Consider the following 576,716-nt stretch of genomic DNA (forward strand, 5'->3'; position numbering starts at 1 on the left):
CCCTTCCCCCCTTTATGATGCCACCCTCACACACAGTTCTCTCTCCATATATACTACCCTTTATAATGCCAACCCTGCTTCCTGCCTGTCCCAGTGTAAGGGAGGACTGTAATTAATTTCAGTTTAAGTGTTCCATTAAGTGATTTCAAGCAGAGCTGCCTGGACCAGAAACCTAAAGTACAGTGGCCTCCCTTGACTGGGGGAGCAATGACCTGGCCAGGCGAGACCATCGGAACTCCCCCCACCCAGGTGGAATGGGGTAGAGGAGGGATGCAAAGCAATGAATGCTGGGAAAGTGAGTTTGTTGCCAGATACTTACACTTGGTAAGGCAGGAGTTGGGAGTGAGATCGTGTATGTGTGTGTGTGTGTGTGTGTGGGGGGGGGGTGCGGTAGATGTCTTCCGCCTGAACTTTAGTTTAAAACAGTTTAGGCACTGATTGAAGACGAGCCCTAGGAAACCATGTTGGTCGAGGAATCTCCAGTACCCGAGGCTGAAGAACACTGTTGCAGGTGTAGGTGTACCCCCGTGTTTTTTCATGATCATTTCATCAATTATCTAATCAAGCAGCTGGTTGTACCAAAAACCTTGTTGTTTTCTCGCAGCTAGGGAGTAACAGACATAGGACCAAATAAATTACCACCACACAGAAACACTTAACTAAGAGGATGTCTTTATTTTAAATTGAAACTACAATATTATGGGGAGATTTTTTGGAGATTATATTAATAACAATAATAATAATAATAATAATAATAATAGTATAACAATAATAATATAGCACATTTATTTCACATCAAATAAAACCAAGTAAAACAAAATAAAATAATAAAAATAGAAAAACAGCAGGCGGATGAGTTTTCACGGGACCGGTGATTCAATCGACTTCACAGACAATCTTAACAAGCGGCTGAACACGGAATGTGATGTTTTACAAGAAAGGGTCCCTCTTAAAATACCACAGTTACAGAGTTAAACACACACATTTCAAACTAGCCTACAGTAACGCCAAGTGTGTGTGTAGGGGGGCGGAGGGGAGGGGAATGCAGACTAGTTTTCATGTTCCTCACCATTGTCTCATTAAGACTCAATGTTCTGGTCTGTTTCACTTGGCAGGCTGGTGGGGAAAACACTCACCAATTAGCAATGGATTCTTCCTAAGATCATCTCAGTATTCACGCAATGCATTCCCAATCACGGCATTGAAGTGCTTCACTGTGCTGCCCCACCCTGAAGAAAGCAACCTAACTCTTGTCAATAGTGCATTTTATTTGTATCCTTCCTCTGATCATGCATCTGATGGAAGACCCACACAGCCGATCAGCATTTACATTCATTTGTTATTTAACTAGCATAACCCTCCCTCCCCTGCCCTCAGTGATATCAAACTATTGCCTAGGTTAGAGAGTGGCAGAATTTATTGCACTAGGAGTCACCCACAACTGCATGCTTTGATTTAAAGAGCTGGAGACCGTAAAGGGGGAAACAAGCATTCCTTACCCTAGTAGTTGGCTCTAGTAGTAGTAGAATATAAATTATTGGTGGATGAAAGAACAAATAGGCAACATTTTTACAGGTAGGCATGAGATGATCCCATTGATCTCCATTGAAGTGACACTGTGATACAGACGATTATGGTTTTGAGGTTTCTTCCTCTATCGCACCACAGAATGTTGGATGGTAACACTAAAAAGATCTTCACAGTGACGAGCACCTCGTATACTTCGAGATTTCAAAAAGCTTGGTTCTCTTAACATACACCCGCAGGTTTAGGGTGTATAGGTTTAATTGCATTGTTGTTTGAGGGATGATGCCTTGTGTGTTTGTTTTCTTAAATTATGAATGAGCTCAAGCTGATCGTGGATCACTTGCAGTTTGTGGAGATTATATTATATATGTGATATATAATCTGTGGTCCCCACCCCTCCCCCAGGGGGCACTCCTGAGCTGCTGTGGTTACATGGTCATGTGCTCTGGAAGCACATAGGAGATGTCATCCCAAGGGTGGCGGTATAGGCCCTGCTTCAGCCTCTTCTGGTCTAGGTAGTGTCCTGAGTAGGAGAGAGAGGAAAGGAGGATATAGTCAAGTCCTATGATCTTGCTTTTACAAACAGATAGTACAGGTAGCACTCTAGGCTAGACCAAATCAAAACTGTGACTGACCCGTGAATCGCAAGGTAAAAATCCCCTTAAAAAGGCAACTGAACAGTATTTCTTGCTTTTAATGAACAGAGATTAAACCGGTTGAAGACTTGTCCAGCTTGCTGCCTGAACTCTGACTGTTACATTACACACAAATGTAAAAAAAAAACAAAAAAAAAAACTACAGTACAGTACAGAAGTGCAAAAATTTTACATCACATGCTTATATACTGAGCAGAGGGAGAGATCCCCAGTTTCTTAGCACTAAACTGGTTGGATTTAGATGTCACCCTTAAAACAGTATTTTGTATAGGTTGAAACTCAATGATCAATATGGGAAAGTCCCTTTTTTAATTAAGGGAACACTGTTCTTAAGGTGTATAAAGTTTTAGGCATTTCTTTCAAATAATCTTTACATAGCACTACCTGCTAGTTGAATTAGAAGCAAATCATGTATTCATTGATTTGATTTCAGGGTGACCTAGATAACCTGCTGTATTGGGGCTTTCCAGGACCAGGGTTAGAGGTTCCTGTCTCTCCCCTAGTCTTTTGGGGCATGGTCTCAAGTGTATATTGAACCTTTCTTTGAACTATTCACACAATTAACCATTTAAATCTCTGTATTTGGTACTTGGTTTCAGATCAACTCTGATGCTCCCTTCAGGAACCCACCACAGGCCCAGGTAGGGATGACACTATCAGACACTCCCATACTAAGCATTCATATTGCTGCCTACATCCTATGGCTTCAATTCCAGACACTTGCGTTACTGAATTGAAAACTAATTTAACCAATGGGGGAGTTTCACAAATACCACACCATCACGATAAATATACAAATAAGAAAAAACACATACAATTAACAGGTTGCTAGGATTGTTTTGCCTTGTATAATTAGTATCTTAAGACAGGGATGCACAGATACTACAAATTCTGCACATTTTCAATCTGAATCCCTGAAGCAAGTAGTACACTTTTCTTGCGAGTTTTAATAAGTAAATTGACCAGCTACCAGACTAAATTGGTAAAAAGTCCCGTTTGTTGGCATTGTCAATTTAGAGAGTTCTGTACACTCCCATGCCTCCCCCATCAGCACCAATCAGGATTGCTCAGTGCGGTGCAGAGACAGGTGTCCGGGGTGGGGGGGGCTGGGAGGTCAGTGACTCACCAATGAAGCCCATGCTCCGTCCCAGCACGAAGATCCCGTTCAGAGCGCCGATCTCCACGTACTCGTCAGCCTCCTCCCTGAAACGCACAGCACAGAGTCAGACATCACTCGCACAGTCTGTGCACTAAAACAGCGCAATTGCTTCAACTTAGGGATTTCAAACTCATATCCTGGAGGGCCATAAAGGTCTTGTGGGTAACCAAATTTGATTTACGATAAGTCCATGTGTATTATGATAGTTATTAATACAGTTCATGGCTTAAGCTATGCTGCATGTACGGTCAAATACAGGGGGCCTGCAAATATGTCTAGGAGTCAGTTTCCTCTTACCGTGTGAAGCCACCGCAAGTCCTTAGCAGATCCACAAATGCCACCCCAATGAAGCCGTCTACATTCAGGATCAGGTTAGGCTTCTGGAAGAGAAAGATGCCATGGTGAGCAATCCAGCCTGGTGAAATACAGCTTTTACACAGAGTGGTGGATGAAAGAAAAGCAGGCAAGATGGAGCTTTTCAAAATGGCCAAAGAAATTGTCAGTTTGGAAGACCATGAAAAACATTGAACTCTCCAGAAGGACACAGATGAGTTGCAAGACTATTCAAATGCTTTGTGTCCAAGCTTGCCAGGCTGATTCTCCAGGTTAAAAGCTTTGCTGCTCCACATCAAGCACACATAGCACTCCATAGTTTCTTTAGCTGAAGAACACAAAGCCCTCAGAAATACAAGTTGTCAAAGCTATCTGCTATTTATCGCACTATAAGGCCAGAATGCCCCCACATTCCCTGGCCTTCACACTAGCCATAGGATTTGATGAAGCTGGAACTGCTAACAATCTGATCCTGCAGGCAGTTTCAGTTGACAGGCATGTTTGATGCAAGGAGTACCCATCTTGCCCTGGTGGTACAATGGAGCATGGCCCCCTGGGGACTCCTGGCTAAAGCACGGCTGGGGTCGGAGACCAGCTGTATCCAGGCTATAGGAGGCATCCTATACATAGTATGGTGGCCTTTACCCAATGTGCTACTCAGGAGCTCTAAGTAATACTTGCCTTGGAAGTGGTGATCTTCTCCACATCCAGAGCATAGTCCAGCAGTTGGGTAGCAGGAAAGTGCTGCTTCACAAAGTCCTTCAGGATCTGCACCCTCATGTCAGGGTTGTTGATCTGAAATATAAAAAAAATAGAAAGATTACTTACCCAAGAGAACACACTATTTTACGATGAGTCACTATATACAACGCACACACACACAGGTGTGTTGTCTGGTTAAAAAGGTTGAAAGCCAGTGATCTGGAGTATGCAGAGAGGGGCCTCTTTACCGATTTGACCCTGTGTCCGATGCCCATGATGAGTTTGCCTTCCTTCTTCATCTTGTTGACGAACTCCATGGGCATTAGTCCACTGTCGAAGGCTTTACTAAACTGCCGGGCCGCTGCGTCCAGTGCGCCTCCGAACCGGTCGCCCTGCAGCATTAACATAGACACCATCAGGCACACAACCATGTGCACACTCCAACACACAGGCCCAGAGATGCATATCCAGCTGGATGAAATAACTGGAGTTAGCATGCAACAGAATTAACTAGTTGGGCCAAGTGGTTCCCATTTTCTCACATCATTTGTAAACGTTTTATATCCAAAATGCATTTGATGCCACTCATTCGCTGAGGTTGTTGTGGAGTTTGGAGGGGGAAGAACAGTGTCACGTGGTGCATGTGACAGCAACACCAACCCTCTGAATCATCCCCCACCCATTGGGGTAGCAAGTTTGTTGCTCTGCTGGTGAGGTTGTGTGTATCAGGTGCTCAGCAGCATGTCTGAGATTGTGATTTGAAATCACTCTACACTACACTGAACGTGCCGAGTGTCCGACCGTCTCAGAGGACACTTACAATGGTGAGCAGGCCGGAGGTGAGGCTAGAGATGAGGTCCTTGCCAGCGCGGGCACAGACGATGGTGTTGTGGGCGCCGGACACCGCAGGGCCGTGGTCAGCCGTCACCATCAGGCACATCTCGATGAACTGGCAGGCGTACCGTGGCAACCTATAGGGGGTGGGGGAGGTCTCAAAATCAGCACAGGAGGCCCAGACACAAAGCACCTCCCTCATAGCTACTCACACTCACTGGGCCACAGCACTACCCTGGCCAACCCCGGTCCTGGAGAGTCATGCCTTCAGTGTTTTCTTACATCACAGACCCAGTGTCCTGCTAGATTTTGTTCCATCACAGATTTCAATTCCTTAATTGAAATAATTAACCACTGATTAACCACTAATTTAGACCGACAGAAAACAAAACTAGAAGATTGAGGCTGTCCTGGAACAAGGCTAGCCATCACTGGCCAGACTGCTGAAAAATTTACTTTGAAATGTCTAGATTACTCAGTCCTAGGTATGCAAGTTTCACACCTTTAAATTCTTTCTAGGGTGAATAAATATTTGATACATGATATATACCCACTTTATGTTACCTTATTTAAATTATCAACCTATAAATCTCAAGCAAAATTGAATAAATACACGATCCTCTCAGTCCCCGATTACATGGAGAAGTGGTTCACAGATACAGTTTCACCATGATAAAATCAGTGACAGGTGGACAAATCAGTAGACGGATAAGAATACTATAGTTGATGCAGAGTTTAAAATCCATGACTTCAGTTCTCCAATGGTGGCCCCAGGCCGCACTGACCTCCTCTGGAACCACAGCAGTCCCAGCACTCCGCCCAGGCCCATCTCCTCTTTGAACACCTCTGTGATGGGCATGCCTGCGTAGATCAGCTCCTGGCCTCTCTCATCACAGATGCTGGTCATGAAGGAGGCCGGCTTGCGGATCAGGCCCAGCTCCTGTGGGACGGGGTCACAGAGATCAGAGGAAGGGAGCTGCCTGCTTGCTTTGACGGGCTGGTTTAATTTTACCATTTTCTTTTACTAATAAAATCTGAAAAAGGCATTTCCTCCTTTTAAAACGATTCAGATAGAGAACCAGGTCAGTTCTGTGTGGACTCTATATTCATAGAGAACATAAAGCAGTGGTCACCAACCCGTTGATCACGATCTACTAGTCGATCGCGTGACCTTTCAGAGGGGCTCGACCAAACTATTTCGAAAATACAAGGAAAACAGCAGCTGCCCCCGAACCCGGAAGAATGTTCCGGCCACTCACCCCCCCACCCCCGGGACAAAGGACGAAATACCCCCCGGAGATCGCGGGCAGAGATCCTTACACAAAGTCACTCATGCTAAAAAAGGTTTGGGACCACTGACATAAAGCATGTTTAAATAAGCCTACATACAGAGGTCCAGCTGCGATAAAAACCACCAGGCACAAAATGGAGCAGGCACACATCCACATTTCTATATCTGGTCTTACAGTTTTGTGGGACATGGATGCAAGAGGCTGATGATAACAACATGGATGCTGTAGCACTCTGAACACCCACAGAATTCAGAGATCTGTAACAAATATGTTGTTCGAATCAACAAATAATTTCCAAGTAGAAGGGTCTGGAAAAATCTGGGTGGATTTGCATTTATTCTAACCCATATCGGTTACATTTATGATGTATATAGTAATAGGGTAATTGTAACTGCACTTCTCTATGTGAAGTAGATGCCAACAGCTGACATACATACCCTTGCCCACGAGTAATCCATTGGCACGGTTGGTGGGGGTACCTCCTGGGCGGGAACGATGACACCACTGGCAACCAGGTCATCATACACTGTCCTGCAATGGACGCAGAACCGACATACCAGTTAGTGTTTTTTTTTTTTAATTACATTACCGGCCTAAAGATCCACGGCTGGAGCACAAGGACCTTGACGATGGCTGGTAAGGTGCTGGTCGTAAAGGCCATCCTCTTCCCGATACTCCTCTACGTAGGAATGATCTTCCCCCCAGACAAGGTTATCGCAAAACTAGTGACCCGAATTATATTTCGGTTTGTCTGGGGGAGCAAAATGGAGAGGCTGAAAAGAGTGCAGATGGTGAAGGGTACCCTGGATGGAGGCAGGGGGGTCCCGGACGTTGTGCGGCTGATAAAGGCGCAGGGGCTGGCCTATGTGGTTAAGAACATCCAGGCTGCTGGCAAGAAAGTGAGTTTCATGAACCGCTTTTATTTTGCCAGCAGCCTGAGACCATTCGGCCTCTGCGCCATGGACAACACCAGGCCGCACTCGTGGGATCCCCCGCCGTTCTACAGGGCGCTCCGAGCCTTTGCGCTCGAAGTAGGCCTCCATAAAGTCGTGCTGGCCTCCTGGGATTACAAGACCATCTGTAGTCAGATGAGATCTGCCCAGGAGACCAGCCGGATAGAAGATTTCCCTCCCGAAACCTGCCGGTTTATCTGGGCTAACGCTACGCACGTTTGCCTCACGAACACGCAGAAAGATGTCTCCTGGATGGCTGTGAGTCGGTGTCTCCCCACCCGAGTGTTCATGCACAGAAGGGGCATAGCTCCTTATGACACCTGCCCCTATAAGGGTTGCTTGGGGAAGGAGACGGAGGCTCACATCTTTAGTGAGTGCCCCTCCGCCCACAGGGTCTGGCTCCTGTTTTCTCCGTTCCTCCACAGGTTCGCCGTTCCTGCGCGGGCGACCGCCCAGCAGATCCTATACGGTCCAGCCAAGGGAATCTCTACATCTACCTTGAGGTGCTGGTGGCGTGTCGTCTGCGCAGTGAAGCAGGCACTGTGGGAGGGACGGAACATCTGTTTGTTTAATAAGCAGGAGCTGGACCCGATCGTCATCGCGCGGAGGGGCATGGTGTTTGTGAAAGACTACGTCAATCTGGAGGTCCATCAGAGGGGCAAGGAGGAAGCCTTTAAGAACTGGCGCATACAAGATCTGGGGGAGCTCAGGATCCCATGATGGGACCCACCTCCGGGGACGGTTAGTTCCCCCTGCTGGAGCCCGAGTCCAAGATCTTTTAAAGATTTTATGAATGATTGTTTTTAAAAGAAGATTTTAAATAACGAATCTTAATTGTTTTTAAAGATTTAGTTGTTTTTAAATCACATTGTTTAGGGTTTTGGTAGAGTTTTGTTATATTTTGTTGTCAAATACATTGACCGTTTTTGGGTTTAATTTAAAATGCATTAGACTTTTTTTGTTTGTTTTTTATTTTTTCCTTTTAATTGTTTCTTTATTTTGTCTAATGCATTTTCTGTTATTTTCAATGTATTTGACTTTTTTGTTGGTGTGCAGTTTTTGCTTTTATCACGTTTTGTTTATTTGATTTGAGCACGTTTATTTTAAAGTTAATTGTTTTAGTTTTGTTAAAAATCACAAGATTTTAAAAATTTTAAGTGATTTTAAGAATTGATATTTTAAATGATTTTAATCACAAGTATTAAAATTGGAATTGTTTTATTTTAAGAAATGTAAAATACTTTAACCAAATAAACAGTATTTTACATTACCGGCCTAACCACAACTGTTCAGTGCAATGACCTCTCATCATGTTCCACAATTGTCAGACTGCTTTGCATTTGCTTGTGCGATATATATAGCATTAATCCGTTTTGAATATGATTTAGTATTTTAACTATTTTAGAAATTGATTTCATTTTTTTTTTTAAATCATATTAACATTTTGAAAATGTAAAATACTCAAACAATAAAAAACAGGTATTGTATGTGCACGAGTTGATTAATGCTATATACTAAGTAATGGATTGCTCTTATTCTCTATGGGTGTCTCTAAACCTCTGACCCCTGCAGGGAGGTTGAGTAACAAATAGTTTGGAAATTGGAAAGAAGGGTATTACAGCCAATTATATCACCCAGACCTAGACGATCTCATTTGTGAACCGATGAGAAAGTAACGGTATTTGGAAAGGATATATGTATGTGTGCAACCGAGTGTTCATTAACAGTTTGTGCAGATCAGCAAGTCCACAGTGAGGGGGTGGGGTTTCAGGGAGGGGGGACCGGGACAGCCATGTGACTAACTTTATGGCATCCCCCAGCTCGTCGAAGCTCCGTGGGACGATGGCTCCAGCCTCCCTCAGGGCCTGGTTCTTGGCCACAGCTGTCTCGCTGGCCTGGTTAGCACAGGCGCCTGCGTGGCCAAACTGGACCTGTGGCCAAAACACAGCGCTGTTAAGAGTGGTCACACTGAAAGCCTGCACCACAGACTGCACTGTACTCCCTCATCAGGCAGCCCACAAAAATACACGCATGAAGACAGACACACACATAATACAGACACTGTACAAGCTATATAGTAGATGCTAGATGTAAATTCAAGAGGAAATTTGTTTCCACAAAGGGGAGTTTTCAGTTCAATCCATCCCGCCTAGAAATGACAAAATAATGTACATCATTGTGTATCTTCTAACTTTACATCTTCATTAATCTTAAAATGACTCTTCCTAAACTTTAAATTAACAGTATGTATTGATTTAAACACTTCAAGGAGCAGCAGCATTCATGCCCTTTTTACATTGATTTTCTAAAATGGATTTGCAAACCGATATTAAAAGCATTTCGATTTTTCTACATTGCCCATTACAGAACTTCGATCTTCTGATGAATGTTCACCTCTACAACCTGACAGTCAATCAAGAATACTGCATTTGAATCCTGCACTTCTGTAGATGCCGTATCTCATACTTTATTTGCTTCAGTTAGTTAGAGTAATGTCCTTTTTGTGTTAAACCAAACTCCACAAAAGACAACGTATGCACTAGGTAACTTTCTGCACTTAGGTCCCTAATGCTATCGTGGCCTTGAGAGCAATTTGGTTTTGAAAAAAGGCAAAAAAAAAAAAAAAAAAAAAAACAGTTAACCAAAACAAACAAGCAAAGCAAAGAGCGGGAGTCAGTAAGCATGGTGTACAGCTCCTTACTCACCTCTGAGGAGAACATAGTGGCACAGGTCCCAATGCACCAACACACCACCGGCTTGGTGATCCTGCCCTCTTTGATGCCCTGGCAGATCTTATACTCCTCTGCACCGCCGATCTCCACCACAAAAGGACAACACACAGAAAATATTTTAGTTATCATGCTTCCAGTGAATGGAACTCCCTCCTTAATTATATTGAGTTGTGTGTTGCTTTTTAAGGCACTGATCACCACAACAAAACTTTTTTTAAATAAAAACATTCAAATAAATTGACTTCATATCCTCCCCTCACTTTATTTTTTTTGCTATGGAGTTAATACACTTTACCTGCTATACATTTGTGCATTTTGCTACAGGGAAGGCAAAGTAAAATTGGATGTTTGTTGCGTCAACCACAAGCACCTTCTGCAACACAAGCAACCACAGCAGTCTGAGGCAAAGGGTGATACCACAACCGACTCCCCACCTTCCCCTTCCTTCCAGTAACTGCTTTACTGCCCTCCACCACCTTAAACCATCTCTCCATCCACCTTGGGCAAGTGTTTCTTTCTTTATGCTTTATACAGTCTAGTAGATGAAGTCCAGCAAAGCAAAATTAATAACAAATTGTATAACTCAGGAACACATTTAACCTGCACTCCTGTGAGAAATATAGATAGATTTATTTTTATTTTCCTTATAAGTTTCACTTTTCAGGAATGCAACCAGGACGTGTAGCGGGGACTAACTACTGAAAAGGAGTTTAGTCACAAATTCACGAGTACATTTAGCACTTACACCTCTCCAGCTACACAAAGGACAGGCGCAACACAGCAATTTTGTGCACCAGGGGGGCCTCACCTCTCCCAACATCACGATCATCTTGACTCCTGGCGTGTCCTGGTATCTCAGCACATGGTCCATGAAGGTGGAGCCTGGGTACCTGCAGCAGACACAGGGTTAAACCAGACTCACCACAGTTTATGTCTAAGCAGATACCTCTGAACAGGTGTTATTCAACAAGCCTTTAGCTAAAGTATTAGCAGGGCTATATTTAATATACATGAATACCAGGGTACATTTTGAGTTACATACAATACTTTTTAATACTGTACTTGCCTTCCAATAATCTAAATGAAATATTACATTTTAATGCATCTTCTGAGGAGTACAATTACAAATTGTTAAATGCAATTCAGTTTAACAGGCAGTTACAGGCTTAGACTGGGAGTTCCAGAGATTGCAGCAGATCAATATGATAGTATCAGAAAGTTAAAATCTGTAGACTGTGGACTAGGGGAGACCACAATTTTATTTCTCCTTCTCGCCACTCCTTAGATTACCAAGATATTCAGCATCTGCACAGATAATTGAGTAAAAGGGACTAAATGGACTAAAAACTGGGGTACCATTCCACATTCAAGATGGACTCTTCGGCAGGGTCTATAGCGCATTTGTAAGGAGTTGATTATCTGTTCAGGCACAGGAACAGAAGCAACCCAGGAATCAGAGCGAAGGAGAACCATCTATTCTGTGCTCCCCCATGTAAGTCACTGTGGGCTTTTAAACGGCTTGTGGTTGCATGCTTGAGGCCAACCCCGTACCTGTCTCCCCCGATGGCCACGCCCTCGAAGACCCCATCCGTGGTGCGCGAGATGATGTTGTTGAGCTCGTTGGACATACCCCCTGAGCGTGACACATAGGCCACACTGCCCGGCCGGTACAGCTTAGATGCCAGGATGTTGTCCAACATGCCACCTGTGTTCCCGATCTTAAAGCAGCCAGGCTTGATCCCACCAACCTGCCACAGACAAAGAACCCCCCACCAATTAGGAGAGCTGACCCCCTCCTCCTCTCTGCACCACTACTACTCTCTATGCTAGCTCTGCTAACTACCCAGTCACTTTCCTGACAGCAGAAGCAAGAGGGGAATAAAACCACATGAAGCCTGGCCATAAAACACTGTACATGATGTAGAAGCTGTAGTGGGTAGGGTAGCCTGGCCAAACAGGAACAATCACCCAAGAGAACCACTTTCTGTATGGTGCAAAGAGAAAATGGAGACTGCAATACCACCTCTAAACAGTACGTATCCCCCTTACTCTACTCTCAGTCTCAGAGCTGCATATTTAGGACTAACAGCAGTGAGGGAATGTGTTGGCAAAACTCCTCACCGTGGCTGGCCCGATGATGGTGACGCCCTTCTCATCTGCGGTTTTGATGATCTTCCTGGTCTGGGCCTCAGGGATGCCCTCAGCAATAATGGCAATGGTGTGGATCTGAGGGGCGATAATGGCCAATAATCAATACTCATGTAATGGGACACCTAAAGTCCTATATATATATTTTATATATAATATAATATATAGTTTAAAGAATTTCTGTCACGTGTGGCTTGAACACTAGTCCAAGTGAAATATGGATTGGGTCAGCAGCACACGACTCTGCATGGCACACCTGACCTCTGACCCCCTGGCTTCCCACCTGTGGGTACTGCATGGTCTCCATGGTGCTGTCAAAGGCGGAGCGCAGGGAGGCGAAGCTGATGAGCACGTCCACCTCGGGGTGCTTCTTCATGGCATCACTCATGTTCTTATACACGGGGATCAAGATCTCCTTGTGGCCCCAGTAGAACTTCTGTTTGTGGTCACCCCTGAAACACACACAGCACCCACAGCGGTTAGACAGCCAGCTCCCTCCCTGCTGCACACCACACTCTTACATCATTTGTGCTTCTACTGAAATACTCCTTAGAAACTTGTATTTCTGAGTTATAAATAGCACTATTTTAAACTCAATCTTCATTCATTTGCTTTATTTTAGCTTAATTTAACTCAATTAGGCCTTCTATTGTATTTACCCTGCCCCTCCACCTACTCAAATTGTATGCTGCAAAATGTGTATATTATGTGACACCTGTACACTGCCCTGTCTAAGGACATTTGCTAATAAAATTGTAACAGAAGTCTTAGAGGAAGCGACAATGCAGAACCATATGGATCACATGCATGTATAGTGAGTGTACAGGGCAACAAGCAGCCTTGCTGTATCACACCTTCACCCAGTTCAGGTTTTATTAGCTGCAGTTTGGCAGCTTTGCACAGATTAAGCTCCACATTAAAAGCATTTCATATGATTTCAGCTCCGGATGCATCTCCCTGCAAATCAAGATGAAATGGCCAACAACTGGGAGATGGATTATTGAGAAGGGCCTAAAGCTTGTAAATCCTTAAAAAGTATAAAAACTACTAAGCAACACAGGGTTCCTGAGTGACTCAAGGTTATGGCAAGTGTGAATCCTATTGATTGGACATCACTGGTATGAATCAATCTTTGATAGTAGTAGAATATACTACATGTTTTTGATGCTTGCGTTAACTATGAGAATACAATCCAATGCAGTGCAGAAAACAGGGACTAACGTGAAGGGGTAGACCAAGGCAGCGACTGAGGGCTCCTCCCGGGAGCAGATGTAGTCGAAATCCAGCATGCCCTGCACTGCACGTGTCTGCATCCCCCACACCAGGGACTTGGTGTGCTTACTGAACAGGCTGGTGGCCTTGGCTGGAGGACAGAGAGCAGAAGGATAATGTCAAAAACAGACAAATACACACTCGTACACCCAGGTCTCACTGCCAGGACAGGAAATCTCCATTCCCATTGCCATGTCCCAGAACCAAACAAACCAAAACCAACAAAGCAATTCTCAGAGCAAAATCCACTCCCTGTTTTCTGAAATCGGCTATCGAACTAATACACGTTTACATTCAGACACAGCATAGGCATATTTGTATGTTGGTTGCTTTTCTTGGGTTTGTTTTGGCTTTGTTCAAAATCAGTCAAAATGTTTTTCAGAAGCTAGCTGGTGTATTGGGAGTTGGAAAAAGGGAGCAAATTTTGCACTGGAGCACACAAACAGCCACCATGAAAACCTTATCTAAATGCAGAGGAAGCCGTGACATTTATTTGTTTTAACAAATACACACAAATCACCTAGCTTTCGATGTAAAACAAAATTATACTGCACAAATGTGTAGTTAGCCTAAGGGCAGAGGGCTGAATACAGACAGACCTGTAGATGTACAAAAAACAGTACAATAAATAAATAAATCAATAATCCACTTATTTGGCATAATAGATTTTCTATACATTATTTTTGTTAGAAGATAAGTTTTTTTTTTTCATTATATAGGAATAATCATGTTAATTACTACATTCAAAAAGACCCCATTGAGATCTGAATATAAAACTATTCCTTGGGGAATCTTAGTTCCTGGAGAGCTGCAGTATCTCCTGGCTTTCATTCCTCCCAGGACATATTCTTTTGAGTCAAGGTCAGTTATTTATGATGATTCACAGTTAGATTAGATTCACAGTTAGATTAATCCAGTTAAATCACTAATTAAGTGAATCTAGATATTGCAGAGACAAAAGGAAAAAGACTTCAACCCTATAAGCAGTAACTGAGTTTAAGTCCTGTGATCAAGGGGAATTTATATGGTGGCAATCTGATAGGGTGCGGTGAGAATAGAAGGGGGGGGGGGGGGGGGGTTGTGTGAGAGTGGGGTATAAGTGGGACACCCTGCTTTTTAAAAATAAATACAAAAATAAAGAAAATTGGCACAAGTTACTGAAACAGTGAACCAAAGAATCATGGGCGAAATGCAAACTCACACAACACAACACAGCAGGTGCAGCTGGGAGCCAGAGAAAGAGAGATGCACAGAGGGAGACAGAGAGAGGAAGAGGGGGAGATTGTCCCTGCTACCAGAGACTGTGCTATAGCCAGGGCCTAGAGTTCAGAAGGACCCAGTATGATACCATAGCTTTAAAATAAATAAATCCAGTATCTTGCGTTTGTTCTTTACAAGACTCCCCTTTTAACATAATTTGACCTACCTATGAAAAAGGGGCTGAAAGGACACTAACAGAGGAACACAGTTAGAAATGGGGCAGGGAAAATCAAAATAATGCAGCAACAATAAATGTGCTCTGGAGATAACTGCAGATCCACTGAAAGAGCACAAAAGCACACCACTCCCCCTACACACACACACTTAAACTATGGAAACTTTGAAAAGGATCAGAGGGAATCTGGGGAATACACAAGACCAGTTCTGTACATGTGGAAAGATGTCAGTGTGCAGCAAGTACACCATTTGTGCCAGGGAAGAAGGGACACACGTTCACAACAAGAGAAGCATCTCGGAACATTCATTTCAACCAATCAGGTGGGCTCTTATAGTCACAGAGTTCTTCCAGCTTTCATTGCATTTCCCACCAACCACTGTTACTGGAGATTCTGTAGTTTAGTGGTATTTTGTTTTGAGATACAGTACATTAGGAAGTACAGCCTGCTGGATAAGATTTAAATAAAAAAAATAGAAATAAAGAGACTAAAACCAAAATAAAAAAACAAAACAAATAATATTCCAGTCTATACAGTCTGAGCAAGATATTCCTTCTCAGTCCATAGGCTGAACTGTGATCTCTTCAGATGCCAAAGTCAAGACCTTATTCAAATTTAAGATGGAGGGGGAAACGCATACTGTATATTTAAACCCTTGACAGAAAGTCTGTATAAAACCTGTATGGTACGGTCAAGATTAATGTTGCCTCAAAGCAAATTTAACTGCTATCAAGGCACTGAGCTCTCATGGCAGGAAATGAGCAGAAAAAGATCACCACATAAGGGCATTTGTAAGGATTATTGTTATTATTTTCAACTTTTCCCCTTCCAGTCAAGGACAGATTGAACAGAGATTCCAGAGTGAGAAAACAAGGTTCCAAACAACACATTCCAAAAAACAAGCTTTAGTTTTTGGAATCTGATTGTTTTAGCAAGAAGAAATAGGAAGAACAAAACCAACTGAAACAAAAAACAACAAAACCACGCAACACCACAGCAGCAGTGCGACAGCTCAGATGCAGGAGTGAGAGGCTGGCGAGGAGCACACAGCCAGGCCTACGTTAGGCTTGAGGACCTTGCCCAGACCAGGGACTTTCCTACCTCCCGCTCCACCTGCCGAACCCTGCTGCTCTGTTACGTCAACCAGGCCACAAAAAACAAACGAAAACAAGAGAACAGAAAAGTCATAAAATAAGAATAAACATTATAATAATTAATATAATCAAGTGTCTTACAAAGTTCTGCCACATTAAAATGAGCAACTGTGACAACAATGAAAAAAACACCAAGCACAGAAAGGAGCAGAAACAAACACATCCCGCATCTGAGTAGGATGGTATTGTGCATCTTTCTGGATCTCTGGTTGATCCTCTGCAGAAATGTCATACATATTTCAAAATGAAATTCCACTATTTATGGGATGCTCATTTTAATATGACATACCTCTGTATGTCAGAACTCACGTAATGTTATGGGGGATGCTGAAATGGAAACCAAAAAACATGAGACGGTGAAGCTGACAACGTGGTCAATTAATTTAAAGATACTAGATAATAGGTTTCACACTTATATCTGCCACCAACACTGGAGTTTATTTAATTCTAAAGATAAAACAACCAATAATTAAGTTTAGATCTGACATTTATATTTGTATAGTAACCTTAAAGAGCCAGATTCTTGCATATACTTACAGCTCTTTACATTTAACCTGAGCTTTTCATAGAAAGCCAAGCAGAAGTCCAACTAAACAATTATTTACAAAAAAACAAAAAAAAATTGCAAAACCTCCTTGATCTCTGGAACCAATGGCCTGTATCCCCTCCACCTCCCACAATCACACAACAGGATAATACTTGCGAGAGGTCTGCATGCTTTGAGTTGAAATTAAACAAACTTCACTTTGTTGGGGGAGGGAGGCAGGGGGGATATCCATTCAAATCAATGCATTTGTACTATTCCATAGCAAGGATTCACAAAGTAACAACACACTCAGAGTCGCATATCTCATATATAACACACACAGATATCCATGTCCACATACAAAAGCTTGGGGAGGGGCCACCAGGGACACATGGATACCATTTAGAGAATTTTGGATGTCACTTCTTTAAGAAGTACAAATCCCACATCTCCAGGCACCGAACAGATTCGGCATTAACCTGAATCAATCTCTCTCAGCTGGGGAAAGAAAAACAATTCTGCACTAAGTTTTCACATCAGTAAACCCACAACTGACGGACAGGAACACAGGAAAAGACTCCAGGAGCAGCCCATTCCACACTGTGAACCAGGAAACGCATCAGACTCCCTTTGCAAAGCAATTTCTTTCATGATTTCAGACTGCAGAAACAATGAACAGCTTATATTTGCATACATTGCACCAATGAAGCAGAAAAGCAAAATATTTAATACATCCGTAGGATTCTGTATACTTTTACCAAACAAATTAAGGGAACAAACATGAAATAGGCAGCATCCCTTGTTAACTTATTTGAGAAGCTGCAAATATTGTGAACTGCTATGTAAAAAGAGTCTTATTGGTTTACCTGTAAAGAATAGAGAAACAATGGGAAAAGGCCAATTCTACAGACTTACCATAGCCAGAGCAAACGCAGACACACAAACACTCACTGTCACAGTGCTTAAGAGTTTACTACAGTACAGATAGGACAGCACTCGCCCTTGAACAGCAAATACGCTATGTTGGTAAAGGGGCCAAAATGGTTCTTATGGGCAGTGTATCTCTAATCTCTGTTAACCCTGTATTGCAGTGGCCTAGCAACTGTGCAACAGGATCCCACTCTTGCCAGGGTGCTCAAAGGTGGGGAAAAAGTGAAGCGAGTGGATTTCTTCGTGGACAATGGATCTTACCTTGGAAAGCTCGCTGGGAACAATTCTTCAGTGACCAAGTTGGACAATGAGTGGTGTCTTATAAATTTTGAGAATGAGAGAAGAAAAATAAAAATAAATAAAAATAAAAATACAATCCATTAAAAAAAAAAAGTGACAAGACTGCAGTTGTATCCCGTTATTCTTACACAGGTGAAGGAATCTGGGGTGGGGTCAAAGGTTTAATCAGGGGTGTATAGGATAGGTAGGAGTCTACACTTACACTAGCAGTCAAAAGTTTTAGAACACCTCAATTTTTCCAGTTTCTTTTGAAATGTATGCAGTTTAATGTCTCCATGTATTCTTTCTACAATGGAAATCAAATATTGTTTGGAAAGTTCTTCCCAACACTGTTGCAGAAGTTCCCACAAATGTGTTGCACTTGTTGGTTGTTTTTTCTTTCACCCTTCTGTCCATTTCATCCCATGTTTTGGGTCATTATCTTGCTGTAGGATGAACCCGACCAACTACGCGTATAGCAGAGGGTATTGCATGGCGCTGCAAAATGCTGACATTCTTCCAGTCTTCAGTAGTCCACTGGCAGTGCTTCATGGCCCAGGCAATCGTCTTTTTCTTATTTGCCATCTTAGCAATGGCTTGCTTACTGACACTCGACCTGTCAAACCTGCAGCTTGAAGTCTTTTCTTCACAGTTGAAACTGAAACTTGCTTACTTCGACCAGTGTTAAGCTGTGCTTGAAGCTGTTGTCCTGTGACCCACCTATCATGCAAGCTGTTCACTCTCAAACTTGTCTTCCAATTCTGTTGTGGCTTTGGGTCTGCTAGACCTCTTCCTGCCAGAGTTTCCTCCAGTTTCCAAGTGCCTTCTGATGGTGTAGGAAACTGTACTTAAAAAATGTGCTTACATTTCAATAAAAACTGGGTGTTCACAAACTTTTGACCAGTAGTGTACCTACAATATGGGTTGGGGAAAATTGGGGGGTTGTCTTAGGTGAGAAACAGTCAATGACGGAGGAAAAACAGACATTTACATAATGCTGCCCCCCACACCCACACCCCAGATAAGTCTGGTTTTGTTCACATGATTTGAAGGAACCATTGAGCTCCACAGGAACTCCTGGTCTTCATGCCAACTGAGCTTGCCAATACTAACTTAAACCAAAAATGTGCTTAGCTTGATCTTCAGCCACTGGCAGTTGACTCCTATACATTGTAAAGAACTGGGGCTCTACAGGAACAGAGATGGGGATGTTAGTTGATTTATTTATAATGTTGATTTATTTATTAACTTTTCAAGTATGTTCTGGTTGGGGTTTATACACATCCTTATGAAAGCTTTATTTTGCTCAAGGTGAAATCTGCAATCCATAATTGCATAGGTATAACAATGCAAATCTAGAATAGAATATAGAATTGCAACCTCTCCTTTATTCCAGTGCTGCATGTATCTGGAGATATTTAAGACACTGCTCATTCAAAATTTCACCTTAGCTGTATCTGAAGCACTAACTGAGGGCTCTCAGACTCAGCTCCCAGAGGGATACCCGTGTTATGGGTTTTAGGCTCCCACTTAAATAACGTAGCTTTTGTATCAATTAAATATACTTAACGTTGTTTAAAAGGTCTGTCACACTTTAAAAGATCTGAAATAGGATTAAAAGATCCTTTTGATTCAAAGTGCCACTGCCTATACAAATCATTAGCAGTCTGGTGAGAAGTATGCAATTGCAACCAGATAAATACCTAATCAAACCAATTAAATTAGTGGAAACTTAGTTTGCACTAAAGCCAGAGGACACTGCAAATAGAACAAAGTTTACAAATGAGAGGAGGCCATTCAAACCCATTGTTCTCATTTGGTGTGGTGTCCATTAATAACTAAGTGATCCAAGGATCCTATGTAGTCTATTTTTAAATGTTCCCAAATTGTCAGCTTCAGCCACATCTCTGGGGAGTTTGTTTCAGATTGTGAGGACTCTTTGGGTGAAGAAGTGTCTCCTGTTTTCCGTCTTGAATGCCCTGAAGCCCAATTTCCATTTGTGTCCCCGGGTGCGTGTGTCCCTATTGATCTGGAAAAGCTCCTCTGGTCTGATGTGGTCGATACCTTTCATGATTTTGAAAACTTGAATCAAGTCCCCACATAGTCTCCTTTGTTCCAGGGTGAAAAGGTTCAGTTCCCTCAGTCTCTCAGTAGGACATTCCCTTCAGACCTGGAATAAGTCTGGTTGCTCTCCTCTGAACTGCCTCTAGAGCAGCGATATCCTTCTTGAAGTGTGGAGCCCAGAACTGTACACAGTATCCAGATGAGCTCTAAGTAGCGCATTGTACAGTCTGAACATTACTGCCCTTGTTTTAAATTCTACACTTTTGACAATATACCTTAACACTCCGTTTGCCTTTTTTATTGCTTCCCCACACTGTTTGGCTGGAGAAAGTGAGGAGTCCACATAGACTCCTAGGTCTCTCATGCGTTACTTCATCTAGTTCAATTCCTCCCAGTGTCATTATAGTGGACTTTTTTGTTACCTGCATGTAATACCTTGCACTTGTCCATCTGAATTTCATCTGCCAGGTGTCGGCCCACAGCTGAATATTATCTAAGTCCCTTTGAATAACCTGTTCTGCCGAGATTGTATCTGCTGAGCCACCTATTTTAGGTGTCATCGGTAAATTTGTCAAGCTTGCTAACTATCCTAGTGTCCAGGTCATTAATATAAATTAGAAAAAGCAAAGGCCCTAATACTGATCCCTGTGGAACTCCACTAACAACCTCACTCCAGTTAGAAGCGACTCCTCTAATCGACACCATCTGTTTCCTATACATCAACCAGTTCATAATCCATCTACTTACATTACCCTGAATGCCAACAGCTTCCAATTTGAGGATCAGTCTTTGGTGTGGCATCTTATGAAAAGCTTTTTGAAAATCTAAGTATATCATATCATATCATATGCTTTCACATGATCTACAACTGCAGTTCATAGGCGCCGAGTTTTGAATTTCCCAGGGGGGGCTTGAGTTACTAAGCCAAAACCCCAAGACCACTGTCAGATGAAATAATTAGCAAGAGCTGGGGGGCCGACGGCGTTTTCTCCGGTAAAAGGGGGGGGGGGTAACGATTAAGTAACTCATCTTTTTTTTTTTTAATGTTTGGGGGGCTGAAGCCCTTGAGCCCCCACATAGTCAGTGCCTATGGCTACAGTTGCATGTTCAAAAAATTCTAATAAATTAGTAAGACATGATCTGCCTCGTCTAAACCCATCTTGGCTATTTCCAAGAATATGATTTTTATTAAGATGCTGCTCTATTTTCTGTCTAATAATTTTTATTTTAAGTGTCCAGTATCTTCCAGTAGATCTTGCCTTTAGAAATGCTCCATTATAATAAAATATAAAAAAAGTGATCAGCAGGGGGCAGTAGGTACAAAGTGGATCTCAGTGCAGTGGTACCCCAGGAAAACGGCACAAAAACAAGCTACAGTGCTATGATGGGGAGTTATTAAACCCTGACTGACAGACAGCTGAAAAATCTTGCTTGAGGGCAAGTTGCTACATTGTAATTAGATTTTTAAGTCTGACACAGAATCTTATTATTTCCTCTCTAATGGGTCCAGTTTGGTTGTGCGCCTGAAGATTTGGTACCCCTATTTGTTAAAATCGGTTTGGCTTGCCATCACAGCCCTGCTACGAACGCTGCCGAATCCTTACAATATCCAGACAGATTGCTGCCTAGACCTACTGCCACTTGAACCCTGGGATATATATTCAAATATACTGCCCAATGCACTGCAGCCCTCTGACTCTGTCATTCAAGCATAAATAGTGAAGTGCATTTACTTGCCTGAACCCAAGATGCACCTTGAACTGAAACTCTGCTAAACTTGTCCCAACACTGAGGATTTTAAAAGCCTTTTTATACAAGAACAGACATATGAATTCAGGGGAGCATTAATATAACTCACTACAGCTATAAGTTTTTGTTTTTTTTCCTCCTTTCTGCTTATTTACAATACATTCGACATGACTGATTTTTCTTTTCTTTATCTGCATTGTTTTTTACTCTAATCAAATAACATCGCCCAGAAGGGGGTAAAGTATTAATTTGTGATCCGTTCCGTCCATATTATTGCACAACAGGTCTGAGACCAAAACAGGGACCCTGAAAAGAGTCTCGGGAAGTCTCTATTCTCAGTGCCTTCGAGCCAGTGGAAAATCTCCCTTGTTGCAAGCTTATTGTAGCCTGTGCATCTCCTCTGCAGAACATTTGCATTACATTACTCCCCGACGTCGGCCCTGAGGGAATTGTCCAAGGCAGATTAATAACAACGGCTCGCTTTCCTACAACCTGAATTAAAAATGAAAATAAATAGACCTCGACATAGAAGATTTCATGAATAAATAAACATTTATGAAAGCACAGTCAAGTTTCACTCATTTGAAGGCTTTAGATTCCTGATTCACCAGACAATCTGCACATTTTCCAGACAGAACCTGCAGCTCTGTATTTCTCCCTGCTCTCAGTCACTAATGATTAGAGGGATGGGCAGAGAAAAGGGCTGATGTGAGTTTGACTTTGAGATCATAGCTTTCAGGCATGTGTGTTTTTTTATTATCTCCAAAAGAAAGATCGACAGAAAGGCTGGGTTTGAACACGCTTTTTAACAGCGATACTCACTCCTGCTCCTGAAGGTTTTGGAAAGTAAAGTGGCAGGATGGGGAAAGGGGTCAACAGTGAATTTCATAAACCAGTGCAGGTACAATGCAAACCAGAAGACCCCTGCTGGTCCTTCAGGCTCAGGAGTGAGTTATGACTGCCCTGTAGAGCTCTGTGGCCTCATCAGGACAATGTACTGGATGCATGAACCCCCACCCCCCCCCGAGCAAGCCTAGCCCAGCGGGTTATGTGACAAGCCCTAGCACAGTGTTGGTTACCTGGTGGGACTCCCGGTTTGGCCTTCTTTGCCGGGGTGGCGTCATTGGCAACTCTGGGCTCAGAGAAGGATGCTGTCCTGCTAGTGGCAGGGGTCTGAAAATACAACACGGTAACCATGAGAGCAACAGGAAAAGACAGGGGGAAATCATTTAACTCAAATTTAACAGACAAAGACGCACTTCATTTTTGGCAACTTATCCACCCCCCCCCAATTTGGATACGTCAATTAGTTGACCGTGCACTGCTAAGACTCGGTAGGGATGAGACGAGACAGAACGCACTATTATTCTCTGCATGCCCACACCCAACTATTACAGCAAACAGAGGATTTGATGCAGCTGGAACTGTGAACAATCTGAACCTGCATTTGCTCCCAAGTAGCCACAGGCAGTCAATGGTGTGTGGTTCAGCAGAAGTAGAGATGCATGTTTTAATTAATTTTATTTAGTTTCTTACAGGAAGATATTTCATGAGGGAGAGGAAGACAAATAATGAAACAGAGGACAAAGGGGGGACAGAAGCAGAGAGAAGGGAGGAATAAATTCATAAAGAGAAAAGAGGAAACCTGGAGGGAAAAACTTCAGGTCTTCAGTCTCTGTGGAAAACTAAGACTTTACATATTTGCCTTTAAAAGATTAATCTTTTCCTTTATAAATAACAGACAAGAAATACAACCGACACACACACACAGATATTCTAGTCTAAACCCACTTAGTGCTCTGCAGAGTGGTAGGGTGCATATTTATAGAGTCAACTTGGAGGGTTTTAAAGTGAAGGACAATTTGAAGGAGGCTTTTTTCGATCTTCGACACTCCGAGCAGCCACTACCCTACAATTGAGAGGGCGGGATCTTGGGGAGCATTGGAGCAGTGCAGTCACCGTACTGTTTTTTCCAGCTGACAGGTTAAGGCACCTAAGGCAGAGCTTTATTGCAGGGGCCGCTCTCTCCACACGACTTAATTTTTAAAAAGCCTTCAAACGTTCGTAAGACTACAATGGGGGCATATTGCCTGGGGCAGTGGGGACCAATAATAGGTTTTCCATTTTGGGCCTGTTATGGCAAAAGGCATGCTGGGGCGACATAATTAAGTGTAGCCCTGGTCAAATCTCTGCAAGCCTGCACAATACTAAGCGGCGAAACTCCTGGAGATCTACACAGGACTGCACAGGGATCCTCACATCTTCGTAAGATAAGGAGCAATTCACACAACTGAATTATCTTATTCCCCAGATCTACAGCAGGTATTGATGTAAAGAAGCCTGGTAAACATGCTGGACTTTAGGCCTAAATGTAAAGACCCCAAAGAGCAGGGATACTATGACTCCCTTCCTAGCAGTAAAGTGCACTGGAAGTAAAGCAGTAAATTGTAACATCTACAACTAGATTATTAAGATGATGCCTGTAACTGCTCAATTCTAGTCTAAAACCATGATTTGACTACTGAGATAGATTGCTTTCACTTTTTAATAGTTTTTTGGGGATTGTTTTGTTTTCATCTCTCCCTGTACGTTTGCATTTCAACTCTGCTATAGCGAGCTGAATCAGTTTATCTGGTTTCTCCCCAAACAGAGGCAGACCAATCAATGCAGACTTTTGCAACTGTTCTTCAGTTTGAATTGTAAGTCACTTCAGCCAGAGTCACACTATTCCCCTCCCAGAAACACCATCCAGACTGTCCAATAACTGAAGGCATTACATTATAGATGCACTGAGGTTGGGGCTACCTACCGAGGCACTGCCGCTAGAGTTGAGCAGGAAGTTGGCAGTATGGGCAGCCACAGGAGGCTGGTTTGGGATCGGTCGGTGTCCCAGTGCCATGCCAACGATGGCAGTCATGTGGGTCTCTGTGCCGAATACGTGAATCGGAATACCAGTGGTCTTCCCTGAAGGGAGAGAGAAGACCCCATGTCAGATGTAAAATGATATCTACACACTTTAAAAATGGAATCATTACCAAAGCACAATACATTCTCAGAGCATATTCTATCCAGATGTAGGATCTCAAAGAGCCATTAATTATTGAGACTGTGTATACTTAAACAGAGGTACTATTAATTAAATGTAATTTGCCATCCAGTAATAGTCCACCTCCAATGGCTTGGCTACAATGATGTGGCGAGGTCAGGGCCTGTTTTGTTTTCCCAAAAGGGAGCATCACCAGACATCCAAAAACAGTAAGGCACTGACCTATATGGACTTTTCCACCTCTCAACTGGCATTCACTTGAAAAACATTCATGCACCACAGTTTATAACAAAGCCCCCCACACTCCCCAACAATAGGGTGCTAGTGGCATTACATTTCAGAATCAGGGGAGTTTATTGCTTTAAAAAGAAAATGTTGTGTGAAGTGGTGAGTGGCGATGGTCTAGGTTACTGCAGTGTTCAGAGGATAGTGACATGCATGTGTGCGCATTTGGTCTCTGTCTGGGACTCACCTACTTCCCCCATGACCCGCAGGCCTTCCTGGTAATTGGGGCCACCCCGACGGACGAAGATGGTCACCTCGTGCTCCTTCAGGGGGACCTGGTAGTCCTTGATGGCCCTGACAATGCCCTGCATAAACACACACACAGTCACTACCTGCTTCCTTGGGTTCATTCTTACAGGGGTAGGCCAAATCTGGCCCTTTCCATTCCTTATAAACAGTACATTCCATAGCCTCCCTGTAAAAGTCTCCACTCAGAGTGCAGGTTGGGCCCTATAATCCAGAGTGCTGTTTCCAGCCATGAGTCACGCCATTACCAGCTGTGATTCAAGCAGGATTCAAGATGGGATGGGTCACATTAAGAGAAAGGCATGCATCGTACTACATAAGCACTCCCAGCACTTTGTGAAAGGATCGAACCGGAAGATTACAGGTTGGCCCTGTAATGTAGGAATCACCAGTTTTAACCTGGGCCGACCATTCATAAGATCTTCCCAAGTACCAGGACACAATCGGCCTTGCACTTCCAGGGCTGGGTGGGCTAGACCTCAACCCATGGGTGTATTAGTCCCCTCTACAATGCTATAGCTTTTGCTGTGGTCTGGCAGGGTGTCTATAGCTCTCCAGTGTCAATACAGTCAATATAGTGGCAAGTACTAGTGTAGATTAATACTTATCGTGTCTAGCATTAACTGAATATAAATAAATGCTAATTATGAATTTAAACAGTTTCATTCAAAAGTGGCTTTTCTCTCGGGCTAATCAGCACCTTCAAGTACATGCATCCCAAAACTCCAGCCTCCAGCCCTTACCTTGAAAGTCGCTGCTACGTTGGTGAAGTTGGCGATGCTTCCTCCGATGATGAGGACTTTCCCTGCATCAGAATAGCAACAACACATAAGACCAGGGGAGGTACAGTACAGTCATTATGCCTTCTACAAACAGGTCAGTGCAGGGTTTCACACTGGAGCGCCCTCTTCTGGCTACTGACTTTCTTGAAGTACATTCATGTAAAAGGACTTAATCCAAGTCATTCACAATGTAATGGAGTTTCATTGCAACTTTCTCACTCTTAAAATTGAACTTCGTATTAATTCTACTACTGCACTTTTGTAATGCTCATGTTGAATTTTTTACCAGAATCTGGATGTATTACACGTCACATGCAACTGTCAATGGGTAGATTTCAAACGGTCTCCAAATGGTACAGCTGGTATGAGATGTAGAGTTTAGGTCAGTGCAAGTCAAAATCTAGGCTCTCTCAATCAACTGTGACAGGGATTTCCCAAGGGGCAGCACAAAACTGGCTCAACTTAGCATGGGGTTGGGTGGGCTTGCTTGGCTTATCACACAACAGCAACCCCTGCAGCTTACTGGACTAGTGAGATCTGCAGTGCGATCAGTGAGAGCTGCATCAGTTCTCCCCACAATGCTGCTTCTCTGCTGAAAGTGTACATTACAGTGGACATGTGTGTGTGATTTGATTTGGCAAAGGAGTTCCTAATAACTAAGGTCAGTGATTATGTTTAAGTTAGTGTAATATACTTATAGCTTACATTGTCACTGAGTAAAATTGTAACTCTCCATGAGTAAATCATTTACCAGCTTTGGAAAAATCAGGCCTAAATTCATGCCAGGAATTTTGCTCTGAGGCATAAAAGTGTTTACATTCAGTCACTGCCTGTTGCCCTCTCCCCCCAAGCCTACCGTCATTGTGTTTCTCCCGGGTCATAAGAGACAGGATGGTCTTGGCGTAGTCATAGGTCTGCTGCTCGCTGGGGGCCCCGGAATACTCTCCATAATTAGCCAGCTCGTTAACGCCACCCAGGTCACAGATAGTGTCACTGTGAGATTCAGTTCATTCAAGATTCAGTTTTCAAATTAACAAAAAGAAAATCCTCACTTTACAAGCTACTCAGGTCCTGGCAGGCAAATATGATCTTTGAAAGACATTAACAGCAGCATAACTCAGCCTGCTCTTACCCTGTAGTACAAAACTACAATGTCAAATTGATTAGAAAAAAGGAAGGAGAGCGAAGATGATGCCAGCAAAAAATACATATCCACCAAAATGCAAGCAATTGTGCTCAATAATTTCCATAGAGATAGGGAATTTTGACCTTCAGTCAGCACACCATTGACCACTGCTGAAAGCAGACACTGTTAGAACACTTTAAATCTGGATTTCATTATAGAAGACCATTCAAACAATCCAATATATGAATTTCTGCAGAATTTAGTACAAGTAAAAAGGGCCATAGAATTCGGAAGAATTTTGAGCAGATTCGGTCTGGCCCTAGTTAAAAGCCTTAAACTAGAGATATTTAAATGAATGAATGAATACATACATGTATTTCTTATTAAAACCACTGCATGACTTATTTAAATCAAATGGCAATTCCTTGTAACAGTTCAGACTTTTCTTTAAAAGACTAATAATTGAATAAATTCTAGCATGAAATGGTGCATTGTTTCCAAGTGCTTTAAATGCTACCAGACTCCCACTAGCTGCTGTATAATTTTTTCATCAGGTAAATGAGCCACGGCTGGTGTTTTGGAAAATCGCTGTGATCGGAGGCTTCAGTTGGCTCAAGCTGTTCTGAAACTGCAGTGCAGCCTTCCGAGTACCATTAAATCAGTGGCTGCATTTTCTCAGGGCAAAACAGGAAAACTGAGAGAAAACTCTTAGAGTCACTGCAGCTTTCAAGTTTACATGCATAACTGAGTGGAAGTCACATGTCAGTGTGACACATACATCACACACAGAGGCCTGGTAAGCTGGGATAATAGGTTTTTGGCAAAACTGTAAAATATTGTATAAATACATTGCAATGGGTTTCTTAAGGGATAATTATTATTACTATACTCTGCTATAAAGCACCTTTGATGACAAGATTGCCTCAGATTGTTATAGGATGCTTCATGGAAAGTAAGGGTAATGAAAATGAAATTTCTGTACATTGGGGAAATTCATCAAAATAAAAAAAGACTTGTGGGAAGATTTTGGGGGAAACTGAACAATGCTTAGAGAGGCTGCTTTTAATATACCAGGACCCCACACAACAAGGCAGGTAATGTCAGAATGCATGTGTTACTGTCACCCGATACTGAACAGAAGGATGGAGTGAGACAGTCTGGGTGCCACTGTCTGAGAATCTGCTTACCTGTACACAACAGAGGCCCCCCCACCAGCCACCATGGTCCAGATCCGCCCACGAGGGTTCAGCAAGGTCAGCTTCAAGCTGGCACCGCTCTTGGCATCTAGATCAGCAATGTATGCCTCCTGGAAGAGCCAGTAACAACTGGGCATTAGGGAACTAGGGAATTAGTGACCAGTTAGTGTGCAGTAGAATAGTGCTGGGAAATAAGGAAGTTTGTCTTCTACAGAAGTGAAATTAAGTGTAACCAGTGTCAATGAGCTTTAATGAGGTAGAGCCCCTATCGCAACCAACTGCTACAGAGTGCAGTCAAGATAATTGATCAGTAAGTTAGGAGGACACTTGAAAGCAGCTGCTCATGAATCAATATCTACTAAATCAGTTAATATCAAAAATATTAATCATACTGCAAGCAAGGCTCTCAAGACCTTCCACGGACTAATCCAATTAAAGCAGATGTCGACTGGCAAGCGGCCGCTAAACAAGCTGCCAGGGAAATGGCAAATGACTGTCTGAAAACATACATACAGAAGGATAAGGATAACCGTTCTCCTGCGATGTGATTGTACAGTGCCGTTTGCCACGGTTCACTCTCCTTTAATTAAGTTGGTTGTCAATCTGACACAGCAGCTGGGGACCACATGGCACTTGTAGTGGAGGCAAGGCTCCAGTGTGACGCAGTGTGGTACCCCACCTGCACAATAAACAGTGTAATGGGGTATCACTTAGGATATGCTTTCCAGCAGCCTTTCACAAAATTGCCATGCAAACAAGGAGCAATCTCTCAGAACAGAGACAAGGATAGATGAGTCAGAACTGGATTTACTGCCCAGTGAAATTCATCCTCGGTAATGGATGCTGTCAGGGTAATTGCGCAGGGAGGTCAAAAATTAAATTAAAAGCCTAACAGGAATGGGAGGTAGTAACCCTTAGCGGCGCAGCTCTGCAGTAACAGAGGGAGAGAGATCTCAATGAGAGAACCAGCAGAAGAGTTGCAACCTCAAATCGCAACCACAGTGCAGAACAGAAGAGCACAACAACGCTGTACACTTCAAATGGGTGCAGCACACTGTATGGTGGGGGCGAGGGGGTGATCACCAATACAGGAATAGCTGTTAAAGGGTAATGGGTGTCAGGATGTCTCAAAGGTATGTGAGCGCAATATTTATGTTTTTTTGTTTTGTTTTGTTTTTTTAATGAAGGCCATTGCAAACTGGACACATTCTGAATTTCCAATCATGCCCTTTGTAAAACAGGGGCTATAGTGGTTACAAATCCACTGCAGGTCACAGTATGAGCTTCGGGAAAACAGCTCAAGTATACAAGACCAGCCTGCCTATATACAACAGAGTAGTGGTATTCTCTGTTGGATATAGTGCTTTTCAGAGTCAGGTCTCTCAAAGAACTTCCAAGTTATCAGATCATCAAATCATCAACAGCAGAGGTCTCCACACTCAATTCCAGGAGGGCCAGAGTGTCTTTAGGGTTTTCTTTCAGCTGAAGCTCTCAGAATTTGATCATCAAAATCTGTTATTTAATCAATTAGACATTCTTGTGGTTCAAAGTGTACTACCTTTAACAATGTTCAGCCTGGAGAGAAGCATTTAATTAATCTGGTTAAATCAGACCAAGTAAATAAACGGGAGCGTGGCTGAAGCAAAACACTGTTGCCCTCATTTTAGACCCCTGCACAATAGACAATGAGATCTGCAATGATGTCTTACAATTAAATAAAAAATGCAAAAGTTTACGGAGATATATTTGGGCGGGGGAAAATGGGGAGCGGTGAAGATACTATCTAAAAATCAGTCAAACATTAATTTAATTTAAACCAACACCGATTGCAGACTGTGCTCACCTCAGGGTAGGCCTCCCTCCCGAAGGGTGGGGGGAACTCCACGTCACCCCATTTGGCCTTGCAGATGTAGTCAGCCGTGGCATCTATCTTGGCGGCCATGTCCAAGACAAAGACGCCTTCTCCGGTCACGACTGGAGAGCAGAGGACAAGAGCGTGGCGTGAGGCACAGAAACAGCCCTGCATGTCCCTCTACAGGCTACAGCTTCACTTCCAACAACTTATAACAGGCTCAAATGTTTATTGTTTTCCCATTTAACAAGAAAGTAACGGAAGAAATAATGTTTTAGGAAATAATTTTCCAAGGTGTAAGGCATTCTTCAGCCTGTAAAAAACTGTAAAATTACAGATTCAAGGAGAGAAGGCAGGGAGAGAGAAACTAAAACAAGAAACCCAGGCAATGAGGTACAGCACTACAGTACACTGGAACAGAAAAAAAAATGTAGAAAATGAAAACTGAAAATGGAGGGGTGTGATCTGATCTTCTGTGGTGGGCAGTGTGAAGTAGTGCAGCGCTGACAATAAGAGCTTACAGGTTGACAAGCATACAGGTATGGCCCCCAATCCGAAATACAAGTTAGATACGTGCCGTTCCCAAATCTGCATTTCTTACAGTTACAGACTTGACGGAGAGGACTTCCCGATCACACAAGGGTTAAACTGCACCAATTGTGAACCCCCAACTCCTAAATTAATTTAATCAGGTTTGCGTGAGGTTCTGTCTACAACAATTTGCTAGTGAAATGAGAAGGTACAGAGGGGCTTGGATCCGCTAACAGGATGAGACTTGTGGATGGAGCTGCAGATTGAAGACTTGCAGTAGGGTGTAGCACAGAGACACAGCCGTGCTTATAGCCACCGCCATCAGTGTGGGGAGGTCTGGCGAATAACAATCAGGCGAGCGCTCATTTCTCAGCTGCAGTCAAGCTACACACGTCAGCTCGTTTCTCAGTCAATCCTGTGATTCTAGGAAGTCAAATGGAAATAAATAACCTTTCGGAAAAAGGGGTTGCATTCATAAACCATGTAGCACTATGCTTCGCTCATCAGGTTCCCTGCCTCCCCCTTTCACAAAAGCAGCTTAATTTATGAAAAGTGACAAATCGGGATGAACGATTAAGATCCCCTATGGAAAGCTGGAATATCTCAGTGTAATTGTGACCTTGAGTTGGTTTCTCGTTTTTAAAACAAGCCTGGCCCTATGCAACCAGACTTACTCCATTTTGAGGTTCAACACATTTTGAAGGGCAGAAATCATTGTGTTAAATCTGAAACAGGACACCTTTCAAGTGTATAGTTAATCAATCACTTTCTAATTAAAAATGCCAGTTTCTTCTAAATTGACCTTTGAGAACCCACTGTGATGTAGATGTCACAAACATTTAACTGGCTTGACAAATACATCACAATTTCCCAGGCCTCTGTATGTGGACTTATAAGTCACTCCGAGGATATAAATTATAAAACTATTCATTATTTTATGTTGTGGAATTGAGAGTGTGTGTCTTATGCACTCTTGAATAAGTACAAATGGGAAAATATGGATTGCATAAACAGTACTCCATTTTGTCCAACTTTAGTTTATGGGTAGAGACTATCACTTGGATTTACAAATTTAAGATCCATAATATCAATTTGTGCTGAATTCTGGATTTATAAATATGGGAAGAGCATAAAGCATCTTAATCTGGTGGGCTGCTCAGTACTATTATGCACTTAATTTAACTATGCTTCCTTTTGTTCTGTACTTCTGTATTGTTAGCAGTTCTATTGTGTTACGAAGACTTCTATCCACCCCCCACCTTCATCATATATCTAGAACTTAACTGTATTATGTCTGCACGTGTTACCTTATTGAACTAGAATGTTGGCTTATTGTATTTTGAACTGATTGGATTACTGCACTTTTGCAATGCTTCACATTTTTTTTTTAAATTATATAGCATTTCTTAATAACAGATGGTACCTGGTTAATAACCCTATTAATGCTTAAAAATCATGTTCCAAGTTATAACACATTAGTAATTTAAATTTGCCATCCATGTTAAAGTGCTACCAAACAAATGTAGAAAAGTATATAAGCTTCTATTCAAGACTTAAATTCAATGAGAACTGAAAAATGTTTAATTCCGGTGTGGGGACTTAAGGGAAGGCAAATTAAACATTAAAAATCACAGCTGGGTCTTTTCTTTCTTTTTAAAATTGATTATAAAACGGGAAGTAACATCAAAGATCATACATTTGTTGCTATCTTTAAAGCAAAGCGTCTGTGAACAGATGTTCCTGGGCTGCAACTGTGGACATGAATTAATGCATCAGATTTTCAAACCCAAATTAGGGATTATTTACGGATTGATTTCAATGGATTAACTTTAACTTTTGCTTAATCCCTTTAAAATTCAGCACCACTGTCACGGCCCACATTCACTAGGGTTCCAGAGTGGGTGGAACCACAGAAAACACATCTTGCACAGTACAAATGAAATGGTCATCTGCAGGACACAGCACAATTGCTTTCTAATTTTTGATTTTTGAGGTTAAAGAAAATGCACAAATAAACAACTGTAAAATGCAGAGATCTGATTTAAACACAGGCTGAAGCAGCCCCAGTTCAAGCTTCTGAATCTCAGCCACTAGTCTGTTTAATTAGTCTTTTCAAGGTGGTGTTAGTCAGGGAGAGGTAGCAGGGACATACCAAGGGGGTTGATCTCAAGGTAGGTGAAGTAGAGATCTTCGTACAGGTTGAACAGGCCCAGTATGAAGCTGGCCAGCACACTGCAAGAGAAACAATAGTTCATGAGTGGATTCAACAGCTGCAACACATTCCTTCAAAACACAAAGAACGGTTTTGTTTTTGTGAGAACAACCGTTATGGTTGTTGTTTACAAGATGATTTGAAATCCATTGCATCAGAGTATATACATTTTCATTTTAACCCTCCCCCGCGACCCAAACACACACACAGACAAAACAGGTTCTCAGGTTGATGTACTGTATACGAGATTACAGCTATCACTAAATCGGATTACTATATGGGTTAAAAAAATTATAATTGTATACCAAAAAAATTAAATGTAATATTATCAACAGCCAGTTGATACCCAATTAGTTAGGCCCCATAAACTAGGTTTAGATTGGCAGTACACAACTACAGTATATATTAACTGAGAGGGGTTTCTCCTGTGCAGACAAACTGAATTTCTAAGGCCTGGATCCGATTCCTTTTCACAGACCGTAGCAGGTGTTAACCGTGGTCAGGGAGGTCATCGTGTTAGCTGATCCTGCGTCCCATGGCAGAGATTGCATGGCAATAAAGACATCACCTTCTGTGGGCAGATACAGCTCCATAAAACAAACCCATGTTGCACTTTGCCCAATTCGTAATGTAATACTAACAGACTAACAGCATTAATTATGTTTATAGGGAGTTTTGGTTCCCGATTTGCCATCTCTGATAAAGATGTTGAAATAACCTTTGCGGTCTGTATTAAGTAACCAGCTTTGAATGATTTGTAAACACCACCTATTCCACAAGGCAAGCCCTAAATAACACCTTAAGCAATGAATTAAAGCTGGCCAGTTTGTGAATTTCTGCAGCTCTGAAGGGGACAGGTTTGAAGCTGGGCAAAAAGATCACAAAGATCACAAATAGGACAGTCAATGGAGGAAAATTAGTACAGCTGCTATTAGGTCTCACCATGGGGAATAGGAGAGAATACAAACTTGTAAACATTAGCCAAGCATTTGCAATTACTGTAGATTCAGACCATTGTTGTTGGTAACCAAATGATTGGAGAGAGAGAGGGACAGAGCAAATAAGTAAATGAATAAAATCAATCAAATCAATCAATAAAATATGTTGGTTTGTTCAGTTTTCAGCACATGAGCACTTCTGTACAAACAAATAAATACATATAAAATTAGCCTGTCAGCTCCTCAGAGGCACAGTGCCGGGAGGAATTGCGCACGCTGTCAATCTGTCATGTTTGTTATTTTGTGCGGCTCCTCAGAGTCCATTAGGCCCCGCGCCACGGCTGTCTGTGGGGAGCATGACTCAGCTCCTCTCATCAGCCCTGATACCTTTAGCTGGGGTGTTCAGCACTCGTTTCTGACAGGGCTGTGGAGAGAGAGGGAGAGAGCAGCATCTCTCTTGATGGCAGCCAAGCAGAAAGGAGGAGCAGCAGCAGTGGCATGTCAAACTGGGCCTGTCGGGCTACTGCCTTTAAAGGGATCAAAATAAATGACAAGGCAGCGACGTGATCTGCATTGGAACCGCAGAGCTGAGGAGGGACAAGCAAACAGACAGATCGAAGGGCAGGAGCCCCAGGATTTAATTTATCTGATGGAACATCTCTGGGGAAGGACTCTGTATCGCTTCACTTTTGGCCATTATAACAAATTGCCTCGTCATTCGCTTTATTTTTAGCCGCACGTTTCGGAGACTTTTGTGCAATCAGGTTCGAGTGGCAGCTGATTGAGCTGCAAGAGAGGTATGAATCTCCAGAGCTCGGTCCAAATCGTGCTGCGCTGGCTGATGGGGCAGGACTTCCAGGTCAGTTGCCTGGGATGCTCAGGTGTGGAGCAAAGGGGATGAGGGAAGATCAAGAGGTGCTAAAATCTGAACAAAACTGCAGAGCTCCTACATCTGAAATGGCTTGGTCTTTTGCTCCCTGTACAGGTTGGGTCCATACATTTCTGGTTTTGAATTTGGATGTCTAAACTGAGAGCTGCCAGGATTAGACCCACCTCAGCTTCCCCTGCAGCAGCTTACTGAGCACCAGCAAGCTCCCCAGTCCACCCTACAACACTTAGAGCTGTGCCATTTGCGCTTTGGAGTTGAAAAGTGAATAGAAAAGGCTGGCCTCCCAGTGCCTGAGCAAAGTTGATTAACTGGCAATTCCATGTTGGAAGAGTATAAAATAAGCATTTGCTGATGACCAGCAGTCATACACAAGCCAATTGTGATGAAGCCAAAATATATATACATTTTTAAATGGAACAGACACAAATTTTCCTAGTACCACAAGCAGTCATTTAGCAGGCCGATATTTGCACAGCAGGTGACAGAAGCACTGAGCACACAAATTTGACAATCCCCACCCAGTGTAAATGCTGTAGGGGCTCTGTATTAGCCTTACAGCAAACGCTATCCCTCACAGAGCAGACTGCTCCAAAGCTTTACCTGGTCAATTAATGAATTGGAGGGTTATAAATAAGCATAAAAAAAACATCATGGATGCTTCCCCAGTTGGCCTCCATCTCCTCTCCCACTCACTCTTTCTTGTCAGCGGACACATGCGGCAGCAGGTGTTTCTTGACATCGTCCTCTGTCAGCTTCTCATCTACGGCCACCAGGAACTTCTGTGCTTTGGCGTCCACATCACCCACATCCACACCGCCCTCATGGTGGAACAGCACGTGGTCACCCTCTCGCGTGGCGTAGATGCATATGTAAAACTCCTCCTCCTGCATACACAGAGGCCTCGTCAGTCAGGGACAGTCAGAGACCAAAGCACAGACCGGACAGACACAGGCGAAGACAGAAGCCCAGACAGAAATCAAGATGCAGACAAAGACACGCTAGAACACTGAGACGGTGCCCTAAATATGCCACTGTAGCTCACACTTCTCACTGTAAACTCAAACAGAAATACTGAATAACTGCTTCATCCAGTACAGTGTTGCAGTGAGCCGGAGCCTAACCCGGTAGACATAGGGCACACGAGAGGGTACACCCTGGACAGGGAGCCAAGCAATCATAGGGCAGCACTAACACACACCACATTCACATGACTAGTTAGAGTATCCAAAATCAACCTAAGCAGAACATCTTTTGGATGTGGGAGGAAACTGAAGCACCATGGGAAAACACTCACCTGCTTGTGGGCAACAAAGGGCTCAATGAGGAAATTCTTGAGGACGCCTTTTGCTTTTGCAACCTAGAAGATAAAAAAAAAGATGCAAAAATCAAAGCAAAGTAAAACATAAGTGACAAGTTTTAACCATGATAATCTGTGTTTGACAGATCTAGATACAAACACTAGCTTTATTATTAGTAACAGGATGCTGCAGAGTTTAGAGAGGCACAGTGTAAAAGGGTGGACTGTGTGTGCGAGCCTGTTGTATGGTCACTACTAGTACAAATCCCCTGCATCCTGGGACCACTCTGTTAGCATAGCAGGTCTGGGGCTGTGTGGTTGGTGGACTCAGAGGGATGCCTGTGACGAATTACCAAACCCATAGTCTGACCATGTGCACTACGCCGATATTGCTCCATTTCAAAGAGCTTTACAGTTGTGATGCCCTGGGCTGAAGCAACAATTGCACAATTTTGGCGCCCTCTGGGGCAAGTTTTGCACTTGTGCCAGAACCACAGGAAAAGGGCCAAATGGTCAGTGCAGGACAGCAGATGGAAGAATGGGAGTGAGCAGGGAGCTTTCTAATAACCTGGCTTAGATGAGAGTTAAAACATTTTTATAAGTGCCATGGGATAGAACAGGCCTGCCCTGATCCAAAGCTGTGAACAATTTCCTAGGGATCCTCTAGCATCAGTTAAAGCAAGAACCTGAGGCCTCCCATCCCAGTACTCAGATTTTAAAATGTGGCAGGAACAGGCTACAGGGAGGTACAGTTGGTGGCAGCAGCCTATGCCATGGAACTAGATTAATTGTGGTCATGCACTAATTTTTTTTTTGCTTTAGTTATTGGAATGATGCATCAAATGATTCAGCATGGTAAGAAAAAGTAATATCTCCACTACAAGAAAGTTCAGATATTTTTAGATTAGTTTAACACTTTCCCTTTTTATATTATATATATATATATATATACACACATACATACATACATACATACATAAATACACGTATCAAAAACTGGGCAAAGGAAGGATTTGTTGAGATTCATTAACATTTGCCGGGCATTACTAATATAAAAATAAAAAACAAAAGTGTCGAAGGGCAGCTCCAACACCGTCCCAGCTCTGATATTAACCTCCATCAAACAGGTCCCTGCTCCTTTTCAATCTCAATATCCGCTAGTTTAATTAAAACCTTGTAGCTTTTATTAGGCAGTACACTGCACCAATTCCTCCCCCGTCACCCACTAATGACTGCAGATTCCATTAGAAGGATACTGCATATGTCCCAGCCTTGGAGCCCTCTGTCCTTGACTCCCACTATACAAGTGCGATTAATCCAATCAATAGGAGTACAGGTTAACTGAAACACAGGTGCCTGCCTGGCTGAAAGCTGCCTCATCCCTGCAAAATCCATCCTCGCCTCGATAGCAATCTGAATTAAACTGAATTAAACAGTTATCAAGTGTTTTTTGACCTGGATGTAGTTGATCAACCAGTTGGGACAGTCATGTAGAACAACATTCAACTTTTTTGAACGCAGAAAAAAAAAAAAAAATGTATACAAAAAAATGCCTCCTTAGCGCAAAGCATGCTCTCTCTTTACTGATGAACAACTTAATAGATCTAGCTCGGCTTGTGCAAGTTAACTGCGGTGGACTTGAATGATAACTTAATAGCATCTTTGGGACTTTGGGACTATAGGACTGGCTTGACTCAAACCTTCAGACTGAGAAAGTGAAAATATGGAAAAACTGAAGAACTGTGCAAAGTTAAAATGATACACATTAAGGGATAAGCCTCAACCTGTTCTTCATGTACTTGCCATTTAAGGAAATAAATAAAACTCCTGAAATGCATGTTTAGCTGGAAGCATTATGTATTTTAGACACACTTGTTTACTGTGATGTCTCCATCTCTGTAGGCAGATCTAGCTGCTTCACAATTAAATGTGCACACACAAAATACTCCAGAGACGGTGAAGCAAATTTCCCAGAGCATTCGACGTGACATTTTGGAATGAAAAAACTAATAAATTAGAATGAGGGAGAGAAAGAAAAAGCAGTTACTTGTGCTAATAAAATTGACCATCTGGTTCCCTTTATACTACAGGGAACTCCACCAATTAAAGCAACTCTTTCAGGTAGCCATTCTGTTTATAATAGAAAGAGCATGGAGATAGTTATAATTGGATTGCATGTAATGTGCATTGTCCATTGAACTTTTCCATTGGACTGTGCCTTACTGTGAATGCTCTGACCTAACCTAACATGCATAACCATGCTGAGTGTTTTAGAATTGTAAAGAGAAGAGAGAGAGACAGAGACAAGGAGGGAGAGAGAGAAATATCGGTTTCAGATCACAGTGCGTGTTTTGAAAAGTGATCAGTATTCGAACGGATCCGATTGCACCCTGCCTGTCACTCACAGTGGCAGGCTCTTCTCAGCTGAAAGCTCTGCTGTAGTCTAGAGAGGTGGGGCTTACTTTGCTAGCCGCCTGCCACGAATGACTGACTGCCTCACACAGAACCCCTGACCCACAGAGACCCAGAGAATAGCAGAGCCGACTCAACACAGACAGTTTACACCATCCTTGCTTTGATGCCTTCCTCAAGCTCATGAGAGAAACCCTGCTTTTCTTCAATGTCATAATATTCTTCAATGCCACGCTATACCAACCTTGAAGTGACCTTGTCAGCAGCTATGCACTGAATATCTTGAGAGCAAGTCTGGTTCTGACTGGTATCTTAATGAGGGACCTCTAATGAAAATCACAAGCAGAAGTGGGTTTAATACACATTCATTCCTTACTTTTCCACCTAAACATCAAGTGCAGACTTAAACAAGTTACTGGTGCACAATGGCCAGGAACTGATGAACATACAGTGATGCACAACAGGGATATTCATTCTGCATTAAAGTACAGGGGGGGAAACTGGGCAAGAGTAAGATTTCTGGGATATGGTGGTAATATGGGAGAGATCAGTGCTTCAAGGGGTGGCATCGAGCAATGAGGCTGGAGTGGAAGGAATTCAGTGTGGCAGGGTGAGGCACAACACCCTAGACACAACTCAGATTGGTCAAAGTATTTGAAAGTGATTTGACTGAATAGCATATTTGGTGGTTGTTTATTTCTCTTTTCTATTGTGATGGGAGTGCTTTTCCTCAGCAGTAGGAAGTATTGTGCTGCATGTGATTAAACAAGCCCGACAGCATTGTTAGGTTTTAATAAACATCAGCAGTGTAGTGACATCACACTGGCAAATGGATAGACTTCTTGCAACAATCATCTATTCCTTAGAGGGTGTATGCAAGATCACAGTAGCTCCCTTCAAAGGTTTAGGTCTATATTTCCAATTCTTCGGTTTAAATTGATGTCCTGAGTGGTGCAAGAGGCACAGATATAATAAGGATTAAAAGAAGATGGGAAAGTATTTTCTAAATCATTCCTTGGCTTTTTTTTATTTTATTTACTCTTAAGTAGAGAAGGCTGACAAGCAGAGAAAGAGCACATACTTGAAGTAATGTGGACAGGATTGCTTTGATCACCAAAATACCTTTTGTTGAAATTATTAAATTGTGGGGGAGAATGTTAGAGAGCGTATATTAAAAATAGACCCGAGAACAGTTCTAGAGTACATCCAGCATGATCAGCCATCTTCAAATGGCATTGACTTGATACACCACTTTTCTTGTTTGAGAAAATAAAAGTGCGTTTCATGCTGGGAAATCTGGCACACAGAGAGTGCACTCAGGGAAGGAGGAGAAGACTGGTAAGAAGATAAGACCACAATCGAAGCAGCCTGCCTTCAGATGGCACAAAGATGGATCTTGTTGCAGTTAGAGTTTCTGCTATTCCTGCAATAATAGGGTATCATAATGATAGTAATTTTAAATCCTTACACAGTGCAGTGTGATAAAGGATATAATGTCACAGACAAGAAGGTGGGTGACCTTTGACCTCTCCTTTAAAGGTACGTTAAAATGGCTAATAATTATCATTTAAAAAGTTACTGTTAAGCTTGGGTTTAAAAATGTTCAAATATTGTGATGACCTGTTGAATGTTTTCAACAGTATCCTTGAACCAAAGCATTGCAGTTACAGCTCTGCGCTGAGATTTCAGGTTTATAGACATAACATTAAATTACAACAGTGCTGCTACTACACTGTTCAAAAGAGCATAGTATAAAGCAGAGGCATCGTGCCCTTGATGCAAAAAATAGATACAAATAAATAACTTTACCACATAAACCTGAGGTAAAGAATTTACAGCAGATGTCCTATTGCTTTACTTAATAAGGCACATCTACAAAGACTATATTAAAAGAAAAAACACACCATTTGAAATAGTGAGGGATAATTCAGTCCATGCTTGATTTGATGAAAACACACAGTCAGCACAGCAATCAAAGACAGCTGGATTCTGTCTCTCCCTAGTCTGCACCAGTCACAGAGATCCAGTGCCTGTCACAGCCAAGGACGTGGCTCTGCTTTATGGGCCGATTGAAACGGTACCCATTAACGCTGAAGGGCATTATTTCACAACGCCAGCTGCCTGCATCATTTAAAATGAATGAATAACGTGCAAATTTAAACTCCTGCCTGTGGCACTCTCAACTATCAATTTTCCCTGGAAAAAGAAATTGTGACAAGTTACTTTTTCTTAAATCAGTGCGTGCAAGCTGGATTACAGGGAAGGTGCTAAGCCACCCGAGACCGCTGCATCAATCAGGCCTGACCCCCCCCCACCACATCACCCATCACCCCCGGCAGTAATGAGTTCTTGGCAAGGAGGCAGGCTTTCAGAGAAATGAGTGGAAAATTAAGAGAGGGGAAAAAATTTAAGTTTGGATAAGCACCACACAGCAGTGACAGGATTAATATCCACATAAACAACCTCACTAATATTACAATTCACTCTGGGTTCATTGAAATCTGTGTGAGCTGCACTTAAAACAATGAGGCAGTTTTAATGTTCACGATTGATCACTCTGTACCCATCGGATTTATCTACATTTTTTAAATCACATCTTTGCGATATTGCCTTGGCTTTATTTTGTACATTCTAGATGCACATTATTCTACTCTTATTATTAATGTCAATGTTCTGATGAAATCAAACTGTATTAATAGTGAAATCGTACAGGGAACACTACGGAATTCCATGAGTTAAAACAGACCAACTTGGGTGATGGCCAAATAATTTAAAATCAACAGGGCCGCACTCCTCCCAGTCCAGTCAGCACTGAGTGACGACATAAAAACAAGGCTCTACACTCCCAAGAAGCACAGCTCATAAACCTCACAACCATCCTGATTAACAGGAGAGCTTGTCCAGAGGAGGAGAATTGATTACTGACCCTTTATTACGGACGGGTGGGGCAATCACACATAAAATGCATCATAGCAACTCCACCCCAGGGCCGCCACAGCACATATGTCATTAGCTGCTCTTCGCCCACTTCAGCATGTGTTACTACACCAAGGACAATGCCTTCGAAATGCAGAGATTCATTTTATTTTCCCAGTCCAGAGCCAGTTTTATCTGCAAGCTTCAAGATTTATTAATCACAAAGGTGTTGTCCACTGGCGATTGGATTAAAACAATAACCCATTCTCAGCAACACAAAAGTTAATCACAGGTAAACAAAAACAGTCTACATGATCTGTTTCTTTAAAACTGGGTTTAAAAAAACAAAACAAAAAAATGATTCATAGTTCAAATATTCAACCTGGCTTACTGAGAAACAATCTTTACCTTTGTTTGTGTATTATTGTCAATCTGTAAAAGACCCTACACTTAATGTTTTGCATTTCTGTCCAGTTTGATTGTCTAAAGCGTCAGTGAAAATTACCAACATTAGAAAAGTGCAACCTGAAACGGAGATTGGATGTGATCAGTCTTATAAAGTTATAAACCTTCAAAACAACACTTTATACAGATTGGTGGGAGGTTTTCCAAAGCATTTGCCAAGCTATCTGCCTAGTTTCTCCATAGTTTCTTTAGATTATTGTTTGGACAAATGGGGGAAAAAAAAAAAAACAAAAAAACTTTGAATTCCAGAAAGAGGGCTTATCAACATGGAACGCATGGAACAACGTGCTGGGAGAGACTATTAAGCTGCAACACAATTTACTCTTGCAAACTAATTTTACACAGAGCATAACAGAAAGAATCACATCAAGTGATGCAAGGACCTAGTGGGATTGACAGTATTAAAGGATATCAGCACACCAACGGAAAATGGAAGAGTGCAGGGGAACTGAGCCAAGGTTGTAAACAACATCAACAGGAAAAATGGCTGCACACTTATTTGCACTCCGAAAACAAAGATATTAAAACAAAACAAAAATAAGTAAATTAAGGTGTAATTTTCACGGTTCAGTTCAAAAGCACCTCGATCGAAGTCTTAAGATTTGATATTTTGGGTTGAGAGTGAAGGGGGACAAAAAAGGCTTCTTTCGTTTCGTTTTAGGAATTTAATTCAGAACATACGAGTAGCTATCTACATCACAGTTATTCCATTTAATGAATAAACTACCATTTCCCTGCCAGATTCACAACTCTGTTAACAAGTGTAGCTGTAACTACACTGTTCACTGTGGTTGATTAACAAAAAAAAGCAATTGAAGAGGTTAAGAGTGAACATCAGAAATCTACTGTATCTAAAAACAAATTAAAAATTATCTATATAAAGAAGGCTGTGTGTGGTAGAGGACAGATTTACAAAAGATATATTCCCACACAAGGATGAAGTGTTGGGTGTCGTATGCCGTGCTGTACTCACCGTGGTCTCCCTATTGAGCCTGGGCTTGAGCCACTCCTTCACACCCTGCAGGTCCAGGTTAACACCCACCAGCCCTAGCTTCCCCCTACGCTTAATCAGCTGGTCCGGCTTCACAACCAGGTGCTGCCAATCCAAAGACACAGGGAAAATGTTTTTTATAAAATAAAATAAAAAATCAACGCAGATACATACACCACTGTACATCACTGTAAGTTGCTTTGGTTTTTCTTCGTTATATCCCCATTTCGAATACAGTGATTGTTAATCAATTTACTGCTATAGGACCTTTTACTGACAAGGGGCAGATGTAGGTATTACACAAAAGGATTTAATCTGCACCATCCTCTACAGCAATTAAGGGTTAAGAGTGAATAAAGTAGTGGTTGGATCATAGCCCTGTTTTGGAAGAAGGTGGCAAGTGCCAAGTTTTTTTTTTAAAGCACATTTACAAAGTCTAATACACCCTCGACTTTTACTGAAGGATAAAGCGGTCACATAGATAAAATAGGCTGTGATCCTTTTCTCTGGTGACGCAAACGCTGCCTCGGAGAGGGACAGAGACGCACATTACCTTGTCTTTTATAGAGTGTGGAGCTCTGAATGAATCAAGGGGAATAACATTTAATACTGGCCGGGTGCCAGATTGGATGACCGGGCCAAAGTTAATCCAATTCCCTTAGTAAATCCTGTCACTGCCGATGCATTTTTCAGCCATTCTGGATCTTACAGGATAGAAAGGATGACAAATCTACAATGCCAAGAGGGATACTTTACTTAATCCTCTGACCTTCTGATTAGTCACCGTCTTTCCCCTATTCATATTCTGCTCATATCTTATCGATTACACTGTATGCTTTGTGATGGTGCATCAGCATCTGTTCCATAACTTGGAAGTTAAGGGAGGCGAACATGACGGATTCCCGTGCCTTATGCGGCTTTGTCCAGAGAGCAATGGAGTTCACAGAATTTGATTTTTTTAATTATTCCTTCTCGGATCTCCTTTGCTCCATGTGTAGGGGTTTAGATTGGTGAAAACTAAACGAGCGGAAAATACTGCAAAAACTGATAATTTCTGCAGTGCCACTGTCCTGATTCCAAGAGTTTACTTCTACATTGCTAATTTGGAAATCAAATCAAAACTGGTGGGACCTGAGGCATTTTGATTAGTGCAAATACATGCAAAATAAAATGAATTTTATAAACCCTCTGGGGCTACACCCTAGGGCACATTTCATATGAAGCACTGTTATTATATAATAAATTATGTTTATTAAATAATACTTACTCATCAATGGGAACAAACTTAAAACTTAAAGCCAAAATTACCATACAAATTTAAACTCATGCAGGCAGGAGGCTTTGGATCTTAGGAAGCACAGCTGCGGCATCCCTGGGGGGAGAGGGCAGAGTGGACACAGAGAGCAAGGTGGCACTGACCTCAGTGAGCAGCCAGGGGTGGTCCTGCGCCAACCTGTCCCAGTCGGTCTCAGCTGTCACATTGGCGTATTTGAAGCGGTTCTGCACAGCGGCTGAGGTACAGATGTACTTGTACAGGAACTCCTTCCCCGTCTGCTCAGAGATGGCTTTGGCCGACATGGCTGCTCACTGCAGTACCTTATAGGAGCAGACAAGAACAGGACACTCGATAAAGGCTTTGAAGATGAAACGTCAAGTATTTTTGGGCATGCAAGATTCTAGGCTAATTTCGGGCAGATTTATCTAAATATCTCAAGCAAATAAAATTAGATTTAATAAAGTGTGATCCTTTTTCGCATACAGACTTGTCATTAGCCTAAATGTTTTAGTAGTCAATGCAAAACCAAAATGAAAACATTTTTCACTGCCATTTTTCAAATGCCAACTACTGAGCTCAGAGTACAACTAGAAATCTGCACATCTGCAGGAAGAATGAGACGGAGCAGATGTCCCCAAAAATGCACTGCTGTCAATTCTAGCCCAGCTGTTGCATCCGTTGGAGAATTTGATATAGTGAAACTGCTAACGGTCTAAACCATTCAAGTGACCAAGAAGCCACAGGAAGCTGCGTGTGTGATAACTAGAAGAGCCCACTTCTCCCCAGCAACGTGCTTGGAAAATCCTGGATAAATCCAATGGTAGCATAACCATGTCTGGACACCAGCTCCAACTAGGCTATAGTACATATCCTGCACTTCAGGCAGAGGTTTTTACCACATACTCTAATCAGGAGCTCCTAAGCACAGTAGTACACAAGCAGTTTGCTACATCACATTTGCATTTGAGGCATTCTGGATGATTTTATTTTCTGAGGTTATACCCGAATATCAAATTTGATGTAGATGTGATGAAGTAAAACCTTGCAACAGACAACACTGTGGTCTAGGAATGATAATGGAACGGCAGCCCTTTTAATCTCAACCACTCTGGAGAGCTTCTACCACCACCTCTGACATGACAATTCACCAACCAGCTCCAAAGGTCAGAGGTTAGGGGTGAGGAGTCAGCAACCTTGGCAATTCCCCATTGAAGAGCTTTGATCCAGCCAGTACCTTATTTATTTAACGAGCACTAATTACTTACTAATTACATGCTGCTCAGTTAAAGCTTCTTAGTAGTGACTTAAAATTACTCCACAGCACAATCACAAGATACGTTTGATAACTAGGCTACACTACCAAAAACCACTCAACTGGTTGCCTTATCTTACTTGTGTGGTTGCAGTTCTGACGCTCCCCATCTCCACTATCACAAAGGTCTAGCCGGTTTCTAAGAGTCTGCATTTGGTGACCATTGACTTACAGCTATTGTGCTAAACTAACGAATGAAGAATTATTTCTTCAAACAGGACGCAGAGAATTAAAAAAACGGTTTCCATGGATTTGAATGACTGTGGGTGAGTAAGACATCAGGTACAAATGCCAAAATACCAAAAGTATCCCTTTAAGTGTTTAGGGGTGAGGAGAGCCACTGTTTGGCAGACTTTAGAGGTTGCTTTAAAAAAACAACAAGGAGGCGAGACTAAGATAATATCTTCTATATGTATATATATACACATGATAAGTTAATACAAATAACTGGTCCATGTCAGAGCAGAACTGGATTAAGAAAGGGAAGACAGCAGGGATCTTTAGGTTCAGGGGGGCAAAGTTCTCATTTAGTGTCCCCATTGATATGGATTTTAAGTATTATGGCTGCTGTGATTGGCTGGTTTCTACTATGTTATTTAGAAAACAAAGACTAGCATTTAAAGAGCCTGCTTTGCATAGCTCACAGGTCCAAACCTTGTCTCTTATTGAGAAGTCTACTGTCAAAATGCACCAGGAGGAAATGTATCTAGAGATCACTTCATCGATAAGGCACTTGAATTATTGGTCACTTGCATCAGAAGCCACTAAAAATAGGCATCACAATGAAATAAAACCAGCCCTCCTACCCCACTGTAAAACAGCATCAGACAAACCATGCACATTGCTACAATACACAGTAGTGTGTGTGTGTGGTGGGACAAGGGAGCTTAAAGGCACTACCTTTTCCAGTGTAAAGCTTCACTACGACCTGCACTGTTCATTATATGTACAGTCAGGAAAAAGTGTAACCTTTAAGATTGCATTGCCAGTGTCCATTTCAACATCAGCCTGGAAGGCTTTCTTTCCCTTCTTTTTTAAGGGGGAGTGGGAAATCTTGCGATTACAGGCAGACAGAAGGGAAGAGCAGAGCTATAGCTCCTGGCCCCTCCCTCTGCCAACACTGCTCTCTTTGTATCAGAGCTACGTCTCTCCCTGCCCATTCGCTCACCCCCCACACCTCCTACAGCCTTGCATTTAAAAGGCCTTCAAATGCATTTTCCATTTGTTGCCTATGGTTTTTCATAGCATGCTCGTTCTATTAGTCTCAGTTGTGATTTCCAGTGACCAGTTAGTTTCAAGTACATTTACCACAATACACGTATTGCCACACAGCCTGCCACAATTGCAGACTGTTTCAGTACATACTAAGGTGCAGATATACTTTGCATACTGAAAACAATTCACAAAAACAGGTAATGTAAACATTTACACACAGTCACAAAGAAAGAATTGTAATCAAGGTAGCCAGGATTAAACAACCCTACAGAGAGGGAGGGAAAACAAAACAAAAATGCTCTGAATGAAAACTGAATGGCATTTTAATAAATAAATATGATTAACAGAATTTGGTCTCGGCTGTAAATACTGTACATAAGATGCAAGGAAAAATAGATTAAAAATTACAAAAATAATAATAATTCTGCACACTTCTCCTCAGATAGGGCAGTTGTCCAATTCTATTTATGCTCACAGCCCCTCTCCTTTAAAGGTCCTTAACTACCGGTGTTTTTTAATAATGCCATGTGCTCAGAGAAGCAGAGACTCTAAAATGCTGGAAAGCTTGAAGGATCAACAGGGCCTAGGCCTAAAAAAAAAAATCTATTACTAGCTTCACAGGCACAGAGAAATACATATTACACAACATGTGCAAAGTAGGAAAAAGCTATCTGCAAATTTGCAAGCTGCTGCAAGTGTAATACAAGGCTGTGTAGACATTGAAGCAGTGTACTTGTTTGACCAGTCGAACTCTTAAGAGGTGGCCTGTGCGATAACGTGAAATATATACCACATATCCCACATACTTTTCATTGCAAACTAACTATTCACTAAACCGCAGTTTCCCTGTAGAAGGAAGTAGCCATGTTGACCAATGGGATGTTGCCTACAAAGGTTTTCACTCTGAGTGGGGGGTGGAGGACAGATTTACCATCACATTTTCAAATCACTTTCCTTTATGACAACAAAGATCCAAAACAAAAACTCCAACATAGACAACAAAACCTTTACAAGAAATACAAATTCAATGCATGGTTTGGCTGAAAGAAATGCATAAAGGATAGTGTGCTGGTTTCAGTTTTAATGCATTCATTCAGGAATATGGACTCTTTTTACAGTTTTCTCCTGGATGAAAGAAACATCCTTTCAACCCGGGGATGCGGGTTTTTGTTTTTGCTTTCTATATAGATTTATTTTTAGGACTTTGTTGCATGGGCTCATGGACAGGATATTAAAGCTGTTCTGTAGCAATCTTGGTACAATCACTGCAAACAAAACTGTGAATGCAAAGATAAAATGGACTTTCTGGTTAAGTGCATATTATTTTATTCGCAAATTAAGGTTATGTAACATAAAACCATTTCATTTTTGTTTGATATAAGTTACATACAAAATGTTCCAACCTGTTCTATTCAGAGCCAGTGCAGAGCTTGTTTATCTAAAATAAGATCCATGAAACAACTGCTTACATTATGTATTATATACATCTCTTCTTTGTGAAAAGTTTAAAAAAACAATTTATAAATGGAGTGGTCTGTTACTTTCTTATTGGCTGGACTTTAACACCACCCAGTGAGAACAAATCCAGCTGCAAACTTTCATTCCAACAAAGTATTCAGCTTGCAGACAAAGCTGAAATGCAAACCTGGCAAGTTTATAATAAATGTTTGACACATACATATATTTTTTTAAATGTGTTATGAAAAAGTTGGGTTTTTGTTTTGTGCTATTGCCATAGGCAGTTAGCCATAAATGAATAAGGTATTGTATGCATGTACGGACCTATATGTTATTCAGCATCTCACTCTTCAATAAACAGGGCCAGACCTTGCAAGCCTGTGATGCTTGCTGGGCACTGGGGTTGTAGAGCAGCGTTTCTGCACCACGGAGCCCCAGTCAGACAAACGGGAATTACTGGTGCTTCCGTCACTGCCTTGCCTCACCACATAGGCAGGGATTCGTGTTGCGCAAGAAATGCAAAACAACCCAGATTCATAAGAGAGGTGGAGAGTTTGAGGGGGTAGAGAGGGGATGAGTTATTAGGTGTAGCAAGGAACACCAAGGCCACAGAAACAGGAAGCTGTCACAAGAGCAGGTTCTCTCAGTTGACAGGAGGACAAGACAGACATGGGCAGATTCTTTCTTTGTTGGTGAACAAGGGTTTAAACGCATCCTATTCAAAACCAAAACTGGGCCACTCCTGTTACAAGAATTTTGAAGCGTTTTTTGTTTATCATTACATTGCTATGATCATTACTTGGCAATAGCCTTTATCCAAGATGACCTACATTTAAAAATAATTGTATCAGCTTAGCTTAGCTATCACCATTCAGGATGTAGGAAGTCTCTTACTGTACTTGTGTAAATTGTAAATTGGAATCTGTAAAATGTATGTTTTAGCTAAGTTGAACTTGTAACGATTGATGCCTTGTACTTCTCTGTATTTTTGCACTTATGTTGTAAGTCGCCCTGGATAAGGGCGTCTGCCAAGAAATAATAATAATAATAATAATAATAATAATAATAATAATAATAATAATAAAAATATCAGAAGTGTGCTATACAAGTAGTGAAATGACAGTACACTAGAAAAACAATGTAATAAGCTATAGTGTCTCCAATAAAACAGTATTTACAGCAAATGAGGTGCAGCATTACAATATTAAGATATTTCCTGTTGCTCTTGGAATACATTAATACTGAACATCTAGTGATAAAATGGCTGGCAAATCTGCTACTATAACTACAATTAGCATTGTTGTTACTGCTAATTGGAATTTTTGGGGATCTCAACTTTCACCTTATTGATCTCTCTGCTAGACATTTCCATCTCTTTAATTATGTATTTATAAATTCATTCCCCTATTAACTGTACCCAGAACGTAAAGGGGCACATGTCATTTAAAAAAAACAAAAAACAAATGTAGCTAGTCCAGTTCTAGAAAGCAGAGTAAAAATGAACGCCCAATCTCCACACCTGTTACGAAGGCCTGACAGGCGCAACTTACTTTATCAAAACGGCTTGTGAAAGTTTCAGAATCTGCAGTAAACATACTAGAATTACTCAGATCCAATTTTAATGGAAATAGAATAAACTATTTCCATTGTGACTTTTGCAGAGTGAGGAAAAAAAAAAAAAAAAAGTACTGATTTGTTCAAGGTTAAATTCACTGGTTGCTATACAGTCATGGGATGGTAGCAAGCCGTGAGTAGACCTGTTCTCTAAATAAAAGCAACATTTTTGGTTTAATGATTTTCATTAACCCGATTTAATTTCTTACTGGCTGGACTAAGCTGGTCCCACTAAGTTGCTGCATTGTTAAACACAGCTTAGTGGTGTGCTGAAATGTTTGCATCGACCGTGTGGTCCGCAGGTCAAAAAAGTTGGGGAAACATTACAAAGCCTTCACAGTCAGGGCTGGACCAACCTAGGTTTAATTAAATTCATAATGAATGTTCAGAATCTGACAATCCCAATTCTACACACTTAATTCTGCCCAAAAAATTATAAATACCTGGTAGCTAATACACCGCTCTAACAGGTTGTTCCTGCTACCAGGCTGTCATTCAGCCAAGCAAACAAAGCTGAAACTTGCACATAACTTATTATTCACACCATGTCTTCAATGGGATTGTTAAACTTCAAAACTAAAAGGTTAATATGTAGGATTCCTTGAGCTCAAGAACTTAAAATGGTGATGAAGTGGCTTGTCTAGATGGACAATATCAAAAGTGAAGGGGACTTGCTTTGAGAAAGATGTGACCAAGTTATTTCCCCTGTCCGAGCACAGGACAGATTCTGGATGTTTAAAAATCTGCCTTTTTTGGCTGGTGTTGAACATAGTCTTCTGTTCGCACAAAAAGAAGACTGACAATCTAAATGACTGTCCAGACATCGTAATCAAAGTCAACTAAAATCCATGATTTTTACAGCATTTTTAGTGCCAGCTCCAGACTAAAACCTCCAATCTCTCATGATGACTGGATTAAGAGAATTACTATTAGACCAACAGAGCTTGTACTTGAACAAGACTATGACTGAAATTAAAGAAATACAGACTTGATTAGCTTAGTGTCTTTCCTTGTCAGATAAACTAAAGTTAATCAACATCACTAAGCCAATTCATAAATAAGCAGTAAGAGGTCAGGGGAGGCCATTTAATATATTGCTGATTTGAGTTCTGGACAGTGTGAGGATTTTGGCAGGGGAACAAATAGGAAAACAAGACCCATTGACTACATGCAGAGATTATCAAGGCTGGGCTCCACTCCCCAGGCCTGGATACAGAAATGTAATTAGGCATCACCTGTCAGATGTAATAGACTTAGAGGAGCCTCCTTGTATCTTCCTTTCAAGGTCAGAAAGTACAAATTTCATTTTGTCCATTGCACATTTTTTCTTTTTAGATGTTGATCTGGATTATCATGGAATTATTTTCTGCCACTCATACACTTTTTACAGTGGCTGCACTAAGTGTTTGCACAGTTGCTAAGAGCATGTTTCGAGCAGGATTTAGTGCTAAGGAGAAGTTATACAGACACAGAAAGAGCAAAGGACATCAGCCACCACCTTACTTCTGGTGGAGATATGAAATGCTATTATTTTCTCATATTTTCTTACTTTTCTAAATTTTGGAAGAGGGTTTGAATCCTAATCCCACCCACAGCACAGATTACATACATAAATATATGTATGTGTGCGTGTGTAATTTTTACATTTTATATATATATATATATATATATACACTCACCTAAAGGATTATTAGGAACACCATACTAATACTGTGTTTGACCCCCTTTCGCCTTCAGAACTGCCTTAATTCTACGTGGCATTGATTCAACAAGGTGCTGAAAGCATTCTTTAGAAATGTTGGCCCATATTGATAGGATAGCATCTTGCAGTTGATGGAGATTTGTGGGATGCACATCCAGGGCACGAAGCTCCCGTTCCACCACATCCCAAAGATGCTCTATTGGGTTGAGATCTGGTGACTGTGGGGGCCAGTTTAGTACAGTGAACTCATTGTCATGTTCAAGAAACCAATTTGAAATGATTCGACCTTTGTGACATGGTGCATTATCCTGCTGGAAGTAGCCATCAGAGGATGGGTACATGGTGGTCATAAAGGGATGGACATGGTCAGAAACAATGCTCAGGTAGGCCGTGGCATTTAAACGATGCCCAATTGGCACTAAGGAGCCTAAAGTGTGCCAAGAAAACATATTTGTAGGCATTCCAGCCTCATTCAGTAAATCAATATGCATGGTGCTGGACTAACTAGTCAAGCTTGTTGCCCAGAATGCTGTTCCCTTAGGCTAGCTAAACTGCAACACAAGATTTGCTAATTAAGCTAGAAAAACCTTTACACTTGATACAGTCTTACGAGAGGGTTCTGCATGGACAATCAATTCCTTAATGTTAGAAGGGCTCCATTCGTACAGCATAAAGGCCACACTGAAGGGATCCTTAGCTTTTTATGAGCAGCCAGGGATATACAATAGGGTAAAAGTAGTGCAGAAACTGAAAGCAAAGAGCTTTATTATAGAGCAAACAAGGAAACAAGCTCAAGAAAAAGACTGAGGCCAAAAATAAACACATACTCTTATCTGAGTGACCCTATGTTGAAAGGTTTCCAGTAGCAATTACTATACGTGACCTACCAATATCAAGTAATAAATGCCCTGATAAAGTACAGCAAGGTTTGAGGAGGACAAAAACAATCAAATCTCGTCCAGGGCTGGCTAGCTGACTCTCAATAGGCCGCAATGAGAGTAATGAGGCATCACACAGGAGGAAGTTATAAACCGTGATCATGGGCAAGTCAGCTTTGACCAAATACTAAAGATAAAATAGTACAGCACCAGATACACATCGCACTCACTGCACATTCTTCCCATTCGCAGTTGAACATTGTCTATGCATATCCTGCTATGATTTTTCAGTAATGCAAGGCTGTAGGGTCTGTCAGAGTTTCATTGTGACCTGAACTTCTCCGTTATTAACTTGATCTAATTATTTGCTCCATTGGACAAGTTCCAGGCAGGTTACGTGTTAATATCAGCGAAAGGCTTTAAATGAATCTCTGATTTCACAGTTTTTAAACACTGGGAGTCTGGAAACGAGGGTTATACAGTTAGTCAAATGATCAAATTATTAGATCTGCTAATTAACTGAAGACTTGGGAAGGGATCCAATGCTAGGAGACACCAGAGCCCACTAGTTTAAGAATCATTCCTTATATGCTTTGTTTTGCTCTGGCTATTTCCTGCAAACAGGAGAAAACGTATTGAAAAGAAGAAAACATGTTGTGTCTAGATAGTAGAATAAACTATGATATTCTAGGCTGAGACAGGCTCCATGAATTACACTACAGATTATGACAAGGAAAGGCAAAACAATAAAAAATATTTTTTGCATACAAAACTGCACAATCAATCATTAGTCCTGGCAGATGTCCAGTACTCACTTTTCAATGGATGCTCTGAAACCTGTATGACGAGTCTATTGTGAAGATGCAGTATGAGGGATATATTCAGATGCAATCAGTGTTGATTATTTTCACAGAAACCAAGGTCTGTTATTTAGTGCCCTTATCTTGCAGTGCGGTAGTGTAGTGGTCCACAATATAGGGGTGTGTTCTGTATTTAGTCACGGTTTAACAAACTAATATATATAGATATATATATAGATATATATATGTATATAGATATATATAGATAGATAGATAAATGGATATGTAGATGAACAAGGACACAGATGTAGTCAAAAGTATTATTTTGAAACAATGTTATGCTGCAATTAATGTATTAAAAAAAATATATATGGACAGTAAAATATTTATCCAAATTCCAGAAAAATTGCTTCTTAGGAGGGCCCCTCATAAGGCAAAGATTTGGGGTCACTTCTAAAAAGTCATACATAACTCAAGAACAAAAAATGTGATTGGCTCCAAATAAAAAATAAAATGACAGTAACAACTTTGTGCACTTGCTCTGAAACAGATCATCCTTCTAATATTTCCTGTCTTTTTGGTATTTCAAAATAAAAGAGCAAGTGGTCTTATATCCTTATATTTTCTGTTAATCGGAAAGTGAAGCAAACTCACACGTATAAAGTATTGTCGTTACCAAATTACACTGCCACCCCTCCTGCAGGCCGCCTCGCTCAGACTCATTCATTCTCGGTCAGCAATTTGACTGTGAAAGACTTTGGTTTTACTTCAAACAAGACTTATAACGAGATAACCCGCTATTGATTAGAAACCCCTTATTTTATATGGCTACATTTTGTATTAATATTTAACTTTCAAAATTGAGAGAATACATTAAGTGAAACGCAACGCCCAAACTCATTATCTAATACAATGACAGTTACTGCTTCAATTAATATTATCGATATTAATATGAACAAAGCTATAATAATGACAGCAAAAACATAATTATGTTTTATGTATTATATAAAAATAAAATAGAGTTTTCGAGTGCTCTTATAATCCGTATTGCTGAGACAGGGCTGAAGCCACTTTATTAATACAGTGTGAACACTACTTTGCATTACAGCCGGGTCTAAATGTCATATAAAGTGGCGATACTAAGTTAGCAGCATCCAGGCTCTGCACATCTCCCGGCTCAGGAGGCTCTACCGCGGTGTCAGCACAGAGCCTGCCCGAAACAAGCGGCTTCCTTACCGTTCAGGATTACGTCCACGTCCACAGTAGTTAACAGCACATACAATATTGCTTTACTGTCTATTGTTTGCGTTGTGTATCCCCGTCGGTCGGCAAATTCAGCTCTTCACGCTGCTCTCTTCACATCCGCCTCTAAAGCACGTCTTCCTTCTCTTCCTCTGTCGCTTTTCTCTCTCTCCTCACCATCTGCTGATATGGTTACATGAACTCCCGGCTCTCTGATTGGCTGCGCTCGTCCCATGTGATCCTGCGCCGCCACGCTGTCCCCGCCCCACACTCCCCTTGTTCATTCATTTGACTCTACATCAACACCAGGGGTTTGTGAAACTGGGCTCGTCGGTGGGCGCCATGTTGGCTCCGGCAATTGAATAAGGCCGGCCGAAGAATCGGAGCCAAAATGGTATCCATCCTTGAAACGTCACCACCCGGAGGTTGCTGAGGTGTGATTGGATACATCCTTCTCCAAATGGGCGTGATTGAAGACTGGGAGCTGCTTTTGATTGGAGCGGAGTGATTGGGGCCTGTTGGGACAGGGTGTCTGTCACAGCTCAGAAAGTGTAATGCAGAGCCGGGATTATATATGAACAGTTGCGGCATTACAGTGACAGTGCACAACTCTGCACACACGCCTCAACTATTAAAGTTGCGTCAGACACCCAAACCAACAGATGAATGAATGTATAATTTAGTAACACCAGATTGTATGACGTCAGTCTTCAAATGTTCAAATCAATCAGAGCTCTACAGAGTGGTATTATCGCACTTATAGAGTATGTTATGTGAAATAATTAATATAGAAAAATGTCAGAAACTGGGAAAGCTGGGAAATCAGGTCAGCAAACACTGGCGCTCCTGCTGTCTGTATTGCTTCATATGGTAAACATAGATGTGGAGGCATCCCTCTACACTACATACAGTTCAATACAAAGACTAGGAACAAAGACAAATAACATTTTGTTTCATTCAAACTGCTGTGAATTCAAGTCAGGGATCTGTATTTAAAAAATCCATAGGAAGGAGTAACAAAAGCTGCCTCCCTCCATGCTGAAGAAATATACAGCTGCAAAACAGTAGTTCCTTTCAATGTTAGGGTTTCACTGTCCTTCCCTCTAATGTGCACTGCTGTCACACAAATCCATTTCACAACAATACATTAATTCTGGGGAGGACCACAGAGTCTCTGGAGGGTTTTTCAGAAACATTTATATCTGTCTGAGTATACAAATCTCAACAGGACTTCGCAGGGACACAATAATATAATGCAAGTTGCAACAATGGGGATAAAAGCCAACCTTGGCAATGTGGCACAAAAAGGGTTTGTAGCATGATTATCAGGTGAGGTGAGGGCTTACTCACCAGTGTATAAAATAATATCACACAGGAGTGGAGAAACAGCCGGGACCCACCCACCAATACTGCAACAGAGCAGCCAACTGACTTGGACTGACAAACATTGTGAAACACGATGACAACAGCCAGTCATCCAGCTGTCCTCTCCCTTATCTCCAGAACAGCCCTGAGAAGCTGGGATGGCAGCCATGCAGACAGGCGGGCAGGGACAGCAGTCAGGTCGAAAATGATGATACTTGTTATCTGGCATGACTGCCTGATAGTTAGTGCAACGAACTTCCTCTAGACAGTCTGTGACTCCATACATGAGGGGCAGGCAAATTCAGTCCTCGAGGGCTGGGTTCCTACCGATGGTAGGATCTGAAAAAGACCTGGAATCAGGAGATTTTACACCTTGTCCCAATAATTACTTAAATTAAGAGCAAGACCACATCAAAACTTTGACCCACTCACAAATCGCAAATTACAAAGTTGTACTCTATTGGGTTTTGATTTACAAATAGAATAAGTAGCTTCTAACAATTAATTAAACCACAATAGGGTACAGAGGGTACTTTGGGATTTGCGGTTGATCAAAGTTTTGATTTGTTGCCAGCTATTCATCCCAAGGAGGTCTTCATTTGGCAGTGAACCTATACAGTGAGGGAAAAAAGTATTTGATCCCCTGCTGATTTTGTACGTTTGCCCACTGACAAAGAAATGATCAGTCTATAATTTTAATGGTAGGTGTATTTTAACAGTGAGAGACAGAATAACAAAAAAACAATCCAGAAAAACGCATTTCAAAAAAGTTATAAATTGATTTGCATGTTAATGAAGGAAATAAGTATTTGACCCCTTCGACTTAGTACTTGGTGGCAAAACCCTTGTTGTAAATCACAGAGGTCAGACGTTTCTTGTAGTTGGCCACCAGGTTTGCACACATCTCAGGAGGGATTTTGTCCCACTCCTCTTTGCAGATCCTCTCCAAGTCATTAAGGTTTCGAGGCTGACGTTTGGCAACTCGAACCCTCAGCTCCCTCCACAGATTTTCTATGGGATTAAGGTCTGGAGACTGGCTAGGCCACTCCAGGACCTTGATGTGCTTCTTCTTGAGCCACTGCTTTGTTGCCTTGGCTGTGTGTTTTGGGTCATTGTCATGCTGGAATACCCATCCACGACCCATTTTCAATGCCCTGGCTGAGGGAAGGAGGTTCTCACCCAAGATTTGACGGTACATGGCCCCGTCCATCGTCCCTTTGATGCGGTGCAGTTGTCCTGTCCCCTTAGCAGAAAAACACCCCCAAAGCATAATGTTTCCACCTCCATGTTTGATGGTGGGGATGGTGTTCTTGGGGTCATTCCTCCTCCTCCAAACACGGCGAGTTGAGTTGATGCCAAAGAGCTCGATTTTGGTCTCATCTGACCACAACACTTTCACCCAGTTCTCCTCTGAATCATTCAGATGTTCATTGGCAAACTTCAGACGGGCCTGTACATGTGCTTTCTTGAGCAGGGGGACCTTGCAGGCGCTGCAGGATTTCAGTCCTTCACGGCGTAGTGTGTTACCAATTGTTTTCTTGGGGACTATGGTCCCAGCTGCCTTGAGATCATTAACAAGATCCTCCCGTGTAGTTCTGGGCTGATTCCTCACTGTTCTCATGATCATTGAAACTCCACGAGGTGAGATCTTGCATGGAGCCCCAGACCGAGGGAGACTGACAGTTATTTTGTGTTTCTTCCATTTGCGAATAATCGCACCAACTGTTGTCACCTTCTCACCAAGCTGCTTGGCGATGGTCTTGTAGCCCATTCCAGCCTTGTGTAGGTCTACAATCTTGTCCCTGACATCCTTGGACAGCTCTTTGGTCTTAGCCATGGTGGAGAGTTTGGAATCTGATTGATTGATTGCTTCTGTGGACAGGTGTCTTTTATACAGGTAACGAGCTGAGATTAGGAGCACTCCCTTTAAGAGAGTGCTCCTAATCTCAGCTCGTTACCTGTATAAAAGACACCTGGGAGTCAGAAATCTTGCTGATTGATAGGGGATCAAATACTTATTTCCTTCATTAACATGCAAATCAATGTATAACTTTTTTGAAATGCGTTTTTCTGGATTTTTTTGTTGTTATTCTGTCTCTCACTGTTAAAATACACCTACCATTAAAATGATAGACTGATCATTTCTTTGTCAGTGGGCAAACGTACAAAATCAGCAGGGGATCAAATACTTTTTTCCCTCACTATAGAGGCTGAGGCACAGGATTATGTTTCTCTGACTAGATCTTCAACGTGTGAGTTGTGTTCCATATTGTTTCTTATACCACACCTAAGATATAAGCTAAACACTATGTAGCTGTAAATAATGTTTTACAGCTCCATGTTGTGTCATGTGTATCACTTTGGACTGAGGTGTCATCAACATAAGATACAAATATTATGTGAAAATGTGTGACATGGTACAGCAGCTATACTGTTGTCTGTCTCAGGGCCATAAATGTGAGTAATTGAGTAATTATTTGCAGCAATAAAAATACATATCTCTAACAATACCTCATGCTGTATCAATAGCAACAGTAGCATTCATGTGTTGAAAATGAATCATATTAGTATGATACTTGAATAACAATCCAGCACTGGCCAGTCATTTTATAAATTGTGAAATTTGCTGTTAGGAAGACTGTAAACCTTACGTAGTCAAATACAATCTTTCCTGTCATGAACTAGTTAAAGTGCAGTATCTAGAAAAAGAAAGGTAAGTTCAGGAGTGACAGACAGATAACCTTGGCCAGTTTAGAATATTCGATTCTATAAATACACACTGCGATATTATTAAGAGCCCAGATGTCTGTGGCTTCTAACAAGGTGAAATTGACGATTATGGGCAGAACAAAATGAGTGCAGTACAGTGGATATAAACCATTAAGACTATAAAATAAATATCTGACTGGCAGGCAAAGCACACAAGCTGAATAAAGCCTTTTAGGCAATGCATTTTTGAAGGAAGTGCCAGAGCCTGCTGTACCTGGGAGGTACGAGAAGTTTGACTCCAAATCAGATCCATTGGAGACGGAGACGTCAAATGAATCGGCACCAGCACCAAGTGTCCACTCTCGATCAGATGCATCTGCCTTTGTTTCTTTAAAATATACCTCTGCTATGGTCACTGGAGTGTATACAGAGCAGGGCCATAAGTACTGGCATCCTCCGTCTTACCATGCCATACCTCACACCGGACAGTTTGTAGTGCAGGTATTGTGGTAGGTACTGGTGTAGTACAATGTTTCACCCCAATCCCAAAGTCTGTAGACAGATAATTGCAGATACTTTATAATCAGGTCAGAAAACTAACAGAGGCAGAGGCAGAAAAGCATACTAACACAAAGCCATTGCCTAAACAAGCTGTTGAAACATCTTAAGCTCAATTGTTTTAGCTACATTACAAATGTTAGTTATTTCTATTACATTTGCGTTATGTAATAAACTTATTACATTAAGTTTACAGCAACTGTTGTTCTTATTCTTTGGTGATAGATAACAAGAAAAAGTGCTTTAAAGATATAAGGTGCTGCTCAAAGTTTTAATCCAAATGTGCCATCTATCCAACACATATCCGTTATTCCAATGTACCCGTCCAGTTCCAGGGTAAAGTTCAAATCAACCAATAGCTAACAGACATCGCCATCTAGTGGACACATGTCTTTCTGCGCCCCAGCAGGACATTATACCTTCTCCAATCCAGACAGCCACCATCCCACACCTGAAATAAGACACCATTTTCATTTCAAAACCTTTACAGTGAAATGAAAGGCCACGTCGTCATTTTTCACCACAGACACCAGATATAATCCTAATTAGGCAAAAGGTTAGAGGGGAACTCCAGCTCAGATATAAATACATGTGCTGTTTTATAATTACTAAATTAAATAAGAATTGAACTATAAACAGGGCTTTACATTTTGAACAATAAAGCATACAAGCTGACCGTCTCTCATAAAAAATCTGCAAAATGAGCGAGACACAGCCAGCAAAAGGTCCTGGATGTTACAATGTATAAAACCAACACAAAATATGATTCTGATATGGGAAAACGTTCACAAACTGCTCTAATTTGAAATTGGTATACATTTACAACACTAATAATGAAAGGTATACATGGAAGTATACATGCTCAGAATTCTTGTAAAACAAAACTAAAAACTATGTACATAACTGACTGCTCATAATTTAAGACTTGAACTAAAATTACATGACAGTGGAAGACGACCTATTGTAAAGGCTGTATGTGCATTTTATCATCTACAAGAAAGGATTTACACGGGGTTTGCTTTAGAGTTCCCCTTTTCTGAACTTGAAACAGGTTGAAATAATCGACAGACACCCATCTGAATTTACTTCAAACCAGATGCCTGCTGTACACCTAGTTACCCGTATGGTTTGTGGGAAGGAAAGTGTTCATTTGGTTTCTGCTTCATAAAAAGGAACCTATCCTATAACTATCAGGCCTCAAACAGTACTTTGTAGCAAAAATACAAGGAAAGGATGGTAGTTTGAATATTAAAGTCTGACCCCCACTCATTTTTACTGCATGCATTTCATCAGACTTTAGGTGGGCAGCACCATTTCATGTCAGCAGGTGGAAAAACATGATGCAGTGTGAAGCAGTCAGTTGTGTTGGCTGGTTAACAAGGTTACTAAAACCGCTTCAGAGAAAAAGTTGACTAATTTCCATTGATCTTTTTGAACTTTAACCTAAATCAATTCAATATTCATAAGACTATTGCAGTTTATGATCCTCTGTTGGCTTGTAATTGCACACAGCAGAGTGGTGGGCATGCAATATTACAGTTAAGAGATGTCAAATCTAATCAGCAGTTCATATCCGGAGCTGGTAGACAGTTATCATGCCACGTCTATTTCAGGCCCCAGGAAACACCTGTAATGCAGGATCCTGCTTTGGTACAATAAGATCAACATTCACACTGGTAGAGCAAAGCACATTTTATTAAGTGTAAAAAATTAAAATAAAAGACATTAGTGCAAAAATAATACCTCATTACAGGTAGAGCTCAACAAGCAGAATTACAAAACTGCTACATATGAAAATCAATTTGGTCTTTATTAAAGACGACAAAAACAAAAGTGCAAATGCAGCTAACAAATCGTTAAATGCAACTGTGAGAGTATAGAAAGAGGTGCTTTTGGATCGCCAGCAATCAAGGTTTAACAAGTGTCATTTATGCTACTGCTGCCCAAAACACCATATATTCAGCTTTCTAACACAGCCTTACTGGAGAGAGAGAGAGAGAGAGAGAGAGAGAGAAAAATACATGTGCAAAGCTTTTTTTAAATTGTATTTTTTTTTATTAATAGGAAGGACATCTATAGAACGCTTACACTCGCCTACAATAAATCACACAGCACATCCTCAAGTCAACTCTTTGGGCTGTACATCTGTACCATCAGCCCTCTCACACACAGACCAGCATAGGGGAGCCTTAAGAAAATGGTTTAATGCAGAACTTCAGGACGCAATAAGGATAACCTTCATAGTGTTGGATTACACAGCACCCCCCCACTCTCCTCTTTAAGATGTACATCTGCAATACTCACAAATTACACCCACACTGGGGCTGTCAAGAGTAATTATGAAATGCCATACCAGAGCACACAATAAGAACAGTATCCTGAAACAGCACAAGTGGGGAGAAAGAATGCCACATCAGAACTCACTCATTTACCAAGTACCTCAAACATTAAGGCAGTATTAGAATTCACATTACAAAACCACATTGACAAATGTGCAACTTTAAAATATTTTAGCAAAAAAAAAAATGGCCAGTGCACACAAGGTTTGTGGAATTGAATCAATATAAAAACTGTGCATTCCACCCTCCTAGTCCTGCACCGCAAGGAAAACATTATATTGGCTGTTTGAACCCTCAGGCCTACGTTTCATTGAGCACTAAGCACAGAACAGACAAAGAGAGGAAAAATAGTAATACTACATTATGTTAACCGGAGTGGGGAAGTGAAAGATCTGCCATTCATTTCTACAGCTAAATCACAGCCGTGACTAAGCAGGAGCGCACAGGCTGGTCCTGAAGGCCTCTTTGGCTGAACTATTGAGCTAAAGGCAGTTCCCAAGGCTGCAATCTATTTAATACTTGCCTCACCCTCCCAAGAATATATTAAGAGGAGAACACCTAAAAACCACACACACCAACACCAACACACACTCTGCAACCACACAGCACCCCCTGCTGTGAGCAGTGAGACCCCCCCCAGACACCATCTCTTCACAGTAGTGTGCACTTTGATTTCTTCTTCCCCTCTGGCTGGCTCTCTTTTTTCTCTTCCTTCTCCGCCCCTCCTTCCTTCTCCTCCTCCGGCTTCTTCTCCGCTGCCCCCTCCTCGGCCTTGTCAGCCTCTTTCTTCTTGCCGTAGAAGCCCGAGAATACTCCCAGCAGCTCATCTTCCTGGCTCAGGCGCAGCATCCACATGCCCTTCCCGAAGTAGCGCAGCTCCCCCTGCTCCAGATCCTGCACCTTTTCCCCCTCGTTGCCTTCCTTCTCCAGCTTGACGAACTCCAGCAGGTCTTTCCCCGTCTGGACCGGCTCAACTCCCTTGGCACAGCCCAGGGTCACATGTGCGCGGCTCCCTAGGGGCAGATCCTGCTCGGGCATCACCTCCTTCTCCGCATCCGCCGGCCACAACTTCAACTGCTCGTCGGTAAGCGCCACGCGGGCCCCCAGCGTCCGGGGGGTGACGAACAAGGCAGACAGCTTCAGTTTAGAAGCATGGCACAGTGCGTCTCTCACAACCTGCAGAGATGATCGGGGCAAGTGTTTTTAAAATAGGCCTTGTAGACAATGGTGACTGCCATTTACCAGCACACAAGTAATCCCTTTAAGAGCTTAACTTCAAGGGCGTTGCACACAGCACCTTAACACAATGAAGTCAATACACCAGTTAAGGAAAGAGGTGTTCTCTAAACAACATTAATTGATGAATGGCTGGTTTCACAGACCTCGATTAGCAGTAATCTTGAACTACCCTACCTAAAATAACATTGGGTAGACCAGTGTTAATCAGAGTCTATGAAACTGGCCCATTGAGCGTGAAGAACTATGTCCATTAGGGTCTGGAGAGATTATAGATGGACCGACCATACCAATATGCCTTCATAAATTAGCACATCCATTTAAATGTATTCAAGTCAGAAGGGGTTGATTTAGATGCAAGTCTTCCTGACCAGCAACGCCAATTCAGGGGACATGAATGCAATGCCAAAAGTGGTCTTAAGGACCTGAAGAACAGACCTAATCACTGGTAGGATTGGGTGAGCAGATAGTCAAGGAGGAATGCCCTTATGTTTCAGGTTTTCTTCCAGTACCGCTCAGACCGCTCAGGACTGGAGTGAGAACTAACCTCTTTCTCAGCGTACTCCTTTGCCCCGTCGGCCTTCCCGTAGTCACAGAACTTTGTGGTGCAGTGCAGAACCCCCATGTCGTGGAAATACTGCTCCAGATTGACTTCCTCCTCACTGCACTCCTCGGTAGTAACTGCAAACACCAACAGAAAGCCACTTCAGGCTTCTAGTACACAACTCAGACACTGAAACAGTCAGCGATGATGAATCCAGGGAGACCAATATTTCAACTTACTGTGAGTGCATTTCTCCGCCACTGATCTAATACATGTGCAAATAATCAGCTGCACATTCAGATACATTACAAGTCTAGTTATTGCACAACTGAAGCAGTAAAATAAACAAGCTTATTTGGATTAATCTCTGCCCCCATGTGAGGACACTCCAAACTTTAGAATTTGTGCCATTAATAAAGTGGTTATGGTTCAATTTGAGGATTACCAGGCATTACAACAAGGCAACATGAATATGAAATTTGACAAATACAAATTAAGTTTGAAGGGATTCTTTTGCCCTCCCCTCAGAGGACCGTTTAAACAGAAGCTTAGATCCAAGAGACAGCATTGCTCTGTATACCCCCCCCCCCCCCAATTCCCACTACAAGACTAATGTTTCAGCGGTCAAGACATCCTATAGCTCATCTTCACCCAGTTCAGACTTTCAGGGTGTCATCCAATGTGGGAGCACCTCACAGAAGCAAGGTCAGATCTGGGATTCATCAATTCTGGGTGGATCACATTAACTACTGGGCAAAACAGAGAATGGAGCTTGCATCTCAAAATCCACACTTTTAGTCTGACCGCTGATCTTAGGAAATGTGATATAGGGATGGGTTGGAGAACTCATACCAACATTTATTACTGGAGTAATTAAAGTACAGTGCATTAATTTAAATTAATTACAAATAGAAGGGGCTCAGTTCCTATACATTAACCTGTTTCCTCATCCAGTATATGGTCCTCATCTTCCTGTTGTAGACGTGCTTGGGTCCTCCGTAAGCTTGGCAAGGTGAAGACAGCCTAATAAATGCTACCTGGTACTTACCACAATTGCATTTTCTTGCTCTTACTGTATTACGATTCTAGAAATGTGTATATTTTGCCACAACCAAATCATGGTGGTCAAGAAATAAGCTGGCATACTTACACTGACTGACACACTCCTTGAAGCCATCCAGGCTGCTGAGGTTCTTGAGGAAGGCTTCCTTCTTTTTCCTCAAATGATCCTCACACTTCTTGGTGAGGAACCAGCCATAGAAGAGTGGCAGGGGGGTCTCCTCCAGGGGGCCCTTCAGAGAGGTCAGCACCGCCTCAGAGAGGGACCAGTGGGTCTTCAATTTCAGCTCCTCCAGCTGAGTCTTCCAGGGCGTCTTGGGCTCCACAATGAGGATGCTGTAGCCGTGCTGCTCAGCCAGGTTGTACAGCCGGGCCAGACGCTCGGTGTCATGGTTGGTGTCGTCAAGTACTATAACTGGGGTTCCAGCTTTGCAGCAGCTGTCCGTCTCCTCATCCATTCCCTTATACTCCTCGGGCAACACTGAGTGCACAGCTGGCTCAATTTTGCGGTCATCAGCCGAGATGATCTTGGACAAGCCCTGGTACTTCTGCCCAATGGCTTGGGCCAGCAGACTTTTCCCGCTGCCCGGCAGGCCCCTCAGGATGAATAGTGTGTGGGCCTCGCGGAGGGCGGCCATTGTGTCTTCATGCTCCAGGAAGGGGAAGGAGAGGGAGCCCTCGGTCATTACAGGGGTGGCCTGCTGGACCTCAGGGACTTGCTGGGGCTGCTGCTGATCGTCCATGTTGCTCTTAAGGAGATGTACAAGACAGTAAGGGCGTGTGCTATGGAAAAATCTGCGGATCTGGAAAATACAAAAACCATTATTGAAGATTAACCCTGGATGAAGCAGTTGTTGACAAACTAAATGAAAACATTAACCCAAAGGCAGGCAATTCCAGTACTTAAGGGACAGGCTTCTGTAGGTTTCATTGGCAGGTTTCAACTAGCAACCACTCAAGTAATTTGACTCGATAATTACTTCAATTAGCTAATTAAGACCTGTGGAAGATTGAAAAACAATTACCCCTTCAGTCCTGGGAGTGCCTACCTATTTTGACCCTTAATCTTCCTGCTCAAGCAAAGCCCTGGATCCAATTCTACCATTACATGGAAAGAGACTAGAGCAAACAGAAGTCTGGAGGAAGCACATTTTAAGACCAGAAAATAAGATGCAGTTCTTCACAAAAAGGTGGTGTCCAGATCAAATCATAGCAGCACTGCTGGAAGTTGATTCTTTAGGATCCTGCAAGACACTGCCGATTGAAGAAGCCACATGAATACCCATACAAGCAAGATGGGCTGCAATTTATTTCTGCCGAAACCTTTATGCTGTGTATGATTTGTAGGGTGTATAGGAAGTCTCCAGCGCCAGCAAATATAACCTGATCACATCTGTGGCTTCAATCAGCAACAGTTAAAAGGGGTTTATGGTTCAATGCTCTAATGAATTCAATCATAAACAATCTGACCCTGATAGAAAATGCTCCAAACAGGAACTCCTGCATGATCACCCCTCTGGTAACACGATGCAATCCAGTCTGACCCTCCAGCGGGCGGCCGCGATATTAGCTTTGGCACAAGTCTGAATTCCACTCTGCAGTCGCAGCAACAACGAGAGCTAATGCCATTATAAGCCACGCTCTCTTATTTAATAAATGAAGCAAATTACCATCACACAGAAGCGACAGGGCCTGTGTTACCCGTTTTCCATACATCTAGATCAAATATTTTAAGTTTCACTATATACATGAACTGTTGTATGTATGAATTGCTACCGTGTGATCAATTGGAAGTGAAGGATTCGAACTGCGAGCCACACCCATCACATCTACAAGTTGATGAATATCTTTAAAGTGGAGGATCAGGATTTATTCTGCGTTTAGAAAATTACGAGTTTGCGTTTTTTTTTTTTACCGTATTTGGCATAAACTTCATCTATCCTTAAAAAGAATACCCGTTCGTCAGATACGCGATTGTGTGGGCGGTTGCTTTTATTTTGACATTTAAAAGCAGGGGGAGGAAAAAAAAGGCGTTTGCGGACTGTGGCAGTGAAACGCGCACCTGCTGCCTGGCGCACTGATAACACCCCGTCTCGACCGATACAAAGAGCACGGCAGTGAAATGGCAGTTTTACGGTCTGCAGGAGAACCGGAGCGCTCCCCCGTCCCACCGCCCCCGCCACGGCCCGGCCGGAGGGAGGGCAGGGGGAAATCCCGGCGTTATTTCAGCGAAACGGAGCTGCTGCTAAAACAAAGGAAACCACAGTAACTGGGTGCAAGACCCCTCCCTAAACAAAATGGTCTAAATATACAAGACTACAGTAACACTGAGGTCCTATTAAAATCATCACCGAGGCTGCCTCTTTCTGGAATAAGAGAAACTGGATGACTTTCAGTCTTTCCGGTGTGGATGGAAGGATGAGCTCGGCTCTCACACTGGGCTGACCGGCCGGGCTCGGCGCCTCACGCCCCGCTCAGGCTTCTCCGCGCAGCAGCGCCAAGGCAGCTATTGTACCAGACGGTCACAGGGCTGCGTCTTCACCCCCCAACCTGCGCGACCGACCGATACTCAGCTGTTCGCCATTTACACGCTGCAGGGTGAGACCGGAGCATTGCGAGCTTTCAAGACGCCTTTTCACTTTCGAGTCCAACACGTCCCCCTGGCAGCGGCGGTTCGGCAGCACTCACCGGGCTGGAGCGGCTGTCTGTGTCACCGGGCTGGAGCGGCTGGGCTGCACGGCGGCGCGGCTGTCTGTGTCTGCGCCCTCCTGCGCGCGCCGCACTTAACGCCCCGGCGCCGCGCGCCGCACGTGACCAAGGGCGGAGGGAGCGCGCGCTCCCGTGCGTCTGCGTCAGTTTTGGGTTTCTTCTTAATATTTTACTGGAAGTATGCAAATAACGACTTTTAAAAATAGATTCGATAAAATGCTTGAATTTGTATTCTTACACATGCAATTAAGCTGTTTGAGCTGCAAAGCAACCAACACACGAAACCCTGCAATTGATATATATTATGATATTTCTCAGCAAACGCCCTTATCCAAAGCAATTTATACACCGATATATAAGCCATAACATAATGACCACTGACAGGTGAAGTGAATAACACTGATAATCTCGCTATATTAGGCAGCAAGTGAACATTTTGTCCTCAAAGTTGATGTGTTAGAAGCAGGAAAAATGGGCAAGTGTAAGGATCTGAGCGACTTTGACAAGGGCCAAATTGTGATGGCTAGACGACTGGGTCAGAGCATCTCCAAAACTGCAGCTCTTGTGGGGTGTTCCCGGTCTGCAGTGGTCAGTACCTATCAAAAGTGTTCCAAGGAAGGAAAAGTGGTGAACCGGCGACAGGGTCATGGGCGGCCAAGGCTCATTGATGCACGTGGGGAGCGAAGGCTGGCCCGTGTGGTCCGATCCAACAGACGAGCTACTGTAGCTCAAATTGCTGAAAAAGTTAATGCTGGTTCTGATAGAAAGGTGTCAGAACACACAGTGCATCGCAGTTTGTTGCGTATGGGACTGCGTAGCCGCAGACCAGTCAGGGTGCCCATGCTGACCCCTGTCCACTGCCGGAATGCCTACAATGAGCACATGAGCATCAGAACTGGACCACGGAGCAATGGAAGAAGGTGGCCTGGTCTGATGAATCACGAGTTCAAGGTGTTGACTTGGCCTCCAAATTCCCCAGATCTCAATCCAATCGAGCATCTGTGGGATGTGCTGGACAAACAAGTCCGATCCATGGAGGCCCCACCTCGCAACTTACAGGACTTAAAGGATCTGCTGCTAACGTCTTGATGCCAGATACCACAGCACACCTTCAGAGGTCTAGTGGAGTCCATGCCTCGACAGGTCAGGGCTGTTTTGGCGGCAAAAGGGGGACCTACACAATATTAGGCAGGTGGTCATAATGTTATGGCTGATCAGTGTATATATAGTTACCCATTTACACCGTTTTTTTTTTGTTTTTACTGGAGCAAGCCAGGTGAATTTACTTGCTCAAGGGTACAACAGCTTTGCTTTATTTAATAACTGCTTCTGGCTTTATTTTATTGCATCGCATATTTAAATAGTAGATTAACATAACTAGCATGTTTTAATAATTTAATAATAATATAAATACATTTCATATAACTTGATGATTATTAATGGTGTATTAATAATTCTCCTGTTTTAAATATTTTTTCAAATTGTTGCACTATTTTTTATTTAAAAAAAGAAAATAATTATACAGAAAAATGTTCAGTTATACAGTGTGCTTAAGTACACTTCTAAACTGTGTTCTTGATCAGTCATACAGAACAGTTTAGGTAATTAAACAATTAAGTTCTGACATTACATTTAGCTTTTTATTGTGTACAGGTTTACCCTGACCCAGACCTTATTATTTTGCATTACCTGCACACCAATGTTTTGGCAGTTCAGATTTGCTGATTTTTAGTTAATTTCCAAGGTAAGAAATCCATGTTATGTTAAAAGACTCTACAGACTTTCTAGTGTCACAGTGCAGTTGTTTTCCCCATATAATAAAGCTACTTGAATAAAACCAGAAACATTTCAGTTAATTGTAGCTGATTAGCAATTTCTGTTACTATGACAATACATTACCAGGAAAAATAGACACAAATAATTAGTGGTGAATATGTCTTATTTTATAGTTCTATTATTTCTTCACCCATTTATTCTAGACAGCCTTAATATAAATCACATTATACATACTTCCTTTTTCATCAACAATATTCATAAATGCTTTACACATATTTCTGTCAGCACATATGTTTATTTATATATAGGTTAGCTTAACTAGATCAAGTCTCTTACTACTGGATTTAGTAATCTTTCTTGTAAACCACAGCAAAATCAATGCTTTTTCATGTGTAGGGAACTCTCTTTTTTTATTTTTATTAAAGCTTACAAAGGGTGATCTATTAAAAATGTAAAAGCACCAGAAACAGGCGAATCAACATGCAAATGCTTTGAGACATCACGTTTAAAATACATTATTCATTTATTATTTTTGTTTTGTTTTCTTGGGAACAGAGGATAGTGCTTCTTCAGTCTTCACTGGCTTCTGTCTCTTCTGTTACATTCTCTTCATCTAAAAAAGAAAATAAAAAAATATATTAATGATCGAAGATATGCTATCCCACCACTATTCACTAGGGATTATATGACAGGCTGTTTAAAATCCACATCAAATCAGGAACAATGAAAATGTGCTTATTCAGTTATAATTCTGCTCATATGAGCAGCAGCAGTGGTAAATAAAATAGGGCTAGATCTACAATATATACAGTGCATCCGGAAAGTATTCACAGCGCTTCACTTTTTCCACATTTTGTTATGTTACAGCCTTATTCCAAAATGGATTAAATTAATTATTTTCCTCAAAATTCTACAAACAATACCCCATAATGACAACGTGAAAGAAGTTTGTTTGAAATCTTTGCAAATTTATTAAAAATAAAAAACAAAAAAAGCACATGTACATAAGTATTCACAGCCTTTGCCATGACACTCAAAATTGAGCTCAGGTGCATCCTGCTTCCACTGATCATCCTTGAGATGTTTCTACAACTTGATTGGAGTCCACCTGTGGTAAATTCAGTTGATTGGACATGATTTGGAAAGGCACACACCTGTCTATATAAGGTCCCACAGTTAACAGTGCATGTCAGAGCACAAACCAAGCCATGAAGTCCAAGGAATTGTCTGTAGACCTCTGAGACAGGATTGTATTGAGGCACAGATCTGGGGAAGGGTACAGAAAAATGTCTGCAGCATTGAAGGTCCCAATGAGCACAGTGGGCTCCATCATCTATAAATGGAAGAAGTCTGGAACCACCAGGACTCTTCCTAGAGCTGGCCACCTGGCCAAACTGAGCGATTGGGGGAGAAGGGCCTTAGTCGGGGAGGTGACCAAGAACCCGATGGTCACTCTGACAGAGCTCCAGCGTGTCTCTGTGGAGAGAGGAGAACCTTCCAGAAGAACAACCATCTCTGCAGCACTCCACCAATCAGGCTTGTATGGTATAGTGGCCAGACGGAAGCCACTCCTCAGTAAAAGGCACATGACAGCCTGTCTGGAGTTTGCCAAAAGGCACCTGAAGGACTCTCAGACCATGAGAAACAAAATTCTCTGGTCTGATGAAACAAAGATTGAACTCGTGTCTGGAGGAAACCAGGCACCGCTCATCACCTGGCCAATACCATCCCTACAGTGAAGCATGGTGGTGGCAGCATCATGCTGTGGGGATGGTTTTTCAGCGGCAGGAACTGGGAGACTAGTCAGGATTGAGGGAAAGATAAATGCAGCAATGTACAGAGACTTCCTTGATGAAAACCTGCTCCAGAGCGCTCTGGACCTCAGACTGGGGCGAAGGTTCATCTTCCAACAGGACAACGACCCTAAGCACACAGCCAAGATAACAAAGGAGTGGCTACAGGACAACTCTGTGAATGTCCTTGAGTGGCCCAGCCAGAGCCCAGACTGGAACCTGATTGAACATCTCTGGAGAGGTCTGAAAATGGCTGTGCACCGACGCTCCCCATCCAACCTGATGGAGCTTGAGAGGTCCTGCAAAGAAGAATAGGAGAAACTGCCCAAAAATTAGGTGTCAAGCTTGTAGCATCAAACTCAAAAAGACTTGAGGCTGCAATTGGTGCCAAAGGTGCTTCAACAAAGTATTGAGCAAAGGCTGTGAATACTTATGTTCATGTGCTATTTTATTTTTTATTTTTAATAAATTTGCAAAGATTTCAAACAAACTTCTTTCACGTTATCATTATGGGGTATTGTTTGTAGAATTTTGAGGAAAATAATTTAATCCATTTTGGAATAAGGCTGTAACATAACAAAATGTGGAAAAAGTTAAGCGCTGTGAATACTTTCCGGATGCACTTTATGCATTTTAATGCTAACCTCTTTAAATGGTCCTCTCTCTATTTACATTATTCCTTGTGTTATCTGAAACCAGGATCTTAAGAAAGGCACTTATATAGATTTTTTTTTTTTTTTATTAAACTATTGTTTTGTTTCAAATGGGGGTATGCAGAGATGCTCAATGCCAGTCGGGGAGGGCCACAGTGTTTTCAAATTTTCACTCCCCCTACACTCTTTGCTACTGAATTCTGCTCATTATGTCAATCCAAGTATATAGATTAGTAAATACCATTGACTTCATTCTCCTCCTCCCTTTCCTCTGATTTAGGCTCCTCTGTCAGGTGGATAGAAGCATCTTCAAGAGCCTAAAGACAAAACACACAAGGGTTTGGCATGGTTTACCCATTATGCAATGTGTCTTGCAAAAGATACACACCGCTGTCTTAATTTCATTTCATCCGTAAGTTTTTTCGTTCCAGGATTTGGAACCTCTAACTGTTTGTTCTCCTTTACTAACCCCATTTGGATCGACTTACAGTGAGGGAAAAAAGTATTTGATCCCCTGCTGATTTTGTTCGTTTGCCCACTGACAAAGAAATGATCAGTCTATAATTTTAATGGTAGGTGTATTTTAACAGTGAGAGACAGAATAACAACAAAAAAAATCCAGAAAAATGCATTAGAAAAAAGTTATCAATTGATTTGCATGTTAATGAGGGAAATAAGTATTTGATCCCCTATCAATCTGCAAGATTTCTGGCTCCCAAGTGTCTTTTATACAGGTAACGAACTGAGATTAGGAGCACTCTCTTAAAGGGAGTGCTCCTAATCTCAGCTCGTTACCTGTATAAAAGACACCTGTCCACAGAAGCAATCAATCAATCAGATTCCAAACTCTCCACCATGGCCAAGACCAAAGAGCTGTCCAAGGATGTCAGGGACAAGATTGTAGACCTACACAAGACTGGAATGGGCTACAAGACCATCGCCAAGCAGCTTGGTGAGAAGGTGACAACAGTCACGATTATTCGCAAATGGAAGAAACACAAAATAACTGTCAGTCTCCCTCGGTCTGGGGCTCCATGGAAGATCTCACCTCGTGGAGTTTCAATGATCATGAGAACGGTGAGGAATCAGCCCAGAACTACACGGGGGGATCTTGTTAATGATCTCAAGGCAGCTGGGACCATAGTCACCAAGAAAACAATTGGTAACACACTACGCCGTGAAGGACTGAAATCCTGTAGCGCCCGCAAGGTCCCCCTGCTCAAGAATGCACATGTTCATTGGCAAACTTCAGATGGGCCTGTACATCTGAATGATTCAGAGAACTGGGTGAAAGTGTTGTGGTAAGATGAGACCAAAATCGAGCTCTTTGACATCAACTCAACTCGCCGGGTTTTGAGGAGGAGGAATGACCCCAAGAACACCATCCCCACCGTCAAACATGGAGGTGGAAACATTATGCTTTGGGGGTGTTTTTCTGCTAAGGGGACAGGACAACTGCACCGCATCAAAGGGACGATGGACGGGGCCATGTACCGTCAAATCTTGGGTGAGAACCTCCTTCCCTCAGCCAGGGCATTGAAAATGGGTCGTGGATGGTATTCCAGCATGACAATGACCCAAAACACACAGCCAAGGCAACAAAGGAGTGGCTCAAGAAGAAGCACATTAAGGTCCTGGAGTGGCCTAGCCAGTCTCCAGACCTTAATCCCATAGAAAATCTGTGGAGGGAGCTGAAGGTTCGAGTTGCCAAACGTCAGCCTCGAAACCTTAATGACTTGGAGAGGATCTGCAAAGAGGAGTGAGACAAAATCCCTCCTGAGATGTGTGTAAACCAAGTACTAAGTCGAAGTGTCAAATACTTATTTCCCTCTTTAACATGCAAATCAATTTATAACTTTTTTGAAATGTGTTTTTCTGTATTTTTTTGTTGTTATTCTGTCTCTCACTGTTAAAATACACCTACCATTAAAATTATAGACTGATCATTTATTTGTCAGTGGGCAAACGTACAAAATCAGCAGGGGATCAAATACTTTTTCCCCTCACTGTATACCTCTTGCCCAACTGTACACTGAGGCTTGTACCAGATGTCATAACGTGCATAAGCTCAGGAACTTTTTCACATAAAATAAGTATGTTTCCACCACCCCATATATACTTATAATTTACTCAAAAGACTGCAGCATCAGAATCAATCCATTCTAATTCACAGCTGGGTCTGTTGTAAGATTCAGGTGAATGTCCTCCTTCACTGATTATATCATGTGTTCCTCATCACCTTCTTAACGGCCTCCTTTGCTGGGTCATCCTTCAGGACCTCTGCCTTCTCCAGGGCCTTTTGGAAGTGCGTCACAGCATTCTGGTAGTTTCCCAGTTTCACTGTTTCAGGAAACAGAAGAGGCACATCAGATTGGCATCAGGAACCTGATATTTCATCAGCAGTAAAGTTGTGCAATTATTCACTAAGGTCACAAGATGAAGAATATTGGTGAATCATGATATCATGTGCTTCAGTATACACATATCATGATATCCCTCTGTAGCTGTGTGGAGTGAAAAGCTAAACTAGGAGTAATATCTGGCTAGTTAGTTACTACTAGGATTGTAAAAGTGTTATGTCTTAAATTATATTAAGAGAGACAGATAGGCCAATTAGATTTTCATTTTGGTGCTGCTGACGTATGTCTACATGCATTTAATCACAAATTGAGTTAATCAGCAAAAACAATGATATACTAGCAAGCAAAGCACAGGGAACTATGTTGAACACTGAACAGGAACTGCAGCAAGTAAGGAGAAGAACAGCTGAGGGGAAACAGCAGCTGAAGAATATAGGTGAATCATGATATAATTTGCTTCAGTATGCATATATTATGATATGAGGGACAGAGGGGAAACAGCAGATGAAACAGTAAAAACTACGCTGGTAAACAGCCCACCATTCAGGTGGCTTTGACCATGCATTCCCAGGCATTAGAAAGGTGCCTCTCACCCTCAGACTGTGCCACCAACACACAGGCATTCAGCTGCCACTCATCGTCACCCGTCTCCCCGGCTGCCACCAGCGAGTGCTCGCCGTACTCCCGACCCTCTGCGTAGCGGCCCAGCTCCAGGTGGCAGCGCCCGATCTCGTGGAAGAGCCACGTCTTCTCCAGGCTCGTCTTGGTCAGAGGAATCTTCTCCTCCCAGCTAAAAAGAGCAAAGCCAGGTCAGGGGCCACAGTGATCTATACCAGCCCATCAACAACGATCCTCATGTAATTAATATTGCCACTCACGTGGTAAACATATATTCACAGATGCTCTCATTGCTATTAATAACAATGAGAATATCCACACCCTAGTTCAAGACATTTCAAATATGATACATAAAGTATACAAACACTGGCAAATTATAAAGCATTTCAGATCAGCCTATGTTTGAATCTGTATTTTGGTTTCTTATGAACTTCGTATATTAGACGGCATGCCCATCACTGTTCACTCACGCTTCTATAGCTTGTGGGAATTTCCCAATCCTGGCATACACGCGTCCGATATTGTCCAGCGCCCTTGATTTTGCTTCGGAAAGATTGCTGTTGTAAAACAATAACAAAGTCAGAACATAAATAATTACATCTATTATAAACAGAACAGTACCCAGCCATGTTCATTTGTAACTTTAAAGCACACAAACAGGATGTTCTGTAGTATCATGAAAGCAGACCACTTAAAAGGAAATAAATCGACAAAAAGCCTTTACAGTATATAGTAAGTTGAGACGTTTCCAGAGACTCCTCTAAACAGAGCTGTGTTCAGTGTTTGATAATGGGTGTTGGAAAGTCCCCTAGATCAGTCAAGTGAGCTGTTATCTGTGTACAAGGCTCATGGTTTCACTTACTCTAGACCAGACCTTCTCAATAAGTGGGCGTACACAACTACTACACTGCAAGTCTATTTATTCTCAATCTATCCCCATTCCTTTTTCATTCCACTTGAATCGACTCATTGGAAATAACTGAAGTTACATTAAACTGAAACAAATGTGAGAAAAATACTGGCCAAATCGCTCAAGAACTAAAGCCTCCTTCACTCTTTTTGAATACTGCTTAGAAAAGGTATCTCTGCAAGTCCTCTTAATCAGTAATTTAAAATGGAGCCTTTTTATGTATTTTGTTTCATAGTTGTGTATAGTTTGATTTGCGTTACATAGCATCGAACTAAAGGGCATGCCATGGGCAGTGCTGGAACAGGATGTGAGATGGTGTTTGGGCTGAGCTCCTGTTGTATTTCACCTCTGCCTGGCCAGGTCCAAGTCCTTCTTGTGGCTGTCCAGCGCACCCTCCATGTCCCCCATGTCGATTAGGGCGTTCCCGATGAAGCTGTGCAGGTTGCCCAACACCTCTATCTTGTTGGGCACGTCCTCGTCAGACCAGGCCTGCACCACCTTCAGGACCTGGCGGGCCTTCTTACAGCTCCCCTCTGCGTTGCCTAAAGTCAGGGCTGAAAACACAACAGAAAGGTACAGTTACTAGGACCTGAACTGCTCCTACAGAACTGAGCTATGTATCAATTTCCCCCTGCCTTCTCACCCTTGTCGATCTCCTCCAGGCTCTGCAGGATGTATCTGTTGGGGTCCGAGGGCTTGCCCTCCCTGGTCTTTTTCCATTTCTGCTGCATCAGCTTGCGGTCCCTCTCCCGGGCATAGATGGGCTTCTGTTGCCTCCAGAACTCCGTGCGTGTGTCCAGGTAGCTGATGCCGCTCAGGATCAGGTCCTGCACCTTGAGCCCACTGCGCAGGTTCCCACTGATCAGATCTGTACAAGACCACAACAATAGCTGTATTTACATGCGAGGATGAATCATGCCCAGTGTGGGGTTTTGAGTGACTAATTTAAATGGGTGAGGTGGAATTACAACAGCGGTGTTATAAAGGCAAGTCCTTAGCATTTTTTGTACAGGTAAGCTTGCAGTACCTCAGACTTCACATTTGCTCTCAACAGTGCCTGCATCTACCCACAATTATACTTGAAAATGTGGCATAAAAACATATGCATGTTCGTATAGTATGAGAATCTTTCTTTCATTGCCTTTTGTGTCCATGTGCATGTATTCAGTGCTGCTGTGTTTTATGTGGTTCTGTCATGACATCTGAATCACTAGTCGGTTTAAAACGTGTTCCCAGGCAACTCGTATTGGCAACGGCATAGCTTGCATAGCAACACAGTCCCTAAAAAATACAGCAAGCCCATCTGGACAAAACTGGTAAACAGAAACAACAGTATCAGGCAACAGTGTTTTCAAGATGTACTTATTTTGTGATGTGTAAAATATGCACTGCATTTGATGTGGGCACCTTCATCTTTGAGCAGTTTCTCCAGGTACTCCTTGTCGCTGTACAGCTCCCCCAGTAGTTGCCGCACTGTCTTCCCGCTCTTCGGACTTTCCTTCTTACTCTGCAGTTTCTTCTCTTTCTTCAGTGGTCTGACTGGTGATTTGGATTTGCCTTTTTTGCCCTGCAAAAGCCCACCAAGCACTGTATTACACAACTTCTAACTCCTCAATTCAAAAAGCTTTCCTGGTCTGCATGCTGGTATATGAGTATACAGAATATAGACACAGGAAAAAAAGAGAAGACAACATAAATATCAGGGATGGAAATAAGACTCACACTGTATAACAGACTGAGTCATTCCAGGTTTTACATTTAGGCTATTTTATATAAACCCCCATCAATTGCTGGATATTTGAGAGTTTACTCTGATCTTGGCACAGTGAGCACAGACAGACTTGGGGAATTCAAATAACACTAAAGATCTTTGCTGTTATGCTTATCCTGCAGTTTCTACTACCTGAAATGGATCGGTATCAGTGTCCATCACTTTAATATCATGTTCAAGAAACGTTGATCATTGTTGAATTACAGGAAACATTAGCAAGTGTACCTCATCCTTTCTCTGGAAGAACGAGAGGTCTCCTTTATTTTCCAGCTTCACAGATGAAGGGCCTAGGAAGCACAAAAATGAAGGTTAGCACCCCCTACTGGAAAGTTTGCAGATCCCACACCATTCTGTAGGAACTACAGGGAATTTCAGTTTTCAACTCCTTGTAAATGAAACTGGGATACCAAACAAGACTAACTTGAACTTCCCAATAATACCACTTTTTCTGTTTCTAAGCCACTAAGGTTATCCAGAATATTTTACTTTCCTTAGGAAAACAATAAGTAAGCAGACTGCCCTGTAGATGAGGATTTACTGCCAACCTTTGAGAACAATGGGATTGTATGAGGCTATAGATCTCAAGACCCTGCAAAATACACATCCAAAATCTCAAGCTGTTAATCAAGTCAGACAACTGAAACACATCAAAGTAACTAAAAAATTATCACTGCACCCACTAATAATACAAAACATTATTCAATAATTGTGATCAATCTGTAACTGGCACATTAACTATGATTGCTCTCATACACACATATGTAAATAAACATTCTGAGGTGGGAAAAAAATACTTCAGTAGCCTAACTCAGTGGTTCTCAATCCTGGACCTGCAGGACCCCCTACCCTGCTGTATTTCGTTTCAACTGAGCTCTCAATTACTTTATTTAACCCTTAATAACCCTCCCTTAATTAAAAGGATCTGATTGAGGAAATTATTAGTTCAATGAAGGGATCAATTAAGTAATTGAGGGCTCGGTTGGAACAAAACACAGCAGGGTAGGGTTGGGATCCACTGGCCTAAATTATGAAAATATGTTTTTGTAATTCCAAGAAACCAATGAAAAATGTTGATTCATTTCAGTCAGGTATAAGTACAGACAAATACCTCTCACTTAAATTTAAATATTACATTTTCTGTATGTAGGTGAAAAAGCACCAGTTGGAGGAAATACCTGAATTGCCCTTCATTATTAGAGGATAGTTTATAATTAGCCTGTAGTTGATATACTGATTTCTTCCTCACTATTTTTAATTCCACTTAATTAAAAAGGCTTGGTTCTCTGATTGAAATTTCTGACTGTGAACATGGTGGTCAGGTTGTTTGAATTCAACCATGAATGTCAAATAGGAGAACTAGTCAGGCCCAGAATGCCCTCTCGTTCTTAATCTTCTCTACTGTTTTAACTGATCTAGATTTGAAACAATTGTACTTACTGCCCACAGAATTGTCAATGGCCTCTTGTGCTTTCTGGATGCCCAGTCTGAATTCCTGGAGCTCTGGGCGCAGTTTGTGTCCCCGATGGTAAAACACCAAAGCAAATTCAAAGTCTCCCATTGCATACAAGGCTTCTGCTTTCTGGTACATACCCTGGGGAAGGGGGGGATACCAGTAGCAATTCAGCATTGAATAATACAGTATAGATTAGAGATGAAACCATAGAGAGTGTGGCATTGTATATCATCAGGTTGTTTGAGTTATGTGGCTGACACCTTTTTGCACAAGGTGAATCACATTTAAACATGTTTTTAGCATACCTTAGTGGAAAGATAAAATAATAAAGTAGAGAAAAGCAAAAATACAAGACCTGGACAAATTAAAGCAAAACAGCGTCATTTCGCTAAATACATGTGTATGTTTGTTTGTTTGGGGGAAGGGGACTAGAAAGCATACTGGGACCCCTATTAAAAGGTGTAGACATTGAAATTGAAGACACTGGGTGACAACCCTGTGAAGACCCTCAGCAGCACACCTTGAAGAAGCCCCTGTCCTCTTTCAGCGAGGCCTCGGCGTCCCGCAGCGCACTGCCGGGATCCCCCATCCGCAGGTAACATCGGGACCGGGCCACCAGGCAGTGTTTATCGTCCGGCTGCAGCGACAGCGCCTGCGCAACATGTACAGCGTCAGAGGCACTTAAAAACACACTGCGCTCATCCATGCTGATAGTGTGTAATTACTCTCTCGTTACACATCCACACCTGATATTGACACATAACTGGTTGTAGTTGCTTTACAGGTCATTTAACGGCTATGTTTACACTGGTCGTTTCTGTATATTTCGTAAACTGGTGGGACCTTTTCGCACCAATATACGCATGTTTTTAATTGAAATCTAAACGTAATGTGAGATTAAATGAAGATCCCCGTCCCTCTAGAAGATTTAAACGGGCGCATCCAAAATAAAAACCGGTGACCTAGCGGACACCGACTGTTTTGGCACACAAGTTTACCGTGGTGTAACTCTCGATGGATTTGATATATTCCCCTTTGAGGTAAAGTTGGTCGCCTTCCGCTATGTAGGTAGAAAACGAGCACTTGGGTCCCTGCTCCCCGTCGTCCTGGTTGGCCGACATTATGGACTTATGCTCGTTTTATCGCTGATATTTATTTTAACTTTCCAAAAGCACAGCCGCCGCGCGCTCTGCCCGATCCAAATGCGTCGCACGGTATCCTAGCAACCGGGTCTCACAGCCCGAACGCCACACTTCCGTGTCTGCGCAGAAGACCTTCATTTTAACAGCCTTCTGCACATTAAATATGCACACTCTCTGCGCCTTTCCGATAAAAAGCAGTCACCCCATTTTTTTCTTTCTTTAAGTTTTTGGTTCTTGACAATAACTGACTACAGATCAGATCACTACCATGCGTTTTGTTTTTAATATAAGAGAAACAAAAACCTCAAATAAGACAACGAACACAAAATGTAAAACAAGTTGTTTTTCAGATTCATAAAGAAAATGTTTTTAAAATTCCATATTATATTGGTCTATGTAGAAGTCAGTGGTGCATTGCAATCTTAAGAGCGTAACTTTGCAATCAGCTAGTTGTTCTAAAACAGGGGTTCCCAATGTTTTGTGATGGAGGGTCAATTTCGCGAGGTTGCATGAGATGGGGGGCCGCAGTACAAAACGAACCACCGATTTTATTTCCTATACATTTCTGTTAGGGAACATTTATTAACTTTAATTGTTGTTTTATTATTTTCCCCGCAAGTTACATGTGCAATTTGTAACAGAAAATGTTCATGAAATGTAAAAATATAGTAAATCTTCAGAAAAAGGGTGGTTGAAGGTTGGCTTTGGGGGCGCACTTTGGGAACCCCTGTGCTAGAAGGAAGTGTGATATCTTCAGCATAGACGACCACCAGACCATGCAGACAATATGGAAATATCACTGGAGAGTTACGTTTAGGATTTAAAGAAACGCTGGTCGTTTCTCCAATAACAGGAAAGTCACAGTGAGTATACGTTTCAGCTTTACATTAGAGCACCGCTTTAAGGAGTGGAAGATGCACACTGTGACCAAACTCTCAGGCTGGAATATAATATAAAAGTGAATACAATAATTAACTAATGAGAAACACTCTTCACAGAGAAGTAAAATAAACACATAATACATAAATAAACCTGCATCTAATTCAGTCTAGTGGTTAAACCTGGGTATCTTCTCAACATCTAAGTTGGATCTAAAGCACCAATTGGATTGGTACCCAATATCTTGTCACTGGTACTACAGGAACATTATTTTTATATGGTGATGAACAGGCCAGTATTGGATGATACTGCTCCATTCATGGTTTCAACCAGGTCTAAACCAGAGCAATTATTTCTTCAGTGCCATCCTCTATTATCCATAATACACCTAAATGTAATTCATAAAAACAATGTGGTCTCCAATTAAAGGAACTAAGCTATACCTGTACATAAGAGAACGACTGTAGATAATCTCAAACCAACATTTTTTTGAGCCCTCACACATCACAGATATAACTGTGAGGAACAGCCCTCAAGCAGTACAATGCCCTGTCCGTTTGTCCCCACTAATGAAGCCACAAGTAACCACACTTGTCAATGACTTTAATGTATTAACCAGTGACATAGGTCCACATTTGAGCTTCTTGAATAATAAGTCTAATTGATTAATGAGTCGTGTGAAAATGGCAATGATTGTCGCAGGGCACAAAGTGATCCATTGACCAGATACCTTGAATTTTCAATGTGATGCACAGTTAAAGCACCTCGTATGAACATGACTCGCTGTATAACCTTACAGCGCAGTCATTAAAATTACCTCAGCGTTCTATGGAAAAAATGTATCCCTCAGCAATTATATATATATATAAACAATATACACTCACCTAAAGGATTATTAGGAACACCTGTTCAATTTCTCATTAATGCAATTATCTAACCAACCAATCACATGGCAGTTGCTTCAATGCATTTAGGGGTGTGGTCCTGGTCAAGACAATCTCCTGAACTCCAAACTGAATGTCTGAATGGGAAAGAAAGGTGATTTAAGCAATTTTGAGCGTGGCATGGTTGTTGGTGCCAGACGGGCCGGTCTGAGTATTTCACAATCTGCTCAGTTACTGGGATTTTCACGCACAACCATTTCTAGGGTTTACAAAGAATGGTGTGAAAAGGGAAAAACATCCAGTATGCGGCAGTCCTGTGGGCAAAAATGCCTTGTTGATGCTAGAGGTCAGAGGAGAATGGGCCGACTGATTCAAGCTGATAGAAGAGCAACTTTGACTGAAATAACCACTCGTTACAATCGAGGTATGCAGCAAAGCATTTGTGAAGCCACAACACGTACAACCTTGAGGCGGATGGGCTACAACAGCAGAAGACCCCACCGGGTACCACTCATCTCCACTACAAATAGGAAAAAGAGGCTACAATTTGCACAAGCTCACCAAAATTGGACAGTTGAAGACTGGAAAAATGTTGCCTGGTCTGATGAGTCTCGATTTCTGTTGAGACATTCAGATGGTAGAGTCAGAATTTGGCGTAAACAGAATGAGAACATGGATCCATCATGCCTTGTTACCACTGTGCAGGCTGGTGGTGGTGGTGTAATGGTGTGGGGGATGTTTTCTTGGCACACTTTAGGCCCCTTAGTGCCAATTGGGCATCGTTTAAATGCCACGGCCTACCTGAGCATTGTTTCTGACCATGTCCATCCCTTTATGACCACCATGTACCCATCCTCTGATGGCTACTTCCAGCAGGATAATGCACCATGTCACAAAGGTCGAATCATTTCAAATTGGTTTCTTGAACATGACAATGAGTTCACTGTACTAAACTGGCCCCCACAGTCACCAGATCTCTACCCAATAGAGCATCTTTGGGATGTGGTGGAACAGGAGCTTCGTGCCCTGGATGTGCATCCCACAAATCTCCATCAACTGCAAGATGCTATCCTATCAATATGGGCCAACATTTCTAAAGAATGCTTTCAGCACCTTGTTGAATCAATGCCACGTAGAATTAAGGCAGTTCTGAAGGCGAAAGGGGGTCAAACACAGTATTAGTATGGTGTTCCTAATAATCCTTTAGGTGAGTGTACTCTGGTTATAGACTGTAGTGGAAGTGGTTGATGGTTAGAATCTTCTAAACCTGTGGCCTTCTTTATAGAATTGCACAGGTGGAACAGCAGTAAGAAGGCAAGATCAAAAATAAAACATTAGCAGCTTAGTAATTAATATGGTTTTTAATGTGTTCTAGGTAAAAGTTAAACTTTCATCTTTACGAAGAAATTGATGAGACAAATGTCATTTTCATTGACAATACATTCTAAGTGAATTTATTTAACACCTTACTCTTGCACCTTCATGATGCTAACATAGGCCATTAAAAGTACTGAGTACTTGAATATGAGAATTAAAGGAAAACAAAAACCTTTCAAAATGGGAGATTCTACCAAGATTTTCAGAAGATATGGACTTTTGACAGGATTTAACATTTAAAGGCTTTATTATCCAATACAAAATAACTATAGCATAAATGTCAAATGTAAATGGGAGAAATTAATGTATTTACATAAACTGTACACCCTAGGACGTGTATATAAATGTACCTATCGCCCATCCTACTTTTGAAAACCTACCTTTTTTTTTTTTGCTGTCCAAAAATGTAGTTGATCACAAGTAATTCATGTTTGGGGAAAATGGTTTATTCATCTAATGTCAGATGAGCTATTTTACATATTTCCGTAAAAAAAAACCACAGGGCTTCTTTGCAGAAATTCAAGACAAATTATGCATATTCTGAGTGTTGAAAGAAAGAGGGGAAGGAAGCTTGAGAGTAAAAGATGCATCTTTAATTTCTATAAACAAAAATAATAGTAACGGTTACTATGGAGAGCCCAGTATATTACTCCAGTGGTATGTTCATTAGAAAAATCGGTCATCCATACATCATTTTAATACAGTAATTTGCGTAACAATTTGTTGAAATATATATTCAAAGCTACTGTAGTTAGTAGAGGGATCAGTCCTCTATATGTATTTTGCTTAGGCCCTGCTGCAGTCGATGACACCTAAACATGTTCACCTTGGTGTCAAATGAACACTGAGGTATGGAGACAACACTGAGTGGGGTCTCTGTCACTGTCAGGAATAGGAGAGGAAACGCTGGGACCAAGGCTGCTATCGGAGTTCTAGAAAATGCAAAACTAAATTGAAGGAATCCCTGCAGATAAACAAACTGGTCCAGATTAGACTTTGAGGTACTGCATTAACTGCAAGGAAACATTTTGCTGGAGCATTTCATTACATACATCTGCACAGACATATATAGACACTTCACAGCATGCTTTCACAGAAAGGCCAGGATTAAATTTGCAGATGAGTCAATGTACAAATGGTATGTGCTGCATAAATCTTCATCTTAATAGTAGTAGTCCAATAAAAGAATCACCTATTCTAGTGTGAAAACAGCAGCTGGGAATTTCTTAACGATCTTAAGCCATCAATATTGTCAGCACCTCTACTAAGACACCACTTCACTATACATACATGTTGACCTGTGTCAATATCCTTAACATGCACACTGCAAGAATGTTCCTAAGACGAAAGAAGTGAAACTTTCCAAAGGCCTATTCATAAAAATCAGCTAATTCAGGTTGATTGGCAATCATAGTAGAAAAACATTCTTGGACTTACCAAAAAAAAAAAAGTGTTTGGGCAGAGGCTAAGTTTATTTACATTTATGTTGAAAATGACTCAATATGGTGTGCTGTTGGTATTAGTTTCCCCCCACCTCTGAATGAGCAACATGGAATCAGTCATGTTTTCATCAGCAGGATCTCTGCATGTTTCACTAAAACTATACGCAACACTTTCCCTTTTGGGTCAATAACACAGTTTTGTGAATGTACAATAAATATTACTTAAAAAAACAAAAACAAACTTCAACTATCAACACAGACAGACACTTTACATTCCAGTAAAATGCAGTGATGAGCAGATGGCAACATCAGACAGCACACAGCAAACTGAAGCCAATGGTGACTAGAACAGGATGACCACTGAACAGTTCACTGGGCCCCAGTCTCACCTGCATAATGCACAACTCTGATGATTATTCAATTATCCCAGCATATTAAAAATGTACATTATTTGTTCCTAAAACATGACACAAACAGTTGCATTCACAAAGCATTTTCCACTGGCTTTTTCAAAATGTTTCAAAAGTTTGATACTATTTTGCCCTCCCACATTTTCATACACAAAATACACTCAGGGGCATTTTAAAAAACAAACAAACGTCATAACAAATGGTTCAGAAGTGATCCTAAAGCGATTCAAATTTGGATTACTGATGCTTTGTGAATACAGCCTCAACAGTTTGCTCAAAGAAGGATTCAAGTTTTTGCTTTTGTTTCACATGCTTTATGCCAGTTCTCTCTTAAACATTGTGGTCTGCTGAATAGTTTCTCATTGAGGTATGGATCTCACTCACTGGATGATGGACAATATAAACTTTGATTTACAGTCTAGAAAACAGTCAGTCTTACAATTCAGAATAGTAGCTCCATTTCCAGCAGGAGACTCCAGTTAAATCAAGAATAATTAAAAAAAAAAAAAAAAAAAAAAAAAAAAAAAGTTTAGGTGCCTCAATTCTTCTTGGGTATGGAAAAACTAAACTTATGGATAAACCAAGTATATAATGGATCTCGGACAGCTTCAATAAAATAAAACAAATGAGTACAATCTGCCCATTCTGAGGACGCTGTATGCAATCCAAATCAATACAAACGTACTAATTATGGCGAGCAAATTCTTGAAAGAACCATTTTTCCTTTGTTAATATCTAATAGTTTATTTTGTGTGATGTTTTTAAAAAGTGTTATTTGTTTGTTTAATCCCCTCCATATCTCAAGATGACTTTTTTCTTCACATACAAGCATAAATACAGAGGTATCCAACTGAGAAACAGAAATATCTGGAACATTAAAACTAGGGAGGGAAAGCGAGTCCGCTTTAATGTCCATGAGAGAACTTTGCAAACAAATCGGAGACGTCCCATTTAACCAAACTGGAAAAAGAAATTCCCAGGTCCGGATGCTAGAGAGAGACAGAAAGAGGGGGGAATACATCAATTACTTTTATCCATGAATTTTACTTTACAAGTTGTTAATTTTTTAAATGTGAAATTTTCAAAAGGTAAAAAATTGCCATTTTCACAGCAGGTGGTATACATACATGAATTACCTTCAAAACTAAACCCTCCGGGACCTCCGAAAAACGCCTTGAAGATGTTGTTGGCGTCAAAATCTGAAAGACAGATTTGGCACAGTTAGACTATATCCAGGGCTGGGAACTGGAACAACTTATCCACTGGAGGACTCCACTGACCAGAAACCACAGAAGTGTCCTCTGCTGCGTCAATACAGGACTCAGGGATGGACTACAGTAAATTTTGGAGATGGACAACTATTCTACAGTGAAGCTTGGGCTGCCCATCTTTCAGTAGATGCCCACAGTAGTTAGACGCCCACTGACCTCCCATGTTCATGCCATCATCGTCCAGATCTTGACCGCTGTCATATCTGGCTTTCTTCTTGGGGTCCGAGAGGACAGTGAAGGCCTCCCCCACCTCCTTGAACTTCTTCTCCTCCTCCTTCTGCACCTCTGAGCTGGCTCCGCTATGGCGATCTGAGGAGGTAAACCGTGAGAAAAGCCCTCGCTTTGCCTGCCTCATCTGTAGCTCATGCCTGAGGTTTATGTAAACGGCAGCCGCACAGTATGCATCCTACACACAAATTAAACAGTTTCAGAGTGTAGTCTTATAGCACTCTGTACAGAGAAGAAACACTGGTGTTCCTAGTGAATCAAACCATCAGGAAGCAGTACTATATACCACAATGTAAATGCCAACTAATCAAAATATAAAAGTACATCTAAAATGTTATGTACTTCTAAATGGTTCTCACTAAATCTGAATTAAAAACAAAAAGCAGCAAGGCTTACTATTCCACATGAAGCACTGAGGTTTGTGGGATTTAATTGAGGTTCTCAACAGTGGGTCTGACACCACACTGGAAATAAGGGAGAGGCACAGTATAAGTTCTGTGCTCAGGGCGCTGGTACCTGGGTGATGCATGAGTGCTCGTTTCCGGTACGCTTTCTTGATCTCATCATCCGTGGCGTTCTTGTCCACCCCCAGGACCTTATAGTAATCTTTTCGTTTGCTCTTCTTCAGTTCCAGTTGTGCAGTCTTCAGGAGGTGTTTGTGTTCTGGGGAATAGAAGAAAGAATACATTGCACTCAGACAATATTTAATTTCTTGATTCAGTCTTTGTATTATGCATCATATATCTACACCTCTTATAATGTACACCTGTCCTGGAGATCCAAGTTTCTTTTACACACACACACCTTATATTAAATGATGTGGATAAACACAATTGTATACACGGACAGACTATTTATTACTGTAAATATTATGTACAACATTTGGCTTAAGAGTGCTCTATAACTATACTTTTAAGTACTTTTAATAAAAAATAATTGATCAAGTAATTGATTTAATTTAGAAATTGCACCTATGAGGAAAAGGTAATCGGAAACTCCTTTTGGCACTTGAGGTTCATTACTGTAATGCGATAGGATTTAGGCTGTGGATCTCTGCCATAGGTAGCTACTTAAATGATTCTCTCATCAATTTCGAATCATTAACAGCACATCCTTGTAAAGTCAAGCAGACTCCAGACTTCTCTCCATTTGACAAAAGAACTTTAAAGCCTGCTGAACTGTGGATTTCACTGGCCATAATTGACCTTTCATTCAAAAACAGACTCCCGTTTAGACTTCCCAATGAGTTCGGAATTCAATTTATTACATTTAAGTCTTGATTAATCTGTCTTTACAGCGCAGTCCAAGAGAGCTCTGAAAAGACAGGCTACAATTAGAGGAGCAAACCATGAGGTGGCAGACAAACACAGGAAATAAATGACAGGCAGCTCATTGTATTTGAGGTATATGGGATAAGGCCTATGGTTATAGATGGGGACTTACCTTTTGTTTTCTCAGTCTGATACACTTTCTCATAATCTCTCACAGCTTCCTCATACTGCTCTGTGTCCATGTAACTATAACAAAAGGAACAAAAGTGTGATTATTCCACCATTTTGTCTACAGCATTTCTCACATCAAGCTCACTGTTCAGCTTCATCACCTGGCTAAAGAACAGAACCTCCCCTAGTCTTCTGCTCACATATTTTGCCTGAATGCAGCAGTATTAAGAGCACAGTGCAGTATCAAATGAAGCACAGTGATTTTAGTGAAAGTGGGCTACTTCATCTGGGGTTAATCAGAAGGTGGGTGGGGGGGCAGAGGTGCATAACAGGTTGCACATCAGTGGGGTGAAGTGCCCATTAGTGCCTCCCCATGGCTTCATAAGTGCCTGCAGGTTGAGATTGTTCCAGCTGCATCAAATCCTCAGCTTGTTGTAATAGCTGGGCCATAGGCACACTAAACAGACCGTACTGATGTACGGAAGTTGAATTACTTACATCACAAGTAACCAGTGCAGGATCAGTAGAGGTGTAAGGCAACTAAACTGAAGGAGCACCACACAGCCAAGCATGCAATACTGCACACGCTGAAACAGTGTCTGTGTCGGGTGTAGCATTTTTTGTATAAGCAAAAAAGCACCCTTAGCCAGCACACTTCAAAAAGAATTTACACTAAATGGTTTCTCCAATTTAAGATCTTTACTTACCACTGTGCTCTCCGTAAATATGCCTTGATGTACGTTTCATCCAATTTCACTGCATTGGTGCAGTCTTCGATAGCTTGTTCTAATTTCTTCAGCTAGGGAAAGAAAGGAAACGCTTAGTACATCAGTATGCTGCTGACACAGAGAGGTGATGCCCCAATTTTGAAGCACTCCAAATACCTCCACCCACCTCCAGCTGCACCTGAATTTGCTACAAAAAAAAAAAAAAAAAAAAATGCTGCATTTCTAAAAATATAGGACTGGAGCTAGCGGTTTCTCTTTCAACCTCTAATAAGATTTTTCAAGAGCAAAACAGCCTGAGCCAAGAGACTGAGCATTGCAAGGAAGCGGTGCGCTCAGCAGAAATGTAACCAGACACAAAAGGGGCGTCAAGAGACAGGGGAGAGCAATAAGAGTCATAAAAATGGATTCATATTTCAAATGTAGCATTATCTTTAAAAGTGGGATCAAAGCACACACCCATTCATTGCATTTGATCTCAGATCAAAGTATGCCATTTTAATTTCCACTTGTGAAACGTGGAGGCACGAGCTGTATCCACTGGCTTTAATGACGACCACATGAAGACGCATACACGAGCCAATTTCAGGAAAGGAAACCAAACCAATATATACTTTGTAAATTCCTATCAAAAATATTTTTATAAAGCCGACTGCTGATGTCTTCATGTTTTCTCTAAGAGCTTCATAGATTTGCATATCAAGATGCAGATGACAGGAACAACATACAATACTATATACATTGAAGTCAGGGGACAAAACTGTTTCTTATGAAAATAGTGCTTAATATCTAGATGGAAACATAGTAAGAGACAAGAGACCAGCATCTTCTGCTGCACTAGAAACTGCCCAAGTGAGTGCAATGGAACAGGATTGCCACAGACTTATTTCAATTTCTTAGCAGACACCCGTATCCAGGGTGACTTACAATTGTTACATCACATTATTTTTACATTTTGCCCATTTATACATTTGGGCATTTACTGGAGCAATCTAGGTACAGTACCTTGCTCAAGGGTACAACAGAAATGTCCCCCACCTGGGACTGAACCCACAACCCTGCAGAGTCTGGTGTCCCACTACTTTTGGTAATAAAGTGTCTATTTTATGCTAGAGAAAAGCAAAATGACAGCTGTATTCACTCACTTTTCCCTCAACAAGCCCATAGGATTTAATTTTGGGGTCTTCTGTACAGGTGTAGTCAACATAAGGATGGTCCTAATCCGAATGATTTAAGACAAGGGTAAAGCAGTTCACAAGACCAATGAGAGGGGTGTATGGGAAGCTTGTTAAATGTTAAGGCACACAGCTAGACTGTCATCCCCGGGCATCAGCCACCCAGCTGAGGTAGGTGTGAGGAGCTGGAAGACTTGTCTATGACAAAGGTCACAATCTCTCATGTTAAGATCTCTCTCTAATGTGGTGTGAGGGACTCGGTATCAGTAAACTATACGTCTCCTTGGATAAGGGCATCTGGCAATAAGTAAAAGCCAAGCAATACCATGGAAATGCATCAAGATATGCTAGCTTTCCATACTGATGTGTTCCCAAACATTCAGTGGACCTCCTGTTAGAAGCATTCTGGACTTCTGTGAATTTTGCTTTCAATTCCAGTCTTTGGGCGACAGCTTACCTTTGACCCCACTGTGCCCCTGTTACAGTAGAGTTTGGCGTTGGTTTTGATATTGTTGGGGTCTATTGTCAGAGCTTCAGAGTACAGCTCGTACGCTGCCTCAAAGTTCCCATCTTTAAAGGCTTTGTTGCCTTCCTCCTTCTTGGCTTTCAGTGCTTTGGCATTCTGAGAGGACACAGACAGACGCACAGTAAGAGCTTGATCACCGGAGACTTTGTTCATTTTAAAACAGACGCATCTCAGTAGGTGAGAATTGGCAAAGCATCTTGTGAAGAGGGCTCAAATTCAGTTTTATGATCAGTGTAAAAACTAACAAGAAAACAATCGTAACTCAGTCCAGAGGCTGGTCCAGTTTAGTGGCATGAAATCAGTTGCTCAGAGAAAAAGCTGAACAGCAGTGATTAAAAGGTTTTAATTAGATAAATGCATAGGAAATTGTTCTTAAGGTTCTACTTGACGCTGCTACTACATCAACTTCCTTTGCATGCCGTAAGTCACAGTGTAAAGAGTGACCAATTTTAATAGTTTTGCATCTGTTCTCCTGTGAAAGTACAGATTGCAGATCAGTTGTTTGCAATTTTTTCCAATTTAGTTTTAACGATACTCCACCATCCCCTCCCAAAAAAACAAAGTAGTGTAACAAATGAATTATTGGTAAATGGTATACAATTCCCCTACCCCCTGAATGCTAACCCAATTTACACTTACACTATCGTTCAAAAGATTGGGGTCACTTAGAAATGTCCTTGTTTTTCATGAAAACAAACGTGAAATTAGTTTGAATAGGAAATATAACAAAATGAATAGGAAATAGTCATTGATAAGGTTAGAAATAATGATTTTTAATGAAATAATAATTGTGTCCTTCAAACTTTGCATTCAAAGAATCCTCCATTTGCAGCAATTACAGCCTTGCAGACCTTTCGCATTATAGTTGTCAATTTGTTGAGGTAATCTGAAGAGATTTCACCCCATGCTTCCTGAAGCACCACCCACAAGTTGGATTGGCTTGATGGGCACTTCTTACGTACCATATGATCAAGCTGCTCTCACAACAGCTCTATAGGGTTGAGATCTGGCGATTGTGTTGGTCACTCCTTATAGACAGAATACCAGCTGACTGCTTCTTCCCTAAATAGTTCTTGAATAGTTTGGAGCTGTGCTTGGGTCACTGTCCTGTGGTAGGAGGAAATTGGCTCCAATCAAGCGCTGTCCACAGGGTATGGCATGGCGTTGCAAAATTGAGTGATAGCCTTCCTTCTTCAAGATCCCTTTTACCCTGTACAAATCCCCCACTTTACCACCCCCAGACCATCACATTGCCTCCACCATGCTTGACAGATGGCGTCAAGCACTCCTCCAGCATCTTTTCATTTGGTCTGCGTCTCACGAATGTTCATCTTTGTGATCCGAACACCTCAAACTTAGATTCGTCTGTCCATAACACTTTTTTCCAATCTTCCTCTGTCCAGAGTGTGTTCTTTTGCCCATCTTAATCTTTTCTTTTTATTGGCCAGTCTGAGATATGGCTTTTTCTTTGCAACTCTGCCTAGAAGGCCAGCATCCCGGCGTCACCTCTTCACTGTTGACATTCAGACTGATGTTTTGCGGGTACTATTGCTGATGCTGTAGATACTCAACTAGTGTACAGAAGGCCAGTTTTATTGCTTCCTTAATGGGTTTTCTAATGATGAATTAGCCTTTTAAAGTGAAAACTTGGATCAGCAAACACAACGTGCCATTGGAACACAGGTGTACAGAGGTCCATTATCAGCAACCATCAGTCCTATGTAGATATTCCATTACAAATCAGCTGTTTCCAGCTACAATAGTGATTTACGATATTAACAATGTCTACACTGTATTTCTGATCAATCTGATGTTATTTTAAGGCACAAAAAAATTGCCTTTCTTTCGAAAACAAGGACATTTCTAAGTGACCCCAAACTTTTGAACGGTAGAGTAAGTAAGTAATAAATACTAACCAGTGCAGACAACCAAATAATTAAATCAAAACATAAACATTAGAAAGAACAAAAAAAAATCAAACACCATCAATTTAAACTAACGAAAGTTAAAAAAAAAAAAAAAAAAAAACGTGCAGGTATTGGCATGAGGCTCTAATGAGGCAACCACAAGTTGTCTGATTGGCGGATTGCTCAACCAATCAGAGCACCGTATTCTTAGACGGTTTATTCCGTTAAGTCAGCTCTCTCATGGGTGATAGCACTTACTACACTGAAACATATGGAGACGGCACATGAGGGCACAACGGGAGGTTTAACACTTACTCGGCAAGCCAGACGTGCCTTCTCGTGGTCGGGGGCCATGCGCAGGGCCTGCACAAAGAACTGGACAGCCTTGTCAATACAGTCCTCGTAGTACAGGCACAGGCCACGCACGTACAGAGCGTCCCCGTTTGTGGAGTCCATCCGCAGAATGTCACTGAGAGACAGAGAGAGAGAGCTCAAACAAACATCAAGAATGCATGAGTTTCACCAGACCATGCATGGGTCTAGGACTTATTGCATTACACTGCATAAGATAAGACATCAGCCAGCAAACATATGAAGTGAAGAGCTTGCCCAATTGTAGCACACTGCTGGGAGAGGGGTTATAAAAGATCTGAATCAGCAATGTTTAGACTATAGCAAACAGCCTGTACACCGAGACCTACAGAAGATCCGCTGCCTGTGCCATAGTGAAAAATTAGCCGTTAAAGTACAATTTGCCAGACCAAAAATTCTGCTTATTTAATTTGTGAGGTGTGAAATACACTACGAGTTTGGAAGTGGTTAATGGTGGACATGTTGACGGGGGATTATTGGTTCATATCTTAAAATTGTTTAAAACAATCTATACAGGCCTAGCTAGAAGAACCATTTCAATTACCCTACCCTTTCAGACTGTTAATGGTTAAATTATTTATTTAAAAAAAGTGACATTGCAATTACCATGACTTGTGGTACCCTGTGACGCCTGACTTATGAAATTCAATAATCTTCACTGAAGAACACAAATTCAGCGAAAGCCAAACAAAATACTTTAACGGTTGCTGCAGAGTACAGAATTCATTGATTCATTGGATTGTTAAAAGTTGACTAAGTTTGATGAAGACATGGGTGTCAAAATGCGTTGCAGCATGTGGATATAAATAGATGCATTTTAATGGTTTTCCTGGTGTTTTCACCTTTGTTGAACTGTTCATAATCTAAAGGATCTAAAGTAAGAGTGAGCTGCCACACAATGTTGCTTGGTAAAGTTGATTTTTCCACCACAGTCTGAGAATTTCTCTAAGTGTTTTGTTTGTGGTAAGCAAATCATTGCGATGAATTCATTTATAAACAGTCCATGAGACCAAAGTCATTTTTTGGGGGGGACAGGGAAGGGATGGGACAAAAACAGGCAGCAGCCATGTGGAAGTCCTCTGGTACCAACTAAAGGACCCCTGGGGGCAACAGAACTGAGGAGCTTGTAGACCAATATCATTTATTTTTTGGCATAAAATGCTAGACGATTATGGTAATCAGACCAAAAGCTTTCAGTACCAGCATTGGGAGTCAAGATTACACATGCAAGTACTTTTACAATCTCTGCAGTACCTTGGCCATTTCATAAAATACAAAATGAAAGCAATTTATACATTTAAAAGGTAAAGCAATGAAGCCCTGAGCCCTGTTTATAATGTTTTTTAACCTGGTTTGCTTGTTTCTTTATCCTGGTGTAGCTACATGGGTGTAGATTAGTTTACATTAGTTTAAAAGCAGACTCCCCTGCCCCCTAGAGAGTAAAGTAGGCAACTATGTATACCTGGCTACAGACTGAGCTTCAGGGTAGCGTCCCAACAAGGCCAGGCATTCTGCTTTCAGGACTTTGAAGCGGTGGCAGGCAGGGGCGAACTCCAAGGCACGATCCATACAGAACACAACCTGGGGAATCAGCAGAGCATTTTAACTATGGTCAGAGCTTTAATTTAACTTTTGTTTAAGGCCACACACATTCAACATGGAGCTCTAACAAGTTAGACAGCACAAGGAGGTTACTTATTGAGGAGTGGTATAAAAAAAAGTGCAGCAAATGACTTGCAGGAATATAGAAATCAAGAAGTCAGCACATAAAATAAACGATTACACTGTTGTGATGTTGTGTTGATGGGTTGTGAACGGATACACAGGGACTAAACTGTGACATCCTGGAGAAACTCCTGCCTTATACTTCCAAGTCTGGGACAGGAACTGAAATGGGTAGCACTGGGTTGTCATTAACAGGGCGGGGGGGTAGAGTTATAATGTGGGGTGGTATAAAGAGGAAAAGCTATATAATAAAATTGGTTTGTAACTTCCCTCTCAGTAATTCAGTACCATATAAAACATGATACAGGGATAGACAAATTTAGCAGGAAATAATCCACACATTTGTTTACTTACACAACATCCCAATGGTTGCACTGACCCTCAGACCAGGTCAAATGCTTTCCCTTGTTTGACTCTCAAGACGGGGCTGCCGATGAACATACCTTTCTGAAATCCCTTTTTTCAAAGCCAAACTCAGCCATTTTCTCATACTCCAAAACTGCATCAGCATTTTTCACCTAGAGTCGATAAGGCCAGAGAATTACAACAAACCCACACTAGAAACAAAACCACTCACATTGGCAAAGGGCTATAAACATAACATACAATTGCAGATGTCCGATTTTAAAACACTTCAATAAATAAATAAATAAATAAATATTCCATTAGCAGGTCTACAGTCCTTCACTCTTCTTTGATCCCTCACCCACACCCAGGATTCTTAAATGAAGTCTTTCTGTAGTACAGGCGTTCCCTGGGTTATGGATTATGTGACTTAAGGAAATTCGACTATGTAAAATGTCCCAATACCAAAATAATACAAAAATGAATACAAATTTTTACTATTATCCTGTACAAAATAAAGTACAGTTTTGGCATAGGATATGAAACTGTACCTGAATGCTAACCTGTACTGTATACAAGAAGTGTGTAAGAGTGCTTTGCGACTCATGGAAATTTCTACTTCTGGACGGGGGTCAAGACAGGAACCCTTATGTAAGTCAGTGAATGTACTATGCACATTGTACAACTTTAACATTCCTTAAATCCCAATCAGTCATTTTCTCATTCATTCCTCTTTCCTAGACTGCATATCTAAAGCACTGGTCTTGGATAACTATCTATAGAGACTGACTGAAGACAACCTATACAGAGAAGAGAAAAATAATAAAATAAAAAATAAAAACTGATTGGGCCTCTCTAGGAACATAGATGGAGATCAAAAGCAATGATCTTTGTCTAGACAAAGGCAATGACTAATCAACATGACACCTTTTTATGTGTATTGGCATTTTAACATCTGTTATGCAATACATTGCCTCAGATACCAATTGTAAGTGAACATCGGTTATCAAAAGCAGTCTGCAGTTTAAAGGGGCCCTGGATCTGAGCTCTGTAGCCAAATAAGCAGCTCTCACCTCTTGTTGGGCCTGGGTGTTGTCAGGCTCCAGTTCGAGAACCTTCTGGAAGCAGCGGCTAGCTGCCATGGCATTGCCCAGAGACAGGTGGCACTTCCCTTCTCGCAGGTGGCCCTGGAATCCAGCACCGGACATTGGATAGAAAAATTATGAAGGGGAGAACCTTGGTTAAAAACAAGCCCAGTTTAAGATTAGGTCAAATCACAACACAATGTGCAATACACACCCACATGAAGACATTGTAAAATGGACACCTAAACAATAAAGAATGAAAAAAAAAAAAAGTGTAAGCCCCCACACCTGTATGTCCCCAAACAGGTGAAAGCAATGCATGAGATTGTGACTAGACATAAGCCCAGCGTGACAATTCATAAGCATTTCTATAAACTGAATTTAAGAATTCCTTAAAATATTACTGATTGTACTATGTACTTAACTTTGTTATAAAATACAGAGACTGACTGAGGTGGAGGAAATGAGTGTCGAGATAAATCAGAGATGTAAAAAGATCCATACAATGTTTTGATGTGAGTTACTTCAGTTCTTGAACTTTTTTCCAGAAATTTCTCTTACTTGCCCTTGCATGCTTACCTAGATGTTTGTCAGTAGGACACCACTAACCAGCCCCAATGGAGAGAAAAAGTAGCTAAAAAAAAAAACTAATGATCACTGGTTCTCAGCTAAGGACATTTGACACAATGAGTTAGATCTGTACATTCCTCAAAGGTAGTCCATATGCAAGTCTTTTGGTCTCTATGGTGTGCTGCCACACACCCCTTTACCTTCACGAAGGTGTCATCCAGCCGCACTGCCTGCTGGGCATCTTCCAGGGCATCTCGAATCCGGCCCAGCATCATCAGAGTGGCAGCCCTGTTCCCATAGTAACTGGCAGTTTTTGGGCATGCGTCTGTCAAGAAAAAACATAAAAATGGGTTACCATTTACTCTCTAAAGACACTGCCGGGAGACCAACTACTCAGAATAAGTGCTTCCTTCAGAGAAACCAATTAGCTAATAAAAAGTAAAGTCACTAAATTGACTTGTTTATACCTTTTGTTGCAGTCTCAGAATGCAATTTTATCACTTTTTATTCAAACGTGTCCATATCTCTATGTACTTTGTTCTTCAGTGCAACTTCTCACCAAAACTGCCCCCCATTTTTTTTATGAAGGGGGAGAGAAGGTTTAATTGATAACACATCAAGTTAAAAAACAACATGTTTTATGCAGCGGTTGCCTTTTCAAGGATTGTTTCTATACCACGTTTTTGCAGCGCAACTACTATTGCTTGCCTAGTTATATACCAAATTCAAGAAGCCAATAATGTAAGCTTGTTTCTAAGTGTGCCTCTTACGAGCAGGGGTGACCACAAGTTCTGATGTGTAGCACAGTTGTGCTGCAGAGCATTACCCCCCCAGACTAACACTGCCCTCCCTGCCCTATGGACATTAAGATGTAGGCACAAACTGTCAATTCCAATGTGACCACCTGACTGGGGCTCCACTCACAAAGGTCCTGCCTGGTGTCATGGCTCACCTCTCATGCCCTTCTTTGGAGAGCTTCAGAACTCCGGAATATAAAAAAAACACACGCTGTGCCCAAGTAACAGAAATCAAGGCTGACTCCCAAAGCTTCTTGCTCCAGTGCACAAATCGTGCTCCATTTTCTAAAGCCAACCAAAAGTACAGCTGTTTTCTACAAGAGCACCCTACAGTGCCAATTCCGTCATTTTGTAACTACCACTACCTGTAAAAACTTTGCACCACCTGAATAACTGAAATTGTAGTTCAAGCAAATCCATACGATTAAGTACTGATCAATTATGCCTTTGTTGGCTTGATTTACATAGTATCTTAGTATTTAATAAACTGATAAAGACAAGTAATTCACAGAATACCAAGATCAATGCTCAATGACAATTGGAGGTACCTTTCTAGCTTCATATTATAAGCAGTGTCAGCTAATCAAACATGAAGCGATTTAGCCCACAAAGGAAGAAACCAGTGTTAACTGGAACCAAAAGTATGTTATCTGTTAATTGCACTTTGTAAAGGACACCTTTCGTGTATATTGACTTGAATGAAGTTTCGTCTTAAAATAACGTCTGCTAAGAAAAATAATATCCCAGGGTCTCCAAATTTGGTTTTACAGAAAAAAACTAAATGTGAACCACGAGTCACATTGCTTTTTGAAATAACTAGTTTGAAATAAAGAAATTCAAATGCAATATCAATTGTAGATCAGTGTATTATAAAACTTAATCTGCAAGTAAAGCTGATGCAGCACAGAATAATGAAAATGTAGTTTAATCCTATAACTGGTTGTTCAATCTTTAACATGTCATGTTTTTCACCACTTTGTGAATGTCCAATCAGGATACACAAGATGTTCATGTAGATTATAAATACATTGTAAAGAAATTGTGTAATGGTGTGTAGAATATAGAGGAATATATATATATATATATATATATACACACACATATATATATACACACACATACACATACATATACACACACACACACACGTTGACCATGTCTCATTCGCTTAAATTTTGCAGATGCACTAGACTTCTGTCAACACCAATAGCTTTTTCACAGCTGACCCACCTAGTCACCATTATATATATATATATATATATATATATATATATATATATATATATATATTTTTTTAATGGATTAAAGTTCTACAGTTCATTGCCTTATTTGTACCTGTGATCATAAGTCACTTATTAAGCATGCACAATTGTAGTTAGTGGTGTATAACTGCAATTAAACATAATTCACAAACAGCATACATTCATAACCTGTCTACTTACCATAATGTTTTTCCTGTAATGACTGCTCTTGTTTGACAGATAATCCACACTTTATCCATTGCATTGTTTTTCACTTTTGTTTAGTGTATTCCAGAATTACTCAGTATCCTTACACTAGCACTTTTATTGTATTGTATAATGTTGCATGTACACTGATCAGCCATAACATTATGACCACCTGTTTGTCCAGCACATCTCACAGATGCTCAATTGGATTGAGATCTGGGGAATTTGGAGGCCAAGTCAATACCTTGAACTCGTGATTCATCAGACCAGGCCACCTTCTTCCATTGCTCCGTGGTCCAGTTCTGATGCTCACGTGCCCATTGTAGGCACTTCCGGCAGTGGACAGGGGTCAGCGTGGGCACCCTGACTGGGCTGCGGCTACGCAGCCCCATACGCAACAAACTGCGATGCACTGTGTGTTCTGACACCTTTCTATCAGAACCAGCATTCACTTTTTCAGCAATTTGAGCTAAAGTAGCTCGTCTGTTGGATCGGACCACACGGGCCAGCCTTCGCTCCCCGCATACATCAATGAGCCTTGGCCGCCCATGACCCTGTCGCTGGTTCACCACTTTTCCTTCCATGGACCACTTTTGATAGGTACTGACCACTGCAGACCGGGAACACCCCACAAGAGCTGCAGTTTTGGAGATGCTCTGACCCAGTCGTCTAGCCCTCACAATTTGGCCCTTGTCAAAGTCGCTCAGATCTTTGCGCTTGCCATTTTTCCTGCTTCTAACACATCAACTTTGAGGACAAAATGTTCACTTGCTGCCTAATATAACGAGATTATCAGTGTTATTCACTTCACCTGTCAGTGGTCATTATGGTATGGCTGACCAGTGTATATTACGCTGTATTGATTATGCTGTAGTCCTGTATACCTTGTAAGTTGCAAAAGGATAAAGGGAATCAACCCTATGAATAAATAATTGAAAACTACTGGGCAACATATCATTCTGGACTTTCAACTAATAGATTTGTTATGTTAGGTTACCAATTTTACTTATACTACACTCCAGGTCGGGGTTTCAGTTAAACTTCTCATTTAATTTGAACCATGTTACATTTGCACCTTTAAGCTTTAACTAATGATTTCAAGGAGCTTTTTAAAAACATAAATTTTCCTCTGCTGTGAAAATAACCCCATAAATCTTGAATCTCACTTCTCTGTGAAAGGCAGAACCTCTGCAGTCACAGACATTGGGGAGATATGCAGGCCTCCTGATCAAAGGAAGCTTAAATGGGATCCTTACCTATGGCCTTTGTGTAGTAGTTAAATGCTTCAGAATAATCTTTATTGATGTAAAAGGCATTTCCTTGTTCCTTGAAGCCTTCTGCCTCCCTATAAAAAACACAAGAGAAAGATTTACAGTTATTATTGCCTCTACCAAGGAACACACATTTGGCTAAGGATGAGGAGAGAAGACTAACACATTGTGTAAGCTATGAACAAGCATTTATCTTTCACAAAATAAATAGATGGGAATACGTGTACAAACAGAATGATAAAAGCTTGTGCTACTTGATTTACAGACAGAGTAATTAAACCGAACACTAGTTTCAGTGGAAAATGCAAATTCTGTTCACTTAGACATCCAAATCAGGAGGTAGGTCAGCCAGCACCAACTCCGCCAGCACTCACTCCGCCTAGAGGAGAGGCCATTCACAGAGTGAGAAACCTGCTCCTGATGAGAAGCTCACAATAAATTCCTATTCTTTTAAGTGAAATTATTTGTTTGTATGTGGTAGTCTATAGCACCAATGTGAAATAATCCTCTTTGCATGCTTAGTCATCATCGACAAGTCTTTAACTTGAATCCTTTCTACCCTTGGGACCTTCAAGGAATCTCTCGAGTACCAAAATGATGGAGATGGCAGCATGCAATCAAAGGCTGTGCGGCTCCCTGCCTGGTCTACAATGACAGTACTAATGTTTGGGTGAAAGCCCATTTCTACACAGAAGACCATATCATAAACACCTTTTGGATACTTAGTTCTATTTAAGCATTTTGCAGTAGTTTTCTTCCTCCGATTTAGTTCCTGGACTGCACTTCAACTAATTGCATATATATATATATATATATAACCTTGTTAAAACACAGTGTACACTAAAGCATTGCAGGGTTTTTGGTACACTGAACATAAAATTGGGTTTTATGAATGGGAGTTGCTTTGGATAAAGAGATGAGGTAAATTTAATTATATGAATCATGATGACATACTACAGTTAAAATAGCCCTAAAATAGACCATTCTGTAATTGGTGCTCAAGTGTATGAAACAAAAAAGACCGAAAAGATTTATCTTCAATAAACACAAAAATGTTAATAAATGAATAACTAGGCGAGGGGAAAAAAAGCTGGTTTTAATAAGAAATCTATTGCCTTTTTTCAGGTTAGTATTAGCACAGAAAAATACTGGGCTTGAAATACTAATGAAAATAGCAAACTCTGAAGAGTGACTTCATAAAATTGCCTTAATGAATGGGTACTAGTACCTCAACTTTTCTAGATATGGCAAGGTTAAAAACAAAAGTGTAGGGATTATTCTTCTAGGTCAAATCCAACTATTTTTCTTCGAGGAACTTGTTTTAACTTGTATCCTTTCTGTATCTGAGCGAGATGTTATTCCTTTAAAAAACAATTTTATGTATGGTCTGTGAGAACACTGCTTGACAGCCGAGATTGTTTTCAGTACAATTAATAATTAGTACTGTATTTCTAAAACTGTGATCCTTAATTAAGGTACCAAAAATGATCAGTGCCTCAATTACAACAAATCCACTTACTCCGAAATGAATCAGCAACCATTGCAGTCCCTTCCAACACTTTCACCAGGAAGGAACAAACAGCAAGAACGCCCGAGATTGAAAGATCATGATCTTTAGACCTTTAACTTCAGTGTGTGTGCAAAACAACATCCAATCATGTGGCATGTGCACAGTACAGAGAAGCTGGGGAGGGCTGCATGAGCTTCAATGGTCTATACATAGAAAAAGCAGAAGCAGCATGCTGAGCTGCTGGTGTAACCCAATCAGTCCGGACACCCTTCCAGGGGCTGGTGTAGCAGTCAAGCTGTTTACAAGTGAACCATGGGTGGGGCTGTCTGGATAGGAAGAGGTGGGGGGGGGGGCAACAATGGGGACATGCAGTTTATCCCTTTGGCGTTTTGAGATTTTCTGGAACATCGATCCCTGGGCACACATTCAGGTCGTATTTCTGTACTGTACTTGGAACTGGGATCTGTGTCACAGAACTTGCCTGAGGCACTGCTGGAAATTACTGCTGAAAATTAAATGCATGCCAGTCTGTGTCACAAAGGCAGGATATTGGATTAAAACAAATAAAGGAAAATATAAGATCAAAATGGTGTAAAGTAAAAATGGACTTCCATCTCACTTAAGCACTCTGATCAAATTGGAGGACAGGCTCCGTAAACCCCTACTTAGCACCATTACTTGAAAAAGATAAAACACCATTAAAGGATACGATTGTGAAGTTTGAATTGCCACAGATTGGCAAAAATCCCCAGAGTGTGACCTAACGCTTATGTTACAGATGTTATACTACATTAGGGGGCAGGGGGCATTTTGAAGAGCTCATCCAAAACCAAAGCCAAACTACTATAATTACACCCTATCAAGTGCTAGGCTGCAGGTCTGGTTAATTTTAAACCCCCATGAATTCCAAGAGGTTGGCATTAAAAGTCAGTAGGGGAAGACTGAATACTAGGGCAACAACAACCGGCTAATACCTTTCAATTCCCAATGTACAAGAAAACAATCATTTTTGTTCCCTCAGAGGTCTAACATCTATTATCTGATGCTTCCAATTCATGTTTAAGATTTCTGATTTTCAAAGAACAGTGCTGTTCCACTTAGGCCCATGTTTTTTTTTTTTAAAGCCTGGAATAGATACTTACATTTGTCCAGCTATCAAAAAATGACTGAAAAGCCACTATTGCAACTCAGGATTAGCCTCTCCAGCCCTAATCCTGGGAGCTATAAGGTCTTCCGATTTTCATTCCAAGCCAGCTCTCCACTACACAATTTTTGGCTGAATCAATCCAGACTGACGTGATCTTTTGCTCTGACTGAAGATTACAATAAAGCCTGATGGATTGGGGACCACCACAACCAGGGTTAGAGACCACTGAAGAAACACACTTCCATCTCCTTCAACAAGATGAGGTTGCTGCATTTACTCAGTACAGGGATAAGACTTTGGTGGCAATACCTGTTCCAGAGGGAATAATCAGACAATAATCACAAAACTGACTTTGATCGGTCGTGACCCTGAACAATTGCCCACAATCCCGTAAGCATTTCGATACCGATTCTATGAACAGTAGTTAAGATAACAGAAGGGACGACCATTCCTTACGCAGTACAACTAATGTTGACATGAATCCCATAGGTACCATGGACAGGGTAAGAACAGACGCCAAACAAATGCAGAAGAGTAAAACTGAAGCAGGACTTTATGGTTAATGTTTAAGTGTGAATTACACTACACCCAAAGCCATGAGATGAATCAAGTCAGTCTACCAACCTGCCTGAATAAAGCAGACTGGGGGAAAAGGGAAGGGTGCGTTTAACTTAAAAAAGGCATAGTCTTTTCAGCACTTAATCATAACCTGTAACAGTGCGAGTCAACATTACTCATCCAGGGGTGCCGTTACTCAATACTGTCTTGATTGTCTGAGTTACCGAAGGCTTTCCGTCGTCACTGCAAACCGTGCAAACGTGTTGATGTACATCTCAATCGTCGTTGTGAAACTCAGAATAATATCACCTACACATTTCTATTAGTTTCTCAATGAACCTGAGCGTGAAACAGGCTTTTCTGGAAGCTTTAGGTCATTTGAACACGACAAACTGGAGGGGTGTGTGTGATATATTGCTAATAAGAATAGAACACTAATTCACCCCGAGATAGAATAAAAAGGTATATAATTAAGCATCAGGAACCGGCTTCCGTACAATCGTACATAATATTGTATACTTACACGTTTCTTTTTTGGGGGTGGGGGTTCACATATGGGTATAGCAGGTGAGGACAGATTACATAAACTATGGAATGTCTTGGAATGTTCTGTTACTTACTAAGCAGTTCCAATGCAGGTATATTACTACAACTGCAGTATAGCACCAAAGAAACTGATTTGACAAAAACCTCATAACGCCGAATGACAACCATACAACCATAAAGTGCTTTTGCATCGAACCGTAATATATAGGATCGGATCTTTGGCTGCATTTTGCTTTCTGACTCGGCAGATCATCATTACGGAATACAATAAAGCAGGTAGACAGAAAAAAAAGCCGGACCTCAAAAATAAATTGCCCCCGTTCTATTGTATAAGAAAAAGCGCGTACTTTTTAATTTAAGAAAACTAGTTTTAAAACTATTCGTGGACGATAAAGAAAAACTGCTTTTCATCTGAAGGTGACAAAGGAATGTACATCTAGACCAGCTTCCAGTACCGCAAAACAGTATTTAAAAACAAAGTTATTATTTTACGACATTTCAAGAGACATCTTTTTAAGGCACATGTTAAATACATGCTGTATAACATGTACTTGTTTTAGGGGGATTTTAATGATCGTCTAGATGCATATTACAAATACGAGCGGAAGGTTTCCTCGGTTGACTCTGCACACCTCTCCGTAGAGATACCGGGACAGATCATGCCCAAATCCCCGGGTGTAGGCCTCAACAGCCTGATAAAGGTCGGGTGGGAAAATAACAACACGACCATAGCCGATAACGCCTCGATGAGTCCGGTATACACTCCTAAAGCGCAAAAAGACCACGCATCACCACGTTACCTTTCTAGCTCCTCTTCGCTCATTATTTCGGGTTCCTGATCCATGGGCACATCGCAGTCAACAGCCGCCATCTTACCGCCAGGGGGAGAGAAGACCGACACTTCCGGGGACCATAGATATCACAAGGATCCCTATGATATCACTGCGGCAGTTTCCTTTTCCCCTTTTTGTCTGTTTTAGTGGGATGGAGGAAACCGATCCGTTTAACTGGTCAGAAAACCTGAATACTAGACTGTGGCTGCTGTCAATCCGAAGTTAAAAAAAAGCACCTCAAGTGGTTATGCGAAGATACAGCATGACATTATACATAGTTATACCAAAAGTTAAAAAATAATCTGACATCTAAAAACACTCTGGAAAACAGCTCTTGAATAAATAATAAGGAAATTATGTCTACTTAATTCTAATAGCAGTTACGTGCCTCTCGTAAATGTAGCAAATCGCCAGGACCTCCGCACGGTAGGGGTCGCCCACATTTTCTCGCTGCTTTTTCCTCCTGCCATCCGGCTAACTACAAATGACGTGTAGCGCAGATGTCCGCAGTTCTACGCGGGTCTGCGCCGCTTCACCAATGGGATCGGTGGGATTCTGCAGATCTGCGCAGAACTGCGGAATTTGGCGCTACAAGAACGCGCCCACTGCTTACGCAAAATAGTAAACAGGAAGGGGGTGAGTGTCCGCAAGGATTGTGTACAAAATATTGAACATTTCTAAATGCAAAATGTACAAATTATTCGTGTTTTTTTTTAATTAAAAAAAACATTTAAATGTAGACGGACACGCTTGGTTCTGTTAAGCCTCTCGTCGTGTCTATTTTTAACATTTCGGTTATTCCTGAAAGAACAACTTCATGAGCAGAGTTTAGTGTAATTGATTTGTATATTCATATCTGTTTGTCTCCTCTCTTGATGTATCGATACAACTGATGTGCAACTCATAAAACAGGGATTGTAACTGTGTTTTCAATACTGTTTGGTATTTGTTAGATAATCATGCAAATGCTTTGTGCTGTGTTGTCGCTTCATAGTAACTCCTCGGTTAATTAGGTGTCTTTATTATGTTTATAGTACATTCATTGTGTTTTACATAGCTGTTAAAGTTGCTGATCGGGACTGTTGATAGACTGATTATTAAGGTGTATTCATTGATATTTCACTTGAGGGTTGTTTCCAGTGTAGCCGAGCGTCAGCATGGGGAAGAGCTGTAAGGTGGTTGTGTGCGGACTGTCCGCCGTCGGCAAAACGGCTGTGCTGGAGCACCTACTCTACGCAAACCACATAGTCGGTAAGTAACATGGGCACCAGATTTATACAGTGAAAAGTGGAAAAAAAAAACTGCATCATATATTGTATATGTACTCTCCTGTGATATTTTGTCTAAAGCACATTATTGATTGGTTAAAAGTGTATATTTGGCAACACAGCTCAAAACCACTATGTATATTGTAAATGGCTACGCATTTAATCTTTTATCAACGGGATGAAAATATGGCATAACACTTTGTCGTATGTTAATCCTTGTGAGAAAGGTAGTCTAGGGTTTTATAATGTATTTTCTAATAAAAAATAAAACAACCCCCTTGATCTCTACGATAACAATAACACTAATATGCTGTCTGACACCTTTTGCCAAGCCAACCTTCAATCAATCTTCTATGCCTTTCCATCATTATTGTTTTATTGATTTGGGTCCTGACCTATTATTAGTATTATTGTTAATGTATGTTACCTATGGTCCTATCGGAGCTGACATTTGTAAAAGGCTTTGTTCACAATGAAAGGCTCGAAGTTATTTAATTGATTAATTTAATTAACCTTCTCATTCTTGGAGGTTGCTGTGTCCATGTTACATTGCAGCACTCTTTTACACTTTTTGTTAAGGGTATTGTTAGCAAACTTTGGTGCTTCAGTCAGGTTTAGTAGGTTTAAAGAGACCACAGACTTTGCTTATACAGAATCGGTTTAATAAAGATGAAGTTATTGAACAGCGAAGTGAACAAGTGGCAATGCAACTCTGACAACCCCCAGCTTAAATGCATTTCTTATAAGCATTACAGCACACATTACATACATATCAACCTTGTGGTTCTTTGGCCATGTTGTTCAGTAATAGATAATTGTTAATCCTTTAGTTCAGTGGTTTTCAAACCTGTCCTGGAGTACCCCCTGCCCTGCTGGTTTTTGTTCTTAATTACTTAATTTAAATGTATATTGCTTTGTTAGTTAAGGATTCAATTAAGCAGGGTAGGGGTGGCCTCCAGGAGCAGGATTGAGAACCACTGCTGTAGGTAACAATTAAATTAACCAAAACATCCTACACTCACTGTACCCCCTCTGAGCTCCCCTTCCTCCAGGGTCCGTTCCTTTTCAACCCTTGCCCCTAAGTGATGGCATGAAGGTTCATTATATACTGTTGCAGGCTCGGAGCCCATGGAGACTCTGGAGGATATCTACATCGGCTCTATCGAGACGGACCGCGGGGTACGGGAGCAGGTGCGCTTCTATGACACTCGCGGGCTGAAGGAGGGCGTGGAGTTCCCCCGCCACTACTACTCCTTCGCTGATGGCTTTGTGCTGGTCTACAGCATCGACAACAAGGATTCCTTCAAACGCATGGAGGTCCTCAAGAAAGATATCGACCGATACAGAGACAAGAAGGAGGTAACTGCTGCACTGTTGCTCTGCCACACATTCACTTGATCTAAATGTAAGCAGTACATACCTCCTCTATAAATGAAACGCAATCATTGTTCATCCACTTAATCTACTTTTTACTAAATACATACAACTGTTCCTTTCTGTTCCAATGTGTGTGAAGACAGCTACTATGTAAACATGCTTTTGTGTTCTATAGAATATACTCAAAAATAAATAAGAATGTAGGGATTTAAACTTCTGCATTTGTTTTTCTTTTAGCTAAGTGTTCAGAAGATAATCATTCAGACATTTCTTGAATTAACCTATAGGGTTGCAATAGCTTTTTCCCAGAACTGCATGCTGTATTTTCCAAATGTCCTAAATGTTCTATGTTATTTTCCATGTCTGCTCTCTGGTGCTCAATTCTTTGTTATAATTAAAACCAGTCCAGTTGGGTGCAATGTTCAGTCTTGATCAATCTACTGTTGTGTTCCAATAGTCTTGTCCCCTAGTAGTTTAAAAATGCCTGTAAAACCACCAGGTATGTGACCCTCAATGACTAGGCTTGTGTTCCACACTGATGGGATGACATGGAAATATGCTTTTCACCCTGTGAATCCTCAGAGCAAACGGTAGAGGAAAAGCATTGTCAGGAGGACTAATGCAGCTCTCGCTGTTAGCACTGCAGGCTCCCAACAGATTGGTAAGCCACAGGAGTTTCTGTTGTGCCAAGCAACCCTGGCAAACTTCAAGTGCTCCCTCTCCTGGCAGAGCACAGACAATTGTGTGCCGTGCTGTTGGGGAATCCTGGTCAGTATTGGCTGAAGTATAGCCCAGATTCAAGACAGCACGGTCTTGAAAATAGGGCTGTGGTGTGTGCTATGAGGGGGAAAGCTCTAAAACGCAGTGTGCTCCTCATAGTGCAGTACTTCACCCAATTGTGTGTTTTGTGGCATCTGTTCTTCAGGTGACCATCGTGGTGCTTGGGAACAAGTGCGACCTGCAGGACCAGCGCAGGGTGGACGCCGATGCGGCACAGCACTGGGCCAAGACGGAGAAGGTGCGGCTGTGGGAGGTGTCAGTGGCGGACCGCCGGACACTCATTGAGCCCTTTGTCTTCCTGGCCAGCAAGATGACCCAGCCGCAGAGCAAGTCCTCCTTCCCACTCAGCCGCAACAAGAACAAGGGCAGCGGCTCCCTGGACGGCTGAGGGAGGAGATGAGTCTGTGCAGGAGCCCCAGAGAGCCACACTCAGGACATTCTGGGGGTCACCTGGATCTGAACAGTGCAGACCTCTAGAACTGCAACACACAAAACACAGGGGGCAGTGTGTGTGTGTGTGTATGTATACATGTATGTATACATACATATATATATATAATGATTATGTACATCCATACACACAGACTTCAAGTGAAAGAGATTAGACTCAAAATATAGCTCAGAATCGAGATCTAAACTGGAAGAATAACCCCAAAAACAACTTTTATTTATGTTTGATCAGAATTGGGTTTGGGTTTGGTTGTGGGGCTAAAGTCTTGTTACAGACAAACAAATACACAGTGACAACACTTGAAACTAGGCTGTCAAGAGCTAAAACATTTTCTAATTAGCCATATCAGGTCATAAATCTAGCAATTATCAGTTATTTCAACTGAAATGCAGATAACTACACTGACTGAATAAGGACTGAAATATTTAAAGCCGACAGGGTATGCATTTCTGAGGTGGCTTAGTTTTAGTTTATTTTTTACCTCAGTGTGTTTTTTCTTGCCAGATCTCTTATAGGTGAACCTCAGGGTTGGGCTCGGGCGCTCCTTACTGTACATTCCAGCTCCAGAGTTGTGCAGAACATGGCCTAAGGCACTGGGACTCCAGCTGACACACTGCTGATGAGTGCCTTCAGTTTATATCAGGGGTCTATAGCCAATTGTTGTTGAGCATTTCAAAATTACACAAATGCACTCAAAAATGTTGTAAATTACTTAAGTATGCATGCTTTTCAGACTATTTATGTATGGGGAACTGTTACACTGGTTTTACTAAGTACTTTGAAGATGTGAAATGTTTGTGATTCATTATTGCGTGAAGCAATTGCTTCTTATCCCAAATTGTCTGCTTAATATTAAAAGTCCTTTTAGCATTTCAGTGTGGGCATGTGCAGAACAGATTAATAGTGCAAGCACTCTTAAGCCATGAAGCAGCCTTTCTTTTAGGTTTGGTGTTGCTTTTTACTGTGGTTAATAACCATTCCTTTGTCCTCCCAATTTCCAATTTAAATTTGTCATTTTTTCTCCCCATTGCTATTTTTGTTACACAGTATTATCCTCAGAGATGAAGAGAGAAAACTTCCCTTAATAAAGCTTTAAAACTTAGTTTCCATTCAGGACAAATATGCTTAAACCATATTTATTACTACTACATTACTAGAAGTATAGATTTGTTGTCCTTTTTACAGTAATTGTACAGTATAAACATAGCTTTCTGTATAACTTGTTTGTGAAGATGCCTGAAATTGATGAAGAAAGCAGACTTTAAATGGCTAAAGCAAATGAAACTGCAAAACAAAATGTCTAGATATGCCCGTCAACATGAACCACTCAGTGTGATTTCTAGTGTACCTCCTTCCTCTGTACTTCTCTAATGTGGCCTAATTGGGATGGAGCTTCTATTGAGAGACTGTGTGCATAAAGGTGTATATGCATTGAAACTGTATAATTGACTTCTTGTGTTCTCAAACTGTAGTACACGTTCCCAGCATTAAGTATTGCATAGACAAAAATATCACACCCTTCATGTAAAAAACAATGTTGTTTAGTGATTCATGTAGTTTAATAACTCGTGTTCATCAAGCTAGACTTATGTAACAACAATGATGATATCGTTTTACGTTTTTTTTCATTCCAAAAATGTCTGTGTAGCAGTCCAAAGTTTACATCAGACTGACAATCACTGGATAAAATTGTTTGAGATTAAAAGAGTGAATACCTTGGGTAACAGCTGGATGTGTACACCCTCTTAATTCTCCAGTGCCTCTGGGCTTACAGTACATGCAAAGCCTAATGTTGTAAGTACATTGTATAGGTGCATGAGGGTGTAAAGGGGACAACATATTCTAATACATTTTTCCTAATTGAGAATTCCCAAATTCCCAACAGAAACATTTCAAGATCAAATTAGCTATATATCAATTTATTATGAACATTATTTGCTAGTGCCAAATTAAGTGACCAGTATGTTACGTATCCTGAATAAGAAGCAATGTGTGCCAACCCAGATATTCTGCTTTCTTACCTTTGGTGGAGTTATATTGTTCTTGCTGTATTGTATACTGATCCTGCTCTGTAATTATACTGATTTTCCTATTTTCAACAACACTGGATACATGTCCTCATCTGTGCCGTGTTTATATATTTTATTAGCGTGGGGGACCACTACAATATTGTAAACTATATTGTTTTTTGTGTATCTTGTGTCTTAAAATCACTGAAAGTTCTCATTGTTTTGCTCCTTTCAAAAAATAACTTTTCACAAACAATGACATGTGGGAAGATGTATAAACGTGTTTTACAGATTAAAATGGGTTTCTTCACTGAACATTATTTGCAAAAGCCTTTGTAGTCATTGCAGTCATTGAGCTGTTATTGTTGCAAACACCTGGTGGTGTCAAAGAGCTGTTTATGCGGTAGTCTTGTAATTGACACTAAAAAGAACCTAACCAAATAAGGATGGTGATGATTTGTAATAATCAAATATCAATACTACTAATAAGTGCCTAATGCCTTTATCTAAGACATTGCCCAATGACTCCAGAATCTCTACTTAATATTAAAAGTATTGTATATTTCATATCAAAAGACAAGTGCACTTCAGATCAGCACACACACTTTGAGAATCATCTTCCTGGGTCTGAGCTGCTTGGTACTTTAGGCATTAACCATCCTCTAATTCTCTATATTTAAAATGTAATTGTTTGTTTCTTCCTCAATGAAAACTAATTATTCCTTAATGCATAAATGCTTTTTTCTGTTTGTGAAAATTATATTTGTTTTAAAGTTTTTGTTGTTTGCCTTCCTCAAACCTGCCTCCGGCCTTAGCAAATACTGCTCTGTGCCTATACGGTTTTCTTAACCTCCTATATAATCACCTATACAGACACAATTCAATCCTTCTTATTAGATACATATGATTTATTGCCACACAGGATACAGATGGAGTGACACCATTGAAACGGCATCAGCTGTCCCTGGGGAAAAATAATAAGTAGTTATGTCTGAATCTTATTGCATAACAATAATAAAGAAAGTTAGCTCAGGTCTAACAAATCACATTATGAAGATTTGATCTGTACTGTTCTCTCTGTCAGACCAGAGCTGGAACAATGTTTTAACATGCAGGCTTGACCTTCAGTGACCAGCAGAGGGCAGTGTTAGACAGCACTATGGTCCTCTGGGAATGGGTTATCCTTTTAAAACCCTTTTAGGCCCATAATGACCCCCTGATTCCCCTTCCTGCCATAAGAGTAAGGCCTTAATCCACCGTTACCATTGAATCCCATTGGAATCCCCCTGTGATCTTCAAAACCTGCCTTAACTTTCCTACAAAAGAAAATCCCCCCATTGAATAAGTGCAGGCTTTCCCTGGACCAGCACCTCAGATCAGTTGTGCAGAAGCAGGAGCATGACTCCTGGTGTGGTTTTATACAAATACATTTCTCTCGTTGCTGCAGACAATTTTAATTACGTTTTGCAATGATTTCAGAGTAGAACACAACTTCAAATAAAATATTTAGTTCTTTCTCATTAGGCTTGAATTTAATTGGGCTTCTTTTTTCACCCTGTTGGCAGTGATATGGCAATGTTCTGCTTCAGCAGAGTTTCGCTCTGTGGGTGCTGCTGACTTTACTTATCCCTGCCACAAGAGAAAGCTCTTCCTGACATTACATGCGATTTCACAAAGGAAAAAAAAGCGAAATACAGACAGAGGGATTCAGCTGAAGGATAAGACTGAAAGTCCATGTCATAAGGATTGACAGGGGAAAGAAATCTGAATGCAACAGTTTAATATATCAAAAAAAGCACTAGCTTGGAAATCAGTCCTGTCTTTGTTACAGTGCAGTCAACGCTGCTGCTGCTGCTTCTGCTGCCACCGGATGTCTCCAAGAGCAGGTAAAACCAATTTCACAGCATGTCAGGAAGAAAAATGCATCTTGAAGGGCGTTGATGTAAATTGCAAAGTTATAATGCATATGTGAATTACAGGAAAGTTGTGTTTACTCGATCGCCTTATGTATCTCATAAGGGGCTCTCTGCTGTGCACACGTGTAACACACTCACCGGCTCCATTTCGCACACGGAATGACCCTTTCTTAACTTTATGGGGATTGAGGCTGCTAATGGCCAATGTGCAGTGATCACCGGTTTAGTATCTCTGCAGTCCCCTGATAGAAGCATCATTGGGCTGTGTACAGAGGCAGCAGCAATAAATCTCGCTGGTGGATAGCGAGCTGCTAATTTTACTAGGCAATAAAATGTGATTTAAAATCTACAGACCACACAGCAGCGACCTATGGGGGTCAGGTTTACATCTGACTGTGTGCCACGTTCTGTCAGTTAGCCAACACTCACCCAGCTCGGGCAGCCCCGGCCGTGGGCATGCCTTCTGTTTGAAGAGCATTGCATTGTAGGGGATGGAGCAAGCAGTGAGGAACACAGGAAAATGTGTATTCAACCAACAGCTGACTACCAGAAACACTTCAAATCCTTACGATGAACAAATATCATACAAATAAACAAAAACTGTATGATTTATGTGATGAAAAGGTCTGGAGACTGGAACCAAAACAGAGTAGGAGGCGACATTAACATACTGTCGGTGTAATAGAGTTCAGTGGCAACAAAAGAACAACCAGATGGATGCCAAGCTGCTGCAGAGTGAAAGGAAGAAAATAAATAAAATCAAACAACTTCCCAGCTGAAGCGAAAATAAAACAAATTTTTCATTGTCACTGCTTCATCGCCACACGCCCAGCCTGGAATGGGAAATTTTTATACACTGGAGATATTTTATTTCACCCTGGCAGTTACCGTGGTGACCTTATAATCCTCCCCACTCTCTCCCAGTAGTATATCTTTCAGAGGCTTTTCTGTGAGTCATGCGATTAAGGCTCAGAGTGATTTTATAGCGCCAGCTTGATTTACTGCAGCCGGCACAGGGAATATAGATGGAGGCTTCATGAACAGGTACAGCGGCTCAGGGCGACAAAATGCCGCTCTTGGGGTTTGTGAGGTTTTTCTTTATGTCTTTTGTAATAGCACATGGACAAGCATGGTCCCAGAGAAGACGAGAAGACATCAATACACACAAACACACACATATACAAACACCTGCCAAAAACACTGCTGAAATTAAATCTGTAAAATAATTGTTTAAAGTGTAATAGTACTTGCAAGCTGCTGATCGGAGCTACAGAGTCTATGACTTGCTGTTGTTGTAGTAACTCTTGTCAGTTCACCACAATGTCAGTTACATGTTCAAGCTGGTGGCTTTAACAGGCCGATACACTGGGTATTATTTAAATAAACCCCATTGAAAATATGTCTTCTCTGTTTCTTGACGTGCCTCATTCTATCCCCTTGTTACTTGTGTTTCTGTATCATTTGGTTTCGATTTAGTATTTGCTTACAGCAGCAAGAAGGCCTCGTTGCGTGCTGACGAATGTGTAATACGCCCCGACCACAGTCAATTCGAAAGAGGTGCCTTCTGAGGCCATGTTCAATGCAACAGGTAATTTATTATCTAAGAAGGGGTACAACAACCGGAACACCAGAGCTGCCAACTCAAGGAACCTTGATATGAAAGGAGAAAGGAAATAACGGATGTGATGAAAAACGATGGGGATCGTTTGAAAACAATGTTCTTATATGTATCCACATCTCACGCTCCAGGTAAAAAATACATTTCCAGACATAACTGACAATCGCATCAGCTTCAGAGCAGCAGAACTACACCACAGCACTTTCCTCCTGCGCGCTCTTCCCTGGAGAGGACACAGGAAAACAAACAAACAAACAAACAAAAAAACGATTTCCTTTACGTTATCTAAATCACTAAACCTTCACACATCAAGCAGAATCATTTTTTTTGGCATAATGCCCTTCACAACATTGCCACAGAGTGCTTTAACACAACAATTCAAGACTGTGATGAATACAAAGCGTAAAAGTAAACCATTTGGCACAGAGGAGAGAAAAACTGAAACTCCTACAGGATGGTAGACACTTATAGGAGAAAATAAATCTCTGGGGGTCTGTGGCTTAAGGCCCAGGCCTAATTCTCCCCTTCGGTCAATGTATCAAACAGGCAGCATGAAGATCAGATAGTTCTTATATAGTGCTGCTGTCTGTGTTTTCCCTCTGGTGGGTCTCCCATTGCACAGCAACGTGATCCATCTCAGGTTTTATGAGCTGCGGCTCCCCCATGAACTGTGGGTTGTAGGATTGTGCATTGGTGTGTGTTTCCATTAGTGAGATAGAAACTGGTGCACAAGAAGTTACATGGCGTTCCTGAGAAAGGTCACCTCCACCTTGTTTTCCGAGATAAAGTCATGGCCGAGGGGGATAAGGAATCTATTGGTTGTCAGCATTTTCTGAGCTTCTACCTAAGATAGTGTATGGCTGTTTTAATAAAAAATAAAAAATTCATCAGGAAACTTTCCATGAGAGGATGTTTCTGAAGGTGTCGAGTGTGTGATAAAATGTCTGATTGGTCATCTTCGGAAACCAATCTGAGGTCAAAGGGCGAACCAGACCGGAGATCTCTGCTATTTCAGAGGCAGCATGAAAACAAGTGATGTTAACTCCCCACATGTCCATGCATATGTACTTTAAGGTGGGATATATAAGGGAAATGGGGCAAATGGTGGAGCTTCAGGAATCTTTGTGATCCCTGTTCACAGTCTTCACAAGCATTGCCACTTCTGCATCAGTCATACGTTCCTCTAGGGAAGAGGGACCGCATGAACCCCAGATTCTGATTTATTACCTTTTAAGATACTTAGCTTCAGACAGGTGGTGTAAGGTGATGGACTGCTGTCGGAGCTCTGACCGCCACGGCTTTGCTTATTCTTGAAGGGGCTGCGTTTTTCTTTTAACAACCACCTCACATCCAGTCCTGTGAAAATCAATAGGCATCCACTGGATATAGAAGGTTTTAATGCAATAGCAAAGCCATCAATCTGAGCAAGATTTTCAGAGTGTGATTACTCTGTGTGGGTCTGTGCAGCTGTGCGTGTGCCTGTGCTTGTGTAACCTAACAAGATATGTTTCAGTCATTGGTTTGCCCTCTTAGCATGTAAACCTACAGCAATTACTTTAAAATACAGCCTAAATGATAATAAAAGTAGTAGTAGTAGTAATAATAATACTACTACTACTACTACTAACAATAATAATTTAGTTGTTAATCATGCCAAAGATGTGCTTTAAGGTTATGTTTTGTTTTATTCAAATAAGATGCTGTACTTTGATCAGTTTTAGAAGTTTAAAATGATCAAACGAGAGGCTAATCCACAATTCACAACAAGACATGGCTGGAGTCGTTGAGAACACTTACATTCCTCTCACACACCGAACAAAGCACCCAGGCACCACCCAACAGGAGCTCCCATTAAATCAAAATTGCAGCAGGTTGAAAAGGACCAATCCAGGACTTAATGGCAACTTTGCTTTGCCATTTCATGTTTTTCTTCGAAAATGGAAGTTGGTAATGTGTGATTGCTGGGCAGGTCAGTTTTGATGCAGTGTGGGCCAGGGTCCTATCACTGGCATTTGTCAGGAGAGTGTGACAGGCTTCTAATAATCTAATAACATCTGCTGGGGCATTTTGAATTAAGTCTTTTACATTTTTAAACAATTTAATCTAGCTACATATATTCTTATTGTTGAAACCCTAAATCTGATCCAACTTGTGGGGATCTGTAATAATAGTCTGCCTAAGTGTTTTTTCTCCACATGATACAGGAGGAAGTGTAAGCATACCATTTGAACCAAAGCGGGACTTTGAGTTTCTTATTAGCCTGTAGCCGCAGGTTCGTACATTTATATATTTTTTCTTTATACATCATTTACCAGAATTTACCAGGTTAAAGAAAACTGCAATCCTCATATGAGATGACTGCATAGTCAGAACATGTATTGGCCTCTTCTATAAGTTATTAGGTCCCTCATTGTATAAGAGGTGTCATCTCGAGCAGTTTGGGCAAGAGGACTGCAAACCATTTTTTAACAGCTATTACATTTCACACGGTGGGATTATTTGATAACCTCTGGATTATTATTGTTTGTTTGTTGTCCTTCTTCACCCTTGTTGCATTGCACTTTGTTTGGGATGATGGAACAGCTTTTATCACTTTTGACACAGACTGCTTTAAATTAACTGTGAAAGATTCTTTTTTTTTTTTGCGGACTGTGGAAAAGCGCGAATGAGACACGTTTGTGTGCATGTTATTTGCTGTGTGCAGGCATTTAAAAACCTGTGCTGTGGCAATACACTGTGTTATGTGTAAATTGTATTTATAATTGTGTGATTTATTTTTCAAACCCTGTTTCCTGGAAGTCTGTTTCCTACTTCATTATCTACTGTTCCATTAGTATTTTATCCCCATCTAGTTTTACAAGCACTGTTTGCATTGTCCTGATATCTGCACTCATAAAATCCGTCAAACTTCGTTATCCAGTAATTTATGTAATGTGCATAGCCTCATTTAAACACCTCTTAATTGGACCATATTGTGATGATGTAACTCTAATGTCTCCATTACCTGTAGAATGCGCACACTAGCTTCATTAGGATTTCAAGCCCAATGGAGGCACATTACATCTAAAAGGAAGCATTCATCGCTAGCTCATTGTGTACCGCAGTGTCTAGTGAGTTTTCTCAAAACCCACATGATACCAAACATGTTTCTCAATGTCTGGAAGACTGGTTCTTAAGGTTCTTATAGCAATACCAACATTTTAAGACCTGCAACCCCTACAGGGTTAAGGGTCAGGATAAAGTTTGAGTAAAACTTGTCACTTTTCCCGGGTCTGGAAACTTGTCAAAAGTGTGTTTTGAGCTCCTGTGTTTCTTTCCTGAAATCCAGGTACACTTGCACAAAGTCAGGGATTTTGTAGGCATATAGTCAGGTGTATGATTAAACAATTATACCAAACAGGTGCTAATGATCATCAATTCAATATGTAGGTTGAAACACAATCATTGAGTAGAATAAGATGCTATACACAACAGTAGCATCAAATTTGAGACCAGGATGATTTTTATAGTCAAGCTCACTTTTCCCCTTTTGGTTGGGTGCACCCCAAACCCCCTCCACAAAACTAGAGAATTTTAGGGGATGTACGGTATAGATAGATTTGTTGGGAAGTGTACAGTGGTCCCTGAGGCAGTTTCAGAGCTACTCAGGCCCTTTATTTACAATACTGTCATAATGACCATAAATGAAAAATGACCATAATAAAATTGAGAGAATTTCTTTATTTCCAGCTTTTCTCACAAAATAAAACCATCTGATAAAAAGCCACTGTACACTTCCCAACCACCCACACCCCTCAATGTAATCAGTACATCTTATTATTTTGCAGTATCGTACTAAATTTTAATGAACTTCAAGCTAATTGGAGTGTTTGCTCATTCTGTTCAACGCAGGGCTATTGCTCTTCGTAGGCTGCCAGTCACCTGGGTGTAGCTCCTTACTAAACTCAATTAACTTTAAACAACCTTATGATTTTCTCAATGGGTAAATTAAAGTCCTACAATTGATGGAAAGGTGCTCTCATTTAGGGCAGTTGGAGGCCTGAGGAGTGTCAATTAAGTAATAGGAGCTCAGGGTGCAAATTAAGCCAGGCCACACTTCTGAAAATCAAGAGGGTGACAGCACCGGACTGAAGACTCTCAGGTTACCAGGTGACAACAGGACTACAGCCGGGGGGGAGCAAAGTCAGTGAGAGAAAGCAAAAGTCATAATTATAAAATGTGCAAAAGTTTTAGGCAGGTGTGAAAAAATGCTGTAAAGTAAGAATGCTTTCAAATATAGACATGTTAATAGATTATACTTATCAATTAACTAAATGCAAAGTTAGTGAACAGAAGAAAAATCTAAATTAAATCCATATTTGGTGTGACCACCCTTTGCCTTCAAAACAGCATCAATTCTTCTAGGTACACTTGCACAAAGTCAGGGATTTTGTAGGCATACAGTCAGGTGTCTGATTAAACAATTATACCAAACAGGTGCTAATGATCATCAATTCAATATGTAGGTTGAGACACAATCATTAACTGAAACAGAAACAGCTGTATAGGAGGAATAAAACTGGGTGAGGAACAGCCAAAGGTGAGGTTGCTGAAGACAGTTTACTGTCAAAAGTCATACACTATGGCAAGACTGAGCACAGCAACAAGACACAAGGTAGTTATACTGCATCAGCAAGGTCTCTCCCAGGCAGACATTTCAAGGCAGACAGGGGTTTCCAGATGTGCTGTCCAAGCTCTTTTGGAGAAGCACAAAGAAACTGGCGACATTGAGGACCGTAGACAAAGTGGTTGGCCAAGGAAACTTACTGCAGCAGATGAAAAACGCATCATGCTTCCTTCCCTTTGCAATCAGAAGATGTCCAGCAGTGCCATCAGCTCAGAATTGACAGAAAACAGCAGGACCCTGGTATACCCATCTACTGTCCGCAGAAGTCTGGTCAGAAGTGGCCTTCATGGAAGACTTGCGGTCAAAAAGCCATACCTCCGACGTGGCAACAAGGCCAAGTGACTCAACTATGCACAAAAACACAGGAACTGGGGTGCAGAACATTGTCAGCAGGTGCTCTGGACTGATGAGTCAAAATTTGAAATATTTGGCTGTAGCAGAAGGCAGTTTGTTCACCAAAGGGCTGGAGAACGGTACATGAATGAGTGTCTGCAGGCAACAGTGAAGCATGGTGGAGGTTCCTTGCAAGTTTGGGGCTGCATTTCTGCAAATTAAGTTGGGGATTTGGTCAGAATTAATGATTAATGGTCTCCTTAATGCTGAGAAGTAAAGGCAGATACTTATCCATCATGCAGTACCATCAGGGAGGCATCTGATTGGCACCAAATTTATTCTGCAGCATGACAACGACCCCAAACATACAGCAAAAGTAATTAAGAACTATCTTCAGCGTAAAGAAGAACAAGGAGTCCTGGAAGTGATGGTTTGGCCCCCACAGAGCCCTGATCTGAACATCATGGAGTCTGTCTGGGATTACATGGAGAGAGAGAAGCAACTGAGGCTGCCTAAATCCACAGAAGAACTGTGGTTAGTTCTCCAAGATGTTTGGGACAACCTACCTACTGAGTTCCTTCAAAAACTGTGTGCAAGTGTACCTAGAAGAATTGCTGCTGTTTTGAAGGTATAATTTAAGGCTATAGGTAACTAGTGTGTTTCTAACAGTAGTAGTATTCATTAGACATTATAATGAACTACATTTACGGTTATTATTAACTTGAGTTTTTCTTACTTCATTGTAATTTGAACTATACTGCGGAAATTCATTATATTACTGAGACATCTTTCTCTCATTGAAGTAAAGTTATGTATTCAGGTTAAAATAACAACTAAATTAAGTTTTCAATACAATAATAATTATAATTAAAACAATAATAATATATAGTTTGTCCTCACATGTTAAAAAAACAACAACACTATAATTGCATTATTCTATTACTCTGGAATGTTGACACGTCAGAAAGCGGTGCCCTATGTTTATGCAGCTATTAAAAATTCAGTATATTATTTGACTGGAACTGAAGCTTCCCGTGCTTCAGTTAGGGCTTACAATGAAGTTCAGGTTAACCCACAAATAGCAGGCACTAGTTTTGACTGGAGTGGTGGTATGTGATACTCAGGCCCGGCTCTTTGCTGGTGCAGGGTGGCGCACTGCAGAGCGGCTCTCCACAGACGCTGCCCCCGGGAAGACGCGAGGTTGTCTGGCGGCAGCAGGCCGAGCGTCCGTCACTGTCACCGCTGCTGTGAGGAAGCGTGCCGGGGTACCATGTCGCCGGTTATGAAGTCTGACACACTGACAAGGGGATGCCACCTGTCATTAGCTCTCCCTTAAATCCCAACAAAGCAGGACGTGACACAAATGAAGTGGAAGCTCTAATTGATTTATTTCGCCCTCCACTCCTCTCTCTGTCATGTACTCTCTCTCGCTCGCTCTTTTCTATACAGCAATAACACAATAAATGCAATGAGCAAACTCTTTATCAAAATATTTTCTTCTCTTTCATCCTAACAGTTATTATAGTACATCAGAAAAAAAAAATCATAATAAATTGTACAGTGAACATTACAGAGGGAATACAATAAAATACTGGCCAAGTCCCTAACATTTTATTTTCTCATCAATAATTTCATTTTTGTTTGGATAAAACACAACTGTCACATGACTCCAAATATTTATATACAAGGGACACACAAAACAATGACCTATGAACTATGACCTTTAGTCAAGGATGATACTCACAGTGATTAGGACCAGAGGAGGCAGCTGAGAAAGGCCAGGATGGGTTTGTTTGGTGGATTTGTTTCAGGGAAGGGATTGAGAGGGAAAACAGCAAGGGAAGTTTTGAGCCGGAGTCAAGCCATTCTTGAAGACCAACTCCTTCTGCAATGATGTTTAGAACTGGTTTTTGTTTTGGACTGAAATTCCATTGAGAACCCCTTGCTGGAGTTTAGACAGTTCGCCCATGCTCCCAAGAATGGCAATATTATGTTGTTGCTTTGTTTGTGCTTAGTTTTACAATTCCACTTGGAGAGAGCTTAGTTACTTTGCCCAGGCATTTGATGGCACTATGCTATAGGGAGGGGAAAAATATCCAGTAACAGTTCTAAAAAAGCAAAATGAAATACCCAAAAATCCAAAGGTTGTTAATAAAAGTCACATTTCCCTGCATCATCCAGACTTTTCCCTTTCTCCATCCATACGGTGAACTGAAGTCTGAATAGAAAAGCAGATACCCATTGCCTTCTCAGTTAGGTGAGACATTTCAAAGCGTTTTCTCTTTCAACCTTCTTAAGCCTCGCAGGTCATGCAGTCATGTAATTGTGCTTCAACACTTCGAAACTTGAAGTGTAAACCCAGATTGTGAATGAGGAAAAATGGCAACAGCATAAAGAAATGCATTTGCCTATATGTATAAATTAAATTGTATTTATAACTATGTATACCTACATTAGGATTAGTAACTTTTACTGGCATGAAGAAGCTTCTTTATATTCGTTCCAGTAACATTTATTGCCATGCTTGAATTATTACTAAAACAATTTTTGGCACAAGGTACAGAAACTCTGGCTCTAGGAAGAACAACAAAGAAATAAAAATCTATAAAAATGGACAGCACGGACTGCAGTAAGAGAGCGCCTTGTTTTGGGAGACTTCTCAATCCAGTCAAAAACCTTGCCAGATTTTTAAATGAAAAAGTAAAGAAAAAGAGATTTGTCTTGATTTACAAATCAGTGAAGGAAATGTAGAGTACTTTTCCACACAGCCTTTGTGAATTGCTCTTGTATTGGCCTGGCAAACCAAAAATTGTGTGCCCATTTTACACTCATTAACTAAACCTGATGTGCTATATTCCAAAAAGAGAAAAAATTATACCCACTATGGTCCAGTCTTTATTTTTTCCCTGAAATTGACAGCACATGATCAAAACAAAAAACATAACCTAACTGAAAACACTTTCACATTTGAATACATAAACTGCTTTGATAAATTATTAATATCCCTTGATATATTAATAAAGTATTAATATATTGTCAATAATCCGATAGTAACTGACCTCTATTATCACTGGATTGACGCTAATATAAATTGTTCTCATTTATAAACCCTTTGCTAATGAACAATGATAATAGATTGGTAATTACATATTTATAATCTACAATGAATGCTCAATAAACAAAACCGTTACTGCTTTATCTTTACACAATGCCTTAAGTTAAGCCCATTCTACACCAGAGCTCCCTAACTGTGAGCTTGTATAGAGGGAGAGACAGTTTTGGAAGACTTTATTTTTAAACTAACCCTCTTTTCTGATTCACAAATCTGTCACCAACACATTACACTTGAAAAAGAAATAAAGAAGAAAAATGTATATGTCAGACATACACTACCTGAACACATCAGCGGAAAAATACGAATCCTGTGAAAACATTGTCACTTCTGTCATCAGGTCACAGTCATTTGTCAGATTTTGGTCACGGTACCTAGTCCCTTCTTGGAAATGTATGATAGCCTGCCAGATTTTTAAAATAGTGCATTTCCAACTGTTCCTTTTCATTTTAAATGGAATCTCTCTGTCACTCTTTCAGTGTATAGTGGGACTGGCCCTTTGCACAAAGAATGGTTTGTACTGTAGTGCAGTTTAGTGGTAGTGTGTAATATTGCCGCCCTTTTGGATTTCGATGCTACGATGGATTGATTTACTGGTTATTTGTCAGAATTCTGAGTACAAAGTCTGAAAACACAGTTAAAGTCGAAGTGTCTTTGCTCCCGCTGTCTCTGTACACACCCATACAAACATATATATATATATATACACACATACTTTTTTGTAAATGTTAACGTGCTGACATAATATTGATTGACGTTTTAGTTAATGTTTAGCAGTGATACACAACTGGATCTTGAGAGCACTACTTTTATTTGTGAACTTCTGGTGTATATATGAAAAATGAAAATCTGTCAGCACAAGTATGGCACATTGTCAGCCCATTTAGAAATTGGGATATTAACTCATAACCATGGTTATTTAATGCTTTTATTCTGTGTAATTTAATTAAAGCTGGGTGCTTTAGAATCAGGCTTATCCAATGACTGGTGGGGTCAGGTTCTGGACCCCAAGCCTATTTAAAGATGTCTGACAATTGCAGAAACATTTAGTCTGTTTCACAATCCTCTCTGAGGTGTTTACAACTCAGATTTCAGAAGCCATCGGTGCAATTTCACTTCATTGCCTTCTCTTGTGTGCATATCTCACAGCTGGGTTAGAAAACTGCAGAGACGGTTAAATACCAGTCAGTTATATATATTAAAAAATCCAAGCAATCAGACTGAGAGAACACATTGAAAAGGATTCCAGAGTCTTTCTTCCTAAAACTGTGGGCTGATTTGAGTGGCGACATTTACCCTCAAGCTGTTTCGGCACTGCTACATTGTTTTCTCCTTTTTTTATTTTCTTATCCTGTTGATTTTAACATGAAAAAGCCTGAGATAATTGCACGCTTCGATTTTGGCAGAACATGTCTTGAGTACTCTGTATCATCAATTAAAATGCTTAGACTCACTGATAAGGGGAATTACGAAACAAAAGAAGAAAAAAAAAACAATCTGCGTGCAATTTTACAGTTTATCACCACTGCTTCATGTGTTGGCTTTGGCATTTCTATCCAGCTCTCACTCTCTCTGTAATCCCTTCCTGCCCTTGACAGGACTTGAAACATACTGATCCCCAGTCATAATGTTATTGCTAAAATGTCAGGTATCTGCGAGGCTCTCTCAAGACACTTAAACACGTTCACTTTGGAGTGATGGATCCCATTCTGTGAGTAAATTGCAGGCCAGCTCCTAAAGTTCAATTAAATTTTTAAATAACAGTCTGTCTCACCACATTCAATTCTTTGCAAGAAAACATACAGAAAACACAGAATCCAACTGAAACGCAGTCAGCAGAAGAGTGATCTGGATTTCTAAAGAGCTGTACCTTTATTTCATGACAAAAAACTTTTTTGATGAGATTTATCCACTCTGGGTCCCATGTCTGGGTCGTTCGTCCAAAGGGCTAAAATGTCAACAAATTCCAAATCTTTTATTTATCCAAATTTATTATTATCCAATCATAAGACCGTCTGGTCAGACAGCTGGATTAAAAGTCACCTTCCATCAGCATTAAGATCATTCCGGCCTGATAACAAAGTGAGGCTGAAGTTGAGCATTCCCAAAAATGAGAAGGAAAAACATTAAACCGAGTATATTAGTTGGACAAAGGTGCAAAACTAAATGTTTGCTCTCTAGTTCACAAACCGGATATATTTATTGCAGTCCTCATTGATAAATGCCTTTCAAGCTGGCCTCACTCCTTACTTTTCTTCTGAAGTGTGCATCAGGCAGAAATTCTTGAATTATCCAGCCCCCCCTCCAAATGATTGTTTTTGCTGTTTTGAAGAAGCCTGGTCTTGATTGGATTTTGCCGAGCAAAACAGAACTTTCACTTCCTGTCAGATCTCAACAGTTTCACAGGAATGGTGGACTTGGAGAAAATCTTAAGATAAAGCAGAAAGCAGAAAGAAGAAAGAAATAAAATGGATTTGCAACAATTTCAGGAAAAAACCAAACAGAAGATGGAGATTAAACAAACAACAAGCCATGAAGTTCATCAAGATTCAGAACCCTGAGAAGGCCTGAAGACTCGTCCTCGGCTGCAGGCTTAAGCACGGCCTACAATGGGGCAAGTCTCCAGAGGCCAAGTTTATAATGGTGTTTTAGTTCCGTTATGTTTTTGTCTTCAATGCTCTCCCCGTTTTCTTTTGTTGTACTTTGTGGAACAAAATATCACCCAACACAATATTTTATAATCTGCTGCTGTTGTTGCTTTAAAATAATCTGTTAATGAGAAAACAAAAGCATAACCAAAAGGAAAACAACTAAACATTTTCCCATCTACCTTTAGGAAATTGGAGCTGGAAACACATCAATGGTATCTACAATGCCCTCGAAATTGATTCACAATTATAATAAATCATAAGAATCTTCTATATTTTCTCTATACTTTTCATATTTTACAATTATTTGATAATAAAATTCACCAGAAGACCGGGGATCTCCCTTTAAGAAACAAACAAACAAACAAACAGACAAATAAAAAAGGAGCTGGTTTTTCTATATCAAGGTTTTCAGTTACATGGATCTCTATGACATTAAAACTTGGCTTCATATTCCTAAACATGTGTCTGACAAAATTGAATAATAGTTGCTTCATGTAGGGGGCGCTGCTGTGCTTCTGTTTGAGAAAACCCAAGTCTGAGGAAACACATATCTACTCGGTATAGATTACCAGCTGAAGTGTGAAAGCCAGTAAGTTAAAACAAGCTTGTATTGATATGCCAAACAAAACAAACAAAGATAGATGCACATTTAACCCGGACACAGTTGCATATTATCTGGTTTAAAACCTTCTTTCATAGCACTTTTTAGGCATTTAACTTCTAAAGCCTCATCAGCAGGACCGTGTTAAATAAGGGAAACAGTAGTGATTAAAAACTGGACATCAAACAGTTCATAATCACCCTATTGTCTGTGCTCCTCAGCCTCACTCACTGGATTTCAGCGTACAGGAGAGCAGCCATGTCAGACGCTGCATTGGAAACATCAGCAAGATGTGCCTCAAGAATCACCCTGTGCTCGGAGAATACAGCACTGCCTGTCTGAAAATTGCTTTTTATAGCACATATATGTAACAGCCCTAATGAGACACAAACCCACTCCACCAAAAGACTGGTCCCCAGGCAAGGTGTGGTTTGTACACACTTTAGACAAGGCAGTGCCATCACTCTAACAGGCTATTGTACACAGAGATAAGCCCTGGTATATATAGAAATCTACAGTACTTTTGCTGATATTCAGAAATTTAAAATAAAAATACATTCTACAAAAAGGTCAGTATGGGCTACGTCTTATGCTTGCAAGCGGTTGAAATAGTATTATTGTTCAGTTTGAAGTGCACAGTCCACAACAGCATCTAGGCTGACTGCTTAGTGTAGAAGGCAAACAGCTTACAGAGCGGACGGGCGTTTGGGACTGTTATTTTTCTCATCTGGAGAAGAGCAGCACAGCCCCCAGTTGTACCTGTTCCAGAAGCTACCGTTCAAACTCTGGGCCATTCTGCAGGAAGAGAACTGCCCTGACCTCCCCAGCCCCCGACTCCCCAGCCATGCCTCCCAAGGTACAGCAGATACCTCAAGCCAAATGAACCATCACTCCAGTTTATTGCTTTAAAAACATGATCAAATACACTAAGTACTAATGGAGGAAAGCTATTTATGTTGAGCTATATGTGTTCAGTCCCAATGACTGCATTGTTTATGGCTATGGCTGGTCTCAGGTGTAAAACTTGACTGAATTGACAAAACCTTGGCTTAAGAGTTTGGATGTGAATGTGAAACACTGCGGGGCATTAGGTATTTAACACTCGATCAAAGCACATCTTTTAATATTTCAGCAAACACTTTTAAATATAAATACATGTCAATTTGTGTCTGAAATCTATTTAAATATACATATATACATGGATTCCATTTTCATTATTTTGGCCAAATGTTAATAAAATATACTTTTGGATACCTTTCATTATGTATCCTTACCTATATGGGTATTTTATTTTTAAAATAAAAGCAGAGATAGCTCACAGTGAGGTGCAGTAATGCAGTGTAGACTATCTGTGTAAACATAAACCAGGCATTGGAAATCCTAGCTATCTGCCTTCCTGACGAAGTGTGCAAAGACTAATTAGGCCTGTAAACGACAATAATCTATTTCTGTGTGTGTGTGTGTGTATGGGGGGGTACATTTCTGCCTGGGAAGTTATTGCCATCTGGTATTTAAAAATAAATAAATAAATAAATACATTAAAATAATTGTAGTGTGTCTGTTGAGGCTGATTTGGGCACCCAGTTTTACTTTCTCTCTCTCCCTTCCAGAAAATCCTGCAATTGAATCAAAAGCCAGTGTCAGTAAGTTCCAGTTGGACTTCCAGTTTTGTTTTTCTTTTTGGTAAGAACGGGTCTTGCTGTGAGCTCACTGAACACATTAATCACCCAAAGGGAGCAGCAGATCTGCACATTATGATCCTAATTCATTCCAATGTGATCAAGTTATTAATGTGACTTAAATAGGTGTGCATCTGTAATGTGACAAACAGGAGCCAAAACGCTGAGCCGGGAAGTTTTGTACTGACAGAGAGCACCTTTAGAATAATCAAATCACTTTTGCTACAGCCGTTTAACATTTAGAACTAATGGGGGAAGCTGAATGCGTATAGCCAATGTGCATGGTAATGAGAGGGAGTGCTGGGCAGCTACTGTAACGTACATCAGTCCGACAGTGTGGCCGTGTAAGACTGTCTCCACAATACCTCATCCCATCCTCTCTACTTGGATGGAAATATCTTTGAGGTGCACTGTAATGTATTCAACCATATACAGTACAGCACACCTCCTGATCTCTCAAACTGACTGACACGTGTCCCGCAGAGGGTTTTAAAGGGCTCAATGATGGTGATCCAGGACACTGGGGAAAACAAAAAGGCCCCTCTTTGTTGCAGAATAACCCAGCTGTGTGTTGCCTTTCTGGCTGGGACTAAAACTCCCATTAAGGTGACGTTCAGACCAGCCCAGGGCTATGGCTGTCTGCACTGCCTGGCACAGATCAGGGGCTTGTGTCTTCCTAGGCATCAGCATGCACAGGTTTTCACTGACATAGGCTTGTTTTTACTGTTCCTCTCATCACCATCCCTCTGACGCTGTCCACACTGACCCATGCATGACCTTGGCGTTATACTCGGGACTGCCTCTTGGGGTCGGCCTGATCCTGCTTAATGGGAGTCTTAGATTCACCCTCCAGTCCAGGGTCTCCCCACTCCTGGAGCTTCAAATCCATTCCATGCCTTTGGCCGACTGGGCTCTACAATAATGTCATCCAGTGCGAGTTCAGTTACACTATGCAGGACGGACACGCGGAGCTCAGCTGGAATGGAATGGACGTGCCCAGTGCTGGGGATCCCTGATCTACACAGTTAAAAATATTTAAGAGCAGTCAAGTATGCAGGTCTTGGTTGAAGGAGCCACACAATTTCTATTTTCTCAAATAAATAGCATGAACAAATAAAACTGCCATTTTGTTGTTTTCCAACTCCTTCATGAAACAGAGCACCCAAGTTGCACCAGCACATTGATTGACGGGTGAAAATAGAATGACATCAAAAAACAGACAAACAAAATATAAAACACATTTGCACGGCTCCAAAAGTAATCTTAAATATTTTTAACGTTGCAGGTAGACATATCTATATATAAATATAAATGTGTATTGATCAACATGAAATTTCTGAATGCGTTTTTTTTTCCTAGTTCATAACGCTCACTGACTGCATAGTTCGGTTTCCGCCCCCTCAGTGTCGACTGTGTCTGAGGTCACAGTGCTGGACTAGTAGGGGGAGAACATGATGGGGGTGTGGGTCGCTCTCAGGGGCCCTGGGGCGGGCCGGAAGAGTGCGGGCCCCAGCAGCGGGGTCTGGATGAGGGTGGTGGTCCCCCCGGGGTGGCGCAGGGCCAGGGGGTTGGTGGTGACGGTGCACAGGGCGGCCGGGTTGAGAGGGCTGGGCAGGAATCCTGTCGTCAGGGTTTTGGTGAGCTGCTTCTGCAGGGCCAGTTTGGTCTGGAAAAGAAGAGGGAACATTTTAATTGTTTGAATATACAGTGACTCAGTGGAAGTCTGAATGGATAAAGCTGTTTCATGGTACAAATGCGAAAATGGTTTTCAGATCAGATCAAGGGCTTGAAAGGTTAGAGAGGGGTCACTACGGGGGGATCAATACCCCTTCCAGCACTGATCAAACTTTCACTGGAAAACTGGTTTGTGCTTCAGACTTTGTCCATTCCAGACAATGTCCATTTATTGGACACTGCATGCTGAACTCAAGAGTGGTTATGTTATTTGAAAAATAAAAACACAAACTGCTTACTTTGGGTGTATGAAGTGTGACACCGTGTGGGGAACAGGGAACAGTGGGGAATATTTCAGGACATGGTGCCTCCTCCTCCTCTCCTTCTTTGGGGTATATAACATGGAAAACTCCCTATCAATCACCTGTCAGCCTAAGCCGGGTGAGCACACCTGCAGCTCATCCCGAGACCTGCATAAAACGGTCTATGGCGCTCAGGGCAAAGTACCTGAGGGTAAACACGTGGGGGGCGAATAGGAGTGTTTTTAAGCGTAGCAAATGAGAGAAACAAAGAGAATAAGTGTACTAACCAACCACCCAGCTTCGGACCCTGAACGGTTTGAGACCCCCCCCTGGAATACCAACACGGACCGATTACTGACACCGAGACTGCCTGGCAACTGCAAACGACACCGAGAAACTGCAATTCAGAGCCGTGACCCCAAAACAGGCTCATCTCATGCCCCACAATGTGCCACAGAAGATATTATTGGAAGAGAGGCACAACATACCTAAAACACTACAACGAAATAAACATCTTAAAAGACAGACACTTTTAATATAAAAAAACAAAGGTGATCTGCCATATGAGCAACATAACAATCCAATTATCACCTTTTAATGACATCTGAATACCATGCAGAGATAATATCATAGGAGTTATCATAATTTAATTTCTCTTTATTTAAATAACTGTGAGGTCTGCGCACAAACTGCTTTTATCAGAATCTGTAATCAGATTTTTCAGAAAGAACAGAGAATTGCATCATATTGAACCAAAGTCAGGAGGCACTCAGGAGGCAAGTGAGAAATAAACTGAGAGTGCGTGTGATGAGGCAGGGCTTCCACAGCCTCCTGGCAGGGGGGCCCCATTACTAAGCCATGACTCTCTACAGGAACCCCCTCAATTACAGTGATATTTTGTTCCATTACAGTAATGCAGTAGAATTACAATGACATGAAAGCTGATCATGTGTTTAACAAAATCATAAGCACAACTCTGGTGTGTACAGGGACTGTAACTGAACTGTGATTGTTCAATTACATCACTTACAAATGAACTGACACAACTGCCCCCCATGTCTGATGCTCATGTTAATAAGAACATGTTAAAGGTGCAACTAAGAGGTTCTCAATAATGCTGGTAAAAGCCTGTTTATCAATCAGGACTGTGAAACTGATTTTGGGGGGGTTATCCATCTTACTTTGACTGTGTCTGAGAGTGGCTACCAAAAAGGGGGGAAATCAGAAGCCATATAAAGCAGAAACTAAAGCCAGCCTCCCACAGCAGCTTTAAATATCCCAGACAAGTATTCTTACAGCTTGGGGACGGTATGTTTCACCAGCAGCTGCATAAATACGAATCTTGTGTGTGGCCGAGTGTTTTTTCACCCGTTTTTACAGGCAGTTATTTTTAATCTAACACAGGGGCCTTGTCTAAATTCCCAGACTGCAGATCACAGAGCCTGGCTTGCCCTTTGCCTTTGAATTTAGATTTCTGGGCAGCAGTCGGCATGAACAGAACCATGACAGACAGCTGTCCCTGTAAAGGTGGCTGCCTGTTGTGATTGATTGATTGATTTTGGATTAATTTATTATATTTTTAAACCCTCCCAATCACAATTTGTTAATCAGCCCCTGGCTCAATGCTATCAGGCCTTGTGGGGCTGGGGTGAGCTGTAGACTGTCAGGCCAACCTGCTTCTATCTCACAGTGGGTCCCCAGCTTGAACAGCAGAGCTATGGTTCTGCAGGGTGGACTCAGGCAACTGATTACCCTGACTGAAGTCCCTCAAAACCATATTGGTTGCTTATCGGACCATCGCATGTCTCCCTCCCTCCTGGTGTCACAATCCTCAAGTATACATGGGTGCAGAACTGTGCTGTCTTTTTCCAATGGATTCTCTATGACTGTGCAGCTAAATGAACGGCTCCCCTGCATTTCTCTCCTGTTTCTCCTGGGGGCGCCGTACTCACCTGAGAGGAGAGAGATGTCAGGTTGCAGCGGCTGAATACCTTCTTCATGGCTGATACGGCTCCCCCCGCATACCCACTCCACCTCACATTCTTCAGAGAGAGAGAGAGAGAGAGAGAGAGAGAGAGAGAGAGAGAGAGAGAGAGAGAGAGAGAGAAGATAGAGACAGAGACAGAGTACATGAGTCGGGGCTAAGAAATTCAGCATATTTAAATCTAGCCCTGAACAAAACACAGTGCCAGACTAGAGTGCACTGTTCTGCATATTGCAGCTTTTTCTTTAAAGCCCTATCACGGACCCCTGCATGTTCATTGTGTTATTTACTGAAATTGGTCATTCATGTTTGAGACATAAAAATGTGATTGGACAACAATATCGATCTGTATCGAACCCTGCATGATGCACAAAGCCAAGTCATACTGGTGTGTTGGGGCATGCTATGCTTTGTGTTTGGTATTGTGTCACTCTGAAATCATGTAATCATGTGTTTGTTTTGTAAGGGCACAGAGCACAGAAAAGCCCAATAATATCCAGTGAATCCATATGTTAAACAAATATTTTATCAAGGCAACTTAAAAGCTATCAATAACTTGGATTCTCGCTTCACTGAACCACACTAACCAGGAGTGAAGCTTAAGGATGATTCTAGACTGGAAATGGACTTCCAGGGGTTCACCCATGAATGCGTAGCCCTTTATTTACAGACTCTTGGGAGCCATGTGGATTTGAATCCTCGGGCTCTGTTCAGTCCATCCCAGAACCTCTCCCCCCGAGGGCTCTCACCGCTAAGATGGAGTTCTGCTGGCTCTTGTTGTAGGGGGTGAACTTGGGCTTGGGTGGCTTCCCTGCCAACCTGTCCTTGTGCCTCCTGCTGTTCATATGCTGCAAGAGAAAAACACCAGGGAAATATGAGCCAGCTGTGCCCTTCACTCTGCGCCTGCTCTCCACCTTCCGTTTCGGAGGCGGCCAGTCTGGTGGCAGAAGATTCGAGTGGCTTTCATATTCCACCCAGGTTTTGTTTAATGACTTCATTCTTCATGTGACCGCCATTTCCAGCAGATCTGCAGGGGGACTCAAAAGTGATCATCAAAATCCTGCAGGGATTGACGCAGCTCTATTCAGGACGTTGACTGGAGCGATCACTGCCTTCCATCAATTGCTAAGTAACTGAAACGCATGATAATTGTGATCAGATGACCCCTGTACTTGAGATGGCTAATTTATTGAGCAGGGAGACCCTGCTGCTTTGGGGCACCGTGACAACCCTGCTCCTTATGAGCAAACTGCATTCGCCTTATGAGCTCCCTTTGGTCTTCAGGCAGGAGTGCAGAGGCAGACAGGCCGTCTGTGTAGAATAAGCTTTCAAACCGCTGTGTCACCTGCGTGCCCGGGGTGCTCTGTTTGTGACAATCTATTTGCCAGCCAGACACCAAAGCAGCAGCTCAGAAGCGTTGCGTTAATTAAACTTTTGTAAATTAACGGTACTTTGAATTTAACCACTGCTACTTCATCAGCGTGGCAATAACCTCCCCACACTGCCCCCGCGCCCCCATCTTAATGAGCTTATCCAAGTTAATTTTCTCTCAGCTTTTGGAGATGAACCGAGGAAGAAAAATGCAGTTCCAACTGATACAGTGCATAAAATGTCATTAAAGTGAAGCAGGCTTGAGGCTGTTTTATTACAGTTTAAGGGCCTCTGCGGGGAAAGGCGCTGGTGTGAGAAGGAGAGATGGGCCTTAGATCACGTATGGCAGAGGTAATCTTATACAGAAGGTTCTGTGTCTTTGTGTGAGTGTGTCTTGTATGTCTCTCTGTCAGTCTCTCTCTGTGTGAGTGTGTGTCTTTGTGTAGGTCTGTGCGTGTGCACGTCAGTTTGTAGATCTGAGTATGTGTGTGAATGTGTCTACAAGTAGCTTTTTGTGTTTGTCTGTATATACTCATGTGTAGGTCTGTGTGTGTGTAAAGGTCTGTGTGTGTGTCTGTGTGTGTGAAGGTCTGTATGTGTGTGTCTTTCTTTCTCATCTAGGCAGTTTGTTGGGATTTTATTAGAGGTTTAATTTTAGAGAGCACACAGTCTTTTGGCCTTCACTGCAAATTACTTTAGATATAGTGCTTTATTTCTTCTTTTTAAACAGTTATTCTAATTCTAATTCTTGCTAGGTCCAGGCATTAAATGAAATAGAAAAACAATTTTGTTAACCGTGAAGAGCAGCTCCCCGTGGTTGTCAAACGATTTCTGTGAATGTGCTGTCATTTTCTAAAGTAAAAATTAAAAGTTCAAAGGGAAAACTGACTTATTTCATCCTTTAATTCATGTATTGGTGAACTGAACTGATTGCCAATTCCAAATTGGGAAGATGCAAAAGAAAAATAATAATACAAAATATGGTGTTTATTTTCTTTTATAATCATTCTCTGCAGTCAGAATGGGGTCCTAGACCAAATTACAACCTGCTATTCAATCACCATTTAATTTAATCTAAGAAACCACTTTCTACTATTTGTAAATTGAAATGCAGGAGTATAAGTCTGTAATTTGCTCTCCACAGGCAGGTCAAAGTTATAAATTAGGTTCGGCCAGGGTCTCAGATTTTATTTTTGTTAAAGGATTCTTACATGCCTAATAATGTGATATTTTGCTTAGTTGCTGTCTTCCCCAAATAATTGATTTTGCATTTTGGAGAGCAGGTTTAAACCTTTAATAAATGTAAATTTGCACCCGTCATTTTGCAAAACTTGTTTCTCCTGGAGCTGAATGCGAAACAGTAGCGAATACAGAACAAGCGTAGACCGGGTGCGATTAAGACCCTGTGAAATTAACAAAATGATTTCAGATGCTGTCAGGCACCTCAAGCAGTCAATCAAGCCACTCCAATGAAGTGATTGTAAAGAATAATTGTGAATTGATCAATAGACCAAATGCTATTATAAAATATCCTCTAATAATGAAGAACAATTAAGGTATTAACTACCTACAGATTGAATTTTCTTTTTTTTTATTTAAAAAATATTTTTTGGTGCCTGAAATAAAATAAACATTGTTTTCATTGATTACTTTGAACTCACAAAGACCTCTGCTGGATCAATCAGGTCATTGAACTAGAAGCTAAAATCCCCAATGCTATTCATTCTGTATGTATTTATTCATAAGAAAAGACTGGGGGATTTGAAATATCCGTTTCTAGTCGTTAAGTAAACATATCAACTGCAGAATGGCCACCGCTATGCTTTATTGTGGTACATTTCAAATTTGGCGAATACCTGATGTGATCATTCAATGTCTAGTTGAGCACAGTGCAAAATAGGATAGGGTCTTTAATCTGTTTTGTTGGACTGCTCTGATTAGCAGTCAGAGGTGTTGGCCTGACAGCCATGTGTAGAGGGACAGCAGGAGGTGTGTCGGGTGGCTCTGTGGCTGACCTGTTTAAGCTGAGTCTCGGAGTTGACGTAGATCTCGCAGACCTCGCAGTGGAAGGCCTTGCTCTGTACGCCCACACTACCCTTGTTCCCTAGCCGCTTGGTCTTGCAGGCTGCGCGTGACGACAGCACCTTGCTCCGGCGCCGGGGCTGGCTGCTCTGGCCCTCCAGCATCAGCTTGTGTTTGGCCCCTGCAGGACAGCGTCAATGTGTCAGTGTTTTAACTTGTGCACCAACCAGCAAGTCCGATTTGAACAAAGGACATTACAAGAGGTAAAGAAAAACCCAACTGTATGCTAAATGGTTTGGGCGCTTTGGCTTCAGCATATTGTGTTGCACATCTGAAACAATCAATACATTTATAATTAATAGTGTCATAATAATCACGTACTGTGTTGCAAATATATTACAATCAAAACTATAGTATTGGAAATTGCCATTGCAATCATTACATAACATTTGTGAAAAACAATAGGATCCTTTCATTTTTAATATACTGGATATACAGTGAGGGAAAAAAGTATTTGATCCCCTGCTGATTTTGTATGTTTGCCCACTGACAAATAAATGATCAGTCTATAATTTTAATGGTAGGTGTATTTTAACAGTGAGAGACAGAATAACAACAAAAAAATCCAGAAAAACGCATTTCAAAAAAGTTATACATGGATTTGCATGTTAATGAGGGAAATAAGTATTTGACCCCTTCGACTTAGTAATTGGTGGCAAAACCCTTGTTGGCAATCACAGAGGTCAGACGTTTCTTGTAGTTGGCCACCAGGTTTGCACACATCTCAGGAGGGATTTTGTCCCACTCCTCTTTGCAGATCCTCTCCAAGTCATTAAGGTTTTGAGGCTGACATTTGGCAACTCGAACCTTCAGCTCCCTCCACAGATTTTCTATGGGATTAAGGTCTGGAGACTGGCTAGGCCACTCCAGGACCTTAATGTGCTTCTTCTTGAGCCACTCCTTTGTTGCCTTGGCTGTGTGTTTTGGGTCATTGTCATGCTGGAATACCCATCCACGACCCATTTTCAATGCCCTGGCCGAGGGAAGGAGGTTCTCACCCAAGATTTGACGGTACATGGCCCCATCCATCGTCCCTTTGATGCGGTGCAGTTGTCCTGTCCCCTTAGCAGAAAAACACCCCCAAAGCATAATGTTTCCACCTCCATGTTTGACGGTGGGGATGGTGTTCTTGGGGTCATTCCTCCTTCTCCAAACACGGCGAGTTGAGTTGATGCCAAAGAGCTCGATTTTGGTCTCATCTGACCACAACACTTTCACCCAGTTCTCCTCTGAATCATTCAGATGTTGGCAAACTTCAGACGGGCCTGTACATGTGCTTTCTGGAGCAGGGGGACCTTGCGGGCGCTGCAGGATTTCAGTCCTTCATGGCGTAGTGCGTTACCAATTGTTTTCTTGGTGACTATGGTCTCAGCTGCCTTGAGATCATTAACAAGATCCTCCCGTGTAGTTCTGGGCTGATTCCTCACCATTCTCATGATCGTTGAAACTCCACGAGGTGAGATCTTGCATGGAGCCCCAGACCGAGGGAGACTGACAGTTATTTTGTGTTTCTTCCATTTGCGAATAATCACACCAGCTGTTGTCACCTTCTCACCAAGCTGCTTGGCGATGGTCTTGTAGCCCATTCCAGCCTTGTGTAGGTCTACAATCTTGTCCCTGACATCCTTGGACAGCTCTTTGGTCTTGGCCATGGTGGAGAGTTTGGAATCTGGTTGATTGATTGCTTCTGTGGACAGGTGTCTTTTATACAGGTAACGATCTGAGATTAGGAGCACTCCCTTTAAGAGAGTGCTCCTAATCTCAGCTCGTTACCTGTATAAAAGACACCTGGGAGCCAGAAATGTTGCTGATTGATAGGGGATCAAATACTTATTTCACTCATTAACATGCAAACAAATTTATAACTTTTTTGAAATGCGTTTTTCTGGATTTTTTTGTTACTCTGTCTCTCACTGTTAAAATACACCTACCATTAAAATTATAGACTGATCATTTCTTTGTCAGTGGGCAAACGTACAAAATCAGCAGGGGATCAAATACTTTTTTCCCTCACTGTACATGAAACATTACCTCTTAATTATGTAGTTATTTGATTCATAACCTTGTTCTTACTTTTAAAAAATAGATGTGTAACAGGCACAATAACCAGAATAATAACATGATATTCAATAAATATGAATATTGTGACAGACTGTGCATTTTTAATCACCTTCATTTTCTTGTGATATATTTAAGATATTCAGACCATGATCCTGATTATCACTGTTATCTCCAGCTGATTACTGATAACTGAAAATGTCCAAAAGTCACTCATCCCAAATATACACATACTAAAAAAATAAAAAAATAAATAAGCCAAGTCACTGAGGTCAGAAAGGAGCTGGTCTCAGTGGACTAACCTATTGAATCAACGTGACTCGCACACTGACAGATCCTTCACTTCCTAAAACGCAATGCAGCAGTACTAGAGTTTTAATAAAGACATTTATACAGGCCACACGGTGGTCGTTGAATGTATTCACACCCTTCATCAGCAACAGTGGGATTCTGTGATTCGTTTAGTTTAAAAAATATGGTTTGTAAATCTCTACTTGATTTAGAAAACTACTCTACATCATAGAAAATGAAAGAGTCCAGTTGTTGAGTGAACCAAGAAAAGTCAGGGTGTGTGTAACGTCATTTACACTGTCTGAAATGAGGGATCTACAACTATATGTAACAGTCAATATGCAGCACTGTTGCAATAGGACTGCGTCCCAAATTACGCAGTGTTGATATTGCTCTCCTACTTTCCTGTTATGGTATAGCTGGATGGCTAGATCCTCAGCCCCCTCCCCCCCAACAACATACCGCTGTTGTGGGCCTCCAGTTGGGATGTAGAGTTGACGGTCACCTTGCAGACGGGGCAATGCAGGTGCTGTTTGCTCTTCTTGGGGTCCTTGTCCCCCTCCGTCTCGCTCTTGGGGGGCTCTTGGCTGGTGCCCTGGGAGTGGGGTGCTGGCGGGTCTGTGGTGCTAGCCTCTGATATGCTCTCAGACTGCTGAGAGGACGGTGACACCTGGGGGGACGCCATAGCTGGCAGCTCCAGGGAGGACACCTCAGAGACGGGTGTCAACATCACCGAGCCTCCTGGGGCCTCTTCCATCTTCACCGTCTTCAGCTCTGTGGGCAGACCTGGGGGGTAGGGTACATGGTAGTGACTCACTGACCCTCAAAGCAAACACAAACTGATACGCATGTATCAAACTTTAGCAAGATGTTTTATCAGTATGATTATGATGATGTTTTTATATTATCATTTAATCTTCACTTTTTACATCGATTTGGAATGACCAATTACTCGGCTCACTACCATAACCCAATGAGAGAAAACTTGTCCTCCAATACAAACATTGTGAAAACCATCCATCTAGCACACCAATCTGTGGATTTAATATGGATGAAATGGCTAACAACCCTGAACCTTCAGGCACCACAGGAGTTCTCTCATGTGGAGAGAAGGGTTGGTCTCAAGGTTATAGAAATTATAAACGGTTTTTTTTCCTGAAAAAAACTAAACAAAAAAGCACGTACAAAGTTGGCATTGTGATCATAGGCCATGGAGTCTGTAGCAGAGTATCACTGACACTGAAGGCCTAATTACACAAGTTTATTTGCGGCAGTGTTTCTGATCAGAATGGCAGATTCGAATGTTAGATTCCACTTTACTAAAACCACAAGATAAAGCTCTTAAGCTCTTATTTGTAGTGCTTAAAAAAACACTTGGACATCTCTTATTTTAAAAATACCATCCCTAATCAAGAAGTCGCACTACAGTTTGCATAACACCACAGAGGACCACAATCCTGCAAGTTTTACAGGCCTCTCTAAATCACCAGTAACTGGAAATCCTGAAAACAGACATTTTGACTAACTAATACTCACAATTGCCTTACTAAAGCAGCTAATGATCTGGATTAAACAAAAATCTGTAGGCGCTGTGGCCTTCCAGGACCAGGGTTGGCCACCCCTATTTATCATAATTATAACTTTGCCTCCTTTAGATGCATCTGTTTAGATTATACCTGTTTATCATTGTGATATTTTCTTTAACCTTTAAATGTATGCAGTGTAATGTTTAGTGATTTTTTATAGTTATGTTGGTATTATTATAATGTTGTGTAGCCTACATTTAGAATATAGTATGTTAGCATCTTAAGTAAAACACTCTCAGCTTTGACATCAGAATCAAAACCTGGAATCATGACTGGTATAAAATAATACAACTTGAAGTTCAGGAAACATAGCTATATCTTTGGTACTTTATTTTTTCTTTCCCTCTACCATAGTCATACTGCCCACATGGTTGCCTGTCTCGGTAAATAACTAAATAACTGCAGAAACTAGGGCCCAATGGACCATGCGAGTTCAAAGTAGAATAATCACAGTTACGAGAGCTTTCGCAACCCCAGTGCATTGAGCATTGACCCTCCCCACTAGCCATTCTGCTACCTTGCATTTCCATTGGATTTGGTCCAAAAAAGGACGACACTTCACAATCGTAAAGGTTAATGCTCACGTTCTGACATTAGTAAACCCATAGAGGTCAATTGATTTTATTTCTTTCTGAGGTAGGGGCTTTCTTTACAAAGGTAAAGGCTTATTCTACATTATTCAGCTTTATACACTCACCTAAAGGATTATTAGGAACACCTGTTCAATTTCTCATTAATGTAATTATCTAATCAACCAATCACATGGCAGTTGCTTCAATGCATTTAGGGGTGTGGTCCTGGTCAAGACAATCTCCTGAACTCCAAACTGAATGTCTGAATGGGAAAGAAAGGTGATTTAAGCAATTTTGAGCGTGGCATGGTTGTTGGTGCCAGACGGGCCGGTCTGAGTATTTCACAATCTGCTCAGTTACTGGGATTTTCACGCACAACCATTTCTAGGGTTTACAAAGAATGGTGTGAAAAGGGAAAAACATCCAGTATGTGGCAGTCCTGTGGGCGAAAATGCCTTGTTGATGCTAGAGGTCAGAGGAGAATGGGCCGACTGATTCAAGCTGATAGAAGAGCAACTTTGACTGAAATAACCACTCGTTACAACCGAGGTATGCAGCAAAGCATTTGTGAAGCCACAACACGTACAACCTTGAGGCGGATGGGCTACAACAGCAGAAGACCCCACCGGGTACCACTCATCTCCACTACAAATAGGAAAAAGAGGCTACAATTTGCACAAGCTCACCAAAATTGGACAGTTGAAGACTGGAAAAATGTTGCCTGGTCTGATGAGTCTCGATTTCTGTTGAGACATTCAGATGGTAGAGTCAGAATTTGGCGTAAACAGAATGAGAACATGGATCCATCATGCCTTGTTACCACTGTGCAGGCTGGTGGTGGTGGTGTAATGGTGTGGGGGATGTTTTCTTGGCACACTTTAGGCCCCTTAGTGCCAATTGGGCATCGTTTAAATGCCACGGCCTACCTGAGCATTGTTTCTGACCATGTCCATCCCTTTATGACCACCATGTACCCATCCTCTGATGGCTACTTCCAGCAGGATAATGCACCATGTCACAAAGGTCGAATCATTTCAAATTGGTTTCTTGAACATGACAATGAGTTCACTGTACTAAACTGGCCCCCACAGTCACCAGATCTCAACCCAATAGAGCATCTTTGGGATGTGGTGGAACGGGAGCTTCGTGCCCTGGATGTGCATCCCACAAATCTCCATCAACTGCAAGATGCTATCCTATCAATATGGGCCAACATTTCTAAAGAATGCTTTCAGCACCTTGTTGAATCAATGCCACGTAGAATTAAGGCAGTTCTGAAGGCGAAAGGGGGTCAAACACAGTATTAGTATGGTGTTCCTAATAATCCTTTAGGTGAGTGTAGTATGTCCCCAGTTTAATTAATTAATTTATTTTCTCAGTTTTCTCATTTTCAGTTTGTATGGATGGCTTTTAGAGCGAGGGCGTTGCTTCTACAGAGACACTGACCCCCAGACAATGAGTTCTTTCCTATGAGCTGGAGGTTCTTGTAATGGTGTGTTAATTTAAGTGTAAATAACAGTGAGCTGTGCTGGAACCAGTCCCTGGGTGAAGTGAGTGGGGCACCGGAGCTGTGGGTCACTGCGGATGAACAAAAGAGGAGTTTTTCGTCACAGCAGTGGAGAAAACGTACAGGCACAGAGGCAAGAAGGGGGACCAAAGACACAGCCTGTAAGGTTTACCTCTGCAGTGCATTAGGGAAACATTAGCGAAACCTTAAATTGTTTAGGTATGCATTAGCACCCCAGTTTTGCTCTGTCCTCATGAGCACAGCTGTGTATTTGCATTGATCATTTACAGTTGGCATTTGGTTGGTTTCTTTTATTTTTTGTTAAAGTCACTATGAATTTTGTGTTAAAATGTTCATCTTTTGTATAGATAAACTCTAATGTGCAATTCAATTGATCAGCTGTTCACTTAGTCTGATGGGTGGCAGGAATTGTGAACAGCTGATCAGTGGTCAGCTGGGCAGTGCAATTAAGAACCAATAGTGATCTCTGCCAAGGTGCAATGGTTAATGCACACATTCCTGTCTTTCATTTCAAAAGCAGCTTGGTTCCTGTGACCGTGGAGTCCGATGGCCTCTCTCTTCAGTGAGTGATAGCTCACTGCTCAACAGTGACTGTGTGGCTCCCTGAGGCTCCTCCATTTCATACTTCACCTCAGATTTACATTTGTAAGACACGTCACCGTCCATTTCATTTGTTTGGCATAAGCCTTAAACAACAAGACAAATGGCATTACTGATTAACAGCAAACTACAGTTGTCAGGTAGGCCTGTTTGTATAGTGCTGGGGTAAAAGGGCTGGCGCTTTTTCAAGTGAGTTTCAATTGTACAGAATGTTCTGCTACAAGGGCCAAATTTAAATAGGTAATTTAAATTATCACGTGTTACACAGACACAAGCTTTAAACAGTGCCTACTTCCACAATAATTATATTAGAGGATGTAATTTAATTTTTTTTTGCCTTGGTTCAGTGATGGCATTTTGATTTCGCTGCTTAAAGTGCATTCTTAGAGCAATCCACATGGCAACCACTGAGCTTGGAGAGCAACACAGTCCCTAAAAAATGCGGCAAGCACACGTGGACAAAAATGGTAAGGACATGTCTATGGAAACCTTCTGTTGTTATTCATCCTGAAATTTCAATTTCTCACTTAAAGTGCGACATTTTGCACGACTGAAACTCACATGAAAACACAGCCCTTGTCCTCATGAGTGGGGATGCTAAATCTGGTGCCCTGGCTTAACTGCTATTCTCAAATTGGCCTCCCTAAATTACACCTTCGATTAATGTGCTCAGTATCTTCCTACTCAATCTGCTGTGTAGCTGAGATTAAGATAGAGGAGAAATTAAACACTTCTACATATGTTATGCAGCTGTAACAAGTTTCATGATTATTGGATGCAGTTTATAGACATCTCTAATAGTTTACAGTTGCATATCACCATAGCAAGTGGAGTGGTGGTCAGGGATCTGTACTCCTGAGCTGGGAGAGCAACACAGTCCCTGGGGTTGTGGGTTCAGTCCCAGGTAGGGGACACTCTGTTGTACCCTTGAGCAAGGTACCTAGTTTACTCCTGTAAAACCTCAGATATATTGCAACAATTGTAAGTCACCCTAGATAAGGGAGTCTGCTACAAAATATTATAATATCACACACAATCCTTATGTTGCAATCCAAGGAGACACATCAACTCTTCAATTTAATAAACCACAGTCTAAATTATTACTCACTTTGCTCCTCAGAGCTAAGAACTTATTGGAAGCACAGTGAACCCCCTATTATGGCATAACCTATGCTTTTCTAGACAAGGATTCAGAATTTACTGAAATACAGAATACAGCCACCAGCCTCCTATTTTTGGATACAGATTTGAACTAAATTATAGTTATACTATACTTATGTATCAAATATACCAATGAGCTATCCATTGTTATTGTAACTATTTTAAACACTTTTGCCTTGCACAAACTAGTTGAATATATAGTACCTGGAACATATGACAGATTTTTTTTATGTCAACGTACAGTTGTGAATCATCAAAATTACTTTAATATGCATTAATTTAATGTTTGCAGTTTAACTAAATATGTATTCTTATAAGATTTTTGTTTCTTTTAATAATAAAAAAGTTAGTGGAAAAACTCTCTCCAACCCCGCCTCCACTTTAAAAATGTATTCAGGACCCTTGGAAAGAAAAAGCAATATATTATTATTATTATTATTATTATTATTATTATTATTATTATTATTATTATTATTACTATACTGAATAATACTGTGAATTTCTTACCGTATTGCTGGCTTTAATTTCTGAAAGGTGACAGTCACAGGGTTTACATGAATAGCAGATAATACTTGGACCACCTCCTTTGGTTCTACATGACTTGATGCAGAATAATTCATGAGAAACCTTTAAAGCACAGCAAGCCAGGCACCTTAGCTTAATTAAAAGCGCACCAGATACATCGAACACATTGAGACTGAACATTCGCTCTCATTAATTTAACACTAATATTATCTCCGATTACAGAGTAAGGAAGCGTGCCGTTATTATGCACTCACCAAGCGTCCTCTGATCTGATCTATTTTCCAGCCCGCTGCTCCGAGCCTCAGATTTCAAATAGGGAAAAATCAATGGCTCGGGTTATTAAACTTCTGAATAATTCCCATGCCATCACAAAAAAAAGAAAAAGGAAAAAAGGGGCCAAAAAAAGAACAAGGACTAATGTAAATGCAAAGATAGAAAATGAGTGAAGCAAGAATGAGTGAAAGTTGCTGTGGCAATGTTTCACACTCTCCCTCCCACGACCCTTTCCCATGACCCTGGCTGAGTCTGAGTTAGGCCCCTGGAGACATAAGACTATCCTGCCCTGCCAGGCTGACTGGGCCTTGTCCTGCTCTGTACCAGCCTTCCTTCCAGCACAACCAGGTGCAGCTGTGAGCTCATGGTTTCTGAAGAACAGCTTCTAAAGTATATATCTTTTTCGTATTATTTCCCCCCACCTCTAAATTCAGAGGCTCCACTTATTCCTTCCTCTTGTTTACCCCCAAATGTTTCCCATGCTTCTTCAGGAGGCATGAGGTAAAGCATGCCTTTTTTTCCTCTGAAAAAAGCTAACTGACAAAGCTGTCGTGAGCAAAGATTCTTTGCTCACTATGACTGCGGTCTGCTGTGCTGTTTGTCAATCTGACCCACATCATACTCACTCACTATCCACCTAAATGGCACCTGTGCTACACTATACAGCAGGGCACCACATTGTTCGGCCCCACACTCCACTACACTGCAGCACTGTGCACTGGACTCAGCTGAAATTACCACCTGTATTTCTGTTCCGAGTCTCATTTATAGAAATTTCCTGGTGAAATAGCAGTCTTTAACAGCTCAGTTTAAATGGTTCTTTTTTAGTATCTTCAGCTGCAGATAAAATACAGCCTCATAGTTCTCATCCACAGCGAAACAACAATGGAAGCAAAGCCCAGTTTCCAGGCTTGAAGACGTAGAGTGGCCGGCTATTTATAGCAGTAAGCGTATATTGTGCGGCTGTATGCTCGCTGCTCATTGTTAATCCCAGGCCAGCTTGCATATTGTTAATATGGGGTACAAATGCAGCTAATTTCATACAGCGTTAATTCTGGGCATTATCACATTACAAAGCTACATTGTCAGATAGTGTGACTTGCCTGCTCTGATGCATTTCAATTTCACATTAGATGAATTGCACAAGTGAGTTTATTAAGGATCATTCCTTGTCATGAAATTGCCTTGGAACTGTAAAATTATTCGGAACATAAAATGAGCTGTGGCTTATCTGCCCCCCCCACCCCCCCATCCATCCTTCACTCTTTCTCTCAGTCCCCACAATCCTTTCAGATGGGTTTCACTAAAGAATATAAAATGAGATTTGCTGTGGAAGTCTCTTTTTGTGCCAGCTTTTGTCAACTTTCCATTCTGATTTTATAGGGGGAAGAAAGTCAGGCAGAGTTTAAATCGCACTGCAGTTGCTGCCATTACTTCTTAAATCCATAAGACCTCTCTACCACTTAATTCCTCAGCCTCATTTATATATTTACACACACACACACACACACACACACACACACACATATATACTGATTATCTGCCAGTGGATAAGTCATTGGAAAAGAAAACAGCAAACTTCTGTTGTCATAAAGTTCCTATCCATAAATGCTGTCAGTCAATTACATTACAATTACATTTCAACGATTCACTTTAAAAATCGTCTGCATTTTAATAAATGCATCATCTTTAGAGCACTACTATATATCAATCTATATCAATCTATGCATCTACGCATCTATCTGTTAGGTTGGCATGAGTTTATGTGGGTTATCCCACAGGTAGTCCTATTGATATTCCACGATTTACAAACATTATAATGAAGTAATAATGTACTTAAGAATCCAGCTGGGTATCAGCTCCTCAGGTAGCCGATTCTAGTCTGATGACAATATCCTCTGCGCTGTCAGATTCTTGAAATAACATCTCTTCCAGTTGTTTTTCGAATATGTTGCTAATGCAACTGCTCCAGATTTCTTTTGTGTCCTTTGATGAGATCATTTTACCTTTCCAAAACAATCCAAGTTATAAAATCTTCAGATTCTCTTCTTACAAGCTTGATTGATCAAACCAGACAAGTCCTGTTGATTTACAATTTTCCTACACTGAAATATTCAAACATATGTCTGTAGACAACTCCCCACTGATTAGCTGATGTGTGGTGAGCGTACTGGCACACTATGGCTGCTGTCACATCATCCAGGTGGGTGCTATACATTGGTGGTGGTGGAGATGGGACCCCCTAACATGTTAAGCACTTTGAGTGTCTTAGATAGAAAAGGGCTATATAAGTATAAGGATTATTATTATTATAAGCCACACACACTGGGGTACACATCATGCAGTGCCAGTGAAGTTAAAGGTCTAAGGAGGTGAGGGCCAGGGTCAGTCCCTCTCCTGCGCGACAGACACTGCTATCTGTCTCCTGTTTGCAACAATGAACACACAGCACTATCACTCGCTCTCTCTTTTATTCTCCCCAATTCATTCTCAGCTGAAATGATCCTCCCTGAGAGCAGGTGATCTGTTCTGGTGGCTCTTTGAGGGATTGGGGCTGTCGCTCTGCCAGTGCTCAATCCCCTCCCGGCCTAATCCTTCACAATGTGCCCGTGAGGAAAGAAAAATAAAAAGAACGAAAGAAAGGAAGACAGACTGGATACAGGCTGTCTTTATTCCTCTTTTTTCCTTTTAATAACAAAAAGCACCCCTGTGGCAGGGCAAAGACACCTCCAGGGATGAGGCTCTTGCTGTGGCGCTCACTGGCTGTCAGCGGAGAGGACAGAGGAGAAATGGTGAGGGATGACGGCAGTACATAAGCTGCAATAGCTGGTTGCAGTTCAACACACAGGGAGCGAACACAGTTGTGTGTGTGTACTCTGCTGGTTTATGTTTCTGAAGTGGTGCAGCCCAGCTCATTAATCAGGGAGGAGCGGCACACCAGGAACAATCTGGGAGTGACTGAGTAATGGCTAATCAGGCTAGTAATGACAAAGGCTGGGCTTGAAACTCCCTTGTCAAATGTGCGATCAGAGATCTAGATTGAGCTGAATGACGCAGTGTGGCAGCATGTTCAGTGGACAACTGTAAGATCTAGAAGACATGAGGCTACACTGAGACCCGTTTAAAGACGTCTGAGTGAACAGTCCGGCTCTGTGAAGCTCTAGCACAGTGAGTGGGCAACTGATCTGTGATTATTCTAGAATACAGATCAGCAAGACCTGACATTTTGATGCACTTAAATAGGATTTGTATTCCTTTGATTTACACAACCTACTAAACACTTTGAAGAGGCAAGATCATTTGTATTGTAAAACAACAGGTAAAAAAATTGGATTGTCTTGGGTAGGGAAGTATTCAGCCCCCTGAGTCAATACTTGGTAGAACCGACATTGGCAGCAATTACAGCTGTGAGTCTTTTGGGGTAAGTCTCTACCAGGTTTGCACATTTGGAGAGTGCAATATTTGTGCATTGTTCCTGGCAAAACTGTTCAAGCTCTGTCAAGTTGGATGGGTATTGTTGTCTTCAAGTCTTGCCACAGATTCTCAATCAGATTCAAATCTGGACTTTGACTGGGCCACTCTATGACATTCACTTTCTTGTTTATAAGCCACTTCAGTGTCGCTTTGGCTGGGGGGTCATTGTTCTGCTGAAAGGTGAAACTCTGTCCCAGTCTTAGGTTTTTTTTGCACTACATTCAACTTAATGTTTGAAAACTGAAGGCAATTGGTTGCACCTGAGCTTATTTAAGAGTGCCATAGCAAAGGAGATAGATTTTTCTCACCCCCTATTAATTCACACATTGAAAGTGTGGAGTAGGTTGTGTAAATCAAGGGGACAAAAATCAAAATAAGACAGAAATATGTAACACAACAACATGTGAAAAAGTGGGGTGAGCACTTCCTATCGCCACTGTAGAGAATATCCCTTTACTAGAATATCAGAGTTTAAAGATATTAGAAAAGGAAATGAAGGAGAAGGAAAAGATGAAGAAGAAGTAACACTAGTACATTGTTGATAAGTGTGATACCGGTTTCCATGGGTTGAGTTCTGGGATGGACGTCTCTAGTAATGGAAAGCAGCAGTACCTCCTTGTGTTTACTCCACCTGTGGTTGTGTCCCAACAGCTGAACTCAGTACTATCCTAACCTACCCCAGGAATGAAGCTGCTGCTTTACAGACAGTCTGCTGCACTGGGCTCTCTAGTACCATACTGAATTGCTCTTCCACCAAATCAGGATACTTACTCGGGCCTTCCAGAAGACTGCCCTCCATGAGCGACGGCAGAGGCTCGGCCAGCACAGCCTTCTCCCTCTCCCTCTCCCTCTCCCTCTCCCTCTCCCTCTCTCGCTCTTTTTCCCTCTCCCTCTCCCTCTCCCGTTCTCTCTCCCTCCCAGTGGCCACTGCAGCTCCTGTGTTCCTCTGTTTGTTCTTTTGGGTCTCCATGGCTTTCAGCTTGCGGGCATGTTTGTGTCCTTTGTAATGAGCCTCTGCTTGGTTCTGTGGTGGAGAAACAGGAAACGAACAAAACAAAAAGTTTGTAAGTATTAGCAACACTGTCTGCTGTAAGGAGCATTGTATCTGTCAGTGTCACACCTACTGTTCCAAGAAACGTTTCAAGCGGTTCCTTGAAGAACACTAGGGGGTCAGCATGTCTTCATAGTTTTTTAGAGTGCCGGGTTTGACAATTGGATAGTTTGTTACCTTAGCCAAGTCTACTTCTCATGCTGAAGCTTTTGAACCACAGTCCTAGTCAGGAGAAATTAACAGCATAATTTAGCCTTTCAAAAAAGATGGTATTAGCATTAACACCCTGGGCTCCTGGTCTTATTTCTAATTTCCCTTTGTGTGTCGGTAACATACTTCTGTTACAACATGTTAAACTGCAGCAGGACACAATGACATCAGGTCTGGGTTTATATGGAGTACTTTGGTATTTCCAATCATAAGGATGCTGGCCCACAAGGCTGTGTATCATGATGCTACTGGGCAGGGAAAAATGCAAAGTTCAATGTCGTCACTCATTGTAAGCACATGTATTCAGATGCTGAACAGTGATGGGAGAGTGCTGTAACAGTAAAAGACACTTTCACACACAAGTGAACAGGGAGCCAAGTGAACGAGAAACGATGGAAGCACATGTGACATTGATCTGGCATTTTTAAATAGAAGATATTGTCATCGGTGTACAGTTAGCTCCTGGGCAACACTGACATTCAATAGATCTTAATAAAAACCAAGGCAAAGCCAGTTCCATATTTTCCTTTTATGTACTCTTTGATCTATTTGGGTTGCCATTAGAACCCTAGTGTTGACAGGGGAGAGGTCTCTGTTATTATAATTATATACCTTATCCAATTTTTTTTTTTTTTTTTTTTTACTTTATACAGCAGTGTCCCCAACCTGGGACTGAACCAATGTGCCTGCGCTCAGGAGTCCAGAGCCCTAACCATTACTCCACACTGCTGCCCAAGTCATTGGGATCTGTTCTCAGTTTGAGTCCACAGCACAATCAAAAGCATCAGCCACAAGAGGGACTGATTCAGATCTTAGTGTTGACTCTGCCTGGTCACAAGGATCCAGGGAGGAACTGTTGTGCAGAAATTAGAGAAGAGCCTGGATGACTTGGAGCCCAGCCAGCCTCGGCCGTATTCGGTTGATTCTGCACCCTGCCCTTTAAAGAATCCTGGTAATGACACAACCCAGACTGGAGCCAGCGAGTGGCCCACCCTGTGCCCTGAGCACTCGGAAGCCACTGAAATATGATGTTGAGATTTTATACATATGGGGCATAAAAAAAATATATATATATAAACGGATTGATGGCCCATAATGGCTGTAACAGAGTCAGTGACCTGCAGCCACTAGCAATTTAAAGTAACACGATAAAAAATAAACAAACAAACAAATAAATAAATAAAGACTGCTGTTGCCCCTGCCGATAAGCCTTCTCCAGGATGCGAGACGCACAGCCTGCGATGGGGATGTGCTCTTCCAAGGGAATTTATAACCCTGCACAATGAAACGCAGATGTTAATTCTAGGGGGATATGTCGTCCATTATCACAGCGCCGGTTGGCTACATGTGATTTACATTCCAAAGCGGGGCTCTCGTCAGACAAGAAACAATGCCGGGCAGCCTGCCGGTGGGAGCCTGCTGCGGCCTGATAAGAACGCTGACACAGGAGAGAGAAACCTACAGTATAATTATATGATTGTGGCGGGCAGCAAGGGCCGCTCTTTATCTACATAACTACCTTTTAAAACTGTAGTGCTGGTCTGTGTAACAGCAACGCTTTCTGAGCCGTGCTTAAGATTCTCCCGTCGTCGGTACCAACCTCCCCCACCACCACACTCCATCCTTTTAATATAAGCCCCCTACTATAGCTCTAAACTTGAAGCGACAAAGACAACAACAACAACAAAATCCCCCAAAAATTAAATAAACAGAGATCTCTCATTATCCGCTAGAAAAACATTTTAAGAAGCTCCTTCATTAGCGTTCCGGGGGTAATTTCAGGCATTATGCCGGCTGGTAATTGCAGCTGAATACTAAAATGTTAACTACCCGAAACCCACTGCACTCGGTGGTGAGTGCTGAATTACAATATCTCCTGAGGTGCATGCTTCTGTCTGCAGGGAGGCCAGCGCGATCAGCAACAACACACAGGATTGGCTTGACATTATAGTGGATGTATATGTACAGACTCCAATTCACCATCTCCTCTGGATGGATGAAACACTAGACCAAAAGCAATGGGCTGATCCTAAGTGCTTAGAAAGTGAGTTGACGTGTTGAAACAACTGTGAAAACAGAGCACTGTGGAGTGATTCTATTATGTCCATATAAAAATGGGCCATGGAAATGTGTTGACGTGGATGGTGACAGTAGACACCAAAGGGGGGATTTGAGTGACCATCGTATGTGTCCATGATGGCTTGCATGTCTGAAAGGATGCATGTGCAAGCTGTGTAAGCTGTGCATGAGAGGACAATGCAATGACACATTGTTTCGCTTGGGACTGTTTGTAACCACATTTCTTTACACTTGCTCTGTCAGTTTCAATAGTGCAATGGACTTTTTAAGAATCCTGTACATATATACACTTTCCCACTGAGGGTCTGTGTGGCTGTGCGATGGCAGGGAGCTCTGTCTGTCTGTGCACAGCCTCCTATCCAGGCCAGATTGTTGCCTGCAGTTGCTCAGTGTCTGGGCTCACTCCAGCATGGGAGCTGCAGCGCTGAATGCCAGTGAGCAATAATCACTCAACGGATGAAGAGCTTGCCGAACTGTGCCTCGCATGCCTCCCCCCACCACAATGTTTATCTAACTCACTGCCAGATTGGCCCCACACCACCCAGGGCATCCCCTCACCCTCTATCTAGGTCCCACAGAAGGTCAGGGTTGCAAATCTGCTGCAAGCACATGACAATCAAGCAAGGGAAGGGCAGGAGAGACACAACAAAACCAATAAATAAATAAAAAAATTACTTTGTTTTGCATTGGAAAAATAAAAATAGAATAAGCAGGATATTTTAAAAAAGTATGCACTATATTCAGAATTCCATTGTGGCATTCTATGGGGTATGTTATTTCCTCCCAGTTGTTAATTAACTATGTTCCTAATTACAACCCTTATGCTACTACCATTGTAGAGATAAAGCCTTAGAAATATGGTCCTGTCAATCCATTCACCTCCATTTTTCAACTGTGAGTACACAGTGTAAACAGTAGAGCCACAGCAGTGTATGGAGAACTGACGCAGCTCACAGGTGCTTGGTAAGCCGCCATAGTTGTTGTAATTGTGTGGCAAACTGGGGCAAAACCATCAAAATTTACCAATGGGAATTTCAGTCAAGATCGGCTATGACAGGCCAGATTTGAACTAATGCTGTCTAAGTGATGGCTATTGTGACAATTCCCAGTTGGAGCCAATGGACACTACTCTCATGCATGTAGTATACAGTTCACAGAAACCAGTGCTTATTCCATTTCAAGTAAGGAAAAAGTTTGCATATTAACATGACATCTCTTTGAGCGTATATCCAAAAAGACACTGGACAACATCTGTGAATACAGAAATACAATGGGAATAAAATGAGAGAAAAAAATAAGGAAGGTTCCTATTTTTACATAGTTTTCAGAAAATGAGGGAGAGAAAGAGTCTTATATGCCTTTCCCATATTAAAACTGACAGTAAACATAATTAATGCTGCCATTTTTAAATTTACGAGAGGGTATATGATAAAATGTAGGCACAGATACCCACTGAAGCTAATTGAAAAACAAACAAGCAAGGAAGGAAACAACATAAAAGCAGCCATAATGATAATAATAGTAACAATGGTAATAAAATGCTGCGTGATTAAGAAAGGCAAGTGGTAGAAAACTCGATTAAGGAAGACAAGTGGGGCAATAAAATCAATGATGTTTCCAATTCAAGTGATTCCGGCAATTCGTTGCTGAGCATTTTTAAGGGGCTGAGGTTGTGCGGGGGGACGGGGACGACAACAGGAGTTCTTTTGTATTTAACTGATTAATTCAGCGTGAAAGATACTCCCTGGGGGGTGATCCCTGCCAATAGTATCTTTAAAGTGTTTGTATGTTGTGTGCTGAAGAACAAGGCTGGAGGTTTCAGACTAGGTTTCATACAGCTAAGAGTGAACAGGGCAGCTGCTATTGTAATCGTTTGAAGTTTCTTTGCCAATGGAAGTGTTGAGTTAAAGATTAAAGAGATATTTAATTTCAAATTGGAACAGACCCAGGTCATACCTCAGGTGGTCCTGGAATATGACATGTGCAATTTATAATTACTGTATTTTTCTGGTTTTCTTTCCTTTAGTTTTTCAATTCAAATCTGTTAATCTGTTTATTATATCGTATAGCTAACATCCTCGAGGCACTGTACAATAATGCATTTTACAACAGTTTAAACAATCTTGGCATATTACACTGAGCACCCCCCTGCATAGAGGTATCATGAGAATATTATAATAATTGTAATATAATAAATGGGTAAAATAATATGCCCTTATCCCAGGAGTCATATTAAAAAAAAGAAACAACAAAAAGTTCTCACTGGCACCAAGTCAGCTAGAGGAGGTGTAATAGTTTTTCAAACAGAGGAATCCCCAAATGGAATTTTGGTTATGGTCAAATGTGACAATCTAGACTAGAAACCATGCATGATAGGACTATAGGGCTAAACCTGCGCTGCAAGAAGCTGAGCCACACTGTCCATTTGAAGCTATTTTCCCCTGTACCTCTAAGCTGGGACAGTCCCATTCAGAACTTACTCTTGCAGGGATAATTAGTTAGCACATAATAACCAGCAATAACAATAACAAGTTTAAACAGCAATGGCAAATGATGTAGCTGATGCACTCACACACACATCATTCTGCTTTGTGAACCAATTGGGAATCCCAGAAACTCGAGTGTTGTGGTTAGACCAATGCTCGGGGTGGCATTATTGAAAACGGCATCAATCTTCCTTCTGTACACCATAGCTCAATCTTTGTCGCTGGGATCAATGTGGAAAGAACTGGATGACTCGACTGTGTTGTGGAGTGGTGGAGGAGGGTGCAGCAGTGAGCCAGAGTGAACAGCAATCGCACATTCCAAATTTGCAGATTGGCAAGAAAACAAATGGTGATTTTAAATAATAATCTTAAAAAAAAAAGAAGCAACAAATAGAACCTCTTAGCTTCCACACAGTAATTTGAACTGTAGAGTCATTAGACCGTGTCTGGTAATTACGAGCATGAAACATTGATAGGTGACCAACCACGCCATGGCACCTCCATCAAGCCTTTAATGACCCCAACTACAATTTATGAATCACTTGATTTTTTTCAAATTTATGGCATCAAACCTGGTGGCACATCAGTGATATATCAGGTCAGGTCTTTCCCTGGTCTCTCTGCTTACCCTGATAAAAATGACCTCCAGCTCTGTCTCAAAGGAAAGTCTCATTAGAATTCGTCGAATTTCACTCTCTGCCATATAAATGCAAATAAGCAATAAAAGAACTCAGGGTACAAATAAGGCTAAAATGAATTGAATTTGTGGGGGGGAGGGGTGGAAAAGTAATTCAAGTCTGGTTCACTGACAGCTGGTCTAATGGAAAATATGACGGGGATGCAGGAAGACAGGAGTAGGAATGTGAATCGTATTGATCGTTAATTAGTTGTAAGGTAAGGGCAGATGACTTTATTAGAATGAAATGGTTTAGTGTTTATTCTGTTGCTCTGTATTCTTAAACATCCATTACGGCTCATAAACTCAGCTGGGTGGAGTTGCCTTAGTCCTGTGCGGGGAAAGTGAAAAACTTTCAGAAGTCTCCCACACCCCACCCCCTTCAACAAAAGCTTCAAACAAAAGTTACAATACTTGTCTGGCAGGGGGTGCTGTTTGCTATGTGGAAAAATCCAATTTGAAAGTTTGAAAGAAAATGCTTCAGACCACACTAGAATCTCCCATCTCCATTTACCATGATTTGCACCTGCTTTGCATTGTTTCATGTTTCAGTATACATCTCCATGCTTTACCATGACTTTACTTCTCTATGATATATTACAGTAAGTTTTAGAAGGGATAAATATTAGTTGAGAGGAAGAAAGTGAAAGGAGAAGTTTGGGACAATACTAGACATTCAGACATTTATAATAAAGTAAATGTGTGCTTTTGGAATATATTACAGTAAAAGGTGTCATTTTTCAAACCTTAACAATAAGTATATCACATTAAAATGGTACACAAGATTAAGACAAGAGGTTGAAACTTCTTGCATTTATTGACATTATTGTTTTCAGAGGTCATGTCGGTTTTAAGATTAGTGAGCATTTTATAAATCGGCTTTTGAGTATTCTTGCAATATGCATATTTATCAGAATAGCTCCCTAATGCTTTTAGGAGACTTTACTCATAAGCATAGCTGGGGCTTGTGTGATATGTATATATGTACATGCGTAACCACTGACGTACTGGTGAAAAAAAACTAAAAAATCAACCTGCCATACAATACATGAATGAGGTGAAGCCAAAGGAGGCTTGCAAATTAGGCGAAAGATTGTCAGCTTTTTAAAAATGTCTTTTGTAGTAATTTCCTTTAACAGATGCTTCTAATTTAAAAAAAGAAGAGAAAAAAAAACATCTCCACGGGAGACTTGTAAAGCATCATTATGACAGCTATAGTGATAAATTCCATCATCTGTCTTAAAATATGCCTGTACCACTGAGCTGATAAATGCAATTCATTTTTCTGCATTAAGACCAGGATCTAAATCTCCAGATGCTCCAGCTTCTTGTTCACATTTTCTCTTTCATTCTTTGTCGTTTTTTAATTTTTCTTTTCTTTGAGAGATGCACTGTGTGTGCTTCACCTAAGAGGTCTGGTACCCAATCCAGCGAAGCCAGGGATGAGCCACAGAGCAGAAACAGTGTCAGGCCACGCGATTCTGTCTGCTTCTCTGTGATAAGTGGAATCTCTCACTCACTCTCCTGACACCCCCAACTTGAAAACAAGAGCACATGAAAAGTTTCCTGGCTTCGTTGGATGGAGACATTTGAATGAGACCCCTGTATTAGAATCCGAGGAGGTGGGTGTCTCTAGGAGAGTCTGAAAACAAGCTAGGCCTGGGAAATTCTGACCCTCCGGGATGATTTTGCATAATAACCATGACAGCCACCGGCGTAGTAAATGGTTCTTTTCATGCGGATCAATATAATTCTTCTCCTTGCATACCTTTGTGAATTCAATGAAGATATTTAAAATAATGTATTGCATTGAGCAAGTAATCATTATATATTGAACATTCGGAAAGCATTATTTATAGTACTAGCTTCATTTTATTAGCAGCATATTATCAAACGTGGTGGGACAAGCCTGTGATATATATAGGCTGGTCTTTAGGGGGAAGGGAACTGTCACCATCAGTGTGTTTTGTGATGTGTGGAAGGCCTGTGTATTTACTAAAACAGTAATACACTATGTCATAGGCTAGGAGTGCAGAAGATCAATTGCATTACAAATATTAGCTCTTGCTCACAGTGCTGACCTCAATCCCATAGAACACATGTGGGAAGAACTTGAATGATGAACCAGGAAGAGATAGAGACCAGCTTCTCTCACTGTTCTTGAAATTATGTCCTTATCCAGGGTGACTTACAACATAAGTGCAAAAATACAGAGAAGTACAAGGCATCAAATCATTACAAATTAAACTTAGCTAAAACATAGCAATTCAAAATAAATGTATTCAGTACATCAATGAGCAGTCTTTACACTTTACACTTTACACAGTCTTTACACTGTCTAATACAGTGTATATGTGTATGCATCCCTGGCATCCTCCCTGGGCTTTCGAACACAAACAGAGGGAGAGAAGCACTAACGCAAAAAGGGGGGATACATTCAATCAAATCAGCGGGCACGAATTACACTGCCAAAGCATACAATCTGAGTCCCTTTCTCCAATATTTGTGGCTCAGTAGACTGTGTCAGAGCCAGTGACACTGTAAGACGCTATAGTACCAAAGTTAGCCACTGTAGTATTTTGTTTCTCATGGGAGAGATGAAAGTGCCTTGACAGCACTGACAACGGTGCGTCTTGCACTGCTGTGGGGGGGTACATAAATAAGGGATCTATTTGGCCTGAGAAAGTGGCTCATCTCTTTATCACTAAAGCGCAGATGAGTTCAGTGAAGCGATGGCCATCTGTTGCTGTGTGGAGCAGTCCTGTGGCATGGCCAGCCAGCTGTCACATTGAGATGCCACTGCCTATTATTTGCTTTCTGCTTGCGTGCTCAGGACAAACAGTCATCCCTGCACAGGCCGCACAGACCGCCCTGCTGCTGATCAGGACTGAGCTGGAGAGGAAGGGTGGAGGTGCTAGTCCAGGGAGGGGGGGATTTGTGTTTTTTTTCAGGTGCACTTCCACCAAGTCTCCCACTGCAAACTCTCAGCATCCCTCTCTATACACTCTTTGTATACTCTATGTTAACTATGAGCACGCAGACTCTGCTGGCTTGGGGAATCCATTTGGAAATCATCCACTAACACTGAAAAAGAAACCAGATCTAAACAAGGATTGCAAGGATATAATGAATGGCAACAGGAAATGTATGGGGGAATAAAAAACAAACCACAAAACAGGAATCAGGATGTTTGCGTAAATGGCAAAAACTGACTGTAAAAGGGGGAGCGATGGCTTGATACGCTGTGGGGAACTGAGGGGAATCCATTGAGGCTTTTGTAGTGGACCTCTCATAGCTGGTCTCTGAGGACCCCAGACCGTCCAGCTTTTATAGAGACCCTGTCACACACACACACACATCTCTCCCCCACATATTCTGTAGCTCCATTTGAAAAGCACCGTTCACATTTTTTATTTTTTGTCACTGACCAAACAGACAGTCCAAATTTAAATATGACAGGGATTGTGGAGAGATGGAGATGGAGAGAAATGACAGAGAGAAGCTAAGAGGCAGAGCGACAGAGCGAGGGAAGGAGCACTGACCGTGGAGTTGAACCTCAGATGGCAGATGTTACAGGAGATGATCTGTTTCTTCTTCAGGGGCTGGGGAACGCCAAATGTATGGTTGATAACTGCCTTCTGTACTGGGTCCATCTGAGGGAGAGAGACACAGCTAGATAAGCGCTGCACCTGATCCACAAAGCAAACCTATGTAATATTACTGTCCTTATATAAAACTATTTATTTTATTGAAACAAACAAGGAATATGATCAGAATGATACATTTTGAGGTAAAAAAAAATTATCATACAAGAGTCATGAATTATAAAGTTTAAAATTTACATGGTGCAGTACAGGAGTTGACACAATGCAGGAAGCATTGGTAATCCAACACTGCGTGTCTGTCTGTGCAGATTCAGAAAAAGTTAAAAAGCATGAAAATACCTAGATCCTAGCCCTGGCTTATAAGGATGAGGCTGTAGCTGATAAAAGCTGCAATGGTTCCAAGTGCTCTATGCTCTGCTGAAAGTTAATGGGAGTTCCTATTTAAATGAGTAGAAATCCCTCTAGGGGAGACAGAGAAATACATCTGCATCCAATCCGGAGTCACAGCACAGAAGTGTTAATCATTGCTACAAACCTAGTACCAGCACGGGAGAGATGGGCACAGGCACATACAGTCCAGCAGATATGTGAAATACTGTGGGGTATTGTGCCTTTGAGCATGTCCTAAGGATGATTTTTAGCTAAAGGGCCTGTAATGGAGTGTATGTTACTATAAACTGCAATCTACAGGACTTTGGGGGAAGGGGTGATGACAGCCATTTTGGTAAGTGTCAGCAAAAACTAAAGAGAAAGAAATGGAATAGGCTGATTGCATAAGTATCCAAACAGTCTTTTTGGATGAATCTCTACCAATCTTGCACACTGGCTTTTGCTCAAATTTTTCCTTCAATCCCAACAAGCTTTCCAGTCCCTTCTGAGGAGGTCCCCTGTACAACCACCAGGCTCGACTGTAGGGATGGTGCTGTGCCGGGTCTGCGCCAAACGTAAAGCTTGGCATTTAGACCAAAAAGTTCCAATACAGGCTAGTTTTGTGAAGTGTTTCTGATATTGTTGACTGATGCACATTTTCTCCCATCTCTGCCATTGAACTCTAACTCTTTCAAAGCTGTTGTTGGTCTCACAATGGCATCCATCACCAGTTTCCTCCTTGCCCGGCTGCTCAGTTTGGAGGGATCTAGTCAGTGTCTGGGTGATACAATGCACCTTCCATTCCTTGATAATTGAGTAGACTGTGCTCAAAGCAATATTCAGAGACTTAGATATTTTTTGTACCCTTCTCCTGATGTGCTCTTCAATGATTTTATCCCTGACTTGCTGTAAAAAGTCTTTGGTCTTCATGGTTGAGCCTTTGCTTGAAATTCATTACCTGACCAAGGAACTTCACAGAGATGTGTTTTTAGTCTGAAATCATGAGAACCATTATTATTGCACATAGATGGAGGCCATTCAACTAATTGTGTGGCTCGTTAAAGTAATTTTTTGCGCTTTCCATTTTTATTTCATATTAATTATCTATTTACTTCTTTATTTTTGATTTTGCTTTGAATGTGTGTAGGTTGTGTATTTAACACATTAACTGCTACTTCAAAGCGTCATGACTAAGTTTGAAAGCAACAAAATGTAAAAACTAAGAGTGTATGCATACTTTAGCAGTGCACTTCAGCAATTAAAATGTTAGCTTTCATATAGTAAGGTTATCATTTCAAATAGCAACAAGACTGTCCCACTGCCATGGACTAGTACTGAAATGCTGCACGTACTGAAAATAAAACATTTTTAACAAATTTCTTTCAATAATTTAAGTGATTTTGAAACAAATACATATCAAAAGGGAAATGTATTCTGATAAACTTAAAGAGTCTGACCCGCCTCCACACCAATTCCAGCACTGGTTTCAGGAGTGTGATTTAATTGTGTATGAATGAACACCTGCTTCCCTCTGCATTCACACCACATGAACACCATGTACAGTGGAAGTCTGTTCCTGACACTTACACTACATTAAACCCCTAATTAAAATCTATTAATCCCCAACAGTCTGTTTAAGCTTTTTTAAATGGGGTCCCCCGCCACCAGCTCTAAAGAATGGCAGCTGTTTTTATTGTGCTCATATTTCAAGAAAAAGTCAAGCCACACAAATGTACTCTATTAAAAAGACAGAGGGGTGAGGGTTATGCACACTGGTTTCGGAGAAGGATGGCGGAAAACTAACAAATTCAAGAACACAGTTATTAGATGTGTCAGAGAATGCCCTGGTTTCTGCATATCCACCGTGATGTGTTCACATGATGTGACATGTGCAATTAATGTTAGTCTTTGCTTTGGAGCAGCCAACACAGCACAGCCAGACTGCTTTAGAATGGCAATGTTTCAAGAAAGAAAGGAATTCCACAGATGGGGGGGCATGCTTGGATCTAATCCAGTGCCATTCCTTATTCAAGTTAATCTGTTATTATTTAATTGATCTTCAGCAACAGGATCCATGAAGGGTTTCAAGTTCAATTAAGACCAAATTGGATCAAAATCAAGCAACGGAGAGGAATGGGATAGAAGGAGCTCCACCACCCTGGTCTTGATAGATCTTAGAAGCTCAGCAATGCCAGAACTGGGCAGTATTAGATGGAAGATCACTGCAGACAAGTGAGTCAGCCCCCATTCTATGTTTGAAATGCTTCATGGTTTCCTTTTGGCATTATTTAAATTATATATATATATATATATATATATATATAACAAATGTTGTCAAGTGCAAGGCTTCAAGGGTGGGAGCTGTTCACAATGTTGTGAATAGGGTTTCTACTCACCCTTGGTTTTAATGATGGTTGCAGCTCTTTTGATAAATCGCTGCAGTGCTGTGCAGAGGACTGTGCCGGTCCTCCCGCAGTGCAGCAGTTTCTTGGCTTTCTCATAGTCCTGACCTCAATCCCACACAACACCCCTTGGATGAACTGGAACAGCAAATGATGAGGAGACCGCAGAGAGTGGCTTTCCTTACCGCACTACAAACTGCATCGTGGGAGGCATGGCACAGCTTCCCTCTGGTCGTCTAGCGAAAGGATTGCAGCAGTCATCAAGAGCAAGGGTGGGCTCTTAAAGTTAAAGACACTGCAAACAGCTGTCTCTGGTAATGTTGGCAATGTGGTTTGTTATGCTCGTTGCTTTGCGAAGCCTCATTTTCAGGAGGGCCAAAATTACCTAACACAACATTCACCTTTGGAAGTGCCTCGTTTTGTTTGTCTGGGGGGGCTGCATACTAATCTGTGCTAATGTGATAACTTTCCATTAATTTGCAAATTATGTATCTTTCTAAATTAAACCAAGGCCTAAAAACATCGCTTTATGTATTTGAGTTGAGTAAAATAGAAAGAGGAACAAAGAGAACAGAGAGAATGTGTGTGAGAGAAAGAGCGACATCTATGGATTCTTCTGTCTTACTTTCTTGCATTGAAACCAAAAACAAAACTATTATTAAACCTAAGCATCATACTTCCTTGGAATACTTCATTTGCAGGAGCCTAATCCCATCAACGCAGTGCAATGAGCTGTAAGCAGGTGGAAACCTCATTGTAAATCGTTAAGTGGTTGAACATGGTCACATGACTCAAGAGAAATGGTTCAGCTTAAAAGGTGCGTGATTTATATTATGGTAATTTTTGCAAATACATAAAAAAATAAACATTGGTTTGTTTTGGTTTGTGATCTAGTTTATTCCACAATTTTCAGTTGGTTTAAAATGTATTTAAAAGACCTTACTAGTTTTGCTTTTAAGGGTGACTAGGGGAGTCATGATTTGTTTTAAATCTGGAATGATCTTAATAACAGTAATCACGATGCATGCTTTTCTTGCTTCACTTGCTTTGTCACATGAGGCATGGGATGTACATCTGCAACATACACTGTTTAGTAATGAAGCAATTAAAGATTAAGGTGACATTTTTATTCAGATTTTTTGAAAAGCCTAATTGAATATACCGGCCCTGCTTACATCTCTCCCTGGTATTAAATTAATCTCAATTACTAGATCACCGGTGTATTAACAAATATAATAATCGGACTGGATCTGTCAGTTCTGGCAGCTCTCCACACTGGCATTTATCTGTGTATGTATATATATACACACTATTTTTTAATATGTTTTTATTGTTGAATTGATCAGGACAATTCCCTCTTTTCGTTGTGCATCACTGTGACTCTCACTTCCCTGCAGGCGGTTTTAAGGGTGTGAAACTGCAAAAAGCAGATGGAAGAAACTCAGTGCCGTTTTTTTCCACGGCACACATTTGTCATTCTATCGCATGCCTGAGGTCTCTCTCTGTAATCGCTCCTCTAACAGCCTCAGAAAGAGTCAATCAGTTAAAGCTGCCAATAACACTAGTTAATCAAGTACTCACACTGTTTTTCAGCTCCCCTGTTCAATTAAATACCATGCCTCAGATTTATTCATCTGTACACAGCGAAAGACGGATTGCTTACTGTTAACAACACCAGTATGTGTGAACATGAACTACAGGCAATTCTAAGGCTCTGTTCTAGTAGAATAAGGTTTTACGAGCTCATATTTTATTTTGGTTGCATGTTTCTGGCCTGACTTTACAAAATCACTTGGAGCTGCTGTAGATCAATCACTACAGTCCAAGGATTCTCAATCTTAATAGGGTGCCTGCCAAGTGATTATACAGACACAGGTGGGAATTACAGTGATTCAAACATTTATGAAGCCTTTATAAGCATGGTTAGTTTTGCATGGGTTCAGTTGCATACTTTCCAGACACCTGTGCTACTGAAACAGTGAATCTACAAGAGCAGAGTCCTGACCTCCAACGCTGCTGCTGCTGCGGAGATCCTAAGTAGATCGTCATCCCATGAAAACAAAATGAAAAACATGACTACTATGTGATACTTCCATGTATGTGGTGGGTACTGCAAAACTCAAGTCTCTGCTGCCAACAAGCTACTATACATTTTACAGGTGAATGTTCAATGTTTAGATTTAAAACTATAGGCTACATGGTTTTACTAAAGCTAATTTTCCAGCAGTTTTTAAATACGGTTTTATTTATACTACAGCTACAGTGATACAAAGGATGTGCGGAAATAAATACACAAGTTACCAATTTTACTGTAGTTTGTTCAGTTCTCAATTCTTTACAACATTCACTATTGGACAAAAAACCTAAAAGTGAATATTTAACAGATGTTAAACTACAGTACATTTTGCAGAAACTTTCTAATAAAGGATTCGTCCCTCAACCTGTAATCATTCTTCTTTCCTACATATTTTGTTGATTGATTGACCTTAAATGCTGTCATTCTGTGATCTGATTACCAGGTTGTGTAACATCCCTGAGGTTTCTTTTGGTTCCTGAAACTCAGCACAAGTCAGCGGGAGTGTTGGGGGGGGGGAGTTGGGTCATTAATTGCCTCTTCTTGCCATATGTCAGAATTTGGTTTCCACCATGGCAACATAACTGTATTATAATATACCACTGTCTTTGGCAACTGTACTCAGTTATTTGGTTTACATGTGAAGAAGGCAGCCTTTGTGAGGCTGCAGCCATCCCATATATTGCTGTGAATGTGGCCATTGTCATGGGCTCCTGGACCCCCCCCTCACCCTCCTTGCCCAGCCTGCAGCCGGGTGGAATTATCTTATCACGGGCCGCTCCGTCAGCGCTCCCCGGACTTCGCGGCATGATTGTGTTTCTCGGGGGAAGCTATTTAGTTACGGAGACAGGTGCATTCATCTTACAGGCACACGCCAGAACAACACAGTCATTATCAGGCCTGCGGAAGCCAAACTAGAGGTGAGGGGAATGGAAATGGCAAGTGATTAATAGCGCATCTGTTTTCGCAGTGTGCTGTTTTATTTACCTACCTGGCATATTAATGAAAGGCAAAGTGGAAATGTGTCTCTAGGAGCAAGATGCCACTTGGCAATAAATAAATAAATAAAGGGATAAATAAATGAAGTAGGCTCCCCGCAGGAGGAATCAGAGCACCAGCAGGATTAGCCAATTACAGGCACCTGCCACAGCAGGACTGTGGGGCTCATTTACCCAGCATGCCATGCCTGGAACCCACTGCAGCGCATTTCACAGCCTGACCATGATGGCAGTTATTGTCTGCATTCTGATCTTCACTCTCTTTCTCTTTCTCTCACACACAACTTCAAAAAAGGCTGCATTGGCACAATCTAATTTGTTGTGTTGTCAGCGCACATATAATGATATCAACACAACACTTTGGTAAAAACTGCCTATTTACCGCTTCTGTGCCCATCTTTCTTCTACACCGTGGATCTCCAGCCCTGGTCCTGGGGAGCATCTTTTGACTTCCATTGCAACTCCGTAATGGAACCAATTCTGGTCAGGATGAATGTGACCTTTAGCAACTGATTAACGACACCTATAAAAGCACACTGATAGAGGCCCTCCAGGATCATGGGCTAAAGATCATCCTATACCTCTTATCCCCCCCCTCTGAACAGGTAGCTCCTCACAGTTCAATAACACTGAACAAGAAAGCTGATCAACACTGCAACAGTAGCTGAGCCCACAGAATACAAGCACCTTGGCTTGATTCTAAGCATTGCATGCCCTCTGTTTAAGCACACAGTAGTCCTGCACTACTATATTTAAAAATAATAATTACAGTGTACATTGGGAAGTATTTCAGAAGGCTGCTTGATGCATTAAAGACACATCAGTTAGCTCCTAAAATATATGGATTATAATTGGAAACCTGCTGACAATTTATATTCTTATGATGCCTAATCTGAAGAGAAATCTATTGACAAAATAATCCCTCAATTCTAAGTTCGAGCAGCTACGCTGTAAAGTTATAATGTGATTTCGAACTGACTGGCAATGTACTGCATCTATTTTGATCTTCTACAGCAATGATTTAGAAACAAAATACTAAATCTATGTTAATACATAAAATGTGATGCTCAAGATAAAGTAGTTCAGCACGCACACACACAGGCTTACGCAGCTCCAGTCACACACAGATATGGTCCTTGGTGCTAAAAGTAGAGATAGTGCATGGCAGCTCCCTCCTCCTACCAGGCCTGCATGTTGAAAAGGCTCAATTAAAGGATGAATCAGTTCCTCTTGAATTCCCATTTAGATAATGCGCCTGGCAGTCGAGCTGTCTATTTGGAGCAGCCGCTTCTGCTCACGATAACAGTCTTGTCTGTGCCCAGTTAAGAAGAAAGCAGGGGATATGTGTGTGAGAAAACACAGAGCAAACTGGCAGAACTACGGAGCGGTTTCAGGGCTGGGGGGTGGCGGGTAGGGGAAATGCTACAATCAAAAGTGGCATTCCTCCATAAAACCAACCACCACAAAGCAGAGGAGCCTGCAGGATGGTGCCGAGCCCCATTCAATGTCCATATTGAAATTAACTGAAGAGATAACATGCAAGCACAACAACGGGGCCCGGTGAGGAAGGGAGAGGATAGCCCAGGAGGGATGACAGACAAGGGGACAGAATCATTTAAAAAAATATCCTGGAGTTTCTAAACAGACTGTAAAACAAAAAATTAGCATTTCTAAGAGATTTGATCCATAATTTGTCAATTTACCTGTCACATCACTTATTTGGTTTAAATCAGTTTGTGCTTGGTTAATTATTAGTTGGTAGATCACTATCGATTATTTTTAAACCGCACTAAGTTGCTTCTTCACATGGGTCTGTTTTTAAAAATTGCTTGGATTTAAAAATTAATTAATTGAATTATTGTGTCTTTCGCAGATCCTCTGAGAGAGGACTTAAATGTTATCTATGTGTTGAGGGGAAAAAATAAAGTGAGATGTTATTCAAGAGTACTTCAAGTGATTACTGGTATCCTTGTAACCAGTATCTGGATCGGAACTAATACAGTAATAGAGGAGAGCTGCTGGAGCCATGATGTGTACCTGGGTCTCAATCTTAAAGTGCCAAGTGATTATACAGACACAGCGGGGATTACACTGAATCATACATTTATAAAGCCTTTATAAGCATGGATAGTTTTACATGAGCTCAACTGCAGACATTCCAGACACCTGTGCCATTGAAACAGTTAAACTACAAGAGCAGAGTTTTGACACCCAGCCCTGCTGCTGCTGGTCATCATCAAAGAAGGTTGTCATCCCATGAAAACAGAACTAAACAAAACAATTTGCTTCTGGTTGTATTTTTGTTTTTGTATTGTAGATTTTTAGATTTACCATTAAAGAATTTACTCCCAACACTGTTTATAAGTAACATGATACTAAAATTGAATGTACATCCTCAACTGTACACTGCCCCAAATGGCTGTAAATTCAAACAAAATATTGCTCCTCTGTCTCAGTCCCCTGTCCTCCTGCACAGACCTGTTTTGCTTTTGTGTCTTACGTTTCCTTACTTCATGACTCTTAATATTTTTTTAATACATTTGTTCATATTATATATCAGTGAGAATTTACATGATCTAGTCATATTCTCTGTAAGGCTGTTCCTTTGTTTTTAAACAGAATAAAATAACTAGTGGATGGAAACTATGAATTAGGGAGGTGTGTTTGATTGAGGAACTTGACCTTGGCCTCATTTAAAAAATAAAACAAAGTGTGGTAGTCATCTGGTTATAGGCTATTGTGGTAATGTTACCTGTCCAGTGTGTTACATTTGACTTGAAACCATGTCTAAGTGAACTTAATTCTGAAGAGAATACCAATCAAAGATTCACACCAGAAATGTCAGGTCTAGGGGGTCCTAACTGTCTCCTAAGCAGTTTTTTACTGGTTGAGAGCCTTGGGAGGCACTTGAGTTCGGCTTTGACTTGACTAGTATTGTCAGATTGCCAGCAGGAATGTAGAGAAAAAAAGCTGATCGCAGGAGGGAGTCAAGTCATTTAACCCATGTATTTAGGTACTAAAGTTAAAATACATCTGACATTTTACAGGTGTGGCACAACTGGAGAGTGTGAAACAGAGAAGATGAAAAGACAGCAGTATGTGGTAGCTGGGACCTGGGGGGTCCTGCAGGGTCTGATACCGAGGGCAGCGTAAAAGGATGATAATTGTTACAACAGGTGAGACATTTTTGCACAATTATTCCACTGTGTCTGGGATTGTTTTATATAGTCCTTTGGCAGGGCTCCATAAATGAAAAAAGCATGTTTTTTTTTAGCACTGGGATCTCTTTGGCACTGATAAGAAGACAAACATACTGAAGTGTTAACATCCCCTTGGTGTTAACAGTATCATTTTCAAATGTGGGGCGGGGGGTACGGGACAAGACCAAGGTTGCAAAGTGATTTCTCCCGATTTGGGTCAGTGAATATATGGCTTTCAAATTGGTTATGTAAAGTCTGACTCGCATTCCACTTATTGGAACTTTCAAAGCTACAATTCAAGTAATTTAGTTCCATAAACCAGGCCTTTCAAAATTCATTTTCGCGACCCAGATTGTATTTCACCCCTTAAAAAAAACCCTGCAGCTAATTTCTCTCATCACTCTGTGAAGGAGTGTGAGCTCAGTTTCACTCTCAGTGCCTATTCCTGTTAACATTTCTAGGAGCCCATCCCTGTCTCTATTCCAGCAATGAGCACCTCTGGAAAGATTCAGTAGCTTGAGTCTGAAGGAGAGAAAATAAATGGTCATCTGGATTTTTACAGAGAATTTAAAAACTTGAGCTTGTGTTCGTCAGTTCCACAAATCCTCTTCTTTTTCACAGAATATTGCGTTAAGGATGGCAGTTTTGAAAGATTAATATAAGTGCAAATGCATCAAGTCTCAAGAACTGCATTCTAGCACTTTGCTACTGAATGACGTCAGTAGAACATCCAGTTTTTCGCTTGGTTTGACTCGTCTCTGTGGGTGACACTCCAGAAGTTCCAACTGGGTAATTAATAGTGCCGAACAGAGCAAAAGTGATATATCAGTATTATTAATACACTTTATCAGAAGGGTAGGCAATTGATCTTTAAGTGGGTGAAAGGTGATGCTGATAGACTGGCTGCAGTACACAGTTAATTCACCAATGGGGTTCAGAGCAGGCAGCTACACTTTGATTGCAGATCCTTGCAGGCATATATGGGGGATCTATTCAGAAGCTCCATAGATGGAACAATCAGTGAACCGGAATAATTACAATCTCAGCAGAAACAGCAGCAAATTAGGATGGATAACAGACTGAAATAAAAAGAAAGCAAATAAAGTATTTCATTATTCTGATTCCAGCACCTGCCTTTGAAATTTTGAAATAGAAAAAAAGTTCTGTGCTTGAGAACTGAAACCGTAAAGGAAGAAACAAACAAAATAATTATGAAATAATTTTATATTTCGTTGTTTCGTAAAAATAAAGGTTTGCGTGACATTAGGCAAAACATTTATTCTAACAGCCAAACCTCATGCAGGGAAGAAAAAGACAGGACAGGGTGATCTCAAAGATGAACGGTTATGTCTTCTCTCTATTTGGTATATTTATCTTCATCAGGTTGCAAAAGAAACTTAACATTTGGAAGATGAGGCTTCCGCACTTAAAAAACAGTCACTCTTCTTGATGTTTAGAGTGTAGCAGACTACAGGCTCTTGTGTAGATGTCAACATCAAGGGCAGTGATCTTGTGACATCCAACCTACCACAGGAAGTACATTCCTGTATACATTTATACATTGTTTTAAAAAATCCCTACTGACTTTGGAAATTGATCAAAATGTATTCAATCATTTTGGAATCAGTGAAAAGTTAATATGAAACCTTTTCCTGTGTCACCAATATAGTTTCTGCAGCACCTTTTGTAACATCTTCAAAATATCAAACTGCTATGCAACGGTCTTCTTCCTATCCCTACTATACCCCAAAATTCTTGTGTTTCAGTTCAAGTGTGTTTGCCGTTACTCACCGTGTTGAAGTTTGGAAAGAGGCTGAGAGGAGAGGAGCCGTTGAGTCTGAAGGGCAAGAAGTGTTTGAGGTCTAGTTGGGGCTGCAGGGGCCGACCCTGGACAGGCAGGGAGGCCAGGAGTGGGCTGCTCGGAGTGGGCGTACCTGCATAGACAGACGTAGACACAGTGAACATCAGCAATATCCTTTTATATAGTTTCATACTCTCCCTGTTTGAAATACACCATCCTAAATCATCTCACCAATACACCCCTCAAACATGAACAAGTGATGTACAGAAGCATGCAGTCAGGCCATCTTTTCACACTGGAAGTCCACAATGCTAACAGCAAAGCTTAAGCATTGCGGGGAGGACCGATGCTGCTCTCACTGATCACAGGGTCGCTGCTGAAAGAAAGCTGTCAGCCAACTCTGAATCGACAGCCCAGTTACAAAGCAGAGGATTCTGGGACTGTAACACCCAACTCCTATCTTGTACCTTTTTTCTTTTTAACCAGTCTTACTGTTCAGCATCCCTGATACTCATTTTTACAAACTCATGACTAAAAGACACCAGCATCCTGACAAAGACATAGTGCTCAATTTGAAATGCTACACACTAGCATTAATCAACAGAAAGGCAATGGGATTTGTGCTTGCATACTTTTTAAAACCCAACCCTTTGTACATTAAAAACAGACAATTTTCTGTAAGTCATTCTGTCTTATAAAATAAAGGACAAGCCTTGCGGTGCTCAAGTTCATATATCGCCTGCGTTTTCCCAGTCATTTCCTGACTGTTGCAAAGTGCTATGGGATGTTAGTGGCATGACTTTTGATCTTTGTCCTTCTCTGCCCACTGGCTGTGCTGATTAACCATTCCTGGACTAATGAGTTCTTTCTGTGTAGTAGCAACTTCATTACGGTCCCACAATGCCTCTCTCACCCATTGGTACAACGTAATGGAAAAACCCTAACACCCTATTTTCCTTCTGTTACAGCACATCTGTTGATCATCAGCTGAAGTAAGAGGAGAAAACATAGAAGTAGATACTAGACTGAACTATCCTGCAGAAATAGCCTAGAGATAGCCATCCTCTCCCAGCTCCATAGAGAGGGTACGGCTGTGATGCTGAGACACTGGGCTGCTGGCAGGCAGAGGTGAGCTCCAGCTTCTCTACTGGAGAGTTGTAGAGTTATCAAGTTTCTCTCACCTTCCAAACTTGTCTCAACAGCACCAAGGACAGCATCACAGGCTGGTGCCCCAGGCTCTGCAGGAGCACATTATTCTCTCCTGTTATTTTCTACGCCAGTTTTCAGGGTGGTGTGGACAACCAACTTTACATTTAACATGCTCTGAGCTGGGCAACAACAAGGCCCTGCAGTGGCTTTGATGTTTTCCTGGAAGCAAAATAGTGTGTTTGACCAGCCTCTGTCTAATTTCTGGTATTAAATTATTATATATATATTTATTCCTATTGGGTATGGTGTGAGCTGGCTAAGCATATAAGGATGGTAGGTAATTGCATTGCATTGATGAGCACTGCCTACTCAATCTTTATAACATGAATAAAGATAAAGAAGGAGCTCTTTGACATTTTTTTGTTTTTGGGGGGATCACGTGATGTCCCTTTTAACTGTATTCTGAGATTCACTTTCTGAATTAGATTCAAAAGCTGTTAATGACCAAACAAAGGTGCTACCTCTTACCTGCATGTGTTGATTGTGTTACTGATTGCATTTTGCCTTCTGTGCCATCCAAATACAATGGAGTTAACCAGTGGCATTAATCACCCAGCTCACCCCCTCCTATTCTAACTGCTGTTTTCTGCTCGTACTGTGTCTAATTTAGCAGAATGAGTCAGTTTTCCTGTTGTGTGTACTTCTCAATCACAAATTAAACAACCTCAAATCTTGCTATCAGGATGCAGATACTTCTTAGGAACAACTGATTCATATGTGTGGGGTTTAAACATCTAAAGTGTCTGAATGCAAATTATCAGGATTGATCTCGAAAAGCCATTTGTACTTTTAGGGAAAGCCTTAAAGGCACAGTCAATGCTTACAGATTAAAACTTATAGACGTAAGAGTCATGTGCGTTTAAAACAGTAGATCACCAGTGCTAACCACAGATGAATATTCATGCTGGAACCATGTGTATCCATGTCTCCTGAATGGCACCAATATTATGATGTCATCAGGCCCAGCTCTGCTTTGCTCTTTAACACAGGGAGCACCTGATGAACAGCATGGAACATACAGGGGAGGGCTTTCTTTTCTTTCTTTCTTTCTTTCTTTCTTTCTTTCTTTCTTTCTTTCTTTCTTTTTTTGTTGAAAACGCAAGACCCTTCACCACTACAAAATAATCATTATTAATCTCCATGTTAGCATTCCTCAATTTACAGGGATCATTAAGCAAAGCCGGGGCTGTTCCACAGTATTTATTGGCTCTGCCTTGCGCTGCAGCAGTTCTCTGTCAAGGCTAAGCTCACGGAGCCACTTTGACAAAATCTATAAGTCTGATTTGAGGCTGTTTCCTTGATCCAAGCCCAGGGCACCGTATTGACGGATCCATCCACCTATTTCAGCGTCTGCCTGCACAGCCGATAGCACCAGCTGAGAGTTTAATACGATCGAAGTCTATGGCTCCCTTGATGGCTTTATTAAAGAGCCTGACGAGCAGGTTGCAAAGGAAAGACTGCCAATGATCCTGTTCATGATAAAGACATCACAGGCCCATATTGCACAGTGGTCCCTGTACAGCTGCACTTCAAACAGCCCAGGCAAACAATCGTGCCACTCATGTGTTGCTCCCAAGTATGTCAGGCAGTCTGTGACCTTCATACAATGGTGTTCCTTGTCGTGCACGGGCGTATCCCTGTGAAGAGACGCACAGGACCCAGCGCACAGCCCTGCCGCACCAAAACAAGCAGCACAAAAGTGAGGAGGCACAAACACAAGAGGCTCCAGCAACTGGGCCTGTGTGATTCATGCATGGTCTGACACAGACATGCATATGGAAGGGTGAATATTTATTGATTTATTTATGTATCCACGTAGGGGGAAAGTTTGGGAAAGATTGGGAATGTAGATTTACTTTACAGGGGGCTAAAAAGTCTTTGCTCTATAGTCCAGACATTGTGGCCTAGACATAGTAGACAACTGAATGCTGTCAAGGTAGCGTGGACCTGAAGTCGGCCAGGGATTCCTCAACTTGCTGTGCAAAACAGTCACTCATATAGCTTACTGGGCAACCATGAGCTCTGCAGTGTTTTCAGTGAGGGGGCATCAGTCCTCCCAACAATGCTATATCTCTACCGTTTGTGCTGTGGTACTCACAGCGTTAATAGCAGTAGATGGTTTGACAGTGCGTGGGTTGGAGGACTCATGGACATGCTTGATCTCTCGTATGAATGAAAAAAAAAGTAATAAATGACTTTGAGAAAGCAGGACGGACACGGAGAGTGTGGCACAAGTCTAGCTGTTGGGGAGCTGGAGGAGGCGGCGGTGTGGTTTCTCGACCTTGCCCGGAGCGAGGAGTTTAACTAGGGAGGTGCCTGTATTTGACTACGCTGTGCAGCCACTCGCCCCTCTCTGACGTGGGGCCTGGGCCATCTGTCAGGAGCCCGCACTTCCTGCAGGCGCCGAAAGGTGATGTTGTTCTGTTCCTGTGGTTTTAAACTTCATTACTCACTCCTAGCCTTTACTGCGCACCATCCAGATGGGAAGGGAGGGAGCGTGCTCTGGGCTCGCCCATATGACTGCGTATTGCTCGCATTCTATTAATAACCCAGCTCTCTGGCTCCAGAGAGGTGGGAGGAAATTTTGAAATAATCAGTGAATGGGGAGGGGGGGTAAGGTCCTCGTGATGAAGAGGTTAATGATGCAGACCCTTGCCAATTAAGCCCCGTTGATTGGCTCCTTGCACTCACATCCCTGGTCGCCTCACCACACTTTGAGCAACGTCTCCATTTTAATCATATTACAGGTCTATTATTGTAATGTGAAGTACAAACCCTATTACTACTACAGAGCCATAGTTTGTGTCCACTTTTCAGCTCCCATAGTAAATGCACCTGATGTCAAATTCTGGATTTGCATGAGGCTACCCTATTTTGCTGGGTCAGTCATTTTTTAAATATATACCCCAAAAAGTGATTTTAAAAGCCACAGCTGTATGATTGCTGCTTCACAGATTTTTTGGTGAATCATCTGTGCAAGTGTGGTGAACTTTGATGGGATTTTATTTATTTTTGATCCAGGGAGATCCTATAAATGAGTCATCATCGCATCACCTCTGAAGCTAACCTATGATTTGTACCCTGGTTTGAGTCAATCAAAGTTTTTCCATTCCAATTCCATTGGTAGTTCCTTTTTCAATGCAATTCCAATTCCAATACAGCCTATTAGGGCAAAGGCAAAACTAATTGGATCTACAATTTGAAATGGGTCTGAACAAGGGAATTGGAATTGAAGAATCGGAATCTTCTTTTTTACAGGAAGTCATGGCAAATCAACTGGGCACAATACAAAAGAAGCCATCAAACAACTGATAACAACAGGAAAAATGTCATGTGGATAGTTTGGGCATACTTGAGTGTAGCAGTCCAGTAATGATGGGCACTTTCAGTCCCTTCTTGGTCTTAGAGGTCAAATCTTGTTGGAAAATCTGCCAATCATGGAAACAATTCTCAGGGGACTAGCAAACTTCTGGGCTGGGGGCCCCTGTTACAGTGACAAATTGGTCATGGCTTGCTGAAAACATACATAAGCAAGACCAGAAAAGCCACCCAGTCATTGAAAAAGGCAGCAATTTATCATCTGCATTTACAAATGTATCACTCAGATTAAGCATCTACAAAGGAAAAGCAGAAACTGTGATCGTTTAAAATTGTCCGTTCAAAACCACAAGACGGCTTTCAAGGCCCTTATGTTTTTTAAAATAAATACCAAAATCTGCAGATTTATCTTTTTCTAAATAAACTAAATTTTACAAAACCAAACACAACCGAATTCCACGGTTCTTATCACTAGCTCCATTTGCGCAACTTTGGTGTTTCACAGACACCTCCGGAATAGAGTGGAGTGGAATTCAATCTGCAAATCTTAATACTTCTGTTATAAAATTTACATATATATATTTTTTTTACTTTCAGCAGAGACTATTCTAAAGCTGGTAATTTTCTGAGCAACACAATGAAGGAAGAAGCCTGTCCAGCCCCCCTCACCCCCCCAGCTAGCGTTAACCTCTTTCCATCACATTGCGTGATTTTTTGTTCATAAGGGATCCGTCCTTGAGACATGCTTGCCTGTGAGCTCTGATTATACTGTGCATCAACAGGCCAGGCATTCTGCACATTAGCCTGCCATGGGGGGGAAAAGGCTACATGCTGTACCAAAAAAATTATTATCCTAATAATAATCACTGTAAACATACTATCAACAAAGGAAAGTATGGGGCAAAAAAAAATAAAACAATTAAATGAGTAAAATGAATCTATACTTTAAAGTTGCAAAGGAAGAGGCGTATTTGCGTATGCTCTCAGTCAGTCCGTATCACTGAATCTGTATATGACAAGGTTAGCAAAAATTTGAAGGCACAGACTTACTGGAAAACCTTCTGGGAATTCACGACCCGGACTTTTATCTGAAGTAATGACACTACTGGGGGAATAATTGGCTAGGGAGAAATGCAAGGGAGGGGGGCAGTGGTTTGTGTGTATGTATTAATTTGCATTGCACAGTGCTCCAGACAAACATGACGTCAAGCATTAAAAAGGAGCTATTTCTGTCGTTCATGTGTTCCCGCTTCTGGCAATACATGGCATTTCACAGTTCATATTCAGTTTGGCACCTTTTTAGCATGTAAACCTGATACCCCCCTCCAAATGTCTCCAGTCCTGACAACTGGCTGAGCTTTAAACCACTCTAACTAAGATCACAGCACTACAGATACAGAGACAAATTGGGGGGCAAGATTTCAAATAACCAAAAGTGGTTATTATTATTATTATTATTATTACTACAATATTATTAATATTATTATTTGTAATTTAGGCCTTTGGGCAAGGTGCCTTACAGTTTAACAAGAGCACGATATAATAAAAAAAAAAGTGTATTAATAAAGTATGCAATCCCTAGTAAAAGCAAGTGTTATTTGGCACTTCCAGTCTGATATCTAGTCCGATTGCTTTATTCCTTCCAATGAGTGCTCAGCTGTAAAATAATCTTCAGTGTTTTCTTAAACCTGGGACTAAACTAAACACTGACAACAAACAGGCGGGCTGTTTCCAGGTACATAACCCATAACTTCAAAACAAGCAGAAACATCTGGGATTTGAAACAATATGAAAGAAAAAAACATGCAAGGAATTAGCTGGGTACAAGTGTTTCCATTTGTCTTGTGCAGCGTGAAGCAGACGGGACATGATCTCTGTGTTATCTTTTAATTTCTCTGCGCACAAAACACGAAGCACCATCTGCTGTTCCGTGCTCTGGATCAAACACAATACTGGATGTAGAAGGTGTAGAAGAGAGAAATTATGTGACCAAAAATAATTGTATATTATTTTTAAAAAATTAAGAAGGGAGGGCAATTCTCTTTTTTTTTTCACACAGTTGGCTGTAACCTGATTTCAGACTGCCAAAACGAAACCAGACCTAGATTTTCAAACACACATCCATACACATGCATGGATACACACGCACATGCACATGCACATCCCTACCACGGAACAGTCCCAAATCTGTCTAGTCAGTGTTTTGTTTCGGATGAATTTTGACTTTCGCCTGGGGGTTACATATGTTGGCAGCTTTTCTCTTCTCCTGAATGCTACAGCCAGACTCCCATAATCCCACTACACTTTTCACTAACCATTAATCATTCATTTGGGATGAACAGTGACCGAGGTTTGACAGTGAACACACTTTCAGTCCCCAAGCGGATCAACCAGATTTTAGTTGCAAGACACCCCAAATCACAGTACTGCCTGGTTCACTACAAATGGAATTGGATCTTAAAATACATGGCTGGCCTTCACTTCACTAATACAAATATGTAGCTGTCCACAGTACAGCTATCGAAACCACAGAGACATCGGAGGTGTCAAAGACTTTGAACTTGTAAGTATGATTTCTTTGTATCTTGTGACGGTGATAAAGGAGACACAGGCCCACAGATAGAAGCCATGCACCAATATGTGCCAAGCTTCAGATGCACAGGTCAGACAGCACAGCAGAAGCAATGGCACTAAGTTACAATTATTTTCTTACCATGGATCTCCCAATTTAATTTTCGGCATGGCTTGTTCACAAACAAGGCATTGTTGAAATTGCAGTGCTGTTTTCTGGTCCAACACACATCACAGCTCCTATTGAGGTGCTTTATATCTGGTATTAAACACCGCCATCCCCCTGATGTAGCTTAAATAGCTTAATATATAGGTCCTATTTTTGCTAAATTCTGCTATATATATATATAATTTATTTTTTTCGGGAGGGAATGCAGTTTAAACAAGATTTTACTGTAAAAATGGTGTGGAGATTCCCTTGTGTCACACTCACTTAACATAAACAATCAAATACAGATTGGAGGGCCTGGTCTAGTCATAGAATGGCTTTGTATGCTACTAATACTTTTTTCTCCTTTGCAACATCACTGAAAAGACTAATCTGAGCTATGGAACAAAAGCTATTGAGCTTGACTCTGATTAATAGCTTTCCATTATGTTTTAATTAAGCAGCAGCTAATTTTTTGGGGAAAAGGCAGGGAGATCAATGGAAAAAATAAAAGTTTAAATGAAAGGGCCCTGTTCAGATGAAGCGCCACCTGCCGAGAGGAGATTTCAAACAGGTCGATTGCAAATTCAGATGTTCTCATTCCTAAAAGCCATAAACTCTGAAAAGGGGAACTCAATCTGTAGGACGTATTAATCTATCTATTTATTTATTTATCTATCTGTTCGTATTTCTGTAACACAAGGGCAATGTTAGGACATATGCGGGGAGGGGGCGGGAGTAGGCAACCCACCTCTGGGGAAAACACAAGTTTGCAGTTTTAATACATGAAATCACTTTCAATGTATTTTTTTTTTATGTAGCCAATTTGACAGCTACAAGAATAGAATTTTAATTGGTCCTTTATGCATGCCTCGGATGGGAACAAATTAGCCTTTCAGTGCAAATCTTCCACATTTCCCTCACTCTATTATCTGGCCTGGCCTTCAGGAGCTTCAGAAATAGCCTTGTTCTCTTGGAAGGATCAGAGGGGAGAAAAAAAGAAACAAAACAGGGAAAATCCTGTGATGCTAGATTGTTAAAAAAAAAAATGACACCTTGTAGCAATTGCAATTAACTGGGAAAGATTAAAGCACTGCATGTAGCCTTCACATATAAACTCCAGTAATACACTCCCTATATATATTGTGACAGGGTGAGCTCCCCCCCCGCCACATGGGCTTACTTTTCAGGTGTGCCGGTCTGGGAGGCGTAATTGCAGTCTCATACGGCTGGCCAGTCAGTCAATCATCCCCCCGGACCAGCACCACACCCTTTTTAAGGAGGTGCTCCCAACTGAGTGACTGTGAGAGAGAGACACCCTGAGTTTTTTAAGAGTTTATCTAAATAAAAGTACTTTAGTAACTTTAATTCTTTCTGCCTCCTGGGTGCCAGTTCACAATATGATTTAACGTCCCTCCTCTCAGCATGGGTTCAAGAAAGCCACTCCCCAGTCTTTGCTGAAAATCAGCTATGTAGTAAAAACATGTCCTTCTGATAAAAATTTTACTACAAGGCATGAACTACAAATGTACTACTAAAAATAACAAAACATTCTGCTGCTTATGGGTTGCACTATAGGTCGGGTTGGACAATATATTTCTATATTTCATATAACAGTATTGTAGTTGGATTATATATTTTGGGGCTAGTATTCAAAATGATTGGTGTTTTCTTTGCAGATTCACTAAATAAATAAGTCAACAGTAAACTGTAGCCCACATTTATAATCATGATTTACAAAACAGGTAAAAAAAAAAGCATGTGCACCAATTTGCAAAACTGTTGTGCACAAATGAATAAACTGTGAACTCGTTCATCTCAGGTTTAATTCAGGTTTCACACCTGGGGCACCACAGGAAGGTGCTGAAAACCTGCTCAGAGTTCAGGCCTCAATGCCATAGAACACCTCTGGGATGACCTGGAAGGGTTAATCAGGAAGACACTGCACAGACCAGCTTCTCTCACTGCACTATGGGAGGCACAAATCCTCTATCAAAGAATAAAACAATCACTGGGCCAAGGGTAGGACCTGCAGTCTATTAAAGACACTGAGACCATTTTGAGGGGTTTTCTTGGTTGCTGAAATACTGCATATATGCATATTTGTTCAGTTGTTCATTGAAATGCAGAGGATACAAACACAATACAAGGACAAGTAAAGGCACAATTCCACATGCTGCTTTTCCAAAGTGAAACACGGGAGCACCAGCACACCTCTCTCAGTGCTTCTTAATAGCTGACTAGGTCTTTGTTGTTGCACATGGATATACACAATTGGCTGTCATTCGAGTTCTCCTCATGCTTATTAAGTCATCGAGACCAAATGTGAGTGCACAAAAAAGCCAAAAGGTATGATTCGACCTTGTCAATTGGAATTAAGGTTCACTGGCATTCTACTGTTGTTTTTCTACAGAAAAGTACAGCTTTACAAAAAACCAATAACAACCTATTTGTAGCAAAAGAACAAACATTTTTTAAAAAATAACACACACAGAAGAAGCTTGCATTTCTGAATTTCTCTCTGACCCCTTCACCTCTAATGTTGTAAAGATACGATCTGCAAAAATGAAATGCGTTTCAATTTAGCATGCATTACAGTGGACATTATGGGCGATCAAAGCACCTATAACACCAGACAAAACCAGCAAATCAATAACTGCAATATGGATCAATAAAGATCAGAGGAAGGTAAAAATACTTTTTGGCTTTAAGTAAAGGTTGGGAATCTGCTTATGTAAAATGAGCGACACATCTGCAGGTAGGAATATTCAGCCTGGATTCATTGCTTCTTATCTGGACTATTTCTTGTCTCACCGGGTAGTGTTATCAGTGAAAACTGCGTCAGTCCCTCACCCAACACTGCAGCTCTACATAGAATAATGGGCAATTACAAATATATATAATAACAAATTTCAACCAAGCACACCAATTTTCAAACTGCATCACTGTCCTTTGAATTTACTACCAGCACAAAAGTAATTCAGCTGGCTCAAAATAACTCACTCATTTATCTACTTCCCAATAGTCTTCCTATAAAACAAGGAATCCCAGTGCTTTTTAGTTTAATGCTAAAGTACACAATCAATGGCCACACATTGGACAGATAAAACTTTGTGGAAGGAAGAGACGGCAGGAGCTAATTTGAAATACCAAATTAAAATTTTAACGTATCCTTCACAAAGTTAAGACCACCTCGGGAGTGATTACCTTGTGGCCAGGGCCATTAATAGTAATCAGGTTTAATTAGAAAAAGACTGCAGGAACTCCTCCCCCCCCCCCTTGCTTCTCCTAGAACGATAAAAGTTCTGAAAAGATAAAGCAATTGTGCTTGATTAGTAGTTATGTTAACAGTTTATCCATTAAAAAAACAAGCATCACTTCAATTAGGCAGCTTCTAAATTAATAGTGTTAAAGAGGTGGTGGAGATGCCGGTATGCCAGGGGATACTTACAGATGCTTCGCTCTGCTGCAGAGTGACCTCGGATAAACTCGCAGCAACTGCAGCTGAATACCAGTGTGACCAACTTAACTGTCTCGGCACCACACTTAATATCAGACAGTTTCAGGGAATATCATGGAGCACGTTGCATGCCAACTTTGATCAGCTTCTCGGCTTCCCAGAGCTGTAGGCTTAGCAAAGGGTGCTGTCGAAGCGCAGAAAGCTGTCTGTAGAGCGCATGATTGGGACTCCACGTCTGCTTATGCAAATGCACTTCAACCAGGGTACAGAAAATGAACTATCATACAACTGGCACAGCTAGTATAACCTGAAATGCCTCAAAAGTCTTATCTGCATTCCCTGATGTGTGGAAGAGAGACACAGCAACACAGCGTCCTATCTGCATATTGAGAGCCGAGATGCACGGTGGCTTCACTGCTTCTCAGTCTGCATTGCTGCATACGTGCGCCATTGTTTCCCCTGTCAACATGCCATTACAAGCAGGCCCTACATGTAAATAAGGAGCGAAACCTCCAAAGCATTTTTCATTAACCTTTATGTGTGTGCTGCCATATTCTGCTGACAGAGCTGTTTCCCGCATGTATGTAATATGTTATTACGAATAGTTTGAGTTTTCCCCTTGAGACACAGACTGGAAAATGTACAGCAATCAAAGGTTCCTTGGTATTGCCAACCATTTACATAGAAAGCCTTGCATATTTAAAAAAGTGCAGCCTTGACAGAGACAATGTGTGTGAAACTAAACCAAGCACTACGTAGAGCAGGCCCAAACACAACAGCATCCCACAGCTTGGCTATATGCATTGAGCCAGGACAGGTTGTGGACAGTCCTATCAGTGATGATAGATTGCAGGAGGCAGAAACTTAATACCACGTGTAAGGCATTAATGTGATATAAGCAGGCAATTCCTTTGTGTAAAAAGCAGTTCCTTCCAATACAACAGGGCAATCCAATATCCCTTTGCTCTGTTTTGCATATGTGTGTATGTGTGCCTGTGTGTTATTTATTTTTACAAAATAGATTCCTGCTTCTGGGATAGCTTTTAATCAAGTGTGCTATTGCTACGAAAACGATTTCCTTTGTTAATGGCGTTTAGTTTAATATCATCATTCTCCTGCATGACTATCTTCTAATGAGACAGAAAGCAGTGCCATTGTTAGAGAGGGTGAGGAAAAAGAGGGGGGGGGGGTGGCGGTGGCGGTGGTTTTAGGATACTGAGCAATGATACATTATAAAGATTGTAAAGCCAGCAGTTTTCTGTTTCATTATAAGATGTCAGCGGTGAAATTACTTTCTTTGAAAATCTCCTTGGTTCCAGTAAGTGAAAGAGACTTTAAAAGAAAGCAGCTGTCTGCTTAAAGGGACAGTGTAGTGTTGCCAGATGCCCAGGAGACAGCAATAGTAAGTGCAATGCCAGCTAATACATTGTGTTCTGTGTGTTGTTTAGTTGTATTTTGGTTCTGGCAAGGACAATGTGAGAAACATATTTGAGAAACGTTGCCCTGACCAGCACACTGTGCTCTGTTGTGCAATAAGATTGTCTGCAGATATCATAGGTCCCTTTCTGGAATCATATATCAAACTCAATTGTATTATTTTCCAGGCATACATACAGTACAGTTGTATCTGTTTAATCTGCATATTTTAATTTGCTTAGCTGTAAATATTTTGTTTTTTCAATGTAGTCAATTTATAACATTGTTAAAGAATGTTTTCACACACCGCCTGGGGTCTACAGATTTCTGTCTTTGTTCCATGTTCCCTTTATTGCAATGTTGCCACAATGTTATTTGGTTAGCCGCATAAACACTTTTAAGAGTCAAACAAGCCATTTGCAGGACTTAAGTCAATGGACAGAGTGTCGGGCACATCTGATGCATTCCCACGGAAGGAAGCAGATGCAGAATCATAAAGTTCCATACCCAATTTTCTTAACAGCAATAATACAGCCTCAGGGCACCATCAACAGGCATTAATCACGGTTAAGGAACAAATAAAAAAATATCATAAAGAGGATAAAAACGATAAATAATTCAGTGTAATTATGAAGCATTAGGACATGGAAACGGGCTTCAGCCATGTAAATGAGAGCTTTGGGGTCTCCAACGCTCTTCGCTGACTTCTAAAACCTTTGCAGCATAAATCATTCACCATGCATCTGAACTTTTGAAGAAGATGATCGAGGACTTCAGCTGACAGGTTAGTGGAAGAAATACAACCAATATCAATGCTGTTTTTACCCCAATGTGTCGTGGTGCTAATCTGCTGTCAGTGGTAATGACTTTTGGGGCACCTGACTTGCTCTCTCAGGAATCCGAAATGGATCTCATTAATCTTCCAGGCACTTAAGAGCCTGTGAAAGATTTAATTCTTTAAAATCTCAATTTCGGCTCGATTCCCATTATCTTTTCTAATGAAAACTGTCCCCTTCATCAGTCCTTTACAGGCAATGTCCGAGTAGTTTGAATAAAAATAAGCTTCCGACGTGTCTTTTTGCTTTAAAGGGGAATGTGACACACCTGGGCCTATCCAACAGGATGAATAAAGAGTTGTTAGTTACTTTGGTGGCACAGAGTCAAACTTCAATAGACATTTCATTAATAGTCAGTGAAGAAGACAATGTAAGTGTAGTTTAAATCAATATGAACAATTATGATGTTCACATGCACAGGCACGGGAAGATTTATTAAGATCACAATCGTATCATCGTTTCTTTTGCTGGTATTATTTATTTATTTGTCCAACTCCTTTATCAAAGGTGATGCACAAGACAGACTATCAGGATGCACAAGTTTCACCCAACCCCAATATATATCTTGTGGTGGGAAAAAACTTTGGAGTCGGGAGTTCAAATCAGAATTTATTACGTGCATGGGAGGAACAGCGCAACACAGAACTCAAAGCATTTTAGGCCAGCATGACACTGTTCCCCAAAAGTTTTAAGATAGAACAAAGCTTTTATATGCCCTCTGGAACATACGCCCAAAGGGCCTTAACATAGTATAATCAGTGTCTGAATGGTCATTTCTAATAACTATAGCAGTGATTTCATTGGCATTCTAAACTAAGCCTTCCCATGTCATCAATATAATAATAATTTCTCATGAATAATAATCATTAACCTCTGAATTGCCAGTTGCATTGAAAGGTAATTTGCAGATAATATGTTGCAAGAAAGGAAGGTGAACTGCTGATAACCAAGTTAGGAGTAACAGCATACCAAGGACAAAGGCAGGATAGGATGTTAATATATTTCCCCCACAATCTCAATACAAAACGTTTAGGTTAAGTACCAGGAAGAATCTAAACTGTTACTAATAGTGTTACTCTGACTAACTTGGTCAAATAATCAGCAAACTGTCGATGTGCTAAGGCAAAATAAGACACAGTCAGTAGTCATTATTATTCTTATTTGATGGCGGAAAAAATATATGCATCTATGTCCCAAAACCGCATCATGTCATTAATGCTACAACTGACAGCAAAGGCAGGAACAGTGACACAATTCAAGTGCACCTGGTGCTGTAAGGGTTTGGAGAAATGCAAATGGGTAAAATATGACACATTTCACTCAAGGAGCCCCACAAAGGTCAGTAGCTGAATGGCAACTAGCTCCCTTTATTGCTATAGCTTGTAATCATCATACAAGCAAACCTGAGTGAAAATATTGAGGATCTCTGTTCTGAAATAACTTGGTAGTGAAATGGAGGTACCAATATCTTGCAATGTTTACTTTGAGGGTCATGGTTAACAGAACAAAGGGAATGGCACCTTGTCAACTCCAGGGGGGGTGTTGAAATATTCTAAATCAACGTTCTAAATTGACATAAATATGAATATTCACAACGAAACAATCAAATTATATAGAATAAACAGTCAAAATCAAAGACAAAGTCAAATCAAAAAAATGAAAATCGAACAAAAAATCCTGTATATATATATGCCTGTAAAATAATACAGTTGCGCTTCATACGTATGGTTCCAGAGAGGGACTTATGACACATGCAGACAACATTGTATTGTGAAACAAACAGAACATTAATGACTCCGTGTTGGTCAGCGGAACACATTTGTGCAACATCTTTCTCACATTGTCTTTGTCAGAACCAAAAACGACAACAACAACCTCACAAAGAGTTGACAGAATGAAATGTCTTGGCTCGGTCAGCTCTGATTCGCATTGTTCAGGCATTCAAATGAAAATAGCAACGTGGCTATACTTGGCTTGGGAGTCAAATATAACTTCACAAATTCTTTCTAGCTCACACACAAAGAGAAAAAAATGGCATCATACATTTTAGGTCAGTAATGTAACGTGAGCACTACGATCTAAGGCACAAGGCCCCATCTGTGAGAAAAATTCCCTGTGTGACACTTCTATTCTGTTTATGATCACACTTTACATACCCAACACACTGCATGAAGGAGCAGCCAGTCACTGCGGTGCACCTTCATCTGGTGAATTTTTGTTAATGTGTTTGTCAGATAGGAGAGTGGGAATGCAACCATCAGCAAAGGATAATCCATCTGTTGTACTGATATTATATAAGCCTGAAGCTATAGAAAAAACATGCTCTGTACCTTTGCCTAGGTTTATGGGGAGTGAGGGGATTTTTTTTTTTTTTTTAACAATGGAGTACTATGTCAAACGTATTGCAGCTGGATGAATTGTAATGGATTTGGTAACTACAGCAATTCTGTATTCACACAAACAATGTGCCAACAAAAATTGTAAGCAGCAACAGAACAACAATAAAAACAACAACAGAAAAAGGCAAAATCTGTTTTATATCAAAATCAAAATGTTTGGAAGTCACTTTATTTGTCTGGGCTGGAAAAAGCACCGTTTGACAAACAGAGCTGTTGACTTTCACCACGAGCAGTCTTTGAAAAACCTGGACTGATTCATCGGACTCCGGTGCAATGAACTCCAATACTGTTCTCAATTTATATACATATGTACATGTACGAATTTTCTATCCATTAGTAAGACAAAGATTACACCAAGCTTTTATTAAAATATTGTACTTCAGTTATTTAATCCATAATGCACTACGCATATCTAAAATACATTCAAATAAAACATACGCAGACAATATATATTTTTTAGATAGTTCAAGATTACTGCTAACCCCAATCTGTGAAACCTGAGTCTGTGCTACACTTCCACTTTAAAGAGTTGTGTTATGTCTGTATGCATATCTACATTTTATAAGGCACTATTTAAGTATAAAAACTAAGTTTAATAAATTTGATTTAAACCACAGTGCCCCCTTGCCTCATAGTAAATTGCATAATTAAAATCTCCACTTTTATACAATTATTTCTTAATCCCCAAACCATATTTCTTAAAAGTAGTGTACAACTCCTTCAATAAAGGTTGGGAAAACGATGTGCCAGATATCCCTTTGCTAATCTGTAGCTATCCTCTTCAAGAATTAAACGTTCACTTTGCAAAGTACTTGACTTGTCAGAAAGCCTTCTAAATCGCTCATTGAGAAGAGCGCCAGACAGAAAATCACTGAATATTTCAGGAACGCTCAGATGTTTGATGCTTGTTTTTACTTCTACTTCAGAAAGCTTTACAAGGCGTTTAAATAAAACATTCTCTGCTGCATGAAAGTAAGCCTAGTGTGCTAGCTTGAGTGGTGTTAATAGTCTAATTTTTCCCATGCTTTCTTTGCTTTGACAAATAACTCTAAGCGTTTTTCTTACATTTCCATTAATAAAATATTCAACACTTCTATTAACCAAAGAAGACCTGTTCTTATATTTGCATTAATATAGTATGTCATTTTCACTTGTTGGATAAATACTTTTTTTTGCACAGCTGCACTGATTATGGTTAAAAATACTATTCACAAGCTACAAACAAAAATGGCCATTTATGTGGCCATTCTGGGAGATTGCTGGCCACCAAGCATGTGCTCAGCAAGTAAATTAAAATAAATAAATAAACAAGAGAATATATGGTCTGAACCACACTATATTAGCCACAGTGACTGATTAATGCTGGATTAACGATGCCTAAAAAGTCAAGTTCTTTTAAATGTGAAATTTAAACATTTGGAGCACTACTGTGAAGGAACTGTGAAAACTAAGTATGATTAAATCGGAGCCTTATACGGTTTATCTCCTTACCAGTTCATGAGGAAAAATCCATTTTTAGACCAAATAAGATCTGCGTCTAACCGAACACAGCAGATCAGGGACATTATTACAGATGCAAGAGCTGCCTGTGAAATTTGATTATGAACGCCTTGTTTGAATCCTGAATACCCATAGGCTTATATTGTACATTTTACTCGTCCTCTACACGTCTCACATTCATTTGTTTTACAGCCCTTCAGCCTACTTTGCCTCTTCAAAAAGAACCAATATGTACATAGCAAACGCGTTATAAAATGTATCAGTAATACATATATTTGTGTTCCACAGATCTATGTAAAATAAAAATATATATATTTCAAACAGTGATCTGAATCAGCTGTCTGTTTCTCTGCGGATTATAGTATCTGGGTGACTCACAAGTGTCCTGAAAATGACAGACATTAATAGAGCACTTAGTGAAAAGGAGCCTATTTCAGGGTGCATCCAGGAAGGTAATTTCTAAGATCATGTTTCTTTTTGACTCCACACTTGGATGATAATTCACCCTGACTATACATTACTGTTCAGTAACTCCGCAGTTGGGATAGAAGAACCCAGGTTAAGGGATTTTATTTTTTTCAGGTCTAAAAACATTTAGTGCACAAACAAAGTGGGAAAAATACCCAGAGTGCAAAGCAAAGGATTTAGAAATATATCTATGGAATTCTGGCTTCTTTAGACTGTCTATTTTATTATTACTGTGCCTACAGTCATGTGTGTATACCATTTGACACAGACTGTCAAACCTTATATCTTATTTTACCGGACTCACTTTCCACATTTCACTGAAATGCATCCGCAGTATCTGAGCCTGCTTTTGCCTGTGGGTAAATAGCCCATCCAATTAATTTGCAGTAGAATGGGCAGTGTGCCTACCCTTTGCCCACTGGGAATAGAAGGACCTTTAAACGTTACATGCCACAGTCTAAAAACAAAACACAAAAATAACCCTCATTCCATGTAATCCACATAATGAGAGTATATCTGAAGGTTGTTCAGTGTCATAATCAGTGACTCCTATGGTATGTTATATACCCTCTCTACTGCTGAGTGGATGGCCTGTTTTCTTCATTAACCTTTGTCCTTATCCACAAATTCGAGAAAGAGAGAGAGAGAACACTTCTTCAGGCCAAAGAGCCATAAAAACAAATTTTCCTGAATATAAATGTAACATTGAATTAATCAGGATGACAGTCTCTTGCAATGTCAACTAATTGCTGATGAGCTTCAAAATCAGCAAGTGACACATCGGCAAGCTAAATGCCACACTCAAGTTCTGTCGTCTCTTCACCATTAGGGGCAGGTACAACAAGCATTAACCCTCCACCTCTCAGGTTTAATACATCACTGACTAAATGTCACATTCACCTGCATTACTTAATTCAATTGAGTTCAAATTGTTTTTCTATAGCGCCCTGAAAGGAGCATTTTACAGTCTGAAACAATTAATACAAGGTGTGGAAATAAATAAACCATTAGGCATGGAGGAGAGAAAAACTAAAATTAAGACAGACAGTTATACAGACAGTTATAGGAGAACAAGCCAATAATTATTTCAAAAACTAACTGAGAGTTTATCTGGAATTAGAAGGCTATGTAGGATTTCACATTGGATCAGACTTAATACTCCATAAACACCTGCCTGACATATTCCCCTTAATAAATGATTGAGGAAGTGAAAGAAGACAATAGTGACAGTATAGGTGCTTAGTATCAAGACATTCAGCAAACAGATTCTGATAACTGTGGGACACCCAATAAAATGAACAGCATTTTATTTGTTTGCTTAATTAATATTTGGTGTCATTTTGTAGTTTGAACAAAAACAACAAGGATAAATGAGCAAAACATTCATCAGAAGACAATCTGTTTGTCTTTCATTGTTTCAAAATGGTCAATGGCAGCTTCAAAATCAAACTCGTTGATCGTTGGACCATCCACCACAATCTTTATATTTCGCCAGCTCTCTTTCCTCAGTAGTCTTTTTGTCTGATCTCCGGCCCTACAAACCTTTGCACGCGTGGCAGAGTTCAGAGGCAAAACCAAGGCTATGGAAGCCAGGGTGGCAAAGTCAGGAAAGAGCTCGTGCATCTCAGAGTCGAGGAGCACCAGTTGGACACAGAGCTCCCTTAGTGGAAGGTGGCCAAGACTGACGACGATGCGCTTGAAGAGGGGGAAGTCCCTCCTCGCCCTCTCCTGACTCACCAGATGCCCATAGTGATCTAGGAGTAGGGTGAGCTCCATCAGCCCGTAGCTCATGATGTCTTCCAGCACCTGTAAGTAACACAGGGGGCTGAAGAGAACTGCAAAGGCATTGGTGACCTCCACCATCTCCTCGGGCAGCTTGTCTTGGAGACTCTCGCACAGCTGGTCCAGGTAGGCTTCCTTCAGCTGCCCAAAGGATTGTAAGTGCTCTTTGGAGCAGTGGGTCAATTCAACTCCCTTATAGTAGAGTCGGCAGTCGGTCTCGCTGTCTTCCAGAGGGTGCTCGTTCATCTCACTGAGGAACTGCTGGAAGTGCTGCCCATTGGTGTCTCTCAGATCCCTCAGGCAGGCCAATGTGGCTGAAATTAGGGGTTTGAAGGTGGAGAGGTCCACCTCCTCAGCTTGGAAGAATTGGCCCAGCTTCTGGAGGACCGGCAAGATGTCCAGCAGCACTTTGGTGAGAGCCACAAACTGGAACTTCTTGAGTTCCTCACAGAGCCCCAAGGCCAGGGGAGATTTCCCAGCCTCCCCCTCCAGGAGCAACACCAGGGTAGGCCACAGGGAGTTGATCGCTTCCACTGCTGACAAAACTGAGGTCCATCGCACAGGCCCGGAGTCCTTGAGGTGGATCTGGCAGGACTTCAGGACTGTCTCCAGTTCTCCTAAGCTGTTATTCTCATCCTCCAAACTGGAAAAAAGATTAAAGAGAGCGTCTACAGCTTCCTCATACTTCCTAACATAGACAATGTCCAGGATGTCACCAGCCAAAGCGAGCCAGTTGTTTTGAGAATACCAATGGAAATGTTTTAGAAGCGGACACAAGGGTTTAAGACTTGACTCAATGCTGCAGATCTTGTCTGAACTCACACTCATTCCATCTGAGGCGAGCCATGGGACTTTAGACAAAGGGATGCTAGAGCTGTTCATGATTTCTACAAGTCTGTCTACTACGGTCTGAGTTTCTCCATCCGGAAGGTCAAAATGGCCAAGAAATATAACTGACGCCTGCCCGTCGTAGGGGGACACTGTGGTTGCAAACAGCACTAGCTTTTTGTGTTCAGGAATGTCAACAGTTTCTTTCACAACCAGCCCGATAAATGGGGAATCAGTCATTCTGCGCCTACCTTCATCATGAAGAACCATTGCAATTGCCTCCTAAATTCATTCAGATGAAAAACAAAACAACAGAAAAGTGTTTAGTTTTTAGGAATACAACAATTATATTTATTTTACTAAACAAATGAGGCCTACTAGCTCTTAGTGAGGTTTCTAGTATATTTTTAAAACAGAAACTGAATTAAGGATGGATAAATTAATATTATTGTATTAATATAGTTGGCCAAAGAGCTAAGAAACAAGCATTTACTGAAACATCTTGAAAACAGATGGTCATGTTCCTTAAACTATTGTAACGATTTTTTTAATAACAAGATTCCAGCACGTATAACTTGCCATTTCTTATTTTATTTATAGTGCTTTCGTGTAGTTTTTATATGTAACGTCTTGATTTTGATGTGCAAAGGGAGCCAGAAGCAGTGGCACAGCCGCTGCACACCACCTGGATTGAATCTCCCCTGGAGCTTTTAAACAACATAAAGGGGACTTCATCATCCAGAAGCTTGGAAGAGAAAATTCAAAATTCCTGCTTAAGGTGTTGTTAGCTTAGTATAAAAAATGTCTTGTATCTTGGCATCTGGCTTTAAAAAAAGTAAATATGTGTTACCAAATCTAGATCCACCACCACAAAACCATATCAATTATAACGAAATATTTGATTGCTGCCCAGACTAGGAGTTACAGGCACAGTAGGTGCAAGCGGAACACCAATCAATGCATTTTGCTATCAATATCTTAATTTTAAGTGGATGTCATTAAAGGAACCACACACCTGCATTTCCTTTACATTGTGGGCTGTGTAATACTCGTGGTGTTCCCCGGTCAATAAAGACTGGCAAAGGTTGTACTTCTGCAACTCCAACAGTGAATGGAGTTTAGAATCTGGAATGTCTTCCTTGGCCATCCAATAGATAGTGGTGAGGATGGCGATTTTGGCCGGGCTGATCTCCCTCCTGACTGGTGACTTCAGGTCCTCCTCATTGGTGGGGGTCAGGGGGCCCCAGGCGGCTGTCTCCCGAGTGGCGTCCAGGGCATGGCGGTGAGCACCAGAGGTGACGTGGCGCAGCAGGGCATGGCGCTGGAAGTTGTCGGTGCCGACGGTGAAGGCGTTGTCCGCTTTGCCGTGCTTGTTTTTCACCAGCGCCTGCCGGCACACCACACAGAACATCAGCTTTCTGTCGTAGTCGAACTCCAGCCAGGGGAATTCGCCCTTCCACTGCTCGTTGAAGTAGCGCTTGCATTTCTTGTTGGAGTTCGACGCCTCCCCTGCTGGTTTCTTTCCCGGCCGTGGCATTACTCTCCTCAGGGGTTGAGCGGTGCGGGGCGGGAGGGCATGGGGAGTGGGGGAAGGGCAGTGGGTTCGGGAATAAAGGTTATTTACCAGCCCCACACTGAAAACATCCTCCCCAGAACCTTGAACACATTCATCTTAGCTGTTGACTGTTACCGCATCATGACTACACTGGGCAAAAGGGAAGAGAGAATGGTAGACGAATTAACGAGGGGACACACTAAGGTGGCTTCTAATAAGAGTGCTGCACCCATGAGCTGATGGTATGAAACATCTGTTTGTCTGCAACATAATGTATCTTCATACTTATGATACAGTGTGAGTATTTAAAAACAAAAATTCTCTCTGATTCACTATGAAACACCACTGAAAGAACAAATCTTGCATTTATAGCATGACAGCTTATAATTTTACTTTAACACAACAGAACAAATTTACACAAGAGAGCAGAGTCATTGCCAACTCACTGACAGCGTCGCAAGCAGCCTGCAGGCTATTTAATGTTTTTTTCTTGCTTCCAACCCTGTGAAAACGACAAAGACCCCGCAGGAAAGCGATGCCCTACCCTAGCAGCTTTGTCAGGTTCAATGTCTTCTGCAGCCAAACCAAAGAACACTAACGCTACAAACACTGTCCCCACAGAGCTCTCTCTGAACACCTCCCTTCACAATCGAAGCACCGGCAATGCATCTCAAAGCAGCATCAGGGTTTGAAATGTCCAAGGTTAAAATTCAGTATAGATTCCAACAGTATAACTCTACCAAAAGGCTACTTATTTGATGATTTAAAAATATATATTGTGCCATTTCTATTTCAGGGATCTGGGCTCAAAGATTCACAGTAAATTAAAGAATATTCAACTTTTACCATTAAAAGGGAACACCAGATCTAACAGTGTATACTATGATTACTACTGAAAAACATCCCTGATATGCTACAATAAAATTAACACCTCGTGACAGTTACATTCTTACAGTTTTTCAGAACATGGTCTTACCTCCCTAAGAAAATTATAGCTATTTCCCAATTGCTGTAAACTTATTTTAGAAGCATTTAAACAAAGGATGAATATGTTTATAAAACCTAGAATCTTCTAAAAAAGCGCTTGGGGAGTTATGTCTTAGTTACTATAAAGAATCAGTTACAGGTGGATTATACATCTATAGGTAAGAATATTGTGTAGATTTTATTTTATGAAACATTAGATTGAACTAGACTTGACATTAATATCATTATAAGTGAAATAAATAATAAAGTGACTGTAACTATGTTATAATATTGAAGAACTGCTTAACTGAAATGACAAAAGTAATATCAGACAATTAATTTTTTAATGTAAAATAAATAAACTGCATATCCAATGTCTTTAAGAATTAGAATTGTATTCAATTTTAATAATTTTCACAACAATATTTCTCAAAACCAATTTTCGTAGTTGTCTGTGCTGAATTTACATCTATTACATCAAACCAAGATGGCCCATTATTATCAATGGCATTCAATTACTCAATTTCAATTGATCCGGTGCATTGCTGAGTTGCCTTTTAAATTCACACTAGAAATCGCAGTTATCAAAGTCAGTAACAGTCCCGATGCACACACAGGATCTTCAGACGGGATTCGTGTCTGCTGCACAGCGCCGTCAGCCGCCTAGTTACTGTATGGAATACGTTCTGGATGGATATAGCTATGTTTATGTTCATAGATCCAAACTTATATTGAGAAAGATCTGGTGACTTGTTAAATTCACTCTTTGTTTAAGTACATTCATTTACAAATCCATAGTTAAAAATCTTAAGAACGCACTGAGTATGCAGGATTAGTTATCTGGAAAGCAAAAATTAAGAAATACGTGACGTTATATTGTACATTTACACAGGTAAACGTAAATACCGTAGCTACGCATGCATGACTTCAGCTTGGACATACAAACATCACCCTGCTTCCAAACGTAATGTTTGCCTTACTTCAGTTCGTTTTAATAGTTCCTAACAAATTTAAACAACAATACCTCTTTCCTATGTCTATCCTGATAACAATAAAAAGTTGAAATTTGAGAAAGTTTGCTAACAAAGCTCTGTAGTAGAGCACCATTACAGTGCAGCGCTGGAGGCGGCCATCTTTGCTTCTCATTTCCTGTGAGCCGCGCTGACGGCCACTCACGGGGCGCTGCTGCGTGTGTCTGCGGGGCTGCGTGTGTCTGCGTGTGTGTCTGCGGGGCTGCGTGTGTGTGCGGGGCTGCGTGTGTGTCTGCGGGGCTGCGTGTGTGTCTGCGGGGCTGCGTGTCTGTGTGTGTGTCTGCGGGGCTGCGTGTGAGGCTGCGTGTGAGGCTGCGGGGCTGCGTGTGTGTGCGGGGCTGCGTGTGTGTCTGCGGGGCTGCGTGTGAGGCTGCGTGTCTGTGTGTGTGTCTGCGGGGCTGCGTGTCTGTGTGTGTGTCTGCGGGGCTGCGTGTGAGGCTGCGTGTGAGGCTGCGGGGCTGCGTGTGTGTCTGCGGGGCTGCGTGTCTGTGTGTGTGTCTGCGGGGCTGCGTGTGAGGCTGCGTGGCTGCGTGTGTGTCTGCGGGGCTGCGTGTGAGGCTGCGTGTGTGTCTGCGGGGCTGCGTGTGTCTGCGTGTGTGTCTGCGGGGCTGCGTGTGTCTGCGTGTGTGTCTGCGGGGCTGCGTGTGTCTGCGTGTGTGTCTGCGGGGCGCGTTTTAAAAGGCCGATATTCTTAGTAATAACGAGTTGAGTTAAAAGCCACTGGATGGAATCTCAGCTCAGTCCGCGCCACGAAGCCTTTGTTTTAACCACCACTGTGACACTTGCAAGAACTACGCAATCCAGTTCACGTCCATCACTGAACAGGTACAGACAACTCTAAAGATTTGATAATCAATTCCATATCTGAGGATCGATTCTGATTTAGATTCTGACGATTAAAATAGACTCCAAACTCCAAGAAAAACTCCAAAGACAATTGTAGCCAAATGCACACGGATATATTTAAACTTTAAATATTGTGCAATGTTAATGAAAAAAAAAAAATCAACAAATAAACAGAACAAACACCTATACAGAAACAAAGCAAAATATTTTCTTAAAAAACATTTTACATTTTTAGGATGCTTGCCTTAAATAGGTTGGCTTTCCTGAAACATTTTACATGCTTTCTGTAAATGCTGTAATAAAAAACTTACACTAATAAAATGATCAATTTAAATTATTAATGTTCCGCAATGGGATGATTGTTAATGATTAGTCAATAAGTGGCTTTCAGAGAAGCCTATCTGCCTCTTGGTGATACTGGTTTACAAAGCCAAGTTGAGAAAAAAAAACTGAGATACTATAAGAACTTATACGTAAAGCCCTACCTATAATGATTACGCCACTATGTGACACTATTGCTGTAAACACAGAACTTGATACTGAACTGAAGGATATCACCATTTGTTCAAATGGAAAAGACTGCAATTCCCAAAGATCATTTTGGTTTCTGTTTCAATTGAGCAAACATCACCATTCCAGTCTGTACTTTCAAGAGGAGAAAATACATGAAACAATTCTCATTCGGCATGAAAGTGAAATTTGAAGTATCTGATTCTAGGAGTTGGAATTGATCCTGGTCATGGAGTTGCCTGTTTTTAATTCCATTTTTGGAATGGAATCTTACATTTTAGCTGAGAATTGAAACATTTCATGAGATCAAACTTAAGTTTATCTTTGAACTTAAATTATATGTGCTTAATGATGTTATTAGAGTCACTTATGTTACACAATACGGCAACAATAAATAATAATTTAAGCCCTTGGAAATTGAACTGGATATATATTATCACCAAATAAATGAGACAAGCAAAGAAGTACTGACCATATATACTGCTGCAGTTGCAAATATAATAAACCTGAAAGGTAAAATAAAGTCTCAAAAACACACACACACAAACATACAAACTATGACCATGTTTGGTCTAGTGAATTAATACCACAAGAATAGAATTACTGGAATAATGCTTTAATAAAATTAAATTAAAGATACAGTAGCCTGCATGTAAGAAAATAAAGCTGATACATTGGTCCTTGATTCATGAAAAAAATGGACAATCCGTATATCTGCCTAATTTCAAAAGAGACATAATGAATAAATTAAAAAAGACAAATACATTATTTAAAATGTTCTGCCGCACAAAAGCATGATAGCCTCTGTCTTTCTCATTAAACTGATGTCATCTCTATCTATCAGCAATGTGACAATGGAAATTAGGCCAGCTCTACACAGAAAACTGCACAACAGCAAAGAAAAACGCAAGGACACGCTGACAGCTCCTGTCTGGCTTGCTTAGTCCTGGCTTATTATCATGCTAATACCACTCAAGGCAACTGTTTACAGAACAACATACACCAATTGATAAAGTAGGTGCGGAGGGCAGCTTTCGTTGGATGCAGAGAAACAATATAAACCTTAATTGCTGCACTGAATTGCATCTGGCCCACGGAGCAAAAGCACCAAACAAATGGCAAAAACAATAGACAATCTCAGGGAAACAATGGAAATTGACATGCTATTGTAAACTTTTTCTTCTTTTATTTTCTCTAACCTTAAATATGGGCTATTCCGCCCCACATCTTGTCATGCATATCATTGTCCAAAGGCTGAAAGAAACAAATGAATGTATTCAATCTGATTTCAGTGTGTTGTATACTTCAGTACCACCAGAAAAGGTAGCACAGAGTTTCTTTGGACTCACTGGAATCTCTTTACATTGTGCTTTTACAATCTAGAAAAAAGTCCCAAGTGCAATTGCCTTGTCATTCTAATACCACTGAAGGAAACTGTTTACAGACCAACATACACCAATTTATAAAGTATATATTTTCTTCATTTATTTGTTTATTTAAAGCAAATAATAAAGGTTAAGGCTGTAAGGTTAATTTAAACACTATAAATCATATGCAATTTTACACACTGAATGTGACATTCTATATATTTGCATATATTTATATGCATAAGGTATGCAAAACATTAAATTATAAATATACATTCATTTTTTTCTTTGGGCATGGCTTTGAGTTATTTTAATAATGCCAAGCTTGGTTCAGTGAAACATTTTCATTCCTGAATATTAATCAAAATAAATAATGTGCAATCCCCACAGAATGTGCATCATAGGATACGAGTCCAGTAAAACCCACTATTCCCTAGGTCAACATTCAGAGAGCTATTCATAGTCAAAGTACTTTTTGAGTTGAAAAATTCAATATTTGCAATCAGTTTCTTAATGCACAGGTAAAACAACAACAATATATAGCATCTACTATTGGTTAGACTTTCCCCTGTAGCTGAAATCATTCCAGCACCCTATTCAGCACAACGATAAGGATTCTTATCTGTAACTTTGCAGGAGCTTTGAAGACCAGACTTGTCATAGAAACCACAACTAGAGATTCTCAGACTGTAGCCTCAATAAAAGCTTATTTAACACCCCTAATTGTGAATCTAACTAAAAATAGGCCAGAAACACCTGCAGCTGTTGAGATAAGAGGCAGCCAATCGCTTGCAGTGAATGGTGTAAGGTGGCACCTGACAGTTTTATGTCTTTTTCTCCACTACTGCTCCTTATTAGCAGGTTTGCAGCCACAGCTCTTAATCACAGCCGTTAAGTTCAGAACATCAAAACTGTAAGTAAAGAGGGAGGCACAGAAAGTGCATGCCAGCACATACAGGATTATGCCGGGATTTTCCAACATGCAAGAAGGGAGGGGGAAGCAAGAAAAAAGTTGACAAATAAAGGTCATATCCCAAATGTTACCAGCCCTGTACGGCATCATCTTGGATTTCAAGTTAATCCCTAAAATCGTCTGTATTGATTAAAAGAATTCAGCAGCTGCCTCTCAAGCCAGGCATGCAGGTTCGAACACAACATACAAGCAGTCTCGACTGCATGGCCTCGCTATTCAGTTACACTGAATTAATTAAACAAGGAGTAAGGCTTGGTTTTCCTTGTGTTTATTCTGCAGAAACATCAAACACTTACTGAATCCTAAAATCCACCGTTCATTTTGTATCAAGTGTGCAGAAATCCACCAGATGCCGAGACCGTTTGAAAATCTTGCAGACCAGACTCAATCTGAATCTGAATATTATCAATGCTGAATCTTGCAATGTGTCTCCACGCCATGCAGGACTGTGCATTGAGCTCTAACTTAATTTCATCTGATGGTCTGCAGAATAGCTAAACTATGTGCAATCACATAAACATACATGTTTACTAGTTCTACTCATAAGTCATTCATTAAACTGTAAAACATATCCTAAAGACAGGTTTGTAGCAGATTTACTGACAGAACGTCGTTGACTGAGACTAGGTTATTAGAGTCTTAGAGATTCAAAATCCAAGTAATTCCAGAGTTCACAGAGAGTCACAGAGAATTGGTCTGTACACAGAGGTGCAAGTCAGTCGGTACTGTCGGGTCCTCCGTACCGGTAAAACATGAGTTTGCTTGCCATTCATATCACTGCAATGTATAAGGTGACTCAGCACAACAGCATCCCACCATGCTCTGCATGTTAACATTATTCATGCAACTGCTTTTAATATTTCCCCTGCCCATGTGCAAAACATTAAACAGCACTTTGGGACACTGGAGGATAAACAAAACATGCTGACCAGAACTACAGTTTCTCCATTTCTGACAACTGTGCTTCCTGATGTGGTCCTATTGAAGACCAGACCCCATGCAGTTCTATAGCACTGTATAATGTGGACGCAAATTATATTTTGCTGTTTTAAAATCTTACAATGTACTGGTTTAAAAATAAGATTCCTGCTCAGATATTACACTCCAGTATGTTTACTGAAATGCCCTTTGTTTGTGAGTTTCTGGGTTTGGAGACAGAGTGCCAGCCAGCCACAGAAACAGCACTGGAATCTGCAGGAAGGTAACGTTCAGCACCCCCGTCTCAGACCCTGTCCTGGCGAGATGTCAGTGAGGCGCTGACAGGCATTCTGCCGGCAACCTTTCCTTGACTTTATTAGCTTGTGTGGAAAGAGCAAGAACCATGGCTCAGTAAGCCCATAGAAAAAAGGACATTTAAAGGCGTATCGTCCAGGGGCAGGGTAACAAGGGGTGCATTATTAACACATGGCATTACTCAGTGGCTGTGAATAAGTGTATGCGTTTGTTTTCTGAAAGTTACCAGTGCAAGAAAACTTCTGAAAATGCATTCACTAAAATGTATCGGGAAAATGGTTAACATCATTATGTGTTTTAAGGAAACAGATATACATTTTAACAACAAGAAATACCAAGGAAAATATGTTCTCATTAGCTTCTGCACTGGATTAGGCATGCTTTTCCACCTTCCTTTCATTGTTAATCGATAGTTATTAAGCTGTCGCCACATTCTAATTAAACAAAGTACTTATTGCCTTCCAGCTTTAAGCACCCCACCACACACACACACACACACACACACACACACACACATCATGGAGAATTGGAAATGATTGACTAGTAATTAGTATTTTACATTGAAATTAACATTTTGTCAGGACATCTTGTTAAACTAGCGGGGAAATTAACTGAAGAGTAATGACCAAATGTCCCAAGGGGGATGGGAGGGGTGGTTGAAATAGTCAACTAGATAAATGAAATGCGAGTTTGAGTAGGATTGGGGGATGAAGTAATTTGTTACCTGTTTAAATAAAAAAATGCAGAATCAGAAGCTGCTACAGAAGTTGCTCTGGTTTTGTAATGACCAGCTTTTCTCAAAGTTGAATTAAGAAACTGAATCAGGTTGAAATAACTATGAAGAGAATCGTTCCTGGCTCAAGTGGTAAAAGCAGGTTGGGCCCTATAGTCCAGACAGCGCTTGGGTTCCCAAGCTGTTGGCTGAGTGTTGCTGGGGTTGGGTGGGCTTGAATCAGCCAGGGTGTCTCTCCACAAAACAGCAACCTCTGTGGCTTACCTGTAATTCTGAACTCAGCAGTGTAATCAGTGAAAGCTGCATCAGACCTTACTACAATGCTATAGCACTGCTGTTTACACCATGGACTTACAGTGTGAGGAGAGCCAGGTGACAGCTTTGGACAAGTGATGCAGAGTATACTGTCTACATCTCTCCCGTGCTAATACTGTAGTGCTGAGGCCAGCCAATTAACAATGAGCGATTTCACATTGGAAGGGTATAAAAAGAAAAACCAAACATGATTCCAAATGAATAAGGAATACGTAAGTAATATGTTTAAAGGGATGTCACATTGTCCAAACTTTTACAGTTCAAACCCTGTTTCCACATAACAAAAACCCAATAGCTAAGTGAACGAAAAAATTTTACTTAGAAATAATCTTACAAAGTGTTGTTTCAGCCACAGTAAAAAGGTTCCGTTCACTTCACCTACAGGCAATCAAAGTCCACCCAAAGCTGCTTAAAAGTACAGTAACAAAAATGGCCAAGTGACACACAGACAGCTCCTTCAAGAACGCTCTGACCCATGTAACTGAGAGTCAGGAATGTTTGCAGTTTTGAACAAATGCTCTTTCAGAAAAGGCCAATGCAGATCTTCAAAGAAGATTGTTCCCGCAATTGAAACTCAGTGAAGTGTCATTAACCATCAAAGCGTGGCACTTACAGGAGAAACGAGAGAGGAGATTCAGTATAGAGATATAAAATGAGCTGGAGGTCATTGGAACGCGGTTTTAAAGCACATTGTGGATTAAGACCTCATTGTGTGTAATCTTTATTTAACCTGGGAGACTTTATTCCTTCACTGCACGGAGGAATTCTCAGGAAGCGGTTATGTTCTCTGTCGTTTCAAAAACACACTGAATTCACATATTCATAGAAAAGTTGACCAAAGTACAAACAGGTAAGATAAAGGAAGAAGTTTTGCCTAAAATTCCCAGTACCCTTGATTGGTACTGATTGGTAAATCAATATATTTGATCTATGTACTAAAATTATTTATCAGTTTGACTCCCAATAAAATGCTGCCAATAGAGTATTCTTTTTAGACTTTCAGATACATACTATCTATTCTAACCCTCTCCCTCTCAATTAGGAATGCACAGTTATGAGAGCTGATATCTGAGTGCAAACACCCCCCCTCCACACACTGCTGTCCCCCACCCAGACAAACACACATAAACACCCCCTCATCACATCCCATGGTTTCTCCTACCACTTCTATGCTGATGATGCCCAGATCTTCCTGTCTTTTCCCTCTTCTGACCCTCTCATCACCTCTCGCATCTCTTCCTGTTTGTCTGCTATCTCCGCCTGGATGCACTCGCACCACCTCAAGCTCAACCTCTCCAAATTGGATCTCCTCTTTTTCCCCCCCCTCTTCCTCACCTTCTGCTGACCTCTTAATCCCCTTGGAATCCACCATACTCTCTCCTTCTTCTTCCGCTAAGACCCTAGGAGTCACCCTCGATCCTGTGCTCTTCTACACCCAGCACATCACCACGCTGACACACACCTGCAGATTCTTCCTGAGCAACATACGCCGAATCCAACCCTTCCTCACCAACTGCTCGACTCAGCTGCTCGTCCAGTCACTGGTCCTCTCCCGCCTGGACTACTGCAACTCCCTCCTGGCCGGCCTGCCTGCATCTACTACCCGCCGCTCCAGCTCATCTAGAACTCTGCGGCTCGTCTGATATACTCTCTGCCCCGCTTCGCACACGCTACTCCACTGCTCCGTCCCTCCACTGGCTCCCGATACCAGCATGCATTCAGTTCAAGACATTGACCCTCACCTACCGCTGTCTCGACCACACTGCACCAAGCTACCTTCAGACCCTCGTCTCCCCATACATCCCCTCCAGACCACTGCGCTCTTCCAGTGCCAGAAACTAACTCTGCCTCCTCTGCACTCTCCTTCCTCCAGAGCTGCTCCTTCTCATCCCTGGCCCCTAAATGGTGGAACGACCTGCCCACCGAAGTCAAAACAGCAGAGTCCTCGACCTCCTTCCGGTGCTTACTCAAGACACATCTTTTAAGACAGTACTTGTAATGTAGTCATTTACTCTCCTGTAAGATAGCACTTTACGTTTTGTCATACTACTTGCCTTGCGTTACTAGTATTCGTATTGTTATTTTGATTTCCCCTATGCTCCCTTTCCCTTGGCCCTTGACTGTGACCTAACATCTTGTCTGCACTCATCAGCTTTTACAATCCAGGATGTAAGACCTCATATATTGCATACACTTGTGTAAATTGGAATTTGTAATGTTTTATGCCTTGAACTGCACTGTATTTTTGCACTTATATTTTATAAGTTGCCCTGGATAAGGGCGTCTGCTAATAAATAAATAAATAAATAAATAATAAATACACACACTCTCAAATGTAATAAAAATACCATTTGCTCTCCTTTGACAGTATTAGGACAGGATTCGACCCCATCATTATATAATTCTTGGTAGGGCTTTATGAAATCTGTCACAGCTGCAGGTCACTGTTCCTAGACAAAGAAGATTATCAATTTCAAGCTTTATATTTAATCTTGAGTGGAAACATAAAGAAGGACTGAGTGGTTTACTTAATATGATATGAAAGGTCCATTTAGTTGCAATATCGGTCATACAAGGGCTTGGATTAAACTCATCCATGCCTTCTATGGTTCTTAACAGTTTCTGAAAGGCAGGGCCACACAGGTCAACCAATGTTATAGCTGTTGCTATCGATACTGGAGAAAAGAAAAACCTCACTGCCACCAGTTTGAAATTTAATTCAGCTTGCGTGCGGATGAATATCCCTTTAAATCCCCCCCAACCTCCCCCCTTCGCATCAGCCTTTATTAAACCCTTGTGATTATTGCCTTTTGCAATCTGTTCGAAAATAGGTTTTCTCCTGCCTGCGCTGACACCTTCTCCGCACAGCTCCGTCTCCGACCCATCTGTGGCCAGGGAGGCTCCACTCTCAGGAAGCGGAATCAGCCACGGAATGCTGAAGCCCGAAAAGGTCACAAGACGCCTGGGGTGGTAAGAGCGAGATGAGTTTCTGAGCGGGCTGTCACTTTCATAGCAAATCCCTGTCAATTCAAGTTCAGCCAGTCAGCAAGGATGAAGACCACAATTTGGGGCATTTGAAAGAAAAACAAAACATGCTAGGCCAAGACAGGAGTTTATCCATTTAGATGAACTACTGCAGGATTGGCTCAGATAACAATCTCACTTTGTGACTACCTTGTCATAACACGCTGCTTATGTGGAGTTATGTTTCTACCATGTAAATTTATACTCTTTATAGACAACATGGTGAGAATGAAAATAAATTAACCCCAACGTTTCTATAGCCATTCATCAATGTAACTATAGTAGAAACAATGCTGTTAAATGACGTCAAGAGAATATATATCTCCAAAGAGTATTGAAAACAATCTGAAATGTTGTTTAAAAATGTGGAATACAGTACTGATTCATTAGAGTACAACTATTACTGATGAGTATGTATTATAGATGTGTTTCCATGATAAACAAAAATACCACAATAAAATCAACATTTGTTTAAATGTAAAATATGAATGTGTACAAAACTCTACTGGGAACGTATAGGCCTATGCAACTAAAGTTTCTTACATTAAAACACATATGCTAAATACTTAACAATGTTATGTCTGCCACAACCATATAGCAACGTTCTGAAATGTTGTGTTAGGTTGGAAGCTACAGAAGCACCATGGAATTATTTGTAAAGATCAAGTATCTAGGGGATGTTTGTACATTTGTTTTAGTAAAATACCTCTCATTGTTATTCTACAGTTAGAATCCTGTTGTACATTGGAAGGCTGACATTCATTTCACTTTGTTTTCGAGGTCTTTTCTCTCATGTATATGCGTGATGGGAGCTTCTTTGAACCCCTCCACAAGAACAATATAAAAAAATAAAACACATTCTACAATGTTAACAATAAAAGGATACAAAGACACAATTCTTGAACATTTTGATCTATTAAACAAAAGCAGCTACTTCAACAATATCATTGGATTGAGTGTTGTCTGAAACTACTAGAGCACAAGAAGGACTCCATCACACCCACAAAGAGGAGAGTACAATTCCACCATATCCTCATCTACTTGAATGGCAGGATGACTGAAATGGAGCACAATGTAGACAAAATGAACACCGGTCTATTGGCAAGCCAGACCTTTTTGAGAGAAATGTACCTGCAGATAATGCAGAGGACTGCGATCACTGCAGCTGAGGCAAAGGACCTGCCGTTGTTCAATTGCAAAGTACATAACCTTCAAGATGAGATGCTCGAAGCATTATTCAAGTCCCAAACACACAGAGCCCAGATTGCTATGGCCTGCATTAGCCGGGAGTTGCCATGGGCTGGTGCAAAATTGGTTGGGTATACATTGGCTGGGGAAGAAAACATCACTGCAGATCATTGTCTCCCTGTGGCTTTTTGGGCGCTTGCAGATAGTAGATCCACTTAAATCACTTAGTCTGGTTGGTGTAATAGTGGGGTTGTTCGTGTGGTAAAACAGTGGGTGGCATTGATGACGTGTGTTTCTTCTCTTCCCCGGTGAAGAAGTGTGGTGGTGGTGATCTGAGTACAGTAACAGCTGATGCTATTATCAGAGAGGCAAAAATAATTACAGATTACAAATGTAAAAGAAAGAAAGTTTAAAAAAAGATCTGAAGATAATGTTTCAGCAATTAATTCTGAAATCAATTCAGAAGAAAACTTTCTTGAATATTTGAGGTGGAATCCTAGCTCCAGTGCTTGTGCGGTTTCCCAACATGCAGACTGTATGCTACATGGCTGACCCTGCCCCCCTCCCTCCCCACTCTCCATCTGAACCCAGACCTTCCAACATCAAAATGTTGTTGTAATGCCGAGAGTGAGAAGAGACTCTTCATTAAACTGTGATTAAAACACTACTGCAGCTTTACAAAGGGTTCAAGCAAGGCAGGTCACTTGGAAATCAATTACCAGAGAGCTGATCTCATCAGGGAGAGACTGAGCTTTTAAAATATCAGAAGAGAGGGCAGCCTCCTTGGCACTGTGGGTGGTACACAATCTATGCCTGGGCAAAATCGTCCGTCTCTTAGTCTCTGGTACCAAAGCAAATACAGGCACGTTGCGACGTATGACAGTTACGTTCCTATGAACTGTTGTAGGCCGGTTTTGAATTTTGTTGTTATTACTGTTATTAAAATGTTAAAAGTTGTAACCATAAGTTATATTAAATGTATATACTGTACAGTAATAACAACAAAATTCGAAACCGGCCTACAACAGTTCATAGGAACGTAACTCTGTCATACGTCGCAACGTGCCTGTAAATTGCATAAACACAGGGTATGATTATCCATCCATCCATTTTCGAAACCGCTTATACATGTGGGTAGCGGGGGACGCCGGAGCCGATCCCGGCAAGCATAGGGCGCAAGGCAGGATACACCCAGGATGTGACGCCAGTCCATCGCTGGGCACATACACATACACATACACATACACACACACACACACACACAGGGCAATTTAGCATGGCCAATTAACCTAACCTGCATGTCTTTGGATGGTGGGAGGAAACCGGAGTACCCGGAGGAAACCCACGCGGACATGGGGAGAAAATTCAAACTCCACACAGACAGACACCCTGAGCCGAGCCTCGAGCCATGAGGCAGAAGCGCTAACCACCGCGCCACCGTGCCGCCCGGGTATGAATATTAAATCGATAAAATACAAACAAGGTAATACAGTAAACCAGGCACCTCTACTTATGCATACGTTGAGGAATGAGATGGTGCTGGAGATGATGCTGTACATTGCCTCACTCGTCGTAAGTAACAACAGAATCTGTACAAGTTGAAATTGAAAAATAATGTGGCTTATATGGGCTTTGTCGTAAGTATGGACTATCGTAAGTTGAGGTTGTCGTAGGTTGGGATGCGCCTGTACAACTTTTACAATCAGTTCAGCTCCAGAGCTTCAGGGCCCTTGACAAAATTGTGAGGGAGAATCACAGATTCTCAGGAGACTGGGGTCTTTCCCGACAGGTTACTGCTACTGGCCTGATTTTCTGCACTGATGGACATTTTGTGGGATATGCTGTATATTGAACTGCTGTCTAATCCTGCCATCGCACTACTGTCATAGACACATGAGCCACACACACAACAAGCCCTGGATACAGTTGCATGGCAAATGTGTGTTTGTGTGCGCACGTGGAGGGGGTCTTGGAGCAACATTTGATATCATGTGTGATGTTCGTTTTGATATGCAATCATGTTCTATTATGATACATTCAGTTTCATTCTCAGGTGCTGTAAAAATCTCTGGCCTCCTATGGTTAAACACCAATGTGATGCCTATATAGCTACTATACTTACACACCTTGAGTTCTCACATTATGCCTTTCTGGTAATCCATTAGAGATCTTCACTTGGAAGATATTTATAAAGCAGGCAGCTTTGTTAAAATTATTACAAAATGAAATGAGTGGATTTAGTTGGAATGCATTATGTACAGCACATTACAATATGCAGTGGGAAATGCTAGCAGATGTGTTACTGCAGCACTTTTGTTAATATCAACCGAACCTTCGCTCTCATTAGACATTCACACTGACATATTTGCTGGAAAGCTAATGCATTGTGATTGTGAATCAGCCCTGTAATGAACTGAAATTCCATTTGTTTCACAATAGCAGAAGGCTTGCATACATCTCAGGAGCAGAAGGTTTCAAATTCAGACTGGGGGAAAAAGCACTCCACTGGTAGTCACATTTCATAAAACAATAAATTCTGCTTATTGATGCTAAAATTGTGGTTAAAATGTTTTTTTTTTTTTTTAATCTCCATTCAACTTTGTGCAGTCAATACAACCAGAGACACATAGCCTCCTTCTTCAGCGTACCAACACATCCCTGCTAGATCTCTTAAAAATAAGGAAAAAGAAAGAAAAGAAAACCAACATGTTTTTCGTACGCAATCCCCCACAGGATCATGGGGCTGTGAGAAATTACAGAGAATCACAAATCTGCTTGAGAAGTCCATCTGTTTGGAGGGTGCTAAACCTTTGAAATACCGCCCTGTTTGTTACTGTGCACAGTTGTGAAGCCTTCATGAAGCAGACGGTAAACAAATAAGACATACAAGCTTTAAACCAGGTCGTTGAATGGAACAACAGCTAGTCCTCGTTGGGAGAATGTTGGAATCCCTCTAGACAACAAATCTCTTGGGTGCAGCTCTTGATTGCATATCCATGAAAACAGATATACTATGAGGTACTATTAAATCTTCCCCTGATACCACTACACTTGCCTTCAGAAGTAGGAGACCTCCTAGTGCTTTATATACATTGAATGCATATGCTAGTTGGATTGGTTTCAAACACACTAGAAAACAGTCCTATCTCCAGACCAATTAGTTCCATATACTTTACTAGATATTTCAGTTCTGGTTACGGGACACAGAGTCAATGAAAAACTTTAAACTTATGAGCCTTCGTCCAGAGTGCTGGTTGCGTCCTATAGCCTGAATTCCACTAATCTCAAATCCTCCCTATACTGTGGGTAGGAGCCTTCTTATGCAAGTTTACCATGGTAAATATACCATAAGCTGTATACTAAGGTAACACAGTGTTACAGTGGTTATCCCATGCTTGCACTGTGCTTTACTACAAAAGCATGAATAAAGTTTGCCACATACCATCCCGGAAAGATTTATTCTGGTATTCCCATGGTCCAGTGTAGTAAAGCACAATGAAAGCACGTATAAACCATAGGGAACCACTGATAAACTGTGGTAAAACCATGTTACAAGTGCAACAATCCTGTAGTAAGTTTATCAGGTGCAGACTGGCATAAGGGTCAGCTGGGCGATCCTCAGCTCGACACACAGTGGTCTCAGCATGTACAGGCTCAGGTTGTAAGCTGTTCCACTTTCTTGAAATCCTTGGAATGGCTTTAATAACTAGTTTGTGGGCATTCTAGGGGTGCAGCACAGCAGATTGCAAGCAGATGACCTTGAAAACACGAATCTGTGGGGATGCGAGGTTTGTCTGCTGAAGGAAGACATAAGAAGGAGTTATAGTAGTGGGCTGAGTTTGCTAATTGGTGATTAAAATTAATGTAATTGATTTACACATGAATAAGGGCAGTACATGTGTTTATAATAGTTACCGTGTAGCTTGTGCAGGTCGGAGTTCCCTGCTTAGGATTCGGACCTCCCACCACAGGGAGAACTCCATGACAGCTCCGCACAGTAGAGGGATCAATTCTGCTATGCCAAAAAAACGTGTCTCCCTCAGTGTACTGATTTCACAGGGGTTACGTCACCATAACGAGCTCATGTATAAAATGAGCCCCTTTACACCTACACTTACTAAGTTGCTCCAAATGGTCATAGAAAGCCCCCCACATCTTCATAGAAATAAACAGGTCTTACTAATGAACAAAACGTTGGAAATTCTGGGCCTTAAATTTGGATAAAAAGGGGGAAGTAATAGGAGTCTGCATTGTACAAAAAAAACAAGACAACACTAAACAAAAACCTAAAGAGAGGGGGCAGTGCATCTGTCAGACTTCATCATCTCCCTTGTCATCCCCTCGGCATCATGACAACAGAAGGCTGCAGTGAGGCCAGTTCTTGGTGGGATGACTAACCTGCCTCGACTTTACCCTGGAGGCCAAGCCTGACTGTGTCAATAGTGCCATTCCTCTGTGCTGTGGAGGAAGTACAGCATGGGACTCAGAGCTGCTCCTTATCAATTTTTGAAGGACAGAGATCCTCAGCTCTTCAAGGACTGTTCCATTGACCACTCCCCTGTATCCCTGGTGTCACCACAGCCTGCTCTCACTTCTGTTGAAAATCCTCCATATTGATATCGCATTCTCCAGTGTGCTAAAATCAACCTAATCTTAAAATTGTCGTCCATTGCCTTTGACGTGGTCTCCAGCCCTAGGTCTGGAGAGCCCCAGTTCAGTTATTATAATTCATTGGCAGATGCCTTTACCCAGGGCGAATTACAGTTTTCACAAGAAACATTTTCAAAGCATTACAATGTGCAATACAGTCAGTACAAAATACTATAAGCACACAGCCTAGTATGGGTGAGCAAATGCAAACATAATAGAGTTCTAGGCATAGAGAAGTTACAGTAAAATGATAGAAGTGCTACAAATACAAAAGTAATCAGGAACAGGAAGGAGCATAGTAAAATAGAAACTGCATATAAGCAACACTGCTGAGCTTTCCAGGAGATTAGGCTGTGTTTTTTCACTTAGTTGTATAGGTTGCCATAGATAGCCAATCTCTAAAGACTGGGGAAACACGCATTAGTTATTGATCAAAGCATCAGGTTTCTTGTTCAGTGAAGGGAGCTCTGGCACTGGAGGGCTGAAGGGCATGTAGGTGTTTTCGTTCCAAATGATCTGCAAATGAACATAGTTTCCAAAACATCCGTGTAATTGTTCTGAAATGAAAATCTTTAAATTCCAGTTTTAAAGGTGACCTACAAAACCCAGTGGAGTATAGCTCTCTAGGACCAGGGTTGGAGATTTCTGGCCAAGAGCTTAGTGTCCTGATGGATTTATTGGTGAAAATGTTACAAAATGTAAAAGAAAAAACAACAGCTATAAATGTAGAGAAGGCGTATGTGTTTTAAGATTACTGCCAATAGTTTTATAAATGTTAGGTAAATGAGATTAAACCAATAGCAACACAATGGATTTGTGCTCATTCCTTTGATCATTTAAACAGTATGTTTTACTTCCAAGAAATCACATCATTCCCCATCTTCAAAGGAATGCCAACTGACACATACATACAGGGGACTATATTTAATTATCAAAGAACAATGAACTACGAGACACAGTTAAAATAATTCAAAAAGCCATGAAATGTGACTGGATTTTCATTTAAATGTGCATTACTGGTATTCATGTAAGAATTGACCATAATTCTGATTTTTTCACAGTCTGTCTTTTTCATATGCGTGCAACTGAGGTTGATGTTTGTTTGGTTATGTAAGCTATTACTCACATTTTGCTCTACTTAGAATGCAGTAATTAGAATGTTTCCTTTTTTGCCGCTTCACAAAGCAATTACCGTTTAGAACACCGCACATTGTAAGGATTCATTAAGATGGGGCTGTGTTGTGATAAAAGTCACAGCCCGTCCAGACGGTGTTGAGGAAGTTGTGAAAATAGCAGCCACTGTCTCTGGCTAATGCAAGCAAGTTTATCTTCCAGCACAAGCAGGGAATGTCAATACAAACCCATCACATTCATCTTATTTCCTTATCCTGACATCCCAGGCACAGGCTTTACACAGTGACACACAACACAACGTTCTTTGCATTTAAAAACCATACTCGGTTTTGTTTGTTTTTCTTCAATAGGCTAGGGAGGGAAAAATGAAATGAGAGAAAGAGACAACCCTTGTACCACACAGACTTGTATTTAGAACTATTCAAACAGTTTTTAATGAAAATAGCCAATTTTAGGCTACTATTTAATTATTCCCTTCTTCACGCTATACAAAGCATCGGTACCTTAATAACAATGAGATCACTAATGTTCTAGTATTCTGATTTAATAATCTTTCAGGGTAAAATATACACATTCAGGGACACAAGCTTTTTCAGGACAAACAAGGACTTGCTATCAGACTTACTATTCACACATTCTGGGGCACAAATACACACACGCAGTGCTGTAATGCTCAGAATACGGTCATGCTTCTGACTGAGAAATACCCCCAATAATTAAATCCCATACTGGGAAAGAAACACACAAAGCATGAATGTCAATATATCACTATATTTGCAAGTACTGTTAAGATATATGGTATATTACAAAATTCAAATTATATTTTGTATAGATGAATTAGGATAAAGGTTGGTTTTTTTACCCTTAAATATATGGTTATGTATTTGTTCCTTGCACTTAAAGAACATTTGGCACTGGAGCAAATGGCTGTTTATGTTTTAATATAGTACTGAGTGTCTAATAGTTTGTGTTGTAAAAACAGAATAGTATTGTCTATAGTTAGTATAGTACTTATCCCGACATATCCAATGCAGTCCGTAATAATAATAATAATATATATATTTTTTTTTACACTTTCCCTATTAGTTGGTTCTGTCATGTAGATGTGACAGTCCTGTGTAAACAGAGCTGGATTTTAATTACAGATAAAACAATGTGTTCTGCTTATCTGAAGGCAGAGCCTGACTCCTTGCCTTAAAGTACGGGTAGTATAGATAACATGAGGTGCAGTAGGAGTGCTGTGTAAGAATCTGATGTGAGCTGATATGCGTTGTGCTGTAGTACCTTTTGATGCTAAGGGACATTAATGTGCCTGTAGGGATTGGCCCTAGGTTCCAAAAATACCATTGAAATTACACTAAGCATAAAATAAACAAATACAGTATGGTGATAATTATGCTAACAAACAAATACAAATAATCAACAAACTAATAATTCATTCATTCATTTACACTTTTGGATGTGGCAGTTTGTACTGTATTGTGGTGCATTGTGAACTGCATTAATATACCCTCACCAAATATATTTGAATAGCAAGTCATCTTTGTAAGGTAAAAAATAAAATGCTTTGCATCCAAATAGTAAAAGCTCCACAGACTCTATCATAGCCCCCTGTTACCTGGAATCAGGGAGAGCTGCATCAGTCCTCTTTACAGTACTGTAGCTCTGCTGTTTGTGCTGTGGATTTGCAGCTTGAATATATCATATATATATGGTGAATGAGTATATGTTTTGGAGGACACTGTGTAAATTGTCTATCTCTCATGTGTTAGTATAAAGGTTGTCATGGTGAGCTGAATCCAAATGTATATATAAAAATAAAGACATAAAAAAAGGTTTCACTATTTTGCTAATATTATATATATATATATTTATTTTTAACCAACCATGATAATAAATTGGGGATGAAAATGCAATTTCAGGTTAGCTTTCAACAAAAAGCATTGCAGTAGTAATCCAAATCAGTCATATCTTCCTAAACCATCGGAATCAATTTTAACATTGGTAAGACCAAAATGAACCCAATTTTCCGACTGTATAGCTTACAAATTCCTAAGCCTCTTCAGCTATGTGCAATGAATTCTTGGTAATCCTATAATCCGGTACCTCAAAACACTATGGAGTATAATTTGTAGACAGTATTCTAATAAACCAGTATAACACACAACCTCAATATTGAGCACTCTTCTTCAAACACCATCCTATTATGCTCCACTCTAGTATTCAATACAATACATAGTAAACAGAAACTGTGAATAACAGCACAGCCAAGAGGAAAAATGAAGAGAAAGTGAAATTATAGTATTTTCAACAGCAAATCTTTTTTTTTTAAGGAGCTGCAAGCATTCAGCAAAAAGATTGACTGTGTGTGTTTGGGGAGCTGGCACTGTCTCCCACATTTAAAGAACAATGGCATTTCTTAGCGAAAGTGCCTGAGAGCATATCGTATTGAAGCCTCACACAGTTGTTACGAGTGATCACCAGACGGGACGGATTACATTGTTTGCCTGTGATGCTTGGGTAGCTAAGGAGACAGACTCAGCTGTCACCTCATCTCCTCTTAAATAAAGCCTATAATTTATCACCCACGTAAGGGCAAAAATGCTCAAAATAGAGGTGGGGATAACCTTGTTAAACATTCATTAATTGCTAGATCATGTACGAGAGAGTTTTGAATTTTGTTAAATGCTTATTTTCCCTCCCCTCCGTTAATCCTTTTGAAATTTACCTCTGAGACTTTCAAAAGGCCAAAAGGATTGCGTTTTCTTTTAGAGTCAGGGTGCACCTCGATTTTTTGTCTTCTTGCTACAATGTCAACAATGAGGAACTGTTATCGCCTACGAGCGAACTTTCTCACTATCTTCAGAGGGGTTGGGCTGTGTTTAGTCACTCCATGTCAGACTGTGCTGCTTTCTCACAGCAGCACAGCTACACAGAAGATTCCTGTGTCGCTTGTCTTGGGGGGGAGGTGGGAAGTGTACTGGGTACTTCACACCGGAATACCTTGTGAAAATGAGTCGCTGAGCTAATAAAGGTCATTGCAATGTCATGAGAATTCAGGCTGAGGGGAAAAAAAAACTTCTGTTTCCAGAAACGAGAGGATAAGAGGATCACAAATATAAGCAATGTCAGAATAAACTGTTTTTGTCACGACTCTAAGTGGATTTGTTAATAAGAGGAAATGGTTTCAATTGGTCTTTTCAAGGTTTTAAAATTAGCAGATACCTCATATCTTACACAAGTTGTTTTCTATTGTGAAAAAATACCTCGTGGGCAGTCTTCTGAAAGAAGAAGATAAGGGCGGGATGGGGCTCGGGGTGGTGTTTTCAGTGCTCCACAGGCTAGAGCACATTTTCTCCACAGAGCTTCTGGGCATTGTGCAAATACTGTTACTCTTCCTCCTGCCACACTCTCTAGTCTTTGCAAGCCTATTATTATTATTATTATTATTATTATTATTATTATTATTATTATTATTATTATTTAGCCAGAGCAGTCAATGATAAGTCATCAAAGCAGAAACAAAAAGGAAATAAAGTATCAAGCAAAGGGACATGTATAATATGACATGTACAAATTCAAAATAAATCCTATACACATGTGCAGTACACATTAATTTATTTGTTTTTATGCAGTCCACAGCGCTACAGGTTTGATCTGCCTTGAGTCAGAGGAGGGGCAGTGGAGGGCTTGGCAGAGAGGATCTTCCTCGGATGGACAGCAGCGCTCCTTTACTGTCCCTCGATGTCAGTTTTTGTACCTGGGATTGGGAGAGAGTCCTGCTCTAGGACTAATATCTTGGTGCTCTATTTCAACACTCCCCAGCTGTGAGAGCAACTAAGGCCTGACTGATGAACACAAACACAAACGCACACGCACGCACACATACACTAGGGATACCAATTGCCTCACAATCTCCGGAAGGTTTAAGACAGAGCACACTTTGAAATATATTCTTTTGCTGGGGACGCACTGAAAACAATTACTTTTCAGAGCGTGTTGATTTGTTTTAAGAGTTGAGCTGCTTAAAGAAGCAAGTCTTCTCAACTGTACCCTGCTGATTGTTCAATATAAACGTATATATAGCCGATTTGTTTTTTTCAATACAAGAATATCAAAGTGTTTGTTTCTCTTTTTATTATGCCTACAGTAATTAAAAAATGCGAGCAATTAAAAGTTCAATTTAACTTTTAAACCAATTTAAGTTTCAAACCATGGATTTGGTCCCAGGACCCAGGACAGGAGACCAATCTCACTAGATAACAGACCCAAGCAAATTCCCCCTCTTCCATTCTCTGAGTGAGGGGATAACTGTGTGTTGATCTTCAGGTTACATCAAACTCTTATTTTAGACTGTAAATACACAATAATTTAAGAGTGAACACCAGTCAACCTTAAAGTCCCTGCTAAAAAAAAAAAAATGCTACATGGCCCATTTGCTTTCATAATGGACTATAAAAATGAAGTCGGTCCTATGCCAACTTGTCATTTCATAGCACCGTTCTTTAATTAATATCCTCCATGCCTCACAACAAACAACGCTTCATTTCAGCATGTACATAAATGACAAAAAGAAGGCCAATACATCATCTGCAGTGTTATCTTTAATAAGTGCAGATATTTGTGCCCTGCGGTACTGCTTTTCGCTTATGTTCTTATTTTATTGCTGTATTATTCATATTAGCATTTGAACTATTCTGTTGACTGCCGTTTTAATAATAATTGAGAATGATGGCTGGTAAGGGATTCCCCTTAAGTCAAAATGGTGGGTAGACAGTTATCCAGGCAGAGATGGGGGGATTGTTGGCCATCCAATGTAAACCCACACAGAAATCTGTCAGAGATCTCAGCATTAGATACAATGGCTATCAGGATGAGGTTGTGAACAATTTGTTGTGCTTAAAACACATGGTTAATAAAGAGCCTCCTAATGAAGACATGTCTGATAACAGTCTGTCAGCCGACTGCAGAAGTACAGAGGCGTACCATTGTGTCGGCTGCCAGTGGTCTCAGTTAATCACTTTCTATTAAAAGCGCTCGTGTGATATTTGTATAATAATGAGATCATGTAAAAACCATTACAGAAATGTCACATTAACAATAGGAATTACTGGGAACATCCAACTCAGATCTAGCTGAAGACCAATGTGGTTTGCTATAATATACAAAACTGTTTTGTTGCATATAAACACGCACACACGCACACACACACACACACACGCATACAGCTCTGGAAAAAAATAAGAGACCACTGCAAAATTATCAGTTTATCTGGTTTTACTATTTATAGGTATGTGTTTGGGTAAAATGAACATTTGTGTTTTATTCTTTAAACTATAACATTTCTCCCAAATTCCAAATACAAATATGAATGGAATGGAATGGCTGCCATACATGTAGAGATGCTGATTTAAGAACAAATTTTGAAAATTTTTTCCAGAACTGTATATATATTGTGTGTGTTTTATTTATTTAATTACCTCTACACTTTACAGATTGCCATTTGAATATGCAGAACCCAACAGAAAGGAACCCATTTCCACGGTGGAACATGACCTGAATATGACAGATTCAAAATGGAGAAAATGAGCCAATCTTCAGATTCATCCACGTTGTCCTGGAACTGCTAATAATAAGAGAAATAAAGAAACAAAATGCTTTACAACCTAAAGCCTTAATCTGATTGGGCGTGTGGAGAGGGAGTTAGCGCACACGCACTCCCTGCTCCGGCCTCGTCTCTTCTCCTCAATATTGTTTTAACGGCATTGTGTCCAAAGACGCATCAAAGACTCCCTGTGTTAGGCCCTCTCCAGTCAGCACGGTGTTTAGAAGGATTACTGACTTCAAAGATTTCCTTTGTCACAGATTAATGTTGAGAATCCTATCCTTTCTGGAGAGTGCAGTGGGGCTGGAAGCCATCACCGCAAGGAGTTTAACTCTTTCAGACACAGAGGAGAGAGAGAGAGGGAGGGAGGGAGACAAAGAGACAGAGATAGAGTGAGAGAAAGAAAAATGGGTGAATCTGAAGGAAAGGCAGAATTAGAAAGGAGGAATGAAAAAAGACAATGATGAGGATAAAACAAAGACGGGGGAGGGAGAGAGAGAGAGAGAGAAAGAAGGACTGCCAAAGAATGAGACCAAGGGAGAGACAGAAGGACAAAGACAAAAAAAGAGATGGATACAGGGAGACAGAGAAACACAAATCCCTAATCCAGTGAGAAAATAAAAGGTTACACCAAATAAAAACTACATTACACAACTACACTACAGTATCTTACTATTTGTTTTTCACAGAAATCAAATGTATTTAGTTTGCTGGTGAGGGTTTGATTCTTAAACATAGTTGGAATTATGTGTTTTTTGCATTTGTGAATCAGACATTAAGTACGCAAGGAAATTCTGTCACACGGTTATGCTAGGTTAATTTGTATGTTTGTTTTTTTAAAGGAAAGGAAGACAGTGAGTGATGAGTTTGTCTTGACACCGCAGCTCTGCATGACTTTAAATATCCCTAAACAAACATAAGCTTACTTTTATATAGCCCTGGCCATGGGGGAAAGATTTAGGTCAATTTACACAGCTCTGCATACACTACATATCACCGCAATCTTTCGCCATGCTGCACAAATATTAGAGTCACTTCAAATAGACAGCTCATTTCCGCCGTCCTGGCATATTCCAAGGCCTAAAGCTGAAGGCTAAAGAAATTAAAATAAATAAAGTTCAAAGGCAGAGATATTTAGTTTGTCTCTTGGCTGAACATGTCTCCTTTTATTAATTCTGATTTTTTTTTTCCATTTTTTTTTTTTTTTAAAGAATTGCTGCTGTTACCTTCATCTGCAGTCACAAACTGCAATGAGAAACACCACTGGGACCATGAAATGCATGTGGTTGTAATCAGGCAATATATATCAACCAATCCATTTTTATTTAGTATAGCGTGCTTTGCAGTGTAGACACAGAGTGCTTTACAGATTTAATATTAACAAATTAAACGATAAAGAACAAATCGTTAAAAACACTTTTGATTGTGCATTGGTTAATTTGGTTTACTAAACTGCAATAGTAGTGTCATATATGCATGTAGCAGTTCTTGGATTAACACACAATGAAAAAAATCTAATAAATTAAAAAAAAAAAAAAAAAAAAAAATTGCATCTTAGGCGTAATTTTATACACAGTGTTTTTGTAGTCCTGAACCCAGATACTTACCTTTCTCAGAACTCTGTTAGCTTAACACCAAAGCTCTCAAATAATCATGGTTCAACACCATTGCAAGTGAGGTTCAATTAACATTTCCCCCTGCTTTGTGAGCATAAAAAAATATCACGAGCTGTGGATCCAAGGGTCGACTTCTAATTATTCTGTGATAAAAGCAGTCTTGTAAGTTTGATTTAATGCCCCGATGGTCTTGGAATAATTAGTCACCTGATTGTTAAGATCAAATATTAATTGTATGTACCAACGCCATGCATTATTGTAGCTTTGGGCATTTTAAACTGTGTGCACATTGCGTTTTTACTGTCATCTGTTTTTGATGCTTTCGGGGGGGGGGGTCCCTGTGAGCAAGGAGCAAGGGTCTCTTCCTGCATAAATACCTTTGACTAAATCAATAAATTAATTAATTACATTAGCAGCATTGGCTCAAATCTACTGACCAACTGATCATGGGACTTATTCCCACCTCCTTTGAAACAGTTATTTATATCTCCCATCTTTCAGCCTAGTGTTGTTTGCAGGCAGGGCCACGGCTCTCCACACAGCTCAGCCCCACTGGTGGAAATAGTGAGGAAGCTTTCTCAAGGTGCTGAGGGAACCAGACTGTCCCAGATCCCATCTCATAGGACATTTACTATAAACCTGGGGTCTTCCACTCAGTGTTGGCAACAATCCCTTCACTCCATCAGAGGCGGCTTTACTTGGTTATCGGGATGAAGCTAAGCAGCGCTTTGCTATTTATAGACAGCTTTCTTTTCTTTCTCCCTTTCTCATCCTTTCTGTCTTGTTTTATTGTCAACCTTCCCTACTTGGTATCCATCACAGAGACAAGTGCACCCAGCTTAATGAGAGAGTCAGTTCGTAGCCAAGGCCAGCACTTTCTCATGAGAGGAGGCAGCTCGTGAGGGTGTTGGGATTCGGCAGCATGTGGCGGGAACACCTCTGTACATAGGGACATGGCCAGGCTGGACGATACTGTCCCCTTGACAAGCAAGGAAAAGACAAGAAGACTTACTTCAGACAATTATGTGTAGCCAGGCTGTGGGTTTGTCTCCAGACTGCTGTTCTCCTCCTTTTATGGATGAGGTACACAGAAAAATGATTCCATTTATAAAATCTCCCTGAATAACAGTCATATGTATATTACTGTTTTTTAGTGACTGTTTTGAAAGTCCCCAGAATGGACTTTCTGATTGGTTATCCACAACTGTAAGTGGTCCTGGGTCAGGGCATCTGCTAAGGAATAAATAACAATTATTACTGTAATCTGCTGTAGAGCTACGCAGGTCAGCCTCACGCACACAGGTTGCAGTAGGTAAATGAAAAAAAAAAAAATGAAAAACAAATTATATATACACTCACCTAAAGGATTATTAGGAACACCATACTAATACTGTGTTTGACCCCCTTTCGCCTTCAGAACTGCCTTAATTCTACGTGGCATTGATTCAACAAGGTGCTGAAAGCATTCTTTAGAAATGTTGGCCCATATTGATAGGATAACATCTTGCAGTTGATGGAGATTTGTGGGATGCACATCCAGGGCACGAAGCTCCCGTTCCACCACATCCCAAAGATGCTCTATTGGGTTGAGATCTGGTGACTGTGGGGGCCAGTTTAGTACAGTGAACTCATTGTCATGTTCAAGAAACCAATTTGAAATGATTCGACCTTTGTGACATGGTGCATTATCCTGCTGGAAGTAGCCATCAGAGGATGGGTACATGGTGGTCATAAAGGGATGGACATGGTCAGAAACAATGCTCAGGTAGGCCGTGGCATTTAAACGATGCCCAATTGGCACAAAAGGGGCCTAAAGTGTGCCAAGAAAACATCCCCCACACCATTACACCACCACCACCAGCCTGCACAGTGGTAACAAGGCATGATGGATCCATGTTCTCATTCTGTTTACGCCAAATTCTGACTCTACCATCTGAATGTCTCAACAGAAATCGAGACTCATCAGACCAGGCAACATTTTTCCAGTCTTCAACTGTCCAATTTTGGTGAGCTTGTGCAAATTGTAGCCTCTTTTTCCTATTTGTAGTGGAGATGAGTGGTACCCGGTGGGGTCTTCTGCTGTTGTAGCCCATCCGCCTCAACGTTGTACGTGTTGTGGCTTCACAAATGCTTTGCTGCATACCTCGGTTGTAACAAGTGGTTATTTCAGTCAAAGTTGCTCTTCTATCAGCTTGAATCAGTCGGCCCATTCTCCTCTGACCTCTAGCATCAACAAGGCATTTTCGCCCACAGGACTGCCACATACTGGATGTTTTTCCCTTTTCACACCATTCTTTGTAAACCCTAGAAATGGTTGTGCGTGAAAATCCCAGTAACTGAGCAGATTGTGAAATACTCAGACCGGCCCGTCTGGCACCAACAACCATGCCACGCTCAAAATTGCTTAAATCACCTTTCTTTCCCATTCAGACATTCAGTTTGGAGTTCAGGAGATTGTCTTGACCAGGACCACACCCCTAAATGCATTGAATTGCCATGTGATTGGTTGATTAGATAATTGCATTAATGAGAAATTGAACAGGTGTTCCTAATAATCCTTTAGGTGAGTGTATATATATATATATATATATATATATATATATATATATTGTTTCATTGAATTTTAAAGAATGAAAAACAGAGATTTGCCCAATTCCTCAGCACTACAGCTGGCATGCTCTCTTGTAGTTTCCACATTTTCCCTGTTTTCAGGCTTGACTGTCCTGTACTGAACACCCTCACCACTGAGTATCTGAAACAATTTTTATGCTTTTGTACACTTACGAGTGTACTTACAATGTATACAAGTATACTTAAAGAGCACTTACCATACTTATTTTTCATAAGGGTGAGCAGTAAAGTCTACAGTAAACAACTGGTACACAACTGAGAAAAAAACTCTTAAAGTGTGATTGGCTCTGAGAAAGTAAGTAAGCTCCGAAAGCAAGAGGAGGTGCAGATTAAGCACAGAGACAGAAGTCAGTAGACTCAATATCAGGCAAGTTGAGAATCTCATTAAACACTGACTAAACTGTCAGTTGAGAGCCGCGCTTACAGATTTCAATCAGGTGCTCTGTCCCCATGCAAAATTGCTTTCCTGGCCAAGCTGAAACCCTCATGCTGAGGGGTGCTGTGGAGATGGAAACTTTCAACTTGGAGACACTAGGCAGCTAACTGTCATCCGGGCATAAGACTGTCACTCACGGTGGCACATGGGAAAAATTATTAATCTGTGATTGGTCAACATGAGGGAGGAAATGACGTATTAATTCAATTTAACCAAATTAATCATAGTGGGGGTGGGAAGAAAGGTGCCTGAAAAAAAAAAAAAAAAAAAAAAATATATATATATATATATATATGTACATTTTCAAAAAAGAAGTTAAGCACCTTTTGGTCCTCCAACTAGGAATAGTAAGTGGATCAAAGGATTGACTGGGAGATACTAAGCATTTAACCCCGGAGTCATCAGATCACACTAGGACAAGGCTGTCTGGCAAATCCAAAGCCTTTTAACCTCTCCTTACCACTCAGTAACACTGTGCCAATCCACTCCTGACCCCAAAAGATGTTCCAATGAATTGCGACCTGGTACAAACGCATGAATTGGTGTGTGCTGTCGAACAGTATCAGGGGCAGCAGTCTCTGGGCTATGAATTACACAGGGTCACACCCCTAACACACTGAAGCACTATCTAGCTTCATCATGCAGGCTGATACTTCCACAGAGGGCTTGGAAGCTTTGAGACAATATGTTTGGGTATTCTTATTTTTATGTGGGCAGGGCTGTGCATTAGCCTGGCCTGAGAGATCCAGAGGTGTAGGGCTGGTCATTGGCAAGCAAGTGCTGTGGTTTTGATCAGTCAGGTGCACAGCTAACTGGTAAATTACCTTAGGGAAGTGAGTGGATAGCCACAGGTGGTACAGACACCCTGCACTGGGTCAAAAGGTGACCAGGTTCTTGGCTGTTGAAGAGCTGTGTTAAGCTGGTGTCTCAATCCACATACACTCTGGGCCTGAGAAGATTTGGAAGTTGGCAGGGTTTCTTACATGCATGTATCTATCGAACCAATATGAAGTCCAGAAAAGAGAATCAGTAAATTCCTACTTAACGAAAGCGACTGATGAACAAAATCCAGTCTGGTTTAAGAGATGCAGCCATACGATCCTGCCACGGTTGTCACTCACTAGCCAGACCTACCAATTCCCCAATTGTCTCAGAACTCTGACCCTTTGAAATGTGCCAGGTGGACAGCAGCAAAAGCATTAGTGACAGGTGAAGGGAATAAAAAACAGTACCATGCACTGGTACATAAAATACATTGGGCTCTCAGCTGGAAATGCTTTGTGTAGAGAGACAGGGATTCCAGGTGCTGGTCTTAAGAGGAGACGTTCAAAATGCTCACTGTTTCTGTAGAGTAGATGGAACACTTGGTGGTATATGGAAGAATTTTCATCCCTTCGATCCCAGCTCTCACAGGCTCTGTTCACCACGCACTCCCTCACTCACACACGCGCACTTCTCTTGGCCGGAGCCTAATCTCTTCCATACACTTGCAGCCGAATGCTATGCCCAAGAGGAAGCCAACAGAAACAAACACCATGTACACACATGGCCCAGTGAAAGCCGGCAGGCGCTGGCAGATCCAGATCAAGCTCTTCGCAGGCTGCACCACAGTGGGCCGACCTGCAGAAGCGGCACGTGGAGGAAGCAGCCCAGCTCAGGGGAAGATGCCGTTATCTCTCTGAGACAAGAGGAGCTTGGCCGTGGCGCTTTCCTTTATTCTCCTGCTTAACCGTGCTCGCTCAACTGAGCCATACCTACCAAGTGACACAGAGAATTTCTTTCTTATTTTTTTCTCTTTCTTTTCTTGTCTACTCTTTTGTTCTCGGGTTGACTGTTTTGTTGTGCATATCCCACCCGCTTCCCCATAATAACCCCCTCCAGATCAAAGATTGGAGGTAATTAACTCCTTCCATTCTTCAGCCCCTTCCGTCTGATGCAGCCAGATAGCAGGAGTATAATAGAGACACTCGACACTCTGTCAAATAACCTGCAATTATCAACCCGACAGCCCAAGGCTGTGAGACTGTTTCTCTTACTGAGTCGGTGTTCACAATGAGCCAACAAACATAAGGAAAAACACATATATGTTTAGGAAATGTGAGGATCAAGCAAGATATTTTACTAGGTAAAAAATAAACACAAACAATACAACATAATTGCTCATAACATAACAGTCCTAACTGTCTCCAGTGTTTGGTTAGTCTTCAAGAAGCATGTCTTTATTAATCTTGTGAAATACAGCTTCAAATTCTCTGCAATCATCCCTGACTAGTGTGTTCTGACGACATGTAACCGTTCGTTCAGAGAACAAGATGAAAACCATGAATTACCATGGTGGCCACAATCCCCAATATTGTAACTATACTGACTAGCATTTTTAAGGTTTTTCCACACAAACACACACACAAGCAGAAATCGGCTTGTTAGCTGATGTTTTCATTTTTTTCAGCTGGCTGTGGTTTCCCGAGCTGAACAGTTCCGACTGAATACCCTCCACCTGCCCGGATCCTCTCCATTCCGGCTGCCTTATGAAGCTGAGAGACCCCTAGGCACTGCACTGAATCAGCCCGCTGGACTCTTGGCTGGTCTCAGGCTTTATTCTGGGCTGACAGAACCCAGCTCCCTGACAGATGAGGACTAGCACTGTGCAAAGCAAGCAAAACCAATCACAAACATTGACTTTGCTCATTGTACAAATTAATGCCATGTGTTCCATAGGCACTGTGTCTGCTTTCGTTAACCAATAAATCGATTCATGCACGGTGCATTGGAATGGACTGTGAAGGAACACTCTGGTACAAGCGTCTCTGTGCAATAATAATGCCATTGCACTTCAATTGATTTAAGAAGATTACATATACACACAGAGGTAAACAAATGTGTTTGTATGTGTATTTGTATGTGTTTGTGCTTGTGTGAGAGAGAGAGAAAGATAAAATATTCCATCCATACACAGCTATTGAAATCTAGATATTTTAAGGTACAGAAAGTACCATCTACTGTAGAACAGCAGCACCGTGGCTTAGTGGCACTGGAATACATTAAAGAGCTGCAATGCAATGTCTGAATAAGGTAGTTCTGCCTGGCTGCGGTTAACTATCACACCGGCCCTCTCCACATTCCTGATGATCACAATTATGATCCGTCTAGGTCTGTCGGACAAGGTGAAAAGTTCTGTTGTAAGAGGATAGGAAAGGCTTTCGGCGCTACCAACGGAAAATGAAACGGCTAAGCTCCTGCTCAAGTAAATAGAGGGGTAATGCTGCCGATGGCTGGTGAAAACAACAACAACAACCGCAACCACAACAACAACAACAACAACAACAACAACCAAGCTTATGCAAAGCCAGGATCCTTCTAGAGGTTCTGAACCACCTAAGTTCTTATTCACAATTAAATTAGGATGATCAGAACACAATGTGCCCCAAGTATCTGATCTTCCCCATGGAATTCGCCCTTGGGTCTACAGTGACCTCATGGTTCCTATTGCATTAATTCAAATTAAGTCATTGTTCATTGAGGGCACTCTAATTAATTCCATCATTCCTGCTTTAAGCCAAAAATGCAAAGTGTATTTGTCTTTTGCTTTTTTTTAAATTGTATTTATTTACTAACAGCATTGGTTTTAACAAACATGATCATGCAAATTGGACTATTACTGATGAACTGTATTGTAAAGACCTAAAGAGGCAATGAGAGTAATCAAACGGAAACAGCACATAATCACTGGAGCTGCACTGGAGGCAACAATAATGGAACAGGGTACACATATATGAATTTAAAGATTAAGGATAGGTTACCTACAACACAATGGCCAATGTTTATAAATTAATACAGTATTAGGGGCCTGTTCGCCTAAACATGATTGCCAAACTTGTAACCATAGAAAACTCTACAGGGCAGGGGACACTACATAGAAGTCTTTTTTTTTTTTTTTGTCTTTTCAAGGATTGAGAAAAGTTTCCACCATACACAGCTAATGTACCCAATGCAGCTTATGACCCTATAAAAAGTGTTACTACCTATTTTATCATTCCCATGAACCCTCATAAATCACACACAGTAATGGCATTAATGGGGTTTGTGACATTTAAAGTATAACGATGCATTGTACTTGAGCTGCGTCACAATTCCTCCCTGATGTATAATGTGGAATTATTGTGTATTTATTTTCCCCATGCATTTTCACCCTGAGAAAGATGCATCTCTTTTTGGCTTAGGAAGTGAATAGTCAAACCAAAACCAAACCAACAATACAAACAAACAAATATTCACAATTTTGTAGTCCTGTTTCTCAGTTGTTATACTGTTACTTTTGTATATGACACAGACTTTAAAACCTCAAACTTCTCTTCTTTTTATCTATTTTTCTTGCTTTATTCAGATAAAGTGTTTGGCTCAGGCTGGGCACCGAGCTGTTATAACATCCCTCAGTCTTAAACGATGGGAGTAATTCGGATAAGGGCTCGAAATAATCCACTGCTGGACCGTCTTGAGACTAACGGGGATTAGACGAAACTGCCGGATGGAGAGCTGGAGGTTTGACGGGGCAGCTGCGCAGCGCTCAGCAGAGAATAACGGGAGCTTGCCAGAAACAACACGCAAACACTAACTCGTTTGCAGCAACAGGAGGAAACTAAAAGAAATGGGTATCCCTGGCTCCTGCACTGCCTTCTCTCTCTGCAAAAAGGCTGGGGCCACTCTGAGTCTCAGCTACACACACACACATACTGCCAGATGACCACAACCCGAGCACAAGTGTTCTGACAAAAAGTGCTGTATGTATTTATTTATTTGGGTTGAATTGTGAATTAAACTCAAGTTTGGATTCTGACATTTTAAGCAGCTCTTCAACAGGGCACAATGTATCTGGACTTCTTTAGAGCAAGAGTAGCCGTTTCATCCCAGCCCCGTTATTTCACTATTTACACACTTCATGTGCACTGGATGCCAGCTGTGTTCGCCGCTTGCCTTCGAAGCGAGCTGCTCCACCACTGCGTGAGCACGATACGGCACACTCTTTTCATATGTGCATACAAACCTAACACAGAGTGGATGTATAAGAGACTTACACAAAACATACGGATGTATTAGACTTTCCAGCCTTACAAGCAATACCCCCTAGATCTGTCACCCACACAGGGAAACATTTAAGCCACATTAGCACACTTTTTGATACAATTAAAGTCCAGCTGACTTACCTAGAAGCATTGTGTTCAGTGCAGTTAAGCCAGACTTCGTGCTCTAGCTCCGTCTCTTGATTTTTTTAAGATTTATTTTATTTTTGGTACTGTACTGTATCCCCGAAAACAAATCTGTTGCTCAGCAAGGAGAGAAGAAAATAAATATATAAATAACCCCACTCCAAAAAAAACCCCTAAATTTTGCCGCACAGAATGCCACGGCTGTGCCTTTCCCCCTTGTTGTGTGTGTTTCTCTCTCTCTGTCTTTTTTTTCCCTTCAGTGACGAATCCCTGCGAATCCCAACTGCTACAACTCCGAAGAATGATACACATGCACCTCAATTAAAAGCTTAATGCTCTACTGATCTGTGTGCCCTGAAGGAGGCAAGGCGCGCGCGAGAGAGAGAGAGAGAGAGAGAGAGAGAGAGAGAGAGAAGGGGGGGTTGAGATAGCCACCACCTCCCCTACACACTCTCTCTCTCTTGCTCTCTCTCTCTCTCACATAGCTACTGGCTGAGGTTTAACCCAAACAGACAGCACAGATGGGAAATTACCACAGTTTTCCTCTCCCTTGGTATCCCCCCTCACCCTCCACCTACCCTGTCACTTTCAACACTGGGACAGAGGTGTGACAACTGGTACAGTCTTGCTCTTCATATCGGTCTGTCTTTCTGTGTGTCTGCACTTGGGAGTCTCAGCTGTATGAACATGGGACCCACAGAGATCTTGTTCTTTTGACTCTTTAGCTGTGGAGCTCCTGTTATGATGTATCAACTGCCTTTGCTTTATGCCCACAGTCAACCTTAAAATCCACCCCAAATACGTGAAAGCTTTTTTTTTTCCCAAATTGATTTCAGAGGAATGGGTTCAAAGAAGCTACATGGCTGAGTAGCTGTGTGAGATTCAGTATTAATCAGTTTTATGGTCTGGTTTGTAGCTTATGAATAAAGTGCCCAGCTGCTTGATAAAGGAGTATTTTAATTCTCATGTTTTTATTCCCCTCTTCTTTTTGCTAGATGTCCTACTATATAAGCTTGTGCTCTGTCATTCTCACAGACCCTCCACTGACAAGCATGTGTCAAATATCAGGACATGCTTCAGGCTCTTCATGTTATATCCTTTAATCTAACCTTAAAATGTCACTATTGCTGATATATTGCAAAATCGTTAGTTTTAAGAACTGGAAATACTACTATGCTTTATCATTAAAATAAATAATAATTATCCCACAAACACAAGACTGAACACTAAACAGCTACTTCATCATTCTGATTGGAGTTTAAAACATAAATGACTTACTGGGGAAGTTCATGCATTGACTTTCTGTGCAATCAAGAGAAAATGATTATTGTGCTTGATTAGGACCAAAAAAAAAAAAAAAAAGCTCTGAAAACATGATGATGTGTGAAGATTTCTCTTCCTGTCTCTTGCCAGGTGAATCAGTATATTTTATTCTTGTCTGCAGAGAGCTGATTAATCAATAGGAAGTGGCCATTGTTTTTATTTTTCAAATTTGAAGTGTTAGGCTCCTGAGTCATTGACATTCTCAGCACATGTAGATCAAATAATTGCATCGTCACTTAAGCATAAAAACTCCAAATTGAAACATGGACTTAAAGAAAAAAAGCTAGGAACTTAAGCCCACACACACACAATGACAATGAGGTCTTCTCTGCACCTGGGTCCTATCTTCAATCACCCTGTTTTGCTGCCAAAGCAAAGAAAACTCAGGATGGCTGAGACATGGAGGCATTGCTCACTGCTTCACTGCGGAGCTGACTGCTGCCCTTCTCTGCTTCCCCCTTGCATTTTCCCTTCACAGAGATGGGAGAATACAACCAGGGAATGAAATATTGCTGAACACAATACCAAGCATAAGATGGAGCAGGCACAAACACAGTGGGATAGATGGGAGCTGGGCCTTGTGCATCCTGCAGGGCCTAATGCAGATGCTCATGCAGGAGACTGGGGGGGATTGTACTTTGCTCATTTTAATAAGGGAACTCCATTGTTCTGTTTGATCTTTACCAAGGAATCCAGGCTCATATTCCATACTGTTGAATCTGCTCTGAACAGTGAATAACTGATTTATATTAGAGACAGTAAACCATAGCCTGAAAATGTTAGTTCGTGTAACTTTACGTTTCGAAGCTGATGAAGCAGTCTGACCGTAATTCGTCTCTAAAAAGAAATCACACTTTACTAAAAAAAAAAAAAAAAGAGGATTACAAAAAACAATTTACAAATTTAAACACTGAGTTCAAGGACAAAATGAAACCACACCTAAGCTAGAAATGAAAGAAAATTACTATTATATGAATGAATTAATTTATTGTCATAGAAATATATTATGAGAATCCACCACTGGAAGACAACAGCATACATATACAGATAGAGTGTGCCTCCAGTGCTTCATCCCTAATGAAGTGGCTCTCAACTGTTCTTTCCTGTGGCTGGTCAGTGCTATGTAATCCCAGCTGGCCTGCATGCTCTCCTCAGAAAGAAACTCCAGCCCAGGCTTTAACTGTCATTACACCCCAGCACATGGGATGGCCATCCACACTGCTGCAGCGAGGCTGTGCGCCGTGGCGGTCTGGCTGCATACTTACAGACAACAGTGTGATATGAGAGCCAACAGGAAATGGAACAACGGAAGAGAAGCAGCTTACTCTGCTAAGCAAAGAGCTTGATCTGTCTACAGCAGCTCTCAGCAGGCACTGCGATCTGAAGTGGTGTGCTGTGGAGAGATTGCATGGTGCAATTCCACACCAAACCCAGTGTGAGCTGCATTGTCCTATTCTGTGACCCCAGTGTGATTATTTGTGTTTGGCAAGACTTTCCCATTGAGATGCGCACACCAGAAGGACCGTCCTGCAAGAGCGCAAGGCCTGCCTTTCCCAATTATTTCCCTGCTTATTTATTTATTTGAACAACACGCAGCCCTCCCATGCATTACAGTGGTCCCCAAAGTCCCCTCCACACCCCAGCCCTTTTAATTTCTTTCAGAAAGAGCACTGTTGTGGTAAACTGCATTGGATTTGTGCCAAAATAACAGAAAGACATCTCAGAGGGTGTTTACAGTTTAATTACATGTTCACTTTCATTGTTCTTTAGAAAGAAAGGGAAAAACACGAATGGAGTTTTGCTTCTGCACTATTGCGTGGGGAGTTTTCAAGCCAAACGGTTTAGTTTCTTTTTGCTGTGCATAACAAATGTGCCAGAGAAAAATGCTTTAATTGGTGCAGTGAAATCTCTGAAGGACAGGAGAAGGTATGATCACTACCCACTGACTTTGCTAAAAGCTCAAATACACACTTCTCTTTCTTTCCCAGGCAATGCTGGAGGATCCCATGCACATGCCCACGAAAGCTGAAAATGTCAAACTATTGATTTTTTAAAAAATGTAGCTTTCTTGCTCCTCATTAACTCAAGCCAGCTGCAGACACACCAGCTCAGGTATGTGAGAGAGCAGTCAAGTAGGTATCGTGGTGACTGATTTCAAACAGCTCTAGAGAAACCCCCCACAGCCTGGGCTACTTAATGAGTGTCAAGTGGCCTAATTGGGAGAAACAATTCTGAAACGTGGTCAGCCATTAGTTAAGGTCTGTGGCACAGTGCTACAAACTCATGGCAAAGAATGTAGCACCTCATAAATCTTCTGCCACCCGCTGCTGTATCCCATGCCAGCACGATTCTGTTGGTGGGAGGTAGAGCTCACTGCGAAAGGGAAGCTTGTGTACACTTGGGACCAAAGGCTTACATATATAAGTGCTTTGGAGGCAATCTATAAGAGGAAATCGTGGTTGGGATCTGGATTGATTTTCCTGGGATGTCACACTAGGGTTGGGAGGGAGACAGAGCACCATCAGCAAAATCATCTGGACTGCCATAACAAGAGCAATACACACAAGTACATACATGCACTAATACACATACACTGTAAGAGTACATCTGTGACATAAGGTTTCATCTGTGGTGTTTATCTAAATTCCCCATATATTGAAAAATGTAATAATATTGCAGTTATTTGAACATTACAGAGATTATACATTGGGCCCAGCTTTTTTGTGTTTAAAAAGCACAATGCATGGCCCTAATTATACACTAGTACCAGAAATATTGGGTCTATGACTCAGATAAAGAAAGCTGGCCTACCCTTGGTCTTAATATCTGCTGCAATCTTTTTAATAGATGGTCGGAGGAACACTGTGGCATTCCTCCTAATTTCTAATGTCTGAGGTCTCTTCTTGATGTATTATTCCAGTGCATCCCAGAGAGGTTCTACTGGATTGAGGGCAGGCCATGAAAGGCTTTCAATACTTTTCTCTTTACAGCACCATGGTACACCCATCTCTGTGAAATGCCATATACAAAAAACAAAACAAAAAGCAACCTCTACCTAGCCCATGATGTGTGGTTTAATCCACTACAATCAAAATGAGCCCTGTCCCATAACTCTCTGTAATGTATGCATGTTAGCCATATAAAAATGGAAGGATGTATACATGAGCTGCAGCTTCTCACTTCAGGAAAATGACACTCGCACCGACAGTGATTCCAAAGTGGTGCTTTGTAAAATAAGCTGTTCATTCCCCCAACAGGTGAAAAAGCAGCAGGCGAAGAAGAGTACAGTTAGCTAATTTTAAGATGTCAGCTTCCTGTCAGTGCAGGGAACAGCAGTAAAGCTGGGAGTGACAATAGACAGACTGAAGCCTGCTGGAAGTGTGTACACATTTTTCAAACTGGCTACATATCTGGAACAGATTAATAGTTTGAGGTCACCACTGAATGGATAGTACTAGTATGAGAGAAACCAATTTGACGCTTTAATTGCCAGAGGTTAACATAACATAACATAGAAAAGCTAACCAAATAACGTACAGAAATATGTAGGGTCCAAATGCTGTAAAACAAAAACTGTATAAATTGCAGTGATATAACTACATAGACGAGAAACAAATATTAACAAATAATAAAATCTAAATACACGTTTAAGTGAAATAAAACAATGACAAATCTTAAAACATATACTGTATATATGCATGCAAAACTGATACAGTTGCACTTGATATGTAAGATTCCAGAGAGAGACCTATGATTCATGCAGACAACATTATTGTGCAACATTCAGAAAACACTAACAACTTGGCGAGGTCAGGGTAACACGTTTGTGCAACATTTCTCTCACATCATCTTTGTTAGAACCAAAACATAACCAAACTACAACCCCACACAACGTTGCAAGAATGAAATGTGTTAGCTGGGATGTTTATTCAGTTATTCATATGGGTGCTACACTCTTGTAAGCCAGTAGCATTTACATGGAATTAACAAGTAAGATTATTAATTACATGTCTGAATTAAAGTAGCTCTATTTCATTACAATGGAATAACATGAATGATGCATTTTTGGAGACATTAACTAGTGAAGGGTGGTTAATACGTGGGTACTATTACTGCATTTTTGCAACTGCTGCACTTTCTCTGTAATTTGTGGCAATAAATCTAAGATATTACTCTTGCCCACTTATTATTATTGTGCCAGCGCATTACTGATGCATTGGTGACTTCGAAGACCACTTCAGTCTCATACTGGAGCTGGGTTGACAACAGCAGCCAGAACTACAACAGGAATTCTTGACAACCTCCCCCCCCACTCCGCCTTCATGAACACAAGCTGAAGTGGGTGCGCTTGTAACTGTACAAACCTGTCAGGAGGTGAAGACCATGGAGAATAATTACTGGCATGTGATTTGAACAGTCGCCACAATGCACACTGATGTATGACGCCATATATTTCAGAATCCCGCTACACGCTCTATAAAATACACATTTTGTTCTTCAGTACATTTACACTGTCAATGTACTTGCTCACGAAATGGAGCAATTTCAACGATCTGATGTAAGTAAGACGTGGCATTGCTGTGAAGGATTACCGGAGAGATGGAAGTCCATTCAGAGAGCTGTGCCTGGAATATTAACTGAGGTGGCCCTTTATAAGGCGAAGAGCAACTCTCTGCAGTTACTTCTGAAAGTACAACTGGTGCTTTTGGCTTTATTCAGTATGTCCCTTTTTAAGCAATCTAGTTCACAGTACAGTGAAGCCCTTCAATTCCAAATGTTCCCAGGTGTCCCGAGTATGAAACTGGCCCTGCTCTTTGTGATGTGTTCTGCCTTCTTTTGCTTTATTGTACACAGACTGGTACACACCAGCTTGTACATACTTGTGTGTGTATGTGTGTGTGGAGGGGGTGGGTTGAAACTAATGAAGTATATATATTGTGAGCTGACATCCAGAAGGCAGGAGGCAAAAAAGAATTAATGCAAATAAAAACACATCTATTAAATTACCAAACCACCATTCCACCAGCAGTGGGGCCTAAACCAACAAAAAACACCAGAAACCATCATCCAAATAGCTGCTCCAGTGACTGCCCTCTTAGGAACAGAGGCTCCTTCAGAAGGGTGTGGCGCCAGTGGCCCGGGGGGATAAACGACTGCCACACATTAGACAGTGTTCGTCTACCTTCTCATGCTGGTTAGTCAGTCAATTAAGCCTCCCCAGACCAGCACACTTGAAAGTATTTTCAGGCTCTGTGGCAGGAGAGCTAACCCTGTCACAATTTATCAATTAAATAAATAAATATATAAAAACAAGTGAAAAATGTTATCCATTTTCTCTTACTTGTGTAGTCTTTAGTTACATATACACACTTCCTTGTCATATTATAATATGTGCCCTCTGGCAGTCAGATGGTCTCAAAATATGTCCATGTCTTTGATCAGGATTTCTAATGAGCATCTGCAGCAGGCTCTGCACAGCTCTGATAGTAGAGCTATTAGATACTTGGGTGTTTGTGTTGGGTCTCTGGTGTGCATGGTGTTGCGTCTCACCACAACAAGGCTGTTTAGTTGTACACACGGGCATAGGTTTCATTCCAGGTGTTGGGGGACGTTTTGTGAAGCCGGGTGGGGGGTGAGGTGCTGACGGTATGTGGAGGGGGGGGTGCTGATGGTTTGTTAAAGTGCACAAACAGCATCCACGTGGTCCTAAAGTCTGCATGTTACTTATTTTGCTTATCAGTGGATTTAAAAGATTATTGATTATAACATTGTCAGTTTGTTTGTAATGTCACTGGGACACGCATTTAGAGCAGGGGGGGGATGCTGTCAATATTGGGGTGGACGCATCCCCTATTCCTTTGGAGCCAGGGATACATTATTGGGGGGACAATTTAACATTCTTTCAACATTGGGGGGACATGTCCTGTCCCCCCCCTAAACCTACACCTATGGTCGTACATATTTACAGTGCATCCGGAAAGTATTCACAGCGCTTAACTTTTTCCACATTTTGTTATGTTACAGCCTTATTCCAAAATGGATTAAATTAATTATTTTCCTCAAAATTCAACAAACAATACCCCATAATGAAAACATGAAAGAAGTTTGTTTGAAATCTTTGCAAATTTATTAAAAATAAAAAACAAAAAAAGCACATATGGTGGAAGAGAGATTTGGAGTCGGGAGTTCTAGTCAGAATTTATTACGTGCACCGGAGGAACAGCGCAACACAGAACCCAAAGGATTTTAGGCCAGCATGACACTGTTCCCCAAAAGTTTTGAGACAGAACAAAGCTTTTATACCCCTTCTGGGACATATGCCCAAGGGGCCTTAACATTTTACAATCAGTGTCTGAATGGTCATTTCTAATAACTAGCAGTGATTTCATTGGCATTCTAAACTAAGCCTTCCCATCTTATCAATATTATGATTATTACTCATGAATAATAATCATTAACCTCTACATTGCCAATTGCATTAGAAGGTACTTTGCAGTTAATACGTTGCAAGAAAGGAATGCGAGCTGCTGATAACCAATTGAGGAGTAACATCACACCAAGGACAAAGGCAGAATATGATTTCTATATTTTTCCCCCCACACACATGTACATAAGTATTCACAGCCTTTGCTCAATACTTTGTTGAAGTACCTTTGGCACCAATTGCAGCCTCAAGTCTTTTTGAGTATGATGCTACAAGCTTGCACACCTATTTTTGGGCAGTTTCTCCAATTCTTCTTTGCAGGACCTCTCAAGCTCCATCAGGTTGGATGGGGAGCATCGGTGCACAGCCATTTTCAGACCTCTCCAGAGATGTTCAATCAGGTTCCAGTCTGGGCTCTGGCTGGGCCACTCAAGGACATTCACAGTTGTCCTGTAGCCACTCCTTTGTTATCTTGGCTGTGTGCTTAGGGTCGTTGTCCTGTTGGAAGATGAACCTTCGCCCCAGTCTGAGGTCCAGAGCGCTCTGGAGCAGGTTTTCATCAAGGATGTCTCTGTACATTGTTGCATTTATCTTTCCCTCAATCCTGACTAGTCTCCCAGTTCCTGCCGCTGCAAAAAACATCCCCACAGCATGATGCTGCCACCACCATGCTTCACTTTAGGGATGGTATTGGCCAGGTGATGAGCGGTGCCTGGTTTCCTCCAGACATGAGTTCAATCTTGGTTTCATCAGACCAGAGAATTTTGTTTCTCATGGTCGGAGAGTCCTTCAGGTGCCTTTTGGCAAACTCCAGACAGGCTGTCATGTGATTTTTACTGAGGAGTGGCTTCCGTCTGGCCACTCTACCATACAGGCCTGATTGGTGGAGTGCTGCAGAGATGGTTGTTCTTCTGGAAGGTTCTCCTCTCTCCACAGAGACACGCTGGAGCTCTGTCAGAGTGACCATCGGGTTCTTGGTCACCTCCCTGACTAAAGCCCTTCTCCCCCAATCGCTCAGTTTGGCCAGGTGGCCAGCTCTAGGAAGAGTCCTGGTGGTTCCAGACTTCTTCCATTTACGGATGATGGAGCCCACTGTGCTCATTGGGACCTTTAATGCTGCAGAAATTTTTCTGTACCCTTCCCCAGATCTGTGCCTCGATACAATCCTGTCTCAGAGGTCTACAGACAATTCCTTGGCCTTCATGGCTTGGTTTGTGCTCTGACATGCACTGTTAACTGTGGGACCTAATATAGACAGGTGTGTGTCTTTCCAAATCAAGTCCAATCAACTGAATTTACCACAGGTGGACTCCAATCAAGTTGTAGAAACATCTCAAGGATGATCAGTGGAAACAGGATGCACCTGAGCTCAATTTTGAGTGTCATGGCAAAGGCTGTGAATACTTATGTACATGTGCTTTTTTTGTTTTTTATTTTTAATAAATTTGCAAAGATTTCAAACAAACTTCTTTCATGTTGTCATTATAGGGTATTGTTTGTAGAATTTTGAGGAAAATAATGAATTTAATCCATTTTGGAATAAGGCTGTAACATAACAAAATGTGGAAAAAGTGAAGCGCTGTGAATACTGTCCGGATGCACTGTATTTTCATATATCTCTCGGCTGTCGGCAAGGTTCCACCTAATCAATATTTACTTGTCAAGTGTGACTGCACTTTACTGAATACCATTTCTAGTTCCCTTGGTGAAAATGATATGCTCTATTAACGTTCTAACTTAAGTCTAATATGATGTGTTTGAGAGTTACTTAAACTTATGATTCTTGCATATCCTGTTATGTATCTTCCTCGTTACATTTTTCTTTCAATCCTGCTTAGATTAGAATATTTGCCATATATATAATACATTTCCCCAAAACAGATTGTGAATATAGCTTTTAATTCTGCAAGGTGGAGAGGCTAATTAGCTGCTTTCAAGGCTGGGCACAAACGATACCGGTACTTACTGCCTGAAGTAAAGAGGGGATTTTAGCATTAGCAAATAAACTCATGAGTAGGGCCAGACAGAATCTGCAGGGTATTTTCTAAATTCCATGAAACTTTTTACTTAAATTCTGCAAAGATAATCTGCATAAATGAATATATTGAAATTAATGTTTATCTAAAAAGTGATATTTCAAGTGTTCTAACAGCGTCTGCTTCCAACAGTGCTCAATGGTGTGCCAACAGAAGGTGCAAATAAGTATCTCCATCTTTATAGAAATCACATGGAAATTTTCAAACTTGCATTTGGTGGATATGTATTTTGTGCTGGTTGTAGTTTTGTGCCACAAGATTCTCTTATTTTAAGCCTCAGACTGAGATTGTACAATACATGAGTGAAGTGTCATAGCAAACAAATGCAATGGTCAAACCAATGACTTCTATGAACCTGGATGTATTAAGTGTAACCTGTACTGTTTCATGGATTCATTTTATTGTGATTATAATACTGCGGGCTTTCTGCAAAAATCTACCTTTTTGGATTCCGTATGGCTGTATGAAACAACAGGCCATATCCTTTGTGTGAAGAGTAGTGTCAGGGTGAGAATGAAAGGAGCAGCAACTCAGATAACCAAAGCAAACCGCTGTTGATGAGCATTGCTAAGGCTTGGCTTCCAACCACAGGATGGAGAGGGTGGGTAGAGCAATGTGCCAAATCTGGGGCCGGCTCTTATCAATGGGTAAACTGGAGCACACCTGAGCTAGCAGCCTGTCATTAATGCCAGCTTGATCTCTGATGCATGCAGATATTGTACAGTGGCATCTGGTATTTAATTACTGTAAACACTGACGGTATCTACGGAGTGGCTTTCCGAGTGCTTGCCAGTAATTCGGTGCTTCCAGTTAAAACGAGAATTGAAAAAACGAGAGAAAAAACAACACCCCCAAAAATGCACACAGTTTAGCAAAGGCAACCAAGACAGGCATTCTGATAATGCAGTAATAAAATGCACAGGGATTCGCTACTGTGCCCCGACACCGGGGACCGATTCCACTGCAATCGAAGGCCCGTCATATGATAAGGCAGATGTGTTGTTAACGAAGATAATGAGAAGGGAAGTCTCTCCAAAATACAGATCACTAACCTATTCCCTCAGTATTGCTTATTCATGCATATTAAGCAGCAGTGAATTTTGCCGTGCCGGCAGGCCATATAAGCGAGAGGAAGGAGGGGTGCAGGGTGCAAGGCATTCATTTGCACACAGAAAGACAAAGAGAGGGAAGATGTACGCCTGAGTCAAATCTGCATGTGCGGACATTTGGTGGACTGTCACACTGGGCAGGCCCTTGTTCACAGTTTTACATTCAGATGGAGGCAAAATAAAAAAAATACAAACTCAGAAAGTATTCTCTGAGGTTTCATTTAGTGTTCCTGACAGAGCTCAGACAGACAAGCTGGATGGAAGAGAACACTGATTCTCAGTGGAGTAGCCGAACAGTTCTCTGCAATAAGGATATTCTTCAACCATTCACACTCGGAGGGGGTGAAATAGAATACAGTATTTGAAGACATACTCGAGAATATGATTTATAATTTGAGGGTTGCATGTAGCATTGGTTGTTATATTATGGTTAAATGTGTTGTGCCCACATGCTGAATATAATGCATTGTGGGGGAGAGAAAAGCTAGATCCACGGGAGCATGGCTTTTAACAAACGTCGGTGAGATGATATATGATCTTAAAGGGGAAATGGCTTTTGTTTATTACTAGACAGCATTGTTTACCATGGCAGCTTCTGGACACCTGCTCCTTCAGCTTAAATTAAAACCTGGGTCTGAATAAGCCCAGATAAAGAGCTATTTGTAATGCAATGACCAGTATAAACTCATGCAATGCTAGCTTTCCTACACAATGAGATTTTTTAAGCAACGGGATCTTCTTGTCCTGGTGAGCTAAAGGGTCTTTTGGATTTCATTTCAGCCAAACTTACGGTAACGTCATTGGTCAAGATTAAGATGATCCTCAGCCATTGTTTGATAGCCCATATTAAAACCTGATCAGACTGTGGCTGTCTAAAACCAGAGTTGGCCATCCCTCGTCCTTTAAGGAGTATTTGGTTGGGTTTATGTGCTTACAGGTGAGTGAGAGAGAAGAAGCTGACATGAAATTCCCCTCACATCCAAACCAGTTCTGTACAGGCCCAATCCAACCGTGTTCAGGTGGAGATCCCCCAGAGAGTCCCTCTCTTCTGAGACTTAGCTGCCAGACAAACCTCTGGTAACTTGCCTGCAGGATGAGCTCAGGGGGCACCCATTTGATCTTCAATTTCTGTCTCCCTAAGAGGTTACAAGGCTGTAGAGAGGTCAGGTATTGTTCTCCTGAGACATAGTAAATAAATCCCCCCCCCGCCGCTCCACACACACACCTTTTTCCCTGGACAAAGCAAAACTCTGGGTAATAAAGTGAGGAGAAAGGGTGCGAGTGTGTGAAGTGAGTGCAGATCAGCGTCCAGGGCCCCTCTCTCTCTCTCTGTCTGTGATCCTCCCTGGCTCCCCCTCTCACAGCAGGTTGATGACAGACCAGGGTTGTGCAATTTAGCCTCCCCCCCATCCCAGTCCAGTGAGAGTCTGTGCATTCCTGTGCAATGAAAAGGCTTCTGTGTGCTGGCATTGAAGAATGCCACATTGAGGTCTGGGAGGCTGTGGACTTACCCTCCCTCTCTATACCCCCTCCCTCCCTCTGCCTCCCACTCCCTCCCTTCCTTGCCCTCCCTCTCTCCCTCTCTGTCCTACGCTCAGCTCAGCTCAGCTCAGCTGGAAATCGACGGCTCAATCATCGCTCTCCCTAAGCTTGTTTTAATCAGCGCCATGCATTGCCCGAATGCCTGGGAGATCACATTTCTACTGGTTCCTTAAAATAAGAACCACACTCTTCAGTGATTTATTGATGGATTGAATTAGGTATTTACAAAGCCCTCAAGACCCCAAATGGGGAAGAGTCCCAGCTAACTCATTTCCTTCTGGCAATGTTGTGTGAGGTTGTTGTTGTCGGGGTAGTGGTTTCATTTTGGTTATATGAGACAGCATCTTTAATGTTCTCTGATTCTGTTATTTTGTATGTATATACAGTGTATGTTCATTTTTTTTTTTACTTCCACACTTTATTTATACATTTAATTAGATAATTTTAAATTTAATTTAATTTTCAAAATTCCTGTCACCACAATGGAATACTGTTCTAAGTTCACTTTATTACAATATTGCCATAACGTTATGGGATTAACCGGGGTTATCATACCAAGAGCATTGAAGACATGACATGAGGTTAAATATAAACAGTGTGTGTATGTGTATGCGTGGGTATGTATGTGTATATATATATATATACACTCACCTAAAGGATTATTAGGAACACCTGTTCAATTTCTCATTAATGCAATTATCTAACCAACCAATCACATGGCAGTTGCTTCAATGCATTTAGGGGTGTGGTCCTGGTCAAGACAATCTCCTGAACTCCAAACTGAATGTCTGAATGGGAAAGAAAGGTGATTTAAGCAATTTTGAGCGTGGCATGGTTGTTGGTGCCAGATGGGCCGGTCTGAGTATTTCACAATCTGCTCAGTTACTGGGATTTTCACGCACAACCATTTCTAGGGTTTACAAAGAATGGTGTGAAAAGGGAAAAACATCCAGTATGCGGCAGTCCTGTGGGCGAAAATGCCTTGTTGATGCTAGAGGTCAGAGGAGAATTGGCCGACTGATTCAAGCTGATAGAAGAGCAACTTTGACTGAAATAACCACTCGTTACAACCGAGGTATGCAGCAAAGCATTTGTGAAGCCACAACACGTACAACCTTGAGGCGGATGGGCTACAACAGCAGAAGACCCCACCGGGTACCACTTATCTCCACTACAAATAGGAAAAAGAGGCTACAATTTGCACAAGCTCACCAAAATTGGACAGTTGAAGACTGGAAAAATGTTGCCTGGTCTGATGAGTCTCGATTTCTGTTGAGACATTCAGATGGTAGAGCCAGAATTTGGCGTAAACAGAATGAGAACATGGATCCATCATGCCTTGTTACCACTGTGCAGGCTGGTGGTGGTGTTTGTAATGGTGTGGGGGATGTTTTCTTGGCACACTTTAGGCTCCTTAGTGCCAATTGGGCATCGTTTAAATGCCACGGCCTACCTGAGCATTGTTTCTGACCATGTCCATCCCTTTATGACCACCATGTACCCATCCTCTGATGGCTACTTCCAGCAGGATAATGCACCATGTCACAAAGGTCGAATCATTTCAAATTGGTTTCTTGAACATGACAATGAGTTCACTGTACTAAACTGGCCCCCACAGTCACCAGATCTCAACCCAATAGAGCATCTTTGGGATGTGGTGGAACGGGAGCTTCGTGCCCTGGATGTGCATCCCACAAATCTCCATCAACTGCAAGATGCTATCCTATCAATATGGGCCAACATTTCTAAAGAATGCTTTCAGCACCTTGTTGAATCAATGCCACGTAGAATTAAGGCAGTTCTGAAGGCGAAAGGGGGTCAAACACAGTATTAGTATGGTGTTCCTAATAATCCTTTAGGTGAGTGTATATATAGGCTTTATAGACTTCAATCTTTAGTTATTATACAGAACTACAGGATTGCTATAATGAAGCACAAAAACTGTACAGAGCCCTCCCATATTAAAATTAGCAGCATTCACACAGATAATAAGTACAACACCTAGCACAAAACGGAGGCAACACAAACACAGTATCTGATCATGTGGATCCTGGGGGGGTCCCTCTCACACCCTGGTGCAGACATCTGATGTTTATACCAGAAGCATTGTTTTGGGCATATGTTACAATGTTTGAAGAGAATGATTTATTTTATATGATTGATCTTCATATATCATTTTTGAAGCATTAATGGAGATGCTGTACTGCAGCATAAAAAAATAGCACTGGAAGAAGAAAAATATTACTCAAGTAGAAAAACACAGATATTCACCAGTTAGACAGTGACTGCAAGATTACTCATGTTCTCGAAGAAAAGAAAAAGCATCAGAAGAAAAGCGAAAGGGAAAAGGCATTATATTTTAAACGTGGACAAGTGCAATACAATCCAGCTTTGCTATGATCTCTGTTTTCAATTCAGATACAATTTCCAGACACCTGTTAAACTAAGAGGGGGGTAGATCTAGCCTATATAAAAGCTTATATGAAAAGTTCATTCCTCCATTTCAAAACAAAAAATACAACAACAAATAGTGAATGACATGCCAGTTTATTTTCAAATTATCTGACCACACAGTGATAATGTCAGACATCTTCCTGCATTATTCTCTGCAAAGGAAGATAGACAGTAACTGAAATAATCAAGGAAAGGCAGTGATCCCAGGGGAGGCTTTGGACAGATCCTACTGCATTACGCTGTAGGCCCTCTGCACATGGAAAGACACAAGAAAAAGGAGAGAAGACTGAAGTATAACAGAGCGGAATTAAGACTGTAGCATGCTGGGAGTTGGGGCATCAACGATTGACACACCAAGGAAAAGTGAGACGATAAACCTCTGGATCAAAAAGGGTTAAAAATCTTAACATACTCAACACCCTGTGGGAAGACATTAGTAGGCACATAAATCATCATGCATCATCCAAATAATGCTGACAGACTGAATTCAGGAAATGGGCCGTAAGTCCCATGCTGGTTGCAGGACTCCGTTTGGGGGTACCTTCTTAAATACGACCTGCACCACACCTGACTCTCAAACCTCCCTGTGCAAAACAGGTGTTAAAACACCAACATTTTGAAAATAAAATGATAGGTTGCTGATTTAACATTGTGTATCTTTATCGTTAATCAAGGTTTGCATCCTTTTTTAAATATCCAAATTTCTTCTTCAGATCTGTGTAACTTGTATCATAGTGCACATCAAAACCGTCACAGGAAGCAGACTTTTACTCTAGCGGGTTGGTGCCCCTGTTAGGGCTGTGTGGATCAGGTCTGCTAACAAATTTGGAATTGTCTGGACAGCTAAACAATTTCCTTCTTTTCACGACAACACAGAGGAAACCCTAAAGCAGCGAGGTGGGGAGTCTCATACAGTCGCCAATTGGTGAGCACTCGACACAAGGAGTAATCAAACCCACAGACCCGGATAGGCACAGATTTGCCCGACATCAAAAGGAACGTATAGAAACAGCTGATTTAAGCGCAAACACTGAAGAGTTGCCTCAAGGCACAATGCTGTTCCAAGCAGACAAGTTTTTTATTTTATTTTACACATTATTAAAAAATGGCTACTGATGTCTCCAGCTCTCTTTGGGAGACAGTAGGAGCTTGGTTATACATCTGCACTACTTGCTTTACACAGTGACTTGTTTACTGCATAATTGCACCAGATCCATCCCCACCCCCCCATCTCACCCCATCGACCCTTTAAGCCCCTCTAACCAAACAGGCCACGTGAGTTTTCTCAATACATTCACTCTGGATTCCTTGTGACTCCTTGTCGACAGCAATAACCCTGTGCAGCTGTGAAACGCTGACTCATACTGACAGATTTACACTTGACTTCAAGCCACTGAATTCAAACAAATCTTCCTCATTCCCCCAACCCACCCTTCCTGCACACATACACACATGCACTCTCACTCACACACACTAACATACATACACTCCCCAAACCACCACCACTTACAATAGTCTATTTATCTTGCAAGCTGGTCCAGTTCAAACACAGTCCAAGCCCAGATTGTGGCCTGTATGGCAGTGTGTTTAGAGTGCTGGTGGGCTGGATTTGCCAGTCCTGATTGCTTTTGGGCCTCATTTAGACACACAGTATTTCCCATCTCCCATCTCTAGCTCCCTGCCTCCCCTCCAGGAACGCTCTCTGCTTCTGTTCTCCACGATAAAACAGTTCACTGCCTGTAACTTCCCCTCTGCAATCTCCTCAGAGCAATTAGCTTCCTTAATAAAGAAGTGCACTGTTTCTCATTTTTAGTATCATGGCACTGACTGTCTTCAGCATACAATGGATTTATTTTTTTAAAGGAAAATTGATTCAAACAATAAAAGCCATCTTTATCACTAGGCATACATTGGTGACATAAGATGCATTTGAACATGGGGAGAAGCATATCAAAGATCTTCACAACCATTTACACATTTAAATCGGTTCAATGAACAAAATATCTCAAACCACTAGTTTAGGTATCAAAAGAAAGACTATTTCATCAGATCATAAGAACATAAGAATGTTTACAAACGAGAGGAGGCCATTCAACCCATCGTGCTCGTTTGGTGTCCATTAATATCTAAGTGATCCAAGGATCCTATCCAGTCTATTTTTTAATGTTTCCAAATTTTAGGCTTCTCCCACATTCCTGGGGAGTTTGTTCCAGATTGTGACAACGCTCTTTGTGAAGAAGTGTCTCCTGTTTTCCGTCTTGAATGCCTTGAAGCCAAATTTCCATTTGTGTCCCTGGATCCGTGTGTCCCTGCTGATCTGAAAAAGCTCCTCTATGTGGTCGATGCCTTTCATGATTTTGAAGACTTGGATCAAGTCGATGCCTTTCATGATTTTGAAGACTTGGATCAAGTCCTCACATAGTCTCCTCTGTTCCTGGGTGAAAAGGTTCAGTTCCTCAGTCTCTCAGTAGGACATTCCCTTCAGACCTGGAATAAGTCTGGTTGCTCTCCTCTGAACTGCCTCTAGAGCAGCGATATCTTTCTTGAAGTGTGGAGCCCAGAACTGTACACAGTATCCAGATGAGCTCTAACTAGTGCATTGTACAGTCTGAACATCACTGCCCTTGTTTTAAATTCTACACTTTTGACAATATAACCTAACATTCGGTTTGCCTTTTTTATTGCTTCCCCACATTGTATGTCAGCCCACAACTGAATATTATCCCTCTGAATAGCCTGTGCTGCCGAGATTGTATCTGCTGAGCCACCTATTGTAGTATCATCTGCAAATATGACAAGCTTAGCTCTGGTCCGTAACTGGTCTAATGACAACCCAACAGTCTCTAATCTGTTTCTTCCACCCTATTCACCATTCCTTAACCCCATAAAGGAGTTTTTCTCTGCAGGTGGTGGAATGTCTATAAATGAAATTCCTATGAATTGGGAAAACTTTCTCCAGGCTATGGAGGAGACTTGTGGGGACAAAAGTTCAGAGTCCTGCCAGGGGTGGATAAGGCATATGGCTGCCTGGCCAGGAAAAACAGTTGAGCATATTAACACAAGACAGGTTACATTAGCATGCTGTTGAAAAATGCACGATTTATACTGGAAATACTGAAAAAGCATATTTTATAATAGTGTTTTTCATTGATCTCACTTGTGTGTAATGGGTATTCAGGGGGTCTATTTATCTGATGGCTGTTGTGTGCCATTAGGAGTTTTTGAATAGATTGTCTCATTTTGTCTGACACTTCTAAGGTTTGGCCAGTACGGTGCAGGTTTTTGTGTTCATAGTTTTGAGTAAATGGAGCATAATTTCAGGAAATGTGTTTAAATGGTTGTGAAAAACTATAATATACTAACAGTTTGACCTTATTTCTTCCTTATCCAAGAAGTGAGATACAGAGGCAACAGGGGGGAACTGAGGCATCAATTACCGTGGATGCCAATTGCCTCTAAATGATGGATACTGCAGGGCTAGATAAATCAGACCTCAAATCCAAGCAAAAACACAAACATAACAAAAACACAAAAAAAGGATGGTCTTTAGTGCTCTCAAACGTTTCTTTATTATTATTATTTTTGTATAGATAGCTCCCAACTTTATACATAATTTTCAGCATTTTATCTGGAGTGCTCCTGTTGTTCAATGGGAGTGACCTCCTCACTTTTGTTTCAATGTGACGCATTCTGTCTGTACCCTGTACCTCACCACCACCTTGCACTGCCTATAGAAAAAGGGAATGGCATGACTGTACAGCTGACCAACTGAACTGTAAACATTGTTAGTTTGCTGTAATATCATGACAGGAAGGCAATGTGCTACGGATCACTCAAGCATGTGAACAGATCTGTTAGTGTCTGATTCTCTGTGCTTCTTAAATGCTAGCTCTTACTGGGGCCATGCTGAGCAAAGCCCTACAAATACAATCCAAAAAAGACTCTCTCCTACATGTCGCCTAGAAGAGGAATATATCACTTACTGTAACTTTTGTTTTACTTCAGCTGAGTGTTATTTTACTTTTCTTTCTGGACTGGATGTATTACAGTGAGGGAAAAAAGTATTTGATCCCCTGCTGATTTTGTATGTTTGCCCACTGACAAAGAAATGATCAGTCTATAATTTTAATGGTAGGTGTATTTTAACAGTGAGAGACAGAGTAACAACAAAAAAATCCAGAAAAACGCATTTCAAAAAAGTTATAAATTGATTTGCATGTTAATGAGTCAATCAGCAAGATTTCTGGCTCCCAGGTGTCTTTTATACAGGTAACGAGCTGAGATTAGGAGCACTCTCTTAAATCCCATAGAAAATCTGTGGAGGGAGCTGAAGGTTCGAGTTGCCAAACGTCAGCCTTGAAACCTTAATGACTTGGAGAGGATCTGCAAAGAGGAGTGGGACAAAATCCCTCCTGAGATGTGTGCAAACCTGGTGGCCAACTATAAGAAACGTCTGACCTCTGTGATTGCCAACAAGGGTTTTGCCACCAAGTACTAAGTCGAAGGGGTCAAATACTTATTTCCCTCATTAACATGCAAATCAATGTATACCTTTTTTGAAATGCGTTTTTCTGGATTTGTTTGTTGTTATTCTGTCTCTCACTGTTAAAATACACCTACCATTAAAATTATAGACTGATCATTTCTTTGTCAGTGGGCAAACGTACAAAATCAGCAGGGGATCAAATACTTTTTTTCCCTCACTGTATGTACTTTGCAGCTCTTGCTTGCACTCTAAGTCATCTTATGGGACTCAGTCTCAAGAATAACACTAATATACATTTAAGCCTACATGCCGTTTTTTGTTAAATAAAATGCTGTTCATCACACATGAATTTTGGAAATGCATCACTTGAGGTTTTCATAGCCCTTATAAGCATCACTTCTGCAAATTTCAATGCACAATTATTCAAAAGGTTTTTTCCCCCCAGTCGTCAAATTTCTTTTTTGATTCTTGTCTTCACTGACTACTGCATCATGATATGTAACACATAGCTTTTGTGCAAAATAAAATAAAATAACTATACATAAAAAAAACATGCGAGCAATTATAAGCAAGTATCTCTTTTCCAGCATAGGGAAAGCAATGGCCAAGAGTAATTGAATCGAAATATTGTGAAATCGTATTCCATTCAAGCAAAACAAAACAAAAGATTTGCAGGTTTGTATACTGTAGAGAACCAGCAGGAGATGGGAAATATGAGCTGTCCCACTTTTCGAGTTGAATTAGTGCTGTGTTTGGAAATAGTTTTCAGTTCACAACCTGAGGGGTCCTTTATATTACGATTTTTTTGAAACCATATTATTTAGGAGGAAACCCACATATAGACGTATAAGCTACAGACAATGACTGCCTACAATTCAGTCATCCTCAGTTGAGAATACCCACAGCGTATCACCCAAATTACAGGTTGGAATCATCAGATATGACATTGTAATTGTACTTTTCAGTTGTTTATTTCAGATTGATAAAATCCAAATAGTTTTCTTAGTTCATCCCTCAAGCTTTTATTTGATTAAAATATTGTTTATGTTAATTAGGTTATTTTCCCTATACTATCTTAGCCTTGTTACAGAATACTACAGTTTAACATCATGCTGTTAGTAATATTATTCAGTGTCCCTGAGAACAGTACCACTAGGAAAACTGCATACCTATAGGGTATTACAACACCTATAGGGATGTCACTGTACAATTTAGGGTGGAGGCTGTTCTTGAGTCAGGAATTAGGTGCACATTAGGTGCGTGGGAAAGCAGCACAGTTAGACACTTTAATGGCTGAAGAGCCCATGGCCAACCTGAGCTAAGATGTGGACTATAGGGACCCTGACCTCCCTCCTGGTGTCAGCTCCTTTCCGACTGCACAGTTGGTATCATGTGCAGGGGAGGTGCATTCCCAATGCCATTCTCTCTACCCCCAAATGTAAAGCTAAAGCTGCAGAGCCAGCATGCCATCCCATTGCACATTTGACGAGAAACCCAGCAGGAAAAAATGCTCGAATCCCTCGAAAATACAAAAGTCTCCCATTTTCCTCATTCAGAGTGGGCCACGAATACCTGCAGCTCGTCATGGAGAGGATGGGTCTCGCTCTTGGCCTGAGGAAATGGGTTAAGATCATTTACAGCGGTCTAAGCTGCAGGGTCCTTGTGAACCGCCACCTGACCGAACCATTTCCGGTCAGGTCGGGGGTCCGGCAGGGTTGTCCCCTGTCGGCCCTGCTGTACGTCCTCTGTCTGTTTATCAAGGTTCTGGGGATCACGATCGACGGGACCAACACGGGCACCCGGAGCTGGGAGGAGGCCATATCGAAGGTCCAAAAGAAGATCCACGGCTGGAGCACAAGGACCTTGACGATGGCTGGTAAGGTGCTGGTCGTAAAGGCCATCCTCTTCCCGATACTCCTCTACGTAGGAATGATCTTCCCCCCAGACAAGGTCATCGCAAAACTAGTGACCCGAATTATATTTCGGTTTGTCTGGGGGAGCAAAATGGAGAGGCTGAAAAGAGTGCAGATGGTGAAGGGTACCCTGGATGGAGGCAGGGGGGTCCCGGACGTTGTGCGGCTGATAAAGGCGCAGGGGCTGGCCTATGTGGTCAAGAACATCCAGGCTGCTGGCAAGAAAGTGAGTTTCATGAACCGCTTTTATTTTGCCAGCAGCCTGAGACCATTCGGCCTCTGCGCCATGGATAACACCAGGCCGCACTCGTGGGATCCCCCGCCGTTCTACAGGGCGCTCCGAGCCTTTGCGCTCGAAGTAGGCCTCCATAAAGTCGTGCTGGCCTCCTGGGATTATAAGACCATCTGTAGCCAGATGAGATCTACCCAGGAGACCAGCCGGATAGAAGATTTCCCTCCCGAAACCTGCCGGTTTATCTGGGCTAACGCTACGCACGTTTGCCTCACGAATACGCAGAAAGATGTCTCCTGGATGGCTGTGAGTCGGTGTCTCCCCACCCGAGTGTTCATGCACAGAAGGGGCATAGCTCCTTATGACACCTGCCCCTATAAGGGTTGCCTGGGGAAGGAGACGGAGGCTCACATCTTTAGAGAGGGTCTGGTTCCTGTTTTCTCCGTTCCTCCACAGGTTTGCCGTTCCTGCGTGGGCGACCGCCCAGCAGATCTTGTACGGTCCTGCCAGGGGATTAACATCTTCCACCCTGAGGTGCTGGTGGCGTGTCGTCTGCGCAGTGAAGCAGGCCCTGTGGGAGGGACGGAACATCTGTCTATTCAATAAGCAGGAGCTGGACCCGATTGTCATCGCGCGGAGGGGCATGGTGCTCGTGAGGGACTACGTCAATCTGGAGGTCCATCAGAGGGGCAAGGAGGAAGCCTATAAGAACTGGCACATACAAGATCTGGGGGAGCTCAGGATCCCATGATGGGACCCACCTCCGGGGACGGTCAGTTCCCCCTGCTGGAGCCCGAGTCCAAGATCTTTTAACCATTTTATGAATGATTGCTTTTAAAATGATTTATAAGAATGAATTTTTAATTGTTTTTAAAGATTTAGTTGGTTTTAAAACACAAATTGTTTAAGTTTTTTTTTTGGTTTAGTTTTGTTATATTTTTTTGTCAAATACATTGTCCGTTTTGGATTTAATTTTAAATGCATTGGACCTTTTTTGTTTGTTTTTTATTTTTACCTTTTTAATTGTTTCTTTATTTTGTCCAGTGCATTTTCAGTTATTTCAATGTATTTGACTTTTATGTTGGTGAGCAGTTTTGCTTTAATCACGTTTGTTTTGTTGTTTTGTGCACGTTTATTTAAAGTTAAGTTTTTTTTGTTCTTGATTTTGTTAAATCACAAAGATTTTAAAAATTTTAAGTGATTTTAAGAATTGATTTTAAAAGTTTTTAATCATAAGTATTAAAAATTTGAATTGTTTTTTTTATGTAATGTAAAATACTATACACAATAAAACAGTATTTTCCTCATTCCCAATGCACAAAATGAACTGAGAGATTGTATACCTTACTGCCTGACATTAAGGATGCAAGCGACTTCTGCGTGTCATGTTTGATTGAAGATATGTCTGGTGAACGCAACAGTCAATTCGGAAGCAAACGAGAGATCTTACCGGGGGGAAGACTTTGTGGAGCTGCCGTCAAACCATTTAACCGTGACATCTAGCTGCCATTATTGAGAGGACTGTGGCGCATTATGAAGCACTTTTGTTTCACAGCCCCACATTTTTTTCACATCAGGAAACCCTGTTAATCTCCATTGATTACTGAAGGAAGTTATTACTTAAAGTGTAGCGTAAATCAAAGAAATGCATGTGCTCAAGACGTTTATGTGGTGTCTTTTTCAGCCGAAGGAATGTCACTTTTGTGCATTCAAGCTAAGTGTCTTGAACTGCCTGCAGCTGGCCCAGAGACCCACCACACACAGGTTAACAGCAGCTCTGTTGTGTGGGCTGGGGTCACTCTGCAATGGAAGAGAGGGACAGACTTCAGAAAAGATTCAGGTAGAGAGCGGTGGGGTACTTCTGTTACAGTCAACAGCTCAATGTGATGAGGTTTCACATGGGGCCAAAATCTATTTTAAATGTATAATAAACATTTGTTAGTACACAACTCTGATTCAACTCTCTCACTTCCGATCAATAAATTATAAATATCCCGTCCTCATCCCCCTGACAGCATTTGTTGTTTCACATCCCACCACCTCCTCTGTCACCACCGCTACAGCAGCTCCTTGGCTCATTCCCCATAAAGGGGGGGTTGACAGTCTGGACCAGGACCTCTACCGCTCTCTACTGTCTATATTCTCCTCCTCACTCACCTCAGCCAAGAAGTCTTACTTCCAATCACTCTTCGAATCCACTGTCAACAACCCCTGCAAACTCTACTCCATCTTCTCCTCCCTCCTTGTCCCCCCCCTCATCTCTCACTGCTGATGATTTCGCCTCCTTCTTCTCCTTCAAGATTGCACACATCCGCAGGCTCTTCAACAGTCCCCCCTCCTCTCCCATCACACCCAAACCTCCCTCCGATCAAGCTTCCTTTTCCTCATTCTCACCTCTCTCGGACTCTGAAGTTTCCGCTCTCCTCCTATGTCACAAACCTACAACGTGTGCCCTGGACCCTCTCCCTTTTCGCCTCCTCCAAGCGACCACTCCTGATCTTCTCCCCTTCATCTCCTCCCTCCTCAACTCCTCACTCCTCTCTGGCTGTTTCCCCTCTGCATTAAACAAGCTGCTGTCATCCCACTCCTCAAGAAATCAACTCTTGACGCCACCTCTCCTCAGAACTACCGCCCTGTCTCCCTACTCCCCTTCCTCTCAAGGACTCCTGAGCGTGCTGTCCACCACCAGCTCTCTGACTTTCTGTCCCATCACTCACTCCTTGATCCTCTGCAATCCAGCTTCCGCACAGCTCACTCCACTGAGACGGCTCTCCTGGCAGTCACTGACTCCCTCAGCTGTGCTCGAGCAGCCTCCCTCTCCTCAGTCCTCATCCTCCTTGACCTCTCTGCAGCATTTGACACCGTCGATCACTCCATCCTCCTCTCCTGCCTTGCTGAGCTTGGAATCTCTGGGACTGCTCTCACCTGGTTCTCCTCCTACCTCAGCGACCGGACCTACCAAGTAACATGGCGAGGCTCCTCATCCACCCCCCAACCTCTCCTCACAGGCGTTCCCCAAGGATCCATCCTGGGCCCCCTCCTGTTCTCTCTCTACACTCGCTCCCTGGGCCCCCTCATCGCATCCCATGGTTTCTCCTTCCACTTCTATGCTGATTATGCCCAGATCTTCCTGTCTTTTCTTCCTGAGCAACATACGCCGAATCCGTCCCTTCCTCACCAACTACTCGACTCAGCTGCTCGTCCAGTCACTGGTCCTCTCCCGCCTGGACCACTGCAACTCCCTCCTGGCCGGCCTGCCTCCATCTACTACCCGCCCGCTCCAGCTCATCCAGAACTCTGTGGCTCGTCTGGTATTCTCTCTGCCCCGATTCGCACACACTACTCCACTGCTCCGCTCCCTCCACTGGCTCCCGATACCGGCATGCATTCAGTTCAAGACATTGACCCTCACCTACCGCTGTCTCGACCACACTGCACCAAGCTACCTTCAGACCCTCGTCTCTCCATACATCCCCTCCAGACCACTGAGGTCTTCCGGTGCCAGAAGACTAACTCTACCTCCTCTCCACTCTCCTTCCTCCAGAGCTGCTCCTTCTCATCCCTGACCCCTAAATAGTGGAACGACCTGCCCACCGAAGTCAAAATAGCAGAGTCCTTGACCTCATTACGGTGCTTACTCAAAACACATCTTTTCAGACAGTACTTGTAATATTAGTCCTTTTAATCCCCGTTAGATAGCACTTCACAGAGTTTTATTACGCTTCTTGTGTTTTTGATTATTTTTCCTCCTTGCTCCCTTGACTGTGACCCTACATCTTGACAGAACTTAGCTTTTACTGTCCAGGATGTATGACCTCACTTACCTTGCCTGTGTAAACTGGAATGTATTATAAAATGTATTATATTTTGAATTGCTATGTTTTATGTACATTGAATTTTTAATGTTTGATGCCTTTACTTAACTATATTTTTGCACTTTGTTTTGCACTTATGTTGTAAGTCGCCCTGAATAAGGGCGTCTGCCAAGAAATAAAAATAAAAATAATAATAATAATAATAATAATAATAATAATAATAATAATAATAATAATAATAATAATAATAATAATAAAACCAAACCTCTTTACATTTAAACCTCACACCAAATCACAAATCAGTGTTGTGAACTACTGAATACGTCTAAGGTGGAGCTGTTACTCAGCAACCACACTTTGTTCTGGCAATGTTGTGTGAGGTTTGTAATTTGGTTGAACTTTGGGTTTGACACATAAGGTTAGTTATAGAAATGAATTACGCAAGACTGACGAATTTTGATGCACTAATTGGTTTTGTCACATTATCACAGTATTCTGTGGACAACTTAATGCAATGTTTCCACAATTTACAATTCTGCTATTTGGTTCTCTGGGTACTGATAATGCTGCAGGCTCAGATGCATCTGCAAATTTAGAAACCCTGGCCAATTTCGAACTCGCCCAACCCTAGCAGTGCTCACGCTGTGGTACACCAGTGCTTGAAGATTTGAGTTAGTGATCTCCAGCCTATAAGGTCCAAACTGTGTGCTGTGCCTAAAGGAACATTACCTGGTATACTGGTTTCACTGTGATAATCCCTGTCCCAGAGAGACAAAGCAAACATTAAAGAGGTCTAATTTTTCATTCATTTTTAGCCTCCAATATTCCATTAAAGATCATGTAGTGGCTTGTTAGATCTTCTCAACACATTCCTTTTCAGCGTAACCTTTAGGAGAACAGAAACAGTTTGGTGAGTAATTAAATAATGTGTAGTGTGGACTTATATCATTTTATTTTATTAAAATTAAATTGGGCTTGTGTTTATTTTTGCTTGTTCCTGTGACATTTTATAGCCATTTAAATGGAAGCACAGGCTGGTCTGTGATTTTAGTTCAGACTTATTGAGCCGTTACATTATTGATAGCCCCACACTGGAATAAGGTATGAGAGATGAACGGTGAGTTTAGAATTACATGTAAAAGAATCCCAGAAGAAAACCCGCTGACAATCCGCCACCAATTTGCTAAGCTGCTTTACTGTTCAGGCACAGAGTTCTCAGGAAAATAAAAGAGCTGTTGAGTATTTTAACTTTTAATGTTAGATTCAGCACAGTAAAGCACATCCATTTAAAACCTCAGCTCCCACACACACACCTCAGATTAAGGTCTTCATTGCTAAGCTTCCATGCTGTGCTCAACCATTTTCCTGCTGGGTCCTACAGACTGGAGATCACTGGTTGGAATCTGGATCATGTCATTTGCTGACCTGGACTCTCCAGAAATCAGTACGTAATTGGCTGAGCCTCCAATGTTGGGTGGGTTCAGAGACGTCAAGGGGATTTCCTTAGCTTTACATCAGCTGCACCACAACCTTCCCACATTCAACAGAGATCAGAGTCCATTGGCAATGTGTGATTCTAAAAGGTTATAAAACTGCCCCCAATATTTTTTTTATAAAAGATCAACATCCATCAATGCTAAAAAAAAAATATTTGAAGAAAGATTCATAATATGCAACCAGGGCAGAATAGTTAGCAATGCCACAATATCCTGTTAGGGAGAGCAGCAAGATGAGGAGGGAAGAGCATGTAAATAACCATATTTTACAGTTGCTTTGTATCTTTTTGTTTTCTTGTGACGTCTATCCTCCCCCCACCCCTTCCTATCCTGCTGCCTGTTCTCAGTCCTAGGCCAATGCTGTCAGTTGGCATCACCCGGCCACAGCCACTCATCCATTGCAAACTAATAGGGCCTGGGAGGGAGACTCAGAGCCCAGCTGTGCCCTCTGCACCAGCTGCCAGCTCTCCTGACCACATCCCCTCCAAAACAAAAGAGACAAAATCAGAGAGACAGTGAAGGCCAGCACAGAGTCCTGTGAGGGGGTGTCCTCCCTTGCGATGGTTCCACTGTTGCCCTGGAATGTGATTCGCACCCCTGCGGCCTGTCTGTGTTCATCTCCATAATATGAAAGCACACTTTTGTTTTGAATTGATATCTTTTCTTTTAGAGTTTGATAGTACAAAAATGAAAACACAACACGCCTACTCTGTAAGAAAAAAGCCTGAGAAAATACGGCCTGGATGATTACAAATGAATCTCTGTAAAGGTAATAATGGATCCTAAACAAACGCCAACCACTGGGAAAATCACTGTCTGCTAATGCTGTGGACAATAAACAGTTGGAGATAAAGGCGCAGGGATAGATCCCTTTCTTGCCTGTGCTTTGGAAGGAGAAAGTGGTGCAAAATATGCTGGCAATTTTCTGTGATGAGAGCAGATCTTTAACTTATTGTAACTGTTGTTTGGTTTTCTTGTTTTTACAATCTAGACTGAGGGTTGGAATAATTGGCAGCTCCCTGGTGTTTTCAATGCCCGAGACTGAAGCTGCAGCTTTTATTTATTTATTTATTTATTTTTAAAGTTGTATTGTTAGGTTTCTGTGCTATTAAATTGAACTTCAAATTGAATTGCCAACCCCTCTTTCCCTAGTGCATTTCAGACATACTTGAATCAGGCAGGAAGCCAATCTATTATAAAGGTAATGAACAACCTTTTTTTTAAAGGCTTGGGTATAGGAAATCTGTGTAAGACCCAGTAGTGCTTGTCTTGATATAACATTGCTGAGGGTTTTACAACATGGAGAAAAGAAGAAAGAACAAGGAGATGTGCTCCATACATACAGTTAGGTGTGTAGGCCGCCAGAGCTGATATGGCCGTGTGGCTGTAACATCAACTATTTGTGCTCTTCAACGCAGCAAGCAAAAACAAACATAAATGAATGGATAAATAAATGCAACCGTATAAAAGAAGCCATTTACTTATTTTTAAACAACATTTCGGGAGAGGGGGTCAGACCCTAAATCCCGCCCACAAGCATGTTTAAATATGGGGCTCAAACACTTACTTCACATCCCTCCATCCTCCCCAAGCACCACCTTTGCAGCAAACTCCCTGGCTACTACACACCATGAGGGGGTTCTGATGCCTTGTATACTTGATCATTCCCTCAGCCATCTGAGTTAAAGTTCTCAATACATTGTTACACTCCTTCCATCAAAGTCTTATTAGGGCTTGGATAAAGCTCCTGAATTACATACAAGATCAAATCCATCAGATGACAGCATGCTGGTGTAACAGGAGAGGAAAATTAGCCTGTTACGGTGACAACATTTCCTCTGAGACACAGAAGATCATTCAAATCCCCTCCATTATCAGAAGGCCGATCTTTGGGGCACTCTGTTGGGGCTGTATGCACCAGGCCCTCGGCAGTTGGAATCCCGGTGGGGTCTGAACGCACACGCTATGCTGGGTAGAAGTACATACCAGTCTGTAAGCATGGTATAGTCACTATTAATTTATTTATTTATTTATTTATTTGAATTATTATTCATCCCATCCTGAGTTTTTAACTGAAGCACAGATCTAATAACTGGTAATAACTACATCGTTTTACATTACTGTACAATTTGTAACCTTTGCATTGTGTCACTTTTTACAGATCCATATTGAATTGCCTTATAATAATAATAATAATAATTTAGAAAACCTATTAAAACTGCAGAATACAGTCCTCCAGGACCATAATTTGGTTATCCCTGCACTGAGAAAATAACACATATTATCTTACAACTACAGTGTGCCTCTCTGCCCCTTGGGTAAATACAATCAAAATGCACTTTTTATTTTATGTACTAGTCATAGATTTTTAGTGACTTTTTTATTGGCTGAATACAGACCTCCTGTGTCTCCCATTTATTTTTTATCAACTGCTTTTAATTACTTCAGCTAATTGAACCCTTCAGTTGAAATATGTGCTTCACTAGGGTCTATTTATTCCTTAATGTTCTTAAAAAGTTGGATGGGGTTCGAAATCCACATAACAAAACACTGTCAAAACTGTCTTCATTAATGTGTATGGTGTCAATAAGCAGCAGCCTGTGATTAAATCAAATTAGGCTCATGTAGAATTACAAATGCTTAGTTAGAAAGAGTGTAATTCCCACCTTTTGCCATTGAATCATTAATCAGAAACATCATTCTTAGACACTTTCAGGTGAACAAGAATTCTTTACATAAGCTGTGGACAGACAACAGAGCTGTGATTTGCTGAATTCTTGGGCCACACAATAACAGCACGGTATTTCTGAAACCAAAGACAGGAGTGCAGAAAACACTCAAATAAAATTATTAAATTAAGGAAATTGTTACATTTAGGGGTTGACAAGCCTAAATTTAAGATTTCAGTTGGAACAAAAACCAGAAGAGACAACATTTCTGAGAGATCTTTCCACATGTCAATATCCTCAGGCTGGTGAAAAGTACAGTGCAATCTTAATGATATATTACAGATCACACATCTAAACCTGTTAGCACTTTATAACTCACTTCATAAAATGAACACAAATTACCTATTTCTTTACTCAGTGAGGAAAACACACCCTTTTTTATTCAGCGATGATAGCATTAAAAAAACAACACACTCACACAGTTTGGAATGTTATTGTAGTGTTTTGAGGTTATTTTGAACATATTTTTGTAACCTACTGTGGTGCATCAACCTATTTAAGAAAATCAAATATAGTCACAGGGAGACAGAAAACACTGTACTTGTGCCAAGAGCTGGGGTTGTGTTTCTTCCAGCACTCACTTACCTAACACATATCTCTTCTTTCTGGGATTGGGCCACATTTAAAAGCCATCTTTGCCCATTTTTAATTATTATTATTATCGTATACATTGTGACGGTATTCAATTTTGATGTGTCTGAAATAGGATTGAAACATTTGACCACTGAACAGTAACAAACCCACATTCCCAGGCAACGGAATATCAGACTTAAAAATAAAACATAAAAAATGACATGAGATCTGTTAACCTTTACGTAAGGCTCAATGGACTCTCATTGGATCCCTACTGACAGGCAGAGACACAATTTTTCCTGCTGCAGATTTTGTATGCGGCATTTTTTGGTTGATGGTCAAACAGTATTACAGCAGAAAACAAATAAGGATCTGCACCTACAACAGTGTATCTGGAAAAGGTTTGTTTTAACTAGAACACAACCTTTCATGTTCATTCTGAAAGTACACTTTTAATCTTGACTTGAGGCACAAGTTTGCTAGTCCAGAATTAAATTCAGTCAGACATAGCCATTATAATTATACTTCCAAGTGCAAGAAGAAAAATTCATTCAATAGACCTTTTGGGGCTCTGTTAATCCTTTTATCAGCCAGAACAGATGCTGTTCAACATAACAATACATGTTGAGAAATTTCAGCAAGACCCCTAGGATGCCATTACCACATCTGTAATATAGTGCACACATACAGAAATATTAAGATGCATACATACATATAAACATATGCGTATGTTTATGTGCTTTAAGTGGGGGGGGTGTATATTCCGAACATGTATATGAAGAGTACGCCATGAATAGTATGTCATATACACAAGTAAGATATATGCTAATTAATCAGTGTACAATTGTATTAACCCTTTAATCAAATAATCCATATGTATGTGTTATGATACGAATATTATTTTGCTTGTGCGGTGACAAAATAACAAGCAAGTCGAAAAAAAGAAAAGCGAGAGAGAGTGAGAGAGAGAGAGAGTGAAAAAGAGAGAACATGTTTCCTTGTAAGCATCTCCCAGCTGTATTACATCCTATTAAAATCACTTTCATTTTAATGCGCACTTCATTAAAACGAATAAAAGTGGCTGCCATCCCCAAGGGTGGCGTGGAGTGTGAGATAGGATTATTTGGCACAATTTTGAACGGCCTCACTTAAGTGAAACTAACTGCGTCGGCCATTTCAATACATTTTTCTGCATTCCTCTCAATTCTCCCTTCTGTTTCTTTCTTTCTTGTTGCTCCTGTCATTGGCGGGCAGGAGCCCAGGGAGGCCGGGGCTGCGCTCAGCAAGCGGGGCAGGAGGGAGCAGCGAAGCAGGGAGAGGTCAGTCAGTCTCTGGAGGCAGCGCGGTGTGTCAGTGAGCCTCAGCCCGCCTCAGAGCACAGCGCTCGCTCTGTCCTTGGCAGCTGTGTCCTTGCCAAATCCAGCCCCACACTGCACTGCTCCGCTCACAAACCCACATGTTACACCACTATAAGAACCACAGGGGGTCAGCTTACAACAAAATAACTATGCTAAGAAGAAGAATCATCATCATCATTATCCCCTTCATCGCTATTATTGCCATTCCTAAGATATTTTGCTTTTGTTAGGTCACGGGCTAGATTTAAGCCCTTAGTGTTTTAATTGTCATTTAAATTACAAACATCCAAGCTCATTGTACAGCTTGTGAGATGCTCTTGCATATTCTAATACAGTAGATGAGAATATTGGAGAATTGCATTTGAATTTAAGAATATATTTGAATATATAAAAAAAAAAGGTTAAAAACAAGAATCCTGCACGTTTTCTTGTGTGTGGCTAACTGATTCCAAAATTTCAAAATGTCTTTAAAAGGAATCATCTCGGATTCACCTCCACTGGCTGAGCATCTTTTTTTCATGCCCACAAATGTATCTTTAGAGCAAAATACTGCTGGTCTTAAATTCCACTTGTGACCTCCTCTCCTTGTGGAGCTGGGGGCGCCGGGTCCGTGGACTCGTCCGCTGTGAGAGGAAGGAGTGAACTACATAGAGAGGAGGGTGTGAATGACGTGTCTGTCAATCCCTAAAATCAAGCCTGATGAACAGAACTAATTATGAGCTTGCCTATTTTCAATAAGCCACAGTACACGATGCTTATTTTTATTCCAGACTGAATAAACAGCAGATGAGAACCAATTACACAGTCAGAATACAGTCATTAGGCCTATATCCCAATCCTGGCACTAACAGCCTCTGGGATTCCTGCATTTCTTTTTCTGAAGGAGATTTACTGTAGTACGTTGATTGGATTCATATAGATTTATATATATATATATATATATATATATATATATATATATATATACACACACACACAAAACAGTGTTGGCACAACAGACTAAACACAAAAGACAGCTGTACACAATATAATTAATAGGATGTAGGCCCACTCTTGGCATTAACACCTGCTACGTCCTTTTGATGGACAGCTGGAGGAATAATGTGCCTTTTATACTGTAGTGCAGTGTCTGGTGCAGTGAGAGGAGTTCTTTTCTGTCATCCCTTCTTATATCTCCATTCCAGTTCAACATATGGGTGTTCTGTGAGAACGGGATCAGGATTCTGAGCAGGGCCGTGAAATGTTTTTCTCTTTGAACTGCTGTGTGACTCTCCCAGCTTTGTGACACGTCACTGTTGATAATGTAGCATGGGTGTACATATATAGTTTTCCACCCCTCCTCTGGTCTGCAGAACGCCATACCACCAATCAGACAGCAGCGACTCTGTCACGCACCAGCGCACACTGGAGTGGGAGTGTGACACGTAATAAAGGTGAATGTACTCTATTGATTTAGGTCTAAAAGGAGCACTATGGGGCTGCTATTGTTTATTTATTTAGCCTATTCCCAGAGGGATTAGTGGGGGCTAATTTTACAAGGGAATAAAAGGAAAACGAAAACGCCTGCTTGTATTGAGGGAGAGAGGAAAGGGAGGGAGGGGGTGTTAATCACTTGATTGGCTGTGGACAAGCCTCTTTCCACTCTGCCCGTCCAATACACACACTTCCTTGATCCTAAATAAGCCTCCTGTGGTCTCTGTCGGTACAGATTTCAGTGGATGTTTAAATGTAATAATATTACGTTTTAGGGTCAATAACAAGAGTCTCCCAGTCCAGTCATTACCAATAAAAATCTGGGCTGTGTCATGGCCAGCCGTGACCATGTGCATTTGTCTGAGCCATCCTGGGGTTGGTTGGGCTCCCTCCGCTTGCTACCCAGCTGCACCTCTTGTCACTCAATGGGCGCCTGTGAGCCCGAAGTGTGATCAGCGAGAGGCACTTCAGTCCTGCGATCACTGCTATAGCCCTGCGGTTTGCAGTGGGAAAAGAAGCAGATGGCCCGACGGTGCATGTTTTTCTGAGGACATGTGTCTGTTATCTCACCATGCCTGTGTTAAGAAGAGGGGGTGACTTTATTAAACACTGTCAACTCCAAAGTAGGAAACAGTTCCAAACAAAATGAGGACTGGGAACGGCTCATTAAGCTCCTAGCTACCCAGGTACACATTAGTGGTGTTGCTAACAACCGTTCACAAGCCTAAGGAACAGGTCAAGGGCACGCTCCTACTCTCCACTGCGGCACTGTGCTACACAGAGGGCATTGTCTGCCTGAACCGTGTTTCCTGCAGAACTGCTCTCCAAAGATCACAAGCAGTGAGTAGCAAGTGTCTGCGCTCTGCAGTCTGTAAGGCTTGTCATTTTGTACGGCAAACAAGCGTTCATAGTGATGTTAATAACACTCCCAGTGCACAGCAGGCTAATCCAGGTTTTACGAGCTGCAGGCTCAACACCAGGATATTTCAGGCCCTTATTGAGCTAATTTGCACAGACAGATGTGAGGAAGATGAAGCATGTATATGCTGTTATCCTGCCTTAGTTCAGTTTGCAAGGAGGCTGGTAGAGAAACTGAAAAGGATGGAACTGGCAAGCTGGTCGTATTTCCTTTTGTTATATCGAAAGAGGTATTCAAGAGCATCCTTGGCATTTCAAAAAAATAATAATAAAAAAATAAATAATAATAATAATAATAATAATAATAATAATAATAATAATAATTATTATTATTATTATTATTATTATTATTATTATTATTATTATTATTATAATAAAAGGAATATCAAAACAAAAAATTAATTCAAGAGCCAGGTTACAGAAGTCATGTTCCCCCGAGCCCTACAACTCCTTATCCCTACCCAAGAGCTCAGTGATTAATGCTCCCATCACTCGTGTGTAGAAAGCCTGGCTGTGCTGCCTGGGCTCCCAACACCGGGCCAGGGAACATCACTTAGCTCCCCACTGACCTCAAACCCACACGTGTGAGAAAATGGCTGATCTTATCTCTCCACCCCTTACAGAAATCAATGCTTCCCTTCTTCAATCAGGAAGAGCTACACAGGACTGATGATGAAGGGGCTCCAATGACTTTGGACTTTGGGCCCAGGTGCAAATCATGACCTCCCACATTGCTAATCTAATTTTACTGTAAATGGGGAGGGTGGGTCTTATACAGTCGATGCTACACAGGTCACTTAAAATCAAAGACTGGCCATCTGAATGATAGAGGAGTACTGTGTCCTTCATACATTTGGGAAACCAAAAAGGATTAAGACTGGGAACGCCTCCATACACTCCTAGCTACCCAGGTACATATTAATGGTTCTGCCACCGACCCCACAAGCCTAAAGAACAAGTCAAGGGCACGCTCCTACTCTCCATTGCGGCACTGTGCTACACAGAGGGCATCGTCTGCCTGTACTGTGTTTCCTGCAGAACTGCTCTCCACAGATCACAGGCAGTGAATAGCAAAGTGTCTGAGATGCCTAGATTGCAAACTGCCAGACGGCTACAATCTCTGTGAATTTCGTGGCATTTCCAAAACCATCACACCAAAAAAAGAAGAACAGAAAAAAAAGTGCTGCAGAGAAATGAGCAAAGATTTACATATTACAGTTCTCAGTTTTTCTAAAATAAAAACACTCATAAATACAAATCAATAAAATAATGAAGAAGTTAAGAATCAGGAAAATGGCATTTATTTTTGCTGCGAGTCTCTTGGCAAGAAAAGCTGTCCGTCCATCCAGAAGACAGCTCTCTGGCTTAACAACGAAAAATAAAACAGAACAGTGGATTTGCTCAGCTTCAAAAGCTCTCCAGAAAAGGGAGCTTCACATTTCTGACATCTGTCAATACCCCCCCCTTAAGAACATTTACATAAGCTGTGCGCGGTTTAGCGTGCTTCTAAGTAACTGGTGTGAATTCCTTACATTATGTGATTAAATTAAGCAGGCTGCCCATGAAATTGCCTGATAGGGGTTTCAGAAGCCTCGAAGCGCAATTTAAACTCCGCACGTTCCCAATGAAGAGCTGCCATCTTTCCTAATTGCTACTTAGAAATCTATTTTGGTTTTGTCTCTGTTCTCTCTGGCCTGTTTCGTGCAGTGGCTCTGCTCAGCACTGCCTCAAAAGGATTTTCCATTCAGGTTCGGTGCATTTTTGCAGCCCTCAAATAGACCTCACACATATATGCTGAGCTTGGGTGTAGGCTGTATACAGGTGATTTATAAATTACCGCACAACAAGGTCCACTTTGGTCCTGTGCAGTAATACCTTGGTTAATGAATCCACTTGAAATGAACCTCCTTTATAAAGATGTCGGATGCTGAGCCATTTTGTTACATTGGGAAGTTAAAATAAAAATAAGAAGTCAAGTAAAACAATTGAAAAATCTGAAGGATTGCACTTGCCCTGCAAACACGATGAGCGGGTTCTGTGGGGTTCTGCGTTATCACGAGCCAATCAGTGAAGAGGCTTGAAAGTCTCCCTCTCCTCACCAGTTTTCTCTTTTCCTTTCTCCTATCGCAAGGTCCTCATAATGGAGCATTTATTGTGTTTTTGGTGGTGACAAAGTAATTGTATTACCCCCAAAAAAACAACACATGGTATTGGCCTTCCTGGCAGAAACTGCAGCCTGAATATGTTTGGTATCAAAAATGCAAATTGTATGCATTCCTCTGAAGTTCCAGAAAGCATCCCTATACCACCTATGATCTCTCTCTGTTAACAAACTTTCTGATATTGTTTTGTCATGGCAAACATCTTAAACAAGGTATTGCTGTTTTTGTAATGTGGCTGTTCTTTATATAAACTAAAATATGCATGGTAGTTACACCTGGTATAGCAACATATTATTCCACAGATAATTTCGGTCTCAGTTAGAAATTATTCAATTTGTTTAGTGGCTCCACTTTCACTGCCTAGCTGTAGAAATTATACAAATGTACAAATTACAAACAAAGTCCATCTAGTATGTCAGCACATATCTGCTGCTTTTATTGTCCTCATTATGTTCCAATATCGAAAGAAAAGAAGACCAAGATAAGTCAGTGATTTGGCTTCTAAGGGGAGTGATGTTACCCAAACCCACTACTGGCTCTGGGACCCAAAGCCACAGTCACCTAGTGGCCTGCCTGCGCTCTCCAGTCTGCAAGGCATGTCATTTCATACGGCAAACAAGCATTCATAGTGATGTTAATAAGACTGCCTTTGCACAGCAGGCTAATCCAGGTTTTACGAGCTGCAGGCTCAACACCAGGATATTTCAGGCCCTTATTGAGCTAATTTGCACAGACAGATGTGAGGAAGATGAAGCATGTATATGCTGTTATCCTGCCTTAGTTCAGTTTGCAAGGAGGCTGGTACAGAAACTGAAAAGGATGGAACTGGCAAGCTAGTCGTATTTCCTTTTGTTATATCGAAAGAGGTATTCAAGAGCATCCTTGGCATTTCAAAAAAATAATAATAAAAAAATAAATAATAATAATAATAATAATAATAATAATAATTATTATTATTATTATTATTATTATTATTATTATTATTATTATTATTATTATTATAATAAAAGGAATATCAAAACAAAAAATTAATTCAAGAGCCAGGTTACAGAAGTCATGTTCCCCCGAGCCCTACAACTCCTTATCCCTACCCAAGAGCTCAGTGATTAATGCTCCCATCACTCGTGTGTAGAAAGCCTGGCTGTGCTGCCTGGGCTCCCAACACCGGGCCAGGGAACATCACTTAGCTCCACACTGACCTCAAACCCACACGTGTGAGAAAATGGCTGATCTTATCTCTCCACCCCTTACAGAAATCAATGCTTCCCTTCTTCAATCAGGAAGAGCTACACAGGACTGATGATGAATGCCAGGGCTACAACGACAAAAGACTATGGGCCCAGACGCAAATCATGACCTCCCACATTGCTAATCTAATTAGGGGGTGGGGGGTCTTACACAGTCAATGTCACACAGGTCACTTAAAATCAATGACTGGCCATCTGAATGATAGAGTACAGTGTCCTTCATAAAATACAGTAAGGACACTTTCTTTAGGCAGATAACAGTTTTCATAGACAAATAAAATAATGAAAGCCCACCATTGTAACCTTCTAAGTTTTGTTTTTACTCAAGTTCTTTTCGGGGGGGTTGTATCATTCAGTTTTATTCATTATCCATTTAGTCACACTGCCGGGATGACAACTGCACTGCGCTGATGTGTTATCTGATCTTTGTTTGATGTTCATCTTCATGACACCATGATAACAGCTGTGATTCCAGTAAGGGAAAAGGACCATGTGTTTGCCAAAACAGCAGACTGAGGAAGACCCCTCTGAAGCCAAAGAGCTGAGCTGCACAGTCCCTCTGCCTCTCCAATCAGGACCGTCCAAAACAGGGCTTTCATTGTGTGTCTTTTAAGACGGTCAGTGGTGACAGCTTTGTACAGTGAGTAATATTAACAGGCCTTATTTTCCACTGGGCTAACTGCCCACTCTAGAGTAAATTAATTAGACAGGCAGAGTGCAGAAATGGGAAATTCTCTGCATCTGCCCTTTTCTTTTGTCAGAATGAGGTTTTCTGAAAACTTCAAGTGAAATTCTGACACCTGTGAGGCCGAGTAACACTTAAGTATACCGAAAATAGTAGTTGCAATGAGGGGAGGCAGGTATATAACAGTATAACAAGGGTATTTCAGGTAGAACAGAATATTGTTGTCCTTGGGTGATCTGATGGTAAAAATAAATAAGTAAACATGGATGTATTTATTTAAGGAAAGACTGGCAGGCTATTTTTATAAAAAGAAGGACAAATAAACAACTTAACAATATTCTTAGCATTATTTATGTTCTCGCAGACATAAATACTCCTTAGTAACTACTTGTAAGAGTACAGAAGTACCAAAAGTCACTGCTCATTTGCTTTTTAGTAGCAAATCAATCCCAGTTACTTCTTGAAGGAGTCGGCTTCAAACACAGGGGCTGGGGAGCTTGTTCCAGACCATATCTCTTATTGAAAAGGAGTGCCTCCTATTATCATTCCTAAAGAGCACCTTGATTTCAAGTAACCAACAGACTGCTCCTGCTATTGAACAGTAACAGCCATCAGGTATGAGGATTAGGGGAATGTCTCACGCTGTTTTTGCAGGCCAGTATTAACATTGTCCATTTCAGTACCAATTAAAATGAATGCATTGATGACATAACTTCCATTCTTCCATCATCTGACCTATGAAGACTTGTAATATCTGGACACACCTGACTGGCAGAGACTGACAATCTTCTCGCATACAAATAAATGTGTGTACGTTTTCTGGTTTGAAACACACATCCAGCCCGGAATATAAATATGAAAGGTCCAGGGTTTGCCTTGAATGCATAATAAGGGAGGGAGGTAGACACGAGGGGGGCGACACAGTGGGTCACACTAAATGTGCCTAAATTGTCATTACACAATACATTAGGTTCTTCACCTGCTATTTATATGAATAGGTAATTATGAAGATGACCTGCAATAAGCTGCTTAATTGCTTTCCCCATCAGAAGCTGGGATGGTCATGGTAGGACAGACAAGGTGTAAATTGGCATCATGCATGGATGAAGATAACCCCAATTACAGTGTGTTGGTCTCATTACAGCGCAGCCCGTGCATATTATACACTGTACTTGCAGGGGGGCACGTTTGCTGAAGCACAAGCACTAAGGCATCAGCCGGAGCTTTCACATTGGGGAAATTTAAAGGAGTTAGGAGTTGCAGGTGGGATTACATAAATTTAGGTATTTATTTTACTGATATACTTCCAAACAAATCTCTGACAGAATGCCACCTGGAATCACTGAGCTCTGACCCTGCAGGACTTGGGTGATGTTTCAGACAAAGCCATGTCACAGCACACCGTATAAAACACGCCCGCCGCAAGGCACATCATGATCAAGCATTCCTGGAGCGCCTCCCTGGATACACTCAGCAATACTGCAAGACACTCTGGACAAAAAAGTCTGTCATCCTTGTCAATAGTGACTCCAGCGTGACTCCATTGGGCAGACAGCATCCCGATTGACTTTGAGCAAGAATCCCGGACACTTTCTTTACCACAAAAAAAAAAAGACAAGGAGGGCAAACAAAATAGGAAACAAAACCATAAAAGACAAATCACGGGAATATCCATTTGGCCAGTCTTGCTCGGTGGTTACAGTAAGTAATCAATCTCAATCTCAATCCCGTCCAGCTTGCTGTTAAGCATCTATATGGCTTAGTAGCTTGTTCCCAACACCCACAACTGTTTGTGTAAGGCAGTGCCTCCAAATGTCAGTGCTAAAAACACTAGAGGGTTGAACTGCAGAATTCATTAAAGTAATAGTATGTTTAACTGAGTAGAAGTGGAGTATTTATCATTTGTTACCTTTCCTCACACTTAAGGATGCTCGCGAGCACCACAAAGTTCCATATGCAAAGATGATGTATAAAATAATACAATTCCACTCTCAAACATGAAGGCATTCAATGGTGAGTTGATCGTTCGACAAAAAATAAGACAACAAACTATCAAAGCAAGGGGAAATAATTAAGGCATTATGCTGTGGTTGTGATGTGAAGAACATAGTTTTATGTGAGTTCAGCTCTGGGGGATAGTGTGTGTCTGTTTAACACAATGGGCTCAGGTGTGAGGCCAATTCAAACTCTGCTGTGGCTTGTACAGTAGCTTCAGGGCATGCGGGCTCAGCGCACAAATCAACACTGACAGAGAGCCCCAGGGCCAACATCCCTCCAACAGCACGGCCATTTACCAAGACAGCATCACCTCGGCACAAACAGGAGACTGGCACGCCAAATGCTCTGCTCTCTGCTGGGAGAGGCTTTTAATTAGAACATGAGATGATCTTTTTCTCTGGAAAAAAATAAAATAAAAAGAGAGCCCGGGGGCAGCAGTGTTTGAAACGGAAAGGCTTTGCAGTAATAGACCGAAGCGAGCTCCAAATTTAATTTATGAACATGACCGCGTCGCTAGGAAGCAGTGGGACATTTTGCAATCCACTCTATGCTCAGATTTCATGTGCGATATCTGCTTCTGAAGCACTGTACCGTGTCTTAGTGGAAGCACCGCAAAAAAGGCAGACTTGTGGTGCACTGATAAGGCATGTAGGACTTGGGCAGATACAACCAGGCAAGGCCAAGACCGTGAAAGAAAGGGAGAAGTGTAAAATGTGACAGTCTGTACACCATGTATATATATGTACAGACAGAGAGATAGGTAGTTATAACAATTCATATACACACAAAATGTCAGTGAAGAGCTCAAAGACAAAGGAGATCAACAAAACCATTTATGATATCACAAATATGTTGTTAATGGAATGTTTCTGCATTCTTAGAAATAATGCATACAATAATGGTACAGGAGAAGTCTGAATATTAAAGCCCGGAGATCTTTGGTCAAAGTGTGATAATACAGCAGATTTCATAAAGAAGTGTATTAGACACATGACTGAAATCTTGCTGATTGATAGGGGATCAAATACTTATTTCCCTCATTAACATGCAAATCAATTTATAACTTTTTTGAAATGCGTTTTTCTGGATTTTTTTGTTGTTATTCTGTCTCTCACTGTTAAAATACACCTACCATTAAAATTATAGACTGATCATTTCTTTGTCAGTGGGCAAACGTACAAAATCAGCAGGGGATCAAATACTTTTTTCCCTCACTGTATATTAGATAAAGAGAAGGTTTGCTTACTGAGAATTACTGCCCCATCTGATTTCAAACTAAATTCGCTAAGGGGTCACCTGAGGATACACAGTTGCCTATCCTCTCTGTTGGCTTCCTCTAGAAGTGTGAAGTGATGGGGGGGAAGTGTGTGTCATTGCATGCATTTTATGTGTGGCTCCTGCCACACTGCACAAATGCACACAGTGTCCTGTAACCTTTTGTTTGGGGGGGGAAGGTTTCAACGCAATGGTGCGCAGCATTCGAGTGCCATCAAGCCTAATAAAAGACATTACAAAACAAAATTTGGGGGAGGAGGGCAGTAGATTGACTGGAGTTTTCCGTAGGCTGGGACCAGTGTCAGTCTTATGAACAACGCGCACACAGCCCAAAAGGTTAAAAGCACCTCTGAGCATTTCCTATATCTGACAGGGGTGGTTAATTTAGCAAACGCAAATGAGCCATCCTCGTGCCATTTCTGCTACATTTAACCTCGCCTCGCATTAGGGGGTCATAAATCTGGACTGGCCATCTGCAAAGGCTTAGCAGCTCATTATTGACAGACCTTTTCACAAGGATCTGGTGTGTCCCCTCAGTTTTGGATTTTTAAACCAGTCACAAAAAGCCAAAATAAGCGGAGACCAGTATATAATCATCTGCTAAGAAATATAATAATAATAATAATAGACACAAAGTTGGCTTGCCAGGTGCCTTGAGCTCCACACTGTTATCAGTGGGAGCTGCATAACCTTCTGTACGATGCTCTGGCTCATGCTGTTTGCACTACAGGCTTGCAGTGTGAAGAGAAGAGGGTGGCTTGGCAGCGCACATTATGGAGAACGTGGGTATTCAATTTACATCTCTCACTTGCTTGTGTGAGTGTCATAGTGGTGAGCTGAGTCCATTAATATCACAAAAAGAGTAATAATAATACAAAAACCTAAGAATCATAATAACTTGAATGTACGGAAAATAAACCATGAGTTCTCCTGTTGTGAGCGACACACAGTTGCTCCAGGTAAAAGATGATAACTATTCAACAGGTCCGTGTCCCGCCCCCTGCTGTTGTGGCCAGGCTGTTGGGCTGGACTGGACTATGGCTGCTGTCAGTGCTGGCTCCATCGCTGCCTGTAACTGCAGCAAGCTGGGCTAAATCACAGGCCTGAGCACTGGCGTGCATCTGTCGAGCTTGTAAAGAGATTATTACACTCTGCTGCTTGGCATCTCTACTTATCCCATCGCGTTTCACTCTTTAGCGTGGTGCCTATTTTCCAATTCAATGCCTTTTGTTGGGTATCTTTTTTCATGGGGGGGAGGGGGTTTAAAGACACAAACAGTTGCAGGTTTTACTTTGTACCTTGGAATGTTTTTTTTTGGCAAAGGTGAGAGAAATCGGACGAGCCCATATCTTCTTTTCGAGGTCTGCGCGGTGGAAGCAGGTGGGCGAGTGCATTTCAATGTTGCCATTTCACAAATGTGACTGGCAGCCTACTTTTTGAGTAGTGGCATCTGCAATTACAACTTCCTCTTGCTCAGCCCATGTTAATAGAGCTTGGCAGAGCCATGGGTCATTAAAAGGAGGGGGTCCTTGAGGCTTTCAAATGCTGTGTTGTTTACTGCTGCTGTTTTTCCATGCCTTTGAAATCTGATGTGGGTTTGACTGAAGTCAGAGAGACAAGAGTTGCAAGGCTGTCTCTTATAAAAGCTGCAGTGAGAGAGAACTGTAATCTTAGATGGCCACTAATTATATTAAATAATTAAAAAAATCATTAAGGTCAAACATTTGCTTTACCATCAGCCTTCATCAGAATATTTATTTTGTCAGATGCACACATAAACCTTTCCAGTTGATTTGTTCATTTCATATGCAAGATACGACAAATACATTTCCATGGATCAAATCATATTATGACTGGCACTGGCGTGTTGTGGGCAGTGGTCAGCTCTGTCTTAAGAGAACACTTCAGTAATCACTTTTGCTTGCTTTGCTTATGGACGTCTTGCTGTATCCAGAGAGACTACAGCATTAGCATGAACTGCAGTCATTCATTCCACAGGTCCAATCGTGTGTCAACTCCTGTCCACAACTACATTTTCTTATCCCCATCATCACATTCCCCTGCGCTTCTCCCAGACCCCTGCCTTCCATGGCGCAGTACAGAGTAGACAGCGAGCCACGACGGAGGCCCTCTGCTCTAGGGAAATCAGGTCAGAGGGAATAAAATACAAGAGACATTTTCCACGAATTATTCTGAGCCTGCAGATTTCTCTTGCCCTAAGTAAGCAATGAAAGCATCAGCTCTGGATGGCTTGTCAGTTCTGAGAAGCTACTTTTAATAGAAACATACACTGACGCAGACACAAAAAAACATCATGCCGATGCACTCATGCACACCACATCGGGGAAAAAACTGCTCACTCATACACACACACACACACACGGACGCACAAACAAATTTATGTACACACATAGATGCATGCACACACACTCACTCAGATGCAAGCCAGACACACTCATCCAAATGCAAATGAGCATGCAAATATGCAAACACCATACACGCATACACAGACACACAACTACTACACACATACACTCAACATTAACATATTTTCTTGACTATACAGTCTTCTTTTAACGATGCAGGCAAAATGAGAGCTGACTGGCTGCCCTGGGGGGTCAGTAGACTGGCTTGTGCAGCTTACAGATCACTGCCTCTGACTGTAGCCTGTGTGAATCTGTGGAGCCCATCCACAGAAACACTACCCTCCGCCCTTTCTTTCTGTGGCAACGATTTCCCTGCTGTTATGCTTAGAGAACAAGCAAACAGAGCAACTGCAGAGGAGACATGACAAAGCACCCGGATCCCCATCAATACAAGGCACTGTGGAGAGCACTCAGTATCCTCTCAGAGCACATTGAGGAACCAACTCAAAGCAAAAGTAGTGTTCCTTCGCATCTACACAACTGTTTAACAGCACACTCACTCTACCCCTTTGTTACTCTGAGAATTAAGACTTTAAGAGATGAACATTGCTTAATCTCAGCTGCATCTCTCTTGTTCATGTCTTGTTGTTACTTGTTTTCTTATTTTCAGACACATTTTACTCTCCAAGATAAAACCCCTTGAGATGTAACATCCCGTTCACTAGGGGGTCCTGGAGAAGCAGCAGGCAACACATAAACAACAATCCACCACAAATCTGACATCTCCAAATACAAAAACGATCATGATGTACAAAAGCAATCTTGCTGTAAAAAAGTGATGGATGATTGTTTTAAAAGAAGTACAATTTCTCAGAGCTTTCACATAACTTGGCAATCCATTCCAATCATGTGGTGCTTTCTAACAAAAGCTCTTTTTACCAAGTTCTTTTTGTACCTGGGCAACTTTAAAACACATCGCAGTTATTTGTTATTGGCGTCTATGGTCGGATTGAAGTGGATGAATCCCATGCTGCCTAAGAGGCTATTACAAGCAAAAACAGCTTCTGCAAAGGCTTCACAAAGCTGTCTATTGGGAGGAACTGTAGATCACTGTTTTTCAAACACAACGGTTTCCATTTTGTCCAATTAAAAAAAAAAAATGTTTGCATGAAATTGCAACACATTGGCAAAAAGAACTGGATTCCCCTACAGTCGTCTTGGCCGTCATCTGTAAGAAAGCAAAACAAAACTGCTGGCAATGGAACAACTAATGCATTCTGAAACCTGCTTATTCACATTCTGCATTCTGGTTGTTCAGTGAATAAACAAACCAGTGGAATTCAGACAGGAACACGAGCAACTAATCAAGACGTTTAGCAAGGCTAGGCATGGTTTTCACAGGGCTGGGAGATAAAAATGACAAGCAGGGTGCTACTGGAACCAAGTTTGATGAGAAGTAGGTGGTCCCCCCCCCGGTCCAGATATCCCAAACCCCAGTGAGGCGATTGAAATGCCATGCTGTGGAATGCGGTGTCGTCTTTTAGCTACGACCTGACACTGTATCCTGTCAGGGGTCATCTTGAAGGTTTGCTAGAGCAAGACCAGAGTTGGTAAGCTTGGTGTGGTGGCCAAATCCAAACGCAGGAGATGAGGAGTGGCCTGTACTTCAGTACTCCTGACTTTAGGCGAGTTGCAATGTGATGCCTCCCCTCTGTTCCCTCCCCTTCTCCCCAGGCCTCCCTGAAACAGTGTCAAAACAGAATTAGAAAGAGTAACAGAGGATGGCACTCTGCTCCATCAATGGTACAGAGATCACTAGCAGCACACTGGTGTCGACGTGTACCAGCACACGGAACACCCCTCACCCTCCAGTGCAGAGCCTCCGGGATACGGGGTTAAAGTCCTCATGTTGCAACAACTTTGTTGGCTCGACTTTTCAGTTAACGACTAAGTAAATGAAATCAGCGAGATAATAGTAGGAGTAATCCTGAAGGCTGCATTAGCATGAATCTATTTTATGCCACGCTACAGGCAGCCCGCGACTTGGGCGGAAAAAAAACAAAAGCGTCTCCCCTATCTCCACATCTCGCCCCAAATTAGGAGTGCCGAAAATAGAAAGCAGAGGGAAAAAAAAGGGATTTAAAGACGTGGAATTCCAAGTTGCTGCTTTTTTTTTCCTTCTTTTCCCTGCCTTCCTCCCTTGCTTTCTCTCTGCCTTCTTCCCCATAAGAAAGTGAAAGAGAACTGTGGAGACACTCTGTACATTCCTGCCCTTCACTGCGTCTGCCACCAATGCAAATAAAACAATCAAACAAAACGACAACAACCCAAAAAGATCAGCGTTCCTCTTCAAAACTAATCAGCCCGGCTTATAGACGCTTATAAACTCGTCTTCGGTGAATCAGTGCTTCTCGTGGCTGCAGTGCTGTGCTGTCTCTGGGTCTGAATGAATAATGCACATAACAAGCCTTCTTCCCAGCTCCATGGTAGTGTTAAATCAGATCGCAACGGCGCGCCAGTAAAGTGGCGCTAGTGCCAGGTAATGAGGTGTCATTACCAGTTAAACTGAGTGTCATTCTTGCTGGTTTTGCAAGTCAGAGAGGAACAGGGGATCGGCTCAAACAGCAGCTAGTGCACTGCTGTTGAGATGGCTTCATACCTGCTGCTATATGTATATTTGGAATTGGTCTTAATAATAATAATAATAATAATAATAATAATAATAATAATAATAATAATAATAATAATAATAATAATAATAATAATAATAATAATAAGCAGTTATATTTATTCAAAGGGAATAACATGGTTTAAGAAGCACTACTACCTACAGTATATTTATCTTCTAGCCTACGTAAACACAGTATTACAAGGGTAACAGCATCACAATAAAAATGAATCCATGCATGACAGGGAATATGATTAAGGTAGAAGAGAAGACTAGGATGGTCTGCAGGTGTCCTCTAAACAGGTTTATGTGAAGGAGGTGCTGAATGGTGTGAGAGTCCTAATGTTTACAGGCTGCTCAGTTCACCCCAGAGGGGCAGGAGAGGAGAGAGAGCTAGGCCGGGCAAATGGGTACACTGAGTGAATCCTGTATCCTGCAAATACACAGCTGTGTGCTCTGCCACTCACTGTTCTGCGGAATAAGGATATTACTTTCCAACGCCACCTTAAGCCTGTTTAGGAGCCCCCAGCCAATGCCGTGCTTTACAATAACGATGCTGGAACTGGTTAATTAGTCACTCAGTTAATCATTTAATGCAAAGCCATTCTCATTAACACCCCTGCTGTAAGGAGCTAATCCGTGCCTCTCCAGTGCCACACTGTCTGTGCTAAGCCAGCATTGTCAGCTTCAGAGTGAGTCTGGAGAAGCTGTCAGAAGGATGAGCTACTCTGGAAGGTCTGCTGATTTTAAGAGTAGCAAATGTCGGATTGCTTTACTGGCATATTTGCTGTGTTTCGCTTATAGTCTTTGTTGAATCCATCACCATCAAAGAGACCATGAACCAAGAAAATTTCTTACCACCTCACACCTAGTCACACACAAAGTAGGGTCTGGAAATTCTTACACAAAAGATGGGTTAATAATACTGACACATTATATGCAGCTTCTCAGTAGGACACCGTGTCTCTCTTCTGCATATTCCTACACAGTGCTTGTGTAAAATGAACAGAGATTGTGCTGTTCGTCACCACACTCAGGAATGTGTAAAAGAGCAATTGGTTCTGAGCGCACTGCACCTGTAGATATTGTAATCCAGCTTTACAGTGTTTAAGTCTGCCAGCACTACATCACACCACTCACTGAAAGGATCACAGGCACCTAGGGTTTAATTCTTAGTTCTGCTACATGCTTTCTGTACAAGCTTTCTGCATGCCGTCATTTAATGTGCTGCAGTTACTGCATCTTGTATTATAATTGAGCCTTTTTTATTATTGTTTTTTGGGGTGGTTTGTTGTCTTTGAAAATGCAACAGTATAAATGGCAAAACTGTGTAAGCTGTTTTGGATAAAAGCCAAAGAAAGAGATAAATAACAATATTGGGCAGCATATGTGATATATCATAATATGGCCCCCTCCCAAACTCAAACATGCATGCAGATTGAACAAACACAAATTCCCAAACTCACTTGGCTAGGCCTCTCCTTGCCATACTATCATAGATCATGATCTAGCCCTTCAGAAGACTCCCCAGTTCTAACCAGCAAGAATACCAGGAAGTACCGCCACACCACAGTTCACACAGACTAGGTCACTGATCACCCAGTCACTTGATTTGGTTTTGAAGGAAGAGATCTGAGTTTAAACAATATCAGTCCTAATGGAGACACTCTACCTCTGATGCACTTCTGATGACTGTGAAGCCAATGGAAAAGAGCCATGATGACATCTGCTGCATACTGCTGATGCACCTCATCTAATCTCATCACAGAAGGATTATTCCTCCATGAACTGGGGCACGTGCTTTCCCCACTATGTAATGCTTCTACACTCGTGCATAAATCCTTCGGCACACAAACCAAACAGATTATTGCCCATATTGAAAAGGCATTCTCTACTTTTGCTCCAGGATCTTCCTACAGGAAGGGAAGTTTGCAGGAACTGCAAGGATTTGGCCTCAGTTTAATCTGGCACTCAGAAACCCTTTTGCATATGGATCACAGCCAGACTTGGTTTTGTTAATCTGAGGACTGGGTTCAGATCGGTCTGAAACCCGGCTGGTATGAGCTACTGCATCGCTTTGAGACAGGGTGAAAATTCCACAACAACAACCAATACGAAAGACATTTCTAGCCAATCAGAGAGCAGCTCGGGTGTCTTACCTTGGCTGCTGGCTGGCTTCCCGTTATTAAGCTGTTTGAGTCGTTTCTGGTGTGACTTGCCGTTGTAGTGGATCTGGGCCTGGGCAGCGGAGTTGAGCTGGATGTTGCACACCTCGCACAGCGTGTACGTCTGGTGCTTCTTTTCACGCTTGGCCCGCTGCTCCAGGCAACCCAATTGGCTATTTGTGATGTCACCAGGGTCTGCTGTGCCTCCTTCTGATAGGCCGTTCTCCAGCAGGGGGGAGGGGCTGAACGGCCGCTTCATTCCTGGAGAGAAAACAAGGCAGTGGTGAGCAGGGAGCGGGCGTGGGGAAGCCATGGTCCATCTTCCTGATCAATCAATAAATATTGCTTTATTTATTTTTTGTGCTTTTTCCAAATGAGTATAATCGAAAACATAGTGAGGATACAATACACAATACAGTAGAACAACCTAAACTACCTTCGGCAGAGTGGAGAAAAATGCAACACAGGTTTTGTTTTACAGTAACTGTACCTCTGAGATCTGTATGCCTTCCCCTCCTTCATACTCAGTTCTTTATTGACACAGAAAGACTTTTCAGTAAAAAATCACACTTACAGTGAAATAAAGCAGAAGGAGCACGACAAAAAGAAACACAAATGCGGGATAAGTGGTTTTATTTCCATTCTAATTTCATGTGTGCAGCTTTATGCCTTTCACACATCCCAAACACGCGTACACCTATGTATATATATGTTCAAATTACTTATTATTACTGGAGTTCCAGGCATATATATAGCCACACTGAAGAATGTGCCCAGCAGCAGATGTATGTGAGCGCCCTGACACACAGAGCATGTTTAAATCATCATCCAATCCTCAATGGGTATTCGGTGATAATAACACAAGTGTAATATAGAGTGATGTCTGAAGACATGAGATAGGAGCCCCAACACCAAAGCTGACATGATATATATATTCCACCGAGCAGATTCTATTTGAATACTTCAAACTAGCCTTATAAAATGAATGCTGTATAAGACAGAGACATGTCTATACCTCATGTACCTCAAACATAAACCACAGGAAAACCACAGTGAGTCTCCCAGCCTTTGTGTCAGGGGATATATATCCCAGGAATAGCCACAGTGTGGTGCACGTGTGCCATTTTCTGAAGGGCACGCTGGCTAACACTTGACTACGGAAATGTTTCCAATCGTATTGTTGAATAACCCTCCTTATGTATTTCGTGTTACTCTCTTTTATTGCATCCTATTAGGATCCCTAGCAAACTAATAGGAAAAAAAGCCAAGTTTCTAACGTCCTTACAAAATTCATCAGCGTTCACAATATCACCATGCCTGGATGTCTCAGTTTAACCTGGTTATGAATACAGTAGAAATTTGCATAGGACCTCTGTATCATGGTGTGCTTTGATGTGAATGCAAATGTTGAAGAAATGCGACACAAATAGGTTATCTGAGACTAGTTCCATGACTAGTTTCATTAAACATATGTATATACACTCACCTAAAGGATTATTAGGAACACCTGTTCAATTTCTCATTAATGCAATTATCTAATCAACCAATCACATGGCAGTTGCTTCAATGCATTTAGGGGTGTGGTCCTGGTCAAGACAATCTCCTGAACTCCAAACTGAATGTCTGAATGGGAAAGAAAGGTGATTTAAGCAATTTTGAGCGTGGCATGGTTGTTGGTGCCAGACGGGCCGGTCTGAGTATTTCACAATCTGCTCAGTTACTGGGATTTTCACGCACAACCATTTCTAGGGTTTACAAAGAATGGTGTGAAAAGGGAAAAACATCCAGTATGCGGCAGTCCTGTGGGCGAAAATGCCTTGTTGATGCTAGAGGTCAGAGGAGAATGGGCCGACTGATTCAAGCTGATAGAAGAGCAACTTTGACTGAAATAACCACTCGTTACAACCGAGGTATGCAGCAAAGCATTTGTGAAGCCACAATACGTACAACAGCAGAAGACCCCACCGGGTACCACTCATCTCCACTACAAATAGGAAAAAGAGGCTACAATTTGCACAAGCTCACCAAAATTGGACAGTTGAAGACTGGAAAAATGTTGCCTGGTCTGATCAGTCTCGATTTCTGTTGAGACATTCAGATGGTAGAGTCAGAATTTGGCGTAAACAGAATGAGAACATGGATCCATCATGCCTTGTTACCACTGTGCAGGCTGGTGGTGGTGGTGTAATGGTGTGGGGGATGTTTTCTTGGCACACTTTAGGCCCCTTAGTGCCAATTGGGCATCGTTTAAATGCCACGGCCTACCTGAGCATTGTTTCTGACCATGTCCATCCCTTTATGACCACCATGTACCCATCCTCTGATGGCTACTTCCAGCAGGATAATGCACCATGTCACAAAGGTCGCATCATTTCAAATTGGTTTCTTGAACATGACAATGAGTTCATTGTACTAAACTGGCCCCCACAGTCACCAGATCTCAACCCAATAGAGCATCTTTGGGATGTGGTGGAACGGGAGCTTCGTGCCCTGGATGTGCATCCCACAAATCTCCATCAACTGCAAGATGCTATCCTATCAATATGGGCCAACATTTCTAAAGAATGCTTTCAGCACCTTGTTGAATCAATGCCACGTAGAATTAAGGCAGTTCTGAAGGCGAAAGGGGGTCAAACACAGTATTAGTATGGTGTTCCTAATAATCCTTTAGGTGAGTGTAAGTCAAAGAATATAGCATTGCATTTGCAATAGGTGGAATATACAGCTCTGGAAAAAATGTAGAGACCACTTAACATTGATTTCTGAACTTGGAGTGGTCTCAATTTTTTCCAGAGGTGTATGTTCTATATAAGTCCAATTACACAGATGGTCTTTTAATTTTTGTGCATTTAGTATTTAGTATTTGGTATATAATGTGTAATGGGATCAGCCCACAGAGAAGATGACTCTTTAACACGCGGCCCTCCTAACCTCCCTATTTATATGCGCTCATCTCATACTGACAAACTCCTCAAGGCCCATTCTGGAAATCAGTACTGAAGTGGTCAGCCCGTGTGTCGCATGGCATGTGCGTGTGGGTTCGATGGTCGACAGTGCTCACATATCCCCCCACTCTCCTCGGGCCCCCAAGCCACCCACTCCGCCTCACGGTGTCTCCTCTCAGCAGCCTCACAGCAGCCCTGGGATCTCGCCATTGCCTTGGGAACAGAAAGCTGCAGATATGCAGTACACAAACGAGGGATTTATATATATTTTTTTTTAATGAAAAAAAAAATAAGGAATTGAGGCCACCGTGTCCAGTTCACTTCATTGCAGAGCGATGACGCATGCTATTCGCTGTCCTGTAACCAGCTTAGGATGGAATGGGGATTATAGAAGATTCCTGACGAACTCGCAAGGACTCTCACTTCCCCTATACAGCACCAAGGCCATTTCACAGCAAATATTATAGTATAGCTCAAGGATCTGTTCTCATGTTCCTTGGTGAGAATACAAGGTTTGGATCCTGGATTGTTTCACAAGACGAGGAGTATCCCATCGAAAACAAAAACACTGCAGTGGCTTACCATAGTATTTTGGTAGAAGCTAAAGATCTACCATCCAGGTAATTTACTTCTCAATATGTTGGTAATAAGTAACACAATAACAAAAACAAATGTGACAGATGACATCAATAGTTGTAGCAGCAGTTTTAAAATGGGTCCACCTTATTCTACTAAACTGTGTTTATCTCAGTTTTTATTGGAATGGCTTATATATCAACAAATTAACATCATACACTAGATTCCTATTGTTAAGTTTCACAACTAAATATACAAAAATGTGTGTATGCAATAAAATACAAAATATTATTTTAGTTGGTGGAACACAGTGTCTTACTATACATTTTTCCACACAATTTGCAATTTTTAATATAATTTGTTTGGATCTGCGATCAATGATTAAGCATTAAGCTCTCTGTATGTATTTATTTAACTTTCTTGAAGTTTTGCAATATAGTAAAGCATGCTGATTGAATGTTAACTGCTTACAAAGACATGTTGATGTATACATCACTGCGCAATATGAACGCATCCAATAGGATAAACAAATACCTCATTGTTGTTTGCGTTTCCAGATCTGTAACCACTCTGAGCATCTGCTCCAGGCTCCTGTCCTATCACTCTTCACCTGTCTTGTCCAAACTGGCCCATGAAGTCATTCCAGTGACAATTGTGCCATCTATCTGTGCCACTGCAGACTGCAGCCTGGACTGAATTTGCCCTTTCCTGACCTCTGAGAAAAACATGATAATAAAAAAACCAACAGCATACAAATCCTTTTTATAAATCCCCTGGAATCCCCTCTTGATTTATTGAATAATAATACAAATGTGCAGAAACACATATACAAACATATAGATATAGATTTGTATCTATTGAAAGACTACAGAAATCAAGAGTGTCAGTCCACTGAGTTACATTTCCAACTCCCCCTTAATTCAATCAATGGTATCTTAACCAGCTTCTCTGGGCTGAATTACTTTTCTATCTTATTTAAATATTTTAAGAATCAAAAACAATAATAAAGCATTATTATAAGGCATCATAAGGTTTCTAAATGAAAATAAGTTATTACTGTAATACCTTTACTTCATGAAAGAGGCACCAGGCAAACACATCATAATAATAGCCATTAGCAAATAACAATGCCTTCCTAATTGGGAATGAGTCTTGTGGTACTCCGTTACAAACGTGAGGTGTGAATCCAAAGTGTTTTGTTTTCTACAAGGGTACATTGTCCTTGCAGCACACCATCTGCCTATGGTTTATGCATTATAATAACACCATATAATGGATACGGTATCACTCGGGGTTACAGGAAACAAAGTCATACATCAAGTCTGTTCAATCAATTACAGCCAATCTCCAGCAATGTGATCACACTGAGGATATTGACACCACAAGGGAGGAACTGGCCAGCCTCCCCTCGCTCTCTCGCTCCGTCTCTCCGTCTCCATGTACCGTTCGCCGATTCAGCAGGTTTTCATGTTTCGATATGATATCAGCTATCAGCGCCATCCTTGTCTCTTTTTTCTTTTTTTTTCTCCTCCTCTGTGCTCAAACTATCTTGCTGAGGCAGGATTGCTGGCTGGCGGAGAGACAGAGCTGATTGCAGATCTGTAGGGATGAAATTAAACTCCCAACTGCTGAGATGCGAGGGGAAGATTGCAGACACTATTTGGGAAGCAGTTTTACAATGTTTTCATATTGTCAATGTACTGCTTTATTGGTTTATTGATAATTTCTTTATTTAAAGACACACGTCAAAAGCGTACTGAATTTAAAAGTAAATGTCAAAAACGTACTGCATTTAAATCGATTTTTTATTTAACCAAGGATGTGTTAAGATTAGAACTGTAGGCCAGTCTGATCTTCCTGTATACCTTAACTTCATTCACCATGATGCGCAGATGATTTCTGTGTAGTGATGTCGTTACCATGTAGTTTAATAGTAGTTTATGTATGTTAGCATTTGTCAAACCTTGACAACTGTCTTGGATACAGGTAGGTATCTGTTAAATTACTAGTAATGGTATCGAAGGCACTGAAGGTCCAGAGGAACAAGCACAGATAATAAACCATCGGCCTCCATCCAAATCTTACAACTCTGACCTAAGCTGTGGCCAATGCAGCCACTCAAACCGTGTCAGAGAAACAGTGAATGGAGCTCAGATGATTAAATGTTGCCAGATGTGAATCCAAAATAATCTGAATATATACAATGCATTAGTCTAGATAAGCATTTTTGCAAGAGTGATTTTAGAAATCAAAGTTCCAATCTTTTTCACTCCTTCAATGTAATTTGGCCACGTGTCCCCATGGAAATACACAAAAAACCTGGATAAACCCTGACTGAGAAAGCAAGGCTTCCCATAAGCAATACTAGTAAATAACGGGGACAGTAAATGCGAAAAATCTTGGTCAAGTTCTAGATCTTTAATGTTTATGAGGCACACAAATCTGGATTGATCCCTGTTAAATATTCTCTGTAGAGCTGTAGAGTAACATCAATAGGAACTGCTAGGAAAGCTGTATTTTTCTACATAGATCTTTAAATGTTAATGGGAAACTGCAGACTTAGCTATAGGAAAACACTGCTGGGGGGAGAAGAAAAAAACAATCTTATAAAAAGAAATGGAAAAAACTAAACAAATATGAGATTCCTTGATAAGGGCTCTTACCTTCACAAACAGGCTGCAGGGGTGATACACAGCCCTGAGGGCAACTCAATAGGCAGCATAAGTATTATAAGACCCTGATGCCTGAAATCCTGGCTCTATTGATTGGAGAAATTAAATGAATGGTAAAATGCATGATAGCCCGATAATCTGCAGAGAGAGGGAAAAGAAAAACTGTACAATCTTCTGTATATAAATGGCACTACACACCATCTGAGGGGCCGAGGAAGATGGTTCAATGGGAGGGTAAAAATTCAGATATGGGGGGGGTTGGTTGGTTGTTTTCTCTTCAGTAGGCAGCGTACAGTGTGTGGCTCCAGACCAGCACGCAGAAGGCTGATGGAAACCTACGCTTGAAAACTGCATTATGTTTTAGTGGAAGCATGCTAGCTCTAATAAGATTTTAGACTGATGATCTACCTAAGAATAGTTTAGGTCTATGTCTTTTACATCAGCTTGGATGTCAATTTCCAATTAAGTCAGAATTCTGCAGTCAGAATGATTTTCAAGACTAACCCTATACAGTGTGGTGTACAGAGGGAGTTGTGTTTTAGCATTGAGATGAATGGCATTATTCTATTTAGGTAAATTAATATTTGTCATTTAGTTTCTCTCCACAGAAGATTTGGCTACTTTGTGTTTATTCACCATTAGTTTCAATGATAGAGCTTTACTCCGTCTTCATTGTGTGAGTTTGCCTTCAGTCCCATAGACCTGAATGGGGATCACTCAACTGGCTTTCCTGGAGGTGGCTCAAATCTTATAAATAGTAGAAAGATAGGATTGAGATGGAACAGTGGATGGGATAGGGACTGCTGTGGTTATTGCAAGTTTTTTAATTGATCACTTCAATTGTTTTTAAAATCCTAAAATATCTCTTTCCCAGGAAAAGCAGATGGATTATTGGAGTCTTGTGCTTTAATTGATCAAAAACAAGAAAATGATACTCAGTACAACTTTTCAGTGAATTGGCTTATCCTCACTCCAAAGAGAGTAACAAAACTTAAAAACAACAACAACAGATAAAACTTCACAGATTGTAATGAGCCAAAAATAAACTACCAAACAAGGAAGCAATGAACATGCAAAAAAATCAAAAGCCTCTGTCTTCAATCACGTTTAGATCAAAGACTACCCCTTCTCACACCAGCCAACTCGGTGGCAATCAGGCTACTGATAAATACACTAAGTGATTAATTAGCCCCACCCCAACAAGGTAACAGGACATTTGTAATTGTTGATTAGTCATTGGTTGTTACCAAAAACTCACCAATCAATCTAGTAACGAGATCATTGCAGCCTCATTCCATGCTTTCCACACCCTCCTCCCTTGAGCTTTCTCAACAGTCACAGGCCTTTTCTCTTCTTTTTCTGATGGGTACATACTGTGACATACTGCATGAGCTGGCTCACAATATGAAAAGAAACGTGTAAACCCAAACAGAAACTCTTTCCAAAGTGCAAACCGAAAGAACATAGATGCAAAGTCAAGGTCTGCATCCAAGTTCACATTCAGTTTCTGCCTTTGGCACTACACTAAAGAAGATCGACGCGGGGGTGTTTCTTCGCAAACATTTACAATTTCAGAAAGACTGTTGAGCTCAAAACTCAAATTCTGTCACACAACTCAGCTGGGAAAATGCTCAAGGGGACAGTCTTTCCTTCTCATTTTATTTTTCATTTCAATTTATTTATCTTCTTTGTTTCCTTGTGGGATTGCTTTTGATTTCACCCACAGGAAATCAGAGATGACTAGTTTGAGGTCAAGAAAGAAACTTCTGCAGAGACAGAATGTTTACTGTTCACCTATAATAGTAACAGCCCTATAGTACACGAGGAACATTATGTACTTTTTTGGGCACGGCAAGAGCAATGTAATATCTAACGGTTTAGACTATAATTTCCAGATCCTTTGGAGAAGTAGCAAAGTTAACTTGGCTGAGATGCGGTATCCAACATGTATGTATGCTACCATAGCCAGACAAGAGACAAAGTCATGTGTGATTTATGATGATTTATTAGAAATAATAAAGTATCCTTCAGGATACTTAGCAGCTGAGGTAATAATTAAAATTGAGTAACTAAAAGTGACTAAACAGAGTTAAACAGAAGAAACACAGATATTTTACTTATACACTCCTACTAACACATGAGAACATATAAACCAAACATTCTGGGGACTGAATATACACATCCAACTTTAAGCAAGAATCTTGTTGCTGTGATTCTTCTTCCTGTCCTACAGGCTCCAGTCAGAGCTTCCCCTCAGTGTTTCTGGTAAAGCAGAAGTTGATGTTATGGTCTAAATACAAACATGGCAGAGAAAAAAAACATGCATGTGGAAAAAGAAAGGCAGCTGATAGACTCCACAATGTGATTAGCACTGTTAGTTTGACACAGTGCAGTGTCCGTGTCAGCACATTGTTTGGTGTGAGGAACTTTGTGGCTCATTTGCAATAGAGTCCCAGAGGCTAATCAGACACAGTAATCCCTTGGCTGTTTCATCACCTCGTGTTAACGGTGACTCATGGAATTCCATTATACAGCCTACCTCAGAGGTCTCTGAAGCAGTGATACATCCATTACCTCAGATTAGGAAATAACAGGGATTGCTACATTGTAGTAGGGGAAGACAGGTGTCAGTTTAAGTAAAAACAATTTCAAATGTTAATTTACTATATAGATACTAAACAAAATATTATTATGACAACTACCACTACTATTACTAGGAATACTACTACTATTACTACTATGACTACTACTACTAATAATACAAATTATGTATTATTGACTGTATTAACAAAAGTACTGGGGTAGGTGATTGGATTGTCAAGGATTGTACCCTCCCATGGCCTTAATGAATGCTATTACATGTCTCCTGCAGTGAGAGAACCTGGTAGCTTGTTGATCAAACACTTCAGTTCATCCCAGAGGTGTTCTATTGGATTAAGGCCCGGCTTCTGAAATGCTTTTCAGCGCTCTTCTTATAGAACCCAATGTGTTACACTCGCAGCTTTCTGATATGGTGCTATCATGTAATTAGATTAATGGGGAGCCATACAATTCCCTCCATAGTTGGCAGTACAGTGTTGCACAAAATACCACAACACATATAGGCACATAGGCATAAGCAACCTTTAAACTGAGCATGACCTTACCAAATGAGGGAAGCTGTCCCATTAATTCTGGTAATAAAGCCTAGTATATCTGCACTGCCCACAAATGTCAATATATTTTCTGCAGATTTGGTAAAGGCAACAGTAACACAATATAGGCACCTACATTACAGTACTGTAAATTACTCAGTATAATTCCAGTTGCAATGCTTTAGGAATTAGGATACATTTCAACATTTTAGCACTGTAAATATATTGTGCAAACAAGATTCATACTAGCCTAAATGTTTGTTCTTTGCTCTTAAAAAAGTCTATAAGCCTAATGCATAAACAAGCTTCAGATTTTGCTGGGAAATATGACAGAATATACTTTAAAAGAGCAATCCATATTCTTATTTATTATATATTCACCTACTCATTACATGTAAGAAAAATAAAATAAAATAATATAAATACATATTTTATAAATGCTCTTTTCACATTCCCAACGTTTGAGTGCTGCTTCAGCTACTATTAAATGTTTTTCAAAAGACGTTGAGTAGGTTTTGGCACCAATTGAAGAACCTCTTTATTCTGGAACTCTCTGGCCAAATGCACACATTCACGCTCTCCATCCTCTTCATAAAACACATTCACAATTTTCCTATTGTACAAATATCTCCTGATTGCACCTGCAGTGTCCACACATCTATATCCAGAGCCCCCACTCCCAGTTGAACTGCAACACTGCCCACTAAGGAAGATCAGATCAAAATCACTTTATTTTACTCCTAGTTTTACATTATTATTTATTTATTTATTTATTTATTTATTTATTGGTAGACGCCTATAATTCAACTCAGAACTATAGCATTCTATATTATGGGTTTTTTCTCACACCACTCTGCAATATATAACCGTATTTTGATGCAGTTCCATGTGGAATAAGAGTTAGGCCTACTGTAAACAAAGCTGTGTCAACAAACAAACTAATAACTAATATTCATAATAACATAATAATAACAGCCCCTAAAATAGTGTGCACAAACTAGCTCTGTGTTGATCACCAACTGACCAAACACAATGTCAATGTCAGCAAACGAAAGTGCTAGTTTATTTGTGAGGGCCAAAATAAATCCTTGAATAACCAGTAAATAAATAAAAAATTAGATCATTATTATTTTTTAAAAGGTTGCCGCTGCATTCTCATATTACCTATCCTTTTATAATAATTAAAGGTCAAGGCAATTCCATGACAGATGACTAGTTTTGGTGTATTATAGAAAGCAAACCACAAAAAAACAAAACAAACTAGATTCTGGAAAGTCAAGTTCCCCATTTCCTATCCACAGTGTGCCTTGACTTCCCACTTCTCTGTGCTTTGTAACGCAGTGTGTGGGCAGACCTGTGGCCCTTGTAGATAACACAAATCAGGAGGGGTGGCAGTACAGTGGGTGAGTGGCATGACCGTGGGGCAGTGTGTGAGGTCAGTGCCCTCCCTCTGTCTCCCTGCCTGACTGTGCCCATGAAAATGCCATCCATCGGGTCTTAATCTTGTGATGACAGGTGGCCTCAACGTGCCTTCGAGCTGGTTTGATATTTTTCACACTTTACGAGCCTGGCTGCTTTCCACCTTTTGCCTTAAATACTTTTTTTATGGTTTTGCAATTGCAACAGGATCATCTCTGGACACATCCTTCCATTTAATGAAGTAGAGTGTTCTAAACCCAGTCAGCAAAGCCAATTTACTGTCCACCCCCTCCCCCTATACACACACGACCCGTTGGCAGATGATAAATCCCCCTGAAATTAAATATGGATTACTCTTTGAGAACAGTGTACTAGCAGGGGGGGTGGGGGGTGCACAAAAGAAAACAGAATATCCAGCTATCAGGATATCGGCGAACACAATGAAGACCTTCAGGGGTGACCAGATACCTAGTCATAAATTAGTCCTTCCCTCCTCCCCGCCATCCCTGACGGCTCCATCTCTGCCCCCCGGCTTTATTCCTGTGCTTGTTCCCAGGCTTCCACCTGCTCCCGCCGGCTCACAAACCTCACTGGCTAAATAATGAGATGACTCGTGCTCTGAACCATTTATCATTCTCTGCTACGCATCCCTGCCATGCAAAGGCCTGCTTGGCATACGTCTAATAAGTGGAAATAGAGCCATGAGACTGACTCAGGCTTCTGCACTAAAACTGTCAAAAATTGAATGCATTTGTCTGCCCTACTCTCCATTCTCATTTCCCTATACTTTGCCTATAAACACAGATATAATCACAATAATAAATACCCTGCCTAAGAACCCCAAAGCACCATATTTCAATATGGAAGTCATGACTGCTTTTGAGAGGGACTAGAAACTAGGGTTCCTCAAGTGACACCAATAGGTACTGTAATCAACCCTTAAAGCACCCTTAAAGAAACAACTAAACTCAAACACATCCAGTACCTGAATATATGCCCCGTCATTGAATATGTTCAATGTTGTGTTTCTTTTTTTGGGGGGTGCTTAAACAAGGTTGCTTGTGGTACCTACTGACATCCCTCAGGATGCCCTGAAAGCTAGTTTATGAACCGACTCCAGGGCAGTCATGATGTGCATGTTTCCAATGCTTTAAAAGTAGAGCTCCAAAAACTATAAAGCAAGCCAACGCTACAAAACTTTAATACTCACAAGGCAATTGCGTGGTTAACAGTGATTTCCCCGGTGGTGTAAAGAAGCCCTTTAAATCAACCCAGAGGACCAAAACCCTGCCTAGTGTCAAATGAAATTATCCATCTGACAATATTGTTTGTCCGCATCCTTAATCTGATTTTGCAGAAATCCTTTACCTGGCAGTGCTACACTTCTCTGATTTTCCCCGTGTCATTGGGTTCAGGCCAGTCTAAATGAGAGCTGAAATGTACACAGCCTTTGATGTGTGTGTGTGTGTGTGTGTGTGGGTGTGTGTGCGCACGTGCACATGTCTATATAAATATATGCCACTGCATTTTGGTAAACAGGTAAGCAAGGTAACATGAGTGAGTAATACATCCTACTGCCCACAGATCTTCTCTGCAAACGGGGTCATCCAAAAATACAACAGATGCTGAATATCTCGACACTGAATCATTTGTACCAGACCATGGGATTAGCACCTAAATCTATTCTGATGTGATGATCTAAGTACAACTCTTGAGGTAATAAGACAAAGCTTCTCACAAAGCAGATACAATATGTACTCTTGAGAACTAAAGATACACTCTTCTGGAAGAAATCACAATATAGCATTATCATGCCAAACAATAACCCACTGCTTCTGAATGAATGAACGCTGTGCTCACTGAAATACTGCCCTATACCTAACATCACAAAATTCACAAACATACCAATCCACAGGGGCTGGTGCACACATTTAGTGGATTGGACAGTCACACGGGGATCTTTCTCAGCCTAGTAATATGGTCTGGGGGTTCTAGAGTCACATTCACGTGTTAAAAAACACCTCTTCAAAGAAGTTGATGTTACCTATGTCATTGGTAATCTGTTCTTTCACCCATTCCCAGTATCCCATTCAGCAACCATGTTCTTCATAATGTCAGAAGTCAGAAGACAGAAGTAAATCTGTTTGGCTGAAACTCTCCATTTAAAAAATATCAATAAAACAAAATTGGCAGATGACTGGCCTGTACCAACCACTTGCACAGTTTTGATTGTTCACTTTCTCAGGCAAGTGAACAATTCACTGAAGAATTCAGTAAAGAAATCTTTTAAAATCGGACATTCATGGGGGTATTACCTTAGTACACCTATACCTAGTATGTTTGCAAAGTACAGATATAGTGTGAAAAAAAAAAGCCCTGTGTAACTCCCATAATGCATTCCAGTGTATCTGTCATGGCCTTTACAATGCTCTGGGATATTCTGCGATGTTTTTATTCCTTCCATTCATATTTTTCCTTATTAAATCAACATTAACATTTCTAATACTCCAGGGGTTTCAGACTCAATTCCTGAAGGGCCACTGTGTCTTCTGGCTTATACTCCAACCAAGCTTCTAGTGACTTAAGTGGTCTAATTAGCTGATTAGCTAGATGCATTACATACTTCTCTCTGGGCTGCAAATTATATTTTAAGTAGCAGTTACACCTTGATTACAAAAAATGTTAAATTGTTTAAAATTCAGCTAATTGACAGAATAACCACATTGATTGAGTAACTGAGCTCTAGTTGGATCGCAAAGCAGAAGACACTGCAGCCCACCAGGAATGATATGTAAGACTCTCGTGACACGCCATCAAATTTAACACTTGTTATGTCAACTTGGCTCAACTTATGCCAGCACTGATAACACTATCACTGATAATGCTGTTCATTCATAAGTGCCAAGTACACAACAGGCAGGTATTGTTGCACGGCAAGCCAAGGGATCCATCGCCAATATATACCACCCAGCCTCAGCAGGGCTCTGCCAATTCGGGAATCCATGTGGTAGTCTGCTAGGAAAGCTATGCCAGCTGAGCCCACGATGACACGGATGACTACGAGACAAAACAGGATTTTAAAGTTGCTCTGATACAGGAAATATATTAACTGGTGAACTGAGAGTTCAACCTTTATTTTCTTGCCAAATAAACATATAGGGTCTGAACCACAAATTTAAAAAAAGAATCCTGAACACTTTTGTTACTTTTTCTATTTTAACCTTTCCATCATTTGCAGCTATCCATATTTCAAAATTGTAATTTACATTGTCTTAATACTGTCCCAATTAGCATCGCCAGATGAGCAGATAAGTAATCAGTTCACTGCTGTTTTACAGATTAACAAATGAAATTGGCAGTCAGTGCAATTAATCAATGCAAGATAAATCACACCTTTGAAAAGATAATGGCAAAAATAATACACATTCCAGATGCCTTTAATTTCCTCACTTTCCTCACACAATTTTGTACTTTTGGGAGCTGCAAGCTGTTAAGGGCTATAGATTAAGAAAGGCTCAGAAAGGCCCAACTGTATTGGGCCTGTGGGCCACCCTAACGAAAGCCCAAATTTTGGACCAGTCCTGTCTGGATTACAGACTATAACTGGTTGAGCCACTCAATGAAACAGCATTGAATTCCTCACTTGTTTTTTTTCGTAATGGTTTATTTCTGGTCCTGCATAGACCTACATTAAGCATACATTTTGGCATGTGCATGTGTGCGTGGGTTTGAGAACAGCAGTAGTTTAGCTGAGAAGGTTTCTTTGGGTGAATTGTTCTGGGCCATGTGACAGAGGAGCGACACTGGAAACACAAACTACACATGACAGAACTCAGTATTAAAATGGTAATGTACATCCCATTGGCAGTGGCAGGAGTGTTAGGCTTCACATCAGAATCATAAATGCCACGATCCACGCAGAGCAGTCTTAGAAGGCAGAAAGAATAACATCAGAGACAGCTGCTGTAAAGGCAGCAGTAAAGATGTGTTTTATGTGCCACTCGTAAAAACAAAGGTGACAAAATGCTATCGAGACTACACCGGCACGTGTGGACACAATAGCAGTCGCACGATAGCAGTTGCACTCAGTTAGAGCTTGCAATGTTTTGGGAAGCCACCTCTGGGGTTTGTCTGGATCGATCTGGTTCAGTTCTGGCAGCCCTCTGACTCATGTTGGAATTCAGGCAACTTGGATCTGACCTTCCCTCTTAAACTCTTAGATGCAGTACCATGACTTGACATGTTCTGTATTTTTCAAAGGGACAGTACTGCAAATGCAAGTTTTCTGTGTGTTTCAGTGGATGATGCCAGTGGCACACCAGAAGTTGTTGTACAATAGAGCAATTAAAAAGAATTCACCACTGAGCGGGCAGATATGCTATGGGAGGGACTTATACAAGAGGAGTCAAAGGGATAGGTGTACAACCTTATACTCAACCCTCCATTTTCAAGAGACTATTCTCATCAATTAAATGTATGATTAAAAAAAATAAACATACAGTGAGGGAAAAAAGTATTTGATCCCCTGCTGATTTTGTACGTTTGCCCACTGACAAAGAAATGATCAGTCTATAATTTTAATGGTAGGTGTATTTTAACAGTGAGACACAGAATAACAACAACAAAATCCAGAAAAACGCATTTCAAAAAAGTTATACATTGATTTGCATGTTAATGAGGGAAATAAGTATTTGACCCAATATCAATCAGCAAGATTTCTGGCTCCCAGGTGTCTTTTATACAGGTAACGAGCTGAGATCAGGAGCACTCTCTTAAAGGGAGTGCTCCTAATCTCAGCTCGTTACCTGTATAAAAGACACCTGTCCAGAGAAGCAATCAATCAATCAGATTCCAAACCCTCCACCATGGCCAAGACCAAAGAGCTGTCCAAGGATGTCGGGGACAAGATTGTAGACCTACACAAGGCTGGAATGGACTACAAGACCATCGCCAAGCAGCTTGGTGAGAAGGTGACAACAGCTGGTGTGATTATTCGCAAATGGAAGAAACACAAAATAACTGTCAGTCTCCCTCGGTCTGGGGCTCCATGCAAGATCTCACCTCGTGGAGTTTCAATGATCATGAGAACGGTGAGGAATCAGCCCAGAACTACACGGGAGGATCTTGTTAATGATCTCAAGGCAGCTGGGACCATAGTCACCAAGAAAACAATTGGTAACACACTACGCCGTGAAGCACTGAAATCCTGCAACGCCCGCAAGGCCCCCCTGCTCAAGAAAGCACATGTACAGGCCCGTCTGAAGTTTGCCAATGAACATCTGAATGATTCAGAGGAGAACTGGGTGAAAGTGTTGTGGTCAGATGAGACCAAAATCAAGCTCTTTGGCATCAACTCAACTCGCCGTGTTTGGAGGAGGAGGAATGACCCCAAGAACACCATCCCCACCGTCAAACATGGAGGTGGAAACATTATGCTTTGGGGGTGTTTTTCTGCTAAGGGGACAGGACAACTGCACCGCATCAAAGGGACGATGGATGGGGCCATGTACCGTCAAATCTTGGGTGAGAACCTCCTTCCCTCAGCCAGGGCATTGAAAATGGGTCGTGGATGGGTATTCCAGCATGACAATGACCCAAAACACACAGCCAAGGCAACAAAGGAGTGGCTCAAGAAGAAGCACATTAAGGTCCTGGAGTGGCCTAGCCAGTCTCCAGACCTTAATCCCATAGAAAATCTGTGGAGGGAGCTGAAGGTTCGAGTTGCCAAACGTCAGCCTCGAAATCTTAATGACTTGGAGAGGATCTGCAAAGAGGAGTGGGAGAAAATCCCTCCTGAGATGTGTGCAAACCTGGTGGCCAACTACAAGAAACATCTGACCTCTGTGATTGCCAACAAGGGTTTTGCCACCAAGTACTAAGTCGAAGGGGTCAAATACTTCTTTCCCTCATTAACATGCAAATAAATGTATAACTTTTTTGAAATGCGTTTTTCTGGATTTTTTTCTTGATATTCTGTCTCTCACTGTTAAAATACACCTACCATTAAAATTATAGACTGATCATTTCTTTGTCAGTGGGCAAACGTACAAAATCAGCAGGGGATCAAATACTTTTTTCCCTCACTGTACACACAAACACATAATCATTTCAAACAATCATATATATTTTTTTTTAATTGTCACGCTCAATATTTTGCATCTTTAACTCCTCAAAAGATGCCTTTCTTGACTTTTGCAATAGTGCACTTGCTGGCCTGTCTGCAGACATGACAAATACATTTTACGGGTTTTATTTCACACTAGACCAAAACAAAACTCTGAGTCACCCACTAACCTAAAGTGACAGATTTGTAACTAATGGTGGCTTATTTTTCTGTTATAAGGGGCATTCTTCTGTTCATAAAAATATCTGCCATAAAATTCTGCTCTATAATTTGCTATTAGCGGGTGGGTCAAATTTTTTATTTGGTCTGGGCCTTTTTTCAGGAATGTAATGAAATTGGGCAGAGGAACAGTAAACACAACCTACAAGATGTGCTCTGACAGAACTGGTAAAAGAGAATGATCATAATTACATTAATCATAATATTTTATATATATATATATATATATATATATATATATATATATATATATTTATATTATTATTATTATTATTATTATTATTATTATTATTATTATTATTTTGCCCCTAACATATTAGCATGGGAGCTTAGAATCAACTGAGAGCATGGCTGTTAAAGTTAGGGTGTGCTAAGCATATAATGCATGGCTGTATTTACTTCACTGTGAACATGTCTTTAATTATCTATCACATTAAAATGAAAACTTGGGTGCCCAATGAGTGCTGTAGTACAGTGTCCTGCACTTTTCCCAAGAGTAAATCTGCACACGTAGTATAAGTATGAATCTCCTGCATGACTGTCTGCATTAGTGCCAAGCAACAAGATATGGGTATGTTTGTGTCTGCCTCAATTTGTCCTCTGTGTTGTGTCAGGACTCTGTGTCAATATGACAGGGCTCTGTGCAAAGGTGCGCCCTCAGACACAGAAATCAAGAATATGAATCCTGGCTGTCATTCCTTCCCTGTATGGTTCAGCATGGAATTGCTTTTTTGTGCACATCAACAATCAACGAGGAGCTGCTAGTCTCACAATAATATAAATAAATATACCAGGTGTGTAAATATCTATTGGAGTCATTGTATCTAGTCTTACATAAACGTACACATTAACCCTACATCAAAATTATGGCATTTTTCCATTGTGCTTCTTTTGCGCATCAACAGTTTCATATCTTTCACCAAAGGTGGGTTCAGCTACACAATTGTGAGATCATATTACTCTCCTGGGATAAGACGGGCATACACAGGAACCTCCTTTTTAGCTGCACATAACTAAAAAAGGGGCATTTATAATCAGTGAGGGATTCTCAGACAATGGCTACACCTACACAAATCACTGGTAATTTAGCTTTGTGGGATTGCCTGGCTACTGGACTTGTCAAAAGTCAGGGTACCTTTCACGCAACAGGTCCCACTGCAAGGTAAGCACATCACAAAAAGAGACCAGCAGTGACGGGAGGGGGAGCTCCTGCATGTCTGGGATCACAGCAGCTGGCCTATCTCCCAGTATTGTGAGGTCTGCGAAGGGTCCTTGTGGGGTGTGCTGAGCTGATCCTCCTCCCCACTGTAGATCTGGCTCTCGTCAGCTAATGGAAATCACAGGCTCTCCAGCAGGAATGGGCGAGTGCCCCAGAACTGCACCTGTCGGCTCCGCTCGCGCCGCGGGAATCGTCCCAGCAGGAGTTTCTAAACATAGAGGCCACAGATGCGCTGGAATTCCCAGCGATCCCTGGACCCACAAGCATGCAGAGCTGGACTGTGACCAGCTGAGACTGCGGGGAGGCACAGGGATCACACACACACACACATACTTAACAGCACCTAATTCGATCCCATCCCCTAAACTCTTAAACACCGACAATTTACAGTGCCAGTCTGAAGCTCTGTTTATCGTGTTGTATTTGGTGCAGCAGCTACTGCTTCACCCATCTGTGTGTGCAGGGAGGGGGGTGAGGGTGGAGTAAGGGTAACATTAGACTGAGTGGAAGTCTCTGACAGCTCTGTTAATCTGAATTGTGTTTTACCATCTCCAACAAGGGGCCCTTGTCAGCACCTTGAGGTCTTTAAATTGTATTTCAGGATGTGATTAGAAAGGTAAGGACTTCAGTGACCCACTGACATGCTGACCATGTGTTGCGTTGATCACGCTGTTGGCAGAGAAGTGTAATTGGTGCCATTTTTGGGTGAAAGGCAAATCAATTATTTGTAATCTTACAAGTGAGGAACTTTCAACTTAGCTGACAAATTTAATATTTTGGCCTGGACCAAATCAATTCAGATCCAACTGCCTAACCCAATTCCAAATCATGCACTTGATAGCTGCTTTCTGTTTGACTGATGATTCTTCTTCCTATATAATGGAAACCTGCCAGGATCATGTTTTCAATTTGCAACTTGCATGGAGGTTGGATTTTGAATTGGTCAAGGCCTAGATTATTATTTTGTTTTTGTCCCCCACCCCTAGAATTCCACAGACTGTGTTTATTTCTTTAAATGGAACATATTAACAAGAGCTTAATGTGAACACCTGAGTTTAACAATGGGGACTTTGGCATTAATGCTAAATTTACTGAACTGAGCTCAGTATTGCCAACACACTATTATTCCCATAAGGACATGTACACCACTGTGTCGAACGGTTGGAACTGCCAAACACAACTACTGACATTAACAAATTTGTTTACAGAATACCCTGAGGAGGTTACTGCAGTCAGAGACGGAGGCATACTGACATGTCCCATTATAGAGCACCACATACCGCCATAAGCAAAATAAATTTCACCGGACAAGTGCTCCGGTTACACAATATATGCGTTATATACCATGCAGAGACTAATTATAGCAAGGTATTCTCTCATGAGGGAAGAATGGATATTCGTTCGCAAGGGATTTAAAGGAACCGGCGTTCCTGGAAAGAACGGCATGAAAAGGAACAATAGCCCTGTGGAGATGAGGCTCCTTGTTGCAGAGCTCCAGTGACTGACTACTTCACTGCTGAGAAATGCAGCTGGAAATCTCCTGTTTCAGCGGCCACTCACTACTCCGGGCCCTTTGGAAGGAACACATGTGCAATACCATAAAGCCTGTCAACAGGAATGATCCTTTAAAAAGAACAGCCAGTGAAACCTTGCTGTAACCCCAGATCACAGGAGAGACAGACCCTCTCCCCTACTCTCTCTGTCTCTATCTCTCTTTTAAGCTGTCCTTATCTTTTTTTTCTTTTGGACGTGCTCCATCACAATCACACTTGCCTCACCATGCCCAAGCATTTCATTTGCGATTGTTAACACTTTACCAGTATAGATGGCTGAATCTTAATATCGTACATTAGCATTCACAGAGATCATTTAAACATCAGACTATGAGTTGGTAACATACTGTGGCATTTACTTACAGTGCAACAAAATCCAAAGACAAAAAGGGCAATTGCACCCGAAGCTTAACTTCATTTAACAAATCACAGGTGAATCATTCATTAGATTGATGAATGAAGATTTATCATGTGGCAACAACCACTCAGTCCAGTGTATTTATAACCAAAAAGGCTAAGTTACAATTTAAGTTGGAAACAAATGCAATTAAGACAAATGGCTTGTTGTTTAAGATTACAGAGTAATTTACTCTGATTAGTGATTTCTTTACAGCAACATAACGTCTTCAGACGCTCCACAACCAAAGTTAAACTTGATGAAGTCAAGTGCACACAATAATGGGTTTTAGCTGTTTAATGTCTTCAAGACCACTATTATGAAAGGTGAAAATAAAATAAAACACCCCTTACTGCCTCCTCTCAGAATCAAGGCCCACAAAGACACAAAGCAGACCCTGACCTGACACAACATCTGTAGTGCACATGGGTTATCCCACCCAAAGCCAGCTGCAACAGCATAACTAGCAGTAGTCAGAGTTTACAAATCAGATTGGGTTCTAGAGTCCAGACACTGAATCTGAATCTGGGCTGCGTCAGAGTCAACTGTGACAGAGCCTCCGATGGGCAGGGTTGGGTGTACTGTAGCCGGACAGAGTTTTCTCCTCTTGCCCTGCAAAAAAGACCTCTGCATCTTACCAGGTGTCTGACTGTGAGCTCTGCAGTGTTATCAGTGAGAGCTGCATCAGTCCTCTTTACAATGCACTAATTCTCCTGTCTGCATCATGGACTCTTGAGAAAAGAAACTGATTAACTAAGATTAACACAGATAATAGGGAAAAATATTGCAGATTACATTTTTAATGGATTTTTATTTTGTAAAAAAGAATGAAAAACTTGTACTACCATTTCTTAAAACACTATATTTTTAATACTGGCTTTAAATATAGAAAAAAAAATCTTTCTTTAGGGGCCCTAACAATGTCCACCATGTGGGTAAAAGAGAGCATATTTCAGAGAGCTGGGCAGGAAGAAGAGTCTCAGAGCTAGACTTGACCAGATTGCTAATATTAAACCCTGAAGCCACAGTGCTTTAATGAATTGTGCTGACATTATTAGGGGATTAGATAGTTGATTTCCTGTGTAATTATGAACATATTGTTCCCATTTCAGAGCCCTTTTCATTCCACAGAGACAGAGATCCCCTTCTGATGCAAATGAGAAAGATAGCATGACAGAGACAGTGATGAGCAAGAGTGAGAGGCCAATGAGACAGACAGACAGACTCCAGCTAGAAAAGATTCACTGAGAGAGAGAGGGAAAAAGAGATGGGGAAACATCCTCCCAAACAGTGCACATTTCATCATGGAGTTTAAAACAAAAATGATCCACTGTCAACTCTTAAGCTTCAGCCCTGGACTCAATATTCACACAATTCCACACAACTTTAATTGGGCCCAGCGTTCCTCTGCCTTTGTATTATTATTATTATTATTATTATTATTATTATTATTATTATTATTATTATTATTATTATTTATTTCTTGGCAGATGCCCTTATCTCTGTGCTAACCAGCTCAGCTTTATTTTTCTGTCTTTGCTGTAGCAATTCTATATCTGGAAGTAAATAAGTAAATCAGAAAAATGTCCTCCTAAGCCGCTACTGTGCGGTTCTCCTTTTTTTCTCGACTTATTTATGTGCCCTTGTAAATGCATACTTCATTGATCAAATAGCCAATTCCAGGTCCATTACTGAACAATGAATAATAATACACCCCAGCTTCAGTAGTAAATTAAGCCACATTGTGAAGACTGGGGTTATGTAGGAGAAGGGGGGTGGGGGGGTGGGGGGGTGGGGGGGTTGTGTGCACTTCTGCACTTACAGAGGTCCATTATCACACACAGCAGCTCAAAACGTCAGAGCTCTGTTTAGAACTGCCTGGCCCAGCACAATTGCAAAAATCACACCATGCTTTTTACATCAAACTACTCAGAGGTTTCAGCTTCCAGACTTGTCACCCTGTCTTTCATAATCAATGTGCTGTCTTTTAACAGCAATCAAAACTCACTTACGCGAGCAGTTTAAGTATATTTTAATGCTAGTTTCTGCTATCAAGTGCAACTACTTTCTCAAGCCCTTTTTTTGCCTGCTGGCTCACATGGCTCTGCTGGCTCATGCACAGGCTTTTTGCAGAGCCCTACTGTTGGCCTTGCATTGGCTCACCATTGTCTGACTAATTGTGGCCCTCTGTGCAACATGAATTGGCTTCCCATGCTCATTTCAGGAATCTTTATGAAATGCTTTTTGATTCCATATTCCTTTATTTTTCATAGGAAATGTGTGGGAAGTAACAAAACAAAGAATTATACTGAGCAGAGAAGAGGATATATGACAGACATGGAGGTAGTGGGGGGAGGGGATGGGGGAAGGAAACTATTAACAACAATATTAACAACTTAAAAGTCTGACCAGTGTTCCCTACTCTGCTGGAATATTCTTCAGTCAATTAAACGACTGTGGTATTTGGCTGATGATCTTTGTCCTGGATGTAAAGCCAATTGCTATTTGATTGGAGCTCTTATCCAACACGTCAGGCGTGGGAGGCTTACTATATATAACTGCATTGCAAAACAGTATAAATGCTTTGAAAGTGTGGAGTTCAACTGTATCTATCACCATCCACAACTAGGGGTAGGTAGTCTGTGTGTGGCTGGATCCTATGTAGGGGGTTGATTCCTGTGAGCAATCAGGCTTTCATTCATAGGCACTCAAGCTTCTTATTACGCCACAAGCTGATTCCTTCAGCAAGCAAAGCACGGACAAAAAAGGCTGAAGGAGAGAATCGCAAAAAACAAAAACAAGAGTCTGATAACTCGCCCTCATTAGCAATGGAGGAGACAGAATCCAAGCACAGAGAATGCACAGATTCCAGCCTTTGATTATTGAGAATGTAAATGTGTCTGATCTCATGTCTGCATTTAACCTGCACTATAGAAAAACCCATTAGGTCGAAAAGATACCCTGGTGAGATGAAGGCAAACCTGTTCATTACTTTATATTTTTTTGGTCTTTTGCCTTATTTCTGTATTCCGATCACTTCCCCTGTAATCTGGCTTCCAAAGCGATTCAATTTAATACCGACTGCGTTTCCTTGATGCGCCTGTTAGAAGTCCCAGTGCTGCTAGGGCGAGGGGGGCTTATGAGAGCTCATGATGTTAATGATTAGCCCTTTAGGAGGAGACAGAATGCTCACCGTCCTCTCTCCTTTGTGGTTTCCCAGGCAAAGCACGTAAATATTTCAGGGGTGGTGGAGGTGGTGAAGATCGGGAGGGAGCAATCTACAGCTTTGACTGTTTTAGCTGGTCTTCCTGATGGTAGAACTGAACAGGCTCCAGAGGGCTCAGAACGCCGTGCCTTCTGCGCTGAGCTCCCTTGCCTCTGAAGCGCATTCACCCTCATAATCAGAATACTTAGTGGCCTGGTAAATCTGTAAATTCAATTTTGAATGGAATCCGTTTACTCTCTCTACTTGCTCCACTGTTTCGAGGTCCTAGGTACATCAAGGTCTGTTATCAACATGACAATTAAAAAAATCTGGATTTTTTTGTCTCTCTCTCTCTTGCAATTTTCAAACGACACGTACTCACGTGGTTAAACCACAGGATTGAGTTCTGACAAGTGGGTGGAAGTAAAACAGATTATGTGAGAGTGCTTGTTGCACGGTAACTCTAGCAAAAGTGGCGTTGCGAATGACCTTGCCAAGGCAGGTAAAGGAGCTGTGATTAATTAACAGATGTATTGAAATAGTTTTTTTTTGTATGCCCCCACCCCCCCCACTCCCCCCGATGTTGTCAGTTATTATGAGGAAACATAAAAGTATAATAAGATTTTATGTAAGTCAAATAAAATGGATCAAGTATATTTTAGTTCATCTTTTTTTTATTGCAGTTATTCTAATTATCCATATATTAAATTGGCTAATTATATTGTGCTAATAATATCCAACTTTGCTTAGATTCACTCCTATCAAACCAGTTATGCTGATCATTATTGCTGAATCATATCAGTCCAAAAGAACAGAAGTTATTACAGTGATTTATTTAGTTTTATAAATATGCAAATTCATTCAACTGTAATAATTTATCAATGATACTGCTTCTGAGTTCTTTGAACACTGATTCTGCCTACAGAAAACTGTAAAGCTTCCAGCTGATTGATCTGAGGTGAGACAGGGATATGTTTAAACCTCTCACTGCCACACCATTGATTTCTCAATGCAGTTAAGTCAACTGGAAGGAAGGTTTTCTCCAGTCTGAAACTGCAAAAGATAAAAGTATCATTTGACTAACACTATTTATTGAGCAAAATGATGACATTTCAAATGTAGTAGTGAGTGACAGCTTTCTACTCAGACTGTATTTATGAAGAAGTCATAAAAGCTCAGCTATTGTCTTGGCTGTTAGCATTGATCTCCGATTAGGGGAGACTTGGTGGGACCGCCCTCAGAGTCTCACAGTGTCCTGGAAAGACAGGGGCAGGTGGCAGCTATAACTCAGCATGTCTGAGGTCCTCAGCCCAGGCTGGTACTACACACTCAGTCAGGGCTGTCCCAGGGGGGTGATTAGACCCAGCTGCAGTGTGACAGAGTGTGTGAATCTGTGCTGACAGGACCATCTGTAACACACTGTATTAATACAGACCACTGTGGAGACAGCCTCTGGAGCTTCCCTACCACACTTCACTACTGTAATGATCCAAACGAGGTGGCGCACCCCTTTCCCCAGTCTAAGAGGCTCATTAACAGCCTCAGAGACTCCAGGAACTTGAAACCTACAGGCAAACATACAACTAGAATGTCTCGTGTGGCTTAAGATACACGATGAGTTAAAACGATATTCTAAACAAATTGCTAAAAAATTTGAAGCTATAATGAAAAAACAACAACAACGCAACACATACGATACTATTGGGAGTACATGCACTATATTTTAGGAAGAACAACCAAATCAGAGCTTCTTGCAATTGGATACTCGATGGATACTGATAATACATAAGATGCACTTTCAATATACCCGGTATCAAATGCACTTTATTAAGAGACTGAATGTACCACTGTTACACTTAAGTTTCATTATTCTGGCAATTGACAGAGCCAAGCTTAAGTTTAAAGCTAAAGTCCAAATGTATTATTCTGATTTATTAAAAACAAATAAATATATAAAACAAAGCATAGTTCCCAGAAAAAAGGCAAGACAATTTATTTATAGTGAAAGGATTTAATAATAATAATAATAATAATAATAATAATAATAATAATAATTATTATTATTATTATTATTATTATTATTATTATTATTATGTATTGATTTTAAAAGGCTTAATTTGAAGCATTTAGATATTCCAACATTGCATTTCCTTCAACCACACTACTTCCAGTGCTACAAGTAGCCTAAATTTGTCCCAAAGTCGATATGGTCGAGTGCAGTATTTCTCGCAGTTCCACTCATTTCTATGATGGAGCGACTGCAGCTGCGGGATGATTAATTCATCAGCCCTTTGAACAGAGCTGAGCAAGCCCATCTGTTAAGCAGACAAGCTCGACACTAATGTTTGTCTTGGTAGATATGAAGGAAACTACAGCACCTGAAATAGAATAATCAGTCAGTGTGATTGCACTGCTTTCTTGATGTGGAAACTGAGTGCTCAAATGTGACAGAAACTACTCGCGTTCAGGGGGAAAGGTTATAAATATCATTCCAGAGGTCTGACTTCTGCTGGGTCAGTGTATCAGATTGCGTTTGCCTTGAGGAGGAGAAGAGAAAGCTATTGTGCTTTACTTGGTGTGTCTTTTCATTTTTCTTCCCCTTTATGAGCTGCTAGCTCTGTTTGCTCTCTGTGGTGGTGCTCAGGGAGATGACAGACCACAGGTACATAATCAAAAGGCAAAGGGTCTTAAACTAGTCTCTTTTCAGACAGACATCAATTCTGGGATACTGCATAGCAGTTATTAAACAATGATGACAGTAAATTTCCATCTATCACAGTGTCTGTGCAGGGGGGTCTATCCAATTGTGTAGAGACAGATATACTGGACTCAAACAATACATCTGTCTGCCTATTTATTTAACTGTCTACACAATATTGCCACAATTAACAGGACAGGCCTCCCTCCAGTGGATTGTATCAGAATACTGTGGCATGTGTTGTGGCATCCTGGAAAAACAATGTACTGTCAGTCCCTCAGTACACCTCTGGGATGAGCTGGAAAGGCCAATGTAGAAGGGACAGACTTCTCTCAGTGCAGTAGGAACTGTTCTATGAGAGGAATGGCACAGTTATCATCTGGCCATCTATCAAAATGATTGTGGCTGTCATTAAGGCCAAGGGTGGACCAGCAACACCTTCTGAAATACACTCTAAACAGCTGCCATTGTATTCCATCTGCTGTCCCAACGTGTTAGCTCATTGACATATATGTACCTGGACTGTTAAGTTCTGTTCAGAAGTAGACAGAAAACCAAATGCCTCTTGCCAGTTTAGCTACCTTCAATTTTACTCAGAGAGTGGACAGTTGTGTGACTAAGAATGACCTTTGCTGCATCGATCATAATTCCAAAATTCTCTGCCCACTCTACCCTGAATTATCTCCTCCACTAACATGATCCACTGTGCTCAGTGGGGAGGGAATGCTTGCACTGTTAGTGAGGAGCAAGGCAGGATCCTGAAGACACAGGCTGGAGCACTTGTCAAACTGGAGAAAGAGAGAAAGAAACAGAGAGAGGGGGAGAGAGAAAAAGAGAGAGGGAGAGAAAAAGAGAGAGTGGAGAGAGAAACAGAGAGAGAGAGACAGAGAGAGAGAGAGAGATAGAAGTAGTAAGATGTTCAAAATATCAACTATTGAGGGAAGTGTTTTCCCACAGTAACAGGGCTCTGTGCAAACTTTCCAAACTTGCCAGACCCCAGAAACGTATTGTTGATAATTGTCATTATTACTTTGACAATATTTTCACTGGTCATACAAATGAATCTTGAATTTGAATAAGAGAGAGAAAGAGATAAATGGAAAGCGAGAGTGTGAGAGGCAGAGAGAGAGAGAGAGAGAGAGAGAGAGAGGTCATCCGAGTCGTGCCCAAGACCGGAGTGCATGTCTTCCCCACTGTGGAGTCCGTCAGTGATTGGCAGAGCCTTGTCAGAGTGTGAGAGATGCCCTCCACCCTCTCTTGGAAATCTAGCCTCTCAGCCTCTTTCAGTATCCACGGACGGCACTTCATCAGAGCGCTCTGACCTCCCTTGCCCGTGCTGCAGTGGCTGCCCATGAGGCAGGGGGGACAGCCTGCAGCTAGAAAACATCCAATCTCAGATACAGGTGGGTTACCCCTGGACGCCACAGGCCTCTTTTACAGCACTTTCTATGAATGTTGTCAAGGTCACCCATGATTCTCTTCCAGACGCAATCTACGTATTAACTGAAAACTGGCCAACTATGCTTAGACATGAACATACCGGTAATTAGGCAATGCTACCAGTTAAATCAGGTGTTTAAAATACATTTGGTGCACAAGTCTTGTAGTGAAGTTTCTTTGAATTCCATTTCATTTCAGCTTTAGACTAATTTATTGTGTTTTTAAAATGCTTTTCATTCTCTTTTAGTTAGGTTATCCTGCATCTTCTGTGAATGACTACAAAGATGCAGAACCTAGAGTGGCACTGTTAATGTAGTGTTGTGGGAAGTAATTTCATACAGCTGCCATGATGCGTCCCCAAGGTGCACTTCAGTGCATGATCATGGGTTCAGCTGAGGCGATATTATGACACCCCTGGGCCATCTTACTCGATATGAGATTCGCTACGTATAAACCAATGCATCCGTTATTGTTTTTGCCATTAAGCCCACCTCCTTGCAGATTATAAAAATAAATGAATGGGAGAATAAAACAGAATGACACTGCCACAATACTAACTGATCTACACTCCTGGCATCAACAGGAGGAAACATCAGAAATATCTCAAAGGCAAAAAATGTGTGTTATAGAGTGAAAAAGGAACAGAAGGAACAGAAGCCTGTAGAAGTGAATGGTCTTCCTGTGTTCCAGCTGGGAAACATGATTTAAAAAGCCTGTTCTTCTTGTGTCCAAGTCAGTAACTCTGCTTTTGTTAAGGTGTATGGGGTCTGTGCATCACCTCCATAGACACCTTGGTATGATGATTTACAGATCCACCACCTTTGGTTCTTGGATGAGGGACCATGGATGTCACCCTGGCACAAGAGGTGAGAAAGGCCAATTAGAAGCAAATTCTCAGAAGCAATTACAGGACTATGCCTGTGAGAGAAGGTATTCATTTTAATTGTATTTACATTTAACTGTATTTGTTTTTTGAAAGATGGACCTGGGCAAGCTCCTAATCTGGCAAAGATTGTTGGGAGAGGTATTTATATAATCCCGATTACCCTCTCTAGCAGGCATGGAGCAGCAGAGAAGCTGTGTGGAATTTCCCTGTCAAAGCCAGACAACAAGCTGACAGAAACACTTTTAAGAGTCACTTCCTAATCATTGGAGCTTGTGACAGTGGCTGAGCAATTGCTTTCAAATCAAAGACTGACCAAAGCTATTCTTAATGGTTTCATCTAAATGTCTTGGAAGAAAATAAAGCCGTCACTCTGGAATATATATTAAAAAAATGCTTTGGTAACTTCACCATACAGCATTATTCCTCCATAGTCCTAAAAATCACAACTCTGTTAAAATAAGAGGCTTCTGTGTGATCATCAAACAGGTCTGCACCACTATTTCTGAGTATCTATCATAGTTATTATTTTCTGAGGAAGCAGCCCACAGAGACTAGACAAAAAAACTATTCATTAGAAATGCAATTCAATAAATTAAACATTCATGTTGGTTCAGATTCACAAAGCTTTAAAACAAAAACAAACAAAAAACACATTTGGCACCATTTCATCCAAAGTAAATTAATATCAAAATTGAAATAAAAAAGGCACCAACACAGACAGAAGCGAGCGACAAGCTCCTTTCATGAAACAGAACTGTAACTTAATGCACCAGTCCAACAGCACAAGAAATAATAACAGTTAAAAAAAAAGCTTTCACCTTTTGTTCAGCCACTTCCAAACCGCTCCCGTTAAATGCACTGAAATGCTAAAAGGATCCCAGACTTAATTTAATGTCTTTTTATTATTGAAATGTTCAATTACTTTTACAGCTTTCCCTCAAATCTGAAAGCTTCATAATACCCTGCTCTCGTGTAACCGCATGGCCCCACCTCACCTCACCCCCCCAAGCCTAATTTTCCAGCCAGTCTCTAACTAGACTGCAAGAGCACAGCCTGCCCTGGGCCTCTAGCACAGCCTCTTTTATAACCTGGGTCTGACATAAAGCCATGTACAAACCATATGCACATACATAACACTCTGTGCTGCACCTTCTTTCACAGACTCAGGACCACTTAATTGCACTGAGACTGGGAACAAAATCAAAAATGTGATCCATCAATCACACAACTTACATTAGAATACTTGATGGTATTTTTTTTGTTTGATAGGGATATCTTCCCATAAATCCTCCCTCAAGTGCTGCCTGTGAATTTAATTTACCGTTAACTATTTGGTTGAACCTGTGATCTGGTCCAGGACTAGATTACAGAGACTGTTGGACTGACCTGAGAAACTGGTCTGCACCTCCATCCTGATTTGCCATTCCAGTTCATCCCAGAGGTGTTCTATAAAGGTCAGGACTCTCAGCAAGACTGTGAAATACTTCCAACACTGGCATATTCTATGTAAACCACTGTTTTACTCTCCCAGCTTAACATGGTGCCTAATCATATTGCTAGATGTACAGCACCTAAAACCCCCTCAATACTGGTGGCATATTGTTGTCAAAATTACCACAATATGTACTGAAGGTCAAGATACCCTCCAAATCAAACCACTGGGTTCAATCCAGTAATGCTGGAGGAAGGCTTATCCCACTACATTTTATAGTGTATAAAAACAGTGAATTTAGAATCTCAGCACTATTTCTACCTAATATAATGTACCAGGGCTGCAAATAAAACGCCCATTGCATAGGCTAACATTTTGATTCAGGCTGGATATATTCAGGCTACTGTATAGCTGCACAGATAAAGCATCAAAACAAATGTCATTTTTCTTTCTGGTGATTTGTCGATGCACATTTACTCAGATTAAGAGAACCAAGCATGAGACATCCAGAATTTGGCTCGTCCAGCAGCTAGTAAAACTGGACCCAGATCACCCTTCTGCCCCATAAGGGCCTCATCGATGCCCTCATACTACAACACGGTGCTTTTTGTAGGAGTGAGGAATAAACTGCGAAGAAACATGGTGTCCCAGAGTCATTGTCAGATCCCATCCTCTATTTTGACCCAGCTGAACCTAGCGGTGCAAGCAAGAGAACTGGGAGGAGGCCAAGTCCAGCGTGGCGATTTATGTATAATCAGATCACAGACACAAAGCCAATCACAGCCAGCAGCCTTTCCATCATATTTAGCTAGGGAGCAGAATGGGACACTTGTGGAAAACAAGCCAGACACAAGACAAAAAGCACACTGGGGCCTCAGACCTTGATTCTACAAGATAGTATTTTGCACAGGGCTTTAGAAATCAAAGAAGCCGAGAGGTGTTAATATCCTTTTTAAATGCTTTCCACGAGAGATATGCTATTTGTGATATTGGAAATACTCTCAGCAAACTATAATTTTCTTTATAAACTTTTAAACTACCACGGCAACCCCTCATAGCACCTCAAAATACTAGCATCCTCCAAAATGTGCACTGTCAGGCCTCCACTTCTTCCAATACTACTAGACCCACGTTTAAACGGCAGAGATTAACCATCAGACATATGACTGGAGCAGCTCATACCGACAGCATAGCAGGCCAGGTTCATTCCTTTGACTAACGATTGGCAAAAGAGAGCTCTTTAGTGGTCGGGTCACTCAGGAGCAAAAAAAACTAAACTGAACAAAAAACATTACATGTCTTTAGATCCATTTTACTTGCCAAGCCTGTTCCACTGCACTGAACCCGTTTTAACCAGCTATCTGTACAAGAAACAGCATAAACAGTCTCACTGAAGAATTCATATTAATTAATTATTCCTCCCTGTTAATTGAAGTAGATAAAACTACTGCAGTAGTATTGTCGAATAAGAGTGTTGGAATGACTAATTTAAGCCCATGAATATTTAAAGCTGTAGAATGCAGATATTGAATGCTTTCTTTTAGTTCTTACATTTAAAAGGGTTTAACAGAGGCAACACTAATTTGGGATTCCTCATCTGTCCCCTGGTCAGGGCTCACTCTCCACAGGTACACAGACCCTTGTTTTCAGTCCATTGTTGATACTGAGCATCTGCAGTGAATTCTGATCCTGGGATTAAAGGTCTTCATATAGTTCTAATAAATTTAGAATACAATAGAAATATATACAATATATTATACATATGTGAGTTGTCCATATGGGATATCTGTTGGCTGCGTTGGACAATCATCTCCCATTGAAGTCTCTACAGGAGTTTGCTGCACACTGGATAGTGTAACTGTCCACATTGTGCTTTGCAATTGCCCTACTGACTTACATGGCTTTAATGCCTATTCTCTTTCTAGCCAGTGATCCCCAAAAGCCACGGGGGTCCTGCCTTCAAAGGAAGACTGTATTCACATGTGAGAGAGTCTGCCTTGCTTTGGATGCAGTTTTTCTTAGGATATGTTTTGATCTTTGTGCCCTGCATAGATTTCCTATATGTATATGTACTTAAGTGCTGAGCATCAAGCTAGCTGATTAAGTAAAGTTGACTCCCTACCCTCAGGATCCTTCCAGCAGCACACTATTCTGTGTAAATCCTGAAAATACAGTATAACATAGACATGCATACACTGGACACACACACACACAAAAGTGTATATTACTGTACTCTTCAGTAAAATACTGTGTTTTTTACAGTGTGTTACTGTAAATTGCTTGGATATTTAGGACACATTGTCTTGTATGGAAGCAGCACTTAGTAGCCTTGTATAGTGGAGATCCTGTATAGTGAGATCCTATATAGTGGTGGGTACTGCAAATCTCAGCAAAACATTGTGCTGAAATAATTACTGGGCTTGCTGACTGGCATTTTAGTAATTGTAGCAAGATTAGAGTATATTTGCCTCAGTCAAGATTGAAGACTGTTATTGAAAGCTTGGGGGCCTCTACTGTCTAAATCATAAAATACATATAGTGTATTCCTGTGCTATAGTGGCTCAGTGGGTATGGCACTCATATCCAATGTGCATGATTCTGGGTTTGAATTCCGGCTAGCCCAAGTTGTGCCAAAATGAGATGTTTCTGTGAAATGGGCTACAATAAAATAATGCCATACCCCAGACTAAGATGGAGCACAGAGACCTTGCTACCAATGAAAAGAGTCAGAAATTATCCAAGATCCACCAAAACTAGCCAGTATACTGGATTCATTTTAATAAAAAATGTATAGTATGATGCTTTACAGCAGCTCCTGTTTTACTGTAATAATTACAGTACCATATTGGCAGCTCTTCTGCCAGTGTATCCAAAGATTTAGTCATGAATGCTGCGATAATATCTGACCAAGGGAGGTAAGGATCTTGAGACAACCTGCTGCAAAAGCCGCCCCCTCAGATGGCATTTACAGTCCTATGCTACATTTCCTGAGTATGAAGCATATTTAGCTGTCTTGGCAATGCTCAAATACATGTGTGAAGGACATGGCAGGCTGTGCCCAAGGACACGCTGAGTGTGTCACGAAGCATTACAGTTTGCATTGACTGTAGCACCGCGGGGGCCATCCCCCACGCAGCCCTCAACACCCGCTGTGAGCTGCGCTAAACAAAACCAGTCCATGATTATTCATCCTACCCCTGAACAGTGTCCTGTATTTCGAACAGGTATTTTGTATAGTTTCACCAGACAACCAAGCCATGGCATGCAAACAAAAGGTAGCAAAGGTTTGAAAAACTAGTTTCTTAGCAGTAAAGAGAAGTCAGATCACTTGATTTCAACATCATCATCATCATAAATGTAAAAGCAGTCATCACTTAGCATATTTCATTATCTTTACAAATATCTGCAATATATACTGTGTAAATCAGAAATCAGTACATGGTACTGAGTTTGCATCCCCACTGTGATCATCGTACCTGCAAGAAAGAGACAAAGCCTACAGAGGTGCTCATACCTTCTCCGGCCATCTGCTCCTTCTCACTCTATATACAATCTGCACACTCAACAGAGCTGTGGTGTAGTAGGGAGGAATGCTGCATCTCTCACTGACCACACTGCAGCCTCACAGGGACCCAGTATTCAGACACACATCAAGCAGAAGAGACCCCGTGCTGACATTGAAACGCACCTCACCCAGGTAGGAGTTGATCACAGCCAGCTTATAGCCAGATTTGAACCCGGGAGCCCTGAACTAGACCCTTAATGACCTTCTTCACTCTGCTATATATCATGTTATAGCACCATAGCAGAAGTGTGAATGCAAAACTAATTATAAACTGAAATTATAAGGTGGTAAATATTTGTTTATATATACTATTGACCAGACGATGACAACAACAAGAATTCCTAGTTTAAAAAAAATGTAAATTGTAAATCATTGATGTGTAGATGGAAAAATAAATAAATAAATAAATTGAAGCTGCCAGTAAATAGGCTTCTCAGCTTCCCCAACTGCTCCATCAGAGATTAAAATTCCCTCCATTGAAGAAATGTCAAGTGCAAGACCCTTCAAAAGCCTCTTCCCTGTAGAGCAGCGCTGGCTTGATCTGAATCCAAAGTCAGCCCTGAGAAACACAGACAGACACAAAGCAACACTAGAATATGCATGGAGGAGCAGCAACAATCTGCTTGTGGTGTTCAACACAGCTGGAGAGTAAACAGCAACAGCAGGCTCCTGCACTGTGATGTGGGTCTCTGGTGTCTCAGGTGACCCGGCGTTCTCAGCAGGCCCACGTGGGGGGATCTCAATTTAACAATATCAACAGCAGTGCTGATATTCAGCATGTAAGAAGCAAGCGCACAAAAGCAAGACAAGACGCATTGGATCCATACTTAATACCACAACCCAGTCAGATAAATCCCTAACAGCCAGAACAGTGCCATCTTTTTGAGGTTCATAACAGCTGTTTGTGTGTGTGTGTGATATGTTTTCTTAATTGCAAAAGATTTAAATATTTTGTGCTTGGTGCAGTGCAGGCTTTTCTCATGTTATTAAATCTGAAGGAAAGTGGAGTTGAAAACTGTTTAATGGACTCTCACTGAATAGACTTTGTAGTACAACCTTGTGGAGTCAGGACCTGATCTTCACTGTGGTCAGATTATATATATATATATATATATATATATATATATATATATATATATATATATATATATATATATATATATATATATAAATAACACCAATGAACAATCGATTGATCCTTTGGGTCCTCATTTCCACTCTACAAAAGCTGACAGAGATAATTAGTGACACACAGACAAATCACATCTGTATAGACTGAAAGACGCTCACTGTTCTTCTCCCACAATTCTCAGGGGGCACTGTACCACTGCTAGAAAATACAACTCTACATTAAAGTGGCAATGATCTGAAATCTTAATTAAAGTTATATAATAATTTATAATAATAACAGAATATAATATATATTCATAATATATTTAAAATACATTTCGGTCTGTAAGCCATACAATAATTTATACATTAAAAATGATTCACTTCTCCTGTGCCTAACCTTCAACTTAGCACATACAAGGGACATAACTCCATAATGTTTGCACTTGTTAGCGAATTTGTATTAGGATATATGCTTATAGTGTTTTGTATTGATTGTACTGCATTTACTGCACTTAAGCTGTAAGTAGCCCTGGGTAAGGGGGCATCTGCTAAGAAATAAAGACGAAGAAGTTAATTTCTTCCACATATGCATCCTGTAAAATAAAAGATGGACGGCAGACTAAGATATATCCCATGTATTTTAAATATACCCAAAAAAAGGCCCAGTTTTGGTAGATGAAAAATATAAGAATCATACATCATCCACCACATATTAAAACTATAAATGTGTTTCATAAAGGCATACTCCCTTTGCAGGGGAATGTGCACCCTTGTGCTCCAGTTCAGGATCTGGAACAACCTGAACAGAAAAAGTGAATTTGTCCCTGATTTTCTGGGTGGAGGTGGATCCATGTGATGAGGATTTCTATTGATGCCTTTTCCGATTTTTAAATCCATTTCTTCTCTCTACATCTTCGAGGTGGTGAGAGAGTTTTTCTCAGTGTCACAGTAGGTCATTTTCTGCCCAATCCTAAATGCTTGTATGTAGAGCTTCCATTAACCAGGGGATTTAGGGGGGATTTACAGAGCAGCTTACCCGTGGCCTCCTAGAGCCCAAATAGTTTCTTAATATAATAAAATGTAATACTTTGCTGGCAGCACACAATGGTCAGAATGACAGAAAGAGGGGAGAGGGATTCTGGTAATGTTAAGGTCAAACACAGAATGGGGTTAAAACAGCTCTTCCACACCGTGCTGTCACTGTATTTATTGCTTCGCCTTCTGCTGACAGTAATTGCCCTGGAAGGATACTGATCTAGTAGTTTTGGAGTAAAGCTTGATGGAGTCAACAGCTTCCCAGGACACATCCCTTGATGAAATGTCATTCAAAAAACACTCTGTCACCGTCAGCCAGAGCAGCCAATGCAAGAATACACCTCCAGGGCTGCTGTTCTTCTCTAAGCCTTATTAATCAATGTATTTGTTTGCTGTCTGATTGTGTGCTTTAGGTATTTAATCACTCTTTAAAAGCACTCATTGATTGATCAGGAAGTCCATTTCTCTTAGCAAGGGCCAAAAAAAAATATATATATATATCAAGGCCACATTTGTAAGGTGCAGTATGAGGGAACTAGATTGTCTGCCAAGCTTACGTGAAGCTACAACATCCCACACAATGTACCGTAGAAAGCTTCCACGCGGGGCTCCTCGACTCCCGCTGTTTAAAAGCAGGTAGTAATAATCAAATTGAATGTTATTAACTCTATGGCCTTTATCCCCTTTGAAGTCAACACTAAAGTTGTGACTGGGCTCCCTATGAACTCAACTTGCCACCCCCACCCCCACCAGTACAGGTCACGTAACTAGGCCTCATCGCTCTAGGAGGGGGAGTGGGTGGGGGGGTTGACTGCACAGCCTTGCTTTATCATTCCGATCTCAATTTAAATCCAGACAGGACTAAAAGCCGCTCATAATTACTCTCAATCCCTGGTGAAATTAGTTTAATTGGTGGTATTATCCCGCTCCCTGGGGAGTTTGAGTAACAACTGTCCCAGTCTGGCTGTACTCCAACTGACGAAGCACAGCGAGGGAGGCTATCAGGGCTGCCAGGGCACAGGTCCCCTCCATGCACATAAAGGCCCCTCATAGCGTGATCCAATGTGATCCAAACCCAGCTAAATCATGGTATCTTTTCCATGGAAGGTTGTAAAAGACAACGACAGCGAGGTGAGGCTAATTATGTGAGGTTGAGAAAACCCCATTCACAAAGATGCCACTAAGCAGACTGGGAGAATGTGTGGCGGGGAAAAAAACAGCAGCCCTGACACAGATAATAGAGATCATCAGTGTGTGTCACAAAACAGAACAGACACGACCACAGCAGTGCCTGGTAACTGGGCCTTGTAAAATCGCACATGGCCCTGACAACAACGCTAATGCAAAAAGGCTGAAGTTTGTTGTAGGGAAAACCAGACAAACCCACTTTGCTGTCGGAAGTATTTATTGTAATATGGCAGAGGCTGTGTATTTTACTTCACTCCTTCAAGAAAAAGCATGATAAGGCTCTTTTACACGACAGGCTATAGAGGATCAGAATGGGCTGGATTGCTTACGCTCGCTTGTAATTTTCTTTATGTTCTACTGAAGGAAAGAAAAAAGATCAGAGAACAGACTGTATGGTCTAAAAGTGGTTGTGCAAAGTTTTATTTTTACGGCTGTTGACTGTGTGAAGCTGTACTTTGCAGTGCTTCCTACTTTCCTAGGAGATAAAACACAAAATAACTGCCTTCTTCCCCTTTTCTGGGCATTTTGTCAACGTAGCTCAAAACATTGCTTTCAACAAACGTGCACGGATAAGAAAGCATAAGTTACACATTTGCTCTCAGTTAGGAAATATCAGTGCCTGAATTCCTGCCCTGATGCTTTAATCTGCTTCTCTGTGTTTTAGTTTTTTTGTGGTACAAACTCAAATCACTCGTTAATCTATTTGGTTGCATTCAACATCCAGTTCAATTTTCAGCTGGGAAAGATTACTTGACAAAAATAGACTGATGTACAAAAACAGCACAGTCTGACAGATTTTTGTGCTGATCTGATTAACACAGGAGACTCATCAAAGCAACAATCATTTCAAAAACACATTTTGGAGTGACATGTGGGAATCCTAAAAAATAGAGTGAGTTTAAGCTCCTGTAATTCAGCTCTTTACTAGATTTGATATTTAAATAGAAAAGACAGAACAAGGCCTGCTTTCAAAATCACACATCAGTATCTGGTATGTGTGTGTGGTCTATAATTACTGTAACCTGTGTTTAACACTGACTGCTGTAGTGATCTCCAACAACTGTCATTACAAAGCCGAGAAAAATGGCTACTAAAGTGAAGGATCATTGAACTTTCTGCAAGGCTAACATCTGCGTGGGCCTGAGTTCAACACTGGGTCCAGGGATGCATTGGAAATAGTGTCAATTTAGACCCAAGTGATCATTAGACCTCCATCACAAAGTACATTTCAGCCATAACCTGTAGACAGTCTCAAGGAGGAAGACTTTGATTATTAATTACCCTGTCAGCCATTAGTGCTCCCTCCAAGGCATCAGGGACAAAGGTCATTGAAGACACCATTTGTGTTGGGGGGATCAAAACTACAATTGATTGCTGATAGCTGGAGGTTACAGTGCTGCTGTATATTATTATATGCTGTATTATTGTTTTTGGTTACAAGTATGTAAATATTAACTGAATATCTACATATGCATAGAGGCATAAATGAATACATAAAAGGAAACCTTTTCATATCACCTAATGGAATAGGCTACTCTAATACAAAGCATTTATTCCTCTAATATTTCTTATCAACACCAAATGTTACACTGCAAAGACCCACATTGGCCAACAGTCAATTGGAGCTGAGCTGTGCCCCACTGTATACCCCCCACAAGCACATGCTTCACCAGAAGGTGGCAAGCAGCATTTTATTCTTCGGTTTCTGTAAAGTAGCCGCTGTGTGAGTTCTGATTCCAGACAGCCTCAGCAGCCTCCCCTTCACAGCACATAATGAGGAGCTCTGACCTGGGACCTCACTGACAACCCTGACATACACCCTCACCCCACCACCCACTGCCTCCCAGCCTCCCAACATCTCTCCACCTCCTCAAGTACAACATCACTGTACTTCAGGGTCAAGAGAAGTGACCCTTTATATGGGAAAACATGTGTCTTCTTTTATTAAACAAAGGTAAAAGCTTGCCATTTTCTTGGAACGTTTCCATCCCCTCAAAGATCTATGCACAGTACCAGTTTAAAATTTGAAATGTCATGGCCGAAAACCCTTCACTTCTCCTTGCACAAAAAAACTCAGTTTTAAAGAGCATGGGTCAGTTATACCATGGGAGTTTGAAATGGCATCAAAAGTTTATTTATAGATGGGCCAGTGCCCAGCCCAAATCACATACTTGGTGTAATAAATACATTGGTCTAGAGGTGTAATGATGGCCTGTCTGTTTAATACCGATTTAGAGGTGTGCCAATATCAATACACTGTGTAAACCGTCCACATACCTTCCAACCACCTCCATGCATCAGGGACACCTCAGACAGTTTTTAAGCTGCCTGTTGATCAGGACAAATTGGTCATATTCAGTAGTTTCAGTGGATGTAAGCCTCTGTAAAGAAGATATCTGATTGCATAAAATGTGGAGATCATTATGTTCTGATATGAGTTCATCTGCATCCAAAGTTTCTTTCTTTAATTTAATTATTAAAGAATGGCATTGGCTGCACAAACAGATCAGTATATACAAGTATAGCAATAGTACAATTTCCTCCAGTGAATGTCCTGCTATATATTGATACAAAACATATAATCACAAATGCATGTAATTCTCACAATTTTCTTTAATCAAACTGATGAGGGAGGTGTGTGCTTCTCAATGATTAGTGTAATCAAAGCCCCCTGGTGTGAAAAAAAGGAAGATGAACAAGTGTGTTTCTGCAAATAGTCCTAAAACTTTTTTTTACTAGCGAGTTTAAATAAAATTAGCTATGGGCTAGGACAGTTTGAAAACTCAGCCTGCAGTATATGTTCCAGTGCTACAAGGAGGCAGGCCTGTGTGTGAGAGAGAGTTTTGAGCTTGTCTCTTTAGGCCTTCATATCACAGCAAAGCACAGAATTCTAAAGTGGAAAAAAATAATAAGACGCTTTCTCCTAAGTGTGTTAAAGTGCTTGGGGATCCATTGCTTCTGTTAAAGCAGTAAAGGTTTGCTGTTGTTACTATTGGTTAAAATATGCTTTTTTTTTTTTTTTTTACCTACGTAATGGAAATGCGGCATCTCTTCTTTGAAAATCGATTCTGTATTTGAGACATAGTCCGATATGTCCATGGTCATTCCAATGCAAAGGTATTTTTATTTTCAATTTTTTTAACGATTTCTTGATCAATTTCAACAAGTATGTGACAGTTGGCAGAACAGCTAAACAAATCTCTCTAAAAACAAACAATCAAAATAACTGAAAACACCCTTCTTCAAGAAACAGATAAATGACACCTACAGTACAGAATGGTACAACCCTGCACACAGCCTGGGCAATTAATTAAACTGATCAGTAACTAATTAGGTGTCAGTTAACAGATCCAAAACAGCTATGCGTGAAACCAGCTGTTGGGCTTCAGCTAGGAGGAGAAATGATATGACTTAGTAAAATGGAAATCCAAACATAGAGTGTATGAGTGTTTAATTTATGGCAGTATAAGCCTAAAACAATAAACTGTGGAGGAGGGAAAACGACGGATTTCCCTTGGGAGAGAGAGCAGAGCAGACGTAGCGTTTCTATACATCAGCATGTTAGAGCTGCCTGTTTCCCAGTACCTGAAATCTTCCAGACAGCGGCAGAGCGAATGTGGAAAACAGCTGGAAAATGTTGTTTTGTTTTTTAAAGACAGTGTACAGAGGGGGAAGCTCTCTGACCAACTTCACATCTCCAGTGGGTGTGCTTTAAATAATAACAGTGATAAAAGCGAAACGTTATCTGTTCCCCCTTGGCCCCAGTACACTTCTAAATTCAGGATGGGTTTAAACCTCCTGATGGATTCTCTAAAGAGGCAGGAAACTGGAATGCTTCTTGTGCTTTGTTTCTTACTACAGCAGGGGTGTGAAATTGTCTGATATAACCTAATAAGAATAACACAGATAAAAACTGAATATGCCTGATGAATGTCACCTTATATGGATAGGGATGAGGCAGTTGGCCAGGCTTGGAGACATTTTTGAAAGTGAGCCCTAGTTCTGAGAATGAGAGCTGTGTCAACAGTTTCTGTGGTCAGGGAGTCTCATAAAAAGAGGGATTTGAGTGGCGTGTTGATCTCGTAGATGATCTTGAGATGTAAGCCTTGTAATTGATCAATCCCCGGCCTGTTTAGCTGTAACAGCTGCTGTAATTGTGCAGTATTTTTACAAGGTGAATAACAGTTTGGTTTTGGCCCCTGCCCTCTTCCCTCCTCTCCTCTCTTCTCCTCCTCCCCAGCCTCGGGACAGTGACAGCAAGCTTGTTCTAATTCAGGCAAATGATGGCAGTCTTTCAGGAACAATAGCCCGAAAACAGCAGGCCTTTTGAGAGTCAGCCTTTTGCCCCACGATGCTCTGTGCCTGGCTACAAGACACACCATTGGGGTTGAATTTTGTCGGCGTCTGCTATCAGTGGAGTCACTCTCAGAAATCACATGGCTTCGTTCTGGGATTTCAAAAGTAAAAGCATCCAGGCAAGAGAAAATACATATATAAATAAATTAAAATGAAAACGCGCATTCTACAGCACACAGAACATGATTGCGCTTGAAGTCGGGCTCATCAATGTTAAGATAATGAAATGCATTCCATGGTAATACAGAGAAAAAGGAAAGGAGAACCAACACCAAGCCAAAATGATGGTAATCAACAGTAAAAGGCAAGGTGAACCAGATGCCAGGCATTGACATCCTGCTAGGACATTCTGTTGGAACACTCTGTCAGACGTTTAATGTTTCTCAATGAAGGCAACGCCTGCAAAATAAAAAATCTTTTCTTTATTTATTTAAATCATTTGTTTAGATTCTCAAGTTATTCTTCTTCCTTTAACCCATCAATTACTATTCAAGTTTTTTTTTTTCTTGCTGCAGTCACCGAACACATTCCCACCACTCCCCTCGACTACAACAGCAGCCTGCGACAAAGGACACTCTGCCCATACAAATCACATGCAGTGCCAAGCCAGGCTGAGCCCTCCACTCCTTTCCGCACAGTGAGCCCAGACATAAATAGCAGGGCTATGTTGCCAACTGGAGGACACACACATTGGCCTTACTGATAAGACACCCAGCCAAGAGTCTGGTAGCCAACACCTCACTGCCCCCCACACCACAGAATCGGGTACTTGATGGGAGAGTATTCTCACGGTTACCAATACTCTAGCAACTGGCTCCTAATCATATTGTAACATCCTCACTGCTTTACACTGAAGGTCAGCCACATCTCATTAATTGTGTTACAAATAAGGACATACAACTTACTGGTCAACTTCTAACTCTTAAAATGATAAATGATCAATTAAAACCTGTTCGTGGGGACTGAAACCCCAACATAAACTAGGCCTAGGTACCTGTCCTTCCATAAGGCAGGCTGTTACTGAGAGTTTAAAACTAATGATCCATCCCATTTAAAGTGTTATAGAAGGGCTCAGTGTTCTCACCTGCCAACTGAAACCACCTTGTATGTTTCTTATTTGCATTGGGAGTTTTGAGGTGGGAATAATAGCTGTGAGTTCGACTGAGCCTCACACAAAAGAAGGGGTTAATTGAGGACATGTGAACTTCAGGTGAAACAGAAGAAGGCAGTGCAAGGCGTCTCAGTCAAGAATCAACTGGAGCCTCCAGGTCAGAATTTAATCTGGGCCTGGGAGAAAAAAGTAAAAAATAAAATAAAAAAAAAACACAATCTGCAGCAGACCACAGTTACAAAGAGGAACTAAGTGCTTCATCAAAAATTACTTTTGCCTAGGTATCATTATGTTTAATGTATTGCTTTGTGTTGACATTCATTTTTTCTGTATGCAAAACAACCCATCATGTACAGTCATATTCATTAGCTAAGGTTTTAATGTCTGTGCTTGTGTATGCCACAGTTGGCATATTTATACAGCAGAGCAGGAGCAGGGTAAGGGGGGGTTGCCAGTGCAATGGAGACACTGTTGTCTGGGATCACATGACTGGCAGGCAGGTCGTGCACTGTCAGAGTATTTCCCCCTTGGTGATGACTTTGGAATAGCTAGGAAAAAAACACACAGGATTTTTAAGGATGTTGCATGTACGTTATGTATCATCGATGCAGTGTGCATGTATTATACATAGTTATCCATCTCTAAACCACCCTCTCCCTCACATATCACAGCTTTTCCTTCTTAAACAGTTTTGCACCAGGGTAAAGTCGTCTCTGTCTGTTGCCCCCGCCCCCCGGATAGAAAGCACACCCTGAATTGTTGCCATTTCATGTTTTAGGGTATGTTAGTCGACAGTAACCTTAGAATTTTAGAAACCCCCTGGCACATTCACTTTGAAGTTGAGTGTCACAGAAAGATAAAACTGGCAACACAGCTATATATCTATATCTATATCAACTGGATTTTTTTTCTTCTTCTGGTGCTTGTTTTAAATTATTAAAGATACATTGCTATTTTAATTATATTCATATATATATATATATATATATATATATATATATATATATAAATAAATATAATTAAAATAGCAATGTATCTTTAATAATTTAAAACAAGCACCAGAAGAAGAAAAAAAAATCCAGTTTCTTACATCCATAATTTCATGCTCATTCTGTTCAGAACAGTCACAGTTAATTATTTTCTGTTTTGGGTGTTAGGATCTACTTTAATTTAAAAAATGAAAAAAATGTCAGCACACAAGATTTTATGTTTTTGTTATTTAAAACATATTGCAGTAGTGTCACCATTGTCAAGTATTACAATCATTATTATTTATTTATTTATTTTTTAATTATTTGGGAGAGGTTCATTTTTGGCAGACTAGATCCAAACGCTTTAATATTGCAAACTTAAAATGAACAAGACAGGTTTATAGACCTGAGGTCGATTACAGTTGTGTAATTTGAAATGTATATAATTGATCAATTACAATTCAGCTGTTTTTTTTCTTAATGACCATTATTACATATGATATATGTTTATATCTGTTCTACACTGTAAATTACCTTTTATGTCAGCACAATTCTAAAGTATAATTGTAGCTGATCAAAATATCACTGTTCACACTCACAAAAACTACTGTAATCATAATTGAACCCAGGTCTGCAAGTATATGTAATAATAATAATAATTATCCATATGGTCATTAGCAGCTCTTTTCAGTGGAGTATACAGTTGGTAGGTACAAGGCAACATCAGTCCATATCTTAGCCACCACACACTGCAGGTCTGACTGCAGAGCTCAGTTAACGTGATTGCTTGGTCTGTGCCAGTCAGTTTTGTCCTATGATGTATTAACACTGAATCTAAAAAACAAATCCTAGGTACTGAAGTACCTCACTCTATACCAATTTACTGGTATCAACAAATTAAGAAATGTTATGAAATGTTATAAGAGGAGACTATTTGCCCCCTCTGTTAATTTTAGTGCTAACCCAACTAAGACATCTTGTCAGGTAATGTTGCATGGGGTTGTAGAAATGTACAGCCTTCCACACAGTGTTGATAATGTTCTCTAATTGTTGCACAGTAATGCTGTCTGCACATTTCACAGCTCCATCTAAAGAACTGCATATATCAAGGTTTCTTTTTTTAATTAGCCCTAACTGAGTCCCAGAGGAGCTGTATCCAGTTAAAAGTTTAGGATAATTGTTTAATTGATGCCTAGGACAGCAGTGTCCTCCTCTCCTGCATTAAACTCCAGCAAGAGAGCCTGTGTGCCGATTAACCTTTAATGAGCTGAGGACTACACTCCCAGAGCAATTATATCCATATTCTAATATTAACTCTCATCTGGGTGGCACAGAAAAAAGAAAGAAACCGAAGGAGAGGGCACAATTAGAGGTGACATCTGAGACAATGTGAACTAAATACTGTACAGACTACATCACTGCTTGGACTGTTTATGCAATTATATCTGAGACACTGTAGAAGTGTTAAGTTTGTCATTTAAACTTGTTAACAATCCAAAACATGTGACCATGCTGCAATTTACAATTTGTTTCCCGCCTTATGAAATGAATAGCACCTCAATGACGGGTTATTACTTCTGCAAATTAAATTAGAACTCAGAATGTGCGCGGCTCAGACTGAATAATTGTCTCCTCTTTTGTAGCGCAGCAGAGTGTATCAGAACGTCTCTGAAGGCCATGGTAGTTTTAGGATTGACACTGTTTCAGATGAAAAGGATAAATAAATAGCTAAAGTTATCACGTTAAACTAGCTGAAACCCAACAATGAACTCTAAAGGTGAATGGTTTTTGTTATGGTAATGCCTGCGCTTCTAAAATAACAACATTGTGAAGAAGCAAGAAGACCAGTTCTAGCAAAGAGCTGAAGATGGGTGATGACTTGAAATTCAGTGTATTTAATTACTAACTGTTAACTGAGTTGTAACACACACACAAAACTCATGGAACAGTGCACATTTACAGATCACTAACTTTGCATCAACATGTTATTTGCAAATGAGTAAGTTTTATTTACCATACATTACCTAAACAGGCTGGGATATAGTGACTTTTTTCTAGCACACGACATTTCAGACCATGCATGATTGTTTGAGTTAAGGCACAGTTTTGCAGTGCATCTTGTAATAGTAATTTAAATGCTAACACCTGGGATTTAAAACCCTCCTTTTATGTATCTATTTACTTTTTCAATAGACAGTTCTTTTTAAGATAGCAGAAAGAAATTAAAAGAGAAGCATAGTGTAATAATAGCACATTCTGAAGACTGTGTTTAATCCCCTAAGGATGGCAATCTACTGTACTCAGCCTTTTAAAGTGGAAAGTAAAGACACTGCTACAGAACATACACCCACAGTCAGACAGCAACACAGCTAATCCACCCTCATAGCCCATAAAGCCAGAGAGGAATTGCTTGGATGCATTAACCAGGCAATCCCCACAGAAGATACAGCAGGCAGGAATTCCTGCTATTTTCTTGGGCAGGGGCATGCAAACCATTCAGCTATTGCAGTAAATAATTGACATTTAACATTTTTTTGTATGTCTTCCCCTCTTAAGATGAAGGCGGAGGGAGTGCTGGAAGTGAATTGTCATTAAGTCTTTGGCTGCTGTACTTTCACAAGCTTCATACTTAACACTTCCAGAGACAAGATGACAATTTTTAATAGAATTCAATTGACGGTGGGTGACATTTTAAAAATGTAATTCTGGCAATGGAAAACCTGGTGTTAGGAGGATACAACAGAGGATGCGGGGATACAACAGAGAACAACAGCACAGAAAATACTATATGAGTGGAGTAATGCAGCTGTCACTGAAACAATGCTGTGAAGCCATTGGGGTTGCCATTGTGAGCCCAAGCATTCCTCATCCTTGCATAAATCAGTCACAGTCGGCTATGACTTACCCCAGGTATGCACCAGTGATGTCTGGACTATAAGTTCCTAACTGCTGCTCCAAGCAGAAGCTGTTCCCAGTCGAGCCACTCTGTAGCCCCAAAATGTAAATTTAATGTAAAGCATATTCTCACGTGTGTGTGTGTGTTTTTTCCTTTGGTATAATTGAGTCTAAGTCCACAAAAGACAGAAGCAACCATCCAAGATCAACCAAACACGAAGCTCAAAAAGACAAAGCAAGTGTAGCAGCTCTCCACTGGCCTTATCAAAAGCCATCAACATGACACTGGGTAACCTTTAATCAGAGTTAATTGCAATAGCCAGCTGTGCACACAGGTAGTAAAGAGTGTCTGACATCAGGATATACTGTGTGTTATTCTGGAGAAGTCAAATTTAAAAAGACATTGATTTAGGTCATATATATATATATATATATATATATATATATATATCAGAGTATAGATGATTACTGGATTATTGTCCTTTGCTTTCACAGCTTTAAAGTTAAACGACACGAAGGAAGAGGAATGCTGGCCTGCATTATTAATCTTCTGATGAGGCAGTTAGGGATAACATCCGGTGTCCCACTCTGCGGTTTAAATGATGAATATATGCAATGTACAAATATCTTATTTTAATGGCACTCTAACTGAACCCCAAAAGTTAAGGAAAGACAAAGGGGTTCATGTAGAACAGTGGTTTTCAATCCGGTCCTGGAATACCCCCTGTCCTGCTGGTTTATGTTCCAACTGAGGTCTCAATTGCTTAATTGCATCCTTAATATAATATACCATTCAATTAAGTAATTAACAAAAAACCAGCAGAGCAGGGGGTACTCCAGGACCGGTTTGAAAACCCCTGATGTAGAAGAATAAATGTGGGGAGACTTGAAGGGATAAGGTGAATATGCCATACCACAGACAGTGTAGATGATGCCTCCTCCAGCAAACTGCAGTTGGGAATTAATCAAGCTCTCGTGGCCACCCCATTACCATGGCCATCACTAGGAGCAATTTCTAACTGCAGTGCATTTGGAGTGGCTATACAGTAATGAACACTTAACTCTGGTCAGAGTCATACTCAAACCTCTTACTGCTTGAGCAGGTTCACATTGCTGACAGATGGAGAGGGAAAAACATTACATGTAGTCACAGACAAAAGGTTTTGTAGAAAATGGGTTGTGCACATGTCTAGCCTTTAAAAAACACCAAAGCACAAAACAGAATTAAGATGTATCAAAGGTTCGAAATAAACTGTTTATTTACCTACGTTACAATTTGGTTGTCTATTTTTGCCCCAAAGACAACAATAAGTGATGATTCAAGTCAATTTGCTTCTGCAGTATCCTCTGAGTTTGCAGAGCCTGTATATCCCAGGCTCATTCACATGCACTGACTGGACCCAGGCCTGCTTGACTTGTGTGAATTGACAAAATAATGCAAATTTTCAAATTCAGGGTACTGGAGCTGTGAGCCATAAAATTCGATTAAATTGACTACAATCCAATTCTTTGGTAGATTTTATTTGATATTGGCAACATCTTTTCAGCAATGCTTTGTGCGACTCTGAAATGATTCATAGACAAGTTACTTATCTACTTACATTTGTGACGAGGATGTACAAACTTTTATCCAGAGCGGTAAAAAAATAAATATTTAAAGGAGAAAGCTCTAATAATGCACCAGTGATTTCAGAAGCAATTTAGGCAGACGTGAGCTGATGCCAGGATGCTTAAGCTGAAATTGCATATTGAAACATTTGATGATGGCTACTTGAGTGCGTGTGTGGTCCTGAAAGTCAAAGAAATAGCCGTGCCTCAGTAAATATTAATGCGCGGTTAAAGCCATGACATTATGTATTTATAGGGATTACCCTGTTGAAAGGGAAAGAAACATCCCTTAGTGCGGCTCCAGTGCAACAAAATTAGCTTTTTATTAAAATCCAACGCTGTTAAAAATACATGTCCAAAGGTTAGCAAAGAAACCTAAAGTAATTACTCAGGAGGCAGCTACAAGCACAGTGATTTCATGTAGGAGTACGTAAATACTCTCAGCCACCATGACAGTCTCTTCACTTTCTTTAGTGGTATTGCCTCCTTCAGTTCTTAGGTATTAGATGTGTTGATGGCTTTAAATGTACTGAGTTATTTAGGTTACAGCAAAACTAGAGAGTGGCTTCTGTCTCTCACCGATGTAGAAAGTGCCCCGTTCATAATATTGATTTAATGATGCAGTATTTACATACACGTTGCTCAGCTGTGAAGTTGCTGGAACACTCAGATCCTGCAATTTCGGAGGAAAGCTCATTTTCTCAATACACCACCGGGATCCAGGGTATTTTATGTGACATCATCATCTTTGTTGATGAAGATGAACATGTTATTTTCATCGCTGATTATAGGCATCATTTTCAGTTGTGGCAATTTACCCATACTGAGCAAATGTACAGGAGATGTAATTAGGACTGACAGATGCATTTTATATATGCCTTAATATACAGCATTACTCATATCATACACATGGAAATATGCAACCTTCCACAATCCCTGCTAATGTGCTCAAAGCAGACAGGGCGACCTGACACGGAATGTGACACTCTCCACGATGAACTAAACAATCTGAATAATATCACAAGGGCAATAGCATTGCTCTTCACCACGGTCAATGCAAAGACAGCACAGGGAAGTGAGCCAATGAATAACTAAATAAACATGATCAACCCCCGGATCTACAGCGACAAACATATTGTCAGAGACTGCCCCAGTGTCTTTCATACTATAAATCAGTTTTCTCATCGAGCATCCTGGAAAACACATTTAAGGGCTTGCCTGGAACAAGCTTTTAGTGCAAAGTTCAGGCTAGGTACAATTTTATACCACAACTTTGACCTCCTAACCATACTGCATCTCTAATGTACCACATGACTCCTACAAAGGACCAACCTCCTGGGCTTTTACAGGATTCAATTCCCAGCCTACCACTGCAGTTTTCATACATTTTCCTCACAAAGTCAAGGTGCCATTGGTCACTTTATAGATGTACATCCACAAAGGCAGGATAAAAGCATTTCCCGACCTTCTGGTTTTGTGGGGCCCCTACAACATACAAGGCAGTGCTGAGTATGGGTGCAGGCACAGTATGAGCTGGAGAGATCCCCCTACACTACTGCACTCCCTCGCTGGCATTGACACATGCTTTCTTTACTCTTTGGACCAATGCCATTAAATTCAATTATGTAATGTAATTATGATTGGCTGTTGATTAAAGATGTCATTCTGCAATTAATCAAATAATTGTAGGTTTATGTCAAATGTGTGCAATAAATAAAATGTCACAAAAATCAAGATATGATTATGTAATATAAATTGTAAAGTACGGAAGCCTCCTCTGCAAGTCTCTGTATAGCCTAAAGCAGGCATTTGCTTAATTAGATTATTTTTAGCTACTTAAAAACAGATGTGACTGCAGAGTGAAATGTATAGGTGGGTTGAACTGTTTAAGAATAGAATCTTAAAATCTTGCTGTTTAAAATCTAATTAAGTCAATTATTAAGGGTCAACTGAGTAACAGAGAGCTCTGCTGGAATCAAACCAATGGAGATGAGCTAGTGCCAAGTATAATCACCACAGATAAGGTGGTGCTAAACTAAGTATATACACTTACAAACACATATAAAATAAAGAAATATATCCTGAAACAGTTCCGAATTAGCATGTTGGTGCCATATGAAACACTGAAGTGAATCCAGAAGCAACTTTGGAGTTACAGTACAGACACCATCTTGCTCAGCAGGGCGCTATTTAGCATCGGGGGGCACCAGTGCTTGCCTCCAGCAGGCAGTGGGGAAGCTGTTCTTTGCCATTTACTGACTGTGGCTGGGAGCAGTGGCACACAGCAGGCAAAGCACTGACAGAGTGGATGGTGCTGGGGGGTCCTCAGTGTGCCGCACCCCAAGGATTGGGATTTGCTGCCTGCCACCCGAGGGTCCTGATACTTCTAATAAGAGCTATGCCCCTTCATATTATCGACACTAAAGCAGTGTGTTGCAAATTCAGGGCCAAACCAATGATCACGCATTCCTTGTTGATGCACCTGCTGTCTCAGTGCAGGCTGGGGGGAGGGAGTAGTGTTCGATGGTTGAATTACAAATGTGGCTGATTTCCCCAATTGGACTGTGTCAGGGAGGAGAAACAAATGCAATTTTCAATTTAGAATACACAAATATACAAAACAAACAAATATATGTTCTCTTGGCAATGAACGCTAGCTTTTTCACTCCGTGACATGCTGTGAAGAGAGAATCACAACAATTTGTCCCTGTGCTGAGGTACAGGAAATTGCACTTTGATGTTGCTTTGGTTTATTATTTTATTTTCTAAGATTCCTGCTCCTCATCTGTGATAGAGATGCAGATCACACTAAATCTGACAGTAGTCAACAATCATTAGAGTAACTGCCCCTGGATAGCTGGGTAATTTCTGTATGATTTTGCCTTTTTGCTTTCAGGTACAGCAAGTTTAAGTTTAATGGAAACACAGCCATGCAGACCTTCCTCATTTGGAGGTTATCAGGGAAACCAGGGCCTGATAGAGAGTCCCAGCCAGAGGAAATTGTTTTTATTAGGAATGGATTCAATGTAAATAACTTATTTTACTTTTTTTTTTTAAAGGATGACTGATAAGCAAGAGTTAATAACGGAGGAGAGAAAATGGCAAAAGAGCACAAAGGTATAGATAGAAATAAAATTGAAATTGTGAAGTATGATATCAAGGTTGTCTGGTGATTTGATAGAATGGTAGTCAGGAGACTGCTAGGTTAATTCAATGTCACTTCCCATATTTGGTGTGACTTTTGATCATATGGATTGAGGACATTCTGAACTGTCAATGAATGATACCCCTATAGAAATTGCATAAGTAAGAGGGCTCACAGTATGTAAAATGAGCCTATGACAGTTATGCAATTTCCTGTAGATTTTGCTCAGGGGACCATTATTTTTGGCACAGAGGGTTTGTCACTCTGTTGGGGCTGTGTAAGACTAGACAGTAGCTGTTCCCCCGAGGTTTTTAGACTCACAGCTCCTGGGCCCAGGGTTGAATTCCGGCCTTGAGTGTCTGCCTTGAGTGTTTGTGGGTTTCTGCTCTGGTTTCCTCCAAATTACCCCGTAGTCATTATTCACATTATTATTATTTATTTATTAGCAGATGCCCTTGTCCAGGGCGACAAAATATAAGAGCAACACAAAGTGCAATAATACAGTCTTGTGAGTGGGTGTGTATGTGTGTTGCCCAACAATAGGCTGGCATCTCATCCGCGGTGTACCCTGTCCCGGACCAGCCAGGTTAGGCTCTGGCTCACAATGAGCCTATACTGGATGCTAGATGGTATACTGAAGCAACCAGTGACACAGGGTTAAAAGAGAGTAACATGGTTATTCCCACTGTAATTATATTCACAGTAAAATTCTTGATTTTGTGTGGTTTGTTTGTTTAGCTTAACCTCTTTTGAGGAGCTGCCACAGCTAAAGAATGTGTCCTCCCGTTTCTGTCAATCCTTCCGTCTTGTTTTGTAATGTTATCAATGCAGCTGCACGTATTCTGAAATGGCTTGGATCCTTCAAAATTAGGCTTTGCCAACCAGATGTGGTTCTTTCTGGCTTTGGGTTTCAGTCCCCTCTTCCCCAAACTGAATCCAAAAGCAAAATGTGGAGTTACAGTTGATCACACTATGCAGCCATAAGCAGGACCACCTGGGTGCTGTTTAGGAGAGCCCTTCTGTAGCTGCAGAACGGTATGGCAAAAATCACAACCCCTTTTCATGATGCAAATGAGGATGGGACGTGATTGTGTTTAGTAATATGCTGTTGCTGTATGTGGATGAATGCATGAGGGAGGCTGTATAAGAAAAAATAATTACAGGCATCTCACAGCTGCAAGAAACATCAAGCAGAAAATGGAGCAGGCACCAGCACACACTGCGCCTGGTGTACCTACAGGGCTCAATGCAGATAGTAGGCCTATCCTGCACTCACAGTCATGAAGGTGGCTGATCCACTATTTCTGGAGGTGCTCATGTTGGTATAGTTTATTATATATACACACAGATAGATATCTATTTAGGCTTTAAAAATAGTTTTTCTATACTGACAGAAAGATGATGTCCAGCACTTGAAAACTGCTGGAATTCCTCAATGGTGAAGCCACCTTAATTCATTAGGCTATTGCAAACAGCACCAAACACAATGAAACTTCACATCAGGTATTGTTCTGCAGTTCCATATCGTGACATCTTCGGTATACAAATGCCTACTAAAGACACTACTATATATGGGATATATTTTATCGCTTAGCATTGCAGGACAAATACATTTACAAAACTAAAATTCCATTGGGCTTTGAAAATCGGAAAACCCCCAATTAAGTTATCTTGGGGTAAAAAAATATATATTTCCAACCAAGAATCAAGAAAACATCCCCAATACAGAAAAACCAACTGCTAAGATGAATAGCACATGATTCCAAGGTATTTTTTGTGTTAATTGGCTTGTCTAAATCATTCCCTTACAATGATCCCTTTGTCTGATGGGACACATCAGCACACTGGGGCATCAGAAAGTCTCAGATAAGATCAGAGATCAGATGGTTAACCTTGTGAATTTACTGGCAACAGAAGGAAGCATTCATATACACCAAATGATCAGGCTTAGACCAGAAGGCCAGACACCTGCAAGAAGGTTACAGAGTAAGGTTACCTTCACTGTCTGCTCCTGACCAGTATGGTTCTCATGGGCGATAATTCACAATCAAAATGTATATCAGCAGGCGCAATTCCAATGAGCCAGCACGCTTCAATGCTCAGTTTTCCTGTTCAGTTGTGTTTGTTTAGTTAATTCTTTAATTAAAAATGAGAGAATAAACCTCGTAAGCACTTCTTACAGAGCTGGATGCGCCTTCTGAAGTGGCTCTAAATAGAACCGGAATGTCAAGCTGTTGTTTTCACAGTTAGAAAAAGGATTAACAATTCCAAACAAAGCTTGCAGCTGTAACCAGATTTCTTTTGCCTTTTTTTCCAAGTGTAATTTTTAAAAGCACAGCAATCAATGTGAACAAAATGCTCATGTTTTAAAGTTCATTGAATTTTAATTATGTTATCGGTCCAGGCAGGGAGGGCTCTGGAGTGGATGTGTTTAATTTAATAATTTCCAATCAATTAGCTATTTAATTCCTGCTGCAGGATTACATGATGTCAACACAACAAATTACTGGAGCATCACATCGCTTATTTAGTCAAATTGGGAGAGATGTATATATGGAGTCATGTTGCCAATTTCTTTTTATGAAAAATGTTACAAAATGGAAATGATTGTTTCAATATAAAAACATAAGGGTTGAAAATTTGTATTTGTAGTTTTAGTGGATAATCAGTCTGATGTAAATTGAAGGTACCCTGATATTCAGCTTCAACTATATAGCCAGGTAGTAGTTTGCTCCCAACTCCTACAGATCTCTGTGCAAAGAAGTACTTTCAGTTGTAACTTGTAATCTCTGGTTCTTTTGCATTGTTAAGTATTGTGTTGAATTTGTCCCTACATTTCATGATGTTGAATATATGCAGATACCTAGACTTGTTCTAACTATAGCTGTGCTTGTCTTCACAGGAGTCTTACCCTGTTGAGATGGCTAGCTTTCAGCGACTGGAAATTCAATGATCCATTGCTAGTTAACAAGTTTGCAGGAGCAATTTGAAAACACTTAGTTTAAAAAGCTGGAGTTTTATTACAGTAATTTGTCGTTGTCTAAAAGTGAAATATCAAGACTATTTCTAGCTTTGAAAATCACAGCTTTTAAAGGTGTAAGGATTTACTGGTCCAGTGGAGTAGCATTGCTTCCCAGTGCCCACCAAACACCCCATAAAACTGACCTTCAAGAAAAAAAACATATATATACAGTGAGGTAAAAAAGTATTTGCTCCCCTGCTGATTTTGTACGTTTGCCCACTGACAAAGAAATTATCAGTCTATAATTTTAATGGTAGGTGTATTTTAACAGTGAGAAACAGAATAACAACAAAAAAATCCAGAAAAACGCATTTCAAAAAAGTTATAAATTGATTTGCATGTTAATGAGGGAAATAAGTATTTGACCCCTTCGACTTAGTACTTGGTGGCAAAACCCTTGTTGGCAATCACAGAGGTCAGACGTTTCTTGTAGTTGGCCACCAGGTTTGCACACATCTCAGGAGGGATTTTGTCCCACTCCTCTTTGCAGATCCTCTCCAAGTCATTAAGGTTTCGAGGCTGACGTATGGCAACTCGAACCTTCAGCTCCCTCCACAGATTTTCTATGGGATTAAGGTCTGGAGACTGGCTAGGCCACTCCAGGACCTTAATGTGCTTCTTCTTGAGCCACTCCTTTGTTGCCTTGGCTGTGTGTTTTGGGTCATTGTCATGCTGGAATACCCATCCACGACCCATTTTCAATGCCCTGGCTGAGGGAAGGAGGTTCTCACCCAAGATTTGACAGTACATGGCCCCGTCCATCATCCCTTTGATGCGGTGCAGTTGTCCTGTCTTCTGTGGACAGGTGTCTTTTATACAGGTGTCTTTTATACAGGTAACGAGCTGAGATTAGGAGCACTCCCTTTAAGAGAGAGCTCCTAATCTCAGCTCGTTACCTGTATAAAAGACACCTGGGAGACAGAAATCTTGCTGATTGATAGGGGATCAAATACTTATTTCCCTCATTAACATGCAAATCAATTTATAACTTTTTTGAAATGTGTTTTTCTGGATTTTTTTGTTGTTATTCTGTCTCTCACTGTTAAAATACACCTACCATTATAATTATAGACTGATAATTTCTTTGTCAGTGGGCAAACATACAACATCAGCAGGGGATCAAATACTTTTTTCCCCTCACTGTATATATATATATATATAAAAAAAAAAACAGTACAAAATTGGTGCAGGACCACAGCACAGCATATAAACCATTGCCTCTTTTTCTGAGGGATTAAATTGGTTAGAAAAAGATAGGTGCTCTGTAGCAGCCAAGCAGAACATTTGGAATACTAATGTCATCGTTTTAATATATTTAAAAGGCAATTAGAATTCTGTCATGAGGGTTATATTTTTAAGAGGAATGACAATGGGGCAGCACTAGAAAAGACAGTTCATATTAATAATAGAGCTGGCTGTCTTACCACCCATCACGCAACTCGCATCTCACAAAGACGGTGGGTTGAGCAAGGGTGAAGCCATATTGGCCATCTGAATTGCCACAACTTGGCAGTCTATAGTCAAGCCATTGGAATTTTACGCATGGTCGAAGATGCCAGACAAATGAAATAATAATAAAATGAAAGTTACTTCATAAAAATACATTTGTATTATATTGAACTGTATAGAAGGTAAAACCTGATTGACTATAACTCTAGCCCAGCCCATGAACAGACATCATTCTGTTAGCAGAGAAAGCATTCATTTTATTTTGGTGGATATTTTACATCCAACATCTCCCAGCACTTATCAAAAACATAGCAATCCTGTCACTGTCTCTGATTTTTTAATTCTTCTCCACATTGACTATAACAAGCTGTAAGAACAACAGTTTCTGTGGTTTCCTTTTATTAGGTTTAGGGGCCTGGTACTCATAGCCTTAGGTATTGAATTACGTAAAAATAGCAACATTTCCTTTTATAAAATAGCTCACTGACTTTACATTGTTTAGGTACTTTGTGCAACTCTTTTAAATGGAATGAACACCTAAAAATTAAAAAGAGAAATGCATGTTAATTAAGTTAATGCAACTGTCCACAGAACTCTATAAACCAACCTGAAATATGGTATACTGTCTGTTGCACACTGTAAAAATTAAATTCTCACCCATTCAAATGAGACCACAACGGCCGTGGTTAATTTTTAAACATACATTACACAAGTGGGTAGGTGGCTACTTTCCTTTAGAGCAATTCGTAATTTTAAAGCTTTAATCAGGATTATATTTTAGACTTCAGTTAAATAATAGCAAAACCACTAATAGGCTTCAGCATTGTTGAAGGGTTCCCTGTACTAATGCTAGGTTTGTTTGTTTTTTAAATGAAGCACGACGGCTCAAGCTCATCTCTCAACAGGAAACCGGAATACTTAAGGCTTGTCTGAAGATATGTTTTGCACTTTCCAGATTTTTTTTTTTTTTGGACGCCTTCTGAAACACAGCAGCGATCTCTTACTCTTGATTTATCCTCGCTTCCCAACAGGAGCCTATTTTTTCCCACAGTGATTGCAGCCACAAAAATAAAAAAAAATAAGAGAAACAGAGAGACAGGTGAGAGGGGAAAGAAAAATTCAACAGAGGAGTAAATTACAGACTTGCAATGAATGAGCCCCACCACAAAGAGTGTTTTACATGCAAGTGTATTTGTGACAGTCTTTTACTACTGAGCTGCAATCCACTAAGCTGGGGTTCTGTGATAAAGAGAGGTGGTTGGCAATCAGTCCCAAACGGCAGTCATGTGAAATGATTGTTTATTGAATAAGATAGCGGTGTAGGAAATGTGTTCATTCTTTCTTTCCCCCTACGTTGCCCGTTTTTCAACTCATGCTGGTTTTCCTCCTGGCTTTGAATGTAATGTCAAGACCCAAAAAGGAGAAAACACAAAGCAGTCTGAGATAAAGATTGCCACTACTTTCTTTTGACAAATCAAATGCACTATATATATCACTTAGAAGTGCTTCTACAAACACCATTTATGTATTTATGTTTAGACAAACTCACAAAGGACCAAACTAGAAATATATTTAATTTATGTATATGTGTTGTTATGTAGGCTATGTATTATTATATTGTACACCGATCAGCCATAACATTATGACCACTGACAGGTGAAGTGAATAACACTGATAATCTTGTTATCATGGCACCTGTCAGTGGGTGGGATATATTAGGCTCAAAGTTGAAGTGTTAGAATCAGGGAAAATGTGCAAGCGTAAGGATCTGAGCGACTTTGACAAAGGCCAAATTGTGATGGCTAGACGACTGGGTCAGAGCATCTCCAAAACTGCAGCTCTTGTGGGGTGTTCCCGGTTTGCAGTAGTCAGTATCTATCAAAAGTGGTCCAAGGAAGGAAAAGCGGTGAACCAGCAACAGGGTCATGGGCGGCCAAGGCTCATTGATGCACGTGGGGAGCGAAGGCTGGCCCGTGTGGTCCGATCCAACAGACGAGCTACTGTAGCTCAAATTGCTGAAAAAGTGAATGCTGGTTCTGATAGAAAGTTGTCAGAACACACAGTGCATCGCAGTTTGTTGTGTATGGGGCTGCGTAGCCGCAGACCAGTCAGGGTGCCCATGCTGACCTGTCCACTGCTGAAAGCGCCTACAATGGCACGTGAGCATCAGAACTGGACCATGGAGCAATGGAAGAAGGTGGCCTGGTCTGATGAATCATGAGTTCAAGGTGTTGACTTGACCTCCAAATTCCCCAGATGTCAATCCAATCGAGCATCTGTGGGATGTGCTGGACAAACAAGTCGGATCCATGGAGGCCCCACCTCTTACAACTTACATTGCTGCTGCTAATGTCTTGGTGCCAGATACCACAGCACACCTTCAGTGGTCTAGTGGAGTCTCGACGGGTCAAGGCTGTTTTGGCGGCAAAAGGGGGACCTACACAATATTAGGCAGGTGGTCATAATGTTATGGCTGATCGGTGTATATCATATTTATTAGACAGGGCCAGTGCAACCATTAAGCAAACGAACTGGTCAAAATGTTGGGGGGGGTGGGAGCATAGGAAAAAATTATAAACTATAAAATATAGTAAATATGTAATTATCACAGAAAGCTGGAACTCTAATTTAAACATTAGTTACTGCATGCAGGCTGATGCTTTTCGGCATAAGTGCAGTGCCCACTTGCCCGTCCCAGTCCCAGGTACATGATGGGTGAACAGACAGAACGCCTAGGGTGTCACTTACCCTTGAATTGGCCGTGGCATAAAATGGAGTCAGTTCTAACCCTTTTTTCATCTTATGTAATATCTAAATATACTAGTACTGTGGAAATTATGTTAATCTATGACATTCTGAAAATTCTGAAATCACGGATACATATTTTTGCTTCTTCTATAGAATCACAAATAGCCAACTGATAATCATCTCATCTCAACTCAATGCTATAAACGTTGTGCATTAAAACCTGTAGTGAATCCAACTGCTTCTTTCTACAGTGCCAAACAGCAGAACTATCACCTTGCAGGGAGGACTAATGCAGCTCCCACTGAAAGACAGGTGAATGTCACTTAACACTGAAGACCAGCTGTGAAAGTCTGTATTGATTAATTGGCTCTGTGGGAAGAAATGAGGGAAACTGATTCCTCTGGTGAGATTTCCTCTTCTCTCTTGCTGTTCTAAACACTTCCCAGAAAATACCATTGAAACACACACAAAAACAATGTTTAATGTGTTGCATATTGTTTGCCAAGTTTGAATACCTAAGTACCTACGTATAATCAAATAACATTGTGAGCACAAAACAAACGTCACAACGTCATAAATTGATATAAATAACTGCATTGAAGAGGAACAAATATATATATATATATATATATATATATATAAAAAAAATCAAAATACATGGAATAAACAGATTGCTTAAAATGATAGTTGCACTTTGATATGAATTGTACAAGCAAGGGTCCTGTGATATGTGCAGACAACATTACTGTGCAACAAACAGAGAACATTAATGACTCTGTGTGGATCAGGGGTAATAGGTTTTAGGCAATATTTTTATCACATCATCTTGGTCAGGACCTAAATACAACCAAATTATAACCTCACACAACGTACTCAGAATTAAATGTGTTAACCGGGTATTTTATAAGAAGCGGTTGTAGTAAATGTAGAAGTATTAATATTATAATTGCACTTCTTGTGTAAATTGTTTTAATGTGTAGGTTATGTAAGAAACTCTTCTGCCCAAATGCAGACAATTAACCCCACCAGTGAGAGAGGAAGGGAAAACAAAAAGGAAGATCGCTGCTGTGGTTATCCAGCTGTTGTGTTGTGCAGCTGTTTCTGCCTTTTACTCTGTGTGTGACAGAGGAATCTGTCCTCAAGGAAAGTCAAGTCCCCCTTGCTCCTAGCAGAGAGATGTAGCGTTGGACAAAACTAACACCTACCCCCCCTACCCGCCTTCAACCTTTCTGAAATGTTTTTTTACAACCCACCCCACCTCACTCCACCCCTTTTCTTACCAAGTGATATTGCTAGGGTTATAAAATTACGTGACACTATAGACCAGCCCAGAAACAGTATCTTACTGTAGGGATTATGCAGAATACACACCTTTATAATTATGGTATTTATGGAAAAAAATACAGTTTACAACATACTACTACATACTGTATCATATCAAATGCTTAAAAACTATATTCAGCACAGTTTTAGTTCAGCTCTCCCTATACTTAAAGGGAATATAGTTCACTGATGTTTTTACAGTAGTCGCTGTGACATGAGCAATAACATATTTTTTATATAAATTACCTTACCTTAAGACATTGAAAATCAGGAGAGTTGGTACAGTACTTATCTAAGGCGTTTTTGCTCAACGTATGGCTTTTTTAACCCCACATCCCATAGCCACCTACTCACTTTGTCAGCCCTGTCTACATTACCTCTTTTTCCAAGTCAAAAAAAAAAAAATCCTTTGAAGATTTAAAACATAAATAAATAAATAAACAAACATTTAACACACTGCCCCCCAGTCCCAATGTGAGGAATGTAACCTGCTACTATACAGAGACTCTTATGTGCTGCTCCACATACCCCTGCCCAGAAAACGTGGCAGTGTAGGCAGTGTGTCAGCAAGTCTGACCACCGCAAACAGGCGTCTCTGTGTCCTGGGTACAGGCCCCTCAGCTCGTGTGGTTTCGGGGCTGGGGATTCTGCTCTTGCAGACGGTGGCAAAGTTGACCGGAAAGCAGGAAGGGAATCATTAAAAAGGCCTTTCTATGTGGATGCCAGAACAGTTCGGTCACTGTGACGCTGGTAAAATTTGCACCGTGTCTGTTTCCAGTAAGTCTGTGCTGGGCTCCTAAAACACAGGTGCTCTCTTTGACTAGTCCTAATGGCAGAGGTTTTCTTGATGCTGAACTCCGGATATTAGACTTGAGGGCTGACTTATGAGCTGCCACTGAGCCTTTTTTCTGTTGTGTTGAGATTAAAACACTGATCTTTCATCCTTGCCACATAGGATCAAAACCTGGGTAAGACCGATTCGCAACCGTCAAGGTCAGACGCTTCCCTTCCAGACACTTACGTCATGAATGCCAGCAGTAAGGCTTTTGTGTATAGTAAATGAAGCAAAAGTCATATACATGGGTCCTTTGAGAGTCTGACTGGTAAAAGCCTCTGCTCAGATTACAGGTTGAGCCCTGTAGTATAGACTGCTCTGTTTCCTATCTGGGCTGTGTCATAACTGCCTGGGACTGGGGTTCCACATCAGGCAACTCACAACTGTCCAGGGTTGGGTTGGGTGTGTGCAAACTGAATAGGAAACATATACTATTGATCTGTTGTGTATATGAATTGTAATTCTGGACATTTTGGAAATTACTATTTCTTTTGAAGATTCGGACCATTAGGTTAGTTTTAAAGCAGGGAGAAAAATGGAACACAGCAACAGCAATTGTAAAATTCATGTTTTTTGTTGTTTGGCTCATCTTCACACACAGGATGGAATCATGGACAGTTTGAAGTGATGCCATATTGGAGTCCATCATGCTACTCCATCTAAGAAGGAAACTGACTAACAATCCAGATAAAACAAGGAGCCCAGATGCACTTCCAATAAATGTCAAAATGTTTTGAGAGATCCCAAAAGAGAAATAATTCCTGTCGCCAATGAACAAGACGTCTCTGTGTGCGCCACTCAAAAGACAAAGCATCTGGGGAAGATCTAAAACATGTGCATCGATAGGGAGGCAGAGACAGACAGAGAGCGCCGGAGAAATCCACAGACAATCTTCCGTCATTCACACACCGTCTCTAACACTGCGTGTGAGGGGGTGGGTATGCAAATGTGCCCAGTGCTCTCCCCCCCTTCCTTTAAAGCTTTGAATGTAAGAGCTATCATCATCTCATAACATGGCCAATCTATCTGATAAGATGGCTTGTGTTATCCGTCAACTACAAAGGTATTAAGATCTTGACAATCATTTATGAGCAGAATGATGCTTAATAAAATCTTTTATGAAAAGAAAATAAATAAACTACCATCCTGTTCTACAATAGATTGGTGGGTTCAAATTCCCTTGCAGACAGGATGTGTCTGTGCTATAACCTCAGGCCATTGAGTAGAGCCTGGAAGTATGCAGTTAGTAGGGCAACTCTATGTGATGTAGAAATAAAGACAAAATAAAAAAGCCCTGTGTTTAAAATACAAGTTGATCCAGTCTTCAGAGTCTGCTTTGTTTTGCATTCATATAGACATCCACAGGCTGGTATAGGATTCTCTTATAACCAAGATATCTATTGATCTTTCATAAAGCAATCACAGCAGTTCACTGAAAGACATAGGGCCTAATGTGTTTTTTATTTTTCGAAGGGGGTTACTGAGGTGTTGGAGAATTTCAAAGAGCCTGTACAGCCCAGCTCATTTACTTCTCCTGCACAGTCAAGGAAGGGGTTGGATGTTCTTCTTGAACTTTTTGGTCTAGTTCGTTATAGCTGTGAACAGCAGTCTACATTGATAATTGCTCATTTAGTCTCATCTCATATAGGCTTCTTTTCTTTTCTCCATTGTTTTTTTGTACATTGTCAACTATTTGTCCTCTTTCTGGAATTGTCAAATTGATACAGCGCAGCCCTTATGACTCTTGTCGTTTTTCAGGTGGGATCAGTTCCACCAAAACCTGCCCTGCCCTGCCCATCCTGCCCTGGTGGTGCTCAGCCCATCTATGCTCTGCCCTATGAGAACTCCTAACTAAAGACATCAATAGCATGGCTGAAATTGGAGACATCTTGGATGCAGGTTATAGGACACATACTACGCTGTGGGCAGGGGGTTGTGTGTGGTGCACAGGGGTCTGTATCTCATGCAGCTTTGTTTTTTGGTTAATTGATTTGCTGCTTGCCTTCTCAGATTTGGAGGCTCTCTCTTATGCAAGTTAACCCAGGTAAATTTCCATATGACTTTTTGCACTTGGTTTGCTATGGATTTACCACAGTTTTACAGTGGTTTCCTATGGTTTTAACATGCTTTCACAGTGCTTTACTAACACTGGACCATGGCAATACCAGGATAAACATTTCTAAGACATGATTACTGTGGTAGACTATGTTTTATGCATGGTAGAGTGCAGTCAAGGCATTTGAAAACCAGAGGAAGCCACTGTAATACTATGGAACAATTTGTATGGTAAATTTATCAAGGTAAACCTGCATAAGCATGCTTTCCCCTCTATGTGCTTCTGAACAGCTACAGTTGTGAAAGAGCAAGTGAGTGGAAGGATTTGTACTTTTAATTCACAATATAATTACAAACTATCACATTTATTCCACATGAGAGCTTCAATTGGGTTTGCTGCGCCCAGTTATTAAACAATGTTCAACCTTCCATGGTAAAATGAAAGCAGGGGTTAAGTGAGCTCATCTCAGTGGGAAGCAGTGGAGCATGGATTAAGTTACAGCACTAGTGCAGTACTGAAGCTGGGGGGGGGCAATCAAGGTTGTGGAGAGGAACAAGCTGTGAAATCTGGGCGAGAGTATTGTATAGCCGCGCAGCAGTGTATTATTATTATTATTATTATTATTATTATTATTATTATTATTATTATTATTATTATTTCTTAGCAGATGCCCTTATGCAGGGCGACTTACAAAATATAAGCGCAATACAAAGTGCAGAGTGTAGAGGAAATACAACGGAATCGCTCATAGGAGGATTATCTGCAACTCTCGTTACAGAACCTTTAGTCTTCTTAGTAGGTCAGTAATCTCACATTAATCAAATGAGAGCAGGAAATCAGGTAATCTGTCTGGTAGGATGGCTACACGCCTCAAAAATGACCTGGCAAAGTACAGGTGCTGGTAGTTCACTGCCTGATCCAGGCTGCCATTTAAAGTATCCCAGACTTCCTTTCAAACAGTCATTCAGTTCATTTATACTTTAAACTATACTAATGTGTCAATTATATCTTTGGTCTGTAATAAACTGAAAAGATTCCGGCTGGTTTCTATGGTAGCTTCAGCATGAACAATTTTCAGTTTTGACCAAATTCAACCACATGTGATATAACGTGAGATACTAGAGTTAAGTGTAACTCTTAGGTTAATAATAAAAAAAAAATAACAATGATGATTATAACAATAATAATAATACACAGTTCCCTTCCACACTAAAATTAGCAAAAGTCTCCACCACCACTTCACTACCAGCCTCCTGTATCAGATCAGGCCCTGAGTGACACTGCAGTATTGGTGTTTTTCTCCATTTTGGCCTTGATCGTTTGCTGTAGGCTTATTTTTGCTGTGTCATTTTGGTATTATGAGGCTGTTTCATATGTTTATGTTGATTTACAAAAAGCATCATAATATAATGGATATGAATGTAACACACACAACATACCAACAAGATAATTGTTGTGGTTTTGTCCTGCTTTTTTGGGTTGAACATTGTCTTTCATTGCGTAGTCTGTACTTATTTGGATTTGGTTTGAAATACTCAGAGGGCTAGAGGTGTCAAATAGCACCCTTTGAAGTTCTCTTGGCTTCATTTTGCCTCTCCTTCAGGCTCGGCACTGCAGAGTAAGGGACTGTAACAACACTGTCTCTGCAGACTCTCAAAGCCTTTGATTAGATGCTTCAGGAATCCCACCCACACAGGGAGAGGCATATTCCAAAACCAGAATGATGAAATGCCATGTAGATTTTGAACAAAACGTCCGATGACAAGCCTTTCTTGTTTGGTAATAATAATAAACCAACAATAAACCCTCAGCTTTACATTCATTAATATGTAGAGAGTGTGTTTGTCCCTACTGAGATCAGATGACTACTAGCCTCCAAGTAGTTTGAAAATGTGGATTCGGTCTACTATCTGGTCATTGACTATAACAGGTGGTTATAGTGTCTGTATTCCTCCTTGTTGAAATGGATACCTTAATTTTTTTTGGATTCCCATAATGTCCTGTTCAATTGTAAAATAAAAATAAAAAAGACATACTTAAAATAAATGACCGTTGAACAGTGTCAGGCTGGAGTTGTGAAGATCTAGACATGACCCAGGGGAAACTGTGTGTCAGTTCCATATTCTGCTTTTCATTTACATCCTTGCTTTCCGCCTGTCAGGGTATCTTTTGGGGAGTTTTTTTTTTCCCTAATTGTGCAGGAGAGAGATCAGTGATCTCCCCCTTGGATCACAGCACTACACTGACTACCAACTTTTCTTGGATTTGTCAAAAAAAAAAAAAAATGTTTTCAACCAAATTTAGAATCTGCGATTTGTCAGCTCACCGCTATGTCTGACTCTGTGAGTCTCCAAGACAGATGAGGCAAAACAAGCTTTCTGTGAAAAGCATGTTGTCAAGGCCATGTGGTACAATCCCTGCCTCAGCTGCTAACAATGTGAAGATGCAACATACGACCTCTGAACACCTTCCAGGACCTCCAGATCTATTCACCTGTGTCTGTGCCCTCCTAGCAACCCTCTTCTCTGCTTTTCCACCTATCAACTGTTATAAAGGATAACGGCATCAGCCCAATATACCTCAATAATAGCATGGAAAAATATTTTTAAGTATCATCTGGCTACTGAAGGGCATGCTGAACTCAAGAGGGCATCTTCTCTAGACCTTTTATGCTCCACATGCTACTAAGACAGGTGGCAGGTCCATCTGTGAGTGCTGTAGGCAAAGGGTACTGACCTGTTCAACACAAAGCTATAGGAGCTCACTCTGCCCCCCAGCCTTTCTCACAGGGGGTGGCCAATGCTGTGGATTATTTGGAGCATGAGAAAAAAAACCCTACTCTAGCTCTAGCCCTAGCTTTATTAAAAAAAAATATATATATACCATCAAATAGCAATGAGGATTTAAACACGAAATAAGAACGAAATAGCATTCATGGGAAGTACAGAAGGGGAGCCAAAGCTAATTCAACAAAGACTGATGACTAATGATGAAACCTTGATGCTACAGTTGGGTTCAAACAGAGGGAGAGCGCAGAGCTCTGGGTGCTGTTTACACTGAGGGCTGCAGGTTAGCACACATAGCACACCTCCGCAGGTTTCACTTTGGTAAACCATGTACCAGCCACTGAGGAATTTAATAAAGTACAAGTAAACACAGAAAGGGAAAAAAAAAAACTAAGAAAAAACACCACCTATGCCCTTTGTCTGCTAGGAAAAAAATGAAAGAAAATGCTGCTGCTGCAGTCTTCACTGGAACTTGTGTAAGGGCATGGCAGGGTTATCTCTGCCCCGGAATAAGGGAATTGCAAGTTCAAGGGGAAAGGGCAGGAAGCTTTTCTTTTCTCACACAAAAAGTAATGCTCACGGAAAACACTTATGATGTGTTTTTAACACCTGAAGCACAGGGACAATTCTTAAAACCATTAGATTCTGCCCTGGGGTTGAAGTGCTATAGGGAATTAAATTGTAGTTTACCTGATCTTCCACGGTTTACCACTTAAGCATTACATAGGTATGTAAATACATAATAAAATATTAATTTACTGTTTGCACATTATCACTATGAGAAGCCTCAGGGATGCCCCAGTTAGCTTTTATTAACTTAATATTGAAAAAGGGCAAACATCGTACAGGTAATATGTTCTATTGAAGATAATCCTTTAAACATATAGGAAAGATGTCTAAAGGCTGGGAGATAAGACATCTACAGCCTGTGAGAGGTTCTGCATGAGCAATTGCATAATACAAAGGGGTTTCTTCCTTAGGTCCCAGATATAATGCTGGTCAAATGCGGAGAAAATGTATCTCTTTTGGCATTCATTATTTACACTTACTCAAGATAGAGAAGAGAGATCTGTATTGCTGAGGTGAAGAGTCTTTGTTATTGCTATTGTTATCCGGTATGAAGACTGGTGAGACAATATGGAGCCCTGTGTGTTAAAGGTGATGGCTCCTTTTAAAGGATACACGGGGAAGCAAACTGAGATTAGTTGCACCAGCAGCAAATTTATATTTTTACAATGGAAGACATAATTAAAACCCTGCAGTGCTGAGACATTAACAGCAACAAGTGTGTCAGCAGTCATAGGTTCCAGCTGTATCTTATCTATCAATGAATCGCCAGACTCCCTGTAATGGAGAGCAGATGGAAATTGTAAAACCCCTTATAGTGCACTACATAGCCCTTGGATGAAGTACAGACATGATTTACAGAAAGAATGCCTATAGTCTCCATCTATTTCACTTCACATTTTGAATGACATAATTAATCTACAATTTATATCAGGTAGCCTATCTTGTTTAATCAAGAAGTTGGACTGGTTGGTTGCAACAGTATGGTGGAGCTCCCGAGTGGTTCAACTTGTATAGTCTCAGCTCAGTACCCAGGTCAAGCCTATAGTCCAAACAGTGCTGGTCCCAATCTAGACTGTGTCAAACCAGGGCTGGGTGGGTTCGAGTCAAGTCAGCCAGGGTTTCCTCGGCTTGTTGCACAACGGTGACCCCAGTATCTAACCAGGCACCTGTGACCCAGTGTTATCAGAGACAGCTCTTCAGTACACTCCTCGATAACATAGCTGTTGACTGCACTGTGGACACTCTCTGTGAAAAGAAACAGACACTTTGGCAGTGCATGTTTCAGAAGATGTGTGTGCGTGCGTGTATACATTCCCCAAGAATTCAAACATGGTTTCCCTGAGACCTGCAACATCCCTTGATTGCAGTTTAATAGTAATGCAGACGCAGAGCCACAATGTGGAAGTAGGGAAGCCTCTCCAAGCAATCCACTCTTTGATAAAGAAAAATAAATAAATAAATAAATAAATAAATAAACTCCTCCAATCCCACCCATCCCTCTCTGATTCATTATGGGGAAGGGAGGGGGGGGACTTATCAAGTATTTGTTACGGAGGGATTCAATTGTTTTTACAGTAACAGATGGCAACTCATCAAGCCCCAGACAGGCCTACACTCTCTCTGATGGCAGTGATGAAAACGTAATTAAATGAACACCAAATGTTTTTTCTTTTTCATCTTCTTTTCTTCTTTTGATTTTTCCACTCACGCAGCAATCCTGGTAGCGTAGCTTTTATTTTCCACGGCCTCAGCCACAGAGACAAGCGTGTTCCCATCAGGATATTCACTCTTCCCAAGCTCCCACCGTGCGGGATGATTACACTTTAAAGCGGAGAGCTCGCCCAATCACAGACAGCACTAATGGGGCCACTCTCACGGCGCCAGGCTCCTGCTCTTGTTCCATCATAGAGGAAGCTGACGACTTCAAATTTTCCCCTGGTAAATAAATGAAATATAGACAATCCTGTCTGGACTGATCCAGGCATTTATATTTGGAAAGCTTTCCTTTTTTTGTTTTCTGATTTCTTCTTACTAAGGGCACACATATCATTCTGATTCTGTTTTTCTTGTTTACTTGTTTTTTAGAAATTTGGATTCTTCAACACCCTGACCCTATACTGGATGAAGCTGTTCACAGTTAGTGACAGAGCCCAGATTGGACCCTGCAGAGTCGGGACTACAGGGCCAAAGCTGTGTTTTGAGTGGTGGCTCTAATCACTTGAACTCTGTGGGAGCCCCAAGTCCCATTATTTGCAAGACATATTGTCATTTGCTCAGGGAGACAAAACTCAGTTTGCATGTAGGCCTAGACCAACACTTCACAAATCACAAATCACATTTTAATTTATAAGTAGCAGAAAGTGACTAAATTAGACCGTGCAAAGGCTGGGATTGTTATTTTCTTCTCAAGAGCGGGTCAAAGTTTTGATTTGGTTGAGCCCTTAGTGACATATGTGCATAATCTTCTGTGACTTTACAATGTAACATCCTGATGACACTGTACTCCTGTAGGCTAAAAAGATTTATACCACACCATGTCTCATGAACTCAAACTTCTCAAAACTCAGTAAGTCTGCTTCACTGTGTTTGTAAAATAGCACCCCCCCTTCCCCTATAGATCACATTATACTGATCCTCACACTATGGGATGTGCTTCTGTTTAATGTAAGGAAGAAACAAAAAAGAACAGCTGCTTGCATACGAACTCCATAGTACTTCACAAACACAACATCGGGAGTAAAGACAGAAGATTACAGAGCTTCAAACTTTGGTAAACAGCCTTCAATTTTCAACAAGCACCAAAATGATACCAAGGATAAAGAAACATTCAAGAACACAGCATGTGCAAAAATACTATAATAAGGTCATATAGTCCTGTAACTATTTGACCCTAGTTTATATTCCATCAACTACAATAAAATCTGTTCTAAAAACTATATGAATGCTGGTCATAGTTTTAAAAATGCATAATTCAGTCTTGTCTACATTTTCTTTTTATAGGATGTAACATATAAACTGCATTTTCTAGTAAATAATGTAGTGCATAGTTTCAGGAGAAAATGAATGGTCCGCTAGAAGATCACTATTTTATTATTATTATTTCTCATAGATATGTGGGTGTAGACACCAAAAGTCTGATTGAAAGTCTCCGGATTCTTTTTACAGAGAAAAGAAAAAATGGCTTTTAGTCACGGGCAAAGACACTACCTAGACCCAGCACTGAGAGGCAGTTGATTCTAAACAAGAAGCGCATTTAATCTTTGCCCTCTTTAATGCAGGCCCCGAGAGAGCAGGGGGAAAAGGTGTGTCTGTCCTACACAGTGGCGGCTTTTACAGCACGGTTGTTTTATATGAACACTGATGCTGGGGAAATGGAAAGGAGAGATCAGTACAAGCAGGCCTGTATGTTGCCTCTCAACACTGGTCCCACTGTAATAATCTGCAGAGGAGTCCAATCGCTTTGAAATAAATGTGTCCTTGATGAGATTGAGCTGGAATAGGGGTGAAGGCGGGGGGGGGGTATTACCAAGTACTGCTCTATAGCAATGTTTGTCTCATTTGAAGCAATTTCATTCCAGATTAATCACTAGGAGTCGTCATTCTGTTTCACAGAGTGTGCTTCATGTGTGAAATCGCCAAATGCTTACAAATACTGGATCACAGTAGTTGCGGTGTGAAACTGGTACAATATTAACAAAAAGAAAAAAACTACAAACAGGCACAATAGGTTTTACAAAAGGCTTTCATCATGTCTAGTCAGAGGACTGTCCTCTGGGGGAATAATATCCATACTTTAGGTGAAAACTAACCAGTCAGTCATTCTGTGTTAACAGATCTTAGATCTTTAAATAGGGAAACAGAGAGACAGCCTTTTATATGGAGATGAATTACTATTTTATTCAGGGGGAAAAAACTACACAAAAACACCAGAAACAACACAAACTAGCCTTTACTGGATCCCTGTGCACCGCAGAGTTTGAAACTTTGTCTTTCCAAGTTCTCCATTATAACCATTAAGCTCAATGTGCAGCATTGCTCTGGAATATGCCTCAGGTATTTGCAACCCCCTCTGGGGCACTCCATCTTTAATGAGCCATCACTTTAACTGCTCTGCCCATTTACACTCGCATACTTAGACACGGGTGGCTATGTGATCGAGGCAGGCCTACTATGACACAGTCAGTTTGCGTGTAATGTCCTTTATATATAGACAGCCTTGAGGCTGTGGCAATTCTAGATAGCCTGCAGTGTTATCAATGAGACCTGCATCAGTTCTCCCCATGATGCTATAGCTCTGGTGTGTGTGTTATGGATTCACAATGTGAGGCAGGAAGGCTTGCCAGTGAACATCATAGAGGCCATTATGTGTCTGTGTGTGTGTGCGTGTGTGTATGTGCTTGGGTGTGCATGTCTGTATGTGTAGCTGCTTACATCCCTCATCTGTTAGTAGAAGAGTAGTAGCAGTGAGCTGAGTTTTGATAATTTTGAGTTGTGATAATTCACAATTCCAAATTGGAAGGGTATTAAAAAAATAAGAAAAAAGGACTGAGGGATTTGAAAAGAAAAAGCACAGAAAGAAAGCCTGGACATATTGAAACTGACAAGCCGTCTCCTGACGCATACAAACTGGCAAAGAGGTCTTGTGTTTTGAGAGTCAGATGTTTTATTCTAATAACCAGTTTGCCAGGTGTACCATCCCTGTAGCCATTTCTCCTGCACCATCTGGAAGAACCTCTGTGTGAATATTAAATCTTGCCTGCATTCATGTGTAAAAACCTCACAAACCTAAAATGCAATGGCAGGTCATAGACCTAGTGCCAACACACTGACCAGCTCTGCACAGCCACACCAGAATCACTTGAACTGTTGCTCTCTGCTTTTTGCTCTGTACTTTCCAGCACTGGCCAAGCTAACCCCTTAACTCTGTCTGGTGCAAAGGTGGGTTGTTGTTTTTTTGCTGACAACTTACTATCTTTACACTGGGCAAGCATGCTTAGGCCAGCTGTTAGAGACATTATTCCCAGCCTGTAGCCTAACATGTATGCTAAGGATTGCCACATTATATATTTGCAAGAGATTCAATTACTTACACCACCGTAGATGTTTAGCAAATATATAGAGGATCCATTCTGTACTGAAGCAATAAAGTAAATAAAAAGGGCACAGTACTTCTTGGTTTCTTAAAATACAGAGGGAAAGAGACTACGGCACAGATTTAACTATTTCTCTAAAGTATAGACCAGTGTTTCTCTAACTTTTTTGGCACCCGGAACAACTATAAGAGTGCTTTTTTTAGGGGGGTTAATATATATTATCCCATCAATAAATGTAACCCTAAAACCGCTACAGCACCTAATTCTGCCCCCTACATTTGTCCTCATTGTCCAGCTTGTAGAGCTCTTTCAATAAGTTATTTCTTCCGAGATACTGTAGACAGTCAGCTAAGCAGAGAAACAATCTGGGCAGATGTGTCACAGTCATGCATACCTTGCACTACATGAAATATCAAGAAATCCAGAAGCACAAAATAAAGTGCTGCTTTAAACTAGTCACTGATCACCTTCCGGCACTGAATTTCTCAATCACACTGACAAACAAGCATACAAACACAGAGAGAAACAAGCCTGTCCACCACCGAGGATTTCCGACGGAGATAAATCAACTCACCTTTGTTGGAAAAAAAACCCAACACTTTCTATTTGTTTGTTGTAATGGAGTCGGCCAGAGGCACACAGAACACCCAACTTATAACACCCAGAACCTGATTAATAGAGTGAGGAGGGAAGGGTAGTCTGCCTGAGAGCTAACAGATCTGAGCGCTCTCTCTGTATTTCTTCTGCTGATGCCTTCGAAACCCCCTGGCTGTGCTTTACAGTGCCAGGCCTGCACTTACTCATGCCCGCTCAGGAGCTGTGCCATGCTGTCCCTGTGCTTCATCATGTTTTCACTCTGCTCTGCTAATGATTTACTATGCTCTCAACAGTCTCTAGCATGCCGTCATCTAACTGTCTTGTTCTGTCACAATCCTTTACCATGCTCCAGACTTTGCTTATCATTCTTGTTCTCTCTGAACTACCATATATATTCATACCATACAAATACAGTGAGGGAAAAAAGTATTTGATCCCCTGCTGATTTTGTACGTTTGCCCACTGACAAAGAAATTATCAGTCTATAATTTTAATGGTAGGTGTATTTTAACAGTGAGAGACAGAATAACAACAAAAAAATCCAGAAAAACGCATTTCAAAAAAGTTATAAATTGATTTGCATGTTAATGAGGGAAATAAGTATTTGCCTCCTTATGTGGCACTGCCAATTGTAGGCAGCCTGGCTTACCGCTATGACTCTTAAGTCGCATGGGATGGAGCAGCTAACACACGCACATGCTTATACACTCGTCCTCCAAATGCACTCCACACCTTGGGGAATCTCGATCACAGTTGGCTATGGCGTAGTCTGGACTGTCTGGACTAATGGACTCAACCAATTACATTTAGACCATGCTTGGTTTATATAGGTTTTTATTATACTACACCAAAATATTTTTCTGTGCATTTAAGGATATTACACAATACCTTTCACAGTAAACTCTGGGCCTGATCATAGACTGATATATTCACTTTGTGTGCCTGCAATAAAAACAAACAATGGGCTTACTGTTGTATTTTGCAGTAGTTATATGTATCATTGAGGTCTTAACTCCAACAGAGTAACATTATGCACAAAACTAAAGTACATGCAAGATAGATGGGAGTTGGATTTAGCTACAGTTTTAAAACTATGGTCAGCATAGTTTATGATGTCTCAATTAGTGTTTACAGCAGAATACTGTTGTTACTGTAATTGCTGTGATATCTATACACTGTGTGCAAACAAAAAATATTTATTTTCAGTACTAGGTAGGTTCAGTATTTATTAATATATGTATATAAATATTTAAAATATATGTATTGGACACAGATATGATAAGAATATTGACTCTAGTTTCTGAAATATAGCACCTTAATCTAATAATATGTATGGACATTATTTTAAATATGCAGTAAAGCATGTTACATGGCTTTTCTTTGCTGATTGCCAGTGTCCTGAATATGGCTGTGTCTCCAGTCAATTTTTCAGACATTGTGATTCACACTAGATTTAGGCACAATGTTGTGCTCGAGAGTAGCCTTATCTGGGAATATCCATATTGCCAATGCAGAAGGCACAATCAAGCAATCACCACTTAGTATCACCAGTAGTCTCTAACCTGGGGCCAGGAGAGCCCCAGCTCATCCAGGGTCATGTGTAACCCTTAATTTGGTGACCTATAAAACATGCTGGACTGGGGGATCTCCAGGACCAAAACTGAGGAGGCTTTAATTCTCCGGGAAACATCTGAACCCTCCACATGTAAACCCAGAGATACACCCTTCAGCTGAGTTACATTCTCATGCCTGCCTTTACTCTTTCCTGTTTTTCTCTTTCTAAACAGTAGTTCTGGAAGGAATCGTACTGAAAAAGACACCAACAATCCTAGTGTATGAAGCCCTGCGGGGGAATCTGACGGCTTTTCTGACACTATAATAACTTACAGTGAGTGCCGTTAATGAAAGTGTAATGCAAAGTATGTGGAGCCAAATACAATGTAGCTTTTAAATAATTAGGTGGCTTCGTCTTGGCAAGGCATTCAGCAAAGCAGAATCAGTGATTGTCGTGGTAAAGCAGCCTATTAAATCGATGTTGCATGATAAGTCATTGCTCCTTTATTCACAACAAGCTATTAAATAAATCAGTACCCATCATTATTTTAAAGTTCGATCACTACCAGCACACAACAGCGTTGACACAGATACACAATTAGGCACCAATCAAGTTTAAAAAGCATGGTTGTTCACCAATGACCACAAGTATGGGAATAATCACCACTATAGCAAGAACCATAATTATAAATACATTTTAAAGGTCTACAATGGCCTATTATGCTTTTTCTAATGATAACATCAGCAGCAGCAATTTCTCCAGCTATTTTAATGCAGATCATGATGGCACACCTAGCTGTTTCTCAGAAGCTCTGGGAGAATGAACAACTAGAAGTGGTGAATGTGAAAATAATGGATGACTTTCACCAACTAAACGCTTTCAGCTGTTTTTGCCACTAGATTCCCTTGATTATTAATTTGGTAATTGGATTTGCTTGTCACTTCTTTGACACGCTTAATAAACACAAAATGTCCATGTAATTTGTGGGGATTTAATAAATGATGAAAATCTTGTTATGTTATGTACCTGGATAGAAGAACTGAGAAGTGAAAGATGCTTAAACAGAAGTCATTTGGTAATTCTGTGTGTTTTTACAATGTTAACCTAATTGTAGCAGTCTAAACTGCTAGTAGCAAGTGTCACCTCTGGGATGTGTAATACTACTTATTGCTGTGATGATTGTTGTGCGATAACAGCTATCCATAGGAATTGTCCCGATTGCAGTTTATGAAGGCATCTGCCACTAGGCCTCTTACAGATCGTCACAGAAATGGTTAAAAAAAAAAAAAACACGTGTGGTTATTGATTTCTGTTATTATGTACAAGCGATGCTTCAGCGGTGCAGCTCTGAGCTTGAGTCATACAGAAGTGTGATGTCACAGCACTATTCATATACCGTAAAACTTCAAATACTCGCAGGGTTGATTTGCATAATCATGTAAACAAAAGCCGGTCTCTAATAAACGCCGGGTTGCCCGCTCTACTGCTGTTACAAAACACACTTGAAAATGTTTGAAAAATAAGGGAAATCAATACAGTTTCTAAAGATGCATTAATACATTTAGAACAACATTCCACACATATTTATGTAAACTTGTATTTTTATTTTTTTCAGTTTTCTGGTTTTCATTATATATATATATACCGTATATTAATTCAAAACACACCATCATGTGTGTTTTTATTTCTCACTAACTAACTATATATATATATATATATATATATATATATATATATATATATATATATATATATATATATATATATATATATATATATATAGCTGTATACTTGTATTGCTGTTAATTGTAGTGATTTAACTGTCAATTACGACATTAATGAAGCATAATGTTGATGGTTTGGTTTAAAGCATATTTCCACCGTTGTTTTGTGTTTGTTGTGTTTATCTAGAGTTCACAGTATATCGAATCTTAAACTGCTAACAGAATTACCGGAATCTTGGTTTCAATCCAGTGTATCCATACATTGAATGTGATTTGTTGCGTCTTTGGAAAACAAATTATTATTATTATTATTATTGTTGTTGTTGTTGTTGTTGTTGTTGTTGTTGTTGTTGTTGTTGTTGTTATTATTATTAATAATAATAATAATAATTATATATAATAATAATAATAATAATAATAATAATAATAATAATAATAATAATAATAATTTTTAAAATAAGAAATAAAAGCCTGGCCTATTAGTCTAATTCTACAATGTTTTCAGGCTCTTCATACCCTGCATAAGAGGGCTTTTTGCTTTCTGCAGTTATTTCGAATACACGCCGGGGTGTTTCATTGAAGTTTTACGGTATATATAGTGAACTACACAGGGGCCAAAAGATCTCCCCTGTAAAATTCACACAATAATTGGCCATTCTATTTTAAAACATGACCCGATTGAGCACAGAGGCCCTGAAACCCTGCTGCACCAAAAACATTATAATTGAGACGAACTGTTGTTTTAAATGTCAAATCAGGGGCTGCTTTAAGCAGAGCGTGGTAATGAGGCTTTAAACCGTTGCAAAGAATCAAAACATGGCATGTGTTTGCTTTTATTATGAGCTTAGTAGAGCTGTGATTCATAATCTAGCACTGATTAGGAAAACTTTCAAGAGGAAGAGAAAGAAAAATAAAGTAAAATGTGCATTCAGCTATAACACTTCACCTACTGGCTACAACCAACAGTGCAATGCTTTTCCATCATCCATAAAATAGGCACAAAAATAAAGTGCAAATTACAACTTTCGCAACTTGAAGCACTGCCATAGTCCATTTACAGCATCCAGTTCCCTGATCTCACCAGATCCCTGCAGGGTAAATGGGGAGCAATCAAGTAAAGCTTTCAGCAGAAATGGCAACTCATAACAAGATATTTCATTGTTCCTTATGGGCCTCTCACCCATTAAATACTACAATCAGAAGGAGGGAGTTAAATCAGGAGAAGAGTACAAAGATTAAAATGAGCTTTTTAGCCCATAGGAGCTGTAGCCCCAGAGCTGCTCAGGTAGCCAATTTGTTGACTGGGGTGTACCAGGCACCTGCATACAGGCTTGGGCATTCTCTACAATATGGGTGGCTAAGTCTGGTAGGGTCTTATTTCACATTTCCCAAGCATTACAAGTAATCAATTGACAAGAGTACTGGGCATAATTCATTTAGAAGATTCAGGTGTTTGCAGATGTATGATTTAGGAATAATACAATATACAGTTATAGATATCCAACAATGTCTGCCTGGTCTCCCAGGAAGGATTTTAATTTATGCTCACCATCTACAACAAAACTACAAAACTGGGAATTCTTCTTTTAAAATAAATACTTTTGCAAGAAATTAAAACAATTACAATAGGATGTATTTATATAACTAACTGAACAGTGACAGCCACAGTCAAGTGCTTTGGGATTAAGCCAGTTCATTCTCTGCGTTTGATGAATGTACTGCTAAAAGGTCACGGGCAGTGTCTTAGAAAGGGAAAAAATGGTAATTGAAAACGATGTTAACTTTTTTTAATGGCATAATGAGCACTGCTCTGTTACGCGCTGTAAATGTCTTACATTGCCAGAATTCATTTGCTGCCGCTTCCATCAGCACACCGAGCTCTCCTCTGAGCTTTCCCGGCCAATCGGTGCTTATATTAATCTAATTAGTAGTTTTACACCCAGATTTTGACCGAGGTGTCTCCTCTGCCTAAACTGTTCGCAAAGAGCTATCCTCGGGCTTTCCTTTATGCCCTTTCCAGAGATGTATAAATACCTCGGGTGTAAAGGGAATTCGATAGATACTACATGCAGGGTGGTATAAAAAGAAAAGTAAAAAGAAGAGAGCGTCAGAAAACTCCTTAAGGCAGGCTACTATACTATCGCCAATACAATAATTCATATGCATTGCAGGTCACTTTTTCACCTTTCTGAAATAATAAAATATGAATTGTTTTGTTGTATGGCCCCAGAAATAACGGCGCTTCCGCGGCCGGTCGTGCCTTATGTTTGCGAGGGAGCCGTTTAGCGGAGTGTGTGTAAAGCACTGCTGGCAGCTACAGCCCTGTGTATGAAACAGTCAAATCGTTGCTGTCAGCTGGTAATAGACTCCGGCTCACTCCGCCCAAGTCCAATTTGCAGGATTGTATTCGGCGTCAGAAACACTCTTTTTGTTGGGAGGAAATGCCATTTAACCTGCCGAAGCAGCCTATTACGGGTCAACCCGTTTCTTGAAGCCACACACACAATTACAAGTTCTCGTATTATCGCGGCTCAGGTAAGACAGCGCGGCTTTCGTTGCCTTTGCGTTAGTATAGTAGCACAGAGGGCTTCGCTACCTCAAGGGATTATAGTCCTGACACTGCAGTTGCTTTACACTTTTACCAAAGATGACGTTGAGATTTTATGTAGACCTGCAATTTCTCCCACTCAAAGCAGTTGCAAGATAAACCAGTATCAATACATACATTGTAAACATACATAGTAAGTATGAAGCAATGTGCACACTAGTTCGCATGTGCTGTGATAACTCTACAAAGTGTCCATGTATTCGCAAAACACTGCAGAAGAGCGACCATTCACAATGTTGCAATGTTTTCGTTGCACCTGGCTACATCGTACACATCATTTATCATAGTTTTGTGTTTTTACACAGAAACTCAATCCACACCCACAGACTCAACCAATTATTGTGGGGCGGTCAATCTGGGTTAGGTTGGTGTGTATAGAGAGATAGACATGGATGGATGTGTGTGTGTGTGTGTGTGTGTGTGTGTGTGTGTGTGTGTGTGTGTGTGTGTGTGTGTGTGTGTGTGTGTGTGTGTGTGTGTGTGTGTGTGTGGTTCTGGTCCCATAAAACAAGTGATTGAAGTCACAGCTCACTGCAGACCTGATGGTCGTCCTGAGCGCTGATTCGGATCCTGCAACCTGTGCGTGTTGTACCTTCCCCACTTTCAACCCAAACCTACTTCACCACCATCCTGCCCTTGAAAACGACTTTGGAAACGAGTCCTTCGGCAAATAAGATGAAATACAATCTGAAGAGACAGATTTCGGATTATGCCTGCAGATTATGATTTGCGATTAGAAATGAATAACCGTCAACATCCGTATCATTAGTAAGATCTCTAGACGGCTCCAACCACATTTCTCCCTTGAAATATTCCTGTATTCTGGCAGTTTTTCCGTCGATAAGGCAGGTGGGAAACTTGATTGCCTTACAGATTGATGCGTTGAGAAGAAACCCAACGGAAGGCCGTTATACGATGTAAACACATGCATATATTACAAGCAGCCCACTTCTAATTCACACTGGATAGCGCGTAAACTAACTTTATACAGGAGAAAAGCCCGCATTATCATTATCAGGTTTTTGTTCGCTTTAACTGCACACAGAAGAGAAAACATCTTCAGGCAGCATCAAAGCAAAGATCCTCGCTGTGTGTCTAGAGATACCAGGCTTTCTTTTTTCTTTCTTTTTTTTTTTCCTTTTCACTGCAAGGAAAACAGCATCACGAAAGGTTTCTGTTTAGATGACTGGGGAGATAAGAAGGCAGCAAACATGAGACAGAAAGAGCGCTGCAACGGAGATGACAGACACAGCACCAACTTTCAAATCCGCGACACCTTTATATTCAAGGACACCAGACATCAGTGGAGAAGGGGAAATAAAAACGATACAGAAACAAATTAAAGGACTTGGAATGAACTCAATGTACAACCAGTATAAAACACACTGTAATTATCAGACACCATAATGACGGTTCAAGAACAGCAGAGCATGTTTGATAAGCACCAGGTCTCCCACCCATCACCCAAACAACACGTCCACTACAGCATTTTCATTGAAATACACATTTTTATAATACGCATAAGATACTTACAGTCCTGTTATCTAAAATAAACTGCCTTGGTTATGCTATCCACAAGGGCACTGCTACAAATCAGCACAGCTCTCCAATTGGAACTAAAAGAATATAGTTTTGTTACTGGCTACTGCTGTATAAATATGATTGGCATTGTTTTTTGTGGGTGGTGTTTGTTTGTTGGGGGGCATATATACATACTAGACACAGATGAACTCTCACTGGGGGGCTGTGGAGTGATGCTCTAGTCTGCTCTGCCCATTAATAACAGCGACTTTAACGCACAGCCCCACATCGCCCGCTAATGCTCCCAAAGTGCGGGGGATTAAGTGAGCTGTCGTTAGACTTCAAAAATAAAACACACACAAAAGGAGACACAGAAATAGGAATAAGGAACACGATAACACAGTTGGGTTTTCTGGTGTATGTATTTAGCCAAACACATGTAAAGCGCCTGTAGTAGTATCTTAGCCCTGCATCTGCTCTGTAACAATGCACTCCACAGCAGCACAACTCGGAACAAGTAAGTTTGACGGCACGTTTACTAGCAGCAGCAGCAGCAGGGCGTCACTCACGGACAGCAAACTCCAGCACGACTCTTCACTGGGAGCAGCGCAGGTGGCTGACATGCTGTCCGTCAGCGAGGCAGACCTGACTCCGCTGCTGTCACCTGCACCGAGGATGCTGTGGCACTGGGATGATGACATGGATTTGACAGCACTGCACTGGGAAACAAAAACCTCTTGATAGTTTTGGATGAGTAAGCGCTGGCCAACACACGCTGTAGTTCCTCTCAAATGCGACTTGCACTTGTTTTTGTGTTTTTTTTTCTCGCGCCTGGGGAAATAGGTGCATTTCAGCCATTCATTCAAGACTGAAGGACACTATTCTGCGCTAAGACACACACATACTTGCTCTCTAATGACATATCGAAGCAAATGCGCCCAGGACCAGATGTTTTAAAGCCACAGACGTGGTAAATATTGGCTTTGACGCCTACCTGTCCCGCTGCGTGTCCGAGTCCGTCCGAGCTCGTCCGCGGCGTGCATCGCTCTGCTGTGACAACCCGGCCGCGCTCCCGACAGCACGGCGGCGCCGCGCACTGTCCCCGCTCCGGGTGGCGCGCTCGGGCTGTGGGCGCGCTTTGTCTGTGCACAGGGCGGCACAGCGACTGCGGGAGCGCGCCTACTATTCAATTCTTCTCCAGTCCAGTTCATACGTTTCTCTCCACTTGTGTCTATATAAGAAAATAACAAAGTTTTCGAACGAGGGGAGGCCAGAACGACCCGTGGTGCTGGTTTGATGTACATTAATAACGAAGTGATTCAAGCATCACGTCCAGTCTATTTTTGAATGTCTGGGGGAGTTTGTTCCAGATTGTAACTGCTCTGTGTGTAGAAATGTCTCCTGTTTTCGGTCTTGAATGCCTTGAAGACCAATTTGCAGTTGTGCCCGTGTCCCCCTGCTGATCTGGAAAAGCTCCTCTGGTTTGATGTGATTTTGAAGACTTGGATCAAGTCCCTACGTAGTCTCCTCTGTTCCTGGGTGAAAAGGTTCAGTTCCTCAGTCTCTCAGTAGGACATTCCCTTCAGACCTGGAATAAGTCTGGTTTCTCTCCTCTGAACTGCCTCTAGAGCAATGATATCCTTCTTGAAGTGTGGAGCCCAGAACTGTCCACAGTATCCAGATGAGCTCTAACTAGTGCATTGTACAGTCTGAACATCACTGTCCTTGTTTTAAATTCTACACTTTTAACAATATACCCTAACATCCTGTTTGCCTTTTTTATTGCTTCCCCACATTGTTTGGATAGGGAGAGTGAGGAGTCCACATAGACTCCTAGGTCTTTCTCATGCGTTACTTCATCTTGTTCTATTCCTCCCATAGTGTAATTATAGTGGACATTTTTGTTACCTCCATGTAATACATTGCACTTGTCCACATTGAATATAATCTGTCAGGTGTCGGCCCACAACTGAATATTATCTGAGTCCCTTTGCATAACCTGTGCTGCCAAAATTGTATCTGCTGAGCCACCTATTTTAGTATCATCTGCAAATTTGACAAATTTGCTAACTATCCCAGAGTCCAGGTCATTAATATAGATTAGAAAAGCAAAGGCCCTAATACTGATCCCTGTGGAACTCCACTAACAACCTCACTCCAGTTAGAAGCAACTCCTTTAATCGACACCCTCTGTTTCCTAGACATCAACCAGTTCATAATCCATCTACTTACATTACCCTGAATGCCTACAGCTTCCAATTTGAGGATCAGTCTTTGGTGTTGAACCTTATCAAAAGCTTTTTGAAAATCTAAGTATATCATATCATATGCTTTCACATGATCTACCACTGCAGTTGCATGTTCAAATAATTTTAATAAATTAGTAAGACATGATCTGCCTTGTCTAAACCCATGTTGACAATCTCCAAGAATATGGTTTTCATTAAGATGCTCCTCTATTTTCTGTCTAATCATTTTTCCAACATTTTACAAGTAATGCAGGTGAGACTGATTGGTCTGTAATTTCCTGACTCAGTTTTGTCTCCTTTCTTGTGGATTGGTATGACATTTGCTGTCTTCCAGTCAGTTGGCACATCCCCTGTTCTAAGTGTCATTTGGAATATTTGAGTTAGCAGCCTATAAATAATCTCCCTAAGTATCTAAGTATATCATATTATATGCTTTTACATGATCTACAGCTACATGTGATCATGATGGTCATGATGTATTGATGTTTAAATCCTATGGTATTCATATATTAATTCATGAGGAATTATGGTATCTTATTGTAAAGTGTTACCATTATTATTATACAAAATGGAGAAAAACAAAAGAAATTGGGTGGTGTGCGTTTGTGTGAGAGTGTATGTGTGTGGAGTTTGGCTGGTTTGTGTTAAGGCCTGAAGAAAACCTAGTTTGGTTATGAAAACTTCATTAATGAAAAGGAAAGGAAAATTATTATTTAAGGAAAGAATTTCAACAGTTTCACCATATTGTCTAAACAACCCACACAATAAAGGGACACCCTGAAAATCTATTTGTCGTCCAATTGAGTTTGTATAGAACTCGGTGTACATGAGTTTATGACATGACATGTTAAAAGGTGGCAGCCTTAACAATGTAAACATACCATAATGGCAGTATTCATAATTTGCTTTTGGACTATTGTGACACTGAGTGGATTAGGCGTACACTTGCCAACATATAACAGGTTTTCACATAGGACCTCTAACCACGTATATAGTAACGAGAAGACATCCGAGACTGCCGCGTGACACTGTTTCCTTTTAGGGCAGCCGCTGTACAGCAAAGCAATTGTATTCTAAGCAGATCATTTTATTCTGCGAACCATCAGTAACCCATTTGTGTACGTGTCAAATTAGCAGTCTTACTAATTCCACATGCCCTCTTTGAACACAAACACCAACGGGCGGCTCCGTCACAATCCATATTAGTGTCCTGACACAGGAAAATTACGCCAACTTGCTCCCATCGATATTTAAATCCTCAACAACTTATTGTCTTTCACCATGTAGCACCTACTCATTAAGATTTTTGGTCCCGAGTCAAGCCAGATGCCTTGGGGTCACTTTGTAGGCTGCCGCGCAGGGCACGCGTCCTCGTAGGCCCGTCCAGCGTGAGACAGCTGTCAGGCAGACAGTGATGGATGCGCTGTGGAAACATACTTGGTGTTCGAGCTATGTCCTTCCCTGCAAGTGCCTGGCACCTCACTGAACCAACGGCGGGGCTCATAAAAATAAATCCTGAGTGCAGGCTGCGTCCTCCACGGCCTGTAAGATAATATGGACACGGCGAGCTCTCCTGTCACTGCACACTGCTTTTTTTTTTTTTAATTGAAAGCTATTGTAAACATCCATTTTTAGTGTGGTGTTGTCTTTATATTGTTAATTCATTTCAATTCTTTCCTTTCTCTCTGTCTCCCAGCTTTCTACTTTCTTCATTCTTCCTTCCTCTTTTTCTCCCTCCTTTCCTTGCTTCTTCATTCACCAGTTAATTTTCTGTCATACTTTCTTTTTTTTGTTCCTTCTCTCCTTACTTCCTGCTTGCTTTCTTTTTCTCTTCCATGTAATTCACTTCATTTCCTTTCTATCTTCTTCCCTTTAAAAGTGGTTCATTCTTTTTTATTCATGCCCTCCATATTCCTTGATACCTTTTTGCCTTTCACCCCCCCTTTCTCTCTATCTGTCAGTCTCTCTCACTCACACACAGACACACACTGTCTGTTATTCATGGTATGCACTTGAAAGCAGAGCCCGATGCTTGCGCATGTAAGCTAAAGCTCATGAAAGATGAGGAACAGTTTCCCTGGCTAATGACATCGCTCCGTTCCAGCACCTCTGCTACAGTCCAGAGTAGTCTGAGTGCATGTTGAAAAAGCCCCCTGCCAGAGACACCGGCTTCAGAGAGACATCTGCTTCGTAATACTGTTGTACTGTCCACACTGACATTAAGCCCATTTCTCTAGTTCCCTAAAACAGATTCTAGAATCAGTCAGGGGCGAAGGGGGGACTATGTGCTTGCAAATCAGCAGCCTGTGACAAGCTAGAGTTATTTATAGAGGAAACATTCACATTTTATGCCAGTTCAGCTTAGGTTCATATAAGTCACTCTAAGCATTTCCCTTTTTTCGTTTCTGAAGTGCTCAAGCAATAAGTCTGGAAACACATCGTAACAATCTGATCATTTATGTGCATTACCTTACCCAGCACTTTGCCATCGATCCCTGTTCATGTCAAAGCCATTGCAATTTGTGGTGCTGCGTAATATCTCCTCTCTATACAAATAAATATAAATAATACATCACTATAACATGTTGGTCTGCATGGCAGAGTGTGGATTCTAGTGTCCAGCTCAGAGCTCACATCTTAGCAACGAACAGTTTAAGAGATGAACGGCCTGGTGTTACTGCCAAGGAACAGTTGCTAGAAGAATATGTATATTAGTTTCAAGAATCAATTGTCGTAAATTATTAACAGAAGATGAACTGCATTTTGTTTTTTCATCTCTGTTACATTCTGGGATTGGATTTCCTTATCTTGAAGAGTTGAATTTGAGTATTTCAGTACTTCTCTGCACAGTTGTGAGTTTGTGCTGCAAACAATTTGATAAAATAAAGAGGTTAAATGAATTTAGCAGCAACAGTGCAAGTATATCATGGAAGCATTGTGCAGTTGTCAAATCCTGCCGTAGCTCTGAACTATTTTTGATTGCTTTAAATGCAGTGACAGTTGGTCTTACTTCTAATTGTATTGTATTCTAATGTTACAGCAGTGATCTGCAAACCTGGTCCTTTTCAAACAGCAGGTACAACTCATGTTAATCTCAACTAATTAATCCAATGATTGAGTTGCTTAATTGAGATCTCAGTTGGGTTGAAAATCAGCTGACTCCACAGCTCTCCACAACCAAGGATGAAGACCCCTGTTGTGCAGTAGTGTTTCTACTTTTTTCATTTCATACTGACTGTTAATACCTCAAGGCCTTTTCACATATACAGTGTAAAAATCCCAAACACCCCTTAACACAGAATTCGAACGTACATGTCTAACATGAAAGTAGATTCTGTTCAGTTTGCTGGTTCGATGCAAAAGCCCAGATCATTTTTGCATTCACACTGATCTTTTGAAAAATGAACTTGCTGGTTCACATGACATGCCAGTGCACCCTGGGTGATTGGTCAGGGTTGCTGACAGTGAAATCTGTGCCTTTGCTTCATTGTCTCTTCTGAATAGACAGGCAGGCTGTTATTACCACAGGCCCACGATACACTTCCTCTCTGTGTATCTCATATCCTAAGGTGAAAGAAAACATACAGAGCACCACCACCTGGTAGAAAAGGACCTTAATGTTCATCTTAACCAAGGAAGACAATAATTGGTCCCAATAAGTTAATGAGAGCTGTGCTTGGGCTGGCAATCGTATCCTGTTTCTGGGAGCATTTTCTGAATAGTTCTGATTGTGATCCTGCTTAGAATGTCTAATTAATAATTTCTTTAGAAATACGGCATCAATGCTAATGGTCTCACAAAATGTCCTGGATCTGATTTTTTCATGAGTAAATTAGATGTAGCTTATTTTAAAGATATTTGTCCATCTACTATACATTCATAACCTTGTCACACAGCTTCTGTAAAATGCATTGAGAATGCATTGCCCCATTGATTTGCACAGTGGCCTTTCAAAAACACAATGCGGAAGCAAAGGGCGACTGTGACAACACAATAGTAAACAATGTCTAGATTACAAATTGGCCTGTGCTGAGATCAGCTGTGCAAAGCCTAAGCACATTGAACTTCAGAACATACCACAGAAAATATTGAACATAGAAACAAGAGCAGGACATTCGACCCATCCTGCTCGTCTGGTGTCCATTCATAACTAAGTGATCCAAGGATCCTATCCTGTTTATTTTTAAATGTTCCCAAATTTTCAGCTTCAACCACATCGCTGGGGAGTTTGTTCCAGATTGTGACAACTCTCTGTGTGAAGAAGTGTCTCCTGTTTTCCATCTTGAATGCCTTGAATTTGTGTCCCCGGGTGCGTGTGATCCTGCTGATCTGGAAAAGCTCGTCTGGTTTAATGTGGTCGATGCCTTTCATGATTTTAAAGACTTTAATTATGTCCCCATGTAGTCTCCTCTGTTCCAGGGTGAAAAGGTTCAGTTCCCTCAGTCTCTCCAAGTAGGACATTCCCTTCAAACCTTTGAATAAGTCTAGTTGCTCTCCTCTGAACTGCCAATAGAGCAGCGATATCTTTCTTGAAGTGTGGAGCCCAGAACTATACACAGTATTCCAGATGAGCTCTAACTAGGACTCCTAGGTCTTTCTCATGCGTTACTTCATCTTGTTCTATTCCTCCCATAGTGTAATTATAGTGGACATTTTTGTTACCTCCATGTAATACATTGCACTTGTCCATATTGAATTTCATCTGACAGGTGTCGGCCCACAACTGAATATTATCTTAGTCCCTTTGAAAAACCTGTGCTGCCAAGATTGTATCTGCTGAGCCACCTATTTTAGTATCATCTGCAAATTTGACAAGTTTGCTAACTATCCCAGAGTCCAGGTCATTAATATAGATTATAAAAAGCAAAGACCCTAATACTGATCCCTGTGGAACTCCACTAACAACCTCACTCCAGTTAGAAGCAACTCCTCTATTCGACAGCCTCTGTTTCCTATCAACCAGTTCATAATCCATCTACTTACATTACCCTGAATGCCTACAGCTTCCAATTTGAGGATCAGTCTTTGGAGTGGAACCTTATCAAAAGCTTTTTGAAAATCTAAGTATATCATATCATATGCTTTCACATAATCTACGCTGCAGTTACATGTTCAAAAAATTCTAATAAATTAGTTAGACATGATCTGCCTCGTCTAAACCCATGTTGACAACCTCCAAGAAAATGTTTATGTTAAGATGTTCCTCTATTTTCTGTCTAATCATTTTTTCCAACATTTTACAACTAATGCAGACTGATGCAGGCTCAGTTTTGTCCCCTTTCTTGTGGATTGGTATGACATTTGCTGTCTTCCAGTCAGTTGCCACATCCCCTGTTCTAAGTGTCATTTGGAATATTTGAGTTAGCGGCCTATAAATAATTTCCTATAAATAAGTACTGTTGGAAATATACCATCTGGCCCAGGTGATGTGTTTGTTTTTAATTCTGCTAGTCCCTTTAGTACCTCCTCCTCATTTATCCAGATCTCTCTCAGGGTTTGACTGGACTGATTGCTAACCTGTGGCATGTTATCAATTTTTTATTTTGTAAAAACTTCTGTGAAATACTCATTTAGAACATTTGCCACATCTTGTTCATTTTCCAAGATACTTCCATTTTTGCCCTTTATCTATTTCAATTACTCCTTTATTGACTGCTTGCTGTAGTAGTATTGAAAAAAGCTCTTTGCATTAGTTTTAGCTCCAAGAGCTGTTTCATTCTATGTCCCTATTGCTTTCCTGATCCCTTTCTTAAGATCTCTTTGCATATTCTTTGTATTTTGTTTCATATCTATTACTTTTGTATGTGCTATACAACATTTTCTTTCTCCTGATATTTTTTTGCATACTTCTATTAAACTATTTTAGCCAATGTTTATTGGTCCTCAATTTGATAGGTTTTGGTACAAATTTCTCCTGAGCCTCAAGTAGTATATTCTTAAAATATAACCAACCATTTTCAACTGAATCTGTATCCACTGTGCTCCAGTCTACCTCTTCTAAGTGCTGCCTCATACCTTCAAGGTTTGCTTTTCTAAAATTGTAGACCATTGTTTTAGACTTGGTCCTTGTTTTTTGAAAAAATGCCTCAAATCTAACCATATTGTGATCACAGTTTGCCATTGGTTCTCTAACTAGTGTCCCTCTGAATATCTTGATCATTTGAAAAGATCAAGTCAATGCATGCTCTCTCTCTCTGGTTGGTTCTCTGACAAATTGAGTTAGAAAGCAGTCATTTACCATCTCAACCATTTCTATTTCTGCTTTCTGCTTTTTTTTTTATTATTGTTAGCTTTCCCAGTCTATGGTTGGGAAATTGAAATCACCCATTATAACACCCACATCCTTGCTACATGCAGTCCTGATTACACTGTACAATGCAACATCTTGCTGAATATCTGAGTTGGGTGGTCTGTAACATACTCCTACCGCTAATCCTCCTTTGTTCAAAAGTTTAACCCACAAAGATTCTAGGATGTAATTTGAGTTCTTCTGCCTCAAATGTCATTTTTGACATATAATGCTACCCCACCCCCTCTTCGATTTTGCCTATCCCTCCCAAACTGTGTATCCTTTCAACTTGTATTCATCCCCACAATTTTCTGTAAGCCATGTTTGTCACTCCTACAACATTATAGTCACCCACCACCACTGTGGCTTCTAGATCTAACATTTTGTTCCTTATACTCCTGGCATTGAGGTACAAACATTTCAGGACTTTCCTACTAGTAGTTTCCCTTGGTTTTCGTTCCTTAGAGGAACATTTCCCATTGTCAGAGCTCCCTGCCCCCCTGGTCCCTAGTTTTAAAGATTCTCAATTACTCTGCACATACACTTTCCCAATGCATTAGCCCCCCTTCTGTTTAGATGTAGACGTCTGGTTTGTACAGGTCCCATCTATACCAGAAGAAAGACCAATGCTACATAAATCCAAAACCCTCTTCCCTACACCAAGATTTCAACCACGTGTTAAACTTTTTAATCTCTGCCTGTCTCCCTGGCCATGCACGTGGTACCAGACAGATTTCAGAGAAAACTACCGTGGAGGTTCTGGTCTTTCGTTTATTTCCTAACTCTTTAAATTTGTCTTGCAGAACCTCTGCTCTACCTTTCCCATGTCATTGGTTCCAATGTGGACCATGACCAGTGGATTCCCCCTGGCTTTGGCCAATAGCCCGTCTACTAGTTTAGGGAGATCTGCAACCTGAGCACCAGGCAGGCAAGATACCATGCGGGTCTCCTTATCACTAGAACACACTGTGTGATCTACAGGATTGAATCTCCTACTATAACTACCTCCCTGTTCTTGGGGGGAGTGGGCACCATGGTGCTCTGGTGCTCAACTGCCCTCCCATCACCCTCTGAGCTGTCACTGTCCAACTTGGTGTCCAGCAGGGCCTCGGGCTTGGAGGCGGGGCCTCCATAACCATAACATCCCTATACGCGAGTGTAACAGGGCTCATTCGTGTCATAATGAGATCGTTACAAAATTACGTAACCCCTCGGTAAAAGTAGTATAGTGTTAATCCTCCTATGTAAGGAGTCTCAGCCTGTTAGCGTAGAGGGCTTAACACTCCACTGTGCTGGAACCGCTGTGGCATAGAACACCAGAGGTGAGTGGCTCGAATCCTGGGCGGGGAGCCCTGACCTGCATTGGCCACACCAGGCCACCACTCAAGAAGAGGGGGCCTCCAACGTAAATTTTGCCTAGGGCCTCCAAATGTCTAGAACCAGCCCTGCTTGGGATGTCTCTAAGGGATGTGTGTGCCCTTTTCTGCAGTTACGACCTACTGTAACCCAGCAGTTGTCCAGCTCTAAGGTCTCAACTCTCCTAGGTTTTGGTGTGCACACCATCTCCCTCATGGGCTGATTGACTCATTCTCCTATATCACTAATACAGTGCAGATCAACAAGCTGAACCTCAAGATCAAGGCATGTTGAAATCCTAGAGATCACGGTCCAACAACATTCACAAATGAAACCTTCTTGGATGAGTTCATCAAGGAAGGCAATCATTCTGCAAACCTGACACTGTAGTGGCCATATGCTCTTGGTTCCTATTCCCTAGTCAACTGCTTGACTTTTTGTGACCGAGAAACAGCCCAGCTCTTTCTCAACAGCTGCTTTAAGTAGCTTTTGTCTTCCTGCCTCCAATTCACACCTAACTGGCTCCACCTGGAACAGAATTCCTGCTAGTCCTTGACTAAATCACCTTTCTACAACCTATGTACTTTCACCAACTCAGCAGCTGAACTGAATTGACTTCAATTAAGGCAAATTACAGACAAGATTAACTTCAATTAAGGCAAAGTTAAAATAAAATGAGACAAGCTAAGACTGGTCTGAAACTAGGAAAACAACACATTGGCTTGTGTTGAGATCAGCTGTGCGAAGCAGGCTTGTCCATAGAGAACAGTTTAATCACCTTTAACCTTGCCAACAGCAGGTCGCTTTGCTGTACCTCTTTCAAAGCAAAAACATTGGTCTGATACCAGTGATAAGATATAGCTATATACTAAGTGCCCAATACAACAGACTGTGCAGGGAAAAACCTACCTCACAGGTTGTTCACTAAATTCATCCATTTACACCCTGTGACGACACCCGACCCATTCCAATCAACAGATGCCCATGTGTTCTACAACGGGCCAATCAGAAGTGATAGGGGCGGTAAACTCTAAATGATCTTGGGTTACAGCAAACATGACATTTGAAGCAAAGCACCATTGTAATGTTTCTTCACAGTCAGATGTTTACTTAATTTAAAACAAATACATTTAAAAAAAAACATAACGATGGTCAATTAGCAATAGATTTTTTCAACTTGTATCAAAGTGAACTATGTGTGTATTCATACCCACGTTTATCATGATTCTCTCAACGGACCACATGCAACTTCTTAAGAATGCTGTACCACATATAGAGATGCCGCATATCTGATTTTCAAGTCTTGATTCTTGATTTTAATGTCCATACTGCAACATCTTCATATTATATAAGTAGGGTTTTCAATTGAATTATATATTGTATACAATTGTATATTTCATAACTGTTTTATGTTAATTTAAGAGATTGGGGTAATTCTATTTATTAGGGATTAGAGACTGGAGTACAATAAGCACTGATGTGTATTCAACCACTTTACCCCCCTCCTGACCCAGTGAGGCACAAAAACTGGTGTAAAGGAGTAAATGTTGTATTAGTAATGGATAGAGTAAACAAATTGTTTTGGTTGACTGATAAATTGAATATCCAATATACAAATACAGGAACAGAGAAAATAGGCTTGGTCCCTTCCCTCCCACCAAAGCAAACACTTCCCTTGAATTAAAACTGGAAAATAAATCGACCTCTAAGGCTTCTTTCTTCAGCCTGTCTTAAGTATTGTTCCTATTCCTGTAACAGGCAAACATTAACTGCAGTGTTTCTAATACAGCCCATCACACCTCTGCATTCTAATTTACTGTAACCAACGCCATCCCTTTGAAAAGGCTCTCCCTTTCTTTCAATTCCAATTTACCTGGTTGCCAGGGTAACTGTCAGAAAAAGCATGAAGCCAAATTTCCACCAGCACCTTCTCTTACTTCATCTCGAAATAGAGGAAGTGGAAGATGGAGAAGAATAAAAATTAAAAAGAAGGAAAACACAAAACAAGCTTTTTAATTTTTTTTAATTGATAATCATCTGTTCCCAGTCTTTAGACACTGTGTAAAGGAGGGCATAATATTTCCAGTCTTAAACATAGCTAATTTTCACTTCCTCTTGAGATTCCTGGTCTTTGTTTCATTGGCTGTGCTTAGATGACAATCATGACTCATGGCATTAGAAGTACTGTCATGACATATTTAAAGGTGGTGATGTCTGGTTACATGTTTTGAATGGTTTTGGTTTATATTTGAATACAAATTCAACAAACATCAACAAAACAAAACAAAGTTACACAATGGGAACTACTAAAATAATACAGTATTAACCAAAACACTTTGAATTTGTAATGCAGCTGTACCACCTTAAAAGCACTCATGACATTTTTACCGGTATGTAAACGGCCATTGTTTTGTGTCAAGTAGTCCTTGAGGTTGACTTTCTCCATCCCAATCAGGGACTTTTTATTTTTATATTTCAGACAAATTTCTATGTCAATGCTGTTAATTTTGTATATTGTAGAAGATTGTATGTTGGCGATTGTTAAACTGCACAAGTTGCCTTTGTTAAAGGCATCTTCGGAAAAAAAATGTCAATAATTTTGATCAAATAACATTGGTCTGTAATTGCCTCTGTTCAAGAATTAAAGACATGCAGTCCCTGTAATTATGTTGTTCTACTTAGTTCTTCCAAGATGCTTCAACATAGAACAGGAATCTCATACAAATCAATATATAATTTAATATATGATAGAAATGTGGCATATTTTTGTATTTCATATGCCAAAATTGGCTCCTTTTTTAAATGATACGGAATTTATTTTCAATATATTTTAATTTGTAATCCAAATATTTATTTTATAGGTTGAAAATATGTAGTGATTTCTATAATAAACTTTCAACAAATAGGCTAATATACAGTACCTTGAAAAAGTATTCAGACCCTTCCAATGATGATGTTGAGATGTCCCATTACGTGAAATCAAAATATTATGCATACCATTGTTTTAAAACTTTAAAATTGACAGATTCACTCAAGCTCTTTCACGTTGCTTGGGGATCGCTTATGGACTGTCACAATCCCTGTCTAAATGCACCTCCACACATCCCCACTAGATGTCACCATCACCTTTCCTTACCAGTCACTTCTCCCAGATCCCTTCAATCAATCAATCAACATTCCTGAACACCATATGCACTTGTTCAATCACCCTCTGCTGCCATTCGCCCTGTACCTCCCAACTTGGTTTCTTGCTTCCCTCTGCTCCACATATAAACCCATCACTCACACTCTGTCTTTGTGAAGTTTTGACAGGATTCACTACAATTCCAAGCAGTCTCCCCGTGCCTTGATAGATCCTTGAATCTTTGACCTCTTGCTTAGCCTTCCGACCACGACCTTGGACTTTCCTTGTTATTCGCTTTGCCTGATCACCCTACCCTTGCCTGTGACCACGACCACGTCTTTGCCTTATCTTTGATTGCCCTGTTGTGCTGGTATCCAATCCATGCCTGTCTGACCACCTTCAGCACACCCCGCAACTGTGTCTCGATGCTCCAGTGTCCCACAGTACGTGACATGGACAGCACTTTTCAAGTGTTTCCACAAATTCTCAATAGTCAAGTCTTTGACTGGGCCACTAAAGGACATTCACTTGCTTATTCTTAAGCCACTGTTGTGTAGCTTTGGCCTTGTGCTTTGGATCTCTCCTGCTGAAAGGTGAATTTTCACCCCAGTTTTAAATCTTTACCATCCATTTCTGTCTTCATGGTTGAGTCTATGCTTGAAATTCACTACCTGACCAAGGAACTTCACAGTGCATTTATTCTGAAATTATTGCACACAGACAGAGGCCATTCAACTAATTGTGCAGCTCATTAAGGTCATTAATTTACCTTTGCACAGAACAAATGGTTTGAATACTTATGCAATCATGACTTCTCCATTTGTATAATTTTTTAATGATCTATGTACTTCTTTCTTTTTATTTGCATTGAATGTGTGGATTCTGTTGTGTATATAACACAAGAATTCCTACTTCAAAGTGTCATGACTGCAACCTTTAAAGCAACAAAATGTGAAAACTGTGAGAGGGTCTGAATACTTTTGCAAAGGCACTATATATACAAAAAATATGGCTTATGAGAAATATATATTTATTCCAACGGTATAGTCAAACAGGTAGATGAACTCTCAGTGATCTAATAGACTATAATAGCTCAAAAGTCCCCCAATCATCAATCAAGAGCAGTCAAAAAGACCAAATATGGGCCTACAACCTATTTAATACACAGTGAACAGTCGTGCTTTGGTATTCATCAATTGTTACAAAAGCCTATGGTAATACAGAACAATTTTTCTTATGTAGTCTTAGTTAAGAGTCCTGGCATTTAATACTGGCTTGTTCAAGTGAGTGTTTGTGAGAGAAAGTAACTCTCCACTTTCATTTAAATAGTATTAGAAATATACCAGAATGGCTGAAAACTACCACCCCTACAGTAATCTGACACAGAAATTGAAAGACTTTTAAAAATGGTATAATATGTCAGTTCAGCATAGACTATGAGGGTGCAAAAACCTGTGAGATACATCTAATTTTAAGGTTTCTTCTATTCTATTCTTTTTTCCTTTGGGTATTACAGAGCATTTCCCTTCTGAACCTTTCAATGCAATCGCCCACATCTGAAATTGAATTTAGCATTTAATAAAAAAAAATTAAAAAATAAAAATCATATTACAGATAGGGCATCTCATTGCCTGTCACATTACAGATATCTCGAGAATATTGCACTACTTCGGCCTGTTTCACCATCTTAAGCTTAATAGGGTTTGACATCAGACCATGATTGACACAGCTGGATTTGCCGGTATAGTTTTCTGACATCCTGTGTGTAAAGGGACACTTCCAATTTCAAGGTCACTACAGGCTGCCCTTCAAGTTCCCGTAGATGTGTATTGAGGGATGCATTTTCACTATCTAGAAAGCAGCCTCAGGTTCAAAATGCTGTCTTTAAGAAGGCCCCAATTTTCTGTAGGTCTCTAATGGATTTAAACAGCAGGCACTTTAAAGTATCTAGTTTTCAACAATGCTCTGTTCATAGTCACTGGGACTGCCCCATCCACAAAACTAATTAAAAAATAAAATGTTGTCACTAATGACCCATTTGTATTCCCTCTGCTGGTTTGCATAGCAGTTCACTGTGCTCTTTATCTTGAATAAAAAAGCTCTACAATGCCTTCCTCTGTTTAAAGGTGCTTAGATAGTTACATAGATGCCAAGAATGAAAATGTTCAATTTTCATGTCCATGTCTATTTACATTTCTCTCTCTCTCTCTTTTTTCTTTTTAACATTAGAGCCTACTTCACAGCACTGTTGTTTTATTGCATTTGCTCCCGATCAATATGCAGAACGGCAATATGGAATCCGTTCCATTTGACAGGTTCATCCTCATTTGACAGCTTCCAAATGAATAATCATTTACTAGCAACTCAGAGCCACAGAAAATTCATATGAGGTGCTGTGTGGGAGGTGGTTATAGTGTTTCGTTTTTTATGTTTTCTTTTATTAAATATATTCTGTAATATTTGTACAATCCTAGACAGTGAACACACCTGAACAGGGGGAATAGTTCCATCAATCTAATTCACACGAGTGGCTGATTGAAGCTGAATTTTAAAAGGTGCGGTGATGTTCTCTGAAACGGTCAGAGCATAACGGTAAAAGCCAAACTAATAGGTTGGAGTTACTGCTCTTTTCAGGTAGACCAAAAGTTCAAGGTCTCTAAAAATGTAATTACCAACAAAGCTAATGATTATTATTATCATCATCATTAATATGATTATATAGGGGGGGGTGGGGGTGTAAATACTGTGCATTTTTAGAGTTAACAAAAGTGCAACTTGAAGTGCTTTGTGACAGCCTGCATCTCATACTTGAAGAGGATGTCATTATAAATGATAAATGATTTGAAGTACTGGAGAGGCTGATTTTGAAGAGGTTACGTGGACCGTTTGAGTGCTTAAAATACAAAGAACTGCAGGCTGGTGTTGGCTGTTAATTTATGGACTTTTAAGAGTTTTATGCTTTATTAGGCCTAAGACCATTAGCGTAATTAGACTTGTAATCGGCATGGCTAATGACTGAAAGCACATATAGCTTAACCTTACAAACCTGAGAGGCAAAGGAAGAGATATGGCTCTCCCTGTTTGACTTTCTAGCTTGCGAACACAATATCAGTCCCCACTGAATGTGCATCTCTTATAGTCTTAATCTGAAGCATATATATGCATAAATGAAAATCACAAAGCTTGTGCCATTTCTGTTATAGATTATTCTCTAGTTATTTTTAAACTAAGAAAATGTACTTCTTTTGAACATGGACGTTTCCAAAATTTTCTTCATCCTCCTGTTTTTGAAGAAATGTAAAAAATAACCCCACCATAAATTATTTGACATCACTGCAAAATAAAGTTGCTTTTGAACCGTGTGCTCAACAGTTAGCTGTAAATAGAGTGAAAACCGCAAAAATTTGGTTTCATTTTCTCGCAGACTGGATGCATTACTGTAAAAATAAATAAATAAAAATTAAAAAAATTGAATGTTTTCTTTGGAGTGTGATTGTCTTTGTGTAATGAACCCCTGGAGATGGAGGTAAGAGGTGTACACTGTTTTTCATCTTGGAAGAACATGACAGAAGGCTATATTTTAAACCCAGGCCTCAGCACGTACTGAACAGGGCTGGGGAGAATTTTACGATCGATAATTGAAGCCTATAATAAAGTTTACTGCTTGATCATTACTACCTTATTGATCCAACTATCTTATAGGAAACCTTATTGGTTTTGAAATGTGAGCCAGAGTTTATAGTTGTGAAGAGGAAGTGGAAGAAATAGTAGTGGTAGTAAGAAAATTTTGATTTTAGACCTGCACTCGTGTACTCTGTTCCATTAAACTCTCACGACTCCGTAAGGTTACATTCTCCCTTTTGAAAGCATGCTGCTCTGTCCTCATTAGCTTGCTGTATTTGGTGATTTGCGCCAGGCTGATTAAAAAATGCAGCCCGTGCTTTACATTGTTTCTGATCGTCGTGGTGTCTGATTGGCTTGTGGCTTTCTTCTCCTCTGCCCCAGTAGCTCAGTCTGGGAGCTTGTTTCGGGCAGCTCTCCTCTTCCGTAGGAGGGAGCCTAATTAAAGTCTCGCACATGCTCCACTTCCAGGCTAATTATTTCTGGGATGCCAGTTAAAGGAAATGGAAAAATGCCGAATCCTTGTTCACACTAGAAATCTTTCATGCAAGAAATCATAGCCATCTACTGTTGCGTTCTTCCTGTTTGTTTTCATTTTATTTCTGGACCAAAACTTTTTGGACCAAAACTATAGACAATAATACATAGTTGTGGGATTTAAAATGAAACTAATAAACTATATTCTGTCAGTTTAGGATTTTGTATCAACCATCAGGAACCCAATGTGACATATGTCTCATACAGAGGGCTGGGAAATTGGAATAATACATTTTTACCAAGCTTGTCAAATTTGTAATACATAAGTTATGTGGGGTTGGGTTAAACATTCAATGAATTAATGTAGTCTGTTTTGAATACTGTATAGACAACATAATATCAATCTACATATTGGTAGATAGTATGTAAATGGTAATGAAAATTGGGCAAAAAAAAAAAAAAAACTACTACTGCCTTTTTCTAACAGCTGCCCTCTGCAGGATCGTGATAGTGGATCCATCAGTGATCCACTGGATACTATACTTAGTTATTAAGGTTATTGTTCCAGAGATTCAGCCAAGTGAAAACAGTAACCCTTCCAAAACCATACAAGCCATTCAAGGGGGGAAACTGGTGATTTGTGGGGGCTGCATTGTAACAGAGGGACAGTATAAAGGGGGTCAACTATACACTTAATGTTTATATTAAATAATGCAGATATTGAAAGCAACTTTTTCACAGGGGCATGAAGCTAGTCTGAGTTATTTTTAAATCAGGCATTTAAATTGAGCCTGCAGCACCGATGCCACCATAACTTTGTGTTCAGCACTGGTGCTGCTGTGCTATAGCCCTGACGTGGCAGAGGCCAAACAAACGCTGTACTTATTTCTCTCTGGCCAAGTTACTTCAAACAAATATCGCATTCATCAGCACATTGCCAGGACCCAATTAGAACTCCCCAACTCAACATGAGATCTAATCAGCTTCTTAAGTGCTCTCCATAATGACTTTTTCAGTGAGATACTGCCAGAATGAAACGATAGTAAAATGTTCAGCAAGCTACCAATTTCCACACATTTGGGCTGCCAGTTCATGCGGCCAATTCTAAGCAAACCAAACTACACTATATTACCGATACTAATGGGACACGCCTCCCTCTGCTGATTAACAGATTACACCACAAATCATGTGCTGTGAAGAGGTTGTTTTTGTTGTTTGTAAGGGCACCTTGAATGCCGATATGCGTTGTGGTCATTTTGGACAACAGTGTGCTGCCAGTTTGGATGTAAATGTATGGTGACCCACTGCAAACCAAGTTTACCAAGATAACACAAATTCAGTAGGCTGTAGATGTAACACGGTGGCTTCCAAGAGACAACACCAAAACATATAGAACACCTCTGGGAGGAACTGGAAACCACATCAGAAAGAGAGCAACTACTCCTGCTGCACTTGCTGGCGATAGGGAAGAGTATTTCTCCAGTCATACTATGAAAATGATCGGATAGGATAGGCCACCTATTCAATACACTATGAACAGCTGTCCTTTCAGTGCTCGTCTCTTGTCCAATTACTTTTCGTAATAGAGTATATTAATCTTTTTATATTCCTGGGAGTTACAGGGGAGACATGATGGGGTACGAAACCTGTTCTACATATTGTATCACTCCATCAGGTTAAACAAAATGCAGCACAAGCCATACCATAAAAATCCATGAAGTCTATAAAATGTTACAGTAATGAAGGGGTAATATACGTGGCCCTGCCATACTGAATACAGTATAAATTATCCACACTTTCGTAGCCCCATGGTAGCCTTATGCATGACCATCTATATCAGGCCCTGCATGATGTACCAGTCTGGACTATTAAAGATACTGCTGTGATCATGCATCTGTTTAGTGGCTGGGTGTTTTGTTTTACATACATATTATCTCTGCGTCAGGGCCCAGGAGAATTAATAAGCCTGTAATTACTGTAATCCCTGACAATAAGAAAAGCACCTTAACAGAAAGTAAATGATCTCTTCGCTAGCATACAGTTACAGACACACACACTACACAAAAACGACACTGACCCTCATAATGACGCATTTTTGTGTGTGTGTGTGTGTGTGTGTGTGTGTGTGTGTGTGTGTGGGGTGCAGGTTCTTTTCCTTTCCTAGCTCTATATTTCCTGAAGGTTATGCTTGCCTGGAGGGCTAAGAAAATGTCAGAAAGGCCTACTCCATTTCAAGATGCATAAATAGCCATTTCCCACCAGAATAAACCCACTTTTACGCACTGACCTACCATGTCAGGCCTCCCTCTATCCTTTCCCAAATACTCGCTGCACTGCTTGCTTTTTACATCAGAGAAGATAAATGAGAAAGCTTTATTCTTCCCTCCCATACAGATTATTCACACAGACCACTATTACAGGAACATCCACCGATGGGGGGGCGGGGGAATGTGCGTTTGTGTGCGCATATGGCAAACATCCTCCTATATTAAAACTACAGCTTTGGTAATAAGAGGGTCCTATACAAATTGTTGCAGTTCACTTAGTAATGAATCTGGATGGAATGAAAAATAAACTATAGCAAAATAAGAAACACTAAATATTTTGTCTGCCTTATATCACAACTATACACACTATACTGTATTATCAATAACTTCAGGCAGAACTTTAAAATTAGCCGGTGTATTGTTGTCGTTTGCCACTGGTCAGTCAGGCAAGCCAGCAGAGGTGCCTAGCCTAGCTCACCCCAGTTAAGTATAGTTTTTTCACGTATTTGCTAGTTTAGTTAAGATACATTGATTGTTTACGTGGTTACTTGTTTAGCTAAGAGTTATATATATTTCGCACTTGTATTGTAGTAACGGCAGTGACTGTTTGTTAGTTAATTAGCAACTTACTTAGAGCACTTTGTCCATAGATCGACATGCAGTTTCTGTAACTCAGAAGTGGTTACATTGTAGGCTGTCTTTGTCTGTATGCAAATTTAAACCGGCCTTTAATTGTGCTATCAGCAGTCCTGCCTGGGAGGGATTGTGCCATCCAGACAGTCTTGTGTCATTCAACGCAACACAGGTGTGTAACATCCTAATTAGCTAGTTGTAGTATTAAACAGCCCCCTGGACCTCTGTGCCAGCAGTCAGCGCCCCCCTTCCAAAGGGCAGGGACTCTAGTTGTGGGACTCCAGTGAGAAGACTGCAAGGAGACGCCACACAGCAACAACAGGCAGTCATGACTATCTCTCCAATTCCAGTCCTGTGCTCTCCTTCCTCTCGGCGTGCACCTGCACGCTGTTACCTCCCTAATCCTTCTAACCTCATCTCCCTCCCTCCCCACTATTCCCCTATCTGGAGGTCTGTGGAACTGCCACTCAACAACAAGGCCGACTTCATCTCCGCCTTCGCCTATCACCACTCTCTGGATTTCCTCGCTCTCACCGAGACATGGATCTTCCCCAAAAACTCAACCACCCCTGATGCCCTATCCTCTCTCTTTGTCCTGTCCCATTCCCCCCGTCTTACCGGGTGAGGAGGAGGAACAGAGCTCCTTGCTCTCCCTTTCTCTCCTCTATCACGACTAACAGCTTTGCACACAGTGGAACTCACCTCTCCCTCTCATCTCTTCCTTCTAGTTCTCTACCGTCCTCCCAGTCCACTTGCCTCCTTCCTGGATGAACTTGACTTTCTTCTCTCCTCCCTCCCCTCACTGTCCTCACCTACCATCCTCCTGGGAGACTTCAACATCCACCTCTCCAACCCCTTCCACTCTGCCGGATTTCTTCCTCTACTTCACTCCTTTAACTTCTCTCTCCCCGTCTCCCCCCACTCACAGGGCAGGCTGCCAACTAGACCTCATCTTCTCTAGAGGCTGCTCCCCTTTGACACTCTCCATGTCACCCCTGGACATCTCAGACCACCACTTCATCTCCTTCTCCCTTTCTCTCCCCTCCCTCCCCAACCCAACCAACCCCTCTGTCACCTTCTGCCATAATCTCCGCTCCATCTCCCCCTCCACCCTTGCCGCCACTGCTCTCATTCTCTTACCCTCCATTGATTGTTTTTCCCATCTGTCCATTAACTGTGCTACATCCTCTTTGTTCTCCTCCCTTGATTCTCTCTGTCCTTTTACATCTCATCCTGTCTGTCCCTCCCCTCCTCAGCCTTGGCTCTCTGCTGTTCTCTGCTCAACCTGAACTAGTCTGTGTGCCGCTGAACAGAAGTGGAAAAGGTTATATTTTGTATGTTGCCCTGGATAAGGAAGTCTGCGAAGAAATAAATAATAATAATAAAACTGTGCTGACCACATAGCCCTATTACAAAACAGCATCTATGTTGAGAGCACTGCATGTACTTAAGTGTACCATAAGACTTCCAACTGGTTTACAGCAACAAATTGCCTACTTCCGTAAAATAATACAATATATATTTTTTGGAAGTGTGCAAAGTGTCTAATAAGTATTAGGCTACCTCTCCATTATGGAGAAGTTACGACAAAGACTGAAGAGATTAAGCACTAACAATTTAGCACTAATAATCAAGTTCTACGATTTAGCTGAACTTGCAATATGTCAGTCGATCAAAAGCATTCCCGTCTATTGTGAAACTATCCCAAGACAAATGGCTGTAGATGACAGATTCCTATTTAAACAGGATCAATAGATTTATTTTTTCTGTGTAGAACAGACACCTGGTTACTCAATACCCACTACCATATTAATTTTAATAAATCAGTCTTTAAACAGCGTCTTTTCATCGCAGTGTCATCAGAACAGAGCTTTACAACCAGAACAATAAAATCAATGGGACATTCACACATTGCCAAAAGCTTCTGCCAGGCACTGCAGGTTCAATTAAAATACAAGAAAAAAAGGTCTGTTTAAACATATCTTTTGAAAATGACATTTGAAGTACTACAACAGACTCGGATGTTCTAATACAAACTGTTTGAACTTGTGGAAACATTGTAGTTCTGTCAATGTTAATGGCCTGATCCTAATCCATGCATATTGTAGTTTGCAGCCCCTCTGCTCCTTTCCCAGTGAGGGGGGTGGTCACTGCTCCAGCTGGCATTTGCCTTCGATGGTGACTGAGAGATCACCACCGGCACCATGGATTTGTGATCTAAGGGAGTGAATCTCACCTGGTGTCAATTCTCTGGGTCCTTCTCACTTCTCAGTACATACTGCAATTGGTTGGGTCAGACACACTGAGGTGATCCAAAGTCAGTACAGGGACTAGGATAGGGTAACCATACCCTAAAACATCTGTTACATCTTCCCCAGCTCAGTTTCCTCAACTAGATTGTGAAGCCATTACTTTAAGAGCACAATACCTTTATGGAAGCTTAGCACTGCCCATCTGCATTATGTTTTATAGCATTTTTTTCTTCTTATAGTTGTGCTCCATGCCTACAAATTTTCAGCATTTTCGGTATTGGTTTGCCCCAGCTTTGTACCATGCCTTCCCATTACATACTCATGATCAACTATGATTTCAATGTGCTTAAGTGCATTCACTGTCCTTTCACCGTGGATTTAATATTTAAGGGTTTGCCTAGAGAGTTGTTTGTTTGATTTTTATAAAGGAAAAGGAAGGAATACCAACATGTGCATGTGAATTATGAAAACATTTTCTAGAACATCAATAAATTCTCTGGTTTGAAAAAAACATAAAAATCAACGACAATATAAGAACCTCTTCTTACTTCAAGTAACAATTGTTCCATTCTGAACATCTTGTTCCGATTGCCTCTGCATCGTATAATTACTTTCCTTGCAATTATCATAGGATTAATGTTGGATCTTTAGAATAAGAAAATACAATAAAACAAGAAAAGAAACAAATGACAGGAGAATCAGAATATTGTTACAAAAGCAGCAGCTTCTATTTCAGGAACTTTGGAAGGTCGTGGATACAAAGGGATTCTTTTTCTGCACACAGAAATATATGAAAGCTAAAAAATACATACAAAAAATAAAAGAGAGATAATTATATACAATGTATTCTGCGAAATATTTCACACCCCACATTGCAAAACTTCACAGGAATTATAAGATGCATGTTATGAGGATAGGTGATCAGGCTTGTTTGACAGCTTGGCCGTTTACATATCTGCCCACAAAGTGCTTAGAACAAAGGTTCATTCATTAACAGCCTCGTTACTATTACTATTCAACAGCTGTCAAGTGATGGTACCTCTGGGAAGCAAAGGCACAGTAGTCTGTGCCCTCGGATTGACGGTAAAGGTGACTTTGAAATGGGTTGCATTGTGAACCTTAGTAGGTGATTACTTTATTTGTATGTTATTTTCTTAATCATTGCTGAGACGATGAGTGGAAATATGACCACTGTTCTATGTAAGAGTGGCCCTCCTGAAAAATTTAATTAAAAGGTCAAGTCCAGGATACTACCGAACAAACCCCTCTTGATTGCTCAAGGAAAATAAGCAGTATAGTGTAGTAGAACGTAGTTTTTTTTGTTGTTTTATTTTTTTGCAGGAAAGCTTTACAACTGAGATATTTGCCACAAAATAAGGAAATTGAAAGTAACATCATTGTAAAAATTAATGTACATGCAACTCTGGTAAGTGTAGTTGCGGTTGTAAAACTCAAAGTTTCTTCAATGCTACTGTCTATTTGTGTTAACAGTAGTTTTAACTCTTATAAACGATATAAAGTAGGCTCAAAGTTACTGGTTTTCCGTTGTTCAGCACTCCTTTATGTCACCACCCCTGCATATCCTTATATTTGTAAGATTTCAAAATAGCTAGTATCAGTTAAAAGTTTACCCATTTAACAGGAGATTTGTTCAATTGTATTAACAAGCATTCCAAGACTAGAGTTAGCCAGTCAAGACTTTAAATAATTATACTTGTTTATAATAGTAATAATGATGCATCTTTATTTAAAGAGCACCTTTCATGCAAAGAACAGCAAGCAGTTCTCGGCATAAAATACAAGATTTTAAAAGAAAGACAACAAAGAAAATAATGCAAGAACTGAAAATAGAATAACAGATTTGAAAAGGAAAAAAAGAACTAAATTGATGTATAATAAAGAGATAATAGGTAAAATCAAATACAGGGTTTAGGAAGTCACTTAAACCAAGAAAAAGAAAAAAGGAAACCTAGGAATGAGAGGAAATGTATTCGCTTAAGAAAAAGGCAGACAATTAACATATATTTTGTATTTAAACACAGCAATTGATTGATCATGTGTCTCTAATTGGAGGAGGTAGAGAGTCCCAAAGTCCTGGTGCATTCATTGTTACCTGTGATTTTTGAATAACATTGGTTTTATGCTATACTGAATTGATCATCAAGGGTGGCCTATAAAGCACCAGGTTGCTCTGGTTGACGCTGTACATTGTGTTGTGTACTTTGCCTGGAGGGGAGTAGGTCTAAGCAGTAGGTCTAGGCCTTAAACCGTGGACCCCCAGAGATTTTCTTTCCCCTATAACAGATTGTCACCTTAGAGTTCTCTCTCCTCTGTGCCCAAGCAGCACACAGACAAGAGGTATAAAAGGAAAATATTGACATTACACACTACTGATCCACCAATCTTTTGCGAAAATCTAAATTTCATCATCCCTGCTCTGTTTCATAACACCATGTAACATTTTTTTTTTGTTCCTGTGTAGTAAGTGTTATTTCCTAATTGCTTAGCCTCAAAAGTATAGAAAATGTCTATTATTCCCCACAAACTTTACTTTTGTGACCAGGACAGTGATATTTTGAAATTTAACTATTTCCAATGAGAAAACAAGTGAATGCGTCTTTTCATTCGCATAAAGTCAGAAAAAAACAACATATGAATCCAAATGAACATGTATTTATACTAAAGTAATACAGAAATGACTACGGTCCACCGTCAGCTCTCTGATTTTCTGTCCCAACACTCACTGCTAGATCCTCTGCAATCCAGCTTCCGCACAGCTCACTCCACTGAGACGGCTCTCCTGGCAGTCACTGACTCCCTCAGCTGTGCTCGGGCGGCCTCCCTCTCCTCAGTCCTCATCTTCCTTGACCTCTCCGCAGCATTTGACACCGTTGATCACTCCATCCTCCTCTCCTGCCTCGCTGACCTTGGAATCTCTGGGACTGCTCTCACCTGGTTCTCCTCCTACCTCAGCGACCGGACCCACCAAGTGACATGGCGAGGCTCCTCATCCACCCCCCAACCTCTCCTCACAGGCGTTCCCCAAGGCTCCATCCTGGGCCCGCTCCTGTTCTCTCTGTACATGCGCTCCCTGGGCCCCCTCATCGCATCCCATGGTTTCTCCTACCACTTCTATGTTGATGATGCCCAGATCTTCCTGTCTTTTCCCTCTTCAGACCCTCTCATACCCTCTCGCATCTCTTCCTGCTTGTCTGCTATTTCCGCACACGCTACTCCACTGCTCCGTCCCTCCACTGGCTCCCGATACCAGCATGCATTCAGTTCAAGACATTGACCCTCACCTACCGCTGTCTCGACCACACTGCACCAAGCTACCTTCAGACACTCGTCTCTCCATACATCCCCTCCAGACCACTGCGCTCCTCCAGTGCCAGAAGACTAACTCTACCTCCTCTCCACTCTCCTTCCTCCAGAGCCGCTCCTTCTCATCCCTGACCCCTAAATGGTGGAACGACCTGCCCACCAAAGTCAAAACGGCAGAGTCGTTGACCTCATTCCGGCACTTAATCAAGACACATCTTTTCCTACAGTACTTGTAATATTAGTCCTTTCATCCCTGCTAGATAGCACTTCAGTTTTATTATGCTTCTTGCGTTCTTGATTGTTTTCCTCCTTGCTCCCTTTCCTGTAGCCCTTAACTGTGACCCTACATCTTGACAGCACTTAGCTTTCACCGTCCAGGATGTAGGACCTCACTTACTGTACTTGTGTATATTGTAAATTGGAATTTGTAAAATTTATTATTTTGAATTGCTATGTTTTAGTTAATTGAATTTGTAATGATTGATGCCTTGTACTTAACTATTTTTGCACTTTGTTTTGCACTTATGTTGCCAAGAAATAATAATAATAATAATAATAATAATAATAATAATAATAATAATAATACAAAAGATTTAGAAGTGAGTAGTTTTTAGAGATTTACGATTATACTGTATTTACAGTCGACAAATCTTGACAAACTACTCACTTCTAAATCTTCTGTAGTCATTTTTGTATTACTTTAGTATAAATTCATGGTCATCCAGTTCAATGTTATCACCCCTTGTATTGCTGGCCACAGATGTGGAGAGGTGGAGGTAGGCCTTGTATTACTCTATTCAGTACTTATTATTTGACTGTGTGTTACACTCACATTTGACAATAGGACCTCTGGCAATGTTTGTGAAGCCAATGCTGCATAATATTGTCTGGTTTTAGGTTTGAGCACTCACACAGTAAAATACTTGTAATTCGCATCACTGGTTATGACTGTGCTGAGGTTTTGGGTCAATTTAACGACACTGTAGTGAAAAAGTTGAGCAATTCTTCTCCAGTGTTAATAACTAGAAATTGGAAGTTTGTAAAACAACTCAGCTCCTGTTATAGACCTTGTCCCAGGACTGAAGAGATGAATAAGGTACGACATCCTCCAAAATGTGAATTTATCAGCCAGATTATCTGCTTGATTTCACTCCAACCAAAGTCTCAATTAGCCTTAAATAAGTGTTTGATTTATTTCAACCTTGTTTTCAGCTCCTAACCTTTTAAGTAAGCAGTTGACAACAGAGCTGGAACAAACACCAGTAGAGACAGATATCCTTCAGGACCAGGGTTGGGAACCACCTCCAAAGTCCAACCAGAGCCTATTAACAGTTTAGTCTGTTAGGATTTCCTTAACACTGAATTCCCCTTCTTCCAAGAGATAAACTGAACATGTGAAAATAAGACTCTCACGTTAATACAAATATTATTTTTATCCAATCTTAAAATTAAATCAATCCCTAGTGCGAACACAGAGCAATTTTCTAGTAATAGTCCATTCCAGTAATCAAAAAGAGCTTTGGACGTCACATATAGCCTGTTCCCACCAACTCCTGGCCTCATTTACACTGCTTACTATGGTGATCTGGGTTGTGAGGGTTTAATGTGGATATAATCCCTTACTCCTTAATTTAAAGCAAAATCTAATAACCCTCAAGTGTGGTGTAAATGTCTATCAAAGACAGATGGTCCTTTCAGAATCTCTACAATGCTGTAGCACCAAGGCAAGCTCATATCTGCATTAGATGTCTTTGAACAAAGCACAAATATCGAATAGATTGCTTGAAGCCTAATCCTAGCTCTAGAATGTATGGAATCTTGATGCCTTTTTCATAATATTTTCATGACAAATTTGTTTTTCTGTGCTTTTATAAGATTATAAAATGTACACATATCCCAAATCTGAATTAGTACTTGCACACTTATATATAATATCCACTAATCATTTTATTAAGGCAAACCTCCTCATGCAGATCTTAAATAGAATGTTGATCTGAATTTGCCTTAATAAAATTATTTGTTGGTAGTATAAATGTAAGTGTGCAGGTACTGATAACTATAGGTTTTCTTTGTTTTTACCAATTATGAGAGAGAAAAAAGGAACATGGGAAAAAAATAGCAATCAGTACCTTTTAATGGGGTTTAGCAAGTGTCACTGCTCTATCCAACTCGGGTTAATTAAAGTCTGAATTCTAGCCAATCCTAATGAATTCTCTGGATCGCCAGCCAAAAAACAGGGCCCATTAATTTAGTGGCAGTCTCTCTCCCTCTACTCCCCGAAAAAGGCCGTCACCTGCTTTTGATGCTGACTCTGAATATCTGCTCCTGCTCAGATGACAACAAAGACAGCGTCTTAAACAATATTCCTGGTTCTGTGGCTGTGCGTGTCCAATGACATCCTATAGACCCACATTGAGACAGCTCCACAACCTCTACATGGCATTGAAGATTTTAACTAAAATCATGTGTATATCATTAGGCCATGGTACTGTTGTGGAGCTGGCCAAATTGCACAAAGAGAACCAGAGTGCTACATAAATGAAAGGCATTATTCTAATTATGCACAGCCGCATACATCTACTCTGTCTACATTCACTCACCTCCCAGTTAGCAACACCCACATCATAAAGCTAATGCAGTGGCAATATAAAATACCCATGTAGATGCTTAAATGACAAGTGTAACATTCATCAGCAATCTGGAGGGATGACACACATAGTGCAAGGCGCTGAGACAGCATCTTCTGTGTACATGCTGTATGGGAGCAGTGGGGTTGTAGTAGTCAGAGGCAAAAGTGCAGTATTCCACAGAGACACAGATTACATTTCAGGTGCCAAGACCTTCCTAGCGGAAGGAGAGTGGTTGTTGAAATGAATCGTTCCACAGCCAAGACTAATTCAAATCTTGTTCTGAAGTTTGATATGCTGGCGTGTATGCTCACATTAATCTGATTATCTGCCAAGATTACCTGTGTGCATATGCGCACTGCTAGGGCCCATCTGTACACATGTGTGTGGCCACTGCAGAGGCCTGTGTGCGTTGCATTGGTGTTGGCACTATATTACCATAATAATGGGACATGCCTCCCTATGCTTGCATTGCTGTGCTCATGCATAGAGTTTTAATTGTCTGTTGGTTTGTTTGGAGGAATCATGACTTACAGTGAGTATTGCAATATTGTGTATAGTTATTATATTTCATGGGATTTTGTGGTTTGGACATCTGCCAACATGATAGCACAGCATGTCACAAAATTGAGAGTGGAACAAAGTTCTATTGAAAAAAGCAGTGCAGCAGGCATCAATGTAAAGGTGGAACTATACCCTATTAAATACACTGCATTTAGTATTTTGACTGTTGTCAATTTGGCCATAGAAACTTCAGAGCTACTTGTGTCATTAACTATGATTCTGACAGACTGGTTAATACCCCAGACTGTCTTAGTTTAAATTTCCAGTTTTGCAATTGAGAAAAGAAAAATCAACTTAGTAGACCCAAAGAATTGAAAACGAAGTAAATCCAAACAACAAAAGAGTTGAAATGCCACCAAAGCATTTGTCACTTCTTGCAGGGATTTCTTAATTTTTATTTATTAGGGAATGGTGAGTTTTAGTCTCCAGATGTTGATCATGCATTTTATTCCACACAAAAGCCTTGGTGAAGGATCTTGAAGGATCCTTGGTGTATTAATTTAAACTTTAATATTTCCCACCATTCCACAAGCCACAGATAGTCTTGTACTGCATTTTGTAGCATACAATATAAATACAGAGCTCTCTGTGGGTTGTTGGGTTTCATACATGAAAATGTCATAAAGTTTCCTTCTGCTTCTTATATGTAACTTATAAATACAGCGATTCATATTGCAGATATTGCAACTTCATTCCAAACGAAAAGTACTGTTTGTGAACACTTTAAACCTAAGAAGCTCTAAGAAACATTATTTACCAAAAATAATTATTCCACGATCCATTTCAGCTGGACTGCACTAGCCTGTGAAGGACTGTAGAGCAGCAGTAATCTGGCTGATGGTGAGGGACTGAAAAAACACACATTTTGGAGGTGGGAAAGGCCCTTTCTGTGTACGCCTTGTATTTATACAGCTTGGATTGTAGCAGAGATTGCAATTTCCCCCACACAGACAAGTAGTACATTTCAGTTGCAATTACCATCCCAGAGAAAGTAAAGTGGCTCCCGCAGTTCCAATTGAAATGAATCGTTCCTGAGCGAAGACTGTTTTAGATCGCAACCCCAGGTTTGATGTGCCTGCGTGCATGCTTAGTTGAATCTGATTATCTGCCAGGCTTGTGTGTGTGCATGTGTGTGCGCTCCACACTAGAGGCCTGTGTGAGTGTGTTGCTTGAGTGCTGTCACTGCATTACCAATTGTAATAGGACATGCTTCACTCTGCCCATAATGGAATGTACCAGTGGGTCATAGTGCTGAGTAGAGGTTGTTTCTCTTGTTCATTTTTTGAGGAACAATGACTTTTGTGGCAAACTATAACTTTTCAACTCCGGCAGTTAACACAACAATCAAAGTTTTTTACAACACTGGCACGCGGTAGAGGTGGGAAAAATACTAGTTACATCATCTGTAGCAATTAAAGCTCGACAATACGCAACCACACCACCCTCTCGGAAGCCCAGTATATTTGAAATATACATAAAAGGGGACCATTTTGGCATATGAGAATGATAAGGATCATACATTTCTACCATTGAAAAAGCCTATATGTTTGTTCCATCTGGGTGGATAAAGGTGTCTGCTAAATGACTCGATCATTTTAGTATTACACATTTCTCATGTAACGTGTGATTTAATTTTAGCCTCTTTATAGCATTTAATGAAAGAGCTACAGTCACACATCCACAACATTAAGAAATAAAAATAATAAATCACACTTACAAGTTGATTTCGACACAAGCATCTTCTTCTAGTAAGTTTTATTTCACAGTCCTTCAGGACAGATAAGGAAAAGGCTGTTCTGTCATCTCTTAGTAAATCCCAATGAATTACACAGATATTAATGGATTGTACTAAGCGTAACAATTGAGCGACAACCAAAACCAATCACTGAATAATTATTCATGCGAATCTAGCTGGAACAAATGTAAATTAAGAATAATTGACTTAAGTGTTAAGAAGAGTAAGTATTATTAGTTTTACTAGTCAATACTGTCATTCTTATTACGCATTTGTCTTACTTTTGCTGTTACATACATCATGTTTGATCATACGGTGAAAGTTCCCCTTCAATTTGCTAACTGGCCATTAGACCCCCTTTTCTGGAAGCTTTTAGATTTGTCATCTCCTCTCTCCCTAGCTTTGCTCTCTGAATTTCAAAGCTGCTACATTACTTGGGAGATATGATCATTTTTTGTTAATATAAACCTCTGGGCAAAAATGTTTTGTTTCCTCTGTGCTGTTGATTCATCCCAAAGCACTTGATTAATTCCCGGTCTTAATAACTTTGTTGAATCTTGATCTTAGAATTTCCCTCTCTGTCTCTCTCACTTGCTTTAAATGTTTCAGTGTAACAGCAACCTGGCAATTCATGTGTAATGTCATTAAATCTTTGTGCTTGGGTTTTCATTGTGCTTTTGGGCTGACCCAAACACCATAATTAGTGAACTGATGCAGGGCTCTATTCTTTGCATAACATGCCCCTGGATCCAAACCATAGGCTTGAACCACATTGTCCTTTTTCCTGGGATATAACGCAGGCTGCCCACTGCATTGAGTGCAGATGACTAAGCAGACACAGCCCCGGACAAGCAGGCATTCCAGAACACAGACAGGACAAACAAACACGCATACACACACATTTAAAATTATCAACTATAGCCCATTCAAAGAAGCCACGACACATCTATGTTCTGCATAACAGACAAATGAACACAAAGCAAGAGTACCAACACTGCATAGCATTGCTCCTCAACGTATTCAAACCCTTCATCCAATTTTGTATTCTTGAGGCTGAATCAGTGTTCAACAAACTCTGAAAACAACTCAGTGATGAATAAGTTTAAGGATAAATATATGTTAAGGCAAAGCACAGCACAGACCAACACTGTTTCAAATTAAGGGTTTGAATACTTTCCACTAGAACTGTGTAAGAATGGCCCAAGTGGCAAAAGTATCCACTGAACATGCAGGTGGAGCCCTCTAGTCCAGCAAGATCTGCTTCTAATCTGGATGTTGGCATTGCCCACTGTGAACAGGATTTCATGTTGGGTGGGCAGGACCTGGCTAGGGTTTTGTTCGGCTAGCAACCACTTACCAGATACCTGTGAGCTCTGCAGTGCTATCGGTGAGAGCTACATCATCCCTCCCCAGGTTGCTGCAGAGACAAAGGAAGTGGATGGCTTGGCAGCATATACTTCAGAGGACACATGCGAGTGTGTGCTGCATGATGTGTGTGCTTGCTGCCTTCATCCCTCCTGCATGCAATACAGGAGGCATAGTGGTGAGCAAAGCTGATTAACAACTGGCGATTCCAAATTGGCAGGGTAAGCAAGAAAAATTAATTGCCTGTTCCAAATCGTAAACATCAAAAGGAGAGGAGAGGAATTCATGCAGGAGAATACAAGCCAAAAGCAATGGTCTGGCTTTCAAGCAAGTCACGAAGAAAACAGTTTTGCTGTGCTGTGTTGATGTCTTTTTTGTTGCTGTAGTTTCACTATGTGGGGTGTGAAGGACTAACCAGACGTGCCCTTGTGAGAAAGGTGCCGCATTTCAAAGTTAATTTCACAGGCGTTTTCTCCACAGACTTCAACTGTGCCAGCTAAGCCTCTCTGTGCACCAGCCTTAGCCGTGCAGCGAGCTATTTGTCTTCTGTGGCTAACAGCTAATCTTGCGGTTATGTAGCTGCTGGGCTTGTTGTTTATGATGTCTGTTTGTTTTTCTCCCCCTCCAAGTAAATAATATTGCACTTTTTTATTTTGGCAGGAACGTACAAAAGAAGAAGAAACAGACACAGAAAAAGAAAGCATGGTAATATGCATAAGACCTGCCTTTTGGGAAGATATAATCCAGGACTCAAAACCTCTCATCTACTATCTGGTTGGTTTGTCAAGGCATCACCATCAAAGTATAATAAGTAAATAAATAAATAAATGGAAATGTGGGAGATTAAGCCTGGAATCGATAGGCAGTAAGCTGTAGAGCCTTCAATCTCACCTTTACTGCACCTTGCCAGTGAAGGTCATGAAATACAGTGCAAGGAGATTGCTTTGAAATGGCAACTGCTTTTAACCCAGTATGATACGGTTTGAAAGTGGAACGGCACATTTTATAAGCAACTGTTTATGACCACAGGAATCTATGTGCGTATGTAACGGGCAGCAGTGTGGAGTAGTAGTCAGGGCTCTGGGCTCTTGAGCAAAGGGTTGTGGGGACACTGCCATTGTACCCTTGAGCAAAGTATTGTACCTACATTATTCCAGTAAAAATCCAGGTTTATAAATGGATAGTTGTATGTAAAAAATGATGTGGTATATTGTAACAATTGTAAGTCATAATGTAATAAAAACTTGTTGGATTCAGAGAATTTCTAAAAATAAAATGTGTGGGGGGGGGGCTTCCATCTTCCTGGAATACAAACAACAGATGATGTCACTGAAATAGACTCATAGTACTTGAATTCTCCCGGAGATGGATAGGCCTTATTTGGACAAAACATCTGATGTATATGTATTATCTGTTGGTGTGTAGGATTTAACAGCTTTGCTAAAATTCTGATTTGCTGGGCCAATACATGCCGTGATCAAAGGACAGAGAATTAAAAGAACTGAAAGAATTAAAGGACAATAAAAGGACTCAACTGAAAACTAAAGAAAGGAGATGCATCTTTAAACAAATGACAGTTGGTCTGGAAAAAACAGCTAGACAAGGTCCTTTAAAATAAGTCACTATCCACCAGCAATCAGGTTCCGGGTAGCTCATTCAATAAAGCCTTCTGTCCAGAATGTGGGATATATCCCAAAGACAGGATCTAGGTCTAGGTCAAATCCCAGCTATGTTATTGCCAGCTTTACCCAGAAGTCCCTTGGGGGGAGTGGACAACCGCTGGATTTGGCTTGGCTGGGATTATTACACACCAGTGAATCCCTGTGTCCTCTCACATAGAGGCACATAGAGCTGGGCTGTGTGTAAAATAGAGGGCGGAATTGACAAGGTGTGATTTGGGGATACACATTGGAAAAAGCATGGGAGTCATGGTACTGGTCAAAGTCCAGTACCTGGACATGAAATATGGGGATGAAAAAAAGAGAAATACAATAGAAGGTTCCAAGTAGTAATAGAACAATAATCTAGTCTGTAATCTGTCATATGTAGATATTTTGTTTCTTTTCAGTTTTCTTTTTTTTTTTTATAAAGAGTGATTCCTATTCAATTATTAATATATATATCCTGTTTACACATTTATTAATTTATTTAAGAAAAATGTGCGTCACTGGCATAAGATGTCATTTGGAGAAGCACCTAGACCCTCTGTGTGCTGGGCTGTGCAGTAATTACAAACTATACATTACCCAGACCGATGCTCTGAATGATGGGAGCTGTCCCTGGGTCGACTGTGGTATTGTCGTTACAAAAGGAGAGGAGTAGGGTGGGAGGGTGTGTTAGGGCCCAGTACAGACTTCTCCTTCATTAACTACCACATTTTAGTTTTTCATGACTGCAGTAAGACAGAGTTTACAGATTCTAGTGCAGCGAGAGACGTTGGTCACTGTGGTCTGGTCCTGATTCAGTGCTCCAGTTCCTCCCAGAGGTGATCTGTGGGATTGAAGTCAGGGCCCTGAGCATGCCCATTACAATGTTTTTTGAAGCAATTCAGTCAGTTTTATGACTTGATGCATCATTGTGTTGGCTGATGTAAAGACTACAGAATTCCACCAATGTGGGTAGTACACTGCAATGTCCATTAAGAATATATACATCATGAGGTTCTTCACAAATACCAACTCCTACACTCCAGTTCCTATTAGTAACAAAATGAAGGACCTAAAAAGTTAACGGTTGAATTGCCTCATCCTCACAACCTGGTTGTCAGTCCAAAGCCTCAAATTTAAAGTCAAGCCTGCCCACCTTTAAGGTAATAGTTCCATAAGGAAGAATAACTGCAACTATTCTTAAATGTAATGAACAGATATTTCATACTGCCCCCCCAAAACACAAAAAAAGAAAGTTGGTGCAATGTATCTAATCAATAAACACAAACACATTAAAGGACTTTTGTTCAGTTGCCCATATGATTAGAGACAGGTTTAAAAATAATTATCATCGCTGGAAAATCTTATTTTTTACTTTTGTTAATTTACTGCAGGTATTACCATCCACAAATGCCAGTTTACCAGGTGTTTTATATCTTGTATTAATTACCTGTTAATAGGACCATTTCCTGACTAAAAAAGCAGTTTGCAGGTAAGCTTTACTGGAAGAACACATCTCTTAATTATCCTGCAGTATTAGATAATATAATTATTACATATTATAAGATCTACAGTTAATATTTGTTCTTCAGGCCCATTTCATTAGAATGTTCTTTGTTTCTGCATGGCAATCAGGGGACCCCATCGCCCCCTCAAAGTACCAACCCTGAATGCTTTTGTAATTGATTATCAAGTCTCTCTGGGTGTATTTCTTAAACAAAACTGTAACATGGAATGCTGATATTAATTTCTATAACAGATTACCCAGCAGGCAGTTTAAGTGTGTACTTCTAGTCTGAGCTAGCCAAGGCTGTGTGTGTAAAACAGCATATGAATGCAGCATAAGCGAGATTAGCAAAATAAGGATGGCTATAAAGTACATGCGAAAACCTCATTCAGGTCACTTATAATAAACTTAATTGAAAGGGTTTATAAAAAAAAAAAAGTATCATACATCCGCATTCTGTGCCTTTAAAAATATGAAGAGAAGTGAAGTGGTTCTATAAACCAGGCATTAAACATCTCTTCATAATTGGCTTCTCATCTTGCTGCGTTTGAAAATCATGCAGTTTATATACACAAGTAAGATCAATAAGAGGCATATGTTGCATCAGAGAAAGCAATTAAAAAAAATAGCTCTTATCAACAACAAAAAATACACTACAGTCTAACATTTTTATTTAAAAAGTATAGTGAACTGGAATACCATTTTAATAAACAAACTGCAGCACAGAGAGCTCTGTTTGCTTTCTATTTTCATAGACCATGAATACAATACACAATGTCCTTCAATTACAGATGGAATCATTATAATGTAATATTAGTGAAAGGGATGACACTGTATATATTTTACCTGTTAATTACTTAAGGTCTAGTTTTGTCCACATGATCAGAATAGCTGGACAAAATCTGTAATTGTGCCTGTTCTGATCACACTGTAGAAATGATTTAACTATTGCAACATTTCTGCTTTAACTTTTACCCCTTAGTCATGCAGTGTAATTTGTAATTTATTTTAATTTACTTTCATTTGGATTTATATTGTATTAATCTTTATTTTTTGCCTTGCTGCAGTATTTTATTTTTATGTGAAATAATACACACACACACACACACACACACACACACACTATGACAACTTGCCCTGGGTAAGGACATCTGCTAGGAAATCAAATCAAATAATAATTTACGAAATATGTGATGGATTGATCAATACAATCTGTAACCTGAAAGTTTCCCAATGCTGTCACTAAAGACTCAAGGTTGTCCTGAAGTCCTTTGAATCGTTAAAAATACCATGAGTAACTCTGGTAGCATGTATTATTTTTATTTTTATTTTTGGGTGGTAAATTTGTAAAGGCCTGTCTGAGGAGTCGCATTGGAAACTAACCTTGCATAAAATTATTAACACCATCAAAACCTGCACATCAGACATTTCCTGCACTGTCTTAATAAACATGATTGTCTATGTACTTTTAGTCTTCTGCAATCTCATCTTCACATATGCCTACTTCAAAGCCCCAACAACCCACTACATGTCACTTTTTGTCAAGCTCATATCAAGAAAAACAGTTTCCCACATGTTGGCATTATCCGTCTAGCTTCTCAAACAAATATCAGGACTCTCCACTACCCCTCTTTACTGTCTACAGTGCAAAGTCTCGCATTCTAATCTGTGGGGCCTCTCTTCCTTTGCACGTACTGCTTCCGCTTATTTACCAGTGTGCATTCAATAATAATAACCAACATTTCAGGAGTTCAGGCAACCCCAATAGACATATGCAGAAGATACTAAAGGAACGATGAACTAGCCATGAGGACGAGGCCATTGGAAACCTCCATTCCCCAATAGGTGCAATAACCGCTGCAGGTGCGGTGTTTGAGGTGAAAGAGGGATGTGAAGCAAGGAATGCTGGGAATGTACCTTTGTTGGCGGATACTGATGCTTCGGCAGAAGCAGAAGGCATAAGATTAGTGCTGTCCTCCTCCAAAGCTTAAAACTCCTTTTATTTGCTACCATTTTCTCTTAGATGCTTCTCACATCTTACTCAGTACACTTTAAAAACTGCAGGTTTTAGTCATAAGCAAGTAGTTTACCAACTTTGGAAAGTCAGTTGCAGTGTCAGCAGTGCTTACAATGATCACTGATGAGCTGCTTCTCACTTCCAGGACCTGGCCTAATATTTCTACTCTCTGTGAAATGCATGCTGACATTAGTCCAAATGTTAAATTAAAATACAAGGCACTTCCGGTTGCATAGTCAGGAGGAGCAAAAGCATCGGCACCCTCTAACACAGCTGAATTAAATAATCATTGTTCCTTGAAGTATACTTCCCTATCAACATTTTTATCTGATCTGTTGCACATTTATCCTAGCAAGCAGTAGTACAGAATCCAGGTGATTAAAGCAAGTCATCTCACAGGTTGGCAGCCTCATGGATAGCTATGAAGTTGCAGACATCTGGACTGGCAGTTCAAATGTGAATGCTTTGTAATTTACCTCACAAACTTTACAAGTGCTATTTCAAACACAAAGGTGTCATTAATTCCATCTGTGACTATATCAAAGAAACACTCATGGTGCACCACTTCCAAACAACGTACACACACTGAGAAGTCACACCACATTAGATGTCAACAGTGTGTAGTATCACAACAAAATACATTGCACAGATCAATATCCTCAAGAAGCCTCTACTCTCTAATTGCTGGTCAGCAATATTCTAACATATTTCTAACATTGTACAATATCCCTTGCAACACTTTGATTGCAATTTTAGGTAGCATGTCTGGCCTAAGAATAAGAACCATTATAAAGAAATTTCAAAATTGCTGTATATATTATAAACCCAATGACTTTTTAATGCTGGTACTAACTTTAGCTAGTACATTTAATTTACATTTTCTGACTATATACATTAAATGTATATTATATTATATGTATATTTGCAGTATGTTGTGAACTATAAGCAGTATGGCATTTTATGCATTTATGTAATTTTGTATTGAATAAATTTGATTGCATCTATCTTTTAAAACAATAGGAAGAAAAAAGAAGAAAAATAAAGCAACCTCTACTCTCAAAACACGTGTCTGTCATGGAAAAACTAGTCATGCTGTTTCTTTTGCCAGGCATCCTGGGTAAATGACCATTAACACAAACCAATACCTATTCTATCCAGTACTTTCCAAGCCTTGACGAGTACCCCAAAACTAAGCCAGCTAGATCTGCGATGCCATGTCATAATTTTATTGCACAGTGTTTCAATGGAAACTAAGGAAATAGAATGAAACATTGCATTGTTTTGCATGTTTCTCCATGTTTCAAGATAACACACTAGTTCAAACACTCCAGCTTCAATGTATAAAACTAACATTCTACAATGTTGACAAAGTAACATTAACCATCCTACCTGCAAAAGGTCTTTTTCCGAGCCTCAGATCTGAAGACACCCATCACTGCACCTTGAAGGAACCGGACCTTGGAAGCAGTTTGAATCCAAGCTGGGAATGCTACACCTCTCCATCACATCTCCAGTAATGTTCTACTGGAAACATGTAAAAAATAATAAATACATAAATAAATACATAAATAAACTACTAATAAATGTATATGCAAGTATATTTGAGGGGGGCTTACCTTCAGTAGCTTCTAACAGCATTTCCAATTCATCATCTCCTGCAGTAGTGGTGAAAAAGTTCACATCTCCTGATATGGCTGGAGTACCCACCCGATCCTTCTCTAGTTTTCCACTGGACTGTGAGAGTCAGTCCACTTGAGAAGAGGGGGTTGACAGTTCCTGTCCCATGTTTCAACAGTCCTGGCCAACACTATCTGCCACTACAGCCTGCCATTGTAGCCCTCTTTGTCCTGTACTGCTGAATTGCTGATCTCTTTGGGCCTACAACAGCCAACCAAAGTGAGATTTTACAAAACTGAAAAGACATAGCAAACGTTTTCATTTAATGATACTGATCAATCACAGTAGGGTAAAGTGTGAGGAGACTCAGTATTGTGTAAAATATAACATATGGTCTATCCCAACAAGGTGGTGCTTTTGGCTGAAAAATTTAATTATCATCCTGCATGTAGGAGCCAAATTAGCAATTTCTGTATTTTCTATAATAAGAAATAGATAGCTTGTTATTAGTTTAAGTTTGGTTGAAATTATTAGTATTTTTAGTTGTGTTCACTTCTCCATTATACCTGTGCTCCCAGATGTTAGTTTAAGTCTATTTCCCAGTATTGTTGTTATGCCCTCGAGTGCTGAATGAGAATGCAGTTGGAGTGAGTAGTGGAGGGCAAAGACAGTTTTTCAACCATTATTTTGTTAGTTATTTATCATCTTTATTGTTATGTATCATTAGTAAATTAATTAATAGAGAAGTACGGAGGCTGTATCGTTTAATTATCCTTACAGTATATTGTGTATATTTGGGTTGTAGGCTAAACGAATAAATGTTACTTTGGCACTACTGAATGGACATGTCAGCTTAGAATGTTCTTTAATGCTAAATCACAGAAACAGAAAGACACATCTTAAAAGTATTGGTAAGCCCACTACAACCAGGAAGTGGTATATTGCACAATGTTAAGAAGCCACCATGCTGCAAAAAGGACTATTCGTGGCTTCTCTGTGTAATTGTCCTGCTCAGTATGTGAAGACATACCTAGAGAGGTAAACAAAGCGCAATTCACATTCTGAGAACTGAGCCACACAATATGATATTATATTAATCAATAAAACTAAACCAGACAAACACAAGGTATCAAATAAACTCACCTGTTAAACAGATACATTGTTATATTTTTTTGTAATCAATGAATCAAGGTGCCCTATGAACACAATGGATTAACACACACAAACACAGGTCACCTCAACAGAAATCATTACAGAACTGTGTAGAATGAATCTGATTTGCATTTGACTCACCCACGTTTGTTTCCTTAAATCTATTGTGATCTTAGGGCACCTTGACGCAGTCATTAAAATATGACAGTGGATTACAGCGGCAGGAGTTCCACTGTAGCTGCAGTACAACATGAGAGTGTACTCCAAAAATAATCAATACATGTGTTGGCTGTAATTCTGTGGCAAATCCACTGCTGCATTTACAACATTCAACTGACAAGTGCAAGAGAATATAGAGGGGAAATGTACAAGAACCCAAGGTTACATGATTCCACTGGACAAGGTGACAGATCCAGACATTTATGATCTTCCAATTTTACAGAGTAGCCATCCTCTGGGATATCTTGAGAACAACTCGGATACCTCCATGCTTTGTCAGTGATGGAGGAAGGTATTGCCAACTGAATGGGGCTTTGATGAGGGCCTGGATCTCAGTTACAGGAGGTCACCTGTGCCTAATATTTACAGTATAGTCCCTTTTAAAGTATCTACCTTGTGGGGTCTTCTTCTGTGTATTCCCTGGATAAATATTACCTTCCTGTGCCCAAACAGACAACCAGCTGCTCTTTAAAAAAACACTACACTACTGAATATGTTGTCTCTTAAGTGTAATATTGGCAATCCAATGTATCCTATACAGGGAGGGAGTGTGTGCATCCTGTTTGATAAATCAACAGAAGGTGATTATAATTTACAATTTAAATATCTGTATTGCATAGACCAAACTGTCCTTTTTTCAAGTTATGAAAACCCTTTTGATGAACAATCCACTTAAATGTATTCATGCACCAATATGTGGCACAAGTGGCTTTCACTTCATTTATTAAAAAAAAGCCTGGCAAACAATCAGTAAAAAAGGTTTATATGCCAATACTTAGCATATATTTTTGTTAGAGAAACAGAGCAAAAGTCTGTAATTTAAAGAAAAACATAATGGCATGTGCTGAGAAACCAACATCGTCAATGCAAGCAACCTTACCTGATTCATCATGGTAGACACACACACACCTTCCTCCATAATAGTTCATTTTTATGTAAACAGCACAAGACATCTTGTTCAGCAGTGTTGATGGAATAGGCCTAGTCATTAAGTGAACACAGTTATCTGTTCAGACACTAGAAACATATTAGCACTTCAGGGAGCAGATAGAAGAACCAACAATATTTTCCTTAAACATTTGGGTCTGGTATTGTACAACGTAACCATTTTTCCTCAAAGGGAAAGATGCATGCAACAAAAATCAAAGGACGTCAAGGATATTGGTGATGGATTTCTTATGGAATGACCCCTTTGCCTATTGAATGTCAATTGAGATTCAGTGTGTTGCTCTAAAATCGTATTTACACAGCTGGGTGACTGAATTGCAACCTACAATTCATGGTTAGTGTACATAGACCTCGTAAGCACACATCATCTTCATTATTTCGTGTGACACTTACAATGACGGCCACATAGCGGTGCAAATTAATTATAACAGTATCTGACATGACAGCAGCACGTCTTCAGTACTCACAGGTATGTTTCTTGCTGTTAATAAACCCCAAACATTTGTTTCGCATCCCCAAGTTACAATGACCAATTTACAATGACTCTGGATAAACTGTCACAACTCTTCTTAATACCTACAGAAGAGTTCATACGCCTAGAAAAATACAAATTACACAGTACAGGTATATGACCGTGGGTGTAAAAGAAAATATGCACAGATCGTCTGCTATTGCCAAACATTTGCACTGTACTCCGTCTTTAAATGCTTAATTTTCATTTTCATTTCATGTTGTTTAATAACAAAACGCTAACTTACCAGCGGCGTTATGGGTCTTGCTGTAGTTTGTCCAATACGGGCTAATGAGAATGAAATGCGAAAAACTACGTCTTTATTATTTTTTACGTTGAACTGTTAAAATCATTGGATTACAAAAGGCCATGTTTTTCTGGGTCTCAGCTGCCCGTGCAATTGATTTCAATGCGACACTGACGGCATAGGCCACAGGTATCTCTAATGATGAAAACGTGTTAACTTTAGCCAGGGAACATACACTCACCTAAAGGATTATTAGGAACACCATACTAATACTGTGTTTGACCCCCTTTCGCCTTCAGAACTGCCTTAATTCTACGTGGCATTGATTCAACAAGGTGCTGAAAGCATTCTTTAGAAATGTTGGCCCATATTGATAGGATAGCATCTTGCAGTTGATGGAGATTTGTGGGATGCACATCCAGGGCACGAAGCTCCCGTTCCACCACATCCCAAAGATGCTCTATTGGGTTGAGATCTGGTGACTGTGGGGGCCAGTTTAGTACAGTGAACTCATTGTCATGTTCAAGAAACCAATTTGAAATGATTCAACCTTTGTAACATGGTGCATTATCCTGCTGGAAGTAGCCATCAGAGGATGGGTACATGGTGGTCATAAAGGGATGGACATGGTCAGAAACAATGCTCAGGTAGGCCTGACTCTACCATCTGAATGTCTCAACAGAAATCGAGACTCATCAGACCAGGCAACATTTTTCCAGTCTTCAACTGTCCAATTTTGGTGAGCTTGTGCAAATTGTAGCCTCTTTCCTATTTGTAGTGGAGATGAGTGGCACCCGGTGGGGTCTTCTGCTGTTGTAGCCCATCCGCCTCAAGGTTGTACGTGTTGTGGCTTCACAAATGCTTTGCTGCATACCTCGGTTGTAACGAGTGGTTATTTCAGTCAAAGTTGCTCTTCTATCAGCTTGAATCAGTCGGCCCATTCTCCTCTGACCTCTAGCATCAACAAGGCATTTTCGCCCACAGGACTGCCGCATACTGGATGTTTTTCCCTTTTCACACCATTCTTTGTAAACCCTAGAAATGGTTGTGCGTGAAAATCCCAGTAACTGAGCAGATTGTGAAATACTCAGACCGGCCCGTCTGGCACCAACAACCATGCCACGCTCAAAATTGCTTAAATCACCTTTCTTTCCCATTCAGACATTCAGTTTGGAGTTCAGGAGATTGTCTTGACCAGGACCACACCCCTAAATGCATTGAAGCAACTGCCATGTGATTGGTTGGTTAGATAATTGCATTAATGAGAAATTGAACAGGTGTTCCTAATAATCCTTTAGGTGAGTGTATATACCTGTATATTACCGAAATCAACAGTAGAAAGACATGTTCAGATTATATAACTGTCTCTTTATTCAAATAAAGCAGAAGCCAACTGACAACGGCACACCTACACTGAACAATATCTTGATTTTGCAGGTCACTGCATTGCTTTTCAGATGTGCACTCATCGCAAAAACTCTATTCTAAAGCTGATTTATAGAGCAGTGAGGGGAAACATACTGCATTGCCATTGCCATGATCCTCCAGGGTGATCTGAAGAAGTTGTGTACAGTTACACAATGTTAATGTTTGAGCTCACATGGAGGTACAGGGAAACCATGAACATTTTATATATTTTTTGTTTCTGATCTGAACTTCTGAGTGGAAGCCTGCCGCTTTTTAATGGGACAGCTAGTCAGCCTGCTGGGAAATTAAGGGGGTGTACTTACCAATTAACTAATTCGTTTTGGGTGCCAGTCATTAAGGTGTACCCTGCCTTGCACCCTGTTTGTACTGTGTTAGGATATGGCTCACCATGCCCCTGTAGTGTACTGGCTCAAGCAGTTACCAGAAATGGATGGATGAATAAATTAATAAAAGTGAAAACTACAAATTGTGAGAATAAGTGAAGAAACACACGTTTAATTGTGGTGAGGACAATTGACTTAGTGGGTTTAAAGCTTTTTCCACAAATTCTATATTAGCAGTATTCTGCTGAAGGCTATAAAGTCCACATAAGCTATCACATTAATGAACAATCACTTCAAAATACACAGTAACTTGAAATACTTCATATATGTTGTGACTATTTTATATTGTATTTTTGTGATTTGTGTTAAAACATGTGATTACAGAACCCAGTACCACCAGAGTGGCTAAAGTATGTATTCAGAACCACTGCAATTTCCTTCACAAACAATGTCATTGCCTTCCATGTTAAAACAGCTAACTGACATCAAAGATAAATTAAAAGGAGTACTTGGCCAGAGGTCCTATCTGGTCAAAAGAATATATAAATAAAAGAGGCAGCGTCCAGTCGATTTTTGGCACCTCTACGTGTTTCTCATTTGACTTCCATGACCTCTGCACTCACACCATGCTTAGCAGCCGGGGGAGAGAGCCGTTGCTTGTAGATGTCAATTTCTTTGCTCTGCTTCTGTTAATTTGAGTGACACGTCGTATTTACCCTGGGCTTTCTAGTTCACTTAAGTTGATGCGCTGTCAGTCTCCAACTCCGTTAAGAGAAAGAGAGGAGGAAAAGACGCTGACAGACGCAGAGTCTTCATAAACACAAGGCTGGGTTGGGGGGGGGGTGAACAAATAAATAAATAAGAGTTGGACAAGCAGCCTTGGAGAACAGAGAGTGCCAACACGTCTTGTTGACGGCTGCACATTAACTGTGAAGGCCTTTTGACAGATCCAATTATAAAGCCCTGTCTCTCAGGAATGGCGTCCCCCCTTCTCCTCGATATATTCAGCTCGAAATTTAGAGTTTTCCGATTCCCGCAAGAATGCAGCATGGTTAGTAAATAAACACCAAGGGGGGCCTGAAGCAGAGGTGGCCTGTCCTCAGCCACAAGGTTTAGGCAAGGAAACCCAGGGACATTGAGAGCCAACATGGGCCCATGGGCAAGCAACCAGGCCAGGCCAACCCTCTCTCTCTCTTTTTAATTAATGCATATTTTTTAATTGTCTGTTTTTTAAGCTCTAAAAAGATCCTAAATTAGTACAGCATGCAGCTCAAAACCAGAGCAAAATCACAGCCGCAGCATTTCTTAGCAGTATAAGTGTAAAGAACGTGTAAAAAAGTAAATATAGCATCACAGGCCCACCCAATGCTCCACAGGTTCGCATGGCACTAGCAGAAGCACAGATCAGCAGACAGAAGCTCCCAAACGGCATATGCTGTAAGGCAGGCAGGGTTTCATATAACAATGTGTAGGTGAGGATGACGGTTTTAGTTGGAATTTAAATAAAATAAGAACTTGAGCAGGCAGCATGGTGGTGTGGTGGTTAGCGCTGCTGCCTCACAGCTCTGGGGTCTGGGGTTTGAGTCTTGGCTTGGGAGGCCTGTCTGTGTGGAGTTTGCATGTTTTTCCTGTGTCTGTGTGGGTTTTCTCAGGGCACTCTGGTCTAAAGACATGCAAATTAGGTTAATCGGGCCTTGCTAAATTGCCCTGTAGGTATGTGTGTGTTGCCCAGCTTTGGACTGGTGCCCCATCCTGGGTGTATGCCTGCTGGGATTGGCTCTGGCTTCCCTGTGACCCTTACCAGGATAAGTGGTTTTGAAAATGGATGGATGAAAGAACTTGGGCCTGGGCCCCTCAATGGACCCTGAGCAGTGGCACACTGCCCCCACTATCATTGGGCCTGAGGAAAACTTCAAGCCAGGCAACTCTCAGTCAGTGTTGTGCTGCCTTTTGGGGAATCAAATAAAAAAGCCACACTTTTCGCCGTGCCTTGAACCTAGAAACACGAACACTCCGTAGCCGTAGACAAAAGCCAAGTTTGTTACCTTAATCAAAAAGTACTGTTTCTCTCTCTCCCTCGCTCTTCTCTTACGGCCCACTCACTCCCAGGCTCTCCTTCTGCCTCTACACACCAGGAAGTCAACTGCTTCCTGCTTTATTGAGGAGGGGAGTCAGTCACAGTGGGAACACGTGGTCAGCTGTTCCCCTCCAGTAACTCACCTCCACCAGGGTCTGGGTAGATGGATCACAGCTGGGGTCGGTCTCTCTCCACGCCGCCCATGTATTGATGAAAATTTACAAAAAAATGATAATACATCTATCTTAATAAATATCTACATCAATATATATACTATTTCATATTTTTACAATTTCATATTTGCTGATTATATTCATCTACACCTGGTCAGCACTGGTGTTTCAATGCTCTGATCCATCTCAACTAATTACATCTAAGAATGATTCAGGCATGTTATTTGAGTTGGAATGAAAACCAGAAGGACTTGATCAATGTCAAGAATATTTTTTTGTAAAAGGCAAAGAAAAAGCATATCTATTATATATATTTGTATTAATTATGTATATATATATATATATATATATATATATATATATATATATATATATATATATACAGTTACAGTTAGGTCATCTGCAAATTTGACAAGTTTGTTAACTATCCCAGAGTTAGCTCCATAAATATTTAGACAGTGACACAATTCTCATCATTTTGGCTCTGTACGCCACCACAATGGATTTGAAAGGAAACAATTATGATGTACTTTAAGTGAAGACTTTCATCTTTAATTTGAGGGTAGTTACGGTGTAGGAATTACACCCATTACTATATGTGGTCCCCCCAATTTTTGGGTCTCAAAAGTATTTGGACAAACTAACAATCATGAATTAAATTTTGAGTTTCAATACTTGGTTGCAAATCCTTTGCAGTCAATGACTGCCTGAAATCTGGAACCCATAGACATCACCAGATGCTGGGTTTCTTCCCTGGTGATGCTCTGCCAGGTCTGTACTGTAGCTGTCTTTAGTTCCTGCTTGTTCTTGGGGTGTTTTGCCTTCAGTTTTGCCTTCAGCAAGTGAAATGCATGCTCAATTGGATTCAGGTCAGGTGATTGGCTTGGTCATTTCAGAAAATTTCACTTCTTCACCTTAAAAAAATATTGGGTTGCTTTCACAGTATGTTTCGGGTCATTGTCTGTCTTGCACTGTGAATGTTGGGAATGTTCTGCAAGCTAGGCAGAACATTCCCAACATTCACAGTGCAATGCCTTTGAAACTGTCTCTCTGGGTTCCTTCAGTAGATGGCTGAGTGAAGCTCTGGAATTGATTAGTGACAAAAACATGAACAAGTGTAGCCGGTACGGTCAGAGTTCCCTGCTCAGGTTTCAAACAGTACAGATGCTCCTCCAAGTGCTCCACACCACAGCAACTCCACCCAGTAGAGTTTAAAGCCCGTTACCCCAAAAGACTGGGTCTCCCAATGCGGGAGGCTTAACACTGTACTGAATTTTTCTGAGGATTATGTCACTTGTAATGTGCTCATGTACCTGATGAGCCCCGTTACACAAGCGGGAAGCCCCAGTTGGTTTTCTCTCATTTGTAATTGTTCCTACATGGCACAAGTAGGTTTTCTGTTTTAAAGTTAAACAGATTTACCTGCCTGTAAATATTTTAGTTGTGTCACCTCTCATGTTAAATAATATCAAAACAGCTCCATTAATCTTAAGATTTATTCAAATATTTAGTCATTTACTTAAAAAAAGCTTTCACTGTATAATACAATGAATGACACACAATGAAACAATTCACAAGAGAGCTAACTAGGTTGTAACCCCTCTGTGACAGATTGTTGAGTACAGTTTAAGCAGAATTGCAAGACAATCTTTCTATTTTTGTTGTGGTAAGTTGGCTTTTTTTGCTAGTTATAACCACACAAATTACAGGTTTTGTCCAAAGGGTTAAGGGAAAAGAAATAGAAAAAATAAAACCAAAACATCTGCCAGTGGGCCTCCGAAGGCTTCAGCAGATTTTTTTTTCTGAATGTAAAAAAAATAAACATCATTGCTTTCTGTAAACAATAGTGACGAATGAAAAATTACTAGGTCTTATTTAAAATCCCAAGCCTCATGTGGCAGAGAGATTGAGGGAGGGGGTAAATAAAACCTGGGGTTGAAAATTGCTTTATTGGAGGGATGCCAACATATTTTTAAAGAAAGATGATAAAAGATGGCATGCTTTCTATCTTTCAAAGCTGTCACTCAATTCAGTCAGCCACACTGGTGTACTTTGTGGAGTGCCATCCCTAGAGGTTTTCAAAAACTGCATGTTTACTTCTGGTTCTGGCATCATGAGGCTGTTCCTAAATTAGTATGAATGGTTCCAGATAACTCTATAGTGCCCTGATTGTGTCCTACAATAGCCCAGTCGGATTGTTTCTAATTATGTAATTGCTCGCAGCTATGCAGTTTGCAGTCTAATTGAAGGAAAAGAAGAAAACAAATTAATGAAAAATAAATGATTAAATAAAGACAAAAAGATGAGATGAAGAAAGGACTAAATAAGTTCAAAGAAATGACTGAAAAAAGACAGTATATAAGCCATTTAGAGAAGGGAAGAAACAAAAGAAAAAATAAAGGAAAGGAATCAAGAAACAAATACAAAGAAGTTCACTGTATTTACCCAATATACCTTCTACGTACATCTATTTATTTATCTGTACTTATTCTTGCAGGATTCTTGCAATTTCCTTATTGTAACTGCTTCTGTACTAGGTTAATTATATCTGCTCTGACCCCACTGCACACAGTACTGATATAACTATTACCACATTTCCCCTTGTATTTGAACTACCCCTTGACAGAATCTGGCACTGTGTTTTGTTCTTGATTTAGTTTGCTTTAATTATGACTTTGGAATTGAATACTGCAGTTATTCTTGTTTTGTAAAAAGTGTATGATTTGTGTCACCCTGGGTAATGGTGGCTGCTAAGAAATAAATGATAATAATTGTAATAATTCAAAAAGACGTGGAAACATTTCATTACGATCAGCTCAGGAGGTGCTTTGGTAAAAGATTTGGTAAAATCATTCCAAACAAACGCAGCACTCAAAGACCAGACGTGCTTAAATCATTAATAAGTGACGTGTGCCGCATCTTAGTTTGTTGTTTAATTGGTGATTGAGATATAAACAAACCAATGAACACACTGCTAACTCATTTTGGAGCTCTGTGGCACTGCCTTATAGGCTTTCTGAGTGTACGGGGGTTGCATGGAGCATGAAAATGAATATGCGTGTTAAGGGAAATGGCGTATTAAATAATTAAGTTATTCATTAAAAAGTTATACAAATTATAAAAGGTGCCTTATGCAGCTGGCAAACTGGTCTTTTCGAGACATGGTTGTCAAGGCAATATAGTGTCATTGGGATAACCCCTGATGTAAAAGCAGTGCTAAAGAGGGGCTGGGTGGCCTTTTGACATGTTTTATAAAACTCCCTGCCTCTCAAAGATCATGTGGCTTCAGTTAAATCACTAAGGAATCTGCTGCCTAATAAGATTTACGATAAAGTCACCTTCCCCTTGTCAGGTGTATAACTACAGTGAACATAAGAAAGTTTACAAACGAGAGGAGGCCATTCGACCCATTTGGTGTTCATTAATAACTAAGTGCTCCAAGGATCCTATCCAGTCTATTTTTAAATTTTCCCAACAGTGGAACAGACCAGTTTACAGTGGGGTAAAATGCAGTGTTACACTAGTGCACGTTTCCATACGTCAACATGAGGTTTGGTTTTCCATCTGCAATTGTAACGAGGCTCGTTGTGTACATGAGCTTGTGCGTGACATACCCCTTGGTGGAATCAATAGGGTGTATTAAACTCCCATGCCGGGTGATCTGGTATTTTGGCGTAGTGAGTTCATCACACTGCTGTGATGGCGCTGTGGCTCTGGGTGCTCGGAGGAGTCCTGTGTGATGCGATTTGAATTACAAGCTGGGAGGCTCCGACCTGCACCCGCTACATAGACAGACAATTTTTGTTCAAGCCCTGAAGTTTGTTTCCAACACCCATGATGTTTTCAAGCACTGCACTGGATGCTGACTGGCCCAGGGATGGTTACACATGAAAGTAGCTTTGGCACAGACTGGATTAGAGCAATAGCACATAGCTGTATGTTTGACAATTTCGGGTCAGCTTGGAATTAGTTTAGTTGGGATGAGTTTTGCACTTCTATCTACTGCCAGCAGAATTATATTATGTGATTCCACTTAAAAACTCAAAAGAAAAACAAATCTTTACCACAGTCCAAATTACATGTGTAGTATGCTGCAACTTGTTTCACATATTGAGGAGACAAGATTTACCTGCACGGACACAAAGAGTAGGGTCTCTGTGTCATTTATTCAGCTTACTCCTGGATACCTCATGTTTTATTATCATTATGATGACATCCTTGAAGGACATTTTCATATGGATAAATCATCCAAACGCTGAGCTCTGAATGTGAAAAAGTCCACAAGGACACAGCTTCTTCAATCTTTTAAGATAGATGACATATTTAGTGATCATAGTTAACTGGGAAAAAGTGTCCAGAAGCCGTTTGGGAATACAATGCAGTTTTTCGTCTTACATCACTAATATAGAAAACATTTCACAGTGAGCAAGATTCCCCACAATTGGTCGAGTGCTGCCAGGATTTCCTCTGCTGGTCACACAGCAGTGACCCCTGTGGCGTACAGGCACCTGTGAGCTCTGCAGTGTTCCCAGTGAGGGCCACATCACTCCTCCCAATGATGCTGGAGCTCTGCTGCTTGTCCTGCATAACTACATTTCGATATTTGTGTGCGTGTGTGTGCGTGTGTCTATGTGTGTGTGTTAGCTGCCTATTTCTCTGCCACATTAAGCATGGGGATGGTGGTGCATGAGCTGAGATGATTAACAACAGGAAATTCCACCAAATTGAAAGTGGCCATTTGACCTTTAAGGGATAACAAGTCTTTGCAGAGAAACTCCGAAATCTTGGCCTTAGACAAAGGACTAATAGGAAACAAACCAAATGAGAGACTTGATCTCAGCTGAGTAATCTGGGAGGGGGGCAGGGCAGGGTGAAAAGGCCGTGCGGATCAGCAAGAACTTCCTAGAGCTTATCTCAGCTCCATCATTCTGAGATTTTGTCAACAATGCATAGTGTCCAGGGCTGGATTTGGTCTGGTTCACATCACTTCAGGTCAACCAATCAGAAACAAGAACAGCTGCTGACAATCAGAACATTTTCATTAATTGGTTATCGATAAAGTAAGAATCTGAATGCAGGGAGAACCTAAAATTATTACATACCTTTGTGTGAAAGTCGGTCTCCGGCGACCATTTCTGTAACCAAAAGAACTTGGTGAACCAGTCAGGCCACAAGGCTGGATCTGCCCCTGATGTCAATCCTCATGACTTCCGTACAAATTGCCCAACCTATAGATTGTACTATGAATGCATTTGTTTCATGTTAAATAATATCACATTCGATATTATCCAGATCCAATCTGCTAATTCTTTGTTTTGTAGTGTTGTAATGACTTCTCTTTTCTGGGATTCATCAGTTTGACTTCTGGCATGTGCTCTTTAAAGAACACACTCTTGGAGAGAAGTATACCACAGTGCAAAGGCATTTTATATGCTCTGTGTTTTCTGTTTCTGTGCCTTTTTACTCCATATAAATCCACTTTTGCCTTTCCTGACACTATACCCTGTGTGAGCATGCCAACTTACAATTCAGGAGAAAAAGGTTCTATAAAATGCCTTCACAAAAGCGACTGCAGGGATTGTGGTAGGGAAGCAAATGAGTGTCGCACCGCACAGCGAAGGCCACACTGGAACCAGAAACTTGTGCAGCTCTAAAATACCGCCCTAGTGCACATAAAATACCATTCTCCAAGTCTCAACAGCACCAGAGATCCTGATAGGAAGTACACTGGAAGACCTGAAACACAAGGGCACAAACTCATCTAGCTTGTTTGTTTGCTTGTGGTTGACTAATCGGAGGATCTCATCCAGCTGCTTCTGGAAGGGAAACTGCTTCAACACTGCTTGAGTCCCACGATTAAGGATATAATGTAAAAAAAGAACTGATTTTTGAAAATAATAATATAAACTATTATTTTTCCTGGAAGACGAAGTTCTGTGGGTTTCTACAGCTAATCTGTATCTATAAAGCAAGAACACCCCCCCCCCCCCCCGCCTCCCAACTAACTCAGGGCAAACTGGACAAAGCCTGGCATGATTTGACTGTGGGATTAAGTGGGTTGAAAAAGAAGCAGATGTTTTGCTTTGTTTCCATGCTGGATTCCATCCCTCAGACATACAATACTCCGGTAAGATCACAAATGCAACATGTCAAGCACATGCATGTGCTGACAAGGGCTGCTGTTACTTGTACTAGTTTTAATCCCCACTGACACCCCCCCCCCCACCCCACATGGAACATTTTTCTTAAAACCACTCTCCTAGGCAGGCCACTCTCGCAAGCTGAATTAATTACTATTTTAACAAGAAACAAAACCAAAAAAAAAAGAAAAGAATTCCAGAATGGGATCCAAAAAGGAAGGGGAATTAGGGGAACTAAAACTGGTGAGAACTGATGTGGCAACAAGAACAGACAAGAAAAATTAAAAAAGCTGTTTCTGTTACTAAAAATGGAGATAATTTTTACTGTGATGTATTAATCCCCCCTAACAGTATACTTCTCAACTGTCTGATGATTAGGGAATGTGACACAGATTAATTCAATGGTAGTGTGTGGTTTTCTTTTTTTATCAGTTTTTTTTTTCCCCCCAAGTCTTTTCAGTCAGTGTTTTCAAAAGGATTTACAGGCTGTACAAAATGTGAAAGAAACTGTGTGACATTGGGGGGGAGGGGGCTTGTAACAGCGTTAAAAGACACAAATCAACTTGAAAACATGCCCTGAAATCATACACTCCTATAATAAGGATTGATCGTTCTGCATGGGCTCCCACACCTGATAACTGAAAATAATACCAAAAATTAGGGGATGTCTGAAGCCCAGCACTTAGTACACACTTGATTCTAATTTCTAACACAAGTCCAATTTATTAAGAGCTGAAGATAGTTTAACAAAAGGTTTAATGAAGCCAATAGTTCAATTAAAGGGTTCAGTAAGCATATATAATTAAGCGCTTTACATCTGTGCATAAGCGTGTTGCAGTGACATCACTCCCCTGAGGTCTTCACTTAAATTAAGTCATTTTCTGTTCAACAGGCTTTTCTATTGGAGTATATTTCTATTATTCATGTTTTGTAGCAAATGCACCTTTTAGTGAATTTGCTGAAATCAATGCTATGGCTTTTGACTGCAACTGGACTGGACTGGAACTCATAGTTGAACTATTTTTTTCTTTTTAAATGTCCATCACTTAGGAACAACAAAGAAATGGTTGCTGATGCCACCACATTTGACACCAATTACAGGATAGTACCATTTGGCTTAGGAACCAAGGGTTTTGTATTTTATTTTTTTTAAATTGCCATTCATTGCAAATTGGAATGGACCATTCTTGAGTTTGGATCACTGTTAGGAGTCCTTAATTCTTCCAGAGGAGGGAAACCACAGTGCATCTTGCCAAAGTCTCAATGCCATCCTACATCACTGGGAGGAAGTGATGGGACTGGAACTGCTAACAGTGAGAATCCGCAGGCCCTTGAGAAGCTACAGGGTAGAAGCTGGTGTGCGCTGATCTGAGGAGTCCCCCAACCCACTTGTGCCCTCTGTAACTCGCCCAGCGCTGCACTGCCCCCTGGGAACCCCTCGCCAAATCTGGCAAGAGTATAGTTGGGATGGGAGACCAGCTGGATCCAGGCTATGGGACACATCTTGCTTTATAAGTTGCATCAAAACAGCAAGATGTAAAGTCTATATCTGCTGCTTTGCTTTCTCTGCACAGTCTGAAGGGTATTAATGGCACAGTTGGATCTCACAGCAGATTAGATAAGCAGCCCAGTCTGCACAAATTGATCCCATGTTGTACACATAACTGTTTAGCTAAGGAGCTACAACACAAGCCCTGAGGACCTGCCAAAGCAAAATGAGCAGCCCTATAAAAAAGTGGAAAATGTAATGAATAGTATTCCCCTATATAGCCATTTATCCACAGCATGATCCCAACTGATTAAAAGTAAAGTGTGGGCCTACACACTCCTATTAAATACATTGGATTTATTTCACATTACATTACACTTTACGTTATCAATTCCTATTTCTGAAAGGCAATCTGGGGCATGTGAGTTATTCTACGTATTATTGCACAAGATCAGGTCAAACACTCAGGGACATACGGGCTACATCAGTGACTCTCAGTCAGGCCTCAGAGGTTCAGGAGCCAAATTATGCATCAGCATTACCCAAAAAAGCCACAGCAATGCAAATTAATTGATTCACAGCACTCATATATTCATGTTATCACTATGATGAGGAATATTTCATTTTGAAATATGCAGTGTATATGGGGGAATGTACTATTAAAACTTGTTTTCCACAGCTTCTATTTGAACTGCCCACTCACGCAGCGTTTCAATATCTGGGGCTGCAAAGAGCCACTGGCAGCTCACATATGAGTATCAGCCTGCAGTGTCACTCTGAGTATCACTGGGCTGGAAGATGTGCTTAACCATGAAAAACTGATGACTTTTCTCAGATTGTAAATGATTACATTGATGTAACCTGTTGCCTTTTAAAAAAGCTCTCAGTTGTGCTTTCCCAGAGTCAGGGAAATACATGTACAAAGATTAATAGCTTTATTTCTAATGCTTTTATAGGTTAATATTCATAATCTATTAACAGTATACATACTGTTTAGTAACTGCTATTTATATAACCTAAAAGTGTTATGGTTTAAAAAGTGGTTTCAGCCTTGCTTTACAAATTGTGATACACTGATCTTTGACCTGTGGCTCAGGCCCAGTTCCCCAGGGAAAGCCCCCTAACATCTTCCTAACATCTCCACTACCAGAGGAAGAGAGACAAGAAATGTAAGCCATGCCTTTGCTAGATCTGCTCAAGGGTCAATTAGGGGTCACTCTTTCAACTTCAAAGGGAGGGGAGAAGAAAAAATAAAATAAAAAATAAAATCCTTCAGAATAGAAAAGTAATTAAAAAAAAAAAAAAAAAAACTTGTTAAAAGTTAAACTGTTTCATTCCAATTAGGTTTCTAATCTGCTTGGAGGTCTCTGTGGTCCAGTTTGAGAGGGAAAAAAATCCCTGGGCCTAGAACAGAACAAAGCCAAGACGCCTATCGGGGAAAAAACACATTTCCTTTTATCTGGTGATATTAGAGCATGAAATAACCTTTTACATTTCTTAACTCTTCCCCACTGTAGATACACTATTCTGGTCCAGTCAGGCTACAATAGTTCCAGTTCGCTTAAGAGAACAGGGAGCTCTGAATAAAAGGTCTTTTTAGTATTATTATATCTTTTAAATGGTTTCTCTGTGTGTGCTCAGACAAATGGTACTCTGGCTGCTGTGTTCCCTCCACTACTGCACTGTTCAAAAAGCCACTGCACTTTTACAACATCCAGAAAAGCAAACATAGCGGAAGAAATAGTTGAAGCAACTCCCAACAGTGACAGAATGAATTCTGAGGCTAGATTTAGTCTATGTTGTAGCCCTACTAAAGACACAATACCATTATTTTAGCCCTGTGAAATACAGTGCCTATAGAGAGTACACACCCTTTTTCACACATCACACCAAACTCCAACTGGGGGGGGGGGGGATTATTGTGAAAAATATTATATATTACAAATACCATAATTAAATATTCTGAGCCATTCAAATACATTTTTGTGCTTTAGCCACTGTTTTGGCTGTGTGTTTTGTGACAATGTGCAGATCATTGTCATACTGAAAGCTGAACTGTTTCAGCTTTCTTACATAGAGCAGCAGGTTTCCCTCAAGCACTTTTCTACACTTTGCTCCATTCATTTTCCCTTCTATCCTGACAAATCGCCCCAGTCTCTGCCGATGAGAAACATGCCCATAACATGATGCTGCACCACCATGCTTTACAGTAGGGTTGGTGTTCTTTGGGTGATGTGCTGTGTTGGGTTTACGCCAATCATAACTCTTTGCACGTAGGCCAAAAAGTTCTATTTTAGTTTCGTCAGGCAACAAAACTTCCCCACATGGCTACAAAATCTTCAGAGTGTTTTTTGCATAATTCAAACAAGAATCAGGGTGGGCTTTCTTGAGTAATGGCTGCCTTCTTGCCATACAAATCAGATTTGTGAAGTGTGGAAAGGAAGCAGACTCCCTGACCACACAAATTTCAAAGGACCACTAGTGTGATGAAAATCTCCTGTATTAGGATGAGAGGTCACTTGGCAATTCCCCCACAAAATGGGGAGAAAATAATGTTGAATGTAAATGTTTGAATGAATGCATATTTCAGAAGACATATCCCAAAATGGAAAGGAAATATGAAAAAGGTAGATTTGTAAAGATCGCAATATTAAAATATATATTGAAGGACATTCTGAATACACCATGAAATACATTTAGAACTGTAGGCAAGCACTGACATAAATGTCAAAATGGCCATTTTATAATATTGCAATTTAATGTATTTCTTTCGCCTTCTTCTCTGCAGTGCTTGGAGAAAAGCCAAATTGGAAGGAGAAATGCTTAAGAAATGTTCCAACACGTAAAGCTGACAATTCAAATTTGAAATGTTTAACATTTCTGTAAAAAAAAAAAGCCATTATTGAAAAGAACAAAAAGTAGTAGGAGGGCTCCCTAATGGCTCACACAGTAAAAGCCCCTGCTCACAGTGTAGGTTTAGCCCTGTAGCCCAGACAGTGCTGGTTCCCATCTGGACTGAGTCACAGCCCACAGGTTCCCAACCCTTGTCCTGCAGACCCAGGAGTCTACCAGGTTTTCCAGCCCTGTTATCAGCAACTTCCCTGAACAATCTCCATCTGTTCTAAGAGCTGGAAACAACTGACAGGGTTGAAAAAAGACCACCATGAATTCAATTACAGAGCAGTCACAAAGTTTGGAATATGTAAAGTTTCGAAATCCTGAAGTTTCAAACTGCTTCATGGAAACCAGTGGAAAATCTCTCTACCGCTCTGCAATACTCCACACCGTATGGTACGACCCCGCTGTTTGGATCACTTGAAATGCAGCCTGACGTGACGAGACTCTCAGAAGAAGGTTGTGCAGACCTTCACAGTTAGCAGTGTGAATGAAATCGCTATGTTCTCTATAATAATTCGGTTCGGTACACAGTATACCTTATGTTTGCAAAGGTTATTTATGTCAAATGACAGTTACCAATTAAATAATATAGCTTATATTAACTGTGTACAGGTAGTCCTCAAATAATTTGGTTTCAAAGAACACAAAGGCACGGTTCATACACAATTCACAATAGTTTGGAGCGATAAATTTGATACATTCTTCATATTGCCTTAATCATAAAGTTAACTTATTTTATCATAGCTCTAAAGAATGCTAACAGTGATTCTAAAGATGATTCTGTTAAATTAGATGTGATAGTTTGATTTGATTGTGGTGAGAGAAATATGGATATCCAGAGAACACTGGGTCCACCCATTCAGAACTTATCGAATATGATTGGCTGGGAATGGTTGTCTGTTAGCTTCAGTCATTTAAAGAACACTCGCCAATCAGAGGACTGAACCATTGTAGTATAGCAGTTGTATCTCCGCCCCCCTCAGGTACAGTTACATAAGAAGAAGAAGAAGAAGAACATACAGAAGAAAGCTTACAAACGAGAGGAGGCCATTCGACCCATTGTGCTCTTTTGGTGTCAATTAGTAACTAAGTGATCCAAGGATCCTATCCAGCCTATTTTTAAATGTTCCCACATTTTTAGATTCAACCAGATCGCTGGGGAGTTTCCCTCAGTCTCTCAGTAGGACATTCCCTTCAGACCTGGAATAAGTCTGTTTGCTCTCGTCTGAACTGCCTCTACAGCAGCAATATCCTTCTTGAAATGTGGTGCCCAGAACTGTACACAGTATCCAGATGAGCTCTAAGTAGCGCATTGTACAGTCTGAACATTACTGCCCTTGTTTTAAATTCTACACTTTTGACAATATACCTTAATACTCTGTTTGCCTTTTTTATTGCTTCCCCACATTGTTTGGATGGAGAAAGTGAGGAGTCCACATAGACTCCTAGGTCTTTCTCATGCATTACTTAATCTAGTTCTATTCCTCCCATAGTATAATTATAGTGGACATTTTTGTTACCTGCATGTATTACCTTGCACTTGTCCACGAATTTCATCTGCCAGGTGTCGGCCCACAACTGCATATTATCTAAGTCCCTTTGAATAGCCTGTAATGCCAAGATTGTATCTGCTGAGCCACCTATTTTAGTATCATTTGCAAATTTGACAAGTTTGTTAACTATCCCAGAGTTAGCTCCATAAATATTTGGACAGTGACACAATTCTCATCATTTTGGCTCTGTACGCCACCACAATGGATTTTAAAGGAAACAATTTAAGTGAAGACTTTCATCTTTAATTTGAGGGTACATCCAAATTGGGTGAACGGTGTAGGAATTACACCCATTTCTATATGTGGTCCCCCCAGTTTTAGGGGCTCAAAATTATTTGGACAAACTAACATAATCATAAATTCAATTGTGAGTTTCAATACTTGGTTGCAAATCCTTTGCAGTCAATGACTGCCTGAAGTCTGGAACCCATAGACATCACCAGATGCTGGGTTTCTTCCCTTGTGTTGCTCTGCCAGGCCTGCACTGCAGCTGTCTTTAGTCCCTATGTTTTGCGTTTCTTGAGATATTTCAACTTTAGTGCTTGGATAGTGAATTATCTGAAAAAAAAACATTGACTGTAAAAGTTAAACAATCTATTTTGAAGTTTTATGTTAAATATGTTGGGACCTAATTGTTTGATATTCCAGGAACATAACCTGGATATTTACATAGATTTCTATGGATTTGGGTTTGATTTTACTTAACATGGTGAATTCCAGGAATGTAACTACTGAGTTATTTGAGTATTTACCTGTATTTTGCTGCATTAGTTATTTTGGGGTTATTTAAGTCTTCTAAAGGTATTTTATGACCATCTTTACATATTACAGTGACTGGATAGGAACGTCATGAGTTTCTGACGAGTTTTGAACATCCTATATGCCCTATTAGTTCAATTGATTGTGACTGCACTGCAATGCATTAATTAGTTCAATGAAGAGCTGAGTTGGAATGAAAACCAGGGGCCACAGGGCTCCTCCAGGAACAAGGATGGAAACCACTGGTATTGCCATTAGTGGCCTGGATTCCCAATGGGGTGAAACACAATTGCCCAAACACATTGGGGCAGAGTTAGTTTTCTCGGCTCGTCACCTGACAGCAATTCCTGTTGCTTACCTGGCTTAACCAGGTGTTATCAGTCCACCCCTGTATGCTGGAGCGTTGTTGGTTTCTAAAGCAGACTCAGTCGCAGCGTGAAAAGAAGCTACCTCTCTGATAACGCACATCTTACTGAACGTGTGTGTCAGCTGCCTACATCCTTCCTGTGTTTAGTGTGGGGGCCGTGGCGGAGCGCCAAGCTGATTAACAACCGGCGATTCCAAGAGCTAGAAGGATATAGTAGAAGAAAATAAATGTTGATTTAAATTTTCACACAAACAAAAACATCAACATTAAGAAAATAACAGGATAGTGGGATTTATCTTCCACTGTGTGGGACTCTGTTGTAACTCTTCTTCAAACTGAGGCTACCTTCCCTTCTGGTTTCCATGACTCTTTCTGATTTTCTACAGCTGCTATCAGGACGATGAGAATGGGCAGCTGTTAAAATGTGGGGATCGATTTGAATGCGAATAGTATATGAATCTGTAAGTTGTGCCGTCCCCTACTCACATCTCTACCTCACAGAAAGGGCACATTTCAAGTACATCCTGACACAAATGGGACAAAAGACCTAATTGTGCTTAATATGCACAAAATTAGCTTAAGCCTCTAGTGTTGCGAAATTAATTACAGACATGATTAGGGAATCAAGTAACTGTCAGCAATCTTCATGTTAATGTACCTTAATTGTTTGTGATGGAGCATAGCGAAAGATATCTGATGGCACAGAAAGTGTAGGGGACAAGTAGGGAGAGGAATGAAGAGGCAATGGGTCTGATTTGATTCACACACAGAGCATAGGAGTAGGCACACTTTCTATAATTATTATTATCCCTTGGCACACACTTCTATCTAAGGCACGGGCATTCAACATGCAGCCCGTAGGCCAAATGTGGCCTGCCTGACCCTGGGGTGTTTCCTGAGAATTTTAGCGATTTTGTTTTACCTAATTAGCTAGCACATGACACTCCAGTTCTGTAACTGACTGCCGCCAGGTGTCATGCTAGCAGTGTATAGTTAATCGTTGTTATAAATATAAAATTAATGCAGCCCATACACATATGGATTTCTGATCACTACTGAAAAAACTTGGAACGTCCCTGATGTAAGTTCAATATAATTATTCATAAATAAGGGTTTCGATATCAGATCCCTGTGATTTAATTGAGAAACTGACACAAATTAACAACGCTAATTACAGTGTAAAAGGCAAGTAGAGACCACTGAAATTTACATTGAAATTACTAATCCTAATTATAATCAATAAACATGGCTACATTACACATTACACTATTTCACATAATCAATATTGAATAAGGCTATGAGGTTAATCTAAATCATTTAGAAGGCAGCCTCCTGTTTCAAGTATGGATGCATTTAGGCAAAAGCATGAATTCATATGTAGACCTTGTAGAATGTTCTACAGTAACAATCAAGATTAAAATGAATGAAATAAAAAATATACATTCTGGTGTATTATCTCTCCATTCGAGAGCGAACAATAAACTGCAAAAGCGCAATTATCTCAGCGTGTTCTCTATTAAGAGCTGCACTCACAGCACATTAACTCCCAGACTTAAGCAGAGTCTGTCTCCCCAACTGGCTGTGGCTCACAGACAGACTTTTAAAAAAGGAGTTTGCTCCTTTAGTATGCTGTCAGATACTTCACTCTTAACTGCAAATTAAAACTGGTGAACTCTTGCTGTGGGTAAGTAGTCTAGCATAATTACCTCCATTCGCCACACTATTTATAGAGAGCGGGAGAAGAGGACAGAGCGGCTTCTTGTAGCACTGTACCAGAACAGACTGTTATGACTATTAGTACTACTACTTTCATTAATGCTACTAAGACTACTATAGTAAAGCAGAAAATGTACCCTAATTGAAGATTACTGTGGTGAATGTGCTGAGTACTTTCAAAGTCTGGTTTTAATTGTTGGTTTTATTTGTTTTGTGTGTCAATTTTATTTTAAAATTTTTACAGGTTCACAACCACATTATTAGTAAGCTGTGCTGGAATAAACCACTGAAAATGAGTCTGAATGATTATAAAATTAGTCTGGCTGCACTCTGGCTGCTATTTGGACCATGAGACTCCCAGCCGTGCAGATTTGAATGATGTGTGTGTTGGTTGTGGTAGTGGTATAGTAGCAGCAGCAGCAAGAAGAGGCCGAGCTGATTAGAAATTACAGACACCAATTCAAAATTGAAATCAAATGCATAAAAAGATGCATGAGCTGCCTCCCAAAACAGTGGGGTTTGTCCAGTTGTTTCCGCCGGTGGCATGGATATCAACCTTCTGAATGATGGTGACAATTAGGGGACAAATACACATATTTTGCCTCCTTGGCCTACACAGGCTTGGACCATGGCAACACAGGTTACGCACACATGGGGCTCAGTGCTGAAGATGTCTCGCTACCACTTCACTGGCCCCCACCCAGCACTGGGGCCACGGTGACGGACTAGGTGGAACAGGAAGTGACTAACAGGTCTAACTGTCTCTGAGGGGCTGTGACAGGGGTCTGAAGGAAACCCTTAGCACATTCCTGAAGCCCCCCCAACCTTCTCCTTGACAGCGCACAGGCAGACTTTGTGGAAATGCTTTAGTGTTTGCCTCCTGCGTTTGAATGGAGTGGCATTTTTCCACCTTTTTAAAGCTCACAACAGGCAAACAAACAATTACACCACATAATGGACAATTACACACACATTCATCAGCATCGCATCGAGAGAACAGAAGCCAAGGCTTATTGCTTGTTTTTTTTGCAGTAAATAAATAAAAAATAAAAAACATGAGCATCTAAGCATTGGTACTTTAACCCTGTCAGTAGTGATGCTTATTTTGTATACGACCTATAAGAGCTGAGCAATACCTTTGACCCTTACATTATAGCTTCTACCTTTGCTCCCAGGCATTTGAGCCATTCATTATTTTAGTGATGTATAATAACACTTGCTACCACTCTTGGTATCCACCAAACCCAGATTCGTCCATCGGACTGCCAGATAGTGACGCGTGGTTCATCACCCAACAGAAAGTGTTTCCACTGCTCCAGAGTCCAATGGCAGTGAGCTTTACACCACTCCATCCAACACTTGGCATTGTGCACGGTGATCTTAGAGTTGTGTCCGGCTGCTTGGCCATGGAAACCCATTTAATGAAGCTCCCAATGAACAGTTCTTATGCTGACTTAGCTTCCAGAGACAGTTTGGAACTCGATAGTGATTGTTGCAACCAAGGACAGACTATTTTTACACGCTACGCACTTCAGCACTCAGCAATCCTGTTCTGTGAGCTTGTGTGGCCTACCACTTTGCAGCTGAGCTGTTGTTGTTCCAAGATGTTGCTACTAGCTCTAGCAGGGCAGAAATTTGACAAACTGACTTGTTGGAAAGGTGGCATCCTATGACGGTGCCACGTTGAAAGTCACCGAGCTCTTCAGAATGACCCATTCTACTCCCAATGTTTATCTAAGGAGATTGCATGGCTGTGTACTTGATTTTATACACCTGTCAGCAATGGGTGTGGCTGAAATAGCCGAATCCACTAATTAGAAGGGGTGTCCACATACTTTTCGCCATGTAGTGTATATTACAATAGTAGAACCCCCTAATACAATGGATTTCTAAAGCTTTATTTGGATAACTTCTGCCAATGCTGTATGGTGCAAATCCTATGAGAAAACACACAGGCACTACACAATATATCTCTATACAATACAATACACAATACGTACTATTGGTACTCTCTAAACATTAAGCAGCATCCAGATATACATTTTTTCAGTTTTGTCTATTTGTGTCTGCATTTGTCCACCCATCTATCTCTCGTCGTCCTAGCTGCCACGCAAGATGTCATTCATGAGTTTGCGAACACCAGCCAACGTTTTAAACAGTTCAAGGTGGACAAAGGCCCGATCCACACGGTACAAAACTTCCGAAGACAAGCGCAGACCTGGGGGTGTTTTGATGCGATTCTCTCCACTCGCGTAAACAAACGGGCTGCGTTGGGCAGTGCGTGTGGGCCAGTTCTGCGCTCGTCAGGCCTGGGGTGATGCACTACTGGAGACTGCAGAAACAGGACCAGGAACTTACCCTCATAGAAGAGTCTGGAGGCAAGGCAGCGCAGTGCAGTGAAGTGTAGCGCATCAGAGGATTTCAGAGGTCAAGTCTGTTTACAGAGTCAGGAGTCTCTGGACTGGAGGTAGCACACGGAATGCAGAATACAAAAGCAATACTATAGAGAGAAACAAAGCGTAGGACAAATTATGTGAAATCTGCAAGTCGCCCTGGGTAAGGGTGTCTGCTAACAAATAAATAACAACATAGCAGATGACGTGCAGGAATTTAGTATGCTTGGAGGGGCATTGAGAACTCAAATTTCTATTTATAGACAAATCTGATCTTCTGCAGAGGGCAGTGTCAAGCAGGGCAGTGTTGGTGATGTCATTTAAAAGGCCGCAAAGCAGAGAGAGGGAGAGCAGTGACCAGGCGACATGGTTGGCGTCCCACAGTCACTTTAGCTAGAGCCCATGCAGAATTCAGCCTTGTAATCTATCTTCCTGTTTTAGACCCTGTTCCCCCATCTCTGATCGCATCTAACTTGGCACAATGCTTCCTTCTCTTGTTTCTCCGCTTTCCCCTTTTTGCTCTCTCTGCTCCTGTTCTATAGGCTGCCCAAGAACATCAGGACTGCACCATTTCTCAGCCCCTCCTCAAAGCTCATCTGTTCAGACAGCACTCATAGACCCATTTTCTCTCATGCCTCCGAGTGTATCAATAACATACATGGCTGCTCAATCACTTTTCATTTACGGACACTGTTGTAATTCTGCTTTTTGCTTTTGTGCTTTATTCACTGTAATTAGTTGATCCTCTTTTTATCCATACAACAGCACTTAATGTTTTGAATATACTTTGTATTCATTGTGTTTATCTTCTGTAAATTGCCTTGGATACAGGTTTCTACCAAAAGAATAATACTACTATAACAACAACTTCGCACAATTTTTAGGGTGGAGGGGCTGACAAAGCATTTTGGGATGCCCATCTTTCATTAAGGTCTTTATATTTGTGTCTTTAACTGCCCTTTTTGGGGAGGTCCCCGTGGACCCCTCCCTGACCCAAGTCAACTATTCATAGCTAAAGAGACGACCACTCAGTACAAACCAAATACAAAGGAAAGCATTAGGAAATGTCTGCTGGGAAGAACACAGCTGGACAAAATACTTGAAAGACTCTCCACTGGCCTTCATTAAGACATTGGGTGTATGAACCTCTCGATTCAATTGCTGTACTATGCAGCAAGTCCACCGAAGATGGCTCTGACTGCGTGACTTGCGGCTCCAGTCGCAAGGTGGCCCATAGATAAAACCCCTTTGTGCCCAGAACAACTCGTTAAGAATTAGCTTTTTATGTCATTTGGCCACCTGCAGGCCCTTTAACTATGGTTCAGCTCACCAGAATACAAAAAAAAAAAAAAAAAACACTCATTGGGTAGGAATTGACATTCATTCATTCATTCTTAACAACACTATTGACTTTTTCTAAATGTTAAAATGCAAGGAAACTCAAACTCCTCAATTAGCTTCTCCAGTTCTTTTCACTGCCCAAAGGTCTTATTTCTCCATATGGAATGAAAAAAACTCTGGTGCTGATTAGGGCTTAGAGACAGAAATGTACAATAGATACAGAGTGGGGGATTGCCACGCTCAGACAGATCTACTGGTTCTTCGAAACTCTCCTCTTCAAACCCACGTGGGCTGGCAGTTGTGCCATTGCATTTCCCCTTTATAGTGTGACACAGTGGGAAGAGACAGCCTGGAATACAGGCATGTAATTTAAATATCATAGACAGACTCGGAAATGGCAACAAATGGTGAAAAAAGAGTTAACCAAAAATAAAAAAAGACACACAAAAAAAACATCCCCCAACCACAAACAAATCCCTTCAAGAACCCAAACGAGCTCGTTAGCATGGCTCCTTCATTATTAATTGCGGTACAGCTGTTCCTTCAGCACACTTGAAAGCCAAAGAGCCCTCCTTTCGAATCAGCAGCTCCACAAACACAAACGGCGCAGAAAAACAACTGCGCGATTGCCCCTTTCATTCTGATTAACATTGCTCGCTCCCTTGTACATTTACCAACATACATACATACAAATAAACCAATCTCAATTACAAAGGGATGCTGAAATTTATACCAAAAAAATTAGAATTACAGTTGCATCTTGGGCTATAATTACATTTCCAGATTAGGCTATTGGGTGTTACAGTAATAGCTGTACAACAAAAATAAAATGTTTGGCGACAATCAGAACTGCAACGTGAACACATTAGCATCCCAACCCATCAACCCGCTGCTTAGTTTACCACACTAGATGCCAGAACAAAACTCACTTGACTAAAGCCACCTGAGAGAAAAGACAAGGGAGGAAAAAAAAAAAAGAAAATAGGGGGAAGGACACCCAAAACAACCTGAAAAACACTTAATGTGGAGGAAGAATTTGCATGACAGGGAAGGCTGTAATTAAGATATTGCTCCTCAGTCATGCAAAAGGGTTATCAGATGCACACAGTATTGTTTTAGGCAGATTTCTAAATAAATTGGCTTTCTAAATAAAGCAGCATGCCACTGAGGGCTCTATGGTGGGGGGGTGGGGGGCGGGAATGCTAATGAACTAATGGCCGACAGTCAACCTTCACAGAAATATGGCTCTGCTAGTGCTAGTGAGTCTACCTCCCAGTACAGAGGAGAACCAGAAGTGTGAGATGAATAAGAAAAATTCTCGCCCATTGATGCTCACCTGGGTCACAAAAAAAGACATGGAGATCTTCAATTGAGCTAATGCTCTAATCATAGGCAGTCACACAGAGCAAATTTTACATCAGAGGATTGCTTAGGCCCGAGGAGTGGATAGTAGTGCAGTCGTTCTATACAGAGATGAGGATGAGTGGAGAGTGGGGTGGGAGGAAACCCTGGTCTTAAGCAGAGGTGTGTTCCCTTTCTTCCCTTTCACACTAACTTAAAGAAAGCCATATTCAGAACAGAAATTAAACCCCACTCTTGAGTTCCAAGCCCACAATCGTCTCCAAGTAGTGTTTCTGCCATTTCAGTGTATTCAGTGTGTTCAAAAGAGCTATCCAGTCTCAATGAATGAATAGAGGAAGACATTTTGAATCACTTTTACATGTCCTCCCCAACCTCCACAGAAAGTACAACAAACTAAATAAATACACCCCAACCACTCACTGTTCACTTATTGACCTTGACAGGCAGTATCTGGATTACTGTTCAAGAGGTAGAGTGATAGAAAAATAGACATAAGGAGATGGAGAAATACTCAATAAATTGGAGTTTCTGGGGCTCCTGAGTGCATTTTATGCCATGCCGTGGTGAAGGCAAGCTGGTATCCAATTTGGCCTGTGTCACTGCCAGAGTTGGCCTGGAGTTTTTGGTTTAATAGTTGGGATGAAAAATGGGGCAAAAACAATTGGACAATCCACATATATATATATATATAAAAAGGTATCCGAGTGTTGCAGTTTTGGGAATATATGCAGACAGTTCAAAAAAATAGGCGATATTTCATGAGGAGCTGCTTTTTTTCCCCTCTCTTTTTATTTTAAGAGTTGCTTGGCAACCAGTGTCAGATGGGAAGTGTGGAGGTGTGGCTGTGAGTGAAGGAGCTCAGCGTGGGTAAGGGTATTAGTTCTAACAGCAGGATAACTCCTCTCAACTCTGCTCCCTACAGTCTCGGCACAATTCTCTGGAACTTTAAATGAGTTAAGGACTCATTTCTCTTTTCTGTTCAAAAGCAGTCTGAAAAAAGAAATACAAATTAAGTGCCTTAATGAAACATTGAAGCTAGAAATGAAAAACAAACTCCAAAGAACAAAATAAATACTGTATTGAACTATTACCATTATTATTATTAAAATGTACTTTGTCCCAAAATCTGTTTAGCAGATGTTCTATTTTTTGTCAGGTTTCAGATGCTGTGATTAAATTCAACATCTTGTCATAACTGGAGTACAACTAGGAATAGGTATAATTTGGTACAGTTGCATTGAGGCCTGAAAGTAGGAGACACTTCTGTATGCAAAGAAATGCAGTGGTGTGGAACAAGCTCCCCAGTCAGTGAATCTCCACACACACAATACCTCTATAACTCCAAAACCATGTTTAAGAAAAAAGTTTCTCATTTACCCCTAAACCTCTGATCTGCGTTGGGAAAGGTTGTTTAAATGTGCTGTGAATCAAACAAGTTCCCACCCAGCCCCAAAAAGTATCCAGAACAAGACCAGCTTGCTTTAGCACCGATTACTGGTACAAAAGATTGAAGGAAAGAACCTCAATTATGTCATCATAATTTTTACAAAAGCATTAAATGATTTTTGAGATGACGCACTGCTAAAGAACAAAATCAGTAAACAGCAAGAGAAGAAAGGTGAAGAGGAGAGCATATCAGACTGCAGTCTCCTGGGCTGCTATAAGCATCCGACAACATAACCCCCCTTCCCCCCACAGACAATGTTTCCACCCGTTGTCCCGATCGAATCCCTGTCTCGCTACCTCCACCCTTCACCTCCTTCTCCCCTTCTCTGGTGTCTTCCTCAGGGCGACAGTTCAAAAGCCTACTGTGCCTCAGCATCTGGCAGTGCAGGCGGAAACAACACGCTACCGCCTGTGTTAAATGTCAGCTTCAATTGGAGACCCTCAGTGGAAACACAGTAGAACAGCATTCAGGTCAAACAGCACAATAGCGCACTTTGATTCTGCGGTGACTGCTCAATTAGAGACTCCCACCCTGTGCTCAGAAAGCGGTTGCTTTGCACCACACTGAGCCACTGCGACCAATTCAGCCTCACGGCAGGAGGGAATGATAGGAGGAGACACGAATCTATGATATTTTGCAAGTGGCAGAATGCCAAATCAGAGTATTAGATTAATCTAATCCGTTCTGTATGGTTTTGTTGTTCTTGTTCTTTTTCATCAATTCCATTAGTTTAAATTTCTGTTTGTCCATATGTAGTAAGCAGGATTTGGAAAAAGCACTCTAGGTTCCAGCATAACAGATGTCCGTTTAAGTTTTTTTTTCTCTCTCTACTGCTAAAACAAAATGCACAAATATAGAGCAAATTCTTCTCCATTTTCTTTCCGCCAATGTTTTGCCCAGATTAGTTTGTCTGATTGTTTTCACCGTGCTTCATGATGCCTTCACCTCAGTGTATTTCTGACACATCATTGGGGCAACTGGTTAAACACTGCTTATCTCACCGTGTTTGGACAGCAGAGCGATTTGAGACAACAGAATGCTTCTATCGCCATCTTGTGGACTGGAGAAATTGTGCAGTTTGTTTCCAAAAATCAACAACGTGCAGCTGTTCTAACAGGGTGTCTGTATTTTGGGTTGAGGGGAGGTTATGAGATCCAGTGTGTCTATTAGGCATGTACCAGTTTGTCACTTATTCATCCATATATCCATTAGTAGACATTTGCCACCCCAAACCCCAAAGAGCCAAATTGTAAAGAAACCACATCTTTCAATCAGGTTTAATAAGAAAAAGGTAAGGAAGCCTTATTGGATTCTTCGCATATAAAGAGATAAACAGATTTACTCCCTCATTGCCAATTCCTATGGGAAACATAAACACTGTAATTGATATAGGAATGAACTTCACACTGCAATAATCTTAAGAAAGCTGTTAACACCATACATTGTAAATACAAACCAACATAAGAAAAAAAAAAAAGCAAGTTTCACTGAACAACAGTGATAGAGAAGACAAACATGTCAGTTACAGGCATGCACTGTACAATTGCAGTTAAACTGGTGCTTTATGCAATAGGAATTTGCTTTTTCCTTACAGAGGAATTAAAGTGCAAGTGGAATACATTCTTTATACACTAGGGGCTAGACCAAAACTTTGACCTTCCCACAATTCACAAAGTATAAACCCGTATCCTATCATATCTATTGTCAGAAGTCACTTTCTACTGCTTATAAATCAAAACACAATAGGCTACAAGTTTGTAATTAATATTTTGCAAGTAGGTCAAAGTCTTGATTTGGGCTAGCAATTAAATAATGAATTGTATATGAACATACAAAACAGCTGTAAATCATTATTGGTCTGTGCATGACAGATTATGCCAAACCAGATAAACATATAGTGAATGTACTGTTGGAACTGTGGAAAGACAAGAAACAACTAAACAGGTCATTGACAATTTAAAACATGGCTTCATATGCTGACTCGAATTTTCACGTTCAGCAGCCTACAGAAATTACCCATGCATTTGTCAATGTTTTTATTTATTTTCCACTAAGCTATAGTCTTACTCTGCCACAGTGCCATGTGGCGTTTCTAAAACAGACGGAATCAGTGGCAGAACTCTGGTACCACAGCAGAGTCACAGAGTCCTGGCAGAGCTGAAACAGTTATTTATCTGGAGAACATCTTGTGCACACAAAAAAAAGTGTTACAAAAAGCTTTTCAGTGAAAGGCCAATTATACTCCATGGTTACAAATTATGGCCTACCAGTGCTGCTCACCAGGTTTATCCAGCATTAAAAGAAGATGAACAAAAGATAATAATTGCAACGTAATGTGTATGTAGACAGCCACCGCCTGCCCCCCCACACACTATATATAAGTATGTTCTGAATGGTTAGAGGGATATATTTCCGCTTAAGTTTTTTTTTTTAAGTGCATATTCAGCCACTGCACATTTTTGTTAAATCAGCATCTCTACATGTATGGCAGCCATTCCATTGCATTTATATTTTTATTTGGAATTTGGGAGAAATGTTGTCAGTAGTTTATAGAATAAAACAAAAATGTCTATTTCACCCAAACACATACCAATAAATAGTAAAGCCAGAGAAACTTTTGCAGTGGTCTCTTAATTTTTTCAGAGCTGCATTTTCTCTAAGCATGTCTGGAATTTAAAAGGTTCACCAGCGTACAAGTTATTGCAGACAGCCTGCCATTAGTGTGGCAGGTTCTCGGCCCTGATCCCGGCCCACTGTCCAGCTTGTGTTTGTTACAGTGCAGCTCTCAATTACTTCATAGAACCCATGAACTGTAGTCATAACTTGGCTAATCTGAGCTATTTAGTAGCCTGCAGAGATGGACAGCACATGCAAAGATCTTAAAAGACTTAAATGCCTATTGAAGGCAAGATCTTATATCATGTAGTCAACCCATTATTTCTGCTTTCCCTCCCTCTCTTGGAGCTGAACAGTGTACAGTACATTATCAATTAAGAGACAATTCACAAAGCCCTACAAACCATGTTAGGGCTCCACAATATTACAATAAAGAGCAACAAAAACAATTCATTTAAATATTGAAAGGGATACGTATTAAAAATCAGGCTGGCTCCCTGTCCAACATATTTTTTCCTGATGTGTGGGTTTTACCATAATAAAACACCATCCTTTTAAAATAAAGACTTTCCCTGAAATTATTAATCTGAAAATGTTGAATATCCAACATGGATACTGCTGAAAACTTGAGAGACGGGCTTCTTTAGCAGTGAATTTAATGGATTTCTATGCTCTCCTGCAGTCAGCCTGGACAGTATTTTTTGCCTCAAATTAATTTGTCCTATACTGTGTTATGTATATGTATATACACTGAGCATACAAAACATTAGGAACACCTGCTCTTTCCATGAAATAGACTGACGAGGTGAATCCAGGTGAAGGCTAAGATCCCCTATTGATGTAACCTGGTAAATCCACTTCAATCAGTGTAGATGAAGGAAAGGAGGCAGGATGAAGACACAACTGAGACATGGATTGACAAAAGATTTAAGTGCCCTTGAATGGGGTATGGTAGTAGATGCCAGGCACCTGTTTGAGTGTGTCAATAACTATACAAACGTTATTTTGAAGGTGGGCTTTGTGAATTTCAGTGGTCTTCAGCTGTGCTGGGCAGCTGGTGTAGAGAAGACCCACTCATGGGCCTCAGAAGAGATCGGCCAGGGAATCAGAGAACTTCCTCTCGCAGTACTGCACGTAATCGAAGTCCGACACGAGGAAGGGGATGTCTTTCCACTTCTTGGTGGATTTTCTGTCATCAGGCGTCTCCAAGATGAAGTTCTTGATGGCCAAGTTGGGGAGAAACACCCCTTTATAGATCATCTCCATTCCCCACTCCTGCTTGCCAAGGAAGACACAGACACAGTCACACTGCTGTCAAAAACCCCAAGACAATGCAGACAAAGACAGCCATGCCACCATCATCGCCCTGGATAAGGGCATTGCTAATAAATAAATAATTATTATTATTATTATAACAACAACAGAAAGATTACTCCGGTTTACAGAGATATTTCTGGACAGGTGGGAAGCATTTTCAGGTTGAGAGCACAATACACTTTGTACAACATGTTAGTAATTGATCAATGCAGCAAGTCACTTCTTCAATGAAGGAAGCTCTGGCTTTGCTCTGAAGGATATTGATGTGTCTGCTCCATCTGATCTCCAATGGACTGAACATAACATTTCCAAGTCTATATAAATGGACTACTTAAGGGTGACCTACACAGTACATTGAACTGGGGCTCTCCAGGACCAGGGTGGGACAAGCTCTAAAAAGATGGATTTGACCTACAGATGCATTCATAAGAAATGTGATCAAAATCAGGAAAAGTCACAACAAAGTGGGGAAGCGGCCTATTAAACATCTGGAGACTAATACATTAATTGATTCGTTTTATAGTTATTTTGTCCCATCAAGTGTTGAATTTAACATGACTTTAGGGTTTTATGAATACGGGCCATAATCTGCATGTTTTATAGGTTTCTGAAGTAGAGCTTTGGTTTTACTGCTGGCAAACACAGAGACACTCGGAATAAGTCCTCTTTATTGACGTATATAACATTTACAGTGTTTATATTTCTCGGCAGTACATTACACTGATGACTGGAGTTAAGATGGGCGCAGTGACAACAAGCGGTAGTGTAGGATTATGCACAGCAGATCGAGATTGCAGAGCATTTTAGAGAAATGTTGTAAACATTTTTCAAAGAGTTGTATCCCAAATCTAACGAAATGGCCAGCAGTCATCCAACGCGGAGTAAAAAAGTCTGTCTGAAGTTTTGGAGGAGATTGATCGGAGTGAATGAAAGTGGCGAAGAGAGTGACCAACTTTCTGATTTGGAAAGCGCAGATTCAGTGTCTGAAGCAGCCTTTGAAGATGGATTGGATCCTCTTCAGGATGTGTAAGTATAATGCATACACACTACATGTATTATTATTGTTGTTATTATTATTATTTATGCATGATTTTCTAAATGCTAATTTTACTGTACAGCTGTTATTAGACAGTCAAGGGGCACATAGAAATAATAATACAAAAGTATAATATCCATGTCTCGTCTGTGTTGGGCTGCTCTATACAGTCCCTGATCTTCCTTTTTACGACACAGTAAAAGTTGTTTTCTGGCCGTCTTCATTATTTTCTCATTGATGTGCTCATTGATTTTAGATTATTGCAGATAGTTTAACAAACTTTTATTTAATTTTATTCTATTTTTTGTGATCAAATGGAAAACAATGTAACATAATAAAAGCAATAATAACTTTTATTCTAATTTCCAATTTATTTCACTTTTTATTTTCAGTGAAGACATGGAAGAAAGCACTCCCCCCTCAACAAGTGAGAGTTATAATGTTTCTCAAAGGAAAAGGAGACTACAAAACGGTATTCCCCACTTGACCTTTTCCAGCTTTTCTTTAGCATGAGTGTTGTTCAGTCTTTGTGTTCCAACACAAATAAAAATGGACAAAAGCAGAAGACGCAAGGGAAGAAATACAATGGGATCCAGTTTCCATCAAGGAGCTCTTCCAGTTTACGGGACTTCTAATTTTCATGGAGCTACTGACAACTCACACCGTGAAGGATCACTGGAGTCCTTACCTTAGGGAATTCCATTCTGCCACACTGTGATGTCCAGGAAAAGATTCAAAGCCATCTTCTGGACTTTGCATATAAGTAACCCAGAGGAAGATGAGGAGAATGATCGGAAAAGAGGAATTCCACAAACACGATCGGCTCTTCCGTCTCAGACCCCTCATGGACTTCCTCCTCCTGTCCTGCAAGGCATTTTACCAACCTCAACAGAACCTTTCAATCGATGAACGCATGGTGGCATCTAAAAGCTAGGATTGGTTTCAGACATTATATGAAACCAAAGCCAAAAAAATGGGGCTTCAAGCTGTTTGTGCTGGCTGATTCCCACAATGGGTATACGTTTGATTTTGACATTTACACAGGAAAAGCAAAATCAGTTTCAGGGAAAGGACTGAGTTACGACTCCGTTATGGGGCTCATGGAGGTTTCATGCTTAGGCACAGGGTACCATGCATATGTTGATAATTTTTACACCAGCACGTTGCTGTTTTGGGACCTTCACAAGCTCGAATTTGGAGCTTGTGGGACAATCAGGGAAAAGGGCTTCCCAAGGACCAAAGAAAACAGCCTCCCAAAGAAAGCTGATTGGGGCACAATTCGCTGGATTAGAAATAGCGAACTGCTGTACACCAAATGGATGGATACACGTGAAGTCACAATGTGTAGTTCCATCCATAAGGTATACATTGGAGACAAAGTACAGAGACGGGTCCGCAACGCAGATGGGATTGGAGGATGCGTAATGTTCCTATTCCTGCTTCTGTGAAGGCGTACAATCTGCACATGGGAGGGGTGGATTTATCAGATGCACTGATCAAGTACTACAACGTGGCACAAAAAACCATGAAGTGGTATAAAAAGCTTTTTTGTCATTTCATTGATATTGCGGTTGTGAATAGTTATCGTCTCCATGAGGAACTAGCACAAGCTCAGAATACCAAAGCACTCACACAGAAAACATTTAGAGAAGAACTTTGTAAGCAGCTGATAGACATCGGTCTTGTGGAGCAGGAGGAGGCCAGTGCAAGTACAGAAAAACTCTGTGTCCCTGTAGCAATTGCAGAGGGCAAGGAAATCGACCCCTCCATGAAGGCCTCCTTTGGGCAAAGACACTGCATTTTATGCAATGAACAGAAACTGCGAAACAAAACTCTATGGAATGTGAAGCCTGCGATGTGCCGTTGTGTATCATTGTGGACAGAAACTGCTTTAGAACATGGCACATGAATAAGAAATAAGAAAATGAATAAGGCTTTTAGTGTGTGTGTTGTTGTTTGAGTTTTATTCAGTTTTTAGCATTTTTGGGAAGTAAATTGTTTTTTTGTTTTTTTTAGTATTAGCACTTTTGGGATGTAAATAGTTAATTTTGTACAGTTCGTGTTCAGTTCTTTTCATTATTTAAAAAAGTAAATATTAGATTTAATCTGAAGTAAACACTTTATTTTGAAAAAACAATTCTTATTATTTTGCTTCTTGACATTTATGACATACTTTTAAGCAAGTGACAGAAATACAGTGAGGTATTGACAATTTAGATCTACAAAAAAGGCTCAGTAGCAACAATCTGCTGCACAAACAGTTATGTATGTGAGAGAAATGTGCTGGACAGTTGATGCATATAAATTGAGAGTATTTGTCATGTATCCAAGATGAGTATATATTTTGGGTACCCCAAAGGTCTCCAAAAAGGACACCCTTTGAATGAAATATTGCACAAAAAAGTAAAACTTTTTATTTACAAAATCTAATTCATATGGCAATGTATAGCATATGAGGTAACATCCCTTTTAGAACTGTTTCAATAAACTAGTGTATGACTGGTCATAAATACTTGCACAATATACATTTTTGGAGAGGTTTGGAGAGGTCTGGGGACCCTTGGGCCTAGGAAAACCTCATGTAGAATTTGAACCCTTTGTCTGATCAGTGTCAAATTGTAGTAGTCATATTGGAGAAGCACTGGGAAAAAAAATTACAAGTTGAAAAAATTACTATAGAAGACATAAAAAACGTTTTTTTTTTTTTTTTTTTCTGGATATCTCCTTCCAGTGTGTAAGATTTGAGTAAGATTTGTATATGTTCTGAGGGTTTAGTTCTGGTGCCCAAGGGGTTACCTTGAATTTAAGTCACAGCCTCCCAGGCAGAAATTGGCAGAACATTGCTGGGGTTTTAAGGGGTTAAAACAAGAGATGGGCAAATCAGATATAAAGACCTCCTGAACTCCACACCTCTGGTAACATCTTACAAGATTTAAAGTACAACACAATCTCCTGGCTCAATTGGTAAAAGCCTCCACTTGAAGCAGAGGTTGAGCCCTATAGTCCAGAGTTTAAAAGGCAGCGTTTAGGTTTAAAATATATGTAAAGTGTGTTTAGCTGACTGTGGCATGGATTCCCCAGGGGTGAGTGTGAATGACTGGCCCATGCACCCGTGAGCCCACAGTCTCCACAGAGAGAGCTGCTTCAGCATTTCCGTGATGCTGCTGCTCTGCTGTGTGTGCCGTGGTCTTGCAGCATGAGTAGTGGATGGCCTAAAGGAGCTAGTTTAAGGTAACATGTATGTTGCCTACATCTCACCCCATTTTAGAGAGCCAAGATGATAACAATACTACCAACTGGGATATATATATATATATACACTCACCTGACCGCAGTCTGCACAGCTGATCTTACAGCCTGGCTCCCAGTCCTCAAACTTTCTGTCAATGATAATCTTTCCTCCTTTAATGTAATAAATCCTGATACACACACACACACACACAGAGGAGAGGAAAAAAGTCTTAATCAATAGTGACCATTCCACAGTGACCAACATCTATGTTGAAATGAGCCACTGACACAGGTGCACATGTTCATTTTAACTTAACTTTTCAGAAAAAAGCCAGAAGAAAGAAAGAGGGGATAAAAGGATAAGGCAGGAAGGAGGGAAGAAAAACAAAACAGGAAGAAGGAAGGAAAAAAGAAAAAGACGAGCAAGTAATCAAATGAAACAGCAGGAGTAACAGAAAAGGCCGATGACTCACTCGAAGTGGGGGTTGACATTGACGTAGTGCGTGCTCTCGATGACCTGGAGGTCACTGCCATGGCAGACGGCGGTTTGGCAGCGGCGGCAGTACAGCCTGACTGCGGCCGGCTCGTAGCGCCTGCGCTTGCCCTGCACCTTCTCCTCTGCCAGTCGCCGCATGATCACCGCCTCCTTCTGCAGCTCCTGGATCTACAATACAAAAGGGGAGATGGCACTATTTTTTTTAACCTCTTTTTCTAACTGATTTACCAATTGCTGACCACCACCACAAAACATGTGACCTTAGAAATGACCATTGTCAAAGCACTCTGCTATTTGTCACCTCACAAGCTCAGAATACCCAGCAGCACAGATGCCACATAAATCAGGTCACCTGTTGCAGCTGGAAGTGCTAACAATCGGACCTGCAGATCGTTGTGCTGGACTGCGATGACTAAAAGAATCCCAGGCCGATTGCCAAATTATCCCATTTGTATGTAAACCAGTTTTCTGGTGCGTGGTTTTCATCATGCGTTTTGATCTGGCTGGCTCTCTTCATAAGCACGCTGTAGCAACTGAAATTGATCTGCTCAGCTGCTTTTGTCAATTCATATTTGGTCTCATACATTGCCCGAGGAAACAAGAATCCCCAGTAAACTGCACATGTAAAATTGTTTTTGTGAATCCCAATTACAATTACGGTGCAATAACAATTATGCTATACAATTACACCCACATAGATCATAATCAAACACAATTTTAATAGGTGTATTGTAATGGTCATAAGGCCAAACTAGCCTGCAGAGGTCTGTATGTGTTGAAATCTTAAGACGATGGAGTCATTTCATTGTAATTGATCAATGATGCAAGCACACTGTACATGACTGTAAACAACCCCAGGCCTAAGCATGACTGCCCCGGGTGGTCTGCGAGAAGCTGTTAGGTTGGGGAAGAGCCTGGTTCGGATGGAGCTGGCCTTAGCGGCGGTGACGGACCTTCAGCATGTATTCGCGGGGGGCCATGTGCTGCACCTCCTCAATGGCTCTCTCCATCAGTTTCTCCAGGCACTCGTTGACCTTCTCCTTCCTCAGCTCTGGCCCCCTCTGTGATGCCACCACCGAGTACACGCTATTTGAAGCGCGGGCACGGCCACTCGCCTGCCAATGCATGGGAGAGCGACAGAGAGACAGAGGGAGAGACGTGTAAATGTTTAAGATGGAAACTATAAAAAGTTGAATCGATACACGGTGAGAATAAAGTGTGTGTACACAAATACAGGAATAAAAGCCTCCCTTGTTTTATAAATTGCTAAAGTGTTACAAATCGAATTGACCTATTTTAAATAATTTTTAACTTGCACTCTGGTAGAGGAGTGCAGTCCCTTAAAACACTGCCCTAGGTCGGCACAGAACTATCCTAACAGCGGTCAGTGTAAACACAGTATACAAGGCTCCAAATTAACTCACTTTTCCCCCTCAAATTCTCTTCCCACCCATTGCTCCAGGTTAAATCATCACATAGCAGTTTAGAAGTCTTACTCATCAGCACTGAATAGAGAGGTGTGGAAAAATAGATGATAGAAAGTCCAGCAGTGGGGTGGTTTCACGTGGTCCCTGTCAATCACTTGAAATTATGAAACATCAATATGGAGAGAAATATTCAAAGGGAAATTGGCTTGTGTGATGACTACTTTAGACCCCTTTACTGCAGCTCTGACTAATACTCATAACAATACAGCAGGATAAGACAGTGTGCGCTCCCAGGCCTCGGCGGCCCGTAGTGAAGGCCGTGCCTGGAACAGCTGGTGCGTGCCCACCTGTTTCATGGCGATCTCATTGGTGATCAGGCCGTAGCGCACCACCAGGTTGCACTCTCGGATGTCTAGCCCCTCCTCCGCCACGCTGGTGGAGATCAACAGGTTCAGGTGTCCGTTACGGAAATCCTGGATCGTATTCTTCTGCTGCCTCTACAATAACAACAACAACATCATCAATAACAACAATTGGCACAGACAGAGTCACGCCACAGAACCACATCTGCTGCCCTCTCCTAGTCAGGCACCAAGGCCTGGCAGGGGGGTTACACTGAAAGTGCCCTGGGGATGATGTGATGGCTGGGATAATTGCTTGTAACACACATGAAAGGCAGCATAACGGGAGGAAGTTGCACTTATTTGTCATGTGAAAAAGAATAACCCTACCCCTAAGCCAAATGTGACCTAGAAGACTGAGTTGTACACACATACATATACATACACATACAGCTCTGGAAAAAATTAAGAGACCACTCTTAATTTTTTCCAGAGCTATATATATATATATATATATATATATATATATATATATATATATATATATATAACCTTCAACTGGATATGAAGAATGGGTACCTGTGTCATGTGACCCGCCTGGTTGCTGATGCCTGCCCCGGTGAGGATGGCAGCCTGGATGCCCACTTTCTGGAGCCGCGGGTTGGAGCGCACCCAGTCATGCAGGCAGTGGGTGCTGGTACGCGTCTTGGAGAAAAGGATCCCACGTGATGTGCTCTTCTGTACAAACTGCTCCAGCAGTGTGCTCTCCAGGACGGCCAGCTTGGGATTCTCGAAACACTCCAGTTCAGCCAGTTGCTCGAGCTCCTGCTCATGCTCTGGACGCAGAGAAACAACAGAGTCCACTCACACACTTCCACAGACAGGAGTAAGCAGTCATATCGTAGTGGCCCACTGAGAATTTAAGGTATATAGTTTCAAACACCTGATTATTATTATTTATTATCCTGGGCAACCTACAGTTTACACAAGAAGCATTTTAAAGCATTACATTTTTTTTTCTTAAATAGAATTATGGAATTCATATATGACAAAAAAGACCAAATACACACTTCTATTCACTTAGGAAATCAATTCCACATTTTTTTCCATACCACATTACCACGTTATAAAACATAGCCATGAACATGAGCTACAGATTCACGGGGATTAAAAAAAAAATATGCTTGTGAATTCCAACATTGGAGACCAAATCTGCCCTTATGTGATGCTGTGTTGACTAGGCTGGACAATGACCTCTGTGGAGTCGGGCTATGGGGCAGTAGAGGGGGAGGATGGTCCCTCTGGCCCTCACCTTTAAAGAGAGTGAAGAGGTAGCGGTCAGTGTGGTCAAGGCCCATCCGGGTGCTCCGTTGGCCGCTGTAGTAGTCCTCCAGCACCCTGAAGGCGTCAATCATGCGCACAGTGTCGTGGATCAGCAGGGCGTCGTTGTATTTCCGTAGATGCAGAGCGCACTGAGATGTCCGCCGGTTCCCCTCCTCCGCCCCTGGGACACACAAGCTCCAGATTTGAGGGGGACTTTCAAGTATTTCAAAGGGGCTAGGAAAATCCTGCTATACTGTGGCTCTCCAAGGACCACTGGTGGCCTCACGTAGATTAGACGGTCATTTTTCCAGACAAACCAAAAAAAGGGCTTTCAAAGGTTCCTAATAGGATGTGTGTAAGAAACGTAAATACAGTGCCACCATAGTGCAAGTTATATGGAGACCAGTTTGTTTAACCATGAATGTATCCCTATGTGAGCAAGTTGTCTGCCATAGCTAAAACTTGACCATTTTCAACCTGTTATCTGCCTTTTGTCTAAAGTGTTTTTGTAATATATTGATGCTGAAAAACAACTCAAAAGGTGAATTTGGAGACAGAAGTCACATTTCTACACCAAGAGAAACCCAGGTTATATTGCAAAATGAAGGCATGACTTGGATCAACTGTTTAGAACTAGCTGGAAATGTATTTGGAGCTTGAAAAGGAGGGCAAGAAAGCATTGAAAGTCCTAGTATTGCAATCATGCTTTACATGATTACAGCACAGTGGTTCAGAGTGGCCACAGTCCAGCTCTGGCTGCACAATCTCCTCACCTGTCTTCTCCAACAGCACCACTTCCTGTTCATAGTCTTGTGTCCCGAATGCACGGCTGATCCCATCAACGTCCATGTAGTCATGAATCCTCCTCATAATCTCCTTCAGCTTGTCCCCAAATGGGTCCTTGGACAGAGACAGAAGGTCAAACCCAATGCCACCTGAACCCACCGTCCCAGGACACAGGAAAGGTTTATAAACTAAACTGAAATGAATCCCTGCAGCAAACACTGATAGCATTGTTGTTTTGCCAGATATGCCCATGTGGACATGAAATTCAAACAAAATGTCGATTGTATACATTGCATTAATGCGTTCTAAATTTTCTTTGCAGTTACCTGTATTTGTCATTTGCAATTCCTCTCCCTGATCATATGAATACTTATCAGCTGTTCACTCATTGGCAGCAGGGGTCATGAACAGCATTACAGACTGTATTATTCTTTGCTATTCTCATTACTGCAATACCAGTTACCACGGGCGGTTCATATTAATGGACACCACACCACACCACATCAATAAGCAATGGGTCTCTGCAGGCTGACCTAACTTGAACAAATGTCAAATAAAATGGTGGCCAATTGCAGTCAGTGCTGAAGCAGAAAAACTGAATTCCCCCACCTCAAATGTAAAAAGCCTCAAAGGCAGAATGGTCCAGCCCTCACCTCCTCTCTGTCGTTGACAATGTCATACTGCTTTCTAGGTTTGGGGACTTTCTTCTCCAGATCCTCAACGTGCACCTTGCAAGACATGATTGCTGAAGCATCCAGGTTTGCACAAATCTGCAACACACAGAGCAGGACAGTGAGACTAGGACTTCAATACAACCTAGGATTTACATCGCTTAGAAAGCGGTGTAGAGAGCGAGAGCCCCCTGCTCGGATTCGAACCGCGGTCCTGCATTGTTCAGAGTGGGATGACGTCAACATGATGAGCTCATACACTGTGAGCACAGCTACATAGACACTGCTCGGTTAGAGGAATAGCATCTGACAAAGTGAAGTGAGACCCTTTCACTGTCTGCTGGGGACAGGAAATTGATCAGAAATAAATGTTTTTTGATGTCTAGACTGGTGTCCTATAAAAACTATTGAATTGCAGCTCTCAAGGCCCAGGACAGGAGATCACTGGGTTGCAACACATCTAGATTATATGTCAATGGGAACTACATCATGTGTCTGCTAGTGTGCATACGATTTAGACTGTAGGTGTGTGTGTACTTAAGGCTATATGTGTATGAGGCTTTGTGTGTGTGCATGTTTGAAGCTCTGCATTTGTGTGTGTGCCCAGCAGGGCAGGACAGACCTGCAGCACATGTTGCTTGGCTCCATCAAAGGTCTTATTCCCCCCAGTGCCAGGGGAGGCAGTGAGGCCCAGCACCTGCGGTAGCCCCCCCAGCCCCCGCAGCTTCCTGCTCACATAGCGCTCCATGATCTTGTTGTAGACCGCGTCCTTTTGGGTGTGGTGACACTCGTCGATAATGAGGAGGGTGAAGTCTGAAACATGAAGACAGGAGAGGTTAGGGTAATGTATCCCTAGCACCCTAAATAACAGTCTGCACTGGGGCTGCCAACTCCTATTTCCATGATGCACAATGCTAAGCTAACAGATTTTGTGTGTATGTGTTTGTGCATGCCCAGTTTGATGCTTGGTGTTGTGTAGCTTTCATATTTTGTCATACTGTGTAAAAACTGCTCATTAGAATACACTAGGCTCTGGAACCACTATGTGTATTCAGTATACACAGTCAGAGGGGAGAAAAAAATCCTAAAAAATAAATAAAGCACATTTATAAACAATATTGATATAATTCTATATGTATTAGGCTGCCTGTGTGCCTATGCGAGACCAATGCAGAAATCCAGTAGGGTTGTATTAGTGCAAATGTAGTGTCCATTACAAAATGAGTCCCATAATAATAACAAATCCTTGGATGCAGTTTTAATCATATAAATCAATATTGACTGCATTGATATAAAAGGGTTAGTTTTCACTATCTGCTGAAGTGAATAAATCTGGTCGATATGCTAGCAAAGATGTATCCAGGTTCTGGGAATGCAACTGTACAATCTTGGCAATGAAAACTGGTAAGTTTTCCAAGTCTGCAATGTGCTTGTGCACAAGACCAGGTCTCAGCCCTGGTGCTGGATTTTTGCTCCAGCAGAGCTCTAAATTAGTTAATTGAACCAAAATTCCCTAATTGGATTTTTTAATTATGGACAGCTGTTCGGCAGTTGGAGATTCTTGAGTTAATGACTCAGTATTGAAACTGTGAGGTCAGCTGCAACACAAGCCTGAAGAAGCAGAAAGTATCCAGGACCAGGGGGTGGTGCTGCTGTAGACAGTGAAGTCAATAAAAAATAAGCAGATCCACTGACTGCTCATCTGGCTGGCTGGTGGACTGGCTGATTGATCATCTGACCCACTGTTTGCCCACCTGTGAGCTCCACGTGTTTCTCCTTCTCTGTGTTGTTCAGAGCGTTCTCCAGGATCTGGGCTGTGCAAATGATGATGTCGTGATTCTGCACCACACTGGTAAAGAACTCCTTCTGATCTGAGTCTCCGCTGATGTGTGCAATCCTGTAGGCCATTTTCAGGAATGGTTTGAACTCCTTCTCATAGTGCTGGTCCACCAAATGCACCTGTGCAACACATCAGACACAGACACAAAGAACCAGTTTATGTAAACACACTGACAAGCCCATGCTTGCACAACTTAGTTGAGGCCAGGGTTCTTCTGATAGGGAAGGGCAGTACTAAAACATATTCCTCCAATACAATCTGTACCTAGGATTTGACAGCAGAAAATTAGCAGACAAAACCTACAGCACAATTTCACATATTTTGCTCTTTTTCTGTTATAAAAGTATAAACTATCCACCCCTCACAGTAAATTGGTGTGATTAACTCCCCCAACTAACCAGAATTGAAATAATTCATTTTAAAACAGGATTTAAAATAGTCAAGTTCCAGCCCACTTATACCCAGTTCAGAATGGGGCCCACTGTATCTTCCCATATTATCCTCTCTTTGACCCCAGATTGCGTCATGCTCCATGGGGAATCTTGCTTAGAGTCGGCTATGGCTTGACTTCAAATGAATTCCCATGTCTGGGCTCAACCTGCTCTGAGTCAAGGACGGGCATACCTTATTGACCAGGACGGCCACTTTTGCGTTGGCCCTGGTCTCCAGGTGTCTCTTGGCCACGTACACTGCAGCCCGGGTCTTCCCCCCTCCAGTAGGGAGCCAGATGATGATGTTCTTCCCTTCCAGAGCTGGCTGGATCACCTCGGTCTGGTAGTTGAAGAGGTTCATCGCCTGGAAAGGAAAGCAAGAACAGCGACACCCAGTCTAAATCATTATTATCATGATTAATGCAAATTATGATTTATTTTCAGACTTGTAACAAAATACATATGACATATTCAATCATGCCCCCACTTACATTGTCTTTTCTTGCATCATTCCCCACTTACATCTGAGCATATGGAGGGGCTCCAGAGCTTCATTCTGCAGTCAGAGCTTATCAAAATCATCTCTCCTATCTCTAATAACTCTTTTTTAAGGTTAATTAACTGCTGAATTTTCAAGATGGCTTCGAATCAGTAGTGGAGCCAAAGTGGAGGCAGAGGGGGCGGTCGCTCCACCAGGCCCTTCAAGCAGATATCAGCTCAGTAAGAGTGAATAAACTGGCACATTTGATGAATTGTCATCTCCCGACGTAGGTCTTCTCTTCTTAGGTCATTCCTGTTTGTTATGGTTCATTTAACCATTTACTCCTGAATTTTCACAATGGCTTCAAGACACTTCTGTTTAAGTTTAGTTTTAGAGTAAGTTCCTCCTCATCCATTGTCATTTGTTTGTCAGGTTTCATATTTTTTGTAAATTTTTCATAAGTATAAATCAATTTTTTCTTGGTCAAAACTGCATGTCTGGAACCACCCTGCCCATTTTAACATTGCGTTTATGGTAAAATTGGTCTCAACGGCCTGAGTCAGGATGATGATGTGAGTCTTTCAGTAAATTCTTCCTTTCCTAATTGCTAATAACGATTTCCCAACTTGTGCATTTTGTATCAGATTTCAGTTTAACTAGCTATACCTGTAAGCACCGCTCAAGCAGAAGAAACTTTAGTCGACTCAAATTCAAAGATCTTCTTGAGCTCTTCAATGCATGAATACAGGCTTTCTGCTTCAGCACTTTCGTACATTTACTACATTTACATGAAGCCTAATATTCCGTTAATAATGCAAATAAAGTCCATTCTGAATACAATTCCCTCGGAACGGAGCCATTCAGAATGAAATTTCATTTGGAATAAAGGATCTGGTATATAGCTTTGAAAAACAATTCAATAGGATAATAGTACCCATATATATGGTGTCACTTGAGTTTAATATCAGGTATCACTCGAAGTTAATATCAGCTGTCACTTGAATTTTGTGTCCGGTATCAGGAGTCACTCGGTTTTTGTATCAAGGATCACTCGAAATCGGTGTCAGGTATCAGAGTGTGTTTTTTCTGGGACTTAATTTAATAGCCAATGAAATGGCTGAACCGTCTTTACTCTTATTTCATTGGTTTTTCGAGTGACACCTGATATTAAATTGGAGTGATGCATGAAAACGGACATAAAATAAGCATGATGCTTGATGCCAAATAAGACTGACACCCGATGCGTGATATCAAATATGAGTGATAACTGAGGCCTGATCGCAAAACTAAGTGATGCGCGACAACTGACTCTGGGGATGTCCTAATGTGGACACCGTACACATAAACGCTTGTTCGGATTACATTATGAATAGGGATGAATTAACGTTTAGTGCGCATGCTCCTCTTGGTCTGCTCCGACATAGCGGACTCCTTCGAAAACTATGTATAGAAATACTAAACGAAGTTTTCAAGCTTGCTGGGCGAAAAGATGTATTGATCGGCTGTGCATGGTCATGACATTTGAAGTAAATACCTCTGCTTCATGTCGTCGCCGTTTGAACCGTAGGATGAGAGTTTGCCATTGCTGCGTCTGTCTTAATCGCAATAATATTACTAAAGTCACCAAAATGCACACAGTGCGAAGAACCATGACTAGTGTTATGCGAGAAAAGGCAAAGTGCGCGGCACAGCGACACTGCGCAAGTCACAGCGCAGCCTATTCGGGTTATATGATTGACATGTAAACAGGGAGCACAATAAACCTCATGCATGTGCGATCATGGAAACGGCTGGTTGCAATGAATGTATTCCGAATGACATAACACTGTGCCTGTAAACGTAGTCCTTGAGAAAGCAACGTGTGAAAACCATGACTATGGAAATGCCAAACAAATCCGCTTGTATGAAACAACGGGAAAATGCCCTTCAGTTTTTGACAGACTTGTGCGTGTGTGTGTATATGTATGTACAGTACCTCTGCAAAATGATCAGTTTCTCTGGTTTTACTATTTATTGGTATGTGTTTGGATACAAAAAGAAAATTGGTTTTATTCTGTAAACTATGACAATATTTCTCCCAAATTCCAAATACAAATATGAACGGAATGGAATGGCTGCCATACATGTAGAGATGCTGATTTAAGAAAAATTTGCAGTGGTCTCTTAATTTTTTGCAGAACTGTATGTGTATATATAAGAGAGAACTAATTTCATGTCAGAGAGGGGATTTGAGAACTGAAGAGCTGGAAAATGTATCCCAAAAGGCATGGTGAGGAACTCATTTTACTGTATTATTCATCTTTGTTGTAAACGAAATAGTAATAGCATATGGTTCCTTGGGTTTTTGTCTGCTGTTATACTGGCACAGTATCTATTATACACATCGGTATTCAACTATACATACATTCATTTATTGTGGATTTCCCTTTCTGTAAACCAGCACATTTAACAACTCTTACTCTAGGCGGGCCCCCATTGTTAAGAGTTGGCCCCCTGGCTTGAAACGCTAGCTTCGCCCCAGCTCCAAACAGGGACACTTCTGCCTCAACACGTCTACACTTATGTCACCAATCCCAGAAACAATTATGACGTAACTTCGTATATTAAACTCCCAATGGTGCAATTCGTTACATCTGCAGGGCAGAATAAGGTCATGATTTGACAGCTATTCCCTTTGTGCTTTGGGAATATATTCCTAAATAAAATGTTCTAGAGGAGGCTGAAAGCCTGCCAGCAAACAGAACAGAATAGTAATTCAGTATGTTCATTCTGGATCAGACGTTTCCAAACCTGGTTCTGGAAGTCTCTAATTGCACAGGTTTATAGCTCCCACTTACAGCATCACTATATATAGTTTTAGGAATACATAATTTGAATGAACTAATGAGATAGCTGTATCACCTACTGCTGTTCTGGATCATGAAAACAACTATAACCGGGTCACATTTTACATGTATTTGTATCAAGGGTTTGAGTCAGTGGCAAAAAGCAGTTATAAGGAAAACTATTGCAAACTTTCCTTGCAGTCTAGTGTAAAACACAAAAAGTACATGAGGTTTTTCCAAGTTCTTTCTGCTTAATTACAGACGCATCTGGTCTATACAGTCCTATCTGAATCCAGACATTTCTGTAAACATACCCTATTCTGCACATACACAAGCCTGGAGTTTTTCTTTGCAATTCCCACTTACCAGAACGTCTTTTTTCTCTTGGCGATACAACACAATCCGGTGGCTGCAGCAGTACAGAGGTTCAGTGCCGTCTGTTAAATCCACTTGCACCAATACCTTTAAATACCCAGCCCAGCAGAGTCAGGTCCAGAAAACGAAACTGAAGCCACAGTTCCTTCAGCATTCTGGGAGAGGGCATTGCAGAGGGACAACCAAACAAGTATCAGGGAAGCGACAAGCTGTGAAGTCAGAAAAAAGGCAGATGGGGAAAAGGAAAGTGCAACAGCAGAGGGGAAAAATCTGTCGATATAGAGAATAGTGGAATTGTGCATTTCCCACCATCCACAACTGTTCTTTAAAGCACAGAATACAAAAATGACCCATGTTAAAGGTGCATTTTTGAAGAAGGTATTAATATCACAATGCGTTTTTCAAGCACCAGTGACAAACTACACACAGAAACTACAAAACATGACTCCAGTTAAAGATGCAGTACATGGAACTAAACCTGAAACTTCACATTTTGCCCTCCTATTGAAAATCTCAGTTTTCCTGGTGCTCAGTTGCGGAGTTCATATATATATATATTTTTCAATCTAATTCTCTAACTATAGCACAAATGTAGTTTTTGTTGTTGAATGGGAGTTGCTTTGGACAGAAGCACAGGTCACATATAAACAAACAAAAACAAAGACAAAGACATCGGAAAAGGACTTACAAAGACAATAATAAAGACACAGTGAATGTCAGTGCTGAGGAAACCCTGATGAAATCCTTCCTCCGGTATCCTCCGGGCCCCCCTTAGAGGAGCCCCATTCAATGATGTGACGAAAACGAAAACGAAAACGAAGACGAAGACGAAGACGAAGACTGCCCTAGCTAGTAATGTCCCCGCTTGGTAGGTTTACAGACACAGGAGAGTAACTTTCCATTATAATGCACAAACAAACTTGAGTGTTAAGTTGCGTTTCCCTCTGGAGCCAATAAATGTTTTCCCTGGGCCCAGTGGGAGGGGGGGAGCTGCTCTGAAAAAGGTGGCAGGTGAACCAGAATGAAGTAGCAATATCAATTCATAAATATATATTTAAGCATTATGCAAGGTTATTTTAGATCAGGTAGTCAAATAGGAGTGCTAATGAAGAACTGTGAAGCCACCTGCAGATGTCACATTCTACAGTCCCGAAAACCACTCAGCCAACCCAGAAAAGCACACAAGATTTCTTACAAAACCCTTTATTAGCATAGACAGTATACAGAGTGTCCTGAAATTTTGCAAGCAACTCAGAAACATATATATATATATATATATATATATATATATATATATATTATTAAAAAGAAAAGCTGGAACAATTCACATCAAATAAAAGTCAATCCAGGTTGTTGGAGCAAAACGTGGCCCCTGGATGAGACAAACACTGTGAAAATCCAGCTGTTTCAGAGACGGAAGGAGACAGCTGTTGACACATCAAAAGTATTAGTGAATACGAATTCAGCCTGCTATTAAACACACTTTAATTCAGGTGCACGCTGCTGGAAAACAGAAGAGGATACACCATGGACCAAAAAAAAGATGTAAACTAGTCATTAAAAATGAAAAAACCTTGAAAAGTAGCATTGTCCACAAGTTGTCTAATGTCATCTCAGCATCAGCTAGTACTGAACAGTCTTCAGATTGTTTCAATGTTTAGGATTTCGGCACAAAACAAGTGTTTGACTTCTGCGGATTAAGTTTTCCCTTTAGGGGTAAAGAACACTTCAGTGTATTTCATTAAAATGTAAATTAATGCTGCATAAAATTATGATTGAAAGTCATTGAATATAGATTTGTTTACCAGCAACGATGTATTGATTTGTTGCACACAAACAGGCAGCCCTTGGTTTTGTAAATGGTTGATTAACATTTGCTGTGTCCATCGCAGTCCTCCAAACTTATAATCTAGCAGCTTTGACCTGGAGAGCATACGTACTGAACACAGCACCTAGCACGGCAAGACACCCTCACACAGCAGGATCCGTTATAGCCTGGACCTGCGCTTCAAACTGGGTGCCCTGCAGCAGGCCTATACCACAGTCGCAGGTGTGCTCAGGAAACAAACATGTTTGGAGTTTGCTTAGCTTAACATGGCATGGTTCTGTACCAAACGGCTGGTGTGCAGTCTATGACAGGTACAGGCAATGAAACAGCCTATCAGGAACAGGCTACAGGTGCAACAAGAGACGTGGCATCCAGGTACACAGTAACATCCAAACATACAGCAAGATTCATAGGTTGTTTTGCATCAGTGTCCCATTCACACAGTAACTTCAATCCTGTTACCACCTTTGAAAGCAGCGTCTTTTTATGTAGGCGTGTAGCCCAGCAGCTTATTTAAATTCCTGCCCCCAGTTTCTGAGGTACAAATGAAGTAGATTTACACAAATCCAATATACAATGGGGGCTGCCATGTTATGTTTTTAACATCTGTCACTGTTGAAAGTCCTATGTTGAAATCTATCAGGATGACATTATTTGTACATAGCTTTGATAGGGTACAGGGTGCTAAACGGAAATGGCTTTAGTGAGTTTAAAAAAGCAAAGCAAATGGCTTCAGTTTCTTGATATTACAGCGTCATCTTTTTCTCAAATTCTTAAATTCCCTGGGATTGTCTGCTTCCTTGATGACAATATACATTTGACAAGCGGAACCGTTGAACTAAAAAGACAGGTAGTATAATAATAAAAACAAAAAATAATTTAACTGATTACTGAACAAAACAGTTAAATATGAATAAGTTCAAATCAAAATTATTTAGACAGCACTTTATAGCTTACTCAAGCTAGTGATTGAGGTTTGTGGCGGAAGCAAACCCAACTCTTTTTAGGAGGTGTAATAAAAAGGTGGAAATAAATTGAATATAAATCTGTTGCAAATATGACATCATATGAACAAGAAACATAGGATTATAAGAGTTGAGATCTGTTTCACAGGCCAGAACAACAATGTGTGTTTTGAAATGACATTACACACCATGGGGCAACTGCTTTTCATGACAAGACCAACTTCAGACTGCCCACTCCCTCTCCTATCTGGTTGCCATCTCAATTGCTTCTTCCATCTCGAGGCTTGGCACGGAGATGGCGAAGCCCAGAATATATACACAAACACATATACACAAACACACACACAAGTTTTCAAGTGATAGTGGAAATGCTTTGACCTCCATCTCCAAACCTCTGGTCCCGTGGTGCTTTTCAGCATTAAACGGAATACAAAAAAGTCAGCATGGAATCAAGCACTGAGGACTTCAAAATAGACACAGATCAGACCTCTCTTCTCATTCAAGTAATAGGTGTTGTTGTTTTGTTTTTTAAACTGTATACATGACAAATGCCCAGTTCATCACACCACCAAACCCTGTTTAAACAAACTTCAAATCCCAAAAATCCCTTCAGAGGCTTTCCTGGATTAAGGTCCCTTTTTGAGTTATTCAGAAAAGGAATGGAGATCACGATTAACCTTGACAATAACGGCCACCTCGGCATAATCAACAGTCAAATGACACCAGTCTAGAGATCTTGAGACACGGTGTGTAGTACGTTCCAATCTGAAAGCCACCATAAACGCACAGGGTCACGGTTACCAAATTACAGCACATGATGAGCATTTCAAGAAAAAAAAAAAAAAAAAAAACTCCATCCTCTTTTTAAAATGTGTTCTCTTCAGAATATAAGGAACAGCCCGCGTTTCATCTTGGTAGAATAAGGACCAAGATTTTCAGCCATCTTCACCTCTCGGATACACATTTCTTTAAGTTGCGTTTTTAGTTTTTTTGTTTAAATGTCCAAACTTTTTAAACTTCGGTGCAAAGGTCTCTACAGCCCCACTTATGCACGGTACCTCACTTATCAATCAGGCCGCTCTCTTTCAACTTGAAATAGAAGAACTTCTCCAGCGTGTTGGCACACTTGCAGTACTCGCTGTCGGGCGGGTTGTACTCGCGGCAGTTCGTGATGATGCGCTGCAGGTCGGCAATGAACAGCTTCTTGGTCACGTAGTAGCGGTTCTTGAGCCGCTCGGTCATGGTCTTCAGATCTGACAAATAGAAAAGAACAGGGAGGGATCAGGATCACTGACAGGGTGATGCACAAACAACAGGAACAGATACTGAGATGGAGCAATTCGCCATTTCTCACTGTAATAGTTTCCTTTCAGATTGACCAAAAGAGTTGCATTGAAGCCAAAACCAGTGGCAGAAGTTTATATTTCACAGAAGATGCCCTTATCCAGGGCAACTTACAATAGTTACAATAAATCACAATTACCCATTTGTAGAGCTGCGTTTTTACTGGAGCAATGTAGGTACAGTATCTTGCTCAAGGGTACCATAGAGTCCCCCACCCCAAACTGAACCTTCGACCCTCCTCCCACACTGCTGCCCTTTGTACTCATTACTGTGTTCCAAGCAAATTTGCATAGATTAATTTAACACTCTGTAGGATGTACACCATAACACGTACACCACAACAAAACAACAGTACTAACAATAACAGGAACACAGCGTACCGATTGGAAAGCGAATGATTTCGTAATAATCCGGGGCCTCAGTCTTCTTCACTGGCTCCATGAAAGGCCAGGCGTCTGGGTGAGTCTGTCAGTACAATGCAGATTGTCAGTGACCAAAAAGTCATCAGAAATAAATGTTTCCAACATCTTTTTAAATAGAGGATTTAAGGCTGACCTATGAAAACATATTGGAAAAGGGGACCCTGGTATACTTCACAATCGAACACAACTGAATGATAAAAGTATACAATAAATATGAGAAACAGCATTTTAGGCTATATAAATAGGAATTACAGTTGTGTTTTAGGAGTCATTAATTAGGCAAAACGGAGCCGAAGAAAAAAAAATAGTTTTAGGTGGAACTAATATGAGAATAACTTAAGTAAACAATCAGGGGTCAGTTAACTAGAATAAGTACCTCACTTAAAAAATAATACTGCATGTACTATATCAAACAACATGCTGGAGCATCAAGAATTTAAATCGCACAGGGATCATCAATCATACTGTTTTTACCTTAATCTGTGCCAGCAGGTTTTTCAGCATATTGTACAAGAGATCTGGGTCTTTCAGTTCTTTGCTACAATGGAAAGTAAATACAAAGTATAAACAATAAAACAAAATATAGAAAATTGTCTGAAAATAGTCCTGACTGACTTCCTAAAATTAACTAATTAGAATAGTTGAAAAAAAAAAAAATATATATATATATATATATATACACATATATTTTAAGACACACAGTAATACTTTACAAAGATACAGTCCAGAAGAGGTAATTATGAATGTGTGAAGGTGTCTCAGTATACCCTTTCTCCTTGCCACTGGGTTTCCATCCAGTCTCCCCTACAAGGCAAACAAACATGTATTTAAAGTATCTGCACAGTCAAAGGAGACAAAAAAAAAAGACTGGCAAATACGGTCCATAACGTCATGGTACATAAAGTGACTGGGAAATAAGGCAGTCTTACGGATGCCAGGTATGCTTTCTACTGGAATCTGCCGCACCCCTTCTTTGAAACATGTCAGTCCTGGGTACACCTTCCGAATCTGGCTTTGCTTTCTTTCTATGAGTTTCTTTATGATCTGAAAAGCAGATAGATGTGATGAGAGGGAAGCATGCACACAACCAGTTTTACACAACTTTCTTTTACATAACAGTCCAAGCATCACAACAATGAGTAAAGGAAAAGGGGGCTGCAAGCCTATGTAACAAATTATTTCAAGATGGAACAATCTACTTGAAATAATTCGCTTTTCTGGCTTTTAAAATGTCACACAAAAAAAATATTTTCTTGAACATGTCATTCCAAACTAATGATTTTCTCAGTCTCTATACTGTTGTTAAACAAAATTAAGTACACAGAAATTAAATGTCACTAAAGAAAGATATTTCAGATTGTAATATCTTAGTGTGTCATTAAGGGGAAACACTGTATTGTCAATTTGTGCTAAAAGGCAATAAAAGTAGGCGACAAATGTATCCCTAAACTGTGATAGCAGCTGCTATAGCACCCTGAAGCCCGATCGCCTCGGATCTCAGAGACTAAGAAGGCCATTGTACTACTCGGTGTAATTCTTCCATCTGGACCACATATTCCAAAGCAATGCCCAAGGATAGTGGTAGACAGGGAAGGAGATAAGACTGATGTCTTTCTGGTTAATAAGCTACTGGTTCTTGCAAGAACTGTACAGATGATATGGAAATGACAAAGATAAGTACTATTTAACCGCTGCACATAGTGTGCTGCAATGCACTCTGTAATTTCTTCTGTAATTCTGTAATTTCAAAACTGTAATTTGTATTATGCCTGATTTGCTATTTTGTTGTGTGACTCGTTTAGGTTTTAGGGAGGTCTTCCTCCAGTACGCGGATGTTTCCCCTTAAAGTGGCATATTCTTCCATGGTTTCTATCAGTCTTTTACAGACCACATAAAAAGTAAGTTGATGCTGTTAACTTTATTTTATCCCATGCCTTGTGTTAGAGTATGTTAGTGCAAGTTTAAGAAATTGTGACAAATATCAACATTCATCCAATTAAGGACATTCGTCTAATTAAGGATTTTATTGTAATTTGAAAAATATTTAGCCAATAGTTTGAAAAAGTGTATCGGTGCATTATCAGAGGAATGTGTACTGATACCACCATTTCTGTAAAATGCCAATATCGGTGCTCCGATATATCTGTTGGGCCCTAATAAATATATATATATAGGCTGCAATTTGTGAAATATATGAGCCCCCAGCTTATCTTCACAGTGCTTTGGCTGTCTTTTTATTGAATATTGCCGAATAAATAAAACGTGTTCTTGTTCGTATGGTTACGGCTGAAGTGTACCTCTTTCTGCTTCTTGATAATGTGCGAGAGCTCTGTGTAGGGAATCCTGGGATTGAGCTCACATTCCATCAGCGTGGCTCCTTCATAGTCCTTGATGTAGCCCAGGTAGCGACTCTTGGGAACTTTGATATCTTTGGAGAAACCCTGCCAAGACAGGCGAATCAAAACAAATTAAGGGAAGCAACTGAAAAATCATACAATGCATTAGTTAGTGCACTTGAGGTCAACATTTTATACAAAATGTATTTTAATCCATCCTACAGAGGGTGGGAAGAGTGATCTCCAGTCTTGAAAAATTGTTTTGATGTGGATAGTTTAAGGGAACTGACTGTAGTGTTGAACAGAAGAGATTAGGAGGAGAATTGATTCAGAAGTCAACCCCAAGTAGGGATTCACCTTCAACAGAAAAAATGTAAAGTATCTAGGAACGAAAACACCAGGTACTTCTTTACAGAGTGGTGGGGGTCTGGAATAGGCTTAAGAGCCACATAGCTGAAGTTGGGTTACTCAATAATCCATGCGTCCATTTTCAATAACCACTTCATCCAGTACAGGGTCACAGTGAACCGGAGCCCAATCTAGCAGGAACAGGGCACGAGGCAGGGTACACCCTGGACAAGAAACCACTTCACTCAAATAATTACTGGATTAACTGGATCAGTGACCAATGATCAATTTACCAAAATGGAGCCAAGGGCATCCTCTTGTATGGAACCTCTCTCAGTTTCTTACACGTTTGCTTATTTCAGTATGTAATCCAACTGTTTAAAGACAGATATGCAGTGTACAGGAACTGTGCTATGTGCTGGAATACAGATTGTTTTCCCCTCTTACAAGCTCAGGATCTGTACCTGCTTCTTGAAGTAGCCAATGGCATATTCATCCGCGTAGGTGAGGAAGTACAGAATGCTGTGTTTGATGTGGTATTCTTTCAGGTGGTTCATCAGGTGAGTGCCATACCCCTGAAATCAGAAGTCAAAATTAACAGTTGGGCAAGGTTTTTTTTTTTTTTCCCCCAACACAGGATGACACAAACATTGACTAACTTTCAGCAGAAAGGCATAGTTGATTTCTGGCTCAATGTTGGAGCATCTTTGCGGTTTTAAGTAGTGTGTTGAGATAGGAGCATACTTTCTTCTAAATTATATTTTTTAGGTGTACTAAAGCCACGTATTTCCCCAATGCAGGCACACTTTAAAACCCTGCTCGTTTGAGAGGGCCTGAAGACAAATTAAGCAGTCAGGTTGTAAATGGGAACAATTTTGGAGGGGGGAAAAAAATAGATTTATTAGAAGGAGAGGAGGAGACCAAAAGAGAGAAAATTAAAGCGAGGCATGTGAAGAGGAAAGCTGCACATCATACCTTGACTTGTTCATTAGAGGTGACGGCACAGAACACTATCTCGGTGAAGCCCTGTGTGGGGAACATGCGGAAACAGATTCCCCCAATCACACGGCCATCCTTGATCAGAGCCAGGGTCTTGTGTTTCCTATTGAGAGACAAGAACACTCAATCAGATGCAATACCTAACAAACATGTCAATTTGGAAGATCAAAGTTATCCTTTAGCAATTTCAGCTTTTCAAAATTGATCTAATTTAAAAATGACCAAGCTTTCTCTAGGATTTCCTGACGCTCTGCCACAGTAAGAGGCAGCCTATCGAGTTTTGGATCTATTGAGAGTGGCACCCTTGTTGTTTTCCAAGACTGTATCACTTAATTTCTCAGTGCTTCCAGGTCTTTGAGACCTGGTGCTGAAGTTGAAGTACAGACACACACTTGACTAAACCCAGGGAGAGACACGATTCACAGTTTTAAGGCAGTGTAATTAATTTGTAACAATTTGTAACATTTGTCTTGACAGTGTTTAACCTAAAATATGTTACATGCAGATACTGTATTGGAAATAAAGACGAGGACATGTTTTTACATTTTCAAATGTCATCTGTAGCTCTCAAACTATCTGCTCAGGAATGTAATGAACCCGCACGCATTTTTATGAAACATTAAAAATGTGTGATGATGAATGTGATTGAAGACCACAATCTGAATGCTCAAGCTATTGCTTTTTGGTATGAGTTTATATCCTTCCTGGTAAGATACTTATAGATACCTATTTATTGTCCTCAGCGTAAAGCCGCTTTTGCTATTGTATGACTTTTGCTACCTGTCTAAGGGTGGAGATTAGCCATTGTTATATACATGTACAGTGCCTTGGAAAAATATTCAGACCCTTTCAGTTTTCACATATTATAGCTTTAAAGCTTGCAGTCATGACACTTTGAAGTAGGAATTACTGTGTTAAATACACAAAACTAAGAAATAAGTAAATAGATCATGAACATTAAATAAAAATTAACACATGATTGCATAAGTATTCAAACCCTTTGCTGTGTGCAAAGCTAAATTAACTTGGGTGCACAAAATTACCTTAACAAGCTACACAATTAGTTGAATGGCCTCTGTCTGTGTGCAATAGTAGTGGTTCTTATGATTTCAGAATGAAAGCACCCGTCTCTGTGAAGTTCCTTGGTCAGGTAGTGAATTTCAAGAAAAGACTCAACCATGAAGACCAAGGAGCTTTCAAAGCTCAAGAGTAAAGTAACTGAAATGTACAGGTGAGGAGAAGGATACAACAAAAATATCTAAGTGACTGAATATCACTGTGAGCACAGTCTACTCCATCAAAAACATGGCTTGTGCATTGAATGAGCCACTGTCTAGATTAGGCCATCCCTCCAAACTGAGTAGTTGGACAAGGAGGAAACTTTGGGAGCTTTGAAAGAGTTAGAGGTAGAGGAGAGAAAATGTGCATCAGTCAACAATATCAGGAACAATTCACAATACTAGCCTTTATGGTACCGTGTCAAAACAGAAACCATTACTAAAAATAAGCCATCTCAAAGCACCTGAGTGATCCTACAGAAATATAATTATTTTGATCTGATTGCCAAGCGTTACGTTTAGCACAGAACAAACACAGCACATCTCCCACTCGACACCATCCCTACAGTCACACCTGATGGTGGCAGCATCACACTATAGAGATGCTTCTCCTCAGCAGGGACTGGAAAGCTTTTTATGATTGCAAGAAAAATTGATGGAGCAAAGTACAGGCAAATGCATAATTTTGAAATATCAATAAATGAGACACCATAGTCTGAATGAGTGGTCTGAATACCACTGCAAGGCACAATATATAGTAGATGAGTCTCTCTATACTTCCAGACATGAGAATCTTAATAACTGTGCAAACTATGACCTAGGACAGTCTTATTTTCATTAGGATCTTGTAACTTACGGGTCAAACACTAGTCGAGTGATGTACTCCTTGGGCATCCTGGGCAGCTGGTGTGAGAAAACGTTCTGCAGGCCCACCAGCCACATCAGGATCTTCTTGTTGGATTTCTGGGACAGGGAGTTCCCGATGACATGGAATTCGATAATCCCCCGTCGCTCCTCTAGTCGGGCGGTCTCATCACGGGCTGCGTTCGCGGACAATAAGCTTGTCTTCAAGGAAAAGGAAGAAGGACAAGGTTAAGCTACATAGTGCATAGAACAGCATGGAACTGGAACTGGAGTATCATAAGTTAAACTGGGAAAGACATGCACCTAAAGACCAGCTATATTATAGGGCCCATCCCAATGCTGGGCTTAGTTATTTAGTGTAGGGATCTTCCTCAGTCTTTTGGCTTCTCTTCAGACCAAGTTCTGAGAGGTTTAACTACATAAACTTTATACTTCTCTACAGGCTGCAGAATTTGTTACAGGGAGTCCAGACCTGAATGACAAGAAACTTTTAAGCCATTAACTGTAAATTACCTTGAAACAATGTTAAAGATGTCCAATTGATAAAATAAATGGGTTATGTCAGTAATGTACACCTTCAGGCAGAATGAAATGGAAACTGGCCCTTCCAGGAACTCAGTTTTGAAAACCGTGCTTAGTGGATGTGCCCCCTGGGAACCCATGCAAAGTATGAAATTAGCATGTTGGTGAATGTGTCCTGACTAGGACCCGAAATGTGGAGCTGTGCACTGGTGCTGCCGTGTTTTTCAGGGGCAGTGGGCGGTACTCTGACCTCTGGGCCCAGCATGGCAGCAGGGTCAGTGATGGTCATCATGACCTCATTCACCAACTCCATAGGGATATCGCCCATCACACGGATCCTCTTGGCATCCTCCAGTGTCATTGTCTCAGGCAGCTTCCGCTTCTCTCCTGGCACACATGACAAACCTTCCATAAGGGTCTTTAATTGCATTACCTTGTGACACCTAGAGCCTAGATTTTGGCCCTGGTTGTTTAATTTCAGATTTAAATTCAAAGATGTAAATTGACTACAATTTTACCAGTAACCAAATGGCATTTATACAATGTTTTATTACCTGGAATACACTAACAAAACATGAAAATTGTCAGTAACCAGGTAATAACTAGCCAATATACAGGGAATGCAGACCTGAATGAAAAGAAGCTTTTAAGCCATTAACTGTAAATGACCTTGAAACAATGTTAAAGATGTCCAATTAATAAAATCCCAGGTAAGTCTGTAATGGACACCTTCAGGCTATGATATTTATGTCATAAACAAAACTAAAAACTAAAAAAAGAATATATATATATCTTATAGCAGTGTTCTTCAAATCCAGTCCTTAAGGGTCAAACTCAACCATAGGTGCCACGCGGGAGCCTATATGAGGGAGATGAAATCTTACCTGGCATGGGCTCCGACACCACCGCATCCAGAGTCATGGAGCCCAGGGCCGAGCTGCTGCTGATGCTCTTGGTGAAGGAGGCTGAGCTCGACACTGCCGCTGGAATGATCACTGCTGCACACACACCGGGCAGCGCCACACACCGCCAGGACAGAGCCCACAGTTAGCAAACATGCAAGCGAAACGCACACAAACACACTGATTGTTTTCCAATAATTTTTATAAAGACTTGGAAAGATTTAATTCTCATATATTCAGTATGTAATCTCTCAGACAATTCAGAAAACCATTGGCCATTAAGGATCATTCATTGAGAAAGCTTGGTTAAATAAATCAGAAACTAACAAGTGTACCTACCCCGCCTTTGAGAATGGTTTGGATTTAGTATGACCAATAAAACTAAGGTACTGGTGCTCACCAAGACTTGGGTTAAAGACCATGGCTCTACAGTCAGTAGAAGAAAGCCCTTTACATGAGTTTGTAAAGCAATGCAATTTCATACAATGTGTTCTTGTTTAATAGACTAGAACACCACAACAAATTTAAACCGAGTAAGAGCACAACCTATTCCGAGGACCACATTCGAAATGGTTCTTAGACATCACCTAAAAACTAAAGCATAGCATTACTTCAGATCAATAATCATGAGCTCTGGCCAAATGAAAACTAGGAGATGCTCTGGCTCTGGAGGACAGAAGCCGGGAATCCCTGGCACTGGGGAATGGGCATCGTGACAGGCTCTACCTGGCTGGTGGCCGAGCTGTGCCCCCTCTGAAGCAGGCATGGTGAAATCGGCCTCCCAGATTGGCGAGTTCTCCCCGTAGATCTCCTCTTCCAGCATGGAGAGGAACCTGAAACACAGGGCTCACCTTAGGAACCTCCAACTCCTTTAATGGATGCCTAATAATGAAATGTATACATAGTGACAAGCAACAGGCAACAACTAGCCGTTTTAAAATTAAAGATCAAGAGAAACAAAAGAAATGCATCTCCCTGCTGTAAGAAACAAAGACCCTTTAGCTAAAAATGGAGCAGATCATATTCTTTTCTCTGGTTAGTCTATTGCCCGTTACAATAGAGAAGTGTTATTTTTATAATACACTTCACTTATGACAATATTTATCATCACAAAACTTTATGCTAAAACTTAGTGAAGCTGTGAACCTGAAAAGGACCTCAGAAATACAATCTCTGACAGAGTCTTGAAAGAAGACTCGTTCTGGTCTCCAACAGGGACTGCAGCGAAGTTGTTCTGGGTGAAGGCCGCCTTACTTGGGAAAGTGAGTGAGGATCAGCGTGCGTTTCTCTGGGAGCAACTTGTCCTTCTCCACCCTGAACTTCTCCAGCAGCTGGCGGCGCGTCACAGTGAAGATGGACTTCAGCAGGCTGCGGCCAAACACCTGTGTGGTCTCGTAGCGCGGCAGACTATCGCAGCTCTGAGGGACATGGCAATAACACAGCCACCTGCACACACGCAGGCACACGGAGACACACACACACAGATGCGCAGTCAGAACAATCCTGATAGTAAAAGCATGTATTGTGATTTGTCCCAGCTGAACTCCGCGTTACTTAATTGTGCGATTTATCTTTATTAAGTGTGTTTTCAGCTATTCACAAAGTTATGCATTGTCAGAAATGACCAAGTTATTGAGTCCACACTGCCTCAGTTAGGTGTACGGTTTAAATGCCCAGGTGTCTGGAACCTGAACAATTGAGTGCATGCAGACTTTACAATGCACATAAAGGGAGTGTTGAATACAGAGCAATTCCCACCCCTGTCTGCGTATCTATCAATAGTAAGCTATTGAGAGTTGTTTAGGCAGCTATGTGGGAGCAACGATTTATTAAACAAGGCAGGGACAGACTGAACAAAGTCCTGTTAGCTGCATTTCTTTGCAATACACCAAAAGCAGGGCAAATCTGAAACCTAGGTGTGAGTGCTCAGTTAAATGATGAATGTGTCTTGAGTACGTATTTAAAGCAACATGAATTAGATTTCAAATTACTTCACTTTTATATCCTCTGCATTTTAATATGGAAGGAGATACTCTTTTGTATCCTTCAGACTTTATAAAATCTTTATGAAAAAATTATAATAACAAAATATATAAATGCAAACTGAATGTGGACGATCAGAAAAATTGAAAATAAAGGGAGAAACAAAACGCTGATCAGTTTAAAAGAATTCATGGAAAATGCACTGGGAGGAAAAGTTAGTACCACACTGCTTATTAAAGAGGAACATTTGCTCCCAGCTGCTATGACAGTGTTATGAAATAATGGAAATGAGTCTGGCTTAATTTAAAATACAAAAAATGCAGATGGCTGTATTCTTTTAAATTGTTGCAGATTGTGTGTTACTCTTAACCCAGATATCTGCTAGCACTGCCGCACTGATTAAAAACAAAACAAACTGAAGCCTGCTGCAACTCGTGCCCATGGGAGACAAAATCTGCATATCACTGCATATCCTAGAGCTCACTGGTTTATAGTGCCCCAGGCCTGATCCCTGTCAGCCACTGATGCCTTGACCCAGTAGTTGTACAGGTTCCTTACATCACCCATTCATAAAGACTTGGGGACATTTTTTTAATGAGCAATTTAGAATCTCTTTGTGGTACAATCAGTAATTTAGAAATAAAATCTACAATAAATACCCAAATACACTTTCAACCCTCGGGGATTGAACGAGTGACTGCACTTGCTTAATGGATCCATGAGAAGCATGTGTTCCCAAGCATGTGTTCTTGGAAACGGGCAATGCAAAGGTGACCTGTAAACCCAAACGGGATCATCAGTTCAAGGACCAGGGCTAGAGACCATTTTTCTGGGTCATGGAAATTATTTGGGCAAAAGGATTGGGGATTCAAAAGCTTGGCTGTGATGAAAACCAGAAGACCTTGTAGCTCTCCAGGACCAGGATAGGTGATCCCAGCTAAGAAGCATCAGACACCGTTTGTCCATGAATCATAATAATAAAAGGTATAATAAAGCTGCTCCCATGTGTAAACAGTAAGACCCCATTTCCAATACCTTGTGTAGTCCACTTTGTAAGCTGTCCCGTCATCGTTCTGCGATCGCTGCCGGTACTGAGAGGGGGTCTCCAGCTTCCAGTAATTGAGGCAGAGGAGGAACATTTTGGACAACTCGAACATCGTCTGCCTCTCTTTTGGGGGGAGGTGGCTGAACTTGTACTGAACGAAGTTCAAAACTCCCTGCAAATGCACAAGCCAGACAGGGTGGTCACACACCTCATCAGGTAACTGAAAACGTTGTGAGAAGTACCATCCTTGTTCTGGTTTTTCTTCCTGTATGGCACTTGAAATAATTATGTTTAAATTGCTCAGCTCAGTTTCTGAAACACCATTTTTGTTACAGATTAGATTTAAACAAACATTCCTATAACACACATAGATACTGGGGGTGAACCCCACTGAGAACAGACTATGTCATGCATTTACAGAAGAGTGGGATGCTGGACCCCAATGGAGAAATCAAATTCTATTTATTTATTTTAAATGCAATGGAGGTGTTAATACTAAGACCTTAGTGGTGCATTGGGATTTGTTTTGAACTACAAGAGAGAAAGCTTGTTTGATTGCTAAGGCCACCACCGCCATTATAATCCCATTTATTAATCCAATCCTATCCTATGCAAGTGATCTGCAGCAGCAGGGTCATTTAACTAGTTATTAGCCTGCTGCGGACTTCACCTGCTCAGTGTTGGGCTTCTCAAAGGGAGGGCTGCCTAGAGAGCCTTCAACCACAGGCCGGCTCATCTGTAAGATGCATTTCCTCAGGAGCTAGGAAACAAAGGAGAGCGTTACGCAGAATGCAAAAGACAAACATGCTTGTCCTAATCAATGCCAGGCTTTTACAAGTAATATAATATTTCTGAAAAGTGTTTAACAGCTGTAAGTCACACTGTGTAAAGGCATCTGCTATGAAATTAATAATAAATATAACACTGTAAACCGCTTGCTGCAATTGTTTAAGTGACGTGCCTGTACTTAGTATTTTTGTTGGTCACATCTTGACAAGTTCTAAGCCACATAAGTTAAGAGTGCACTTCAGTCCAAGATGTACTACCTTCATTTGTACATCAATTAAAGCAAGGGCCTGCTGCAAGTGATCCTACACACGCTGCACTGCAATCAAGCTGGCATCATACAAATCAAGGGCAATGGACATAATACATTCAGGATCACATGTATCGACCTCCTGAAATCTGAATGCATCTGCAGAACACGACTTTACCACAGTATAGTTCCACTTGTAATCATAGCATTATAAAAGTGACTGGAGGGATAGGCTGACCTGTAAAGCTATCCAGTTTTTCTCTCTCTCATTTTTAATTTACTTCATTGTAGTTGCTCCTTTTAAATATGATTTTAATACCAACAAACAGACAAAAACATTGAGCATGTGAAGAACCAAGAATGGGGTGATCAAAAATGCTGTCTTTAATGAATGGGCCTTTAAAAGTATCGTCAGTACCTTCATCTTCAAATAAAAGGATCTTCAAAAACAGACAGGATAATACATGTATAAATATAGAGATAATATATGGGGTGAGAGGTGAGATTGCACAGATTCCACTAGTGCAGCTGAATTTAATAATACATTCTACAAAGGATAGCATATAGTGACAACAAACAGAATATAGTAAGTCATATTATTATTAGGTCCTTTAGTTTTTGGCTGCATCCAAGGCCACTCACACGGTTTAAGTTCCAACAGGGAGCTCTCATTGACTCCACTAAATGTAATTGTTTTCTCAGTCAGACTTCTGTAAAATGTACACATTTTATTTTACAGCTCATAATTTAAAAAGGTTGATGACTGGACATATTGGACCCATGGAACATTCCAGAATATGGGTAGATGGGTGTATAAATGTCACCCAGTGCAAAGAATCATCAGTATTTCAAAATTATTCAGTTACCAATGACATGTCAGGACACTTCCACCTAGTGCTGGAAGTGTCACAGGTCAGGATGTACATTTGTTTTTAATAAATAGTTGTACTACGTTGAACTAGCTTGAAAACACAACAAAGATCGGCTAATGTAGGTCCATTACAGCGGATCATTTTTAGACGGAGATTGGGGTTTTGATTGTTACATTAAATGAAAATACGGGTTTTATTTACTGTAAATAAATGGGTGTCTAATCCTTACTTGTGTAATTTACAATAAGATCATAGGTCACGTGAAGGGTCTCTAATTGTACAACAGATGCATCTCAGCCTCGTGGTCCTCTCAGCCACACAACGTATTAACTTTTAAAAGAGCAGGTCTGAAGTGAAAACCAGAGGACACCACGGCCCTCCAGGACGCTGTCTGATGCCCTCTGCATAAAATTACCCACATCAGTGGCCGTACCTTGAAGAGGTAGAAGTAGACCTGCTTAGTGTCAGTGTCCTCCTCCTTGTGCACCGACATAAACAGGTTCTCCACATCCACCACCATCCCCAGGAGTCGGTTGATCTCATCCTCAGAAACGTTCTCCAGGTGGGACACGTGATCAGCTGCACAGGGAGAAGGACATGTGGAGAGAGATAGGCATTAAAATCCATGGTTTCCAACAAGCCAAAGTGTGCTGTGTAAGGAAATAAAAAAAATAAAAAATGATTATTTTTATTTTATTTTTTTAATATAAAAAGGTAGTTCAAATACAGATTTCTAAAAAACATAGTATAATACAGAAGATAACTCCCTTAGTTGTTAGGCAACTACACTGATGTCAAGTTACCCAAAACGTCTGTCTTTTGTTCTGTATATGGCCTAGGATAAAAGTTTCTCAGAATCAGTTACACAGAAACTACTAAAACTGGCCTGCCAGGAGCAATACACAAAGCTGATATTCACACATGAGTTACACAATCTTGCTGCAACAGTAATATAAAGAGAGTATGCTATGGTATCTAGACAGGGCAGTGTGCTGAATCACATTTAATCACCAAGATATTGAAATACTGTATGTGTAAGGTAAACACTGATATATATATATATATATATATATATATATATATTGGGTTAGAAAAAACTCAAAATATTACAATGAGAGCTTTTTGTAGATTGATAAAGTAAGTATGCAGTTATTTTATTAGCTAAACATTTGCCATGTATCTGCAGGTGTCTACATTTTGAATGAATCTGAAGTTGCAGCATTGGTAATTCACTTTTAGTCTGTTAAAAACCATAATGCTACTTTATGTCCAGTAATAAAAAGGTCACTATTACTGGTCTATGTTTACACTCTTATGTCTGCTATTCTGACACAATGCATCTACATGTACTCTGATTCTTCTTTCTCAACTTCACTGTTTAAAGTCTGTGCTCTTCTAACAGCATTATTGGTGTACCAAGTTTCCATCATAGAACGTTACCATATATGGCCTATATTCACTTTAATGTGTGCTTAAATGGATTTTGTAGTGGTTTAACCCGTAGTAATGTTGTCATATATAAATGATATGCATATATCAGCAGCAGCCTTTATTGATCCACTGCTCAAGGCCTCCCCAAGATGTTTCCACTTGTTTCACCATATAGCATATTTTTTCCAGGTCACAAAAGCACATCACCTAATTTCATCTTCCTATCTTTTATGTGGTCTTTTTTAATCTCTTGGGTTCCATTCCATAGCTTATTTTGTCCATCTTTGGTCTGTTCTTCTTGCAATGTGTCCGGCCCATTGCCATTTTAACATTCTCACGCTTTCAATTTTGTCTCTTCTGGTTATACCAAGTATACAGCTTTCCATGCTTTTCTGTGTGGTTTGTAGTTTCTGTATCTTTTTGCATTTAGTGACCAGGCTTCAGAGCCATATATGAGCACTGCTAGTATACACTGATCACATACTTTTCTCTTCAAGCAAACGGGTACATTCTTCCAAATGTACTCAATCCCATTGACACTTTTCTTTTCATTTCTTCCATGGGATAAGACTTGCACCTTCACATTCAACAACTCTCAAACTGCACGGAATATGAACTTGAGTAAGACCAAAGTGCCAGGGACAGCTCTGTACATACAAATGGATAGTGATTAAACAGATAATGTGTCAGTGTGGGTATGGGAAGGATTGTATTGATTGGCTGCATGCTGGAGAGGGTCAGAGACGCGGGACTTGCCCAGGGCGTGGCCGCAGCTCCGGCAGGGCTCGCTGAGGCTGGCGGCCTGCTGCTGGAGGTCCATGCGCGGCGCGGTGGGCGGGTGAGGGTTCTTCCAGCCATTGCATTTACACGAGTCGTTGGCCTTTAGCAAGAATGAAATGACAACAACAATCATTCAGTGATGTACATATTACAGAGTATATAACCATCTGATTTGCTTTTTACGTTTATAAAATCAGTAATCTAATATGCTTTTTCAAAGTTCTTTCCCTGAAAACAATTGATGTTTTGTTACAATAAATCACAAATACAACGAGTAACAGGTTTAAGTAGCCCAGTAGAACAATCATTTTAATCTACAGTATAGCCGATTTGTGTTTCTAGACTATACTCATGGAGTTTAAACCTTGTTATTGGAAATTGCCAATTACAACGGGTATTTAAACAGTGAAATGCAACCAACAAACCTAGATACACTGTCAGTGTCAGATATTTCCGTTCATAAATGTCAAGAGAAATGTTCTTGAACCAAACATGTGCTTTAATCGAAAAACATAAGCATCTCAAATAATAATGATAGTTTTATTTATTCTAAGGAAGGAACTTGGCAGTGGCATTTTCAACGTGGCATGTGCGTTCAAATAAATATGACGCAGTTATTTAAATGAAACCGACGGGCTTTTGGAAAGGTGTGGTAGATTATAGTGGCGTTTATTTATGATCGGTAGCAGTTCTGTTGGGAAAGCAACACCCGGTCCAGGCTGTCACACGTCCTTTTGTGGAACAGTGGTCCACTCCATTCATTGCCTGTGCCAACGGTCGACTGGTAACGCAACAACCGAGTGCCACACCAGGGCATTCCGTCCGTTTAAAACAACACAGTCGTGCATGAAAGGGTGAAAGCTATCGGACTTGTTTCTCACACTAAAATGAAAGCCACTACGCTCTGTCCTCACCCATTGTTCAGTGCAACCTCACCTTGCAAGCGGAGAAGACCCCGAGTTTCTCCAGTTTTTTTGCCCGCGGGAAAGCGCGGACCAGGGCTTTCTTTTGGCTGGCCCGCTGCTGCTGGCTGAGCCCTGGCCGGGCCGGGTCGCTGCTGCTGGATCCGCAGCCCGAGGTCGGGTTCGACCCTCCCGCACCACCGGGCTGAGCCTGCTGCAGCCGGGGCTGTAAGGAGGCCTGAGCCGCCGGGTCCGCCATGGCAGTAGCCGCGAAGGATTTTTCCTCTCCCTTATTTTGTGTTGTTGTTACCAATAAAGTTTATTGACAATTTTTTGGCCTTTCTCTTTCCTTTTCGAAACTGCAAGTGCGCCTGCGTTGAAGAGAGGCATTCTGGGTATTGATGTTTCCAGAGTATCTGTGGTGCTTCGTGAAAGTAATGGATCACGTGTAATTTAAGATGTGCAGACGCACGCTATACTTTATATATCAGATTTACATATAACAGCTTTTCTAAAACCTAAATTAAATGTCCCTAGTTTGTTCCTATACCACATTAGAAAGGAATTCCTTATACTGTAAGTACACTTGCATTTCTGTTGAAGTCCTAGACGTTTTCACGTCGTATGTTCTGCTATATTACTTTTTATGTTCAACAAAGTTAAAACGTACGGTACGGTACGCACCCTATTTAGTAGTCTGACCTGTGTCAGAATCTGTGTAATCTGTGATAATTACTACGGATTAATTACTACTCTGCTCCAGATAAGTGATATACAGTGCCTTTCAAAAGTATTCAGACCCCTAACCAGTTTTTACTGAATTACAAATGGTACATTGAAATGTAAATCTGTTTGATCGTTTATTTTAAAACACTGAAACTCAATTATTGTAAGGTGTCATTTTTATTTTGGGAAAAAAATAAGAAAAAATAAAAACTGGTGAAATGTGTGGCTTGCATAAGTATTCAACCCCTGTGCCATGGAAGCTCCCAGTTTACAGAGATGAAAGAAATTGCCCTAACGAGGACACAATTATTAGCATTGACCTCCATCTGTGAACCATTAAAGTCACAGTCCCATTTTCTGGATAAACCCCCTCCCCTCCCTACAATCTGTTGGATCAGTAGTCAGGCTGTGAATCTGTAGGAAAATGAAGACCAAAGAGCATTCTACAGAAGTTAAGGAAAAGAACATAAGAAAGTCTACAAACAAGAGGAGGCCATTCGACCCATCGTGCTCATTTGGTGTCCATTAATAACTAAGTGATCCAAGGATCCTTTCCAGTCTATTTTTTAATATTCCCAAATTGTCAGCTTCAGCCACAACACTGGGGAGTTTGTTCCAGATTGTGACAACTCTCTGTGTGAAGAAGTGTCTTCTGTTTTCTGGTTGAATACCTTGATGCCCAATTTCCATTTGTGTCCCCGGGTCCATGTGTCCCTGCAGATCTGGAAAAGCTCCTCTGGTTTGATGTGGTCGATGCCTTTCATGATTTTGAAGACTTTGAATCCCATCCCTAGGCCTGCCCTGCTAACTTGAATCACGTGAACAACTGATCTGGTACACACACAGACCAATATAGTGTGCATGCAAACCGACACAATATGAATGCAAACCAATCTAGTACACACACAATCCAATATATTATGGCCTGTTTGGCCCCCCATACTTATGTGCAATTACTTGTGTAAATAATTGAGTACTGCCATTGTTTTAATGGCTTTGTTTCATCCTAGTCTTTGTCCAGTTTTACTAAATTATGAACATCTGTAATGAGATAAAGGAAACATACTGCTGTTAAATAATTGCATGTCTAATATTGGCATAAAGAGTTCATTTATTGAACAGTGTTAGCTTTAATCATGTGAGTACCAGACTTAATTACCTTTTTACAATTACCTAATATAATTGTCAACAAATCTCACTGTATGGTTTTTAATTTAGTAATAGGAGAGAATTGGTCAGGGGTCTGAATACTATTGAAAGGCACTGTACACCGATCAGCCATAACATTATGGCAACTGACAGGTGAAGTGAATAACACTGATAATCTCATTATCATGGCACCTGTCAGTGGGTGGGATATATTAGGCAGCAAGTGAACATTTTGTCCTCAAAGTTGATGTGTTAGAAGCAGGAAAAATGGGCAAGCGTAAGGATCTGAGCGACTTTGACAAGGGCCAAATTGTGATGGCTAGACGACTGGATCAGAGCATCTCCAAAACTGCAGCTCTTGTGGGTTGTTCCTGGTCTGCAGTGGTCAGTACCTCATGAACCAGTGACGGGGTCATGGACGGCCAAGGCTCATTGATGCACATGGGTAGCGAAGGCTGGCCCGTGTGGTCCGATCCAACAGACGAGCTACTGTAGCTCAAATTGCTGAAAAAGTGAATGCTGGTTCTGATAGAAAGGTGTCAGAACACACAGTGCATCGCAGTTTGTTGCGTATGGGGCTGCGTAGACGCAGACCAGTCAGGGTGTCCATGCTGACCCCTGTCCACTGCCGGAAGCGCCTACAATGGGCACGTGAGCATCAGAACTGGACCATGGAGCAATGGAAGAAAGTGGCCTGGTCTGATGAATCACAAGTTCAAGGTGCTGGACAAACAAGTCCGATCCATGGAGGCCCCACCTCGCAACTTACAGGACTTAAAGGATCTGCTGCTAACGTCTTGGTGGCAGATACCACAGCACACCTTCAGAGGTCTAGTGGAGTCCATGCCACAACGGGAATGTGGAGAAAAACAAGCAGCAGGCATTATACATGCATACAGTTATTAAGGTTCAGTAGCATACTGTGTATTACAATATGAATGACTTCACGACATCCTTGCGTTTCAGAAAGCAAATTCTCTTACCCCTGGTAAAGAAGCATGGAGTCATAGTGAATTGAGTTACCAATGTAAATAATTGGATATATATTTTTTTTATTATTATTGTTTTTTTTTTTTTAGGAAAATACAAGTAATTGGTGTGAAAAGTGGATGAGATGGTTTACAAGGTAGACATTGGACTTAGAGTTTTGACTATGAAAAGCTTTAACAAACAGTAACAATGCAACAATGCACTTGTTTAGTACCTGAAAAGTAAAAAATTTTGTTGCTAAACCTTTGACCATTCCTGTAGGTGCCAGGCTACTAGTCTCCGTGCCGTTGTCAATGCTATAGTGGTCTCAGCACTATAGAGGAAGTTGCCGCCAATCACCTGGTTGGCCAACTGGACTGCTGAGCAGACAGGTACTGAAAACTTAGCTCTGTTGTTGTCAGTACTATGCTCAAGCAAAGGTGTGAAGCCCTGTATATGAGTGTATACAATGGAATATGATTAACATATGCTGACTTCCTCTGAACATCTGTAAGGTTACATCACACTTTACATACAGTCCCTTTACATAACCCCCAGAAATATAAAGAAAAAAGTAGACAAACCACTGCTTTGATCTTTGATGCCTCCCTCCTTTTTTATTGGTAGAATTACAGATTTTGTTTACCTTCCAGCCACCCCACCCCCCTCCCCTCCCACACACACTCCCGTCCCCCACCCCACTATACAACTGTACTATAGAACAGGACCCCCCTCCCACACACGGGCAATACGTGGCCCCACAGCACCTCCCCACACCGACAGCCTACTCCATGACACGGACAGCTTGTTCTGTTGTGCTAGTCATTAATGGCATTAGTGACAACACAGCACAGGTCAAAGAACTCCAACAATGTGGACAAGATGTAATTTCCAACTGATTGACAGCAACAGTGGAGAGAGAGAAAAAAAAAATGTAATCAAGACCATAAAACTAAACCAAAAATAAAACTAAACCAAAAATAAAAATCATGCTCTCCAAAACAAAATCAAATTGCCTGTCAATATATATATATATATATATATATATATATAGGGAGGGTACTGTATTGACCATAAGTACTGATTGGTTAAATAAAAAATAAAAAAAAGACATACAATGCAATACGTTTTCCAATACTCATAACTGTGATTTGGTCAAGGAAAACAACATTTGTTTTAAATTTATTTTTAAATCTCATCAAGATTTTCCAGAATTATTAAATTAATGCTAAAAATAACTCACTGGTATAATAATGACTGTTAATGCACTATCCACATGGTTGTATCAGGAAACCATTTAAGGTCTAATCTATTAATCGTATTTGCTTCATTTGTGCCAGAATAGTAGTTATAATAACTATAACAATAATATTATTCATCTACAGGTCGGCTAAGTAGGAAAGATAGCGGTAGCTCCCCCTTCTTGCCTCCCTTTTTCTTATGAAGGAGGGAGGAAGAGGGAGAGGGAAAGGATTGGGAAGAAAAAAACAAAAACAAGAACAATAATAACAATAATAATAATAATAATAAATCGCTACATGCACCCACCACCAGCGAAGAAGGTAAGAGCAGAAGCTAATATAATACATATTTCTTAAAAAAAGTTACTTAAGACATAAATGAATTAGTATTTGTACAGAAACAAAAAATGAGTGTGAGTGAAAGTGTGTGAGAGAGAGAGTTGGTAGAATCAAATCCGTCCAGCTTATGATTATTAAAAAAAAAAAAAAAAAACAGAATTCTGAGCTCCTTTGCTCTTATTAAGTGCGATTGGTAAGAATGGATTTGGGTTGGATTTGCATGATGGTGTTGGTTGGTTGGTTTCGTCAGCTTCCTTCTGTGTGCTAATTGCTGCAGCACTGGCTCCGACTCTGGGGGTTATTCTCCTGTAGGTCGACTCCCCTGGTCCTACCCGTCGGACCCGCTCCAGTTTGGGTCTCGTTCTTCGGCAGCTTCTTGGCTGCAGGGACAGAATGGGAAAAACAAATCAATACAGCACGAGCACAGAACAAAGGGTTGTTAATCTGTGTCTGTTTCGATGAGTCAACCATTTATTCATAACGCCTTTTAATTACAAAGTCCCTCCTTAAACTGCAATCAAGCGATACGCAGCAAGCGGCTGTGAACGTAACAAAGTAGTCCATCTGTGTGCAGTGGTGTAATTCTCTGAAAAAGTCAAAAGGCTCTTGCTTGAGTTTCCTTGGTAACAGGAAGTCTAATTGTTAGTTACAGTGTCCAATTGCAAGAAGGGAGCTGCTGGAACAGGAGCAGCCATGATGTAGATTGTGTGGAACACTAAGCATAAAAAGGGAGGTGAACAAAACACAGCAGCAGCTGCCATTGGAGTGTTGAGCAAAGATATTGGAAGTGTCTGGGGAATAATGTCATTGCAATGCACGGGCTCAGTATTTCAGATGGCGGGAGTTTATCACACCCTATTTCATGGACATGAGATCTTACCTATGGCCATAAAGATTTCATTGACGTTCATCGCAGTCTTGGCTGAGGTCTCCATGAACAGCAGGCTGTTGTCGTCTGCATAGGCTTGTGCTTCCTGGAAAGATAGAGGAGACGGGTAGCGAGAGACTCACTCAGCCGGCATAGGGACATTCAAGTTGGTGACATTCTAGCTGTTTTTTGTGCAAGAGTTTGAAAGCTAGTTCTCATGGCCTATTTTGGATTGTGTTTTCTGTGAAAGGTATAGACCAGGGGTGAGCGATTCCAGTCCTTGAGGGCCGGGGGTTTCTCATTTTCATTCCACTGATCTTACATATTTACTTGAAGTCACCATTAGGATATAAATTATATAATATCTCCATATCATGAAGTGAGAGGGAGAGACCAAAAACCCCTGAAAAAAAAAAAAAAAAAAATGTGGGATGAATTCCTCTCCTCTCCTCTCCTGCCAGGTGTGTCAGTTACTCTAATTTCTTTCCACCCAGTGTCAATGAATCAATACAAACTCTCAGAGCTGTTCGGCATTTCAAAGTCAAATCCCAGCATCAGTGCCTAGGACTCCTAGAGCAACAGAGTCCAAAAAGTCAGCAGAACAATCGCTGTGTGCAATATTTTAAAACACTAGAAATAAATACAACAAAATGCCTATGGCCGTATAACCTCTAGTATCACCCTTACTCATTCATGTTTGCCTATTTTGGAGATAGTTCTGCTAAATATACACAGGAGATGTGCTTACCTGAAAGTCCACAGCTCTCTTATTTGCCAGGTCAGCCTTGTTTCCCGCCAGGGCGATCACAATGTTAGGGCTAGCTTGTCGCTGCAGCTCCTTCACCCAGTTCTTAGCTCGTACAAAGGTGTCCTGTGGCACAAGAGGAAAATGCTTTGATACAAATGGCAAGGGCTATTGTATTGTACCCAATCATTTCCTGTCTGTGCCAAGTCAAACATGTAGAAAAGTCATTACCAATTGGAAGAATTAATACAAAGCCCTTACAATATATATACATACACTACATTTTAAAGAGCAAATTTAAAATAGCCCAGTAAACCTTTTCAAAAGCTCTTACATTATAACTACAGGTCACTGAAAATACAAGCTATCATTCATGACAACCATTCAGATTTAAGGTTAATAATAGTATTTATACATATTGAAAATGCAGTACAGTAATCACCCATATTATATTACTGATGCTGCTAGCTCCTGTGAGAGCAGTGCCCCAAAGTGCCCATTGTCACTCTCACTCAGAGTTCAGTGTTAAGTTCAATTTCAATTTGCAAATGAGCACACATTGTAGACCCAGTCTGAGCTGATGGGTGCAGGGGATCCACAACACTGCACAGCCAGAAATAACAATCACAACTAGCTGAATAGATAACCAATTACTAAAAAACATCAAAATCTAGAATAAAAACAAAACTAGACAGGGTGAAAGCAAGTGAAAAAGACAGGTCCCCTACAGGGAATAAAAATCAACAGTATGAAAAACTGGAGGGGGGGGGGGGGGGGGCTTGTTTCAGTTGAGGGGAAAACCAAAGCGTTACGGATCACTGAAAGTGAACTTGAGTTTCTGGCCCTCCAGATATAATTTTAACTACAACCCCCCCCACTGTGTGTATTATCCTGCTGACCTCACCTTTCCATAACCAGTTAAGATGATCCACTGTACTTTTACTCCATCACGGAATGAAACAAAAAAAGAAAAAAAAGATTGTTTCCTTTGACACTTAAAACATTTCCCCTCCTTTTCACAAATATATGCAACTGTAGAATTAGTTTTATTTTGGGCCTTCTTCCCTCTAAATACCTAAGATGTCAACAGAGCTTTATGTAGCCTGTACATTACACTTCTATGCCACATTCCCCCTCCAAAAAAAAAAAGGTTGATTGCTTTTGCAGAGAGCGAGAAAGACAGACAGAGCCGCATGGCAATACGTACTGTGTTAGTGATGTCATAGACCACAATGGCGGCCTGTGCCCCTCTGTAGTACATGGGTGCCAGGCTGTGATATCGCTCCTGGCCGGCCGTGTCCCAGATCTCAAACTTTACCGTCGTGTCGTCCAAACAGACAGTCTGTGTGAGGAAGGCAGCTGGCAGGGGAGGAAGCATAATAAATAAATTCTAAAAACATTCAGCACTGATCAAAAGAGCCACTGTTCTCGTTCTCTCTCGTGCTCTCTCGTTCTCTCTCTCTCTCTTCATCCTCCCTCACCTCCACCTATTCTGCTTTCCTAGTACAAACAGGGGGCAGAGTTTGGGTACATCCCTCTCCCTGCTCCCCTCCACTCCAATTACAAAACCAACTCTTCAGGATCTCTCCTTTCGATTTTCTCCCCTGGTCTGTCTGTAAAGGAAGGTCACTGTGTCAAGCTTTTGTGCTCTAATGCTAAACCGCATTAAATATCATAGCCATACATTCAATTTGTGGTAGCAGTATTGAATCTGGCTAGGGCTTCTAATCCTGTACCCCTGTAGAATCACAGAGCCCAGGGTGAATGTTCTGTAAAGGCCTGGGCTATTATTTTTAAACTAGCAGTTAGGTATCTCCCTTTTGGTTGCAGTTCTCGTATAGCTCCATCAAAGCCTTTATCATGGATTAAAGCCAGCGGTTAAAAACTTTCACTTCCCGTTAGAGGGGCGCACACACATTTACTTTAGGTCTGTGCTAGTACTCAGCAGGAAGTTCTGATAAAAATTGTGTGACTGTCTCTCTTACACTCAGACACCCACAGATCTGAGCCAAATAAAACAGCCAACCACAAATTAAGACCTGAACAGGGAGATAAAGCCCTGAAAGATACCCGCACACAAAAAGTGATTTGTTTTTCTTTCTTCTACAAGTCACTGCTTTACTTATCACATCGTTCCAGCCTTGGATATCACAGTGTCACCTTGACAAGAACTGGATACATTCAGATATAGAAAAATCGGCTTTTGTGGTCTGGAACAAATTTTGCACAGCATTGATGGAATATGTAAAATATCAAAGGGGGTTGTCAAAACAAAGATGAGTGTCATGGAAGGTGGTCTCGAGTAAGTTTAAAGGTTGGGTTCTGGTTGGGTGTGGAAGGAGAAGTATGTGCCCTGCAATCAAAGTCAAGTATAATTTCACACTGGGAACTTGGTAGCTGTGATCGGCAAATAGAGAAGTGAACGTAATGAGGATATTTGGAAAAAACTTGAAGCATATGCAGCTCAAACTAAGACAGTTAGAAACCAATCTAACTTCCTTAGCCTGACCTGCATGTGCTTTAAGATTTCTAATTTTTTCTCCAAATATCCTTGCTGAAGTTACATCATCCACATATGATTTTGGAACCTGTTAGGATTGACCATTTAAAATAACTAGTGAAATCATATGCCATTGTACAAAGACTGCTGCCATTCAGGATTTCTTAACCAGACAGTTAAACGTTGATAGGATTGCACCATCGCACTCAGAAGTCGGGAAGGGGTGGGGGGATGCTAATCCTATGAATCTCATAATTTTACATTTGGCCCTTCTGTGGCAGCAGTCACATGCTGTTGCTTGAAATCAAGCTCTGGCTCGGCCCTGCTTTTTCTGAAAAAGACTTTACTCAGTATGCTGCTCATATGAAAAAAGGAAAAAAAAAAAAAAAGGCACAGGGGAGACTGCTTTCCTCTTCCCTGGCTGGCAGTCGTGTCAAGGTTTCCTCTCACTCTCCCTGGCCCCGAGTAAACACCGATTGTCCGGATAGAGCTCTAAGACTACACTCTATCCAGCACTGCTGACTCAAGCAGGAAACTCCATTGTTGCACGTCTTCCTGACATTTGTCCTTAGGACGACATTGTCTTTTAGACACTATTGGAAGGATTACCGAGATTGCCTTTCACAGGAGGGAGTTAGAATCAGAGGTGATCAATGCTTACAAATTAAAGTTGCGAGAGTGTCGATCTGTTTATTGCTCAAATTCTCGGAAAAGAAACCAGGCAAAAGCAGGCATTTTCATATATATATATATACACTCACCTAAAGGATTATTAGGAACACCATACTAATACTGTGTTTGACCCCCTTTCGCCTTCAGAACTGCCTTAATTCTACGTGGCATTGATTCAACAAGGTGCTGAAAGCATTCTTTAGAAATGTTGGCCCATATTGATAGGATAGCATCTTGCAGTTGATGGAGATTTGTGGGATGCACATCCAGGGCACGAAGCTCCTGTTCCACCACATCCCAAAGATGCTCTATTGGGTTGAGATCTGGTGACTGCGGGGGCCAGTTTAGTACAGTGAACTCATTGTCATGTTCAAGAAACCAATTAGAAATGATTCGACCTTTGTGACATGGTGCAATATCCTGCTGGAAGTAGCCTTCAGAGGATGGGTACATGGTGGTCATAAAGGGATGGACATGGTCAGAAACAATGCTCAGGTAGGCTGTGGCATTTAAACGATGCCCAGTTGGCACTAAGGGGCCTAAAGTGTGCCAAGAAAACATCCCCCACACCATTACACCACCACCACCAGCCTGCACAGTGGTAACAAGGCATGATGGATCCATGTTCTCATTCTGTTTACGCCAAATTCTGACTCTACCATCTGAATGTCTCAACAGAAATCGAGACTCATCAGACCAGGCAACATTTTTCCAGTCTTCAACTGTCCAATTTTGGTGAGCTTGTGCAAATTGTAGCCTCTTTTTCCTATTTGTAGTGGAGATGAGTGGTACCCGGTGGGGTCTTCTGCTGTTGTAGCCCATCCGCCTCAAGGTTGTACGTGTTGTGGCTTCACAAATGCTTTGCTGCATACCTCGGTTGTAACGAGTGGTTATTTCAGTCAAAGTTGCTCTTCTATCAGCTTGAATCAGTCGGCCCATTCTCCTCTGACCTCTAGCATCAACAAGGCATTTTCGCCCACAGGACTGCCGCATACTGGATGTTTTTCCCTTTTCACACCATTCTTTGTAAACCCTAGAAATGGTTGTGCGTGAAAATCCCAGTAACTGAGCAGATTGTGAAATACTCAGACCGGCCCATCTGGCACCAACAACCATGCCACGCTCAAAATTGCTTAAATCACCTTTCTTTCCCATTCAGACATTCAGTTCGGAGTTCAGGAGATTGTCTTGACCAGGACCACACCCCTAAATGCATTGAAGCAACTGCCATGTGATTGGTTGGTTAGATAATTGCATTAATGAGAAATTGAACAGGTGTTCCTAATAATCCTTTAGGTGAGTGTATATATATATATATATATATATATATATAATTTTCCATTTATTACTGGGATATCCTGAACCCAAACACATCATGAAATTGTATAACATGAAAACGGTTAATAACATAGTAAAGCTATTAAGACCTGAGAGATCAGAACGGTTAAAATACTTAAAACACCATCACACTTTACAAGCTGTATTCACACAGAGAACATGAAAAACTCCCATTTTAATTTGAAATAATGCATTCAAAATGGGGCCAGATTTCAACCCGGTGCCACTTAAAATTAGTTGATCTGAAAAATGTGTCAATCCAGCGCATTAAATTAAAGGGGAGGTCCATAAGCTTTACAGCAAATGGAAAATCACTTACACTCGCATTTTAAAGCTTTTGAGCCTTTAATTACATAAAGACTACACTGCAAATTTACATTTGATCTTTTGGCCAGTAAAACGATACCTTACGATAAGAACAGTATAAACAAATGTTTATCAAAACCTTGAAACGGTCATTTTTATTTCAGTTTCATCGTTAAGGCAACACTGCATGTAGCAGTTTGTGTTCAAAACTTACAATTTCTTGTAAGCCTTATGCTATTGGCCGATCCACTAATATTTCTGCCTAATTTTACAGGACACCAGGAAGTTGTGTGCACTGGGAATGACAAGGTCCTACAGCAGGGCGCACTCACCCCCGATGGTGCTCTCTTGGTACTCGTGAAACTGGCCCTTAACGAAGCGCAGCACCAGACTGGACTTGCCCACGGCCGACTCCCCCAGCAGCACTAGCTTGAACTGACAAATCTTGTTCCCTGCTGCTGGTCCATTAGATCGCGCCGGTCCTCCCCGACCCGCCATGGCCAAGGTGCAGAGCAGAGACTACCCTGGGTGAGGTTGCTGGACTGGGCTTGGCTGGGCTGAGCTGGGCTGGGCTCGGCTGATCTGGGCGGAGTAAACTAGTCTGGCCTCGGGGGGCAGGGCACTCCTGTAAAGCTGAACAGATAAGAAACCCAATTAGTTACATTTTTATCCTGGCTATCAAACAATGCACGTCTTTAAGTATTTTTCTTTTTTGGTTATGTTGACATGCTAGACATGCCAAGAAATAATAATAATAATAATAATAATAATAATAATAATTAAGGAATGACAATGGAGGTAGCATCAGGACTTATATAAGGTAATTACAATTCTAAACAGTTTTGAATATAGTTTCTGAATACAAAAATCAACCAAAAAATAATGTGTCAAGACACTAATGTCCAAAGCAGGATTTGTTAAATTGCTACAGTATTAACCACCTCTACAGTTGTAATCCAGCAGTACCACCTAAAGCAACCTTGACTGTCGTGACCTTTTAGGAGTATGTAAACTCGGCAGTAACTTGGCAGTAACTTTTCCAGCAAAATTAATTAAAACAAGCACTTCTCATTGTATCAGAAGAGGAAGCAACAAGAGGAAGGATAGCCCCGGTCTTGCTGAGCAACAATCATTGAGCGGCTGTAGCAGGAACGGTGTTTTGAGGACTTAAGCTCATGACTACGGTGAAAAACACTTTCAAATGTCAGCTTTCATTTTAACAGAGCTGATGTTCTCAAGACTGGGGTCTGTCTAAAATATGTCTTACAGCAGTTGCAGGAAGGCCAAGTATGGGCCAAACAACAACAGAAACAGTGGGAAAAGGGGTTTCCTAAAGCAGCTGCAAGAGACTTCATATAGACAGCAGCATGGAGTTCTGAGTGCCTGTGGGAAGAGGAGCACACATCTTGGGAAAAAATGGCCGTTCACTCCTACCTTACAAGTCTAAAACTCATCAGGCTGTGCACAACGAAAAATAATAATGTATTGCATCTATTTTAATTTTTAATAAGAATATTTTTTTTTAAGATCCCCAGGCCCTAGGTAGAAGAGGAAATGTGATATCAAGATGGAATTAGTTTAGTTATCCAAAGCAAAAAAAGAACAATGCAGTGTTCCTTTACTTTGCAATGCCAGGATTATCTTAGATTTACATCTTGAGAAAGCAACCGCTTCTAGGCGACCAAGAAAAGAAAAACATGACCCACTCATAGTGAATGTAGGGTAAAATGTAATTGTCATTAAGAAAGAACAACTTCACAACTGTAGACCATGCAATCAAAGACAGTGGTTCTCAACCCTGGTCCTGGGGCCTCCCCTACATCCAAGTCTTTGTTCCAGAAAGGTGCTCAGGTACTTCCAGAAATTCTGACCTGAACTCTCCAATTGTTACAGCTGAGAATTAAAAACTCCAATTAACCGATTCTAGTTGAATTAAGTTTCCAATTGTGAAATCTACAAGCTGGGACAAAAACCTGTGTAAACACAGGGGTATGACAAGAGGAGGGCTGAGGAGTAATGATGCAAGAGCTGAAAAGACACAGACAATGAAGTTTAAAACCGGCAGCTTGTGGATCTCCAGTAAGTTCTTTGTGACACAGGAAGAGAGGGCACAAATAAGACAGGAAGCTGAGGGGGCTGTGGGTTTTCATTACCACGGCTACTATTATGGTCACCCCACTGCTCACCCTCCCCAGTCTAATCATCACAGCTCGCCCACTGCACAAAGAAGGGACTGTACATAGTACTGACTCATGGAGCTATTCTTCAGCATTATGCGTCACACCGCTGTCTGCATGAATGTCCATTTCAGCCTGACCACCCCCCAAAATAGGTACTCCAGCTATTGTTTGCCGCTATACACCATGTAAATAACCACAGTGGCTTTTTCTAACTGTATTGAAAACAGGTGTGGACAAGAGTCGAAGGAGGAGACATGGAGAAACTGCACACAGGTAACTGCTTCTACTAAGCTCTTCTTCAGTGCTTAAGCCATAAAGTGACAATGGTGACACTCAAACCTGTTTAACTTTGATGTTGCTTGACAAATGTTTGCAATTTCACAAATGACCGAGAGAAATAGTAGTGGGGAAATACACAAGTCGATTGAAATTATTAAGATGGAAAACTTTTAGTACTTATAAAAGTGTATGAATTCAGTGAATTGCCTTTTTGCAAAGTGGTTGGAGTCAGACACTTAAGTTCCTCAGAGATGAGACAAAAAAAAAAGTTCTTTCAGAGTCAAATAATTAATGAGAAGTGTGCCTCAGGCTTTTCTTCTCTGCACTGTGCGCGCTGCATGTGCAAATGAAGCTAGCATCTACTTATGTCAACCACAGTGCGTCAGACATCTGCTTCTTAAAGTGACACACACTGAATGCATTAGCAACTGCACTGCCAGACACTTCTGTTTCAGTATTTGGTCTGTAAAGGGGCAAAGATGTAGTCAACAGAGATACAATACTTGGGTCAGGCTCCAGTCATGTTTGTGACTATCAAATTTGGTAATTGTCCACTGTCTTGTACATTAAAAACCTGACAGGAGAAATGCACTTGAGAAGATAACATAACACAGATGATATGAAGGGGCCTTGAGGGGTAATACAACTGGTAAGGTCAGGGTGAGCACTATTTCATTTCAATCCTGGTATTGAGTTTTACAATACTTTTTATAATACTGTAATAAAACAAAGAATACAGAAGAAAATACAAGGAACTTTAAAATATACAACATGTGCCAAAAAATAAAGTGTACCTTTTCGTCTAAAGTTTCTCTCTCAAACAGCGATGGTTCAAATCTGACAAATCTGGGTGTTATCATAGACTGAGACTGGGAGTGTTGGAAAGTCTCAAGTTGAGTTGGCTTCCTGTGTAATACTGACCCTGTAATCTTAGCGCAGGGGGGCCTGTGAGCTTGGTGGTGTTATCAGTGAGAGCTGCATGAGTCCTCCCTACACTGCTCTGTAATTTGTGCTGTGGACTCACAGTGGGGGGTAAGAGAAGCAGATGGCCTGCCAGTGCATATTTTGAAGGACGCGTGCATGCAGGTCTACATCTTCCCTGTGTTAGAGCGATGGCCGAGTTGGATAATGATTAACGATTCAAACTTTGGCAGGCTGACAGCACCCACTGTCCACTCAGTCACCCTCAAACAACAGTGGCCATGCAAGAGAGGGAGGGATTAAAGGTTTAAACACAGTATGGTAAGTTTTTGAAGATTAAGAGAACAACATAGCAATATCAACACATAGGAAAATATTGAAAACAGAAACCAGGCGATTATTCACTTTCGTCCATTCCAGGGTGTTTTGTTTTTATGAGTATCTGTCTGACTAATTTATTGTGACTAAAACTGATCTGCATTTGAGTGTGTAACGATATTTTCCTAGCAAACAGAGCTGCACCCGACAATCCAGAGAAGTCCCATATAAACAAACTTCAAAGGCTTAGCAGGCATTGAATGGATTCCTATTAGAAAACCATCAGTATCAATTTAAATATCGTCACTTATAGGATCCCCAAAATGTTGCATACCGTAAGTCAATTTTAAAACATTTATAAACTTAAACATAGTCCAGTCATTTTGGAGGCTATCAACACTCACCAAATCGGTCATAGAGCACAACCTTGTGACCTCGATGGCAGATGCAAACCAACCAAATTATACGGCCCATTAGGAAAATATTTACTTTAAATTACTATTTGAAGCTGATGGAAATTGGAAAAACAATCTTCTAAATGTAAACCATTATTGGCATTTCAGACTATGTTTAGGTGTAGATGAACATTCTAGGACTGTTCCTTCATTATTGGCATACAGTGAAGAGACCTCTGCCAAAAATACAAATACCAAAGGTGTGCTCAGGGTTGGCCACTGAAAGTTTACAACACAGGACTTTCAAAGTTTACAGTGCGTTACAGATAAGCAGCAGTATTGTATTCATAATAACCCCTCTGCTGCAAAACAGCTAGGTTAAAGGGACTAACCAAGTTAAAGGGACTAACCAATTCAGAAAATAAATCTTGAAAGCACTGAACCACCACTGGGACTTTAACCCTTTTCCTACAGCTCATGTATTTGTTTTGTTAATTTATTATTTAGGCCTACATCATAAATCCCCTCCATTACTGTTTTGATTAAGTTGTTTTGCATGATAACCCCCCCCCAACAAAAACAAACATTAAGTCTACCAAAACATGGAGGGAAAAGTATTAATGAAGATCCTTTTCTCTTTCGGCTTTCACAACTTGCAAAATACTTGACAGGAAAGTGTTGCTGGGCAGTTGGGCAGAAAAAGGCTGTGCAAACAAAGTAGTCCCTTTCCAACTCAAAGTGACCTACATGGCAGTTTTAGAAAGCAAGGCCTACACACAGAGGACAATATAGAAGCCCATGCAGTGACTTTTGACCGAGAGCAGAGGAAAGTTTATGCTACAGAATGTGTATTTTTATGTGGAATGACTACTTTGCATAGTTTTGGTTCCTGAAAAGACAACTTGTTCCCTTGAATAGCCACAAATCTGTCAGTAATACATTCCTCACAATCGAGGTAAACCTAGTAAACATTTTTTTATTTCCTAATAACAAAACTGCTACACAAACACTGTCAGTATATGTTTAGAGAGGGACAATTAGTGACACTAACTGACGGGACAATCACTAGGGGCACTGCCTAAACAGATCTTCCAGTTTAAAGTGTCACTCCATTTCTACCCTAGTAAAAACCAAATATGGGGCAAGTTACAATTGTGGAAGCTGCCATTCAAATAACAGTTCAAATGCAATCCAATTATGCCTCCGTCATATGCAAGATTCAATAAACCTATGGTCCTCTACAGGCTAATTTTGACTTACTGCAAATTTAAATATACAAAAAGCCTGTTTATATTGCTTTGGATATTAGGCCACTGTAATTCCACAGTATAATTGTAATGAAACAAATGTCACTAATTGTTATTCAGATATATATATATATATATATATATATATATATATATATATATATATATATATATATATATATAAAAAAAAAACACAGTCATTGTAATTGTATTTATACTGGGCCCCAGGCCTGCTAAACACCTTGAAAATATTGAAATTATCACTAAGTGCTGCACTAAATCAGCTCGCCTTACTGCTATGACCCTTGTGCTAACAAAGGACATTTATTTCTTAGCAGATGTTCTTACCCAAGGCGACTCACCAAATAAGGCCTACACATTTCACAAAAAATATTAGAGAAGTACAAATAAATAAATACAATGCATGTTCGAACTTAAGCAAAAGTAACTGAAAAAATAGCCCAAGCCTCTGTTAAGGGGTAGTTTAAGTAAAAGCAGAAATTGAATTACATGATATCTGCTACATGCAGCTGGGTCAGAGCAGGCAACATTAACAACGTAAGAGTAGCAGTGTAAAATGCCAGAGTAAGTGCAGAAGGGAGCAACAGCAGGGAGCATCAATGTGGGGAGTAGATAAGTCCAAGTTGGAAAGCACATTCAACTTACAGTTTCATATTGTCCAAAGGAAGGGGGGTGCCGAGGTATTCCCAGGGTGAACACATGCATCTTGAGCAGACAGCAAACACACAAGTGCCGGAGACGTGCCTGTCAAAATGCCAGCTCATCTTTTTAAAGCCCTTATCTAATGTAAGGAGTTCAGTAGTGTAGTAGTGTCAGCCCCTGTACTGGTGAAGTGGTGACTTAGCAGGGGTCAGATGGTGACCTCTTCCATTAGAGCGACAGGGAAAGACCAGAGTTTGCGAGTTCCCCCCCCAAGGCCCATGGTTGAAAGATCTAGAAAACAGAAGATCTCTGAATGGCCATGCTCTGACTTCCAGTCTGAGATGAACATCGGTATTTCATAAAAAAAAATGTATGGGGGCAACAGCCAAGAAAAAGCAGGGAACGCATCCCTCAGATCACCTTGCGCAGCAGTTTGTGTTCATCTTTAACATTTAGCCATCTATGTTAGGAGGGATGTGTTCGGGTTACTCCACGGGAAGGGAAAACTTAAAACCTTAAAATACAGAGTTGGAATAACAGGTCACTGGGACGCCTCGGGTAACAACGCCAGCAGTACTGCTCCTCAATATTTCAGCAGCGGGGAGCAGGGTGCATTGTGGGAGGCCAGTTGAAAACCATTCAAAAATTGGCATTGTAAAAGACAAAGACCAGAGCATTTTCAGAAGAATTGACTAGCGCCAGACACAGATATAGCACGGCAGGTCCAATGCTGCTGGGATGGTCTGGGCTCATATTTCCCAGTTCACTATTTTGCGCAAGCTCTGGCCTTAGCTAACAAGCAAGCCACACTACGGAGAGCCATCTACTGCCCCTGACATGGTGGTTGGGCAAGGCTGATTAACAGTCCCAAAATAGGAGAAGTAAAAAAAAAAAAAAAAGAAAAATGAACTGGAGAAAAAAGAAACACACTATCCAAGTCTTAGACAAATCTATCTACATCAGTGACATACTCATAGATTCAGCTGGTTTCACAGACCTCGATTAGCACTAGTCTTGCACTACTCTAACTAAAATAACATTGGGTAGTGCAAGACTAGTTCTAATCTGGGTCTGTGAATTCAGTCCATAAAGCCTAACCAAACCAATCTATGCACTCTGTGGAAGATAAGCGCTTGTGTGCGTTTAATTTTAAGTCCACCCATTACTCTCCATTATTTCAGGCTAACTCTGGTGGCAGGCAAGCGAGTAAAATAGTCCAATATTTCAAACAAAGGTAATAAAAACATGTATTCTTCATCCCATGAGAGAAGTCACGTATCACTTAGCCTCCCTTGCTGGAATCTCTTGCAGGATTTGCAGATGGTGTTAACAGCTCAACCCCTGCACAATGTGCTCTAGATTGTGGGCATTACAGTGTTAGTGAAGGAAAGGACATGAAATATTATTAACACAATGTTGCACTTGCCCTTGGTATGAATTCAGCATCAATGTGAGGGGAGACAGAGGTTGACAACAGCATCCATACTTCCAGTAAAAGACACATCAGTGGACAAGATCAGCATTCAAAATCCACAAGGAATGCTTAACAGGCCTGCCAACCCTAAGGGCTGGAATGCTCCCACTTTCGGTGCGAGTCGGTTTTTGCAGCAATTGTGGCGGTTGGTCGTCTCATACCCTGAACAAATGCCCGCTTTTATTCAGGTTGCCTCCAATGGCATTAACCACTGAAGCTGGCCCTTAACATCACACAGCCTGGGAGCTGACCCAACACACAAAGAACAGCTACTCACATACAAGAACACAGCCAGCCTCACAGGCTATTAAAACAGTAAAAAAAAAATTACAATCACAGGTCCAGCACACTTTTCCAATGGGTACAGCAGACACAGAGACAGCCATGCACATTAAGATGTCACCTTCTTTGTTTAGCTGCAGGCCGACACACGCTATATAAAGCAGCACTGATAGCGTTGCAAAACAGGAGTCTGCAGTTCTTCTTTGGGCTGGTTAATAAAGAGTCTGTGAAAGAGCTGTGCAAAATCCCCAGCAGACAAAAGGCAGTAGATGCAGAATAACAGACAAAAAGGTAGAAGGGGAATTCCTATGAGACAGCTACCGCAAATATTTGAAGCTTACCTGCAGGAAAATATCAGAAGTAAATTCACAAGAATGGCACACCCCGGAAAAAAAAACAACACAGTGCATTCAGTGACTCCATCAAAAGTTGGATAAAAAGACAAGTGTACACAGAACCCTAAATAAAGCATATAGTCTAAGGAACCATACAGAAATGCATCATCCTCTGCCACTATTTAACTCCTGTTGCACCTCAATAAAAAAATAAAATAAAGCACATTACACCTTAGAGTGCACACCGAGGGGGTGGCCACAGTCCTTACAGAGAGGGTACAATGAGTAGAGAGAGAGGTGGGCTAGACCAAACCAAAACTTTGACCTACCCGCAAATAGCCACAACTATGTACCCTTCGGTATTTATAAAGCAAAATTGAGAAAATGACAGCTCTGTAATTCACGGGTGGGTCCAAGTTGTGATTTGGTCTAGCTACTTCATATTCAAAGCTTATTTTAGTCACTTACAGCGATCAAAAAACAAGTTCACAGATATGGTTTTAAAACGCTGTTCGACTTGCTAAGGATCTGGCCTGAGGAGGTATTTGAGTGGTGACGAAGCAGGATTTAAACAAAGGGCAGGTTTACAGGGCCGATTAATCTAAAGACGGGTCTAAAGCTCAGATTCCAGGCTCCTCCTTTGTCACATTAGTAATGTTTGACAGTACCTATACAAAAAGTAAAAGATAGGTGGTTACCACAGCACCAAGCAGACACATTGTGCACAGGCCTTCCAGAGTGATTCATGCAGCCAAGGAGAAACGGTAATGAAACAGAAGTAAAGAGCCCAGTGAGAACGAGGTAACCCCTTAGCCAGGCTTCACTTTGCTTCTGTTTGCCTGTAGTTCACAATCCGTGGCAAGTTCCTATAAGCAGGAGCTAATTTCTGCACAGTCTCCTGCTCTCCAGGGCTGATAAAGACAGTAACAGGGCAGAGCAGCTGAATGCAGACCACAGTCATGAGAAGCATGTTTCCTATGCGACCACTTTGAAATCAGTGGCCTTCCACACTGTACAACACCAAGCACACAACCAGAGCAGACTAACACCACAGTGCAGGGACCTGAAGCTGATACTCATATTGATGGCCAGTATTTAAATCATGGGCTAATTAGTGTTGTTCTTTTATTTTTATTATGTTTCCTTACACAAGATGGTTTGGGGAATTCTGATTAGAGCTGGCAATTTCACCAGCTGAGGCACAAAGGTATGCACTTGCTTCTCTTGCTCTGTTATTAAAGAGTTGAGAAGAGTACTTGGGCTAAATTCCTTGTCATCATTCTGGAATGTCACTGTGTAGTGTATAATCTTTAATAAAATATAATATGCACATCCTCTAAAATCCCCAACCCACACATACACATGTAAAGCACTGAAGCATATTAAACTGATGCCAAATGTTAAGACACTAGTCTTCTCTGTGGTAGCAGTACACTGCTTTTCATGCTTAGAATTCAGCCGTATAGCATTCTGTAACGTGTACACTAACATGGGTGTTTTTTGGGGCCATTTTATCTCTAGAACCTCAGAAGCCTGGCACTTGTATCATCTTTTGCCACAAGTTTAATGAAAAATGTAAAGCAAATCAATGCTGAAAACAAGGACTGGATATTAATAATTTGTGACCTGACCTCCTAAACAATGACCCCTTCTAAAGCCAGTCCACACATCACCAACCCAGAGACAGGCTTGTAAGTCAGAGCAGCACCAACACATAGGTAATAGTCATCTGGGGCTCTGCACAAATGCCTGGGTTGACTGCATCAAACAGAAAAACACAGAAATCCACTAAACCCAGGCCAAGATTCTCCAGGCTTCTCTGCTAGCCAAAGAACTGGTGGTGCAGGAATGTTGAAACTTCATTACCGATTGCTTCCTAATTGCTTGCACTGTGTGGCCAGCATGGTTGTCGTTGGACTGCGTGGGAAATGCAGTGGTACCAATTTGGCTGCCATGGCTCTGCGATGCCCCCAATTCGCCAGGCCTGAAAGCTTCTTAATCTCCTAGCACAGAGTTCAACCAAGAGAAATCGAGGGCTGGTGACATGCTGACATTAAAACAGCAAGTTGCTCCTTACAAAAATCTGGCAAAGCAAAGGGGTCAGACTGATGAAGAGAAAGACCTGCTGCTTAGCTTAAAATAGCTCACAAGACTGGCTCTTAAGACCTCCGTCCTTACCCCTGTAAATGAAGAAAGGATCGGACACACTCCATTTGCCAGCTAGTTGCCAATAGCTGGTGACAGTTATCAGCGCTGAACCCAAACAAGAGGAGAGGGGTGGTACAGCCACAGCTCTGAAACTGCCACGGAGCTGCACTGGGGAGATAAAGGCTCTACGCACTACCAGCAAAGAGGAACAGAGGTGCAAATAGTCACACTTAACGTGCACAGAACAGTAAGACACAGTCTGTTTACAGCCAGCATTCATTTAATAATAATACGAAAAAATACTTCATATTTCATAACATAAAAAGGGATGACAACTAATAGCTGGAACATGAAGAGTAAACAAACCAAAGCTTACAAGATTGTATCCAAGTCCCTTGCCAAAGCAGTACCAGTCTACTGGCTACTCAAATGCAGGCCGTCATTTCAACAGGGAAGAACTGAGTGTGAATTGATCTGATGGTTTGTATACTGGAAGCAGCATTCCTGGCTTTGAAATTACACTCCCACCTCATAGCAGCGTAAGACATCTGAGATTTTACCATCTGCATATCATTTAACTTTTCATGCTTGTGACTGAATCTGCACGAATAAGTCAAGTTTAAGTGAAAATATAGGCTGCCAGCTGCATCAGTACAAATGCAAGAGTATTTTGCTTGCAACAGTTGAAAAGGGTGCCGAATGCTGTGGGTATCCATTTGTGTTTCCTGACAGTTATTCAATGGGTGCCATATGGGCAATCATTATCAGTCTTCCAGAAATCCCTACACAGTCTGAACGGCTTTTAGAAAACATGGATTCCCACCATACTCATTTCAGTTAGTGAAACAAGAGTGTGGTTTGGTTTCCCCTGGCCTGTTCCATCAGAGATGGAACTGTTGATAGCACGAAGGAGGTATAGTTCTGTATTGAAATCAGTTCATCTGATTTTCAAGGGGTCTTGCTTAAAAGGCAAAAAAAATCTATATAAATTTCGATTTTAATTATAATGAAGGCAGTTTTGTCTTCTGACTGAAACCAAACATCATAAGAGACAGAAGGAGACTCGGTGCATTCACCACGGAAGCCAGACCCTCAGCTATTTATTGTTTTGGTATGGTGTTCGAGTCTGGTTACACCTATTTCTTCATGTCCAATTCAAATAACTTGTAACAACGTCAGCACTGCCTCTGCACTCCCAGTTGACTGCTTCATGTGACCTCAGACAGGCAGTGTTTAAAGTGGAGCTGCCAGCCAACTAACAATGTCAGAGGAGAGCATTCCAGTCTTCTAAAGCAATGAATGATGAGCTTTAACTCCCACTTTTAATCCTCTTGTGCAGCAGAGCGTGGACCAATAGCCCAGCATTCACACACACCTATCAGGATATCTCCATCCACAATTAAATATCTGACATTGTTTCTCTCTCTCTTCTTCCCTTTAAAATAATATACAAAATGTGCAATCCCCAGTACATTTTTCACCTTCTGCCCTAAATCTGGAATCCATATTAGACAAGTCAGACCCCCACTACAGCCCTAGGCTTCTTCTTTCAACTTTATACAGATGCTGGGGCAACGAAGAAGCTGGGCACAAACTCACAAAAGTAAATTATATGCACTATAAATAACAGGAAATGCAGTTTATTCTATGGATGCTAACCGAGCAAAGATTGATAAAAGTCCTTGAGAGAGATATTTGGATATTTAAAGATTTCCTCAGCTATTGTTTGTAATACTGGTTTTCCTTTCATGATTGGACAGCATCATGTCACCATATGTACCTATAGGTCATAGAGGGCTGCTGGGAGGGGAAGTAGTGATTACATTGATTTTGAATTCCCAACAAATGCGTCTTTAACATTTGGATACGATTCAACTATTCAAACTATTTTTTTTATACCTTAACAGGAACTCTCCAACTATGTGCGTTTCCCGTCGGATGACTTTCCCCAATTCCCTTACTCCTCCAGAGGGTTCACATCCACACAGGGTCTACAGGGTCAAGAATGTGGGGGTTTAAACACACACACACACACACACACACACACACACCAAGAATAGGCATACCTATGAAGAATTAAATAGGAATAAAAGCCAAGGATTTAAGAGTTCATAGGCTGAACTACGCCTCACCCCAAACAACACTCTCAGTCTGCAACAGTGCTGTGTAAAAAGGTCAGAGGAGTTGTGCCAAAGGAGATCAATATGGACCAGCAGTGGCTCTGTTCCTCACTCTGCAGGATTTTCAAGTCTCTCTAAAACCATCAATCACTGAATGTCTTGAACAGGAGGGACTTTTGACAACTCAGCAAAAAAACAGAAGACACCATAGCTCTCTCGGTCCAAGGTCAGCCAACCCTGGTACAGACTATCAACAAAGAATTCCAAATCCCTGTAACAAAAAACAATACCAAACTGAATGTCAAGAGACCATTTAGGAAGAAGGAAGAAGGAATAATGTGCTTGGCGCTATTGCTAACGTTCGATTTCCTGATCAGATTAGACCAGTAAACTCTAAGAGTCCACTGACTGGATTTTATTTATTTTTTGTTGCCCTTTCAGTAATTTCTCAGAGCAGGGCTAAACTTGGTAAAACATGAGTAAGGGACCTAAGAGGGAATTCAGAAACAAATCTGAGCTGAAAATCCTTCAAAAAATGTACAGCTAGGCCAAGAGGAAGTGTGTCTCGCTGTATCAAGACTGACTCAGTGGCCTGAGCAGTTCCCTTTGCTTCACAGCCAATCACCCAGCCAGCCAACCACTCAGTTTATTCAAATGCAGTGGTTTTGGCCTTTGACTCGCTTGCTGAACACTCACTTGAGTTATGTGGTCTCCCTAGGTGCGACAGCCAATGAGGAGCCGCCTGTCAGCCAGCATAATGTTAGACTCAGAACGGTTAAATAAATTATCCGTTTTCTAATCTGATTTCCACAAAAACAACAAGACAAGAATCACATGGCAGTTTGTGGAAAACTTGTGTGCTGTAGCTAAGAATATTTCCTTTTTGCATCTGGCCTCTGAAGACAGAAAACTTTGGATCTTTTAGTTTATTATTTCCAGCTGAAAATTCTGACTTCTTGATCAACTTAAAAATCAATCATACTGGATATTTTATTAATTGATGTTATACTTGATGCTATTACATATAGTTCTGACAAATTGTCAGATGCCCTTATCCAGGCTGACTTACAGGTTACATGAGCAATACAAAAGTGCAAGAATACAATGCCACCTTCTAATTAAGAATAATTCAAGTACTACTTAAAATAAGTGGAGGAGTAGTTCATATGGTTTACACATCATAGTTTATATACTACAAACAACATTTTAGAGACCCAGATATTATCCCATGCCATGCTTGTTGGACTCCACTATAGTACAAGAAATCCCTGGAAACAGTGTCACTTTAGCCTATTTAACAAGGCTGGCATTGCATAACATTAGAAAAATAAGTGGGAGCTTAAAATGTAAATGCAATATTAGTTAGAAAACCAAAAAGAAACAACAGCACTTTCTACCCAACAAAGATGGAGGAGAGTCTTAAACTAGTACTATACGTGTAACGTGAATTCGCACACCATGTTAATACTCAACTGCACACGTCCCTCGGGATTTGGAATTGGACCCAACCCCTGAAGAGGACTGTGAAGATGATTAACCAGAACAAAACTGAAAACTATGCACTGACTTTTGCGGAACCAGAAGCACTTGTGAAGTACAGTGTCCAGAATCAGCCTTATCAAGCATGTCCATCCCCTATCGCTGCCCTGCACACAAAGTGGCGAAATCGCACTACAGTAGTCAGTTCAGGACAACCCTTATCTTGCGACCATGCCAACCCTAAATCATGTGCCATTGCCGGCAGCCTGCAGCGCTCCGGTACACACCACTGCTCCAACACCGTAGAGATGCAGGGCAAGGACTGGCGGTCTCGTTTTTGTTTTAAAGCATACGGGTTACATTATCCAGCACAATTTGAACACACTTTTAGAAAGCTGATAAGACCTGGTATCCTGGGTTAAAGAAAAGCATACCCAGCTGTCTTCTGACAGCACACACGAGTGTTTCGTAACCCGTTGAATCATAAAAGAAAGTTCAGCAACTTGCTCATAGGATGGCAAGTTATTGATTACATCGTCCTCTGCTAGGATTCACCATCCTGGGTGAAAAACATGTCATTTCTCGTATTTCGTTTATTAACTTTGCAGGTGTGCGATAAAGAGCTGGTTAAATAAATGCGCAAGAGGTCCAAACTACCGTGCCGAGCCATAAACACATGCCAGCGTCATTATTTTAGATAGGTAAAGGAAAATGTCACAATCTTCATTTGTTACGCTTGAAGGAACTGATCCCCGATTTAAATGTGTACCAAATGCATTGAATTTACATGATACACAAAAGAACTACCGGCTTTACTGTGTGAACTACAGTGAAGTCTGAAACTATTTAACCTCCACCGCCATGCGTTATATACACATAATCCTAATACTAGGAAACTCTACACCGTCTTCAATGTAATTTGTGACCAGCAATACATAAGTATTGGTCTATCATGGCAAGGAAACAACCCAGCCCCAGAACTTCTCCAGCGCCTGATCGGCACAGCACTGAGGCGACAGTGTCATAAGACAAGCCCCTCGCAAGGCTGATCTAGGGGGACCTCGGTGTCACTGGACGAGGGCATTGCAAGACAGCCGTATATCAAAGAACAGTGACCAACTCGTTTTTAAAAGACTGGCCGTCCATTTTATTGCACACCGAGGTAGGAAGCCCTAATCGTGCGAGAAGACACCACACACGGCAAACAAATGTCCAAAGATCCAAAACAAGCAATTGAGTACCGGGCAACTCCTGTTGGTCAGAAAGGCGAACGACACCGTTAGATCAAGCTGGTACTCACGCTTTCTTAACAGCTCTCAATGGTGTGGTCCTGTCGCGTTTGCTGTGCTCTCTTGTCCCGATCTCGCCAATTTTAACCTTTTTTCGCCGTTTCACTTTCTCCGCTCTCTGCGATTCCTCATCACAGGCTCTGGCCTTCACTTCCGCCTTGTGGACCCCACTTCCGGGATCCTCCTACTTCCTGATGATGGGACTCGTTGACTGAAGGGGCGCATTGGCCAATGAGGATTGCGCGTTCAACGACTCGTTCCTAAAACGGGATTACATCATCGTATTCTGGAGACAAGGGGGTCCGCCGGGGTTTCTGGGACTTGTAGTTCTAAAAGGTGACCGATGGATGACCAAGAAATGTTTGGGTCTCTTTTTGCTCTATTGGAATGCAATGAAGTCTGGTTTCACATTCAACAGATACAAGCATACCTTGATCAGTTTTATAGTGTCTCTAAAAAGTTATTATTTGTCAAGTTTATTTTGAAAAAATGTTTGTTTCACATGGCGTATAATAATAATAATAATAATAATAATAATAATAATAATAATAATAATAATAATAACAACATGGCTAGGTAGATTGTTCCAGACCCCTTACAAGAGGTCATATCATTGATACATTGATATAATGTATTTATGTCGAGCCTATTAAATGTGTGAGATATATACATCCCCCTGGGTTCTTAAAGGCTTCATCTCCACTTTTCACCTCAGGCACTTGTTCAGGGCTAATTTAGTCCTTGGGTCTGAGATGATCTATGCCATCCAGGATTTTTGACTACCTATAGCCTCTTTATAAGTTAAACCAAAATTAAACATTAATACACAATATACCAAAACCATGGTCAACACTGCCTTATTATAGTCCCAGCTGTATTTATATCAGTTCTACAGTTTTTAGTGTAGTTGTAGGGAGCTAGTTATTTTAGCCTTGAACTGTGCTGTATTATTGCACTTTGTACTGCTCTGGACAAGAGCATCTGCTAATAAATAAATACATAAATAAATAAATAAATAAATAAAACATTGTGCTGTGATGCAATGTCTTCTGACTGCATTTTTGGTGTCACTGTATGCAAGTGTGTTGGGATATCTTTCCATGACACAATTTGATCTTTAGGAATTAAAAATAACTGTAACAATAATTTGGGGAAACTATGTGTTTTGGACACAAACATTACAATACTATATAGTTTTTGGTTTACCATATTACAGTAATATTTTCCCGTGGATACCTACTCTGAAACACGAAAAAGCTACCTCCAATTGCCAAGTGTTCTATGAATCTGGCCAAAACAATCGGATATTTCCTGTAGGATTGCAGCTGTACTGCACTGAGAATAAGCAGACAGAGATATACACTCACCTAAAGGATTATTAGGAACACCATACTAATACTGTGTTTGACCCCCTTTCACCTTCAGAACTGCCTTAATTCTACGTGGCATTGATTCAACAAGGTGCTGAAAGCATTCTGTAGAAATGTTGGCCCATATTGATAGGATAGCATCTTGCATTTGATGGAGATTTGTGGGATGCACATCCAGGGCACGAAGCTCCCGTTCCACCACATCCCAAAGATGCTCTATTGGGTTGAGATCTGGTGACTGTGGGGGCCAGTTTAGTACAGTGAACTCATGTTCATGTTCAAGAAACCAATATGAAATGATTCGACCTTTGTGACATGATGCATTATCCTGCTGGAAGTAGCCATCAGAGGATGGGTACATGGTGGTCATAAAGGGATGGACATGGTCAGAAACAATGCTCAGGTAGGCCGTGGCATTTAAACGATGCCCAATTGGCACTAAGGAGCCTAAAGTGTGCCAAGAAAACATCCCCCACACCATTACACCACCACCACCAGCCTGCACAGTGGTAACAAGGCATGATGGATCCATGTTCTCATTCTGTTTACGCCAAATTCTGACTCTACCATCTGAATGTCTCAACAGAAATCGAGACTCATCAGACCAGGCAACATTTTTCCAGTCTTCAACTGTCCAATTTTGGTGAGCTTGTGCAAATTGTAGCCTCTTTTTCCTATTTGTAGTGGAGATGAGTGGTACCCGGTGGGGTCTTCTGCTGTTGTAGCCCATCCGCCTCAAGGTTGTACGTGTTGTGGCTTCACAAATGCTTTTCTGCATACCTCAGTTGTAACGAGTGGTTATTTCAGTCAAAGTTGCTCTTCTATCAGCTTGAATCAGTCGGCCCATTCTCCTCTGACCTCTAGCATCAACAAGGCATTTTCGCCCACAGGACTGCCGCATACTGGATGTTTTTCCCTTTTCACACCATTCTTTGTAAACCCTAGAAATGGTTGTGCGTGAAAATCCCAGTAACTGAGCAGATTGTGAAATACTCAGACCGGCTCGTGTGGCACCAACAACCATGCCACGCTCAAAATTGCTTAAATCACCTTTCTTTCCCATTCAGACATTCAGTTTGGAGTTCAGGAGATTGTCTTGACCAGGACCACACCCCAAAATGCATTGAAGCAACTGCCATGTGATTGGTTGGTTAGATAATTGCATTAATGAGAAATTGAACAGGTGTTCCTAATAATCCTTTAGGTGAGTGTATGAGAGTAAGGTATTTTCGGTTAATGACACAAACAAAAAGGTTTGGCAACCACAGGCCTCAGAGTGGGAAGACAAGGGGAAATCAATGGCATTGGGAAAAGGCAGGGCTCTTGCTTGTGCTTGAGGCCTGAAAAAACATGCATACCTTAAGGGGAGGTGGGAGAGCAATACAAGAATTCCACACAGTTTGAAATATTCCCACATCCTACATTGTTTTGTGTGTGTGAGGTTTGTAGTTTCCTTCTGCAGGCCTGACTTTCTGCAATGCTCATGCCCACGTATTCGGACGCTATGACACTGCATCTGATTCTGACCAAATGTATTTCCTATTCGTCTTAATATATAATGAATGTATCCCAGCCTGTTTGTTTTTACTCTAAGAAATACACCAACTGCTTTGAACAACGTGATATTGGGTTTCGTTGTTTGTTTGTTTCTGATTGTAATCTTTTCCCAGTAACAAACATCATTACTGTTATTGTCATTATATCCCCTCTCACCCTCCATGTACAGAGAACCACGTGATCCAAAACCACCCCATCACCTACTGCTGTAAAATGTTCAGAGACGAGTATAGTTACATATATTGACCAGCAGAGGGCAGGCTATCCTCGCTGACTACCAGACCACTCTCATTTTAAGAGTATATAGTGGGACTAGAGAGAAACAGAGATACAGCAACGGAAATATATGTTTATTGGATTTCCATACATTATGGAAATCGGTTTAAGTTTTTATGTTTTTTTTATTTTTATTCAAAGCGACCCGCAATTAAAATCTCAATTAAATTATTTTACAATACAAGTAAATCGGGAAATAATCAATGTAGTGTAGAGTATTTTAAAATATAAGTAGAAATAATCCTCAGGGACACAATAAAGAAAAAAATATTTTGCAGTAAAAAAAAAAAAAAAAAAAAACTACAGCAAACACGGTGCAGGACTACAATAATAATAAAAAATAGTATTACAAGCGAGTAGAAGAATTGTGCCGTTTGCGTGGGCGATGGTAATTGCACATCTTTTTTGCTGCTCCTCGGCGAACATCATGCGTGTGCGTACATTGCTGTGGTCTCTCTGGAGCGGTAGGGGGCAGCGTCGTTTCATCCTGCCAGATTCCTCACACGCATGCGCTGTTGGTGCAGTCAGCCAGTGACTTATTTATTGCAGGTGAGACCAGCACCTGTCGCATAGTATTGGAGAATGCATTTATCAGAGCGAGTTCAGAGGAGTCAGCCAGCTGCGCAGATTAACCAACCAAGTTATGCATAGATAGCAACTGAATAGCCATTGCGTATGAGACTGGTATTTGGTGGTGTGGAGCAGTGCTATGCTGGTGATAACCGTTGATGGGCTGCATAGCAGAGAGGGATGGTAGGTTTCCTTAGATGCGGTGTGAATAGGGGCGTTTTCAGGAGGTGATAATAGTCTTTTCCATCACTGCAGTTAGAGGAAGTTGGGAGTAGGTGGGTGAGGGGAAGGGACAGCTGACTGGCCAACAGGAAAAGAGAAGAGAGGAGGAGAGTGGGAGATTGCAGGTAGGAGGGGGCAGAGTGATAGAGCGAGCATTAGAAAGGGGAAGCAATGAAGAACAGGAAAACAACATGGGTACAGCAACAGACCAACACTGTGCCGTCTGCAAAACCCAGCTGAAAAACATTACTACAGCAAAGCCGTATATTTACGGGGAAACATACGAAAATGCAGGAATGAGAGCAGGCTATGACATAGAAGCCTTTAAAAGGGTGACGCCAGCAGTGTGCCATGAAATCACCTGAAAACGCAAAATAAATCATCTTCCTCTTTAGTAACCAGCCACAAGCAGCCAAGCTGGTCACAGGTGGCAGGTGATATCCGCAGGGGATGTGGGATGAGGAGCCCCCAGGGTGACCAGTGATCAAGTGGGGTTGTGTCACATGGTCAAGTGTTCCATTTGTTCTGTTATGGGTTTGGGGACCAGTTATCTGTCTCAGGCTTGTACCAGGAACTCAAGCACCAATGGGGCTGAGAGGAGCCCCGAGGCCACTCCCTTGACAGAAGCTCCTCCCATCTGGACCACCAACTCAGCCCACCTTCACTCTTGTCACACACAAGTAGTTCACTCCAGTTTCACCACTGCAATATGTCGAAGAAAATGGAGACACTACTTATTATCCCGATGTTTGTGGTACCTATGTCTATGTCGTTGTACTATGTCTTTGTATTGTCCTGCCTTCTCAGAAATAAATAGGTGTAAGAGGTGATGATGTCAATGTAATGGTCACTCTATTATTAATAATGTTTGAATAAGAGTGCTCTTTTTTTGTTGATTATTAATGTATGTTAGTATGGAATTCAATCCATCAGATGAATAACTACAAAAGTGCACTTTGTGGGAGTTCTGATAGCCCCTTGGTGTCTCTTGTTTTCATCTCCGTTCTGTTTTATGAATGCTATGAAACACAATATTATTGGGGGCTTGGGGGCAGTGTCTACTGCAAAACATTGTGACATGCACATATATGCTTCTTTGTCTCAGGGGTTCAGTTATTTTTCACTTTCATATCCTCCCTGTTTGTGAATTGACTCAGAAATTGATATTCTGCCCATGTACTGAACATGGAAGTTGTAGAAAGTCCTGTACAACCCCTAACCAAAATTTCAGACACATTTGTCTAAGAGTTGTAACAGAAAATCTAATCTGTATATGCTAATTACAGGGGGGAAACAATCTCTGGATATTATTATTATTATTAAATCTGATGTCTTTATCGAACACGTTTTTCTCATACTAACACAATGTACTACACCGCATCACATGGGGAAAAACACCATGTACATATCTATATATATCTATATATAAATAACTGCACATTCGTTGATCACTGAGAAGCAGCAATGGAAATGCAATAGCAGCAGTTCTGTTACACAAAAGAAGGCCAGGTTGTTGCGTAAGCACAGCCGCCCCTGTCAGAGCGCTCAGGCCCCGGGGGGAGCAGGCCTACCTGTGTCCCCCACCTCTCTGCACAGAATGGATGACGAGTGTCACCTGGAGCTAAAATCACAGCCGCCAGGGACCCTGAGCATCGTCGCGTTGCAGTTTATAATCTGCCGCTATAAAAAGGCCAAAAAGCTGGTTCTGCACACTGCATTGTTTTTCTCGCCACCGCTGTATTCATGCTAACCTAGTTTATGGATGCCCTTTTCCTGTATGATTAATCTGAAGATCTTTATTTTCTTAAAAACTTTAGGGAGCACGTTTCCTTACCTGCTTTGCCCACTCTGCTCTTATGATTGTCTGATGCTGAGATCACTCTTTGTCTAGTGATCTGACCATTCTAGTACTAACAAATTCCTAGGAGATTTGAAGAGCCGTGGATAGACCAGGGATTTTGATAATTAGCTAGTGAAGCGCTGACACAAAGGCAGCTGCTGAAGCTCGATGGACAGCTTGAAGAAATGGATCGTGAAAACTGTGCACCATGGAGCAATGGAATTTGGTATTCATAAAACTGTGACTGTAGGCAACATGCCCTCCAACGGGATGTTGCCCTCTTGAACACTGAGCAGCTCGATATGACTGTGTACCATGTGCTTCCATGCATCCAAGCCATCATGAGCACACACAGAAACCCTGGCATGCACCCTGCACACCCCCGCCCCTTCTCTCTGTGCCAGGTAGGTGCTTGCGGAAGAACGGCACTTCTGTTGGAAGGCAGCACATCATCTGTGTTCCTTGCCACCGGGAGGCCATTCTAGAATGCTACTCTGTTTCTCCACTCAAATGCCCAATAGCTTCTGCTCATCAGAGGGTGTTTGACTACACCAGTTCTCACGTCTAAGCCATTCCCAAAAGAATCACATTCAGGAACCGCAAGCCAATTCATTGATACAGTCAGCAGGCCCACTCAGTTTTCAGTAGTGCTTCATATTTTTCCAACTGTACAGTCATACTTCCACCCTTCCCAACCCACCATTTTGCACGCACATAGACACACACACACACACACACACACACACACACACATTCTCTGGTACAAATTTAGCAAAGATTTTAATTTAGTACTCAGGCTGGAGGCAGTCCCAAAGCTGGTGAGCAATACAGTCGCAACAGAGCAGTGAGAGTCCAATTGTGGTCCTTCATCACTCCTGCATCATCACTGAGAAAAGCATTTATGTGGAGCTATTCTGGTTGTGTTAAGAGACAGGTTCGATGCAAACAGTCATCAGGAGGGCTTGTGTAGGTGCTGCAACAACACAGCATTATGAGAGCTCTTGTTATTTAGCCAATAAAGACAGGAGGAATTATGGGAATTCTGATCAAATGCCCCTAGCCCTCCTGTAATGTTGTCATATAAGCGAGATTTGTGTCAGCTTACAGAATGACACTCATCACAATTACCACTATATTACCAAATGAATCACAGCTAATGGTCAAAGGTCGTTACTTAGAGTTCGATGTATTGTTTTATTTTTTTAGGAGCACCATGACAGCCAGGAAGGTGTAAGATTCTGGGCAACAGTGCTGACCACCAGCCCTGATGCAGGTCTATGGTGAGTGCCTGTACAGCACAACTGCCAATTATATAATCCCCACATCATGAATCTGGGAGTGCTACAAATAGGGTCCAGGACAGGAAGCAAGCATTTCATTTAATGTTCCTGAATCCTGATCTCAATCCCTTCAATAGAGCAGCTGTGGAAGAAAAGGCATCTTTCTCTGGCCATCTATTAAAAGACTTGCAGCAGCCATTAGGAGTCAAGGGTGCACCTGTACTACATCCCATTCAATGTATGCTGCCTGATGGTCTGTTGATACCTCCTAATAAGATTTGGTAACATCAGCCTCAGGTATATCTGCTGATACATTAGCTCGACAGAGTCCAAGGTTGCCCCCTTGATAACTGCTATGTTTTCACTTAAGAGAGAGCCAAAGGGGGGGGCGTTCCACCAAGCTTTGGAGACAGCTGCTGCTTGTTAGTCAAAATTACAAGGAGCAGATGTTAATTTGTTTTGTGTTTTCTTCTTTTTTTTCCACCCTGGTGCTGGGCAATTAAATCTGACATTCTCTCTGATTGTAACATGGAGCCAGTAATTAGCAGAGATATGGAAATATTTCCTCAGCATTTACTGATCATGATTGGCGATGATACATTCCAATAAAAGGGGAGGGTGCAGAAGAAAGAGCAAGAGAGAGAGGAAAGAGTAGTTGCATGAGTTGCTGGTTACTTTACTAAATAGCTTATATTGGGAGTCTCACAGTTTTAATTTGAGTGCTAGGTTTTTATGGATTAATTTTGAAGAGTTTTATACATTAAGGGAAAGGTCTCTACTTCTGTGCCCTATGCCTGCCGGGATGGATGGTCTCTACTTCTGCACAAATGAGAAAGGAGGTTAGTCTGATCTCTGTCAGCAGTACAGGAAGGAGGATGCTGATCTTCCCCACAGTGGCACACCAGATTAGTGATGAGAGTATGGTTTTGTAAGCAGGTACACAGAGACCTGCATGAGTCACACACAAGACTTCTGGATTTCTACAAACATTTCCAAAAGGTCTAATATGTCTCTTTAAATCACATTTATGCAAGTTTACCTGGCAAATTTAAAATGTAAATGATTTACTCCTCTGCCATAGTAAACATGCCTTTGAGACAGACCATAGTAGACCATAGTATTCCCATAGTCCAGTTTGGTAAAGCACGTTGAAGGCATATTGCATCCATAGAAAAAACACAAAAAAATAAGGGCAAAAGCACAGATTACCCATGTTAAAAGTGTAAAAAAATCACATGATAAACATACATGGGCCAACTTACATAAAGGCAGTGGCTTCCAACTGTGGTCCTGCAGCCCCCAGTCTATATGGGTTCATACAGTGGCTAAAGATCATGTTCATCTCTATTAGTTGAGTCAATCATTGGTTCAGTTCTGGAATAGAAAGCTCAACTGCAATCCACTGCTTCGCACCATTAACTGCTAAAATTCACGTTTTAGGAGTGGTTTAATTAACAAATCATTTCCTCGGGTAACTGAAATGCTCAGCTGCAGAGAAAAGCAAGTGGTCCTATGGTCTACTAGTCCTAGCCTACAAGCTTGTGAGCTGGAGGTCGGGGGACACGTTTAAGTGAAGTAAGCGCAGCGGTATTGGTGGGGAGGGATGACTCCAAAGACAAGTGGCTCTCCCATGGTGAGGGGCTCAGGGGTCACTCACCTGTCGGCCCTAGATCTCCCCTAGTGATGACGGCCTGCTCTGCAGCTGCAAGGATCACCTTTTTCCAAAACATAATCAAAAAGTGACAGCAGGCAGGGGCAGGCGAACACTATATGCGGAGAGGACACTGGAGCTGGGGCAGAGAGTGGGATGAAGTAACCAGCATAGAGCAGACAGATACGGATTGAGTAACGCTGGGAAGAAAGTTATAAAGAGCCGTGGTATTTAGTGATCAGGTGGGGCGCAGCAGCTGCACTACTCCACACTGACCGGTACTTAGTGACCTCCAACATAGTAGGGGCTTTTCAAAGGCAAAGGTAAGGCTCTCCGTTTACAATACATTCCCCTCAGTAAAGTGACTGAAGACGCCTTGTTGTTATACACAACATATACACAACACTGCCATCTTGACCACACAGGATCTCACCATCACCTGTTTATAGCCACACTTTCCAGACTTGCTACTTTAATCGGGGGAAGAAAAGATAAACTTCTACCATTACAAAATCAAAATAATCATTTAATCTGCCTAAATGAGCTTTTAAATAGGCATCCTGAAAGATTGATGGGTGACACATTACAACTCCGCTGTGCTGTCCTGATGTTTGGAAAAACAGGTGTAAACGTAGCACGGTGTTAAATGTTTTATGGACACATCTTCTATTACATGCTAAGCAGAAGTTACAGCATCGTGCACTTTCACACACTACACCTTTAGACCCTACCCTCCTAAGCACCTGCAATGAAACACTCAAGGTCACATATCATTTTAAAGTGTTCATCTTACATATAGGATTACAGAGAACTTTCCTAATTGTTTTTCCCCCCAGTCTGAAGGTGAAAGGGGGTAAACGTTCAAACAAATTCCACTGTACAAGAGTGATCAGAAAAAGCAAATTCAATTTTAGAAGATTAAAAATAATAATAAAGAGTCTGAAATAAATAACAAAGTAGAGTTTTTTTATTCATACAGCATGCTTGCAAATTCAATAAACAACAAACAAACAAAAACAAAAAAAACATTCAAGGTTGCATTTTTATGCTACTTGATCTTAAAACCAGTTTTGCTTTGTCAGCTGTTGTTCTAACGCCTCCATGTGGCCCTGTTTCAGTGGAAAGAGATATCTTGCTGAAAATAATTTATACAATATCTCTAATCATTGTGGAAGAGGCAATATTGCACTTTGTTCTGGTAGGAAAACAAGAAAGGGAGAAGTAACAGTATTACATTGGTTTTGATTTCAAAAAGGAATAAGAGGTCTGACACTCTGAATGGCTTTTTGTTATTTTATCCACCCAGAGATTTCTTTCTGTGATCATTCACATTCATAATGTTTTAATAGTGGCCCTCTCCATGGTGCTGAAAAATGAATGAGCACCAGAACTATTGAGCAAATCCAGTCTTGTTAAACAGGACAAATTTAAAAACCAAAGTACCTGTAGAAACTTAATCCTAGAAAGAGATCATTTTGAAGTCTTCATATCAGTCTATAAAAAGATAAGGTGTGGGATGGTATGCAGCACCATTGATTACGTTTAATCATATATTTGATGCAGTATAATTTATTTGTTTTGGAAAGCATGCAGGGATAGACTAACTAGGGTTTCTGTTTATCAAGGCAATAAAACAAGATAGATTAATGCAACAAAGACACAGAAAAGAGTGTCTTCCTCAAGTTTTCCCTTTTGTGGGGGGGTGCTGACACAGAACATGCAAATCCCCAATTGTGTCAGTCTAAACAAACCTATGCTGCTTGCTTTAAGTGTGTAATTTGTGTGTTGTGTGGTAAAATGCATATATAGCTGTACTGATTTGCATGCATATTAATATTAATATATTTAAAGGGAAGGGCTTCTTCAATGCTAAAGTAGTTTAGGTGCTAAAAGCAGTTTGGATTATGCCATCTTTGGGAAATAAAGTGTTTGTAGAAGATCTGTGCCATTATACAAATACAGATTTTACACTTGAAGAGTTATAAAGTGCAATTTACGCCAAAAAAACCAAAAACAAAAACAAACAAAAAACAGGCTGTGTTTTTTACTTCAATGCCAGTGCATGGATGCAGGTAGTCATTAAGAAGCAACACTGCACAATCAAATGTCAGGAACAAAAACTATCCTTGTTTCACATTTTCAACAGTGAGACACAAAAACAAAACACTCAAACAAAAACTAAAAATAAGCCAGAATTGGTGAGATAATTAAGGTGGTTCAAACCAACTGAGAAGATAATATAGATTGATTTATGTTAGTTTCTCTTAAAAAAATTATATATATATATATATATATATATATATATATATTCTATGCAATGAAAAAACACAGAACGTATAATATAAGTGTGCAAAATAAATAAATCAATAAATTGGGAAATCCAGAGGTTTATCTGCAATGGAGCAACTTTAAGGGTATGCATGACTGATTTAATGCATGACTGGTTCCATGATTTTGCACTTCAAGGGAGCTTGGTGTTCAGTTTTGAGATGAGGGATGTATCCCGGTCTCACACACACAGTCACAGTCACAGCCATAGCCACTGCAAGGAACTCGTAGCAAAGCAGTCACAACTCTCATGGAATTACAGAAATGACTTGTGACATGCCTGTGGCTACAACAGAGAGTTACGACTACTTAACTATGGCCCCTGCCCAGATGCACCTCATTTCTAAGTCCTAAAGAATACATGTTTTCATAGATCTGTATCTTTGAAAGTTTTCAAGCATTCCAGCTCAGATGCTGCAGAGCCAGGTGAACAAGTCAGTTTAAGTCAGTTTCTAAACATGGGGAGCGACCATATTGTGATCAGGCAAGCAGGTAATTTGTTTCCTGATGGAGAGGTCATAGATTGGCCTCATTTTAAATCCAATGACTTATGAGGCCTTAGCAATTGAGCACTGCAGCTTTTTTGGGTTTTACCTGTAAAACCTGCTGGGCTGAGCACCCCCCTCTGCACACACCGTGAATAATGATATGGAAGGTAGAGTGTCTGGATTGAGCAGGCAGTGTTTGAATGGTTAATCAGTGCTGGTGTTTGCTGTAGACACAGCTGAACTTCACATGCATGCAAGCAGTCAGCATTTGTTGTCCACATCTACTAATATTCTCAATGCTTCAGCGATGCACTTTTTATTTTTTTTACACACTTGACAAGGGTTGACTAGTTTCCATGGCCACCAAAACTACATTCCAATCCATGGGCGTTTAAAACCTTTTAATTACTCCTGTTTCTACATATTGGAGTGTCTGCATTTAAGGGCTTTGGTATTAGAAATTGTTCTGTCAGATAAGCCACCGAAAGGATTAACTTTAAAATTTCAATTTGAAAGAGGCTGGGGATTTTGGTTTTTGTTGTTGTCAAAACATAACAAAAATGTAATTTGGGAATATCAAAGCCTTTTTTTCTGAAAACGAAAGATCTGTTGATATTTTAATGATAATCTGAACCATATTATTGCAAAAGCTGTGTTAATTGAATATTGGATATACGCCCGAGTTTTTATATGTTAAGTTTTCACATAAACTGAAAGTATTATAGCTTCATACAGTGAAACTGTCCATGATTCTAGGCAACAACCAATGTTTGAAAAATGGTTTGCACTTTTTATATCAAATGTAGCAAAAGGAGTTTGAAATACAATTTGCGTAACAACTGTACATCTTCAAAAAAAAAATTTGAAAAGCCTTTAAAAGTAGGTATCTGATAAGGTACTGTACTCAAATGCCTGAGAAACCAAGCATTCTACTACCAAATCATCATTAATCTATGAAAACTTTGATATAGGAATATATTTTTTTTAAAAGAGGGAGACAATCTGAGACAACTTTATGAAAATATAATGGGCTTCATCCTCTCTGAAATAAGGTGTATATTTTACATTTCATTTGAAAAAAAAGGGACTCATTTTAAAAACTCCAGATATTTTTTGAATGCTATTGTGTATGTGTAACAGTTTAAATATCACTGAATTTGTGTATAGAAATGAGTGTCTATTTAATAAAAATGCATCTTCTAAGTCATTCATGCAAAGAACACAGCTGGTCCAGCTTAAGGAGAAACTTACAAGCCAATAATTACTAGATATATGCTGGCCACCTGTGTCAAAGGTTTATTCTAGTACCTGGAAACGTTGTTGGCATGCTACCATGCAATCTCCTTATCTGGCCTCCTTCTGGGAGTATAATACAGTCTGTGCAGATTCGTATTCTAATTCTTAGTCATCCGCAAGCATTAGTGAAAGCAACTAATCTGTTAAATTCCCTGACGTGGATGTAAGTTCAAACAAAACATGTTTTCTTTTTTTTTTCCTAATGTGGGAATAGCTTGCAAGCACTTATATTGGGCTCATGGACACCAAGAATACATACGATGTAACAGCAACACACTAACAAGGCAATATAAAACACTGGCACACTATAACAATCTATAACTGCCAGACATAAAAGGACAGAAAAACAGATGGAAAAAATCATCATACTGACCTTAGGTGGTACACAAACATGGGTAAAATGTTGCAAATCAGTGGAGTTTAAACAGCATGCATCAACTTATTTAAACTAATGAAACACTAGATATTTGGCATTTCAAGCTACTGTGCGATATGGTAAGCTCTCTGCTGTGGTGCCCTTGGTAAGCTGGATATGATGGTGTTGGAGGTATAATTACAGACTAAAAACCTCTGTACAGTACAAAACATGTTCTACCTGGAACATTAGTTTAATAGAAAACTTGTTTTTGTTGCAGAAGGTTTCGAAGGCATACTGGGGTAATCGACTAATTCAACTATTACCTAACTAGAAAAACAGAGTTGCCCAGTATAATCCTGTATTTGTTTTTCATGTGTGTTGATAAAACTAAGCAAAAACATTGAGCTGCATACCCCTTGTGTACCTTATATTACAACACCTTGAGACAGCTCCCTTATTTGTGGGAGGCCACTCAAATGTGAAAACTTAATTAATTTCCTTAGGAAAAACAATTGATCTTTACCAAAGTGTGAAGGTAAGCCAATATTAAATGCTCATGCCTTTGTAATAACATTCTAGATTTGAATAGACTCAGAAATCATCAAACATAGAAAGCTTCTGAGATTTGAAGAGAGTCATGAATATAACAACATATGCAGTAACCACCAAGATTAAGGGGATTGTCATGATTGTGATGCCACAATTCCCCACACAAAGTAACTTCCATTTTAATTGTCAGTCTGACAATCCCATAGTAGGTAATTGTAATTGGAAATAAATAACATGTCAGTGAGGATAACTCAACATTACCTGTACATTTCTGAACAAGCACATAGTAACATTTTAAAGATATTTTGAAAGTTTTTCAGTGCAAGATATTTTAGACAATCTGCAGTATAAATATATATATATATATATATATATATATATATATATATATATATATATGTAATTTGTAATTATGAGTCTCCAAAAGACATTATTAATTTATATATATATATATATATATATATATATATATATATATATATATATATATATATATATATTTGTATATACATTCGGGAAGGTCAATCTTGCATTTGTGGGGGGAACAGATAAGAAAATAACTCAAAATGCAATGTGGATTCTGTGCTTTTGCATAGAGGGCTACAATTCCATTCAATGTGGAACTGATTTTCATTTTCAGAAGAACAAATAACTCCAAAGTATAAAGAAAGCAAATTTTAAACTCTGCTTTTCAGTAACATACACTCTCTGTCTCTCTCCATCTATCTGGCCAGGTCCTCCGAGTTCCCATAAAACTCCTCTTTGAAAACAAACACCATCATGTGACCTAGTCTGCCATCTCCAGGCTCCAGAACGTCTCCGTGTCCAGAGTCTGTGTTCCTATACTGGACCTCCTGGATTCTGAAGCCTCACTGTCTATCCTTTCAGTAGAACCTGGCTTAATGACCAGGCCTTCCAAACCTATGTGATCCGAGATAGTTGTGTCACAGAAGAGATAGCTGGAACCTGAGGTCTCAATCCCAGACAAGTTAGAATCCTGAGAGGCTAAAGAAGGTTTTCTGTGGGAGAGAGTAGGTCCTGAGACTGAGGGACTGGCTGCGTGGACTTCCAGAAGATTGGCGTCTAGGGTGTGCATGAGGCTGGAACTGACGGGGTCATTTTGCCGGGGACTCGTCGAGATGCACATTAACGGCTCGTGCTTGGGGGCTGAGGAGGAGTGCAAGTGGTTGGTTGAACATGAAGCGCGGCGCTGAGAGTAACCGGGAGTGACCAGTGTGGAATGGACCGGCGTGGGGGTGCTCGACTTGGAGTGACTGTACTCAGCACTGGCAGACGCCTGCTGACACAAGGCTGGGTGGGACTGACTGAGGTTCGCAGGGGACCCGAGGGGTTGTCCGTTGCTGGGCAAGGTGCTGCCGTACCCGGCTTGGGGAGTAGGAGAGAACCCTACAAAAGCTGGACTTGGGCTCAGCAAGGATGGGCAAGGCCGTGGTGGCTGCAGTGCAGTGTAGGGAGAGTTGGGAGTGCTTCCAGAGGCCTGGCAGGAGTTCTGCTTGCCCTCGGCTCCTGGGTTGAGGGTACTGCCCGGCTCTCCACAGCAGGGCCCGTGAAAGCATGAGGCACGGGGACTGGAAGGCGGATGGAAATGCTCAACCAAAGGGACGTAGCTCTCCATCTCCATTTGCTGGCCGCCAATGGTGGCCGCTCGGATGTGGCTGGCATTGCTTGGGGCTGTGCTGTAACTCCAGGGGCTCCCACCGCTATGGCTCAGGGGGTCCATGCTGCCAGGCTCGTGGTGGACGTGGATTCCTGCCGCCAGGTTGTACGACATTCTGGGCTGCCACTCGCCGCCTCCACTGCCACCACTGATGTTATTGTTGCCAGGAGGGTTGGAGACCATCTGCACCCCGTAAGGGTAGGAGGACAGGGCTGAGGTGTAGTGCTGCACAGCCACATGGGCCTGCAGGAAGTGCATCATGTGGTGGAGCTCCTTGGTGAGCTGGGAAACTTCCTGGTTCAAGTGGCTCATCTATAGGTAAGGATCAAAAATTGAAAAAGCGTCATTCCTAACTGGGATTCAGATCGATTTCAAAAACAACCCCTGTAACTGGACTTGTGCTTGCTGGAGTTGGCTGAGTCCTTCCCACATTAATCACAGGGTCGTAGATGTGATCTCACTTAATTAACAATTTACAATTCCAAATTAGGAGGTTAAAGAAAACAAATAAGTATGCATTCCCCACAAAATCCACAGTTTTATACCTTCATTTCAATGCATCCTAACTTATGCCTTACTCATGAGCTTCGACTATGCTGAACTCATTGACAGCGGCAAACTGACAGCTATGATCTGAAAACATGAATGCAAACCCACTGACTCTCTCATAAAAGCCCAGCCTCTCCTCCCTCCCCCTCCCCCACCAGGCTACTGGGCCTCAAACTAGCTCTGTATTTATATTTAGTGGTGACAACACACGAGCCTTGCGATACCCAGGTGCCAGGCGCATTATAAATTACACTCCCTTCCCATCTTACAACTGGCTCAGTAATGGCCTTTTTTTTTTGGTGTGCTGAGATTCCCCGAGAGGAACGGATATAGATAGAGGAAGAGAGAGAGACCGAGGAGAAAGAGAAAATGGCACACGCTTCACGTTTCCTGAATCAGCATTTTGCCTGCTTCACCTGTGGCTCATCTGCATTGCAGGATGAGTCTTTTACCCCCCCGCCCCCATCCCACAGCAAGCTTGATCTAATTTTAATTTTCTATCTGCCTCCTGTTCTGCAGCTTGCCATGCTAGCATCTGCTCACCTGCAATTTTCTCACAATCAACCAGAGCAAGACTTCCTAGGTTGCATTTCTAAGCATATTTGAAAACTACAGTGTTTTTTGTGGATTTTGCCCATGCAGTCCATCCATATCCACCTTGTGTGAGAGGAAATAACATCAGTGTGACTGAAGTGATTTGCATTGGAAATATAAGGATGGTGTGCAGCCTTCTGTCTACCACTGTGGTAAGGCTGAGTGGTGTGAGGAAGGGTCATTCTCAGTGCATTTCCCCTCCATGTCTTTTCTCAGCATACCTCCTGGTTGAGTCGGCTGATGCTCTGCCTCACCTCCTCGGTCTCCAGCAGCAGGGTCGCATTCACCGGGTTGTCTTCTGCACAGAGGGAGGCAGAGACAGCACAGTGAGGGCAGAACTCATTGAAGGTCCCCCCTTATAAAGAGGGAAAATTGTATCATCACCACCACCATCATTATCATAATCATCATCATGTACGTCAAAGCTCTCTCCCTACATGTTTTAAGTAAATGATGTAGTACCACTTAACATTGTACAGTAACTTCATGTAAGATGTAGTAAATACATTTAATAACACATCTGCTGTTAGGTGGAATAAGATAAATATATTATACAAGACATCTTGAGTCAAAATATTACAAAATACAGTACACGTGTTGGCAAATAAATGTTGCTATTAACCTTTTATATGTACCTATATTCTGTTAAAACTATTCTGAATACCATCTGTTAAGCTTTTAATAATTAGTATGACTAAGACTTAATTGGGTCCAAAATGTATTTTTAATGGGAAAATCCTTGACAAAATGATAATAAATGACAAATTAATGAAAACTACAACTTCTGCTTAGACGATTCATCAGTGAATACAATAAATACATCTATCAGCATATTCACACTCCACCCAGCTCTCAGTGCAATATGAAAGCATTTAACCAAACTCAACAGTGCATAAAACATACTAATTTCAAAGTGTAAATCTGTCCTATAGACGCTGCTGTTAACTCTTAATGAGACAACGGACAAAATATCTTCCACATGACTGTGAAAACCTCCAAGTCAACATATGCTATCATACACCTCATAATGCGGCCCTTTGTTTCCCCTCGTGGGATTTCTGAATATTAGACATCTGCACACCATCAATTTTAGTGTGGGAGACTGACACTTTATTATTATTATTATTATTATTATTATTATTATTATTATTATTTATTTCTTAGCAGACTCCCTTGTTTAGGACAACTTACAAAATATAAGAGCATTACAAAGTGCAATAATACAGTGCAGTTCAAGGCAAAATACATTTGACAAATTCAAATTTACACAACATATACAGTAAACAATATATGAGGTCTTACATCCTAGATTGTAAAAGCTGATAAGTGACAAGATGTTAAGTCACAGTCAAGGGCCAGGGGAAATGGGGCATAGGGGAGATCAAAATAAACAATAAACAATAGGAGTACTAGTGGAGCAAAGCAAGAAGCATGACAAAATGTTGTATAAGTGCTATATTGTAGGAGAGTAAATGACTAAATTAGTACTTTAGTTTTCAAGTAGACACTTGCATCCTCATTCTTTCCTCAGTATAAACCTCAGCACACTGAAATTCATGAAAATCTGGGGGAGACCTTGCACAATTTCCTTGGCCAATGGCCTTTAGGAAGCTTTAGGAATCTCTTCAGCACATATTTTAACAGGCTTGGATGTCTGCTACTATAGTGAGGCACATTTGGTGTGCTTCTTGGCCGAATGCTGTGTGATAAAGTACAGACAGAGAGTGTCACTTGCTGTTTGAAGTTGTGAACAGCCTGCCCACAAACCCAGAGTGCTGTTATCTGGATCTCAGATGGTCACGACTTGAAATTCTCTGCATCGCTGCAGGTACAGCGGCGGTGTTGTCGCCTGGCCGCCAACGCCGCTCACATGCCACAAAATTACCTTTAACGAGGCATTCCGCGCTGGCTCTCGCACCGCTCTCCTCGACGTTGAAGTGGAATGTGTGCATCTCTGATGTCCGCCCATTATCCTCGATTCCGTCAACGACTCTGAAAACAGATCGGCAAGATTAGAAGGGCCAATTAAAGGAAATGAGCAAAACTGAGGAGCTGTTAGCTGATGTACCTGGCACAGAATCTGGGCGTGTCTGGTATCGCGAAATTGATAGCATCTGTCATTACAATAACGAGGGTAGCAAGGGAGTAAAGTCACCTGCAAGTACCTGCTTCTGAATATGCTCTGTTCAGATTTTCTTTTGTTTTTTGTTCTTTCAAATTTAGCTTTCCTAGCTATAAGCTATATTGTACATACAACACAATAAAGCTGCTTTTGGGGCCAAGCTTAAGGGGCTTTAGTATTTAAAAGAAGGTGTAACCTGCTTAGCGCAATGTAATATTATTCACAAAGGGATCACTGTGACCTAAGTAGTGAATCCCATAAATATGGACCCCTATAGGTACCAGAAGGCTGGGCTAATTTAGGTTCTTTTGGGACTGAGATCTCTCCAATGAGCTAGCCACTCATTGTACATTCATACTGTATACATTCACAAAATGTCACCATTCATTGTATTTCAATAACCATGAGTATCTAGTTTATATTACTGATGTGTCTTTTACTCCTGATTGCTACTGGAGCATAGGAATACAAATGCTGCTTCTCTTCTTCAGAAATAAATTGATCTTTGGTAGTTCAGGTTAATTCTGATTCTGATTTAACTTGGAACAGCAGTACGCTGGCATGTCCCAAACTTACTTCAACATCAGCTGCAGGAACTGTGGTATGATATTTATTATAATAAAAAAGTTATCATTAATCACAAGAAGTGGTGAAAATAATCCACTGTTTTGAGTACAACGCGTTCGTAATATTTTTTTATTGTGCAATTGTATTCGTTTAAGTGCTAAACCAAATATGGGCAGAATATGTCATACTAAACTATAATGAAGAAATTGTTGAAATGATTGTTGTGTAATCAAATTGTTGGGTAGTGAATGCACTTCAGTACACATCACACTTAAACTGTTTTGCCACTTTTAGTTGGTAGATATGTATATTTATATAAATCAAAAGATAATAGGTTGACAACACAGACATTTTTAAAATAAAAAATATACCAAGCTACAGTTGAAATCAGTGGTGGGGAACCCTGGCAACAGTATCTTCAGTTTCTTTGGTCTGACTCAACTCTCAGTTTCTTAAAATTGAGCCATTTATTTGCTGAACTACAATGTCAAGTTTCTGTGTTGTGAGCTGGCAAAGACATCAAGAGAGCTGTAGGACTGACTAAGGCCCTCCATGACCAGGATTCCCCACCAACTGGCTTAAAGTAGCTGGAAATTTTTATCCAACCCCTCACCTGGGACTGAGGTCTGGGGGGCCGAAGCAGTTGAGCGAGGGGATGAGGAGCTTTGCTGGCTTGCGTCCTATACAGGCCTCGGCACTGGGCACAGGTGGCTGCTCCTCCTTAGGGAGCTGCGGGGAGGGGCTGCGGCCTCGGTTGCCCCGCACAGGTGACCGGCAGCGTCTCAGGGCCGTGAACTGGCGCAGCTCGTCCCCCAGCAGGTTCCCAACAGAGCCGCGCCGCACTGGGCTGCTCAGGCTGGGCAGCATCAGCTTCCTGCGCGACTTGGTGGCTGGCGACAGGTGGAAATACTCCTCAGGCTCGTCCTCATCCTCCACTATGGCTGGCAGCTTGTGGTCAGGGGCGGGGCTGTGGTCCATGCGGTTCTGCCAACAGGAAAATAAAACGCACAGTTGGAGCAGGGCAGAAAAACCTTGGGCCCAGAGAGCCACAGCTTATTCTGGTTGTGATCTAAACCACTGTTTTCCGACCCTTTAACGCTCAAGGCACGCTTACATACTTGTTGCATGGCACACCAACCCCTCCTGCTCACCAAGCTGCACACTTTCCCCTTTATAAAAAGCTTAACTTTCAGTGAGAAAATTCAGCTTGTCTTGATGCACAGACTACTTTGATTCTGGTAGAGACTTATTTATTTTTGATAAATCAGACATTTTTCTTTATTATTTTTGTTTTTCTTGGGTGTGACTTTTTCTCATGTGTCCAAACCTTTAGTGTCACCTGGGCCAGATGGTATATTTCCAATGGTACTTGGTACAAATGGAAATTCGGCTTCAAGGCATTCAAAACAGAAAACAGGAGACCCTTATTCACACAGAGAGTCGTCACAATCTGGAACAAACTCCCCAGCGATGTGGTTGAAGCCAAAACATTGGGAACATTTAAAAATAGACTGGATAGGATCCTTGGATCACTTAGATACTAATGGACACCAACGAGCACGATGGGTGGAATGGCCTCCTCTCATTTGTAATCTTTCTTATGTTCTTATGTTTGTCCGAAGGCGCGTCAATGAGCCACGGCACACTGGTTGAAAAACACTGATCTACCCATTAACTGCTTATCCGATGCAATTACTGGGCTTACTTATCTAAGTATCTGCTGATCGATGATTTAAAACAACCTATACAAGCAGCAGGACTGTGGCTCTGCAGGAACAGGGCTGATGCCACTGCAATTGAAGCTGGTGCAGGTTTACGGAGATATTCTTCTCAAAGGAGACTGCAAAACCCTATGCATTTTAAATATATCAAAGTATATCATGAACTGAAGCGATGTACTGAATAGTATATATGTTAATTATTATTGCCATTTCAAATTACATATGCACTGTGAGCTGCATTTTTGCATTAGTTTTGAAAAGCATGTTTGAGGGCGTTTGAACCCGATAACCATACGGATTCATGCTGAGTGAGATTACTGTATTAAACTGTCAAGTTTTATTTTTACGTTGGAAGAATAACGAAACACCAACCCTGACAGCAACCATGACCTCAATTAAAGCCATATTACTGTCAGAGAGTGCACACACCTGCCCCATGCAAGTCCCTCTCAGCTTGCTTTTGATTAGCCCCTGGAGATTTACAGCCGTGGTCCAGGTCTACTTTCTCTTAAAGTCAGAGACTACTTGGCATTTTCCCAGTGTTTGCCAGAATTAATTACTGCATGACCTGACTTGAGGAAGTAGAGGATGTGATGTCACAGCTTCATAAACACTGCTCCTCTTCACCAGCGATGTTGCTGTAAATGACTATTTAGAGATGCCCCTTGGGAAGGAGTTGAAAATTAACTTCACGGAGAAGAGTTATGTTCAGTGCCAATAAGGAGAGTGATAATATGTTTTCTGTTTCTTCTTGACCTTCTGTGTCTCTACTTGTTCTGACCTCTGTGTTTGTATTTCACATTGACTAAGTGTAACTGCAGAGGTTGCGAACAATATGTTTGTTTGTTTTATACATATTGACTACATACATATAATCTTCTTTTCAGCAATTTGGGACAAATGTATACATTCTTATTAGTAAATTGCCAATTGTGACTTATAGAAATATTGATTAGCTCAAGTAGACAGTACACTACAGTGTAGAGAGCGATGTGACATGAAGTATTTGAATACCTAGACTTCCGCCAGCATGATAATGTAATCACCAGCCTAGGAACCAGCAGAAGTAAGGTTGGAAAGATTTTTCCACATTTTAACAAATAAATTACACATAATGACGACGGACTGTGAATTTGGTAATGTGGAGGGTGATTTGTATGTACCACTGTGAGCGGATAACACACATTTCTGCATATCCGAGAGCTAGCTGAGTGATGATAGCAATTTAAATTCTTCTCCTGCAACCTAAGTCACACGTTCCGGTGACTCAGGCAGAGAGAAGCCAACGGGTCTGCACACACCAGCGTGAAGCAACCGGCAGAGCAGGCACAAGCATTTTAAAGTGCAGCCTGACGTGTGTACAGTACAGACATACCAACAAGTAATTACCTGATATTTGCCTTTTATTACTATTCACTATGGGCACCCTTTCATAAAAGCAAGCAGCCCACTAATCAGGCTGTAGTATTTTGGGACTAGCACAGGGCTGAGATGCAGTATCCTGCGGTACTGATATCCCCATGATACAAAGAGTCTGACATTGAGAATGACGAATGCAATCTGGAAACGTGAGCTGGACCTGAGGACTTACATTTAGCATTGACCACTCTGGCCTCTGCAGATTTGGCCCTGCAGACGCACGGAGAGCTCTCTTCTCAGGAGGGCTGCCGTCTGAGTTTGATGTGAAACAGTAAATCTGGGATATGCACTGCGATGGCACAGCTTCCGTTCTGTCAATTTGGCCTGTAATGGACCTTAAGAATCATCCATGTCAGTCACCTGCTCTTTGGAGATGCCTTTCTTTACTGGTGTGTGCGAGGCACAGCACTGAACTCCATTATTCAAATAAAATAATCATTTTGTAGAGACATCTGACACAGTCCTTTAAATCCGGAAATCCGTGGTATTGAAGAGCTGACTTAAATAACCCTACAGTTTAGGTCTTTGTAGCACGTATGGGCTAATGTCCAAGTAGTTTGGTACAGAAAGCAACATCTGCCTAGCGGGGATTGTGGTACAGCGTGCATCTATTCATGAGAAAGTGAGTAATGCTTCAGTGGGAGATTAACAAAAAAGGCCTGCCAAGGGTTTCAACCAGGGAGTGTCTACCCAATCCCTGCAACCTGCAGACTGTCCAGAAGCTTCATAAGCTTTTGTTTTGCTCCCACAATGTGTACAAACTGCTTGGCATATTTGCAGTTATGGAGAGAATTGTGCCTTTTGGTTGCAGCTAAAATTTGATTTGATTTTAAAATTCCGGGTAGGAGTGGGTGGTGTAGAGAGATGTGAGATGCAGCTTCTTCGAGGGAGGTTTGAAACTGAGGTTTTTGAATGAATAATGTGCTCTGAGATTCTGGCACCTGTTTAAAAATGTAAAGACAAATGGGCTACCAAGGAGCTTTGTCTTCGAAAGCCTCTGTCTGGGGAGCAAGATGAGCTCCTACAGCCGGTGGACAACAGTTTCCAGTCCAGGCAAAGCCAATCATCACAGCAGGCAAGAGTAGAGATAAAACTGTCACAGCCTGGCCAGGCCTTGGTTTGTTAGAAACCACTGTGTCACCCTGAAACTGTAGCAGCCTTAAATTGTACAGCTTTTAAGATCTCCTGTTTCTCTAATGGGATTCCAATGTTAATACAAGTGACCTGACATCCACAGGGGATGGATCCAAGTGGGTAAACTGGAATAAATAAAAAACAATGTCGTCTTACCTGAGAAAGCCTTGGTGATCGGGCAAACCTTGTGAGGCCCTGTAAAGACATGGTTGAACAGCCATTAGCCATCTAACGTCTTAAGAATTCACTGTTGAAGGGATTTCAGAAATGGCTGCAGGTTGTTATATTTTCTTCCTGAATGAAGGCCATTTTGCATAAAGCTGCACTTACTGAAAACATCATTCTGTAATAACTGGCTTTTTTGTTTGTATGAATATCATATGGCTGTTGAATTCCTGCATATAAAATGCAGAGCCTTTTACAGAATGCTTAATAAAAAAACATTGCCAGCAATCTGAGTGCAAGTAATCAGTACCCAATTTGAAAGTCGCCTCAAGCTAACAATTTTACAGTCAGTTAAATAAATAAAAATGGTTTCATACATCAGGAAATACTGTAAACAGATTCAAAGGGAAATTAAAACTTGCACTATGCAGTACAGTAGACTGCATCAATATTGAGCATTGAGAGTGTGGTGTGAGCTCATGAAATGCATTGCATCTTTCTTAAAGATATCAAAGACTTCAGATGTCACCAGACCGTGAGTGTAAATAACCAAAGGTAGATATCCACAGGCCATTGTGGTTTATTTCTTTAGCAGGAGAGCTATAAATTGAAATGCCAGCCATCACCAACATTTTCATGAGAATTTGTGGAGACTTGAATAATTTTGTCATTTTACACGAATGAGGAAAAAAAAAGTGTCATAGCGACCATTCCCCACTGCCAAAGGATTATCTTGATGCAATGTGAGTCCGATGCACATTTTTCTGCAATGCTTTCTGGATCTGGCTCCGGCTGCAGAGTCACTGCAGGAGTAAGGACTGCGAAATGGACCAAAGCCTCTCACTTCCAGGCAATCTTCTAGCATTGTCAGTTCCCTGCTACCCTACTGGACAGGGGCCAGCACAAGTGTCACAGCAGATGGCTCTTGGGAGCAGCCCAAATACATTTACTTCTTGTACTCAAAACTAAATACCAGATTACAAGGATTAAAGATTTAGCATTTTTCTTAACGTTTCGAAAAACACTTTTCATTTGGGTTCATCCCACTGTTTCATTGGCAGCAGCGGCCTTTTACCACTAAAACCGCTCTCACTCTCGTCATGCTCACTACCTGTTAGTCAAATGAAGGATCGTTTTTAAAGAGACCGGCTTTCAAAGCACACTGTCTATAAAGCCGGTGGACCCACTCAAACAGCCGCATTATGCAATATGTGCCATGTGGACCAATGAATTTGGGGACTGCCTTCTGGATAAGAACACTGAACAGTTTCATGAAGATCAGTTTCCATGTGCTTCCACACACACATGCGCATTGTCATGGACACAAATGCTGGTCTCACTGAGTGGCCCTCTACTGTCTACTGTCATAGTCAAAGGATAGTGTATTCTCAATGGCACTATTTGCATGTGTACCAATTGTCATGGCTTCAGTGCATTGCTTCAAAATACAGTTATCTCAACAGTCACACATATCTGTATATGAATCTACCATCCTGCCAAGGTAGGTTAGTGGTGACTATAACATTTCCTATGATGTCACTCACACTGTGAAGACTAAGCGCTGTTCATAAATATAGTAACAAGTCTATTTTGTGTATGAACGAATGGCTGTGTGTGCTTGCGTGTGTGTGTGTGTGTGTGTGTGTGTGTGTGTGTGTATTTCTGAATGTGATTTAAAAACAAGCATGTGAGTGTTTTCTGTGCGGATTAGGGCTTCTGTGTGTGTGCTTTGGCATCTGTGTGGGTGGATGCTGTGAACATGTGTGTGTGTGTGTGTATCTTAATGGGGGGAGGATTGAGATTGTGTGTGTGAGTCTATGTAACATTAAAAAAGAAAAAGAAAATATGAGTGAATGTGTGTGAGTGCTGACATGACCCGATTGAGTGGCTCAGCCCTCTGGTTCTAACCATTGCCTGGCAGTGAAGCCTGGGAGGGCGCTGCAGGTCTGAGAAAGTGCCCTGGCTGTGCCTGCTCACTTAATTACAGATTACACTGGGCTGCCTTTCAAAATCTCAGACTCCCTCAGAAAGCCATTATATTCTGGAGGTTTCTGCTTGCTGGCATCCACAGATGAACCCGATCATCACCCACACGCAGATCTTAAAGCCTGCGCCGGTATTCATCTCCCCAAGGAGCCATTTCACACCAGCGCTGCAGACTGGCTGACTGACACAACCAGATTGGATAGAGATAGCAGCACAAACATCAAGCATCAAGGCACACACTGTAGACGCATCGGCGACAAAGAAATATCAGGTATACATAGCAATCCAGACACACTGACAGACAAACAGACACCCAGAGGGAAGACTGCTGTTTACATAAAATAAAAGGTATTTGAGGCTGATGTAACAGCTGCTGCACGAAATTAATGTTGTGCCTCACCTCGGCCTCACTGCCCTCACGCAGGTTGTAGGTGAGGTTGTGGTGGATGTCGGCGGTGAACTTGCTGGCGTATTCAGGGTAGAGTTCCAGGACGTCACGCAGGGCACGCACGCTGATGTACTGCAGGTCACAGTAGGTCAGCGCCTTCACATCCGCGTTGGTCTTGATCACCTGCTCTTTGCCCGGAAGGTCAGCCCCGATCAGATCCCCTTTCCCTAGGGTGCAGAGCAGAGTACAGATGCTATTGGACAGCACCCACTTCCCATGTCCAATCAGCATCCAGTCTCAACCCCCCCAACCTTTATTTTTATCAAGCCATGGCCAATTTCTCATGTTCTGCGTCACCGTTACTCACTCACCGAGGATGGCCAGCACCATGTTGTCCTTGAGCACCTCCAGGGAGCCCGAGCACACAAAGTAGTTGGCCTGCAGAGCATCGCCTTGCCGGATGAGGTACTCCCCCGGGGCACAGAAGGACGTCTTGATGTGCAGGGAGAGAGAGCGCAGGCAGCCCCGGCTGGCGGTCTCGAACAGGGGCAGCTGCAGTATGTCCTTGTTGAGGTGCATGGCGATGTCGGCACGCAGCTCGTCCGGGAAGTCGTGCAAGAGCTGCAAGGGGCACATGGGCAGAGGCAGAGTGTTACTCAGTTTTGTAAGTAATACTGCAGAAGAAGAAGAAAAAGACTAAAATATTTAGAAGGTCATAATCAGTTAGAGAGGTAGGCATCTGTGACCTCTGGAATGCTAGCAACCACGGTTGTGGAGAAGGGCAAGGGATCAGATTCTGTCCCACCTGGGAGGGACATGCAACATTGTTTTCATAAAAAGTAAGATTATTTTTTTTGAGAGAGAGAGATAAGTAATGTTGTAGATGTGGGATTATATCTACTTTAATTTAATGTATCCCTTATTGGGGCTAGACTTTCCCAGCAGCAGACTCCCATAACTTGGCCCTTTCTATCAAGCAAGTCTTATCAGGCAGCAGTGTGGAGGAGTGGTTGGGCTCTGGACTCTGGAGTGGAAGGTTGTGGGTTCAATCCCAGGTACTTGTTTTGCTTCAGAAAAAAAAAACAGCTGTATAAATTGGTTTGCTAAGAAATATACTAATATAATGTATCTTGCACTTTAACAGTATTTCAAACAAATTCTATTTGCAGCAAAGTGTCCAAATCTGTTGGATTTTAGGATCCTGGGGGGTGATATAAAACACAGGTGATATAGAAGCCTGGCAGATGTGAGTGAAAGCTCAGCAAATTATTGTAATGTGCATAGGTCTCTCACAGAGCCTCCTTTTTTTGTGTTGACAGGTATGGGAAACTCCCCATACCTCGTTGGCGTCGATGCCGTTGTTGACAGACCAGGTGGTCTGGAAGTACTCCAGCATCCTCTGCTTGAGCTGCTGGGGCAGGCGGTGCACGCGGATGAAGTCCTTCAGGTCCTTCATGCGGGTGTGATAGAGCGAGCGGCGTGAGTACATGCGCTGGATGATGGCCGTCACGTTGCCAAACACCACCGCGTGCATCAGGGCTGGTGGGAGAGAGGGTGGGGCAGCAGCCTTAGCAGGGACAGAGGGAGAACTGTCTATGCTCTATACCCTGTTTCAGGATGGTTTCTTTGTGGTGCGCCCTGCTTTCTGTGTCACACTCCCAGACTTTTGGATTTCCCTCTCTTAATTGTTCAAGATTTTAGATTTGAGATATGTTCATATGGTGCTGCTATATAAGAACTACTTCTTGGTTTGATTGATTAATATGTGGAACTCATCTGTGTAATTAAAAATCTGGGGGGAAAAAGCACTCCCTGTGGTTAATCTCACTTTTAGGTATGAACCAGATCAAAATTTTGATCTACATGTGAATTGCAATTTACAATATTGTATCCAATCATGGTTAAATTTGTTTAGTGTACTTTGCACTAAACAAGATCAAGACTGGGTACAAGTTTGCAATATGTGATTGTTTGAAGTTTTGGTCTAGGGCTTACTTGAAAAAGTACTTTTAGTTGGCACACTGGCAGGAAATTAACAGACAAGCAATTAGAGTAAGAATGGATAGGTTTTCCTATGTCCATTCATGGTCTCTCTCAAACATCACATTACCCAGTAGTATATAAGCATGGTGGGGCTGATACATAGTACTTCAGAAGCATGAAGATCTAAGAGATATTTATACACTCAACACACAGGGCAGTGGTCCTATGGACGCACCTCCGATGAGCATGGTGCAGATGGAGAAGATCTTCTCTGCGTCCGTGTTGGCGCAGACGTTGCCAAAGCCCACGCTGGTCAGGCTACTCAGGGTGAAGTAGAGCGAGGCGATGTAGGCGCTGCGGATGGACGGGCCGCCCAAGGAGTTGTTGGTGTAAGGAGTTTCCAACCGTTTCCCCAACTCATGGAGCCAGCCTGAGGTGGGGGGAAGTGGGAGCAAAATATAGTCATCAGAGACAACTGACTGTGGGGGTGGGGCAGAGTAAATGTAAAGGCCAAGACCTGATATAAAAAATATTCCACTCTAATAAAGAACAATAACAAAACCTGGTCAAGAGGTGGTGATGTAGGCTACCATTAACTAAGAAAGAGAAAAAAAATATGAGATTACTGTTTTAAGTTTGGGAATCAGAGAGAAACATTGGCAAAGTTACGAACAGACATTGAACTTGAATAAGAAGACTAAACATTTTAGCACTGATTTGAGTATGACTCAGTGTTTGTCCGACACGTTCCTTGACACATTTTTCATGCATTTTCATTCTACAAGTCAAGTGGGTGACAGTGCTTGTTGTTCACAGTACAAATTTAAAATAGCATTATACACCATCAGAGATCGGAGCCGTCTTCAAACGCCTTCGAACAAAACGCCTGTGTGGCAGCTCATCTCTTGGATCAGATCACTTATCATTAGACAATTAATATAATTGCTGCAGTGGCGTATCGCCTCACACATCGTTGCCAGTGTGTGTCAGTGGATCAGCCCAGCTGGGTACAGGTATAATTAGACCCTTATCAACGATGGAAAAACATCCAGTGGGTTTAATTATTCTGTCTGACCTATATACCGCTAGGAAAACAATGCAAGATATCTGAAGATCCCCGGCACTTCTTATTTGAGACCGAAAGAGCTGGATTATAATTGCAGAGGGCTGACAGAAGGCAGCAAGTCTGTGCAATTAGTAACTGTGTAAACGCACAGAGTAAAGGTTACATCAGTCACAGTTGGAGACGACACCCCAGGAGACTCCAATGCCCAGGGGTGCAGCTTTGTAAACTTGCATTAAACATCAGAAGATCAGAACATAAATCAGTTATGCTACTACTGTGTGTCACTGCTGGGCACCCCAAGAGCAGCCATGATTTCAAATACTGAACTGTGAGTCTGTTCAAAGCAAAATGAGAAAAGATTCAGTCTTCAAAATAATAATAATTAAATAAATACAAAGACCAGCCTATTTGAATTCTTTCACTTTTATATAGCGCATCAATAAGACTGCTCACACCAGCAATGTTAACACAAAATCTTAAAATACATCTACAAACTTAAAGACATTCAGTAGGTTTTTGGTATTTAAAATGGTCAAATCAGGCCAAGTAAGGGCCTACTACCAAGTCCATTCTGTTTGTTTTAGACTCGTTTGTTTTGAGTCCATTTTATGTTTAGGGATTTCCTTTTTGTTAACTGCCTGGTGGATTTTGTTTCGGATCTCTTTTGTTTTGTTGATTCGTTTTTTATTTTTCTTCTTGTTTCTGTTATTGCTGACACCTGGTCCAGCCTATGACTTGTTGGAACAAGGTATACAGTGCATCCGGAATGTATTCACAGCGCTTCACTTTTTCCACATTTTGTTATGTTACAGCCTTATTCCAAAATGGATTAAATTCATTATTTTCCTCAAAATTCTACAAACAATACCCCATAATGACAACCTGAAAGAAGTTTGTTTGAAATCTTTGCAAATGTATTAAACGTAAAAAACTAAAAGAGCACATGTACATAGGTATTCACAGACTTTGCTCAATACTTTGTTGAAGCACCTTTGGCACCAATTACAGCCTCAAGTCTTTTTGAGTATGATGCTACAAGCTTGGCACACCTATTTTTGGGCAGTTTCTCCTATTCTTCTTTGCAGGACCTCTCAAGCTCCATCAGGTTGGATGGGGAGCATTGGTGCACAGCCATTTTCAGACCTCTCCAGAGATGTTCAATCAGGTTCAAGTCTGGGCTCTGGCTGGGCCACGCAAGGACATTCACAGTTGTCCTGTAGCCACTCCTTTGTTATCTTGGCTGTGTGCTTAGGGTCGTTGTCCTGTTGGAAGATGAACCTTCACCCCAGTCTGAGGTCCAGAGCGCTCTGGAGCAGGTTTTCATCAAGGATGTCTCTGTACATTGTTGCATTTATCTTTCCCTTGATCCTGATTAGTCTTCCAGTTCCTGCCGCTGAAAAACATCCCCACAGCATGATGCTGCCACCACCATGCTTCACTGTAGGGATGGTATTGGCCAGGTGATGAGCGGTGCCTGGTTTCCTCCAGACATGATGCTTGCCATTCAGGCCAAAGAGTTCAATCTTTGTTTCATCAGACCAGAGAATTTTGTTTCTCATGGTCTGAGAGTCCTTCAGGTGCCTTTTGGCAAACTCCAGACGGGCTGTCATGTGCCTTTTACTGAGGAGTGGCTTCCGTCTGGCCACTCTACCATACAGGCCTGATTGGTGGAGTGCTGCAGAGATGGTTGTTCTTCTGGAAGGTTCTCCTCTCTCCACAGAGACACGCTGGAGCTCTGTCAGAGTGACCATCGGGTTCTTGGTCACCTCCCTGACTAAGGCCCTTCTCCCCTGATTGCTCAGTTTGGCCGGGTGGCCAGCTCTAGGAAGAGTCCTGGTGGTTCCAAACTTCTTCCATTTACGGATGATGGAGGCCACTGTGCTCATTGGGACCTTCAATGCTGCAGAAGTTTTTCTGTACCCTTCCCCAGATCTGTGCCTCGATACAATCCTGTCTCGGAGGTCTACAGACAATTCCTTGGACTTCATGGCTTGGTTTGTGCTCTGACATGCACTGTTAACTGTGGGACCTTATATAGACAGGTGTGTGCCTTTCCAAATCATGTACAATCAACTGACATTACCACAGGTGGACTCCAATCAAGTTGTAGAAACATCTCAAGGATGATCAGTGGAAACAGGATGCACCTGAGCTCAATTTTGAGTGTCATGGCAAAGCCTGTGAATACTTATGTACGTGTGCTTTTTTTGTATTTTATTTTTAATAAATTTGCAAAGATTTCAAACAAACTTCTTTCACGTTGTCATTATAGGGTATTTTTTGTAGAATTTTGAGGAAAATAATGAATTTAATCAATTTTGGAATACGGCTGTAACATAACAAAATGTGGAAAAAGTGAAGCACTGTGAATACTTTCCGGATGCACTGTATATTGAAACGCTTTGTTCGCCAATAATTTGCCTGCAATATTTCAAATGCAGTGAATTCTCCACTCTGAAACTGCACCATAACTTGCTGCCATGATATCACAGTCTCTGCTGACTTGCATCGGGTCATACAGTGAGAACGAAATAATGAAAGATTATCTGGCGCTCAAAACCTCCAGGGTCTCATCAAAATCAAATTGCAGTGGAAGTTACACTGTTCAGTTGTATGCAGAATCTCGGTAGATGTCTGACTGTTCTGAAAACCTCAAATTCGACTTGACAGTTTTAAAACAAACTTGATAAATACCTGTTGATGGGTATCCGGCAAAAACATAACAGAAATGCAGTTCAGACTGCATGTGTACAACATACAGTGGAATAATGTAATAGCAGTCATAATAGACCCTGTATTGTTAGAACTATAGAAGGTTATTCTAGAAATGAAGTTGAAAATATCAATACTGTGGACTATAGCTGATTTTTATGTGTAAAGCACAGGCTTCCTACAACAAACCCCACAACTGCAACAGCTGCTTTGGTGCAACTTAAGAGCACTTTTAAGGGTATTTATAACAAGCATCTACTGTATATATGCATGTCATAAACCACCCTGTTGTGAGAGCTTTTCCACAGCATAAACTCCATGATGGATCCCCAAGGAAGTCGATACTTCAGAAAACAGATTTAATGGCAGGAGAATAATAGTCCTTCACGGTGTAGTGTGTTACCAATTGTTTTCTTGGTGATCATTGAGATCATTAACAAGATCCTCCCGTGTAGTTCTGGGCTGATTCCTCACCGTTCTCATGATCATTGAAACTCCACTAGGTGAGATCTTGCATGGAGCCCCAGACCGAGGGAGACTCACAGTTATTTTGTGTTTCTTCCAATTGCGAATAATCGCACCAACTGTTGTCACCTTCTCACCAAGCTGCTTGGCGATGGTCTTGTAGCCCATTCCAGCCTTGTGTAGGTCTACAATCTTGTCCCTGTCATCCTTGGACAGCTCTTTGGTCTTGGCCATGGTGGAGAGTTTGGAATCTGATTGATTGATTGCTTCTGTGGACAGGTGTCTTTTATACAGGTAACGAGCTGAGATTAGGAGCATTCCCTTTAAGAGAGTGCTCCTAATCTCAGCTCATTACCTGTATAAAAGACACCTGGGAGCCAGAAATCTTGCTGATTGATAGGGAATCAAATACTTATTTCCCTCATTAACTTTTTTGAAATGCGTTTTTCTGGATTTTTGTGTTGTTATTCTGTCTCTCACTGTTAAAATACACCTACCATTAAAATTATAGACTGATCAATTCTTTGTCAGTGGGCAAACATACAAAATCAGCAGGGGATCAAATACTTTTTTCCCTCACTGTATATAATTCAATATTATTCTAATTTTATTGAATGTTTTAATATAACTTCAAATATCTAACACTTTGATATGCAAAAACACTTACTTAACAACAAGCACAAGACAAGAATGCCCTAATAATTGTCCTAACTTTGCCGTACAGTTCCCCAAAAGAAGACCTGAATTGAACTTGGAAAGAGGCACCAGGCCCACTGAGAAAACGAAAGGACGATGCCCACTCACCAATGTCCCAGTTCGTGGGATCATTGCTCTCCATCTCTTTGCGGCCGATGACGTACCAGATACAGGCCATCCAGTGTGCCAGCAGGGCGAACATTGACATGAGCAGCGTGAGCACCATGGCACTGTACTGGGAGTAGCGATCCAGCTTCTGCAGCAGGCGCAGCAGGCGCAGGAGACGGACCGTCTTCAGCAAGTGAACCAGGGAGGTCTGGAGTGGGCAGGGGGAGACATGGGGGAGAAGTGACTGCTTGTACAGAACAGAACTGGTCTCCCCCTCAAGAAGCAAACATGCAAGGGCACACACATTGCAAAAAAGTAATAATTAAAAACCCAGAACTAGCTCTTGGGAAATTAAATCTGTGTGTATCTGTGCTATTATTGAAAATATGAAGCTCACAAAGTAATTATAGAAAGACTGTGTTGACCACGTCGTTCTACTGTTCACTGTCTGTTGATGGTGTCAGCTTCAGAAATGACTTTTTGATTAAATCCTGCTCATATTAAAATGTTTGATTACAATCCAGAATGTGATGAGTCTCGCTTCTGCGTGGGACAAGAAGGAGATGGCTTTAAGGCTTTAAGACACAGGACAAGGTAGAGAAAAGGCCAAACAGTAGAACACAAAAGCACCAGACGCACAGATTAAGGAGAGGAAATGTTGACACAAAGGATACCCACCACAGTGATGTTAAAAGCATAGAGGAGGTCAAAGGGCAGGGCGGCAATGAGATCCACAAAGAACCACGTGGCAGCGTAGTGGATGCAGATGGACCGGGCATCGTATACCACCTGTCCAGACTGGCTCACGTAGGTAGTGCGGAAATTAAGGATGATGTCTGTAGAGGATAACAGCATTAAAAGGCCAAACAGAGACAGATAGGCATAAGGCAATGTGTTATAAAACTGGGGGGTTAAGGAGAGATTGAAACCCTTTCAAAGGGCATTACAGAAAGCAGGGGATGCATAGTCTAACCAGCAAGCATTTTCTGATGTTATGTCAATGGACTCAAAGCTATGGTTGTTGTGAACCAGCACCTGTGGAATTCACTAATTGGTTCTGTCAGGATTCTGCTTGTTGGCTGACTGGACAGCATGAGAATGCAAAAAATACCCTCCTCCCATTGGTTAGAAAATTGGCTACCACTATTTAAGTAGACATTTGCATGTTGAGCATAGTTCTAACCAGAGTCACCAGAGAAAAGATAGTCATTGAACATTTAGTTTACTAACAATATCTTGTAGTCGTCGATTATGTTTAGCCATTTAAATAAAGAACCAACTAAACCTATAGCTGCATGCATCCCATCCCCCTGGGTTGTCGCCCTGTCACCTTGGAGACGGTTGCCACTCACCCAGGATGAAGAGCATCTCCACGACAATGTCGCTGACGATGGTGCTGCGGGAGGCAGAGTCGCAGTCGTCATAGGCTGTGAAGCAGACGTTGTAGGGCACCGTGACAGCCACGTAGAAGGTGGCCAGCAGGATCATCCAGTCCCACAGTGCCTTGAAGATGCTGTAGTGGAGCAGGATGAAGCGCGACTTCTGCACTGCTGCTACCTTGTACTCCGGGATGGACGGCTTGTTCTCAAACACGTCCTGCAAGATTTTAAGACACGGGACAGTATCAGAGACTATACAGTGGAATTCGGGGCAGAAGTGTTAGTGTAGTGGACAGCACCCCCACCCCCCGGCTCGGATTCCAACCACTGTCTCAGGCAAACCTTCGGACATCTGATCCATACTGCTCCACCGGCAGAGGAACCAACCCACTCCCTTAGCCAGTGCCCTGATGCTAGCGGGTTTGTTCTAGCAATTCCAGGAGAGTAATGACATCTCCGTATTTTAGCCTCCAGTGACACTTATTCTTTGCTGAGCTCAGCTCCCACTGAACTCCCATGGGAGAAGGGACGTAATGAGGTTACATGCTTGGGTTGCATACAATTATGAGAAGGAATACATAAAACACCAAGTAATCTCACAACAGGAGCCGAGACAAAGATACGCACGGTGAAGAAGAGGCACTTGCTTTGGAACCGTGGTGGGCACCCATTATGAAAAAGCTGCAATTACACAGACGCAGAAAGCATGAATCGCAGAGCCCAAGTCAGAGATTTATCTTGGCAAACTCTTCGGCGATATGATCAGTGAGACAGAGGAGCAGATAGAAGAAGGGAAAAGTGAAGGGCAGCCCATTAACCTTCAAACAATCCCCTCTGTCCGCTTTAAAAACATCAAGAACAAAAGTCAGCCAAAAGCAACAGGGTAATGAAGTAGTAAATTGAATTTTTGTCTAATCCCATTCAAAGCGGCGCTGTCCTGTTTTCATGGATAATGTTCTTAATGATTCTGAGACGCTTGGTGTGTTCTCACTCCGGAGGATAATTGGGAGGATACGATTCATGATCTCCTATATAGGATATAGTAATAACGATACATTCTAACAAACCCATCTGCTTTTGTTGCGCTTTGAGAGGCAGTCCACTCCATTGCCCCCGTAGCTCCAACTGCTCAATTTCCCCAGTGCAGTGTCACCTGATGTGTTATTTATGCCAAGATTTGTCCCATGACAATCCAAAATGATGGGATTATTCCATGGAAATTTAAATACAATGACTGAAACATTCCTAGATGATAGTTAGACATATAGCTAAATAGATAGATCAATAAGCACAGCTGCCCTTTTATAACATTTCAGAGGAGCTGATAAAATGGTAAAACACGTTTGAAGTCATCATTAGTTTGGATCACTGCACGTGATGTGAATCACCTATGGTTCGCTGTCCTTTCCACTGCTCCACTCTTCCTGATGATTACAAAGATGACACTGCCACACGTGTCCCTCAGTCAGAAAGGCCACAGTTGGTCCTCTCACCTTGTTAGAATCTCTTCGAAGATAGCAGACAAATTAAACAGAGACAGCTCAAACACTTCAAACCCTTTCTTGCTCCCCAGCAAGGTGCCAGACACAGACAGAGCACTTCTGGAAGTTACATTTAAGAAAGGCTGTGCACAGGCACTAACTACAGACACATTTTTGCTGGGTTTTCACTCAGAAACAACAAAAGCAATTTGACACCATACTGGCTGCTCACTCATCGGCTTTGACAAGTTTTTAAAACCCATTATGGTTTTGTATGTTAAAAATTATAATGAGGCACGACAATATGTTCAACAAGAACAATACAAGTCATAATTTAAGAAAAAACGAATTGATTACATTGAATTGGCATACCTTGCATTGCCATACCTTAAGTGTTTCAAATAATTAAAGCTCAAAATATACATTGGATTATTCCCAAAACATCCTAGCAAGGTCACAATGTGAATAACACAGGACAGCTTCCAAAGCAGAGAAATCATGACTAATCCGCACTGAATTTTGCTATTGTCACTGTTAGACAGTTTTTAAAGGCATCTCAAGGCCACTTAATGTCATGCCTGCTTAGGTGGCGTTTTTTCAGAGAAAAAACACTGAGGAAGAGAGAGCAGTTTAATACAGTTATTCTCAGTAAAAAAGGTGGGGGGGGGGACTGAATGGAGTGGAGTGGCTCAGCTGGTAAAGGCCTTGGCTATGAGTTCAATATCAGGTCAGGAGATGGCTGCCTTGACTGTGGACTGTCTGTTCCCCAAGTAGCAGCACAAAAAACAGACATCACAAAATAAAAGAGGTTGGAGCAAACATCAACTACAGGGTGGACAGTATACCTGCCAAGTCAATGCTGACTGCAATGGAGTGAGGTAGTGATCATGTAATCTTGCCTGTGAAGAACAGTAGTCTGGTAGAAGGCGACAATCACATTGGGTTAAAGTTTAGACACCAACACAATGATCTTAAACACAAGAATACAAGAGACCCTGAGGAAAGCAAGGCATTTACAAGTCAGACCTGTGGGCCACACAGCCATCAGTCAAAATCCTGTTTTAACTACAACACACTGTTTCTATTTGGAATCTTCCTCCTTATTACTTTCCACCAGTTTGCCTGTAGTTCACATTTACTAACATTTAGACCTGCTGCTCACGAGACATACCCTGGAATAGTGGTTAGGGATCTGCACTCTGGAGCACAGGGTTGCTCAATCCCAGGTGGGGGCACTGCTGTTGTACCCTTGAGCAACACACTGTACCTAGATTGCTCCAGTAAATGCCCAGCTGTGTAAATGTAAAAAATAATGTGGTATCTTGTAACAATTGTACGTCACCCTGGATAAGGGGTAATAATAAAATATGGTTCCTTGAAAATAAGACTGATTGACACAACACCATAAAAAAAAGGATGACACTGATGCCCTTTTCATGGAGCAGCTGAAACAAAACTTCTAATTACGTGGATTAATCTTGTTCTTACGTGATTCTATGAATATTACTTTAAATGGTACTTTGAGATGTTCAGGCTTGCATGTTAATCTGTGTCATTTCTCAGAATCTGCATCCTGTTCCTTATCTCATTAAGATGTGTACGTGGTGTGCTACAGAGCAAGGAGTTACAGATCGGATGGGGACGTCTGTACAATGTTAGCTGTCCCTCACAAAGAAAAGAGCTAGAGAACAGGCCGGATATCAAGGGTCAACTGCACAATTCAACTTCTCATTACTGCAGACCTTGTCTTCTATTCTCCCTCTCAGAAGAAATATATTGACCAAATGAAAAAAATGAATTATGCACATCTGCTACAGCCCATCTTACTGGCAGCCCGTTATAATCTTTCATATCACCCAGCTCGCAATCTGGATTTTAATCAGCACTCAACGCTGCTACCCAGGCACCGAGACTCCTTCCTCCGGGCAGACTCTTAATGAAGTGCGGCTGCCTGGGAGAACATACATTCAGCCCCTGAGTACTCTCCAGCGATGGGGCTGGCGGCTTGGCAACCTTCCCGCTGCACTTCAGGATGCGGCGCAATTACGCCTAAAAACCCTTGCAATGATACAATTAGACCTAAACATTGCTTTTCATTGGAGTCTGAAGTAAATCAATTATGCAGAACCCGCTAATTGCTAGAGATGGATTTGTGGGATTTATACTCTTTACTGCGGAGCGAAGAAAAAAGAAAAGTAATTAACCCCCTACCTCAAAGCCACACAGACACTTATACATTCTGACACACACACAATTTTGATGCTGATGATAGGAGTAATTTTTTTCCGTAGCAGGTGAAAATGGCCAATTCCCAACCAGCTGAGAACAAAGAAACAAATAAACCCAGATCTCTGCGTTTAAACCTACCCAACTTCCTAATGTCTTCAAATAAAGGGTATGGATGAAATAAAGAAGGACTGATGTCATCACCTCTGAGAACATGTTGTAAGACATATTTACATGCAGCAATTCCACAACACACAGTAGAGCTTCAGACCCAATGCCAGTCACACCAGGGGTACAGCTGCCACTTATGCCATCAGGATCAGAAGATCATTCATAAATTAATGTTACAAGTTAACCCTGTTGAGACTTTGTTCACATGTAACCATTTATCTAGGGGCAGCAAATCCCATCATTGGCATCCTCGGGGGCTGCCCTGATTGACCCTTTGTGTAGCCCACACTGTGCTGAAGGACAACTGTTTAACTTGAGAAATGTTGCCAAAAACAGTGTAACTGATCCCTTGCCTCTGTAGAGCGAGGCCTAACCTACATCAAAACAGGGGTAAGCTGGGGTGAGATTTACCTCAGGGGCTGCTCCCAGCACACCACTCACAGTGGGTTGGGCAGACATTAGGGCAAACCCAGGGGCGATTTTCCAATAGAAAAAAACTCACATGTGAACATGCTATTACTGTGGACCAAAACAAACTGTTACAGCATTTACTCCCAAAGGTGGTTTCCTGTTCGTATATATCCCCCAGCTAACACACAACACTGTAACACTTCAGAGCTTTGGCACACAGTTGAGGTTTGGCTGACATACTGTTGATAGAACTCTTAGCTTATACATACTTGGGTGCTTTGATTCTGTCAGACATCATGTTACAGCAAAGGGGTTGCATACGTTTTTTAATAATGTTACAAGTAAATAATATTTAATAAGTGTTATAGGATTCTTTTTATGTAAGAAATATACATCTCTAATCGTTCTTACATAATACTTTATCATCTTCATAATACTGTTGTTTTTTTTACAATATTGAAGACTTTTCTGTGGTGTGAAGAGTCGCTGAAATCCAGAAAGAGATGCACCTCCAATCAAAAGGTTTTTATTACAAGCAGCTGTAAGGAAGAGGTTCAAGAGGCAATCTCGAGAACAGTCTTAGAGAAGTTACAAACTACAGGCACTTTTATGCAGACCAGACAGGAGAGAAAGATAACAGGACCCACATGTTTGTCCCGTGATGAGTGCAAGTTCGGTTTCTGCCTGACAACTGCTCAGGAAGACCCATATATAGTCAAACCGGGGAGAATTAAGGCATACGTAATGTTTAATATAAGGGGGATTTGTACGATGTATCAAGCCCAAATTGCTGGTGAAAACTGGTTCTTATCAGACTCTGTTCTTCTAGGTATCAGGGTTGAACAATAGCACAGTACCGTAGCACAGTGAGACCGTGAGACAATGACCTTGTTTACACAGACACAGAGTGAAAGAAATGCAGTTCTTCATGGAGCTACAATGCCCCAACACCACTTCAAAACATTATCTCAACATTCTGTTGAAGTTACAAAAATGTTCTGGTTGTGTTGCATCAACATTCATATTCATAAAGCACAATATGTAGTCACACCATTCGGTGGTTTGCTGGCCTTTTGTTGAAGCTGAACGTTTTTGTCAAAGGCATTGAGATCCCTTGTTTATACAGCAAAATCTATGTACAGATTATCAAAATGAGTGATGCCACCCATAGGGGTGTTAGTCCAATTTTAATATTATTCAATGACTATATGCATCAGGTGTGTGAGCCTGAATTATCAGATGCTGCTGTGTTTGAGTCTCCTCTGTGTTGTGTTTCATCTTTAAGACATAAGCATTAATTTTATAACAAGGCTGAAAGTTGTACTATTCTGGGACCCTGTATGTGTAAACTGTACCTTAAGTGTGGACAAGACAGCCCCCAACCTGTTAAAACAAAATCTGGAGTCAGTTCAGCAGGCCTGTTCTACATCCCCATCAGTATAGAAGCCAAGTCATCTTACAAAGGGAGATTGAAAGGTTTTGTATGGGTTTTTTCAACACCTCTCTTCACATATAAACACATATTTCCCTCATTCACAATATCTAGGGATTGATAAACACACAGCGCCGAGCTTGTCTTTTTCTCATGGACCAGTTTTGGGGTGCATAAATGATGGTTAATCCCTAATTTTAATTCACCACAGCCTTCATCTTGAACTTTTCATGTGTTAAAAAAACAAAAAAGATAAAAGATAAAAGCCTTGTGGGGACGAAGTTAGCTTTTATAAATCATGTTGTAATCTGAAGGCTCCCTTCAGACCTTTTCAAACTGGAACCTGGGGATGGGGTGGGGGTTGTATGTGTAGAAGCTGTCAAGGGAGGGAATTTAGGTCACAGAACTTAAATGTGTGACAGAATCCTTAATTTTTTTCTCCCTAATATCTATATGTGCAAAAAGGTGTCACCATTTCATTTTAATTGCTTTTGTGACAGAACCTTATGTTTTTCCGTTCCTTTGCAGCACCGTCCAACATCTTTACAGCACTCCACTGTATAATAGGCATGATGCTAATGGTCCTTGTCCTAAATACCTCGTGGTATTGCCATAATTAGGGTTCAGGTTCAGTTGAATTTGTTTGTCGGATTGTAGTCAATTGTAGAAAATTGGGTAGGATTGTTTGTTAATAAATATCAGATTAAATTGGATGAATGTTTTAAATATATATATATGATCGAGAAACGATAAATATAATTGTTGAAATCATATTGTCGGTACAGCTAACAACTCTCTCAGTATGAAGTTTCACACTGGCTAGAGAAAAACTATTTGTCAACAGTTCACAATGCCTAAAACACAAATTATAATCACATACTTCCAACCACGATAGTTGCTTTATCAGACATTCACCGCATACAGGACAAATGGAAAAAAACTTAACTTAGCTTCTTCACTACCTGTCATTTTACAAAGAGAAAGGATAGATAATGAAATCTGTACTAGGAACAAACAACTAGGGAGGGAAACAAAAACCTTACAGCTATATTACCGATTATCCACATTTCTCAAATAAGCAAGTCAGTTTACATTCTCCAGTTCAAGCTCTTGACTGTTGCATTTTAATCCCAGACAGCTGTTTGAGTGTTTATTCATATACAGGCTTCTGCCTATTCAGTAAGGGGAAAATAAATCAGGTTAAATCGCATAAAACCCTAGATCTAATTCACATACAGTCCGCCATTAAAGTTTACAGCAACATCTTTGACAGAGATGTTTCTAATACATCTTTATGAGTGTGAGCATGTTTACAGATCCTCAGCTATGGACTACACCTGCGGTGTAATCAACAGCCTTTTCAGCAAGATGTTATACAGTAGTAGACTTTTATAATAGGTGGAAACAGTTGTCAGAACTGTATGAAACAATTATTTCATTAATGGAATAATGGCCCCATGCAACAGAATACAATATAATACTAATTGCAGGGGTGCTTTTTGTGGAACCAACCTGAAAGTGCTTCTCAAAAGTAATTTTACAAATAAGACAGAAATTGAAAATTATACGATCTGATTGAAATTTCTGAAAACAGATATTTAATCTTTCAGTAGGTGTCAGTTTCCTGTGATTTTGGGACAGCATTCCACAGATAATGTGCCCAGTAATTACATTTTATGTCCCTCATCATCTTCAGACAAATATTGGGCAAAAAACATTTTTTTTAAAATAGAGAGAATGGGGGAATATATCTTCTCCTTAGTTCACCACCATAAACTTTAAAAGTCATCCAAATTATTTAAAAGGTCAATGAAGTCTATTTGGTCTCTGAGTTATCTGTTCAAAACAACTATAATACACAAAATAAGTATTTATTTATTTATTTATTTATTTATTTATTTATTAGCAGATGGAATTATGAATGTGTTCTTACTAGAAATGTTTGAGTGTTGTTAATACAATAAGTCCTACCCTTATACAAGTTTCCTGTAGTATACCATGGTAATAGCAAGGTACAATTAAATAATGGTAAAGAACTGAAAAGTATAGTAAACCATGAGACAAACCTCAGCAAATAAAAAGTAAATTATATGATACAATGATACAAATATTTTGCCTACATTCAGAGAGTTTGATTGAAAGCTTTGATTAATAGTTATTATTTGACAGATATGTTATTCATATATATATATATATATATATATACACACACACAATATTGATGGCCAGCTTGGTTTGTTTTTCCTGTGTTCCCTGTTTGTGAGGGGAAAAAAAATAATATCTGTATTTTCTGTGCTAAATCCACTTTTAGAGCATGAATACAGACACGCACAAATACTGTTCAACATACATGTAGTTTAAAAAATATACAAATACATACATACATACATACATACATACATACATACATACATACATACATACATAAATCTCAATGCCTGGCACAACTGAAGTGCCTCTACATTGCTCACTACCCCTTCTATGAAATGCAGTTAACAAAGCGTGTTGTGTATCTGCTGGTATCTGAAGGTAGTTATTTTGCCTCTGGTGCTGGTTTCTGAGTGTCAGTGCTGACTCCCACAGCAGGTTTAATAATAGATTGAGCTGTCACTAATAACTGTTAAAAGGCAGCTGGTTCACCCCTCTCGTTTCCCCCTTCAGACCCCACGTCAGCTCCTTCAGTGCCGGCTGTGTTTCATCATACATGACGGCAACCTACATAGCAGCACCTGGATGCAATTCACAACCCGCAGTTTCAAAAAACTGCAGAGTAAGGGATAAAGTGTGAATAACTCCTTACTGTCTTTATAGACCACGCCTAACCCAGCACTAATCGCCAACAAGGATTTTCATCTATCCTTCCACGAGAGGTAATATAGACAGAAATATAGGCTCTCAACATACCAGGCCTCTGAATGTGACATACAGGCTTCCTAAGAGTTAAGGCATACAGCCCTGTAACATGACAGCTAATTTCTGTCTCTTGCTGGTGAAGTGAGTTTGGAAAGGGCCATGGTAATTATTTCTGTACTTACGAAGACCCCTTCAGAGGCTGCTTTCTGTGGGTGTTTATCTCACAGCACAATTTGCAATTGGGGGAGGGGGGGATGGGGGAGAGAGAATAGATTAACACTATTCTAAACTCTGGTGATTCATATTTAAATGCAGTTGGTATTTGAATAAGGTGTCATTCTCTTTGTCTACCTTCTTTTCCAAAAAAGAAAGGAAATGATGAAAATGATAGTTTGTTCTGTTTTCAGACATGATCTCTGCAGTACTTTGAAAGGTCTTGTCTTTGATTTGGATGATCAATAATGAATATAATAATGATAATAAAAGTGTGCAAGATCTATACAAATAAATTTGTATGGCTTGCAGTTTGAGCATTTTATCAATGAATGCTGTGTGTGGGTGGGTTCCCCCCATAGATCTGAGCCCTTCCTCAGCATTGTCATCGATGCAGTGTAAAATTACCTCCCAGTTACTGCATCCCAACAAAAAAATAAAATCTCACCCCTATTGTAAGTGTCTGGAGTCTGTGTGGTCCTGCCTATAGACTCTCACTATCACCATAGAGATCTGTGCTATTTTTCTGTCGCTCCCCCCCCCTCTTTATCCAGAAAATTAGAAACCAAAAGCAGTTTTGACTTTGCAGCTCATTTGGTTTATATATTTCTGCCATCTGTTTGAGAAGAGTATCGGAAGTGTGCTGTGGGAAAACAGACGAGAAGGAGGGGATGCAAGCTTAAGCCCAGAGGGGGCCAGGTGGTCTGGACTACAAATCACTGTCTTAAAGCCAGGGCTATTGTCATGAAGACTTCCTAAAAATAGGCTGCAATGACAAGGCCCAGGATCCAAGCACTCGAATCTAAGCTCCCAAATGCTCCCACTGAGCACAGAGTGAACCTTGAAGATATTGTGTTTGAGTCCAGGCTGTGGTGTCGAGACACCCTTAGCACAGCCGAGGAGATCTTCCTGTATGAGCAGCCACCTACATTAGTTTGAGGCAGGGGAAGCCGGATCTGAGCCTGCCCTGTTCTTGACACTTGTTCACAGTGGTTCACAGTGTTAATAGCTGGCAAATGACCATCCGCCTCCATTCCTGCAGGTCTCTATGGACAGCATGATGGCTGCAGTGAGAAGCAGCTATTGGATGAATTGAAGACAGCACTGGAGAGAGAATTAATCTGAAATATGACTATAGCTTTGGTGGGGTGGAAGGTGGTGGGTGCTGCTACAATGTTACCTGAGGTTCTGCATGGTTTTCAATTGTGACAAATGCAGTGATAACAGTTTATGAATTGCACAGCAGAGAGAGGGCTGGTAAACTGTGTAGAAGCAGGAGTGAAAAGTGAAATCACAGATACAGCGAGAATAGGGGATACTTACTTAGAACATAAGAACGTAAGAAAGTTTACAGACGAGAGGAGGCCATTCAACCCATCGTGCTCATTTGGTGTCCATTAGTATCTAAGTGATCCAAGGATCCTATCCAGTGTATTTTTAAATGTTCCCAAATTTGCAGCTTCAACCACATCGCTGGGGAGTTTGTTCCAGATTGTGACAACACTCTGTGTGAAGAAGGGTCTCCTGTTTTCTGTCTTGAATGCCTTGAAGTCCAATTTCCATTTGTGTCACCGGGTCCGTGTTTCCCTGCTGATCTGGAAAAGCTCTGGTTTGATGTGGTCGATGCCTTTCATGATTTTGAAGACTTGAATCAACTCCCCATGTAGTCTCCTCTGTTCCAGGGTGAAAAGGTTCAGTTCCTCAGTCTCTCAGTAGGACATTCCCTTCAGACCTGGAATAAGTTTGGTTGCTCTCCTCTGAACTGCCTCTAGAGCAGCGATATCTTTCTTGAAGCATGGAGCCCAGAACTGTACACAGTATCCAGATGAGGTTTAACTAGTGCATTGTACAGTCTGAACATCACTGCCCTTGTTCTCAATTCTACACTTTTGAAAATATACCCAGCATGTTTTTTTTGCCTTCATAATTGCTTCCCCACATTGTTTGGATGGAGAAAGTGAGGAGTCCACATAGACTCCTAGGTCTTTCTCATGCGTTACTTCTTCCAGTTCTATTCCTCCCATAGTGTAATTATAGTGGACATTTTTTTACCTGCATGTAATACCTTGCACTGGTCCACACTGAATTTTATCTGCCAGGTGTCGGCCCACAACTGAATATTATCTTAGTCCCTTTGAATAGCCTGTGCTGCCGAGATTGTATCTGCTGAGCCACCTATTTTAGTATCATCTGCAAATCTGACAAGTTTGCTAACTATCCCAGAGTCCAGATCATGAATATAGATTAGAAAAAGCACAGGCCCTAATACTGATCCCTGTGGAACTCCACTAACAACCTCACTCCAGTTAGAAGCAACTCCTCTAATCGACACCCTCTGTTTCCTATACATCGACCAGTTCTAGGGATGCACCGAATAATTCGTCCGAAAATAGCAAAAAAAATCACTTTCGGTGTTCGGCAGAATAAGTGAAAAGACTGAATACATTTTACGAACAGTTACATTTTTGATGGTAAGATCAAATAGCAGCCAGCTATTAGTATTTCTTCTGTATTCGCTGGAACTCGAATGCACAGTTGTGTTTCCGAACGCAGAGCAGCAGTCTTTGTAGATTGTATAAATTAGCTAGCTAGATAGGTCTTATACATTTTGTATTTCGCTGTTGTGACCGGAAAACATTGCCACAAGGACGCTAATGTAAGTCATTTTCATTGCAGCTCACATTGCTAAACTGGCAATTGAATGAAAATGTATAAAAAATTAAAAAGAAAAACATATTGTTTGGTCAATTACAGCTGTAAGGCAAAATATTCCTTTATAAAACAAATAGTCACAACCTTTATAGTTAATTTGAAATTGTGACAATAAAAAGTTGTGATAATGTCGGGAAACAATCATACAAGAGTCTGACACGATGCGCGAGATTGACAGGTCTGCTGTTATTATGCCATTTCCATACGGCTTCTAATAATGTATTTTTACATATTTATTTAACAAAGTTGTTGTTTTAGAGAAGTATTCATCAATTGCATCAATTACAACGTATTAATTTGTGTTGAAACAATTTGCGATAGAGACGTGCATGTTTTGCTGCGTAGCGGAGATTCTGCTGAAGAGAAACGTGCGGTTTGTCTGCATTGCGTCTTTGCTGGCGTGCACGGTACCGAGCAATGGAAAGGATGTTACTGTCTGTCATCATTCCTAGAGATTATATATTTTTTACCCAACCACATACCGTGACTCTATGAATATGTAGCCAATCCAATGAAATCATTTTAATGATGTGCAGAAACCCAAAAAAGGGAGTAAGAGGAAGAGGAGTATGAAGAGCAATAATGTGTCACCATATAACACCCCTTCTCATGTGTTAGTTTAGTGTGTTTATACAGATCCCCATTAGCTGCCATGTTATTGCATATGTGATTGATTAATTTGAAAAAGATGCTGCTGCCTCTACTAGTAAGTGTTATTCAATAGAATGCAATGTTTTGGTCAAAGACCTTACACTTGCAAGCAGAAACTGTGTGGGAGCATGTTTTTCCTATCCAGCTCCTTTTCCCTCATACACACCTGTCTAGTCTATACTATACAATATGGTGATTGATTAATTACCTGAATAAATGCCACGTTTTAACATGTTCACCACACATTTATGCACCCTCAGTCAGTTATAGGCCTAATATAGGCTATTCAAGAAGGGGGGCTCAAAGATAGCCAAATACTAATATTTTTATTTTACTAATTTATTTATTTTAAGTTATATTGTGCTTTGTTGCTATAATGTCTGCTGGTATAATGTTAAAAAAATGTTCAGTGTTAAATAAATATTTTGAAATTGTAGTTTTGTAATTGATTTTGTCTTAATAGTAAAAAGCACATTTAGACTATTTAATTCATGCAATGGTGCAAAATAAATGCAAAAAAATGCAAAAAACCATGTTCTGTATTCGGTATTCGGCCTTCGGCCAACTGTTTCATTATATTCGGTTTCGGCTTCGGCCAAGAATTTTCATTTTGGTGCATCCCTAACCAGTTCATAATCCATCAACTTACATTACCCTGAATGCCTACAGCTTTCAATTTGAGGATCAGTCTTTGGTGTTGAACCTTATCAAAAGCTTTCTGATAATGGAGAGGAAACAAACATATCCCCATCTATCAAAAAGTAGTGGGGGGCGATTTTACCAGATTTCAAATAGTGTGGAGTTGTGGGGGGGCATGTCCCCCCTGCAAATGATGCCTTTTACTGCATCTGAAGTACTGGAATATGTATACTGCATATTAGCGAGAATATGTAATATATGCAGCGTTTGTGTCTATGAATCAAAAGTGGTACATGCTGCTTCAAAAAAGACTGTGACTCCTCATGAAATGAAGACTGCCTTCCCGAAATACAATCTGACAGTGGGACAACATAAAAAAATGCAAATGAAACAGAAAACCTTTCCTTGTCTTCAATATTTTTTTACGAATTCAGTTTGAATCCAAAGTTTAGTGTTCCCATTAGCGGCTGTAACTCTACAGTTTGTACACAGATACTGTACTCATGATGGGATCTCGAGTGTGATTCTCCGTTATAATTTAACACTATAGAAGCGCAGGGCTGGTCAGTTTGACAGGTTTAATTTGAATTACTCTGTGTTCCTGAATACACTGTCGATACCCGTTTGTGACTTTTCCTAAATATATGTATAAAATAGCTGCATAAACGCAAATCAAGTTCAAGTTGCAATCTCTACCTCACCTACAGTGTACAGTCTACAGTTTTTCATGTGCTTGAAAAACACATGCATTGTATAGCATAACAAGTGTCTTCTTACAACTGTAGTCAGATTGAGTGGACACAGAGTGAATACCCTGCAAATAAACACTTGTTTCATCTATGCGTTTTGACTGTGCAGTGTACCCGTTTAGGAAAAAAAGGTGTTTTGATGTAATTTATAACAATCATTTTTATGTTTTATGTTCATATTTCCATTTAAATACACTACTCGATTTGTGCTAGTTTTATTATTAGTAAATCATTATTATACTATAGTTTTGTCATTTATATTGTTGTGCCATACTGTTACATATAGTGTGCCTTCCAGATGTATGCATACCCCTGATTCAATGTAACAAAAATAGTTTAGCAAAGAAAAGTGTACAATGTTGTTTTTTGTTTGTTTTCGTTTTGCATAAATACATGCACACATGAAACAATGTAAGACTATTAGTGTTAGATATCACAAAAATATTAAAGTACAAGTTTTGAACAAATATGCAAGTATGTTGGACAAATATATTTTTGCAAAATACAATACTGAAACTAGTATTGCTTTCATTATTTTCTTCAACAAATACTGAGTGTACACTTGCACAGACTTCAGTGAAGCCGTCTTCTTTTTTCCACAATGTACAGCATGACTGAAGCTGCCATAACTAAATATGCGTATACAGAAAGTATTTACACTCTTGATCTTCTTTCTTGCTTTTCACTTTCAAAACTCCAAACTTCACCACGTAGTCTCGCTCCCAAACGCCAATAGGGCGCGATTGCATCACAATTTCATCTGATTTCACGTATTCAGATTTAATGAAATCTGATTTCATGGAAATTTCATAGTGTATTGTGGCCTTTAGGCCTCACATTAACCCTTACACTGACGTGCACCGGGGGGAAACTGGGGGTGCCCGAGCCCCTGACCTCTTACTGTACTGTGCACGTTACTGCTTAGGAACCAGGTGAAAGGGCTTGTCTTTGATTTTGAGGATTGGTAATGAATATCCTTAGAAATGGCCAAGATCTGTCCAATATATATCATCCTGGCTTGTATGATATATCAAATACCTACTTTCCTGATCAAAGTACTGATGAGATGATGTCTAAAGTGCAAGACGATCTCGATGTCAGGTGGTGCGGCCTCCAATAGTCTCTGCTAACAAAACCTTGTCTGCTGCTGCTACAAGGACTGAGGGCACAGCAGCACAACAGTTCTACACTGGATTGGCAATGCAATCTAATTCCACAATGAGTTTCCCCAGTCGGTACACAATGCCCTGAACCTTAGCAACTGCCTCAGGCCTCATAGCAACACACTCCCTTCCCAACACAGCACTCATCTGACACACCCATCAGCTCTGTACTTTGTCACAGATAGCTGTGGATTTGGTGTGTGTGTGTGTATGTGTGGGTGTGTGTGTGGGTGTGTGTGTGTGTCTGGATGTGAATGTGTGCCTGTGTGGCTGTTATCAGCACAAACACACTGAAAACTGAAGTAAAAGCTGCCAGACAGTGATCACTGATTCACTCTAGTGAATACTGTTAAAGGCCCAAGGTACAACATTTCATTTCAGATGCCTGCAGCTCTATTGAGACTGGCAGATATCAGCTGAAGATTTTATTATTGGCTACTCCCTTTCTTATGTCAAATCATTTACTGTGTCATTTCTATTACTATTGGCTAGGATTAATCAGTGTTCAATAAACCTCAAAGAGAATCCATCAGATAAATAGGTACAGATGAATTATTTGGTAAGGAAAGTGTTTCAAATGAAGCATGCCCATATTTCTGTATGGGGACTGTATGTATGGTCCCCCTGAGGATACTAACAGATTCTTCACAGTGTAAGCTCATGTTTAAACAATCCTCCATACTGCCCCAGCCCCCTGCTTTTGAGCTGAAATTATTATTATTTCCCCGTTAATTTAACCCTGTTCAACATGTGCCTGTGGGGAAATCTAACACGCTTGTGTTGATCCTTTTTCATGCAACAATGCCTAGAATAAATTCTCATTATTACACACTTTAAAGAGTCTAATGTCAGATTCCAAAATGTAATATATTTTTATTAGTGCTGATTTCCAGTCTGTACACATTAAGTCACATGAAAATAATAAAAATGTAATGACGTATTTGCTTAATAGCAAGGCAAAGAGTTGATAATTTCCTTAATTTCACCTCCCAAACTGGAAGCAATATTTTCATAGTTCATTTCCCATTTTTAATTATATACAAAAGTGTGGCTAGGGGAAAAAAACTTAAAAATCTCAGCCTATGGGGGACATTTTCAGCTATGTTGAACTGAATCTCACCCTTATACACTCACTTAAAGGATTATTAGGAACACCTGTTCAATTTCTCATTAATGCAATTATCTAACCAACCAATCACATGGCAGTTGCTTCAATGCATTTAGGGGTGTGGTCCTGGTCAAGACAATCTCCTGAAATCCAAACTGAATGTCTGAATGGGAAAGAAAGGTGATTTAAGCAATTTTGAGCGTGGCATGGTTGTTGGTGCCAGACGGGCCGGTCTGAGTATTTCACTGAAATAACCACTCGTTACAACCGAGGTATGCAGCAAAGCATTTGTGAAGCCACAACACGTACAACCTTGAGGCGGATGGGCTACAACAGCAGAAGACCCCACCGGGTACCACTCATCTCCACTACAAATAGGAAAAAGAGGCTACAATTTGCACAAGCTCACCAAAATTGGACAGTTGAAGACTGGAAAAATGTTGCCTGGTCTGATGAGTCTCGATTTCTGTTTAGACATTCAGATGGTAGAGTCAGAATTTGGCGTAAACAGAATGAGAACATGGATCCATCATGCCTTGTTACCACTGTGCAGGCTGGTGGTGGTGGTGTAATGGGGGGATGGGGGATGTACACTTTAGGCCCCTTAGTGCCAATTGGGCATCGTTTAAATGCCACGGCCTACCTGAGCATTGTTTCTGACCATGTCCATCCCTTTATGACCACCATGTACCCATCCTCTGATGGCTACTTCCAGCAGGATAATGCACCATGTCACAAAGGTCGAATCATTTCAAATTGGTTTCTTGAACATGACAATGAGTTCACTGTACTAAACTGGCCCCCACAGTCACCAGATCTCAACCCAATAGAGCATCTTTGGGATGTGGTGGAACGGGAGCTTCGTGCCCTGGATGTGCATCCCACAAATCTCCATCAACTGCAAGATGCTATCCTATCAATATGGGCCAACATTTCTAAAGAATGCTTTCAGCACCTTGTTGAATCAATGCCACGTAGAATTAAGGCAGTTCTGAAGGCGAAAGGGGGTCAAACACAGTATTAGTATGGTGTTCCTAATAATCCTTTAGGTGAGTGTATATATAAGTATATATATTATTTACATTATGGACCACTTTACTGTTTGTCTGTGTGCCAGATTTCTACCTTGAGTTTTAAGCAATAGTAAATACAATTAACCTAGCTGCTGTAAAAAAAATACTACAATAACACTTGACTTCCAGAAATTGTGCCAAAAAATGTCCACCTCCTATTTCTGGTGTAATGGCAATGTTTTGCCCTCTGGCCCTCTCCTTGTCAAAAACTGCCATGATTTAGACCTCATATATATTGTAGTCATCTGGGACTGGGGGAGGGGTCATGTGGGGTATGTGTTCATGGGTTCTGTGCATGTTATGCTGGAGTAACTGTGTAATGTTTAGTTACTTCTGGGGGTCAGGGGTGGCCCTGAACAGGAACACGGGGGACGCCGTGTTTGGGGGAGCCAGTCACGGGGTACAAGCTAATACATAGGGGTATCACAGTTTCTGCGGGGAAGTTCCAGTTTCAGTTTTAGTCAAGTTTGAGTGTGAATGAGTCAATGTCAGTCAGAATAGAGTGTTGCTCCAACCAAAACCTGTTCTTGTAAAAAAGTTCCTGTTTGATTGCATCCTGCGCCTCCTCCGTTATTGCCGCATGGTGTGGCGGAACCACGACCAGGGCCAGAAAAGCCAGTCTCATTACAATATACACCGATCAGCCATAACATTATGACCACCTGCCTAATATTGTGTAGGTCCCAAAACATCCCTGACCCGTCGAGGCATGGACTCCACTAGACCTCTGAAGGTGTGCTGTGGTATCTGGCACCAAGATGTTAGCAGCAGATCCTTTAAGTCCTGTAAGTTGCGAGGTGAGTCCTCCATGGATCGGACTTGTTTGTCCAGCACATCCCACAGATGCTCGATTGGATTGAGATCTGGGGAATTTGGAGGCCAAGTCAACACCTTGAACTCATGATTCATCAGACCAGACTACCTTCCTCCATTGCTCCGTGCTCCAGTTCTGATGCTCACGTGCCCATTGTAGGCACTTTCGGCAGTAGACAGGGGTCAGCATGGGCACCCTGACTGGTCTGCGTCTACGCAGCCCCAAACGCAACAAACTGCGATGCACTGTGTGTTCTGACACCTTTCTATCAGAATCAGCATTAACTTTTTCAGCAATTTGAGCTATAGTAGCTCGTCTATTGGATCGGACCACACGGGCCAGCCTTCACTCCCCACGTGCATCAATGAGCCTTGGCCGCCCATAACCCTGTCGCAGGTTCACCGCTTTTCCTTCCTTGTACCACTTTTGATAGGTACTGACCACTGCAGACTGGGAACACCCCACAAGAGCTGCAGTTTTGGAGATGCTCTGACCCAGTCGTCTATCCATCACAATTTGGCCCTTGTCAAAGTCACTCAGATCCTTACCCTTGCCCATTTTTCCTGCTTCTAACACATCCACTTTGAGGACAAAATGTTCACTTGCTGCTTAATATATCCCACCCACTGACAGGTGCCATGATAACGAGATTATCAGTGTTATTCACTTCACCTGTCAGTGGTCATAATGTTATGGCTGATCAGTGTATACTGTATTGTGTACACCTTCATATACTGTATGTATTGAATACCTGTTGTCTTAGTTGTGCTGCATTTACTATACAACAAGGGGAGATCACATACTCTCTCCAGTATTTTGATAATAACAGCTGGCTTCCATGTTATATATGTGTTTAGTAATGAATGGGGCATTTTTCACCATTAGGGTGGGTGGTTAAGACACGGATCTCAATTTAAAAGTCTACTGCTGAATTTGAATCTTGATCGTGTGGATGAGGGCACACACTGCGGAAAATGGGAATGATCTCAGGCTGGTATGCTCATGACTACATGAGACACTGTGCCTTGCATCTTGGTAGGTTAGGTCACAGGATGAGGGAATCTCATTACCTTTCTATAAAGTTTTAAGCAACATTATAATATGGATCCAGAAGGAGCTGAAGGAATTGGTTCAGTTTCTCAAATGCTGAAACCAGACCATAAGGGCGGAAGATAAGTATTTTAATGAAAGTACGTCTCAGGGGGCGGAATCAGCTCAGAAAAAAATGAACTTTCCTGACAATCAGAGCACTTTTTATGTATTTGTTTTAAATTAAGCAGGAATCCGAATGCAAGGAGTAACCTTAAACAACAGAATGGTGGATCTTGGTTTCAGATGTGAAAGTTGACCACAGGGACTTTATGTGTAACTGGAAGAACTGGAAGCCCAAGCACTGCATTTTAAGCATAGCTAGTAGTACTAATTCCAAATGTGAAGCCACACTGAGAGTGGGCTCTTGGCCACAGATAGTGTGCGATTCAGTGTACAGTGCCAGCTCCAGCCAACCTCTACTTACACTGCTGAGCTTCACCTCGCTCTTGCTCTTCTTCGAGAACTGGCTGGTCAGGTGATAGAGGACAGTGCGGCCCCGCTTCCTGGCCGCTGTGAAGTGAGAGCTGCTATTCTTTTTGTTCCTGCGCTTCTCTTCTGAAGGAAAGTAAAGCAAAAGAACAAAATTAGAGGGAAATTATATGCAACAGGACACTTTCTCTTCCCCAGCAAAGAATATGGGACGTGGACATGTAGGGTACCAGAACTATAGTCAAAGTAATATTTGTAACAAAATCACAATTATGCATACATTACAGTGAATCAAATTAGGAATAAACATAACAGAATTAAAGTACACGAGATTATCTGAATGGTCTACAAGTGTAATCTCAGCCAGATGTTACTTAACAGATGTTCCCATGGTTGCAGTCTATTGTGGTCCCCTAGTGACTTGCTGTACCATAAACATAACTGTTTTTGAATGTACAAAAAAATAAAAAAGATTCCCAATTCCCTGCAGTGCGATCCATTTCAGCTTGCCAAAATCTTTTTCAAATGTGCATAGAAGAAACACAAAAGCAAAAGTGTATATGCATATGATTGAAAGAACCTGAAGTCCTCAGGTCTGTGTGTGAAATGAAAATCCAATAAAAATAAAGTTAATGGGCATTAAATCTCTAGCGGCCTTTTACACAAGAGCCCCCAGCTCATTAATCATGAAGTGGTTCCAACCGGTAGGCAGTGGTGTTACTTATATCCCTGGGTACAGGACCGAATAATCCACAGTGTGTAGAGGAAAGAAGCTTCTGAAACAAGTGAATGAAAGACGAACTGTGAAGTGCCTTTGAGATATCTGACTAGTCTGGCAGACTGACTCGAGCTCAGGTAATGCTGGTGCCTTGTCAGAAATTATCTTTTACTTCCACTATTCCCCTCCACCCCCACACACACACCCCTACCTTCTTTTCTGCCGCTGTGGTGAGTCTTCCCCCGTGTCTCTGTGATGTCTTTGAAGGAGAACAAGAACAGCACCACTTCACCTTTCTCGTTCTTAATGGGCACAATGTCCAGCAAGCACCAGAAAGGGGTCCCTGCAAAGAACAGGCAAAAGTTCAAAGCTAACACCTCTCAGAGATTAACGTTTCTTTACGGTTCAGTGAGGCCATTTCCTTTAAAGGGAGCCCCGGACACGATTCCCTGAGCACCCAGCTTATTGAGGAACTTTTTCTGTTTCTGATCATTTTTTATCTTCATATCCGAAAAGGCTTTTATTTTTTTAGATGAAAAAATTATAAAAAGAAAAAAACTCTGACTATGATGTTCTTTGGGATTCTGCCATTGCAACGGCTTCATTAACATTTTTTTTTTTCCAGAGCAACAGTGACTGTGCCAGAGGTACAGCTTGGTGGGTAGATAAAACTTATTACATGAAGGCCCTTGAGCTGAAATCCTGCCAGTTCATTAACAGCTCTTCAGATAAAGATGGTTTTTACCACTGCTTCTACTTTAATATGGCCCTCCATAGGTCAGTGACATGTGCCGCAGACAAGCATAAAGCCATGGTGACAGGATGTGTCTAGTAAAACACCATTAATGCATCTGGCACTTGTCACCTCCCCCCTCTATACATAACAGTAATGCATTATTTGGAAAGGAGGCTTTCACAAGTCATTAAAGAGATTGTGATTAAGGTTCATATATATATTTAATCAATTGCTCTTTTGGAGGGGGTAGGGGTTATACACCAATTTAGAAATCATCAGTTATGTCACCCCTTTAGGAGGGCAATTTAAACAAGGGAATCATTACGCAACCTGACTGAACACTGCATGCCTGCTGCACCAGACTGGGAGAGGCAAATACATACAACTCAAGCCTTCTCAGATACACGTGAAGCACCCAAGTGTGGCCTTCTTCCTTTCACTTTGTGTACTTGGATTGTGAACAGCAGGGCCCTGGTGCCAGCTGGAGAACAGACACACAGCTGTTACTGATAACGGAGGGCTGACACAGGTCCAGCAGATGCCATTCAGTAATCCAGGCGTTGGCAATGGCAACAGGGTTCTGGTGATGCATCAGAGTGACTCTTAGGTGAATTCATTCAGATTTGGTTTCATCTCCAGCCGGGTTTGAACTGAACTGCGACATTTCTACACTGCTGCTATGGAGGAAATAGCACGTTTATAATCTATGGTCCATGTACATAAAACTTTACAGTCATGTTAAATTTACCATTCCTTTATAAGACTATGAAAATATACTCCCAGTGGTACAACACTACAAGTATTTAATGTACTTATGGTATCTTGTAAAAGAAGAACATATTTTATGACACTTCTTCACCTCTGTGTTTGGTTTTGTTTTTTCACTTTAGGAACAGCTGTTCACAGATGCTAAAGCATCTTGCACAGTGCACTCATCCCTCTTATTAGCATGGGACATTGGACAGTGCTGGTTATAGTTGGCAAACAGTATCTGTCCAGATCCTTGCAAGTGACTGAGCAATTCACTTGGAAGCCCCTCAACATTTTATTATTATTATTATTATTTTGTTTTTATTATTATTTCTATGGACTAGGGAAACAATTTAAATCCCCCCATAAACAAAAACAAAGAGCTGAGGTAAATATAGGAAGTCTAATTTCAATTGAAGACAGTATTAGAATATGCATAATTTATAACAACATATACACTAACCAGATAAATAACAAATAAACAAATCAAAGTAAATGTAAGTAACAAATAGAGCCTGTTCTGAACGGAGCAGGGTTGACAGATACATAATACATATAGGACACAATGCCAAGCACAAAACAGAGCAGACTAACACATTAGTAGGAGCAGATATCCTGGCCTTGTGTACACTACAAGAGCAAAAACATCCATTCATACCATGAACATGGAAGTTCTTTATGGAAAAAGGACAACTACAACTCCATTATGTTTGTGGAGTCTCTCATCACTTTAAACAAAGCAAGGCTGTGAGACACTGAGTGGAGCTAAAGCAGTCGACTGGGGAAATTCATTTATAATGTAGTTGATCCTACAGTTCAACATCCTGTAGTACAATTCGATTTCCCCAGTTGGCCACCCAGACTCTCCATCATCTGCAGGGCGACAGTTGGGAGATGTGGCTGAGGTAGTTGTGTCGATCAGTGCTAGGTCTCACCGTTCTTCTTGTAGAAGCGCACCTCAGACTGGTACTCCTGCCGCCCCTCCAGCGCCTTTTCCATCTGCTGTGAGACATGCTCGCTGGTCTCCTGCCCGTACAGGAAGCGGCAACTGCAGTTCTTCTGCATGACCTCGGTGCGCACGAAGCCTGTGAGCTCGCAGAAGCCATCGGAGCAGTACACGATGGGGAAGCCACGATGCACCTGGGCATTCCCCAGCAGAAAGTTACTGTCTGTGTGTGATGAGAGAGAGAGAGCAACACTGAAGGACAGGGAAAGTTACCTCTTCTAAGGAGTGTACACAGCCATGCAATGCGCTGACATGAGGGCCAAAGGAAGATGAATGATCTGTCTCCACTTTTTGATGCTCATCTAATTCTGATTAAAACAACAGTGATAATTCCACTTCAACTTCAACTTCAAAATCCACAGCGTTTCTACTTATATAACTGCCATATGGACAACATTTGATTACAGTGTATGCATGGCTTATTAATAGCATATTGATCAAATATCACTTTTTTTGGAAAATATAGCCTTTTATAGAAGGACTTGTGTAATCATTTAAAATGAAGGCATGATATACACTCCACTTAAAACATGGGCTATTCAAGAAGTAGATTACAAGAATAGTAAAAACGTATAGCACTATGTATGCACATTTAAACACCTGGTGTAAAACAACACATTTTAAAAAACAACACTGGGGAAAAAAACTGTTTCTGCTAATATCAACCTTGTAAACCTGCCCTCCAACGTTTTACAGCTTCAAACGTTGTTACTTCAAAACGGGAATGAATGTGAAAATCCGTCTTTACCATCCTACTCGGCAACTGTTTATCGCAGCTGTTGACTTTGGGGAGCAATTAGCGAGCCGCGTTAGTGAAGGGGGATGCTTGGTAGTGTCAGCGCCTTTGAGAAAAGCAGCATATTGACGAAAAGTTTCAGGATGCATTTCGGAGCTTGTTCTCCATTGCTTTTCAATGGTTTGAATATCATATCATTTCCGACTCATTTAGCGCCCAGAGCATGCGCAGACACCCGGGCTAGAAAAGTGAAGTTGGCAAACGTTAATTCAATGTTTCTAAAAGCGACGGCTCTTTTATACATCCTAGACCTCTCGCACTCATTTTCCACCTCCTGAGCACCATCTAAACTCCGTTACATAACAGTACCTCAGTTTTCCCAGCGTGTAATTAGTGCCATTCTGATCCAAGCTATCTCTCCAGCTTGTATCTTGCTTTTTATGCATGTAGAAGCTGTCAGATATATACTTTTGTATTCACACCTCTCTTCACAGCCACACATTACCTTGCCCTGCCTGTTTCATGTGAGCGCGGTGCCTTTCTTGTCAGGGGGGGACATCTCATTAGGGTCCGGTACATTTTGCAAACTGTTCTGTGTCTGTCTGCTCGCTACCTTTTACATTTTAATTGATTTTGAAAGGGTATTGTTTCACCGCCGGTCTGAAAATACCTTTTTTTTTGGTCGTGGCATAAATCCCAAAAGGCTGGGATTTTATATTCAAACCTGCTGTTTCTTGAGGATTTTTTTGTAATACATCCCTCAATAACATAATACATTTTAAATTTGTTTTACGCGCACTTTTAACATATTCAGATATAGTGGGCTACCTACACAAAAAGCGTATAAAGTTGAAAAGGCTTCATCTTTAATTCAACGACGTACACCTTAATAGGCATATTGTACACTAAAGTTACAGAATTCATTTACACAGATAGGCAACACAATGCCTGCCATGCATTCATAATACAAATTACAAAGGTATTAAGATCCTTGTTCTTGATATATACAATTGTTCATCATTATTTCACACGTTTCCATTACTTGTATTCCTCAGTCGTCTGCATTTAAACTGTTGCATATACTGTTCTGTGATTTGACTGCATTTAATTGTTACCAAATGTACTCTTTAGCAGAGAGAGAGAGAGAGAGAGAGAGAGAGAGAGAGAGAGAGAGAGAAAATAGTTTTACAGGTTCTTGTTCTGTTTAGCTCAGTAATTTCTAGGGATTGTGTATGAATGTGTGGGAGGTTTAGTAAAACTATCATTGTACTGAAAAACAAAACAAAACAGGATATATTAGAAATAAACTGTCTCCCGTTCAAAATAAAAGGCCAGAGATTTTTGTAAATGGCTCTTGACAATAAAGTCCTTATAGGGACAATTACAACACAAATCACAACACAATAAATACATAAATAGAAACAAAGATAATAATAATTCATGAAGATCGGGGAAATGGATGCATGGATATTTAGTTATTGGTTATACGTTACCGAGATGACTGACTGAAGGGGCAACTGGACTTTTGTAATTCTTAAAAAAAAATGTACTGATTGTATTACTGATGAGATTGTAAACATCTTTATAGCATTGTCTTTTATTTGACAAGCAATACAAGGTTTGGAGGGAATCCCATCTGCTTCTGGCACCTAAATATTAAATACCAAGAGAGATAGAAACCAAGACTATATGGAAGAAAGCTTTTGTAGATGGAACTCGAACTGTCAGTCTCTGTGATAAAACACAACAGGTTTTCTAATCATAGCACTATCAACCCCCTTCTCAACATACAGCACAACACAGTTACTAGACATTTAGATATGAGTATAATGATTTGGTAGCTAAATTTAGACATCCATAGTATGAGGGGACGTTCAATTAAAAAATAACAGAAAAAATAAAGCATATACCAAAGTGGATATGTTATATAGCAGAAAAAAATATATATATACCAAAATGGATATATCATATACCAAAGTGGATATATTATACAGCCGAAAAAATATGTCACTCTGCAAAAAAAATATATACCAGAAGAAATATGTCATGTTGCACAAAAAATATATACCAAAGTCCCGTGGTGGAGATGTTGGGTTGGACATGCACAGTGTGCCCAGTTGGTTAAAGATGAGAGTAGATCCTTCACAGGGTCACAGGCATTAATCAAGATAACATTCAAGAAGCTTATATTAAAGTTGAGGCTAGTGTATACATTGTTTGCTATTTTTTATTGTATGCTGTACTTTATTATTAATAGGCTATGCTTTTTTCAAGTTGGTGCTTTCAGAAGAAGGGTCATTATTAAAGATGTATGATAGGACGTCTAGTGCATCAATGTGTTCTCCAATTAACATATTAATTCAGAAAATAGCAACAAAATATATGTGTACATATTTATATAGCCTACCTATATGTATATGTACTCTATATACAGCTTTAGTCTAGATTGAAGTAACTACCCAGCTAACACACAATGTTGCCACAACATTGTAGCAACGTAATTGACAGTTTGATCAAAATTACTATGTAAGGGCTGGACTGTACAGTCATGAAACTAGATTGGTTTCACTTTTCGAATTGGCTTACCTTGATTTTGATTATTATTACCCGATATGTTTTGTCAAATGTGATGCTTCCTTCATTTGTTATAAACTTGAACAGCATCACATTGGTCATACATCGACAATTCACCACCAAATTACATTTAAAAAAAACAGAGCTTTAAAAAATCATAAATAACAACTACAGTACCAATAATTTAAAACCTGTTGTAATTGTAATATAATATATGTATATTAATGTATATGTACACTCAGCGATAATGATCATCTCCTGCTCTAAATGCTCACATGGATGTCTCCCTCATTTGGCTCTAATGCCTGTGACCCTTGTACACTTGTACACTTTAATTTAAGCTTCTTGAATGGTATCTTGATTAATGCCTGTGACCCTGTGAAGGATCCACTCTCATCTCTAACCAACTGGGCACACTGTGCATGTCCAACCCAACATCTCCACCACGGGACTTTGGTATATATATTTTTGTGCAAGGTGACATATTTCTTCTGGTATATATGGTATATATTTTTTTGCAGAGTGACATTTTTTCTGGTATATGATATATCCATTTTGGTATATGATTTATTTTTCTGTTATTTTTTAATTGAACGGCCCCTCATACCTCAGTGCATGATGATTGACAGGCAAGGTAGGATTTAACAGTGAGAACAGCTGGCATGCTAGTCCTTTACCCAGTGGTTTCCAACCCTAAGGTCATCATTTGGGGCCACACAATAAAGAATTGGGGTTTCAAAAATGGGGGTATTTTTTTTGTTTATGATGTTTTATTTTTTGAAAATATAAAATAAAAGTTAAAATGTTTTAAGTTCTTCAAAATGAACATGAACATGCACTGTTATGCAGTATGTATTAAGAAAGACTGGAAAGCCCTGCCTTAACCCCAGACCTTTTCCTTACTTAAAGTAGATGAAGCATCAGTTTTCTATTATTGATTTATATTTCCTCACATTTTCTTAAAGGGTTTTTAGGTTTAGCATTTGTCCCTGTTTTAACCATCCAATAATCCAGGGGTGGGCTGGGGGTTATTGGTGAAGTGCAGTTCTGAGTGCCATTGGCTGAATAAGACTCCTTAACCACAATTCCAAAATACCAGTTATAAAATCAATAATAAATAGAAAAACAGAAGAAATTGATGTCAGAATATGATACAGCTGCAGGGGGTGCATCATGTAGAAGTTACCAACAAGGATTCTCAGAATCCTTGCAGTATTGACTATATGTTAACACAATGTGATTATAGTGATATTTTATGCATTTTACATTGTAAGCATTTGTGGATTGTGAGTTGCCATTCATTCACCCCTGCATTTTGAAAACGAAACTCATTCACACACATGTTTCAGTGTCTGTGTTCTTCCATGCAGAGTCCTAAACTTAGCCATTCCTTAGCCTGGTTTTAAATGGAGTGGCTTGGGATTTAGATGCAGAAAAATGGATTTCTGTTACCCAAGTGTACTGTAGGCTGTTAAGTAACTTCTTCAGAAAAAGGATAATACATTTGAGAAAATGTTTATTTTAACACTGAAGCAAGTGGCAAGGACAGAGGACACTATCACCCTCATGCAAGTTTACCTTGGTAAATGTACCATAGGTGTTAACATAGTTGTACAAGAGTTTCCTAAGGTTTTAACATGCCTTCACTGTGCTTTACTACACTGGACCAGGATAAATAATTATATGGCATGTTTACTCTGCTCTACCAATAATAATTGTTATTATTAATGTTAGAGTGCAGTATATCACAGTTAATGCCTGTCAAAATCCTAGGAAACCACATGTAAAACTATGATACAACCAGTGCAAAAATCCTATGGTCAATGTACCAGGGTACTCTTGCATAAGAGCAGGCAGTGTGCATAGTACGTGATCTCAAATTAAACAGTCAAAGATGATAACAGGAATTAAAGCTCTCTGGACCCAAGACTGTGTATAGCCTAAACCTCCAAATCTTATCTCAAACAAAGAAAATTACTCAGATAAAGTGGTATTAAAGAGGACTTGATGGATTATTAAATCAGTCCCTGCTTAGCTCTAAAAACACAAGAAAAAAAAACCTGAATGGGAAAGAATACAAGCAATCAAACCCACAGACCCCAGGCAGGATGGGAGCCTACCCAAGGGATTCTTGATGTGGAATTAGGGTTAGCCTTGTCAACTGGGAAAGAAAAGAAAATGTCTGACAGATGCCAGTGGAGTTGAGAAGCAGTGCGTACGAACAGTGACAATGGTCCACTAAGGAACCTGGCTGAGCGAGGTAGTCCTGTGCAAAGCAGAAGCTGCATCCATTACCTTGGCAACTGAAAGCTACTCTGTCAACCTTAAAAACTGTCAGCCCGTGGCACAGTGTACAGACAGGCTGTTAAGCTGTGGGCATACATATAGAACTCAATGGTTAATAATTTAAACAGTAAACCAAGATCTTGAAGCAGGCACAACACAGAAAAAATATAATATGTAATAATGTTAAAACATCTTACATTTGTAAAGCAGCACCTCACAGACACTCCAAGTATTGACAGTGCATTGCACAAATTCTAAGCATGCCACTTTAATGGAGACCTTTAATTTGCATTTTTCTTGTCTTACATTGTTTGGTAATGGTTCTTCCTAAAATAGCCACTTTTGCCATTGCAAACAAAAAAATTCATCTGAAAAGATTAGTTGGAAATGGACAGGAGAACAGTAGTATGCCACGTGGTTAATGAGACCTATAATTTGCATCCCCATTTGCTCACAATGAGCTAAGAAATGAGTGGATGGAACATACTCTTGTCCATAGTGTTCAGACTGCACCTGTAATACAGCAACCCAATCTCCTGGGCTGCTCAGCGCTCTTGCTCTTATGTACTTTCATTTAAACTTTGCTTTCCCTGTGCTCCTGCTTACTTATATATTGTTAGGACTTCTATCTTTTTACTGCAACTTCTTCTATGCCTACTAATTCTAATCCTCCTTTATTCAACTCAACTCTGTGCTTCACCAGAAATTAGAGAGATGAGACAAAGCAAACTTGCCCAGAAATAGATGTTACTGAATCCACCTATTGCTCCCACTGCTAGCCCAGGTTTGCAAATTGCAAATTGAGAATCTTTTAAACTATGGACCAGGGGGGCAAGGAGCTCTGACAATGGGACATGTACCACTAAGGAAATAAAACAAAGGGAAACTGCTAGTAGGAAAGTCCTGAAATATCTGTGCCTCGATGCCAGGAGTATAAGGAACAAGATGTTGGACCTAGAAGCCACAGTGCTGGTGTGTGACTATAATGTTGTAGGATTGACAGAAACATGGCTTACAGAAAAATGATGGGGATAAATACAAGTTGAAAGGATACACACAGTTTAGGAGAAACAGGCAAAATCGAAGAGGTGGTGGGGTTGCATTATATATCAGAAATGACATTGAGGCAGAAGAACTCAAATTAGATCCTAGTAATGAAACAGAATCTTTGTGGGTTAAACTTTGGAATAAAAGATCCTGAGGATTAGTGATAGGAGTGTGTTACAGACCACCCAACTCAGATATTCAGAAAGATGTTGCATTGTACAGTGTAATCAGGACTGGAAATTTCAATTTCCCAAACACAGACTGGGAAAGCCCAGCTGGGACTACAGAAGCAGAAATAGAAATGGTTAATATGGTAAATGGCTGCTTTCTAACTCAATTTGTCAGGGAACCAACCAGGGAGAGTGCATGCATTGACTTGATCTTTTCAAATCACCAAGATCGAGTCAGAGGGACACTAGTTAGAGAACCAATGCCAAACTGTTATCGCAATATGGTTATCTTTGAAGCATACTTTAAAAAAACAAGGACCAAGTCTAAAACAATGATCTACAATTGTAGAAAAGCAAACCTTGAAGGTACGAGGCGGCACTTAGAAGAGTTAGACTGGAGCACACTGGATACAGATTCAGTTGAAAACGGATGGTTATATTTTAAGAATATACTACTTGAGGCTCAGGAATTGTTTTTACCAAAACATACCAAATTGAGGACCAAAAGACATTGGCCAAAAAAATGAACAAAAATGTTGTATAGCGCATACAAAATGGATAGAGAAAAAACAAAATACAAAGAATATGTTGAACTGCTAAGAGTTCTTATGAAATAGATCAGGAAAGCAAAGAGGGGAAATAGAAAGAAACAGCTCTTGGAGTTACAACTAATGCAAAGAGTTTTTTTCAATACTACAACAGCAAGAGCTCAATAAAGGAGGAAGTGAAACAGATAAAGGGCAAAAATGGAAGTATCTTGGAAAATGAACAAGATGTGGCAAATGTTCTCAAGGAGTATTTCACAGAGGTTTTTACAAAAGAAAAAACATACCACAGGTTAACAATCAGTCCAGTCAAACCCTCAGAGAGATCTGGATCAATGAGGAGGAGGTACTAAAGGGACTAGCAGAATTAAAAACAAACAAATCACTTGGGCCAGATGGTATATTTCCAACAGTACTTAAAGAAATGAGGGAAATGATTTATAGGCCGCTAACTCAAATATTCCAAATGACACTTAGAACAGGGGATGTGCCAACTGACTGGAAGACAGCAAATGTCATACCAATCCACAAGAAAGGGGACAAAACTGAGCCAGGAAATTATAGACCAATCAGTCTCACCTGCATCACTTGTAAAATGTTGGAAAAAATGATTAGACAAAAAACATATTCTTGGTGATAGTCAACATGGGTTTAGACGAGGCAGATCATGTCTTACTAATTTATTAAAGTTCTTTGAACATGCAACTGCAGCTGCAGATCATGTGAAAGCATATGATATGATATACTTAGATTTTTAAAAAGCTTTTGATAAGGTTCCACACCAAAGACTGATCCTCAAATTGGAAGTTGTAGGCATTCAGGGTAATGTAAGTAGTTGGATTATGAACTGGTTGATGTGTAGGAAACAGAGGGTGTCGATTAGAGGAGTCGCTTCTAACTGGAGTGAGGTTGTTAGTGGAGTTCCACAGGGATCAGTATTAGGGCCTGTGCTTTTTCTAATCTATATTAATGACCTGGACTCTGGGATAGTTAGCAAACTTGTCAGATTTGCAGATGATACTAAAATAGGTGGCTCAGCAGATACAATCTCTGCAGCACAGGCTATTCAAAGGGACTTAGATAATATTCAGTTGTGGGCCGACACCTGGCAGATGAAATTCAATTGTGGTATTACATGCAGGTAACAAAAATATCCACTATAATTACACTATGGGAGGAATAGAACTGGAAGAAGTAACGCATGAGAAAGACCTGGGAGTCTATGTGGACTCCTCACTCTCCCTATCCAAACAATGTGGGGAAGCAATAAAAAAGGCAAACAGAGTATTAAGGTATATTGTCAAAAGTGTAGAATTTAAAACAAGGGCAGTAATGTTCAGACTGTACAATGCACTAGTTAGGGCTCATCTGGATACTGTGGACAGTTCTGGGCTCCACACTTCAAGAAGGATATTGCTGCTCTAGAGGCAGTTCAGACTAGAGCAACCAGACTTATTCCAGGTCTGAAGGGAATGTCCTACTGAGAGACTGAGGGAACTGATCCTTTTCACCCTGGAACAGAGGAGACTACGTGGGGACTTGATTAAAGTCTTCAAAATCATGAAAGGCATCAACCACTTTTCCAGGAGCTTTTCCAGATCAGCAGTGACACACGCACACGCGGACACAAATGGAAATTGGGCTTCAAGGCATACAAGGAGAAAACAGGAGACCCTTCTTCACACCGAGAGTCGTCACAATTTGGAACAAACTCCACAGCGATGTGGTAGAAGCTGAAAATTTGGGAACATTTAAAAATAGACTGGATAGGATCCTTGGATCACTTCGTTATTAATGGACACCAAATGAGCACGATGGGTTGAATGGCCTCCTCTCGTCTGTAAACTTTCTTATGTTCTTATGTTCTAAGTAAGTATCCCCTATTCTCGCTGTATCTGTGATTTCACTTTTCACTCCTGCTTCTACACAGTTTTGTTTCCTTAGTTTACCAACCCTCTCTCTGCTGTGCAACCCATAAACTGTTATCACTGCATTAACATCATACTACCCGCTACTGGAGATCTGATCATAAGAATATTGTATTACCTGCTTACTTCTACTACATGCTCCCTATTCACACTTATTGTTCTAAAATTCTTCACCTCTTTTGTTGGCCTTGCAATGCCTTGTCCTTAATTATGCTTCACCGTGTAACTTACTGTATCACATTGTCCTGTGCTTTGTATTATTAAAGCACTGTACACAGTGTTCCCTTTGCACAATAAGGTGTTTCACAGCTGCTATTGAGCAGTCAAGCAGCAAGGAATTTAGGGTGATCCTGGTTTACAGCAACAATAGATAACAATAATAAATTGGTTAAGTTAAAATTTCAAAGTTAAAATTCCTAATAGAGTATCTAATGGAAATTAGGGTGATCCTGTTTTACAGCAACAATAGCCTCCTCAGTCTGAGAGGCATTTTTTCTAAATAAACCCTTTTGTCTTGAGTGAAAATTCCTTTGATTTTCTTTCAAATTGGAAATTCTAATGTATTCTGGTAGTAGGATAAAATAAGGTGCATTAACATAAGCATAAGAATTCCACATTCCACAACTACTGTGTCTGGGCCATGTCCTACAATTTCTGATCCACGTAAATCTGTTTGGAAACCCATCAGAACTTGAATGAAATCATCATTCAATCCCGGACAAGTTTTCTTCTCAGAAAATCAACTATCAAATTCCATTTCTGGAAAACATTTATGTTGATCTAATTCAAATACACTAATTGTCTCATGTATTGCTGGAGACCTGGCCACCTGGTCCCCTTCCCCACTGGCCTTGGTACTGAGTTATAAGTTGCTTTGTAAACAAACAAGAAAACCCCACAGTGTGCACAATATACATGTGTCTGTATCAATAATTTAGATATCTTAAGCTTCAGGGCTCATCAAACATTAATCAGAGAGAACACTGTGAAAAGAAGCTTAATCATTAAACAAAGTCAGAAACTGCAGAACAAACCATAAAGGTCAGTCATGAATAGATCTAAGATATTCCTGGATCACAAGTTCTAGTTGGCTAATGTAAACTGCAGTAAGGCAGTTTTCTCCTACCAGTCCCCAATCCTTCAAATTATCCAGTTAGTGTAGAGTAAGAATTTTGTCTGGTTGCTGTTTTTATTACCAGCAGCAAAGAGTGTCTGTAAGGACCCAGAAAACCCTTTAGGGACCGATCTCCTATGTCAACGATCGCCTGGGTTAATACTGACAATTGCGTCACCGAGCCCTAATGAATTTTACTACAGAGGAGATTTCATTCTCCAGCTCTTAGTCTTAACTATAGAGGTGTTGTTCTAACAGGACCAAGACCAAAGTCATTGCAACATGTAACTGCGACACATTTGTTCAATAAAGCAAATTAGGAATTTCTGCAGACAAAAAGGATTACAATCCTGCCTGGTTTCATGTGCATTCATTTGTTAGTATATATATGGCTAACTGTCTGGAGTAGCTACCTACTCTGTGGGACAATCTCCCTGCTCAGTGTGGTAATGATAATGTCTCGTCCTTTGGAGTAAATCTATTTGAAAAAATCTGTGTGTCACGTAACAACTACTGCCTTGTGGCGAAATGCATTGCCAAATAAATACATCTGGAAAATCTCTGGCCCTAGCCCGCCCATGACTAAAACACTGCAAGTGACAATCTAGTGCCAACTGTGCCTCTGTTTGATTCAATCAAAACAGACCCGGAAATCCAAGTAATGGGTGACACATTTAAAGTGAACGTGTTACAGCAGCCAGGCATTGCGCAGTCCCTCTGTTCTTATCCTTTTGTCTTGGAGCTGCCACAACCCAGGGGTTTAGCGGGAAAGATTATTACCACTCACAACAGCACAGCATCAATCACCTTAAGTGGGTCAGGGTGATGGAGGACTATAAATCACAAATCTAATAATATCTTCCATGCTTCCTCTTACTGCTTACTTAGTCTTGTATTATATACTCATTCTAGCACTTTGATACAATGGACATCCCTCACTGCTCCCTAGACTTTGTTATTTGTCCCTCAGCGCCTGGCCTATACAGTAAGCCCAAGGACAGAGGGTCACAAAGAGAGCAATTCCGGCTCCCTTGGTCAAATATCTTCATTCTATTGCTCAATTTTGTGAAGGTTTAAATTATTGATTTACTCCTTTTCATCTTCCTTTTTTCTTGCCCTTTGAATTCCTTTAAAAAAAACTGACAAATGTGCTGGTAAATATCTCACTTTTGACCCAAGCATCAATACAAGACATAGAACCTATGGATCGTCAGAGCTGCAGGCTTAGAAGGATCAGTTTTCAGAAATCTTTTAAGTAGTCTATATGTTTATTATATATACAGTACTGTGCAAATGTTTTAGGCAGGTGTGAAAAAATGCTGTAAAGTAAGAATGCTTTCAAAAATAGATGTTAATAGATTATATTTATCAATTAACTAAATGCAAAGTGTGTGAACAGAAGAAAAATCTACATAAAATCCATATTTGGTGTGACCTCCCTTTGCCTTCAAAACAGCATCAATTCTTCTAGGTACACTTGCACACAGATTTTGAAGGAACTCGGCAGGTAGGTTGGCCCAAACATCTTGGAGAACTAACCACAGTTCTTCCTTGGATTTAGGCCAAGATGTGGGAGACACAGCAAACCTTCTTTCGACAGCACGTATGGATGTGCCATCCTGGAGGAGCTGGACTACCTGTGCAACCTGAATGGGCTGCAGGTACCGCCTCATGCTACCAGTAGTGATAAGGACATTAGCAAAATGCAAAACTAGAAGAATCAGTCAGGAAGGATAAGGAGAGAGGAATTGTCTGTGGCCACCACCTGCAAAACCATTCCCTTTTTGGGGGTTGTCTTGCTGTTGCCTCTCCAGTGCACCTGTTGTCACTTTCATTTGCACCAAAACAGGTGTAATTGATTCACAATCGCATAGGCTTCCTAACCGGATAGATTGATATCCCTGAAGTTTAATTGACTCGGTGTTATACTGCGATGATTACGTGTTCCCTTAATTTTTTTGAGCAGTGTATTTCACATTTTTTCACACTCATCAGTCCAGAGCACCTGCTGCCATTCTTCTGCACCCCAGTTCCTGTGTTTTCATGCATAGTTGAGTCGTTTGGCCTTGTTGCCACGTCAGAGGTATGGCTTTTTAGCCGCAAGTCTTCCATGAAGGCCACTTCTGACCAGTCTTCTCCAGACAGTGAATGGGTGGACCAGGGTCCCACTGTTTTCTGCCAGTTGCGATTGCGAAGTTTCAAAATCCCTGACTTTGTGCAAGTTTACCTAGAAGAATTGATGCTGTTTTGAAGGCAAAGGGTGATCACACCAAATATGGATTTGATTTAGATTTTTCTTTTGTTCACTCGCTTTGCACTTAGTTAATTGATAAATATAATCCATTAACGTCTATTAATGTACTGTATGTGCATGTGTGTGTTCATATTACAATGGGGGATGGGTGGTTCAATTGCATTGAACAATGCTCATTACACACAGAGAGATCCAGAGATGAATCCCCATATGGCCAGTGTAGTGGAATCATGGCCAACCACCCCTCCCCCCCCCGGTTGGGAGACTTTGGGAGTAATTTGACAATGGTTGCTAGAGAATATATATATATATATAGACATTAAAACACATATACACACACATGCCACCAATTACATGAGTGAAATCATGTCACCAATTATATCAAGGCTGCCCATGGAAGATTAAGTCATTTCCAACTGGTTTGGATTTAACCTGGTGACAAGAGCAGGGTTCAGTCATCAGGAAGTAGAGATGCCTGCAATCAGGGGCTAAATATCATATTCATTTTGAATCACTATTGTGTAGAGCATCATTGGCTCTATTATTTTAACTGAGAGCAGACTCCAAGCAGGCCAGGATGATCCATGAATCCTCACCTCTATCCCAACTGTGAAGCATTCTTCCACCAGGCCACACAGCACTTTAGCACTTTCACTACCTTCACCACATCTCAATTAACACCTGTGGTTAAAAGCTGCTGTGTGGATGTGCAGCTCACTACCCTCAATCTAGAAGATGCTGATGTACGGATGAAGGGGTAAAACAAACAACCCTCTGACAAGGAATCCAAATCAGGGTCCATTTTCTGACGATCTGGTGTTGTTTTTAATAGGTGAAACACAACATTGAAGAGGAAAAGTGGCAGAATATATACACAATCATATATTATTATAAATATGTATGTGTATGTGTGTGTGTGTATGTGTGTGTGATTGTGTGGATGAACTCTAATCTCACACCCCACAGCAGACAGGCAGAAGCAACAAGTAAGAAGCCACAATCGCATTATATAACCTGCTACTTTACAACATCAAAGAGGGCTTGCACACCTCTTTGAAAGGACAAGAATAATTCTAGAAGTCTGAAATCTCCGCTGTAATCTGCTTACTATTAGGACTAGACCTCTTTTTATTCAGTACATCTTTTAATTGCACATGTGTACCATGATGCCCGCCACTTGAATCTGTTTATAATAAGTCTAAATGCTAATGCTGCATTGCTTTACAGATGGTGATACACTGAAAGATGCTTAGAGAGGAAACAGATGCATACAATAGCAAGGAAACAGATCAGATTCTCATGGCATATACTTTTGGTCCCTTTCAGCTACAGTATGTCTGAAATAAAGCCAGGTTTCACATGTTAACTTTGTTTCCCTTATTATAAATCTTTTTCATCAATACAATTTGTTATAAACCCTGTCTATGCTGAAACCTGAAATGGACTAATACACTCCACATTACATCAATTACAAATGTACATAAGTATCACTTCAATTGTATTAAGGTTTAGAAAACACAGGAGTCAAGCCCCTTCTCACACTGTAGGTGGTTTACAATATATTGTGTATATGAAGTTGTTCCACATCTAGATTTGTTTGTTGCAGTTCAAATGTGAAATGAAGAAACAGTAGTATTGACTTGAGTAAATACTAAATACTAATACTTGAGTAAATGTGTAATAGTTATTTTACAATGTGGATTTGTTTCAGATAAATATAGTGTACTTTGTTACATTTCAGAATTTGTATATAATATTAGGAAGTGGTTTCACCTTTTATTATATTATATATTCCTGATATTACACAGATTAGGCAGGAGGGCAAAGAATGTCTTTAAATGTGTGTCTGTGTGTGTATGTCAAATGCATATACAGTGACATGAGTAAATACCTGAGAAGATGAAAGGATTCATTAAAGGAATAAACATCAGGGGAGATAAATGGCCTCTATGTGATCCCAAATAACCCCAAGTTTAGCCAAACACATAACCATTAGTCTTTGTCATTTACAAATTAGTAGCAATTTCAACTCATAGCATTTATTGTTCCTTTTACACCGTTCATCTTAAACCACCGTATAACCCTTTCATCTCCAGAACACGTGAAAGGCCACCTTATTAAGGGACAGACACAGAAGGTGGTTGAGTCAAAAATACATAACATGCTATTTGATACTGGTGTATGTGGATATAAAGACTAAGCACAGTACCACACAAATGTAAATGATATGGCCATCGCATACATTTCAGATATGTATTTTGTGCTCTTATTTAATTAGCACTTTAATTTAAGCAAAAATTTGGTTAAAGTGAAAGCAAAAATAAACAACTTTTTGCATGAACATTGTGTTTTATTTCTTTGATTTATGACCAATCTACCTTCTCAGCAGTAGCTTTTAGACCATCAGACAAGCAGAAAAACAAACACACAACACAGTGAAAGCGTGCAGTGTTTCCACGGCCAGCCTGCTGTTTTAGGCAATAGGCCGCCTCTTTCCAAATCACCTGCCAGCCACGGTGCTTTTCTTCGCCTGGCTAAAGGAAACGTCTCCAGTTCCAGGTCACAACCCCGGTGCCTCATGCTTCCCATTGCCACCTGCTCTCCCTCTCAATAACACTGAGAAACCCGACTTCATAGGCAGACCATATGTGCAACAGTGCAAGGATACACGACACTGTGTAGTGTAAAAACAACACACCTGCCTCTTTCATCTCGACGCTGCCTATATAGGATGCTATAACCAGCATTGCGTTACTTTCCAAGTATGCAAGATTGGATTCCAAAACCCATTCCTTTCATTCTTATTTCTGTACATGCTCACTTGTCAGTGGAAATATAACTTGCTGTGGTTGTCATGCACTGTATATTTTTTCTTGCATTTATTCTATTTTCTACATTTTGTTTTACTAAACCGCTACCATGTATGTGTATTGCATTTAATAATAATAATTATTATTATTATTATAAAAATAATAATTATAACAGTAATCAAGATATTATTATTACATTTTGGACTTTAATTTTGTAATATAAAGACATTTGTTTTACGTTACCTCTGACTTTATCGTATTAATAATGTTCAAACCTAAACAACAGCATTCTTAGTTAAAGGGTTAAGTTTCACATATAGCCATACACCGTTTACACAGACTTTTCCCATTTATTTTCAGATTCAATGAAAATGCCCACATTGGATTCACATTGGACTGAGTGGTACACTCTGCCATGGAAGTGTTTAACACCCAAGATGCCAAGCATTAATATAAATATATAGGTACCCCACCCAGTTGAAACCTGGTGAGTCTTCTTAGTGATCTTCAAAACCTGCGATTATGGTTGACATGTGCAACAGTGAAGTGAAAAAATTAACCCTAGCTTATCTTCACATACAGCTGCTGGAATAAACCTCAGGAATGCTTTAACCCTTTTGACAGGAACATTTCCTGAGAAATATTCTTTCTGATCCACTAAAGCTGTTAGATCTCTTAATACCCACTGAGGAGAGATTAAGAGCTAAAGTAGCAGCATTAAAAATGAGCTGCTTCTAGAAGTAAATAAATTCCTCTGGATTAGGATTTGATCATTTCTCTATGGGAATTTCATAAACTGGCATGGATATCTGAAACAAATAAGTTCAAATATGTTTTTGTTATATTGCCTATGTCTTCCAACACACACACACATTTAGGCACATTAAGCTATGTTTTTATCCTTTTTCTAACCATTTCATTTTTTTCATTAATGCATTCCACTGAAAATACTCCACTGATGTGTTTCATCTGTGCTTGGAGAATTGGTTAGCATTCATAATCACGACAATGAAGCAAATTGAGCTGGTTTCAGATTGTGTGAATAGGTAATTTTACCAATTACAGCCAATATTATTAACAAGTTGATTTAGTTACAAAGCTATTGATATTTGAAGGTTACACTTCAAGTAGACTGATTACGTTAGTGAAAAAAAACAAGATTAAAACAGTGCATTTAGAGTACACACACAAGATTATCATGCCACTTTTTCTTTGTCTTTTTAATGATGTCACTCCCCTGGATTCCCAAAAAGAAGAAAAAACACGCCCAGGAATAGCCCTTTTGACCAGGTCAGTTTGTAGCTTGTTTGGGCTGTGTGCCTTTGGGGTGGGCAGCTTGGCGGTGCTCAGTTCATCGCACATCAGCAAGTCCCTGTGGCTCTTCGTGTTCGGTTCAAGTTCTTAACAGGTCTGATGGCATAAAATCATCTGATTGGTGTAATAAGAACGTAAGAACATTACAGGTTTCAAATGAGAGGAAGCTCATTGGCACATCTTGCTCATTTGGTTGTATGCAAAAAACAAACTGATTCAAGGATTTCATCAAGCTTAAAGGATCCTGAGGTGTCTGGTTCAATGACATGGCTGGCTAACATATTTCAGTCTCCCAAAACCCTGTTTTTAATCTTAAAAGCACATCCTTTTAATTTACACATGGTGCCCAGGCATTCTCGGCTTGCATTTAAAAAAATACTGCGAAGTACACTTGCTTCGCCTCACAGAGTGATTTCAAATGAGTGAATGACAAAGTGAGAGCAGTAATCAATTCCATGCAGCTTCTCAGCCCATTGTGTGGAAATGGGGAAGCAAATTACGGTGGCACAATGCTCAGTGTGCTACTGTTCTCCCATCAAGAAATGAATTAATCTTTGAAAATTGAAAACTTTTAATGAGCTGGTTAGTTTGTGGTGATGATAGTAGTAAAGTGAATTTTAACGAGGAAAATTAAGTGTAACCTACCAATCACCCTATCGATTACTTGGACTGAAGTGACAAAGATGTGGGTTCAAATCTGTGGTCTGATCATAGGCTACAACAGCACTAACCTGTGCTTAGCAAAGTCAAAACTGAAGAGCAAATGTCACAAAGCAATGGATAAAAAATTTGAATTTGTCGGATGTGATCTGGAGGTACCGAAAGCAGACATCCGACTCCAGTCAATAACCTAAACCTTAATCGTATCAAGCTGGAATGAGTTAAGATCCTTTCCCTGACTCTGAAATGAAAGGGCCTCAGGAGAAGAGAAAAAAAAGAAATACAAAATAAACGACATGCCCAGAAAATCACATTGTTAACATGACAACAAAGACCATTTCTACATGGAGAAATTAAGACTTCATTTCCCAGCATTGCGTTGCCATAGCGACCTGTTAAAAGCAGTTGACTGGTGCTGCTGAAGCTGTTATTTTAAACAGAGGGGTTACAGAAAGATCATCAGAACAGCTAACATTTGAAAAAGCAGCCCATTAAAAAAAAATGCTACAGCCTCAGTGTCTCAAAGGTGTTTCTTTTTTTTTTTTACAAAAAATAAATAACTGACTAAAGATTAATTTTTCTAAACTTAACTTTTTACTGCTTCTCCCCTGATTGTATAATGATGCCTTTTGATCATCTCAGAGAGTGTACAGCAAGTCTTCTTACTCTTATGTAACTGTCGAGAAGGAACAAAACGTCTCATATCCAGGTCACTACAGTCACTTGTCAATCAACACACAGGTATTTGAGTTTTACACACATATAGATTATAATTCACATGGCTGAATTGGTTATGTAACGCCTGCAAGTGTGTCTGAGCATGTGGATGGTTGCTTATTTAAGACCTACAATTAGGTCCATAAATATTTGGACAGTGACACAGTTGTCATAATTTTGGTTCTGTACACCACGAAAATGGATTTGAAAGGAAACAAAAGATGTGCTAATCATGAAATAAATAAGTGTAGAATTTAAAACAAGGGCAGTGATGTTCAGACTGTACAATGCACTAGTTAGAGCTCATCTGGATACTGTGTGCAGTTCTGGGCTCCACACTTCAAGAAATATATCGCTGCTCTAGAGGCAGTTCAGAGGAGAGCAACCAGACTTATTCCAGGTCTGAAGGGAATGTCCTACTGAGAGACTGAGGAACTGAAACTTTTCACCCAGGAACAGAGGAGACTATGGAAATTGGGCTTCAAGGCATTCAAGACAGAAAACAGGAGACACTTTTTCACACAGAGAGTTGTCACAATGTGGAACAAAGTCCCAAATGAGCACGATGGGTCAAATGGCCTCCTCTCGTTTGTAAAATGTATTATGTCTGGAATCCATAGACATCACCAGATGCTGGGTTTCTTCCCTGGTGATGCTCTGCCAGGCCTGCACTGCAGCTGTCTTTAGTTCCTGCTTGTTCTTGGGGCGTTTTGCCTTCAGTTTTGCCTTAGAAATCAAAACAAACCAATCAGAGAGATAGAAAAAAAATAATTAGGTGTGGCCAAATCAGCTATTTGGTACATTCTTAAAGAAAGAACGCACTGGTGAGCTCAAGAACACCACAAGGCCCGGAAGACCACGGAAAACAACTGTGGTGGATGACAGAAGAATTATTTCCCTTGAGAAGAAAAACCCTATCACAACAGTTGGCCAGATCAAGAACACCCTCCAGAAGGTAGGCGTATCTGTGTCAAAGTCAACAATCAAGAGTAGATTTCACCAGAGTAAATACAGAGGGTTTATCACAAGATGTAAACCATTGATAAGCCCCAAAAACAGGAAGACCAGATTAGAGTTTGCCAAAAAACATCTAAAGAACCCTGTACAGTTCTGGAACAACAACCTATGGACAGATGAGACAAAGAACAACTTGTACCAGAATGATGGGAAGAGAAGAGTATGGAGGAGGGAAGTGACTGCTCATGAAGCATACCACCTCATCTGTCAAGCATCTTATGGCATGGGCATGCATGGCTGCCAAGGAAACTGGTTCCCTTGTATTTATTGATGATGTGACTGCTGACATCATCAGGATGAATTCTGAAGTGTTTAGGGCTATATTATCTGCTCAGATTCAGCCAAATGCTTCAAAACTCATTGGACGGCGCTTCACAGTACAGATGGACAATGACCCGAAGCAACTCAATACTTTTTTAAGGTGAAGAAGTGGAACGTTCTGCAATTGCCAAGTCAATCACTTGACCTGAATTGAATTGAGCATGCATAACAAGCAGGAACTAAAGACAGCTGCAGTCCAGGCCTGGCAGAGCATCACCAGGGAAGAAACCCAGCATCTGGTGATGTCTATGGGTTCCAGACTTCAGGCAGTCATTGACTGCAAAGGATTTGCAACCAAGTATTGAAACTCACAATTTAATTCATGAATATGTTAGTTTGTCCAAATACTTTTGAGCCCCTACAATTGGGAGGACCACATATAAAAATGGGTGTAATTCCTACACCGTTCACCCAATTTGGATGTAACTTCCCTCATATTAAAGATGGAAGTCTACACGTAAAGCACATCTTGATTGTTTCCTTTCAAATCCATTGTTGTGGTGTACAGAGCCAAAATGATGACAACTGTGTCACTGTCCAAATATTTATGGACCTAACTGTACATAGTGTATGTGTTTGAACCACCTTCACAGGAACAGTTCCAAGTTTCTGATCCACACAGCCCCAATACGCTACACTTAACCAAGAGAGCATGGGGGATCTGTATAGGCTACCTTTAAGAACCCAGAGGAGTGATGTCACTGTATCAGACTCATACACACACACACACACACACACCACTATAAAAACTAAAAAATTGTGTCATGAACCTAAGAAAAACAACCCAAAACACCTAAGCCTAGAATATAACATGTTTTTAAGTTCCTGTCACTCCTTATAAGCTTCTGTCAGGTGGCAGTTAGACTGTTATTAACGTTCACAAGCCAGATTATCCCTTTTCCGTGTTTCAGCCTGGTTTCATGGAGATGAGAATGGTCTCATACGCTTCGTAGAGACCAGGGTGATGGGTTGAACTCAGTGGGGGGGTGGGGGTGGAGCGACCCAGGTGTTTAGGAACAGACACTCCAGGTCACCTGTTAGCTTTATGAGCAGCAGCACAAAGTATCTTAATGAAATTAGGATTTGAATTATGGAAAATTAAACTTAAGTGTTAGCAAGAGTTTATGAATTGTTGTGTAGATATCTCAGTCAGAAGGTGTCAAGTAATTAACTTTTCTGAAATATTTTTTTATATAGCTGATTGGGACATTAATTTGGGATCTCAAATAAAATGTATATTGGTGCATAAGTAGATAGATACTAGATATGCACACATTACAAAAAAAAAAAAAAAACAGGTCATAAAACAGGAATGGCTTTTATTTGACCTCTATTGTCTGTATACCTATGCTTCTACAGCTACTCCCTATTGGCACATTCAGAAACAGGACAAAAACAAAACAAAAAAGAAAGAAAAATAAGCAGTTTGTTCCCTTCAAGCTATGAAGAGCTTGTGAATTACAACTTTTGAATCTACTTTAGTAACAACTAATTATTTGCATTCTAACCTTAGAGAGAAAAAAAACATCAGAATCACGCACGCCCACATTAGTAATTAAATTGAAACGTTCTGTTGAACAGCGCTACACAATTTGTCTTCCCCAGGCAAATGTGAAGTTAGCAATATTTTTAATCTCCAACAACGCCTCATGTTAATGCCATTGGATGGATACACAGCGGTATGACCCTATTCACACACAAACTTTCTTCAGGGGAGAAAAGGGAATGAAAAATAAAAGCGGCATTACACTTTTAACTGGAGCCATTCGGGATTTATATCTAAAATCCTGCATACTCTGAACTGATGTGACATTATTAGAACTCCATTTAATTAAACAACAGTTTTAATTTGTGTGTGAGTGCTGTCTGTGTAGAGATGCAAACAGTGCAGCTAATTTCTATCAGTATTTTGAATAAGATATTTTCAAGAAAGATAGCAGCAAATTTTCTTACAGGTTGCTGTTATTATCATATGATAATGTCAAGTTCTGTCATTCAGTGTAATCTTAACCAAATTTGTGTTTAAATGCCAGGATTTAATGTTGTCAGATTGACAACACAGATAATGGGTCTCCAATGACATCACAATGTCACAATAATAATTTATATGTTTCCAATTGGAAATTATTTTGCCAATGAAATCCTGTAGTTTGTATGTGCATTAATCTTTAAATGTAGGTGTGAATAGTTTAAAATTCAATTCAAATGGTGATAATAACCGATTCAGAACAAAAGTGGTCTTTTCCTTTAAGAGCAAGAAAGAGCAAAGTGGATAATGGCAATACAACTAAAGTACAGTACCATCCTTTTAAAACCTGCAAATTGATATTAGTAACATTTATTCAGGTAGACGGAAAAGAGCCTAAACTAGATTTGATTTCACTGTAGTATATTTTGCCATTTTGGTCTCTAGAATTTTCACCCACTCCTATATAATGTTCAACGTGTATGTTTCATAATCCTATTACACATCTGCCTTGGGGGGCTTTTTTTCCCTGGAATCTAAAAAACTGAGGAAAATAAAAATAAAATAAAAACATATTAGTGTTTGTATTCCCACAAGCTTTCCACCCCCATTCAGGCCAGACAAACAGTTTTCTACCTCCCATGATTCACAGCTCTATTTCTTGTCAACGGGAATAAAACAACAAACTGGTAGTTAATACATTTTTTTTTTTTTAGTTCATGTTCAAGATGTGGCAGGTTTTAAGTCATTTGTAGCTATGGCACAATAGAAAGTCCAACCTAGGCCCTGGTTGTAAATAAGGCAATAACAGGTGGTCAAGAACCCTGCTTTATTGTCAACACCACTCAAGGAGTGACCTCACTAGTGAACCAAACTATTAAACAATTCAAAACAAATCTGCATGCCAAAGTTTTAGAACACATGCCCTTAACAATTCATGTCAACATGTCATTAAAAACTTTGAAAGTGTATCCCATAGGCTCAGTTTGCTAAACCTCATGTGTACTGCGATGCACCCATAGCATCGGTATTTCTGGTCCAGTGAGGGGAAACTCATGTTGCCCTGGGCAATGGAAACTGAGAGGTATAGTTCAAGCACACAATGTCAAACTGGCACCATTGAGTAAACCACCCCAAATGGCCAAGTCAAAAATTCTCCATGCTCTTTAGACTAGAAATCAATATATATTTGGGAGTTGCCAAGTGGTTAACCCACTTAGAGCCTACACTCTCTAGCCCTATAATCCAATCTGGGTTGTGTTTTAGCCAACTAGGACTGCGAATCCCTATAAGGCAAGGATGCAGTTGGTTGAGCGATGCAAGGGGTTTGGTAGACTTGCAATATATAATATAACAATAATAATCATTAATAATCATTAATAATAATAATAATCATTATTATTATTATTATTATTATTATTATTATTATTATTATTATTATTATTATTATAAATATAATAATAATAATAATCACTGAATTAAAGTGATGATTATTATTATATTTCTCAGCAGAAGCCCTCATCCAGGGTGATGTACAATTGTTACACTATATCACATTATTTTTTACATACAATTACCCATTTATAGAGCTGGGCTTTTACTGAAGCAATCTAGGTAAAGTACATAGCTCAAGGGTACAACAGCAGTGTCCCCCCACCTGAGACTTAACTCATGACCCTCAGCTCAGGAGTCCAGAGGCCTAACCAATATTAATACTAATGAATATTAGCAGGAGAACAAGATAATTAATTCACTTAAACGTATATTTAAGATCCAGTCCTGTAAAACCCATTCTCAACTAAAAGCTACTCCTCATTCCATTAACAAAGAAGGTCCTATGGCATTGATAGGTGTCATTTCAGATGTTTCCTATTATTTTTGCAATTTTGTGCAGTTACTTTTCTTCATATACACACATTACAATTCTGTGAATGGACTGCATTGACAATATGTATATGAGTTAGCTTGAATGTAAAAGCTTTACAGCGAATCCTGTAAAAAGGTAGTACTGTATATAGATAAGCACGGTTTTAAGAGGTTTTATTTTTCATGCATGAAGGAGACTTGATTATAAAGTAAAAACTGCTTCACTTTTTTAAGTATCTTAATGCTGTTGGACTTCAAAGAGAAAAGCTTGTATTTGCCCAAGAGAGCTCTTTGTGAAACGGAGGGTTTGGTTCATTCAAATGTGGGATGTTCAATTCCATTATCCAGGAGGATATTGGAATATTATTAAGGTGTGATAGTAGAGCCTTGAAAGTGCAATCAGTTATTATTATAATGATTATTATGATAATCTTCAACATCAATTGGTGAATCCAAGGTTTTTAATATGAACAGAAAGTTTTTTATACAATACACACATACATATACATGTATTTAACTATGAAAAATATATAATATCGTAATGATTAATGGTCCCCATGCTTTGTGTTATGTTTGACTGAATAAGCACTATGTAGTTCTGATGCCTAGAAAATCTATCACACTTATTTGGTCTCTTCAACTAGGCCATTGTCAGTTCTGCACACTTGTGGTGACATGCTGTTTAATGACCCAGCATTTCCCCAGTTTTCAATGACTCTTATGCATAGAAGGTTTTGCCTTCCAGTAAAGTACTGGCAAACAGGCTACAGCAGGTGTCCTCAGCTCTGGTACCAGAGAGAGAGACAGTCTTCTGGCGCTCATTTATATAACTGCACCAATTATCGGTTTACGATGAACAGGATTTTCAGGCACTATGAAACATGGTAAGTTGGGACTCTGCAGAACCAGAGTTGTAGAATACTGGGTTAGAGTTATCAGATGAAGAACACATGGTCTCAGAGTATGCTTATTATTGAATACAAAAGGAATCATATCTCTGTGTATTATTTTTTTTGCCTGCAGCTCAGGCTTTCAGTCCCATGAGTTCGATTACGGGTTCAAAACAAGGGACAACTCCCACCAGAATGGTGCTCATCATTTCGGATTTCGCTCTGATGTTAAGGTGACTGTCTCATAATAATAGGAGAACAGAAGCCTGACAAATTCCAGACTGGTTATATCACGTTCTTTATTTTTATTTTTATTTTTTAACCTGGTTGCTGGCTTGGTTAAGGATTAAATCATAATTGTCATTTTGCATACATTTTATTTATTAAAAAATGTTTGGTTATGTTATTTCCAAAACTATTTCCATTGAGAACATACTTGACAAACCAATTTTAAAAAGTAAACTAGACTATCGGCCACAAAACGGTGCTCTAGACAAAGAAACAAACAAACAAAACAGCTTTTGTAGAAGTTTCCCATAGATATGCCAGTTTGATACACCTGATGCTGCATTATGCTGACAATAACTTATTTTTATGTTGTACAGGGTGCTTGTGTTGCAGTTCTGTTTCTAGGCACTGAATATCAAGTATGATGACTTTCTGCTGTCAGGTACTGAGTTTCTATTCTGCCAACTAAAAGGGGGAAAACCACTGAACTTTGTGGAAAATCATGATCATTCTAAATTCTATAGCTGATTAAACCAAATCCTTCCTATTTAATCCAGCATTAGAAATAGCAAATGTTTATATACTACCAATTTACATTTACAATTTACAATCTCCATCTATTCTAGAAGAATATTAAGAGGGAACGTTTCACCCAGTCTGTCTTAAACAAATGGAAATGTTCTAGAATTACTCACGAGTTCCATCAAACCTGGTCGCGATGGTGTCCAGAAAGGTGTTCTGAGGAGCAAGCAGTCCTTTCATTACAGGCATTTTCCCCCCCGTTGAGAAGAATCAAGGCGATCCCTGCACAATTACTCCATTTGAATTGTGGGGTCACAACCACGAGGGACTGCCGGTGGATGTGTATGCTAAAACAGGAATGACACCTCCAGTCTGGCTCTCCTCATACTGCTGGCCCAGGTTGTAGTCTTCTGGGGGGTGTTACGGTTACCCCCCAACCCCCCCCACCCCCACCCCCACCCCACTCCACCACCAACCCCCCTCCCTCCCTCCCCTGTTCAGGGCACTGACAGGTTTCTGGTGCGTTTCATCAGAGTCTGAGTGCCCCGATTCAGCAGAGTCTGTTAAAGTTATAAAGAACAAGGTACAGCATCCACACTATTGACTTCCCTTGCATAGTGTCTACCCCTCTCTCTCTCTGTTTCTCTCTCACTGGAGAGCTGGTACAATGAGCAAGTGCATCCTTTTCTCAAGCCTTCTATTTCTGCCTCTCTCTCTCTCTCTCTCTCTCTCTCTCTCTCTCTCTCTACTACACTCCCACTTTCATCTATTCGTAATCCTATAGTTTCCACCAATGAGACTCATACACACATACACACACACACACACACACACACACACACACATGCTTCTCTATAGAAACCAACCAGCACTTGAGTACAGCTGTGAAAGGGGAGCTTTTCATTCTAAATAATAAAAATCATAATAATAATTATAATAATAATAATAATAATAATAATAATAATAATAATAATAATAATGTGGGGCTAATGGCATATTATTGCTTATAAAGTTTGGCATTTTATATTTTATGCCACAACACTTCTATATTTGTCTAAATCTTTGTTGTGTTTGTTTCAAACAATTAATCTATTTAAAAAAATGTATTTGAACTAATGGAATTAGGTTCTCATTTGTCTACAATTTCAGTATGAATTGATCAGTTATATGAGTTTTCCTTTCGATTCCCCAGCAGATTGAATACAGTCTAGGATCTACAATTATGGAAGTGGAATTAGGTCACAGCAAATTAATAGTTCAGTGAGAATTTTGTTCTTTGTAAAATAGTACAAGTTCAATTTGACTTTATCCTAAAATTACATTTTCAGAAGATTTTATCTTGGTCTTTGCTCTGCATTTCATAAAGGAAACTGTAATAGTAATTTTAACCTGACTTTAAACCTTCAGTTCCACCTAATGAGTTTATTATTATTATTATTATTATTATTATTATTATTATTATTATTATTATTATTATTATTATAGAGAATCAAATTTCTCTCTGGAGCTCTTGATCTAATTATAGAACTATAGCAGGAAGCTTAAACCAGCCCCAGTACAAATAAATACATTTTCTTATCAATATTACAAAAAATAACAAAAAATAAGTTTAAAAACAAGAAAATCATGTGAAAAGAAAATCCTAATTCACAGTAAGGCAATACACTGAAGCTTCTGAACTCTATGTGCTATGTCAAAATTAAAATCACCAAACAAAAATCTATAAAATATGATTACCAAGCAATTTTAGAAGAAACATAAATACATAAAACTTACATTTTAGTTCAAGTAAATATCTTATGAGAAAAACAGAGCTACCCATTTTCCCTGTATTTACTTGAAAAGTTTTTTTTCTGCTTCCTTATTTAATTTCGAGGTTTGGAAAAAAATGAATAGATATTTCCCCCCCAAGAATCACATTACAGCCTGCTGGTGCTGTAATTGCCTGCCCTTAAAAGGCGGATACCAGGGGCGGGCGAGTGACAGACTGAGTGGCAGCCCCGCATGTGACGGTTCACTGTCGCTTGATGGATTGAGGAGCGATAACCTGCGTCGCATCACAGCGAGATGCGCCACTGCGTCCTGCGCAGAGACCATACAACCGCTTGCTGTCTGCTTCTCCCGTTTAATCAAATTTTAATAGAGCTTATTGTGTTCCCTAGTCGCGATCGCATATTCCAGTTTGTCAGCGGTGAGAGCGGATTTATAATAGATAACCTCCCCTTCGCCGGGTCGTGTATTAATGAAGCTGCGGCTGTAATTACATTGATTGCATGACAAGTCGTTCCCATACCCCCCACCGGAGTTCAGCAGCGGGCAACCCGGGGGCTCGGAGCGCTGTGGATAATGGTGCTGGAGCCCCTGTTTACAGTCTCGGTCATGTTTCTTATCATTGTTTTAAACATCAACAGTGGTAACAAATTAACTTCTATTGTTGTTAAAATATTACTAGACACGTTGGGAATGATATTTTTAACGCCACTATTTCAGCCTAACGTCTTTAATGACCTTGTGTGTGTAGGTTATGCATGTGTAGAGATAAGATATTTGATTTGAGACGTGATGAATTCGATTTATATATTTTTTAATAATAAAAACTGAATGTATTGGTTGACAACATTGTCCAAGGCCACTCACATTCCAAAAGTGAGAATATTATTACTATTATTATTATTACCACATTACATAATCTACAGTGGTGTATTAAGAAATCCAGAATGGCATACAACATTGATAAAATTATACATAGAAACAAAAGAACAGTACATTGTAAGCTATAAAGTGAAAAATGAGGGGTAGTCTGCTTCAATAGCAGGATTAAAATAGAGGTCTAAATATTGATCCTATCTTCAGTAGTGGGTAGTGTGAAGTAATGCACTGCTGTGCTGGTGATAACACTTCATCCCTCTTTCTCCTCTGCAACCTGTGGTTGGGTCCACAGGTGCAGTGTGAACAGGGGGGATTTCAGGAGACGCTAGAAGATGCTAGGAGTCCGCAATCCTGAGGATGTTCCCAAAAGAGTGGAAACACCCAGAGTGTTGGTGTGTTGTATCACTAGAGGTGGAAACCTCTCTCAAATAATGTATCTTAATCCTTCTTTCATAAACAAATCAGAACCTCCATTCATCTCCCTGCCTTTTCACCCAATTTAGATTTGCCCATTTGTCACCTCTGCCTATTGCTCCATGCTTCTTCTGGTCGGTTGAGACCAAGCACTCGTTCGATGTCGTATGTTGTAAGAGCCTCCTTGTTTTATGGACTACAAGCCCAGAATGCCCCACAGTCAAGCTATTACACCAAGTGGAGGCTTTCATGCAGCTGGAAATACTAACAATCTCAACCTGCAGGCACTCGTGAAGCCGTGGGGAGTCCCAGGTGTGAGATATGTGAAGGGTCCTAGCAGCCTCCTCACTTGGAACTCCCAGCTTTAGCTAGTGTCAGCAACACTATAAGACGGAAGACCAACTCGGTCTAGACTACAGGACCCACACTCCTGGGTGGAATCTTTTATCGGACACACCACTTGGGATCATCATCAAAGCATTTTTGCGCTTAAAGATACTTGATACACTGAGATCAAGTGTTTCATTGCATCTCTTTGTGACTCAGCAGATCCCCCAGACCTCCGCGGCAGACTCTGTCCGGACAGAGAAACCAGAACCATGCGGCCTGACAGGACAGGAGCTGGATGCTGTTTCAGGAAGAAGACAACACAGATTGGCAGGTGGATGGAACATATTACCCAGCCAGCATTTGGATAGCTTCAGTTACTTAATTTATTCCTCCACCTTTAAGTCAGACGGTAATCACGCCAAGATGATAACATCCCTTGCCAGACACATTTACTCGAGGAAAACAGCAAAAACATCAACAACATTAAAAAACAAAAAAACAACAACTCATAAACCAGTAAACAGATGACTTTCAGCAGACAGAAATGTATTTTATTAAAAACACCTACACATGGGAAGACGATGGTTAGAAACTTCATGTCATCATAAACTATGCTTTCAACTTTGCTTGCAGACTCATTCCATGACAATGAGGCAATCTAGATAAGCAAGTACTATTACCTGTCTCTGTTCATACATCAGAACATAAAACTGAGGCCATCTCAAAACACACTTAAATACTGACAGTATTGGGCCAACAGACAAATACAGGAAGACAGCAGTTCACAGTGAATTTATCAGGGTGTCTTAATCCCTCCTGCAGTCTTTTTGCTAGATAGGACTTCTTCCCAGAGCATAGTTTAAAGTACAGCCAGAGATGTTAGTCTCAGTCTTCTTTTCCTGACTTCACTGCTCCAGTTCATCCCAGAGGTAGTCCATGGCATGGGGGCAGTCTGAGCAGGGCAATGAAATGGTTAAATAGAGCAGATGGAATTGATGAATGTGTTTCACAGGACATTCATCTCATCCATGCTGAAGAAGTACAGGGTCCTAGAAGTGAGCGGAGCTGACTGAGCGGCAAAGGAAAATTGGGTTGAATACAAAAAATAAATTAGACAAAAACAACACTGCAGGACAGTTCTCCAGGATCAGCTCCACTCTGGTTAGAACAAGGACTGTCTGACCACAGCATCTTCCACTGTGACACCAATGAATTCTTCTCATCCATAATCAATGCCACTTTTTCGGTAAGTGAGATATAAATATAAATAAACAATTTAAATGGTCCTGAGAGAGTAGTGACATAATAGCTTATCAATTTTCAGTGGACGCTTCAGTGGACGCTTAGACAGTTTGTAATTCCACAAGAGAGTTCTACCCCTTTCCAAAAGCAAGGAAGTTTTTCTCATTGTTAGCTCATTGTTAGCTCATTTTGTACTAAGATATTTGCTATTGTATTTTGTATTTACTGCACTTTGTCATGTTTTGAAAATGTTTTTGTGAAAACTGTAAGTCACCCAGGTAAGGGTGTATGCTAATAAATACATATAATGATTATAATAAAAAGACAAAAAGGGCACTTTTTGAAAATCTCAAATACACCACACTGATTCTTTTGCTAATAAATACCTATGGAAGCTACAGTGCAAGCAGATTGTTAACCTGGTCTCAGTGAAAGATTCCAATTGGAAGGAAAACATTTATATATATTCCTTAATGCTCTCCTATCTGTCTTAGAAAACGAATGCAATATACATAATTCCCATGCATATATTCAGAATATTATCAAAAGTAATGGGATATGCTGTCCTCTACTGTTAATGGATTGTGCTTTATTTTTTGAAAGGCCCCCAAGAATACCAGTATATTTTGTAGTATTTTAGACAGCTGTGTACTGCCCATAGGGTTAGCATTTTATGAGGAGGATCCTGTACAGTTACCTACACAATACACAATGTACCATGCCACATGTACCACTGTGGTGTAAGGAGAGTAGCTCTGAAAACATTGGTTACTCACAATCCTGACCTCAGTCCCATAGAACACCTCTGGAATGACCTGGAACAGACAAAGACCAAAGAGCAGCTTGATGGGAGAGTGGCACAGTACTGCTCTGGGCATTAAGCTAAAGGATTGCAGCAGGCACCCAAGCCAAGGTTGGAGCCTACAAGGTCACTGTGAAAATTAGTATTTTGAGATTTTTTTGTAGACCCTTGTATATTTACTAATGTAGCACAAATACACAAACCATGTTGACCAAGGACAGAAATCAGGAACGGCATCGACCACATCAAACCAGAGGAGCTTTTCCAGATCAGCTGGAACACACAGACCCGGGGACACAAATAGAAATTGGGCTTCAAGGCATTCAAGACAGAAAACAGGAGACACTTCTTCACACAGAGAGTCGTCACAATCTGAACAAACTTCCCAGCAAAGTGGTTAGAGCTGAAAATTTGGGAACATTTAAAAATAGACTGGATAGGATCCTTGTATCACTTAGATACTGATGCAAACCAAATGAGCACGATGGGTCGAATGGCCTCCTCTCATTTGTAAACTTTCTTAAATAAGAAATGTTTCTTTCTTCTGCTTGTATCTTTGTACAGGTCTCTCCCCCCTCTCGCCGCCTCAAATGAGCACTTGTGCACTAAGCAATCATTTCTGAGAACATTTCCAATTCAGCACAAAAAAAAAAGATGTCAAACATGTGGTTAGAGCTTTAGCAGCACAGTAAAGCTGAGAAGAGCGGCTGGCAGGTAGGTGGGCAGGCAGACAGGCAGTGCACAACCTGACGTACAGCCCCACAGGCTGCAGAAAACACAGGGGGCGGGGGGTGGAGGATAAAGTGAAGCATAAGCAATTTTCACTGCAAACCCTTAAACAGTTATGCAAGAATCAGTGTTCCTGTTCTGTCAGACAACAGAAGCCCCAATCATCATTAATTGTTCTCCTCTATTTTAATGGAAAATCAGATTCCCAGTGTGTTAATACTGCATTATTTTTATTTTCCCCCTAGCAAAAGAAAACATTTCTATTGAAGGTAAAAAAAAGTGCTCAACAGGATTTCAACTATTAAGAGACACTTTTTTCCAACGTAATTACCTGCCGAGTACACTAATTAAGGGCAAATCCTATAAGCTCTGGCATAATTCAGCTTAATAAATGAAAGAGCTCAGAAGTTGAAGTGTCTATTGTATTAATATATTCACCAGTCTCAGTTATGCCTATTAAGGATTTCTTACTGGATAGGTGCTAGCAGACACAGACACAGACACATAGCAGACAATAAAATAAATCTCCTTTGCCCTGCAGGGAAATAAAAAAAAACTGCATATCACTGCAACCATTTTTTTGCCCATCCACAAAACTAAACAAAAATACAATGGTAGAACCACAGTGGTAAAGTGCAATCACCCTGGTAAATTTGCAGAAGGACAGTTACATCACTACCCTGTACCAAGAAAGCAGTTGGGGACCAGTCTTTTGTTGTGCTCAGTCAGCAGGGATACAGTGGTATTTAAATCAGGCAGTTTAAGAAGTGAAATTACTTTGACATATGGATAGTGGAGAGGGATAGTAGAGGCTTTTATTCACAGCGATATACAGCGACCAGGAGAGGAGCTATGCATCAATTCCTGTACCGCCTGCAATGCAATTTGCTTTATGAAGTTTTTTCTCTCTTCTGAAGAATAGAGAGTCTGGGAGATAAACAAGATACTTAATAGTGTACATGTTTGGGCTCAGCCAACTTAGAACTGTCAATAAACTCATCAAAAAACTAATTTTTAATGTAACTAGTAACTATTAATTACAAACAGAGGAGGCTCTCAAAGTCTGATTACACTTGGATCTGATTAGCAGAACCTCCAGGGAGACCCTATACCATACACAGTGAAGTACAAGGCATGTAAACACACACCCTTTCCAGGTTAAACAGATTCTGAATACATCCGTATGAAGCTTTATACATTTGTATATTCTCTCTCGCAGTACTGGAGGTGGGCTCAGTGATTTCAAAGTGACTGACAGTCGTGTTGAAGAGGAGCAGTCTCTCCCTACCACTGGGAACTGTTCTCTCTCCATGGCTAGCTCACTGTCACTGAGGGAAAGATGTGAGCCTGACTGTTGTATAATCCTGTAATGATATTGCATGAGAAACCTTAAATCCCTGTCTTGTTTTTCTTTTCTTTTTTTTTTAACCAGTCAGCTTCAACAAATGATTCTGTTCTTGTTTCACTGGTTTGGAAAGTGAAAGGCTCTTGCAATTTCAATGGGTCTCATACTGAAGTAATTAGGGGGATATCCATAAATTAAAAAATAAAAAATAAAAATATTTAGCTTGGAAAGGCATCACTCTTAGTGGTCTCAGATTCTGCTACACAGTGGATTTGGAAATATGAAGCATATATTTACTTCAACACAGACCAATTCTTGTTTGTACATTCATGCTGGAAAAAACATTTTTACACTTCTAGACTCATCTTGCAAGATGTAAGTGTTTGAGTGGTAAGGTTTGCACATAAATTAAGTAAAAAGATTTTAAAAGAAAACAAACTATTTTGCTTCTAAATGTCTTTCATTAAAAACAAGAGCACTATTTTCATCTAAAAAAACAAACCCTGTTTCACAAACATCAGTGAACTTATATACAGTGAAAAACATACCATTAAGTAAGTTGTCTTTTTATCCAAAATTACATACAGGGACTATACATCAACAACAGCAATACTGCTGCAGAGTCACTTGACACAGTATCTTGGTTTATAACTAATCTGAAGGACACAGCACAAGGTGGTAAAATACAGTAAGTGGCAGGCTTGAACCACAATTCTCTGTTGTATATAACAAACAAGTACACTTCAAGCTAAAACAATCATCAAATTATCCAAGGCTTTCACGTCATTTGCTGACAAAAGCCTTTCAACTTGCAGTTTGTGAAACTGAAAACAGAAATGCTTATCTTATTTAACTGGGGAATACAATAACAACAGGAGATAGGAACAAGGAACCAATTAACAGGAGATATCTCAGAGCAAGACACAACAATAATGAAAGTAGGGATTCTAAGTGAGGAAATTGTAAAGGGGAGTGGGTGATTTTAAATTAAATTTTTATACAAAATGAAAGATTATGATCGGTGAAATTTTAAAACTGCGAATAAGTTCAAAAGTTAAAAATTACCACAGCATTATATTATATAACAAACAAACAAAAACCTATAACAAACTTGAGATAGGGATTGTACAGTAGAGGAAACAGGCCCTTCATATGTAATTATACAACCCTGCATTGCATTGGTTCGCTATATAGGTGGTGTCTCGGAAATAGACGCACAGAAGGTGGGGTTATGGTGCATAGGAAGTTAATTTATTATGTACAGTGAGGGTGATGGGGAGGAAAAAAGAAAATCTAGACTAACTATACTTTGAACAGGTTCCACTCTAAACACACTAGTAGATAGACAATGCAGCCAACAAACAGTATAAATCTTGAAATCCATACTGAAGTCCATAAACAAAGTCCAATTACTGGAGTGTCTTCCTCCCAGGTGCAGTGCAGAGTCACTGGGCTCTGCTCTCTGGCAGGAGATTTCTCTTCTCCTTTTCTTTCTCCTTCCAGCTCCTAAACCCCCCAACAACAGGAAGTGCTCTGCTTCCTGCCTTTATGCAGCAGCTGGGCCAATTATGAGAGTCCTGGGAGTCAGGTGATGCCCACTGCTGATTTCTTTGTAGTGGGGATGTAGTGCATTTCAGGGTGGCCATGTTGTGCCCTGCCTACCACAGCAGGTGAGGATTCCCGGCAGCACTTCATTACTTTTATTAACATTGCACAGCAGAGGGTGTTGCTTTTATTGAGTGTGAGTTTTGGGAGGCAGCCGCCTGCCACTCACACAAGAAACGCAAACAAAAATGACCTACAAAACACAAAACATAAATTCACTCACACAAACAAAATATCATACAGGACTGAGTCCCATCCAGTCAAACAACATCCTTCAATTAGCTTCCACATCATTTCAATGCATTTTATAATAGCATAACATTAGTGACTCCTGCTGCAATAAGGAGCACACATAAGGGATAGGCTACTTAAACATAGCACAGGTCATATGTCGCAATGTAAAAAAGGTAATCGTAATCTCAGTAATGGCCATTTCCCATCAACAATAAGACTAAGGAAAGTAGTAATTGTAAGACAAAAAAAACAAAACTCGAATTGATGTCATTTGAGGTCCAGGGTGGTGTGAGGGTTGGGTGAGGACAAATACCATAGAAATTGTTATACTTTAATTTAAGAGGAGCCCCTGAACTGTACTTAATGTACTTTCTGGCCACCCAAGTCTAATTTCAAATACTAATACTAATAATACTATTACTACTACTACTACTACTACTACTACTACTACTACTACATAATAATAATAATAATAATAATAATAATAATAATAATAATAATAATAATAATAATAATATTATTATTATTATTATTATTATTATTATTATTATTATTATTATTATTATTATTAAGGTATCCTATAGGGTGAACTTAAAGTAGCTCCCCTCCCTACTTTTCTTCCCCAGGGAAAGACAATGCCTACTAAGATAGTGTGTGTGTGTGTGTGTGTGTGTGTGTTGTTTCCTACAGACGGCGTGTGATTTCTGCCCACTCGAAGAAAAGCCACTTCACTGTGGTACACAGCACTGGCCTTCCTGGAAATAAGTGCTCAACCTGAACAGCTTTATTTTCCCCCGTCAGATTAACTTGAAACAAAACAAATAAAGTTTTCAACCGATTCCCCCCTCATTTCCCCTGCCCTCACTGGCAGTGCACTGGGGTGCCCCTGGCTCCGCAGGCCGTGTGATTGATCTCCCATTGTCAAGAAGCCTTTGCCCGGTTCAGGCTGCTGAGTGACTAACTGTTCCGGCTAACAACTGGGGAGCCACACTGTCATCATTACTGCGGGTCCTCTGAAAAAGATAAATATAGACTGCACGCTGAGCGGCTCTGTGTGGCGCAGAGACAGCCTGTTCTCTGGTGCCACTGCGAGACTGATGGAGGGAGCGGGATGTTTCTCCCCATGCAAAGAGGCAGTCGAAAATCACATTTATTTCTCAGCCAGGCACTTGTGCTTTGGTAGCTTCTATAATCAGACTTAGCTTTGCAATGGTGTCTGAAAGTTGGGGAGGTGGTCTCTAAACTTAATTAATTTACTTTATTTAATGTTTTTTTGTTGTTTTGGTTTGTCTTGACAAAGGTTTAGAAACTCAAGTATTGTATTTTGTAAACTGAAAGAAATAAAAAAAATTGTTCTTTTACTATCTCCCTAAGTATTTTAAGATAAGGGCTATGACTTGATATTATTTATTGTATTGATTGATTTATTCCATTATTTAATTCATTAAGTAAGGGAACTATGAAGAGATGAGAAATGCCTCAGGTTGTCGTAACACCTTACAGAAAATGGAACTAAGCAAAATAAAAGCTTAAAATCTGACAGAATCACACTAGGGACCTTGTTTAGCCTTAGAAAACCATGGTCTACTGATTCAGCTAAAATATGCCAAGCACAGAAAACTATGAACACTCGAAATAGTCAGTGTTTACTGGTGACTGCAGCTGTATGGTAAGGCAGAATGCTTTCCTTTTCCTTTTTACTTTGCAGTCACATTACAAATCAGTATTAATACTGTCATTGATGTTGGAGACAAGTGTTTCTGTCCCTATTAACACTGAAAATTAGAATATTTTCTTTTTTAATAGCATGCATATATAAATAGAATTCCATTACCTCCAATTTAATGTGACACCTTTTTAACTGTCAGCAAATAAAACTAAACTAAAAACCAGTGCCCTCAAGCTGGTAATTCTTGTTGAACCTTGAACCTACAGTGCAAGTAAAGGATTCAGTTACTGGGTCACCATTCCAAGGGGTTTCAGTCAGTCTGCAAGGTTGCTGCGTTCTGTTCATTTTGATTCAAATTAAATGGTTCTAATCACAGGAAGAAATGGGAGCACATTTATTTTAATAAAAAAGTGGGACTATGCTAAAAATATCACCCTAGATATATAATGGAACTGGAATAGAGCATTTCAAAGAGGAGTTAATATTGATTGGCATTGCCTCGGCAAAGAATCAATTGAAGGACCTTTTTTAAGTACACAATTGAAAAACAGAGGTTAAGCAATTGGTGCATGTGTGCGTGTGACACAGCATTTTGGCAGACTGAACAATGTTATACTTTCTCCTTGCGTAAGCACATAAAGATGTGATGAGATTTATACATCACACAAACTATCCAGATGACAGTTATTCATAAGACAAACAAACAAAAGCTGATGAGATCTGTTTGCTATTCCACAGAAATCGCACCACTGAAAAATAATGGTCTAATCTATTTGGACAATATCTGTGTGAATTTGGGGGATATTGGGTGATTATTGTTTGGTCACAGCTAGTACCTGCTATAAGAACACAGAGGAAGTGTTCTAGATGTGCAGGTGTAGGTGGCATATTGAGCCAGACTCAATGTGAAATCTGCTGCACTAATGTAAAACTGTGACTAAACCAAACACACAACTTCTAATTGAGATTTAAAATTCATCTAATAGCTTCCCAGACTCAACACACTGAACTATGTATGCATCTTAAGAGTATTTCTTCTTCTGTGATACTTGTCCCATGACTAGATTCACTTGATAACTAATTTGTTCATTGGATTTGATTGCCACTGCTTTGTTACACTCAGGACTAACAGTCAACATCTGATGTCTGTAAAATTCATGGGGATTTCCGAAATCAGGATCAAAATGACAGTTTCTGCCATCTGCCCAGAAGTAATGCGAAAAAATTACAAGAGGGGATGTTTGTGTGTAATAAAATTTGTAATGATCTTTCAAAGACTGTTAACATACTCTTGTATTGGTTTTATGAAATGCTACACTGGTGATGAAACCTAAGGCTGAAATATGTTATGCTATAGTTAGCTAAAAAATAATTGCTGTGGTTTAAAAAGTTGTTTTAAAAGAGAATCCAGTTTTCTATAGCACTAGATGCTCAGATATTTCAGGTAACAGAAGATTAATTGTGTATTTGACATAAATAAGGATATTCTGGACTGTACAATTTGTATCAACCTCTTATTTACAATGAATGAACGAGATGCTAGATGCTTAGGCTGGACTGGCATTGAGATTGTGCCTGTGTCTGCAACATTTGCCCAACAATAGGAGCACCATAGCAACACTAAACTGTTAACGACAGGCAGCCTACAGCTCCACACTTCTCCACAGTGATGCACCTGTTCAGTTACTCATCCTGATCAAGTAGAAAAAGACATCACCGCTGACAGGCCATTTACTAGATGTGCAGTGCATTAAAAAGCAGAAGGTGAATTAAACAGGAAAAGAAAGGATATTTCTGATGACCCCTAGCCCTCTCACGCATTTAATAACCATCCCAGTCACTGCACTTCCCCAAACTCTGGCAAAGAATAAGGTTGTGATGCTCACTTTTTGTTGCTCATCTATTCCAGGGAAATAATAGATGGGTTTGTGTTACTGTCTGCAGTCCCTGAATTGCGGCTGCAATATCATGAGTGAGTAGCATCGCAAGAGACAAATCCCTATGAAGTTATGGTGTATAGCTTCCACTTTCTTTCCATTTTTGCTATTTCTTTCTTGATCCCTTCCATAGTTGGAAATGTAGCCAGAAACCTTTCATCTTGTGCCCAAATTTGTCCTCACACAACTGTGAAACAGTTCATACTACACCTCCTGCAGAGTGTGTCGGTTTTGTTCAAGGCTACCACAACCGTTTGCATTTATTTTCGAGAAACATACATACATCAAATTTCTGTTACCTATCCAAAACCATTTATGTTACCTGAAAAAAAAATTAACAAGAAAAAAAAATGTGTCATACAATCAGACTCAAATACAAATAATGAAACTTGGAATCCAACAGAAACATTTAGACATGTAGAATGTAACGTAAAGGTTTCCTCAAATCTGCAGACCCCAGATAAGCCTTACGAGCTGAAAGGGGCTGTGAACTTGTTCTAAAGTCTACAATACAGGCTACGGCATGGATTTTAATGGCTTTTGCCCCAGAGCTCCATCAAGTCTCTGCAGAACACCCAGCTAAGCCCCTAGGTTTAGGTGCAGACTACAGAAGACATTGGCAGAATACAATGAGAACCCAACACATAAAAAAACAGAAAATTTTTATGATGGGTATTTGGGCTGTTGGTGTTCTAGTAATATAACTTTCTTGATACATATGTCATATGTGTTTGATAGAGGAAGCAATTGTGTTTCAGAATGTGCCTTTGCTATTTTACTAGGCCAGGTGTGACATTGAGGTAAATTGGGGCAAGCACATTCCCCCTCGGCACATTTGATCC

At 40.8% G+C, this 576,716-nt stretch overlaps 11 protein-coding genes across 19 annotated transcripts; 1 reads left to right on the forward strand and 10 right to left on the reverse strand.

Annotated features, from left to right (window-relative positions):
- Positions 1-655: 655 nt before the first annotated feature.
- LOC136739955 (ATP-citrate synthase) lies at positions 656-54,597 on the reverse strand. 3 transcript variants are annotated; one of them, XM_066698400.1, is made up of 30 exons: positions 54,422-54,597; positions 44,350-44,526; positions 42,913-43,035; positions 36,144-36,206; positions 35,543-35,733; positions 32,963-33,042; positions 30,271-30,401; positions 28,419-28,537; positions 26,962-27,098; positions 26,067-26,128; positions 25,265-25,382; positions 24,556-24,710; positions 22,826-22,919; positions 17,916-17,972; positions 16,146-16,175; positions 13,558-13,699; positions 12,620-12,788; positions 12,310-12,414; positions 11,740-11,936; positions 10,997-11,078; positions 10,162-10,272; positions 9,260-9,387; positions 6,941-7,034; positions 5,997-6,151; positions 5,198-5,348; positions 4,626-4,769; positions 4,357-4,470; positions 3,640-3,722; positions 3,310-3,386; positions 656-2,050 (listed from the first exon to the last, which is right to left on the reverse strand). In XM_066698400.1, exons 2-30 carry the CDS (start codon positions 44,506-44,508, stop codon positions 1,956-1,958), a joined length of 3,366 nt encoding a protein of 1,121 aa, XP_066554497.1. In that variant the 5' UTR covers positions 44,509-44,526; positions 54,422-54,597; the 3' UTR covers positions 656-1,955. The 3 variants fall into 3 exon arrangements, with proteins under 3 accessions (XP_066554497.1, XP_066554498.1, XP_066554499.1); XM_066698401.1 differs by lacking the exon at positions 17,916-17,972; XM_066698402.1 differs by lacking the exons at positions 16,146-16,175; positions 17,916-17,972.
- A 6,139-nt stretch (positions 54,598-60,736) lies between these two features.
- Positions 60,737-67,033, reverse strand: cnp (2'',3''-cyclic nucleotide 3'' phosphodiesterase). Its single transcript, XM_066698403.1, has 4 exons — positions 66,926-67,033; positions 64,329-65,040; positions 63,182-63,315; positions 60,737-62,574 (listed from the first exon to the last, which is right to left on the reverse strand). Exons 2-4 carry the CDS (start codon positions 64,978-64,980, stop codon positions 62,050-62,052), a joined length of 1,311 nt encoding a protein of 436 aa, XP_066554500.1. The 5' UTR covers positions 64,981-65,040; positions 66,926-67,033; the 3' UTR covers positions 60,737-62,049.
- A 1,834-nt stretch (positions 67,034-68,867) lies between these two features.
- Positions 68,868-79,498, reverse strand: odad4 (outer dynein arm docking complex subunit 4). Its single transcript, XM_066698404.1, has 12 exons — positions 79,279-79,498; positions 78,801-78,932; positions 78,265-78,418; positions 77,053-77,114; positions 76,464-76,623; positions 75,700-75,924; positions 75,403-75,610; positions 74,617-74,703; positions 74,122-74,318; positions 73,408-73,508; positions 71,410-71,485; positions 68,868-69,335 (listed from the first exon to the last, which is right to left on the reverse strand). Exons 1-12 carry the CDS (start codon positions 79,399-79,401, stop codon positions 69,292-69,294), a joined length of 1,569 nt encoding a protein of 522 aa, XP_066554501.1. The 5' UTR covers positions 79,402-79,498; the 3' UTR covers positions 68,868-69,291.
- Positions 79,499-83,133: 3,635 nt separating this feature from the next.
- Positions 83,134-104,009, reverse strand: dnajc7 (DnaJ (Hsp40) homolog, subfamily C, member 7). Of its 2 annotated transcripts, none has more exons than XM_066698406.1 (14): positions 103,863-104,009; positions 99,287-99,375; positions 95,986-96,110; positions 95,204-95,317; positions 94,229-94,303; positions 93,523-93,641; positions 92,004-92,157; positions 89,713-89,877; positions 88,063-88,154; positions 87,357-87,430; positions 86,430-86,576; positions 85,842-85,994; positions 85,551-85,613; positions 83,134-85,403 (listed from the first exon to the last, which is right to left on the reverse strand). In XM_066698406.1, the coding sequence occupies exons 1-14, from the start codon at positions 103,931-103,933 to the stop codon at positions 85,366-85,368; spliced, it is 1,479 nt and encodes a 492-aa protein (XP_066554503.1). In that variant the 5' UTR covers positions 103,934-104,009; the 3' UTR covers positions 83,134-85,365. The 2 variants fall into 2 exon arrangements, with proteins under 2 accessions (XP_066554503.1, XP_066554502.1); XM_066698405.1 differs by having other exon boundaries at positions 85,542-85,613.
- An 85-nt stretch (positions 104,010-104,094) lies between these two features.
- Positions 104,095-110,095, forward strand: nkiras2 (NFKB inhibitor interacting Ras-like 2). Of its 2 annotated transcripts, none has more exons than XM_066698410.1 (4): positions 104,095-104,321; positions 105,024-105,146; positions 106,281-106,522; positions 107,466-110,095. In XM_066698410.1, exons 2-4 carry the CDS (start codon positions 105,053-105,055, stop codon positions 107,706-107,708), a joined length of 579 nt encoding a protein of 192 aa, XP_066554507.1. In that variant the 5' UTR covers positions 104,095-104,321; positions 105,024-105,052; the 3' UTR covers positions 107,709-110,095. The 2 variants fall into 2 exon arrangements, with proteins under 2 accessions (XP_066554507.1, XP_066554506.1); XM_066698409.1 differs by lacking the exon at positions 104,095-104,321 and adding an exon at positions 104,448-104,531.
- A 9,584-nt stretch (positions 110,096-119,679) lies between these two features.
- znf385c (zinc finger protein 385C) lies at positions 119,680-350,034 on the reverse strand. Of its 3 annotated transcripts, XM_066698413.1 has the most exons (11): positions 349,975-350,034; positions 270,182-270,448; positions 166,779-166,921; positions 155,882-155,992; positions 146,609-146,861; positions 136,581-136,904; positions 133,703-133,890; positions 131,066-131,164; positions 130,285-130,374; positions 128,620-128,709; positions 119,680-128,022 (listed from the first exon to the last, which is right to left on the reverse strand). In XM_066698413.1, the coding sequence occupies exons 1-11, from the start codon at positions 350,021-350,023 to the stop codon at positions 127,792-127,794; spliced, it is 1,845 nt and encodes a 614-aa protein (XP_066554510.1). In that variant the 5' UTR covers positions 350,024-350,034; the 3' UTR covers positions 119,680-127,791. The 3 variants fall into 3 exon arrangements, with proteins under 3 accessions (XP_066554510.1, XP_066554511.1, XP_066554512.1); XM_066698414.1 differs by lacking the exon at positions 128,620-128,709; XM_066698415.1 differs by lacking the exons at positions 128,620-128,709; positions 270,182-270,448; positions 349,975-350,034 and adding an exon at positions 221,738-222,118.
- On the reverse strand, positions 185,404-190,377 carry LOC136740076 (uncharacterized protein C17orf113). Of its 2 annotated transcripts, XM_066698412.1 has the most exons (3): positions 190,269-190,377; positions 187,739-188,428; positions 185,404-187,005 (listed from the first exon to the last, which is right to left on the reverse strand). In XM_066698412.1, the coding sequence occupies exons 2-3, from the start codon at positions 188,258-188,260 to the stop codon at positions 185,500-185,502; spliced, it is 2,028 nt and encodes a 675-aa protein (XP_066554509.1). In that variant the 5' UTR covers positions 188,261-188,428; positions 190,269-190,377; the 3' UTR covers positions 185,404-185,499. The 2 variants fall into 2 exon arrangements, with proteins under 2 accessions (XP_066554509.1, XP_066554508.1); XM_066698411.1 differs by having other exon boundaries at positions 187,739-190,377.
- Positions 350,035-417,456: 67,422 nt separating the features above from the next.
- Positions 417,457-435,531, reverse strand: dhx58 (DEXH (Asp-Glu-X-His) box polypeptide 58). The gene is made up of 13 exons (XM_066698418.1): positions 435,381-435,531; positions 431,902-432,072; positions 431,192-431,396; positions 430,060-430,250; positions 429,420-429,536; positions 428,754-428,880; positions 427,970-428,161; positions 427,237-427,493; positions 426,664-426,813; positions 425,843-426,004; positions 424,867-425,057; positions 424,488-424,581; positions 417,457-420,084 (listed from the first exon to the last, which is right to left on the reverse strand). Exons 2-13 carry the CDS (start codon positions 432,067-432,069, stop codon positions 419,893-419,895), a joined length of 2,046 nt encoding a protein of 681 aa, XP_066554515.1. The 5' UTR covers positions 432,070-432,072; positions 435,381-435,531; the 3' UTR covers positions 417,457-419,892.
- A 1,045-nt stretch (positions 435,532-436,576) lies between these two features.
- Positions 436,577-455,361, reverse strand: kat2a (K(lysine) acetyltransferase 2A). 2 transcript variants are annotated; one of them, XM_066698417.1, is made up of 18 exons: positions 455,061-455,361; positions 454,101-454,224; positions 452,347-452,492; positions 450,676-450,765; positions 449,996-450,177; positions 448,232-448,423; positions 447,704-447,810; positions 446,960-447,070; positions 446,326-446,462; positions 445,546-445,754; positions 443,608-443,734; positions 443,097-443,207; positions 442,246-442,389; positions 440,878-440,992; positions 440,716-440,752; positions 440,423-440,486; positions 439,907-439,991; positions 436,577-439,435 (listed from the first exon to the last, which is right to left on the reverse strand). In XM_066698417.1, exons 1-18 carry the CDS (start codon positions 455,283-455,285, stop codon positions 439,242-439,244), a joined length of 2,400 nt encoding a protein of 799 aa, XP_066554514.1. In that variant the 5' UTR covers positions 455,286-455,361; the 3' UTR covers positions 436,577-439,241. The 2 variants fall into 2 exon arrangements, with proteins under 2 accessions (XP_066554514.1, XP_066554513.1); XM_066698416.1 differs by having other exon boundaries at positions 446,960-447,073.
- Positions 455,362-458,460: 3,099 nt separating this feature from the next.
- rab5c (RAB5C, member RAS oncogene family) lies at positions 458,461-481,183 on the reverse strand. Its single transcript, XM_066698419.1, has 6 exons — positions 481,021-481,183; positions 466,212-466,512; positions 462,271-462,422; positions 461,067-461,189; positions 460,331-460,424; positions 458,461-459,830 (listed from the first exon to the last, which is right to left on the reverse strand). The coding sequence occupies exons 2-6, from the start codon at positions 466,375-466,377 to the stop codon at positions 459,715-459,717; spliced, it is 651 nt and encodes a 216-aa protein (XP_066554516.1). The 5' UTR covers positions 466,378-466,512; positions 481,021-481,183; the 3' UTR covers positions 458,461-459,714.
- Positions 481,184-495,581: 14,398 nt separating this feature from the next.
- Positions 495,582-563,167, reverse strand: kcnh4a (potassium voltage-gated channel, subfamily H (eag-related), member 4a). The gene is made up of 16 exons (XM_066699973.1): positions 563,092-563,167; positions 537,883-538,116; positions 535,667-535,804; positions 534,739-534,869; positions 515,500-515,743; positions 514,826-514,983; positions 514,148-514,355; positions 509,336-509,530; positions 508,457-508,656; positions 507,489-507,738; positions 507,130-507,344; positions 504,735-504,773; positions 500,918-501,288; positions 499,477-499,607; positions 497,837-497,910; positions 495,582-496,784 (listed from the first exon to the last, which is right to left on the reverse strand). Exons 1-16 carry the CDS (start codon positions 563,165-563,167, stop codon positions 495,582-495,584), a joined length of 3,867 nt encoding a protein of 1,288 aa, XP_066556070.1.
- Between the last annotated feature and the right edge of the window lie 13,549 nt (positions 563,168-576,716).

Source organism: Amia ocellicauda, chromosome 3, assembly GCF_036373705.1.
Source record: "Amia ocellicauda isolate fAmiCal2 chromosome 3, fAmiCal2.hap1, whole genome shotgun sequence".
Lineage (NCBI taxonomy): Eukaryota > Metazoa > Chordata > Actinopteri > Amiiformes > Amiidae > Amia > Amia ocellicauda.

Excerpts from the sequence above, each read along its gene's own strand:
- LOC136739955 (XM_066698400.1), bottom strand. The coding sequence starts at position 44,508 with ATGTCGGCCAAAGCCATCTCTGAGCAGACGGGGAAGGAGTTCCTGTAC. Across the intron at positions 28,538-30,270 it reads GGAGGGAGGCCTACCCTGAG|GAGGCATACATTGCTGATCT; the intron begins GTGAGCACAGTC and ends TGGCTCTTCCAG. Across the intron at positions 3,723-4,356 it reads AGAAGATCACCACTTCCAAG|AAGCCTAACCTGATCCTGAA; the intron begins GCAAGTATTACT and ends TTTCTCTTCCAG.
- cnp (XM_066698403.1), bottom strand. The coding sequence starts at position 64,980 with ATGGACGATCAGCAGCAGCCCCAGCAAGTCCCTGAGGTCCAGCAGGCC. Across the intron at positions 63,316-64,328 it reads CAAGGAGTGTGTCAGTCAGT|TTACTACCGAGGAGTGCAGT; the intron begins GTAAGTATGCCA and ends TGGTGTTTGCAG. Across the intron at positions 62,575-63,181 it reads AGGAGTACGCTGAGAAAGAG|GTTGTGAGAGACGCACTGTG; the intron begins GTTAGTTCTCAC and ends TCATCTCTGCAG.
- odad4 (XM_066698404.1), bottom strand. The coding sequence starts at position 79,401 with ATGTCGGCCAACCAGGACGACGGGGAGCAGGGACCCAAGTGCTCGTTT. Across the intron at positions 78,419-78,800 it reads AGGACAGGGGCTTCTTCAAG|GGTATGTACCAGAAAGCAGA; the intron begins GTGTGCTGCTGA and ends CCCCTTCCCCAG. Across the intron at positions 76,624-77,052 it reads TCTTCCAGAGAAAGGATGAG|GGCAAAAAAGGCAAATCCAA; the intron begins GTACACTTGCTA and ends GGGCTTTTGCAG.
- dnajc7 (XM_066698405.1), bottom strand. The coding sequence starts at position 103,933 with ATGGCGGCTGTTGACTGCGATGTGCCCATGGATCAGGAACCCGAAATA. Across the intron at positions 99,376-103,862 it reads AGCGAAGAGGAGCTAGAAAG|GGAGGCAGAAGGCTTCAAGG; the intron begins GTAACGTGGTGA and ends TGTTTTTTATAG. Across the intron at positions 94,304-95,203 it reads ACACCCAGGCCCAACAAGAG|GTGAAAAATGCTGATGCAGT; the intron begins GTGAGAGCTGCT and ends TATCGACTCTAG.
- nkiras2 (XM_066698410.1), top strand. The coding sequence starts at position 105,053 with ATGGGGAAGAGCTGTAAGGTGGTTGTGTGCGGACTGTCCGCCGTCGGC. Across the intron at positions 105,147-106,280 it reads CTACGCAAACCACATAGTCG|GCTCGGAGCCCATGGAGACT; the intron begins GTAAGTAACATG and ends ATACTGTTGCAG. Across the intron at positions 106,523-107,465 it reads GATACAGAGACAAGAAGGAG|GTGACCATCGTGGTGCTTGG; the intron begins GTAACTGCTGCA and ends TCTGTTCTTCAG.
- LOC136740076 (XM_066698412.1), bottom strand. The coding sequence starts at position 188,260 with ATGCCACGGCCGGGAAAGAAACCAGCAGGGGAGGCGTCGAACTCCAAC. Across the intron at positions 187,006-187,738 it reads ACAATGTAAAGGAAATGCAG|GAGGCAATTGCAATGGTTCT; the intron begins GTGTGTGGTTCC and ends GAATGAATTTAG.
- znf385c (XM_066698413.1), bottom strand. The coding sequence starts at position 350,023 with ATGCACGCCGCGGACGAGCTCGGACGGACTCGGACACGCAGCGGGACA. Across the intron at positions 130,375-131,065 it reads AGCAGAACTCCATCTTAGCG|AATGTGAGGTGGAGTGGGTA; the intron begins GTGAGAGCCCTC and ends CTCTCTCTGAAG. Across the intron at positions 128,023-128,619 it reads GGTCCGAAGCTGGGTGGTTG|ACCAAACTGGCCCTGCAGAA; the intron begins GTTAGTACACTT and ends CTTCTTTTCCAG.
- dhx58 (XM_066698418.1), bottom strand. The coding sequence starts at position 432,069 with ATGAACCTCTTCAACTACCAGACCGAGGTGATCCAGCCAGCTCTGGAA. Across the intron at positions 429,537-430,059 it reads CCAAGCAACATGTGCTGCAG|ATTTGTGCAAACCTGGATGC; the intron begins GTCTGTCCTGCC and ends TGTGTGTTGCAG. Across the intron at positions 428,162-428,753 it reads GGTGCTGTTGGAGAAGACAG|GGGCGGAGGAGGGGAACCGG; the intron begins GTGAGGAGATTG and ends TGTGTGTCCCAG.
- kat2a (XM_066698416.1), bottom strand. The coding sequence starts at position 455,285 with ATGGCGGACCCGGCGGCTCAGGCCTCCTTACAGCCCCGGCTGCAGCAG. Across the intron at positions 452,493-454,100 it reads GAGCTGCGGCCACGCCCTGG|CTGATCACGTGTCCCACCTG; the intron begins GCAAGTCCCGCG and ends CTCCCTGTGCAG. Across the intron at positions 450,178-450,675 it reads AGAAGCCCAACACTGAGCAG|GGAGTTTTGAACTTCGTTCA; the intron begins GTGAAGTCCGCA and ends GTGCATTTGCAG.
- rab5c (XM_066698419.1), bottom strand. The coding sequence starts at position 466,377 with ATGGCGGGTCGGGGAGGACCGGCGCGATCTAATGGACCAGCAGCAGGG. Across the intron at positions 461,190-462,270 it reads TCTATGACATCACTAACACA|GACACCTTTGTACGAGCTAA; the intron begins GTACGTATTGCC and ends CTTGTGCCACAG. Across the intron at positions 459,831-460,330 it reads TGAAATCTTTATGGCCATAG|CCAAGAAGCTGCCGAAGAAC; the intron begins GTAAGATCTCAT and ends CTGTCCCTGCAG.
- kcnh4a (XM_066699973.1), bottom strand. The coding sequence starts at position 563,167 with ATGCCTGTAATGAAAGGACTGCTTGCTCCTCAGAACACCTTTCTGGAC. Across the intron at positions 499,608-500,917 it reads CCCCCAGACCTCAGTCCCAG|AGTCGTTGACGGAATCGAGG; the intron begins GTGAGGGGTTGG and ends ATCTGTTTTCAG. Across the intron at positions 496,785-497,836 it reads TCAGCCGACTCAACCAGGAG|ATGAGCCACTTGAACCAGGA; the intron begins GTATGCTGAGAA and ends CCTTACCTATAG.